Source organism: Lentinula edodes (assembly GCF_021015755.1).
Source record: "Lentinula edodes strain Le(Bin) 0899 ss11 chromosome Unknown C8R40scaffold_40, whole genome shotgun sequence".
Taxonomy (NCBI): domain Eukaryota; kingdom Fungi; phylum Basidiomycota; class Agaricomycetes; order Agaricales; family Omphalotaceae; genus Lentinula; species Lentinula edodes.
Genome location: NW_025764346.1, coordinates 1 through 420,798, shown reverse-complemented (window position 1 = coordinate 420,798; position 420,798 = coordinate 1). Strand labels below are relative to the sequence as shown.

At 46.2% G+C, this 420,798-nt stretch overlaps 121 protein-coding genes and 3 non-coding genes across 124 annotated transcripts; 58 read left to right on the top strand and 66 right to left on the bottom strand.

Moving 5' to 3' along the window:
* Window positions 1-22,306: 22,306 nt before the first annotated feature.
* Window positions 22,307-25,067, bottom strand: C8R40DRAFT_1274291 (glycoside hydrolase superfamily). The gene is made up of 13 exons (XM_046234104.1): window positions 24,883-25,067; window positions 24,135-24,813; window positions 23,934-24,036; window positions 23,838-23,867; window positions 23,749-23,776; window positions 23,439-23,659; window positions 23,353-23,365; window positions 23,210-23,297; window positions 23,101-23,140; window positions 22,991-23,033; window positions 22,863-22,940; window positions 22,423-22,799; window positions 22,307-22,368 (listed from the first exon to the last, which is right to left on the bottom strand). Exons 2-12 carry the CDS (start codon window positions 24,583-24,585, stop codon window positions 22,632-22,634), a joined length of 1,263 nt encoding a protein of 420 aa, XP_046082187.1. The 5' UTR covers window positions 24,586-24,813; window positions 24,883-25,067; the 3' UTR covers window positions 22,307-22,368; window positions 22,423-22,631.
* A 1-nt stretch (window position 25,068) lies between these two features.
* C8R40DRAFT_1124143 (uncharacterized protein) lies at window positions 25,069-27,001 on the bottom strand. The gene is made up of 9 exons (XM_046228923.1): window positions 26,733-27,001; window positions 26,512-26,680; window positions 26,418-26,454; window positions 26,167-26,363; window positions 25,961-26,103; window positions 25,871-25,911; window positions 25,677-25,819; window positions 25,417-25,623; window positions 25,069-25,366 (listed from the first exon to the last, which is right to left on the bottom strand). Exons 1-9 carry the CDS (start codon window positions 26,883-26,885, stop codon window positions 25,173-25,175), a joined length of 1,284 nt encoding a protein of 427 aa, XP_046082186.1. The 5' UTR covers window positions 26,886-27,001; the 3' UTR covers window positions 25,069-25,172.
* Window positions 27,002-29,835, bottom strand: C8R40DRAFT_1124140 (beta-tubulin 2). The gene is made up of 24 exons (XM_046228922.1): window positions 29,763-29,835; window positions 29,707-29,709; window positions 29,565-29,636; window positions 29,467-29,502; window positions 29,316-29,411; window positions 29,167-29,254; window positions 29,102-29,113; window positions 29,023-29,048; window positions 28,849-28,968; window positions 28,741-28,791; window positions 28,590-28,687; window positions 28,476-28,536; window positions 28,362-28,423; window positions 28,260-28,302; window positions 28,114-28,202; window positions 28,006-28,053; window positions 27,894-27,951; window positions 27,791-27,837; window positions 27,673-27,733; window positions 27,552-27,614; window positions 27,468-27,505; window positions 27,349-27,414; window positions 27,254-27,269; window positions 27,002-27,194 (listed from the first exon to the last, which is right to left on the bottom strand). The coding sequence occupies exons 1-24, from the start codon at window positions 29,793-29,795 to the stop codon at window positions 27,141-27,143; spliced, it is 1,341 nt and encodes a 446-aa protein (XP_046082185.1). The 5' UTR covers window positions 29,796-29,835; the 3' UTR covers window positions 27,002-27,140.
* Window positions 29,836-29,915: 80 nt separating this feature from the next.
* C8R40DRAFT_1162873 (uncharacterized protein) lies at window positions 29,916-31,196 on the top strand (the record flags this gene model as incomplete). Its single annotated transcript, XM_046230305.1, has 6 exons — window positions 29,916-30,168; window positions 30,226-30,301; window positions 30,362-30,438; window positions 30,494-30,632; window positions 30,687-30,972; window positions 31,032-31,196. 6 exons carry the CDS (start codon window positions 29,916-29,918, stop codon window positions 31,194-31,196), a joined length of 996 nt encoding a protein of 331 aa, XP_046082184.1.
* A 601-nt stretch (window positions 31,197-31,797) lies between these two features.
* On the top strand, window positions 31,798-33,058 carry C8R40DRAFT_1055592 (uncharacterized protein; the record flags this gene model as incomplete). Its single annotated transcript, XM_046225010.1, has 5 exons — window positions 31,798-31,862; window positions 31,916-32,345; window positions 32,403-32,424; window positions 32,490-32,671; window positions 32,729-33,058. Coding segments are annotated over 5 exons (1,029 nt in total), but the record flags the coding sequence as incomplete, so codon positions are not given.
* Window positions 33,059-33,508: 450 nt separating this feature from the next.
* Window positions 33,509-35,104, top strand: C8R40DRAFT_1124136 (uncharacterized protein). Its single transcript, XM_046228921.1, has 7 exons — window positions 33,509-33,618; window positions 33,678-34,030; window positions 34,084-34,199; window positions 34,264-34,282; window positions 34,340-34,384; window positions 34,473-34,701; window positions 34,759-35,104. The coding sequence occupies exons 2-7, from the start codon at window positions 33,863-33,865 to the stop codon at window positions 34,845-34,847; spliced, it is 666 nt and encodes a 221-aa protein (XP_046082182.1). The 5' UTR covers window positions 33,509-33,618; window positions 33,678-33,862; the 3' UTR covers window positions 34,848-35,104.
* Window positions 35,105-35,993: 889 nt separating this feature from the next.
* Window positions 35,994-36,815, bottom strand: C8R40DRAFT_612039 (uncharacterized protein). The gene has a single exon (XM_046235628.1). The coding sequence runs from the start codon at window positions 36,709-36,711 to the stop codon at window positions 36,076-36,078; it is 636 nt and encodes a 211-aa protein (XP_046082181.1). The 5' UTR covers window positions 36,712-36,815; the 3' UTR covers window positions 35,994-36,075.
* Window positions 36,816-39,093: 2,278 nt separating this feature from the next.
* On the bottom strand, window positions 39,094-39,619 carry C8R40DRAFT_1124129 (uncharacterized protein). Its single transcript, XM_046228920.1, has 3 exons — window positions 39,334-39,619; window positions 39,254-39,273; window positions 39,094-39,188 (listed from the first exon to the last, which is right to left on the bottom strand). The coding sequence occupies exons 1-3, from the start codon at window positions 39,528-39,530 to the stop codon at window positions 39,154-39,156; spliced, it is 252 nt and encodes an 83-aa protein (XP_046082180.1). The 5' UTR covers window positions 39,531-39,619; the 3' UTR covers window positions 39,094-39,153.
* A 164-nt stretch (window positions 39,620-39,783) lies between these two features.
* Window positions 39,784-39,936, top strand: C8R40DRAFT_1055419 (uncharacterized protein; the record flags this gene model as incomplete). The annotated part of the gene is made up of 1 exon (XM_046225003.1): window positions 39,784-39,936. A coding segment is annotated over one exon (153 nt), but the record flags the coding sequence as incomplete, so codon positions are not given.
* Window positions 39,937-40,852: 916 nt separating this feature from the next.
* Window positions 40,853-42,429, bottom strand: C8R40DRAFT_1124123 (uncharacterized protein). The gene is made up of 5 exons (XM_046228919.1): window positions 42,208-42,429; window positions 42,083-42,112; window positions 41,860-42,018; window positions 41,439-41,810; window positions 40,853-41,379 (listed from the first exon to the last, which is right to left on the bottom strand). Exons 3-5 carry the CDS (start codon window positions 41,984-41,986, stop codon window positions 40,931-40,933), a joined length of 948 nt encoding a protein of 315 aa, XP_046082178.1. The 5' UTR covers window positions 41,987-42,018; window positions 42,083-42,112; window positions 42,208-42,429; the 3' UTR covers window positions 40,853-40,930.
* A 271-nt stretch (window positions 42,430-42,700) lies between these two features.
* C8R40DRAFT_1240090 (uncharacterized protein) lies at window positions 42,701-43,279 on the top strand (the record flags this gene model as incomplete). Its single annotated transcript, XM_046233508.1, has 1 exon — window positions 42,701-43,279. One exon carries the CDS (start codon window positions 42,701-42,703, stop codon window positions 43,277-43,279), a length of 579 nt encoding a protein of 192 aa, XP_046082177.1.
* Window positions 43,280-45,037: 1,758 nt separating this feature from the next.
* Window positions 45,038-48,594, top strand: C8R40DRAFT_1267748 (uncharacterized protein). The gene is made up of 4 exons (XM_046233970.1): window positions 45,038-45,268; window positions 45,318-45,909; window positions 45,960-46,686; window positions 46,742-48,594. The coding sequence occupies exons 2-4, from the start codon at window positions 45,408-45,410 to the stop codon at window positions 48,354-48,356; spliced, it is 2,844 nt and encodes a 947-aa protein (XP_046082176.1). The 5' UTR covers window positions 45,038-45,268; window positions 45,318-45,407; the 3' UTR covers window positions 48,357-48,594.
* A 321-nt stretch (window positions 48,595-48,915) lies between these two features.
* On the bottom strand, window positions 48,916-49,257 carry C8R40DRAFT_1055393 (ankyrin repeat-containing domain protein; the record flags this gene model as incomplete). The annotated part of the gene is made up of 1 exon (XM_046225002.1): window positions 48,916-49,257. A coding segment is annotated over one exon (342 nt), but the record flags the coding sequence as incomplete, so codon positions are not given.
* Window positions 49,258-49,482: 225 nt separating this feature from the next.
* On the bottom strand, window positions 49,483-50,190 carry C8R40DRAFT_1055636 (ankyrin repeat-containing domain protein; the record flags this gene model as incomplete). Its single annotated transcript, XM_046225014.1, has 1 exon — window positions 49,483-50,190. A coding segment is annotated over one exon (708 nt), but the record flags the coding sequence as incomplete, so codon positions are not given.
* Window positions 50,191-50,788: 598 nt separating this feature from the next.
* Window positions 50,789-51,827, bottom strand: C8R40DRAFT_1274283 (uncharacterized protein; the record flags this gene model as incomplete). The annotated part of the gene is made up of 4 exons (XM_046234103.1): window positions 51,633-51,827; window positions 51,399-51,562; window positions 50,897-51,339; window positions 50,789-50,843 (listed from the first exon to the last, which is right to left on the bottom strand). The coding sequence occupies exons 1-4, from the start codon at window positions 51,703-51,705 to the stop codon at window positions 50,789-50,791; spliced, it is 735 nt and encodes a 244-aa protein (XP_046082173.1). The 5' UTR covers window positions 51,706-51,827.
* Window positions 51,828-53,004: 1,177 nt separating this feature from the next.
* Window positions 53,005-54,738, bottom strand: C8R40DRAFT_1055477 (DUF1688-domain-containing protein; the record flags this gene model as incomplete). The annotated part of the gene is made up of 7 exons (XM_046225005.1): window positions 53,005-53,182; window positions 53,258-53,393; window positions 53,456-53,773; window positions 53,840-54,013; window positions 54,087-54,390; window positions 54,476-54,502; window positions 54,553-54,738. The coding sequence occupies 7 exons, from the start codon at window positions 54,736-54,738 to the stop codon at window positions 53,005-53,007; spliced, it is 1,323 nt and encodes a 440-aa protein (XP_046082172.1).
* Window positions 54,739-64,439: 9,701 nt separating this feature from the next.
* Window positions 64,440-64,535, bottom strand: C8R40DRAFT_t212. Its single transcript has one exon. It is a non-coding gene; the product is annotated as a tRNA-Ser (tRNA).
* Window positions 64,536-64,594: 59 nt separating this feature from the next.
* On the bottom strand, window positions 64,595-68,221 carry C8R40DRAFT_1124104 (uncharacterized protein). The gene is made up of 16 exons (XM_046228918.1): window positions 68,175-68,221; window positions 68,011-68,073; window positions 67,922-67,956; window positions 67,721-67,870; window positions 67,475-67,663; window positions 67,252-67,413; window positions 67,141-67,193; window positions 66,828-67,074; window positions 66,659-66,756; window positions 66,345-66,609; window positions 65,991-66,283; window positions 65,579-65,933; window positions 65,288-65,526; window positions 65,006-65,220; window positions 64,887-64,935; window positions 64,595-64,814 (listed from the first exon to the last, which is right to left on the bottom strand). The coding sequence occupies exons 1-16, from the start codon at window positions 68,198-68,200 to the stop codon at window positions 64,740-64,742; spliced, it is 2,514 nt and encodes an 837-aa protein (XP_046082171.1). The 5' UTR covers window positions 68,201-68,221; the 3' UTR covers window positions 64,595-64,739.
* A 1,134-nt stretch (window positions 68,222-69,355) lies between these two features.
* C8R40DRAFT_611209 (pyranose 2-oxidase) lies at window positions 69,356-72,148 on the top strand. The gene is made up of 11 exons (XM_046235625.1): window positions 69,356-69,772; window positions 69,825-69,956; window positions 70,016-70,263; window positions 70,323-70,723; window positions 70,779-70,892; window positions 70,969-71,328; window positions 71,386-71,429; window positions 71,491-71,563; window positions 71,622-71,648; window positions 71,717-71,854; window positions 71,907-72,148. The coding sequence occupies exons 1-11, from the start codon at window positions 69,495-69,497 to the stop codon at window positions 71,967-71,969; spliced, it is 1,878 nt and encodes a 625-aa protein (XP_046082170.1). The 5' UTR covers window positions 69,356-69,494; the 3' UTR covers window positions 71,970-72,148.
* A 1-nt stretch (window position 72,149) lies between these two features.
* C8R40DRAFT_611234 (uncharacterized protein) lies at window positions 72,150-74,304 on the top strand. The gene has a single exon (XM_046235626.1). It carries the CDS (start codon window positions 72,186-72,188, stop codon window positions 74,007-74,009), a length of 1,824 nt encoding a protein of 607 aa, XP_046082169.1. The 5' UTR covers window positions 72,150-72,185; the 3' UTR covers window positions 74,010-74,304.
* C8R40DRAFT_1175042 (HSP20-like chaperone) lies at window positions 74,075-74,771 on the bottom strand (the record flags this gene model as incomplete). Its single annotated transcript, XM_046232277.1, has 4 exons — window positions 74,075-74,097; window positions 74,195-74,318; window positions 74,377-74,596; window positions 74,650-74,771. 4 exons carry the CDS (start codon window positions 74,769-74,771, stop codon window positions 74,075-74,077), a joined length of 489 nt encoding a protein of 162 aa, XP_046082168.1.
* Window positions 74,772-75,190: 419 nt separating this feature from the next.
* C8R40DRAFT_1055484 (HSP20-like chaperone) lies at window positions 75,191-75,771 on the top strand (the record flags this gene model as incomplete). Its single annotated transcript, XM_046225006.1, has 3 exons — window positions 75,191-75,333; window positions 75,396-75,615; window positions 75,673-75,771. 3 exons carry the CDS (start codon window positions 75,191-75,193, stop codon window positions 75,769-75,771), a joined length of 462 nt encoding a protein of 153 aa, XP_046082167.1.
* Window positions 75,772-76,004: 233 nt separating this feature from the next.
* C8R40DRAFT_1175040 (uncharacterized protein) lies at window positions 76,005-77,685 on the bottom strand (the record flags this gene model as incomplete). The annotated part of the gene is made up of 3 exons (XM_046232276.1): window positions 76,005-76,994; window positions 77,061-77,546; window positions 77,602-77,685. The coding sequence occupies 3 exons, from the start codon at window positions 77,683-77,685 to the stop codon at window positions 76,005-76,007; spliced, it is 1,560 nt and encodes a 519-aa protein (XP_046082166.1).
* A 1,185-nt stretch (window positions 77,686-78,870) lies between these two features.
* C8R40DRAFT_1072848 (uncharacterized protein) lies at window positions 78,871-81,028 on the top strand (the record flags this gene model as incomplete). The annotated part of the gene is made up of 12 exons (XM_046226505.1): window positions 78,871-78,909; window positions 78,966-79,161; window positions 79,212-79,294; window positions 79,350-79,407; window positions 79,459-79,536; window positions 79,598-79,651; window positions 79,723-79,840; window positions 79,891-79,969; window positions 80,031-80,160; window positions 80,207-80,304; window positions 80,496-80,663; window positions 80,861-81,028. 12 exons carry the CDS (start codon window positions 78,871-78,873, stop codon window positions 81,026-81,028), a joined length of 1,269 nt encoding a protein of 422 aa, XP_046082165.1.
* A 542-nt stretch (window positions 81,029-81,570) lies between these two features.
* C8R40DRAFT_1055634 (uncharacterized protein) lies at window positions 81,571-84,422 on the bottom strand (the record flags this gene model as incomplete). Its single annotated transcript, XM_046225013.1, has 13 exons — window positions 81,571-81,643; window positions 81,744-82,003; window positions 82,091-82,418; window positions 82,503-82,585; window positions 82,651-82,738; window positions 82,796-82,924; window positions 83,012-83,242; window positions 83,310-83,326; window positions 83,383-83,464; window positions 83,518-83,679; window positions 83,739-83,853; window positions 83,898-83,970; window positions 84,024-84,422. The coding sequence occupies 13 exons, from the start codon at window positions 84,420-84,422 to the stop codon at window positions 81,571-81,573; spliced, it is 2,040 nt and encodes a 679-aa protein (XP_046082164.1).
* A 9-nt stretch (window positions 84,423-84,431) lies between these two features.
* C8R40DRAFT_610999 (uncharacterized protein) lies at window positions 84,432-85,448 on the bottom strand. Its single transcript, XM_046235622.1, has one exon. It carries the CDS (start codon window positions 85,256-85,258, stop codon window positions 84,734-84,736), a length of 525 nt encoding a protein of 174 aa, XP_046082163.1. The 5' UTR covers window positions 85,259-85,448; the 3' UTR covers window positions 84,432-84,733.
* Window positions 85,449-85,736: 288 nt separating this feature from the next.
* Window positions 85,737-87,886, bottom strand: C8R40DRAFT_611015 (uncharacterized protein). Its single transcript, XM_046235623.1, has 6 exons — window positions 87,758-87,886; window positions 87,465-87,693; window positions 87,176-87,411; window positions 86,724-87,123; window positions 85,915-86,671; window positions 85,737-85,849 (listed from the first exon to the last, which is right to left on the bottom strand). Exons 1-5 carry the CDS (start codon window positions 87,768-87,770, stop codon window positions 86,140-86,142), a joined length of 1,410 nt encoding a protein of 469 aa, XP_046082162.1. The 5' UTR covers window positions 87,771-87,886; the 3' UTR covers window positions 85,737-85,849; window positions 85,915-86,139.
* Window positions 87,887-87,973: 87 nt separating this feature from the next.
* On the bottom strand, window positions 87,974-89,618 carry C8R40DRAFT_611123 (uncharacterized protein). Its single transcript, XM_046235624.1, has 3 exons — window positions 89,540-89,618; window positions 89,298-89,470; window positions 87,974-89,239 (listed from the first exon to the last, which is right to left on the bottom strand). The coding sequence occupies exons 2-3, from the start codon at window positions 89,447-89,449 to the stop codon at window positions 88,177-88,179; spliced, it is 1,215 nt and encodes a 404-aa protein (XP_046082161.1). The 5' UTR covers window positions 89,450-89,470; window positions 89,540-89,618; the 3' UTR covers window positions 87,974-88,176.
* Window positions 89,619-90,035: 417 nt separating this feature from the next.
* On the top strand, window positions 90,036-90,911 carry C8R40DRAFT_610885 (uncharacterized protein). The gene has a single exon (XM_046235621.1). The coding sequence runs from the start codon at window positions 90,085-90,087 to the stop codon at window positions 90,682-90,684; it is 600 nt and encodes a 199-aa protein (XP_046082160.1). The 5' UTR covers window positions 90,036-90,084; the 3' UTR covers window positions 90,685-90,911.
* A 276-nt stretch (window positions 90,912-91,187) lies between these two features.
* Window positions 91,188-91,686, bottom strand: C8R40DRAFT_1055459 (heat shock factor binding protein 1-domain-containing protein; the record flags this gene model as incomplete). Its single annotated transcript, XM_046225004.1, has 3 exons — window positions 91,188-91,309; window positions 91,399-91,465; window positions 91,516-91,686. The coding sequence occupies 3 exons, from the start codon at window positions 91,684-91,686 to the stop codon at window positions 91,188-91,190; spliced, it is 360 nt and encodes a 119-aa protein (XP_046082159.1).
* Window positions 91,687-93,125: 1,439 nt separating this feature from the next.
* Window positions 93,126-94,449, top strand: C8R40DRAFT_1162864 (aldo-keto reductase; the record flags this gene model as incomplete). The annotated part of the gene is made up of 8 exons (XM_046230304.1): window positions 93,126-93,189; window positions 93,244-93,299; window positions 93,357-93,374; window positions 93,523-93,873; window positions 93,941-94,012; window positions 94,071-94,118; window positions 94,242-94,356; window positions 94,412-94,449. 8 exons carry the CDS (start codon window positions 93,126-93,128, stop codon window positions 94,447-94,449), a joined length of 762 nt encoding a protein of 253 aa, XP_046082158.1.
* Window positions 94,450-95,841: 1,392 nt separating this feature from the next.
* C8R40DRAFT_1124000 (uncharacterized protein) lies at window positions 95,842-98,396 on the top strand. Its single transcript, XM_046228917.1, has 9 exons — window positions 95,842-96,441; window positions 96,491-96,672; window positions 96,725-96,807; window positions 96,860-97,396; window positions 97,453-97,668; window positions 97,718-97,823; window positions 97,874-97,974; window positions 98,043-98,135; window positions 98,189-98,396. The coding sequence occupies exons 1-9, from the start codon at window positions 96,068-96,070 to the stop codon at window positions 98,348-98,350; spliced, it is 1,854 nt and encodes a 617-aa protein (XP_046082157.1). The 5' UTR covers window positions 95,842-96,067; the 3' UTR covers window positions 98,351-98,396.
* A 1,082-nt stretch (window positions 98,397-99,478) lies between these two features.
* On the top strand, window positions 99,479-100,840 carry C8R40DRAFT_1055597 (Gti1/Pac2 family-domain-containing protein; the record flags this gene model as incomplete). Its single annotated transcript, XM_046225012.1, has 6 exons — window positions 99,479-99,689; window positions 99,739-99,782; window positions 99,840-100,028; window positions 100,080-100,163; window positions 100,214-100,332; window positions 100,381-100,840. 6 exons carry the CDS (start codon window positions 99,479-99,481, stop codon window positions 100,838-100,840), a joined length of 1,107 nt encoding a protein of 368 aa, XP_046082156.1.
* Window positions 100,841-101,702: 862 nt separating this feature from the next.
* Window positions 101,703-103,739, bottom strand: C8R40DRAFT_1162862 (transcription factor Tfb2-domain-containing protein; the record flags this gene model as incomplete). Its single annotated transcript, XM_046230303.1, has 13 exons — window positions 101,703-101,878; window positions 101,934-102,012; window positions 102,062-102,109; window positions 102,155-102,285; window positions 102,340-102,487; window positions 102,540-102,623; window positions 102,673-102,741; window positions 102,798-102,900; window positions 102,958-103,064; window positions 103,116-103,215; window positions 103,264-103,377; window positions 103,430-103,534; window positions 103,585-103,739. The coding sequence occupies 13 exons, from the start codon at window positions 103,737-103,739 to the stop codon at window positions 101,703-101,705; spliced, it is 1,419 nt and encodes a 472-aa protein (XP_046082155.1).
* Window positions 103,740-103,861: 122 nt separating this feature from the next.
* C8R40DRAFT_610358 (ankyrin repeat-containing domain protein) lies at window positions 103,862-104,501 on the top strand. The gene is made up of 5 exons (XM_046235620.1): window positions 103,862-103,931; window positions 103,984-104,048; window positions 104,102-104,228; window positions 104,276-104,336; window positions 104,403-104,501. Exons 1-5 carry the CDS (start codon window positions 103,895-103,897, stop codon window positions 104,431-104,433), a joined length of 321 nt encoding a protein of 106 aa, XP_046082154.1. The 5' UTR covers window positions 103,862-103,894; the 3' UTR covers window positions 104,434-104,501.
* Window positions 104,480-105,221, top strand: C8R40DRAFT_1055389 (ankyrin repeat-containing domain protein; the record flags this gene model as incomplete). Its single annotated transcript, XM_046225001.1, has 7 exons — window positions 104,480-104,512; window positions 104,562-104,594; window positions 104,649-104,683; window positions 104,740-104,840; window positions 104,922-105,007; window positions 105,058-105,103; window positions 105,166-105,221. Coding segments are annotated over 7 exons (390 nt in total), but the record flags the coding sequence as incomplete, so codon positions are not given.
* A 1,353-nt stretch (window positions 105,222-106,574) lies between these two features.
* C8R40DRAFT_610044 (alpha/beta-hydrolase) lies at window positions 106,575-109,370 on the top strand. The gene is made up of 10 exons (XM_046235616.1): window positions 106,575-107,266; window positions 107,327-107,410; window positions 107,464-107,493; window positions 107,545-107,915; window positions 107,969-108,099; window positions 108,152-108,256; window positions 108,303-108,405; window positions 108,461-108,538; window positions 108,597-108,736; window positions 108,798-109,370. The coding sequence occupies exons 1-10, from the start codon at window positions 106,963-106,965 to the stop codon at window positions 109,096-109,098; spliced, it is 1,647 nt and encodes a 548-aa protein (XP_046082152.1). The 5' UTR covers window positions 106,575-106,962; the 3' UTR covers window positions 109,099-109,370.
* Window positions 109,371-110,609, top strand: C8R40DRAFT_610045 (uncharacterized protein). Its single transcript, XM_046235617.1, has one exon. The coding sequence runs from the start codon at window positions 109,642-109,644 to the stop codon at window positions 110,494-110,496; it is 855 nt and encodes a 284-aa protein (XP_046082151.1). The 5' UTR covers window positions 109,371-109,641; the 3' UTR covers window positions 110,497-110,609.
* Window positions 110,406-112,216, top strand: C8R40DRAFT_610256 (glycoside hydrolase family 16 protein). Its single transcript, XM_046235619.1, has 6 exons — window positions 110,406-110,592; window positions 110,654-110,754; window positions 110,811-110,989; window positions 111,076-111,548; window positions 111,604-111,696; window positions 111,766-112,216. The coding sequence occupies exons 1-6, from the start codon at window positions 110,493-110,495 to the stop codon at window positions 111,885-111,887; spliced, it is 1,068 nt and encodes a 355-aa protein (XP_046082150.1). The 5' UTR covers window positions 110,406-110,492; the 3' UTR covers window positions 111,888-112,216.
* C8R40DRAFT_610143 (RF-1 domain-containing protein) lies at window positions 112,146-113,189 on the bottom strand. Its single transcript, XM_046235618.1, has 5 exons — window positions 112,895-113,189; window positions 112,753-112,845; window positions 112,604-112,693; window positions 112,271-112,544; window positions 112,146-112,216 (listed from the first exon to the last, which is right to left on the bottom strand). The coding sequence occupies exons 1-4, from the start codon at window positions 113,126-113,128 to the stop codon at window positions 112,365-112,367; spliced, it is 597 nt and encodes a 198-aa protein (XP_046082149.1). The 5' UTR covers window positions 113,129-113,189; the 3' UTR covers window positions 112,146-112,216; window positions 112,271-112,364.
* Window positions 113,190-113,254: 65 nt separating this feature from the next.
* On the bottom strand, window positions 113,255-115,235 carry C8R40DRAFT_1175026 (uncharacterized protein; the record flags this gene model as incomplete). The annotated part of the gene is made up of 2 exons (XM_046232275.1): window positions 113,255-114,843; window positions 114,926-115,235. 2 exons carry the CDS (start codon window positions 115,233-115,235, stop codon window positions 113,255-113,257), a joined length of 1,899 nt encoding a protein of 632 aa, XP_046082148.1.
* Window positions 115,236-115,248: 13 nt separating this feature from the next.
* On the bottom strand, window positions 115,249-116,889 carry C8R40DRAFT_1123935 (uncharacterized protein). The gene is made up of 6 exons (XM_046228916.1): window positions 116,304-116,889; window positions 116,234-116,248; window positions 116,071-116,172; window positions 115,973-116,005; window positions 115,512-115,915; window positions 115,249-115,462 (listed from the first exon to the last, which is right to left on the bottom strand). Exons 1-5 carry the CDS (start codon window positions 116,520-116,522, stop codon window positions 115,517-115,519), a joined length of 768 nt encoding a protein of 255 aa, XP_046082147.1. The 5' UTR covers window positions 116,523-116,889; the 3' UTR covers window positions 115,249-115,462; window positions 115,512-115,516.
* A 155-nt stretch (window positions 116,890-117,044) lies between these two features.
* C8R40DRAFT_1175024 (uncharacterized protein) lies at window positions 117,045-118,055 on the top strand (the record flags this gene model as incomplete). The annotated part of the gene is made up of 4 exons (XM_046232274.1): window positions 117,045-117,095; window positions 117,204-117,503; window positions 117,560-117,742; window positions 117,804-118,055. The coding sequence occupies 4 exons, from the start codon at window positions 117,045-117,047 to the stop codon at window positions 118,053-118,055; spliced, it is 786 nt and encodes a 261-aa protein (XP_046082146.1).
* Window positions 118,056-119,415: 1,360 nt separating this feature from the next.
* Window positions 119,416-119,592, top strand: C8R40DRAFT_1007066 (uncharacterized protein; the record flags this gene model as incomplete). Its single annotated transcript, XM_046222813.1, has 1 exon — window positions 119,416-119,592. A coding segment is annotated over one exon (177 nt), but the record flags the coding sequence as incomplete, so codon positions are not given.
* Window positions 119,593-134,152: 14,560 nt separating this feature from the next.
* On the bottom strand, window positions 134,153-135,966 carry C8R40DRAFT_1240069 (uncharacterized protein; the record flags this gene model as incomplete). The annotated part of the gene is made up of 5 exons (XM_046233507.1): window positions 134,153-134,710; window positions 134,764-134,928; window positions 134,977-135,563; window positions 135,618-135,674; window positions 135,735-135,966. The coding sequence occupies 5 exons, from the start codon at window positions 135,964-135,966 to the stop codon at window positions 134,153-134,155; spliced, it is 1,599 nt and encodes a 532-aa protein (XP_046082144.1).
* Window positions 135,967-136,674: 708 nt separating this feature from the next.
* C8R40DRAFT_1175019 (uncharacterized protein) lies at window positions 136,675-138,317 on the bottom strand (the record flags this gene model as incomplete). The annotated part of the gene is made up of 7 exons (XM_046232273.1): window positions 136,675-136,837; window positions 136,884-137,029; window positions 137,075-137,387; window positions 137,439-137,632; window positions 137,686-137,818; window positions 137,863-137,982; window positions 138,034-138,317. 7 exons carry the CDS (start codon window positions 138,315-138,317, stop codon window positions 136,675-136,677), a joined length of 1,353 nt encoding a protein of 450 aa, XP_046082143.1.
* A 1,920-nt stretch (window positions 138,318-140,237) lies between these two features.
* On the top strand, window positions 140,238-141,026 carry C8R40DRAFT_1123921 (uncharacterized protein). The gene has a single exon (XM_046228915.1). The coding sequence runs from the start codon at window positions 140,402-140,404 to the stop codon at window positions 140,975-140,977; it is 576 nt and encodes a 191-aa protein (XP_046082142.1). The 5' UTR covers window positions 140,238-140,401; the 3' UTR covers window positions 140,978-141,026.
* Window positions 141,027-143,699: 2,673 nt separating this feature from the next.
* C8R40DRAFT_1175016 (uncharacterized protein) lies at window positions 143,700-144,985 on the top strand (the record flags this gene model as incomplete). Its single annotated transcript, XM_046232272.1, has 4 exons — window positions 143,700-143,738; window positions 143,791-143,856; window positions 143,917-144,880; window positions 144,948-144,985. 4 exons carry the CDS (start codon window positions 143,700-143,702, stop codon window positions 144,983-144,985), a joined length of 1,107 nt encoding a protein of 368 aa, XP_046082141.1.
* A 1,417-nt stretch (window positions 144,986-146,402) lies between these two features.
* C8R40DRAFT_1175015 (uncharacterized protein) lies at window positions 146,403-146,789 on the top strand (the record flags this gene model as incomplete). The annotated part of the gene is made up of 2 exons (XM_046232271.1): window positions 146,403-146,546; window positions 146,595-146,789. 2 exons carry the CDS (start codon window positions 146,403-146,405, stop codon window positions 146,787-146,789), a joined length of 339 nt encoding a protein of 112 aa, XP_046082140.1.
* A 311-nt stretch (window positions 146,790-147,100) lies between these two features.
* On the top strand, window positions 147,101-149,297 carry C8R40DRAFT_1123916 (uncharacterized protein). Its single transcript, XM_046228914.1, has 6 exons — window positions 147,101-147,337; window positions 147,384-147,489; window positions 147,540-147,959; window positions 148,008-148,313; window positions 148,369-148,936; window positions 149,023-149,297. Exons 1-6 carry the CDS (start codon window positions 147,165-147,167, stop codon window positions 149,049-149,051), a joined length of 1,602 nt encoding a protein of 533 aa, XP_046082139.1. The 5' UTR covers window positions 147,101-147,164; the 3' UTR covers window positions 149,052-149,297.
* Window positions 149,298-151,397: 2,100 nt separating this feature from the next.
* C8R40DRAFT_609585 (uncharacterized protein) lies at window positions 151,398-152,256 on the top strand. Its single transcript, XM_046235614.1, has 2 exons — window positions 151,398-152,072; window positions 152,140-152,256. The coding sequence occupies exon 1, from the start codon at window positions 151,657-151,659 to the stop codon at window positions 152,065-152,067; it is 411 nt and encodes a 136-aa protein (XP_046082138.1). The 5' UTR covers window positions 151,398-151,656; the 3' UTR covers window positions 152,068-152,072; window positions 152,140-152,256.
* A 120-nt stretch (window positions 152,257-152,376) lies between these two features.
* On the bottom strand, window positions 152,377-154,776 carry C8R40DRAFT_1123910 (Alpha/Beta hydrolase protein; the record flags this gene model as incomplete). Its single annotated transcript, XM_046228913.1, has 9 exons — window positions 154,206-154,776; window positions 154,059-154,142; window positions 153,963-153,992; window positions 153,549-153,913; window positions 153,362-153,498; window positions 153,195-153,305; window positions 153,023-153,125; window positions 152,880-152,957; window positions 152,377-152,827 (listed from the first exon to the last, which is right to left on the bottom strand). The coding sequence occupies exons 1-9, from the start codon at window positions 154,534-154,536 to the stop codon at window positions 152,378-152,380; spliced, it is 1,689 nt and encodes a 562-aa protein (XP_046082137.1). The 5' UTR covers window positions 154,537-154,776.
* Window positions 154,777-155,411: 635 nt separating this feature from the next.
* C8R40DRAFT_t211 lies at window positions 155,412-155,509 on the bottom strand. Its single transcript has one exon. It is a non-coding gene; the product is annotated as a tRNA-Ser (tRNA).
* A 1,119-nt stretch (window positions 155,510-156,628) lies between these two features.
* C8R40DRAFT_609304 (uncharacterized protein) lies at window positions 156,629-157,724 on the top strand. Its single transcript, XM_046235613.1, has 2 exons — window positions 156,629-157,039; window positions 157,110-157,724. The coding sequence occupies exons 1-2, from the start codon at window positions 156,920-156,922 to the stop codon at window positions 157,611-157,613; spliced, it is 624 nt and encodes a 207-aa protein (XP_046082136.1). The 5' UTR covers window positions 156,629-156,919; the 3' UTR covers window positions 157,614-157,724.
* Window positions 157,725-157,936: 212 nt separating this feature from the next.
* On the top strand, window positions 157,937-160,449 carry C8R40DRAFT_1175011 (uncharacterized protein; the record flags this gene model as incomplete). The annotated part of the gene is made up of 15 exons (XM_046232270.1): window positions 157,937-158,015; window positions 158,078-158,149; window positions 158,199-158,305; window positions 158,364-158,377; window positions 158,436-158,484; window positions 158,534-158,653; window positions 158,710-158,725; window positions 158,786-158,928; window positions 158,984-159,010; window positions 159,063-159,176; window positions 159,227-159,297; window positions 159,350-159,390; window positions 159,451-159,510; window positions 159,566-159,667; window positions 159,722-160,449. The coding sequence occupies 15 exons, from the start codon at window positions 157,937-157,939 to the stop codon at window positions 160,447-160,449; spliced, it is 1,743 nt and encodes a 580-aa protein (XP_046082135.1).
* An 825-nt stretch (window positions 160,450-161,274) lies between these two features.
* C8R40DRAFT_609916 (uncharacterized protein) lies at window positions 161,275-162,962 on the bottom strand. Its single transcript, XM_046235615.1, has 4 exons — window positions 162,904-162,962; window positions 162,707-162,850; window positions 162,515-162,654; window positions 161,275-162,462 (listed from the first exon to the last, which is right to left on the bottom strand). Exons 2-4 carry the CDS (start codon window positions 162,766-162,768, stop codon window positions 161,633-161,635), a joined length of 1,032 nt encoding a protein of 343 aa, XP_046082134.1. The 5' UTR covers window positions 162,769-162,850; window positions 162,904-162,962; the 3' UTR covers window positions 161,275-161,632.
* A 2,378-nt stretch (window positions 162,963-165,340) lies between these two features.
* On the bottom strand, window positions 165,341-166,411 carry C8R40DRAFT_609193 (uncharacterized protein). Its single transcript, XM_046235612.1, has 4 exons — window positions 166,006-166,411; window positions 165,830-165,952; window positions 165,504-165,769; window positions 165,341-165,454 (listed from the first exon to the last, which is right to left on the bottom strand). The coding sequence occupies exons 1-4, from the start codon at window positions 166,290-166,292 to the stop codon at window positions 165,447-165,449; spliced, it is 684 nt and encodes a 227-aa protein (XP_046082133.1). The 5' UTR covers window positions 166,293-166,411; the 3' UTR covers window positions 165,341-165,446.
* On the bottom strand, window positions 166,397-168,833 carry C8R40DRAFT_1123833 (uncharacterized protein). The gene is made up of 5 exons (XM_046228912.1): window positions 168,490-168,833; window positions 168,076-168,433; window positions 167,996-168,010; window positions 166,912-167,938; window positions 166,397-166,849 (listed from the first exon to the last, which is right to left on the bottom strand). The coding sequence occupies exons 1-5, from the start codon at window positions 168,725-168,727 to the stop codon at window positions 166,739-166,741; spliced, it is 1,749 nt and encodes a 582-aa protein (XP_046082132.1). The 5' UTR covers window positions 168,728-168,833; the 3' UTR covers window positions 166,397-166,738.
* A 2,125-nt stretch (window positions 168,834-170,958) lies between these two features.
* On the bottom strand, window positions 170,959-173,142 carry C8R40DRAFT_1175006 (cytochrome P450; the record flags this gene model as incomplete). The annotated part of the gene is made up of 11 exons (XM_046232269.1): window positions 170,959-171,134; window positions 171,218-171,407; window positions 171,462-171,591; window positions 171,644-171,825; window positions 171,876-172,239; window positions 172,297-172,373; window positions 172,431-172,482; window positions 172,532-172,643; window positions 172,713-172,770; window positions 172,833-172,967; window positions 173,032-173,142. The coding sequence occupies 11 exons, from the start codon at window positions 173,140-173,142 to the stop codon at window positions 170,959-170,961; spliced, it is 1,587 nt and encodes a 528-aa protein (XP_046082131.1).
* An 872-nt stretch (window positions 173,143-174,014) lies between these two features.
* Window positions 174,015-174,497, top strand: C8R40DRAFT_608789 (uncharacterized protein). The gene has a single exon (XM_046235608.1). It carries the CDS (start codon window positions 174,074-174,076, stop codon window positions 174,314-174,316), a length of 243 nt encoding a protein of 80 aa, XP_046082130.1. The 5' UTR covers window positions 174,015-174,073; the 3' UTR covers window positions 174,317-174,497.
* On the bottom strand, window positions 174,334-176,538 carry C8R40DRAFT_1175005 (cytochrome P450; the record flags this gene model as incomplete). Its single annotated transcript, XM_046232268.1, has 11 exons — window positions 174,334-174,503; window positions 174,557-174,746; window positions 174,801-174,930; window positions 174,997-175,178; window positions 175,240-175,591; window positions 175,653-175,738; window positions 175,797-175,848; window positions 175,898-176,009; window positions 176,102-176,159; window positions 176,222-176,356; window positions 176,410-176,538. The coding sequence occupies 11 exons, from the start codon at window positions 176,536-176,538 to the stop codon at window positions 174,334-174,336; spliced, it is 1,596 nt and encodes a 531-aa protein (XP_046082129.1).
* Window positions 176,539-176,764: 226 nt separating this feature from the next.
* C8R40DRAFT_608964 (uncharacterized protein) lies at window positions 176,765-178,364 on the top strand. Its single transcript, XM_046235611.1, has 2 exons — window positions 176,765-176,940; window positions 176,994-178,364. The coding sequence occupies exon 2, from the start codon at window positions 177,044-177,046 to the stop codon at window positions 178,139-178,141; it is 1,098 nt and encodes a 365-aa protein (XP_046082128.1). The 5' UTR covers window positions 176,765-176,940; window positions 176,994-177,043; the 3' UTR covers window positions 178,142-178,364.
* A 723-nt stretch (window positions 178,365-179,087) lies between these two features.
* On the bottom strand, window positions 179,088-180,535 carry C8R40DRAFT_608933 (uncharacterized protein). Its single transcript, XM_046235609.1, has 3 exons — window positions 180,351-180,535; window positions 180,248-180,296; window positions 179,088-180,184 (listed from the first exon to the last, which is right to left on the bottom strand). The coding sequence occupies exons 2-3, from the start codon at window positions 180,263-180,265 to the stop codon at window positions 179,318-179,320; spliced, it is 885 nt and encodes a 294-aa protein (XP_046082127.1). The 5' UTR covers window positions 180,266-180,296; window positions 180,351-180,535; the 3' UTR covers window positions 179,088-179,317.
* A 275-nt stretch (window positions 180,536-180,810) lies between these two features.
* C8R40DRAFT_1055387 (uncharacterized protein) lies at window positions 180,811-181,720 on the top strand (the record flags this gene model as incomplete). The annotated part of the gene is made up of 2 exons (XM_046225000.1): window positions 180,811-181,042; window positions 181,095-181,720. 2 exons carry the CDS (start codon window positions 180,811-180,813, stop codon window positions 181,718-181,720), a joined length of 858 nt encoding a protein of 285 aa, XP_046082126.1.
* A 636-nt stretch (window positions 181,721-182,356) lies between these two features.
* On the top strand, window positions 182,357-183,925 carry C8R40DRAFT_1162853 (putative aspartic protease; the record flags this gene model as incomplete). Its single annotated transcript, XM_046230302.1, has 7 exons — window positions 182,357-182,590; window positions 182,643-182,679; window positions 182,716-182,802; window positions 182,863-183,121; window positions 183,179-183,628; window positions 183,693-183,794; window positions 183,856-183,925. 7 exons carry the CDS (start codon window positions 182,357-182,359, stop codon window positions 183,923-183,925), a joined length of 1,239 nt encoding a protein of 412 aa, XP_046082125.1.
* A 66-nt stretch (window positions 183,926-183,991) lies between these two features.
* On the top strand, window positions 183,992-185,567 carry C8R40DRAFT_1123806 (uncharacterized protein). The gene is made up of 6 exons (XM_046228911.1): window positions 183,992-184,013; window positions 184,076-184,760; window positions 184,815-185,231; window positions 185,320-185,345; window positions 185,406-185,457; window positions 185,545-185,567. Exons 2-4 carry the CDS (start codon window positions 184,386-184,388, stop codon window positions 185,323-185,325), a joined length of 798 nt encoding a protein of 265 aa, XP_046082124.1. The 5' UTR covers window positions 183,992-184,013; window positions 184,076-184,385; the 3' UTR covers window positions 185,326-185,345; window positions 185,406-185,457; window positions 185,545-185,567.
* Window positions 185,568-186,158: 591 nt separating this feature from the next.
* On the top strand, window positions 186,159-188,781 carry C8R40DRAFT_608941 (cytochrome P450). The gene is made up of 14 exons (XM_046235610.1): window positions 186,159-186,263; window positions 186,316-186,481; window positions 186,541-186,705; window positions 186,765-186,910; window positions 186,964-187,136; window positions 187,197-187,260; window positions 187,313-187,397; window positions 187,454-187,569; window positions 187,622-187,739; window positions 187,797-187,810; window positions 187,861-188,132; window positions 188,190-188,312; window positions 188,367-188,513; window positions 188,567-188,781. Exons 2-14 carry the CDS (start codon window positions 186,397-186,399, stop codon window positions 188,652-188,654), a joined length of 1,596 nt encoding a protein of 531 aa, XP_046082123.1. The 5' UTR covers window positions 186,159-186,263; window positions 186,316-186,396; the 3' UTR covers window positions 188,655-188,781.
* Window positions 188,782-201,962: 13,181 nt separating this feature from the next.
* On the top strand, window positions 201,963-202,885 carry C8R40DRAFT_608307 (uncharacterized protein). The gene is made up of 4 exons (XM_046235607.1): window positions 201,963-202,396; window positions 202,452-202,569; window positions 202,645-202,769; window positions 202,843-202,885. The coding sequence occupies exons 1-3, from the start codon at window positions 202,067-202,069 to the stop codon at window positions 202,668-202,670; spliced, it is 474 nt and encodes a 157-aa protein (XP_046082122.1). The 5' UTR covers window positions 201,963-202,066; the 3' UTR covers window positions 202,671-202,769; window positions 202,843-202,885.
* Window positions 202,886-205,771: 2,886 nt separating this feature from the next.
* C8R40DRAFT_1072817 (uncharacterized protein) lies at window positions 205,772-206,733 on the bottom strand (the record flags this gene model as incomplete). Its single annotated transcript, XM_046226504.1, has 5 exons — window positions 205,772-205,840; window positions 205,897-206,023; window positions 206,087-206,465; window positions 206,520-206,589; window positions 206,638-206,733. 5 exons carry the CDS (start codon window positions 206,731-206,733, stop codon window positions 205,772-205,774), a joined length of 741 nt encoding a protein of 246 aa, XP_046082121.1.
* A 2,310-nt stretch (window positions 206,734-209,043) lies between these two features.
* Window positions 209,044-209,888, bottom strand: C8R40DRAFT_608069 (uncharacterized protein). Its single transcript, XM_046235606.1, has one exon. The coding sequence runs from the start codon at window positions 209,852-209,854 to the stop codon at window positions 209,246-209,248; it is 609 nt and encodes a 202-aa protein (XP_046082120.1). The 5' UTR covers window positions 209,855-209,888; the 3' UTR covers window positions 209,044-209,245.
* Window positions 209,889-210,349: 461 nt separating this feature from the next.
* On the top strand, window positions 210,350-213,283 carry C8R40DRAFT_1072816 (uncharacterized protein; the record flags this gene model as incomplete). Its single annotated transcript, XM_046226503.1, has 6 exons — window positions 210,350-211,262; window positions 211,316-211,432; window positions 211,485-211,747; window positions 211,802-211,819; window positions 211,878-212,535; window positions 212,586-213,283. The coding sequence occupies 6 exons, from the start codon at window positions 210,350-210,352 to the stop codon at window positions 213,281-213,283; spliced, it is 2,667 nt and encodes an 888-aa protein (XP_046082119.1).
* A 621-nt stretch (window positions 213,284-213,904) lies between these two features.
* On the top strand, window positions 213,905-215,527 carry C8R40DRAFT_1123754 (uncharacterized protein). The gene is made up of 5 exons (XM_046228910.1): window positions 213,905-214,655; window positions 214,706-215,061; window positions 215,083-215,084; window positions 215,130-215,149; window positions 215,235-215,527. The coding sequence occupies exons 1-5, from the start codon at window positions 214,022-214,024 to the stop codon at window positions 215,285-215,287; spliced, it is 1,065 nt and encodes a 354-aa protein (XP_046082118.1). The 5' UTR covers window positions 213,905-214,021; the 3' UTR covers window positions 215,288-215,527.
* A 287-nt stretch (window positions 215,528-215,814) lies between these two features.
* C8R40DRAFT_607914 (P-loop containing nucleoside triphosphate hydrolase protein) lies at window positions 215,815-218,680 on the bottom strand. Its single transcript, XM_046235605.1, has 12 exons — window positions 218,676-218,680; window positions 218,313-218,603; window positions 218,173-218,255; window positions 217,974-218,119; window positions 217,315-217,922; window positions 217,233-217,260; window positions 217,060-217,170; window positions 216,872-216,997; window positions 216,618-216,812; window positions 216,405-216,565; window positions 216,282-216,346; window positions 215,815-216,230 (listed from the first exon to the last, which is right to left on the bottom strand). The coding sequence occupies exons 2-12, from the start codon at window positions 218,496-218,498 to the stop codon at window positions 215,855-215,857; spliced, it is 2,085 nt and encodes a 694-aa protein (XP_046082117.1). The 5' UTR covers window positions 218,499-218,603; window positions 218,676-218,680; the 3' UTR covers window positions 215,815-215,854.
* A 920-nt stretch (window positions 218,681-219,600) lies between these two features.
* Window positions 219,601-222,467, bottom strand: C8R40DRAFT_1123749 (CAMK CAMKL CHK1 protein kinase). The gene is made up of 13 exons (XM_046228909.1): window positions 222,357-222,467; window positions 222,240-222,296; window positions 222,128-222,170; window positions 221,809-222,062; window positions 221,680-221,744; window positions 221,409-221,588; window positions 221,251-221,332; window positions 221,062-221,169; window positions 220,878-220,959; window positions 220,643-220,750; window positions 220,428-220,527; window positions 219,961-220,326; window positions 219,601-219,863 (listed from the first exon to the last, which is right to left on the bottom strand). Exons 1-13 carry the CDS (start codon window positions 222,364-222,366, stop codon window positions 219,780-219,782), a joined length of 1,539 nt encoding a protein of 512 aa, XP_046082116.1. The 5' UTR covers window positions 222,367-222,467; the 3' UTR covers window positions 219,601-219,779.
* Window positions 222,468-224,051: 1,584 nt separating this feature from the next.
* Window positions 224,052-226,080, bottom strand: C8R40DRAFT_1162849 (uncharacterized protein; the record flags this gene model as incomplete). Its single annotated transcript, XM_046230301.1, has 13 exons — window positions 224,052-224,180; window positions 224,233-224,326; window positions 224,407-224,513; window positions 224,585-224,666; window positions 224,722-224,777; window positions 224,833-225,038; window positions 225,092-225,180; window positions 225,356-225,405; window positions 225,456-225,494; window positions 225,547-225,567; window positions 225,619-225,659; window positions 225,725-225,819; window positions 225,875-226,080. The coding sequence occupies 13 exons, from the start codon at window positions 226,078-226,080 to the stop codon at window positions 224,052-224,054; spliced, it is 1,215 nt and encodes a 404-aa protein (XP_046082115.1).
* Window positions 226,081-227,223: 1,143 nt separating this feature from the next.
* Window positions 227,224-229,303, top strand: C8R40DRAFT_607392 (glycosyltransferase family 15 protein). The gene is made up of 11 exons (XM_046235601.1): window positions 227,224-227,364; window positions 227,423-227,673; window positions 227,741-227,880; window positions 227,932-227,972; window positions 228,021-228,073; window positions 228,129-228,202; window positions 228,255-228,317; window positions 228,367-228,459; window positions 228,509-228,609; window positions 228,682-228,850; window positions 228,899-229,303. Exons 1-11 carry the CDS (start codon window positions 227,317-227,319, stop codon window positions 228,994-228,996), a joined length of 1,131 nt encoding a protein of 376 aa, XP_046082114.1. The 5' UTR covers window positions 227,224-227,316; the 3' UTR covers window positions 228,997-229,303.
* A 349-nt stretch (window positions 229,304-229,652) lies between these two features.
* Window positions 229,653-231,324, top strand: C8R40DRAFT_607620 (uncharacterized protein). The gene is made up of 8 exons (XM_046235604.1): window positions 229,653-229,855; window positions 229,908-229,930; window positions 229,984-230,124; window positions 230,190-230,291; window positions 230,353-230,565; window positions 230,618-230,758; window positions 230,818-230,932; window positions 230,997-231,324. Exons 1-8 carry the CDS (start codon window positions 229,786-229,788, stop codon window positions 231,158-231,160), a joined length of 969 nt encoding a protein of 322 aa, XP_046082113.1. The 5' UTR covers window positions 229,653-229,785; the 3' UTR covers window positions 231,161-231,324.
* A 163-nt stretch (window positions 231,325-231,487) lies between these two features.
* C8R40DRAFT_1174986 (uncharacterized protein) lies at window positions 231,488-233,041 on the bottom strand (the record flags this gene model as incomplete). The annotated part of the gene is made up of 1 exon (XM_046232267.1): window positions 231,488-233,041. The coding sequence occupies one exon, from the start codon at window positions 233,039-233,041 to the stop codon at window positions 231,488-231,490; it is 1,554 nt and encodes a 517-aa protein (XP_046082112.1).
* A 245-nt stretch (window positions 233,042-233,286) lies between these two features.
* C8R40DRAFT_607412 (ribosomal protein L4) lies at window positions 233,287-234,826 on the bottom strand. The gene is made up of 6 exons (XM_046235603.1): window positions 234,647-234,826; window positions 234,503-234,595; window positions 234,321-234,435; window positions 234,009-234,268; window positions 233,658-233,950; window positions 233,287-233,609 (listed from the first exon to the last, which is right to left on the bottom strand). The coding sequence occupies exons 2-6, from the start codon at window positions 234,557-234,559 to the stop codon at window positions 233,477-233,479; spliced, it is 858 nt and encodes a 285-aa protein (XP_046082111.1). The 5' UTR covers window positions 234,560-234,595; window positions 234,647-234,826; the 3' UTR covers window positions 233,287-233,476.
* Window positions 234,817-236,914, bottom strand: C8R40DRAFT_607406 (uncharacterized protein). The gene is made up of 4 exons (XM_046235602.1): window positions 236,685-236,914; window positions 236,029-236,631; window positions 235,569-235,971; window positions 234,817-235,508 (listed from the first exon to the last, which is right to left on the bottom strand). Exons 1-4 carry the CDS (start codon window positions 236,847-236,849, stop codon window positions 235,039-235,041), a joined length of 1,641 nt encoding a protein of 546 aa, XP_046082110.1. The 5' UTR covers window positions 236,850-236,914; the 3' UTR covers window positions 234,817-235,038.
* Window positions 236,915-240,990: 4,076 nt separating this feature from the next.
* Window positions 240,991-243,289, bottom strand: C8R40DRAFT_1174984 (uncharacterized protein; the record flags this gene model as incomplete). The annotated part of the gene is made up of 2 exons (XM_046232266.1): window positions 240,991-242,777; window positions 242,827-243,289. 2 exons carry the CDS (start codon window positions 243,287-243,289, stop codon window positions 240,991-240,993), a joined length of 2,250 nt encoding a protein of 749 aa, XP_046082109.1.
* A 2,520-nt stretch (window positions 243,290-245,809) lies between these two features.
* Window positions 245,810-246,998, bottom strand: C8R40DRAFT_1174983 (uncharacterized protein; the record flags this gene model as incomplete). Its single annotated transcript, XM_046232265.1, has 3 exons — window positions 245,810-245,880; window positions 245,938-246,092; window positions 246,199-246,998. The coding sequence occupies 3 exons, from the start codon at window positions 246,996-246,998 to the stop codon at window positions 245,810-245,812; spliced, it is 1,026 nt and encodes a 341-aa protein (XP_046082108.1).
* Window positions 246,999-247,672: 674 nt separating this feature from the next.
* Window positions 247,673-250,508, top strand: C8R40DRAFT_1162844 (cytochrome P450; the record flags this gene model as incomplete). The annotated part of the gene is made up of 17 exons (XM_046230300.1): window positions 247,673-247,817; window positions 247,875-247,972; window positions 248,080-248,171; window positions 248,245-248,270; window positions 248,336-248,353; window positions 248,453-248,550; window positions 248,615-248,746; window positions 248,843-248,898; window positions 248,968-249,091; window positions 249,158-249,290; window positions 249,353-249,419; window positions 249,492-249,582; window positions 249,636-249,742; window positions 249,915-250,097; window positions 250,166-250,198; window positions 250,250-250,278; window positions 250,330-250,508. 17 exons carry the CDS (start codon window positions 247,673-247,675, stop codon window positions 250,506-250,508), a joined length of 1,611 nt encoding a protein of 536 aa, XP_046082107.1.
* A 513-nt stretch (window positions 250,509-251,021) lies between these two features.
* On the top strand, window positions 251,022-257,808 carry C8R40DRAFT_1123651 (kinase-like domain-containing protein). The gene is made up of 31 exons (XM_046228908.1): window positions 251,022-251,246; window positions 251,295-251,383; window positions 251,442-251,589; window positions 251,641-251,748; window positions 251,800-252,064; window positions 252,120-252,233; window positions 252,284-252,492; window positions 252,548-252,611; window positions 252,664-252,835; window positions 252,891-253,036; window positions 253,095-253,247; window positions 253,301-253,419; window positions 253,470-253,533; window positions 253,585-254,054; window positions 254,105-254,134; window positions 254,187-254,276; window positions 254,336-254,372; window positions 254,426-254,446; window positions 254,498-254,593; window positions 254,645-254,736; window positions 254,786-254,915; window positions 254,964-255,086; window positions 255,144-255,504; window positions 255,557-255,732; window positions 255,792-255,953; window positions 256,005-256,248; window positions 256,312-256,656; window positions 256,710-256,798; window positions 256,854-257,084; window positions 257,142-257,206; window positions 257,268-257,808. Exons 1-31 carry the CDS (start codon window positions 251,148-251,150, stop codon window positions 257,418-257,420), a joined length of 4,665 nt encoding a protein of 1,554 aa, XP_046082106.1. The 5' UTR covers window positions 251,022-251,147; the 3' UTR covers window positions 257,421-257,808.
* A 52-nt stretch (window positions 257,809-257,860) lies between these two features.
* C8R40DRAFT_1123648 (uncharacterized protein) lies at window positions 257,861-259,432 on the bottom strand. The gene is made up of 4 exons (XM_046228907.1): window positions 259,117-259,432; window positions 258,800-259,057; window positions 258,393-258,746; window positions 257,861-258,324 (listed from the first exon to the last, which is right to left on the bottom strand). Exons 1-4 carry the CDS (start codon window positions 259,340-259,342, stop codon window positions 258,173-258,175), a joined length of 990 nt encoding a protein of 329 aa, XP_046082105.1. The 5' UTR covers window positions 259,343-259,432; the 3' UTR covers window positions 257,861-258,172.
* An 11,575-nt stretch (window positions 259,433-271,007) lies between these two features.
* On the bottom strand, window positions 271,008-272,408 carry C8R40DRAFT_1055555 (uncharacterized protein; the record flags this gene model as incomplete). Its single annotated transcript, XM_046225008.1, has 1 exon — window positions 271,008-272,408. One exon carries the CDS (start codon window positions 272,406-272,408, stop codon window positions 271,008-271,010), a length of 1,401 nt encoding a protein of 466 aa, XP_046082104.1.
* A 4,416-nt stretch (window positions 272,409-276,824) lies between these two features.
* C8R40DRAFT_1123644 (uncharacterized protein) lies at window positions 276,825-278,625 on the bottom strand. The gene is made up of 5 exons (XM_046228906.1): window positions 277,768-278,625; window positions 277,364-277,717; window positions 277,248-277,295; window positions 276,931-277,196; window positions 276,825-276,847 (listed from the first exon to the last, which is right to left on the bottom strand). The coding sequence occupies exons 1-4, from the start codon at window positions 278,399-278,401 to the stop codon at window positions 277,144-277,146; spliced, it is 1,089 nt and encodes a 362-aa protein (XP_046082103.1). The 5' UTR covers window positions 278,402-278,625; the 3' UTR covers window positions 276,825-276,847; window positions 276,931-277,143.
* Window positions 278,626-279,047: 422 nt separating this feature from the next.
* Window positions 279,048-280,915, bottom strand: C8R40DRAFT_1267702 (uncharacterized protein; the record flags this gene model as incomplete). The annotated part of the gene is made up of 5 exons (XM_046233969.1): window positions 279,048-279,745; window positions 279,800-280,448; window positions 280,509-280,526; window positions 280,581-280,808; window positions 280,886-280,915. The coding sequence occupies 5 exons, from the start codon at window positions 280,913-280,915 to the stop codon at window positions 279,048-279,050; spliced, it is 1,623 nt and encodes a 540-aa protein (XP_046082102.1).
* A 175-nt stretch (window positions 280,916-281,090) lies between these two features.
* C8R40DRAFT_1072798 (uncharacterized protein) lies at window positions 281,091-281,552 on the top strand (the record flags this gene model as incomplete). Its single annotated transcript, XM_046226502.1, has 1 exon — window positions 281,091-281,552. The coding sequence occupies one exon, from the start codon at window positions 281,091-281,093 to the stop codon at window positions 281,550-281,552; it is 462 nt and encodes a 153-aa protein (XP_046082101.1).
* A 6,931-nt stretch (window positions 281,553-288,483) lies between these two features.
* Window positions 288,484-291,309, bottom strand: C8R40DRAFT_1210226 (pectin lyase-like protein; the record flags this gene model as incomplete). The annotated part of the gene is made up of 16 exons (XM_046233182.1): window positions 290,537-291,309; window positions 290,375-290,480; window positions 290,267-290,313; window positions 290,185-290,233; window positions 290,065-290,117; window positions 289,939-290,001; window positions 289,773-289,813; window positions 289,645-289,706; window positions 289,583-289,589; window positions 289,490-289,521; window positions 289,383-289,422; window positions 289,277-289,326; window positions 289,066-289,196; window positions 288,793-288,868; window positions 288,631-288,702; window positions 288,484-288,570 (listed from the first exon to the last, which is right to left on the bottom strand). Exons 1-16 carry the CDS (start codon window positions 290,824-290,826, stop codon window positions 288,484-288,486), a joined length of 1,206 nt encoding a protein of 401 aa, XP_046082100.1. The 5' UTR covers window positions 290,827-291,309.
* C8R40DRAFT_1162841 (ERV/ALR sulfhydryl oxidase domain-containing protein) lies at window positions 290,913-292,139 on the top strand (the record flags this gene model as incomplete). Its single annotated transcript, XM_046230299.1, has 2 exons — window positions 290,913-290,935; window positions 291,608-292,139. 2 exons carry the CDS (start codon window positions 290,913-290,915, stop codon window positions 292,137-292,139), a joined length of 555 nt encoding a protein of 184 aa, XP_046082099.1.
* A 431-nt stretch (window positions 292,140-292,570) lies between these two features.
* C8R40DRAFT_1240036 (uncharacterized protein) lies at window positions 292,571-293,844 on the top strand (the record flags this gene model as incomplete). The annotated part of the gene is made up of 3 exons (XM_046233506.1): window positions 292,571-292,915; window positions 292,991-293,047; window positions 293,105-293,844. 3 exons carry the CDS (start codon window positions 292,571-292,573, stop codon window positions 293,726-293,728), a joined length of 1,026 nt encoding a protein of 341 aa, XP_046082098.1. The 3' UTR covers window positions 293,729-293,844.
* Window positions 293,845-295,571: 1,727 nt separating this feature from the next.
* Window positions 295,572-296,136, bottom strand: C8R40DRAFT_1123614 (uncharacterized protein). The gene is made up of 2 exons (XM_046228905.1): window positions 295,920-296,136; window positions 295,572-295,871 (listed from the first exon to the last, which is right to left on the bottom strand). The coding sequence occupies exons 1-2, from the start codon at window positions 295,952-295,954 to the stop codon at window positions 295,619-295,621; spliced, it is 288 nt and encodes a 95-aa protein (XP_046082097.1). The 5' UTR covers window positions 295,955-296,136; the 3' UTR covers window positions 295,572-295,618.
* Window positions 296,137-300,805: 4,669 nt separating this feature from the next.
* On the top strand, window positions 300,806-305,200 carry C8R40DRAFT_606408 (glycosyl transferase family group 2-domain-containing protein). The gene is made up of 14 exons (XM_046235600.1): window positions 300,806-301,904; window positions 301,970-302,181; window positions 302,241-302,536; window positions 302,589-302,711; window positions 302,767-303,326; window positions 303,386-303,452; window positions 303,517-303,607; window positions 303,675-303,867; window positions 303,923-304,033; window positions 304,106-304,132; window positions 304,195-304,417; window positions 304,466-304,537; window positions 304,602-304,827; window positions 304,884-305,200. Exons 1-14 carry the CDS (start codon window positions 300,953-300,955, stop codon window positions 304,920-304,922), a joined length of 3,192 nt encoding a protein of 1,063 aa, XP_046082096.1. The 5' UTR covers window positions 300,806-300,952; the 3' UTR covers window positions 304,923-305,200.
* Window positions 305,201-305,641: 441 nt separating this feature from the next.
* On the bottom strand, window positions 305,642-308,792 carry C8R40DRAFT_1123598 (ku70-like protein; the record flags this gene model as incomplete). Its single annotated transcript, XM_046228904.1, has 19 exons — window positions 305,642-305,879; window positions 305,931-305,951; window positions 306,009-306,080; window positions 306,144-306,239; window positions 306,291-306,397; window positions 306,451-306,540; window positions 306,588-306,687; window positions 306,739-306,867; window positions 306,936-307,024; window positions 307,090-307,144; window positions 307,204-307,332; window positions 307,389-307,491; window positions 307,543-307,727; window positions 307,780-307,863; window positions 307,931-308,033; window positions 308,084-308,189; window positions 308,242-308,362; window positions 308,416-308,613; window positions 308,669-308,792. Coding segments are annotated over 19 exons (1,999 nt in total), but the record flags the coding sequence as incomplete, so codon positions are not given.
* Window positions 308,793-308,873: 81 nt separating this feature from the next.
* Window positions 308,874-310,307, top strand: C8R40DRAFT_1162838 (uncharacterized protein; the record flags this gene model as incomplete). The annotated part of the gene is given in 6 exon segments (XM_046230298.1): window positions 308,874-309,083; window positions 309,142-309,267; window positions 309,323-309,671; window positions 309,732-309,925; window positions 309,980-310,180; window positions 310,200-310,307. 6 exon segments carry the CDS (start codon window positions 308,874-308,876, stop codon window positions 310,305-310,307), a joined length of 1,188 nt encoding a protein of 395 aa, XP_046082094.1.
* Window positions 310,308-313,702: 3,395 nt separating this feature from the next.
* On the top strand, window positions 313,703-316,185 carry C8R40DRAFT_1162837 (DNA-binding domain of Mlu1-box binding protein MBP1; the record flags this gene model as incomplete). The annotated part of the gene is made up of 7 exons (XM_046230297.1): window positions 313,703-313,715; window positions 315,535-315,637; window positions 315,687-315,772; window positions 315,832-315,849; window positions 315,908-316,011; window positions 316,065-316,087; window positions 316,140-316,185. The coding sequence occupies 7 exons, from the start codon at window positions 313,703-313,705 to the stop codon at window positions 316,183-316,185; spliced, it is 393 nt and encodes a 130-aa protein (XP_046082093.1).
* A 500-nt stretch (window positions 316,186-316,685) lies between these two features.
* On the top strand, window positions 316,686-316,877 carry C8R40DRAFT_1055596 (uncharacterized protein; the record flags this gene model as incomplete). The annotated part of the gene is made up of 1 exon (XM_046225011.1): window positions 316,686-316,877. A coding segment is annotated over one exon (192 nt), but the record flags the coding sequence as incomplete, so codon positions are not given.
* Window positions 316,878-317,537: 660 nt separating this feature from the next.
* On the bottom strand, window positions 317,538-321,111 carry C8R40DRAFT_1257238 (SPX domain-containing protein). Its single transcript, XM_046233784.1, has 15 exons — window positions 321,044-321,111; window positions 320,940-320,990; window positions 320,491-320,885; window positions 320,114-320,441; window positions 320,027-320,051; window positions 319,512-319,973; window positions 319,350-319,462; window positions 319,069-319,300; window positions 318,956-319,006; window positions 318,497-318,898; window positions 318,259-318,432; window positions 318,030-318,202; window positions 317,876-317,966; window positions 317,781-317,821; window positions 317,538-317,723 (listed from the first exon to the last, which is right to left on the bottom strand). Exons 1-15 carry the CDS (start codon window positions 321,052-321,054, stop codon window positions 317,717-317,719), a joined length of 2,556 nt encoding a protein of 851 aa, XP_046082091.1. The 5' UTR covers window positions 321,055-321,111; the 3' UTR covers window positions 317,538-317,716.
* A 30,249-nt stretch (window positions 321,112-351,360) lies between these two features.
* C8R40DRAFT_1162835 (uncharacterized protein) lies at window positions 351,361-352,500 on the top strand (the record flags this gene model as incomplete). Its single annotated transcript, XM_046230296.1, has 3 exons — window positions 351,361-351,442; window positions 351,467-351,963; window positions 352,024-352,500. 3 exons carry the CDS (start codon window positions 351,361-351,363, stop codon window positions 352,498-352,500), a joined length of 1,056 nt encoding a protein of 351 aa, XP_046082090.1.
* Window positions 352,501-358,235: 5,735 nt separating this feature from the next.
* C8R40DRAFT_1162834 (uncharacterized protein) lies at window positions 358,236-359,505 on the bottom strand (the record flags this gene model as incomplete). Its single annotated transcript, XM_046230295.1, has 5 exons — window positions 358,236-358,382; window positions 358,461-358,657; window positions 358,726-358,811; window positions 358,880-359,356; window positions 359,414-359,505. 5 exons carry the CDS (start codon window positions 359,503-359,505, stop codon window positions 358,236-358,238), a joined length of 999 nt encoding a protein of 332 aa, XP_046082089.1.
* Window positions 359,506-359,940: 435 nt separating this feature from the next.
* Window positions 359,941-361,865, top strand: C8R40DRAFT_1174951 (glucooligosaccharide oxidase; the record flags this gene model as incomplete). The annotated part of the gene is made up of 9 exons (XM_046232264.1): window positions 359,941-360,088; window positions 360,144-360,265; window positions 360,325-360,535; window positions 360,593-360,723; window positions 360,780-361,295; window positions 361,349-361,520; window positions 361,571-361,619; window positions 361,668-361,705; window positions 361,759-361,865. 9 exons carry the CDS (start codon window positions 359,941-359,943, stop codon window positions 361,863-361,865), a joined length of 1,494 nt encoding a protein of 497 aa, XP_046082088.1.
* Window positions 361,842-363,125, top strand: C8R40DRAFT_605933 (uncharacterized protein). The gene is made up of 4 exons (XM_046235599.1): window positions 361,842-362,334; window positions 362,391-362,518; window positions 362,653-362,739; window positions 362,793-363,125. Exons 1-4 carry the CDS (start codon window positions 361,976-361,978, stop codon window positions 362,933-362,935), a joined length of 717 nt encoding a protein of 238 aa, XP_046082087.1. The 5' UTR covers window positions 361,842-361,975; the 3' UTR covers window positions 362,936-363,125.
* A 190-nt stretch (window positions 363,126-363,315) lies between these two features.
* On the bottom strand, window positions 363,316-364,584 carry C8R40DRAFT_1174950 (uncharacterized protein; the record flags this gene model as incomplete). Its single annotated transcript, XM_046232263.1, has 1 exon — window positions 363,316-364,584. The coding sequence occupies one exon, from the start codon at window positions 364,582-364,584 to the stop codon at window positions 363,316-363,318; it is 1,269 nt and encodes a 422-aa protein (XP_046082086.1).
* A 3,753-nt stretch (window positions 364,585-368,337) lies between these two features.
* On the bottom strand, window positions 368,338-368,826 carry C8R40DRAFT_1162832 (uncharacterized protein; the record flags this gene model as incomplete). Its single annotated transcript, XM_046230294.1, has 2 exons — window positions 368,338-368,600; window positions 368,688-368,826. 2 exons carry the CDS (start codon window positions 368,824-368,826, stop codon window positions 368,338-368,340), a joined length of 402 nt encoding a protein of 133 aa, XP_046082085.1.
* Window positions 368,827-369,332: 506 nt separating this feature from the next.
* C8R40DRAFT_1027801 (uncharacterized protein) lies at window positions 369,333-369,557 on the bottom strand (the record flags this gene model as incomplete). The annotated part of the gene is made up of 1 exon (XM_046223106.1): window positions 369,333-369,557. A coding segment is annotated over one exon (225 nt), but the record flags the coding sequence as incomplete, so codon positions are not given.
* A 699-nt stretch (window positions 369,558-370,256) lies between these two features.
* Window positions 370,257-371,270, bottom strand: C8R40DRAFT_1055489 (uncharacterized protein; the record flags this gene model as incomplete). Its single annotated transcript, XM_046225007.1, has 2 exons — window positions 370,257-370,903; window positions 370,961-371,270. Coding segments are annotated over 2 exons (957 nt in total), but the record flags the coding sequence as incomplete, so codon positions are not given.
* A 1,203-nt stretch (window positions 371,271-372,473) lies between these two features.
* Window positions 372,474-373,455, bottom strand: C8R40DRAFT_1072782 (uncharacterized protein; the record flags this gene model as incomplete). Its single annotated transcript, XM_046226501.1, has 4 exons — window positions 372,474-372,646; window positions 372,726-372,903; window positions 372,995-373,274; window positions 373,358-373,455. The coding sequence occupies 4 exons, from the start codon at window positions 373,453-373,455 to the stop codon at window positions 372,474-372,476; spliced, it is 729 nt and encodes a 242-aa protein (XP_046082082.1).
* A 1,049-nt stretch (window positions 373,456-374,504) lies between these two features.
* On the top strand, window positions 374,505-374,825 carry C8R40DRAFT_1025736 (PIN domain-like protein; the record flags this gene model as incomplete). Its single annotated transcript, XM_046223075.1, has 2 exons — window positions 374,505-374,654; window positions 374,706-374,825. Coding segments are annotated over 2 exons (270 nt in total), but the record flags the coding sequence as incomplete, so codon positions are not given.
* Window positions 374,826-377,000: 2,175 nt separating this feature from the next.
* On the bottom strand, window positions 377,001-377,723 carry C8R40DRAFT_1072780 (uncharacterized protein; the record flags this gene model as incomplete). Its single annotated transcript, XM_046226500.1, has 4 exons — window positions 377,001-377,152; window positions 377,275-377,387; window positions 377,549-377,574; window positions 377,598-377,723. The coding sequence occupies 4 exons, from the start codon at window positions 377,721-377,723 to the stop codon at window positions 377,001-377,003; spliced, it is 417 nt and encodes a 138-aa protein (XP_046082080.1).
* A 2,622-nt stretch (window positions 377,724-380,345) lies between these two features.
* C8R40DRAFT_1162829 (Intradiol ring-cleavage dioxygenase) lies at window positions 380,346-381,545 on the bottom strand (the record flags this gene model as incomplete). The annotated part of the gene is made up of 7 exons (XM_046230293.1): window positions 380,346-380,422; window positions 380,479-380,650; window positions 380,677-380,710; window positions 380,766-380,961; window positions 381,228-381,313; window positions 381,372-381,461; window positions 381,511-381,545. The coding sequence occupies 7 exons, from the start codon at window positions 381,543-381,545 to the stop codon at window positions 380,346-380,348; spliced, it is 690 nt and encodes a 229-aa protein (XP_046082079.1).
* Window positions 381,546-383,271: 1,726 nt separating this feature from the next.
* C8R40DRAFT_1162828 (uncharacterized protein) lies at window positions 383,272-386,335 on the bottom strand (the record flags this gene model as incomplete). The annotated part of the gene is made up of 14 exons (XM_046230292.1): window positions 383,272-383,379; window positions 383,439-383,530; window positions 383,590-383,649; window positions 383,777-383,916; window positions 384,033-384,081; window positions 384,140-384,192; window positions 384,242-385,286; window positions 385,343-385,447; window positions 385,505-385,554; window positions 385,612-385,832; window positions 385,898-385,941; window positions 385,995-386,045; window positions 386,100-386,163; window positions 386,219-386,335. The coding sequence occupies 14 exons, from the start codon at window positions 386,333-386,335 to the stop codon at window positions 383,272-383,274; spliced, it is 2,199 nt and encodes a 732-aa protein (XP_046082078.1).
* A 748-nt stretch (window positions 386,336-387,083) lies between these two features.
* On the bottom strand, window positions 387,084-388,618 carry C8R40DRAFT_1123534 (alcohol dehydogenase). The gene is made up of 5 exons (XM_046228903.1): window positions 388,358-388,618; window positions 388,211-388,295; window positions 388,137-388,156; window positions 387,702-388,087; window positions 387,084-387,643 (listed from the first exon to the last, which is right to left on the bottom strand). The coding sequence occupies exons 1-5, from the start codon at window positions 388,458-388,460 to the stop codon at window positions 387,188-387,190; spliced, it is 1,050 nt and encodes a 349-aa protein (XP_046082077.1). The 5' UTR covers window positions 388,461-388,618; the 3' UTR covers window positions 387,084-387,187.
* C8R40DRAFT_t213 lies at window positions 387,089-387,172 on the top strand. The gene has a single exon. It is a non-coding gene; the product is annotated as a tRNA-Thr (tRNA).
* Window positions 388,619-389,524: 906 nt separating the features above from the next.
* On the top strand, window positions 389,525-391,683 carry C8R40DRAFT_1123528 (uncharacterized protein). Its single transcript, XM_046228902.1, has 8 exons — window positions 389,525-389,617; window positions 389,667-390,124; window positions 390,192-390,306; window positions 390,369-390,399; window positions 390,517-390,702; window positions 390,757-390,954; window positions 391,025-391,248; window positions 391,299-391,683. The coding sequence occupies exons 2-8, from the start codon at window positions 389,724-389,726 to the stop codon at window positions 391,407-391,409; spliced, it is 1,266 nt and encodes a 421-aa protein (XP_046082076.1). The 5' UTR covers window positions 389,525-389,617; window positions 389,667-389,723; the 3' UTR covers window positions 391,410-391,683.
* Window positions 391,684-392,108: 425 nt separating this feature from the next.
* On the bottom strand, window positions 392,109-392,937 carry C8R40DRAFT_605529 (uncharacterized protein). Its single transcript, XM_046235597.1, has 2 exons — window positions 392,479-392,937; window positions 392,109-392,421 (listed from the first exon to the last, which is right to left on the bottom strand). The coding sequence occupies exons 1-2, from the start codon at window positions 392,696-392,698 to the stop codon at window positions 392,219-392,221; spliced, it is 423 nt and encodes a 140-aa protein (XP_046082075.1). The 5' UTR covers window positions 392,699-392,937; the 3' UTR covers window positions 392,109-392,218.
* A 1,826-nt stretch (window positions 392,938-394,763) lies between these two features.
* Window positions 394,764-395,377, bottom strand: C8R40DRAFT_1055560 (uncharacterized protein; the record flags this gene model as incomplete). Its single annotated transcript, XM_046225009.1, has 2 exons — window positions 394,764-394,895; window positions 394,958-395,377. Coding segments are annotated over 2 exons (552 nt in total), but the record flags the coding sequence as incomplete, so codon positions are not given.
* Window positions 395,378-396,811: 1,434 nt separating this feature from the next.
* On the bottom strand, window positions 396,812-398,264 carry C8R40DRAFT_1123503 (uncharacterized protein). Its single transcript, XM_046228901.1, has 5 exons — window positions 397,582-398,264; window positions 397,497-397,530; window positions 397,175-397,440; window positions 397,038-397,097; window positions 396,812-396,982 (listed from the first exon to the last, which is right to left on the bottom strand). The coding sequence occupies exons 1-3, from the start codon at window positions 398,044-398,046 to the stop codon at window positions 397,298-397,300; spliced, it is 642 nt and encodes a 213-aa protein (XP_046082073.1). The 5' UTR covers window positions 398,047-398,264; the 3' UTR covers window positions 396,812-396,982; window positions 397,038-397,097; window positions 397,175-397,297.
* Window positions 398,265-401,029: 2,765 nt separating this feature from the next.
* C8R40DRAFT_998159 (scavenger mRNA decapping enzyme C-term binding-domain-containing protein) lies at window positions 401,030-401,715 on the top strand (the record flags this gene model as incomplete). Its single annotated transcript, XM_046236797.1, has 5 exons — window positions 401,030-401,101; window positions 401,152-401,230; window positions 401,284-401,322; window positions 401,393-401,459; window positions 401,505-401,715. Coding segments are annotated over 5 exons (468 nt in total), but the record flags the coding sequence as incomplete, so codon positions are not given.
* A 342-nt stretch (window positions 401,716-402,057) lies between these two features.
* On the top strand, window positions 402,058-404,614 carry C8R40DRAFT_605010 (oxalate decarboxylase). Its single transcript, XM_046235596.1, has 19 exons — window positions 402,058-402,555; window positions 402,605-402,702; window positions 402,754-402,796; window positions 402,851-402,878; window positions 402,936-402,953; window positions 403,007-403,063; window positions 403,117-403,206; window positions 403,254-403,295; window positions 403,352-403,385; window positions 403,454-403,534; window positions 403,594-403,786; window positions 403,839-403,848; window positions 403,903-403,937; window positions 403,994-404,057; window positions 404,110-404,122; window positions 404,182-404,202; window positions 404,257-404,316; window positions 404,380-404,408; window positions 404,459-404,614. Exons 1-19 carry the CDS (start codon window positions 402,233-402,235, stop codon window positions 404,558-404,560), a joined length of 1,341 nt encoding a protein of 446 aa, XP_046082071.1. The 5' UTR covers window positions 402,058-402,232; the 3' UTR covers window positions 404,561-404,614.
* A 3,571-nt stretch (window positions 404,615-408,185) lies between these two features.
* Window positions 408,186-411,374, bottom strand: C8R40DRAFT_1123444 (fungal-specific transcription factor domain-containing protein). The gene is made up of 14 exons (XM_046228900.1): window positions 411,240-411,374; window positions 411,183-411,188; window positions 411,049-411,131; window positions 410,973-410,992; window positions 410,475-410,916; window positions 410,076-410,423; window positions 409,799-410,025; window positions 409,588-409,741; window positions 409,414-409,537; window positions 409,274-409,360; window positions 409,081-409,223; window positions 408,891-409,027; window positions 408,819-408,842; window positions 408,186-408,758 (listed from the first exon to the last, which is right to left on the bottom strand). Exons 1-14 carry the CDS (start codon window positions 411,334-411,336, stop codon window positions 408,380-408,382), a joined length of 2,271 nt encoding a protein of 756 aa, XP_046082070.1. The 5' UTR covers window positions 411,337-411,374; the 3' UTR covers window positions 408,186-408,379.
* A 1,359-nt stretch (window positions 411,375-412,733) lies between these two features.
* On the top strand, window positions 412,734-414,496 carry C8R40DRAFT_1123438 (Di-copper centre-containing protein). Its single transcript, XM_046228899.1, has 8 exons — window positions 412,734-413,244; window positions 413,300-413,334; window positions 413,389-413,506; window positions 413,556-413,893; window positions 413,942-413,976; window positions 414,032-414,125; window positions 414,179-414,316; window positions 414,370-414,496. The coding sequence occupies exons 1-8, from the start codon at window positions 412,998-413,000 to the stop codon at window positions 414,466-414,468; spliced, it is 1,104 nt and encodes a 367-aa protein (XP_046082069.1). The 5' UTR covers window positions 412,734-412,997; the 3' UTR covers window positions 414,469-414,496.
* A 718-nt stretch (window positions 414,497-415,214) lies between these two features.
* Window positions 415,215-416,963, bottom strand: C8R40DRAFT_604275 (uncharacterized protein). Its single transcript, XM_046235595.1, has 4 exons — window positions 416,826-416,963; window positions 415,991-416,774; window positions 415,535-415,934; window positions 415,215-415,468 (listed from the first exon to the last, which is right to left on the bottom strand). The coding sequence occupies exons 1-3, from the start codon at window positions 416,826-416,828 to the stop codon at window positions 415,543-415,545; spliced, it is 1,179 nt and encodes a 392-aa protein (XP_046082068.1). The 5' UTR covers window positions 416,829-416,963; the 3' UTR covers window positions 415,215-415,468; window positions 415,535-415,542.
* A 1,621-nt stretch (window positions 416,964-418,584) lies between these two features.
* C8R40DRAFT_1162822 (uncharacterized protein) lies at window positions 418,585-419,198 on the top strand (the record flags this gene model as incomplete). The annotated part of the gene is made up of 2 exons (XM_046230291.1): window positions 418,585-418,945; window positions 418,996-419,198. 2 exons carry the CDS (start codon window positions 418,585-418,587, stop codon window positions 419,196-419,198), a joined length of 564 nt encoding a protein of 187 aa, XP_046082067.1.
* Window positions 419,199-420,798: the final 1,600 nt, after the last annotated feature.

Below are 420,798 nucleotides of genomic sequence, written 5' to 3'. Positions count from 1 at the left end.
GAACTTGCAGTCCCTAAGAATGCTCGAACCTCAGTCTTATCACAACCTGAAGGCCATTCTAGGACTACTTGAGCAATATGTTCTTCGGGCATACTGCCTTCATAGGTACATCTATGTCCTACGACAATTGTTTCCTCACAACAAAGAAATGCCTTGGTTCCACTGAAGGTTCCACCTGCATATTTCATTCGTTGCATTACTCTATTCATGTTTTGGAAGTGTTCCCAAACAAATCGTCTAATTCCAGGATTCTCTGGAATAGTTTCATAACCTCCTTCTGGTAATTCATATCGAGTTGATGGTCCTTTTACAGGTACATCATCAATGTAAGGAATTGTTACGTGTGGTATTTCATCTCGTAGAATATATGTCACATCATCGTGAAATATAGGTACAGAATTTGTCCACCCCATAGGTAGTTTTACTAACCTATGTGGCCCATACAGCGTTTGAAACATCGTCATGTCTTTAGACAATTGATCTAATTCTCGTTCATCATATCCAACATATAAATCCAAGGTTCCTCCACAAGATCTTCCACTGAAGGATCTTGCTAGATCTGCAGTTGCAGGGGGTACACCTGAGTGTTGGATGGTAACCTTATTCAAAGGTTCCAAACTATGTACTAATCGTAGACTCTTGCCATCTTTCTTAATGACACAGAACCATTTCGAACGATAACTAGCATTCGATGGTTCGTATATTCCTGAGTCAATTTTACTTTTAATTATTTTGCACACATCCTCGAAGATACCTGGCAGAATTGGTATATTCCTTTCAACCCACGGTTCATGTGGAATTACAGGTACTTTCACAGGTGGAAAGAACTCATTTTTAAAGGTTCCAGCTTCACTTGGTTCCCAAGCAAAACCTGCTTCCTGTTTACACATCATTTCGTGCATAAGATCTCTTTCTTGTTCCCACAAAAATCCTTCAGGATGATTCCTGTCTATAATCTCTTTCCTCTCTTCCGTATATCTTCCCGTAGGAACAACTCTGAGAGTTTTTAGGTTTATTCCAATTATCATCTCTGATCTTTTCAGAGGTATTTTTGTTATTACATTGATTCTGTGTGGTCTCTGTGGATTCAGATTTATCGCCACTCTCCCCCAAACTAAATTTTTGTAGTATAGGTTCAACAAATCGCCTCTTCTGAACTTTCTTTCATACGGGTTTAGGCTTGATCCTTCCATTTTGAAGGAAGAACGACTTTATAGGATTTAAATTGAATTGGTCATTATTCAATTGATCGTCAAATTCGCCTAAAACACCATCTCTCCATACACAGAATACTTGTTTATCCCCAATCGTCTTTTGATTAAGGTAACAATTAATTATTTCTTCAGCTTGATCATCTTGAGACTTCAAATGTTCTCTAGATGCAAGAACATATGCTTCAGAAAGCTCTTTCTTAGAGAACGTTTCTTGTTCACATCGTTTGTATCCATCTAATACGATGTTTTGCTTTTCATCAAAGTGGAAGCTTATAGCGTATTCATCCTCTCCTTGGTCGCTACTCAACTCATCGAGGAATGAAAATTTCCCTTTGAATCATTTTCACCTGTCGATTTTTCATTATCAGGTGTAACATTCTTTGGTTCATTATATCGTGAGGTATTAATTTGAATGTTTCGACCTTTCTGGCCACGAGGATAGGTTCCTACAGTAACCCTCTTGTGTGAGTTCGGATCGCTGATTGTTATCTCGGAATCTCTGTTTCCAAAGGTCTTAATTTCACTTTCCACCAAGACGTCAAAAGGTCTCCCTAATAACACTTGAAATGGTGCTTTATTCTGTACGTGTAGTTGTAAGTACACCGTAACTTCACCAAATTTAAATGGAATATTTCTTGCTAAACCAAGAGTTTGGTTTAATTTTCCACTTTCATCTTGCATTCTGATCGTGAATTCTGGATCCCAAGTAATTCCTAGACCTATAGCTATCAATCGGTCTATCACAACAATTTGTGAACCTTGGTCCAATACACTTTCAATCTCTTCATCTTTATTATTGATTTCAGGAGTAACAGCACGTAATCCATTTGATTGATTCGCTACTACCACTGGATGATCACTATGGTCTTCATATGCCACGCTTTGATTAGCGACTATGGCAATGTTCCTTCGTTCATCATCAATGGAAAGGTCTCATAGAAAACTTTCCACAATGTCTTTCTGCACTATAGATCCCACAGGGATGTCATTACGACTCTCAGTCAGGACTTCAAACATATCTGCCTGATCCTGCCAAAGATCTTCAATTCTAATGCATGTATCAATCATCTGTACCCTAGAAGGTTCGTCCAAAATTTCAGTTTCTCCATCTTCGGATAAAGTTGATACGTAGTTATTCGTTTTAGTCCTTGGACGGACTCTCCTATTGCGTATCTTGCGCATAATAATCTTTCTGATAGCAGGTGATAAAGCTGCTAATTCTTCTGTACTCAAATCAACTTTAGCATCGAATATCTTCTTTGCTATATCTTCTTCTACACCTGGCCTCGAGACTTCATTTCTAATTTTATAGGCTGGAGTATATCCATGACTATCAATTTGATTCGTCTGGTCTCTTGGTACCTTCGTAGGTGTATTAATTTGAATAGGACGATACGTCCTAGGTTGAACATGATCATATGGTCTATGTTCGCTATTAATTTGATTCGTTGGTCTTGACGAAGGAATTAATTTAATAGCATCCTCGTCATCAGATTCATTATCATCTTCAATCGTGACTGAGGGCTTCTTCAAAGACCGATCTATGGACTTTGGAGCCTCAAATCTCACTGTTTTCTGATTTCCATTGGTCGTTTCAACCAATTTACCTGGTATTAAACCTGGTTTCTTGGGTATATGCACCCCATCAAATACCAATCTTTTCGTATTATCATTAAATTGATTTCGTTTTGCTTTCTCACTTTCCTCCGGAGCTACAGCATTGGATCTTAAAGTTCTCATGGACCGATCCTGCTCCTTCATTGGAGTACTTATTTTTTTCCATTTGAACTATCTTGGTTGAACACACGGACATCATCTTCTCGGTGTGCTTCCAAATTCCCAAGTCTATCTGATAGTTCCTCTATTCTTGTCATCCAAACAGCTAGATTGACATTAGGATTCATCTGCTGATCCATGACTTTATCATCTTCGTCATCTTCCATGTTTGCAAAATAGGATTCAGCACGATCCCATCCCAAGTCTTTCGCCATTTGTTCAATTTTCTTGTATCAAGGTATATTTGGATTGTCTCGAGGCATTCTAGCGTTGTCTCTTAATTTGTAACGCTTCGAGTCACCTCCTTCAGGCATCATCCAACCTCTTTTTGTAAATTCCAGCAAGTGTGGACATTCATTCATAAAATGATCTGTCGACTTGCACAAGAAACATGCCCACTGAGTTCCATTCGAACTTCTCGGTGTCATATTTCTTTCAAATCTATTAGATTGATTCAAGGGACCACTCGGTGGTATCGAATTAATCATTCCTTTAGCATTTTCTTTGGCCATCTGTGCCATTACTGCTGTTAACTGTGTCATAATGTCTGCTCCTTCTTTGAAGTGTGGCTGTAATGACTTCACAGCTCTAATTTCTTTCATGTTTGCCTCCATGAGGTCTTTATTCAATGCAACCATCTGCTGTTGTTCCTCCGTCAATTCCCTTGGGATCAAACTTTCTAATTTAATTCCCAGAAGATCCTTAAATTCGTCTTCTACTTTGGGTTTTAATGCTTGAAGATAGTTCTTATCTGTCTTGGGAACATCTGCAGCAAACGGTAAATTAATGTGTCCCCTACTAAATGAATTAGGGTTATTAATTGGTGGGCTCGAAGAAGCAATGGAAAGTGTTTGATAGTAATTATCAAATGAACTCCCAATCATATACTTTTCAGCCGCATTCATTACTTCGTCAATCTTGAAAGGATCTTCCTTTCGTCTATCTGACATAGAAGTAACTGATACATCTTTCACAACTGTTTCTAGCACGCCTCTCCTTACTTCGGGAGTCATAGGTGCCAAGAACAATCTTACTGCATCACTATTTGTGATCATTTTCGGTTTGTCCATTAACTTTTTCATTTCAGCATCGAAGAGAAGTCTGAAGATTCTCATCTTCTCCTGTTCACCTGCATCAATTGGATTAAATTGATGGACCAATTGTTCAAGCAATAATCTAGATCCTCTTTCGTCTCCTACAGATTGCGGAAACATATTCTTTAGATCCTTTTTAAATTGATCCCAATTCGGTTTCTTCACCAAATCAAAGACTCTTAATGCTTGTCTCATTTTATAAGACGTCCATTCTAAAGCTAATCTCACTTTAGCCTTGTCAGATGTAATTCCTCCATGTTCAAATATGCTTTCAGTAGCTTCGAACCATGGTATCATTTGACTTGGATCAGTTATATGAAATAATGGTGCTGTCTTATACTTTCTTGGAAGTTTCGCACTGGCTTTATCAATCTCAGCCTTAGCTTCAGCTGACAACGCAGGCATTCCATAATTATTGGTAGTCATTTTGACTGGTTCAATCGTATTACTTGCTTGAGAGATAGTCTGATGTAACGTATCTATCAATCTAGTTGATTCAATCAACGTAGAAGATGTTGAAATTGACTCTGGAGCAATCAATTCAATTATATCTTCTTCAATATCAATTGGATTAATTTCTTTTCTCTTCCTTTTCGGATCGAGACTAGATTTCTTCAAATTCCTCGGCAAAGATGTAAGTCTTCCTCGAGATATAGATGATCCTGTTCCTCTAGAAACAGAACTTCCACGTGATTCTTCTGTCGGTATTTGAGAAGAGGATGGACGACTGGATTCATTTGTAGGATTTAATAGGGATGTTCGAGCTGATGTGCCGAACGTAGATCTCCCAAATACAACTCCTGCTTTACGATATTCTTCCGGTGTCAATACTCCTGCTTTCTCCGAATTCTTCGAAGTACGCGGTTTTCCTGATGAACTAATGTTGACAGTTCACAGAAATGGTATCACAAAGATCAACACACTTCTACCAAATAATCGAATATAATCCAAACAAACGTTCAATTTAATTTATCAAGCTAATTGTAGCTTCAAAACCACCCCTCGCGGTGGGCTCCAGATAACGAGCTTGCCTCGTTTTTGTGTGAAAGAGAAAGGAAGGAATCTAATGGGCACTCCAACCAACCAATCTAATACACAATATGCGAGTTCACTGCTATCAAATTTATTTAATAGCAAGGGGTAGCATTGGCAAAGGTTCCGCAAAGCTTTGAGAGCTAAGTAAGAAGCTTTGATCAATCAATTTGAATTGTTCTAAGGATTCGATATATTCCTTTGATCAAGGTAGATTCAGCACGATTTGTGCTTTAGTTTGTATTGATTTGGGTATATCAGGAATTGGGGGTTTGAATCAAAGTAAATTGAAACCGAAACACACAGACCCCTACGGAGGGCTAGAACTATGTGCTGGCACAACCACACAGCGTGATTTGCCCTTAAGACCAACGACTGATCCTAAGTTCGAAGAATACCCAACAACTGGATATACTTCTCGCAGTCACAAGGAGCAGAACACAACGTTCCTATACTCACAAGTGCCGGGCCCGAATGGCTGCTAGCGAAGAGGTTTCAGTCTGGCGGGAGTGTGTCTTTCCTTTTTACGGATTAGCACTGCAACGTCGTCCCAAAATCACTTGTATTCCAGATACATCGGATCGCTATTTATACATACAGAATATAGAGTCGCATAGTACAATTAATTTAATACAATAAACGTTCGGAACCGCAAGGAAACTTCTACACTCAGTCAAATACCATTTAATTTGAATCTACATGTCCTTATTTGGTCCATATTGGTTCCAAGATTCTAGTATACCTCCAAACATAGGTAGGTACTTCAATATTCATTTAATTTAATTGTTTTTGGAGGATGACTCGAATGGTGTTCAACTGTCATTGCTGTTCAACACTTACTTTGATCGTTTGTCACCTCGTCCGGAGGCAAATCAGCTCTCCTCGATTCTAATTCTATCAATCTGATTCATCTGGATTAAACTAATTGCTTCTCTCTTTCAACAGACACCCATTGTGCCTATACTCTATCAAGGGAGTTACGCATAGTATTCATTTAATTGCATTCTTCAATATTTTCTACGTCAGGACTCTTTGACATTCATTTGATATGTCTTCGGAGCCTCGCAGTCTTTCGATCATTCTTCTAGTCATTTTACTCAACCATGCAACTTGATTGGTCTATTAGACTAAATCGCAGTCTTTTAGATTAATGCATGATCTCGTTCTAGAAGGAGTATTTGATAATTCCTGAGTTCTAGAAAGTCATTTCGAGTCAATCCTTGGTTCATGGTCACTTGAGTAAGTTCTTCCAAACTCCTGCCAGTGTAAGGTCCAATAAGAATACCCTTGGTATGTCATACGTGAATGGTCATCCTTCGGATGTAGTCCGAGTCTGGTATAATCCTGCTTGACAAACAGGTAGACTGCTATCCGTAGGTAGTCTCGGGGATGGGTAAACTAACCAACTTGTGGTAGTATGGGTATATGGTCCCTTCAACTTATTAGACTGATTCAGTATTGACTTTGACTGTCAGTCTGGGTCTCAATTACAGTCCTCTTGATACAAATCTATACGTGAAAATGTCACAATTCACAGCATAGACGTCTAGCCAAAGTTTTAGGCGTGTCACTGCATTCCATGCTCAATACCCTTTAAAACCTGGACCTTGATCATAAAAAACATTTTATTCCTTTTCCCGAAATTCTGTTCTCCGCCAAAGATTACTTTGTTGCGTCAAGAGGGTAAACACGATGATAGCAAATTGAGTGTTTATCTCTCTCCCTTAATTGCTCATTCTATTTCTTCAATTTACTGTTCACTTCTGTTTCATTCACACTTAAACTACTTATACTTCAAATTAATTAATTCTTCCGCCGCTTCGCGGCCCATTCACTTTCCGATTTCAAGATGCGATAACATTTTTTTATATACAAACAAAAAACCAAAAAATATACAAACAGCGACAGGACTACAAGAGGAGGTTACAAGAAGAGGCCGAAGGGCCAATGTCCATTGTCTGTTTCTACTCTACTCTGCCCTCTCCTTCCCCTTCTCCGATTGCGCCTCAGTTGGTGCCATCTCCTCCTCTCCCTCTCCATCCTTCTCTACTTTGTCCTCCTTTTTCTCCACTTCTTTTTCTTCTTCTTCTTCCTCTTCTTCTGCACTCTCCTCCACTATTCTCCGTCGCTTCAGCAGTCGCCGCCGCTCGGTCCTCCTGCTTGACAGCCCCGCTGTCGCCGGTCCCTCTCCCATACCCTTCATCACCATCTTTGTCTCCATGGCAATAAGACGGGCATGGTCGTCTTCCTGCCTCCTCAACAGCTGGCGGAGGTATTGGTGCGACTTCGAATTGGCCTCCCGTAAGGCCCTCAGATTGGCGAGGCTCTGCGCCATCTGACTCTCCATGACGGCGATCTGCTCACTGGAACCGCCTTCCCGCTTCACTGTTGATGGTCACCCCGAAAAGGAGCACCGCACCTTGGAGTCATAGCAGGGCTTACAGATCACGGAACTCCGCTTGCCAGCCTGCTGCAGGCAAGGGATCTTCTTGGCCCTGCACCTCTCACAAGGCTCCTTCTCCTCGTCGCCGTCGTCCGGATCTCCACCAACTGGCTGGAGAGAAAAAAGATAAGTACAATTCCAAGAAAGAAAACTTGGAGTACTTACCTGCGCCGGGACCTTTGCTCTCCCTTTCCCTTTCTCCCTTCGAATTTCCACCACTGGCCTGCGAGGGGAGACTGACATCTCACTGGGCAAAGTGCCCCTCTGACTTCTGGCAGTAGCCACCTCGGCCAAAAGCCTCCTCCGCTCTACAACCTCTTCCTCTTGTTGACGAGCCCAAAGGGCCTGCTCTTGCACCTCTTGTGCTGCCCGCTCTCTAGCTGCTGCCGCTCTTGCAGCCTTCTCTTCCGCGGCCTTCTTTGCCGCAGCTGCCACCTTTCTCGCCCTCACCCTCTCTACTCGTGCCTGCGCCCTCTGGATTATTTCGTCCTCATCTTCATCCTCCAGACCTTCCTCTTCATGGACAGAGGTATCGGCAGGCAGAGGCGCGACAGGGCGCGACCTCGAAGGTCCAGCGGTCGAAGAAGTTCTGGTGGTAGTGGTAGTTGTGCAGCTAACGGACATTCTTTGGACTTTAGGCCCTCAACGGCAGAACCCTGGGCCTTTTATAGGGAAAAACTGCGCACGGACCAGCTAAAATTTTCCATCAAATTGTACTCGGCTTACAGTGGACCAACGAAAATTTCTTGATGACTAAAGGGATAATTGCCGATGCTAGTTCGCTCCTCGTCACCGGCGATACCGCTGCTCCGACTTGGCTGCTATTAGCTCCTCCCTTCTATACTCTTGATCTCCGGGGACTAACGGCGTAACGGCGGTGTTGTTAATAACTTCACTACTGTCCCACTCGACCTCCTGCTCTTAGACACCTTGTGGCCTCTGGCACGGTTACATGGTGTACATGATCTTAACAGTACAGTCCTTCAGATTTGTCTGATGCAGATATGGATGATTCTCACAGTGTAGAGGCCCCTAGGCCCCCATATACTCAAAAGTGTGCCTGCAATGAAGTATCTGATAGTGAATCTGGCTCTGGCAATGAAAAAGGTATTGCCAAGCAGAAAAGAGCTTCTAAACATCAGAAAAGTGACTACTTTTTTCTATATTATTTTCAAGTTAACTTAATATTTTCTTAACTTCGGATGAGTGTATTGAAATATCTGATGGTAATGAAGATGAAGATGATCAGACAAGTCATCCCTCTTCTGAGGATTCCGAAGGACACACTTCTCAACCTGGCACTAACGAAGAGGAAGAGGAAGTTGAAGGTAAAAAATTAAATGCCCAAGTACAAATATAGTTTTGACGTGTTCCTTTCCTAGAACTCAAAGAAGCAGAGGGAAATAACAAGGGAGACAGAGATGGAGACAACAAGAGTGATAAGGGCAATGAATAGTGGGGACACTCTCTAGCACCATACCTGGGTAACAAAGCTTATAATCTCAGAGAGGCAATAAGAGTGAGAGACAAGCAAGTTGGATTCCAGTGCAGGATACAGCCTGTTCAACAAAAAATGGGTCATATCAATGTCCTGCCTCATTCCATTGATGGAGTATTCAGGATGTTGTGCTGCAGCACCTCCGATTCCCTTCAAACAAAGTGTCATATGTAGAGGTTGAATTTTTACTTGAAGTGTTGGAAACAGATTTTTGATAATTGTGCCCAAAAAAGTATGCTGGATTGATCATTGTTCAATGATTTTTTCAAACACTAAAAATAAAAATTCTGCTTCCAACACTTCAAATAAAATGCTTTTCTGAGTTGATCCCACAGAAACAATTAGAGAATTTGCTGTAATTTCAAGCCTGTACTAGCCAAACTACTCATGGCTTGGAATCTTTCCTAGTTGATATAGATAACAAACAAAGCCAAACAGACACAAAATTTGCAGGCATTGCCAGTACTGTCAAGTCCATGCCTCGGGGCCCCATTCCGCTGCTCGGTGTTCTGAAGATCTACCTTTTATTGTAATCTCATTCTTATTGTTCTTTCTCGTTACACATACCCTTTCATTCTAGTCTCTCCTTATTGTCTTTTACTCTACCCTGCAGGTACTACACGTATAGCTCCTAGTAGTTAGTCTACTGCTCCGCACCAATGCGCCGATCCATAGATATAAATACTGCCTGTACGCTACTGTAGTTCCTCAGTTTAATTATCAACTTAGATTCCCTCCTCAACTTAGATCCCCTTTCCAACTTAGTTCTCCTCTAAGTCTTCAGGCTCATCGCCTCGAAGTACTCTCTACTCTAACCTTAGGACTTATAAGTTCTTTGGTTTGCTCCTTGTCACTGGTGTTACCACCGCTCTGACTTGGCTGCTCCTGGCTCCTCTCTTCTATACTCACGATCTCCGGGGACTAGCGGCGTAACGGTGGTGTTGTTAATAACTTCACTACTGTCCCATTCGACCTTCTGCTCTTAGACACCTTGTGGCCTCTGGCACGGTTACTGTCATGCCTTGACATGCCTAGCCTACCCCTACAACCTATCTCCTACCCTACTACAATCTCACGGGACCACCTCATTCATCGCGGGACCTCCCGGCTACCCCCCCATAAGCTCCCCCACCTCAGTCCAGTCTCGGCAATACACCCAGGACTCCCCTTAACCCCATCCATAGAACTCACCTGCCGCAACAACCCCCATTACTCCCTGATCTCGATCATTCACCTCATGTTCTCCAGATCCCCCAATGTCCCCTTGTTCACTTCCTGTACCTATTTAAGTAGTCTTGCAAACGTCCTGAAGCCCAGCTTGGTATATTTTGAACACACACCCTTTTGCATAGGTCCAGTCCCTGTCCCTTTGTACCTGCTAACCATATGGATTTCTCTTTACTCTCTGTTTCTCTATCTCTGTTTCTCTCTACTCTTGTCTATACAATCCAATATACGCTTTTACTTCACGTCTAACCAATCCGAGTGAGTCTCCGAGCTCCCTTGAACAATACTAAAGCTCCCCAACGCCTAACGCCTTGGTGAGCTAACCTCCCCAAAACCTCCTCGAGCTCCCAATTGCTCCACAAGCTCTGGGACCTCGATCTAGGTAACGTCGAAGCTACCCCCTACATCAAACTACGTGCTGCTTCTCCGTTACCACCTCCAACACTCAAGGACGTCCACCTCTAAGCCCCAGTTCCCGGGCGTATATCTTTTCAGGAGCTTATACACTCAAGACCCATTCTCTGTACAACCTATTTGATCTTACATTGACGTTCTAGCGAGTACAGCTCCTTCTACACAATGCTACTAGGTTCCGTACCTCTACCTCCCCTACCTACGCCTTAGGGACCTCCCGGGACCTTACAGGAACCCCTTCAAGGGTCACATCTCTCTATCCCAGCCACTACTAGGTCATTCCTGTCCTCGGTCGCGGTTTCCGTAGCTCCCTTTGAGCTCCAGCCTGCTCCTAACATGCTACAACTTATACCAAAACCTACCCTAAGACCTATTCTGACCCAGGTCTTACAGTTACACGGTGTACATGATCTTAACAAGTACTCTCATCAGTTAGATGTAAAAACAACTGTATTAGGTACCTGTCAGGTTGTCAAGTCCATGCCGCGGGCCTCCATTCCGCCGCTCGGTACTCCGAAGATCTGCTCTTTATTGTAATCTCTCTCCTATTGTTCTTTCTCGCTACACATATCCTTTCGTTCTAGTCTCTCATTATTGTCTTTTACTCTTTCGTTCTAGTCTCTCCTTATTGTCTTTTACTCTACCCTGCAGGTACTACTCGTATAGCTCCTAGTAGTTAGTCTAGCGCTCCGCACCGATGCGCCGTTCCGTAGATATAAATACTGCCGGTACGCTACTGTAGTTCCTCAGTTTAATTATCAACTTAGATCAACTTAGATTCCCTCCTTTACTCTGTGCTCCTCTAAGTCTTCAGGCTCACTGCCTTGAAGTACTCTCTACCCTACCTTAGGACTTATACATCCTCTGGTTCGCTCCTCGTCACCGGCGATACCGCCGCTCCGACCTGGCTGCTACTTAGCTCCTCTCTCTCTACCCTCGCTCTCCGGGGACTAACGGCGTAACGGCGGTGTTGTTAATAACTTCACTACTGTCCCACTCGTCTTCCGCACTTAGGCACCTTGTAGCTTTGGCACGGTTACACGGTGTACATGATCTTAACAGTATAATTAAACTCAATCCGTTAACGTCGTACTGACATATCATTTTTTATGCCTCCGAAAACTCGAGCTCAATCTAGAGCTAACTCCGAAGAAAATACTTTCTTCACTACAGCCCAATCATTTGCCCCATTCTCCGACTCTATCTCTGCCATCGGTCAACCACGTCGCCGTAATCGCGGTTTCGGTCCAGCTACAGTCCCAACTACGTCAACTCTTCCTGAAGCTATGGAAGAGGAACAACAATTCGAATACAGCACCTTGTACACTGGTGACGGACAACCTGTCCAAGTCCTGACCCCTCGCCGTGGACAACCCCCCGTGGTCGCTCCGGCTCGGGGCCGTTCAACTACTCGTATTGACTCTCCAATCCTTCAAGCCATAGCCCGCCGTACGGGTAAACAACCCCAACGTCGAGCTGCTTCTGAATCTCCTCGTGACCCACCTCCTCACTTCAATTTGGACACCGGTGATCACGAAGATCAAGACCCTCCTGTCGACCCCGACGATCCGGGCGCCGATAATAACAATGACGATCTGGATGATGATTCCGGCGGTTTACCGCGTGGTGAGCCTGGTGACCCCAGTGGACCTGGTGGTCCTGGTGGTCCCGGCGGTCCCGGCGGTCCTGGTGGACCTGGTGGACCTCGTTCTCCCATATCTCCTGACATCCCCAACGAGCAACGTGCTATGTTGGAACTCCTCTCGGGGTTCAAGGGTTCCATTGAGACCCTTGGCACCGTCCTCGCCGCTCTCGGCCGCCCTTCTGACAGCTCTGAATCCAAGAGCAAGGTCAAGGAGCCAGAGGTATTCGACGGTTCGGATCCCCGTAAACTCAAGACGTTCTTCGTCAATCTCGCCCTGGTCTTTAATGACCGTCCAAAGTACTTCACCGACCAAAGGAAGGTGAACTACACCCTTTCCTATCTCAGTGGGTCAGCCAAAGAATGGTTTGTCCCTGATATCCTCGACCCGGATCTCGACTCGCTGCCGGCCTGGACGTCCTCCTTCAAAGCCCTTGTAAAGGAGCTTCAGGACAATTTCGGCGTTTACGACGCCCAAGGCGAGGCCGAAGATTCTCTCGGTAATCTGAAGATGAAGGAAACCGAGAACATCCGGAAATACAATATCCGGTTCAACACCCTGGCTGCTAGTACCAACTGGGATTCTGCTGCCCTGAAATGGGCTTATGGACGAGGCTTAGCTGAACGCATTAAGGACGAAATGGCGCGTTTGCCCGAGCCGGCGACGCTCGCCGATTACCGTCAAGAAGTTCTTCGTATTGACAATCGTTATTGGAAACGCGAGGAAACTAGAAAGCGTGAGGCTGGTAAGCCTTTTGTTGCACGGAACCCGAAGAAGGGTTCCTCGGACTTCAAGACTGGTTCTACTAACCAGCAAAACAACTCTCAGCCATCTGGCTCTTCGGCGCCGTTCACGCCGAAGCCCAAACCCTTCTCTGGTGGTAAGCCTAACAACAATGGTAAGCCCCAGAATTCTTCGAATTCCGGCCAATCCGGCGGTCAGCGCCCCGCGTTCAACCATCTTGGTGCAGATGGGAAAGTCCTTCCCTCCGAGAAGGAAAGAAGGATGAAGAACAACCTTTGTCTCTTCTGCGGTGGTAAGCATCAGATTGCTGACTGCAACAAGCGAAAGGCCCGAGAATCGAAGGGCCGTGCTGCCGAGGTTGAAGAAACCCCCGAAGCAACCGTTGAGGTTGTTGAAGAGGAATCGGAAAACTAGTCCGCAGCTCTTGTTCCCCGGTACGAAACGGGAGCTGCGTTGATCAGGTTCGTACCTCACCTGGGGAGTTATATCTCAACGCGTCCGCTCTTTCTTCCATTGAACGATCTCTTGTAATATCTTTGACTACTGAATTTCCTTTGTCCGATTCGGCCGCGCCGGCCGAACCCATCTCTGCTCTTCTTAAATTTCCTACTCTTGTTGATTCTGGTTCTACTGACTCTTTCATCGATACTCGTTATGTTTCACAAAATTCTATTCCTACGACCAAAATCTCTCCTGTTAATCTTCGTCTCTTTGATGGTTCATTATCTTCTAAACCCATTACCGATATGGCGAATATCGCCGTTCGGTTCCCTTCCGGCGAGCTGCTTCTCTTACCCTTTTATGTTACACATTTAGATTCATCTTGTAAAGCAGTACTAGGTTACAGTTTCTTATCCCGCTACAATCCGTTGATTGACTGGGCATCTCGAAACATTACGTTCCGTAACACTTCACATCCTGATTCTCCACAGACGTCTGTGCCTTCTGCCATCAACCCCGTTGTTGCAAAGGTCGCTGTTCCGCTACCGGAACCTTCGCCGTCGGTTTCACCGACAATTCTGGAGACCCCTCCTGGGGACTCACTTCGCCCTCGCTCTCGCTCCCGCTCTCGGACTTTACGGGCCAAGCCCCTTTCGTCCAAATTCCCCTTTGAACCCATCTATTCTTACCCTACGGTCTCTCAATTCGCTGCTCAACTGGAAACTCCCGAGGTCGACATTGCACTCGTCAGTGCTGCAGTCTTTAACAGGGCTTGCAAGGACGCTGGTATGGAACCCATCTTACTTCGTGCTATCCACTCAGAGGTCGCGGCCCGCGCCGCCGACCGCTCTTCCACCACTCCTACTGTCCCTCCACTCCATCCTTCTATCCCAGAAGAGTACGCGGAGTTTGCAGACGTCTTCGACGAGATTGCTGCAGATTCACTTCCTGAACATAGACCTTACGACCTGAAGATTGACTTGGAAGAAGGCGCTTCGCCGCCTCTCGGCCGTATTTATCCTTTGTCTGAAAAGGAGCTAGTCGCCCTTAAAGACTTTATTGACAAACAGCTGGCTACTGGTGCCATCACCCCATCATCCTCTCCTCACGGTGCTCCGGTCCTTTTTGTCCCGAAGAAAGACGGCAAACTTCGCCTTTGCGTCGATTTCCGTGGACTCAATCGTATCACCAAAAAGGATCGTTACCCACTCCCACTCATATCAGATCTCCTCGACGCTCCGAAAAGAGCTAAAATATACACCAAATTGGATCTCGCTCACGCTTATCATCTCGTCAGAATCGCTGAAGGTGACGAATGGAAGACCACCTTTCGGACCCGCTACGGCTCGTATGAATGGAAGGTTATGCCGTTCGGCCTTACGAACGCTCCTGCGGCTTTCCAGCGGTTTGTTAATGACATCTTCTCTGACATGCTCGATGTTTGTGTCATCGTCTATTTGGACGATATTCTAATCTACTCTGATACGCCAGAAGAACACCAAGAACACGTCAAGGAAGTTCTTCGGCGGTTACGCCATCATCGGCTTTACGCCAATCCCGAGAAGTGCGAATTCAATATGGATACTGTTGAGTATTTGGGTTATATTCTTTCTCCCGACGGATTGACTATGTCCAAGGAGAAAGTTCAAACAGTTCTAGAGTGGCCGGTCCCGAGGAAGGTTAAGGACATTCAGTCCTTCTTGGGTTTTGCAAATTTCTATCGTCGTTTTATTTATAATTATAGCGATATCGTTGTGCCGATGACTCGGCTTACCCGAAAAGGCGCTCCCTGGATCTGGGACAGCAGCTGTCAAGAGGCCTTCGAAAACCTCAAAATCGCTTTTACTTCTGCGCCGATACTGGCCCATTGGGAGCCGAATCGCCCACTTATCGTGGAAACCGACGCTTCCGATTACGCCATTGCGGCTATTCTTTCCATCCAATATGCTGACGGTGAAATTCATCCTCTAGCCTTCCTTTCCAGAACGCTTCATGCGGCGGAACTCAACTACGATACACACGACAAAGAGCTACTGGCCATCTTCGAGGCCTTTAAAGCTTGGCGTCATTATCTGGAAGGTTCGGGTGATCCGGTGGACGTCGTCACCGATCACAAGAATCTTGAGTATTTCTCTACTACCAAGGTTCTCACACGCCGACAGGTCCGATGGTCAGAATTTTTACATCAATTTAATATGGTCATTCGCTTCCGACCGGGGAAACTCGGCGAGAAACCCGATTCGATAACTAGACGCTGGGACGTCTACCCTAAAGAGGGGGATATCGGCTACGCCCAAGTGAACCCTCATAACTTTCGTCCTATCTTTACTAACGAACAACTCACTGCGTCTCTTCGAGCTACCTTCCTGGAAGGCCCAGCCTTACGAGCCTCGATTATCATGGATATCGAAGCCCTACACCAAGCTATCATTCTCGCCCTTCCCGCCGATCCGAGCTCCGTTGCTGGTTTGGAACTTGCTAAAGATCCTTCCAATGAACGTTGGAGCTTAGGTAGTGACAAGCTACTACGCCTTGACGACCGTATTTATGTTCCTAATCACGGCGATCTTCGTCTTCAAGTCCTACGCTACTTCCATGATCATCCACTTTCCGGCCATTTCGGCCAGAACCGCACTCTCGAAGCTGTACGTCGTCAATACACCTGGCCCAAGGTCAGAGACTTTGTTCGTGACTACGTTACCTCTTGCACTATCTGTGGTCGCAATAAGCCCCGCCGTCATCGGCCTTACGGCTTGTTGAAACCTCTGCCGGTTCCGGTTCGACCATGGGATTCCATCTCCATGGACTTCATTGAGCAACTGCCAATGTCGAATGGCTATACAGCTATCCTAGTCGTTGTGGATCGATCTTCCAAACAAGCTATATTTATCCCAACTCACGACACCATTACTTCCGAACAACTAGCTGAGCTTTTTGTTATTCACGTTTTCTCTAAGCATGGTGTCCCTAATCATGTTACTTCTGATCGTGGTTCCGAATTTGTTTCGGCGTTCTTCCGGGCTCTCGGTAAAGCGCTCTCCATGGAACTTCACTATACCTCTGGATACCATCCGGAAGCCGATGGGCAGACCGAGCGTGTCAACCAGACTCTCGAACAGTACATCAGGATCTATTGTTCCTACCAACAAGATGACTGGTCGCCGCTACTTCCGATCGCCGAGTTCGCCTATAACAACGCTCCCAACGCTTCCACAGGTATTACTCCATTCTTCGCTAACAAAGGATACCACCCAAATATCACCGTTCGGCCCGAGGTCGACATGAAGTCTGACCTAGCCAGAGACTTCGTCGTCAACCTCGATGAACTCCACGTCTTCCTTCGAGAGGAAATCCTTTTAGCTCAGTCTCGTTACAAGGAACAAGCTGACAGGAAAAGAATCTCGCACCCGGAGTTTCCGATCGGCTCCGAAGTATTCGTTCTTGCTAAGCACATTCGTTCTACTCGTCCTACTGAAAAATTCTCAGAAAAATATCTTGGTCCTTTCAAGGTCATCAGTCGACCTGGTACTCTGTCTTACGAGCTCAAACTCCCAGACTATCTTCGCCGCATTCACCCGGTTTTCCACGTCTCACAGCTGGAGCCGGTTACGCCGAATCCGTTCCCGAATCGTACTCAATCTCCTCCACCTCCAATCGAAGTTGATGGTGAAGAGGAGTACAACGTTGCCGAAATCCTCGACTCCAAGCTGGACAGAAGGTACAAACGTTGTCCTCTACGTTATTACATTCGGTGGGCCGGTTATGAAGGTACCGACGATGAGTTCTCCTGGGTTGCCGCGGATGAATTACATGCGGACGAACTGGTACCCGCATTCCACGCTCGATACCCTTTGAAACCTGGACCTTGATCACAAAAAAAAAAAAAAAAATCATTTTATTCCTTTTCCCGTTTCCGCCGCGCTCCGCCGAAGTTTACTTCGTGTGTTTAGAGGGTAAACACAATGATAGTAAATTGAGTGTTTATCTCTCTCTCTTATTTGCTTATTATGGTTTCTTTAATCACAGTTTTCACTTAGTTTCCATTTACACTTACACTACTTATACTAAACTAATTTATTTCTTACGCCGCCTCGCGGCCCATTCGCCTTCCGACTTCAAAATTGCGTTGAACAGTTATTTATATACAAAAGTCCAAAAAACAAAACAAGATTATACAGGAGGCAGAGGACTACAAGAAGTTACAAGAAGGGCCGCAGGGCCGATGTCCGATGTCCGTGACTCTACTACTCTACTAACTCCTTCTCTTTTCCTTTGTCAGAGGTCACCGTCTTCGCCGTCGTCGGCGCCGGTGCCTCCCCCTCTCCTCCTTCCTCTACCTCCATCTCTCCTCTTTCCTCCTCTACTTCTCCTTCTCCATCTTCTTCCATACCTTGCTGCACTTCTTTTTCCTCCTCCTCTTCTTCGTCACTCTCCCTCACAACCCTCCGCCGCTTCAGCGGACGCCGCCGCTCGGTAGTTCCCCTCGACGGTCCAGCCGTCGCCGATCCTCCTCCCATTCCCATCATTGCCATTCTCGTCTCCATGGCTATTAGGCGGGCATGGTCGTCTTCTTGCCTCCTCAACAGTTGGCGGAGGTATTGGTGGGTTTTCGAGTCCGCCTCTCGTAGCGCCCGGCCGTCCGCCAGACTCTGAGCCATTTGGCTCTCCAAGACGGCAATTCGTTCGCCGGAACCGCCTTCCCGTTGTTTCGAGGTTGTGGGGCGCCCCGAGTAGGAACACCTCACCTTGGCATCGTGACAGGGCTTACAAATAATCGAACTCCTCTTGCCTGCCTGCATTTGGCAAGGGAGTTTTTTGGTCTTGCACCGTTCGCAAGGTGCGCGGTCTTCGTCGTCGTCATCGTCGTCCCCGTCATCGCCGTCGTCGGGATCTCCGCCCACCGGCTAGAAACAAAAGCGTTAGTAAGGGGAGTGGAACCACAAAACCTTGACTCACCTGGGCATTTGCCTTCCCTTTTCCTTTCGCCGCTCGCCGAAGTTCCACCGTAGGCCTCCTTGGGGAAGCAGACACTTCACTTGGAGAAGTCTCCCTCTGACTTCTGGCGGTCGCCGCCTCGGCCAACAGCCTCCTCCGTTCCAAAACCTCTTCTTCTTGCTGACGAGCCCGAATGGCCCGCTCTCGCGCCTCCTGCGCCGCTCGCTCTCGGACTGCTGCCGCCCTTGCAGCCTTTTCCTCCGCGGCCTTCTTCGCCGCTGCCGCCGCCTTCCTCGCCCTTACTCTTTCTACCCTTTCCTGCGCCTTGCGGATTATGTCGTCCTCGTCCTCTTCCTCCAAACCTTCCTCGTCATGGGCGGTAAGGTCGATGGGTGGCGGTGGGGCGGGTCGTGACCTCGAAGGGCCGGCGGTAGTAGAGACGGTAGTGGTGGTAGTGCGACTAGTCATTGTTCGAACTTAGAAGTTTTGGGAACTTGGGTCTTATCGGCGAAACTATGGGCCTTTTATATGGCAAAATTGCGCACGGACCAGCGAAAATTTTCCTTCAAATTGTACTTGGTGTACGGTGTACCGAAAATTTTCACGGATGACTAACGCCAATTCCCGGTACTAACGGCGTTTGAAAATTTTCCTGCTGACTGATAGGCCAAATTCTCGATGCCGACGGCCATTAAAATTTTTCTTTGGTGACTAACCAACTCCCGGTATTAATGGCTTTCGAGGGCTCAAGCCTAAGAGGGGGATACTGTCAAGTCCATGCCGCGGGCCTCCATTCCGCCGCTCGGTACTCCGAAGATCTGCTCTTTATTGTAATCTCTCTCCTATTGTTCTTTCTCGCTACACATATCCTTTCGTTCTAGTCTCTCATTATTGTCTTTTACTCTTTCGTTCTAGTCTCTCCTTATTGTCTTTTACTCTACCCTGCAGGTACTACTCGTATAGCTCCTAGTAGTTAGTCTAGCGCTCCGCACCGATGCGCCGTTCCGTAGATATAAATACTGCCGGTACGCTACTGTAGTTCCTCAGTTTAATTATCAACTTAGATCAACTTAGATTCCCTCCTTTACTCTGTGCTCCTCTAAGTCTTCAGGCTCACTGCCTTGAAGTACTCTCTACCCTACCTTAGGACTTATACATCCTCTGGTTCGCTCCTCGTCACCGGCGATACCGCCGCTCCGACCTGGCTGCTACTTAGCTCCTCTCTCTCTACCCTCGCTCTCCGGGGACTAACGGCGTAACGGCGGTGTTGTTAATAACTTCACTACTGTCCCACTCGTCTTCCGCACTTAGGCACCTTGTAGCTTTGGCACGGTTACACGGTGTACATGATCTTAACACAGGTGGTGAATACTACGGATGTTGTGAGTATGCTATATGTAGGTAGGCAATATGGGGCTCACCTCAGTTGGATGTAAAAACAACTGAGGGAGCCCTTGTCCGCCATCCACAGGTGGCTGATAAACTGTATGGTAGTGTGTATGTAATCGGACGGAGGCAAAATCTGTAGACTGTGCATACACCGGGTGGAGGTAGAGTCTAACAAGGTGCAGGCTCAAAATCATCAATGTAAGTAAAATAGGTGTTTGCTTGCTTGCTACTCAATTGTTGTAACTTGTTGCTTAAGGTTGCTTATCACTCTCTGTGGTCTCTGTTTAGGGCCATCGCTGGCATAGGAGGGAGGTCTTTAGTCAAACTGTCATGGCAATAGTGAGGTTCTTCCCATTATAGGTGGTATGTCGCCAACTGAGCCAAGAAAAAGTGGACAGTAATAACTTCAAGGACAAATGAATTTTTGAGCAAGGCCAAACGAATCCTTGGGTCACATGCTGAGTACGCCTCCAGAATTCCCACTGAGAATTGTCTTGCTCTTTTTTATTGGATTTCAGCTTGTCCCACAGGATTTTGAGCTACTGGTCAAACTAATGTGCCAACGGCTCAGGATATTACAAGTAGTAAAAGGACCACAGGCATGTTTACCTGCGATTCCGCTTCCTCAAAGGTAACGTCTTCCAATGAAACCTTCTGAGAATGTGCATGCACCCAGCCCAAACCTACTCCGACTTCGTCCCCCTTCTCCCTCCACTCTCTTTCCAATCTATATATCCCTCCTTTTTCTAATTACTCTCCTACGCCCCTACTAGCTGAGCCCCCATTCACCCCCTGAGAGCGATTGGTTGGATATCGAGATGCCAAGGCAATCTTCTTTCTTCTTTTTGATTCATCCTTCTCCTTTGCTTGCAATTTGACATGTAATCTCCTCAAGCTTATCGCAAGCTGGATATAACATCTGCGAGCATGTTATTCAAATGCAATAGCATATATATTCGCCCATTCCATGGAACGTACATGAACATTTGCTCGAAGGAGGTCAACTCCCAATTTCCTCCATAATTGATCTTTTGCCTCTATCTCAAATCTGCATATATACCCCCTCCAAGCCTGACTTGACTATTGAATAACCTTACTACTGTGTAGATACGTAGTATACTGCTCGGAATAATCGACTGTGTTTCCTGCAGCATCACCGTTCGTTTGTATCATTTGGGCATAGAGCTCCGTGTACCGCTTGGGCATGTCTTCTATCGCACGTAGCTCCGTTAATTCCTTGAGCACACTGTGAATCCAGTCCATGTTGTAGTGGTCCACCGGAACATGGAGCACTTTCCTGAGAACGATATCCAACTGTACAGTCGACGCGAAAACAGTATCCATCAGGACTTCTCCTTTGAATTCAGCAGTGACCTTGCTTGCAATAAGTCTGGAAGGATCACTATTAATTGGGCTCGGGACAGCTGTAAAACCATGTTCCGTGCCAATGTAGAGAGTCCACTTTTCCCTAGGGTCTACACTGTTTTCGTAAAGAGGAATGATCTTGGTCTTTGATCCACCGTCTGCCTCATACACGAGCTCGCGCTTGAGTTGGATGGCTGTACCCTCACACCAATTAGTCTTGATTATGCCCTATACAACTGTGACCACTCACCCCCCATTTTCAACACCCTGTTATACAATGTTGTCCATTCTTCGGGTATTCTTTCCAGCATTTTCTTCATCTTCAGTTGCTCGAACACAACATTAAAGCAATCTACAGGCCAATTCTGGGCTTCGATTTTGCGGAAGTCTTCCAGGAGTGTGGGCAAACTGCTTCGGTGGGGAACGGTTGCAAGAATCGTTCCTTGAGGGTAATATCTCTGGTTTTCAAACTCGATCACGTTGAGTACGAATTTTCCAGTAATCTCCTGAGGCTCTATCACCAAGGAATGCGTAGGGGGAAACGTGAGGGTCCAATCGCGTCCTGGTAAATGATGAGAGTTCTGGTTCTCATTCCTCGTGGGTTTTCTATACTTTAATATTATATGGGATTCGCCACGGTCACGACTTTGAAGATGACCCATGGCGGCGGGATCATGCAGCGGAAAGCCTACGCCACCGAGAAGAAAAGTCGAAAGCAGGAGAAAAACCGTAAAAAGATGTGCAGTCGAGAAGGAAAGCATGTGCAGTAATGTCGTGGTGCAAGAAAAAAGCAAGCGTATGTCTTCAAATCTTGATTTAATTCGACGACTCATCGAATGGAAGAACAGTACCGTACCGACAATTTTTGTTGATGAGTTGACGTTTTCGGGATTGAGAAAGATTTGGGACAGCTTGATTTATACTATTTCAGGCCAACACTAAATTCAACCAATCGAGACATACCAGCGATGTAAACTTGGCCCGCAAGTGTACCTCCAGCGCCTTCCTAAGCTGGGAAATGTGTTTTTGAAGGAGATGGAGACAAGATTGGGAATAGCCTGGGAATAGTAAGTCGTGAGTCGACGTTAACGACGTTTGTTTGTATTTGTCTGTTTCGCCGACGATGCCCCGTGAAGGAGATCAAAGCACAGTTCTTGATGATAGCCACTATGAAACGAAAGAAAATGGCTCTCCGATTGAAACTTACCGACGCAAAACAAGCTTGGTATAATAACAGGGCTATCAAACACAGGACACACAAGAAAAAGAAACAGGTTCTGATTTGCCAGACATAGAAGCTGCCAGAGAATCATGGCCATGTACATATGTATGAAGTTGACTTCCACTTGCCCTCTTGGAGCGGTTTCACCTTTGACAACCATCCCGTCGACTCAATCACTGATCATCATCAGTATATCAACAAGACGTTCTAGGCGCGAATGGGAACTTCAATCTTCCATTCGTACCATAGATCCCATATCCTGGTTCCATATTGTCCGAATAGATATGCGCGAACCACCCAACGCCCCCTCCGGGTACGGTTTTGAAGTAAGTGCATTTTGAGTCCAGCAGAGTGTAGTAATCCTAATAAATGCGAAAAAATTGTCAAAACTGCATGCACATACAGGTCGGCACTAGGCTACTCACATGCTCGTTCTGCACATTGGCTACAGCATATGGACTGTTTGGCTCTACACCGGAATAGTTTTTTGATGGCCAGCCATTCTGTATTTAAATGAGCATCCATTTGAGATAAAGGTCATTGAATTACATGCCTCACTCAAATATATCTTTTTCCCATACACATTGTCAACAAACCTACGACACAAGTAGTAAATTCACCTATGTAGCACACCGGACAAGCGACTTAAATAAGCGGACTCACCAATCTAAATCATCCAAAACCAGGGGCCACGAATTGTTTGCTAAACGGGAAGGAAGAAACAACTTAAGCGACCTTGCCAGAACACAAGGGGCAGATGGACAAAACTCACCAATCGAAGCTTGTTGAGAAAAATACGGCAACATATGGGCATCGACAAAATCAATGGCCTGTATGACCTCTGGTGCACCATTGTTTTCCTTGAGCCGATACTTGCCCGTCAACATTTCGGCAAAGCATAGGACAGGAACATACTTGGTAACTATAGCTGTAGCAACGGAAGTTTGTAGAAGTTTGTTCAGGAATCTGTAACATTACATGTGGACGGTAGACAGACTTACGCCATATCAGAAACTGTAACTGGAATCCCGAGATCGTCCAATTGCGCTTTGGCATCCCACACCTGATCCGCAAGATCCTGCGGCGAAAGCACTCCATCGTATAGTGGTTCTGAACCGAACTGTACCACGCGAGTAACAAAGGGCGCTTTCAGATTAGAATGCAATGTTGCAAAAAGAGCGTCACGACGAGTCATCCATTCGTCGCTTCCGTCGAAGCCAAACTAGTAGGATTGGTGTAAGCCGAAGTTGAGTCGAAGAATAGGAAGTTGGTAGAAAGTAATGAGAATAAGCAAAGCCTCAAGGCCCTCACCCATATTAATGCATGAACACCTATGCCGCTGGCATTGAATTGAAGAATGAGGGGGTCATTCAAGTACTAGCCAAGTAATTCGAACATACGCAGTCCAGGCAGCTTCAATGATATCGTCACTACAATTTTATTCCGATGAGCATGGGTTTATGAATTAGGTATCAACGTCCCAGAAAAAAACGCACTAGAACCCATCGTTGTCACAAGCACCATACAGCCGGATGTAACGGCCCTCGAACTGCTTGCGAATGTTCTTGAAGTCAGTTTCAAGTTCCCCCAGGGTCTGACCTGCTCATTCGCGAACGCGGGTCAGTTTACTTTGAAACGTTCAAAGGAAGAACAGTCGAAGTGGAAGAGGGAAATAACCTGAAGGAACAATGACTTACACGCCGTAACTTCATAACTGAACCCGACAAAGCCATATTCAGTGTCCATGTCACACCACCACCCATCAGTCGAGCTTGGGACGGTGGATGGCATGGTGAACCCGTTAGCTGGAAAGCAGTTCGATGTTGTGATTCCCGTAGACGCATTGATAGAAACCCCGGCATTGTCGTTGACCTTGGATCGAGGACTTCCATACACCCGAGGAGCTTGTAACAAAATGAGGAGGGGGACCACGACGACGGCGGTGTGCTTAAAAGAAGAAGAACGCATCTTGAATACGATACCCTTCAAATGTGAAAGGCGAGGAGGTACAACGTCTTTTCTGTCTTCTGTAGTAAGGTTATATAAGGTAGGTCGGATTATGTGTTCCGTGGGTGCATTCGAATTCGAATTCGCATTGCAGGCTGAGGAGGTGTACCTGTGTATCCCTTTCCTTTTCCAAAGAAACATCTTGAAACTTGGAACCTCTGCAAAATCTGTTTGAACGCTAACGCCAACTTCGTTGGCAGAACGAGATCCTGGCACGCAACTGCTTCAGCAGCCAATACTTCCACATTTGTGATTCAAGTCGATTTGAACATCTGTCTACTGTGGTTGATATATATCGAACTAGTGCCAGAAGAGTGGCTTTTTCGGGAATAGTGCGACCGATTTCCAAAGCAGGACTTCTACTTACTCCTAGGTGGATATTTCGTTAACGTTCGGTAAATAAACTGCTCATATGATCAGCAGTCGATTGAAACATACCTCCCTTTTCACCAACTGTCTGTAATCCTTGAACATGTTTGGTCCCTGCGGTCTTTGAAGTCTGCTACATCACATTCCGCGAAATTCAAGGGTCGCGGGGGTCAAGGACGCTCAAGGACTGAGTAAAGATTGAAAAGGAACACTGTTTGAATATCAGACATTCCGTAGTGAACTTTCAGCGCACTAAAACAGAGTTTGGCAAGTTGATTTTATTTGTGCTTGGTTCAAGCTGGAGATACAAAAAGCCTACAGGCATCTGGTGGGTCAATCATAAACTCATAGCACGAGAATTAAACAGAGACAGGTAAACCCATTGCTCGTAGTCCGATTGGCGAGAGAAAGTCGGCCGACTTCGCAATACCGATGAAGTCTTGTGTGCTCTTAGGGAAATCTGGTGGGCTGACCCCCTGCACAAAAGATTCCTTCTGTTTCTCGACATATGCTTTGTTCATGGGCGTAGTTGGCATCGCGGGGATATACATTACTGATCAACGCTTCAGAGCGCGAGGAATTCAGAAAGGGAAAAGTGCACACCTGCTGAATCCTCCTGGCCTGTATGTTCTGGCTCGACTGAATGTACAACATCGCAGTGCCAAAATACTGCATCTCCAGGCATAACTTTTGGTACAGAGGTCATAGTCTTGTCAAGCATTAGATGAGGGTGTGTTCCTGGGGTGGGGCGAGGGCCTGTGAATCCTCCATCTCTAGGTATGATTCCAGGAAAATCCGCATATGTGATGTCTGAAATAATTTTTTAGGGGACTAGCATCAGTGGGACTGTTTGAATGCTTCACTATATTCCCAGTTCTTGACATCAAGGATATCCTTCGAATCGACTGACACCAGAGGATGGAAGAAAGGGCGTAGAATGATATACGCATTGGACAAAACTACATCGGGGAATACTTTCAAAGTCCCTTGGTGCGGTTCGGTCTCACTGACATATTTTCATTAATGTTGTAACTTCGAAGTCTGCATTTCGACATACCTCATTGCGAGCCAGCCTTGAAACGTTCTGAACACGGTGGCCTACAAGTATAAGAATATCATTATGAAGGGAAGAGCCTGAGGATCTCACTTGATTTGGACGACGGTACAGGGACGAGCGCGCGTTTAGGCGACCGGAAAGAGCGTAGGGATCGTGTTTCCGCCACTCTCCGGACAGAATGTCATCAAAGCACGTTCGAAATGCCGAGTCCTGCCAACGTTCTATGGCACCCCCTACATGATTTCGGGTTTTCTAATCAAACTTCGAACACGTTCATCTGCAGACTTGATGCGTACCATCAATATGCGGTGGATGGGCATCCCATTGCACACCCGGATGTCTGATACGGAATCTATCGGCATAGGTGAGAGGTGTTGAAAGGTCTACTCCATCCAAAGGCTCATTCCCCGAGTCCCGATAGAGGTTGTTGAGCCAAGCAGAAGCAGCTAGTAGATTGGGATGCGAGCGTGCCTGTACTTGAGGTTTTGTCCAGCTATCGAAAGGTTTAGCGGAGATATAGGTCTTCCACTGGTATAGTCAAACGCACTAGAGCTCGAAGAATTGTTTATCGCCTTCCGGGAAGCCTGCGGAGGGAGACATCAAATTCGACGTCGTTGCTATCGCTATCTACATGTGCGCACCTCTCACAGTTGGATTAGCCTTGACAAAGTCTTTCAGTGAATCTTGCCAGGCCCGGGCTTCGGCGTCGTCTACGACATCTTTAATTACCACTGTTCCAATCCGACGAATCTCCTCCACTTTCTCCGAGGGGAGAGAAGACAGCTCGGCGAATTTGACCTGTGGAATGTACTACGGAGATTGTGAGCGAGCAACCTTTACGATACCAAAACAAACAAGGTACCTCTGATCCTTTAGCAGACAGCGTCTCAGCGACCTTTACCAACTCGCTGATAATTTCTGCCCAAGCTTGAGTAGCGCGTGCCTGGAAGTCAGGATAACTTTCCGCAATTTGACGCTTGATATCCAGGAAGTGTTCGGTGTACGGGGCGGCCATAGTGGGGTTTTATGTCTCCGCGAGGCGAAACCGTCTTCTTTTTATAGGAGAGACAGATGTGAAATTGAGCTGTCATAAGACCTTACTGTAGTTCGAGATCCACCACGAAAATAGGATGAAAAAGGTCATAGGATTGGTCAAATTAGATTAGATAACTGTATTCAAGATTGCTCAACAGATCAGTATTATATGTGCAAATAAGATAGCAACGTAGATGGAGAGCGACCACAGACGAACAGACAACACTGATCGTCATTATTCTTCTTCTTCGAAGTATTCCTCTTCGTCAGCCACAGATGCTTCTTGATACTAAAAACAGGGTGAAAAAGTTGAGCGTGTACGATCTATACCCGATTGAGAAGAACCACCTGTTGGTATTCAGCACTACAGGAAAAAAATAGAATCGAACATGAGTATTCGTCGTGTGAACATTAGATAGAAGAAAGAAAGACGTTTAACGTACATGAGGTCCTGAGTGTTGCTTTCAGCTTCGGAAAACTCCATAGGATCCATTCCTTCTCCAGTGTACCTGTATGAAGAGATAAGCGAAGGCAGAGTGTGGTGTTCTCGGAAACTATCTACCAATGTAGGAAAGCACCTCGTTTGTACATGGCCGAAAACTGTATCCAAGTTAGTTTTAACCAAACAGAAGAATGTATGACATACCGCCCCGAGTGTCCTTGTGAAAAGCTCTTGGACGGCAGTTGAGTTTGATAAAGCAGTAGCGGCCTAGAAAGGGAGAAAGTTTCCACCAAGGGGGGCTATTATCAGTCTCAGAAACACCTACCAATTTTTGTCCAGCAGGGGGTACGGAAACTAAAGATACCGATACGTTATCTGGAATCCATCTAGGATTTCGTCAGGTCTTGATTATCATGAAAGGCCGAGGCAAATTGGCCACTCACTCGACGAAGTGTTGTGAGTTCCGCATTTGGAGGTCATGTACCGCAACCTCAAAGTCGCAGCTTAGACAAATATTATACAACCAATCGGAATGGACAAGCTCACTTCAGCTTCGCGAGAGGCGACTTTTCCGCGGAAGATAGTAGCAGCGGTCAAATAACGGCTGAGTGGAATTAGACTGTCAAGTGGCCAGTCATCAAGAAAACACGGAACGTACCCGAATCGGGGATCACAGGCTACCAGGAGATTTTTACGATCAAATAAGCTAATGAAGATAATGAGCTTCGACTAGAGGGACATCTCAATGTGAGATGTTTATGCGTACGCTTGGGTGAGTTCAGGAATCGAAAGACCCTGGTAAGCTTGAGAGGCGTTACTGTAGAACGGCGCATAGCTGGGCATTAAGAAGTGAAGCTAAGCCTGCCATCAGAAACCCGGTGAAAGATTACTGGAGAGAGGAATGGACCATACACGTGGGAAGGGGATAAGGTTCATTCCAAGTTTGCGCAGATCGCTGAGGAACAAAAAGGATGGTAAATTCGCAACGTAGAAATATAGGAAATATGCACAAACCCGTTCAATTGACCAGGGAAACGAAGACTTGTGCTAACTCCGCACATAACCTTCGCTACCAGCTGATAAGACCATGAGCTGCAGATTGAAACACGATTAGATGTTGCGGCACACCTCGTTAAGGTCGGGGAAAGCGGGACTCTTGATTTTGAGAGTGCCTGAGGTGATATTATATCTGCGCAAAAGTAGGTCATCAACTCTCATCCGAGTGGCCAGTTCTGAACCCACAATGCCTCGTTGTCGATACAGATAGTCAAGTCACTAGTGTCGAGAAGTTGGTGCACGGACAACATCGCGTTGTAGGGTTCGACGACAGTTTCCGATACCTATTAGGCAATCTGAATGTGCATTAGTGGTGGATATAGGGAGCGCGACCTGCCTTCGGTGACGGAAGGATGGAGAAGGTGGCGAGCATCCGATCTGGGTATTCCTGCGCGAGTACCCTAGGTTTAGCAATACGCCGTCGTCTTTACTGCTTTAGGAGTACTTCACGTAATTTGGAAAGCAACAAACTTCCCATACCGGAACCTGTTCCACCCCCGAGCGAATGTATCAGTTGAAAGCCTTGCAACGCGTCGCATGCTTCCCCTTGTTTTCTAATCGTGTCCTACAAAGTGCCTTGCGTCAGCAGAGGGTTATTTTGAGATAGAATGGCGCGTACTAGGAGAGAGTCAATTAACTCAGCACCTATTTTGACACGTCAGGGTCTGCTCAGCTCGGTCTGTACTTGCGATGTTTACCTTCGGTATAGACTAGTGAGGCTGTCAGTTTTCTAAACGTAAACGTACTTCGAGTAATCACCCACATCCTTTTGCCCAATTGTTCCCTGCTCCAGGATCACCGGTGACATATGTATCTGGCCGAAAAAGACCACCAATTGGACCGCTGCGAAGCTAAGGGACCGCGAACATTAGTCGACGCTAAAAATGAAAGATATTTCAGGGTCTGACGCACGCGATTGCACACACCCGCCTCGAGGTCAATTTGCGTGCTTCTTGGTACATATCTTTGTACGCCTCCAGATTCAATTTCGGTGAAGTACACGCCAACCTATTTCCTTCTGGTTAGAGGTACAAGCCACTGGATTTTGAGTAGATAAACCTACACGCTGAAGCTGTAATGGATCCGACCCTTTGTATGCCTGTGAAGTTGTTTTCCTTCAATAATGAACGCTGATCTCGACATCTATCGCATCCGGCGCACCCCATTATAGTCGAGACCATGTTCTGCTAGAAGCATCTTCCAGAAAGTTTCCCCCACTTGGTTTCCGGCCTGTCATTGCGTCGAAATGGAAGATCGATAGGTGGACACGATGTCGAAAATTTTGAGCTAGCTGACCTGACCGACCTAGAGAATTTAAGTCAGTGATGAGGAGCAGGAGAGAGAGGAAAGTGAGGAGCAGACTTGTAAGTTGATAATTTCTCGTGAAGGCATGGTGTATCAAGAAGAAAGAAAGAGTGTTGGTTCTAGAACAAGTAATGACGCGGGTACGCGTTTAATAAAATGACTGATAAGATAAACTAAGCGCCCGACTTTCTTCTCATCACCATCACCATGTCTTCATCTCGAGCACTCAACGCGATCCTTCCGCAGATTGAGAAATCACCCTATGAGGCTCACCAAAAGGCTCGAACGTTCGCCTCTCGTTATGTTAAATCGTCCCAATACGACGTCGCCATCGATGTTCTCTTCCAAAGCTCGAGAGAACTGCTGAAAACGGGCCAGCCAGGAAGTGGGATTGATCTTGCTGGATTCTTGCTGGAAGTGTATGATACGAAGGGGGAAAATGTTACCGAAGAAAGTAGAGGTGAGTTATTGGAAGACAGTGTCGAGATATGCGTAATAATAACTGACACGATCGTAGGAAGATTGACACAGCTTATTGCTCTGACGGGCTCTGAAGGCGCATGGCGGAAGACGCTGATAGACAAATCTCTAGCGTATGTCCCCCTCCTGAGATCCGTTGTATCATTCTTTGTTCTAATCATCTCAGGGTAAAGTTGGTCGGCAAAACATGGGCCTTGTCCTGCTGGTGATCAAGCATTGCATCACTACATAGGAGAGCTATTATACAAAGGTACATGCTCTCATAAGGCCTCTGGAAACTCATATCTAACTATATCATGACATAGAGGGCTCCTTCGACACCGCCGAGCGGCATTTCCTTGCCTCTGGGTCGCGAGATAGCGCAAGATTACTAGCAGAGATGTTCATCCAGTGGGCTACACCAACTAACACATTTGGGCTGTTTGCATTACGTGGAACAATACCGTACGTATCATGCACATCGCTCACCACTTTCCGTACATAAATGTTCTGGTGTAGGTATCTGCAAAATGGCAATATACTTGCAGCACGAACGTTTATCAAACATTATGTCTCCGCTTCTGTTCTCCCTCGCTCGACTGTCGGGTCCACTCTTCCTGTTGGAACTTCCGGGGACGAAATCATCGTCGCCCAGGATACGTTCATCAACTTTGCTCAACTGGCAGTGGTGACGTGTCAGCGTGCCAACGGAGAGCGAAACAAGGTCATGCGAGAGAGCTGGGTTCGCCTTTGTGGCACATACCAGAGCCGAGGAGGGGTTCTTGCACAGCCGGAGGTGAGGAGGGTAAGTTGGTTATATCGTTTCTCAGCGTTATTACTCCATTCTTACTATGTCGTACGTAGGCTTTACAAGATATCGCGACACTTTACTTTGCGATTCCGCCTCCTAGAAGTCAAGCAGGAAACCCGTTGGGAGATATGATGTCCTCGTTGTTTGGTGGAGCTCCCTCAGCTCAGCCAGTGAGGCGTGTTCTGACACCTGCAACTGCAGCGACTGGGTTAGATTGAGGATTGACGTGTATTGAACATTGAACATTTAGCGCATCACATTCCATAGTGCCCATACTTCCAGGAGAGAATACGACTCGGATGTGCGCGAATTACATAATAGCAGAGAATAGCAGTAGTACCAATAGGACCAAATAGTACCTGGGCGCTTATTGAGACAACAATAACGGGATTGAGCTTTTTGTTGTCCGGACAAGGACCTATCGCGACACAATGGCTGGCTGTATAAAAGCAACGGCGCGACGACAGTTTCTGTCAAAATTTACTCTTGACTCTTTCTGCAGTTCTCCATTTCCTCTATTCCTCTCAAGTCCACCGGCTGGCGTTAGACTTCCTTCTCTAGAGGCTCCCTGTGGATTTCCGACTCTTCTTCAAGTCTTTTAGCAACGACACGCTCTTTACGGCCTTTCACATACACCAATTACAGATCAAATAGCTTGAAGCTATTGAACGCACAACTCTCAGTAATCTGAACAAATTATCATGATCTCGTCGGCACTTTTCATCTTTACGACTTGCCTGTTTCAACAGGTTGCTTCTCATGCTTGTGAGCATCGATCCGGAATTTTTCCAATGTTCATAAACTAACTCATGACTCATAGCCCTATTTCATCCCAGCATGTGGGGGTTCAATGTCACAGAACAAACGTTCCCTTACGATAATCGGTGCGAATCTATATCCCTTCGAATTGTCCTCGACCTAACAACATCATTGTCAGGCCTGTAGCCCCTCTCACGAACTACACTTTTGACGAGTGGTGGTTCCACGGTCACCTCGATTTCCCCCCTCATCCTTCCGACGTCTTCCAACTTCCTGCTGGGGGTGCAGCTACAACCGAAATTTCTTGCGACAAAGGCGCTACCTCATTCTTCGCCTCGTCTCCTGGCGGAGATGTCCGTCAAGGTGACAATGTCTGCCCAAACCAACCTATAGCCGAATTCCATACTACGGGTTTCGATGATCTCAAAGGTTGCGCGCTTGCTATTGCGTACAAGAGTAACGCGAGCGAGGTTGTCCCGGAGGATTTCACGGTGTTCAGTGTCAACCAGACGTGTGTATGGACGAGGTTCACGGACTTTCAAGTCCCGGAAAGGATGCCTGAGTGTCCGAATGGGATGTGTACTTGTGCGTGGTTTTGGATACATTCAGTGAGTCTATTCGACCTTGTTGCGGCTTGGGATGAGCTCTAACTTATTTTCTCCTAGGCCGACAGCGGAGGTGAACAAAGTCAGTCAATAGTGTTACTTTCATACCATTTTGCTTTCTCAACGTTTCTTTGTCTACGTACGCAGATTACATGACAAGCTTCCAATGTAACATCACCGGTGCAACGTCTACCGTTCCACTTGCGAAACCTCAAGTCCCTCGTCGCTGTGGCGCGGATCCGGAATTCGGCAAAGAACTTGCGTCTCTTTCAAACTGTACATACGGCGCCAAACAACCACTGTACTGGTTCCAGGCAGAAAATAACACCGTCAGTCCTTCCTTCACGCAGACGAGGATAGTGACTGATTCATCCTTTATTCAATAGATGTTTGAAGGTGCTCACGCACCACCGTTCTATACCGATCTGTACAATTTCGTTGATGGACCTCAGAACGATATTTTTGAAGACTCGTATCTCCAGATCCCGATTCCGTCTCCTGTCGCCGCCTTTCCTGTTTTAAACCAAACAGTATCAGTTGGCGTCAATGTTCCCTTTGCTTCATCCGGCAGTAACTCCTCCACTATTGACCCCAGCTCTGAGAGCAACACAAACAGCGGAAGTACAGACCTGGAGGCTGGTGCTTGGTGTGTATCTGCTCCTTTCCTCCTTGTACCTTTGAACAAGTCACTGACAGTTCAATCTCAATATATGTAGTATCAACCTGAACACGAATACATCAAATACCAAGCGAAGCGTTGCAACGTATAAATCGGAAGGTTGGAAGCGAAGTAGGATCGCGGCTCACCTGCATCGACGCCGTGAGCGAGGAATGTCCATTAACCGAAGTGGGAGTTTGGCTTGGGCTTTGTTTGGGTGGAATAAAATGTGATTTGGAAAACAGGTCATTCTGTTCAGCGGACTGGTTTCCTAGTGTGTATCCATATAATCTTGGTCTTATACAATTTGTATCGTTGGCATTAAAATCTTCATGCATCATAGCTCGCGCAGTTTTTCAATTCATTGCCAACTTTGTGGTTTGTCAATGTTTTATTCTTACCTCTACATGCTTCATGCTCCCTATGTACATAGACTGAATCGGGATCCTGTTCCAGAATGAGAATCAAAACCAAATCTTGTAGGCGAGTTTCTCCAGTTCTCCGTCGAATCGATGCGATGCAGTACCTAAAGGGGACATCTCGTTATCATCCGTCATGAGATGTGACCCGCATGGTCTTTCCTCTTGGTCTCAATTGCACTCCGTCGCGTTTCCAGTGGTCCGTCGCTCTCTCTTTTTCTAGAGTTTCAAACCAAAGATCCTGATTGTACATCGAAGATTGATTGGTCTTGCAAGCGATTAGCATATATGTATAACCAAGGCTGCGTTGTTTTTCACCAGTCGCCTGGCGCGTTTCTTCCCACATTCCACATACCATCGTCTTTCAAAATCGGAGTTGAGCTCCCAAAAAATAACCTTTACACCTCTTAACTCTTGACACACTTCTACGCCATCCCACCACCATGATCTTTCCTAACAAATTCCCCTTCATTCTGCTTGTTATGACGACCAGCCTTTGTTGCATGCGGCTGCTCTTATCCGTTCATGCTTCTCCTCTTGGCACTACCTTGAAAGATCGAGCTCAGCTCAATGGCGGTCGAATCTTTTTGGGTTACTATTATGCATGGAAGGCAAGGCTTCATTATTAACTTACCATGATGATCATTCTAATCGTTGTACATAGGAAACACTTGCCACGGAAATCCGAAAACATGATGGATTCAATGTACTGGTCGATCATAGCCTTCCGATATCCATACAACCCTCCTGCGTCTTCGAGGATACTCATCCCCGCCAAATGTATTTATCTGTTAATCCCTGCTGTATCTCCTTGTATTCAATAAAATCTGGATTTCTGTTTCAGAAGAAACCAATATGCGCTGGTGAGTAAACATTTCACAAAGCTCCTTATTCAATACTCACTATATAAGTATAACTAGCTTCAGATCACAGTGGATCAAATCAAATTTTTAGAGCTGGATCAGGTACGTATCTCGATCCAAGCATTTCGCCGCTGCTGGTGTTGCTCTTTGATACGCGTAGCACGACAGCTCATCATCGTTCCCATATCAGTTATATAGCTCAACGTATCTTGTGACGGAACGAGAGAGGAAGTCGTTCATTGGCTCAAGGGGAAAGAATCCAGAAAAGACCATCATCGTATCACCCAACCCGGTCATTACAAAAGATCCAAAGTTCCTGGACGACCTTGTTATCGTTTTTCCGGCTAGTCTTCTCCTTCCCTATGCCGAGATTTATCACAAGAAATATCTAAATCCTCTCCAAATCGATGCTCAGTTGGGTGAGTATGCGCTGCAATGCTTTGAATTAATGTTGACTTTTCTCACCAAAAATCAAGTCAATTCGGAGAAATTCGTAGACTGGCGGGATTGGCCCAAGAGAATCATTGATCTCCCTCCCGATCTTGAACCACGCCCTCGCCCATAAACATGAGCCCGGTGTTTTGCGAAACGGTGTACCCTCGATTTGATCTTCCCATCGGGTGATATACTGGACCACAACAAAGAAGGGCATTGTCATTTCATGTATCGCTGTACGAGTAGTCAATAGCGCCAATTTGAACGACGAGCCAAGTATTTGCGTGAGGGTCACAGGTACAGCCTGGTACAGCTAACAGGATATGCAGTGCAAGGTACCCTTTTAATCATTCAAGATATTGCAATGAATATCAGGGAAATAAAATAGTTCTGAGTACAATATGCTACGAGCTTGATGAAATGGTGAAGACTTTTTGCATCTCCGCCGTCCTTCCGACAGTTAACGGAGGGACTTCGATAACAGTTCGTCTGGGTCACCAACTGACTAGTACGGACCGTAACGCCCATGTTTTCCCTGATTCCTGGTGCTGGACCCTAGGAACTTGTTTTCTTGTAACAAACTGACCAACACACTTTCTACATCATTATCACCGCCATTCTCAACCATCACCGGAATGTCGTTCTGCTTCGAAGTTTTAACCAGAGCCCTGATGAGAGACTGGAAGTAATGTCCTCTCGCATTCCTAGCTGTTGAGTCGTGGCTTAATCCGTTGGAACCCACAAATTTTTCAAATTGCCAATGCTTGGATCTTCGCTTCGGCATTTCAAAAGACAATTTTACCGATCTTCTTCATGGTACCTTTGTCAGTCTCGGGCGCCGTGCCCACTTCTTTTACCTGACATTTCTTTTCATCGTCAGCACTGAAACACATAGAACCAATGTAGAGCCGGGCATAGTCGCCATCATACCACAAGTTGATATCATTGTAAGCTCGTCGTTATATCCAGTATCAGGCTCTGTCAATATTGAACTTGCTTGCAAGAATGGGTGGCATAACTTTAGATTGCAATCACTCCCCGAGCGTTCATATTCTCGATGTAGTATGACTCGACATACCCTCAGAACTGTGGCGTTGACTCTCTGAACTGTTCGGCCACCGAAAGGCGCCACCCGAATGGCATTTACGCACCCAGAAAACACCAAAACCCAAAACTTGCCAACATCTTCACTCATCTCTCCATGTCCCAATCACTCACTTCATCTCAGTGTTATACTAACGGTATCGATCTATCATGGGTTTGGCATACCACACAGAGTCAGATGGTAGTCAGAAGACAGGAACTGCAAAGGGAGGGATTAGATAAGTGACATGTGTTTCGAACAGTCATCAAGCTGATTAATATGGTGTGTAACGGTTTCCCTGCTTCTTCCTTGTCTTTCCTAGGAACTCGTTATCGTTATCTCGCAACAAACTTTCCAGCACCATCTTCACATCATTGCCATTCTCACCCGTCACTGGAATGGAGTTCCGCTTCGAAGTATCGACCAATTTTTTGATGACAGACATGAAGTAATGTCCCCTCGCGGTCTGAGGCTTTTTCGGATTCATACTTTTGAATCCACAAGTCTGTAAAATTGCAAAGACTTGGCTCTTCACATCAGCACTTGGAAAGACAACTGTGCCAACTTTCCTCATGATACCCTCGTTGGTCCCGGGAACCATGGACACTTTTACCTGACGTTCCATTTGATCATTGACACTGAAAAACATAGAACCAATGTAGAGTCGGGCATCTTCACCATCATACCAGAGATTGATATCATTTGAGGAAGCTCCAGCTGGAAGCACAGGGCCTGGTGTGCTTAGAAATGCAGGATCTACGGTCAATGGATGAGCAGGGGTCGAAGTGGCGGAGGGATTCGCGGCGGCCAATGAGGAGGATGCCAAAGGACTAGCGATGACACAAAAACTGAGGAGATGAATAAGGACAAGACATATGGACGAGAGTCTTGAGGAAGCTAGTGGTGACATATTAGCATGTACTATAATATGAATAAGCACAAGTCTGTTGAGTTACGACTGCAACATACAGAGATGAGTCCCCGGATTACCGTAGTATTAGTGAGTAGTTGAGCGAGAAAAGGTGCAAGGATGTGCACTGCAATGAAATATATGTGAAAACCCAATTATAATGACCATAGAGATCCTACCAGAATTGATGATTCGCAATAGATATGACCAGCAAATCTATCTTGAGATACAAGTCGAAACCTGAGTAGCATGAACATTCAGACACATTATGGAACAGAAGAAAACGGGGAGTGAACACACCAGCGATGTGATGGAGGAAAAAGAAAGGCAAGATTTAGGATCGTTGGCTCAAGATAAACATTGCGTGAGATGCAGTGCCAGTTTCAACTCCGCGATAGGCAGGGACTAAAAAGGGCCATGTGCAATGATGCGTCGGGGGAAAATGTGCAATTGTTACCGTTCATGAGGATATTGAGGCCCAAGGTTGAACTTGAGTACAGTCAACTCCCTCTTAACCCATACCCCTCCGTCGAGGTCCAGAGGTATGGGTTATAAGGGAGTATGGGTATAGGGAGAGTGCTATTTTCTCAGCCCAAAAATGCTCGGAAATGCTTTGAAATATGTTATTTGGTATCTGGGGATTAATTACAACCCATAACGAAGCATGTAAACTACTTTCGGTGGAAATAATCAGTAATTTCAGTATTTGCCAGAGTGCGGTCTGCCTCGAAACGTGTTTGATGTCCAAAGGATCCCAAAATCCTCTCCAGCTTTCGTGCATATTGCTCGTCCGTGCCATCGATGAATTGTTGTAACGTCGTGACTGCCTGAAGAGCCTCGCGGCGGCTAGGACGTTTATATACTGGACCGTCATCATCTACATCATCATCTCCACCATTAATGACAGTATCTTCTTCGGCCGCACGCGCATGCAGAACCGCTTTGCAGATCTCCTTGTCAGTGCTCTCATCAGCAGTGACCATGATCTTCTCCCTTTCGGGGTTTAATAACGAGTCGATAGTCATGCGGTTACTGCGCTGTAGGACGCCGGTCTCCTCAAGGAGATCAAGAGTATCTTCGACATTCTTCTCTGCGCATGCAATAGGATCATCAGCAGAAGAGTCTTCGGTGATCAGAGATGAGATGGGAACAGAGACATTTGTGGGAACCGAAGATGGAAGGGAATCCGAATCAGGAAGAATTCCGGCTTTCTGCCAGCAATGAATAATGGTTGTGGTATTGACCTCGCGCCATGCTGCTTCTGCAAGACGCATGGCCTCAAGCTGGTTGATATCGTAAATGTTCATAGGAGAAATGCCGGAATCATAGCGATCGATTGAACGTTCAATGTATTTTTGACGATAGTGAGCCTTGAAGCAGCGAATTATTCCTGAGTCCATGGGCTGCACATGAGCGGTGAGGTTCGCTCTGAAGTTTTCGACTGCGATATTTTGGACCTTCAGGAGGAACATGACCTGAGAAATTATCCTGAAGCAGTAAGATGTTCCTATGCTGCCTCGCTAACTCACAGTCCCATTCCAAAAGCCAATCCTGGTACAGCTCCATTGTCATCCAAGCCTTTGCATTGTTTCGATATCGAAATCCCAGCTGTTCTCCTGTTTTATTGCCAAATGCTCGAGGCTTCTTGGCTTTTCCAATGATGAATGCAGGTTTCTTCTCTGAGCCATCGGCATTGGCAGTGAATGCGTAAGTCAAGCGTACTTTGCTGCCTTTTACGCCGGAATGCTGTTTATCAGCAAGCCCACGATCAGGAGGCAGTCTATCCAAATGGTGAGTCTTACTGATTTATGCAAGTACAAAGCTTACCCATAGAAAAGGCCAGTTTCGTCCATGTTGAAGATGTCACGCAATGGGTATCCGTACTTCTTGAGAAGCTCTCTCAACCTCGCACGTTCTGCATCAACGACTGTAGGGTCAGCAGATGCTGCTTCACCATGCTGCTTGAATTCCTTCAATCCATTTCGCGCCTTGAACCGACTCAGCCAACCCTCACTGAGATTGAGTCGTTCGTCTTCAGGTATACCAACCAAGTCAGCAAACTGTGTCCATTTCTGACGCAGAACCTCTCCTGTAAGAAGAAGGCCATCACCCATAGCCTTCAAAACCCACAGGCTAAGCATCTCCGTGACTTCTGGATGCTGGGTTTGGCGCATGCGTTTGGCACCTCTCAATACACCTCCTGATTTCACATACTCTTCCCACCATTTCGCCTCATTTTTTACCCAACTCGAAACGAGGGGTTGGTTCAATTTGAGGTTTGGATAGATGGGCTCAAAGTGACGTGCTGTTTTTGACTGGTTCTTACCATTGGCATGGTACCAATTGATGATTTCGATTCGCTGTGCAACAGTAGCGTTTTCCTTTTTTGTGAAGACTGGTTTCTCCAGTACTTGAGCCTGACTTTTTACAGTCGCCGTAGGATCAGGCTCTCTGGCCTTTGGACCTGCATATATCAGGTGTGAATATTTGAAACCTTACCGGAAAATGAACTTACGCTTTCGTTTGTTTCCTGCAACTTTAGGTGCACTTATGACTAGTTTCGTGAGACGCATTAAAATACTTTGCTTTTTCTCGTCTAGCCGTTCCAAGCCGCGTTCATAGTCTGATGCATTTTCCAAATCATTTATCAGCTGTTCCTCCTCAACGAGGTTACCTTCTTTGTCCAACCACTGCTCATCTTCATTGGATATTTTCTCCTTCTTCGCAAGTTTAGATTTCAGGATGTTGTGTCTCTCTTCGTACTGCTTTCTGAGCTTGGCCAGGCCCTCTTTCAAAGCTGCCAGAGGATGATGCGCCATGTCGAATACAAGAACGTGTAGATTTCGAAGTGAAAATGGTTCAGGGGCTGTTTGTTTTTGCCCTATTTTCCTCTCATAGAAAATGTTTAAAAAATTCAATTAATCTCGATAAAAATCTTCCTGAAACAAGGGACCCTTGAGCGACTGAAAACTAAGCAGGAAAGACTAGGGAAGACTATGGAGTGGCGCCCGATGATAATCATCAAGGGTATGGGTTATGGGTAAAAATATGGTAGGGATCTCCTAAAAATATGTATGGGTTATGGGGTATGGGAGAGTTATGGGTTTTGCATGGCACTTCCCTGCAAACAAGGTCGGTGATCCGAAAAATCTATGGGGTATAAGGGAGTATGGGTTTATAGGGGTATGGGTTAAGAGGGAGTCGACTGTACTTACAAGGATATGATCCCATATACATAGCCTGGGAGTTGGGAGTTGTGCAAGGCTATGTAATAGCAGATTGAGTACAGCATGGATGTCTGGATATAGTTGAAGAAGGTCGAACATCGTGCAGCGAAATTTGGTAATCGACATCGTACCACATGTTTGAAATATAATCAGTGATTTAATCCTTGATGATAGCTCTGAATGGATCCTCAGTCTGCGATGGTCACATACCAGGCAAGCGTCTACTGTCATTCCACTTGACCGGGGCACGTATAGCACATAATAATCCTCAGCTCCTCTGGATATATAATTTGGCGTTCCACGATCTTAGAACTTGAAGAAGAATTTATCTCGCAATAGAGAGGACTTCAACGTAAAAAATGCAGTATTCGATTCTGGGTAGTACAGCATCAGAGGGTGTTTCTCATTCATCTGGGTATTTCCTGGTATTTTACCCAACATATCTCTTTATGCTGACGTCTCAATAAACAGGAATGGGTAATTCGAGGCTACGTGCTACCACTGATGGAAATTCATTGCTAAAACTGAATTTTGCCTACTGCCTCATCCTCGTAGGTGTTCTCCACTAGGAATCCAAACTCAATCACTTCATCTGGCAGACATTTCCCATTCAGCTCCACCAAAAGGTGATTCTATCTCCACAGGATCCAATGGCTAGAACAATGGCCATATCAACCTCTTCCTCGAGCAACAGGAACACAAAACTCACAAAGGATAGACCAAATAATGCACTGGTCTTGTCGCACCCACAGCTTGATTTATAGTATGTTGTCGTTGAATCATATATGGCCTGGATACAGGATGTCCATCATCGGCATATCTTCGCCCTCTGCGCGGACCTCATCCTCGCTCTCCAATACAACACCGAAGTTAGTTTCCTCAGAAACGACGAAGTTGGGACTTCCAAGGGGACTATATAGATTATACTTTTAGTATTCTCCATTCTTTGTTACTGTCTGTGCTAAACATATGATAGTTGGCAATACACATTATCATTGGGCAGTGTGTCCTATTGGGTAAATTCCTTCGAAGATTTCATAACCTGCAATCATTGTACTCCCCGCACCATCACCTTTCATATCAATCAATTTGGTATAGAGGTTGAAAAAATGCGGAGGTACATCTTTTATCACCCCTCTTTCCTTCAGGCGTGCAAGTACGCGACGAATCCAGTCCATATTCAGATAATATCCCACCTCAAGCTCGCGCACCTCCTGGAGTATACTGTCCAAGTGCATTTTCGAGGTAAAAATGGTATCCACCAGAATCCCGCCTTTGAACTCTTCGTTGGTCTCAATGAATTTTGATGGTTTACCAGGACTCGAATGAGCTGCAAAGCCATGTTTCGTACCAATATAGATGGTCCACTTCTCTGTAGGGTCGACATGGTTATCGAAAAGAGGAACGATTTGACTTCCAATCTCACGCTTGAGCTGGATCGCTACATTTTCATGTCCGCTCAATGTCAATCATAAACCTGCAGAATATACATTTACTCACCCCCCATTTCCAGGTTTTCATTATACAACTTCGTCCAATCTTCGGGTACCCTCGTCATCAACTCTTTCTCCTTCAATTTCTCGAAGATGAGATTGAAGCAATCAACAGGCCACAATTGGCCGGGTAACTTTTGTAACTCTTTGGTAAGGGCAGGCAGATCTCGTCTTGAACTGTCAATGTGAAATGTCCCCAGAGACGTTCCGACATAGTACCTCTTTTCGGAGAGGATATCTATTTTGAAAACATCGTGTTCTATTTCTTGTTTCACATCAAAGCCATAAGCATTCAACCAGAAGGACCAATATCGTGCAGGGAGAGGATAGAACGCTGATGGCTCTTGATACCTTAGCCCAACACGTACATCCGAGCCGCCTAAAAGTTGTTCAGTCTGGATATACATATGGTGGACAAGGATACATACGACGTTCAAAATGAGTTTTTGTATCGAAAGTGCCGGGAAGACTGAACGGGTAGCATATCCCACCAAGAAGGGTAGAAAGTAGGATGAGTACCAAGAATGCATGCGAAAAGGAAAATTTGGAAGGCATGATGTAAGGAGGGATGTATGATGGCGTGTTTTCTGTTGAAGCCCATCAGCGCATTGAATTTGGCCTTTCGAGTAATAGAGTATATAGGTAACATACTGGCAGATGGTATGCGCGTAGATGACTTGACTGGTGTTAGGACGGAAAGAATTAAGATACCGGATGGCGGCTTAGATTAGATTTCAAGGTCAATATCCAAACGACCACAGTCAATCGATACTAACCAGCGGGGCAAGTTTGACCAGCAAATACTATATGCCACCAATGCGCAATTAGGTTGGTCAACGTATCGTCAAGCAGAAGACAAGAGGTGAATAAATCGTGAGCAAAGGTTAGTGAAACTATTGGCAGTGGCTGAGAGAAAATACTGAGGGAAGGAAGGAAGGAAAAAGTTCGCGTCTGTCCTTTTCATATGCCGATCTAGTGGTAACCCCGCTTACCCCACACGAATTCTACTCAATGATTAGATGTTAGCCGCTAAAATCCTTTCGGACCACAAGTTCGTGACTGCGTCAATTATGCCAGAAAAAATGCCTAGAAACAGGAAAGAAATCGTAAAGGAAATCTTTCAAATTCTCAAGTATGCACTTGCAGTACATTACAAATGCATTGGAAAAAGATGTTGAAGGCATTGTCTCAAGTTGAGCTCGGAGTTGAACTAGTAAGTACTGAGACCATTGTCGATATGTCTCGCTGTTCTCATTATCCTCGCCGTCAATGTTGTCGGTAGCCCAATTGGATCTCCCGTTTCGGCTCTGGTCAACCGTCAGTCCCTCTATCACATCGACCTCTGCTCATCCATTGGCCACCAACTCCCCCTGGGAGTTGCGTGCTGCGGTCATGCCAGCTAAAATAACGGATGAGGTCTACTTTTGGATCGATGGTGATGACGCCGAACTTTATATTGGCTCTACACGGTTCGGCCTCGATAATGAGAAGGAACGTCTGGTGCCCAAAGAGATTGGTATACCCCAGACTGGCACCAAGAAGATCGGCCAAGTCATCTACCCGAGCGTAAATGTCAAAGAACAGGTCTTGCAGATTTTAGGAAAATGCGGGATCAAGATAACTCCAAAAGCACATCCCGTTCGACTTTGTAGGGGAAATTACTTCCAGAATATCATTCGAAAATTGGTGAAAGTCTCAGCGCTTAACTCTTTCGAAGTGAAGGATGAGAATGGTGGGGATGATTTGGAAATGACGTTTACCAGTTTCTTGCGAAATACAGGGTTTCTAGGAACCCCGAAGAAGAAGAAGACTCCTCTGAGGGAGCCAAATCGTCACCACCCTTACTAGCACCCTACGAATCGTGATGATGGACCTTCTTGCTCCTAGTGCTATTTTTCCTAGTGACAAACAACATGAATGTAATAGGTCAACCTGTGAAAATATCGTAGCAACTATGGTACAAGGGTTTCATCGAATCCTTCAGTAGTTGACATGCTTCAACCTTGCTCACCTCCCCAGTCGCTTCAAAAGCGTGCCCTGGAGCTTTTTTTGCTTATAAACTTGCTTGCAGACTATGTACTGATAGTTTATCAGGATTGCTACGGTACGTGCAGTCACTCATGATGCCCGCACTCCGATGCTCCCTATTTTTGTCGTTCTCGAGACTTTTGTCAAAATATCATAAATAATCTACTTCACCTTCTCGCTATCTTCGTCCGTTGTGGCGAGTCCAATAGAATCATTCACCGGCTTGGACCCCGTTCCCCTTCAATCACTTCTCCTCCGTTCGCCTTGCCCACAAGGACAATTCCTGCATTGTTAGGTAATCAGCCATCCAGCGCTGTAAACGATAGAGCCAACTCGGAGCCAACGTCACGGTATGGGTTGACAGCCCGAATGCTCGAGGATAAAGCTTCCTCCGAGTCATTGAAGGAGCGGTTCCATCAACTTGCGGGCTGATGGCATACCCGTCTAATCGGCGCTACCTCTCTGGGTCTGAGCTACCAGGTCGAATGTCTATGAGAGGACGCTGGACGAGGTCCACGTACCGAAAAAGCAAATGCTGATATGACAGAGTCCAAGTCTTGAATACACTCGCTCGTAGGATATTTCCATGCTATCAGCATTGAATGTATGGTCGAGAATTCGAATGGAGCCTCCACCGTAGAAGATCGTGATGAGATCAAACCCTCTCCGAAGCGAAGAGGGAACAAATAGAATGAGGACGAGGACGGTGGTCGTTTCGAGCCGTCCTAGTAGCTAATTATTACTAGGTCCTTCGGATCCGATATACTGTTTGGATCTGCTCCGAGTCTTTCGATAATGTTAATGTGTTCATGTATTCATGATCAGGAGGGATTCTCTTATACCACACATGTGCAGGCGGTTCTTGCGTTGACGAGAGACCACCGTGACAGCTATTCGCAGACCGAGCAGAACTTTGAATCTCTCATGCCAAACAGCCAGCTTCGTTCAAGTCCTCATGGCTGGGCGTTAAAATTGTTCTACGCGGCTGGGTAGTCGGAATAACAAAAGACGAATTGACTCGGAGTGTTCTAACTTCTTGAGGCCTTGACTTTGATAATATGTGCTTCAGATGACCCGGATAACGAATGTCATTTGAGGGTTTCGGTGGCTATTATGATGTTATTGGTGGAGTGTTGACAGGGATTTTGTCTGCGGGGATGTGGATCGGGTTTGAAGTCAGTGGATATGGTGTAAAATTATCGAAGAAGCAACGATGGAGAATGAAGAAATAATGACGGAAAACAAAGTCCAAATTTAGGTATATGCACTCGAGATAAACCTAGGGATGTGGCATGTGAGGCGGGTTGGGGACTTTTAGTCTTCTTGAGCGTCTGGGTGATCGATGAAGAGACTAGAGCGTGCGGCCAAGACCGACTAGTGATAATCGATGACATTGATTTGAGCGTAGAGGGTATAGTGCAGATAGAACATCTGACAAGGTAGTATGAAGGAAGTGCAAGTGGAAAAATATTGAATCTTTGCAAGATCTTCAAGACTTCACATTCAGACGTTCATATGCGTTCAAGATGAACAGGCTGAACGCTGCAGTAGGTCCACGAGGGAGATGTTGAGTGAGTTGATGAGAGTAACATAGTCTGTTTGTGTTTGTATAGCACATCCATCGTTCCTGCCAATGAAGTGAACTCTACTAATAAATCGATAATCGATGAAAAACAAGCTGGTCTCGAGATTTCAGCCAGTGCTCAGCCATACACTCCAGGCGCTCGTTTATTGGATGATTATTGGATGATAACTGAAATGAATACGGGGGGAGGCTCGATCGAATCCAGCTAGTTTTCTGGGGGCAAGGTATGTCTTCTTTTTTCGAATAATAACGATGTTCAAACCTCAAACCCAGGTACTTGGTGGATTTTCTAAAAGAGAGGTATATATACCTAGACATTTCCGAGTTCAAGCAAGTTGATAACTGAAATCGCTACAATTCGAAATGACACGTTGCGAAACTCGACCTCCTCCGCCTTGCGCTATTCCCAAACCACCACCCGCATGCCCGCCGGTTGCTTTGCCGCCTGTAACTAGCCCACCTGTCGCTCGTCCACCTGTCACAGGTCCGCCCGCTGCCAACCCGCCTGGGGCAAGACCTCCGGTGACTAATCCGCCTGGATCTCGCCCTCCAACTACAAGTCCCCCGAGCTCTAATCTACCTCTCGTTCTCCGGGAATGTAACATCAAAGTATGGATTGTCGATGTCCATTCCTGGGTAACTTTATCTCAACAATTCCAAAATCCAAGCTCTTCCGTAGCGACTCATGTTACGTATACTTTCAGTATGCTCGCGGGAGCTGCTATATATGGATTCCAGATTGTCCGACAAGATGGTACAAAGGTCGATGGCGTAGTCAAACAAAAGGACGAGGCTCAGAAAGAAATGGACATTGCAGTCAGCGAAGGACTTACTGCTGCGTTGGGACAAGAAGTCACGAAAGATGGTTAGTGTTTTTTCTCTATCTCTTCTTCATAATCTCAAAGGAATTCTTAGTGTTCTCAATCGGAATCGGAAATGTCGCTGGGAACGAAACCATCACTATTAATCTGTCTTACATGAGTCCTCTTATCGACGACGAGGATCGTAATCAGCTTCGTTTCACGCTCCCGCGTTCGTACATGGAGCGCTATGGCCGACGTCCTGCCGGAGTCACAAATTCTCGTCTCGATCATGAGAACGTGCCATTTACCATGGACGTCCTCATCCAACAAAGAGGCACCATCCGCTCTGTCAGTTCTCCCTCTGGATACAACTTCACCTTTGGCCTAGGTCGACCTCCCAACATCAGTCCCTCTCCCGGAATTCCCGACTCCAATATCGCCACCGCCACGATCCGTCGTGGTGCCACTTCGTCTGCCCGTGCTCGAGATGTCATGCTTATCATCACTGCCGACCGTCTCGATAATCCACGTGCATTCATCGAGACGCACCCGTCTCCGAATCATACGACGGCTGCGATTGGGCTTACGCTAGTACCTCATTTTGGTAATTCCAATTATTGCCCAGAGATGGAGTATATTGTGCTCGTTGATCGCAGTGGGAGTATGCAGGGCGTGAAGATGGAGATGACGCGTCAGGCTTTGATTGTTCTCCTCCAGGGATTACCTTCGCGTGGGTCGTTCTTCAATATCTTCTCTTATGGTACGAGAGCCACGTCGCTGTGGCCGACGAGTAGAGCCTATGACCAGGCAACAGTCAATGAAGCCAGACGACACTTAGAGTAAGCTGATTCCTTATGTTTCTTGCACTATAACTGATATACGATTCCTCTGTAGCTCCATGCAAGCAAACTATGGCGGAACCGAGATCCCCAATGCCCTCGATGCGGTCTTTGCCTCTCTTCCCTCTCGCCTTACTCGTCCAGTTTCTATCTTCCTCCTCACAGATGGCGGAGTCTGGGGCTCCCTCCTTATCCAATGTGTTACCAAGATTGAATCCACCATCGCCTCCAGATCCTCCGACAAGTCCTTCCTCCGTGTTTACACCATCGGTATCGGAGACGGTGTTTCCACCGAAACGTGTGATCGAATTGCACGAGCAGGAGCTGGAACGTCGACGTACATCGTTTCGGACAACGAGCAGTACATCGGGAAATGTACGAGATTGGTACGCGCTGCGAGGACTCCCCCGATTGTGGATATTGAGGTTACGTGGGTCACGCCGAAAGAGAATGCTTCGCATGATGCAACTGGACAGGTTATAGATCTGTTTGACGCAGAGGTCTCTTACGATGATGAAGAGTGTGGCGGAGTCGGTCCACTTGCACCGATCTTGCAAGCTCCGGATCCTGTACCGAGTTTCTACCGCTCGACAAGGACACAGGTGTACGCGATTGTACCTGATAGCATTGCTGTCACGAAAGAGATCAAGATTTCTGGGCGGATCCCGGTTACTGGTGCTTCTGTTGCGTTAACAATTCCTGTACAGCGCTTTTCGCCATTCGCGCCGTTCCCTGCTTCTCCGGGGGGTATTGGTACGGGAACCGCGTTCCTGCATACCCTTGCCGCAAAGGCGCTTATTCAAGATCGGGAGGATTGGGAAGACAGTGGAAGCGGACCAGCAGGAAAACCCTCCGTAGCGTCGTTGAAAGAAGATATCACTAGACTTGGGATCGATTATAAACTCACCAGTCGCTATACGAGTTTGATTGCCGTTGATCGGAGGAATCAAGACGTTCTTGGGATGGGGTATTATTCTGCCCCTGGCGCGAAGAAGCCGAAGAAGAATATCGTTGCAGAGCGGGAGGGAAGCTTTATCCCCAGTTTCCAAGCAAGGTCTTTGGCGCATGCCACTTTCTCGTCCACTCCGGGAGGAATTGGCAGGGCTGGCGCGGACACTGCTACTGAAGCTCTGATCATCCTCGCAAGGTTACAGAATTTCGATGGAAGCTTTGATGAGTCGTCGTCCAAATTCGACATTGAGGGGTTGTATGCCGAGTTGGGAGTTGACCTCGGGACCGGGACAGAAACAGAGACAGAAATAAAATCTATCGTCGACAAATTTGTGTCAGGTACCGAGAGTGAAAAAGGCCAGGTGGTGTATATTACCCTCCTCGCTTGGGCATTTATGGCTGTTCAAAGCAAGAGCAATGCAAAGGCTGGAGAAGCATTTTACGATGTCAAGGATAAGGCGGATGTGTGGTTGAAAGAAAACTTGAAGGGATCAGGCGCAGCGGGAAGTGATGTGGACGTCGACGAGCTCAAACGACAGTTCTTGGACAAAGTGGCTAGTCTGGGTCATGGAGGCGAGACTTATGGACATGGAGAATTTGATGAATATGTTGACTCGGATGAGGATGATTTTGATTTTGATTTGAGTTTGGATTTAGAAGAAGAAGGGGGTTTCGCATTGGGAGGAGAGGGCGTAGGGTTGGTTGAGGTTGTGAATTGAAGTGGTGATTGTATATGGGGTTAATTTCTTTTTGAATTTTTTCCCTTCCGCGCCTCTTTATGTTCATCGTTATGATTTCCTTCTCCCTGTCGTTGTCCCCACGTCTCTCCGCCTGTCTTGCCTGTAAAGTTGTTTTTGTCAGTTGTGTTGAATGTAAATCTCAAATGTGGTTTGTCTTCTACCTGAATCGAAGTTTGTGGGGTGGGGTGGTTGTAGAACAAGTTACCCATTATGACGCTTTATATATCTGTTTGAACCTGGATTTGCTCAGTGGATTCACGGGTAAAGATTTCAATATTTCAATTCCACATTCAACAACTAGATTCAACTCTTCACCTGTGAAGCTGATTATAAACATCACCTAACGGAACATTAGTGGGATCATATGAATTCACAACTAACAACATATTTTTCATATTGATACAAAAGGAACGACGAAAAGTCTTCACATACATAGAACTTCTTCTTATCTGTTATGTACTTACTAGGATTTGACATTCATTCCCAAGGGTCAGAATTTCATTGCCTTATGTGCTAATAATTGATTAATTACTAGTATCTACACTTGTGCAGCTGTGCTGGCGAGGGTGTTTCCATATTCTCTATCCTGTAGCTCAACATCTGCACCCTGCTCAATTAAGAATTCAACAATTTCTGGTTCTTCCGAATGCAATGCTGCTTTGAGTGCATTCCCAAATTGCCCTCCTTGAGCATTGACATCTGCACCCATTTCCACCAAAAACTTTATATTGTCCAAGTTGCCTTTATATGATGCAGCTTGAAGTGCATTCCCAAATTGACCTCCCTGAGCATTGATATTTGAACCTTGTTCTACCAGGAATTTCACAATATTCAAGTCATCGGAATGAGATGCTGCTTGTAGTGCATTTCCAAATCTTCCACCCTGAGCATCAATATCTGCCCCATTTCCTAATAAGAATTCTATAACATCCAGATGGCTCAAATATGAAGCTGCTTGCAGTGCAAACCCATATGTACCTCCCTCTGCATTGACATCTGCCCCATTTGCAACTAAGAATCTGACAATTTCTAAATTATGTGCTCCTGCTTGAAGTGCATTTCCACATTCCCCTCCCTGAGCATTGACATCTGCACAATTTTCTACAAGGAATTTGACAACTTGTGAGTTACCTTCAAATGATGCTGCTTGAAGTGCATTTCCATATTGACCTCCTTGAGCATTAACATTTGCACCATGTTTCACCAAATATTTGACAATTTCTAAGTCTCCTGACAATGATGCTGCTTGCAGTGCATTCCCATATTGGCCCCCATGAATATTGACATTGATCCCCCCTTCCACAAAGTATTTTACAACCTCAAAGTCTCCTGACAATGATGCAGCTTGCAATGGATTGCCATAAATCCCCCCCTGGATATTGGCATCTGCCCCCTGTTCTGCCAAAAATTTGATAATCTTCAAGTTGCCTTTTGCTGATGCTGCTTGTAGTGCATTTCCATATCTCCCTCCTTGTGCATTCACATCTGCACCTCTTTTTACCAAAAGAATAACAGTTTCTAACTCATCCCATAGTGACACTGCTTGCAATGCATTGCCATACATTCCTCCCTCAGCATTAATCTTTGCCCCCTTTTGAACTAGAAATTTCACAATGTGCATGTGTTTGTAAGATGCTGCAACTTGCAGTGCATTTCCGTATTTCCCTCCCTGAGCATTAACATGAGCCCCCTTATCCACCAACACCTCAACTACATCAATGTGACCTTTTTGTGCAGCTTGATATAGTGCTGTGTCCTTCCAATCATTGTCTTGAATTACTTTGAGATTGCACCTTTGTTGAATGTCAATCATTATTCTTACTACCATGGATTTATTGGAAGATATGGCATGAGTCCATGCATTGTCTGGCAAGGTAATGGGTAATTTCCTCCAACTCATTTCCTTTGCCATGTAATCAACCCATAATAATGTTACTTGTGGCCATAGCTTGTAATCATCAATGTCCTTTTTGTTAAGTTTCCACACAGTATTCCACATGAGTTGTGTAATGGGAACTGAATATTGCTTGAGTTGATGGATATATAACTCCACTTCTTGATTTTCTGCAAACATGCCATGAATAGCCTGCACAACAACTCTTTGAATGGAAAGGTTTGACTGGAATGACTGCAACCAGAAGAAAATATCTGCAGCAATACGGTGTTGCTTTTTTATATCCTGTAGATGCTGATTTTCAACTTCTTTCAGAGGGCCTTTGAAAAATGTTGGAAATTTTCGCCCAACGGAATCTTGTTTGACACTGGAACCACTGTTTATTTCATCTTGCTCGTGTTCCTTTCCAAAATCTAGCAATTTGACTCCTGTCCATAAAAACAACCAATGCCCCATTTTTACAGTGGAAATTACATTTCCTATGGCTATGAAAAATAGGGGAATTCTGTATGGACAGTCAAGCCAAATTGAGGGAAGTAAAATGCTCCCAAAATACATTGTGAATGCCATAACTGTAATGGTCACCACAATCCAACTCAAGGAGGTGTGCAACTCTGCAGCAAACAATGACAGGCCTATAAGGAACAAGGCAAGAGATGCATGCAAGATGAGTGGTAAAGTTCCAATTATCTCAGGAACCTGCCATTTCTCAAACCCTGCAATTCTATACTGGCGGATCAATGCTTTTTCTTTGGCATTTCCAAATGACATTGAGCTATAAGCTTGTAACCACTGTTTAACCAAAACTGATAAAAGAGCAGTGGCAAGAGCAAGTGACAGACTTGCAAAGAACAAGCCATTGATCCAAATATCATTAGTTCCAGGTGATGCATCATCAGGATTCAGTGTAGTTGAAGGGATAGCATTGATTGCAGTGAGGTTTCCAGCAGCTCTAAGGAGCTGGACCTGTTCCACTAGCAATGTTGCAGTGGTTTGGGAATAGTTTGGCTGGAATGCAGTTATAGTGACAGTGACAAAGGTTGTCACAACGCCAGAGAAGAGTGCTGCCTAATAGGTCAAACATAGAAATGAAGAACTGGGGAATCAGGATTTTTGAATACACTTACAAATACCAGCAAAGAATCAATAGTGTCTTTAAATCCTCCAAGCATTTCATCATCATAGTGCTCAGCTTCATCCAGATACACTTTCCAAAAACGGGCATTTTCCTTCACCTCCTCACCCAAGGGGTCAGATGGATATTTCTTCTCATAGTCATATGTGTGGGTTTCTAGAGAAATCAATGTTCAATTCCAGAGGGCAAAAAAATTATTGTATTGATTCTTTTTTGCATTCCTTACCAGAGTACATAGCAGACTGATGAGATGCAAGACCTAGGACACTACTAGGAGGGTTTTCCTTTCTTAGAGACATAGGAGAAAAAGGAATATTGTGTGATGTGGGGGGAATAGTTCTCAGACCCGCATATGTAGTCCGTTTTTATAGCTGTACAGATTAAGGATGGATCATGTCATTAATCATCAAATTCAAAAGCCTCGTGTTTATATATACTTAGTTCGACAGCTAGAATTTTAATTTGACAAAATGATTTTGCTCAAAACCCAGGTTATTTTCTGTTATTTTCTGCACATTTCGATAGAATCGAGCTCTGTTCACGACAGATGATTCTTCAGGTAGGCTACGCTCTGTTCCGAACTCGTATTCCATCTATGACAGCGGAGGATAGAGAACGAAGTGAATTACTCACATCATGACAGCTAGCATTGCTCTTCACCACGGACTGTCCAGAGCTGCTTTCAGGTAGAATGAAGGTTTTGTTAGAGAAAACAATGTCGGTTTTCCGAATGCCCAGTCATGATTGTTTTGACCAGACTGCGTTAATAATTGGCCTCCATGGAATAGCCTATAGGATAGGACAAGCCCCCCTTGCCTGCCAGTGACGAATAGCAGAGAATCCGAAAGTGAGTGCGTCGCGGTCGTTTTAGAGGTCAAACCCAAACAGCCAGGCAGTCAATACGTGCCAGACCAGGCACATCCTTGTGGTGGACATTTCATGCGCGGAGGAATTCTCCTAAGCCTTCAGAGGAGAATGCGAGTTTAAATCGGTCGCCGCTGAGCATCAAAGTCCGAGGACCACCTGTAATACATGGTGAAGATACGGCCAATCGTAGATGGCAAGGGGTCGCACTCAGGTGGAAGGAAGACCGAGTCGGAGTGGGCTAAGCATTGGTGGATGCAAATTTTTGGGCGGACTGTTCGATCGGGATTCAAGTAGGCTACGTTGTCCACATTCAATCCTGAATATAGGTTACTGAAAAACAGCAACATTGCCAACAGACCTATAACTATGCCCACTATCCTTGAAGATGCATCCTGATAACTGGCTTATATTCTACCCTTTTGCAAGTTCCTCATTGACCACCTTCATTCTCGGTACTCGCTATAGCTGTGTTCCTCTCTTCATCGACAGTGAATTCGTCGAACGATGAGGAAGCTAGAAAGAGATGATTTAACGCCGTCAGTCTGAAGCGCCTAACCAGTTCAATTGAAGGATCCATTTTGATTTGGACTTGTCTCTCCTAAAATCACTTTGTATAACACAATGATACATCCACAAGACACAAGTGAGCAGAATTCAAAAGGTTCATCATATTTGAATCAAGTTCGTTCAGTTGGTAGATTGAATAAATTCGAAAGCTGCTCATGATTCTCTCAAAAAACAGTCCCATCACTGACCAATTCCAACGGTGGGCCTCCTCCCTTCTCGCCTCTCTTTGTCTGAGCAATCTCCCTCCCGCCTTTCCACGTCGCAGATTCTAGAACCTGGGCAAGAGATAGATCGGAGGCAGAGAGGTTGAGAGAGGTGCGGAGAGCGGTGGCTATGCGGTCACTAGTAGAGAGAGTGTGTGTAGAGAGAACGTATATAAGGAATGATGTTGGAATCAGACAAGCATAGATTGCTCACAGCATCACAACCGTCATCGCCCGCCATTCCACCACCGCTGGGTCGTCTGGAGCTGCTTTAGGTAGACCAGATGTTTCGTCAATGGGGAGAGCATTTGGTTTGAGTGTGAGGACGCCGAGGTCAATGAGGAGACCACCTACATCCCAGAATACTCAGAATGATATTGTAGAGGGAGAAAAGACCAGAGCAAGACCGTACCATTTCGATATTCCGGAAGCCCTGTCATATCTTCCAGTCCAACAAACTCCCACTTCATCGTATGCGTGATCGCTTCGACGAGACTGTATGTCAACCACTGAGTTAGTTTATGGAACGGGACGAGATCATCGCCTTCGCTGAACGATGTTGATTTTAGGGCTTCGCAAGGCCAGACATCACCTAATGATACTCCACCGAGTTTCGTTCTAGACGCGGGCCAAATCGGGTTCAATCCGTCGATGAGAACGTTCCAAAGTGCAGCGAGTGGGACGAGACGGGTGCCGGACTCGGTAATTCTGGATTCCCTTTCGAGGAAGTCTGTCGGATGTCAGATATATACAAGTAATACTGCGGTGAGTCATGGAATCTTAGAAAATTACATACCAAGCATATTTCCCGGTCTCCCTTCCTCTCCGAAAAACTCTGGGCTCGATTTCAGCGCGGTACTGAGATTACGGAGCAGAGAAGTGCGTCCTTCGAGTCCGACAATGGGGTTTGTCTCAGAGACTTGCATGTGTTGAGCGACGGAGGTGGTAGTTATTTTTGAAAGGCCAGTTGCTGGATCGGGGGGAATAGTTGGGTGGATGGAATAAGGATATGAGAAATCCATTAGCATCGATCACTAACGTACCATCGACTCTACATTTTTGTCCATCCTCTCCAGAAAACAGTCCATCCTCAAACATATGCAAACTGCATATCGCCAATCCTTCCGATCTGCTGTATTTCCCTTCAGTATTCTTCTCGTGATAAACCCAATCTTTCCCAGCGCCAGCATCCAACAGCACAGAAACGACGAACAAGTCCACGAGCCGTTTACTGCTTTCTTTCTTCGCATTTTCACCCGTACCGAGTTCAGTTGTCCATTTGTTTAGGAGACGTTCGACACGGTTGAGTCCGAGGTCAAAGTGGCGCCAGCGGCCGTGGGGTGGGATCTAAGTGAATAGGCAAAGAAAACGATGAGATAGATTTGACCAAAGGGCTATATAGAGATGATATGGAACGTTAACGAAGACTCACTCTACTGTAATCCGTCCCGAAATCGCGCTACAAACACCTTCTATCAGCTCGCCTTCCTTTCTGAGACCAAGACTCACAGCAATTATGCTTCCACAATACTCGACCACGTCCTTTTCTTTTCCCTCATGATAATCAAAATACTCTAACTTGCCCTGTTGAGCAAGCTCAAAGACACGAGTGCAGCGTTCACGAATTGACGGAAGAGTGCGAAGGTATGCGGCTTTTGATTGGAGAGATAATTCATTTGGTACGAGAAGTGACATTTCGAGTCAATTTTAGTAGTTCAAGGTGAGATGTAGAGCAAAAAAAAGAGAAAGAAGGAAAGAAGGAAACGGAAGAAAGTAGACAAGCTGCGTTTATAGGAAGAATCGTTAACGGCGGGTTCGGATTTCGGATAACGGGCCGACAGCGACGATCACGGCCGCCTTCCGCGGAACACATCCGTCATCCGTCGAGCTTTTTTCTTTCCACTAGACGTGCTCAATTAAAGTTACTATATATAGTAACTTTTGACATTGTTTACAGCTGATTCCGAAAGTCTAGGATGAAACCAGCCTCTGTCAAGCCCATGCCTCGGGCCTCCATGTCGCCGTTCGGTATCCCGAAGATCTACCTTTTATTGTAATCTCTTCCTTATTGTTCTTTCTCGCTACACATACCCATTCACTCTAGTTCCTTCTTATTGTCTTTTACTTTACCCTGCAGGACTACACGTATAACTCCTAGTAGTTAGTCTGGCGCTCCGCACCGTTGCGCCGCTCCGTAGATATAAATACTGCTTGTACGCTACTGTAGTTCCTCAGTTTAATTATTAACTTAGATCAACTTAGATCTCCCTTCTCAACTTAGCTCCTCTCTAAGTCTTCAGGCTCAACGCCTTGAAGTACTCTCTCTACAGCCTTTGGACTTATAAGTTCTTTGGCCCGCTCCTCGTCACCGGCGATACCGCCGCTCCGACTTGGCTGCTTCTCAGTTCCTCCCTTCTCTACTCTCGATCTCCGGGGACTAACGGCGTAACGGCGGTGTTGTTAATAACTTCACTACTGTCCCACTCGTCTTCCGCACTTAGACACCCTGTGGCTCTGGCACGGTTACACGGTGTACATGATCTTAACAGTATAATTAAACTCAATCCGTTAACGTCGTACTGACATATCATTTTTTATGCCTCCGAAAACTTGAGCTCAATCTAGAGCTAACTCCGAAGAAAACACTTTCTTCACTACAGCCCAATCATTTGCCCCATTCTCTGACTCTATCTCTGCAATTGGTCAACCACGTCGCCGTAATCGCGGTTTCGGTCCAGCTACAGTCCCTACTACGTCGACTCTTCCTGAAGCCATGGAAGAGGAACAACAATTCGAATACAGTACCTTGTACACTGGTGACGGACAACCTGTCCAAGTCCTGACCCCTCGCCGTGGACAACCCCCCGTGGTCGCTCCGGCTCGGGGCCGGTCTACTACTCGAATTGATTCTCCAATCCTCCAAGCCATAGCCCGCCGAACGGGGAAACAACCCCAACGTCGCGCTGCTTCTGAATCTCCTCGTAACCCACCTCCTCACTTCGATTTGGACACTGGTGATCACGATGATCAAGACCCTCCTGTCGACCCCGACGATCCGGGCGCCGACAACAATCATGACGATCTGGATGACGACTCCGGCGGTTTACCGCGTGGTGAACCTGGTGACCCCAGTGGACCTGGTGGACCTGGTGGTCCCGGCGGTCCCGGCGGTCCTGGTGGACCTGGTGGACCTCGTACTCCCATATCTCCTGACATCCCCAACGAGCAACGTGCTATGTTGGAACTCCTCTCGGGGTTCAAGGGTTCCATTGAGACCCTTGGTACCGTCCTCGCCGCTCTCGGCCGTCCTTCTGACAGCTCTGAATCCAAGAGCAAGGTCAAGGAGCCAGAGGTATTCGACGGGTCGGATCCCCGAAAACTCAAGACGTTCTTCGTCAATCTCGCCCTGGTCTTCAATGACCGTCCCAAGTATTTCACCGACCAACGGAAGGTGAACTACACCCTTTCCTATCTCAGTGGGTCAGCCAAAGAATGGTTTGTCCCTGATATCCTCGATCCGGATCTCGACTCGCTGCCGGCCTGGACATCCTCCTTCAAGGCCCTTGTAAAGGAGCTTCAGGATAATTTCGGCGTTTACGACGCCCAAGGCGAGGCCGAAGATTCTCTCGGTAACCTGAAGATGAAGGAAACTGAGAACATCCGGAAATACAATATCCGGTTCAACACCCTGGCTGCTAGTACCAACTGGGATTCTGCTGCCCTGAAATGGGCTTATGGACGAGGCTTAGCTGAACGCATTAAGGACAAAATGGCGCGTTTGCCCGAACCGGCGACGCTCGCCGATTACCGTCAAGAGGTTCTTCGTATTGACAATCGTTATTGGAAACGCGAGGAAACTAGAAAGCATGAGGCTGGTAAGCCTTTTGTTGCTCGGAACCCGAAGAAGGGTTCCTCGGACTTCAAGACTGGTTCTGCTGACCAGCATAACAATTCTCAGCCTTCTGGCTCTACGGCACCGTTCACGCCGAAGCCTAAACCCTTCTCTGGTGGTAAGCCTAACAACAATGGTAAGCCCCAGAATTCTTCAAATTCCGGCCAATCCGGCGGTCAGCGCCCCGCGTTCAACCATCTTGGTGCAGATGGGAAAGTCCTTCCCTCCGAGAAGGAAAGAAGGATGAAGAACAACCTTTGTCTCTTCTGCGGTGGTAAGCATCAGATTGCTGACTGCAATAAGCGAAAGGCCCGAGAATCGAAGGGCCGTGCTGCTGAGGTTGAAGAAACCCCCGAAGCAACCGTTGAGGTTGTCGAAGAGGAATCGGAAAACTAGTCCGCAGCTCTTGTTCCCCGGTACGAAACGGGAGCTGCGTTGATCAGGTTCGTACCTCACCTGGGGAGTTATATCTCAACGCGTCCGCTCTTTCTTCTATTGAACGATCTCTTGTAATATCATTGACTACTGAATTTCCTTTATCCGATTCGGCTGCGCCGGCCGAACCTATTTCTGCTCTTCTCAAATTTCCTACTCTTGTTGATTCTGGTTCTACTGACTCTTTCATCGATACTCGTTATGTTTCTCAGAACTCTATTCCTACGACCAAAATCTCTCCTGTTAATCTTCGTCTTTTTGATGGTTCATTATCTTCTAAACCCATTACCGATATGGCGAGTATCGCCGTTTGGTTCCCTTCCGGCGAGCTGCTTCTATTACCCTTTTATGTTACACATTTAGATTCATCCTGTAAAGCAGTATTAGGTTACAGTTTCTTATCCCGCTACAATCCGTTGATTGACTGGGCATCTCGAAACATTACGTTCCGTAACACTTCACATTTTGCTTCTCCACAGACGTCTGTACCTTCTGCTATCAACCCCGTTGTTGCAAAGGTCGCTGTTCCGCTACCGGAACCTTCGCCGTCGGTTTCACCGACAATTCTGGAGACCCCTCCTGGGGACTCACCTCGCTCTCGCTCTCGCTCCCGCTCTCGGACTTTACGGGCCAAGCCCCTCTCGTCCAAATTTCCCTTTGAACCCATCTATTCTTATCCTACGGTCTCTCAATTCGCTGCTCAACTGGAAACTCCCGAGGTCGACATTGCACTCGTCAGTGCTGCAGTCTTTAACAGGGCTTGCAAGGACGCTGGTATGGAACCTATCCTACTTCGTGCTATCCACTCAGAGGTCGCGGCCCGCGCCGCCGACCGCTCTTCCACCACTCCTACTGTCCCTCCACTCCATCCTTCTATCCCAGAAGAGTACGCGGAGTTTGCAGACGTCTTCGACGAGATTGCTGCAGATTCACTTCCTGAACATAGACCTTACGACCTGAAGATTGACTTGGAAGAAGGCGCTTCGCCGCCTCTCGGCCGTATTTATCCTTTGTCTGAAAAGGAGCTAGTCGCCCTTAAAGACTTTATTGACAAACAGCTGGCTACTGGTGCCATCACCCCATCATCCTCTCCTCACGGTGCTCCGGTCCTTTTTGTCCCGAAAAAAGACGGCAAACTTCGCCTTTGCGTCGATTTCCGTGGACTCAATCGTATCACCAAAAAGGATCGTTACCCACTCCCACTCATTTCAGATCTTCTCGACGCTCCGAAAAGAGCTAAAATATACACCAAACTGGATCTCGCTCACGCTTATCATCTAGTCAGAATCGCTGAAGGTGACGAATGGAAGACCACCTTTCGGACCCGCTACGGCTCTTACGAATGGAAGGTTATGCCGTTCGGCCTTACGAACGCCCCTGCGGCTTTCCAGCGGTTTGTGAATGACATCTTCTCTGACATGCTCGATGTCTGTGTTATTGTCTATCTTGACGATATTCTAATCTACTCTGATACGCCAGAAGAACACCGAGAACACGTTAAGGAGGTTCTTCGGCGGTTACGGAAACATCGGCTTTACGCCAACCCCGACAAGTGCGAATTCAATATGGATACTGTTGAGTATTTGGGTTATATTCTTTCTCCCGACAGATTGACTATGTCCAAGGAGAAAGTTCAGACAGTTCTAGAGTGGCCGGTCCCGAGGAAGGTTAAGGACATTCAGTCCTTCTTGGGTTTCGCAAATTTCTATCGTCGTTTTATTTATAATTATAGCGATATCGTTGTGCCGATGACTTGGCTTACCCGAAAAGGCGCTCCCTGGATCTGGGACAGCAGCTGTCAAGAGGCCTTCGAAAACCTCAAAATCGCTTTTACTTCTGCGCCGATACTGGCCCATTGGGAGCCGAATCGCCCACTTATCGTGGAGACCGACGCTTCCGATTACGCCATTGCGGCTATTCTTTCCATCCAATATGCTGACGGTGAAATTCATCCTCTAGCCTTCCTTTCCAGAACGCTTCATGCGGCGGAACTCAACTACGATACACACGACAAAGAGCTACTGGCCATCTTCGAGGCCTTTAAAGCTTGGCGTCATTATCTGGAAGGTTCGGGTGATCCGGTGGACGTCGTCACCAATCACAAGAATCTTGAGTATTTCTCTACTACCAAGGTTCTTACACGCCGACAGGTCCGATGGTCAGAATTTTTACATCAATTTAATATGGTCATTCGCTTCCGACCGGGGAAACTCGGCGAGAAACCTGATTCGATAACTAGACGCTGGGACGTCTACCCTAAAGAGGGGGATATCGGCTACGCCCAAGTGAACCCTCATAACTTTCGTCCTATCTTTACTAACGAACAACTCACTGCGTCTCTTCGAGCTACCTTCCTGGAAGGCCCAGCCTTATGAGCCTCGATTATCATGGATATCGAAGCCCTACACCAAGCTATCATTCTCGCCCTTCCCGCCGATCCGAGCTCCGTTGCTGGTTTGGAACTTGCAAAAGATCCTTCCAATGAACGTTGGAGCTTAGGTAGTGACAAGCTACTACGCCTTGACGACCGTATTTATGTCCCTAATCACGGCGATCTTCGCCTTCAAGTCCTCCGCTACTTCCATGATCATCCACTTTCTGGCCATTTTGGCCAGAACCGCACTTTAGAAGCTGTACGTCGTCAATACACCTGGCCTAAGGTCAGAGACTTTGTTCGTGACTACGTTACCTCCTGCACTATCTGTGGTCGCAATAAGCCCCGCCGTCATCGGCCTTACGGCTTGTTGAAACCTCTGCCGGTTCCGGTCCGACCATGGGATTCCATCTCCATGGACTTCATTGAGCAACTGCCAATGTCGAATGGTTACACTGCTATCCTAGTCGTTGTGGATCGATCTTCCAAGCAAGCTATATTTATTCCAACTCACGACACCATTACTTCCGAACAACTAGCTGAGCTTTTTGTTATTCACGTCTTCTCTAAGCATGGTGTCCCTAATCATGTTACTTCCGATCGTGGTTCCGAATTTGTTTCGGCGTTTTTCCGGGCTCTCGGTAAAGCACTCTCTATGGAACTTCACTATACCTCTGGATACCATCCGGAAGCCGATGGGCAAACTGAGCGTGTCAATCAGACTCTCGAGCAGTACATCAGGATCTACTGTTCCTACCAACAAGATGACTGGTCGCCTTTACTCCCGATCGCCGAGTTCGCCTATAACAACGCTCCCAATGCTTCCACTGGTATTACTCCATTCTTCGCTAACAAAGGATACCACCCAAATATCACCGTTCGGCCCGAGGTCGACATGAAGTCTGATCTAGCCAGAGACTTCGTCGTCAATCTCGATGAACTCCACGTCTTCCTTCGAGAGGAAATCCTTTTAGCTCAGTCTCATTACAAGGAACAAGCTGACAGAAAAAGAATCTCGCACCCGGAGCTCCCGATCGGCTCCGAAGTATTTGTTCTTGCTAAGCATATTCGCTCTACTCATCCTACTGAAAAATTCTCTGAAAAATATCTTGGTCCCTTCAAGGTCATCAGTCGACCTGGTACTTTATCTTACGAGCTCAAGCTCCCGGACTACCTTCGCCGAATTCACCCGGTTTTCCACGTCTCACAGCTGGAGCCGGTTACGCCGAATCCTTTCCCGAATCGAACTCAATCTCCTCCACCTCCAATTGAAGTTGATGGTGAAGAGGAGTACAACGTTGCCGAAATCCTTGACTCCAAGTTGGACAGAAGGTATAAACGTTGTCCTCTACGTTACTATATTTGGTGGGCCGGTTATGAAGGTACCGACGATGAGTTCTCCTGGGTTGCTGCTGATGAATTACATGCTGATGAACTTGTACCGGCATTCCACGCCCAATACCCTCACAAGCCTGGACCTTGATCACAAAAACATCCTGTTCCTTTCCCCGTCTCCGCCGCGCTCCGCCGAAGTTTTACTTTGTGCGTTTAGAGGATAAACATGATGATAGCAAATTGAGTGTTTATCTCTTTCTTTTAATCGTGTATTCTATTCTTCGATTCACTGTTCACTTATATTTTCATTTACACTTAAGCTACTTATACTTCCAAAACTAATTATTTCTTACGCCGCTCGGCGGCCCATTCGCTTTCCGATTCAAATCGCGTTAATAATTTTATATATACAAAAGCAAAAGAAAATAAATGTAAGGAAGACAGGAGGCCACAAGAAAACTGCAAGAAATACAAGAAGGGCCGAGAGGCCGATGTCCGATGTCCGTTGCTCTACTCCTCCCTCTCCTTTCCTTTCTCCGACCGGGCCTTCTTCGGCGCCGGTTCGTCTCCCTCCTCTCCTTCTTCCACTTCCACTTCCACTTCTCCTCCCTCCTTCTCCATCTCCCCTTCAATCTCCTGCTCTTCTTCTTCATCACTGTCTACCACCCTTCGCCTTTTCTTCGATACTCCCGATGGCCCGACCTCTGGTAGTTCCGGTGGCGTCCTCCTCCTTCTAGCGGCGTCCGTGATGAGCCAGTCCAATTTGCGATTGAAGTGGCGATGGTAGGTATTCGCTTTTACCTGACCATCCCGGAGTTGTCGATTATCCGCGAGGAGCTGCGCTACCTGGCTTTCCAGTACCGCCAGGCGCTCCCCGGTCGGTTGCCCTCTGCCCTCTCGCTTGACCGTTGAAGGCCTCCCGGAATACGAACATTTGACCTTCGCGTCGTGGCAGGGTTTACAAATAATGGAGCTCCTCTTGCCAGCCTGCATCTGGCAAGAGAGTTTCTTGGTTCGGCACCGCTCGCAGGGCGCCCGGTCGTCCTCGTCGTTGTCGTCGTCACCGTCACCGCCGTCATCCGGATCCTCGTCCATGGGCTGGAAATCGGGTGGTTAGTACAAGAAGGGGGTCCAAGGTTACTGAGTACTCACCGGGGCCCTTGCCTTTCCTTTCCCCTTCTCCTTTCTGATTTCCACTACTGGCCTCCGAGGAGACCTCGAACCCTCCCCGACGGAAGAGCCACACCGACTTCGAGCTATGGCCGCCTCCGCCATCCGCTTCCTCCTCTCTTCCCTTGCAGCGGCCTGAGCCCGCTCCTCTTCCTTCGCCTTCCGGGCCGCCTCTTCTTCGGCATGTTGCTTAGCAGCTGCCGCTGCCTTTCGTTCCTTCACCCTTCGAACCTTTTCCTCTGCCCTCCTAATAATCTCCTCTTCGTCTTCATCCAAGTCTTCGTCCTCGAGGGGGTTGGGTTGGGCGGGTGTTAAAGGAATTCGACGGACCCCCGAAGGGCCGGCGGTGGAAGACGAGGTGGTGGTCTGGGTGCGACTGGTAGACATGTTGACTTAGAGAGAAGTGGGGAAAGTTAGGGCCACAGCGGCAAAACCTGGCCCTTTTTATAGGGACAAAACGGCGCACGGACCAGCGAAAATTTTTCCTCGAATTGTACTTGGTCTACGGTGCACCGGAAATTTTCTTGGATGACTAAAACAATCCCCGGCCCCAACGGCTTACGAAAATTTTCCTGCTGACTGATGGGCCAAATTTCCGATGCTGACGGCCTTTAAAATTTTTCCTTGGTGACAAATCAACTCCCGGTATTAAAGGCTTTCAAGGGCTCAAGCCTAAGAGGGGGATACTGTCAAGCCCATGCCTCGGGCCTCCATGTCGCCGTTCGGTATCCCGAAGATCTACCTTTTATTGTAATCTCTTCCTTATTGTTCTTTCTCGCTACACATACCCATTCACTCTAGTTCCTTCTTATTGTCTTTTACTTTACCCTGCAGGACTACATGTATAACTCCTAGTAGTTAGTCTGGCGCTCCGCACCGTTGCGCCGCTCCGTAGATATAAATACTGCTTGTACGCTACTGTAGTTCCTCAGTTTAATTATCAACTTAGATCAACTTAGATCTCCCTTCTCAACTTAGCTCCTCTCTAAGTCTTTAGGCTCAACGCCTTGAAGTACTCTCTCTACAGCCTTTGGACTTATAAGTTCTTTGGCCCGCTCCTCGTCACCGGCAATACTGCCGCTCCGACTTGGCTGCTTCTCAGTTCCTCCCTTCTCTACTCTCGATCTCCGGGGACTAACGGCGTAACGGCGGTGTTGTTAATAACTTCACTACTGTCCCACTCGTCTTCCGCACTTAGACACCCTGTGGCTCTGGCACGGTTACACGGTGTACATGATCTTAACAGCCTCCTCACATCGTTGGAGTACTGTTTAGCTTTGTTTGTGGAGGAGCTTAAGCGCATAATTACTAGCCTTTTTGATATACAAATCTGAGCAAGCAGCTCCGTCTTTCTTCAAGTTTCTTGCATCGAGACAGCCCTAATTTACTCCAACAATGTAATTACAACAATTTTATACATCCATCTCTGGGTTAATCTTTGTTATTTTGTCTATATCTACAAACAAGCCTAAGCAGTGCTCCAACGATGTGAGGAGGCTGATTTTGTCCTAGACTTTCGGAATCAGCTGTATCTTGTCTTTCTCCCTTTTCTCCCTCCTTCGACGTCGCCAACTTTGTATGCCCCTGCAACAGATATAGAGGTCATTCTCGACAATACGGATGATTACTCTGACTTTTCCTGCCGAAAATAGACCACATCGCCATAGGATGATCTCGAGAAAGATGTGGAAAAATTAGCAAAAATTTGTAACTTCCAGTACAGTAGTAGCGATGGTGATGGATATGGATGGGACAGGATGGGAAAGCTTTCGAACAGAGTATATATAGGTATATATGCTGTCAAAGGCTCAGGCAGGCTTTGGGAGATACTTGTGCATATCCTGCAGTGTTCTCCATTATCTTCTCATCGACACCAGTTGGTAAATGCTAGAAAAATTACTATATTTAGTAACTTTTGATGTAATATAAGTTTTTGAAAAAATCAAAATTTTTAATTGAGCACATCTACTCTCGTTAAAGCTGGACAGGCCTTGGGCGGATAATTATAGTGAATCTCGACGGTCTCTGCGCGCAAATTAGGTCCCCTCAGGGACTATTATCTATCTAATTATCTTTCCCTCAACTGTTTTGCTTGTTCTCTCTTCAAATCACAACATGTACTCCTTAGAAAACTGGATAATCCAAAATCGAATACAACCACAAAAAGAACGTTTGAAACCGAGATTTGAACGACGCCAGCAGGATTTGAACCTGCGCCCTCAAAGAGGAACAGATCTTCATAATAATTATTCTAATCTGTCGCCGTAACCACTTGGCTATAGCGCCTTATGTACACGGCTGGGTGATGTATGTAAACTTTTAAGAGGTCGACCGAAACTTAGATCATGTCACGGTATCAAGGCCAAGATCGTCTGTATATTCAATGGAAACTAAAACCAACCCATTTGTACATACAAGTCCGCAGGGACCATGATGCTTGCAGTCACCCAGTAAAATAAAATTTGTATGTAGTTTGCTTCAAGCCTCCTTCTAAACACTCGAAGGAGGTGCTTGGACAAGTCTCCAAACGGGTGTACAGTGACTAAAACCTTCTGCTAGTACGACCTTTACAACAGAATAACGTGCAAAGTCAATGTAAGTAGGGCAAGAGACCTGGGAGAAAGAAATAAAACGTACCCGATCATCAGTTGTTGTCCATGTCAGCTCGGTGCCCGCCAGTTGAATCCTAGCAAAGGAATTGACGATAAAATCAATACGAAGAAAGCGTCAATGTTTAAGATCATCTTCGCACTCACCGATAGGAAGGTAGATAAGCAGGTAGGTAGCTCTGGATTGCATTCGACCCTTCTGCCACAATCGACCACGTCGAGGTAGTGTTAAGAACGGCATGGGACCGTGTACCAACAAGAACTTGCTTCGCGACAGGCGGCCATGCTACACTGGCCTGTGAAGCACTAGCCATATTCGTCATAGTGAAGACGTTGGTCCCTGGTACGGAATTGACTCGCCACTATCGACAAACAAATAGTCCGTTGAGACATTCTATCAGTCAAACGATAACAAGACTGTATACTTACCATCTCTTCCAATCGTCCATTACTGCGTTGAGTAACAATTGGAGTACCGTCAGTCGAGTCTCCATCTCGAACAGCAGCGACCATATTGGAAGATGTATTCACTAGTCGATAAACCCCATCCCTCGGGCTGACGCCTTCACTGTGTATCTCACGACGAGCGATAAGTGGAGGAAATTCAAAGGCGACCCATACATCGAATGATTGTGGAGAAGAGCCGGATCTTCCACCCGCGATCCAGGCTATCCAACGTTAGTTTAGAGATCCTCGAGATAGGATATATATGTATCTTACCGTGCCAAGGATAATCAACCGTCCCATTATCCCTAAGGCTAGGTAGTCCATCCCTCCTCGTCCGCCATAACGGACCGTGCTCGTACATATCCGGGACAACCACACTATCCGTCTTCCCAGCCTCGGGCTTCGAAGGATCAAAGTCCCCGTCAGGAACCGTCGCCCAATGCATTCCTCCTTTTCCGGTCCCATTCACGATACACGCGTGAATTTCACAAAACGGCTCTCCCAAGTGATTATGGAATCCAGCGCTTACGCCTACGCCTGCTGTCCAGAGCTGCATATGACAGAGCTGCTCGTCTGAATCATCGTCGTATCGGACATGAAATCCGGTGAGGTTGTAGAATTCAAGATCCTACATAAATGCGTAAATTCTAGCAGCATCAAAGCTTGTACGAAAAAAACGACTTGCCTTGAATCTCCCATTCGCCCAAGGCCGATCTTCGACTTTGACCCAGGGGAACTCGAGATACCGGAGTGTAGAAGAGAAGTGCGTCGGAAGGATATTTCGAGCCTTCAGTTGGTCCATGTGAGAGTATGGTGGCTGACCAGATGTATCTGATCTGGTCATCAACAGAAAGACGGCTCCTTCATTTCGTGTATAAACATAGCCATCTTTCGCATCGACGACGGTGGAAACAACAGCAAATGTATTGGTGGCTTGGGTGCGTTCCTGCTGCGTGTTGTTTAAGTCCGTCCAAATAACTACATACGTTTAGAGTTGGGGCGATGAGAATGATGATGACATATGATGGTTCTAACATACCTCTTCCAGCGAGGACTTTGAGACCAGCGCCCCCTTGAATTTTGTACTGCGTTAACGGAGGGACGATAACAAGAGAGAGCTTGCGACTGGCTACGTCAAGGAACGCCACCTCGTCCGCAAGTCTGGTATTCTGAGGACGCGGAACACGGAAAACGACCTCATCGTTCAGTCTCTTGGCAGTGATGAGGGAGCTTGCATGTAAGATCACCGAAGGACTAGGTGACTCGAAATATCCTGGTACGGAGTAAGAGATTGTGGCGAAGTCCTAAACAATAATCACATATACAGTCAGGAATACAAATAAATTGACATACCAGAACGTTGCTCGATCTGAAATGACCCACAGCAATCCGTGCAGCTGAATCATCGGACAACTTGAACCTAGAAAACTTGCCGGATTGGAGATCCACAGCTGTAATGCAAAGTTAGCCATTAATCTAATGTCTATGTAGGAGGAAAGGAAGCTTTTAGGAATGAACGTACGTTTATAGCACCAGACACCTGTCCTCTCCCAAGATGGTGGGTTAGAGCCCATACAAGCCACCAGAAGCTCATCGACTCCATCGCCATCAATGTCTGCACATATGACATGATGGATAGAGCCCTCGTGTCTCGGGTTGAGAGAACCAAAATCGTGCAAGACGTGCCGAGTCCATTTAGCATTAGCGATCTCGCCGGGAGGGGCATTCTTTTCCTTGACGTAGACCGAGACGCGATTGCCGTGGAAGCCCTAAGTTCAAGTTGTTATCCGTTAATACTGTTACAAAAATATAGTGGCTTCATCGGTACTACTGACCTCAGCAGATCCGATATAGCCAGACGAATCAGTATCAACTTTACCGAGAGATACTGCCAACAAACAAACGTCAATACTGACCACTTTGAAAACGGTGATTCTGGCACTTACCGCATCCTGCGCCCCAGTATGGATTTTCGGGAGACGGTCCAAGCCCAGAGCCGAGGTTCTTCGACTTCCACGTCTGCCAAGTCTCATCGTACCAGATAAGGTTGATACCTTCACGTCCTGCAAGTAATATTTGATCCAAACCGCCGTTTGTGGATTTTACAACTAGAGGGGTAAACAGAGTTCATTTTTAAAAGCTTCAAAGAATCAGGAAGATGATAGTTACTATCGACATCATGTACGAGTCTGAACGAATCTGGAAAAGCGATTTCCTCGTCCCATCCTTGTTCGTTGTCTTCAGGGAACTCTGGCGCGGTATATATCACAACGGGGGCGGGGGAGACTCGATCTCCTGCTCTGACGATAATCGGGAACCCGGCGACTTGGATTCTGTCTCTGGTGGTGAAATGCCCGGCTAATTTGTCGTACCACGATTAACTCACAGATACTGCAGGGAGAGCACTATTCGTACCTTTCACGCGGTGCATACTCGGGCTCCTACCAATAAATCGTTCACGCCAATTTCCTGTTTTCGAGTTGCCTGGGTTCTGGAGCCAGACGATGCGCCCGCCGTCCATCCACAAATCGTCCATAGAGGGACCATATTCGTCCGTGATAATAACTATAGTCAATATGTTGAGTATATTGAAAAATGACACCATAATATCCTTACCGTCGTTGAAACCGTTTCCAGTGACATCCGCATAGCTAAGTAGTACAATCAATCGATCAAATGGTCGACCACGAAAAATGAAAATTTACGTTGTTCCAACAGGATAGCGCAGTCTGGCTATATCCACTTGTTCCCAGTCTTTCGATTCACTGCTGAAAAAACATGAAATTGATTCAATATCAAGTAAAACTCGGTCGTCTTTGTATCACCAAAGTCGCGACGAAGAAGAATAAACTTTTCAAAGGAAACTCACCTATTGGGAAACGGGTTCACGAACATGGAGACCACACTGATTTGCGAGCCACCGAGTCCATAAGCGATGACATTAGGAGGAGATTGACCTCCGTCGTTTTTGAAAGGAAATGCTTCGATGAAGTAGCCGTCCCCGCGAGAGGTCTGGATGGCTACTGGTTGGAACGCATGCATTTTTGCAGGATGAATTTCAAGTTTCAGAAGAAGAAAAAGAGACTGCCAAAATCTGGAGGTCTGAAGCCTCAAATTTGTAACGACTTTCTTTAAAAATCGTTCAACCACAACACGAGCCCTCCAATAGACTCCGAGTTTTCTCGTTCAAGTTCACGTCAACATCCAAGAATATGATCTTGTCAGAGAATGATGAACGCTCAAACTCATGGTCGTCGTCCACCAGACTCCATAATACCTGTGTCCTTGTGTCCTGTATCGATATCCTGTCATCTGTATTGTACGGGTCTGTCGAAGAGCGTTAGTTTCAATCGATAAACCAGCGGACCAAAAACAACGGCTGAATTGAACGGTACTAGGCGTCATCAGGACTCGACCAGGTGGATCCTGAGATAAGAAGGGACTCGGAGCAAGAGTAGTGAAGAGGACTGGTGGCTCTAGTCGGTGCAATATGTCAAACTAGCATGTATTCGTTGTCTGAATCTGAATCTCTATTTCCTGGTCGATCATCTATTTAGTTCATTCAGTCGACACATGTACCAAGTGAGCACTGATTTCGGTTGCACTATTACGATCTTGCAGTTCAATAATTCACTTGGGTGCATCTATTGTTATCAGATATAGCATTGGTCATTGGCAAAGCAGAATTGTCATACCTTCTTTGACCTGTCTCTAACTAAGGCTCAGTTCATATTCATATCCAAAGAGTTCGCAAACGCGTTTTGATATAAAATGACCGAGCAGTCGAGTAGAATTTATCGATTATCGATATATTTGTAGAGATAGTGTAGTTGGCAGGCGGTATGTTGAAGGAGATGTATAAAAAGAAGATGATGGAGGAGAGTGACCAGAAATAGAAGTACACAAACATGTACAAGCATTGGAACGATCGACGCCAGCAACGTTCAAGCTGTTAATTTCACTAGAACCTTTGTTGATCTTGCTAAGATTTCATATCTCTTGCATCTCCAGTTTATCATGATTCTAAACATTTATTATCACGCAATTTCTTCCAAAAAAAGCGTTCTAATCGATAGGCAACAACCTCTTCCTGTTTTACAGTGAAGATACCGGGACAATTTGAAGGATCATATAATTAGGCCTGGGTCTTCCGCAATTTGGCTGCAAAAAAACACCTCCAATCTACCCAATGGCCACTGAATCCGCTCGTATCTCGCATGCCGAAGCACTCGATTTACTCCTCGATGCAGAGAGTAATGTGCATTCGTTCACCGAATCCAGCTCGAGCGAACAGAACGTGAGGGCGGCGAGCTTCGAGCCCGTCGCAGATTTTGGAACTCAAGCTGTTCGGTTCGCGAACTTTGGCTCTCCCGAACCTGTGGAGACACGATCCTGCAGCACTACTACCCCTCCGCCTCGTCGTATCATTCAATGCGACGTCTTTATTGCTGGAAGTGGGCCTATAGGGTACGTGTATATGATATGTATTTGACATTAGTAACATTCGTTGTTTCAACAGGTGCACCTACGCTCGCGAAATCTTGGAAAAATGTGACAGCAGTGTTCTCCGACCTCGGAACGCTGTATATATGGCTGAGATCGGTGCCCAAGAGAGTCCCGTCGTTGGCGCACATTTAAAGAATGCAGTAAAGTATGTGCTCATCGTATGGGCACTATATAACACTTTGATACTGATTCAAACACTTGCAGGTATCAAAAAGACATAGACGCTTTCGTGCATGTCATCCAAGGCGCACTCCAACCAGTCTCCATCCCAGTTAGCGATACTCATCAAAGCACTCTTGGCGGAAACTCTTGGACCCCTCCTATCAACTCGAAACAAAATCAACTTGTCATCTGCGGTCAAAATCCTCAACAATCCCGCGAAGACAACCTTGGAGCCACTGCCGTTACTAGAGCTGTAGGAGGTATGGCTACTCACTGGACTTGTGCCTGTCGTAAGTCCCCCGATGTGCTCATCGTTTATGAGTTCGCCCATAACCAACCATCCTTCTAGCCACTCCCCACTCTGAAGAAACCACTTCGAGCCCCATCCCCCGAAACGAGCTCGATTCTCTCCTCGCCCGTGCTCGAGACTTCGTCAAAGTTGATTCTACCGTCTTCGACAAATCAATCCGTCACACAACTGTCAAAGATATCTTAACTACCTCTTTCCCCAACCGAAATATTCGATCCATTCCTCTGGCTGTCCAGCCCCACTCAAAAGCTGAATCCGGGTTTGTCACTTGGTCTGGATCCGATACGGTTTTGGGTGATATCATCAACGATCCGCGTTTCACGATTGCATCAGAACATCGGGTTACTCAGTTGATCGTTCATCCGAGTTTCCCTGGGACAGTTGCTGGTGTTTTAATGAGAGATTTAAAGACGGACAGAGATGTTCTCGTACATGCAAGGGTATGATCATTTCACGGGTCACTTTATCATTCTCTCAAAATTCTACATATCTCAGGCATATGTCATTGCGTGCGGAGCAGTGTGCACTCCTCAAATTCTATACAACAGTGATATTCGCCCCCCTGCTTTAGGGCGCTACCTTACTGAACAATCTATGGCATTCTGTCAGGTTAGGACAATTGCCTTTTCTCTCGCTGTTTCTCCCTCTCACAAACTCCTTCCCTCCCGTTTGCTCTCCCAAATAGATTGTCCTCAGCAAAAAGACTATCCAAAACATCCAAAACACACAAAACCCTGCCTGGCAAGCACTTATTGCCCAACACCGCAAGAAACACCCTCTTGACCCCCTCCCTATCCCATTCCGCGACCTCGACCCACAGGTGATGATCCCCTACTCCTCTGCCTTTCCCTGGCATGCCCAGATCCACCGAGACGCGTTCTCGTACGGGGATGTGGGACCCAGGAGCGATCCACGGGTCGTGGTGGATTTGCGGTTCTTTGGCAAAGGGGATATCTTGGAAAACAACAGAGTTGAGTTTAGTAACAAGGCAAAGCCGGAGGAGAGGCCGGAGCATACGGACGTTTATGGGATGCCGCAGGCTACAGTGCGTATTTGTTCTTCGAGTTTGTCTAGTTGATACTGATCATTCTTTTTCGGACAGTTCCATGTAGTGCGCACTGATGAAGATCGCGACCGTGATCAGAAGTAAGTATTTAACTTGTTGCGGTGCTTAACTCGCTAATAATTTCTTAACTCCTCCTTCCAGGATGATGAACGACATGACCACCGTCGCTAACAGTCTTGGTGGCTACCTTCCCGGCTCCGAGCCGCAGTTCATGGTGATTACTTCCAATACTCTTGCTTTGATAATCTTAACATTTTCTCGAACGTACATAGGAACCTGGTCTCGCAATGCACATCACTGTAAGTCGAGACTACTCCGTTGGAAACTCTCTACCTTAATACCGACTTAATATCTCACCACCATACAGGGGACCACACGTATCGGAAGCGACAGCAAAACCTCCGTAGCCAATCCTTGCTCGAAAGTATGGGGATTCTCGAATCTCTGGGTCGGAGGAAACAATGTCATTCCAGATTCAACTGCGTCTAATCCTACGTTGACAAGTGTACGTGTTTCGTTTCGTTAGTGGTGTTTCTCTATTGACATCATTTATATAGATGGCGTACGCACTAAAAGGAGCCTCGGATGTGATCCAGTGCCTTCAATATGAGTACCAGTAGGAATGGGCAAGACGCAGCGTGTCGCGTAGCTCTAAACCGCGCGGGAGCATTGTCAAAATATTTTTGCTTCTTTCTTGTCCCTGTTGATGTAGTAGCACGATGTATGCAGAGACTTCTTCCACATTTTCGATCTGCTATCGTTTTGTATAAGATTAGGCCATCAGGCGCTTAATTTCAATTCAAATTCTGTGCGTTTCTTCATCCCACTACATAGTCATGGCTCAATATCTTTCCCGGCCTCAAATCGAAGGTTTCGGAATATGGCTCGACAAAGCCGAAAAATTCTTCCTTAAAAAAAGGATATCCAGGCTGGAGAATCATATAGATGGTCTTGATGATCAGCTAGACGAGCTCAAACGTGCGTACGAGGCTCGTAGAACCCCTTTACTACAAGAAAGAGCAGCGAAACTCTATGAACATAACTCGGTCGTGAATCTCCTTGCTCCCATCCGTCGACTTTCGCTAGATGTACTCTCTGAAATTTTTGAACAAGCCCTCTTCTCGGAGGAAGACGCGCGAATTCAAGTTCGCCTCCTATGTCGCTTTTGTCGTGTTTCTGCAGCTTGGAGAAAGGCTGCAATAGCGACACCCAAAATTTGGTCCATACTATACTTTGACATCGATAGGTACCCAGAGCTAGTGTTTGAGGAGGATGTCAGTTGGATCAAAGATTGGATCTGTCGAAGTCGAGGTCTTCCGTTAAACGTTCACCTGAACCTTTCTACGGAACTCTTGGACCCTGTGCCCTCAGAATGGACTGCGAGAGCAGGTCAAATTCTGGAGTACGTTTTGGAACCCCAGTGTCGAAGTCGAATTTGGACTCTAGGTTTGCACGGCGACTTGAAACCGTATCTCCCCCTTCTCAACCTACCACGCGACTCTTTCACAGGCCTTGAAAACCTGACCATCGCTTCCACGTCATATAGAGAGCGAAACCCGTCCGAAGAAGTTGCATATCTATTTCCTCGCCAGGTTCAAACATTTATAGGAGCATCCAAATTACGCCGTCTAACCGTCCAAGAGTTTAATGATTCAGCAAACCCTTCTCTATCCCTCTTAGACGTATTTGTGCTTCCAATGGAACAACTACGCTCTTTAACAATCGCCGACAGGCCGGAAGTCTCTTCAAGCGTTTACGCAAGCATATTCAACCAGGCCAAGAATCTCATCGACCTGAGATTCTGTGACACCCCAAGTCGTTACGCTCTCTATCCCGGCTTCTCCGAGACCACATCTTTTGTGTTTCCTGCATTACGCTCACTCGAAATATCGTCCCGCGAAATCGTCGCTCATCGTTTATCCTTCCTACAATGTCTTACCGCACCTTGTCTCGACCAGTTGACCATTCGTCACTCTGGCTACCATCTTGGCCACTGTTGTACGGACATCAAAGCGTTCCTGCAGCGTTCTAATACTACATTGTCTTCGTTGACCCTACATCAGTTTAGCGATGAATGGGGGTCTGAGGTTAGTGCAGACTTGATCGCGATCCTGCGAGTGCTCCCTACTATCACCTCCTTCAGAATTGATTCGTGTCTGTTCAATTTGGATGAACTGCTAGAGAAAATGGTCTATTCCAGCTACCAAGGATCCGCGCTCCTACTTCCAAAACTCACACACTTCGAAATCAGCTATGAAAAAGATATTGAAAACTGGCCCTGGAAGTTAACGGAGATGATTTTTTCGCGGGCAGATGCTGCTGAGAAAGGTGAGGTGGCAGAAACTCCGGATTGGGGCAGCACCGAAATATCTCGATTACAAAAAGTGACTTTACATGGGCTCAATGGTCCAGATAAAGACATTGCTCGAATTTCATCATTGCTTGGCTTAGGGTTTATATATAAGAAGAAAGAGCAGGATTCTGAATCGAAGTCCCTACTTGGGTTCGCAGATTTACCGGGGGAAAAGAAAGAAGAAGAGGATGAAGATAAAGAAGAGGGGGATGAAGAAGAGGGGGATGAAGAAGAAGATGAAGACGAAGACGATGATGACGACGAAGAAAACATGTTCAATGATCCATATTGGTCATCAGACTCCTGACAACTTTGTACTCTGATCTTCTGTAGGAAATCTACTTTCTAAACCCCTTGTCGTTGTATCACTCATCAATGAAGATGAGCAAATTGTACTAACTAGATAGGCAGATGTTACATGGAAATGCTTCAGTATACTATTATTATCAGTTGGAAGTCCTTGTCCTCCCATCATTATCCTAGGTGACATACAAATTTTTGCCTGACATTCATGATTATAGGAGATGGTAATCTTCTTTGGTTGGGCCTCTGGGGTCGTTTTTGGGAACGTCACCGTCAGAACGCCATCGTTCATCGAGGCTTTGATGTCTTCCTCCTGAAATCGAATGTGTGTAAGTATCCCTTCCTTTGTTAATTTGACAATTATTACTTACCCTTACACCTCGAGGTACCCGCAACATACGCGAGAACTTGCCAGATTTTCTTTCGCGGACAGCGTATCCTTCCTCTTGGTGCTCAGAGGAAGCTTTTATCTCACCCGATATCGTCAAGCGACCATCGTGGACATCAACGTTGACATCCTCTTTTCTGAGGCCCGGGAGCTCGAAATTCGCAGTGACCGTGTTCTTCAAGGCATCTTCATGGAGGTCCATTCTGCACCAGATGTCAGTTATGTACCAGGATCGTTACGAATTCTTGATACTCACTTTGGATGTATTGGCCTCCCCGCCGCATTAGAGCTTTCTCCATTCTGCGGGAAAGCAGTCTCGAAGAGCCGGTCAAATACACGGTCAATGTTGTAGAAGGGCTCGTAAAAGTAAATGGACATGATGAACTTGAAGTTGTACTGTATGTGGTGATTTGTGAGTTTCTTGAAACGGCAGGAAGGCTCAATTTTAAAGCACTTCTCATTTTCCAGATTGTTCTACAGTCAACTCGAAGTCGAAAAGACATATTCTTTTCTCGAGAGTGCTCGAAGGTTCGAGAATGCCACACTTCAATTAGCGGACGAGCGCTTACTAAGCTGAACCCTACTTTTTTCTTGTCGTCGTCCAGAACGTTCTGTCAATTCATTTCTTCCAGATGAGCATGACGGTCAAGCAGACGACATTACTGACATCATGAACTCAATTACAGACGGTTCGAGAAAGGTCTTCATCTTTGGTTCGAAGGTATATAAGACCACTTCGCAAGGCCATTCACTATCAACAACTCACAACTTAACAAATAACTTCTACGCTCAATAAAATGTCTCTCTACTTCTACGAACCAAGCTACCAATGGGATCGTTTCTTTGACAACGCCTTTGGCGCTCTCGCATCCCGCGGAAACCAAGGTCAAAGCCAAGCTCTTACCGAGAGATCTGACTTGCCGAGGTTCATAAGGCCCAAGTAAGTTGCCTCACATCTTCCTCGCTTCTGATAGGACTGTTAAGCTAACATCGTTTTGATAGGATGGACCTCCATGAAGACAAAGAAAAGAACCTCGTTACCGCGACTTTTGAATTCCCCGGTGTGAAGAAGGAGGAAATCCAGCTCGATATGCATAACGGTCGTCTGACTGTTTCCGCGGAGACCAAGGTCTCTGAAGAACACGAGCAGGACGGGTACGCGGTGAGGGAGAGGAGCGTTGGCAAATTCTCCCGCACGTTACAGCTTCCTCAAGGCGTCAAGGTAAGTTTAGGTAGTCACTTGGTAGTTCATTGGAAAATATTTACGACAATGTTTCAGGAGGAAGAAATCAAAGCGTCGATGGAGAACGGTGTCCTCACTGTCACTTTTCCTAAGGCCACAGCGGAGGAGAAACCAAAGAAAATTACCATCTCGTAAATCGACATATACAAAACGTCGATATTTGTACTAACTGTAGTAACATTACTGTGTCCGAAACGTCTCTGTATAAAATAGCAAATCTCAATTGATGTATCTTGAATTTTTTTCGTGAAATTAGACTGATTGCAGCACACTACATAATGGAAGTACAGACAGAGTAATGAGAGTCCGTCATTCGAAGAATCGTCCAATGCTCCAGTCTGCTTGAGTATTATAGCTAGCTTTCAAATCTACGACCTTTGGTTGATCATGACAAAATCTTTCAACCCTCTACTCAACCTTCGCATATGCATCTTGACATTTGTCATGCCTCCACGATACACATATCCCTCATCACCACCTCCCACACCCGTCTCACCGCCCACCTTCCTAGCCAAGGCAAGCCGAATCTTCATTTCATCGGATTTCGAAAACGCGGTCTCACTATTACGACGAAACTTGCCCTTTATCGACGGTAATCGGAACCCCGATAACGCCAATGATGATCTCCTACTGGGAGGTGAAAAGTCATGCGCAGACGGCGAAGATGGTACAACTCCAAAAGGCCTAAAGGGAGTACTCGTCGTCGCGCCAAGTGGTGAAAACTGCGAGAATTCGGCTATGGAAAATTCATGGCTGTCATCACAGAATGACGCCGGGTAAGGAGGTTGAAACGCTGGTGAAGATGTCTGAGAGAGCCTCAATGAGGGTGAGGGTGATAACGGTCTTTCAGCTGATTGAGGAGATGGAGAAGCGAAATGAAGTGGCATGCTCGGTGGAGACATGTTTTTCCGAAGGGCAGTGTAATATGGCCGATTCGGATGTCCGAGCTGAAGCTGATGCAAGTCTGCTTGGGTTCGAGGCTGAGCCCACATGTGGTGGTTAAGATCTGTGATGGGTAACAGTACTGATTGAGAAGCAGAGGCAGTGGAGAAAGAGACTGCGGGTTGAGAATGTGGGCGTTGTCGTCCAGGCGGAACTGTCAATGTGTTCTTGCTCTGTGATGGAGGTGTAGACATGTGCAATATGAGATGGCTCTTTTTTCGCCGAAGAGGGGGTTTAGGAGACATATCGACGTGAGGATTTGCACGAATGAATTTCGCCGCTGAATGTTTCGAAGAACTAGATTGGTCGACATGTACACCCGCTTTACCGGAAGTTGCGCCCGATTGAGGCTGGAAGCACGAGACGTTCGGGTCAACTTCGCGTGAAGTGATCAACGAACTGGCGACGAAAGTGGGCTAGCAAAAAGATGAGGTAACGATTAGACTGTCGCAAATGAGCATAATAAGAGAAAACAGACGGACCTGCGCTTCAGGTCGGACAGTTGCTGTGACGACGCCGCAACCTAGACTGGCAACTATGCTATCTCGTCGTTGCAACACTAAGCCATCTATATTCACATATTCTTCAACAGGTGGTGGTGGTCCAAATGAATAAGAAAGACTTGTATCATTTGCCACCGAAATCTTTATTTCGGAATTGGTAGGATAAGATGAATCGGAGCTTTTGTGCAGAGTTCGTGCCGTAGCTATCGAAGGCGTCAGGCGGAGTGTTCGATTGCTGATCCTGGGGCGAATAGGCTGCCAGTACAACATAAAAGCGGGAGCGCTGACCCGACGCCTCCTAAATTGGATATCTAAATCATCCTTCTCCACCTCTGCGCTCGCGAGAGGACACCAGAGACACAAGTCGACAATTACATTTGAGAAATTGCAGTGCTTGCAAGTAAATAGCGGGTGGGCGTTCGGAATCAGAGAAAAATCAGGCAAAGAATCCGATCGCTGGAGATGCTACAGGCAAATTTGTAAAGATGGGGCACTCTAATTAATGCTCGAGGAAGCTCACCGGCTTGAATAACTTCCATTGTCTACGCAGGTATCGTTTTCTTGGGAATGGATCATACTCTGAAGCTTCGCTTCGTTGGTTCATGTTAATGGACAGGTCGTGCAACAATCGTAAGTTCACTATCATAAATGAGTCATAAAAGTCGTGTAGAGCGAGAGGAAGTGAAATCAAAGCCTCTGAGTGGGGCTCTTTATAATTCAGGAGATAAAGAGTTCAATGTGCAGGGCATCACCGTTGAAGGACAAAGAATGGGAAGGAGGACAAAGAGTTGAAAGGTCGGCATTAAGCAAACACAAGGCGCACACATGTTTAATGGCAGCCCACGAGACTGCATATTGCGTACGAAGACACATTTGCATTCGAGTATGAGAAGGTGTTTTGATTTCAGTTGAAGCCTACACTATGAGTTGGAACAGCCTATACTCGCTACAACGCGTGGTTATTTAGTCTAAAAATTTAGTGAATCTGACTGTTGTGTTATGATTATATTAACGACGACGGGTGTGCGAGAAACATGTACCTTTTATCCAACGCCAACTGCCCGATATCACAGTACATAGAGACAAAAAGAAAGCGAAGCACACTGGCGAAGCAAAACAGGAGGTTGCGGGGCTTTGCCAGGGCGGCTAAGGAAATTACTAAGTTAGGTCCGTCAGCGGTCCTTCGGACCGTGCACGTGAAAGTTGTAGCGAAAGCCGGCCCTCCGGCAACCTCATCATGAGGAAAGCTAGGAAATTACCGACGCAAATGCGCGAGTTTGGCTAGATTTGGCTTCGCTTACCCAATGCTGACCATGCCATTGGCTGTTACTCAATTGTATTGTTCCCCACATTCTCATACGTCCAGCAATCACTTTGGATAACGAATACAGTGCCCATCTACATGGCCCCACGTAGGTCTACATACAACAACAGCTCTAAGGTGTGCTTAGAACTTCTTTGTTCAGAGTTGTTATTGTCGAGAGAAAGTCGCTGCAGTGAAACGCATTGCGCCCAGGACACTCCGGGACAGCCTTCAAAGCATATTATTACCGGACCTAGCCTGGACCTAGCGAGTGCGATAAAACCAAATTGCCATTTGGACTTATCAAGTGACCAAAAATCGCACATTGCTTGCACAGGTATATGCGACTTTTTGGCGATCATCATTCGTCCCCGCAGATGGATATAAACCCCACATTATCGTATGCAAGCGTGATCCGAGTCTCTCAGGCAGTGTCTCTTTTCTTCGATCTCTCTGGCAGAGCATCCACTTTATCGTTCGTTATTCATGTATGGGTTTTCTTTCAAGGCTCTCGCTCTCGTTATCGTGCGTATCGAGTGGTTAGGTGTTTGTTGACAACGCTAATCACACCTTCGCCTCAGCTCGGGACCCTCGCTATTATGTCTGTTCAGCCCATGAGGGTTTCAGCTATGCCCCTCATCCAACAACAAAATTCACCGGATGTACTTCACCCTCATCCTTCTCCTCATCCCAAATTTTTTTCTGGCAAAACTTTGATTGAGCGTCGAGATGCTGGTTCGAATTGCCAAAACTTGTCGGTGAACGATCTAAAGCAGCGTGCGTCTCATGAAAATAGTGGCACAGAATATAAACTCACAATTGTTTAGTTCCGGGTTTTAATAAGCTCGTTCAGAAAGCTAAGCACAAACATGGCGATGGCAAATACACAATCAGGACAAATGACGACCATGTACGAATCATATATATGTCCCTGCTATTACTTGACAGCATTAACATCAACTTAGTTCTCTGGGCATTCTGCGCTGATCTGTGTCAACGAACCAGCTAAAGTCACATACAACGGTATGCACCCGGGAACATGGTCTTTTCTCCCACATCGCTGATATCGTACAGCTGGAACAACTAAATCTCATTACTGTCAGCCAACTACGGCGGATACGCAAGGTACACTCACAGGAACTAATGGAACAGGTATGTAAGATATCTATGAACCGACCCTTTCTTCACCTGACCTTTATTTTTGTCATTACAGTCGCAGTCACGGTATTGCAGGGTGTCCAGACTACTGCTCAGTATACTATCAGCAGTATGTCACTTTAAATCTCCAATTTCCAAACTGCTCTTCTAATACTTGGCGATCTATCTTACGTGCGATAGGTGCTGCGAGCATTGGGTTGAGCGACATGTTCCAAACCCAAGTCGGCTTTCCCGCAATCACCGACCTCTTCGACTTCTTCACCACGTCTGTAACTATAACTAACACACAGACCCAGAGGTATGAGCCAACCATCTTACGAGCGTAATTACCAAATCAATTTGTCAAAGCTTCATGACCCAACATACAGCCCAAACAACGCTCACTCTCACAATGGCTTCCGTCGAAGGTGACAAGTGCGAAGCCAAGGTAAGCCATTCATCTCTCTAGGGTGTTAAGGGTAGATTTAATGGACTGTGTCCCCAATCAGGAAGTCGTCCAACAATGTACGATACCAAGTACTGGAATCATACAACTTGTTGCACGAGGTACAGCTTGGTGGGAGTATGAATCCCGGACCGGGGACAAGGACAACAAGGATGCTGGCAAACACTACGCATGTAGGTGCACCTTACTCAGTACGAAATCCAACTAACGAATGAATAGGGATGCTGGATATCAATGAACTTTCAATACCTGATAGGTCGGGTTATATCAAGTTTGAGGGGAATATGGAAGTGGTCACTAAAGGAAACTATAACGGCGTATGCAAATGACCGTCGACTGTACATGTATGTTATATTCTATCCGTATATTGGTGGATACGAAGAGATACATCCAGTTGTATTCTGATGTAGTCCATTGCAATCTGTATTACATTCCAGGCATTTCCTTTTCTTACTCTTGTGTCAACCAAACACAAACACGACCTGGATCTCCACCCATCGGACGATAGTTCAAGTTCGATACTATCCCCCCCGACTCCGGGTCAATAAGATCCGAAATTAAGAATAAGAGAGCGAAAGAGAGGGTATCGAAGTATGAAAGGGAGAGAGCATCGCGAGCAGATAGGGCCGTCTTCATCGATGTCGACGGAGAGAGGATACGAGTATTGGAAAACACGGTAGATGACAGCAGAAAAAAACTTTGATGCAGTAAATTGTGTGTGTGCGAGAGCAAGTGTTTTGAAAGTTTGAGTTTTCAAAATGTCGCTCAAGTTATAGGAAAATATAGGCTTAGCCTTTCCCGCAATCAGGAATGCTGACTTACGGGCTCTCCGTTCCCAATAACTCGATTCTTGATATTCAATGCCTGCAGTAGAGAAAATCTGCCTCTGGTTGCATGGACTGGGGACTGGGGTGTACGAGCGAAGGTGACGGGATTGTCGACGTCGATGTTATCGGTGTCAGCGCCGATGCTCCTGCGCGCTCAGATGACAATTGGATAGATAAAGAGGCCACTGCAATTCGCTCTCAAAGACATAGTTGACGAAAGATGGGCTACAGAAAGGGATGGAACAACCCGAATGTCGTTTAAGGAAACCCAAGAGTGGCAGACTGTGGGTATTAGGGAGTAAGGATCATGCAAGGGGAGGGTGTAAATATACAGCGGGTAAAAGTAAAAAATGGTGATTCATACTATTAGTTTAGTAAAACTTTCAGCACCTCCCGTTCTTATTCTCGCTCGTCAACTTTTTAATCGAAGCACGCTATCCAAGAACATACCTCAATCCCTTTCTCTGTCTTCTTGTTAAACCTCCGTCATCAACTCCAAAATGAATTTCACCAAATGTACATATCCGCCACTACTAAGTAGTTCATTTAGATTGGGTTCATTTTTGTTGTCCTGCCCTTTTAGTTGTCACCCAACATCGATGATCGAAAATTCATTAGCTAGAAGAAGTCAAAGATTCATATAGTACCTACGTATTTGTCGTCTGCGGGGAGTTGAGAAAAAAATACAGCCCTAATATCATCCTGGTAGTCTTAACCCTCTGTCAATGCTCATCAGACCCCTGATTAATGATCGCATCAACGATGCCTCAACTCTCTCGCCAACCGCCAACAAAGAATAAAAGCTATGAGAGCTGAGACTCCACCGACCCTGCCATAAATGACGAGATATCAGCACAAGAGATAGCAAGAAGCAACAACATAAGAGAAATTCAAGTCGAGACAGGGAGATAAGGGTAGGACACACATACCGAAAAATATACACAATAGAGTTCGAGGTTGCCGAAGCTTGTAGCTCCTGGATCATCTCCAGCTCGTCCTCTGTGTCGTCCCGTACTATATATCTAGGAATAGCACCTCCTAATGTCGTATGGTTTAAAGCAGGACCTAACGTTCCACCCGGATGTGACCCATGCAGGACGCTCTTCGTAGGATCTACCAATGCGAATATGATAGAAGAAAGACCTGTGACGAGAAATTGTGGTATGACGACGAATATGTTGTGGATGCCCTGTGAGGTGTGTTGCCATGAGAGAATCAACATGACGACATTTTGTAAGTAGGTAGAAAGAGCGAGATATTGGGGAGAAGAACGTACGAGGATTATCCCAGCTTTCGCACTCAACCCACCACCACTATGTTCATCCATGTCCTCATCCTCCTCACCTTCCTCCTCATCTCTAGGGCGACCAACAAGTAGCGCGCCTTCATCCAATACATCTTCATCATCTTCCCGATAATTTGTTACCGCAGGAGTAACATTCACAGAGCTTGAACCTGCCTCGCCAAGCCTAAGCAACGTTATCCTCCGCTCTTCTCTCTCAAATTGGCCTTTCTGCGCCTGGCCACTATCAGAGTCCGAATCGGATGCCTCGCCAGCGACAAATATCGTCTCTGATTCGTCGTCACCGTCATTACCCTCATCACTGGTGCGACCTTGCTGTTGTCTGTCTAATAGAGCGAGCTCCCGTCGACTCTCAGAGCTTCGCCGTCTTCCCTGCATTGATAACCGTGAACGCGTATCGACTAGTCTAATACCCACTGCTTCATGTACACTACTTGACGCTGGTTCGGTTAGGATAGCTTCGCCGAGCTGTATAGGAGGAAAAGAATGTGAGCTCTGAAAAAGGAATATTGAAAACGGAAAAGATCACACACCAATGCGAACGGAGCCCATTGAGTGATGGCCCATGAAAACCCTGTGATTGTAATTAAGGCTGTACCGCCTGCCACTGACGAAGTAAAACTAAAATAGACAGAATCGCTTCAGTTCCGGGCCAGCACACAGCATGAGCTGACTTACAAAGTAGCTATCATACAAGATGCCAGGACTCCTAGACTGACAGCCCAAAGGCTGACAAGATGTACTTTGAGCACCTCTGGAATTGCGAGGTTATTCCACCAGGAACGGTCCATATTATTATGTCTGGCACTGGTAATCGGACTTCGTACATCTCCAGCACTCGAAAATCCAGCGCTATTGAGGCGTTCCTCTTTCCTCCTCCTCGAACTCGAAGACGCTTCTGTAGTAAAGAACGGTAAAACAACGTTCATGAATAGCGCAAGTAAGGAGGAATAAAAAAGAGCCCGAGATCCTATACGCGTAGCTTCCGTATCGAGAGCAGCTAAAGAATCTTCGGATATTTCTGGTGGAGGAACTAAGATAGCTGTTGCGAAGAAGGCTCGCTTGTAGAGGTCTCCGATGTACAGTGTTGAGTAGAACATAACTGGGAACCAGGAGATCCAGGCGCTGAGGAATCCGGGATTTATTTCGAGTATTAATCGAGGAGGAAAACGACAGGCGACGTTTTGCTTACAAGAACTGTATGAGGAACTGAAGATCATCGTTACTTTAGCATGGGAGGATATAAGGAAATTTGGATAACGTACTATTTGTCGAATCACTCTGGGAAGCGACCATAGATTCTCAAACATAGCTTTGACTTCAGTTGTAAAAGACTTTGCCAGTGGACTATCAGAACGAAGATTAGACATACTAAACGTCCATTCCTAACGAGGACTTACCCACCAGCTCCAGAGGCATTGTTTTTTAAAAGAACACGTTCGCTCACGGATGAGGCCATGATGATATGGCTACCCAAGAGAATTATACTGACGACCACAGATAGAATTTGAAGTTCAGTATGTCCGAATATAGGTAACAGAGAAGGTAGGTCGAGGTTTCCGCTAGGTAAACGGAGTAAAAGGTTAAGATGTTGAAATCGAGCTCTCTTGAGTTTACGTACGCGAAATATCCTACGACGCTCCCAAAGCCTCCCATTCGCGCAGCCCAGGCATTCCCAGAAGGTTGAAGTGTGGAAGGTAGAACATCGACTAGGAGCGCGCGGTCAACTGCCATAACTGCGGAAAAGAATTAAGATGTCGTTAATGGATGCAAGAATGACCGCAAGAACCTGCATTGACACTGAAGTCTATCAGATAGACTGATAGAACAGCAAGCCATAATGTCAGGCCAATCTAAGCCCGGTATATCAGTTCCAACCTCAACGCGCCTTTCGTTCACCACATACCTCGGAAGTAAAAATCCCAGCAACTTCCTTCGTCCAACCCAACAACGACATAGCAAAAACACACAAAATCGTTCCAATAATCATATACGGTCTTCTCCTTCCCCATTTCGACGTGCTGGAATCAGTCAAAATCCCAATAACCGGTTGCATGACCAGGCCAGAAAGAGGGCCAGCAACGAATACTACGGCCATTGCTGATTTGGATAGACCGAGAGAAAGAAGATATGGCGAGGCATAAGCCATTTCAACTGACCAGACGATAGATATTCCGAGTAAACCGATGGTTAGAACTGGCATGTGTAGCCATGATGGACCGCGAATATAAGAGACGCCGGAGAAATTGTTTGCATCGTTGCTCGTAGAGCCGGTATCAAGTATAGCGAAGCCGCCACCGGTCATAGTAGAGACTTTGAGCAAAAGCTCAATCTTCCAAGCGTTAATTTGACAGAGGAGGAAAAGAGTTCAAGTTGTTTCGTGGCGGCAGCTTGTGAGATCGCAGTCGGTCCGGTCATTCGTTGAACTTTATTCTCCATGACCACTTCGATCAGACTTCGATCTTGGTTCCAACCTCTGACTTCCTTCAAAGTTTGTCAACAGATACACCACGTACTTATTGACGACTTTGTAGATATCGCCCGAAATACAGTTGCGCATTCCACATCCTTGTAAACGCAGCACTATCTTAACGCCTTATGTACATATTCGCAGATTCACGAGTCCCAAGCAACTTTTGCGGTCCTAAACACCGACAGCATACCGACAGGGATAAGAGTTGGTTCAACAATCTTTAGTCCACCGAAGAATGTCTTGATCTCATGTGCATAAAGGGCCATAATCCACTCCTCTATCACGGGCTTTCCGTAGCTACTGTATCCCTCGGGAGAAGTTGGCGATACGGGCAAAGCCATCTCCTGCATGTACTTCCATTTATCTCCCCAGTACGCCAATCGGTCCTCCCTGCCTAGAACATATTCCTCAAATGGCATGAAATTTGATTCTGGGTTGTGCTCATTCCGTGTCCCGGCTCCATTTACCCAGTCCGCCTTGGCTTGCCCGTATTTTGATTTATCCTCATCCATACAGTCAAGGAATTGCTTATCAGGGTACGAAGCGAGCGAATCGCGGATGGTGAGCAGGTGCATGATTGGATTGACGATTTCCAGACCACCTTCAGATACAGGAAAATAGCACCATCCGGCTGGAATATCTTTGACAGCAAATCGTTTGGAAACCATGGATCGGATTGTTTCAACGACAGATCCGGAGAAATCCTCGAAGAGCACCCGTTGAATTCGCTCAAACGTCTGGATGACCTCATCTACAAGGACTTGTCCGAAGCAGTGGGCTGGTTGACCGAAATTTCGACGGAAGAATTCAAGGTACTGAAAAAGAATTGTCAGTTCCACTTTTATGTTTACTCCGAAGAAAGAAAAAGTTACCTTGTTCAACGCGTTAACATACCCAAATACCGATTTCGGCTTCTCCAACTGCCTCTTCAACTCTTGTATATGTCCATCAACCGTATTTTGATCGACTGTAAACCGACCTTGTTCCGCATCGAACACCAAGAAACCCCAAGATACAACACCTCGAGGCAGGCTCGGTTCCAGCTCCCCGCCAACACATACCCCCCCGGTTTTCTTTTCATTGAAGGTGATTCCAACTAATTCCGCATATTTCTTCATTTCATGCCATGCAGTAGCGCAGAGTGTTCCAGATTGGTTTAGATACCAGAAATCGTCGTAGATTCGGTAGACATAGAGACCCTCAGCACGCTGGTTGACGGCAAAGTCCATCCCGAAAAGGACAGCTTCACCGCATACGACCTAAAGCCGGACCAAGGACAAGTGAGTTGGTCATGTCTCAGCAAACCAAATTGAGGCAAACATACCGAAAGTACATGGGCGATAGGAACACCTCTTGCCCGAATGCGCACCTCAGAAGAATTATCAAAACGCAATTTTGCAGCTAGCCATCTCTCAAACCATTTGAGCCACTTTTCTTGCATCCCAAAGAAGCGAAACACCGTCAGAATTGCATCATGCGGTAATGAGGGTCCGAACCTGTAGGAACCAATGAATTATTAGCGTCTTTTCGACTCGAGGAAAGTAAATGATTACCACTCCAGATCTGCTCTCATGATGGTACAGCTGCCATGTAAAATCTTTTTCAGATACGTCTCTGTACTGACCAACCTCAACAAAACCTGCTGAGCATTGATTCCTGGATTTGGTTTCTGCGCTCCCCCTGAATCCACCGCCGGCTCCTGGTCGTACTCTGCGGTGCCTTCCATCAAATCTGGTAGCTGAGTCATAAAGAACTGTTTGAGCTGTAGTGTCTTCCGCTGAGCCTGGATGGAACCAACGAGAGGCGCCGCTGTGTTGCTGCCAGTAGAGGGTTTAGCAGGAGTAGGTTCTTGACCCCACAGATCACCAGAAAAGTTGCCATCCCCTGCATCCTCTGAGCCTGGAACATCAACTCCGAACTGCTGACGGCGGATAAGCTGTTTTCTGCTGAGTGGATCGATTTCATTCTTCCAAGCCCGAGACTCAGCGAACTCTCGGAAAGCATTTTTCATCGTTATACTCCATTTCATGCCGATGTATTGGAAAAGAAGTGCTTGAATGATCTCGGTATCCATGTAAGCCCTAGAAGATGAAATGAAGGGGAGTAATTGACAAGAAGCAACCTTAGACTGACCTGTATTTCCCTGAAAGATGTCTCCGCATCTCCACAGGTACTCCTTCCTCCGGCCACTCCCACGTATCAAGCCTCGCCAGCTGCATACTTAATACACTCGCCACTTCGCTCAAGATGACTTTGTTATCCAAGAAGCTTTTCAGTATGGCAGTCTTTTCCGCAGAAAGGAGGTCCCTCGATAATAATGACCTTATCAAAGGCACCATGCTCTCATCTGAGATTGACTCGCTGAGAATCTCGTCACCGAAGGAGCGCAACTCTGAACGAAGAGTCTCTAGGGCATCAGTGGCCTCAGGAGTAGAAGTGAAGAGATCGTTGAGATAAGCGTGCAATGCGGCTGTGTGAATGGGCTTGGGTTCAAAAATAAGATTTTGGATGCGGTCGCGTTGTTCGATACGTTCTATATAGGAGTCAACAACAAACGTAATGAAAATATGAAACATTGAGCCTACCTGTACGCTCAGTCTTGGTGTCTGCAGAATCTGACACGGTAGCCTCATCGTCAGCGGAAGGTTCACCAATCGCCAAAGAGTCACCACTCTGCAGCCATTCCTTGAGAAGATCGCCGAATAACTTCGCATAATCATATCGCGTCACGGCTTGCTTCAATTGTTCCTCCAAGGTCGAGATCCATATCGTTACTTGAGAAGAAGATATAGAAGGGTCGTTTCGTGCCAAGTGAAGCCATCTGGAGACCAAGATGTTAGTATGGATCTGGAAAGAAGGATAATTATCATCTACGCCTTATAATTGTCCAAATGAATATGTGGCGAAGTCAACGGAGTCAACCCTGTACCTGTCCACCCATGTATACGATTCAACAGGATATCCAACTGAGCAACTGGATTCTTTGCGACTTTGACGTCGGCAAGAGTATTATTGACATATTTCACGCAAGTTTCCCGCTGTTTCTCAAGCTCGTGAAGCTTGATAGCGGTTATATACTGGAAGGTTTGCCCGAAAGCGGAGGCTGGAGGAAAAAGGAAGGAAAATTTGAAATTTCTGAACGAAGGAAAAGTAAGAAAAGGACACACCGCTGTTGGTCATCGGGAACAAGCAGATACATCGTTACACTCTCAGCCGACTTTTTATATCAGCGTATATAACCGATTTAATTCTTTGCGGTCCGGCTGTCAAAGACTTGGGTTGCCGAAGTCATCGAGAGAGCTTCAATGCCAGTAGCAATAAGTAGTGACAGAGTAGTGAGCACTTGAAGGTGCTACGTAGAAATTTGTATCAGAATTTTACTATTTACTTACGGTACCGTATCTTCAGCAGAGCGCCGTGAAATGGTAATATCTATTGGTTGGCAGTGGAACAATCCGTACCCGCAATTTCGGTCCCATCGAGGATCCGGGCTCCTGGCGCTGATTGAAGATCAAGAAATTCCTAAGATGAATGTGCGCCTGGTCTCAGTCAATCTCCTTCATCTGCATTGTTTGTATGACAATACTTAAGCTCCGGTTTCATCCTGGCTCTGGTCCGACTTCAGTCTCCCTTCCCTCTCCAAACATGTCTTCACATACTCCAGAAAACCGTTCCCCTTCTCCTCGAGCTCCTGCAGCATCCTCAGATCATTGAATTGGAGCTGATATTCCAACCCGTCACAAAAATCGCGAATGTTCCGGATGTAAGTGTGCATTTTTCGTTGGAAGGTTTCAGTGGAGATGGGCAACACGGGAGATGCGGATGCGGATGCGGAAACAGATGTGAGACCGGAAGCGGAAGCAACAGTAGGAGGTCCAGGAGAAGGAGAAGGAAAAGACGTTAAGTTGCCGGGATTCGAATGGGAAATTTGATTGAAATAGGCAAGCCCGGGATCTGAGGTGGGAGTCATAAGATTGGATTGCAATTGACCGATGGTGACCAGGGGATTGGCGTGAATCGGATGATTTGGATAGACTGGGTAAATAGAATACAGAGAAACAAGCGAAGGAACAGGGATATGATTCATTGAAGAAGATCCAAACAAAGATGCAGATAAGACAGATGGAGATGTAGACGCAAGTTTGAGCATAGATGTAGATGACGTTGTCGAATGAGATGGAGCTATTCCGGGATTCTTGAAAACCTGTTCCGCATACATCTGTTGGCCAGCTCTGGAGACTCCGTCTGGATCAATCCTGCTTTCCTGTCCGAATTCTATTGGAGACAAGATCGGACGAGGAGTATAGGAATGAGGATGAACAGCATTTGTGGCTACTCTTACTCTGTCTTCTTCCTCGACTGAGCCCATCCAGCTCGGACTCGGACCTAGACTCGATCCAACAGGCCATATGCGTTGCGTTTCAGTATATGGTTCATGCGGGAAACGATGATACATTCGCATTGTTACTCGTCGATATCCAGGCGTTTCAGTATCCCGAGAGGAAACTAGCAGCCTGCTGCGACAAGGAAACCTGTTTTTGATCATGCGCGAAACGACGTTCAAGGTCTGACGATATTTACGATGGACGTCTTGGGAGCACCAAAAACGCGTCGTATGTCCAGTCTTCGTTTGAGGGTGATCTTTGATCCTATAATATTATTTCGACGTCAGGTATGCTAGCAATGGAATAGAAACATACCACGCACGTAAATCGGTATCCCGTGGCTCTCCATATTTCGTACGTGACTAGCTGTACTCTATCTCTGTCTGGAATCTCTGGCACGTTCAAAATGTCAAAACTTCCAAAGAATGCACTGTCTTCGGGACATTTAAAGGATTTTGCGAGAGCTTTCATCATTTCGACGCCGTTCTCATAGTGCTATGGGCATAAAATTTAATTTTATTCGGCTTGCACCCACATGGCCATATTTGAATAGTGACAACTCACATGTACATGGGTGACCTTGGGCGATTTTCTCGAGCATCCACGTTTCCGAATAATGTCATCCTCCTCATCCTCTTCATCATCACCACTCTCCGCAGCTAGTGATTTCCGTTTGCCATGCCGCTTCTGAAGTTCAGAAGAACCTGTGCTTTAAGACCCTGGGTAAATGTGTAAGGATCAATTCATTTAGACAAAGCGTACAAAGATGAGGAATCAGGGAGGAACGGTCGCTGAGAGTCCTCGAAGTTTGCCACAGGGTACGTTGAAGTTGAAGCAATGGAGGCCATTAGTATGCGAAGGAGGAACAAACGTGCTTACGTCATGCAACACAGCGGGGGAAAAAAACCTTTATGCGCGGATGTGTGCGGATGCTGTCTGCACTACACTACCTAAGCATAAGTGGGCAGGACAATATCTTCTCAAAGTTTCAAGTTTCCAACATCACTGAAGTCCTGTTCGGGAACCCGAGTCAGGCAACTCATGGTACATAAGTACATAGTCTGTAAGCACCACTGGCAACATACTTGGTCGAAAGCTTTCCAGGGAGAATGCCTTACTTGTTGTGTCGCTATCTGCATTTGACCTTATTGGCCATCCAGTACTGCATGAAGAATGCCAAGCTTTGCCTGAGATTTCGATGCGGAGCAACTTCACACAACGACTTGAAATCTTTGCACGAGATAGTGTCCTTGCACTGGATGGCTGATAAGGTCTATTGCGGGCAAGACTTCTATGTTTCTCCAAACCAAACATATCGAAGTGCCAAATCGACATTCAGAAAGACGTACACATTACAATGTGCCAATTCAAACAAAGAATATATGAGCCTGTTAAAACCATACGAGGGCCGCTATTTTGTGTTCGAAGGAAAATGGAGCCTTTCAGCCACGATCACAGTTCCAAAAGTCCGCAGCGAAGTTCTATCCAAATACAAAGATAGTCAGCTCGATAGTAGAAAAAAGTCATACATCGACGATGAATTTTCCATTTTCAAAGCACTTCCTGAGAAAGATGGCGACTCGTCATCCTCCCGAGTCTCCATTGGATGCCTTTGTGAATTTATTGAGCTCAGTCCTACCATCAGCGCTCACTGCAGGGAGAAATTGGAAATGGACGCGTACATACTCATCTGCGCTGCTAGACCATGAGCTTCGCGAAATTTGGGAGCTTTGGGTTGGGGAATCTTTTTGACGCCAGTTCGAAAAGTGTTGGAGTATCATCTCACGGCGAATGTCCTACTATGTCCTTGTTTCAGCTATTGGCAACGATAGTCGAACAAATGGAGAACAAACAGCGTTCAACGCTGTGTATCACAATTCTGCATGCGGGTGCGATAGTGAGAAAGGACTAGCTCGTCTGCCACGACCGTGCATGGGACACGAAAGAATCGGTGAAAGACAGGGTCGGAATGGGTTCCCATCATAGCAATGCGATGCATGTATTCTAAGATTCGCGCAAGGTCCGTCGAACGTTTCCACGAGTTCTAAGATAGAAGATGGAGCACATGCAATTGTGCTATAGAAATACATTCCTGGCCTGACAAGTTAGAGAAATAGACTGCACGCAACCAATGGAAATACATACCAAAATGCAATATAATATATCCGAAACTTCACAGGTATCCTACAGCCTCACACTTCCCATTCCCACTTCACCGTAAACCGCCTGGGGTCCCTGGGATTGGGGAGGGTGACTGTGAAACACTGAGGTCACCATTGATGATATCCTGAATAGACGATTCAAGAGCATCGACTCGCGTCGACATTTGATCCACTAAAAAGGTTAAACCAGGACATGGTGAGAGAACGATCAATTCAGTGAGTGAGAAAAACGATCAATTCAGTAGAGATACCGAAACGTACTTCTGTCCAAAATTTGGGACGACATTTCATCAAACTTGGTATCAAGTTGTTCCAGTAGCGTCTCAACCTGATGCTCATCAGATTTGCATTCGAGAATCACGGGAAAATTACGCAGACAAATGCCGTTAATTCGTGAGGACTAGAAATGTTGGTCACTCCCATTGTAGGTTTCGGCGTTGTTGTTCCCTTTCTCGCCAGAGGCGTCTTGTCTGCGGTTTCGCTCTCTGTAGAGTTTTTAGCTGGTGTGGCTGGTGTAACCTTGAGAGGTAGTGCTGTCGAAGAAGCCATACAGGTAATCGGTGAATGTGATCAAAGAGGTTGTGAAGAAAGATACTTTGACACAAACAACACCAAACCTCCGCTCTCTCCGTCCCGCGAATATCCCTGGAAGACCAAGCATCAACTTGTACTCAGCTCCGCGGTTAGTTCACGACGGTCACGAAAACAGCATAATGCGTTTAAGGAAATCAATATACCAAGCAATGCCCGACCCAAATTTAATGGTGTACATCTGCTACATACGTATATATATTATCCTAATAGGATAAGCGTCAAGGATCCAGAAGTTCTATGTTTGGAGAGTCATTCGTTGAGAGGGCGAAAAAAGGCGAAAGATAAATTATCATGGTACAATGGATTTCTGTGTGGAGTGGCATGGGTTATGCCCTTTTGTCGCTAGTATGATGAACGAAGCACGACGCACTCCGCGGTTTCAAGTTCGCGTCCAGGTAAGCATATGCCTTGGACGCATGCTCTGTCGTGTAGCACATGAGCATCTTTAACCTTTGAGGGATAGGTGTCAACGCCTGGAAGGATCGTTTGTCTGAATGAGAAGGCGAGACAGCAACGGAGAAATGCTCAAGAGGCGCCACCTTCTTTTATGTTGACTTCGAAAGAGGTTTTTGCGTTATGTACTATTGTGAAGGTAAATTTCAAATTTTCTTAACTCCGTAGAAGACATGAATGGTATGATGGCCGTATACCAGCGATTACCTAGCGATGTCGTTCAAATGAAAAAATCATTCAGGTAAGTGCTTAAGCCTTGAAGGTCTTGCTGGCGAGGGCTAGTGACTTCAACGGGAGTACCTGTTTCCTTTTCCAGACATGTATTGTCAACCTATAGAAAATGGCCCGGAAAAGCCGGAAAAGGTCTGCAGGATAAGAGAATTCGAAATCCGAGGGTATGACTGACAAGGCCGTCTTCGGGTAGCAGCGACAAAGCAGCGCATGGAGGCCCGTGTTCTGCAACCGTAGAGCCGTGTGCGCACTCGGGGACCTGCGATGTGCACTTTTTACGCATACATAGCTGTGTTCAACGCAAATATAGACTAGTCACAGGCAATTTCGTCTCGGTCCGAGCCTTAACAAAGGGCGTGTTGATGTGAGATGAACTGTAAGTAGTCACCAATGCCGTTAAACCGATGTCGATACATTGGTGAGAAGTTGTGGGAGGCTTGATCATCCGGAGGATACGAATGAGAGCAAAAAACCATTTAGGAGGCAAAGAGCTATTCTGATTCAGGAATGAAGAGAATGAATCGGCAAATCCGGCACGCAGCGGTAGAGGCCGAGACCACGTGATTTTGAACGTTCTCGGAAATGATAAGGCTATCTTCCAAAATTTTCCATCTCTTCGTTATATCTTAACATATAGATCGTCCATTTCAATGCCCAACTCTTTGACTTCACAATCTTGTGCAGCTGTAAGTGCTTTCTATCTTGAGATCATGTATTCTAATGCTACTCTCTTTCAGCTTCGCGATGGTGCTCAGATACCCATCATAGGATTCGGTAGATCCTGCATTCTCTCTAACCGTTTTGTTCACCATAGAAATATTGGATCAGGAACATATGAATTGGACTCAGAAGACGCGTACAACGCGGTAACTTGGGCCTTAGAGGTGACGCTGATATCATAGAATGCAAAGCTAGATATTTCAGTATTGAATTCTGCAAAGGCCGGCTATCGCCATATCGTGAGCTTCAGCAAGCATTAAATCGCATCATATAGTGACTCTCCTTCGGTTCTGCATTCCGTATGTAGGACTCTGCCGGTAAGTTTCTCCTCTGGACAACGCCGGTGTCATATCGGCTCATATCAGCCTCTCGACAGAATGGTATGAGAATGAAAGAGAATGCGGTAAGGCCATCATGGACTTTTGTCGTAGCCATGATGTGCCCCGTTCCAGCGTGTTCTTTACAACGAAATTAAAGGAAAATAACGGATACGAAGGAGTCACTCGTTCTATCCAAAAATCTCTTGATGAATGCGGTTTGGGATATATTGATCTGTATCTCATTCATGGTCCAATTGGAGGTCGAACTGCCCGACTCGAGAGCTGGTGTGCTATCTGCGAGGCACATAAATCGGGAAGATTAAGGAATATTGGGATCAGTACATTTGGCATCAAACATCTGCAAGAAATCCTGGATCTCTGTTCGAAGGAGAGCCTCCCGCTGCCCTCTGTCCATCAGGTACTTATCGTATTGATTTACTGCACTGTCAGATGTGAAATTTCGCTCATCGTGGAATGAACACAAGATCGATCTACATCCGTTCCAAGTCCGCAGTGGCATCGTGGAGTTCAATAAAAGACATGGGATTGTACTTGAGGTATAACATGGTTGCTGTTTTCGGACGCGTTCGACAATTACTCACTAGACTGTATCAGGCATGGGCACCCCTAGTTCGTGGACTTCGGTTCAAGCATCCGAGTATCGTCATTCTTGCTCGAAAATATAGCAAAGATTCTGCTCAGATCCTGCTGCGTTACTCTTTACAAAAGGAAACCCGTTTCTGAAACTTGTCACTGACGATCCTGAACTCTTACTCTGATTTGTAGGGATATGTCGCAATTCCCAAATCATCTTCGAAACAGCGTATCATTTCCAATATTCAAGTCTTTGACTTCGAGCTTTCAGACACGGAAATGCAGGATCTTGATGGTCTTGATGAAGGTACGAAATCAGGTCAATGGAACTTATTTGCCAGGCTGATCTCATAAATATCCAGCACTTGTTACTGACTGGGATCCTACCGACTGCGATTAAAATAAACTCGGTCCGCGTGCATACTCGTCGCCTATCAAGCTCTGGAATCCACATGTATCTCGGATGAGAGCCCGGTCGATCCTGTCTGTGTGTGATACCTTCGAACGGTTCAGCTAAATGTACAAATGTCAGCCGTTGGCGGGTTCTTCTTCTTGCCTCTTCCTTTTATCGAAGTTGTAAAGCGCTTTGATGCGTTTTATAGAGTGTCCCCGCTCAGTTGAGGGTCTTCTTGCAATTTACTCCTCCGATCAAAACAGAAAGTTACTTTTCCGAGCCCGTTTGTTTACGCTTCTCAAAAACACAGGAAGTTTATTCCATCTCAGGTACAGGCTTATTTGATGACCACGGCCAACGATTGCGTTTGACTCAATATATTATACTTTGGATCTACCATCATTGAAGACATACAACCAATCGAGATGATGAAGTATGTTGGAGAAACTGGACTCTGGCTCAGACTTCCACTGGCGCTAACTTTCCACTTTCGATTCCAAGGCCCGCCGTACTGCTGGTTGCTTTTCCCATGGCCATGATTTATGTGTTCGAGAGAATTGCATGGTGACGACTCGAATGATTTTAGGAGTGCTACATAATGCTTCTGAAAGGAGATCTGTTTTCTTTTCTGACCGCAGTACCCAATATATGAATCATAAGTTGAGTGTACTATATTGGCGGATACAGACTGTCGTTGTCGTCTGTGTCTAAGTACAAGTTTCCGAAATATTTCGGCCTGAAAACGCATTCGTATGTCTCTTATGGTGCGTTCAAATCGCCGATCAAACGTGTATTGCACCTCACTTTTTGTTCATGTTCGATTTCATACCTGTAGACCTTCGGACTTTGACAAACTGAGTGCTTCTGCCGACTGTACATGTACACAACGACATACTTTAATAGTAAGTATTACTTACCATTACTATTAGTATTAGAGCTTATTAGCAGCACGTCGAAAAGTTGCTCCACGTCGAAAAGATCCTGCGATAAAGTCGAAAAGTGTGACGAGAACGTGATCAGCATTAGCGTTGGTTTGTCTATATTCTATGTACTGTACAACTTCTAGTAATTGCTCGTACGACATAATTTTTTGAGGAGAGGGTACACGAATATGACAGGCTTTGATGGCCTACACGGATGGATCGTTATAGCGCAACCGGAGGCTGGGCAACTTTGTTACAAAGGGTAGAGGGCGGAACATTCTTGAGTTGTGGTCACAATGTCAGTAGCGTGATCAAACCGTGCTTTTTCAAAGCATGACCGTTCATTTTTCGTTTTCAAAAAGTTTTCGACGTGTTGCTAATAAGCTCTATTAGACACGATCAAGCGTAGTCACGTGAAAGTCACGTTGAATACTTTCAGGACCTGCGTAAAGTTTCTTGAAACATGATTTGTGGAGGTCACTCTCTCCTCTTGAAATTCTCCGCATTCCGTAACAATATCGACGCTGACAGATGCAATCATATTCGTTTCTCACACTTCAAAACATTCGAAGTACACGGCGATCATTATACTGATACAATATGGCTGCCCGTGTTGACTTCGTTGACTTAGGCCATACATAAATATGTACCACTCTTGTCATCACCCCCCTCAACACACAAGGTCGTGATTACACCCCGTCATGGTGCTCCCAACCCAACCTTCGTTTATGGAGTCTGTGTCCATCGCTGAAACTGTCCCCATGGAACTTTGGGAAAGAATCATATACTATGCAAACGCCAGGGAAGAAGCCTTCTTAGGACCTCCCAGGGATATAGTGAACATTTGCCTTGTCTGCCGCTTCCTCAATAGTGCTATCAACTTTGGCGATAATCCGAGTCTATACGCTCGACTTTTCCGTTTCAAATTTGATTATCGTGCCCCTCTTCGTCGTTTTGGAAGAGACTGGCTCACCGCACGGTCAATGGCTCTGGAATTCAAAAAAAGAATCATCCTTCTGAAGCAGGTCCGACGAAAAGAATGCAGTACGCAAGATCTTTGGACATGCTACCTGATGTATGTGTAACAGTGCTTCTATCATGGTTTGAAAACTTGATATCAGTAGGATATTGGAGAACGATGGCAGAAACGAGCGGCAGCTCATCGAATGGGCCCATTTATATGGCTACCTCAAACACGAAACCTGTGTGCGGTATGAAGCAACTCTTGACTCGACCATAAATTGGTTTAAAGATACTGAGGCGACATCCCTTTTACTGTGGTTGTGGTGGATGTCATTCAGTAGAGGTTGGTGATCATTCTCCACTTGCCTTTATTCTGTCTCTCAAGAGACGGGTAGATGATGTTCGCATTGAAAATTCTCACGTTCGAGATTCACTTATTTATCATCTACTGCACAACTTGATTGTTGCAAGCTTTCGTGTATGTTTTAGTCTGGTTTGTGATCACACGGGCTAAAGCTTCTTGTGTATAGTATCCCAATGTCTATGGACCGGAGTCGCATTTTAAGATCCCCCCTGCTGGATGTACCTGGTCTTCGACACCTCCGACGCCCGTTGCTCGTGTAAACCATTTCTCAAAGGAATTTGACCTCGCTACACCATTGTTGAGCGTTGCATCTTTTCTTATCTGGACCCTACGGCTAGAGACCATCCGTGAAAACATTGATTTCGACCTTGGCGCAATTTCCTCACTCCCACTGGATAGGGACGATGCCATGGCTCGCAGAATTCAAGGCCCTACGCAGACGGATGTTCTGAGATTTCATCAAAACCAAATTCGAGCCCCTACTCACTGTTCTCTAGTGTTATGCACATTTTTTGAGGAGGAGATACTAACTCAGGAGTGTGAACAATCCGCCGAAAGGCTTCTCCTCTCATCTGACTCTCGGCGTTATGATCAAGACTGGTATCGGTCTTGGACATGCTTTGATTCTCTTTCAATCACCCCCTCGAATCATAACGCTTATGTACCGGGGGCTCTTCTTGGCGACTGGGAAGGCTTTTTTGTGGTGAGTTTGATTGAAATATAATCTTCCTTATGTGCCGACTTTGCTGCTTCTCGTAGCAAACAAGTCTAGAGGATCACATCGCCCTTGTAGATGATCCAAATCATATGCCTTTAGACCCGATCTCTCTATATCGACATCCCTTATATTTCACTCTGAAGGAGCATCACTGCTTTCACCCAGAGGTCCCAATAGGACCTGGAACTGACTGTATAGGAGGGGAAGATGTTCTAAACGCGTGGCTACCGCAAGGGCTGAAAATTCAACAGTACGAGGTCAGTCTTTGCCCTAAGGCCCTACATACCTATTCAATACCAACATTAGAACGAAGTCGAGGTATTCGATCCTGTAGCACAAAGAAACGTGCGTTATCAGACATTTCTCCCCGGGGGCTTGGAGGGAACGAAAGAACGGCTGCAGAGTGAGAAAGGTTGGATCTCCGTCTTTTGACGGAGATTGCCGGTTCTGACCTTCAATTAGTGCCTGGTACAAGCCGAAAATTGGGAAATGGATATAATTACACGAACAGCTTTTCGCTTTCCAAAAATGAATCATTAAATGATATCCTGGTTACTGGAAAGGTCGGTACAATATTGGTGGTAATCTCTAAAAAATTCAAGGTACTACTTATGTTGGGTCCATTTTGCAGACTTCAGAAGAAAATGGTGCAGCTTGGGGTCACTACCTCTTTGTTGGGAGAGTTAGACTCTGGGACGGTTTCATAGTGTTGCTGCGTACTCCAGTGGGCTCAAATTTTCATGTTATCATTGATGATTCTTAGGCTTCTTCTGCCAGAGGGATCCAACACGTTCAAATCTTGGCCGCTGGTTGTTCAGGGGTTATCTACATGACGGTAACTTCGTAGGGCATTGGCGAGAAACAAGCACCTCCCCTAACCTTACTGGATATCGAGGTGAATTCGTTGCGCATAATCGAGATGGTCGAAACTGCATGTAGAACAGCGGTACCGTGCTTCAATCCAAATACATTGTCTCATCGTTAAGAGTTTGAAGATCGATACGGTGAGAGAAAGTTCCAACGGCGTTACACTATCTTGGGCAGGATATTTTCGAAAACTGAAAAGTCACTCACTATGATGGATATTATTTGGCGCGCAGACCTCTACACGCCTGAAGGAGTCAATATAGAAACACCTATGTATGTGGCTTTCCGAACGGAAGCCCAGCGGCTTTTGAGATGCCAATCATGTCCCATCGTACTAGGTTAGCCAGACATCCCTGCGTATGCCTCATATAATGTATCTCAGGTTGTTCATGGAACGCTTGAGGGATCCCGTTTTCCTTGAACAGCGACGACGATCATCAGGAGATTTTAAGGTTTGGTCTACTGTCACGTACATACCATACCGTTCCTTCGGAATGTATGTAGGTGGAAACCTTCGTTTGATGAAAACATATACTGCTGACACGCTTTTAGACTAGGCAATTCCTTGGAAAAAAAGAAGATTGCGAGCAGAAGCTGTTTTGTGTAATAAGAGTGGGTATTGATGATGCGTAAAAAATGAAACTGTCCCTAGATTTCTCTCAAAATCGTTCAACGGACCGAAAAACTTGAGTTGAACTTCCCTCGGAAGGAATTACGGCCCAAGCATTTCGTTATGAGTATTGAAATTGGTATACATAGGAAATCAGCATGGGGGGATTATAAGGAATTTAAACGAAACCTCCTTTACCATGATCACCGATTCAGCTGAGAGGAAACTACTCGGCATCTATGTATGCTTATGCTGACTCGTGAACACAGGCATCCGTGTTGAATCACAGACCTCGAGGAAGGAAGCTTGAGAAGCACTCAAGTGAAAAGTGGCCTGAAGTGGCGCCCAAATTGTCAAGTAAGCCTTACTTCGGTAACGTTACTATTCCTTGTAGTAAACTTTATCCGACGCCGGTGGAATCCAACTTGGAGAGGCCATTTCCGGATCGATAGCGTTGTTCAGATTGGATGCCTGATTATGCAAAGCACTGCACCTCCCAGTAATAATAAAGCAAACCTCAACCGTACACTATAAACTCTCCCCATAACCTCTCGATTGTCCAACAACCTCAAAGTTAGACGCACTAAACGATGACGAGCAACTCCTGTTCCCCAGACGTTCCTCCCTTTCACGGCTATGTAGAAACAACCGTGAATGCTCTACGACTCATACATGCTGCACGACAAGGCGTCATCCCCCGCATTACCCGTCGTCTCAACGATACAGAACGGCGGTCAATGATCAAAAGCGGCGCCGTATTTATTTTCAGCGTCGAGGAAAGTGGAATAAAGCGGTGGACAGGTACTGTGGTCATAAACGGTATAGAGGTCCCATACTAATTCTCTCGCAGACGGGCTTCTATGGTCACCATCTCGGATTGTTGGAAATTTCCTAGTAAGCACGCTGAACTCTCCAAATCATAACAAGCCTCAGTTAGGATGACTTTAATAGGTTTACCGCGAGATCAATGAACGTGCCAGTAGTCGAGGAAGTCACAAAAAGACATACACTGGAGAGGAATCCAGGAACCCTACTATTCAGCGAAATTCCCCTGGCATGCCTTCAGGATACAAAGGAAGCACAAGCCCCCAAAATGGAAGCGACCAAGGGACGTTCAAGCCTAATGGCCTCATTAAAAAGGTATACTTGACAAACCGTCATTACCTATGTTTCAATTCATATTCTTTCAAGACTATAACCGTTACCATCGAGGGATCCGACCTTCACCTCATTTCCTATTATACCTCAGAGGATATCCGCAACGGGAGGCTCAAGGTTCGTGTCTCGTTTGGCTCGTGGGGAGTTGTGACTGACATCGAGCTCAGAGGCCGTCATCCCGGGCAGATATCATGGGGTTATACATGTCCCCCCACATCTTTCGACTGACAAATTTCAGAGTACCACCAAAGGTTGAGATGGGTCCAGATGGAAAACATCGCCTCGTGTAAGTCGCCCGCATACAGGACCTATGCTATATCTCAGACCAACTCAGCCCAGAACCCGAGGAGCAAGATAATGTTGACTGCAAAATAGAAGAGCAAACGTACGGAAGCCCCACCTCTTCAGCATCGCCCGGGCATTCTCCCGTCGATCATCCTTTGAATCCACTATACCCCTTAACGTCTGCGAACGTAGGCTCCAGCTTCGGTTACTCTCGCGCGAGCGATAGATGGCAAGAAACGGTGGGTACTACCCGAACAGGAACACCCGCCTTGCAGGGTCAGGAAATATGGCCGCTATCGCCCTCTAGCTCGCATACACACATAGGAGGATCCCGACGTGAAAGTGGGGGGTTACCGCAAAATGAATCATGGATAAGTACCGGTTTACAATCTGGTAAATCTGAGTTTCAAAATATGAAAAGTTGCAAGACCTTATTCGTTTACAGAACGCTCTCGAGCACGATCCAGCAACCCATATCAGAATGCCATGGCCATGAGAGATCACGATAGCCTGCCCGGCCTCACGACACGATACAATGGAAGTCGTACTGGGCGCGACTTGGGTTCTCAGCGTTTGCCTTGGATGATGAGTCCTGACACATCTGACAGAGATAGTCGCAGCTCTCATTCACGGTCCTCTTTTTCATCCTCCTCCTCTTCCTCGTCGCTTCCGTTTGCAGAGGGGTATCAGTCATACAGTTCGAGTTGGTCTGGCAACGACCACGGCATAGATATACCAACTTCGCAGACACCCTTTTCTCCTAATCATCAGGGATATTCGTCTTCTTACGCTACAGGATCTGGTGAGTTATATAATATCAGGTTCAAAAAAGAGTTTTCACCCACAAGTCCTGCAGATTGAAAAAATTTCATGATAGTTTTTCTTGAACATTGCTTTCCGTTTCCCTTTGGAGCCTATTTACGACCGAGACGTAGATCGTTACTACACGCAGTACATATATGTTATATCATGATTATATCTTGAAAAGGGTTTAACGAACGTAGCGTCCATCTACATCCGGAGGTATCGCTATCTCAACCGCCGAACGTCGTCTGTATTATTCTTCTCTTAGAACAAAACCGAGATAATCGGGATGCTCGTGTAGCGTACCGATCCGCCGAGGCTGTAAGAGTCGAAAAAATACTCCTTGATCACCATGGGACAAAGTCGGCGAAAAGTCTTAATACAAGCTCGAGAAATCCAGAACAGAAAGTTATCGCAGCCAGATAAGAATAAGGTTTTCTATGGATCCTCAGCGCCGAGGGAAATATGAAGCGAAATGGACAATGCCAATGATAAACTCTTTCCGTTAAAGAATCCTACGGCTATAAACGCATCTTCACTGCCCAATTGTGCTTTACAACCGACTTGCTAGGTGGCCCCACTGGTCCTCCGTTCAATGAAATTGCGAATATTTGAATGTCCTTCAAGACTGCCGAAGAAGCAGCGCTTGGCGTTGTTCTCCCACAGGACAACATCAAGTTGTTTGGCATAATCGAGAACGAACTCATAGTCCGCCTGCGACGCAAACGCGGTGTAAAGATACCCTGAGAGGAAATCATCAATTGGTCGAAATGAAGCATCGCCATAAGGAGGGTTTACCCTCTTGAGATTTTAATCTTTCCTTCTCCAACTCCCATAAACGGATTTGATCTTGGACAGTGACAGGTATTAGGGGATTCTAAGGATTGTCGTAACAAGTAAGTTCGCATGAAGAATTGCAGACCCACAAATTTTCGCATTTGAGGGTGCGCATGAGCGGTCAGGTAGCTGATGATCTGGTTGTCGATTAACTCGCTGCTCTCAGGATAACCATCACATACCTGTGCAGCGGAAATCCCATTGTTCAATGCTCGTCTAACACTGTCACGGGTTATGGATCCAACTACTAAGTTGGGGAAACGATACTTTAAGGACACAAAAAGATTAAGAACAGCGGTTTGTAAAGGGTTATCTAAAGTAGGATCAGGGTTGCAAGGTGTTTGGGCTCAACGTAAAGAAAGCATACCTGTGTATGCATACACCCTATAGTTGGTTTCGAGAACAATGAAGCCTTGCTGCGAACTACTTGCCGCACCAGTGCTGGTGGGAAGCGAGGGAGATGACGAGGTAAGGGTAGTGGCCAGTCGAGTGGGGCTGAAACGTCGCGATGTAGCCTGTGTTCGTAAGTGACATTAGGGTGCAAAAGAATACAATGACAGCACAGACCCTACGCTGCCAAATCAGACCGTAATCTCGGAGGTCATCAAGCATTGCTTTTTGAGTTTGACTTAAATTTTCTGTAAGATATTCCTAAACCAAAATTCTAAGGAGCTAAAAATTGACCAAAGGAAGGACTGACACGACCGAGTTCCATCGTGGATAACATGAAAAAAAAAGTAAGGACCTCGACCAAATCCATCTGTCTTTCCTGTTGAACCGCAGATTAGTTTTCTCTTCATTGTCCGCGAGCATAAACCATTTTGCCTCGGCCATGTGCAAGTATTGTAGTAATAAATCCCAAAGTTGAGCGTGCGGGGGATGAAGCAAAAATTGAAATCCAGCGGACGTAATCTGGGGTAACGATCCACTAAGCAATTTATGATCAGGGCAAGGACAAGAAGGGAAGAATAGCCGAAGTTCGCACTGTTGGTTACTCATAAGACCACTGCGTTGCAAAAGGTAGAGGACTCCCTGAGAAGGCCGTGTCGGAGTCTGCCCTGTTCCCGATGACACCATGAAGTGAAGAATAGTCTAGAGCTCCCCATCATCAGGAGTTTCTCTGGGAAGACAGAAGTCTCGTACCTCCCAACGTTCCAATGCATATCCATCGAGGCCTTCTATATCCATAGGTGGGCGTTTTTCATCTTTTTCAGCAGGTACACCGAAACTTCCGGTAGTTCCCCTGAAGGTAATGAGGAGAAATGCAGTCCAACAGAGACAGAAGACGTACCCTCCGGTAATAGCGTGGCGCAGACTCGTTTTGAAGGTGGTATTAAGAGATAGTTTACCAGAAATATGTAATATATGGAGTTTGGATAACATGTCCAGGGCGTCATCATACACTCTGGTTCCGTGGATGTAAGCAATTCTTCAACGTTGGGCCGTAAAGAGAGTACTTTTTCTTGTCCTGGACAACCCATGCACCCATAGTGGTAAGCGAAATCGCTGATTCGAGCCACAGCAGATTCATAACAAGTTGGCGCTCTATTGAATCCAACAGCCTAGCACCGAGGTCAGAATGTAGAGACTGGTGTTATGAAAGTATATTGACCGAAAGATCGACAAGCATGAAGAAGGACTCTGATACAAGCGACTCAGAGACGTCGCAGATTGTAATTGAAGAAATGGCAACAAGGCGTGAGGTTTGTTCAACACTGGTGTCAAGTCCCTGATATCGTCGACGCCATCGGAGTTATTGGAAGGCATATGTTTCTAGGCGTTCAGACCGCTTTACGCGTAAGGTACAAGCAGCGTTTAGAACATTCGAATTGATACGATTAAAGAACGAAAAGTGACACAGGTCACGCGTATCCAGCTTACGCGTCACGGTCTCGCCCGCCGCTTCTTGGCTTTTACTTAACATGACCACTCTATCAGTTCATTCCGCTGCTCAAACACGCACGTTCAATTTGCACAATAATATTTTGACTTGTACTGACAGCGGACGTAGATCAAAGCGGATTATTGCGCACCCTTGTTTCCGAGAATCCAAGTTTAGTGAACGCTGTAGACGTAGTAAATACATTTCCAATCTTAGTACTCAAATTTCTCACTCACTGAGAGTACAGGATGAACGAACTCCACTACATTGGGCTGCATCATCTGGAGACTTGGATATTGCCCGATACTTGATTGATCAGAAAGCGGAAGTGGACAAGGTGGATGGAAGCGGTTGGTCTGCCTTACATATCGCAGGTATAATTGATCTCCTTGATATCTGATGATTACTTATTGTCTACCAGTAAGCGCCGGGAATGACAGCGTTGTCGAAGAACTCATTGGTGCAGGAGCCGATGTGAACAGGTAGCAGTGCATGTTTCTTCGCTCGACGACAGTATAAGTTGTTAACGACGTCTTCGTATTCTATAGGAAGAATAGTAAAGGAATCACCCCCCTGTAAGTATCCACCATTTAATGATCACAATCCGAAAAGCAAACAAGTCCGAAGACATTATGCAGCGTCAAAATCGCGTTTAAACGTAAGAAGTTCTTGTTCGGAGCCCGTCGCATCCCTTACAGCTGCTTCAGATAGGAAAACTCCTGATATCAAGAGGTGCCGACGTGCGTGGATGTGTAGTACAGGATTGATACTGCAATTTTAATGAATATGGTTAGATAAATGCGAAAGACAAGGCAAATCAAACCCCTTTGTACGTGACTACGCATGCAATTCTATTCAAATTTGCCACCCTCACATTACCTTCAGACATCGCGCTGCCACTACAGGGTCTGTGGGATTCATCCGACTACTGCTAGATTCCTCTACATCTACTACGAAGACACGACTTAACACACAAGATCGAATCGGTGAGCATTATTCATCCATGATTAGGCTGGGAGGGCGCCACCACCGAACAGAATTAATGTATATTCGTCCGACCTTAACAGGTAATACACCATTGCATCTCGCGATGGATTCCGCCCATGCTGAAGCAGCAGTCGTTCTCATTGAGGCTGGAGCCGACCGGAGCAGGGTATGTTCTGATTTTCTAGCATACGATTCACGCGTAACTCGAGAACACAGTTAAATCAAGACGGGGAAGCTGCAGAAGATATGGATGGCGTTGGAGGTGGGCCATTCAACTTCATGAATCTTCAGTCCAAATGCAAATGAGAGAATTCTATTCACCAGGTGTTGAGCAACGGCGTGCCAAGCAGCATGTTGTGGACTCTTGCGGGAACCCGTGAAGGAGGGAATCATATTTTGAGTAAGCGGCAGATATATGTATTCATCCTAGGTGCGCAATGAATCCTGGGGTCAGTAAATCTCCTTACGAACTTCTATGTGTAGAGTAATGCTTGAAAGTTGAAATTGTACCGATTTTTGAAAGTGAAGATGACATTTCTTGAGAAACTTATCGATATCTTGCTTGTACATTGTGCGCTCTGCAAAGTTTATCTAATTTGCGTCTAAACTGCGGTTTGTTAGATCAAAGCGTTTTGGATGCAAGCATCTCCCAGACAATATCTATACTTGCGTACTGTGTGGTGTTCAGATCTTGTAATGAGATGAACTTCCTTGAACTTCCTTCCCTTTCCTTCCTGTTCAACCACGGATCCAAAGCGACCACACCGTCCCCGGCGTCAGACTCGCCAGTTGTGTCGCCAGACGCGTATCAATGATGAAGCATCATGATGGTAGAAGATGGTCCGTGCGCAGTCACGTATCAAATGTTTCATGATAGGGCCGAAAATTTTCGTATAAAAAGCAGTCGATTCTCGTCCGGCGAAATCAAGCTAGTCTTCACTCCCTCAATCCCATTTTCTTTCCTTTGTCAACAAGCAGGGCTTGTTCTCATCGCACTCTTTACTCAACCTAACTCCTACTCTCACTCAACTACTCTGTCACAATGCGTTTCACATTTGCATCTGTCATGTTCGTCGTTGTCGCAGCCCTCTTCACCATTTTCACGGCAGAGGCTGCCGCAGTCCCTCGTCCCCAAGCTCGTGCTCCTGAACAACCTGTCGAGGTCGTCACCCGAGCTGTTCCAGAATCGGGACCAATTGTTGCTGCGCGGATGCACGCCAGGGATTTCCATGCTCACGCTCGTTCTCCGAGTTCTGTCGAAGGCGCAGTCTCAGTAGAAAAGCGTGGACGTGTTCATGCCAGAGACTTTCGTGCAGTTTGAACGAGGTGGGTTTGTTCTTCAGCTGATCAGAACCAATTTTAACTTGAAAAAAATTAGGTTACAGGATGGGGTGGTTACAGAAGTTGTTTGAAGGATTTGATCATGGAAGACGAAAGATTGTACTCTGGATTGTTTCGTGTATTGAGTGAGATTTGTTGATCAAATTCAACTCCCATTACCACGGGTTATCTTGAGATTGAGGCGTATCAAGAGTTATCACTGGATGACTGCCTGTAAGGATCATTGGATACATTCTTCTGACATCCTAAGCGAGCTCGTCCGATCAACGGATTCTGAGAGATTCTGAGCAAAACTCCAGCAGAAATCTGTACTTACCTCTCTTCATACCGCTCATATATGTATGTGAAGTGACTTTGTCCGAGATCTTCAGCTTTGCAGTTGAAACGTTTAATGGGTGAACAGAATTCTCCATGCTTCTACCACTAACTAAGTATAAGTGCTCTACTCTTTTGAAATAGGGAGTGTTAATCCCCGTTCATTCTAAATATTACAGGCCTAACCAGATGTGACTGGCCATGGAATGTATGTACTATGATGTGCTGACACAAACATATGGTCTTTTGTTCTTGATTCCACAATGTCACGCGAAAGTCAAATGACTAGTAGTAGATCGAGCGGAAAAAGCTTGGAACCACCACACCACCACTCGCAATTTTATCATCTTCTATGTGTACCCCATGATACATTTCATACATTTCGAAAGCTCAGACAGAACAATATTTTGGCCTCCCTGTGACTCTTATAAACAGTCGCCTCTCAAGATGGTGTAACCTCTCCAAATGCTCCTGGCTGCTCTTTTGCTTTTCAAGCTGTGCGCAAGCATCGCACTCCCAAGATCGACTTCAGCTTCTTCAATCTTAGCAGGGAATGTCGTCAACACAGGATACGCTAAATATCAAGGGAATCGTTCGTTTGAGAACACTGTCGCTTACCTGGGAATTCCTTACGCAGAGCCGCCTGTTGGAGATCGACGTTTTCGCGCCCCATTACCTCTGAATATAGGACGTATCGAAGCAGAGACTAGTGGGAAGATTCTGAATGCCACACAGTATCCAGACTTTTGCGTACAAGGAAATACTGGTGGTGAGTTGTGCCTTTTCTTTTTGTAGCATGTCCATTGACTGCGATATTTCTACTTCTTAGCCGGCGATGCTGGAGGTGCTGGAACCGAAGATTGCCTCAAATTAAACGTATATGCGCCCTTCGGTGCAAAGAAGGGCGACAACTGTGCGTTGCGGACTGATTTTGAGAGGCCAAACGTTCGTCTGACTTTCTCATAGTTCCTGTACTTGTATATTTTCATGGAGGAGGTGAGCAAATTGTGAAGTGTAATAAAGCTTTTTTTCGAGTGCTTTTCCTAGGCTACGTTTACGGCAATCCTGCCAACTGGCCGTTCGACGGATGGATCAATCAAAGCCCAAATGTGATCGTTGTATCCGTTTATTACAGACTCGACTCATTCGGGTTCCTTGCTGTGCCCGAATTCGAGGATCCCCGTATCGGTGATTTCAACACTGGGTTCCAAGACCAAATACAATCTTTGCGATGGATCCAGACTTACATCACCTCTTTCGGAGGGGATCCCAGTAAGGTCACAATTAATGGGCAAAGCGCCGGAGGGGGATCTGTTGAACTTCACCTCATCGCCAATCATGAAGGAGAACACCTATTTTCCGGAGGAATTGTGCAAAGTGCCTACCGTGTTCCGACTGCGACTCCTGCACAACAACAGGTGCGACTTCTCAGGATAGATCAATGTCAGTGAAATTTAACGATCTTCTACAGTCGTTGTTCGCCTTCTACGCAATTCATGCGGGTTGTGGAATTGGCTCGGTTGCTGTTCAGGTGGCATGCTTGCGGAATGCCAGTATTAGTGCTCTGGCTCGCGCTCAGGACGCAGCAGCGACTTCTGGATTGTGAGCATCCAACTTTAACAGGTGTTGAATTAACTTTTTGACTTCGTACTAGGACATATAATGCTTTCCATCCGGTCCTGGATGGGAAGATCATCACCGATTATCCTTCGAATCTAGTCTTGAAGGGAGAATTTGCTCAAGTGCCGCTCATTGTTGGGTATGAAGTTTGAATCAATGAATTCAAACGTTAATTTGTCTTCCAGCGCTACCTCGAATGAAACTGTCCTTGGAGGCAACAACTTTACACAAGCATTGCAAGAAGCCTTTCCAGGACTGACTTCCGTCGATCTAGAAGAGTTCGTTAAAGTCTGTCATTAAGTTACACTCGAATTTCACGCTTACATACATGCATCTCGGACAGGAGTATCCATTGAGCGAATTCGACTCAACTAGCCAACAATTCCAAGTGGCCACAGGAGAATCTATCTTGATCTGTTCCGTACGCGAAAGTACGCATAACAGTGCCGATGATCTTGCTGAACTCTACCTTCTTATAGCGTGAAATCCTTGGAGGAGCATATGCTCATGCGACCAAAGCCTGGACATATCGATATAACCAACCCAATCCTACGTCCGGAAGCCCGGCTGTGGGGCATGCAGCAGAGAATTGGATGATGTTTGACGGCATAAATACAGGGTAGGTATGCTACAAGTCATGTCGACTGTCCTATCTTCTCGTACTCACCCTCTCATCATAGATTCAATGGCACAGGAACATTTACACCAATGTCTCCTGTAGAAAAGGCCTTTGCAGCTGAACTCGTCGCATACTGGCTCTCCTTTGTGCGCTCTGGCGACCCCAACACGTTCAAGCTAGATAGATCGCCAACTTGGGAGGAGTACCTCACCACTGGCAATCATCCAAAGCAGAGAATCGTATTGCAGCAACCGATAAACAATTCGACCACAGTAAGCGGGAGTTTCATCGAGATGGAGCCAGCGGTTGAAAGCGGGCGTTGTGCCTTTGTGGCAACAAAGATTCGACAAGAACAGAATTGATTGATAGGTTATTTTCATATGTGGTCCATGGACAGCATTAGATGACGAGTGATACACTGAAATATCATGGCTGTAATGCCGTCCGTACTCCGAGTCCAGCCTTCAACTGAGGCACGGCGACTCCTTATCATCTTATCCTTGTCCTCTACTTATTTTCTTCCTCGCGTCCTATCAAACCTTACGCAATGATATCTGTCCCAAGAATGCAGTGAGTGCCTGTCCTAAACCCCCTTCAATTGCGACATGTACAATGTTCGTAAGTACCTATCTGACGGGGGTAACTGTCCATATGCATGTTGGCAGCAGTTCAGTGGGTACCTCGGTGTCGCCGGATGTACTCAATGAATATCGCACGCAGAATTCAACGTCCAGGAACGAACTCGACAAGAAGCCACTTCACGTCCGGAGAGAAATGTCGGATGCCGATAAGAAGCTTCTGACAATTTTTGATCGTGGGCCTCGAGAGTCAGTACATAAACGAAGCAGATTGCTGGCTGGTTTCCCTCTTTACGCCCCTTACCTCTGCCCGTCGCTCTCTTCGCAATGTCAGACCCACCCAAGGTTGATCCGTTTGCGTCTCCCAAAGATGGCGCTCATGAAGATATCCAGGTCGTACCACCAACACCCGTCGTCGCCGGTGCAGCACCTTCTTTTCTTTCCCAGGCTCGAGACAATATTGCATCGACGCTTGCAAATGCAACTGCTTACGCTGTTCGACGTGATTCTAGCGCTCTCTTTGGCAATCACTCAAGGTCTTCATCGTTTATCGGGAGTTATCCCAGCTCACCAACGATGGGAGCTCAGTTCCCCATAGGAACTCCAAATGGGTCCATGTACCGCTCATCGTCTGCAATGATGACTGGGCTAGCCTCTGCCGCCACTTCTACTGGTGTCAATTCGACCGCGCCACGGACTGCACCTCGTTTGCGGACAACTCTTTTACCTTTTCTTCTACGCCCGTCTTCAATGACTTCATTACCTCCTGCCCAAGTTAAAGCATCAGACGGCTCGCTCGTTGAGAAACCTTGGCGTGAAGGTCCTTCCGCTGCGGAACTATCCAAGACGCCATTCATGAAAAGGATATTCACTCGAAAACGAATTTCTCGTATGCTTCCACACCTTCTAGCACTCGTTGGTCTTGGACTAGGCGTTCTACAATGTGTACTTACGTACATTGATGTCAGCACAGAGAGAATGGACAGACAGCCGCTCTGTTTGGTGATGGAAGAGGATTTCAACGGTGGCGAAGATGTTGTATTTGGTTCTGGGCCGGGCGGTGAAGGCGGCAGCTTTTGGAGGGAAGTGAACATGGATGGATTTGGGTATGTTATTGATGCCCATTTCGAACTATGTTTCATTGTTGAAGTTTTGCTTGAAGAAATGGCGAATTCGAGATGACCACTGCTTCATCCAAAAACTCGTACGTCAAGGACGGAATTCTATATCTAGCACCAACACTAACGGCGGAGGAAATTGGGAGCGATAACGTTCTTGGTACGTGACGCTTGATCGGGACAATCACTCCTTGACGTTCTTTGACGTTAATACAATCTAGGCAACAATGGTGCTTACATCTACAATATCACTGGCTGCACATTCAATGAGACTGCGGTAAATGGAGGCTTCATTGCAGATCCAAATGGGAGTGGAGGCCAGGTATGTATTCATTGACTGTGAATCTGGAAGAATCCCTGGTTGACCTTGTTGATCAGGTTTTCGACTACGGGGGATATTATGCGGCTTGTTCTGCCACAGCCAACACCACTGCAGGAACGATCGTCAATCCAGTGCAGAGTGCCAGGATCTCCACGTTGATGAATGCTCGGAGCGGATCAGGCAATGGCAGTACGAAGTATGGGAGAGTGGAGATTAGAGCAAAGATGCCTACTGGGTGAGTTCTGAGGATTGTCTTGGCAGTATTGGGCTGCCTCGTTTTGTTCTCTAATTCGAGCTTTCGCTGATCCTTTCATTTTGTAGAGACTGGCTCTGGCCTGCCTTATGGATGCTTCCAGTCAACAATACGTATGGACCATGGCCCCGGTCCGGTGAGATAGACATCGTGGAGTCCCGAGGGAACGGGATATCGTATACAGCCAACGGTGCCAACTTCGTGCAAGGGGCTCTCAATTGGGGTCCCAGTCCACAACTCAACAGTGTATCAAAATCCTACTCCTGGTGGTCCAACAAACGCGTACCATTCAGTAACGATTTCCATACGTACGCTCTGGAATGGACGACGAGCTTCATTCGGATTTATGTCGACACGAGGCTGCACACACTTTTGGAGTATCGGTTTGACGAGCCATTCTTTGAGAAAGGAGATTATCCGCAGACTATCGTGAATGCGAGTACGGGACAGGTGCAGGCGCTGCAGGATCCTTGGGCTGACCCAACCACTGGGTTGCCAAAGGAGAGTGCAAAAGGGAGATGGTCGTCACCGTTCGACCAAGGTGAGGACGTTTGGACAGTGCGACAATAACAGCTATTCACGAAAATTCCACACAGAATTCTACCTGATTATGAACGTTGCTGTTGGAGGAGTCAACGGTTGGTTCCCGGACGGACAGGGAAACAAGCCGTGGTATGACGGAGGTGCAGGTGAGTCTACATGCATCATTGATTCTATACAACTCGAATCATGACGCTCATTGGCTCATGTGTACATAGATGCCATGCGATCCTTTGCTGAAGCACAATCCCAATGGTATCCCACTTGGCCAGAAAATCTTGACGACAGAGCGATGGCGATTGACTACGTGAAGATGTGGAGGCACTGTGACGGGAATTGATGATTGGTATGACTGGGATGCTGAGTCGACGTCCAAGGATCTATCATATGATGGACATTTCCATTCTTTTGTAATATGAGCTCGCGCTACCATAAATGCTTCTAGGATTACTATTTACACTGCCGACTCTGTGTCTTTCTTTTAATCAAAGTGTTATCCATAATCTATGAAAATGTCTTCTTGTCAGTAAGTGCCCTCGCAGAAAGGTACTACATGCAATCAACCAGGAACTACATAAGTTCGCGGTCATGCTAAGTGTGCGTCAGGTAATTGATTCTGGTGTCCCAATGTCAATATGCTGTCGCCAAGAGCTGCACTGAATCCAGAAGCTACAGGTCATATCAGAATATCAAATCACAATGAAAAAATGAACAGGCTAGCACCTTTTACCCTCCCGTAGCACAAAATCCTTCCATGTTGAGATGGGGCCGAGGACTTCCATCTTGATTTCACAACAAGTCGCAGTCTAATCCTAGTTCAATCCCACCCTCCTTTTGCCTTGCCCGATCTATGCTGCTTCACCGCGCTCCTCTGGGCCTTTTCTTTCCTATTACGTTCTTTCTGCGCCTTCTGGTGTCCTTCCACGCGTTTCTTGGTTTCTTCTGAGGTTTCGTTCTTAATCGAGGCTGAGGCAGCGGATAGGACTAAGGCATGAAGCTGCGATATCAGATGGTTATTGAGATTTGGATTTATTGACACGGGAACGGAGAGATAACCTTAGCCAGACAATCGTCAATATTCTGCGATTGTGAGCGGTATATGGTCGACGTTACGAGGAGGGATTTGGTTGAAGATACGTATTGAGGCTTGACAATTATTCTCAATCCGTATTTGACAACCCGAGTTGGTATGAATGCTAACGTACGGATTTTACCAGAGCAGCCCGAGCCCACAGCGGGATCCAGTAGGCATTAGCTGAACATCGCACGGTTGCTTTTGTGTTGACTTTATTCACGTTCTGCGCTTCTAGTTAGCCTCATGTAGAGAATAGGCGACAATAAACGTACCTGTCCACCAGGTCCTGAGCTTCGAGAAAAACTCAGTTCCACCAACGTCTTTGGAATATTCTCAGTCTTAAACTGAGTAGCCCATTTTCGCGCTTCAGCCCAGTCTGTTGGTCCTTCAAGAATGCCGATATTGGGAGGAGTAGGAAGAGAACGGCCCGTATTAGAGCTCAAATTGCGGCAAATTCCTTGTAGGTTCAAAGTGAAAGGTCTGAATCCGTAGATAGTGCTGAACATAAGAGAGGATAAAGTGGGAATCAAACGCCAGCCTCAAAATGCACTTATATAGATCACACAACTGCAGATACCTCACAAACGCTCATTTATACATATACGGTTATTCCTATGTGCCAAAGATGCAAACTAAATAAACAACGGGATAGCCCCTTCCCCCTTAACCTTCTCCGGACCCCATACCCCTTCCAACCGCACACTTGTATGAACCCGCCCACAGTTATTCACCGGACATTTCCATGAGTATGTTTGTTGGACCCTTGGTTTCCGGTGTGATTTGGATTTGGGCGATGTCGATGAACTACCGGGGCCGTGACCGAATAGATGCGCGATGGGTGTCGGGAGGTATCGATGAGCGAAGGTTGAGAATTGTGGAGAAGGAGTAGTCGAACCACCACCTGTGGAAGTCCCGATAGTGGCACCACTGACACTAGCGCTAGCATTATTGGAATGGGCAGCGCTGCGAAGTCTTGAACGGATAGAGTTAGACTCAGACGGCGGCACCAGACTGGGATGTACATCCTCATCTGTTGCCCCTTTTGCTTTTTCCGCTTCGAGCTCCCCATCGCACGCATCTGCCAGATCCACCTCTTCCGAAAAACTCTTTCCTTTCCCCTTGCCTTTGACATCCTTTGGCTGCGCGTCAAGCGCACCTGCCGGGTAGCCTAACGCGTCAAGACACTTTCCATCGATTAAATGACCACATTTAAGACCCCAGACTTTACGAGCCTTACGCTCCATCTCAACTTGCTCTGCGGACGCGCCGGCTGCAGCCATTTTGAGAGCAGTAGCACTAGCACCTTCACCTAGGAGGAGCGGTTCGAGGCATTTGGAGCACACAAAGGATACAACTGTGGGTGAAGGAGCACTCGATTTCATGTTGCTAGAGCCGCCAACATCAACATCAACTTCTTGGGGTTCGGGTTCTTGAACGATTTCGCCATCATCATCTAAAACGAAAGGGTTATCTTGAGAGGACACCGGTATTGGTTTATTGTACGAAGAAGGGTCAATGGTCTCTGCCTTTTCGGGTGGTTCGAAATCGAAACAAAACCCGGGTGTAGCAGGTTGCGGATGAGTGTACTCAGCAAGATAATCCGGCTCGTCAGTTTTTCTCTGAACGATAGGATGCACAAATCCAGGGCCGTATCGTTCGAAACCGATGTTATTGAATGCAGCGTAGTTGCGGGGATCGAATGGGTCGAAAACATCGTATCTGATGAGGCCAACGAAATGCATATTGTCACCTGGAGCCGCCGTAGGTCGACGAGCTCTGAAGCGAGGTCGGGCAGCTCCTGAAGCACGCAGTTGAGCATTTCGCTCACGTTCTGCTCGGCGTTCTGCGGCGTGTGCACGAGCAGAGGTGATAATCCCTCCACCAGCTCTGACAGCCGCTCGACTAGCCCTGGGACTAGGAGGTGCTTGAGAATTATGGGAGGATCCATTTGCGTCGGCTGTAGCAACCCCACGTCGATTTCTAGAGCCACTCGCTTGAAATGTCGATGAAGAACTAGGTCTAGGTATGATGTTTGTCTGCAAAAACCGTTCGTAGTCCATTTCCACAGGGTTCGCGGTGACTGGAGGAGCATTTGTAGGAAAAGGAGGGGGGTGTCGGCGCATTGGGACGGATGAGCCGTCCTCCATACGTGGGAAAATAGAACCTGTCGGACGAGCACTGGTCCGAGCAGGGGACAGAGGAGAGATGTCTCGAGAATGTACTACAAGCATATAATACGTTAGAAAATACTTGATAGTTTTCTGTTTCGAGTGTGCCATGTAAAAAGGAGGAGGGATACCCACCTTGCGAAGAACTCGCTTGACTTTGCGTAGAACTGGTACCAAACACAGAGGGATCGTAATCTTCATCGTCGCTGTCGAGCACAATAATTTCGCCAGGAGGAAAAGAGACATCGAAAGCAGAAACCCTTCTTCTTTGCGAGGGAGGATTCTGCAAAGGACCAGCTCTGGGTCTAGGCACATACTCTACTTCTTCCAGCGAGTCGACATCGATGATTTCAGGACTCGTCTCTCTGCGACGCCTTTGTGGAATCAATGGCGTGGGGGGGTGGTCGTGAATAGCTGACGAGGCTCGGTGGACGATAGTCGCCATTGTGGTGGGTGGTGAAAGAGTTGAAGGAAATGCCGACGGCGCTTTAGTGATGAGCGTCTAATTGCTTACGTGATCGGTCTCAATAACTCCTGAACAATTTCAACCCTTGAAGCTTGAACAGCAATCAATGTATACTACTGTGGGACGACAAGCAAATTTCAACGATAGCTAGAACTAGATACTGCAAGATAGCACATTAAACCGACTCCGTGGAAACTAAAGCGGAACTGAGTAGGAATAGGTTAAAGAACGGATGTGACAAAAAAAGTTACATACCCGGCTTAGTCCAAGTCGGCACCATAAATATTCGACAAAGCACGAGCGCAGTGGTTTTTGCTGGCGCTTTGATTTGGAGTGCTGAGACGGATATACTCTTGGTTTAGCGTTTCAAGCTTCTTGGCATATTCCTCCGGGGTCGGCGCTTCTGAAGGAAGAAGAGTTCCTGCGGCAAGCTGGGCATTATATGCTTTCCGGTATATCTCTGTCTCTCTTGGCACATCCGCTAATATGTAACCATGAGCATTGATCCCATGGTGTGGATCGAGCATCGAACGAACACGGCGACGGAGAGCATCATGACCATCCGCGTAAATGGATATACCAGTGACACCACCTTGACTAGAAGGACCTGGTTCATCGCCGGTTCCGCCTTCTAACAACATTTCATCCCATTGCGCTACCTACGAGCACACATGTATATCAGCGGAAGGTCAAAAAATTCAAGAGAATCAACTCACAGGTGTATTGCTGTGATACTGAAACAGAGTCGGCTACATAGAAAAGATACTTCTTTATCAATCCAGTGGTGAGGTTGGAGAGATCGAGGGGAATTCACCTTCATATGGACCTCGCCAGGCCCAGTGAGAACAAGAGGCTGTGCAAGAGATGGGACAGTGATAGAAGCGATTTTGAGCTCTTCGGAACGTTGATCATCAAGCTATTCATGCCAGAAATCCGATTAAGGACCTAAGAATGCACGATTGACACATGGTACTTGCCTCATCGAAACGATACTGACGAAATGGTAAATGAGAACAGCGAATGATGAAGAAAGACTAGTATACATACATGTTTGCCGTTGTCATCGACCAGGTCAAGGAGCGTATGAGTGCCAGGTGGGCCAGCGGAGTTGAAAGCGCCAGTTTCCGGAGGTACCTCACTCCCCAACTCAGTGACAACAGTACTAGTGGAAGCCGAGTACAGTAGTGGGTGGATGGGAACAGCGACAGCCGAGGAAGCGACTGCAACAGCTAAGTAAACAGCGGACATACAAGTATAGCGATTCATGAGCGTATAGATGATGGTTCAGTGAACGTTATTGGAAAATGCGGAAAGACGACCAGCGACTTTTCGAGACCAGCACGAAGAATTTGTGGGAGATAGAAATGAGCATCTTTTGTAACTTATTCAAGGCGATAAGAGTTTGATACCCGAGAAACTGCATATGTATTTTTGCGAGGAGACCGCTGGAGACCGACGGCTTAATCGGCCTATTGAGCGATTTTGTTGACATCGCTGGATACTCACTAGCACTGCTCACTGCCGTTAGCAGCAATAAAATGAGGAGTGAAATGGGGTTTGTGGGCTGATCTTCAGGCACAAGTTCTGGCGGACTGCTTGTAGAAGAAAGGAAGTGTAAATGTCTTCTGATTCGAGTTCAGAGGCAGTCACTAATAGCCACGTGATTACACTAAGGTATACCTTTCAAATTGCTTTCAAATTCGAAGCAACTACCACTACTTGAGCGCAACCAATATGCCAGCGTTACTTCCTAGCACTAGCTCTACATCCCGCGATGCAATACAATTCATGTCTATTCCTACTGCACTCGAACCAGGCCCCTCACAAAAATCCTACGAAGTAATGTATCTTCCTATTCCTTTTCATCTTACACTTCAATCTTCTGAGTATAAGGAACAACGCGTCTCATCGTCTCTCAACGATTGATCATCCTTCTTCGCCCCACAGGAAGTCCGTGTCGATGACTATCTACTTGCTTACCAAACCACCGGAAAGCCTCCTTTACCATGTCCACAAGAACCAGTTCTTCCTCATCTGCGCGCCGCTCGAGGGCTTCCACCCCTATTTCAGCCCACCGTAACAACAAATTCGTCTACCGAGGCTCCGACAACGAATGAGCTGCAAAACTCGCTACCAGAATGGCAGTTATTCGTAGAGACAAAGTCAGCCTCGGGTCCGGGTTCTTCTTTGATGGATAAACTACAGAGTATAACCGCAGCTGAACAGTATGCTGGATTCAATTTCGAGGTCCGTCTAAAGTTTGAGCCTGAGCTTGTGTATTGTAGCTTATAATTTCACCGTAGGAATTAAGATGTCAAGCCTACCTTGCTGGTCGTGTGGCTCCACCACCACATATCCTAACTGGAATAACATCCATCGCTACCTCATCCACACTACAATCTAACGGCATACAATGGGGCGGGGACACGAACGAAACCTTCCTCAGTATCAGCAGTAAACCAGATTTCGCATCACACAGTTTCGAAGTACGTACCGTCCTTCCTACAGAAATCACTGCTTGACGTAATTGGCTACTGGTATCTTTAGGAATTACGACTCGCTTCGGTGAAAGGTAACGGCCGGGATGTCACTTCGCAAGAAATTATGGGCATTAGCATCCCGGGAGCCGCTCCAGGGGTTCCTCTGAGTAACATTTCCATTCCGCCATTCGCATCCTCTGCCGCTTCCAGTATTTTCAACCCAGTCTCAAAACCTACAAGTACTACTTCTACTACAACAACTCCGAGTGCTTCGACTCCCAGCGGCACGTTCTCGTTTTCACCTGCGATCCGATTTTGAGTGACTGGATCGTTTGAAGATTAACGTTAGCTCGGTCGGCTCGGGATGTGTTCCAGATGATATAAAGGACAGAGAATAGTTTCTGGATATTTTTGGACAGTGTGTAGAGGATTCAAATTCTTGTATGAACTGTCAATGTAATTATATAACCCTCTTGGCTCTGCAGAGTTTGTACAAGATATATTACCCTTTGTATCTGCAATACAGAAATGTTCGTGTTCTCTTTTACTACTGTATACTATAAGTAGAACCGTGACGCACAGGACAGTATGTACATATGGTGCAATCGGGTATAACACAACCAATTTGGAACAACTGAATTATCTCACGTGAATTTACCTCAATTTTTTATCCCTATTACAGAAATGCATATAATGATAAAGGGAACAAAACTGTAAGACCGATTTTTGATACCTTCAAAATTGATGAAGTAAGTTCCCACCAAATGGCGCATTTCCAAAATGGGAAGCTATTAGGGTTAGGGTTGTGCTTATAATCCATTCACTCTTTTTATTGTCCTCTCATCGTACCTTGATAAATATTACTCTCACATTATATTCAAGTTGAAAGCTTTCAACTGCATGCTTAGGCACTATTTGTGACTCTGAACTATTGTTTCTGGTCAAAATAAACAAGTGTAGGCATAAAATTTTTTTGCTGATCCCAAATGGTGCCTGTTCCTGATTGGTTGTGTTATACCCAATTGCACCATAGATAAAAGTAAACCGACAGTACATCAATTCAAAACGCATCCCCCGTCCCTGCAGGTCCAGGACGACTCTCGACAGTTTACAGCGTGTTCGGAAAATGATGACATTCGTGAAATTTACATGAGCTCATAAAATAAAATAAAATAAAAAGGTACCCGAGCCTTGACGTCGGCTACTTGAGCCCCTCTCCATTTACTCGTCTCACAATGGTCTTCCGGCACATCAGCGAAAATATGAAGCAGAGGGCAATCTGGCTCCTAGACCACGATCTGACTATTGAACAAGTCGGAGCTATTCTAGGAGTTTCCGAGAGCAGTATTTACTGCTGGAAAGGCAACTTGGAAATACATAATTCCGTCATTGCCCCTCCCAGTCATACCCGTGGACGTCCATCGAAACTTAATTCTGAAATGATTCACAGCTTGGTGTCTTTATCACAAGAGGCTCCCGAAATGTATTTGGATGAAATACGAGATTGGCTGGCACTAGCCCATGATGTTGGCATTTCGAAATCATCACTGTGCCAGATCATTCAGGATGCCGGATTGACATATAAACGTCTTTGTAAAGCTGCGACCGAGCGAGATGATGTGTTGCGGGCAGAATGGATGGCAGATATTTCTGCCCATTATGTGGCTCAGCAAATTATAGTTGTCGATGAAACAAGTAAGGATGAAAGAACAATATACCGACATTATGGGCGTGCACCAGCTGGTCAGCGCGCTACTATCTCTGCAAACTTTGTACGAGGTGAACGGTACAGTTTGGTAGCAGCCATGAGCACAGAGGGATATGAGGCATGTCGAGTTGTACCAGGTTCTGTTGATGGAGAGGAGTTTTTCAACTTTATTCTGGATGATGTTGTTGTAAGACCTGGGTCAAAATAGGTCTTAGGGTAGGTTTTGGTATGTGGAGGTTTATGTTGTAGCGTGCTAGGAGCAGGCTGGAGCTCGAAGGGAGCTACGAGAACCGCGACCGAGGACGGGAATGACCTAGTAGTGATTGGAACGATGAGATGGTGACCCTTGAGGGGTTCCTAGGAGGTCCAGGGAGGTCCCTAATGCGTAGGGAGGTTCGGGACGAGTGCGGGACCGTAAGATATTGCGTAGTAGGAGTTGTACTCGCTAGAACGTCAATATAGAGTCGAGTAGGTAGTTTATGCAACGGGGTCTCGAGGGTGTAAGCTCCCGAGAAGGGATATGCCAGGGAGGGTAGGTCCCTGGGGACTAGGTTGGAGGATGGTCGTCCTCGAGTGTGGGAGGTGGTAACGGAGAAGCAATACGTAGTTCGACGTGAGGGGTAGCTTCGACGTTACCTAGATCGAGGTCCCGAAGCTTACGAAGTAGCTAGGGAGCTCTGGGAGGTTTGGGGAAGAGTAGCTCACCAAGCGGGTAGGCGTTGGGGAGCTTTAGTAATGTTCGAGGGAGCTCGGGGACTCACTCGGAAGGCTTAGACTTGAAGTAAAAGCGTATATTCGATCGTACAGACGATCAGAGAGACAATAGACAGAAGTAGAGAGAAACAGAGGTAGAGAAACAGAGAGTAAAGAGAAATCCGTATGGTTAGCAGGTACAAAGGGACAGGGACTGGACCTATGCAAAAGGGTGTGTGTTCAAAATATACCAAGCTGGGGCTTCAGGACATTGCGGCGTTACTTAAATAGGTACGGGAAGTGAACAAGGGAACATCTGGAGGCATGAGGTAGCTAATCGGAGGGAAGGAGGTAATCGAGATTAATACTTAAAGGGGTTATCGGCTAGAGGGTTCTCGTACGCGTGTCGGGGTGAAGGACGTTTGGGTAGCTGCGTCAGAAATACTTGGGGAGGTGTCTGGTGGTACTTGGGGAGGTGCAGAGGACATACGGGAGGTGGGTAGGACGTATGGTAACGTGCGGTGGGTACTGGGACTGGTCTGGTTGTAGCCAGGGCATGACATTACCCCCCCTTGTAACCCCTTTGCACCCTCGCGATGGGTAGGCGCGTTTTTTCTGGGCAGTCACCTGACATTCACGTGGTACCCGAAAATTTTCATGTTGAAGTCCGTCAGATCCTTGCTTCTCCCTTTCTTCCACCGCCTCAGTTCTTACGAGTCAAACTCTTCTAACTGCGATGTCTCCTATCCCTACTCGACCTCTTTCACGCACACCATCTCCCTTGTTACCCACCCTCACCGCTTTGGGAAAGGTACCTTCCCCGGCTCCTGAATCCGATGGGGAGGTGGAGTTGGATCAGCTGGCATTTACCATCGAGTCGCCATCTCGTCCCCAACTCCAGTTATTCGAGACAGTGTTCAACACTGGCAAGCCATTATCGGGTTATTGTCAGGATGACCCTTTGTGGCCTCTTCTTGCGGAGGTAGCTTCTCCTTGTTCCAACTGTGTCAAGTCCCCGGGCAAATGTAAGGTTCTGCCGAACTCCCCTCGCTGTACCAACTGCTCTGCGAAAAAGACTTGTAGTCTGGGAAAGGTCCTTCGGTATCGGTATTTTGCTCGTCGGTGCAGTCAAGACATTGCATACAGCCGTAGGTTTTTGGAGCTCCACGGGACTCCCACACATCAATCGACATGGGGTGTTCCTTTGAGTACCTGGCGCCAATACGATGCTGCCCTTCAAGCTCGTACCTCCTCGACCTCCATCCTCCTAGAACTCAACATGCTTGACGAGAAGGATACCGCTGAGACTGACCATCAAGAATTACAGAAGTTCCTCGCTTTGCAACAGGGTGAGGCAGTCATCGCGGCGAATCGTAAGCGCGATCGTTCCCCTTCGCCTGTGGCTGGTCCTTCCAGCAAAAAGGTTCGGTCGGACGGTTCCAAAAAGCGTTCTCGTCGTAGGGTCCCTGTAGAGGGGGCAGCTCAGGAGTCTCCCCGTCGCGTTCGACTGGTGGTTCCTCCAGGTCGTTCGATGGGAGCCTCCACTTCCACTCCTGCTCTCCCTCGTGCCCTTCCCTCCTCCATGGAGGTATCTGTCAGGGACGAATCCGTGCAGGGTCCCAGTAGTTTGGTTCAGTTGGCAGCTGCTGCCGAGGCCCAGTCCGGTGTGGCTCAGCGGTTTGTTTCCCCTTCCCTTGTTACGTCGCCTATAAAAGGTACTGGATCCGACTCCCTTCCTTCCAACATGCCGCCCACTTCGCGTTCGTTATTAGTACCCCGCACCCTCATCGCTCATCCCTATCGCGCTGAGAACCAGCGTCTTCTTGCTCGGGTTCGATCACTAGAGTCCCAGCTTGCCGATTCTCAGCGGGAGAATTCTTCTCTGACCACTGCCCTTCGGGATACCTCCCACGCCCTCGATGCTCATCAACGGGAGGTCGAACAGCTTCGGTCCTCCAGCCATGAGGTCCTTCAGCATGAAGTCGAGTATCGCAGTGTGCTGGACCAGTTCCATGCCATGGATAGGGCTTTATCGGTGTTTCCTGGTCAGGTAAGTCGTGATTTAACTGGTATTCACCTCCTTTTTAAATTGACTTCCCCCTTGTAGACTGTTGTTCAACGTCTCCAAGCATTGGAGGAGGAGCTCCGCGTGGTGAAAAGGGACCGCGATGTCGCGGTGGAGGAGCTCTCCACTGCTTCTCATAAGGCTTCTGAGTTGAAGACAGCCCTACTGCAGCAACAGGGTCTGGTAGACGAAACCAATGCTTTGGCGACCCGTCAGCGTCGTCGCTTGGAGGAGGTCCAGGAGGAGGTCCATCGTACTCAAGATCGTGCCGCCTTCGTGGAGCAGATGATCAAGGAGTATCCAGACGAGGGTTTCTACGAGGTGGTTCTACCTCCTCTTTCTCAGCTGGAGGAGGACCTCAAGGGGGCCCAGGAGGACCTTCGTCGCGTCGCCACCTATGCACACCGCCTTTATCGTTCCGATCCCGCCACTGTCCTCCATCATCACAGTCGTTATATCGGTGCCATCATTGAGGCGGTCGTCGCCTTTCTCCGACGTGGTCTGGCCTCCGACGACCCCGACGTCGTTGCCCACAACTTCCAACTTGCTCTGGATTACATGCAAACAGCCCGGGGTATTCACGGGGATCTCTATATGCGGTCTATCAGCAGCATTCAGTGGTTTTTTAACAACGCGGTGGATGAGGACGAGGGTCTCCATCGCCTGGTGCTAGAGCACTCCCGGTTTGACAACGATGGTCCTATTCTGACCGCGGCTCAGCATGCTGGTTTCGCAGCCCCTCCCGAGGGTTCACTGGAGCCACCCCTCCATCGTCGGATGTTGGCGCTATCGACCGCCTTCCCTCATCGTGATGGTTCTGGAAGGTGGGACGATATTGTCCCCGCCATTCCTAGTCTTGACCAGTCGATGGTCGTATGGGAGCAGTTAATGCTGGAGTACCTTCACCACATAACTGATACCCCCATGTCCCTGCCAGTGCCATCGGGCGAGCCTCCCGCGGCTGTAGGTGAACGTGTTTCTTCTCCCCCCGCTTCCTCTCATGTTCCTCTGTTCCTCCCTGAACAGGCCTCTCCGACCTCCCCTTCTCCCCCTCCTCCTTCTCCCAGTCTTCCTCCCCTCTTTGGTTCAGTGGCTGATCTCGCCATTGATCTTACTGGGGGTGACGACGAATTGTACGAGCCGGAGGAATCGCGTCGTGCTCGGGTCTCTGAGGCGGATGGGATGGATGCTGTCCCAAAGGAGGAACCGTTGTAGTACTTCGTTGTTATTTCTTGTAATAGATCCTTGTTGCTAAATCGTTTTTTTTTTTTTTTTTTTTTTTTTTGTAATTGTTTTGACCTTCTTCGTTAATTAAAGGGAACCTTCTTTATACTGTGTGAAAAATCAATAAGAGTGAAATCGTCGTGCATTCAGGTCTCGTAAGCCCTCCAATGCAAGTTGTCGTAGATAGTCGTAAACATGGGCTTGTCGTCCCCGTCGTGTCTTCATTGTCCTCGTTCCCCCCTCTACTCCCTTCTACCTTCCCGGTCCTCCTCCTCATCTTCCCGTGCTTCCTGTTCCAACGAAGCCCATTGCAGACGCGATGGATGGCGTTTCCTCGGGTGGTGTTTGTGCCAGCTACGTAGGAGTTCGATCGAGCCCACCATACCTTCCCATCCTACCCAAGAGTTGAACTCGTCATTATACCCCTCCCATTTTACGAGGTATTCCACTTCCTCCGGTTGTCCCTTCTTGGGTTTGGAGTCAAGGATGTCCTCGACAAAATGCTCCGTCTCCCCTTTTATGAAGATTGGGGGAGGCGGGGAGGTCTGGCGTTTGAATTTGTCGTGGAAGTGAGGTTTCAGCCTGTCGACATGGAACACATTGTGAATCTTGTGGAGGTCCCCAGGGAGGTCCAGTCGGTAGGCATGACTTCCTACTTTCGACAAGATTGTATAGGGACCTGTCCACTTGTGGTCTAGCTTCTTCATAGGTCGTCTAGTCCTGACGTTCTCCATATTTAGCCAGACTTGATCACCCTCCTTCCAGTCCGGGGCCTCCTGGCGTTTTTGGTTCGCGTACTTCGCATAGGCCTTGTTAGCTACCCCGATTCGTTCCTGGAGGTACGCATGTAACTCCTTGAGGTTGGACGCGTACTCATTGACCTCCGCTCCCTGCACCTGCTCCAGTGTAATGGACAACTTTGGGTGATAACCCTTGTTGGCGAAGAATGGTGAGACACCTGTCGTCGTGTTTGGGGTGTTGTTGTATACGAATTCCGCCATCGGTAGGAGGAGGTCCCAGTCGTCCTGGTCGTAGGAACAATAGATCCGAAGGTATGCTTCCACAGATTGATTTACTCGTTCTGTTTGTCCATCTGTCTGGGGATGATATGCAGTAGATAGGCGGGATTCGATCCCTAATGCTCTACAGAGCTCCCTCCAGAATTGGGACATGAATAGGGAGCCCCGGTCTGAAGTTATGTCGGAGGGCATCCCATGCTTTGAGAAGACGTGTGTGATGAATAGATTGGCAAAGTCCTCCGCATTATCTGTCGTATGACAAGGAACGTATATGGCCTGTTTGGTGAGTCGACAGACTACTACAAGGATGGCGTCGTATTTCTCTGGACCCGCAGTGGCTGGGAGCTGGGTGATGTGATCTAGGGAGATTGAGGACCAAGGTCGTTGACCAATTGGTAACGGACGGAGGTTCCTGTAAGGTTTGGAGCGACTGGCTTTGGCTCTCAGACACGAGTGGCAGCTCCGCACGTAGTAGTTCACGTCTTTGGACAGTCCTTTCCAGAAGAACAGCTGGTTTACGAGTTTCTTGGTGCGTTTCTCCCCCGGATGTCCCCTTAGTTTATGGTCGTGGTACGATTGTAGGACCTCCCTTCGTAGAGTCCCAACGTCTGGGACGTATATACGACCTCCCCTCTTTATCAGCCCATCCTCCCAAACGAAAGATTCCTCCTCGTTGCGTGCAATCCTTTTTAGTGCTTCAATTATAGTCGTGTCCTTTGGAGCTTCCCTTACTCGATTCACTAGGAGGTCCTCGTTCATAAGGATGGTAGCGTTCAGTCGTTCTGGAGGTATGAGTACCCTTTCCCTCCCTGCTAAGACCTGGTCCCTTGAAGCTCCCTTCTTTGGGTACACGTCTGATCTGCGGGTGAGCGCGTCCGGCTTGGCTCCCAACCTCCCTGGGCGATAGTTGATGACAAAATCGTATCCTGAAAGGAGCTCTGCCCACCGGGCTTGTCGTGCTGTTAACTGCTTCGTAGTGGTGAAATACTGCAGATTGTTATGATCTGAGTATACTTGGATCTGGTGTCGGGATCCTTCGCAGTACGCCCTCCATTGTTTGAAGCAGTCCACGATAGCTAGGAGCTCCTTATCGTATATGTCGTAGTTTAGTTCCGCAGAGATCATTGACCGTGCATGGAAGGCGATAGGATGTATCTCCCCCGTTTCGGGATCCAGTTGTGATAGGATCCCTGCTATCGCCAAGTCGGAGGCATCGCATTCGAGGACTACCGGTAGGTCCGGGTTGTAATGTCCCAGAACCGGGGCTTCGGAGAATGCTGACTTCAGAAGTTCGAAGGCACTACTACACTGTGGTGTCCAGTTCCACACTGAATCTTTCCGGAGGAGTTTCGTGAACACCTTGGTGATTCCCGAGTAGTTGTCTATGAACCTCCTATAGAAGTTTGCGAATCCGAGGAATGCTTGGAGTTCCTTCACCGTCCTTGGTTTTGGCCAGTCTATTACTGCCTTCACTTTCTCTGGGTCCATGGACACTCCCAATGGTGATATGATCACCCCCAAATACTCGACGGTGTCGACATGGAACGCACATTTTTCCGGCTTGGCGTGGAGGTGATTTGCCCGTAACCGTTCCAGGACCTTCCTGACGTGCTCCACATGGGACTCCTCGTCATCTGAGTAAATCAGTATGTCGTCCAGATAGATCACCACACAGACGTCCACCATATCGTGAAAGATCTCGTTCATGAAGAATTGAAACGCAGAGGGGGCATTCGTGAGCCCAAAGGGCATTACCAGGTACTCGAATGACCCATACCGAGTTCGGAATGCGGTCTTCCACTCGTGTCCCTGGGCTACCCTGACGTTATTGTATCCTGCGTGGAGGTCAATCTTTGTGAAGATCTTCGCCTTCCGTAGTTGATCCACTAAGGTGCCTATCAGGGGTAGAGGGTACCTATTCTTCTTTGTAATTTTGTTCAGGGCTCGATAGTCGACGCAGAGTCGTAGAGTACCATCCTTTTTCTTGGCAAACAGGACAGGAGCTCCTGCGGGGGAACTGGAGGATCGTATGAACCCTTTCCCCAACATCTCGTCGATGTACTCCTTCAGAGATTTCAGCTCCTTCTCAGACATGTTGTAAAGCTTCCCTATGGGAGGTATCGCATCACCTTCCGTTTCGATTTTGATATCGTAGGGTCGGTGCGGAGGTAGTGTTCTTGCTTCTCCGGGCGAGAATACGTCCAGGTAATCCTGGTATTGGACGGGAATGGATTTCTTCAACTCCTCTGTCTCCTGACGCTTCGATACTTCCTCATCGAGCTCCTTGACGACCCCCCCTTGTTCCAGGCCAGGGTTCCCATTCTCAGGATCCTTTGGTTCTTGCACTCTTTCTGGGTCATTGCTACCACTCGCCCGGAGTATTTCCTTAGTAGGGGACCCCTCCTTCGTGGGCGATATGTGAAGGAAGTATGCTGGGGTTCCCTCCCTCAGTAGACGATCCATCCCAGCTGCTCCTATTAGGCTGATGGGTTTCCCTTGTATGGTGGGGTCTGATTTTCGTTCCACCACATGGGTACCCGCTATGAGCTGCTTTCTTCGGAAGTTGTTGCGTCTTATTGAACCTTTGGGAGTCAGACCAGACCTTGAAGGAATCTTGGGTATGTTCAGGCTTTCGATGTCTAAGGTGGGGAGGTCGGGATAAGGTCCATGCTCCCTCCTTTTCTTCCTCCACCGGACTTTTTGCTTAGCTCCCGGCCAGGAGGAGGATCGTTTTGTGTCCCTACTCTTCCACTTTTGATATGCCTCCTCTGAATCCTTCGTTGGTTTCGGGGTTACTTTCTCCATAGCGGATCGCCCAGCCTCGAGGATTTCCTCCACCTCTTCTTCCGTGCTTTCGCTCGCGAATGCTAGCCATTCATTGATCCCCATAAGGATTGGGTCGTCTGGCCCTAGATCTTTGTCCGAGGGGAATAACTTGTGTGGACCTGGTTGACTCGCTTCGTACTCTTCGTCCTTTACTTCCTCTAGTTTCACCCTCGTCCTTGGAGCTCTAAGGGGAGCTTCCGGAGTTTGTTGAGGAACTTCTGGAGGTGGTTGTGGAGCTTCAGGAGGTCGTTGAGGAGCTTCAGGAGGTGATTGGAGAGTTCCTGCGTGTATTTCTTCGCCGTTTACCCCCCTCCCTAGCTCCTCAGTACCTCCCTCGGCGCCTGGTTGGACAATTTCCGACGCAAGGGCTGCTGAGATTCGAACGTTTCGGTCCTGGAATGTCAGGCAAAGTTCCTTCCAGTCAATTACTGGGTTGTGCATGCGTAGCCACGGCAGTCCTAGCACAATTGGAGCCGTGGGGTGTAATCGAGTTACTAGGAACTCTACCTTGTGAATTGTTCCATCCGCAAAACTGATCTGGTCAGTGTAGGTCTGAGTTATCAATCCTGCGGAGGTAGGTTTCCCGTCGAACAGCTCCAAAGGGATACTGTTTGTTAGGTTAACCAAATTTTCTGGGTGTCGCATAGCGACAGTTTTGTCTATGAAGCATCTAGTTGCTCCACTATCCACTAGTGTGGCATATTCTTTGTCTTCATCGAGGTCGGAGAACGGAAAGCGTGTAAGGATGATGAAGGAGTTGTAGGATCGGGATGTGAGACGAGCTGGCTGACTCCCCGCGAGTGCCGCTCTTATTGTGGTAGGCGAAGGTGTTGCGGGGCTTCGCAGTTCGCCCTGATCTACCTCGAAGCCCCCTGCCCATTTCCCACTTCGTCCAACAGTTCTTGCTCACCTCCTTTTGGTGAGTCTAAGATGTGGACGTTCCATAGATCGTCCATTCCTTCCCGTTCTTCCACCACGATCCCGGCGCGAATCCGTTCTAAAGGACGAGTTGAATCGTCCTTACGACCTCCCCCTTGGTTGGCCGTTCCTCTTCCTCGAGTTGAATCGGCCTTGGAAGCTCTTTCTGAGCTCCCTTGATCCTCCGCTGGACGTTCTAACGATTCTGGGTTAGGGCAGTCCTTTGCCCAGTGTTCCTTTCGTCCACAACGCATGCATAGCTCTTGCCTTCGTCTCCTCCACTTCTCCGCTCTTTCCTCAGGAGTCCATTTCCTCCCGGTGTCGGTGACTCCTGCTCGGAGGACCGCTTCAGTCCATTCTCCTCCATCCCTACAGTGACAGCAGTCTTCGTCCTCCTCTCGGTTTTTGCTATCGTAACTTTCTCCTTCCCCCCAAGCTGCGGACGCCCTCTGTCGTCCCTCTTTCCAGTTGGGCCTGCTTTGGAACCTTCCTGTCGCAGCTGGTTTCGGATTGGAGGTCCATACATCAGCTGGCTCTCTTTCCCTCCGCAAGGGGGACTTGTAAGGAGCTTCAGGTGCTAATTCCAACCCGGGGAAGCGACTCAACCATCCTTGCAGCACTTTTTCACCGTGGAGGTTCCTCAAACTCTCCGCCTGCGCACGTACAGCTCCGTCCAACTTCGTGAACACTCGGGTCCACTCGTCGTAGGATCGGGGTTCCTCCCTTCCAGTAACAACCTGTAGAGGCAACCAGGGAGCTACCCCTTTCTTGAGGTATGTTACCAGAGCCTCGTCGTTAAACCCGGTCAAAGGAGCGTATTCGTTGAAGCGAATGAAGAAGTTGGCGAAGCTTTCCTCCGGCATCTGCTTCATCCAGGCTAACCTCCTCCTTGCCTCGTCCGCCTCGTCGATGGGTCCGAATTTGGAACCGAACTCTCGTTTGAATTCTGTCCAGTCTTCGAGACAAGTGTACTCCCCCCTCAGTCGTTGCCGATTCAACGTGTCGAAGTGGGAGAGTGCTGCACCAGTGAGATGACTAGCTGCGGAAGCGCACTTGTCCTTTTCCCGAGCATAGATGGTAGGCCGTACTCCAAACATCCTTTCCAAACTGAGGACCCACGTCTTCCATGCAGACCGGTCGTCACCTGCGAAGCTTTCGATCTTACCGACGTCGAGCTTCGACTCAATGGTAATCCGATTTTTTTCTTCGTTGCTCTCCCATGTACTTCGTCCCTCGTTGGGAGGTCTAGGAGCTGCCTTACGGTGCCAACCTTGTCTTGGATCGTAGTACCAGGGTTGGTCCGGGTCATAGCGTGTTGGAGGTACGTCAGGAGCTCCAGTGGGGAGCTCTCCTCTGTCCTCCTCTCTCCTTCCACCATTCCTACTCGATTGGTTCTGTTCCCCCTCGTTGGAACCTTCCGAATTACTATCACCCGGTCCCCCGGAAGGTGGTGGAGGAGGAGGAGGCGGAGGTGGTGCCCCTCCCCCGCTCCTTTCTCCCTGTTCTCTTTGACCCTGTCCCCCTTGACTCAGAGGTCGTTCTCGATCTCTCGATTGACTAGAAAAATGTGGGGGAGGTACTCTAGGAGGGGGGTTAAAACCGCCTTTGCCTCCTCCCTCGTTTTCCAACGCGTACGCTCCTCCTTCTGGTCTCCCATACTCCCCTAGTTCAGCTCTTTGCACTCGGGCTCCCCACTCGTGAATACGTCGTCGGTCCACACTCGGAGTATCCGGGATCTGTCCTGCTTGTTCTACCTGGGGGTTTCCATCCCTAGCTCCTGTAGGAGTGTTTCGGTTAAAGGATATTGGTTCCGTAGCTTGCCAGCTCCTTGGCTGGGGAACTACAGGAGAAGGACCCCCCCTCGTATATTCTCTCATTACTCTAGGTGCTCGCCCGGATAATCCTGCCGTGTTTCCTGTTTTGGAAAGGGGTCCTCCAGTCGGTACTTCCCCCGCTGTGAATCCTTTCTTTACCTCACGGAGTTGTTCCTGGAGCGTCTCAATGACCCGAGCCTGTTGTTGGATCATTGCTACCGATTCCTGAGAGCGTGCCGACTCGAAAGCCATGCCAGGTCGGTTCATCTGAGCTCCCGTTACAAAGGGAGTTCCAAAAGGAGCTCCCTGCGGGGGTACCGCCTCTTCGTGAACTGCCAACGTTCTTCGTTGGTTCGGACCCCTTTGACTTTCCGTTCCCACTGCCTGAGATTGCATCGATACCGACCCTTGATACGGAATGACTGATGGATTGCTCAGTCTTGGAGGAACGTGTACAGGGTTGGGAGCCAACCGAGCTGTCAGATCTTGTCCGGAGATCCGGGATGAATGTTGTGCGCCATCCATCCTCACCTCACCAAACTGGTATCGCTGCGTCGAGACTGGGGTTAAAGGTTTCGTTTGCAGGTTAACTCTGGGGGGAGGAGTCGCATTTTGAGCCAAGGCATGTACAGTGGGGGAGGTCCCAGAGCGTAACTGGGGGCTCCTCGTGGCCGTGTTACCGGGGTTAAGGAGTTCAGGAACCTCGGTATTCCTGGGCGATGAATGTTTCTGTGCCAGGAAACGACCATCAGATCCATGGAGCTGCCCTTTCTGGTCAAATTGCTCCGGAGGGAACTCCCCTACGCTTTCGAGTTCGCATTGAACCATATACGAGGTTCCCCGATTATCCGCGACCAGTCTGCGACGGAATTCCAAAGCTCTTTCTAGATTCGATCCAGAAAGTTCCTCCGACAGCATCAGAGTGTCTGATTCCGCTAGTAGCGTCCGATGTCGGGTCTCCTGCGAACACAACATCGCTTCAGACTCCTCACTCCTCACCAGAAGCTGGTGCATATGCCTCATGGGCGTGTACGTGTATACCGTCTGTCCGTTACGGACCCGGACGGGACTATCCTGATCAGGCATTGACTCCACTGGGGCCAGGAGGTGAGCCGTGGTGTACCTCCTGCGTCTACGATTTTTTGCAGCGATTGCGTTAGCATCCTCGTTACTTTCCTCATCGATTTTAGCTGCTGCTTCCGCTAGGTTTGCGTTCCGAAGTATTTGGATCGCCTGGTAGTTCGGTATGTTCACCCTCGAAGGGGGAGGTTCAAACCGTACGGCTCCTGATCTGTAGTTAGAGGCTCGGTACAATATACGTAGCCCTGCTTCGCCACAGAATTCCTTCTCCCTTCCATGGGTATGAGGGAGGAGGGGAAGTATTCCCCTCGAGTTTCGGAACGATCGCCCGTAACGTGCCTCTGCCTCTAACAGTTCCAACATCCTTTCTGGGTCCAATAGGACGTTGTACAGCCAGAGAAAATCTGATCGGTTCGCGGGGGTCATCAGCCACTGCTGGGCCTTCTCTGGGAGGTCTATCTCCAGTTGAGTTCCCACTGTTAGGAACTGTACTCGTAGGTCTGAGAATTCGAGACCGTCTCCCAATATTTCGATCCCCATTGACTCCAATACCTCCCTTAGGACCATAGCTACATCCTCCGGGATACACTCCTGAATTCGAATGACGTCTTCCAGACGCAATGTCATTTCGGACAAGGGTTGTACTGGGAAGTTGGTCCTGCTATGGTGTATTGCGTGTGTACGCTCCCAGTTGGGCGTATTCATAGCTGGGCTCTTCAGGAGACTGGAGAGTGAACTTCCTCGTCTCGGGGGAGGAAGGTTAAGGGACTGTACTGGAGGTGTTGGTAACCTCCGGGATGACGTCCGAGATTGTTCGGATACGGCAGGGGATACCCTCCTCTCTGGAAGTTTCTCCTGTTGTCGTACTGTGAGAGGGTCAGTACTTCCCCCTTGTATCCTTTCGATAGCGGCTACTTGACCGCTGACTCTTCCACCCGCGTTCGAAGCTGACTCCATGTCTAGCTGCGGTATCGGTTCAGGGGGAGGTCCCCTCGTTCCCCAGGTAGGGGAGTATGCGAAACCTCCCATGGGACTACTGGCAGGTTGGGCGTAACCCATGGAGGTAAACCTCCGTTGTGGTGGTCCCATCCCAGGTTCCACTGGAGGGGGCCCCTGAACCTCCGGTTGACGTCCCTCTGGGGTCCGGATGTTACTGGCGGTTTCATCCCCAAACGACTGTTCTGGGATGGACATCAGGCGTTGACCAGCTGCCACCGTGATGACAGTGGAGCTAGCAGCCTGGTTCGATTTTTGAGCTTGTGTCGTGTTTCCACGAGATAAGGCGCTCTTTTGTTTCTTTGATTCGGTTTTGGAACTAGAAGGTCGTTCCGTTGACGTCGCCGACATTTCGTCGCGACGAGTCCGTTCGGTGACGGGAGAGCTTGGTATAATGTAAGACCTGGGTCAAAATAGGTCTTAGGGTAGGTTTTGATATGTGGAGGTTTATGTTGTAGCGTGCTAGGAGCAGGCTGGAGCTCGAAGGGAGCTACGAGAACCGCGACCGAGGACGGGAATGACCTAGTAGTGATTGGAACAACGAGATGGTGACCCTTGAGGGGTTCCTAGGAGGTCCAGGGAGGTCCCTAATGCGTAGGGAGGTTCGGGACGAGTGCGGGACCGTAAGATATTGCGTAGTAGGAGTTGTACTCGCTAGAACGTCAATATAGAGTCGAGTAGGTAGTTTATGCAACGGGGTCTCGAGGGTGTAAGCTCCCGAGAAGGGATATGCCAGGGAGGGTAGGTCCCTGGGGACTAGGTTGGAGGATGGTCGTCCTCGAGTGTGGGAGGTGGTAACGGAGAAGCAATACGTAGTTCGACGTGAGGGGTAGCTTCGACGTTACCTAGATCGAGGTCCCGAAGCTTACGAAGTAGCTAGGGAGCTCTGGGAGGTTTGGGGAAGAGTAGCTCACCAAGCGGGTAGGCGTTGGGGAGCTTTAGTAATGTTCGAGGGAGCTCGGGGACTCACTCGGAAGGCTTAGACTTGAAGTAAAAGCGTATATTCGATCGTACAGACGATCAGAGAGACAATAGACAGAAGTAGAGAGAAACAGAGGTAGAGAAACAGAGAGTAAAGAGAAATCCGTATGGTTAGCAGGTACAAAGGGACAGGGACTGGACCTATGCAAAAGGGTGTGTGTTCAAAATATACCAAGCTGGGGCTTCAGGACATTGCGGCGTTACTTAAATAGGTACGGGAAGTGAACAAGGGAACATCTGGAGGCATGAGGTAGCTAATCGGAGGGAAGGAGGTAATCGAGATTAATACTTAAAGGGGTTATCGGCTAGAGGGTTCTCGTACGCGTGTCGGGGTGAAGGACGTTTGGGTAGCTGCGTCAGAAATACTTGGGGAGGTGTCTGGTGGTACTTGGGGAGGTGCAGAGGACATACGGGAGGTGGGTAGGACGTATGGTAACGTGCGGTGGGTACTGGGACTGGTCTGGTTGTAGCCAGGGCATGACAGTTGTGAGTCATTCTTCTATCCTTTCCTACAACTGAGTTGTGACTTTGTTTTTAGTTGCCGAAAATGAATCCGTTCCCTCGCGATCGAAGTATTATCATTCTAGACAACTGCGCTATTCACAAAACACATGCTCTTCGTGAAATTGTTGAGGCCCATGGATGCAAAATGATATTTTTGCCTCCGTATTCACCAGATTTCAACCCCATTGAAGAGAGTTTCAGCTGCCGTATGTTGCAATACATTCACTTCCATTCTCAACTAACATGTTGTCTGCAGTCAAAGCCTGGATCCGGGGACACTGAATACGAATACGGGATGCATATGATCCCGAGGTTGCATTGTATGAAGCAACTGGCTCAATTACGGGTGAAAAGGCAAAGGGATGGTTTCGACATTCAGGTTATAACCTAGTGTAAAGTAGTCTAAAGAATGTGTAGCTGCAATATGTACGGAATGCAGTATTATAAATGACAAATGTGTGTAAGCATAAGGGAAACAAATATTATCAGCGAAATAAAAGTAGAACAAAATGGATAAGATATGATTGAAGCAATTTATAGTCAGCCAAATGATTTTACAAAAATTCAACAAAATCGAAGGTGAAAAGACTACTTTCTGATGTGCTTGCCATGAGACTTGTACTTGTTATAAGCCCTCATCACCTGCGAATGCTGAACAGGTTTGATGCCAGCATTGTGCCATTCTTGTGGTGTCACATCAGTCAAGCGTTCGCCTGGTTCATACCCCAGTTGACAAAGTCCAGCCTTAATATCATCACTGAGGCCATACTCAGCACAGAAATCAGCCAACGCATAGCCCTCAGGCGCAGCAGGTGGAGACGAGCATACATGAACAGATGGAGGGGAATATTGTTCAGCATGAGCAAGTGAAGTCCAAGTACCACCTGCCTGCATAGCAGGCATGCCACCATACGGATACATTCCCATCGGCGGCGGCATTGGCGCTGGCATCGGATATGGACCATAAGGCACCATGGGCATATTGGGATAACCACCGGGGTATATCGGAGTTGCTGGTAAGGCAGGCAGAGCAGTGGCAGATGTCGACGGAGTATTTGGAGAAGTCTTCTTGATGGCCTGACTAGCATGGAATAGTGCAGATGAAAGCGGAATTTGAGTCCAGCTAACGCCCGGTTTATTGTCTCTCTAGTGGAAATGAATGAGGTTCGATATAACAAAACCATATAAAGATAACATACAATGTCACGGGCCCAGACTAGAAGACGTCCGTGAGTCAGTTCAAAATGGAGGTTGCCGGGACGGTAATGAAAGCACGAAATGGTTGGGTTGTACTCGCACTTTCCCACTGGATCAAGTGACTGAAGGTGCTGTGTAATGCCTTCTAATTCATCGTCAATCTTTCCCTAAACGAGTGTAAGCATTTTGATTAGCAGACAATTTATGTAAAATACCTTCTTTGCTACAGGACCCTGAAAGTCATCATCGGAACTCTCGTCTTCATCAATCACAGATTCAACAGTAGCAGGGATGATTGTTTGAACAGGTTTCTTCATTTGAATAATGACGTAGGCCTCATCCTTTGCATGCTTTTTCCTCAACTTACCAAGCATAGACTGATAACCCTCCTCCATAGTAATAGGAAGCCAAGGACCAGTCGCTGGTGAAAGAAAATGCCACTCGAATGACTGAATGGAAAGGCCAGTGACAGGAGCGGGAACGAGACTGGCAATTTTAGAAAGGAAAGCAGCGTAGTCAGTCTCTGAAGAGACATAGATTGGCCCTCGCTTCTCAGGTTCCTGTTTCGTAGCTTTGCCTTTTGTTTTCTTGAGTTTTCCAGTGATAGGTCGGTCTGGCTTTATGAGGTGCAAGAGGAGCTCAAACGTAAATGAAGGCACTACCGGAATGATTTCACTATGAGAAGCAGCAACAGGAGCCTTTTTAGGACGACCGCGGCCCCGTTTGATAGAAACAGGCTGGGCAATAGGTTCCGGGTCTGGGAATTGCAATTCTTCGTCACTTGACAATTCGACAGGAGGAACTAAGTGATATTCCATTCAATGAGTGTGTTGAACAGCATAGGAATTCAACAGACCTGGAGTGACGGCTTGCAATCCATAATTGACAGTCCTCGGCATATACACTTCTTTGACTAATAAGGTACAAAAGTGCTATTCAGTAAACGAGCAATAATGCATTGAAAATGACTCACGTATATTAGATGGATCAGGTAAGGAGTCTTCTGAAGGCACGCGGCGGGACTGAAAAGCTTCAGCATCCTCGTTGAAGAAGGTATCCAGTTCAGGTAGCCTTGGCAAGGTCAATGAACCACGGGTATGCTGGGTATGGCGGCATCCAGGTTCAGAATTGAACAACGAGTTCCCACGTGGAGGGTACATATACCAATATCGAGGAGGAGAGCGTGAAGGTACCCTTGGAAACATGACGGGGTCTTGAACAAACGGTGCAAGCAAAAAACGGCGGGAAGGAGAGGGAGGCAGAACGTACTCTAACGTACTCTATTCATTACACATTCTTACCCGACGTCAAGGCTCGGGTACCTTTTTATTTTATTTTATTTTATGAGCTCATGTAAATTTCACGAATGTCATCATTTTCCGAACACGCTGTAAGTTCCTGGGAACATTGTTGCACGCTGGTAACTGGCTGTCACTGGTTACTTGTTGGAATATCGGGTGGAGACAAACATCAGCAAAAAGTCAGGCTCACCGTGAGGCGAAACAATGCATCGTACTGCATTGTAAGGTGTGACAACATTGTAAGGCAGCAACGGCATTGCGCCGCCTCGTTCGCGAGAAATTCCTCGTGCCAGCTACAATGAAATTCGGACCTCGCAACTGATGTGAGGATATTTGAGGCTTACGAGGCACTGCGATCCCCCGGAAACTACTGTACATTACCAGGCAACATCGCGCTGAATCTCTCCGTTGGTCGTACTAGATCTCATATATAAATAACAATAATGCTATCATTGACCAATAGTAGGCAAATATACATGATATGAGAATAACAGGAGCAGCAATGCAGAAGCAGTAGCAGGCATAAGCACAATAACTAGAATACAACGTACGAGAGCCAGTAGTTTGAAAGTAACGCGACAAAGATAGGAACAGCAGAATGAATGTGGGACATCAAGATATCGTGGTGGGGGGTGTGTTCCGAGCCTTTCGAGCAGCTCGAGCCATGGCAGTGGTAGAAGTTGTATGTTCGCTTCCTTCTGTGTCTTCACATTCCAATTTGTCTAAATCCCAGGTGTCACGACCGCCAAGCCCATCTTTATGCCCGAACACTTTTCTGAAGAGTGTATTAGAGAAGAATATGAAGATATACTGTCACGTACTCGTTCCAGTCAGCCAGAATTGAAACAACATGTTCATCCTTAGGGTAGTCTTCAAAAAAGTCGACAATTTCGTTATAGAATACAACGTAATCAAAATGATTATCTGGGATGTTCCATTTCTCAACTGAAGAAAGTGCAAAACGGGCCTTAAAGAGAGTCAATAAGCGAGGTAGCTCTCGAAAGCATCTCACCTGTATCGCTGCATATGCAATGTTTCTGCCAGTGACTTTCTTCATCCCATTACGAGCAGCTATAGAGTTTTTTTTGATAAGTGCCGGTTTGAGCTGAACTAATTCCAAAGAAGATAGCAAAGAAAACCTGTTGAGAGTACGATTAGTGTTAGCAAAAAATAGATATGAAGATTGAGATACAGAGAATAATGTGCCGCCAGTGAACAGTCCTTTTTCGATGTCATTGACGTCGGCTAGATCTTGATCATATAGAAAAGCGGGCCATTCTGATGCCTCGATACGGACTCTACGATTCTCAACTTTTTCTATAAATCTAAAAAAGAATGAATGCATATATGCTCATCAAATTGACTGAATAACAAACGTTGGATCATCAACCTTGTTTCGAAAACATTGAGGAATAATTAAACGAAGAGTAGCAGGGTGGTTGATGCCACAAAGAGACTTCGGATATTTTGGAAGATACGTTTCATTGTCTTTGAAAATTATCCAGTCCAGGATGTCACGACAGATGATGCCAGTGTGATATTGTCGAGCACATAGAGCACTTCGAGAGATCTAAGATATGTGCATAAATTCAAGGTACCAGTCAAAAGTGGGAGGGAACATACCTTGTCCAATGCATTGACATACTTCATTTGACCTTTCTCAGTATGTGCTTTCATTAGAAGAGTTTCGAGGATAGGTGCTATTAGTACAAGTTGATCCCATGCCTGGAGGAATGGTTGGTCGGATTCGGCTGGCCTATGAATGGTGAGATGAGTAAATGGTCAAAGAAGATCACTTACTCATATCCCTCTTCGAGGGATTCTAGCTTAGTCATTTCAATTGCACTGATATTGAGGAATGCATCAACGGCACAGACAGCCCAGCGCCCAGCTTTGTCCATAGGATTGATGTGATGTTTTCTAGAATGACTTAAGTAAATAGACGATGAATGACATTCAAGAACAACGTACGGAATATGGATTATCTTCACGCGAGTCTTTTCCTTCCTACCCTTTTCCTTCAATGTATCATCTTGAGCTATGTCATTGTTATTGCCGCCATCAGAAGAATCTGAGTCACTTGTGCTATCGCTTCCAGAATCGCTTGAAGAATCAGAACTAGAGGAGCTACTACCAGCATTGTTGTTAATTTTGAGTAAGCTTGAGGGAATAGAGTTAATGTTTGAAGAACACGGAGGCTTTTTAGAGGATTTAGACAGCTTGACTACAGGAGTAGACCGTTTGGTGGAAGGCATAGTGAAAGTAAATGGAAAGAATTGACAAAGTTGCTTTGACCGCTTTTATAAAGCACATGATCACATTACTTGCAATGATGTGAAGATTGTCAGCAAGGAGGCCAGAGATGATGGCAAAGCAGTGCGTGCGGAGTTGAAGGGCGAGATCCAGCGAGTGACTGCAGTGACGAGGGAGAGCCTAAAAGAGATGCAGGGACGACTGAGGCAGGAAATGGAAAGTAAGTGTAATGAGCAGAAGAAAAAAGCGGAGGCGTACACGGCGAAGGTGGAGGATGTAGTAAAGGATTTGGTGGCAAGAATTGAGGTCCTGGAGAGGCAGAATCGAGAGCTGGAGGGCAAGAACAGCAACCTTGAGTGCAGGGTTGATAGGGTGGCACAAGAGAAGAGGCAAGAAGAGGAGGCACAGGTTGAGAGGATGTCGGAACGGGTGAGAGAAGTTATGGGTTACGGGGCACAGAGAAAGAGGCTGGGGGAGGATGAAATGGCATATGAAGGCCATAGTGGGAAGTTCCCGCGTGGTAACGGTGCAGAGTCAGTATACGATATGGGCGGCAGGGTAGTGAATGGAGTAATGATAACCGAGGGAGTGGTCAGAAGGACTATCGACGGAATGACTCTCACACTCGCGGGAACTATCAGCAGGATCAAGGGTATGGGGCACCACTGCCACGTCTTGCACAACCACCCACATCTGCGCCAACGGCCCCAGCCAGGGATAAGAAGGAGCTGAAGTTGGCCATTGGGGTGTTTCAAGGGCAGTACGCCACAGCTGGTGTGGGTGCTCAGATTGCACTCATTGCAAAATCGGTCCCAAGGAGTGTCATTCCGGGCGATATAAGGAGAGATGAGTATCAGTTTGGGGTCTTGGTCATGACATTTCGGTCATATAATGATAGGGATGCATTTACACGGGAGTGGAGTGCAGGTTATAAAAACTCACTGAGTGAGCGGGAAGGACTGAAGCTCCGAGGTATGGGGGAGGATTTTTAGAGGGGGCTGGGGGTCTTTCACAGGTCAATGAGGTCGAATCTGAACAAACAGAAGTGGGGGTAGATAGTTTCAAAATATGTACTGAGATGCTATGGCAAAGCTTCAAGGGTATTGATTCTTTGCTCAGTCAAGGAAGGCAGCAGAGCCATGGGGGCTGCTGGCAAAGTATCTGCATGAGGTGTTGGAAGTATTCTATGCTGTTGAAATATATCGGCTGGAGTGACACACTGCATGCATATTGAGGCAGGGAAGACCGTGTAGTTCATGATACCATGGGAGGGGTTTTTTTCCGCTTTTCCCCTCAATAACCAGGACATGGATGATCATAATCGCCCCCCTGTATTAGATATGTGTGTTCCATTATTGTACAACATTATGTAATATTGTACAGTACATGGTAAACTGGTTGTTCGGGAATTGGACCTCGCCAGTATAATTCATATCCTATCCTATCCTATCCTTGCACTCACGTTTTGACGTATAACGCTCCCTTACCACACTTGTTTCGCTGCTCAACCTCTATATATTATATAAATGGTTAAAACTATTTGTACATCTGTCATATGCATGCAATTCACCCATACGCTTCCCGGCCCGGCCCAGAGCGGCCGGACTTCGGATTAATAACCTTGTGACCTACATTCTATTTATTTATTATTCCGAGCTTTCATCGAGGTCTTCTGACTGTATCTGGGATGTATATAAGCTAGAATACTTTGTACGTTGTAGTAAAGCTTGAAATCAAGTGTACCATCTTATCCCAGTCTTTAATATCTTCTTTACCCTTTGCTTCCGGACTCCCGGATCACAGGAACCCCATCTAGGCTGCTCATCTTGACATTATATCCTTGCCATTATATTCCCGGGGACACCAACAGTGTGTGAAGGGTGTTGCTAATAGCTTCACCGACGTCCCACTCCCAGTGTGTACTACAGGCCAGTACTCGGCTCCGGACCTCGGAGTTATCCCGGGCCATTTCCGGCCCATATCTGGCCTCAGAACCTCTATAGTTATTGACCTGTAGGCACGGTCTTGTCAGTATTTCAAGCTTTCACTTCATTACACTGTTCCTTCACCGAAATACCCCTCCATTATGTCCTTTGGCTCTGATTCAGGATCCTTCCTCGAGTATGCCTTATCTTTACCTGATCCGGTCGGCCCGGACCCGGAAACTTCGGATTCATCGGACCAATCTAGCCCATCTGACCACAATTCTGAACAAGAATCAGTTCAGTCCAGTACTATTTCCGATCCTGACCAGTCAAGTTATGACTCGGAATTTCCTGGCCCATTTGATTATGATTATCTTCATGAATCCTCTGACTTCGACTCGGATCACCCCGGCCCTTATGATCTCCGTTACCTACATTCCTATCCTTCATCCTCAGCCTCAGACTCGGTTGAGTCTTTCCACTCGTTTGCCTCTGATAACTCCGAAGCGCCGGAACTCCGGCCCGGTGATGACAGATCTGGTCATCCTCACCTCGGACCCGATGGCAGGCTTTTGGACTCTGAGAGGGAAAGGCGCAGGGTGCTCGGGTTGTGCTTTTATTGTGGAGGAGAACATATGAAGGTAGATTGTCTCAAACTGCAGGCCTGTACAGGACAGAACTACGATGCAGATAACTCTGAATCGGATGTTCCGGGCTCCAATGATGGTTCCGAGTAATTCCTAATTTTTTCTACATTTTAATTCCGACTTTTCCGACCATTTCCGATTTCCTTTCCTTTCATGATTTTCACTTATTTGACCTTACAAATTCCTTTCTTTCCGAACTTCGGCCCGATTTTTATGCCTTTCATGATTATTGATTGTTTGACATTATGATTTACTTCATTTCCGAATTTCGGCCCGATTTTTTGCCATTACTATTCCAAATATTCATTTTCTTTATGCTAGAACACATTTCCGCTTTTTCCGAAATTTCGGCCCGAGATTTCGCACCTTTCCATGATCAATTTTTGTTGACAGTATAATTTACTTTGCTTCTAAGCTTCGGACCGCTTTTTTTCCCATATGTTCCACTTCTGTTTCGAGTTTTTGAATATTCAGGTAATGTTTCATTGTAATAACTATTATTGCTTCATTCCGGCCCGATTTGGCTGATGTTTTTGCTTATTATTGATTACTAATTATTCCATTCCATGTTTCCGACCTTGCTCCGATTTTCCCATCATTTTATTGACATTATCTCAAGCTTGCTCATTAGCACTTTGTCATGCCTTGCCTGATTTTGCTTCCTTACCTATCATATTCCTCCTTACTACCTCCCTATATCTCCCCACTGTATACCCAGAGCTCCCCTTGTCCGCTTTTACCATTATGTAATATGCCACATGGCTGTCACATGTATAGTATTTAGGCTGGGGACTCCCCTCGGAGCTCCCCAGCGTGTTATTGTCAAATCTTATCTGGAAACTCTTCCAACCTGGCTTGGTCCCTGTTAGTACAGTCTACTTGTACTTGCTAACAGGGCCTGACACGTCTCACCTGTCATACATTTCCTCTTTATCTGTTTCCCTCAACTCTGTTTCCTTCACCTCTGTTTCACTCAACTCTGTTTCTCTTCTCTGTCTCACCTCTCTGAACACCTCTCTCAACTTCCTGAGCCTCTCCTACGACTTACAGTCTACGTCGAGGCTCCACACCCCCAACCACCTCCATCCTCACCAACTACACCTCCTTCCCCCACTCCAGGACCTTTGGCTAGGTCCACCCAAGCTCCGCAACCACCACTGGTCAGGCTCCCTACACCAGTAGCGGCACTTATCCCACCTCCCCTTGTACGGCCTAGGCAGCTGTCCTGCTTGCTTAGGCCCAGTCCAGATAGGACGAGAGCAGGCCTTTTGTGCCAGGCCTCACACACTTCCATTCACTTATCTGTTATCATTTCTATTTATGTTGATTCCTTGCTTCACCCACAAGCTGCTCCTCTGTTTTAGTAGGATTTCATTGATTATTTGTTAGGATACAGTTTCTACTCCCACTTAGATCCGTTGATCTCCCGGGTAGACTGAAACACTTTTTTCCAACTCATTTTTTATGATTATCCTTATAGCGCTTTCCGGCTTTGCTTCCCATGGAACTTCCGGTCTCGGGATGGTTCTACCATCATTCTGGACACTTTGTGTCAATTTCGGCCTTTTTAGGCATCGCTCTTGTGTGGATATCAGCTCAGGTTATCATTTTTGGCAGCACTTTGTGTTGATTGGTATGCCGGACTTTTCCGCAGTTTCCGACGATTTTTCCGGCCCAATCCCGCCCCTCGGCTCGGATTTTATTCCGAAATTTTCCCTACTCCATTACCCTATCCTCCTACATCACCATTTACTCCAACTTCGGCTCTTGATTCATGGCTTTCGAGGGCTCAAGCGTACTTGGGGGATACTGCTGTATTCCAGTCCTGTATTCCAATTTTCGGACCGGCTGCTCCCGATTTTTCCGAATTTCGGAACTTGTTTTAGTCTTTTGAGACTTCAGAACACTTTCCGGCCGGCCCGGACTTCGGAAGTTACGTGGTCATCCATTCTTTTGTTGATTATTTTGTTACGAGTTTACTTTCTTTCAATCTGGTTTTTGTTTGCTTTATTAAGTTTCTTTGACCCCCTACATCGGCAGGCCGATCCTTTCCAATTTCTCCGAAACTTCCACTTTTAATTTATTCTTCACTACTGGATCTAATCCAATCCCTTTGCTTTACTATACTTTACTATTTCACTGCACACATATTTACAGAGGCCTTCGTGGGCTCAGGCCTAACGGGGGGATACTGTCATATGCATGCAATTCACCCATACGCTTCCCAGCCCAGCCCAGAGCGGCCGGACTTCGGATTAATAACCTTGTGACCTACATTCTATTTATTTATTATTCCGAGCTTTCATCGAGGTCTTCTGACTGTATCTGGGATGTATATAAGCTAGAATACTTTGTACGTTGTAGTAAAGCTTGAAATCAAGTGTACCATCTTATCCCAGTCTTTAATATCTTCTTTACCCTTTGCTTCCGGACTCCCGGATCACAGGAACCCCATCTAGGCTGCTCATCTTGACATTATATCCTTGCCATTATATTCCCGGGGACACCAACAGTGTGTGAAGGGTGTTGCTAATAGCTTCACCGACGTCCCACTCCCAGTGTGTACTACAGGCCAGTACTCGGCTCCGGACCTCGGAGTTATCCCGGGCCATTTCCGGCCCATATCTGGCCTCAGAACCGCTATAGTTATTGACCTGTAGGCACGGTCTTGTCAACATCATGCGGGAAATCTTTCGATAGAGGTCGTGGACTCTCTAACCATCAGAGGATCTGTCCAGGAACGAAACATGTACGGATAGACCAGGCCAGAAGCAGGGCTTCTGCTGCTGAAGCTCTTCGTAAACACCTCAAAATGAAGATAAAGAATCAGAAAGCAAAAGTGGATATCAGGGTAAAGTAACAATTCATTCTTTGTTAAAATTTGGTTGCTCAAGGTGATTCAGGCTCAGTCTGAACACGAAGAAGTTGACATGAATGGGGAGGACAAAAATCAGGACACAGTTTGGAAGGTACGCTAGACTCACATGTATACATTGAATTTAATTTTTATTGATTCATGCTCTAATCAGGATGTTGATACGTTTATGTATGATGAAAATATACCCATCGAACATGAGAACGAATATCAACCTGATGATATTGACTTACAGCGGGAAGCTGATGCTCTTATGCCAGTTGTTCCTGCAGGGCGACCAAAACGCCAGCATTTCCTTCCTGCAACATTTCGTGACTTTGTCCCCTCTCAACCTTCCACTCTTCCATCCGGGTTACCATCCAAAACTCGAAATGGCTTGACACCTCCGCTTCCAATTTCCATTCCTGCAACTCCAACTCGGAGATCTCCCTCTGTTCAAGATATACATGCTCCTTCGTCTACAGTATCCACAGAGCCTGACCAGTTTGGCCTTTTTCGCGAGTACATTCAGTATCCAACATATGAACCAGATGAATTCAGCTCGTTTGATGATCTTTGTGATGCAAGCATGTTCAACATATCTCAGCCTCCTGCGCGCGATCCAGAGAGCGGCTTTGGTCCACGGAAATATGCTTCGGATGCGCTTTCATCATCTAGTCATAGATTTCAATCTTTGTCTAAGTCAACGGATTCATATGCTCCCTTCCCAAACACGTCTACCTACCACATGATGAAGTTTGCATATGATGAACGTAACGACAATTCTTTTGGCCTTGCTGGGATTCAGAGGGTAAATGAGGAAATTATCCAACAGCCTGGCTTCGATCCTAAAGACCTCCGAGGGTTCAACGCTCAAAGAGAAGCAAGGAAACTTGACGAATTCATTGCATCTCAGTCCGTCAATTCAAATCTTCCTTTTGACACTCATGCGGGCTGGAAGAAGAGTTCGGTGAAGATATCCCTTCCCTGTACTGGAAAGAAGAATAGCGAAGACAGGGCTCCTACAGTTGAAGTTGACAATATCATTCACCGAGACCTGTTGGAGGTTATGAAGGAAGCTTACTCATCCGAGGCTACAAGCAGATGTGGGAGCGGTAACGAGCTTGCCTCGTTTTTGTGTGAAAGAGAAAGGAAGGAATCTAATACACAATATGCGAGTTCACTGCTATCAAATTTATTTAATAGCAAGGGGTAGCGTTGGCAAAGGTTCCGCAAAGCTTTGAAAGCTAAGTAAGAAGCTTTGATCAATCAATTTGAATCGTTCTAAGGATTCGATATATTCCTTTGATCAAGGTAGATTCAGCACGATTCATGCTTTGGTTTGTATTGATATGGGTATATCAAGAATTGGGGTTTTTGAATCAAAGTAAATTAAAACCGGAACACACAGACCCCTAAAGAGGGCTAGAACTATGTGCTGGCACAACCACACAGCGTGATTTGCCCTTAAGACCAACAACTGATCCTAAGTTCGAAGAATACCCAACAACTGGATATACTTCTCGCAGTCACAAGGAGCAGAACACAACGTTCCTATACTCACAAGTGCCAGGCCCGAATGGCTGCTAGTGAAGAGGTTTCAGTCTGGCGGGAGTGTGTCTTTCCTTTTTACGGATTAGCACTGCAACGTCGTCCCAAAATCACTTGTATTCCAGATACATTGGATCGCTATTTATACATACAGAATATAGAGTCGCACAGTACAATTAATTTAATACCATAAACGTTCGGAACCGCAAGAAAACTTCTACAATCGGTCAGATACTATTTAATTTGAATCTTCATGTCCTTATTTGGTCCACAATGGTTCCAAGATTCAAGTATACCTCCAAACATAGGTAGGTACTTCGTTATTCATTTAATTTAATTGTTTTTGGAGAATGACTCGAATGGTGTCCAACTGCCATTGCTGTTCAACACTTACTTCGATCATTTGTCACCTCGTCCAGAGGCAAATCAGCTCTCCTCGATTCTAATCCTATCAATCTGATTCATCTGGATTAAACTAATTGCTTCTCTCTTTCAATAGACACCCATTGTGCCTATACTCTATTAAGGGAGTTACGCATAGTATTTATTTAATTGCATTCTTCAATATTTTCTATGTCAGGACTCTTTGACATTCATTTGATATGTCTTCGGAGCCTCGCAGTACTTCAATCGTTCTTCTAGTCATTTTCCTCAACCATGCAACTGCCAGTGTAAGGTCCAATAAGAATACCCTTGGTATGTCATACGTGAATGGTCATCCTTTGGATGTAGTCCGAGTCTAGTATAATCCTGCTTGACAAACAGGTAGACTGCTATCCGAAGGTAGTATCGGGGATGGGTAAACTAACCACTTGTGGTAGTATGGGTATATGGTCCCTTCAACTTATTAGACTGATTCAGTATTGACTTTGACTGTCAATCTGGGTCTCAATTACAGTCCTCTCGATACAAATCTATACGTGAAAATGTCACAATTCACAGCATAGACGTCTAGCCAAAATTTAGGCGTGTCAGCGGGATGAATATCCAGAACCTATTCGGGTCCATGGCGAGGTTTATACTTCGGATGCATTCCTTCAGATGGAGAGTGAGGTTTTGAGCAGTCCAGCTGAGCCAGGCTGTAATCTCGAACGCGTTGTGGTTCCCATCATGGCCTATTCAGATTCTACACACCTTGCCAGTTTTGGTACTGCTTCCATATGTCCTGGTTATCTCTGGTTCGGTTCTCAGTCAAAATACTCTCGTGCGAAACCAAGTAAGTTCGCTGCACATCATCTTGTGTATTTTCCTTCAGTATGTCTTTCACATAGTATGCAAAATATCTGCTCAAGGCCTTTCTAGCTTCCAAAAACAGTCAAGGATGAGTACACAAAGCAATTCGGTCATGCTCCAAGTGATGAAATGAAAACTCACCTCAAACGGGAACTCAAACATGAGGTTTGGAAGCTTCACCTCACGGTAGCTTTCCTTCATGCATATGTCCATGGTGTTGTGGTTGAAGGGCCTGATGGTATCCTTCGAAGACTATATCCTTGATTCTTTACTTACTCAGCTGATTATCCTGAAAAGTAGATATTTATTCTGCCATCGATTTAGTTGTGAATAACTGACAGTTTTATTTAGGATACTCCTGGCCAGTATCAAGAATCTCGGTACACATCTATGCCCTCACTGCACCATCAAAACAAGTGAAGTTTCTGGAATAGGAACCTGAGAAGACATGGCTAGCCGTGAGACCTCTCGCCAAATCGACAATAAAAGGCTTCAAAAAATGATTGAGAAGGCAAGAAAGAAGTTCTTCAAACATGGCAAAGGGATCGGAAGCACTGCAGTTGAGAATGAGTTAAAGGGCTCCTGTACTCCTCACCGGGTACGTTTCCACTGATTCAAGCTTTCTCAACAATTAACGATATGCAGAATGCTTTCTCTGCAGCTTTCCATGATCTCGGGTTCAACTATTTTGCTCTTTTTGTAAATGATATTATACATGAAATCGAACTTGGTACCTTTCGAGACCTCATCATCCACCTCATCCGTATGTGTCATGCAATGGGGAAAGATACTGTACAAGAGCTCAACCAGAGGTTCGTGTTGTACTTGTCATTCATATATGAATCTCATGTTCTTTAGATTCCGAAGTGTTCCAACATTCGGACGTGGAACTATTCATCGATTTGTTGACAATGTATCAGAATTGAAAAAGCTGGCTGCTCGTGATTATGAGGATCTACTCCAGGTATGTTCAACTTTTTATCCTCACTTTGAGTGCTCATTGAAGTGGTCTAGTGCGCACCAACTTGCTTCGAAGGACTCTTCGCCACCAGGTCTCAAGAGATTGATGACCTTGTTCAAAACCTGCTTGCTCATATGGCCACCTGGCATGCTTACGCCAAGCTGCGCCTCCACACTGACTTGACATTAGAGTCATTTGAGGTGGCAACCATAGAGCTGGGATGTCTCCTGCGTACATTTGCCATTCAAACTGCTGAAAAATTTGATACTCAACTCCTTCCTCGTGAGGCTGATGCTAAAGCTCGGCGAAAATCCAAGAAGAAGAAGACTGACAGTCAAAATAGGAACAAAATAGCAGATAGCAAACCACGTCGCAAGCTTTTCAACCTCAATACCTACAAGTTTCATGCACTTGGAGATTATCCTTGGACCATTCGAACATTTGGAACTACAGACTCTTACAGTACACAGCTAGTGAGTATTATCTATATATTGCATTTTCGTTCTTTAATGCATGTGTAGGGTGAATTGGAGCATCGTTGTATCAAAAGACTCTACATCCACACCAACAAAATCCACTTCACATTTCAAATTGCACGGCATGAGCAGCGTCGACGTGCACTCAAGAATCTTTTACGAAAAAAACCAACTAACATCCAACATCGCGCTACTCAATCAAAGGTTTCAAGACCTTCACTTTCCTTTGATGACTCCGATCCTCTTCCGTTCACAGACCCTACCACACACTACCACATTTCATCAAGCACACGCTTCTCTGAGAATATAGTCACTTGGCTTGGTGATCTTCAATATGATCCCGCATTTACGGTGCGTCAAAGTTACCATTAGTCATTGTTAAGTCTTTGTACTGACCGATTTGTAGAACTTCCTTCCAAAACTTAAGGATCATATCTTGGAACGACTTCTTGGCATACCTCAAAACGAACATGAATTTTCCGCTGCACAGCGTGCTACAATTACCTTCAAAAATAACAAGATCTTCCGCCATAAGGTCATACGTCTTAATTATACAACATATGACATGCGTCGCAACCAGGACTCATGCAATCCTCGAACCCACTCCGACATCATGATGCTCTCTGGAGACCCAGAGACCTCCTCCGAGCACCCTTATTGGTTCGCTCGAATCATTGGAGTCTACCATGTTGATGTCATTCATTCCGGTGGACTCTCTCAATCCCTTCTTGCTCAAAAACTTGACTTTTTGTTCGTTCGCTGGTTTGGACTAGCAAATGAACAGGAACAGTATGGTATCTCCACCAAGCACATGCCAAAGCTCGGCTTCATTGACACCAGTAATCCGGAATCGTTTGGATTTGTTGACCCTAGTAATGTTATCCGTGGATGTCACATTATCCCTGCATTTTCCGATGGGAAAACTGACCAATTTCTCGTTGGTCCTTCGTTAGCAAGACGGGAGGCCAATAACGGTGAAGATTATTTTCGCTACTATGTGAACATGTGGGTTGATCATGACATGTTCATGCGCTTTCGTGGTGGCGGCGTTGGTCACAAGTCCACTCTCTCCTCCACCCGAGTTTTTGAAGAGCAAAACAATGTCAAGCCTGGAGATAAGGATAGAATGTTCGATGCAGCAGCTACTGCTCTTGTCCATGAGGAGGATGGAGAGAGTGATGCTGTTATTGTCAGTGAGGAGGAAGAGGAAGTGGAAGTGGCAAATCATGGTAGTGATGGTGAGTTGGAGGATGTTCTAGGGCCAGAAGATGGAGAAGACAACGGGATTGATGAAGACTATGAGGGGTTTGCGGAATATTAGTGCTTAAATTTCATATTTTGTGTTTCTCGGTTCCGGTTTCGGGTGGCTGGCTTTCGGTTTTTTCGCTGGTTGCGATGTGGCGTTCCTCGTGCTTCGTTGTACTGATTCTATAGGACCCTTGTACTTCATCGTACTGATTCTATAGGATCCTCGTACTTCATTGTACTGATTCTATAGGACCCTCGCATTGCATCGTGACAGTAGCTCCCATCGTGTCACCTCGGAAGTCACCATACAGTACATATTCATCTCAGGATGCATCGCAAATGCACCTGGAATTTGCAATGCAACACATGCGACGGTCTCTTTTGCTGATGAATCCATGCTCGTCACTATCGGTTGTTTATGGTGCAATCGGGTATAACACAACCAATTTGGAACAACTGAATTATCTCACGTGAATTTATTTAAATTTCTTATCCCTATTACAGAAATGCATATAATGATAGAGGGAACAAAACTGTAAGACCGATTTTTGATACCTTCAAAATTGATGAAATAAGTTCCCACCGAATGGCGCATTTCCAAAATAGGAAGCTATTAGGGTTAGGGTTATGCTTATAATCCTTTTTACTTTTTTTATTGTCTCTCATCGTACCTTGATAAATATTACATTCACATTATTTTCAAGTCAAAAGCTTTTGATTGCATGCTTGGGCACTATTTGTGAATCTCAGAACTGTTGTTTCTTGGTCAAAATAAACAAGTGTAGGCACAAAAATTTTTTGCTGACCCCAAATGGCGCCTGTTCCTGATTGGTTGTGTTATACCCGATTGCACCATACAAGTTTGCAAGATGATATTCATCTGTGTCCTGGGACGACTAAGGTGTACATGTAACAGCATGTAACCAGATGTAACCAGATGTAACCCTATACCTATGTAAACCCGATGCGCAACCTTGCGCAACCAACGAGTCTTGTTGTAAGAAAGCCAACATCCTAAGCGAGCTCGTCCGTCTGATCAACGGATTATGAGCAGAACTCTCTAGGGAGGCATAGGGAGGCATACACTGCTGGACAGAATTCGACGATTTTCTTATGGATGCGCCCTCTCAAGAATTTTGAATAAATTCTTAAGAAATTCCTGAGATAGAGGAGCGCCCAAATGTGTAGAAATTCTCAAAAGTAACAATTCTCAAGAATCACGAAGAGACTCTTAAGAATATCTTCTAATTTTTGAATATACCTCGCGCGCACATGTCACGGAATCCCGGAACCCGGTATAATAATGATATCAGACCACTTTTATTTTCGGAAAATTTTGCTCGTAAAATATACCTACAGTACTACATGCCATGTTTACTATGCATACTGTTATTAGGAGTATAGTCAAATTATTACAAATCTTAATGGGCAAGATCTTGACTCTTGAACTGAGTTGAATATTGACTGTTGAAGTTTGAGGCTCCGGGGCAAAGGTTGAGGCAGCTTTGAATTTGACGACGTTGAGTCCAAGTCACTTGTTGGTGAATCAGAAAATATTGGCACCAGTTGTGTGTGTGTGATCAAGGCCTGTCGCAGCATGTTGTCATCAAGAGCTTGAAAGATATTGAGGACTGAAAGTGTGCACGTTCGCTCAAAGTCAAGCTGGTGGAAGTTGGGAAGGAAGGAAGACCAGCGCAAGGTTGTGTAATCACCGTCAGCTGACAAGAAATGCGACTCGGGACATTTCATGAGAGTGGCTAGTCAATATTCCTAAGAGTTTTGGGTTTTGTCATGATGTCTCTTACATCTCAAGAATCAAGGATAGTATATAATTTTTGGCAATATTCTCAAGATTTGCACTCTTATAGATTTTGAAAACTCAATTCTGACAAATTGCTCAAAGTTTGGTGCAGCAGTGTAGGCATCCGTACCCGTTCTGTTCTATTCTGTTCGAGTCCTGCTCGAGTCCTGCTTAGAACCAGTTGAGCGGGCGAGCTCGTTCAGGATCTTAGAAGAAATGTACTGTTCAATGATCCTTACTTATAGTAAGTCATAAAAACTTGAAAGTTATCCAGTGATGATCGTGATGTAACTCAGGGTTCTTCCCTGTTCTTCCCTATTCCAGGGACCAGGCACTTCGTGAAACCTTGTAACAGCTTGCAACGGTCTGCCGATTCTGGCCCTGTCTTTTTCCTGTGCGGCGGTGGGTGGCGAAAAGAATTCCGCGCCAAATTTGCGCCCATTTGCGCTCCTTCTAAGTTTTGGTTCTTGCATCAAAAATTTGCTCACCAAGGGTCAAGGAGGCCTGAGAATTCTTGGTCTGGTATAAAGATGGCTTTCCTGCACTTAGGGTACCTGTAACGAGTCTGGTATTCGCCACACACACCATTGTCTCCTGTCAACTTCTGAGCTGGACTCAACGAAAAAACCTGACAGACTACAGAAAATGCATGCCGCACCTACTGCCGTTCTCCTCCTCTCTATCATCCTTGTCATGGTGAACCATTCCGTGGCGGTGTCGATCCCCAAACGCATTAAAAATGCTATGACTCTGTTCACTAGACCGAAACGTGTACCCGCACCATCTACAGTGTCCACGTCGGGAATGTACGATATTGATGCTTTCATGGACGAACATTGCGAAAGTGGACGTGTAGGGACCCTTTCGGGATTGATCGGGAGCGGGCAGCACGATCTGGATCGGGAGGGGCATTATCTTATGTTCATGGCACCCTTCCCTACCGAGTGCGCACTCGATGTCGAGATGAGCACGGGCCAGGTTCGGCGATATCGACAGAATTACGATGAAGGAGATATGCTAAAAGGACATTTCTCAAGTTTATCCGTGGAATGCTAAAAAGAGTGAGCTTTGTACCTCTCTAAGTCCTCTTGACTTAGTCCTCATTGAATTTTACTTGCTCCATTTTAGCGGTGACTTCCTGCTCATATTCTGACAATGATATGCGGGAGCCTCTTACTCGAGTTTCCCGGGAACGAGGTGTAGTTCATGTGTGAAGGAGCAGCCTGCGGGCACCAAGGAGAAGCGCAAACGTTTCATTTTCCGATTGTACTTGTCCTGTACTTGTTCTTTTTTCGTTGAGTAATGAGCATGAATTTGTGTGTTTTCAGCATTGCGTGTTAGTTCATCACGTAGTATACAAATTCATTTAATTCTGCTCTTCCTGTGCTTTACTCGCAACGAACTTGCACCGCGTACTCTCACTTTCAGGCTCCATCTCCACAAAACTGCCACTCAAAATTGTCGAATTATTCTGGTCCTGCTGAAACACAATGCGTTGCTTCACCTCACTTGTCGGCCCCGTAATGAAATATTCCGGCCAGATAGGAGATTTTTCCTGTTTGAAGGTGTTGGGGTCACCAGAGCGCACGAAGGAGAGCCAATAGGCGATCAACTCTTCTGCAAATGCAGTCTCAACTGGAGTCATAGGTGTGAATGTCCCGGATCCATTGAACCCTGTATTGATCCCGTTGAACATCATCCAGTTTTCTGCTGCATGAGCAGTGAAACCGGGCATCCCAAGAGTCGGATTCGGTTGGTTATATCGATAGGTCCACGACTTGGGCGCACTAGCGAATGCTCCGCCCATAATTTCGCGCTTGTAGATGGCTATGATAATGAAGTTTATTTTGAATGTTGGAGATACATACCGCACATCTGAGCATAGATTCCCCTATCGCTGTTTGATTCCTTTGAAGTTGAGACGAGAATTCACTCAGAGGATATACCTGAATCAACAGCAAGATATCATCAGGATGTGTTATTGGAAAATTGGAAGTTTTTGACGCTGAACCTCGAGAAATTCATCAGCACTTTCGGTAGTCAATCCAGGGAAAGCAATTTTCATAGTTTCTGGAAGAGTCGGTTCAAGGGTTCCCGTCTCGTTTGAAGTCGCTCTATGAAATGGGAACAAGATTGTGAATGAGTAATGGGCAAATTGGTGGTACTCTAAAAACGTAACGTACCCCACGATCAATGGAACGTTCGCAAATTTTCCGTTTTGAATAGACACAGAAGGATAATCAGTTATAATCTTTCCATCGACCACAGGATTAAAAGTGGGATAAGCGCCAGTACTGGAGAATTGGTATCGATCAAGTCTGGAAATATTGTAGCAATAGGAAGATCTCACAAAGCGGAAGGTTGGATCCGAGGAGCATCCTGAGCTCTAGCCAATGCGCTGATGCTAGCATTTCGTAAACACCCAAGTTTGTCTACGACAGAGCCCTCGCCACAGCCGGCTGTTTCAGCATAGAAGTTGAACACAGGCTGGAAACAAAGGTCAGTCCTTTCCCAATCAGTTCGATGATATATCTTACAACTTGATTTTCTGGCATCTCGACAGGACTTCGACCCACACTCTGAGCGATTGCTCCAGAAAAAAGAAGCTCCTGGTTAGCGACGAGATGCAGTTCGACCGATGCAGCACCAGCGCTCTGTCCATTGATTGTTACTTTGTTTGAATCACCTCCGAAAGCGGAGATGTGAGCCTTGATCCACCGTAAGGACTCGGTCTGGTCAAGAAATCCTGCATTGAAGTCACCATTGGTGGGATCGGAAAACTCAGGGATGTTCAGGAAACCAAAGGAGTCAAGCCTGTAGTACACAGAGGCAATGACAACATTGGGACTTTGATGAATCCAGCTGTCAAATGGCCAGTTTGCAGGATTTCCGTATACAAAACCTTAAGTGTTTTTAGTATAGGCTGAGTATGAAGGAGTAGCATATGTTACCTCCTCCATGGAAGTAGACAAGTACCGGAACTACAGATATGTGAATCTCCATTATTTGGATGCCATCGGACCCCAAAACCTTTGAACTCTACGTACGATGGTCACCACTTCTTGCACCAAAAGGTGCATAAATATTGAGAGTCAAGCAATCTTCAGTCCCTGCACCTCCAGCATCATTGTCTACAAGACAGATAATAGATCAACCTCTTCTTTCTCCCAAGTAAGTGACAGGAAAATGCGTACCTCCCGTACTTCCCTGCACACAAAAGTTCGGATATCGTGTAGCGTCAACAACTTGACCATTAGCGTCTTGCGAGATACGAGTCGTATTCAAAGGCAACGGTGCTCGAAAACGGCGATCGCCCAGAGGCGGCTCTGCATAGGGAATGCCAAGGTAAGCAACCGTGAAGTTCTCAAAAGACCGATTGCCTTGGTATTGAGCATAGCCCGTGTCAACGATATCGCTAGCAACTGCAGCTCGGGTTGATGCAGAAAGCCCGAAGGGTATTTGCGATGAAAGTCCAAGGATGGTGATGAACACAAGAGGCAGCTTGAAGACTCGGAACAACTTCATCTTGTCGCAGGTCCAGGAACCATGGATTGAGATGGCTTGTAGTTATTGGAGTTTTTATGTGCACCACTGAGGTCAGAGGGCCATTATGGTGTTTAAATTTTGGTATCATGGGATGAGTTGGAGGAGAAAGCTGTATATAGAACGAAAGAAGAAGAATAGGGACGAATGACAATCATCGAGAATCATCGACAAAGGTGGGGGGTCCGGGCCGCGAGATGTTCTGAGTCCTGCTGACTCGGGAGGGCGGCAGGCATAGAAACAGTGTCCGACGACGACGACGAACTGTTCGTGAGTCCGCAACGGTATCGGAAAGCGCTGTCCGAAGAACTAAGCGGATATTCCTGGGGACAAAGGGGATTGGGATGTTTATCGCTTCAAGCCGTACTGTTATAGCCAATTCTTATGTCCTTCGATATGCTCTTTTAAATAATGATTAACTCCTGACCGGACATTATACTGTTGTCAAAAGATATCCAACCAGGCTTGGATTTGAGAATGTAAGGTATACAACAAAAACGACATTGATTCGCAGACGTATGTAGTTGACCTTTGAATCTCTCTCTTGGCATCCCTTTGATATGCCAGCTTCGTTTGAGTCATCATAGTTGGGCGTTAAGATTGTTCTCTGAAGAGTCGGAATTACAAAATCGAAATTAACTTGGGTTGCCTTCAGGATGAATGAACTTCAGATGACTAGGATGCGGTTGAAATTAAAGGGCTCAGTCGGTGGTTATTACGACGTATCATCATGCATTTATGTCTACGGTGATGTGAACCGAAGGAGGAGGGGAAGGCAGGGTGACTCGGTATGAGTGGCTTACTAGGCTTGGATTTCAAAACTCGACCTCCCAAATTTCAGAAAAAATAAACGTCGTCGCTGGAAGCAGGATTTGAACCTACGCACTCATAGAGTAATAGATATGCAAGAAAACCAGATTCAAATCTATCGCCTTAACGACTCGGCCATTCCAGCAGTATTGTACCTGGTCCTGGGCAAATAAGATTTGGCACAGCGGCGAATCCGAGTACATACTAGTATTGGGTTTTAACGGAAGGCGGTGCGCGCTTTGTCCAGTAAGACAGATAGAGATAAACACACATAGAACAGTGTTAGTCACTTCGGGGTTGACTATAACACCTTTCTATGGATCCCAAGAGACGAGAGTTCGAGACGAAGAGCGAAATAAGCGCCAATCGAAGCAAACGTCGTGACCGGCGCTCATTGACTTGCTCTTGTTAATGAACCAAAAGGTATTAGGAAATGTCGAACACTGGTTCCTTTAGCCAAAGAACGTCCAGCATCTCCCAAATATTGATTCACACAACTTGCTCAATTTCATCGCAGGAAACATATGTGAGCTTTTCGGATACTTACATTGCGGCCACTCCGAGTCAAAAACAGCGTAGTAGGGTTCGACTTGACGTCGTCTCACAAAGCTTCCGTTAGAAACGCTATTCTTATCTTTCGTCTTGCCATTAACAGGTCAGATGAGCGGTCGACAGTCGCTAGCAGATCCGGCTCTAATAGACCTGACAGGACCTAACATTGGCGTCAATGGAAGGACCCACTTAGATATCCACTTGGCGGTACATTTTCCACTACAATTCGTAGGCAGCATCTTGACTGGATCTATTCATATGACGCCTCATTCCAAATGGTGGGTTCGATTGCCTCCACCGCCGTGACCGTTCTCGAAATCTTTCGCATCCTAGGACACAAACCCACACCCGAGGCCCGAAATACAATCGATAATCGGATGGAGCGCTTGGAGTGCTCAAAAGCTCTGATTCAGGCATATGATGATGATAATTAAAAGTCCATCCCTATCTGGATGGGGCGTTCTTATGCATTCTATGCAGGTAACCAAAAACGTGCATCCCCAACTGGCCATGGGCTTAGGATGCTGCTCTTTGTAAATTGTTGACAGATAAGTCGTCATCTCGAAGGTTTTGAAGTACCTTGCACATCGTTTTTAGTGATCACAAGCTGTATCCGTTTTTTAGGCTCACTTCGGTTCCGAGTATTCAGGTTTTCCTTTCTTTTATGGGATTGGTTCTCTGGATCACCTCCGCTAAATGATATCATGACGAGGATCTTCAGAGGCCCATGATATCTGTGCTGCTCCCCTAGATCCTCCCAAACGCGACCTAGGTTCATTCACTTAGACTTCTTCAAAGTCCCCTCAATTGGGAACAACTCCAAGCCTCAATCTTCTGAACCCCACCTTATGTAAACCTCCTCAGTGGCACCGGAGCACTTTACACCTGGGATGCCATTGGCAAAAATCGAGTTGCAAAATCTGTTTCAGTCGTTACGTCGCTCAATCAGTGTGTGTCTGTCGATAGTCGTTATTCGAGTTTCCAGAAACTCGTTGCTCAGGTGATGAAACCGGCCATAGAAAGGCATGGCATGGCATGGTTATTATCCTACAAGAGCCTACGAGATAGTTCCTTACCAATGAATGATGGCGCTCACCTTTCCGAAGTTCCAACATGCCCAACGGTACGTGCTTGTCACCGGCGCTGTTCTATACTATTAAATCGCTCCTTGGAACTCCCTTCTATCCCCCTAGTCTTATCTTAGCTTTCCTCCTCCGAAGCATCTTATATTGTACCACTACCTCCTGTTCTTTCTGAAATTCAAGAAGCTAAAGAGTGGTTCGCAAGAGCTTCCACAGTGTACAGGAGTACAGGAGTATCAACAAGTATCAGGGAGTTTCCTGTTTAAGTCCTCTCATCCGTATATACCGAAGGATCAATCAGTCCATATGAAGATTGGTGATCATTTCGTACACTCTACTTCACAGGGCTTCACTTACCCTGCCTTTGAAGAATTCCATGAAATTATTTCCCACTCAAACCTAGCCTCTTCAGCTCTTCAGCCCCGGCTTCAGGCCATCGGGGCGGCGGACTATATATATATATTGTACCGAATCGCATCACACAGCAGGCCATTGATAAGATCTTTTCTAGGAGTGCTTACCCTTCCTGTACCCTTCTCCCTACAAATGCATATTTTTTTGGTTCAGCTGGTATCGCTCGTTCGGCCCCATGTACATAGACTGGAAATTGGATAGGAATGAGGCTGGTTGAAGGGAAACACATCGACAATCTCGAGCACCTCGTTAAATCTAAACCGCTTACATATGTACGTGCCTTATAGTAAATATCAACCAGGAACAGGTCGTTGAATCCGACGACTCGACATAATGGCTGTTGATCATAATGAAGCAGTGTGAACGTGGGAGATTCCGGGAATGAAGGATAAAATGAAGTCATCACAGTTTTTTCAACTTGTCTTCTTTTTCCATCCCAGTTCCATCTCTTCCGTTCTTTAAAAACCCTCTCTTTTCCCTCCCTCCCCATCCGAACCGCTTCAATCTCATTTTACGAGGTTATCATGGCTCGTCAGCTTCGTCAGTCTCTCTTTGCCCTTGCGGCGTTATCAAGCGTTCAAGCGTACTTCCTCGTTGGCGTTCGTATGTGTCAAAATTCACATCTTGAATTAAGAATAATAATATTTAACTGACGATCTACGAAGGCAACATTCTCGTCACCGAGAGATTGGACCCCATCCTTAGCCCAGGCGCAGTATCGGGCCATACCCACTCTGGTTCGGAGATTCCTTTATCATTGAAGAATTTACACTCATGTCCCCCCAGTCGTTGGTGGCAGCAACTTCGGTATGAATATCACCACCGATTCGTTGAGGGACAGCGAATGCACCTCGATGCCAATCGAAGAGGACAAATCCAATTATTGGTACCCAGTAAGTACATCGAATACCTTGCATCGTCAGATTTTCTTAAAAGGTATCCGACTTGTAGCATCTTTATTTTCAGTACGTTCTCCCCATCCTCACAGACCTCTTCCTTGGGTTTTGACCTCGTAATAACCAGACATAAGAACGGATCGTTCTCAGCTTTGGACGTGGGCAATGTCATGTACGTGTGTCTCTTAATTGGCCTCGCTGCCATTTACTAAGAATTATTCGCAGTTGTACGCTGTTTCTCTTCGGAATAATTTTGCGCTGCTCACTATCAACGTGTCGCCAGACTATCTCTTCAATGACGCGGCAGATGGCCAGCCCAACACGGTTCAGGCGTTCCCTGATAACGTTAGTTCATTTGTTACATGAGGGAAGCAAAGTCTGAACTTAACTTTCCACTCTAGTTCCGCATGATTTCTGGTACATCTTCGATGTTCATCAACCTTAGGTCCACGTTTATTGATCAATGACTGGTTATAGGTGATATGACGCTACGATCTTACAATGAGAGCAGCTATGCTCAGCAAGCCGTCACCTTCTTGTGTTTGGATTTCAACGGAGTGTCGACTAAATACAACATGCTTCCTCCTGTCTCATGTCCAAGTGGTCTTCGTGCTCAAATTGTGCGTTCTTCTTCTGAACTTTAATCACTGTGTATTAAATCAAGCACCCAAATAGAACTTCCCTATGTGCTGGGATGGCAAGGTGTGATCAATCAACTCTGATAATATACCTCCAGTTCAACGTCTTTACATAGAACTTGGACTCGGCCGATCACAAATCCCATGTCGCATTCCCCTCTGGAGGCCCTGACAGTGGAACATGCGACGATCCCGCATTCCCTGTAACTATTCCGCGTGTCTTCATTGAGGTGAGTTTGAGCTCATTCGAAGTTATCGTTTTTGGCCTAAACCGAAGTAGGGCTACTGGTCGACTGGTGAATGGGACGCAATCAGAGATACCGATGCCATGAACTCTACTCAACCATACGTGTAAGTCCTCTTCGTTTTCCGCTTACCGACCGCTAATCGTCGGATACCATAGCTTCTCTTACGGTGACCCCACCGGCTACGGATACCACGCTGGTATGTGAATTTCTTAGCTGATTTATGAGTCACTTCATTGACGACCACGCTCACCGGCAGACTTTTACAATGGCTGGGAAAGTGGTGTTCTTCAAAACGTTTTAGACAAGTGTGCTTGCAGTAGGTATCTTCCCTAAATTGGATCTGTCTCTGTTCCTGATTACATTTATCTCAGCTTCTGCTGGATTTGGTGATGCTACCTGCTGTGGTGAACTTGGGGTTTTCACTCTCGACACTTCTGGTACTTGCGCCATCACCTCAATCGTTGACGAACAAGGTAACCTAGTTTAGCCTTTGATGTGTTTTATTCATCCTCATTTTGTATATTTAGTTCTTGGAACTGTCGATCAACTCCCTGGAAACAACCCTGTCCAGTATGGACCAGAAGATGCCACCATCCATGCTGCCACATCGGTACCTGCTATTCTGTCTCCAGCCTACGTATACACAGGGTCCACCCCGACCGCTACTGGAAGTATAGTCACAGCTGCTTCAGGTGTCTCGGCTGCGGCTGCCACCACTGCCGCCGCCTCTGCTACATCCGCTGCCACTTCGACTGCTGCCGCTGTATCTGCTACCTCCTCAGTCTCAAGCAGTGTCACGGACTCTGAAGCTTCATCCTCCGACTCTGCCGCCTCTGCTACATCCGCTGCGACTACGACTGCTATCGCTGAATCTGCCACCTCCTCCGCCTTAAGCAGTGACGTTGCCTCCGTAACTTCATCATCCGACTCTGTTACCGCAGACAGTGCAACTACCAGTGGCAATGAGGAATTGGTAGCCCCTACATCGGCCTCTTCATCCTCGGTGTCGGCGTCAACTTCGGACTCTGTCGCTTCTGCCACTATTTCATCATCATCATCAGCCACTGCTTCTGCCTCTGCCGTCTCATCATCCGGTTCTGGGTCCAACTCATCGTCTTCAGGTGATGATGATGACGACGACGACGATTATGAGTACTGCGAGAGACACACGAAGAGTAAACATCACAGTCGTTCCATCTCCAACGCCCGCCGTCACCACGATGCTCATAGGCGTCTCACGTCCAGCGATTTCTAAAAAAAAAACACTCTTTCCGATAACCGAATACGCTCTTTTTCCTCATCTATCGATCATTTTTATATTCCTTGGTGACTCGATGTCACGCATCTGCATCTCTTATATCATCATCATACCCTCTTCACTGTCTTTGCACACGAACCCGCCAGCGGTGTCGATCTGCTCGACTTCTACTTATGCAGCCATGGTCTGCAGCCAGCCCACAAACTCATAGTAGCTTGTTCTAGTCCTGGCCTAGTATCCTCCATTATCTATTTTGCTGAAGACCTCACTCAGACCTTCATTCCGACTTATATTGCGACTCGACTTCAGGCAGGTACAGGGTAGTGCAAGAACCGGAGGTTTTGTGGGTTCTGCGACACATTGATTCCATAAATCTGCTCTTTGTATAATTTGCTTCATTCTTTGTGGATTGCTGTTAGCTGTAGATATGGATTTACAAATCAATATTCTCCTCGTCCTCGGGTTTCATTGTGTTATGATCATGATGTACACACTAAAGACTTGAAGAAGGTAAGATACATAGAGTGTTTGCTCGCGTAACGTCTGCAACGAAGTCGATCTTCCGGCCAGGCTGACCAAATCTCACTAGTGTCTCTAGGTTATTTCCCGTATCGGTATTATTGTAATACACCATATGTGTAGCCTTCCGTGGGCGTTTCGGAAAGCTCAATCTGAGGTTAACCAATGTACAATGAAGTCCTGGACATACGGAAATGAGAAGCCACGAATGCCCTGCCTGCTGACTCAGTGACTGACATTTTGCTACTCCCGTTGAGTGACTCCAAGGGCTTCATCAAATATGTTCTGAACACCGATGGATCAGCGAGAGACGATCAGAACATATCAGAACAAATCAAAACACTATCAGAACTCGAGCGAAATTGCAAAAAACTTGGACCTTTTAAGAAGTGAAACTCCGACGAAGGAACAAGGAGGACCAAACCAAATTTGATCGGAACAAATTCGTTGCGGAGCAAAAGCTGTGAGCGTTTTTACGATCCACGCCTTCCTAATATGTACGCCTCTCTTGGCTACTAAATATACCAGAGTTCCTCAATTTCAAGCGAGCAATCAAGTACATTTTCCTCGTTGACGAAGCTGTTGTGATACATACAAATGTTTGAGATTTTAAAAAATGGGTATCCGCAATGTTTTGTGATTTTAATGGAAGAAAACGGGACTATGAATGCTTCTCTAGCTCTGGAGAGGGCTTGGGGTGCTTTGTACGAGGTTTAATCTTGTTCCGTTTCAAGGACAAAGGTCGATCTTTGCCTCGAAGTCTGACATAAACCCCACAGGCATTGCAGAGCTGAGCGCCAGTTTTACTTCTGCGCCACACCGAGGTATGGTGAGTATGACAATGAGAACACTCAGGTCCCGTTCCATCATGCTCTGACGAACTTTCTGATTCATCGTCACCATCAGCGTCGATAAGTTCTTGCGGTCGGAGCTTATTCCGCTGCTGTAAGTAGAGGCCGCACGCGTTACAGAGTGTTCGAAGGGTTGCAGGCTCTCGTCGCCACAGCGGTGTAGAGGTAGCGTGACAGTGAGCGCATACCTTGGCGGTGCCAGTGGCGCTAGGCCTTCGACCGAGTTTAGGAGTGGTAATAGGAGTAGTATGTATCGGTGAAGGCGACGGGGAAGGTGAAGATATTGTAGACAAGGGGGAGCATGAGCTGACAGAGACGTGATTGTGGTGTATAATAGGTTTAGTTTCTTCGAATGAATCGATACCGGGCATTGACATGTTTCTCCACGATTGGTCAGGAACACCTGTGTTCGACCACTGAGATGAGAGCTGAGGAGGAGACCATAAATTCACGTTTGTATTGTAGATCGAATGTTGGCGCAAATCTGTGCTTCGCAGAGAGGCATCGTAGGAATTGACATTACGAGGAAAGGAAGCCTCTACACCAGGGCCTGAATCATTGGACCAAGAGCGCGACGGTTTCTGGGATGATCCGTAAGATAAAGAACCACTGTACGAGGGGTACGACGAAGAGGATGAAGCTAATCGTTCCACGTCAATGATTAGAAAGCCAGATAAGAACACGATACGCACTGTAATTCCAGTATTCTGAAGATGAACTAGAAGCGGAAGAGTAACTTCGTCCTGGATAACTTTGAGTAGTAAAAGCAAATTGGCCTTCATCGAACGCGAACAATGTATCCTGACGCGTGTTTCCGTGCATGGAGCTGGATCTAAAGCGAGTTGGTCAAGATGAGAAGCTACAGAAAGGCGAAAATAATGTACTGATTCTTCGAAGGCGCGAAGACACTGATGGAATTTGGTAGCAGAACTTTTCTGAGCTCCATCCTTTTAAATGAAAAGAAAGGAAAAGGTGTTTATTCGTCCCTAGATAGATCTGAGACGAATTCAAGGTCCTATACGAAATTTCTTGACATTTGGTTGTCAGCGAAAAACAAAAAAGTACTAATTTCGCTAACTACCGTGACAGTGACGCGTTTCATTTTTTTCGAATTCCCTTTTTTGGTGCTTCACCCGACGCTACCGGGATCCAGGTTCTGCAGGCTATGCTTGATTGGATGATGGAATTTAGCTGGTTGATTGGGCAAATCATCTTCGAAGAGCGCCGAAGTCAAATTCCATCTTACTCAGCTGCACACTGCACAAACACTTGAAAGATTCAATGTTGAATGAACGGTTATTTAGTTGTTACGGTTGTTGCGCAGTGTTTCGCATAACCTGCGGAATGATTTTTGGGATCCAATACCAGGCAATACCTCAAGGTCAAGCTGGTTCCTCGGGCGGCGGCCCCTATCATGATTACCGGATATTTCTCGAGAAAGTAGAACTAGAAAAATAAGATCTGTAGGATTTCCACAAGGGCGACCATCCTGACCCAATTACTGCAAACACCTCTGTCACGGCTGTAGAAAATATAGATACTCCGGCAGAGTATTTTGTTGCTCGTTCAACGACGTCCAAGTTCCATCCGCAAGATAGATGGAACCGGTAAGCGAATGGGCCACCATCATGATAAATGATTCTAACTATTGGGCCATATGGAACCCAGTGAGCACACGGACTATATCAACTTGCGAGCTAAATAACGCAGACTGCAAGCGGCTGAAGGTCATCTGAGGGCGGAAAAAACATACTTACAAGAGAATGCTACAAAATCTTCTCTGCCGCAATCGACGAGAGACCACACTATTTGGGCAAATTTGCCTCATGCGTTCAACCTCGTTTACCGTTCGCAAGTAGATTACGATAACACCACACTTGGTTCATCAAATACTATATTGTGGCCTACAGTGGCCTCGAAAAGCACAGCGGCCAGCCCGGGGGGTCAAAAAAGAGTTGAATACATGCAAAATTCGTTTGGATTTGAACTCAAGTCGATGGCTCATGATCTGGGGAAAGCGGGGGATACGCGGTACCCCAGAGGTACCCCACATGTTTCTTAGTTATTGGATACACAGCCTTGCATAATTATTGGTTCGAAGCTTACCTTTCTGGATGTTGGTGTGGTCGAGAAACGGCGAGTCAATAGTGGTACGGCGACATCCGAGAACTAGTAGGACATTCTAGTATGTTACGAACAGATTTTACAAAAATAGCAGCAAAAAGTCAGGGTACATTCTGGTTCAGAAGATGGTCGGCCATTGCAACTGAGCATTTCCCCATCCCTAAATTTTGTGGTGTTGAACAATGAATTCCATGGTCGAAAGATGAGTCTTACCTATGTCACACATAGCAAGTCGTTTCTCACACTTACTCTCCGGTGAACATATTTGCGGAATTGTATGAATTAGTCCTGACTTTCAAGAGCTCTTCCGTGATTAATTTTTTTCGATGATCAGCTTGACTATTCAGCGTGTCTTGCTTCTTTGTGTTCCCTTTGCTGTCTTCTCCTGATCCTCTGAGGGAACTTCAATATGCGTGCGGAATTCAACAAGTACTAGTCGAGATTGAATTTAGCTATGATAGCCTATGATTGGAAGATCGTCGCTCCTCGAATTGAGATTGGTACCAGTCCCACTTTTGAGTCACGAAACATCGTCTCTCGTATGTAGTACAAAAATAAGTACACACGACGTGAAATTCTTTTGGATGTGGTGATAGGAAGTGATATTTCAAACTGCATTTGGTTAGCTCAATTTTTCACTTATCATTCTCTCGTTCGAACTTCGAGCTCTGTTTGATCAGTGTAGATATGCAGGAACCTGCGTGACGCCCATTTTGGGAAAATTCGAGGAAAAAATATCGCTTTCAAATTCGCAAAAAAAAAATAACGTGGTGATTTCGTAGACAGTTCCGACGGATAATATTCACCGTTCACAGGAAAAAAGTCCCTGTAAACTTGTGCATGGTTGATCGCAGCCTGATCGCAGAGAGATCGCATGTCCTCAATGTCCTTTCGGCAGCTTTTCGTGTCCTTCTGACATCCACCTACAGCTCTTGCCTTCCCTCACAGCTCACTGTGCTTCCTTCTTATGTAGTAGACAACTGCACACCCTTTCAGCTTTTAACAGCAGTATAGACCGGAGGCAGATAGGTCTTGTCTGAGTACCTGCAAGCACGGCGTGTCGCTTGGGCGGAAACGGCACGGAAGTATGTACAGGGTCGGTAGAAAGGCATGTCACTGGTCAGACGAGAAGACAAGTAGAGTATGTAAGAGTATGTAACAACTTAAAACAACGGAAGATATGTATGTTACAATAGATTACAATGTACGCGCACTGGTCCAACAGGATCCCTGGAAAGGAAGGATGCTTCCAAGTTCCAAGGCTTTCCAAGAGCGGTTTCCGAATCATACCGATTCATACGAGGTCATATCAGGGTCATAAACTGTACAAAATATCGGGGATCCTCGACCTAAATTGGACGGTCTCAAGGCACTATGTTAATCAATGATGAAAAACTTTGTGGGCGCGGGAAAGAAGGGAGTATTTGATTCTGGTAGGAAACCAACGGACAAGGGATGAAAGAGACCTTTGGGGACGAGCCGCGTTCCTCATTCGTTCACCTAATTAGCTTTGAATCAGTTCAAACTCTGTCACAAAGTCAATACAATACGCATTACCTGGGGGAATATACACTGTAGCTGATAAACTTGAGGAGGAGGCAGAAGATGTTTCTATACCGTCGATTATCTGCTCGAGCTCAGCATCATACAAGTCATGAAAGTTTGTGGGCTCGTCAACAATGGATTGTTCAGATAGTTCAGAGGTAGAGGATCCAGCTAGTGCAGAAGCCGTCCGAGGATCATATGGAGGAAGGGAGGTAACGCGTAGTTGCTCTGCGCTCACAATCGCAACTGGAGATGTCGGGAAGTCAGATATGCCCAACCTGATTGACCAGGAACTTAGGTTAATCTAGGGTATCGTATCAGAGGCAATTTGTACGCACGGCGACGGTGGTGGGCCTATTTTCAGGGGAGTGATGTTTTGCCTCCAATTGCACACATACGAACGCCTCCTCCGCGGTGATTCCAACGTATTTCCACGAGCATCTTCCTGTTTCGGCATAGTGCTGCAAATAGATAAGTCGTTAGACTGCAAGATAAGGTGAGCCCAAAGGTGTACCTTCCCAGCTTCAAGCAGAATTCGGTGTATGATTGTTGTTCTACTATTGTACAGTGGTCCATAGAGGAACTGGTCGTTTTTGAATTTGTTGTATCACAGCTCGTGGGAGGACCGTTCTTCAGATATGTATATGAGGATGTACCAGCATCAACGGAGTACGAAAAAGAATGAGAGTTCAGAACGTTCATGATGAGGATGTTCTCAAAAGATCTAGGAAAGAAACGAAAGGAAATGGCAAGGTACAGCCAAAATCGCGCGAGCAAGTTGGAGAAACACGGAAAGCCCATTGTCCTCTTATATGATGAGCGCTAAGGTTATTTTGAGTTTGGTGTACCATTGTGGGTCCGAAAAAGAACAAAGAGGTTCATTCAACGTAGAACAAAAGAAAAGTGTACAAGCATGTCTATATTTGGCCAACTCGGCAATGGGCGAAAGAGCGGGATCCCACGACAAGTTATCCCGCCAACCCGCCTTACATGACTGCGTTCTTTTGACGGGTCTGGAGCTGTCTGGAGAGAAAGCCAATGCACTCCATTTAATCCCTAGTCGGGTGTTGTCTTATCTTGTCTAATGTTTCCTTCATGAACACAAGATGGTCTATTGCTATAGAGCGCTCAGACACGTTTCTTTATAACTTGTTATTCAAGGTCGTGAATCTGGGATACATAGGAGATACAATTGATCACGGAGATATGAAAATAGATAGAAGTTGTGAATGTAGTGTACATCCACATCAGAAACCTTGAGCTTCTAAAGACGCCATCCTGCGCTCACATCTTGGTTGAGGATCATCTGAATCTTCGGACCCTCGTCTAAACGGCCACATAGGAAGATAGCACATTTCCTGAAAGTCGGACAAGCCCATTAGACAGACACGATGCATGATGGTACGTTGAAAACACCTACCTCGAATCCACACGCAGGTCGACATTTTAACCAGACGCTCCAATCTAACCACTTCATAAGCCCGAAGATACGCTCCTTCCAGGAGTTTAATAACGGTGCGAGGTCTACGTTGCCGTCATTCTCTGTTGCCGAAGACTTATAGAAATCTGGTTCCAGCCCAGACATTATCCCGTCAACCCACATCCCTGTTACAACTCGGCATATCTCCCTGGTTGTCTTTTGAACGCCATCCAGAATCAGATTCTCCGAAGCGGTGAGACGCGAATGAAGAGAAGACGTAGTGATATAGTTCGTGTAAGTCGTTGCGCAGAGTTCGTACATAGGCGATACCCAATTAGTGGAAGTGGAATTCTGAGGTGGTTTGATTGTAAAAAGCATATATGGTTGCAGCATCGCAGTAAGTTGGACTTGAATGTTTTCTGCGAGAACCTTGTTCTCCGCAGCTGAATTAGCAGGATTCGTTGAGTTCAAGATATACTGAACCATCTCTAGACGCTCTGAGTAGCGTTTTACGATCAAGCGAATGAGAGTAGCCCAGTCGATACCACTCCCAGCTTCGGATACCGCAATCAGCTCCTCGACCTTTCGCACAACAGTGTGGATATCTTCCGGAGAAATGCCCAACAAACGATGTCTGATTCGCTCCTTACCGTATCGCTCAGCAACAAGACTGGGAACAAGGTCAGTGTCGTAGAAGGAGACCAGACGGGTAAGGTCAAGTTGAATACGGGTTTCGCCCGGATAGTATCTGTGCCAAGAGCCGGAATTGGTGCTTTCTGAGAAGCCGATATTAGGGAAAGCGGAGGAATTGACGTGGGCTTTTCGGGTGTAGGAACTTTCATGATGAGGATGGATTTCTGGAGGAGGCAATAGTTCTTCCAAATGGCGGCCAGGACCACCGGGACCACCACCAGGGCCACCGGGACCCCTACCAGGACCTCCTGGTCCAGGGCCGCCTCTAGATCGAGAACGAAGATTGATTGCTTCCACCAAAACACCTTGAGTGAAATCGCAGAGCATAATTTCACTGTGAGCAGGCAAGTAACGAGTAAGATTGGTGATCGCCGTGGAAAACTAAACTTACAAGTCCATTTCCATCCTGGATTAGTAGGTCAATCAGTTCAGACTTGGTCTACATCCTTGTTATCAGCAAATACGACATACCTGACGAACCCATCGACATCAAGATCCTTCGTCCACTCACACAAATTGTTGATTCTCTCCCGCTCCCCACGATACTTTTCCGGTACAACCTTGCCATACGCTAGAATGTCCTGGGAGTCCATAACCCCGTCCGGCATCTTTGCCGCAGCACTCCCGTCCAGGTAGAGTACTTTCAGAGGACGTATAGCCGTAACCATAAGTTGCCAACATCCAGAGTCTGCTGTTTGCCCACGACAAAACATATACGAATGTTCGGGGTCTGTGGCGAGCCATTCAGGATTAGTCGGGGTGTTAGCGTCTCCACGGCCATGATAAAGCACTGTACCCGAAGGTACTACTCCTGGAACAATGCTATGACCTGGGTCGTACAAACAGGTGAGCGTCGGTCCGAAATATAAATGAAAGACCACACACCATTTCGATAACGTGTATTTGGCCAGTGCTGCATAAGCGAATTCACAGTCTCGAAAACCAGGTGCCCGGTAACATTTTCGCCTGGTGCGATGCTAATATCCCAAGTATCACCATCGTTTCCGAGATTGAAAGTGGTAGAAAGCTCGCTGTGTGGGACCTTCAAAGGAATCTGAGCCGCCTCTAGTAAGGTAAAAGCGAGAAAAAGCCCCAGGAATCGCTTCATGGTGGCTATCAGCATACGAAGGAGATGGGAGGAGCCTTATCATTGTTATTGCTGTTTTCACAAAAGTTGGCGCCTCGGTCACACGCTTTGCTTTTTGGCTTCAAAATGATACCGAACGAAAACATTGATATCTCACTCGTTCCTCGACCGATTACTGTAAAATTTAGTGCGTTGACAAGCTGTAGTATGCGCTCAGAGCGCCCCATGGTTATTTCTTCCAAAATATATAATTTTACAAATCTCAGCTATCAAATGGTGTCAAATGAAAACACAGATATCTTGCTCAATCCTCCACCAATGACTGTAATTTTTAGTGCGTTGACAAGCTGTAAGGTATCCTCAGAGCGCCCCATAGTCCTATCTTGAATGGTGTGACCCAGGCAGTAGAAGTTGAGGAATGTCACATATGGCCGGAAAATGACCCTGAACTATCAGGCGACTCATTCCTTGCTGTTTCTCTTTTCATTGTCTCAATGGGCAATAAGAAGAATGCTAAAAGAAGGCAGTCTGGAAGCCGCAAGAACAAAAAATCAACTCAGGAAATAGAAGAGGATCAACTGAGCAGTGATGAATCACTCACTCCCGATGCTCCCCTTCGACCACCTCGCCCCACTCCAAAACCTTACCACAGAGGCAGACCAGCTTACGATGCATGTCACAGCAATTTAGGTGCTGAGATTGATGATACCGCTGCCGCTAGACTGCTAATGTCTTTTTCCAGAGTCTCTCCATCCGAAAGTCAGGCAACACCAGCACGTACTCATCTGTATGGTGTCCGTCTATCAAATGAGCTTTCATCCACAAAGACAAGTTGCGCAGCCTGATATAAGTGTGAATATGTTAATTTGAACTGTGCTCGTTTGAATTCATCTTGTTCAATTGCAACACGAGTAATCTGTGATATACGGATAAATGACGAGAATGTCAATCGAGGACAAGATATCGTACCTTCTTGAGCTTGTATCCAGTTTGCCTAAGTGTCCTCCATATTGTTGTAATGCTAACTTGTGTACCTCGTCGCTCCTCTAACTGTTGCTTCAATTCATCAAGGTACATGTCCGGTGTGTGTGCAAGTAACCCGTGAATAAGCTGGTCCTTCCATTAGTATTGCTTCTATACACAAGCAAAAGAACAACATACCTTCATATCCTCGATGCTAATCTTCCGTTTTCTCCCTCGAAGGTCAGTGGTAAGAAGTAGAGTGCCTTGGATGCGTTTCCGGTGTTGAGACAGGATGCGTTGCAGTGTCCGACGTTTGCATGCTGATTTTGTAACAATCTCATCAAGAGACACACAATTGCGACGAAGGTTGATGATTGTGTGGCGAAGGTCTTTAGATAGAGGCTTTCCGCGAGTCATACTGCAGTGAGATGGGGTGTAACGTCAAGAAGGCAGCGCAAAGGATAGGACAAGCAGTAACAAACAGCTTCAAATTGATTTCGCTCTACCACATACTACAACTATGGGGCGTTCTAAGGATGCCTTACAGCTTGTCAAGGCACTAAAAATTACAGTCATTGGTGGAAAATTGAGCAAGATATCTTTGTTTTCATTTGGCACCATTTGATAGCTGAGATTTGTAAAATTATATATTTTGGAAGAAATAACCATGGGGCGCTCTGAGCGCATACTACAGCTTGTCAACGCACTAAATTTTACAGTAATCGGTCGAGGAACGAGTGAGATATCAATGTTTTCGTTCGATATCATTTTGAAACCAAAAAGTAAAGCGTGTGACCGAGGCGCCAACTTTTGTGAAAACAGCAATAATTGAATTTCCGCAGTCACCGTCCGGGTACTCCGCAGTGAACAGATAATCATGTTATTGTGTAGTTGCTATGACCGACAAAGTAGAGAAAGGCAGCAAGCAGCAAAGATGAAAATTGTTCGATACAAATGTGAAGATGTAAACGCCAACTGGCGCCCAAGCTCAAGGGTAACTGTAGTCTGTAATGTAAACCGTCGTCAAAACTCTTGATTTTTCGGAAGATCAGGTTTTTATAAGACCAATTGAATTTGGATGTGGTTATATATACATACATACTAATTAAGCGCCTAAACCAAAACCAGGTTGAGGAGGAACTTGAAGATATGGAAGGATACGGATGCCAAAACGACAAACGCAGAAATGATCAAAAACGTTGCGGGAATTAAACACGAATTAAGTTCTCATCACAACCACCGTCATATAGGATCAATTTACATCCAGGGTACTTGGTAAAGACTATACTTCAAAGAACGGAAAATTAACTTGAACGTTGTTCGTCGGACACAAGTGATACTTTGAGTGGCATTGACGCCGCCTTACCGTCAGCAAATGACTGCAGTGTCGGCAACATGTATTGCTCAATCTTGACCCCGGTATCCGCCAGCTCAAAAGAGCGCACAAGGACGGCGATTATTATCTTCAGCTCCGAGACCGCTAAGGGAGAAAGAAAAAAACAGAACAAATATTCCGTGAACAAAGACAGAACGTAATGTCATAGAGAAAATCTGATAACTAACCAAGCCGATACCCAATACAGCTTCTCGGCCCGTCACTGAACGTTGATATCCCAGCCCATGGTCCACGAGGGAGCTTGTCGGTAGGGGGTACACCTCCTGGCTCAATCCATCGTTCAGGTATGAAATGTTGTGCGTCTTGGCCCCAGATTTGCGTACTGACGTTGAGTGCCGTTATGGGGATGTGGAACACCTGGCGAAGATTATATATACCGTTTTTCTCGAATGAAAAGCCTAAAAGACAAACCTGGCCAGCTTTGATAGGCAACGAGGTGATGATATTCCCGTTTTTTGTTTCAATAGGTCTACTGAGAGGTATAACATCATCTTGAAGGGCTACACGCTCAGTGACTGGCAATGCAGGATACAAACGGAGTCTGGATATGATATTATATAGGGTACATATAATAAGGCAGTTGAGGGACGCACCCTTCTTTCACCACAGAATCAAGATACTCTAGTTGCTGCACGCGATCATAATCAAGGTTACCTGCGGCTTGTACTTCCTGGCGCAATTTGCGTTGAACGGTAGGATTACGTGCCAATTCAAGCAATGTGAATATCAGCGAAGCACCGCTAGTCTCATGTCCGACCATCATAAACGTCGTAATCTGGAAAGGGAGATAAGTGGTTTTTTTTTCAAGTGAGAAACGGGGCACACATTATCAAGGAGTTTAGTATCAGATAGGCGTAAATCGGACTTTCCTTTCTTCTGGTTATCTTCGACTAGCAGAGACAATATGTCCGTACCACGAGCATTCGAAGTGAAGTGGTGATGATCTTCCTGGAGAAGCTTGCCTGCGAGTCTATCCACAATTCGTTTCGACACGCTCTCGCCTGGAATGACTGGGATTGGCAAACTAGTGATCCACGGAAAAAGGTTGATTAACCTGGGTGCTAGAAAACCTCCGAACGTGTGAGCCATAAGAATATCTTCATGCCATGCAGAGGTGATTTCTTTGGCTTCCTTGCTCTCTCCGCCGCCGAAATCGTGACCGAAAGCGACTCGCCCTATGATATCCAGACTTGAAAAGCATATCAATTGCATAAACGAGACTCTCAATCACAAAGGAATCACTTACGTGCAGGCAGAAACTAATGGAACCATATCGACTACAGTATTTTGTTCATTGATACTACCACGTAACTTATGGCTCATCTAAAATCAGAAGTCAAAAAAGGGAAAACGTCAATAGATATGTAATAAGGAGCTGACCTTGTCTGCACAGGCAAATATGTCGTCGGACATTGATTTAACAGCACTGGATCTAGACCAACATAAGCAAAATGTCTCAAAGTGAAATCCAAACGCCGTACGTGAAGGCGGGAGCTAAGAGTCTTCGTTGATGTCTATGCTCTTCACCTTCAGCACATACAATCCCGTTTCCAATGAGTCTTTCAATAATTGGTAGGAACGCTGGGGCTTTGACTAAATGCGACAATCAATCAGTTGATTATTGATTATCATGACACCTGAAATCAGAAAAAATGTCCTCACCGTAGTTGTAGGCATTCTGGAAGATGTGCTGAACGGCGGAAGTATCGTTCACAATAAGCTATTGAAGTATATTGTTAGTAAGATGCAATTATTTAAGAGCGGTAGCAAATTCATACGCACGATATCAGGTTGGAAAAAAGCTGCTTTGACACGATACACAGAGCCCACCAAAGTCGACCACTTGACGTACATTTCGCAAGCTTCATGACGGGAAACCTCGAGCTCATGTCCCCATATCCAGCTGTGTTTCATGGGCTAACGAGTAGTAATAATAATATGAAGCAAATTGTAATGGGTGATTTGAAGATAACCAACTCACGGCAATTGGAAGGTTTCCTATATCCCATCGACGACACTGCAGTCTTGTCCATGCGATACGCAACGTCCAAATAACAAAGAAGAAGGGGAGAACTTGGTAGATGTTCGTCATGGTCAACCCCAGCATTTTTCGGAGAGAGAAAGAATGAAACAGGGCAGGGCCTATCTCGCATCGCCAGGATTTGAACACGTAAAATCTTTTCGAGAATACAGTTCGTGCGGATCGCCCACAAACTCGGAACAATGAACGTCGAGCATCATTTTGATATAGTATTGATGAGCTGAGATATTGACGCGTCAACTTGAAGGGAGTTCCAAGGGATTCCGTACAAATATGTAGATACATACATACATACTTGAATTCAAACAAGCGATTGATTGATGCCATTCTCGTGGCATGCCACATATCTCTTTCTATTCATTTATCCTTCTTCCACCACCCAGCATGGAAAGCAAAGACAGGCCAGACTACGACTGGAAGTTTGAATTCTCATCTATTCTCATGGACTTCATCACGATCCATCCCAATTAAATTCATTGCGAATCAAGGGTCTCAAGAACGTCTCAAGAAGTTGTAATTAATCAGCTCTCAAAAAGTCTTGCATATCGCTGATCCTTCGTGACTTACACCGTCCGAGCTTCCCCCTTTTTCCACTATGGAATTACTATACTCTTACTAGTAGTGCAACTTAGTACTCCATTCTTCTAGTCTTGCATAACCAGACTGATGACCTGACCACTGACTATATGTAGTATAGGTCTGCCAGGTTTATTCCCGTGAATCCTACAGGTTAAACTCCCGAGGCTTCTTAACTAGGGAGGTTCAGCAGAATAATAAAAGGAGCATATTTCCTTTGACCCAAGTCTAGTACTACATAATAAACTTTACTCAAGTTCATCCACATAATATGTTACGCTTAATCTTTGTGGCATTTTTAAACCTTTGCATTGTGCTTATTTGCCATATATAACAACCTCACTGACTCACTATTGATTTTATCATTGCAAGCCTGAGGGGTCCGTATAATCAACCTATAATTATCATGTTTGCCTTTATTCATCAACTTCCATCCCATGAAGGAGGAACGGCTGGAAATGTTCTTGCAAATAGGCTTACTGAGAATTGGGAGTTTTTTGTGCTAATGATCAAGTCCCGTGGAACCCAAGTCCCAGCCTATGTTGTTGCTAAAAAAAACAGCTCTGATCAAATCTTATTGGGTATAGGTGCAGCATATCAGTGGACACATGTATCCAATCAAGAACATTTACTGTACATGGTTGTATGAATTGAACAAATTCAACATTAATGCTCATTAGAAACTAGAGATAGCTTGAGCGGTAGTGAGGCCGCCCTTCCATCAGAAAAAGCCTGTAAAGTTGTCGGCCTCGAATATTCTTCAATCCTAGCCCCACTGTCTCGAAGCTCAAAGAAGCGTACAACAACAGCAACTATTATCTTGAGCTCTAGAACCGCTAAGGAAATATGAATGCAAAGGCACATTGTCATGGATCTAATTCATACTGACCAAGTCGATAACCAATACAACTCCTTGGACCATCGCAAAAGGTTGATATTCCAGTCCAGGGTCCACGAGGAAGTTTGTCAATGGGAGGTATACCTCCCGATTTAATCCATCGTTCAGGTATGAATTGAGCCGCATTTTGACCCCAAATTTCCGGGCTGACATTCAGTGAAGTGAAAGGAATGTGAAATACCTGACAAATACTCAATGCAGCTCCTGAAGAAGTTAAATGTAAGAAGAAACAAACCTGGCCTGCTTTGATAGACAGTGAAGAGATTTCATCACCATTTTGTGTTTTGGCAGGGTTGCTCAGAGGTATAACGTCGTCTTGTAGGGCGACACGTTCTGTAAGTGAAGCTGCAGGATGCAAGCGAAGTCTGGCAAACAGTACATGTCATAGTGTCATCTTATCATTGATAGGGTAGAACAACAACTCAACATACCCTTCTTTTACCACGGCGTCAAGATATTCTAGTTGTTGAACACGGTCGTAATTAAGATGCCCCATAGTCTGCACCTCCCGACGGAGATTCTCCTGGATCGTAGGGTTTCGGGCAAGTTCAAGTAAGGTAAAGACGAGTGTCGCCGCGCTAGTTTCATGTCCGACCATCATCAAAGTGGTAACCTATGAAAGAGAACCAGGTAAGCAATATTGCACCGTCACGAATTATAAGTTCCTTGCACACATTGTCGAGAAGTTCCATATCAGTCAGGCCGACTTCCGATTTCCCTTTCTTTTGATTATCCTTTATGAGCAGAGATAGTATATCTGTCCTATGAGCATTTGAAATAACATGGCTGTCCTGCAGAAGCACCCCCGCGAGTCTGCCAACAATGCGCTTGGATACGCTCTCCCCAGCGATGATGGGCAATTTAGCAATCCACGGAAAAAGGTTAATCAATCTGAGGGCTATGAATCCTCTGAATGTATCACTCTTGAGCACATCTTCGTGCCAGGCGGAGGCAATTTCTCTGGCTTCCTTGCTCTCACCTCCACCAAAATCATGCCCAAAGGCGACCCGCCCGATGATATCCAGACTAGAATAATAGATCAAATTGCTTGAGAAACTACCCAGGGATAACCACAGAAAGTGCTTACGTGCAGGCAGTTACAAATGGAACTATGTTGACGATGGTATCTGTTGAATTACTGCTGGTAATCACAGTGCGTAGTTTTTGGCTCATCTAGCATCAACAATCGGCACGGTGTTCATTATATGTGATTTTATGACAAAGGGCTGACCCTATCTACGCAAGCAAATATGTCGTCAGACATCGCCTTGACAGCGTTGGACCTAGCCAAAAGTAAGCCTACTATGGCATTGAAAGATAGGGAGCACATACGTGAAGGCTGGAGCCAAGAGTCTGCGTTGGTGTTTATGCTCTTCACCTTCGGCATATACAATCCCTTTCCCGAGAATTCGTTTCACGATTGGGCGGTATGCCGGGGATTTCACTACATCGGAGTACAGCCATATGCATGATTAGGATAAAGAATAGCAACGGCAGCACTCGAAGCCAAAAAATGTTAGAGAAATGAAGACCGACCATAGCTGTAGGCGTTTTGAAAGATGTACTGGACGGCGATGATATCATTCACGACAACCTAAGGTGATGAAGATAATCAGGCGACACACTAAGAGACGAAGCAATATACATAGTACATACGATGTCAGGTTGGAAAAATGCCGCTCTCAGGCGATATATAGGGCCTACAGAGGCAGCCCACCTAATGTACATTTCGCAAGCTTTGTGTTGGAAAATTTCAAGTTCATGGCCCCATATCCAGCTTCGTTTCGTAGGCTGTATCCACCGTCACATTCTAGGCATGAAGTAAATGTGAAGAGACCACTTACAACAATTAAGAGCTTCTGTATATCCCGCTGCTGGTATTTTAGTCTTCCCCATAGAAAGCGGAAGGTCCAAAAAACGAAGAGGGACAGGAGAGCCTGGATGTTTGCCGAGTGCAACATCGACGTTCCCATTGAAGAAAGGTACAGACGATTTGAGAACTTTGCAGTTTAAGCTCTTTAAGCTGTCCCTCGTGACAGGAAGTGGAGTCTGCCAATAATGGGAAAGGATATATTACCACGTACATACACATGCAATTGTCCCGGTACTTGGTATTTGCCTTTCATAATTCTACCCAGTAGTAGACCAAATCGGAAAGCCCATCAAGACCTTGTAATAAGGGCCTTGCGGGGCATGGTGCAGATGGGGAAGAGAGTATCCGGAGTCGGAGCAACTTGAATCGACGGGATGCACGTGGCCCGGGAGTTACTATTACGTTTATGTAGGTCCTTAACATTACCGGCTCTCAAGTGTTTGAACGCGGTGTCTTTCCGACTCTCTCGCTCATACTCGACTCGTACGCGGAACACTACAATGTAAGTCCCGAGTCAGGAATGATATCGCATAGCCTGATTCGTTCCTCCTATAGTACACAAGCTATCTTTACTTCTGGACAACCCGTAGATTTTCAGGAAAAAAATGCCCCCCAAACGAACAAAACAGGCGAAAGGCAAAAGAATCCAAAGAACACCGAAAATTTGTCACATAAATCGTCTTTCAAACGATCTACTCCTCGAAATTTTACGTCATTTCTGTGATTCACGTACCGCGGAAAGGTTCAAACGAACCTGCAAATATCCAGACTTCGACGCCAACTTCCTTGCTGTCAGTTTTGTGAACAAGCGCTGGCGCTCGATAATTCTTGCTACACCCTCTCTGTGGGGTAAAATCTACGTGGCATTAGATTCTATATCACCAGAGAAGACACCACCATTCATTAATTCTCTGGTTAATCTCTATCTAGAGCGCTCCAAGGGAGCTGCGCTTGATATCTGTGTGCTATACTCTGATTACGGAGTCGAAGATGAAGATTATAACTCAGAACAGGAAGGAGAGGAAGGTGGTAATGCGGGGCTTTTGTTTCCAGTTCTCCCTAAACTTTTCCAGCATGCATTCCGGTGGCGTAGTGCTGTTCTACGGCTTCCCCAGTCGAGCGTCTTGGATAGCATGCGCGTTCCTAGCGATTTTCCAGTCCTTCAAAAGCTAGATATTAAGTGCGTACCGGCACCGGACATGGACGCGGGAACCACTTCGTTTCCAGGCTTTCTGTCGCCTCTATTAAGGAAACTTTCTGTAACCAAGTTTGCCTTTGAAGGCGACTTCGGTTCTACTTGCCTGGATGACATTTCCCTCACCTGGGTAACACCAGCAACCGCTGTGGATTTTTTCGAAAACGCATCATCCAAATGTACTGCTAATATCCATACGCTGTTCTCGCCGTATAGGTATTTTGGTTCCTCCCATGTTACGTCGAAGTTGATGGCCTTAACGGTCACTGCAACACGCGAGGAAAACATGGCTCCCGACCCACTAGGGAACTTACTTGATTGCCTCACGCTCCCAAACGTAGAAAAACTTACATTTGTCGATGAGAGGGACAACTCGTACAACACCTTGTCCCAATCTTGGTTGTTCCCAACGAAGTCCCTGCTATCCCTATTCGACCGATCCCTGTTGACTACCACAAATCTGACTTGCATTTCGCTGGCCGTTACATCTCCGATTCTGATCTTATGAAGATCCTGGACAGGCTCCCTGCTTTAAAGCATCTCGTCTTTAAGGAAGCCTCGCCGAAGATAGATGAATCCAATCCTTTGACGGAACATTTCTTCCAGAGTTTCGTGGCCCGCTACAATCCAGTGAAAGACCATTCAAATGACGTCGGCATCAGTGCTCCATTTCTCCCCGATCTCACACACATCGAACTCGGGTTCAACTCCAAATCTTTTCCCTCAATAGCATTGGCCGAATTCATCAAGTCTCGTCTACCGCCTTTGTCAGAGGATGTCGGGCAATCGGATCCGCTGCCACAGAATGGCATATCTAACTGGAACATAGTCAGCGTTCAAATTTATGAATTGATGCAGGACGCTCCGCAGCTCGCCGATGCCTTGAAGCAGAGTCTATCCAAATATCGCTCTGGTAAGGCAGTAATCGAAATTACTGCTGAATGCTATGATGAATGTGGATCAGAAGATTCTGCAACCGTTTACTGAAATCTCCTTGCAATCTCCATCTTCGTCATTGTTATCAACATGCTGTTTTGCTTTACATATCTGCTCATATAACCTATCATCTATATTATTCAACAGTATTGTATATAAGTTGCGTTAAATTTTGCAAAACACAAAATAGTAATCCAAAGATTTTCTTGTGCTTGGCTGTCTTCAGGGTGTAGATCGACGTCGAAGTGTTTCACCGCATACTCTCGAGTACGATCATAGATTATCATTCTCTTCCACGTTTATCCAGCTCGGCCAACATCAAAATACATTTGTCCTTATTCCAAGTGAAGACCTGCTCGAGGTTGTAGCATTCTGCATTTACCGACTTGATAGATATCACTATTTTTTCCATTCGATTAGTGGGGCGTAATGCGCTTGTGGGTCGGGACCTCACCTATTTCTTCAATGCCTGGAACAGCAGAACATAATTCATTCAAGCCATCCTTGTGTTTCGGGAGAAATTCGAGTGGATTGTACGACTCGACGGTGAATTTCACTTTTTTCAAGTACTTCAAACCCAGGAGATGTTCCAATGCCAACTCTAATGAGGTTTCAACAATTTCGAGACCAGTCCCCCCGTAGATGTCAAAAGCTACGTTGGTCGCGTTGACGAATTTGGTGACAGAGTGGGAGTCCGGACGAGTTACGTCTTGAACGAAAGTTAATATCGCGCTCATTGATGCAGATTTTATATATGGCACCAACCTTGCCAGTTATGGATAGTCAACGAGGAGACCGAAAGGCAGCACAACTCAATAACTTCTGTGAAATATTCCAGTGGAACGGGTGGATAACTCGAGATGCAGAGTGTGAGTTGCTGAAGGGACGAGATATCGAACAGAGAGTGAACGTCTCCGAAGAGGGCCTTGCAAAATGCAGGATTGGGAAGATTTGTGACGCGGTTCAGGTATAATGACACCAGTGACGGCCGAGCCACATCCTGCCCTTCGCTCCTCTTCTCTAAGAAATCATCTATGGCATCAGACTCCGGTTCCCTGAGATAGTCATCCCAGCTATCGTCAACTGTAGTGTTTATGATATCGAGAATGCAATGCCGGAGGCCCTGCAGCTCTGATTGCGAGATAAGGTCAAGGAAGGAAATCGGCCTCATCCGAATGTTGCTAAGTTTCATCAAATGCAAGGCGGAGTTCGTTCGCAGCAGTTTCGCGAGTGTGGAGGGGGAAGGGGCAGAGGAGGCGCGTGGATCGTATCCATGAATAGAGATTCGCTGCAACGCATGGAATTTGAGCTTCCGCAAGAATGGCGATAAGACTTCGGGAGGGTATGAAACCAGATGTAGTGATCTGGGTATATCCTGCAGCGTAGACAAAACGTCAACAAGGGATGAGAAGTCTTTTCCTTCCCTATCTAATCTAATAGCTCTCCTCGTAGGAAGTTCGATATGACCCCAGATATGTTTTCGAGCTTGACGGTTCAATGATCGGGATACAAGACTAAGGGATTTCAGCTCGTTGAAAGAAGCGTTTTGGGCGCAGATGTCTATGACATTGTAGAGAAGTTCGAGCGGAAGCTCGCGTTTCAAGCCCATGTGCCGCTAAAGAGAAGCAAAGAGGTAAGGCGGGAAATCACTATCGTCGCAGAGTATGCATGAGCTCACCACACTGATGAGAGACATCTTCAGATCTCGAAGTTAGAAGTAAAATTGTCTGCAAAGGAAACTGTCTGACTATCGAGGCTCGAGTGAACAGAAAGAAGCGTACAGAGAGTGGTGGCACCTAAGCAAAGGTATCACGTACGAAACGTATATAGCACAAAGGGAATTCCAATACAAGGCACTCAACAGGGGGATGAGTGGCGAAAGGCTAGGGTCGTGTCCTTCTGTCTGTGGTCACTTGGGCCAATGCCACAGCAATCTGTTCATTTGGGGCACATTGGAGATCAAAAGCATCGGATGTTACGCTTCTGAAGCAGAGCATTGAATCATTCTGTGAATAAAACGAAATGAGATATAATAACTCACCAGCAGAACTCCGAACTATATCCGTTTGGGGTAAAGTCAAGGTGAAGTAACCTTAACTTTGTCTGTCTTGACTTGCTTTTCAAGCTCAAGAGTGTCAATGATATAGAGCTGAAAGAGTCATTTATTAACGAGATATAGAGAGTTGGAGGCTGTACATGTCGGTGAGAAGAACTAAATGATAGCAAATCATCTTCTCTGCCATGTACCATACTGCGTGGACTCAGAAACATTCCTCTCTTCCTTCGGACAGGATAGCGCCACCACCTAGACCAAGCTCTTCCCAGTCCAACTCGAAATCTAAGGGAAAGAATGTTAAATCAGACCAGGGGCCTCCAAAAAGTAAAGAAGTACGGAGACTCGAATCGTTGCTTTCGTCGCTCAAAGGCTCGGAGTCACCTAAGAAGGATCCCAAGGGTGGCTGTTTCTGCCAAGGTATGTCTTTTAGCTCATCGCCTTCTATAACCTGATCAAGTATACTCTTTAGCTCGAAATCATCCTCTATCCTCGTACACGCCAATCTGTCGAACCTGTGGTCTAATCCTCTGTAATGTCAACCAGCCGTACTTTGCATGCCCGCATTGCCTAGCATCCCTTATATCCGGGAATATTCGCGATTCTCTCGTGAGCCGTATACAAGCCCAATTGGACCAAACAATAGCTAGGGAAGTGGCCGCTCGAGAGCGCGCTATCGAAGAAGCCAAACAACAAGCTGGTGCTTTTCCTACACTCTACGGGACCACACCTACTGCCAAACCTATTGCTCCCCAGCCGCAGACTCATAAAGTCCTGTCACTCAATTCTAAATCGAAAAAAGTTCTTCTTTCGTCTTACACATCCACGCCAGCATCTTCGAGACCGGCTTCTCGCTCAGAAACCGAGGACGAAGAAGCGGCTATCACGCGAATACCTCCGCCTTCTATGGAGATGAACTTCGCACGGGGTAGCATTGATCCTGCTCGACCATGGGCCAATCTTGTCAACGAAAACCCGGAATACGTCTCTCCGCCAACTCAGGGAGAACCTGCTAGTCGGAGAAGACGGAGGAAAGGGAAGGATAGAGATAACGGGTCCAGGGCTCAGGATGACAATGTCACTGCTTCACGCCCATAACTCGCATCTGTCAATGTTCAAACGTTCCCTCGGGTGTGTACGCTGCAGCGCCGTTGTTCTACTCCATGTCGTCGTCTGGTATACAGAGCGTATTCATTTTGATTCGATATAGCGTGCTTCGAAGAATCAGGTCATCCAGAAGTGCAGCATCTGGCATAAACGTGTACAACTCTTTTTGACGTACGAAAGCGACAGACTCAACATCATGCAGTCTCATGTGGAAACTAGCAGCAATTATAGTCTATTAGTGTCTCGTACAAGAATGAAGAGGATTTCGTCGTGCAGGTGACTCTGGAACTTCGCTGGATGCGGTTACTCGATATCGAGGTTCGTATTATCTCGCATGACTTTTGGTTGAGCTTGGCGGAGGCCTCAAGTTGAGATGAGTCTCCTCGTACAGTCCTAGACTGTTCCAATCTGTGTAGCATGCGAGATCTTATGATTCTGCGGGCGAACCGCAGTCATTTCTAACTTCTACCAAAATAGAAGTTCTGCTAACTACGGTAGTCGAAGGTCCTCTCTATAGAATGTAAAACCCCTCGGCTTGCACTCTTCGCTTCAATTGCCTCCTGGATTCATTCAAAAGAGCCTCGATATCTTCATCGTCCACACTCCTGCTTTCCTACCCCTCTAAGAATGTTACGCAGAGTCTCCATCCTCGTCTTACTCGGTCTTAGCCTTCATTTTCTCTGTGCCGCTAGTCCTACAAAGCGACACGGGGTTTCTATCGCGCTCCCAAAACGTTCATCGCTCACTAAACTCGATGGAACCTTTGATTATGATAGGGCTGTTGCTCAGACAGTCGCCACTCAGAACAAGCACCGTCAGAACTTGGTCAATTACCTGAACAACTTTGGTTATCTTCCCGAGGTTGGAATTTGCTTTAGCTGAAGAAAATATCACTAACATTGTCCGCTCTTAGGGAATGGAAATCAAGCCTGTTGTTACCGCTCCGCCTCGTAATCAGTCCCGCTTCGATAAACGCTAGACTGAAGCCTTGATTGACGAAGGTGACGATGAACTTTGGGCGGGCCAAATTTCCATCGGCAGTCCTGCACAGAAGTTTTTGGTCGACATTGATAGTACGTTCCCATTCTCCCTTTACTATTTTCATGCTCGTTTCCTCAACACTCTTGTCACAGCTGGCTCCTCTGATCTATGGATTCCATCGTCTTCCTGCAAGAGTAGTGTATGCTCATCAAAGCATAAATACAACGCCGGTAGTTCTTCAACGTCCAAGAAGCTCTCCGGCACCTTTTCGATTCAATATGGAGACGGCTCGTCGGTCTCTGGGCCGATCTATGATGACACCGTAACTGTCGCTGGCATTACCGTCACAGAACAGACACTCTCTGGTGTTACTGAGCTGTCTTCTGACTTTGAAAACGACCCAACTGATGGGTGCGTATGCACATCATGAATAAGTCTGCAGAATATTGATGACATAATACCTTGTAGCGTCTTTGGGTTTGCCTATCCTAAAATTTCCAACCTCCAGGCAAACACTTTCTTCGTGAATGCATTTCTCCAGGATGCCGTTTCCTCCAATGAATTCAGCCTCTTCCTTGCCTCGTCTGGATCGGAGCTCTTCCTCGGTGGGACCAACACTGAGAAGTATTCCGGTGTCCCCGAGTTTCACAACGTCGATCTTTCTACTGGATTTTGGCAAATAAGTGGAGCAAGTATAACGTATGGATCCTCAACTGCAGTGTCTGGTTTTGAAACTATTATCGACTCTGGCACAACTATCATGTATGGCCCGCCTGCCGCCGTGAAGAAGTTTTATGCCAAAATATCTGGGTCTCAGTTATACGATGCTACGAATGGGCTCTATTCCTTCCCTTGTAGCACTTCTTCGTCGATATCCTTCAGTTGGGGTGGTAAATCGTTTGCTATATCGTCGAAAAAGTAACCGTTCTGTACCATTTCTCTCTGAGCTCAGTCTTATTGATTATCCTTATCGGTTTCCTAGCTTCAATCTCGGACAAACTGGTACGGGATCTGCTCAGTGTGTCGGCGCTCTTGCTGGCCTGGATCTTGGTCTCGGTAGCAGTACTTGGCTGCTTGGTGACAGGTATTTTTTTCCGGCCGCTAACGTTGCACATATTTGAATCATAATTCACTTTCCCCTCTAGTTTCATGAAAAATGTTTATACTGTGTTCAGCTTTGAGCAGAACGCTGTTGGGTTTGCAAGCCTAGTCTAAGAAAGGAATGAACTCTGTTGAGGGGTACATACATACAATGTATCCCACATGTAATGGATGTCTTTTAACTCGTAGTCCTCCCGAGTCTGGTCCGTATTTCGACGTTTTTTGATATATGTATGCATGCATTGATCTTGGTATGAACGTGAAGTAATTCCATTAGATTCGGAGCTTCAGTCATGTCAAGAATATCATGATCTATTCCGTGTTTGAACAGGTTTGAACCTTCTTAAAAGTATATCATGTTTCTGCTTGAAGGCCCTTCCGCTAATCTCATCGGAGAAATTCTCCAGTGATCGTAAACCGGTATGATAGGGCGTTGGTTTTGTAATAGGTGCATGTTTGCCAGCTAGCATCCGCACTAACCTAATGTATTGCCGCGGTATACCTATCCGAGAATAAAAGTCATGAGGGTTACAGCTGAGTACATGAAGGCTTCGCAAGCCGGTGTGCTACTGGCATGGATATCCTTCCCGTCGAAATCGCGGAGGAGATTCTGACGAAGTGCTCGAAGAATGTGCTCACATGCGTGGCTCGAACTAGCAAGGCCTTCTGTACGCTTTCCGAAATGATTCTATATGATGACATACGTCTCGACACTGCTGTCTGTACACACACAGAAGCTCTTCGCGGTTGTCTCAGAACGTTATCAGGACAAACTCGGAAAGCAACCTATGTCAGGACCTTTGACCTCTACATTTTTAGAGCGTTGCAGGAACCCGAATTGAATCACCTCTCTGCTGCCTTGTTCAGCATGAGCAATCTCAAGCATCTCTCACTGGACGTTGAAAACTTTCATGCACCATCGCTCGCGACCGTTCTCGCAAGTGCTCTGAGGCAAGCGTTGCTTCGTTGGCTTGCAAGAATACTAACGAGTTTGAAAATCTGTAGGAGATCGACTTTTTCATTGCATGCCTTGAGGATTCCAAGTGTCATTGAATGCGATTCTTGGATCGCATCCCAGCAGCACTTGGAGGCCCTAGCGATATACGATCATAGTGGGGCTCATTGGGAGCCAGAAGCCAGAGACTCAGTGATTCGTATGCAAACTTGGGCCAGACAATCCAGGTCACCAAGTAAAAATATTTTCCTCGTCAAATATCGCCATGGATGGCCCAGCGATCTCATAGCTCTGTCACAGTCGTGGAACGCAAAGTACTTGGCCAGCCTTTTTGCATTCCCCCAGTTCATCTCAGTGCTCTATATCTTCGTAGACAGTCCTAGTATGAACATCTACATTGGTACTGAGGCTTCACGTTCATTTCCTGCCGTTGAGACACTGGTTCTGGCTGCAGAAGACGATAGACTGCAACAGGTTAGTGCGACTTTCCAACCAGACGCAGCTCTCTTTTGAAAGCCGGGTTATACATAGATATCGAACTTGAATGTCATACCTATGATTTTTGCGCCATTTCCAAAGCTGAAACTCCTACGCATTGGCTCATGGAATGGTCCGTGTCGCGATATAATGAACACGCACAACAGAACCGGTCTAGCACGGTCATGGTTTTCGAAGAGTAAATCCCTGCGATCTGTTATTTTTCCAGATATGTCAATTATTCACCGATCAGAATAATTATGCATATATAGGAAATCGTGAAAATCAGACACCTACGTACATTGATCATACTTTCTCTTTACAACTTTTGTCCCATTACATCTCCAATCGCTGATGCATTGTCGCTGAGATCTGCTGGAACACGTGGGGTAGCTTCCTCGTTTAACGATCAAGAGTATCCACCTTTTGGCTGTTAAGTTCAAGACTTGTCTCTAGTGATTTACCGATGTCGTGTATTTGGTTGCTGTTTAGATTTGAACGACGACGCAGACCCCGTGGTTGCGTTCGTGGCCGATTTTAGAATATACAAATTGACTTGTACAATTTGCTACCCGCATGTGAGCCAATAATACATCCTTGAATTATAGCGGTGGTCTCAGCAAGCTAAGGGTTATCTTAGGGGAAAGCAATATTGAACAGTGTAGAAATAACGTACCTCTTGTGAACCGTGGATTCAATTTGCTTTCGTTTCCTCCCATTCTTCCTTCCCAACAAGTTTGTTATTGAGTGAAAAGAAAAAATACTTGTTTGCATCTCAGACGAGTTATAATCAGTGTCATGACACGATACAAACAAACAGATGTTTCAAGAGGAGCGAGGATGGACCTGGCCATGTATGGACATTGCAAGGAGTACATAAAGGACTTCTGTCCCGGCCCGTTGTCCTGCCGCTCTCAGGCTTCTTCTCAGTACTCAGTACTCAGTAACCAGGCCTGCTCAAATTCACTCCAAACACATACTTTGGACCGTCATAATAAAGAATGAAACAGAGAGAGAAGAGTAATGTTCAATGACTGGAAAATTTCTCGTGACTAAAATTTTTCTCTTACAGGTTGTATTTAGAGCCATTATCCGCGTCCATTCAAAATAAGAGCCGCTAACCGTGTCATGAACTCATTATGTTCGCTAAACTATGTTGAGTTTGCGTAAACATGTAATCTTGTGCATCACCTCTGGAGAACCTATAAAGCCTATAAAGTCTCGTTCAATCTTTCAGAGTGATTTGTTATTCGAGCCATGAGACTTGAAAACTCAGAGGATGCTTTAACCTCCATAGGTTTATCTCTTCTCGCGTTCGTCGCTTGTTATCTAGTCCTTCGAGCCTCCGCGGGGTCTGCGCGTACACTACCTGGTCCCGGTTCATACCCTATCATCGGCAACATCTTATCTCTTCCAATCCAGAACCCATGGTTGACTTTCACCAAGTGGAAGGTTATCTTCGGTGAGTTCTTGAAGTTCTGTATTAATGCAGATTGTGCTCAGCTGAGGTCTGCATGGTAGGTGATGTCGTACATCTTCGCGGCCTTCGACAATCAATCATCATTCTAAATTCGAAGCAAGCCATGGATGATCTTCTCGACAGAAGGGGCGCCATATACTCTAATCGACCACAGTTTACTGTCGTCGAAATGATGGGTCTAGATAGGGTACGTACATCATGCTTGCCCTTTCAGTACGCTGAAATTTCTGTTGATGATAGGGAATGCCCCTGTTACAACATAATGACACATGGCGCCTCCAACGAAAGCTTGCAAAGACAGCTCTTAACAATGATGCGGTCAAAGAGTACGAGGACACACAAGCTGAAGTTGCAGCCATGATGTGCCTCTCCCTCTTGACGGATCCGACGCATTTTCGGGAACACATTCGGCTGTAAGCTCAGCCATTCTCGTAGGTAAACTTATGGAACTAATATCGTTTAATGTCCCCCAGTGCTGCGGGAAGAATAATCATTTCTATAACTTACGGGCTTCCTGTCTCTGATGCGCAACACAGAGTAGGTGTTCAAGTTTCTTCGTCCCAATGCTTATTCATTATGGGTTTCTTAGCTTATAACCGAGATGGACAAAATTGTGCCAATGCTCAGTGATGCTACTATGCCTGGTACTTTTATTGCAGATTTATTTCCGATCTGTGAGTAGTGACCACATATACCCTTTGAATTAAACTGAAAGCCCTTTGAATATCAGTTAAAAATCTCCCGGACTGGGTGCCGTTCATGTCCTTTAAAAAGGAAGCTAAAAAAATACGCGCTATAGTTGACCGCCTGGGGGAAATTCCATTCGCTCAGGTGCAAAAAGAAATGGTACGTTGGCCGCTTGCTACAGTATCCTCACTCAAGCGCATTCTCTATATAGGCAGCGGGAACTGCACAAGTTTCTTTCACTCAAAAACTTCTAGCAAATCGCTCAGGTGAAGATGACGAGTCCCAATATAATGATGCGGTTAAGTGGTCAGGAGGGTCAATGTATGGTGGTACGTCCTATAGCTGCACTACTTCTAAAATATCAAAATGTGCTGATGAAGTTCTAGCTGGAGGAGAAACAGTAGGTGTTTTCTTCCCCCGGACTCGATGAAAATGTCTGACATCATGAAGACGCATACATCTGTTCTGGTGTTTCTTATTGGCGTGATGCAGAACCCCGCTGCACAGAAAAAAGCACAAGATGAGCTTGACGAAGTGATCGGGAAGGATAGGATGCCTACTCTTGAAGATCGAGCACAACTGCCCTACGTCGATGCTATTATAAAGGAAATCATGAGGTGGAGACCCGCATTCCCGTTAGGTATCCCTCGTCGCGTGGATAAAGACGACGAATACGCTGGATATTGCATACCGGCCGACTCTATAATCATCCCGAATGTCTGGTGAGTCGAGGATGGTTGTTCGGCTTTTGGATTATACTCTAAAAGAACGGCACAAAGGGCGGTAGCTATGGAAGTTCCATCCGGCACAAAGTATCCAGCGGCAGATTTTGCTCCCGAACGATTCTTGGAAGAGCATCCCCCCGTCGATCCCGCCTTGTATGCGTTTGGTTTCGGTAGACGGTAAGATGACCCAGCTCATTCTCAGCACGGTGGAAAAGTGATTAGTTCCACTAGGGTTTGTCCAGGACGACTTTTGGCGGAAAACTCTATCTTCCTTCTCGTAACGTCCATCCTGTACTGCTGCACAATTTCAACACCTTCGAATCATGGCCAGAAGCACTCAGCTGAAGCAATTGAGTTCAGTACCACTGGTCTTGTTAGGTGAGTGTCTAGAAGTTCATCAAGCAGGCATTCTCCTAATCATTTGAGTACAGTCATCCCATGCCTTTTTCATGCCGTATCGAACAGAGGTCTGCAGATCGTTTTGATGTTGTCAAACGGGCAGTTTCAAGATACACATGATTGTATCTTGGATTTATTTACGTGGTCTTATCGTAACACAACACCCTACTCTTCACAAAATATAGCGATTTAATTCAAAATACAGTATGAGCGAAATCAACGGAGTCAAGTACCCATTGAAGACTATGTATAGAGGATTTTTCAAGTGATGCGAGGCGAAATTGTGCGCCGTATGTAACGTAGTCGGTTTAAGGTTCGTCCACTCCGACATTCAGAACGAGACTATCTTTGCGAAGTTCGTGTACACAACCAGTTTAAGGTGTTTCATCGAGGATCCTGGTCAAGCCATTGGGGGGAATTATTTTTGCCTGGTAGTAATTACTTGGTCTCCTGTGTCTCGGGATAACATACTGGACTTCAAGGAAGCAAGCAATACATCCACGAACAAAGTTTAACCAGTGTGAAAAACAAGGGTCAGGGAGACAACATGAAAGAGGAGTGCTCCTATGCTTGACAGAAATTTCAAGAAAGGTTCTGTAATAGCAGTACAATGCGTACAAGAATGCCCACGCGGGCGTTGCATACCGCGGACGCTCTATAAGCATATCTTTACAGGATGGCTCTGTGAGCGCTCCAGATATTAAGCAACCAGGGCCTCCATAGAGGAGAGATTGCAATTTATGGGATTGTAAAGATTTCCGAAATGCGATCAAGATTTTGCTCCAGACAAAACAAAGGACGTGTTTAGTGCAAGTGAGCGCCATCGATATCGGTAGCTTATGCGAAGGGAGATGCAAAACACGACTGATACACTGGATAACTTAGATTACAGTGCCTGCTGACCAAAATCTTGAGCAAACACCTGCTGAACCTACATGTGCTGAACGGAGTCTGATTTTTTTCCGGCGGGAATCTGGAGAGCACGCGTGAGAAAGCGGATTAACTATGAAGTTAGTTTTTACGGAAAATTCTCGAGCTTTCGTGAGAAATCCTCCAATTGTATTTGTTAGAATATAATCACGTTATATTCAGCAGCAATGGCAGTAAGAGATAGAGTGCACACAGCACTGTAGTTGATCACACAGATCAGACGATGAAGGAGTAGAGAGAACTACTTATTCGACAAGACGAATACTACAGGTTTATATACAAGTCCAAGGTAGACGATGTCATGTTACAGCTAAACATAGCGAGAGAGAAAGGAAGTACAATACGATGTATCCTACTGGTAGTCCTATAGTAATAGTACACAATGGTGGGATTGATAACACGACGGTGAGACTGATAACACGATAGTGAGATAGTGGTTTGTAACAAGAGAACAATGTTCCATAGATGGTATGTGAGTCATCAAATGTTAACACTCCCCCTCAAACCTTTGTTAGTCCCATGGACGCAGCGAAGTGTTTGGCCTTAAGAGATGGAAGCGCCTTTGTAAAGATGTCTGCAGTCATGTCCTCTGTAGGGCAGTAAACAAGGCGGATCTTTCCTTCTTCGATGACATATCAGATGAAGTGGTATCGAATATCAATGTGTTTGGTTCGGGCATGGAAGCGATCATCTTTAGCAAGAGCGATGGCGGATTGGTTGTCGGCATTGAGAATGATTGGTTTTGTGATAGGACCAAATAGTTCCGATAAGAGATTCCTAAACCAAATTGCTTCCTTGGCAGCATGAGTCAAAGCAATATACTCAGCTTCCGTGGTTGATAATGAGATGGTATCTTGTCGCTTGGATGACCATGACACTGCTCCTCCATTGAGCATGAAAACGTATCCTGAGATAGCATGTCTATCCTCCTGGGACATTCCATCAGCGTCCGTGTATCCTTCGATTTCTGCTTGTGTTCCTCCGAATGTGAGCCATAGGTCTCGGGTGTATTTGAGATATGCATAAACACGCTTTACAGCATTCCAGTGAGTAATTCCGGGGTTCTGCAAAAACTTTGCCAGTATGCCGACTGCATAAGTGATGTCAGGTCGAGTTGCTACTGATAAGTATTGTAGGGCGCCAACAGCTTCTCTGTAGGGCTTGTCGCGCATGTATGTGATATCCTCGACGGTAGTTGGCATCTGGTCCTTGGTAAGATGTATGTGTGGATCAAATGGGATGGAAAGGGGTTTGACATCTGCAAATCCATATCGAGATAGGATCACGTCAATATATGCCCTTTGGGATAAATGAATGGACCGTGTATGTAGAGATCGGCGGATCTCAATCCCTAGTAACCAGTGAATCTCTCCAGAATCGACAACTTCGATCTGGTCCCTGATCTTCTTCTTTAGAGTGTCCATTACAGCCATGGTCTTGGTAAGCATAGTCATATCATCGACGTGGATGAATATGATACAAAAAGGGTCAGTTCGATAGAATATGGCATGATCGAAATTTGACCTGGTGAGACCGACTGATGTCATGATCTCCCTGAATCTCATGTACCAACGGCGACCAGCTTGTTTAAGTCCATAGAGGGCGAGCTTGAGTTTAAGCACTTGTCTTGCTTTAACTTCAATGTCGACACCTGGTGGTGCCTTCATGTAGATTTGTTCATTGTCGTCCAGTTTACCATATAGATATGCCGATTTGACATCCATCTGGTGAATGAACATGTTCTGTTCAGCTCCTGTGCTGAGAATGGCTCGGGCTGCTGCTAGCTTTGTGACTGATGCGAACGTTTCATCTGGGAAGTAGTCAACGTCTGGTATCTGGTTAAAACCTCGTACCACTAGTCTGGCTCTGTGACCTGTGACTTTTCCTTGTTCGTCTCGCTTGGTCCTGAATACCCATTTTGATGTGAGGATGTTGGCATCATCAGGTGGAATGACAATATCATATGTCCCGCGCTGTTGTAATCTACGGATTTCCTCATTCATGGCTTCCCGCCATTGAGACCAATCGGGACGTCGCATTGCTTCTGCAACTGATGTGGGGTCAGCGATGATTTCACCTGTTACTTGACCAAGTGATGCTGTAAGATGCCTGAGCTCTCGGTTCGGCTCTCCAAGTCCATTGATGATGTCCTGGATTTTCTTGGTCGGCTTCCTGACGCGTTTTCCTGTGATTATATCTGGGTTGATGGGTTCGGCAATTTCCTCCGGTACTGGTATGATAGGCTGTTCCGACTCGGTGATCGATGTTTCCAGATTTCCCAAATCCTGATCCTCCCCCTCAACGGGTTGGATCTGCCTATCAGAGAATTGCACATTACGTTCAGTTGAGACTGTGTGGCGATCTGGCCAATAGATGAAGTAACCATTGGACTCTGGCTCAATGCCTACCCATCGTCCTTCCTGTGCTTGAGGGTCAAGCTTCCCAGGCTCCTTTTCACGTTTAACATAGACCGTGCTTCCAAAGATGTGGAAGTTGGAAATGTCGGGGATTGTGCCAAATCGTTTCTCCCATGGAGAAATCATACCATTTGCCTTCTTTGGTGTCCTGTTCCATACATACACTGTGTAGCCCATCATGAATCCCCAAAGCCATTTCGGTAATCCAGATGATATCATGAGGCTGCGTACTCCATTGAGTAGCGTCCTGTGGCTGCGTTCCGCTATGCCGTTGTGTTCCGGAGTGTCATGTACCGTAAGGCTACGCTTAGTGCCTAATCGTTCCAGGTATGCTGTGAATTCACCACTGAGAAATTCTCCCCCTCGATCAGAGTGGAGTTTCTTGACCGTTACGCCATATTGAGTTTGGAGACCAGTTTGGAGTATTACGTATTGAGCGAAAGCCTCATCTTTGCCCTTCATTAACGGTTCCTCCAACCAACTGGTGGCTTCGTCAATGACTGTCAATGCGTAGACATAATGATTTAGCGTCTGGACAGAAGCTGGTCCCCATACATCCATGTGAAATACATCACCGAATTTCTCCGCTCTCGGGAATGTTCGAATTTTGGAGATTGGAGATCTGGCAGCTTTAGCAAGCATGCAAGTCCGGCATTCGGGTTCTTCCATCTGCTTAGGATCTAACTTGATCCCGTGAACCTGGTTTGATTTGAACATATGCTTGACATAAGCATAGTTCTGGTGGCCAGCGATGCAGTGTGCTTCATAAAGCAAAACCATCCTGGTTGCCTTCCCGGCATAGGCATATTCTGCGCTCGGAATCTGGTAGAGACCATTTGTCTTGGGAACGATTCCAATCGTCTCCCCCTGTCTATTGATGATCTTAAGAGTTCCATCTTTAATTACCATCACATATCCTGCATCGTCGAGTTTACCCAATGATACAAGTGTGTTAGGCGTGTTGGGGCATAGGAGAGTGTTTTGGAGTGTAAGCGATTTCGAAATCCCATCCTCGTTGATTGGAAGATCGATTTGGAGATTTCCGGCAGTATTGGATGTGAAGGTCTCGGCGTTAGCTGCCTGGATAATTCGGGTAGGGACACTCCGCATGTTGCGAAGTTTGTCCTGAAGTGGAGTCATGTGGGATGAACATCCTGAGTCAAACAGAATTGCCCCACTGCTGTGAGACGCTACGAAGGCTGTCTCATAATTATTAGCAATTTCGGAAAAATTAAATATTTCCTGTGACGTAGTTGTGGTAACTTCCACGGCTGCCCACGATGACTCGGGTACTTCCTCAATGGTGGCTGAGGATCCCACTTCTTTATTCTTTGATCTCCAACTAGTACTGCCGCTTCCAGACGGTTGGTTTTTCTCCTTCTTCTGAGAACTCTCTTGGGCCTCGTTGGCCTGTTGTCGCTTCGGCGAACTGCATTTATTAGCGAAATGCCCTTTTCCACCGCAATTGTAGCATGTGGAATTGTTCGAGTTTGGTCGACTTTGACCTCCTCCTCTATTACCATTTCCTCTGCCCCTGGACTGGCCTCTGAAGTTTCCACGATTTCGGTTAAATCCACCCCTGCCGCGGTTGGAATTTCCACCGGCATAGTTTGCAGATTCCTTCTTTCCAGACTGTCCTCGGGTATGACCAGATGCTTCAGCACGTATCGTCGAAACTAGCTCCCTTGTGGTCAGCGGGACTGAAGTCCTTGCTGCAACCACTACCAATGCGTTAATCGTTGGTTTGAATATGTTTGGGATGGAAGCAATGATCGTGTTATTGAACATTTCCTCGGGAATGGTGATTTTCCGCGCCTCCAAACTGTCCCTGATTTCCAACAATTTATCCAAATGCTCATTAACCTTTGATGGTTCATGGCAGTGCATGGAATGAAGCTGTTGTTGTAAGTGCGCTTCAGTGAGAGCACTTTTCGAATCAAAATCACTCAGCAGATTTTTCCATAGATCAAACACGTTTTCGTAATTCTTGTATCGCCTATAGATCTGGTCTGATAGGCGGCCCACAATGGCATTTAATAAATTTCCATCATCATCTTTCTTGGCTTCCCATGCTTCAGTGTCATCTTTTGGATTAGATGTGAGGTGATTTGAAAATCCAATTGATCGGGTGGCTAGCTCCACTCGATTCTTCCACGTGTCCCAGTTAGATCCATCACTTTTAAGCGTAGATACCTTGTCAAAGGCTTTGAATACTTTAGACATATTGTCGTCGTTGTCGTCACTTTCTGGATCTGATACTTCTGCTCCTGGATCTGGGTCTTCCGGATCTGGTGTGTCATAAAGTACGCAGCCCCTATCATTTTCCCTTTCTCACCGTCTCGACGCCTTTACTTGTACAATACATCATCCCATCGCTGTCAATCTCCATCGATTACTGATCTATCTATTACTGATCCACCTGACCCACCTTCTCTTTCTATCGGCTTCCGCCTCCTTCCTTACCCCTGAACTGTACAGTATTACATCGTTGTTTCTCGCAGACTAGATTATGTATATATAGCCAACCCTCCACAGCCTGGTCCCTTATCTTGACCTCTCTGTCATTATCTGGGACCAGGTATGTGCTTACTTATTATTACCTATGACTACGATACTCAATATATCTCTGTCATTATCTGGGACCAGTTCGCCTCCGCTCCGCTTAGTTGCTCCGCCTCACTCACCTGCTTAGTCGCTCCGCCTCTCTGCCTGGCTTAGTCACCCCGCTTCCTGCTCCACTAGTCACTCCGCCTCTGCCGCTTCGTGACATTAGGTCAAGATCCATTACTGCACTGACAGCCTACCGATAAGGTTGTCCTTGCAGGATCCGTAGACACCACGTCTTCCCCAGTCCCGCCCGATTCTGAAACACCTGCTGCCAGTATAGACTGCTCCGCACTCCCGCACGCACTTGACCCCAGAGACCAAGCTCACGCCCACAACAACAACGATACTTGGCGCGATTGCCAGTCTCAACCTTGCCCCAACGCCCTTTCGAACTCGATCCGAGAGCCACTCACTGTGAGCAATATAACCTTCCTGCCAATTCCCCAACCCCGATTGCCTACTCCCATCATGTCGACTCCTGTCCCGCCTGCCAATACCTCTGCTGAGGATCTCATGGCTCAGCTCATCAGACAAGTAGCCAGCCTTGCTACAGTGATGGAGGAACGCTCATCATCCAAGTCAAGCATGAACAAACCCGAGGTCTTCAAGGGTAAAGATGGTGCTGAAGCTCGTCGCTTCATGGCTCAGTTCCAAAATTGGGCGTCAGAGCAACCGGATCTCGCCAAGAGCCAAGTTAAACTTATCAAGTCCGCCCTGGGCTTCTTCACAGAAAGTGCTGGAGATTGGGCAACTCCCCATCTGTTACACTTCAGTGCAGAGAATCCCCCTTTCGGAGGAAACTGGGATACGTTCTTGAAGGAATTTAGCCAGCGGTTTGAACCAATGGACCCAGGTATGGAAGCCCGTAGCGAGATCAAGAACCTCAGACAAAGTAAAGGGCAGACAGTTGCAGAATTTGCCCAGAAGTTCAAGGATATCGGAGATCGGACTGAAATGTCTGATATTGATTTACGGGAACGCTTCTTCACCGCCTTACTTCCGGAGATCCGACAACACCTTATCATCGTAAACATCGCCCAAGGAATCGCTCCGACTTTGAAAGAGGCAATCAAACGAGCCATATCGGTGGATGTCTACCTGCATGATCCCACCATGACCGGCCGAAACACCGGACACGCTCCCGCACACACCGCTCACATTACCCCTGCCGACCCTCACGCCATGGACATTGATGCTACTCATACCAGCACTGGGAATAGCAGGGAGGCCTTCCTTGCCCGTATGCGCGGACGATGTTTTGGTTGTGGAGCTCAAGGCCATGTTAAGCAGAATTGCCCACACAAGGAGACTACCTGCCGATACTGTGGACGCCGGGGACACCTAGAATCCGTCTGTCAGGACAAGTTCATGGGACTTAGTCGCGACCGTGGCCGACGCCAACAGCCTCGCCGTCAGCAGATCTCAGCCACGGCGGCACCATTTACCTTATTCCCAAACGAATCAGTTCAGATTGCCGCCTCAATCCCAACACCTGTCGCTGGACCTGCAACACCGAGCCCCGCTAATCAGGACTTCTCCACCCAAATTGGACAAATAAGGGAATTGTTGGACCGTGCTAATGCCATGTCTTCTCCGTCCTCTGGTTTTCAGCAGGGTTTTTAAAGAGGGTACCCGCTCCGGCTGCACCGAGAGTACCCCATAATCAGTTTACTATGTTCGCTACCTCTTCGTATGACTCGCTCCCATCATGTACAATATCATCTATTTGGGAATTAAATTCCAGCTCCCCACACTTCCGAATTCATGCGAAACTGAGAGGAAGGAACCATAGTATAACAACCGCAGCCATGGTAGACTGTGGAGCTACCGCCCTGTTTTTAAACCAAGACTTTGCCACCAGAAATCACGTAACCTGCGCACCCCTCCATAAACCAATCGATGTATTCAATATCGATGGTACACCTAACCGAGCCGGGCGAATCACCCACTTTGCACGCTTAGCACTCACAGTGGATAACCAGGAGCGATGGATGGATTTCCTGATCACAAACTTAGGAGGAGAGGATATTATTCTCGGACTCCCCTGGTTACGGAAGGTAAATCCAGAGATTGACTGGGAGAAGGGACGACTTTCAGTAAAGCCACCCCGGGTACATATAGAGGAAGTAGAAGATGAGCAGACTTCACACCCTCACCTAGTGGCGTCTACTACCGATAGTCCAATCCAGGAACTCCTGAATGAAGAATCCCAACGTGAACCCAATCACACTGAGGCAGACCTAGAGGAGAATGAAATCATAACAGCAACGGAGGAATCCCCAATACACCGAATACGAGCCAATCACAAAACGCGTCGGGCATGGGTGAAAGCGGGGATATTGGAAGAACAAACAGAGGAAGTATGGTGCTCAGCAGGGTTCACTTATTCTCAACAACTAGCAGAGGAGGCCAACCGCGATAAACCCATTAAAACCTTTGAGGAGATGGTCCCTGAGCAGTACCGAGACTTCAAGAAGGTTTTCTCCGAATCTGCTTCTGAGCGATTACCTGCCCATCAGCCCTGGGATCACGCTATCGATCTTGTACCCGGAGCACCAGCAACCATGCGGACAAAGATCTACCCAATGTCCTTGAACGAGCAGGAGGAACTCGACCGCTTTCTAGAAGAAAACCTACGGAAAGGCTACATCGTTCCCTCGAAGTCACCCATCTCATCTCCAGTCTTCTTCGTGAAGAAGAAGGATGGGAAACTCCGTTTCGTACAGGACTACCGGAAACTGAATGAGTATACTGTGAAGAACCGATACCCTCTCCCATTAGTTGCTGATATCATTAGCCGGCTTCAGGGAGCGCGATATTTCACCAAGTTTGACGTTCGCTGGGGCTACAATAATGTGCGGATTAAGAAGGGGCATGAATGGAAAGGCGCATTTGCAACAACTCGGGGCTTGTTCGAGCCTAAGGTTATGTTCTTCGGTCTCACGAATTCCCCTGCCACATTCCAAGCACTTATGAATGCGATATTTGCTGATCTCATTGCAGCTGGCAAGGTGGCAGTCTACCTAGACGACATCCTCATATTCAGTAACGACCTCAAGGAACACCGACAAGTGGTACGGGAAGTATTAACGCGACTAGAAAAGCACGACCTCTATTTGCGCCCAGAGAAGTGTGAATTTGAACAGCAACAGATCGAATACCTGGGACTTATCATTTCAGAAGGGGAGGTGAGAATGGATCCGGTCAAAGTAGCAGCTGTTCGTGACTGGCCAGTCCCTACCAACCTCCGGGAACTGCGAGGATTTTTGGGGTTTGCAAACTTCTACCGGCGCTTTATCCGAAATTTTGCAAGAATAGCTCGACCTTTGAACGACCTAACCAAGAAGGATACCAGCTTTAACTGGACTGGTACACAACAGGAGGCATTTGACACCCTTCGAGAGGCCTTCATCTCCGCACCAATCCTTGCTCTATGGGCGCCAGATCGGCCCACTCGAATTGAGGTAGACGCATCAGGCTTTGCTACGGGAGGCGCCCTCATGCAGAAGCAAGACGATGGTCAGTGGCACCCGGTAGCCTTCAGATCGGCATCCATGCAGCCAGCAGAACGGAACTATGAAATATATGATCGGGAGATGCTTGCCATCATTGAAGCATTGAAGGACTGGAGGAATTTCCTGGAAGGACTTCCACAACCATTCGACATTATCACCGATCACTCCAACCTCGAATTCTGGCGCACAGCACAAGACCTTACCCGTCGACAAGCCCGATGGGCCCTCTATCTATCACGGTTTGATTTTCATATGATCCACCGTCCTGGCCGAGTAAACACCCAAGCTGATGCTCTTTCTCGTATGGCAGTACATCATGTATCAGATAGCGATGACAATCAGCAACAGACCGTCCTTAAACCTGGCCACTTCACCAAAATCGCCGCTTCAATCCTACGGAACCCCCTAGAGGATCGTATTCGGAAAGCCTCAGAACGGGAAGCACAAGTACTGGAAGGTCTGGAAACAGTCAAGAAGCACGGGTTACAACGCTTGGCCAATGGGATAGCTGAATGGGAGGAGGACAACGGGTTGGTCTATTACCGGGGCCGGGTATATGTACCAGCAGACAACAATCTACGCACCGAGGTACTCCGTCAATGCCATGATCATCCAACTGCTGGACATCCCGGATTACATGGGACACTTGACCTGGTCAGCACCCACTTCTGGTGGCCGACACTGCGTTCTTTTGTGGAGAAATACGTTGAGGGATGCGAGATTTGCGCCCGCAAGAAGATCCAACGGCACCCACGAGCTGTGACTCAACCACTGGATGTACCATCCGGCCTATGGGAAGAGGTAGGGGTCGACCTGATAACACAATTGCCTAACTCCCAGGGATACGACGCAGTCTTGGTCTGTACAGACCTGTATGGAAAACAAATCCATGCTATTCCTTGCACCAGCTCCATTACAGCCGAAGGTGTCGCCGATATCTATTACCGAGAAATCTTCCGTCTCCATGGTCTTCCCCTCCACTTCAAATCCGACCGCGGACCTCAGTTCGCAGCTAAACTCATGCGATCCCTCCTCGCTAGACTGGGAATTAAATCAGATCTAACCTCCGGATATCGTCCTCAGTCCAATGGCCAAACTGAACGCGCAAATCAGGAAGTGGAAAAATACAGCCGCCTCTATGTGGGACGACGACAAGATGACTGGGCAGAACACCTCCCCATGGCGGAGTTTGTGATTAACTCGCGGACTCACTCGGCCCTAGGCATGTCCCCATTCGAGTTAACCTACGGATACCTTCCCCTGTTCAATATCCCGGTTGGTCAACGCAGCGGCATTCCAGCGGTGGATGACCGCATACGGATTCTCCGAGAAGCGCGACAGGATGCTGGAGCTGCCTTACACCTAGGAAAGAAGCAACAAAAGGAGGGATACGAACGTGGGAAGCGAAAAGCGCATCAATTCAAAGTTGGGGACCTAGTTTGGCTAAGTGCGGAGGACATTAACCTGCAGCTATCCAGTGAAAAACTAGGAGACCGACAGCTAGGACCTTACCGTATTCTGGAGAAAGTCGGACCTCTGGATTACCGCCTTGACCTTCCCTTGTCATTAGACCGCCTTCATCCTGTCTTTCATGTCGACAAACTATATCCATGGAAAGGTAATCCCATCAATGGCGAAATACCAACACCACCAGAGCCGGTGTACTTAGAAGATGAAGATGAACCGGAATATGAAGTGGAGGAGATCTTGGACAGTCGGGTACGATGGAAGAAGTTGGAATATCTAGTAAAATGGAAAGGTTATGATGCAGGACACAACTCTTGGGAACCCGCACCCAACCTCAGCCGGGCGCCAAAAATTGTTCGGGCCTTTCACAAAAAACATCCGACAGCGGCAAAACCTTGACCATCGAGGGCAATGGTCATAAGGAGGGGGGTAATGTCATAAAGTACGCAGCCCCTATCATTTTCCCTTTCTCACCGTCTCGACGCCTTTACTTGTACAATACATCATCCCATCGCTGTCAATCTCCATCGATTACTGATCTATCTATTACTGATCCACCTGACCCACCTTCTCTTTCTATCGGCTTCCGCCTCCTTCCTTACCCCTGAACTGTACAGTATTACATCGTTGTTTCTCGCAGACTAGATTATGTATATATAGCCAACCCTCCACAGCCTGGTCCCTTATCTTGACCTCTCTGTCATTATCTGGGACCAGGTATGTGCTTACTTATTATTACCTATGACTACGATACTCAATATATCTCTGTCATTATCTGGGACCAGTTCGCCTCCGCTCCGCTTAGTCGCTCCGCCTCACTCACCTGCTTAGTCGCTCCGCCTCTCTGCCTGGCTTAGTCACCCCGCTTCCTGCTCCACTAGTCACTCCGCCTCTGCCGCTTCGTGACATGGTGGAGGTGGTGAAGATCTTGGTAGTGAAGATATTGGTGATGAGGGTCGGTCTAGTACTGGGCTAGGTGGTGGTGGGAATACAGGATATTCTGGTTCTGGAGCTGGTGCTGCTTCTGGCGTACCCTCTGGTTTCTGGGATGATGATGATGCGACCTGCTCTGGGGGTGCTCCTCGTCCAAGTATAAGGTCTTCTTGCTTTCTGTCAATAAGTCTAGCAAAGCCGGGGATATAACCAGTTGTTATTTTGTCGTATCTATTCGGACAAGGTTGATCTTTGCAAACTCTGTATTTGTTGCCATCGGGATCGTGATACCGATCCTTGACGTCGTCTTTATCGAAGATATGCTCCCTATGAGCACAAGCTGCAGTTGGCTTGGTTGGACGGTTATCGGCTTTGCGAGGAGGGTTAGTCCTTAATGACATAAATCAATGTATGCACCGTATTTCTTGTTTATTTAGGTTAGGGCGGGGCCCATAACCTGTTAGAATATAATCATGTTATATTCAGCAGCAATGGCAGTAAGAGATAGAGTGCACACAGCACTGTAGTTGATCACACAGATCAGACGATGAAGGAGTAGAGAGAACTACTTATTCGACAAGACGAATACTACAGGTTTATATACAAGTCCAAGGTAGACGATGTCATGTTACAGCTAAACATAGCGAGAGAGAAAGGAAGTACAATACGATGTATCCTACTGGTAGTCCTATAGTAATAGTACACAATGGTGGGATTGATAACACGACGGTGAGACTGATAACACGATAGTGAGATAGTGGTTTGTAACAAGAGAACAATGTTCCATAGATGGTATGTGAGTCATCAAATGTTAACAGTATTGATTATCTCTGCTTCAAGCTTCAATCACCATCAAATCCTCCAACCTCCGTCCTCAAGCATCCAAAATTTCATTGAATTGCATCTACCATCTTGCAGATGCTCAGCCTTGCCTATGACACTATAACTATACTGTGCATATAGGCTGTCTCTCTTGATTAGTTCCTCATTGCACAATTAATTTAACTTCAGTTGTGTACTACACCAACTGAGAATTCATTCAGAATTGAGTCTTAATAGCAGTGTAAGTGTTGATGTAAATTGCAGAGATATTACTATAAGTACTACCAGATCCATTACCCATGGAAATAAAATTATTAAAAGCAGAAAGTCCCCCTGAGAGTAGAAGCTCAAGAACATCCATGTCAATGGGGGAGGTATAGAGCACATTCAGAGGCAGTTGTTGCAATATTAGACCCATTTTCCTTGAGACACTACACAAAGTTGCTTGAGGTTCGACGTCGGACGCTTGACAACTCATCAATTGAAACTCCGGAATTTTCCGTGAAATCTGCCGTCATAATTAACGCTCCTTACCGGTCCATCCATCTGTGGCCAACCACCCTGCTTAAGCCCTGTATCTGCCTGTATCTGCCCGTGAAATGCACACTATTCGATGCGCCGACTCCCCCTTGAAAGTGCCAGACAACAGTGGCGGAATCATGGTATACCAGTAGCAAAACTCACTCCGCCGGACGTCGGTCTGATAAGCACCTCACTGCCTCTCGCTGCTTGACTCTTAATAAAGGAAACTCGGTGCACACATTGATCCCCGCCTGTGCTCCCCGTCTCACTGCAAGTCTTGGAGCTGGTCTCCAAATACGTCTATCACATCTCTTCAAACATGAATATTACATCTCATCGTATTCCGAGTAGTAAACGCTGGATCGTTATTATCGCTGGACTAGCTTGGTCACTTTTCGCGAGGATATGCTATGCTTCGCCCCTTCCTGCAATGCTGGGGCAGACAGGACTTGGTACTGTCATTTCCGATACCAATTCATCAGGTTCAGATTACGACGACTATCATTACACAAATCACACCGACTCGCAAATCCAGCCCCGGCACATTCAGCTCGATTCACGAGGGAAGGGGTTGAAGAAGAGCTTAATCAGAGCTGCTCTCTGGTTAAATCCGGACTGGGCTTTGCTGGGCTTTGCGTATGTGACACCGGTGAGCCTGATTGATATAATTAACACAATATCTCTTCTCATCGAGGGCTTAACAGGAAGAAGGAGAGGTGGTTGGCGATGGTAATGGGGTTCAACTCGGAACTCTGAAACTTCCTACTATGCAACTGGACTCGACGAAAACCCCAGGTTTTATATATCTCCAACCAAAGCTTGGTATGCCAGCTCAGAATCCCGATGTGAGTGTATCAAATTAAATAGACACTGATATTCACGTCTTTTTATTGTCAGAATCGCTATTGGACTGTAAGTGGTAGATGAGGATTTTTTCCTAAGTTTTGCTGTCAACCCCGGGCCTTATTCAGTGCCTGGTATATGCCTCAAAGAAGAACATCAACAAATTCAAGCCTCAAATGGTGCGTAGTACAATCGGTTACGAATATACCTCACACGTTGTCACGGCTGCTATTAACTTTTTTCTTTGCTCAGTTCTACAGGTCGGAACTCGCACCAAATCAATCCCCACCCCCTTATACACATTCTTCGACTGCCGACGACCGAGTAAACTCTCAAGCGATCACTTTTTTTAGTGATCCCAGTTTCGCTGGAGTTACCGTGATGCAGGTGCCATTCTCTGCTAAATTTGTCAGCGATTGGCAATTGCTTGCAGAATGTTATAAATGTCAGTTACTTTCCCGTACTTTCTCATATTCGCTTAATGACGCACCATGCGCTCTCTCAAATCTAGCTCCCAACAAACTCCCGAAGGAAGTAAAGCCTAGTTGGGATTCATGGAAGGAGAAAATTGAAGGATTGCCCAAGGGCATGAATCTGGTACGATAAAAGTATATGAAGGTCTGTTGACTACATATAACACGAGCCTGTGGGACATGGATTGCGGAAACAGATGAGTGGCGCCTAGCCTTCTCGTATTTTACCATCCGTGTCCTTCTCTTCGAACTGGAGACTAGAGGACGTTCCTACCATGATCCAGAATATAAAGCTCTTTCTTTCATCCTAATTTCATGCCAATGGAGACGATTCAGTTCCGCTTTGGATTTCGGATATTGAGGGTTTGGGTGATTTTAGTGCTCACTGTTTTTTCTTTTTCATATTGGCCGTCGGTTGACTCTCATTCTTTGAAAGGAATAGCCTCTAATAGCCTCTATAAGATAAGCCTTTGCATCATCGGACTACCGACCCTGGTGAAAGAAAAAGAAAGACAACCGACACGGTCCCACAGTCAAGGAACAGTGAGGCAATTCGGTGTTCAGATCTTGGCCGTTTAATATTCCTTCCTTCCTTCCTATGTATAAAATGGCGCCATGAAACCAAGCGATTCCCCTGAATCTGCTGGCCAGCTTCCTCGTTGAAAGTGGATTTTTTGTGGCGTCAAAAAAGCCCTCCGCCGCCCGATCCTCCCTAGTGAGTACATTCTCTGTACTTAGGACCCTATCATATACTAAAACATTGTGAACAGTCTCGCTTCGACAATGCATCTTACGTTTCCCTACTTCGTCTTTGTTCTCTCTTATGTGCACGCTGCACCAGCCCTTGTTGTCAGTCCCTATTTTCATTCATATACAAATTAAACGTACCAACACTAAGCAATTCTACAGCCTAGGGTGGCTGGTCCTCCACAAAGAACTGAACCCAAGTTCCATCTCAAATTCATCGAGCCATCTGTAGGCTCTCTCAAGCCTGAAGAGCTGATTCGAGATCGAATTCGAGCAGCGATTAAGACGGCGCCAAATTATGGATCGATTTTCGAATATGTTGTATACGACAATCAGTGCAACATTGAAGATCCACGTTTTGCAGGGGAGATTACCGTGAAGTTCTGGACAAACGTGAAGGACGCTACGGACGGTTGCACCGAGAAAAGTCCGTGTACTGGCAAAGTCGTTCAAAACGGTGACTCTAACAGCTTGATAAGGGTTGTGGAAGGTCAATGAGTCAGTTGTCGAAACATAAGGGACATCTATTCTGGAGGACTTGTGCCTCCTCCTCCCAGTGATTCGACAAGTTCAATGTGTATTCGTTTATAAAAGATTGTTAGGCCGAGCGTGAAGCTTGAAGTTTCAAATCTATGTAGCACGTCCCTCTGGATCCGAGTCTGACCTCTCTTAACTCGAGCATTACTTTCTGACGACGGGCGGCCACAGGTTCAAAGCGGCACCTGACTTTTTGAGATCTCTTTCTATTGTCTGTTCGTTGCTCGTCGTGTCAAATTATTCAAGCAGCGTTGCCATCTGCGTGCACAGAAGAGCGAAGTTAACGGCTAGGGTCCAACAATTGACTCGTCTATCCTGGGTAGACTTCATGGCTAGAGGTGTGTACTCGTTCTGGGATAATATTTGGATATTGGTTAATAATTCTGGTGAACTACAGTTAACCGACGCACGCCCTCGGTGCGCATAAACTTGAATCAATCAGCACCTACAAAACTCGGCTTTCGTGCAATTTTCAGTGAAGTGGATAATTATCGTGACTCAGCTCAGACAAAACTATCAGACGTGTTTGCGCTACGATCGCGATGGATATAGGAACATATATACATTAGTTCGTCTGATTAATCTGGATCTGTATAAGGGATGATGCATTGAGTCGAAACTGATGAATTTCTGGCTCATCTGGTACGTTACCTCTATATCTACATTCTTCAAGCTTCTCAAGTGCTATACCATTCACACATCGAGAACTCCCTGCCCATCTCAATGCCCGTTTACAGCCAACGTGGACCTTTCTTCCTTGCGAAATAGAATCATCTATCCATTCACTCTACACCCGTTCTGTAAGGTAAAGAAGGACAACCATCAAAATGTGCTGCCTGGTCTATTCCCGCCGGATCCCCGCCGACAGTCCACACCAACACGGATATTCTGAATCTGAATGCCCGCAAAGCCACATCATCTTTACCACCATCCGGGCCACATCCGGGCCAATTTCACGTCTACAGGTGGATGCGCCTATCTTCTCGTATGTCATCTTGAACGTTCAATTGCAACGTTCGAGACGACGGATCCAACCCCCACCCCATCAATATCACTTACGACTTATCAATACTGTCGATCCTATTCCATTTAGTCAGGCTATGTAGCCAATCTTACGCGGTTTTGTGCGCACAATTCCGTGACTTAAAATTGTGGAAAAGACGGAAATCTTACGCTACTTAATATCCCCTTGATAAGATGAGGTGCTAGGATTAGATAAAAGAATTTTCATTGGGAAGCCACTCTTGTACGTTGATTCAGTCTACGGAAAATATTGAGCATGGGTTATTCGAGTTCCTGTTCTGGATCTACTTAGACTGAGTAAAAACATTGCTTGTCACTGGTGAACATGATGTGGAATATAGAGATAGAAAAGCTCGACCTCAGAACATGGTCAAGAAAATCCTTCATGAAATTTAGAAATCCTAGCTGTATGGCGACTGGGCAATGCCACTATAGTTCAGCCATTGGATTTCTGCATGACAATATTCACGCTATGGGAACGTCATTCAAGCGGCATTTATGTAGCATAAGTGTATCATTGACTCACAATTTTATCCTCAGGTGTGCCCTTCGTAATGAAATAACGCTGGTGCCAACCCAACAACGTTATTTCCGGTTTCTCGGTAGGATCACCACTGATGTGGACCAAAACATGATAAGATAGATCGAGGCCTCTGTGAAAGAAGACAGGTGGATAAACAAAACAAAATCTAGTGGGGAGTAAGCAGTTCACATACACATATAGGACTTGGTATTCAGTTGCAAAGTACACAACCTTATCGCAAACCGCATCCCAGACCTCTTTCTCCCGGTGTTGAGCTTTGCGCTTTTTTAACTCTACTTCCATCGGCCAACCAATCCTCCCGCGAATGATCATGGCAGCGGCTCCATTAGCAGCGCGACCAACATCGACAAGCTGTTTGGTATATTTGAGAGCGTCGACCGCGCGAGCGCGTTTACATTTATAATCGAGTGCTATGAGCACCTTTTCGCCTTCTTCTACCTTGTTTCCTTCGTGGTCTTTGTTGGAGTTGTAGTCGAACACGCGTGCAACTTTGGCCCACCCGAGCTCGACATACTGGCTGACCATTGGCTTGGGCTGAGCCAGTGGAGATTCTATAGAAGATCAAACTTGGTCTCTTTTGCAATTTTGAGGTTTAGGCGACATACTGAAAACTGCTGTTTTATCTACAGAGGGAAAAGGTGGGGATGGAGCATTGCTATCGAGAAAAACCCAGTCCTGGCAGTCAGATTAGTAGTGTTTATATCAAGAGCGATAGTTGCTAACGGGTTGATCAGGACGACCGGGATGCGGTAAGGCATATATGTGAGTAATATCCAGAATACATCCTGCGATGAACAGGGTGTAATGAAGAAAGAACATGACAATGGAATGGAATAAGCGCGATAACTACGATAACCACCAGGGTTTTAGCTGACCAGCAGAAGAAAAAACGAAATCAAAGGACTAAGTGAAACGGAAGGGGGGAAAAGGAAGAGGGGGTCCTCAAGGGCTTTTATAAGGGTCCAAAAACCATTCGGCGTGCCACGTGGAAAAATCGCGGGCTAATTTCACGCAGGCGGTGAATAGTCGAAGGGTGACTCCAATTGACTACACACAGAGTACGTTCAACGTTCCTGTAACATATTGACAAAGAACTGATCTCTAGACTGTCAGTGTATGCTCACCGTGAATTTGGAATTATACACACGTTGGCGTTGTGGGATTTCCTCGAGCCTGAACACCAATGACACTCATAGGACCAAACGTAGACGGCGAAGGGATAGCAGGGGCTACGAAATGACTCAGACAGCGAGTATCGTCTAGCATGTAGTTGATTTGAATACGGCAGGAAATCAAAGAGGCTGCTGGGTATTTTGAGAGAACCTAAAGGGGGGATGAGAACTGTGACGCTGAGGAAAATCTAGGGAAAGGACTTCTCATAGTCCTTTCATCGAAAAACAACACGAATGGATGATAAAATATTTGCCGAAGTAACATTTTTGAGCATCCGAAGTACGATCCTTGAGGGATTGCGTCTCAGAGTCGTACGGGATCACAATACTTAAGCTCAGCTTGAGAGAGCTTGAGCTTGTAAAATGTTCTTTGTTCCGTTCGTGCCAATTGAAACTTCAGGCCCAGGGCGCTTATTTGCAATTCCCTTCTTATAACCCGCTTTAGCATCTAGCTAATTCGGGATCCTTGGTGCAACTATAATTTTTCCCGGTTGTTTTTGTGACTGCGTATCTTCCAAGGTGCCTCATGCGTCTTAACGCATCACAGCCGTGTCTTCACACTTTCTGACACCCTTTGTGCTCAAGAACGACGGGCGAATAACGGCTGGTAAAACCGGGTGTGTCTTATTACCTCGAACCTAGTCTCAATTTGATGTTGGGTGCGTAGGTGTGATGAAAGGGCTGCATTAGAGAGAGGCAGATGGCCTGGGATATTGGGACGATCGACGCTATGGACACCCAAAACGAAATCCTAATCACCACAATGACGACAACGACGGAAGGATAGCAGAATCTTCATACACCCCTGATGTCTTCGATAGACATGGATACCGTGCATACGACCATCCACCCAGACGTTATCTATTACAATCAACCTTGCGGATCCATCTGAACGTCGAATAAAACTTTTTCAATCAGTGCACGAAGAGGCGAGATTCCTCATCCACTATGAAGCTGGGAAGAAACAAAGCCCCTCCTTTCTTCTCTTCCCTTCTTACTTTCTTACACGAAAACGGACACCTCAGCGTAACGAATATTGTGGAGGCTGGTGAAGGCCAGGAATCTGAGGATCTGTCTCTGGATTTCGAGTCCAAAGTCAGTAACAGGGTCACCACTCTCTTTTCCGCAACTAATGCCTTCCGGCGTCGAGCGTCTCGCACGGAAATACCTTAAACGGCCAACAACCATCACGATTGGTGAAACTGATCACGTTCTGGACACCGTCGATCTGTTTGGAAAAAGAGAGAAAAAATGCGTCGAATGCACGGGGTTCCACGCGACTTCGTACGATGTTGAGCACTCACATGTCCATGTTCTCCTATGCCGTGTAGTGAGATCAACGGGTAATTCGATTTGGGATTCTCAAAGAAGTTGATGAGCCTGTGCTAGAGAATATCGATGGACTTGGGAAGATGAGGTGAAGTGAACGGTCAGACGGGCGTGGTCGCCGTCGCCTGCCAGAGGTCGAAGCGGAGAAAGTGGAGGTGGGACCGACATGCAAACTTTGATTTACGGTTCCATCCTTGCACTTTCGGCCTCGTATCTTCAATTCCTTTCTCCCATACTTAACGGCACACTGCAATGAAATCGAACTATCAGCGAGACGTGCCATCGATAGCACCACCTTTCAGGCATTTCATGAACTCGCAATCGAATACTGTACGTTCCACGGATCGATGGATTGTCGGATATTCACAACGGACCTCAGTGAGATCCTTCTGTCCTTATTTAACCTGTCCCGCTCGCAGGCAGGCTCAGTTGCATGCTGCGAGCTTTACGAATGAAATATAACGAGTGACTATCAATTTTCAAAGAGATGAAATGATGATGGAAATAACCAACGGTTTTTTTCCGAATCTCCTAACGACGTTTCAAGCGTGCTCAGTAGATCCATGTGAGTCTGGAGATCACTTCCACGATGTGTAAGTTGTTTAGTGTTGACCTGCTTTGGTATCAGGAACAGCTGAGGCTGTAATCAATGTGAAATGATAGAGCCACTGAGAAATGTAGCAAGTGTAGTTGCAGGTAGCGCTGAGACCAGGATCGTGCTTCGACACCTCCGGGACGTATGTGAGCCTCCTTCGTCTGGTTCGGAGGGGGCCTTTGGCTTCTCCATTCCCAAGTAGGTCTCACATGGGGTGCTTGTTTCGAAATTCTATTCACAGGTCAAGTAGCTCAGCAGCATCCGCACACATCCGCCACAATCCGACTCCAGGTTCGTTGCAAGCCGAATAACTCTCATGATGAGGTTGCCGGCTTTCGCTATTCAGCCAAACGTCGACGAATGCACAAATAACTTTCACGTGCACGGTCCGCAGGACCGCTGACGACCAGGCTTGGAACGAACCTAATCCGACTCCGTGGTGCGATAGCAATCTATAGCCCTCTAACCCTCTATTCAACATCGAATCTCGAAAACAGACCCACTTATTTTTGGCAAAGAACAACTGTGAGGCTTTGCCCCCAGAGAAATCGCTTGGGGGGCAAAGAAATCGCTTGGAACCCAATACGAGTCTCAACTCTTGTCCTTCGAAATAATGCAAGACTGTTGGGTTTCTTTTGCTGCACTTGTGAAAAGACACAATGAATAAAACAACGCCACATATACTGGGAGAGAGGGGGTAAATGGTTACTTGTTCACAGGAATGCAAATTTGTTGAAGGTTTCTGATGTGAGAAGATACATCGATTAATGAACTGCTCGTACGTAGAACAAGGAGGATAAACATCTGCCAATCTTTTTTTGCAACTGCCGAGCACACAGAACATTCCTCACATTCGAAATCAGGTATACAATTGCCCTTGTTGAGTGTCCCTGGAATTGTTCTGGTTTTTCTGACTTCTTATCTCAACTCTATAGCTGCATATCATATGTCCATGCGTCTCCATCTCTTGGTCCTCACCTCTTCCTCCTGTTGTGGGTCCATAAATTCCACCGCTATTGTTCAAGTCACTTTGAGCGGTTATCGATGATGCTTCGTGAAAGCTCATTTAGACTTGAATCCTAAAAAAGGTTTAATTATTCTGATTGTAGAAGAGGGCGTTGTGCTGTTCCACAGCATTCTCGTGTAGGGCTCATGTTAGAGTGAGTCAATGTCACAGAACAATTCACTGTCAAACGAGAAGAGCCAAATTGGGAACAATAGGTAGTTTGAAATAACAATACATCGATTTTAGGACGAAGACATGCAAATAATATGCTTATAAGAGACCTGTTTCTTCCTTATTGCCCTCAGATTGATCATTGCCCATCGTCGCTCTAACATGTCTAACAACCAACCGACGAACTATCCGAGAACACGAAAAGCAACCGCCTTGCAGAATATGGGGGCTAGAGACGTCACGGTATCGTCGAGCCAAGTACCTAGCAGTGCTCAACGCGAGGAAGCATCTCGACGAAACGAACCTCCACGTTCAGCGCACATTCCTTCCACAGAGGAAGTGCCTTCTCGATTGAGCGAAGGAACGATTAACCTTCCGACTGGCGTCGGTACCGGTGGTCCCGCTCTTATTTCTGCCCCAGGTCAAATCGATCCAACAATGCTTGCACCGTCTATGCAAGGTTTCCCGCTTCCGACAGGCACAAATCCCGAGCGCCCGTCAACGCCGCTCCGTATACACCACGTCTCCGACTCTGTGACCTATTTCGCGACCCCTAGCAGCCATCATAGTGGCTCATACACTGGAGCTCTTCCTGTCGACGAATCTCACACGGTCGAGGAAGCGTATAGATACCTGCAGATGGATTTAGAAGCTGTTAGGATCCTTCCTGTCGAGAAATGGGCTTTGTGTTGCCTAAATATTGATATCAACAAAGGTCGGGAGAAGCTACTTCCAGGAGTTAAAAAGGCTTTCGATAAGTATCTGGAGATTGTGGATGACGCGAAAAACGAGAAGGACCCAAGACTATATCCCGCTCTTGTCGCGACATTTGACTTATGTACAAACGGGGACTCAGACACGCTTGTGTTCTATCGACAAGATCCTAGTAAAATCGCAGGGTCCTTGGTTCTCGAATCTCCAGACATCGGAGCAGTCTTCAAAGAGCTTCTTGAAGACCCTACTAAGGTTAAAAGGAAGAATCTGGAATTGAAGGAGGGTGAAAGGACTATGTGGGCCCATATGCATGGTTTGATCGAGGTCAAGCATCAACACGGAGTCATTGTTGACGGAGAGTGTAAGTGCCTACTTACACTCTCACTATCACTGTGTTCTCATTGGTCTTTTCAGTCGGAAGAGATGCAGGCAAGATATACAGGATGAAGAAAGATCAAGAGCAGGCAAAGGTGACTAGCGATAAATCGAAGGTAAACAAGAATACGAACAAGCGAGACCGAGATGACTCAGGTATACAGAAGCTTATCAAACATCCTCCAGATACTGAAGCATGAATGATTAGATGTGGACGAGGACATCAATAAACCTGTGTCGAAGACCAGACGCAGCAACACACCGGTTCAGTCCACTAGCAACAGCAGAGTTTCCAGTCAGCATACATTTGAAGACGATCTAAAGCGAACAAAGAAGGATCTGGCAAAGAGAGCAAGGCAACAGCTCGGCGGCTATGCACGTGACGCTCTCTCATTCGGATTTCCTCGGTCTCACTTTATCTTATTTATTGTTGACTCTAAACTTGTTCGTGGCATTTTCTACGACCGTTCGGTAGCTATGAATCCGTTTGCTTTTGGCTTGATCTGTACTCATCTTCAATTTCAGGCAATCGTTGAGTCTGGGGTAAGTGTCCCGAAGTCTTTCCCCCCGTGTCTTTGCGTGAATTGAATAAACATACAAGATATTGGATCTCCGAAAGAGTAAAGACCGACTTATTTTTAGCAAGATGATCCAACGATTGCGCGGCTTGTCGCCAGAAGCGCTCGGAATGGTACCTGGCTTCAACACGAGTTTCATGAAAGACCCCACTACTCTCCAGTATCCTGGTCCTGCAAACGACAAGGGGTTTACGTCAAGTGGAATATTCGATTTCAAGGAAGGATCTTCTTTCACATTTCCCTATGGCAAGAAGGGAACGCGCACTGTGAAGGTGGGGCGTGTCCTGTTTCGCTCAAACGGTGTACTTGGTCGGGGGCCCATAGTAATGCAAGTAACGTGTGTCTGCAAGGGTAGCAGTCGGTGCGATTGGTGCGGGAAGAAGCTAGTTCTAAAGCTCAGCTTTCCTAGCAAAACTCGAGCATCCGAGAAGGTGTTCATGGATAAATGCAAGGAGAAGGCGACGGGAGAACACGCCTGGGTACTCAACCACTTGCCTGAAATCTACTATTCATTCGACATCGAGTTCTCTGCGGAGTCGCCGCAGGCTCAGTTGAAGGGAATTTTCGGGGAAGAGTACGAGATGCGTGTCGTGCGTGGCATCATTCTGGAGGAATTGCATCCACTGTCAACTTTGAAGACTGAGAGGGAATGTGCGCAAGTGTTCTATGATATTGTCCAATGTGAGCTACATTCATCGTCACTATCATCTATCTTACACCCAATTCCCTAGGTCATCATTGGGCTTGGAAATATCCTCAAATCCTTCATCGCGATATCAGTGAGGGTAATATCATGGTCCGCGAAAAGAATGGGCAGAAATATGGTGTATTAAATGATTGGGACCTTGCGGCCTGGTTGAGCACGCAAAATGAAGTGTCGACATCCAAGTTTCGAACGGGCACTAAACCGTACATGGCGCATGAACAACACTCGTCTAAATGGCAAGGTCCACATCGGTTCCGCCACGATTTGGAGTCCGTCTTCTACGTTATTCTCTTACTGGTTTCTCTTTATTCCAGTCCCACTGAGAAGGTCCGTTTTCCTTCTACTGGAGACCATCGTTATGAGAAGTGGCATAAGCAGGATGATGGAGTTCTTCTTGGGCAGAAAGGAAATATTGTTCGTGCTGGGGATTGGCAACCCTTCCCGCAGCCCTTCTTCAGCGGCTTCACTTTGTGGTTGGCCGCCCTTCAAAAAAATTTGCGTCGTGGTATAGTCAACCTGGAGAATCACAAGGAGGCAGTGTTAGCAGCAAAACAAGCCCGCGAGAATAACGAAGAACCCATGGAGGTACCTTTCTTCGAAGATGATACCCTAGGTGGCCATTTTTCTTACGAAAAAGTTGTTTCTGTCATGCATCGATTCAAGAAGGAGGAGCTCAACACCCGTGGTTGTGAATGGCAGAAGATACTCCAAGTGCCATTTTAAGAGGTCAAGCCTTCTGGGTCGGACTTCAGCCCCAGGGATCTGTTCTCTACCTTTTAATCATTCAATGCTACCGAATGTCGGCCGTTATGCCTTTGTACAACTTTATACAGCTCTCTACAATCGGTGTATCAATTTTTTGCTTATTTGGTGGCAATCTACTGTACTTGTGTAGCTCGATTGCATGCGAGCTTTACGCACACAGCGTAACGAGTGACAGTCAGTATTCAAAGAGACGAAATGATAATGGAAACAAACAACGGTTTTTCTCCGAGTCTCCTAACGAAGTTTCAAGGGTGCTCAGTATATCCATGTGAGCCTGAAGATCAATGTGTTTGACAATCTTGACCTGCTTCGATATCAGGAATAGCTGGGGCTTTGATCAATGTAAAATGATAGATCCACCAGATGTAGCAGGTGTAGCAGGTGTAGCAGGATTCTGGTATTTGTTGACAGTCTCGGGATGACGACGGCCCGGCAGAAGATGCGCTGAAATCAGGTTCGACACCTCCGGGACGCATGTGAGCCTTCTTCGTCTGGCTAAGGGGGCCTTTGGCCTCTCAAATTCCAAGTAGGGCTCACATGTGGTGCTCGTTTCAAAAATTTAGCGCTTTCAAATCGGTGGCACCTTTCCCGGCAGCATCCGCACACATCCACGGGTGATCCGACTCCGTAGGAGTTTGCGCACCAGCAATTTTCTTTACATTCCTCTAACATAATAAATATTGAAACTCGAAAACAATGAAGACCGATTTACTTTCGCAAGAAACAACTGTGCGGCTTGTCCCCAGAGAAGCACCCGGAATAGTACCTGGTTTCAACACAAGTTTCATGAAAGACCCCACCACTCTCCAGTATCCTGATCCTGCAAACGACGAGGGGCATCCGTCAAGTGGAAGAATTGAATTCAAGGAAGGATTTTCTTTCACATTTCCCTGCGGAAAGAAGGGAACACGAACTGTGAAGATGGGGCGTGTTCTGTTTCGCTCAAACGGTGTAATTGGTCGGGGGTCCATGGTAATGCGAGTAACATGCGTCTGCGAGAGTAGCAGTCAGTGCGATTGGTCCGGGAAGAAACTGGTTTTGAAACTCAGCTTTCCTAGCAAAACTCGAGCATCCGAGAAGGCGTTCATGGATAAATGTAAGGAGAAGGCGACGGGAGAACACGCCTGGGTACTCAACCACTTGCCTGAAATCTACTATTCATTCGACATCGACTGTTCTGCGGAGTCGCCGCAGGCTCAGTTAAAGGAAATTTTTGGGGAAGAGTACGAGATGCATGTGGTGCGTGGCATTATTATGGAGGAATTGCATCCACTGTCAACTTTTAAGACTGAGAAGGAATGTGCGCAAGTGTTCTATGATATTGTTCAATGTGAGTTACATTCATCCTCACTATCATCTATCTTACACCCCATTCCCTAGGTCATCATTGGGCTTGGAAATATCCTCAAATCCTTCATCGCGATATCAGTGAGGGTAATATCATGGTCCGCGAAAAGAATGGACAGAAATACGGTGTATTAAATGATTGGGATCTTGCGAGCTGGTTGAGCACGCAAAATGAAGTGTCGACATCCAAGTTTCGAACGGGCACTAAACCGTACATGGCGCATGAACAACACTCGTCTAAATGGCAAGGTCCACATCGGTTCCGCCACGATTTGGAGTCCGTCTTCTACGTTATTCTCTTACTGGTTTCCCTTTATTCCAGTCCTGCTGAGAAGGTCCGTTTTCCTTCTACTGGAGACCAGAGTCGTTATGAGAAGTGGCACAAAGAGGACGATGGCTTTCTTGACGGGAGAAAATCGAAGATTATTAACGGTGGGAATTGGCAACCCTCCCCGCAGCCCTTCTTCAGCGGCTTCACTTGCCATTGTGGTTGGCCGCCCTTCAAAAAAATTTGCGTCGTGGTATAGTCAACCTGGAGAATCACAAGGAGGCAGTGTTAGCAGCAAAACAACCGCTCAAGCCAGGGAGGCGACCACCCGAGGTGCCATTTTTTGACGAGGATACCCTAGGCGGATATTTCTCATACAAGAAAGTCGTCATGATCTTGCACCAGTTCAAACAAGAAGAACTCAGAACTAGGGGTCACGAGTGGCAAGTAACACTAGAGGAAGCATCTTCTGAAGATTGGGAGTCAGAAGAGTCGGAGGAGAACTAATAACAACGTCGATTGTCTTGAATGCACAGAACCATCTAATATCTTGCCAGGGAAAGAGAGTGGGATGGATTCGATGATTACTCACAGTAGTATGCCGTGATATTGTACATACATACCTTGAGGCTTGAAGATAAAACTTCTTCGTCAAGGCATGCAGGCTCAGGCAAATACATCGTTGCAAATTTGCATTCTTCGACTGAACGAGCTGATAGACACTGATTTTACCACAAAGTCTATAGCCATTGGCCAGAGTTCGCAATTTCGAAAGGTCCTTCTCCATCTTATCATTGACCTTACTATCTATTTCTATGCTTGGACCTGCTGCTGAAACAGTAAAACTACATTCGCGGTATCAGATAAGAGTACAGCATTCCAAAAACTAGATGCTATCTAGACTATTTAGACTTTCATTCCTCGTTTCTCGCACGAATAGCTTCAAACTTCGCAGTGAAGTCATCCATTGCATCCAAGGTAGACAGGAAATGTTTGAACGAAAGCGGTTCGCCTCTTCCAACAGCAAGGGATTGTGCAGTGCGTGCAGCGTTTTTGATCTGTCTGCCGTTCACATTCCTCATCGCAAGAAGACGAAGCTGCTCAGGGTTAACGGCAGCAGTGGCTCCAACCTTGGCGATGAACGCGGTCCACACTTGTATCTTTGATTCAAATGGAAGTTCGTGGAAGTGGAGGGCGACATGAATCCGAGAGAGGAATGCTTCATCAAATGCCTTGACTCGATTAGTGGTTAGGAAGAGGATCCCACGGTAGTATTCGACATGTCTCAAGCTATGAACAAATGAGTTAAGAGATCAACTGTGTATGGGTTAGGCGACTCACAAGACAGCGACCATCGCATTACGTTCAAGATCATGCAATGAACGTTGCTCAAGGAATACATCCGCCTAGTAGTGGACATTTTTAATCTGAAGATTTTCGGGCTCGTATCAGGATAAAACGTACTTCGTCAATGAGGACAATCGCTTTCCAAGCAGTCGCAACCTCAAACACTCGCTCGAGCGCGAGGTCCAAGTTTGCGGCGGTGGTCCCAAGATCTCCAGCTCCGATGAGGTAAAGTGGCTGCTTGACATGCTCGCTCGTAGCCTCGGCGGAAAAGGTTTTCCCTATTACACGTTCGTTACTAAGTATACTTCTATCTTGATAGTTGCTACTCACCAACACCAGGAGGCCCAAAAAGGTTTATTACAAGACCTTGACCTTTTCCCTTGATAAAATCATCAAATCCAACCTTAAGGTGATGAGCTTCGACTAGGGATTGGAGAAGATCTTTCCTATCCTCTGGTAAAACTAGGTTAGAAAAGGCATCCTGATTCCAATCGACATCAGTAATCCTCTCAACATCGAATTCCACTGTATGTTTGGTAGGAATTCAGACTCGAAAAGTTTGTATGTTTGAGGACAAAACTCACACCAAAGCTTGTCAGAAAGGCTGAATCCATACACTGTTGTCGGTGTCAGAAGCAGTTCCTCTTCTGTGAACCTGTTCGCTTCTCCGGATTCGTTGTCCGTCCCTGAGCGTGCATAGACAAGGGTTCCTACAAAGTTGCTGGTGAGCAAAATACTGCATAATGTATGTCGATGAAACAACACAACATACCATTCGAAAATTCGTCAGCATTGGCGGCTCGATCGCTAGTATCATTGATAATTGCTTCGTCCTGAAAGGTTTCTGGATATTGGTAATTTGGATTGAAGCGGCGAAAGGTGACTATGAATGGCACATGGTAAGGGATGATGGACGATAAACACAGGGCAAAACAATGAACACACCTCTATCAATCATGATACGGCCTTTCACCTGCTCAACCAATGTCAATCGTCGAGTATGGTTAATAGGAGAGACTAATCTCACAGTTTGCCTAATCAAGCGCTTTTCGTGTTTGATGGCGGCTACGCCATCGAATTCCTTGTGATGCACCCCAATCAAGTCAACCCATTTCTTTGCCCTGCTCAAGATGGAAACCCGAAGGCTCTCACATTCAGGGTGAAACTTCAGAGGGTACACATCGAGATCTTGAATCTTAACGGTCCCATCGAACGCGTTGAGGGCAACAACGGTACGGACTCTACCTGCACCCACAGTTTGCGAAACGTGTCTATCAACCAAATCAATGCTCTCCAGGTCGAGGCGAATGCATCGCGGTTTATCATCAATCATCACATGGCTGTAAGAGATGAGTTTGAAGAGACGATGATTGCCAGTGATTGCACAACGAGCGACAAAGATAGAACGAGGGACAAGAATGGAATAAAGTAACTTGCTGGTAATCTCGCCGTGAGCTTTGAGCTTTTGAATGGTGGCAATGGTGTTGGCGTAATCCGTCTGAAGACACTTCAGAAGAACGTCGACTGATTGAAGGACGTATGTGTCGATATCTGATTTCTTATACTTGGAAGCTAATTCATCGCGATAGGCAATGAACTCGTCCAAAAATGTGAGAAAAATCTCTGGGTCAATTTCTTCGGTGAAGGGGGTCAATATTCTGAATCAGAATGGAATGGATGTCATACCAAGTGGATCACTGTTCCAAGAGATTCCAGGCCAGGACTGGATAACATCCTTACACGCCTTGAGAATGTATTCGCTCTTCACAACGAACCTGAAGCTCGGTTCCTTGCTACCGGTAGCATTGCTATCAGGAAGTCTTCGTACAATGCTAAATATTTTCATCAGGACGAAGACAGCTAGTGAAAAAACAGATTCGCGTACACAAACAAATAATCCTTCCAAGGATCATTTTCCCCTCGATTGATTAGAGGAACAGACTCCACAGTAATTGTAGAGCTAGTGTTCTACCCTCGGTTTCGGGTGAAAAATTTAAGTCTTCAAGAACAGATGGTATTGCATACCCTATATCTCCATGCCTTATACCATCGGCTGTAGTAGTGATCCACTCGTTTGATTTTGAGGGAAGGGGGAGCGACTGCCTCATGGACAATGGTAGAGGCTGTGGAATCAGTGTCCTTCTCGTCAGTGTGGGCCGAACTTGGCACTTTCCCAGAAGACTTCGCAAACGAAGAGATTCTCCTATGCATTAGAGTTGAAGGACGGGGGTTTGGCCTTTCGCATATATGATGTTCTTCTTTTATATTACAGGAGGCGTAGTCCGTCTCCTATCAACCCCGAATGAACTCCGAAAGCTGTAAAAAATATCATAACAGGTCATATTAATTGACGACGCCCTTCCTGTGCTCTAATAGCTGTAAAATGACTTCATATTCTGATTGACAGCATGTTCAATGCGCGCGCGCGTCCAGCGCTCGAAGTAGATAATGACTGGATGAGAATATAGTGGTGTGGAAGGAATGAAAGTTTAGATACGATCACATGATTAAGTATAAATTCAATGCAACGCGCAAAGATTCGAGTCAAAGCCTGTCAAAGCGAATAACTACAGTTCTTCAACGCCATGTCGGGGGGAATCACTTCAGATCGTTTTATTGCATCACGGATGTTGGGCGCAGATGTGTACCACTTGTAATTAAATTGTTTCGTCAAAGTAAATCTTGGCTTCTTTCAAAAATGAAGTTTTCGGGCTTCAGTTCAGAAACAAGACGAACTTGGATTCGATGAGAACCATTATGCCGATGATGAAGAAGAAGGCGACGGAAGTTTATCAAGGAGTCCAGAGAGTGTTGGAGCAAGGACTCCGTACGTACGATACAAGTTGCTTTGACTTACCATTTCCGTATACGCCGTCTTCTATTACTATAAACTATACAGTACCTAGGTATATCAACACGGCGGCATCTACGAGTCCCTCAGTTGTTTAACTATCAACTGAGGTGAGTCGTAGCGCCCCAGCCACGAACTATACGCTAATGTCGAGATAGTATATTAACTCCTACAGGTACATACTAATACAATTAGTTGTTTAACTATCAACTGAGTATATTAACTCCTACAGAGAGACACACTGCAGACGATGACGTTCGTCTAATAGCGCCAATGTCAATTAAAACCCCACTGCACCAAAGATGAACACTCCCATGTACGCCAATGCCTAGTGCATCATAGACACAGCTTCTCCAGTGAATGTGACCCATGGAGGATGATCGATGATCCTTCGCTTGAGCGTCTTACAACATTGGGACAGAAATTTTATACATGCAGTCTAATCACCTATGATACAGTTATTTTATAGATACCATTTAGCTAGAATGAATTGAGGTGAAGATATGTGTGCGAGTTTGCAAGCAGAATATGCAGATGGAGTGTAGGTTGTAAAGAAACCGAACAAGCAAGAAAGAAAAATATCAATAGGATGAAATACGAGATAGTCAGAGACCCAAGACTGAAGATTGCTCCCATCCGGTTTATCTCTTCCTCAGAACATGTGGATATACTGCATCTGACTTGAGCAAGGCTTTGAAGAATTGACGCCACGAGAGTGGGTTACCCTAAAGTTACAAAACTTACCATCAGCCTCCATGACACCTCAAATAGAGATAGAAAGAAATGGTAGGCATAAGAAGTAGGGAAATAAAGATCTCATACCTCGTCTCGCGACATCACACAAAATGTCCCGTTCATACCTCCATGACTGAAGTGCTCCATTTCGATCCATCCCTTAAACAATATTTTCCGGGCGTCTTTTCCCCCGACCCGGATTTTCCATATTCTATCGACCCCATTGTTCTCTCTGATAGTACCATCCCCAACTATAGCACCTCCAGTGTTCTCCTCGCTCAAGCTATCCAGTGCTTGGCCGACATTTGAACGATGATTTGATGAGCTCTCCTTGAAGACAATCCCCAGCTCCCCTAATGTCTCTTTCACGATCGGCATGAGCAATGCTGGACCGAGTGTCGCGTAGAACCGTGTTAGATGTGGGGTGTATCGTGCACCGGATTGTGTTTGCGACTGTATTGGGGTTAAGACAGAAAAAGAAAAATGGAAGGAGTGAAAGGTAGACTTTAGACATAGAGTCGCAAAGAGAAGATAGTCAGGGATCAAATACGTACAAAGAGCATTAAAGACTGGGTGAATTGGGAATTATGCGACGGCCCAGCAGCAGCAGATGATGTTTCTTTGTCCCCATCGTCTTGGTCGACATCCATAGGCCTAGAACAACAGGTGCAACACAGACTTCAGTCAGACCAAGCCATGATAATATTTATAAATTATAGAACATGCGAGAGGGAATGGAGAGAGTGAGAGTGATATTATGTGTACATACAAATCTGTAGGCTGAGGCATAACGTAATCCATATCCCCAGTAGTGCGAAGAGACTCCGTGAGCTTGTCCGCCAGTACAGCGGTGCTTTGACGTGCGAGTTGGCTTGTTCTAGATTCGAGAAAAGGGAAAATGGGTTCGGTCGTAGGAGACATGAAAATGATAAGAGATTTCAATAAGCACCGAGTCATTGGATTGAAAGTTTTTAAAATGAAATAAATCATCGAGTGAGGCATACCTGATGCACCAAGGATGTTGCATCGTCTCTGGTAGAGTCAATCGTTGCTTAGGATTGATCGTTAGAAGTGCACGTAACAGAGCTATTGGTAACAACAATAAAGAGAGAAGCAATGAGTATTTGGGAAGGAACAAGGATGGATGAAGCTTCAAGAAGAAAAGGAGAGATATTTGGGACTGCTCACACAATGCGTCCTCACTCAACCGATTCCAGGGATCTTCTTTGAATATATCTCCAGATTTGTATTTTCGAAATTCTGGACTATGTCGAGTGGGTTCGTCCCAAGGTGTGTCTACACAAAACAAAAACCATGTCAGACCACCGTAATTCAGCATCACGTACACATGGGAAAAAGTCCAAGAAACACACTCACTTCCGGCAAGTAATGTGAACAAGATGACCCCTATACCCCACATATCAATAGGCTCTGCGGCGTAAGTCTCGTCTGTGTTCAACTAGGTAAAAATGCGACGTCCATCTTCAGCCCGCATGTTCCAGCATGAACGTACCTCCCTACTTCACTCAACTTACCTCAGGCGCAACATACGGTAAACTCCCACACCGTTCCGACAATAACCTCGTCTTTCCATTACCCAGTCGGAACACTGCTGATAATCCGAAATCCGAAACTTTGAGGTTCCCAGCGATGTCTAGTAAGAGGTTTTCGGGTTTGAGATCGCGGTGGCAAATGCCTTTGCTGTGGATGTATTCCTATGTAAGTTAAGAGCAGTTGAAAGAGGGGAGAGAGAGGAGTGGGTTTGTTGAGGACTTCGGTTGTTGCGATTTGAGTGGATATACTGACCATCCCAGCGAGTAGTTGATTGAAATACAGATGCGCTACTTCATCACCAACACCTACGTCCGGAGCTACAAAAAAGGCAAAAGATCAGGATCTGCCCTATCGAAAATTTAAAATGACTAAAACACACACCAATCTTATCGAACAAATCCCCTCCCGCCGCTAACTCTAGAAGCATATAAATCCCCGGCACATACATCTCTCGATACTTCAATTCCACCGTCACGGCACAAATCAATTCCAATACGTAGACGTGCTTCAACACTGAATGTATTCGAGTTTCTTTATCGATTGTTTTGCGGTCTTTTTCCGTTGTTTGGTCAGTGATCAAGATAACTTTACAGGCTGCTACACGGTGCTCCGAGAGGTTGACGGCGCGGAAAACACTGTAAGAGATGGGATACGTGAGCGCGGAGCACGCTTGCACTATTAGGCTTTGGAAGAAACTGACGTGGAGAAGCCACCGCCACCTATTTGTTGAACGAGGTCGTATCCTACAAGGAAGTATTATTATTAATCCAATTGAGACCGCTTGAGATGAGAGACGACTAATTAATCTTTACCTGCAACTTTCGGGTATTTAACTGTCATGAAGGGAGAAAGGAACGGATGATGGTTCACTGTGGGGATGAGCCAATGTCTTCGCGGTGAAAATCTAGAGAAAATGCAAGGATTTTTACCAAAATTCATCAAAAATCCTGGGCACGAATTTTAAAACCTTTCGTGTGGCGATTATTGTGAAGCTATCGTGAATTTGGCGGGGGGCCGTGCTTATTTTAAATTATCTTTTCATAATTTTACCATAACCTCAGCTCAATTCCTTCAAAATATCTGCTGCCATATTTTTGTACATAACCTCGAGATAAAACCCACATTTTCGCCTCGAGGAAATCGGCTCATCCCCGCAGTGGTTATGAAAGTTCTGTGTAATGACTCAACAGAAAGTTACACAATGCGCGTGGCACGTGCGTCTGGGCGTCACTGTGACGGTACGCGTTGAGCGCGTCGCGTGTCAATCGACTCCAGTAGCTTTGTTCTTAGAACCACACTTGACTGTATTAATCAGTGATCGCTATGGTATGACCAAAGATAGCTGGTAGGGAAGATACCAACTAAGCACTAGAAGTCGCTGTACGGTATCTTCATACCTCCAGGTCGTCAGCATAAATTCCAATTTACCAGAACATGTCGTTGTAAAGACCACGGTGTGCATTTTTAATGTACAGTTATCGATAAGTAGCATCTTCATCGATCTTTCCCTCAATCATTTTAAAGAACCACTCCAGAGTGTAAGTGCCAGCAATTTCAATATCTCCGCTTGAAATAATGGCCATGGCGCTCGGAAACCACCACCTCCGGCTAATTCGAATAGAGTAAAGTCTCTAAGATTCTCGGAGGAATCTGGATTGGCCAATGTAAACGACCGTAACAGAAATGCTTGACCAAAAGGTTGAAAGCGAATTTGGATAAGGAATGTTCAGCAGGTTAGGCGTTGGAGGGTAGACGGGAGACTGGTTGGCTTTTTTGTAGAAACCTGCCCCATTCTGTACTTTTACGATTAGGCTTAGAAGGGGATGTGTTGTGTTACCGTTAACACTGAGTCTTCAAAACATAAGTTCAAGTCGGTCAAGAATTTGTCAGGCCATGAGAATTTGCCGATTGTGGGCTTGAAATTTTGCGTCCCAGCCTTGACCATTTACTTGATCTGAGGTTGCAGCGGGATTGTACAAACCAACATGAGGTACGCGGAGTGGAATTTAGAAAGATCTGCAAGACCAGACAAGAGACATTGAGAGTCACAGGACGCGTATGATACAATAAAAGTAGAAACTGAAAACTTCCGAAAGCAATGCAGTACACAAACATTGAATCTAACGTAAGATAGAACAAAAAAGTAAGAAAGGAAGAAACGAGTGTATAGCAAAATTAACTTATCTACTTAGATACCGCTGAGTAGCCTCAATCTCCACTAATGACTCATGGAATACAGGTGATGGAGACTAATCGCCTCCAGTCTCCGTCCCCTGCGAAATTTGCGACCGCTGTGACTTGTAAGACCCGTATATTGGCCCATTCTCGCCATCACTGACTACACTGTCATCATCCCGACGCTGAGGCACATGTGCATAATCTCGTGCAGTAATCGTAGTTGGAGTTAAAGTCCGACTACCAAGTAACGGCGCGCGTTCATCAACCTCAGCGTTATTATTAGGAATCAAGGCTTGAACATTCGACACAGATTCGATGGAGCCAAAGTTCAAGCGCCCAGCGTCGCCGTTGAGGTTGGTTATGGATTTATATGAACCGAAAGAGTCGCGTTTGCGTTCGCGTTCGACAATTCTGATTTTCGAAGTGAAACTTGAGGTCGACTATTTTCAAAACGAAAAGTGAGGATTAACATACCCTCTCATGATAGTCGCCGTTGTTGCCCGTCTTGCTCTTCTCTTGCTCACATTGTCCTCATACCGATCTGTCTCGTCAACAATCTCTTCGGATATGATTTCCTGCGTTGTGTCATCAGCAGTGCAAACGAGCAAACGGACCTCGAGAACAAACCTCAATTATATCTTCCAAGGTAATCACACCAAGAGCGCCACCAGCGAGACCAGGAGTAGAACTTATCAACAAAAGATGTGCTCGGCCAGTCTGGCTAAACGAGTCAAAGACATAAAAGACACGCATTAGAACGAAAATAATAGGAAACGACGAAGCCAGGAGCGGACAGCTTACAAGTAATCTAAGGCTTGAAAACAATTGATTGATGGTGGTGCCTCTGGTAGAATTGACAACGGAAAGCTCGATATCGGGAGACCTTGCGATGGGTCATATTGAAGAAGCTGACGAGTTTATCGAGGACAGAGAATAAGTCATCAACCTTTTTTACATCTAGGGACCAGGAATCTCTTACTTTTTTAATGAGTAGAAGCCCAACAAAAGCCAGCGGATTACTGGGTTCGTGAATCGGGAAGCGAGAGTAACCACTTGAAAGGCTGTAAGATGGTCAGGAGTCAGGCGATGGGATATGAGGTTGAAGGTTTCATTCACATTGCATCCAGTGTTTTGTGATCCAGAATCGTGTCGGCGCTTAGTTTGACCACATCCTATAATGCAAAAAAACATAGGTTGAAATTTGGAAGCAGCCAGAAGGGGACGAACCTTCATCGGCGTCATTATACTCTCCACGCTCTTCGTATTCAGCTCGAGGACACCGTTCAAGATACTGATTTCCTCGTCTCTTAATGGCTCCTCTCCCGTCCGGTGGAATTGAAGGAATGACTTGAGTTCGGCCTTTTTGTAGGTATGGGATTCGTTTGCACCGAGCACTTTATCAAGTAGCTTGGCAATGGGGTATGCGATAGGCGCTGTACAGCAGAAGACATGAGACCAGGAAAGTCTAGAACAGACCATTACTGACACATGATCCACATGAGAGCGAGAACGAATGGAGCGCATCTCGCTCCTATTGAAAGACCGAAACGGACGCTGGCTGCTTGAGGAATGATTCTAGAGAATGACCGTCCTTAGACAAATATTGTGGAACATATCTTTTCGTACCCACTCTCTAAATCTGACGGTTAATCACATAGTAAGCCGCAAGCATTACCCCAGAACGTACCCGAAGATGACTGCAAACCGAATAGAACTCAAAATTTTGGATTGTTCACCATTGCAGGGGAACTCACCAATAGCTGTAGTAGATATAACGACAGCAGCGATTCCTCCACCAAGCTAGCGCGTGTCAATGAGACATAATCTTGCAGAGGTTGGCTGAAACGCACCGCTCCGTCTAAGAATATAGGTAAACTTTCATTGACGATCTGTCAGGATGCTTAGGCGAGTAATGTTAGCTGGTAAACGTAACGCACTAACCACATTGCCTAGGAGAAGCACCTTTGACACAATGAGTGACGGGATACGTTGGAAATATCACAAAAAACGTACGACCAGGACCCAGTGTCTTCCTTTCGACATTAGCTTGAGGACTGAATCCCGAAACAATTATGGATGACCGTTACTTCCGTTGCATTATATCACGCAATTGACACACCCTTCTTAGCATTTTGCTTCTCAGTCGGGATATCAGAGGATGCGGCCAATACTCGAAGATGTAGCTCGTCCAAGCCCATGAGACCTAGAGTCAATCTGCCATAATTATTGTAATCTGAGCTAGCCATGCATATTCACATCGAAGACATACCCAGCAAATACCCCGCCCAGTAATACTAGCGCAACACTAATTCCCATCTTCCACCAAAATTCTGGAGAGCCATATTCTGGTGTATCGTCGTGTGTCGTTGAATCGAGTTCATGTGCGGAGGCTATGATATATGTGCCGAGAAATGACTTGAAAGGGGCTGCAAGTGCTTTTCGAGCAAGAATAAGGAATAAAGAATATTTCTTCATATGAGTTCACGAAAAATGAGCGTGGAAATAGAAGAAGAGAATGTAAACAGGAGGAGATCCAAGTCGAAACGGACAGGAAACGAATTGACCTCACTCTGCATAATTAGCTAATCATTACGGATCGGAATTGAGGCGCTGATTACGCTGTGCGCTTTTTCCTGCGTTCAACTCCCTGTAATCGTGTTCGACCAAACCGCCACCCAAGGCGTCTCTGGACCTTGAATCTATTTGGTACTGCAAATATCTTTCATATTCTACAAAGGTTTTGAGTGTATCCTTGAAGTTGCTGTGGGCAATTCACTAGATACATTGCTATACCTTGCTCAGATACATTGTAAGCGACTTCATTGTTCGACTATCAATTTTAGCTCTCTTGCAGGCTTCATATGATGGTTTCTCGATCGAGAAACAAGAGATATAGGGCGCTGTGCAGCCAGATATCGCCCTCGGAACGTACCAGTTTATGCAAACATTGAAGAGATAATAAAGGAAATCCCGAAGATCAGAAATTGACACAATCCACAGAGTCTTTCGATCTTCTCAGTGCGCCCCATCCGCCTTGGTTTACCGGGTCAATCCGCACTGGTTATCGTGTATGGCGCATTCTTGATGAGTCGGAGGGGTTCTCACTATTTGGATCATATCTTATTCCCCTACCCAACTTCTATTTAATGACAATGCTGAGCGCTGAGCGCTGTGTGTTACCGATGTCTGTATCTTGGTAATTGCGGGTAGGTGGGACAGCAAGAATCAAGATCACGACAATTGTTTCATTAATAGTACTACTCCCTATGTAGCACTGCCTGGTACTCCTTTATTCGAGTTATCCAATCTGCCAAGCCTCTTGTGATAGATGCTCATATCCAATGCAGGACGCTCGAATCAGGCCTGAACCTTGAACGCCACCACAAAATCCCAACACAAAATCCTAACAGCACTCGTCACGCCGGTTTCCAAAGAATTCCCCCGAAGGACTAGTAAGTATAGATTTCGCATCGGGAGTATCTGATTTTTGCTTCAAGCTACCGCACTATTCACCTGCACCAATGAAATTTGGTCTCTTTGCGGGACGATGCTTTCAAATCTATGATGAGCCTTTGATGAATGGACTTTGGCACACTGAATAAAATCAATCTCTAAGTGTTTATAACACATTTCTTCTTCCAGTTCTATAAACGTTGTGCTTTTAGATCACCTCCATTCCAAAGTTTCGCTCTATTTCGAAGTGTATACCTAATGTCTTTCAAAATCAAACACTATGTAGCTCTATCTACCCTATCCATGGTCTGTGATAAGATCTGATTCTTGTTATTCCCGTTAGCTCACTTGCCCTGCTTTCTAGTTAGCCCTATTTTGCACAATGGTTCTCCTGCGTGGAGGATTTCGACAGCTGGGCACCACTCCTCCTGTTGTATCTATTGAATCTGGACTAATACCCACGAGGGAGAACGCTACACTGGTGTTCTTGGCGCGTAATTCGGAATTGAAGGGCGTCTTAACAAGCATGCAAAATTTGGAGAATCGGTTCAACCACAAATATATGTATCCTTGGGTGTTCTTGAATGACGAGGAATTTACCAATGAATTCAAAGGGTGCGTGTGCCGGTGCCTCTAAAGGCTGATTTTTTGCAATTGTCCATTCATCGCTACACAATTTTAGCCGCGTAATGTTGGAAACAAACGCGAAGGTATATTTTGGATTGATTCCAAAGGAACATTGGGTTCAACCTGCTTGGATCGACGAGGAAAAGGCAGAAGAGTCGCGTAGACGGTTGACGGAGCAGAAAGTCATATACGGCGGTGTGCATCCAATCCCTATCCTTAAGAGAAATCCTGAATTATGCATGGCAGGTAGCTCTTCTTACAGAAATATGTGCCGCTTCAATTCTGGCGTAAGTACATTGCCTCTTGTGTATCCTTGATGTCATTGGCCTCTGCAGTATTTCTTCCAACATCCACTGCTCCAACAATTCAAGTATTATTGGCGGGTAGAGTACGCTCACCATCACCTTATTCTCAGTGCATTGTATCAAGCTTCTTATCTTTAGGCCTAACATTAAATATTTCTGTGATATGAACTACGACCCCTTCCGATATATGATCGATAATAACCACACATATGGTAGGGTCTGTACCCAGAGATTCCTCACTGATTCACTCACAACAGCCTGCAGGTTTTACAATCGCATTGTATGAGGTTCCAGAGACGGTTACCACATTATGGGAGAGCGTCAATGGTAACGATGATTCCATAAAATATGTACCAAGCAACATAACTGCCTTTAGAATTCATCTCCCAATATCCTCAATACATCGTTAACGACAACGCCAAGGAATTTCTAAGTAGCGACGGGGGGAACACTTACAATATGTGTCACTGTATGATTTTATCTTTTATACCTCTTGTTTCGACCTACTTTTACCTCAGTCTGGAGTAATTTCGAAATAGCGGACATGGATTTCTGGCGGAGTGACGCGTACCAAGCATTTTTCAAGTTCCTTGATGCGGAAGGAGGTTTCTACTATGAGGTCTGATTTGTTTGAACTCCAAGTATCGACCCCGGAACTCACTTCGATTAATGTACGGCTTTGACTTGACAGAGATGGGGTGATGCTCCCGTACATTCAATTGCTGCCGCTTTATTTCTCCCAAAGAACAGGTTGCACTTTTTCCAAGATATCGGTTACCAGCATGCGACGTACCAGCATTGCCCTTCAAGTGATGAATCCATGGGCAATACTTGCTCCTGCCATCGTTGGAATACTATTGGCAAGGACAATCGCTTCCAGACCATGACAATAATTGATGCCTCTTCAGATACCAAAAAACAATCGTGTCTGCCACAATATAAAGCTTTGTACATGAATACCTCAATCCGAATAGATCGTGCCCAGGGTTTGTTCCCCTGGTGGTGATCATGGATGAACCTCCACCACTTCAAGAATAGGAAAAACTTAAGTATCAAACACCATCTTCAATATTTATATTTAGTATCTGATGATCGATCAAATATTCTGCACACATTGATAATACGCTGCAAAGCAAAATGCTTTCATCTGAAATCTGAAATCCTCTTGCATGCAGAAAGAAAAATCATCTAAAAGGTTTTACAGTGATTTGGCCATAGGATGGTTGAAGTTTGCAAAGAGATAAGGGTGGAGGAAGGGGATACGGTCCTGACGCACCCGCTGGGGCTTGTTATACGATCACCTGCAAACGTGGAAGAACAAAGAGCGACAGTAGGATCTCATCTCGAAGATCAATGAAATGATGATCAGTCAACAGAAGACCTGTACAGTAATTAGAGGTAATTGGCAAGCTTACCGAAAAGACGGGCAAATCATCATCACAAGATCACGACTCAGGTATATCAGGAGATTGAATGTTCAAGCTGGTGTTTTGTCGGGCAAGACTACTGAATCAAGGTGCTTTACATAGATAGTAGTAAAATTTGTGGTGACTTGGTATCCTTCAAAAAAACACAGCTATCTATAGCCGGTGACAGGAAGAGGCACGGGTGAAAACCCGTGTAAATTCACGGACGAGAGTAGATAAAATACAAGGTTCCCCGGACAAGTTTTAATTCTCATGTCCGGCAAGGATGCGGCAAAGACAGGTGCTAGCACGTGCACTACTCTTATATCATTATGTGACGACAAACAAGCGTCGTCTCCGGTTTTTCCAACTTTTTACTTCCAACCACCATGTCTACCTCGCTCGATTATCTGAAGCAAACCGGAACGGTCGTTGTTTCTGACTCTGGAGATTTTGAATGTCAGGCATTCATAATTGCGAATTATACTTTTACTTACCCATCTTGATACAGCAATCGATGTCTACAAGCCTCAGGTATGCCAGAAACGTTTGGCAAGAAAGTTATATAACCTTGTATACCATGTCAGGATGCTACGACTAATCCATCGCTGATTTTGGCTGCCGCCAATAAACCAGGCTACGCTCGTCTCATTGACGCTGCAATCAAGCACGCTAAAAGCAAGAGTGGTGATCTTGATACCCAAGTAAATGCTGCGATGGATAGATTGGTGAGCTTTTTCATCAGCGGTGGACTAGATCTGTGTTCTCAGCATTTGGCTTCTATCGCAACTAGTTGATCGAATTTGGAAAAGAGATCCTTGCTATCATCCCCGGCCGAGTTTCCACCGAAGTCGATGCACGTTTGTCCTTTGACAAAGAGGCTACCAAGGCCAAGGTATGATATGCTATCATGAATAAGCGCTACTGCATCCTACTCGATCTGTTTCGCTCTATAGGCCAAGGAACTCATTGCCCTTTACGAATCGGTTGGCATCAAGAAAGAGCGGATCCTCATTAAAATTGCCTCAACATGGGAGGGTATTCAAGCTGCTAGGGAGCTTGAGCGCGACGATGGTATTCACTGCAATTTGACCCTCCTCTTCGGCTTTGGACAGGCTGTTGCTTGCGCCGAAGCCGGAGTTACTCTGATCTCACCCTTCGTCGGACGTGTGAGTATCTTGGTCCTGAAAGGCACATTTTCAGCTCACCTCGCATCCGTAGATCCTTGATTGGTATAAGAAAACAACCGGAAAATCATATGAGGGTGACGAAGATCCTGGTGTCAAGTCTGTCAAGAAAATTTTCGACTATTACAAGCAACACGGATACAAGACCATAGTCATGGGTGCCTCTTTCCGAAACGTTTGTGAATCCTTATGCCCATGATTACCGGAACCAACTCGTGTGTTTTTGTCGTCTAGGTTGGCGAAATTAAGGCACTAGCCGGTGTTGACTTCCTCACCATTTCTCCGTCGTTGCTCGAGGAGCTCAAGAAATCAACTGACCAAGTTCCAAAGAAACTCGACGCTGCTGCCGGTAGGCTCTCCTTTTTTCCCCAGTTACATTTCTAACGCACGCTAAACACTTGTAGCTGCCAAAGACGCGCCGATTCCCAAGGTCAGCTACATCGACAACGAGCCCGAATTCCGTTGGACATTGCTCGAGGACCAAATGGCGTTTGACAAGCTACACGAGGGTATCAAGAAATTCGCTGAGGATGGCGAAGCTCTCAAGAAGGTTCTCCGAGAGAAACTTACTGTTTAATCCCTCTCGCCTATCTTGGGTCACCATGTCTGGGATTGATTACACTCCAGTAATATTCTAAGTACCTCCTGCTGCGTCCGGTTACTACATAGATCTCGAAGCAAAAAAGAATCATGTGTATTATTTGTAGAAAAGAATGAAATGTACACTGACTTAGGTATAAAGATGACAATGGTCATAAAATAGAATAATAGACGTACATACTGACTAGAGATCTACCAATGCAAAAAGGTAAAGGAGAGTGCAGGATACAGTTCAAGTTGAAAAATATGATGTGTGAATGAGCGATGTATTTGTGGAGAGATGCGCAATAAAGGAATTACGTCGTTAATAAGGCAAGTTGTCCAGGAGATTGAAGATTCGCCCCGATTCAACCTCGAAGTATCCTTCGCCATTCAAGATTTCTGCACAAGCTTTGCGCGAAAGAAGCGTGCACAAATGGGCACCCCAAGCAGGCGGAATGTCAAGTAAGATAGTGGGAATGAACCGAGCGATGATACGAGTGCTGTCAAGATCGGCATATTTGTTTATCTGGGCAAGAAACTGCGCGAGTTCCCGATAGTTCTGGGTTTCAATGTGGAGGAAATCTAACGACGAAGAGGGAAGAATCCCGGGCCCTTTATCTTGCAAATTTACAGCAACATTTAAACTCTTGAGCATAGTAGAATCGGGCTCGAGAAGGCGCAGGTTCCTCAGTTCAGTGCAGTTAAATAACAATGAGGTCAAAACCGAGGGGTAGCAGGAAGGCCCTCGCCCTGCCTCAAAATCTTGCTGAAGAACAATAAGATTTGCTGGGTCCATTGGGCAACGGGCCGATCCAAGAGTAAGATGGGTCAATTGTTTCAGCGGCCAGCTCGCGATGACATGGAGATAGAAACGTTGCAGATGATCGTCTGTATTCCAGGTTCGTTCGCTTTCGGTTGTTATATCGTGAATTTCCAGACAGAGTAAATTCGGAACGTCAAGTTGCGTTGCAAGGAACGGAGTAGTTGGGTCAAAAGTGACACCCACGGAGAGATAATAGAGGTTGGGTAGGGTAATTCTGTCATCGGTGGGAACGTGCTGAGCCGGAAGGTATATCGCCATAGCAGAGACCGTCAACGACTGCAAGGTATCTTTGCTGTGAAACAGTAGTGTCTTGAATTCGTCGTGGCTAAATAGGAGGTTACCCAAATTGAGGGTAACGAGGTTTCGAGGAAGAAACTGTCCCCAATCGTAGGTAATTCCATGTATGGACAGACTAGCAAGTTTAGGATACAATGTATCCGTATGTTCAAACGAAGGAACGATGCCCACCGGACGTTGAAAGATAGTTGGGGCAGGCGGGGGCGGAAGAACGGTCAGGCGCGGCTTGTCCGACTCGGATATGACGCTCCATTGCTCGAGCAATGGCATCGGCATATCAAACAGGACGAGCGACAAAAACTGAACAGGGTGCAAATCGTCTGATAGGATTTCGACGCGTCGAAATCGTGCCGCGTAAAAAGCAAGGAAACGTGCAAGTACAACGGCGTAACCGGTCAGCCAAGGGGCTTTGACAATGTCATGCGAGGAGGTATTAGTGTCAAGGTCGGAATCTAGATTAATGCTGATGTCGATAGGTTGAAAGCCGGAGCGACGAAGGAGTGTGGCTGGCCACGGGAAAACCTCGACTATACGACGAAACTCTATAGTGTAGGGATCGCCCAAAGCAACCCCCTGATCAATCGACCATATGTCGACGGAGATGCCAGTCCAGAAAGTCGACGTGTTTACTGATAATTCTCGCCACAGCCTGCATACTTGAGATACAGAGCGCAAAGCGTCTCCAGCGTCATGCACAGCATGGAATATTTCAAGTTGGATTTCGTTTGGCATGAAAAGAATCAACGCGGCGGCCATGATGAAAATTGAAGGAGATTTTGTGATGAAGTTACTACGCAGCAGAACAGCTTAGAGAAGAGATTTTTCAATGGGAGGCAAAAACGCACGGGGTTTTGGAGATACTGAGGTCACTGACAGATTAGAATTGGGGACACTCTCAAAGTGAACGCTCTTATAAAGCGGCTGGCCATTGTCATGCATCTTGACCATTTCAAGAGGACAATACGATATGAACATCCTAATTCGCTTATTCGAATAGCCACCTGGGATGAGCCTCTGATTGTTCGCCGTGTAGGTGGATAAGTATCTTGCGGCCAAACTAGCACATGTGGAGGTCGTAAGGAATGATCACACGAATCGAGCACTTGCACGCAACAAAGATGAATCATATTTTTTGGAGGCGCTTATGTAGCAAATTTGGGCGTACAACTACAATCCACATCTAGCAATCCCTCAGAGCTTGCCGATGCTAGCGGCGTTGGCATTCTGACCAGCGGCCTTAGCGCGCTTACGAAGTTTTTGAGTCGACTTGTTGCCGCGGAGTCCTCCACCCCACTGTCGACGCTGCTCCTCGTATTTGTCAGTGCTAGTGGAAGATTAGAATAAATACTATCAATACATTATTATGACGTACAAATTGGCCTTAGCGGCGCTGACAAGAGTGGCCAGCTCACGCTGATCCTCGGATTTGACCTCCTGAAGAGCAACAACGGCAGCAGTTTTTTTGTGAGTCACAGTACCAAGTCGGGCCTTGCCCTTCACGATGACATAGGGAACACCCATCTTGCGGCAAAGGGCAGGTAGGAAAACGACCAGTTCAATAGGATCGACATCATGTGCGATAACGACCAAAGCCGCCTTCTTGGCCTCGATGAGCGCGACAATGTGGTTAAGACCGTATTTGACAAAGAGAGGCTTTTTAGTTTCCTAGAGGTTTTTGCATGTTAGACACATAACGCAGGGAACCACTTCACTGCAAACACACATCTTTGTCCTTGCCTTCGACAGTAGCGGCGGCAGTGGCTTCGAGACGAGCCTTCTTTTCAACCTTCGACTCGGGACGGTACTTGTTCAAAAGCTTGAACAGCTGAGTAGCAGTGTTCTTGTCCAAAGTGTGGCTGAATTGGGCAATCGAGGGAGGCACTTTGAGACGCTGGTTAAGAATTGTCTTCTGACGCTGCAAGCGGACGTATTCAGGCCATTTGACAAACCGGCTGAGATCAGTCTGAGGTTGAACATCCTGCCCTGCTGTAAATTCAGAAAAGACGATGTTGAAGAAATGCAAAACTAGGCGCACCGATACCGAAGTTTTTGGGACTAGCCTCGAAAAGAGGATTCTTCTTCGTCTTTGTAGTCTTGCTACCGAAGGGAGCGGCAGCAGGTTTCTTGGATGCTCCAGTTTTGGCCTTAGGCTGGTCATTGAGACGAAGTCAGCACAAGTCAAGCATTATCATGACAAGGGCGCCTCGGAGCTCTAACGTTGCGTAAATTGTGCACAACCCAGCAAGTAGCTTCATCGCCAATGAGGTTCAGCATTAGAGATTCAAGAGGACGAGTTGACTTTCATTAATCCTATGTACATTCTGGTAAGTTTCAAAAAGGTTATCCAAAGACAAAACATACAATCCATCCCAGCTTGAAGCGTTGAAATCTCCCAAAGAAGAGCTCCGAGGTCTATTAATGAGACACTAACCATTTTGACGGTTCTGAGCTCTTGCTTGGCTGAACAGATTGAAAAATGTGCTGAAAGGGTCACCGGTCTTTCAAAGGCAGAGAGAACTCAAAGGGAAATATTATGTAATCGCACGAAGCGCCAGAGGGGAAAACATTCTGGAGAGTTAAACTTAATGGAATGGTACACATAAGCTACAAAGGAAACAGGGACTAGAAGCACAATGAGAAGGAAATCTGCACTGTCGAAAGGAAACAACATAACGGAAAGGTGCTACATCTGGAAGGCCAGAAAAGGCGAGAAAATAGGATAAACCATAAACCTGTGTGAACAACATCCAAATTTACCACTGAGGATCTATCAGAGGAGCCTTGTTGATACACACGCTCAGCTGCGACTCCCCTGTCCTCTTTGCCCACCTATAAACCTTGATCCCTCTCGGCCCAGTATTCATTTGCGCCATCGCCTTTTCGTACCCTTTGGGATCTACATCGGAGCACAAGTATGCTTGCAGGCTTCTCGTGCGGTCATATATTATCACAGACATCCCCTTCTGCAGCTTTACAAGGAACGAGTTGTCTCCGTGAATATTGGATGGTATAGGTGGTGGGTTATCAGTATCGTACACTTTCCGGTTAGCATCGGCTGAGAGCCCAGAAGACTTGTTGAACAAGGTGAAATACAGCTTTTCTCCTTTTTTGGCGGCGAGTCTGGTCTCTAGCGGCAGCATGCTGAAGGTTATAGTGATCCACTCTCCGCCTTTGAGGGAATTACACATAGATTTATGTTCCTTCCAGTGCAATTTTTGACATTCTACATAAAATCGGCGAAATTCGACACATCATGATGAAAAGAAATAAAATAGCGGCTCACCTGTCCCGCAATATTCGGCAGAAAGACACTGCGAGCATCTACTTGTTGTCTTCTTTCCGCATACTGTACAGCCTGTATGGTTCGTCAGGGCTCCCACATCTTGCTGTCCAAGTGGCGCGAGAGGCAGAAGGAACGACAGCCCAAAAGGACCTTCGCTTCTAGACCGTTTAGGTGAAAATTGATCAGAAAGCCTCCGGGCGTTCATGTTGAGAATGGCAAGGAGAAGTTTCTGTTCTTCCAAGCTCGCGACAATTTGAAGTAGAGGTACTGTCTTCGATGCTGATTTCGATAATACTTCTTGAACCCAGGGAATTGTGTCGTTAGCAGGTGTGTCCCTGGTTCCGCGACAGTAGAGAACAACTATAGCGGGCACTCCGTTATCGAGTTGTCGGACTTCAACAACCTTGCGTGTCAGATTAGCAATTGGTCATACTAAAGTTAACGCATACTAGAAACGCACCCGTATGCAAATCGCGTAGCTGTAGTCCTTGTCCTGTGCAATCGCTGAGAGGACCCCGTTATCGAAGCCGCTGGCTAACGACATAATCGTCTGACGAATATCGACAAAGACGTTCTCGTACATATCCCAGGCATTCTCTTTCCCTTGACTTCGAGCCTGTGCATTTGCGAAAGCTTCCATCATATTTCCGCGTTTGACCGAATCGAGCAGGCTCTTCGAAGCATTCTTCTTAGACCAAAGTGAGAAAGACGAGGGGTTGAAAGGAGGTTTCTGGATCAGCTTTGAAAATGATTGAGAAGCGTCTATGGCACCGCGAAACTTTCTTTCTATTGCATCATCAGGCAGGCGGGTGGAAGGCAAAAGTTCGATGCCCATGCTGTGGAGGAACTTCATTTTTTCTTGCCTCGTAATGTCGACTGCGATAGCCTTCGAGTTCTTCAGCTTGTTTTGACGTTTCATGTTGTCTATTGTTAACTTCGCCCAGTCGAAGCAAATCGAACAGTCAGTCTTGTTATGTTCTCTGCATTCGTATACCCGCTCTTTGGGTCGGCTTGATTTTGTTTCAACTGCCTTGTCCAAGATATAAGAGATTGGAGGACGGTTCTGACCAGTAAACATGAGACAATGCTTTTAGAACTTTTGAGAATATAGTATACCATGAAATCGGTCTCTGTGAAAGTAGGAAAGGCTGCATGTAGCTTGTCCATCATTCGCAAATTGTTGGTGAATCGATGGTCGATGCAGCACTCGTTGCAAAATTCACAGCCATGGGCACGACAGAACAGGTACGTGCCAATATAGACATCATCGTCATCTAGCATCTTAGGAGCGAATACTAGCCGTAAAGTGGGGTAAGTGTTTGGATAGCGCTGGCGTCGAGAATGTTATGACTGAGAACTGACCAATTTGACATGTACACAGCATGTATATTTCGGCATTCTCCGAACGCTTTGTGTCAACGACCACCTCTCGGATCCCACATACATACCACGAAAGAACGTAGGTGAGTTTTGGCTGATATTTTCTTATACAGACTCAAGGGTACATATGTACTATCTTGAATTCAGTGACACTATATAGCGCAATATAGCGCAATAGGACCGCATACTGAAGACTGCACTTGAGGCTTAAACGCATTCTGTATGCCATCCGCGCCATAGATGACCATTTATAAGCCAATAAGCAAATAAGATTGCAACCGGTGGCTCACCAGATATTGCTGATCTTGTTTGGAGATCCGTCGAATGTTTAGCACATGAGGTGACGAATTAGCTGAAACAGTGCCAGTGCCTTGCAGTATGTAAGACTGATAACGCTGACAGCCACGAATCCCAAATGGGCACTAGTGACTTTTACGAAGAATCCGCAGGACCATCGCTCCCAGCAAGCTCCGGGCAAATATCCGCAGACACGGACGACTCCATCGTTTGCCAGCGACAATAGCTTCTACAAGGCCTTCAAGACTATCCAGTATATGGGAGAGAGCGCTAGCATAGCAACAGCGCTATAGATCTCTAGAGCGAGGGCTCCGTCGACGAACGGTAATCCTTGCGGCCGCCACGACACAACCCCACGTCGGACCCTCAATCGGAGGAACAACGACTAGTGAAGCTGAGTGTGTGGAATACACTCGGATCACCGTTGATCTTCGAAGTCAACGATGTTTAAAAGAGTCAGGATGCTTTGTCGGTTAGAAATGGGGAGTGAAAAAGATAAGTAAAATTCCACCAAAAGCACTGGGATTTTATAGGACTGAGGCAAGCTTGCCAGAAAAGGTCAAAGCAGGGTCAATAAATGACAAAACCCGTTACTACTAGAATAGTGTCAAAAGACGGTGGAAAATAAAGTTCAGGCCGGTCGACCCAAGACCTGCGGCCCGAGGAGACTGGAGTAAAAGAGCGCGAAGATATGTAGGTGAGAAGGTTGGTTGATCGGCCTACGTTAGAAGCCTTGATTGATTCGAATCGGTATTGCCCGAGCTATGGAAATACTTTATCTGAGAACATAACTCCCAAGGACAGCACGAAAAAAAAGCTGAACGGACTTCTCCTCATGCATCATCATGATTAACCACTGGATTAAGAACTGTCATATGCAATGCAATAATTGCTTGAACTAGCGGCATCATGGAGCACAGGAACCTAAAGGCAGTTGGGGCGAACGCCGCAAGGAAGAAAATGCCAAAGCTCCGGTACTTGATAGCGTGCCGAAGTCTTTGCAGTGGGGTTCCTGCATCTAGCTTGATTTGAGCCTTTGGAAAATCAACCTTGCAATGTTCAACATGACTCCACAGCGCTAGAATGAAGAAGAATTTCGACTCACGCAAAGTTCCTTTGTAAGATTTGCTCAAGGGTGTCACGATTATTTACACATAACAGCTATATTTGCCTCGTTATTTTCAGCTTGCCTGAGACACAATCTAAATGTATGTATGCCTTACATATAGTGTTTGCGTTGAGAGAACAAACCATTGTATTCCGTGTATCAGAGACGTCTCCGAAGCTCTATAAGGAACATAGCAAACAGGGGAAATCGCAATTGAAGAGACATCTGTTCAAAGTAAAAAGGGACCACATTCGATGTATCGCTGGTACTGGCTGGGAAGAGATAAGTCTTCCCACAGAGTATACGAGATGTGCTGGATTTACTTACGGGCGCGATAAGATCTGCTGTCGATTTTACCAGGTGAACACCTGTAAACGAGTCATAGGGGACTTCTGACAGAAGCCCTATCATTGGGCACCACAGAAAATGTTTACGAGAACCACTCGGCTCAGAGGGCTGCCAATATCCAGATATTCAATTTTTCCTTCACTTTTTCGTCGTAACACGACGGTTTAGTGGAATCTGATGGTCGTTGTAGACTTTGTATTCAATAAATCTTTGAATAGAGCTCGAGAATGCTCGAGAATGCTCGAGGGTCTCTTAGTCTCTGACGAGACGACAATGATACGGCAGGTAGAAGGAGACGTTTGATAAAAATGAATTTCCTAATATTGTGGATACATAGCTTACATCTAGTTTTTTTTCGCATCACGCTCGTCCTCTATCGTTTGTTCATCAAGTTTTTTGTTCCGTATGACCACTGGCACCGACTCAGTTCGATCCATAAACTGCGTTGCTCCGAGCGGCCACGCAAGAAAAAATGTGGTTTGCTATGTGAGAATAACAAGTTGGGGAGTTCGAACGCCATTGTGACTTGTAAACTAGACAGAATATGACTTACGAGTCTAGTGTAGTCCTACTATGGCTTTTCGATCTGGGATGAATTTCTGAATATTTTCTGTTATACTTGAACGTCGCTGTAGGAGATACTAAGCTGTTCATGAGGCAGTCGAGCAACTTGATTCGGACGCGGGTTGCTGGGGGCGATACTGCGGAGACCTTGGAGATGATTAGTACGTAGAGACTCGAAGAAACAAATATCTCAATAATTTTGACAGCAATCTTCGATCCCTCAGTAACTATCTCATTGAATATAATCCCATACGATACCAATTGCTCCTGCGTCCCGCTGAAGCCTCCTGGCCAGACCCTGCCAGACTGAGACTTCCAATGATATTCAGTTTCTTTGAATGGGGGGTCTTGAACAACATTGCAGCAGGCTGAGAAAAGCGCCACATCTGGCGGTAGAGACAAAAAGAATGACATTTTGCCTGAAAGAAGCGGCGAACTGTTCCTACTAGCATGGATCATTGTGTGACTTGTGTATTCATTTTCCCAACTTGAAGTCCCGGGCCCCTCGAGGGCTCCATTCGGTGCATGTTCAACTGGGGTGGGAAAAAAGATCAAAGTGAAAATCGACGCCGCAGGGCAGTGAAAAGAGATTGTTTTCGTGAGGGAACTCAGCGAAGAACGGGTGGATTAGTTACAATTATATGAGTACTTCTCAGAAGGATAACATATTGGAACGTCATAGGTCTATATTTTCCGCCGGATATTATCGATTTATCCACGATTTTATGTAGGGTCCAAGCCCTGTTTTCACCCCCTGTGAGTACAATGACATTAGCTTGCATTTCGCGTAACCTGAAAAAAAGATAAGGAAAAGAACGTTGACCTGAGCCCCGCGCTTAGCATGTAAATATTGCCATCTAGTAACGCTAGGTTTACCTGTTCAATATTCAATATTTACTGTATGTAATCGTGAGTACCCGATGTCGCTTGAGCTGGCAGGCCAGGCTAAAGAAAGAAGTGAAAGAAGATGGAAGAGCATGGTTCGGACAATGTTCGGCAAAGGTTAAAATGACGTCATTTGAATGGATCAACGATAGTGCGGCGATATGACGGGGATTTTGATTTCTCTTTCTCGTTCTCAAATATCGTTTGTTCATTTGGACTGTCTGGACTGAGTTAGGAGTTTGTCTCGTGTAGGTCCAGCAGTGCAGCATATGAATTATAGAATGCCACGACTCGGAGAATTCAGAATACATAATGCATATGCACCAGTTCAAGTAGACGAAATAGCTACACGGTATTGTACAAGGCAAGGTACAAGTTCTTGTGATGGAGGTATACAGTATGAGGCGGTTCACTGTGAGGATATGAGGACGTGCTGTCGGCCGATATGGAGAGGTGTAATGTATGTTATGGAAAAATGCAAATATGCACGGGGAAAAAATGAATGGGATAATGTATGGCGTACAATGAGTGGATAGGATGGTTCCCCAGAGAAATATCCAGTGACATAGGAATAATGATGATGATGATGAATAATGGATGCACTAGCACGAGTAGCAACGAGCAATCTAAGAAACGATGATGATCAAGAAGAAATGAAATCGAAGCGCTAAGAGACCGTTATCGTGTTTCAGACAGATGAGGTCCTGGCATTCTATAAGACAGATGTAAAAAAGCAAACGTACCTAGACCAAAGTTGAGTGAACGAGCGGCTAACGACGGGAAGCAAGTGATGAACAAGTGATAAAACATCGCAATCCGTGGGTAGTTAGGTACCAACGATCACTTGAGTTCCCGCAAGGACCGAATCACGTCTTGCATATTCTTCCTATTCCACTCACCCGTCCAGCCATGTGCATGAGGTTCAACCACCTCTCTTTCTTCTCTCCTAGGATGGAAAGGAAATGAGCTTCGAAAGAGTGAGGTCGAGCTCGGAGAATTCGTCAAAGACTGAATGGGCTCTGATAGAAGGGCTTCCAGTTGAGTCCGAGGAGTGCTTTCTGTGACATCAAATTCCGCGTCTGAACGCGGTGAAAATAGATGAACGGTAGACGATGGGCGTTCGGACTCGGGCTCGGGCTCCGAGAAAAATATAATTGGGGATGCTGGCTGTGGTGCAGTATCGCATACATCGGTGAAAGAGAAAGGTGTATCAGAAAGCGAACTGTCGTTGAGAGATGTCGCTTGGGTGTGTACTTCTGAATGCGCACTACGATGATCATCGTCTGAGCTTAGCACGCTGGAGTCTTGTCCATCTGCTTCTGTACCTACTGAGACTACACTCGCTGAGGTCCCATCGACCGAGATGTTAGAGTCAACGATGAGCTTCGGTTTGGAGGGAGGCATAGGTGAGGGAGGTCGTACGGAGAATACCATGGGTGATATGGGAGTAACAGTGCCCTCTCGTGGATACGAATCAAATTCATTATCGATCCAACACACTTCCTCCTTGTCATCATCACCCTCGATAACGTCAAATACATCATTCCCGCCTTCTTCTGAGTACACAAAGACATCCGATGATGGTCGAGAGTTAGAGAGGCGTATAAACGATCCTAGACTCGAGAGAGACCGCGCTACGCTGCGTCGGTGATTTGATTTGGCAGTAGAACTGAGCGATGACAACGAATGTATGGAACCCCGAGACCGTCGCCGATCTGGTTTACCAAGAGGAATGTCAGGTATGTGATTGGCGTTGGCGGATAGGAGCATATGAGAAGGCACTGCATCGCCTAATGTGCGCTCGAGTTTGTTCCGTGGAGCAGCAGCGGGAAGACGGACATCTGATGGATGGACGTATACTGAGAGCGTTGTAGATGTGGAAGTAGGATCATGCTCCAGATCCACGGTATTAGGAAGAGGCGGGGATGCTGGGATGACTGGAAGAGGTTGAGATTCGTCGTCGTTGTTATCGTTCGACTGAGGGATATTGTTGTCCACTTTCGCACGTTTGAGTGAAACAAATCTCGAAATTTTGGGACGAGGTGAAATCGATGGTTCTTGGAACGCACTAGTATCGGATTTAGATTGAGCTCTCTTTCGATTCTTCCATTTAATCTTGCACATTGTGGCGAGGGATGGCCCTGAAGCTGGAGAAGGTGATTTGACCCGAAGACGCGATCCGGCACCTCCTCGACCACTTACTCGAATAGCCGGAGATTGGAGTGAAGATGAACTTCCTGCGAAATTTCTAGAGTGAGTCGGTGTACTTTGTGTCCGCTGATGCGGGTATACACGAGGATCGCTCGAGAGAGAGGGCGACAAAAAAGTCGAAGAAGAGTTCAAGTGGACGCGACGTTTTGAACCTAAGCCTCCTCTTCCCACGACGCGCGCGATGCTTATTGGGCCTGGCACTGCAGGTGCTTTTGCATGTGTCCTTGACACATTATCAAATGAATCAACTAAAGAAGTAGTGCTAATCTGTTGATCCTGAAGAGACTGATGCAGATGGGAGATCCGTTGATTTGTTGGACGAGGACGGGATCCCTGACCACCTCTTCCAACGACTCGAACGGAAACTTTGGGTGTATCAGTTTCGGTACTAATCCGTGACAAGTTTGGTGGGCGGTCTGTTTCATGATTAAGAAAGATTGAATCAAGTAAAATTGAGTGGCGTACCTATGATTCGCAGCACTGCATCAGTATCATTATCGTGGGCGGGCGCCCACAAATCCTTTCTGAGGTTGCTCTGCGAGATGGCAGTGACTGAATGGATTCGGGAAAGATCAGATGGGCCTGCAATTGCAGATGGCGATGCTGGACCTTGCATGTTGAACGAAGATTTTGCCTTTTTCAAACGGAATTTCTCCAATGGAAAGATATTGCTGGACAGAGTTGAAAACGAGGTCGTGGAGCTCTGAAGCGAAGTGTAAGGAGTTACTGTTTGCTGAGAAGAGTTGGAGAACAGAGAGTTGTCCTTGCCGGCGATGAGCGAATACAACGAGGCCTTCCTGTTTGGTTTTGGTGTCGGTCTTGTTATGGACCCAGCAGAGGCACTGAGGCCATCAACAGAGGATAAATCACTGCCATTAGTCGTTGCTTTATACCAAGGCTCCTGGAGAAGTTCTGAAGATGCAATCATCTTCGAGTGTTCGGGTTATCCTCGTATCGTTTAATGGTGGGTGAAAAAGAGATTCTTGAGGCAATTTGTGCGCATCTTTGACATCAATCAAACCGGAAAACAACGATGACTGATGTTGACTGATGTCAACGTTTTTTCGGTAAAAAGACAAGATAAAACACGAGCAAAAAAAACGCGAACTTGACATGTTATTGCCGTTTTCAAAATAGTTGGCGCCTGTTCTCACGACGTCAAATTTTTGCATGAATCAATCTCGACCTCAGAAACATGATTGTGGACTCAAATGTTCACCGAATTCTTTGATTTTTGGTGCGATACAAAGCGATAAGCAGCCGTTAGTGCGCCCCATAGTTAGCTTTATATGATCACAATATTTTGAACACCTGGATATTGGAGGTTCTATGACCTTTGAAACACTATAACATAAGGAACAAAATTTGTGAGATCTATTCCTTGCAGTATTTCAAGCTATTAGGCTGCCTTAAGTGCGCCCCATGCCCAAAATCTTGATTAGGGCCCAGGTATGGTAATGAGATTGTATGAATTAAGGCTCAGAAGTGTACATGCACTCAAACTTAGTGTGTCGAGTCTTTGGGCACAAATTTCTCCCGGGGTGCACTAGGTACTATCCACAAGGACTACATGCTATAAGGATTAAGCGTTACAAATTTTGTTTCTTGAGTTATAGTGTTTCGGAGGTCATAGAACCTCCAATATCCATGTGTCCAAAATATTGTGATCATATAAAACTAACTATGGGGCGCACTAACGGCTGCTTATCGCTTTGTATCGCACCAAAAATCAAAGAATTCGGTGAACATTTGAGTCCACAATCGTGTTTCTGAGGTCGAGATTGATTCATGCAAAAATTTGACGTCGTGAGAACAGGCGCCAACTATTTTGAAAACGGCAATAATCATCTTGTCTACTCAATTTATAGACCATAAGGCTGATTTCTGAATCGATGCAGTATTCGATTTTGTTTGAACGCAGAATACAGAATCTGAACAAGACGGAAAGGAAAGGAACCATCGGCCCGGACCGCCTTCCTCATCACCATTTCCTTTTTGAGTTTCAAACGGTTCGGCAACTTGGCTCTCACATTGCCACGAATAGGCCCCCAGAATCTCCTGCAGAACCCCACCCGGCCTGACGCCCTAATTGACGCTATCATTTTGCCATGATTGACGCTATTTCGGACCAGGATCGTCACGTGAAATCGAAAAATTTTCCAAAATTTTCTTCAAAATTCAAATGTTGGTGTTCTTTTTCCATTTTTTTCCGGTGCTCTAAAATTTTTTTGGTTTGGTGCTGGTGCGCCGACTCCTGCCGACTCAAATGACGCTATAAACGGACAAGGACTAAGGATTTTGACTGAAAATGACGCTATTTTAGGACCAGGAAATCGTCAAAATCGGGCCCAAAATGACGCTATTTCGGGTGAGGTTCTGCAGGAGATTCTGGGGGCCTCCACGAATGGAAACCTGCGCTGGATCATATTGATGCCCCGACCCGCTCGTTCACTGGTGCTGCCTTCCATAATTTGTTCTCAGAATACCTCACCCCCATGAAGCCTCTCCAAGAGAATAACATCATATTCTTCTCCACCCCCTTCCGTTTTCTGTGTTCCAGTTCGATGCCACACTCCGAATTATTTGAGGGCAAATGGCTCGCATGAAGCAATGGACATGGTGAGTTCGACCATCCTTATAATGTAGGCGCCATCCCCTGGAAAGGTGCGACCCTCGAGTTCAAAAGGATGTGAGTCATTGTATATCCCGACATTGAACCCCCCATTCCCATCTGTTTTGACAAGAGACAGGTTTTGAATTTCTTCACTTCCTTTCTTTCTTTTGTAATTGACCAAATTAACTACCAAAACAGTAGGCGCTGTAAGGTTTGCGTCGCCCCGACCACAAACCTTGAAGCACAGAGAAACACTAAGCAAGTAGTAATTTAAATCATTTTGGTCCATGCTTTCACAAGTTCCTGGATTTTCTTGCAACCTGCCGGTGATACAGTTTGACTGCAAAAAATGCCAATAAAGACCATTATTCTAAAGTCATAACCTTATAGGTCTTCAGGGAAAGAAATTCCTTACATGTCGAAGGAGGTTGCTTCGCCATTGAGTTTTGCACCACTTGTCGAAGGATCGTTGAACAGAGATAGTCAACACGAGGGGTGGAAGATGTCCAACAGCAGGTGTGTTGTTGGACTTGGGAATCTTTGAGCAGTCAGCAGTATGCAGATGATGATATTACCGATAGCTCAGAAAGAGACAGGATTTGCACGATGGGAAGTACAGTGATGTCGTATTTTGTCAAGTAACATTTTTTGCGCAGGTTGGACGACGTATAGGGTACCCTAAGCGTGTGAATTCAAGAAAACTAACACTCGCCTTCACGCACCCAACAACTATACAAGATCAATAATCTCTACATGCCTAAGATATGAAGACCGCAAAGATCCAGGAATGGCATTGTCTTGTTCGTTGGAATGTCGTTCTTTAAGTTCTTGTGCCTAGGCAATGTATGATGCACCTCTCACAAAATGAGCAGCGGGACCTTGACGACGCAAACTACCTATGTTAGCTGTCAAAGGAAGTAATAATTAGCAAATTGTCGTCAATTGTGAATCGCTTGACTGACCCGCTCTCCGTTCCCATCCTCTCATCTTGGCCTTCTTGTCTCCCTTCAACGAAAGACTTCGGTCGAGAAATTTGTTGACTTTTGAGGACGGGACCATGGCCGCAGATGCTCGTGGGGCAGTGTCGGGTTTGGGTAGGGTTCGAAACAGGCGGGAACTAGTTGAGTTAGTGGGTGGATACGATTAGTAAAACATGGAGTGAACGAGTGATCAACGAACAATAGCGAATGCAAGTATTTGTAGAAGCAGTACACAAAACGTACCCAATAATATGATCCCTCGCAATGCCACCCGAACGTTTTCTTCGTCGGGTTTTCTTTTCTTGGAGTTTTTTAGTGGTAGATAATCCGGTAAAAGACAGGTTGTTATTTTTCGACTGGTTTTTTTGGCTGCCGCTGCTGAAGGCAGAAGCGAAGAGATAGTCTGGGAGGTGGTTCGTTTTCAGTTTCGGCATCGAGGATTTTGCATTTAAGGTAGACTTGGATTTGGATCTGGGAGGTGACGAATCGACGGAGAACATTTCTGCGTCAGAGCCCTCCTCGTGTTCGTCTTCGTGACCGCCGTCGTCATCCTCATCGACTACCATCTCTTTGTCGTCTTCGTCTTCGTCAACATCTTCCCTCGTCTCAGCGTCGATATCGTCTTCGTCAACATCTTCGTCAACAGATTCTCCCTCCTCCACACTGTCAACCTCATTTCCGCTTTCCTCTTCTTCCTCTTCTTCCTCAGCCTGCTGCATAGCGCGAAGCATCCGCTTTTCGACGTCGTTTTCTCCATCCTCTTCTTCATCTCCCTCTCCGCCGTCGTCCTCTTCTTCCTCAGCATTGTCACTGACTCTTCTACTCTTGACTGCCTTGAGCTCTTCCCTTTCCCTCTGCTGTTTCCTCTCTTTTAATATCCTCTCCCTCTCCCGCCTCTTGTCCTTTCTCATCTTTTTCCTCGCTTCTTCGACCTCTCGTATCTCCGCATTCCTTTTCCTGAATGCGCCTTTACTCTCTGTGAGAGTCAGCGTTTCTGGCGCTTCATCGTCATCCGAGGAGTCAGCAGAGTGATTGTGCGCCATATCGTTGGAACAGTAAAGCTCATAAGATTTGAGCGCTTAATTTGAGGTGCTAAGATAAGATCATCTTTCGACATAACTTCACGTGGCCCCTGCGTAGTTCTATTTGCCTTGTTCTGAGTCCATAACTCCATCTAAATATCTATCTATCTATCTACCCTTTCCAGACAGCCTCGATGATACTATGTATACTGATATTTCTCAGTGTTATGTTGCATTGTCTATCTAACGTCCATCGGCGACATCTTTTGACTGTCAGTATACCTTGCCGCCCAGGCCCCAATCACACTTCTGGAAATGACTCCTGCATATTCTTCAGCCAACTATAGCTGCGTAATCGGGCCTTTGTTCTCCATCCGTGTTCTATAAACATAGCAATCCTGATGCTAGCCCTTGCAGTATGGCTACAGTCATACACGCATCTCCGATGTTTCAGAACAAGCCTTATCGTGCCGCTCGCCACCTTCTGTTCGTTTTCTCTACGTTGATAATTCCCGCTCGTTTCATTGATCGCTTCCAGATAAGTTCTGAGCGGCACGATTCTCCATTGAAATCGGTGTATCCGGGACGATTTAACGCACTGGCCTTGGCATGGATATATAAGTAGAGCCTTTAGTGGCACTATTCGGTCTCCCAAAAGAACCATTCTTGCCCAAAACGTGTCTGACTTTTACAATATGCTTCCTATTCTCAGCTTGCCTCTAGTCATCGATATTGCTCTATACTACTGCATCTATCGAACGTTCAAGTGGCTTTTGAGCCCTTATATCTTTCCCCAATTTCGCCACATTCCTGGACCTACATCGCAGTCGTGGTTTAAAGGTAAGCAGACCTATCGTCTTCAGCTCCTTCAAGGATGCTTACCTCAAGGGATCAAAGGAAACCTTGGCCAACTATTTAATGCCAAAGGATTACCATTTCACCAACAGCTGGTCGACCGTTTCGGTGGTATGGTCAAGATATACGGATTCTTCGGGGTAGGTTTTTCTTGTCTCGCTTCTTTTCGCGATCATAGGTTTTCCGTGTTCATCGCAAGTCATGACCGTCAGACAATGCCTGAACCTGACTTCCAAACCTTTTGCAGGACGAACAATTATATGTGTCCGACCCCCACGCACTACAAAGCATTATTGTGAAGGACCAAGACGCATTTGAAGAGACAGCTGTGTTTATTGAGTATGTCGTTGATCTATCTCGCTGATTGTGGGGTCTTTGGCTTTGGACTCATCGCGGTGACATCCTTCAATAGTACGAACAGAGTTATATTTGGGCCTGGTAAGTTTGTCCAAGTATTAATTGTGGCGTAAAACCATTTTTACCATGGTCTGTGCAATTAATAGGTCTTGTGAGCACCACCGGTATGTTTTGTTTTTACGCTATTGGAATTAGGATTTTAGCTCACTGAGACCAACGCACACTTATTCGTTTGTCGTAAACCGGGAATCCAATGCGGACAGGCGATGTACACAAGAAGCAGCGTAAAATAGTCGCTCCAGTCTTCTCCGTTCCTCAGTTGAAAAAAGTGACGCCAATAGTGTATGAAATTGCGGAGAAGGTGAGGAGATTCAGTCTCTCTGGGCGTTCCAGTGCTGCGGTTAACAATTGGTGATGCTTTTCAGCTTGCAGATGTTCTCACGCGGGAAGTTCATGCATCCCGGACAACAAAAGGAAGCAGTGTCCTAGATATGTCTGAGTGGGTGTCCCGCGTAGCGCTGGAAACAATTGGACGGACAGTGCTGGGATATTCGTTTGTAAGTCCCCGTTTGGTACCCGCCCCAGGTCCACCGCTAAGCTGATACTCACTTGCCTGCATTGCCTCAACTGTATGTTTTTTTCTCGCACAATAGGATCCACTGGACTCCCCACACAACAATCCGTACACCTCTGCGATCAAGGAACTGATGTAAGTCGTTGCCAGCTACTATGTGGTTATACGCAGTCAAACTGATATCGGAATCGGAATCATCCTCAGCCCTACTTTGTTCTCGCTTTCGGTTCTACGCCAATTTGCCCCGTTCTTGTCGCGATTAGGGACACCTTGGCTCAGAAGGAAGATCGTTGATTGGACACCGAATAAGGCAATCCAAAAGATTAAAGTGAGTGGCCTTCCTTATCCAACCACGAGGACAGCCAATCGTCCGGTGTCTCTGATCTTCACTCAGAATATGTCGGATATTATGGATAGTACGGCTAGGAGTATTCTGCGAGAGAAGCAAATTTTGATGAATAAGCCGGATCTGTATGAAACAAATTTCGGAAATGTCGAAGAAGACAAGGATATCATCAGCGTTCTTCGTGGGTTTTATTTCTCTCCAGCTACTGACTCCCCTTGGTTGCTTATGATAACTTACGCCCAGTTCGTGCGAATGAGAAGGCTGCAGTGGGAGAAAAGCTTTCAGAGTCGGAGTTGACCGGTCAAATGACGTGCGTACCAGCCACCCGAGATTTTGGGATTTTTGAAAAGACTAGGGTTTACTTGGGCTTTTTTGATTTTAGAGTTCTTATTTTTGGGGCACAGGACACGACGTCTTCAGCGTTATCGCGGATTTTGCACTTGCTTGCTATGAATACTCATATACAGGATAAGGTCATACCTCAGTTTGTGAATCTTAAATACGCACTGAATTTAAACATGCATAGGTTCGAGAAGAAATTACTGCTGCTTTCGCAGAGGTAGACAGACTAGGGTATGACTCGATTTCTGAACTTGCTTGGTTGGACGCCGTGGTCAAGGAAACCCTCCGTTTGTAAGTCATCGCAAATCCGACGTTCTCCTTTGACTCACGAACTCATCTAGATATCCCCCAGTTCCCTTTGTACGCCGGACGTGAGTAGACTCCAATCCTACTTGTTTTTCCATATTGAATCGGAAGATACATTCAGGGCTACGAAAGAGAAGACCTTGGTATATTCAACCAGTAATTCTGACACTGCCGACGCCTCTGTCATTGTACCAGCCGGTACAACGCTTTTTGTTGGGATCGCAGGAGCGAACCGACTCGAGTCCGTTTGGGGTGTTGATGCAAAGACATGGAAACCTGAGCGTTGGCTGTCCGATAGAAACCCAGCTACAATGCATTTGCCGGGTATCTACTCTGGGATGTGAGAACGTCCTTAATATGATTCTGGCAGTATGTATTCTGAGTTGTTGACCCTTACTCTCCCCTCAGGTTGTCGTTCTTCGGAGGAGGTCGATCTTGCATGTAAGTCTCAGGTTCGCCATCGAGTTTTCCGCCGCTGACTTGAATTTGAAGTGGATACAGGTTCGCTTTGATGGAGATGAGTGAGTGTAACCAATGTGCTACGAATCATTTCTCTTATATTTATCTGCTAGAAATCATTCTCGCGACGCTTTTGCGTCGGTTCAAATTTTCTTCGACCAATGACGAAATTATCTGGAACCTCTCACAAATCATCTCTCCGTCAGTTCGTCGTCCTTCGACAATCAACGATAGTGGCTTTGAAGAAGAAAAGGGTCTACCTATGGTTGTCGAATTGACGACTGAAGAATAATTGGAGTGATCACTGCGCCCCTCTCATGTTCCCGTCATAACTTCAGGTTGGCATAGGTTGGCATCGGGAAACATACGTGGACACACGCCACTTTATAATCTTCTGACTGACCATCTTCACACATGCAGAAATACAGTACACACAGCAGCAGCCCAGCTGTAATAATGAATTGGATTCAAACGACACGTTCCTCAGAACAATTATCACACTCGCTTAGTGCCTCGTTTTGTTCTTCTATGATTTGGGCAGTCAGCACTGCAGTGTTACCTGGTTTCACCAAGTTGGGTGACACTCTGACTAGTCCGACCTTTGTTTTTTACAAAGAGAAGTTGCTATTGCCAGCTGGTCGCCTACATGAACAAAGTCAAAGCGCCACTCTATTTAAATTTTGTTTCCTTTCTGAGTACGTACATAAGCGTTGAAGATAAGATTAGAACCTATAATCGGTCAGAACAAATGGGGTAAGCAGTCACATCATAAACGAGGTCACATCCTTAAAAGGGCACGAGTCTGAGTCTATTTGACCACCCTTTCCATTCTCTACCTCTTATTTTTATCACCCGTAGTGGTATAACCATGGAGAATTGAGTTGCTGAGGCCCGCAAGGCCCTCCCCTTCTCAATAGGTTTTGACATCACCATGGAATCTACCGAGGAACTACAGCAAAACGAACTTACTGCGCTGAAATCCATCTACGCCGAAGATTTCATAGAAATACCACCACCAAAGGCCTGGAAGGTGAGTCAGGAGCCGACGGAGGAAAATACAGTGCTTAATCTATGCTAGGGCGCAGCACGTCTTCCAGAGTTTTGTATCCGAGTTCCGCATCTCAATCCGGATTTTGCGAAGAAGATATGTTTTGATTTGCATGTTATGTGAGCGTTTTGTACACATTCCCATCTACAAAGCAATCAAATTCATACGGCTGTTCAGTTTCCCCAAAACCTACCCTATAAAGACAAATCCCACCTTTACCATTCAGAAACCTATCAATGGACTTTCTAATGAACAAATAACGAAACTATCGCATGCTATCCATGCGGAAGCTCAGATGCATCGAGGGTCGGAGATGGTCATGGAAGTAAGTACGTAGTTCTTTATATTCTGACTCCCTTTTAATCTTTCCTCCAAGATCGTTACATTTTGTCAAGATTGGATGACGGACAATGTTATTCCAGCTACAGAAGCTCCGGGATCGTTAGCTTTACAAATGAATATACGTGCTGAGGACGAGGAAAAGGTGCGTCGTTGAGTTCCTTTCCCTCTATGCCTGACTAAAGCATGTTATAAGGCACGTAAACAGAAGGCCGAAGCACTGGCATTAGAGGAGTTGGAGAAGGAATCCAAACATGCCCAAGAGCTCGAAGAACAGCTCATGCTCGACTCTGCGAGGCAGCAGGTTGCCCGGGAGAGAGAGTATAAGGCTCGCAAGAGAGCAAGCTCTGAAGCGACTGAAGTGCCCATGACCAACGAATATCCGACGGAATCATTTGCCGATGAAATCGAATTCCAGGGGATTCGTTTCGACACCGTGAAATACTTCCACCCTCGTATCGGTACGCCCTTCCTCTTAATTTAACATCATTTGTGACCAAGCTTTATCCCTCGTAGAATGCCTGGGCGTAACCTACGCTGCTGACCCTGTATGCGAGGATGTGAATGCCACCCTGCCGTTACAGCTTCATGTAGTCACATTCGATACCCAATATTACTCTACTACTCAAGGTAAGGATTACATGTCTCTTGCACTCATTTTGTTCTTAGGCTATGCACAGGGCGCAAGAAACTTAAACAGCTAGAGGCTGAAATACGACGTTTAACCGCTATCAGACATCCAAACATTGTCCGTACATTGGCCGTGAAACTTTATCTTCCCAACTCCAATTCTCCCTCCCGTTTGTCCATCCTCTCAGAACAACCACCCGCACTAACTCTTGAAGACGTTTTACAAGACTGTGACTCTCTGCGCGAAGAGCGTGCATCCGTAAGATCCTATAGTCCTTGAAATAGAGTTCACGCTAATTAACAAGGCGTTGCAGGATTATTTGGGTCAAATACTAGCTGGGCTCAATGTAATCCATACGGCAGATCTTGTTCATCGAGGTATACCACAGTGTCATGGTCTCCCTTATCACCTACTTAGATTCCGAACTAGGTATCGCTCCTCGATGTATCGGATTGGAATCTCGAAACTCTCAGTCCAATTCAAAACTTATACGCATCTTCAAAGTAGGATATTATACGCGTCTGGTGGACTTTCACAAATCAAACGAGTTCCGAACAACGCTCAGTTTCAATAATGAAGAAGCTCAAATTCCCGATGCCTGGTTCGTGTCCGAAAACCTTTACCTGCCGCTGACTCCAACTTGAGTACTTTTACAGGTTATCGAAGGACGTGAAGAATGAATCTTCTTTACTCTACACTCGTCACCGCGATATCCATTCCGTCGGTATCGTGTTCATGCAAATGTTATTAGGACTTGATGTTATTCGGCGTTTCTCTGACGCCCATACGGCGATGAAGCTCTGTAAGCGGGCACTATGATGAGATGGAAGGCTCTACCGCTCACGCCCTGAAATACCTAGCCTTAATTTCCGCAAAGTTACAGGCCCTCGCTTTGAATATGCTTTTCCCCCCAAAGAAGAACCATATATCTTGTTTGAGTTTACTAGCTGATTTGGCAGAGACTGCCATCAGTGATAACCTTCGTAGTCCTACAGTTCCTATTACGTCCGCCGGTTCGCATTTCATTTTTTTGAAGCATTGAGATTCCATTGAATCCCATTTCAAGATTTGAAAACTCCCATGCAGCTTGGATATGGCAGTTCCCCGGAGATCGAGTACTTCAGACCAATGGGCTTGAGACATACGAGCCGATGGAAGGAAGATTGGGAAGAATTAGAGCTACTGGTACGTGTGATGTCTTTCTTGATTCGCCTTCGATATAACCGGTTTTGCAGGGGAAAGGTGCTTTTGGCTCCGTGGTGAAGGCGCGCAATAGGATCGATAATCGAATTTACGCAGGTATCTAACATGTGTTCATTGTTCATTATGCCGCGCTTATCCTTTCTGCAGTTAAGAAAGTCCGTCTCCGAACAACGCAAAGCGACAAGATTTTCCGAGAAGTGAACGCACTTAGTCGTTTGTCCCATCGGTTCATCGTCCGGTACTATACAACCTGGGTCGAGACGTCGGAGCCTTCGTCGACTGCTGCATCTGATGACTCTGACAACGAGTTTGACTCATCGGACCTCTCCAACACTGAAGATGGCATGACCTCTGTACCAAATTCTTTATCCACTCGGCGCACAACGACCAGTACAGATGACGGACTAATATTCAGTTTGGATGATTTGGATGAACCAGGAGGTTCTAGAGGTTCCTTCCCCAGTATACATTTCAGTGCCCGTTCGTCAGAAGCACGGATTGCGGATGAAGACACGGACAGTGATGGAGATCCACTGGCGCTCGATAGTCTGTTTCACCCTCAGACTGCTCGCCCCGCTCCACCCCCACTACTACAACGAACTTTGTATATTCAAATGGTAATCATCAATATCTCGATGTTCCTACATCAGGCTTATGATGAATACAGGAATTTGTCGAACGACAAACTCTGAAGGAGGTACTTGTTCATATCAACACCATCGCTTGTTACTTGCTCACTATCATCGCAGCGGATTGATGAAGGTCTCTCTGTTGAAGAAGCTTGGAGATTATTTCAACAAATTGTCGATGCTCTTGCGCACATGTCGAATTTAGGGATCGTACGTGCTCTCACTTGAAGGCTTTAAATGCCGAGCTAAGTATTTAGCTGTGGATTTAGCTCCATCGTGACATTAAATTAACAAACATTTTCATTGGTATGTCGGTGCTTAACGGAAATGCCTCCGGTCCTTACGATTCATTTTCGCAGATGGAAATGGTGACTGTAAAGGTTCATGTAATGTCCTGACATGCATCTGTCAATTACTGACTGGGTATTTAGTGGGAGATTTTGGGCTGGCCACGTCTAGTCTTGCGGCGGTCGATCCCTCCGATGTAGCACCACGAGCAGTAGCTCCGCAAGCGGACATGACTCTGGGTCTGTCACATTATTACCGTGTTTCTACTCGTCATTCTCATATCCCTGTAGAGGTCGGTACCAGATTGTACATTGCACCGGAGGTACAATCAAGAAGGCGTGGACCTACTAATCATTCTAAAGCTGACATGTATAGTCTCGGGGCGCGTACTTTTTGGCTAATACGCTTCATATCGCTCATAGTCTCAGTAGATTGTGTTTTTCGAGATGAACTACGCGTTTTCCACTGGCTCCGAACGCATATTTGTCCTCGAAAGACTTCGGAAATCGGACGTTCAGTTCCCAGCAACTTGGGATCCTTTGCGAGCGCGTCAGCGTGAAAGTGCGTCTGGAATAGTTTTGACACCAGCATACTGACTGCCGTTTTCAGTCATCACCTGGTTACTCCAACATGAACCAAATCAGCGTCCCAGTGCTACGGAACTATCACAAAGTTCGCTAATGCCCCCACGGATGGAAGACGAGTATTTCAAGGGTGCACTTCGCTTGATGGGTACATCGTAATCCATTGTGTTTTCATTATCATTCTCTAACTCCGTGTATATAACAGCCAAACCTGATTCCCCCCATCTGCAGACTGTGCTCTCGGCTCTATTTAGCAACCCTCCAAAGCCCGTTCGAGGATTCCTATACGATCAAGACGCTGAATTACCGGAATATGCGTCTTTGAACGGTGTGGTTCAGGATCGTCTGGGAACGATATTCCGATTGCATGGCGCCGTCGATATGGACCCTCCGCTTCTCACACCAATGACGGATGGCGACGATAAAACTCAAGCTGCTTTTGTTGACCGCCACGGCGAAGTCGTGACTCTTCCAAACAATCTAATCGTCCCATTCGCAAGACTCGCTGCACGAGAGAAAGTACAAAGGATCAAACGATATCATTTGTCGAGTATATATCGGCCAAGGTATGCTTAAAATTATCTTAGTTTAATCCGGGAATTCAAGCGCTTGCCCTAGTCTTATCCCTGGTCACCCTAAAGTCTGGAAAGCTGGCGTCTTCGATATCATTACACCAGACTATTTGCATGGGCCTGTGGCCGCCGGGGCTGAAATACTTGCTGTTGCTCACGATATCTTGGAAAGCTTCCCCAACCTGACTCCTACCTATGAGGTCCATGTTTCCCATTCCGATAGTATGTTTACTAGAGTATGTTTTCCATGTGGCCTGCTCAACGTCATCGTCATCTTTTAGTTGTGTCTGTGGTTGTTGAACGTATTCCAGCTTCCCAACGGACCGCCGTGCTGGATGTCATTCAACATACCAAATCATCATCATCACAGAAGAAGGCAAATCTTCTCAAAAAAGGCTTGCCCCGTAGTCTCATCGACGAGCTGGATGTGCTTACAGATGCAGGCGAGTGATATCAGATGTCAAAATTTCAAATTTCTCAATAATAACCTTCAGATGATGATGTGGACGCTGTGATGACCCGCCTTGAAAAGATTAATCCGCCTTTGGTCGAGCAACTGCGAAGTGCTGTTGACGAAGTCAAAGCTACAATCCAACACGCCGTTTGTGCAGGCGTGACGCAACCGATATTTTTTAGGCCATTAATGCTTGGCTCCTATTTCACTCACTTCAAAGATGGTGTCTTAGTTGAGGTTGCGAAGAAGTCGAGAAGAACCGATATCTTGGCTGCTGGTGGTCGGTGAGTGCTCGAACCTGTTACCCACATCTTCCCAGAGGCGTTCTACTTAATGTATTGCTATAGCTATGACAATCTTATCAACCAGTTCACTCAACCCAAGACGAAAGGCCAGGCCAGTTATGCTTTCGGATTACAGATCGACGTTGAAAAGATTTCGGTCATGCTTGCGTTGTTCCAAAGTACCTCTGTCCAACCGCTCATTAAGGAGGCTCGCTCTTTCGGTTTTTGGAGTCCTAGAAGATGCGACGTTTATGTCATATCTTATCATTCCGGGTTCTTGCAAGAACGTCTCGAAGTCGTCGCTTGGCTTTGGCAGCATGGAATCAGCGCAGATCTCATGTACGAGTCTGGCTTGCAAGAGGCAGATCAGGAGAACCAGGTTGACATGTGCGCTCGAGAGGGAATCTTGTATGTGGTCGTTTGCACTGAACATTCTATCCATCTAATGTCCAATCATCTAGATTCACCGTCTATCCGCGTCCACGAGCCGGTCGTCGTGATATGGCTGCATTCAAAGTAAAGAGTATCCTCAAAGGAACAGAGTATGAAGGTGTGTCAAATTTGATTTTATTTTTATGCTTTAAACTCATCAATCTGTCGTTCAGTCTCTAAGGCTGACCTTATCGGATGGCTTCAGCACGAAATCGGAGAGCAGAAGCGTATCGACGCAACAACCGCATGTACTCCAGCTTCCTCCCGACTGGGTGGTCCCAGTGTCACTCAGCTTGGTCGATCCAACGTAGTTTTACCGCCAGGATCTGCAGATGTCCAACTCTGCCTCCCGCAAGAGACAAAGAAACAGCGTCGGCAAGTCAAGCAGATGTTCTTGGATCGAGGTGTGATATCCTTCGATGGGCCTGATTAAACTGTGTACTCAATCAATATATATCTAGCTTACGATGTCTCTTCGGACCTCAAAGCCACCTTCCAGAGCTCTAGCGGAATGCCTGTCGTTGCCGTCGATATCCTCCTCACTATTCGACTCTCTCACACGGAACGCCACATGGCTCGTTGACGAGGAAGTATGGAAGGGTCTGATTGGAGAATTCTCCAACACAGGATATGCTCAACAGGTGCGCGAAGCGGTTGCGAGGAAGAAGAGCGAAGGAAACAGCTGGGTTTTGCTCGTCGGTGTGAAGGAGGAAAGGGCTGGTTTGTTGAATCTACGATGATCCCTTCCCCCAACGTTTGGTTATGTCTTATGATCATGATCTCTTTCAGTTATCTCCACAAAAAACTATGTTCAACATCTAATGTATCATAATAGCCATCTTCATCCCATCTGTATTTATGCAATGTAACACTCAATCGTAATCTTTCACATCGGTGCATAAGTCGCAATCAGTGAATCTCAACTGTCCTTCCGTTTGCTGCTCAAGCATAAGGATGGTGATCAAAGGGCCTTTCGGACACATTCCTAATGGTTCTCTAAAGCTGACACAGAACGATGCCATGCACGATACGCATCTCACGGAGTCGTCCCCGAAAACTTCTTCAACTGCGCCAGTGGTGACTCCGCAGCTGCTGTTGGAGAGGCGAACCGCTTTCGATGGAACATTTCCTGTCTACCTTGATGCAAAGAACAACTTCACTGCGAAGTTTGAGCGAATAACGAGGAAGAAATATTTGCCTGAGTCTGAAGAAAAATTATCTTTGGGCCTATGTACAATAACACATACTAGGATAATCATCAAATCCGTCCCACTTTCTTTCACCGGCAAGATATTCGATGGTTCTGCGCCTTCAAGACAATCAACATTGTTATTAGTTCTCCTCCAACTGTTCTAACTCCCAATCTTCAGAAGATGCTTCCTCTAGTGTTGCTTGCCACTCGTGACCCCAAGTCTTGAGTTCTTCTTGGTTGAACTGGTGCATGATCATAACCACTTTCTCGTATGAGAAATATCCGCCTAGGGTATCCTCGTCAAAAAATGGCACCTTGCGTGGTCGCCTCCCTGGCTTGCGTGGTTGTTTCGCATCTGTTTTCATCGCATTGTGCATATTGAGTCCAATGGAACCATAGAAGAGAGAGCATTGGAGGGCGATCAACCATGAATTGAAGGCGCTGAAGAAGGGCTGCGGAAAGGGTTGCCAATTCCCAGCATGAACAATTATTAATTTCCTCCCTTTAAGAAAACAATCACCCTGCTCATGCCACTTCTCATAACGATGATCTCCGGTAGAAGGAAAACGGACCTTCTCGGTCGGACTGGAATAAAGGGAAACCAGTAAGAGAATAACGTAGAAGACAGACTCCAAATCGTGGCGGAACCGATGTGGACCTTGCCAGTCAGATGAGTGTTGTTCATGTGCCATGTACGGTTTGGTGCCCATTCGAAACTTGGATGTCGAGCCTTCTTTCCGCTCATCCAACCAAATCACAAGATCCCAGTCAATCAAAACTCCGTATTTCTGCCTGTCCTTTTCGCGAACCATGATATTACCAATACTGATATCGCGATGAAGAATTCGAGGATATTTCCAACCCCAGTGATGACCTAAAAATTTCGTGTGAGAAAACTACGAACGAGAATAATAAATGGGAGCGCACACTGAACGACATCATAGAAAACTTGTGCATATTCCTTCGAGGACTTCAAATCCATCAGCGGTTGCAATTCATCCTGGATCGAGAATCGCAGGAGACACTTCTGATAACCATCGTCGAACTTCTCTTTGAGACTAGCTTGTTGACGGAACTTGATATCAGAATTCTGATAAATCGTAGGCAAGTAGTTCATGCCCCGTGTATATTCCAAATGGATGTGCAGACTTGTCGCTGTATCCCAAGAATATTTGCTCGGACAATCTACTAATATCATGAGGAACTGGAATAATGCCAGGGAAAGTCACAGTTCTTGCACGAACAGTGATAATAAGTGCATTCCACTTGAATGATGACGGTTCCACGACCAAGTCTATCATCAGAGAATAATACAACCGGTTCAGAACGTACAGTGCGCATTTGGGGATCCTTGAAAAGAAAATCAAAGAGAAGTCCTCCAGCGAAGTCGGTAATTCCATTCAACAAAGGCTCATTAGATGCAACAAGCTCCAGAATGTTCTGTGAAGCCATTAGACTCGAAGAATTCATCACGAATTTGGGCCGTCTTCAGGCGCTGAGGCTCGTAATGTTGGAGCATACTCCGTACGTATTGATATAGCCGCAATCCCGTACTCTGTACGTACTGACATAACCGCAATCCCGCTCGAGACGGCGTTATTACTTTATACTGTACAGTTTACGTTTTACCTAGGTCACACAGTTTGGAGTCTCGAGTGCTCCCTCAGTTGCTATATTATCAACTGAGGTGAGCACGAAGTATATCTGTATACATTAACTACATGCTAACGTTACCGTAGATTTACTAGGCTTAACAGGTAGATATATAGTTGCTATATTATCAACTGAGATTTACTAGGCTTAACAGATTATGAGACTCGTACTCTAACAAAAGAAGAAGAAAAGTTTAGCACCGAAAAGTCCATCTCTCAATTGAAAGCAGTAACCTACAAAAATGTCGTTCGGAAACAGCCCGAACATACCCAGACTCCCGGACGAGAAGCAGCTCGTCGGTGAAGATAATTGGAGACCGTTTAAGCGCGAGATCATGTTCGCAGTGCAGTCAAAGGGACTCGCAGGATACCTCGATGGAACGATAGCCCGACCGAGCAAATACCCAGGCCCGATATATCCTCCAGCACAACCCACCACACCTCTATATAGCCCGACACCATGCCCAGAGGAATGGGAGATCCGTGACCGGCTCGTCGCAGGGGCGATTGTATCAAATATCACGGACCCTGTTGGCTTAGGGATAGATGAAACAAAGCGTGCATCGGATATATGGCTAGAACTAATTAAGCGTTTCGAGAAGAGGGACAAGCAACGCATTCACCTTGCTGATACAAGCCTACGCCAAGAAAAATATGACCCCGACACGACAATGGAGGAGCACGAGAAAAAGATGAGGAATCTACTGAAGAAAGTGCACGACCTGGGAGGAACTGCAACCGATGCACAATTCCGTCGGATCGTGATCTCCTCAATGCCACCAGGATGGAGGCAGGACGTGCGAAGCGTGCCAGGAACATCAAGCGCGGAGGCCTTCACATACCTCCACACACTGTGGTACGAGAAGGAAGAGGAACGAAAGGAGGAGGAAAGGGACACAAAGCGAGTGAAAGCACTTATGGCAGCTGTCACGAAGCGGCAGAGGCGGAGTGACTAACGGAGCGGGAAAGCGGAGCGACTAAGCAGAACGGCGTGGCGGAGCAACTGAACAAGGCAACAAGGCGGAGCGACTAAGCAGAACGGCGGCAGGCTGGTCCCAGATAATGACAGAGATATATTGAGTATCGTAGTCATAGGTAATAATAAGTAAGCACATACCTGGTCCCAGATAATGACAGAGAGGTCAAGATAAGGGACCAGGCTGTGGAGGGTTGGCTATATATACATAATCCGGTCTGCGAGAAACAACGATGTAATACTGTACAGTTTAGGAACAAGGAAGGTGGCAGAAGCCAATAGAAGGAGAAGATGGGTCAGGTGGATCAGTAATCGATGGGGGTTTGACAGTGATGGGATGATGTATCGTACAAGTAAAGGCGTCAAGACGGTGAGAAAAGGAAAATGATAGGGGCTGCGTACTTTATGACATTACCCCCCTCCTTATGACCATTGCCCTCGATGGTCAAGGCTTTGCCGCTGTTGGGTGTTTTTTATGAAAGGCCCGAACAATTTTTGGTGCTCGACTGAGGTTGGCTGCGGGTTCCCAAGAGTTGTGCCCTGCGTCGTAACCTTTCCACTTAACCAAATATTCCAACTTCTTCCATCGAACCCGGCTGTCTAAGATCTCCTCTACTTCGTATTCCGGTTCGTCTTCATCCTCTAAGTATACCGGCTCTGGTGGTGTTGGTATTTCGCCATTAATGGAGTTACCTTTCCAGGGGTATAGTTTATCGACATGGAAGACGGGATGGAGGCGATCTAGGGATAGGGGAAGGTCAAGGCGGTAGTCTAAAGGGCCAATTTTCTCCAGAATGCGATAAGGGCCAAGCTGTCGATCTCCTAACTTTTCACTGGAGAGTTGAAGGTTAATGTCCTCCGCACTGAGCCAGACTAGGTCTCCAACTTTAAATTGATGAGCTTTCCGCTTCCCGCGTTCGTATCCCTCCTTCTGTTGTTTCTTTCCTAGGTGTAAGGCAGCTCCGGCATCTTGTCGCGCTTCTCGGAGAATCCGTATACGGTCATCCACAGCTGGAATACCGCTGCGTTGGCCCACTGGGATATTGAACAGGGGAAGATAGCCGTAGGTTAGCTCGAACGGGGACATGCCTAGCGCAGAATGAGTCCGTGAGTTAATCACAAACTCCGCCATGGGAAGGTGCTCTGCCCAGTCATCTTGTCGTCGTCCTACATAGAGGCGGATGTATTTCTCTACTTCCTGATTTGCTCGTTCGGTTTGGCCATTAGACTGAGGACGGTATCCGGAGGTTAGATCTGATTTAATTCCTAGCCTAGCGAGAAGGGATCGCATGAGTTTAGCTGCAAACTGGGGTCCGCGGTCGGATTTAAAGTGAAGAGGAAGACCATGGAGACGGAAGATCTCTCGGTAGTAAATATCGGCAACGCCTTCGGCTGTGATGGAGCTGGTGCAAGGAATGGCGTGAATTTGTTTTCCATACAGGTCTGTGCAAACCAAGACAGCATCGTAGCCTTGGGAGTTAGGTAGCTGTGTTATCAGGTCAACCCCTACCTCTTCCCATAGACCGGATGGTACATCTAATGGTTGAGTTACGGCCCGTGGGTGCCGCTGGATCTTCTTACGGGCACAAACCTCGCATCCCTCAACGTATTTTTCCACAAAAGAGCGCAACGTAGGCCACCAGAAATGGGTACTGACCAAGTCGAGTGTCCCGTGTAGTCCGGGGTGTCCTGCAGTTGGATTGTCGTGGCATTGACGGAGTACCTCAGTGCGTAGGTCGTCGTTTGCTGGTACGTATACTCGACCTCGGTAGTAGACCAACCCATTGTCTTCTTCCCATTCGGCTATCCCATTGGCCAAGCGCTGTAGTCCGTGCTCTTTGACTGTTTTGAGACCCTCCAATACCTGTGCCTCCCGTTCTGAGGCTTTCCGGATACGATCCTCTAAGGGGTTCTGTAGGATCGAAGCTGCAATTTTTACGAAGTGGCCAGGTTTAAGGACTGTCTGTTGTCGGTTATCATCGCTGTCCGATACATGATGAACTGCCATGCGGGAGAGAGCATCAGCTTGGGTGTTTACTCTGCCAGGGCGGTGGATCATATGAAAGTCAAACCGTGACAGATAGAGGGCCCATCGGGCTTGTCGGCGGGTGAGGTCTTGTGCAGTGCGCCAGAATTCGAGGTTCGAATGGTCCGTAATGATGTCGAATGGTTGAGGGAGTCCTTCTAGAAAGTTCCTCCAATCCTTCAGTGCTTCAATGATAGCAAGCATTTCTCGATCGTAGATTTCGTAGTTCCGTTCCGCTGGCTGCATGGATGCCGATCTGAAGGCTACCGGATGCCATTGGCCATCGTCTTGCTTCTGCATAAGGGCGCCTCCCGTGGCAAAGCCTGATGCGTCTACCTCGATTCGAGTAGGCCTGTCTGGTGTCCATAGAGCAAGGATCGGTGCGGAGATGAAGGCTTCTCGAAGGGTATCAAATGCTTTCTGTCGAGTGTCGGTCCAGGTAAAGCTGGTGTCTTTCTTCGTCAGGTCGTTCAGAGGTCGTGCTATTTTGGCAAAATTCCGGATAAAGCGTCGGTAGAAGTTTGCAAATCCCAAGAACCCTCGTAGTTCCCGAAGATTAGTAGGGACTGGCCAGTCGCGAACAGCCGCTACTTTTACCGGATCCATTCTCACCTCCCCTTCTGAGATGATGAGTCCGAGGTATTCAATCTGTTGTTGTTCAAATTCGCATTTTTCTGGTCGTAGATAGAGGTCGTGCTTTTCTAACCGGGTTAATACTTCCCGTACCATTCGTTGGTGTTCCTCGAGATCGTTACTGAAGATAAGGATGTCATCTAGGTAGACTGCCACCTTGCCGGCTGCAATGAGATCAGCAAATATAGCATTCATAAGTGCTTGGAACGTGGCAGGGGAATTTGTGAGACCAAAGAACATGACCTTAGGCTCGAACAAGCCTCGGGTTGTTGCGAACGCGCCTTTCCATTCATGCCCCTTCTTAATCCGTATGTTATTGTAACCCCAGCGGACATCAAACTTCGTGAAGTATTTGGCTCCCTGAAGTCGGCTAATGATGTCAGCAACTAATGGGAGAGGGTATCGGTTCTTCACAGTGTACTCGTTCAGTTTCCGGTAGTCTTGTACGAAGCGGAGTTTCCCATCCTTCTTCTTTACGAAGAAGACCGGTGATGAGATTGGTGATTTTGAGGGGATGATATAGCCTTTTCGTAGGTTTTCTTCTAGGAAACGATCCAACTCCTCCTGCTCATTTAGGGACATGGGATAAATCTTGGTACGCATGGTTGCCGGTGCTCCAGGTACGAGATCAATCGCATGGTCCCAAGGTTGGTGGGCAGGTAATCGTTCGGAGGCGGATTCTGAGAAAACCTTCTTGAAATCACGATACTGCTCAGGGACCATTTCTTCGAAGGTTTTAACGGGTTTGTCTCGGTTGGCTTCCTCTGCTAGCTGCTGGGAGTAAGTGAATCCTGCGGCGCACCAGACTTCCTCCGTCTGTTCCTCTAGAATTCCTGCTTTTACCCATGCCCGGCGAGTTTTATGATTGGCTCGAATTCGGTGTATTGGTGGTTCTTCCACCGCTGCTGATTCACTCGGTTCAAGGGTCGCTTCTAGTGGCACCTCAATGTGGGGGTTTTCTGCGGGAGGTTCCAGTTCCGGGAGTTCGAGGATCGGGGTTTCTGTGTGAGTGGCGGCTAGATGAGAGTACAAGATCTCCTCGTCTGGGACTTCTTCTATCGTTACTCGAGGAGGCTTTACTGAAAGTCGTCCTTTCTCCCAATCAATCTCCGGATTTACCTTCCGTAGCCAGGGGAGTCCAAGGATGATGTCTTCACCTCCTAGGTTGGTGATCAGAAAGTCCATCCATCGCTCTTGATTATCCACTGTGAGTGCTAGACGTGCAAAATGGGTTATCCGTCCAGCTCGGTTAGGTGTTCCATCGATATTAAAAACGTCGATTGGTTTATGGAGGGGTGCACATCTTACATGGTTCCGGGTGACAAAGTCTTGGTTTAAAAACAGGGCGGTAGCTCCACAGTCTACCATGGCTGCAGTTGTTATACTGTGATTCCTTCCTCTTAGTCTCGCATGAATTCGGAAATGTGGGGAAGTAGAGTTTAATTCCCGGATCGACGATATTGTACATGATGGGTGCGAGTCATACGAGGAAGTAGCGAACATAACAAACTGATTATGGGGTACTCTCGGTGCAGCCGAAGCGGGTACCCTCTTTAAAAACCCTGTTGGAAGCCAGAGGATGAGGAGGACATAGCGTTAGCACGATCAAGTAATTCCCTTATTTGACCAATCTGATTGGAAAAGTCCTGGTTAGGGGGGCTCGGAGTAGCAGCTACGGGTGCAGGAGCAGATGTTGGGGTCGAGGACGCGATTTGGACGGATTCGTTTGGGAATAGGGAGAATGGCGCGGGTCCCGTAGCGGATATCTGTTGGCGTCGAGGTTGCTGGCGTCGGCCTCGGTCTCGTCCGAGTCCCATGAATTTGTCTTGGCAGACTGCTTCCAGATGTCCTCGACGTCCACAGTAGCGGCAGGTGGTTTCTCGGTGTGGGCAGTTTTGCTTGACATGACCTTGGGCACCGCAGCCGAAGCATCGTCCTCGCATGCGAGCTAGGAATGCTTCCCTAGTATTCCCATTACTGGTGTGGGTTGCATCAATGTCCATAGCGTGGGGGTCAGCAGGAGTAGTATGAGCGGTATGCGTGGGAGGGTATCCAGAGTTCCGGCCAGTCATGGTGGGATCGTGCAGGTATACATCCACCGATATGGCCCGTTTGATTGCCTCCTTCAGAGTCGGAGCAATTCCTTGGGCAATGTTTACGGTGATGAGGTGTTGTCGGATCTCCGGGAGTAATGCAGTGAAGAAACGTTCCCGCAAGTCAATATCAGACATTTCAGTCCGATCTCCGATATCCTTGAACTTCTGAGCGAATTCCGCAACTGTCTGTCCTTTACTTTGCCTGAGATTCTTGATCTCGCTACGGGCTTCCATACCTGGGTCCATTGGTTCAAACCGTTGGCTAAATTCCTTCAGAAACGCCTCCCAATTTCCTCCGAAAGGGGGATTTTCCGCATTGAAATGTAGCAGATGGGGAGTTGCCCAATCTCCAGCACTTTCTGTGAAGAAGCCCAAGGCGGACTTGATGAGTTTTACTTGGCTTTTGGCGAGATCCGGTTGTTCTGACGCCCAATTCTGGAACTGAGCCATGAAGCGACGGGCTTCAGCGCCATCTTTACCCTTGAAAACCTCGGGTTTGTTCATGCTTGACTTAGAGGATGAGCGTTCCTCCATAGCTGTAGCAAGGTTAGCTACTTGTCTGATGAGCTGAGCCATGAGATCCTCCGCAGAGGTGTTTGGGGCAGGCGGGATAGGAGTCGACATGATGGGAGTAGGCAATCGGGGCTGGGGAATCGGCAGGAAGGTTATATTGCTCACAGTGAGTGGCTCTCGGATTGAGTTCGAAAGGGCGTTTGGGCAAGGTTGAGACTGGCAATCGCGCCAAGTATCGTCGTTGTTATGGGCGTGAGCTTGGTCTCTGGGGTCAAGTGCGTGCGGGAGTGCGGAGCAGTCTATACTGGCAACAGGTGTTTCAGAGTCGGGCGGAACTGGGGAAGACGTGGTGTCTATAGACCCTGCAAGGACAACCTTATCGGTAGGCTGTCAGTGCAGTAATGGATCTTGACCTAATGTCACGAAGCGGCAGAGGCGGAGTGACTAACGGAGCGGGAAAGCGGAGCGACTAAGCAGAACGGCGTGGCGGAGCAACTGAACAAGGCAACAAGGCGGAGCGACTAAGCAGAACGGCGGCAGGCTGGTCCCAGATAATGACAGAGATATATTGAGTATCGTAGTCATAGGTAATAATAAGTAAGCACATACCTGGTCCCAGATAATGACAGAGAGGTCAAGATAAGGGACCAGGCTGTGGAGGGTTGGCTATATATACATAATCCGGTCTGCGAGAAACAACGATGTAATACTGTACAGTTTAGGAACAAGGAAGGTGGCAGAAGCCAATAGAAGGAGAAGATGGGTCAGGTGGATCAGTAATCGATGGGGGTTTGACAGTGATGGGATGATGTATCGTACAAGTAAAGGCGTCAAGACGGTGAGAAAAGGAAAATGATAGGGGCTGCGTACTTTATGACAGCAGCACACACCACCGCGCCGATCTCGATGCCAACCAACCAGCCACGCACGGGAAACAGAGCCAGCATAACATGCCACAACTGTAGCAAACCCGGACATATCGCCAGGAAGTGCTGGGCCAAAGGCAGAGGCATGGAAGAGCAAGGACCTAAACAGGGACAGGCCCAAAAACCAAGGACCGAGGGGAGTGCCAGCGTAGCACAAACAGACGAACCTAGCGTCTCGACATCCATGGCTACCTACGTTATGTCCGCCCAGTCAAACGGTGAACGAAGTACGTCCAGTTCTGCCCGAACACCCGAACCCACCACTGACCCCGAAACCAGACAAAATTATCCCATTCTAAGGGATGACGGTCAGTGGGAGGCAAGGGAAAAGAATAAGGACATAGATAGCGACATAACTAGTTACGAGGCAGTACCAGAAGCAGAGTGCACAATCTGCCATGGTAGCACCTCCCTGTACTCAATGCCTGTGCCAACAATACGAACATTTATTGACTCTGGCGCATCGGAACACTGTTGGGTACGACGTTCCGACTTCATTGAATACACCGAGGTGCAAGGGCAGGGCGGGAGTAGCGCGATATCTGGCGAGGCAGGGAGATTCCAGATACAAGGTACAGGCACGGTCCAATTCGTGACCCAAATACAGGAGGGTGAGAGAACCATACGCCTCAGAGGGGTAAAACACACACCGTCATTTGCACATAACCTGATATCCATATCGACTCTGGACAACCGGGGCATGCGTGGAGAGTGGGGACTAGGTACGATCACGGTGAGGGCTCCAAACGGCGATCCAATAATGCAGGGTTTTGGCCATAACAAGATGTACGAAGTTGAGGTCCTAGAGTCGGGGGAAACTACAATCAACTACTCCCGGTCAAGAGATAGGCCAGTAGATATTCTCACCTGGCACAGGAGACTTGGACATGTAGCAATACGGCGGATACTGCGGATGTCGAACTGTAACCTTGTAGACAGGCTGAACATCTCAAACCGAGACATTCGAGGTATGTGCGAAGATTGCCTGTATGGAAAGGCAGTGAAACACCCATTTGATGAAGTCTTGACGCACGAAACGGAAGTACTAGAGAGGGTACACATGGATCTATTTGGCCCAGCAAGAACACAGAGTCGCGGAGGAGCAACATACCTCATGCTATGCACCGACAGAAGATCATCGTTCAGAGTGCCCTACTACTTGACAAACAAGAGGAAAGAGACAGGACTTAATGCCCTACACGAATACCGCATCATGGCGGAGAAACAAACGGGCAAGAAGCTAAAGATAATCCGAATTGACGGAGGGGGAGAGCTGAACAATGGGCTTGTCGATGCATACTGCAAGGAGAACGGAATCCTCATCAAGAAGGTACCACATGATTCCTCTGCAGCAAATGGCGTAGCTGAGCGATCGTTCAGAATGGTCATGGAGGGGACACGTACCTTACTAGAGGAAGCGAGCCTCCCATACTCATTCTGGGGAGAAGCCTCGTCGACTTTTGTCTACATCAACAATTTCGTCCCATCGTCTCGATTTCCAGACACAGTACCAGTGGAGAAATGGACCCAGAAGAGACACGACATATCGCACCTACGACCATTTGGGTGCGATTGCTGGGCTACTCTGCCACGGAGAAGGACCGATGGGAAGCTTGGCAGACAGGCAGTGAAGGGTAAACTCCTAGGATACATGGGACGGCGGGGATACCGTATATGGATACCAGAGACAAAGAGAATAGAGGAATCGCATGACGTGACATTTGAGGAAGGGACCCCGCATAGGACGAGAGCAGCAGAGGCGCCAAGTGAGGACGAACAGCTGGGGGAAACTGTTACAACACCAGCGGTGGGAACGGACACTCCGAGTACACGACCTATGGACCCTGCAAATACAGCCAAAGCTAATGACGGCGGAAATCAAATCCTGGAGCAGCACGAGGCACCACCTCTAATACCAGAGGATCAACACCGGGGAGCTGGTAACATACCTCAAATGCCCGTACCTGAACCAATACGACGTAGTGAGAGAGGACATGTACCCTCCCGCAGACTCCTTGAGAGCGAAGAATACCTAGAACGAGAGCGCGCCGCACAGGAGAAAGGAGAGGGATGGACAGTAGACACACCACTGGCACTGATAGCACAACACCCGTATGCCTTCGCAGCAACATCGGGTGAACTCTGGGTACCACAATCATACAAACAAGCGATGAAAAGGCCGGATCTCTGGACAGCACCAATGGAACGGGAATTTCGAACCCTTGAAGACAAACAATGCTGGGATTTGGTACCACTACCACCAGACGCAAATCTCACTGGAGGCCGGTGGACATACGCAATTAAATTTGACGCAACGGGGAACTTATTGAAGCGGAAAGCCCGATACGTAGCACAAGGTTATACTCAAATCCAGGGCCAGGATTATGACAAAACATACGGCGGCGTAGCCCGAATGGAGTCAGTTAGACTAGTCCTGGCAATTACCGCGGCCCTCAAACTGTCCATATTCCAAGTAGATTTTACGGCAGCATTCCTGAACAGCCCTATCACTCACAATGTCTACATGAAACAACCTGAAGGGTTCATTAGACCAGGGACAGAGCATCTGGTATGTAAACTGAAAAAATCCATATACGGAACGATGCAGGGCAGCCACGACTGGCAGGCGACACTGGCTGCCGGATACAAGGGCGACGGGTACACCACTTCGAGGGCAGATCCATGCATTCGGTACAAACGAGTGGGTGACGAGTACACGATTACAAGTACATATGGGGATGACGTCTGTGGGGGGTCTTCAACTAAAGCAGGAAGAGACCGGGCAGTAGCCGACTTGGGACAGCGCTGGGAGGCTAACGAGGTAACGACGGAAGTGCTTCTGGGGATGACTATCCGACAGGACCCATTAACCAAAGCCATCACGATCTCACAAAAGACGTTCTTCCAACGCATGCTTGCACACTTCGGACTGGACCAGGTTCGACGCCGGAATACACCACTCCCACCGAATGTCAAACTCAAGGACGCCCCTACCCCACTACCTGAGGAAGATCGTAGGTTTATGGCAGACAAACAATACCGACCCATTGTGGGGTCAATACTGTGGGGACAGGTTTGCACAAGACCAGACTTAGCATTCGCAGGGAGTCTACTGGCGAGATACCAGCTCAACCCTGGTCGTGACCACTGGGCATGCGTCGAATGGGTTGCAGGGTACATCCTCAACACCCTCGACTACTCCATCACATATGCGGCACCCACCAACTCAGCTGGGCCAGGAACCGGACTGAAACCCTACGCATACGTCGATTCTGACCATGCAGGATGCCAGGACACCTACCGATCAACCTCAGGTTATGTATTTTTCATGGCCGGCGGCCCTGTATCATGGAGCTCGAAGAGGCAAGCCACAGTCGCACTATCGACCACGGAATCCAAGTACATTGGGCTCTCCCGGGCCACGCAACAAGCTGTCTGGATAGCATCCTTCCTCTCCGAAGTGGACCTACAGCAGGAGGGCCCTATCAACATGCTAGGTGATAATTTCGGCTCTGTATGCCTCACGGAGAACTCGAAGCAGCACGCACTGGTGAAGCACATCAAAATGCGACACCACTACGTACGGGAGAAGGTAGCTAGCGGGGAAGTGACTATACAGCGGATTCAGTTGGGGGAGAATATAGCGGACATCTTCACCAAGGCGCTGAACGGTACGATACATTCAAAACTAGTTTCCATGCTTGGGATAGATCGTACGGAGTAGGGGGGGTGTTGGAGCATACTCCGTACGTATTGATATAGCCGCAATCCCATACTCTGTACGTACTGACATAACCGCAATCCCACTCGAGACGGCGTTATTACTTTATACTGTACAGTTTACGTTTTACCTAGGTCACACAGTTTGGAGTCTCGAGTGCTCCCTCAGTTGCTATATTATCAACTGAGGTGAGCACGAAGTATATCTGTATACATTAACTACATGCTAACGTTACCGTAGATTTACTAGGCTTAACAGGTAGATATATAGTTGCTATATTATCAACTGAGATTTACTAGGCTTAACACGTAAGGGCTTGTAGATCAAGGTCGATGACTGAAGAATTCTCAATGAAAGCAACAAAAGAGAATATAGCAAAAACACACCTCAAAATCATCGGAGTCCACCTTGAAATTGTCTTGCGATACAGTATGCGAAAGAAGCAAAACGACGTCTGAACACGTGGGCCTTCAAAGCTTCACCTGCGACTTATGGTGTATACATACAGTAAGTGTTCGTCTTTGAACTCTGGTGATGCATATGGTATCATCACTAGCAATATGTATTGAGTATGTACAATACAATTGAAGACTTATGTATCTTTGACTGCGAGTTCTGCACGTTGGGAGAAGGCCGAAGGCCTTCGGGTCCCAGCAGACAATGAGGTTCTAAGAAGGTATGCACGGTCAGCTGCGATTCCCAGCAAGTAGGAGTGCACGACGCATCTAGCGACCGTGGATACCCTAGTGGGAGGAGAGCACTCACATCGAACTGGGGGCATTGTGTAGCGAACGAAGTCTTGGTGGAGTTCGGGTTGCATGTAAGGTGCCATGATTTCCGCATGCTTTCGGAGATACAATATGAAAGCATCGCTTTTCCATCGGCCTATCACGCGCACAGCGTCGAACGGGACGCCTCTGAGTAGGTACTCAAGTGTGGCTCCAATGCGGATACCGTGGCCTTGAAGGACGGGGAGGCCTTGGTTTTTTGCAGCCTTGTTGACGCGTTGCAGGAAAGCGGATTTTGTAAGGGGCCTTCGGGTGGCTCTGTATCGGTAGGAGAAGAGGTGGTCCGAGGGTCCTGGTGTGTTGACTTCACGGTGATTTCGGAACCACGAGTCTGGGTCTGTGGAGCCAAGCTGTTTGGAGAAGTAAAGGTCCTCGCCTTCGAGCTGATTGCTCTTGGTGCGTGGGATGTGAATGATGGTGGTTTGGAAACCGTTGCGGTCGGTGGCCGTGCTAACGTTTGCTGGTGTAATGTGGACATTTGGGGAGAAGTCGTTTAGATTGGGGACCGTGAGTTCGCCTACTCTTGCTGCGCAGTAGAAGGATGTTGTAAGGCAGGCACCACACGCCACATCAAAAGGGTTCGTTGGATCGAGATCTTGCAGTAGTTTGGAAATATGGTCTGGGGTGAAAGGTACCCGCTTTTTCCTGCGAGCTCGGTCTGGCTGAAGGCGTTCGGCGCCATGAATAATGGTGTCAAAGGATGCTTTGTCGATGTTCCATTCAACTCCGTGGATGATGTGCCAGGCCCGTAGTCCATGCACATAGTTTTTAACTGATGCACCTGCAAAATTTCCGGCCATGGTTGCTATCCAAACGTTGAGCAGGTCGCTGCTGCATGGTGCACGTTGGTCCTCAGGTATGTCACGCGAGTCACAGAAGACGTGGAAGGCGAGTAGGCCTGATGCGTAAGTTTCGAGAGTACTGTCTGCATATCCATTAATGAGTACTTGTTGGACTCGGTCGACGAATTCGTCTGAGAGTATGAGTGGACGCCCCGCTGCATCTTCGAAGGTTCGCTTACAGGCTGGCTTCCAGGAGACTAGACAGTTACGAGCGGCCACATGAGGGCGTAGTGTGGACAATAGTGGAGTCAAATTAGCAGGATATGGGCGGACATTATTTGTATTTACAGTATTCACAGGAGGGAAAGTAGCAGAGGGGTATTCAGAGGTGGCAGGGCGACTACCAGGAGTTCTCAAAGGCATAGAGTAATTTTCCTTCCTCTTCAGATTGCCACTGTCCAAACGATGTTCGCGGGTGAGGTCGGTGTGGTTTAGTCCTGTAAGCAAGGTTTGTAGAAGTGCCGTATTCACGGCGCTCGGCTGTGGTGTATGGGGCATCATAGTCGATGATGAGGTGTGTGAGGTGGAATGGGATGGGGATCTTGGGTAGGAGGAATCTTGGTTCACCGTATATGCCTCGAGAGAATGGGTCGGCTGGATTATGAGCGCTGGGGATATAGCGGGTGTGGACCTTGAAATTGAGTTTCGAAGTGATTTCGTGAACAAGTCTGAATATGTTGTTCGTATGTCGGTTCCTGCTCCGCCCATTCCACCAGCCTTCGACCACACCTTCGTTGTCACCCCAGAGCTTATACTGTCCTCCTGCAGTTGCCTCTCTAGCAATAATGAGGACGAGGAGATAGAACCCAACTGCCTCGGCCCATCCAATGTCCCGTTCTCCGTCTTTTCCTTTCCATCCTGGGAGGAGGCGGTATGCTCGCCAGAAACCTTTGATATACAGGCCGATACCATAGCCGCTGCTGGCGTCAGAGTAGCCATGGACGTCGATGAGATCTGCAGGTCCTGGAATGGGTGCGGAAATGGGTGAGGATAAGGTGGACTTCCACCAAAGAAGGTCAGCCGGCCATCGGCGGGGTGCCCGGTGCTTTGTCAGCGGTGCTTCGTGGCTGAGCTCTGCTGCGAACTTTTCGAGCTCGATTAAGTATGTACGCCCTATTGGCAGAACTAGACTAATGTGAAGGAGTTTCCCATACATCTTGGCGACCTGTTCAGCGTTGTGTGACCCTCTTTGCTCCCAATCTGCAATTTCCTCTAAGTATTTTCTCCGTTTCTTGGCCGGGACCGATACAATTTTCTCGCTAAGGTTCCATTGAAAGCCAAAGTATGTTGGTTCATTGCAGAAAGGAATGTCTTTGTCCGCCGCCCATGTATATCCAAGGGGGATGGTGATGCGGTCAATGTCACTGAAAGCATAGCAAAATTTGGAGTCCTCCATGGAGCGAGAGGAGAGATGAGATAAGTCCCTGATAGGGAATATGAAGTCATCGTCGAATTCCTCCTGTTGTCCATTTGGGAGGGTATGACCTAGGTATAGGAGTCGACCTTTGCTGTGTATGGCACCTCCTGTGGGGGCTACTCGTTCACGGAGTTGCTCCCGTAGTGAGTTGTATTTGCTAAGATGTTGTTTCAGGATTCTCAGCCACAAGTGATCATCGACCCATTTGGTGAGCGGGCCTAGGCCGTATCCCCGACAGATGTCGACCCCTCCATCAGCTAGGTGACCAAATGTACCTCCTGCCGAGGTGAGACCAAACATGTCTCTGGTATCTATGCAATATTCTTTTTCTGATGTCCGGATGACTACTCCGGGCCATTGAGAGGAGTGTAGTGGGATTAGGCGGTACGCTTCCGAGATGTCCCTTACTGCACCTTGTGAGCCTAGTGGTAAAGTCCAGATCAATCGACATGTGGTTGCAAAGGTGCTCCAGAGACACGGGTACAGGGTAGAGTCAATGTGTGAGTTGATGGAGGAGATTGTTGTGCGTAGTGAAGGAACGTATGTTGGATGATATCAGGATGATATGGATATGATAAATTCTCGAGTAATCTGTATTTTCCTGGTTTGTCGGATTTCGGGATCATTGAGATGGGAGATGTCTGGAATGGCCCTAGGACCCTCTCAATGGTTTCTTGAGTGTAAGGGCCAAGCCATCGGCCTGTGCTAATTTCGTTTCTCATCACAATCTCGAAGGCAGCTTGTGACTCAGGTTCATTGAGTCTATTAGGAGGAGAGAAGGTATGGTATATTCTCGGAATTCCAACATTAAAGCCGTGTCGTATAGACTCGACGAGTGTAGGATATTTAGTGGTTAAGTTGAGTTCAGCAATAGCAAGATTCCAGGCTTCAACCTGTAGAGGGGTGTTGACTCGAGTTTTACTCGCCTTCAGGGCAGTCGCTAGCTCCGTGGTTGCTGCCTGCACATCCTGAACAACGGTGCTTCTCTGGGTGGGCTCGACTTGTGCAACCGTTAGCACGTTGCCAGTCGGCGCAAAGTTCCTGTCCAGCATTGGTGCCGTTCGCAATCTCGAGGAATCCTTGCTTGTTCCAGTTGCAGGTAACCCCGCGTTTCCCGTTCCAGAGGGAGGTCCGTGAGCAATGTCGAACATCATGCCTGTCACGTCCGAGGCATCGGTGACAGCGTGTGAGTGGGGGTTGATTTGAGTCCCGAAAGGAACGTTGAAAGTTAGGATTGTCCGGATGCTTGTTGGCTTTGCGGGGGGAGGTGGAAGGGTAAGGGGCTTGGCGGAATTTATTTGGGGCTTGGCGGCTGGGAAACGGGGAGGATGAGGATGCCTGGGAGAGTTTTTGGAGCTTGGCTTCAACCCTGGCCTCCATTTGTGCTGTAGCGGCTTCGATGTCTATCAGTTCAGAGTAAATAATGGTGCAGGGATTCCCGTTAATGTTGGCGTCAGTAGTTATTGTTGAATTATGTAGCATTGGCAGCAGTCATTTACATAGATATTAGCATCATTATTATTGGTAGTCATCATAGCAATTAGCATTGGCGGCGGGGGTAGTGTAGTCACCGGCAGCAAGGGTAGCGTGGGCATCAGTGGCAAGAGTGGCAGTGGGAGAAGCAATGGTGTTGGTAGCGATTGTGGTGTTAGCAGTGGCCCGTGTTGGAAACGAAGGATTTGAGTTTGTGTTGTGAGGTGGACGCCGGGTGTGTGTGATTGTGGGGAGGGGAGGGTTGATCGTCAGAGGTTGCTTCGGTTTGCTTCGATACAAGCTGCTTACCTTTCAGGCTTTTCTCCTGCCTTTGCTTGACAATTTCTCGGCGGCTTTCTCCAATCACTCTGTCCGAAATTACCGAAAGGTCGAAAGGCTCCTTCCTTTCCATTGCGTCGTACCACGCCTGACGCATCTCTGCGTGGTAATGAGCCATTACCCGGTCTCCATCTTGCTCCTGTAGCTCGCGGTGCATGTCCATGTTGATGTGGAAGGCCGCGAACATGGATATGTAGTTGTCTGGCCATGTTCCTAATCCTAACACGCTGAGGAAAGCACTTTTCGCTCGCATGACCTGGGACCAGGATAGCCGGGAATCGGGGATGGCATTTGGTGAGGCGCGAACGGTGTGAGATCCCACTAGGGAGACGGTTGAACCTGAGAGGGTGTCGCCGTCTTCCACTGCAAACTGAAGGTGATTGGTGTCTAGGGAATCCTTGCTGCGTTCCTTTGCTTCTGTCGCAGCATCAGGGAGGAAGTACCATAAAGGCACGTACTTCCTGGCAGTCATCATCTTCTTGGCGTATGGGTGAAGCTGCAGTGGGATAGAGTCCACCCCGACTCCTTTCTGGAAACTGTATATAGGTTGGCGTTTCTTCTCTGACTCTTTCGCTAACTCTTTCTCTTTCTCCTGCTGTTCCGCTGCGGCGAGTTTCTCAGCATCTGCTGCCTCTTGTATTCTCTGATTTCTCAAAGCCTCTGCTTCCTGCAGTTGTGCCTCGTACTGGACTTTTAGTCCCTCGATGTGAGCCTCCCACTGAGCTTTGAGGCGTTGGGCGGCGAGCTCTTCTGTGGTGATTTCGGGGGTGTTTGCATCTGCAATTAGAGCAGTTCGCATGAATGTGTAAGCTTCACTCGCGAAGTCGGGTGCAGGTATCTTGGTGGGGTCAACTTCTAGTCGTTCGGCCATTTCGTGAGGTTTTGTCAAAAGGGCAAATGAAGTGGTGAGATAAAGAAGAACTAATGGAGCTACTAGGGACTAGTACTGCGAGGCTTCAACGTACGCGTGTCGATGCGGTACCAGCAAGAGCAGGAAGTACCGCATCACGTGTCCGTTCGAAGACTCTAATTTGTCGCATCTCCTTACCTCGACTTACAAATTGCCACTTCACTCAAATACTTACTATGTAAAATGCGTCGTCATCAGTTATCTTCACAAAAAACTATGTCGAACATCTAATAACTATGTAATGTCGAACATCTAATGTATCATGATTCATGAGTAGTAGCCATGTTTATTCCACCTGTATTTATACAGATTTATGCAAACTAAATGGTGATTTTTCACATCGGTGCATAAATTGCCCTTCCGTTTGCTGCTCAAGCAAAAGGATGGCGATCAAAGGGCTTTGGGTACGTTGCCTCTCGATCTCTAAAGCTGACAGTGGCTCTAATTCCTTCAGAACCATCGGATGCCACGCACGATACGCACGTCGTATTCGTCGCCGAAAACTTCTTCAACTGGACCTGTGGTCACTCCGCAGCTGCTGTTGGAGAGGCGAACCGCTTTCGTTGGAACATTTCCTGTCTACCTTGATGCAAAGAACAACTTCACTGCGAAGTTTGAAGCTATTCGTGCGAGAAACAAGGAAGATATATTTGCCTGAGCCTGCATGCCTTGAAGAAAGTTTATCTCTAGGCCTAGGTACAATAAAGCATACTACTGTGAGTATAATCATCGAATCTGTCCCACTGTCACCGGCAAGATATTTGATGGTTCTGTGCCTTCAAGACAATCAACATTGTTATTAGTTCTCCTCCAACTCTTCTAACTCCCAATCTTCAGAAGATGCTTCCTCTAGTGTTACTTGCCACTCCTGACCCCAAGTCTTGAGTTCTGCTTGGTTGAACCGGTGCATGATCATGACAACTTTCTTGTATGAGAAATATCCGCCTAGGGTATCCTCGTCAAAAAATGGCACCTTGCGTGGTCGCCTCCCTGGCTTGAGCGGTTGTTTTGCTGCTAACACTGCCTCCTTGTGATTCTCCAGGTTGAAGATACCACGACGCATAGATCGTTGAAGGGGGATCAACCACGAAGTGAAGCCGCTGAAGAAGGGCTGCGGGAAGGGTTGCCAATCCCCAGCACGAACAATATTTCCTTTCTGCCCAAGAAGAACTCCATCATCCTGCTTATGCCACTTCTCATAACGATGATCTCCAGTAGAAGGAAAACGGACCTTCTCAGTGGGACTGGAATAAAGGGAAACCAGTAAGAGAATAACGTAGAAGACGGACTCCAAATCGTGGCGGAACCGATGTGGACCTTGCCACTGAGACGAGTGTTGTTCATACGCCATGTACGGTTTGGTTCCCGTTCGAAATTTGGATGTCGACACTTCATTTTGCGTGCTCAACCAGCTTGCGAAGTCCCAATCATTTAATACACCGTATTTCTGCCCATTCTTTTCGCGGACCATGATATTACCCTCACTGATATCGCGATGAAGGATTTGAGGATATTTCCAAGCCCAATGATGACCTAGGGAATGGGGTGTAAGATAGATGATAGTGAGGATGAATGTAACTCACATTGAACAATATCATAGAACACTTGCGCACATTCCTTCTCAGTCTTAAAAGTTGACAGTGGATGCAATTCCTCCATAATAATGCCACGCACCACATGCATCTCGTACTCTTCCCCAAAAATTTCCTTTAACTGAGCCTGCGGCGACTCCGCAGAACAGTCGATGTCGAATGAATAGTAGATTTCAGGCAAGTGGTTGAGTACCCAGGCGTGTTCTCCCGTCGCCTTCTCCTTACATTTATCCATGAACGCCTTCTCGGATGCTCGAGTTTTGCTAGGAAAGCTGAGTTTCAAAACCAGTTTCTTCCCGGACCAATCGCACTGACTGCTACTCTCGCAGACGCATGTTACTCGCATTACCATGGACCCCCGACCAATTACACCGTTTGAGCGAAACAGAACACGCCCCATCTTCACAGTTCGTGTTCCCTTCTTTCCGCAGGGAAATGTGAAAGAAAATCCTTCCTTGAATTCAATTCTTCCACTTGACGGATGCCCCTTGTCGTTTGCAGGATCAGGATACTGGAGAGTGGTGAGGTCTTTCATGAAACTTGTGTTGAAACCAAGTACTATTCCGGGCGCTTCTCTGGGGACAAGCCGCACAGTTGTTTCTTGCGAAAGTAAATCGGTCTTCATTGTTTTCGAGTTTCAATATTTATTATGTTAGAGGAATGTAAAGAAAATTGCTGGCGCGCAAACTCCTACGGAGTCGGATCACCCGTGGATGTGTGCGGATGCGGCCGGGAAAGGTGCGCCACCGATAAAGCGTTAAAATTTCGAAACGACCACCACATGTGGGCCCTACTTGGAATTGGAGAGGCCAAAGGCCCCCTCCGAGCCAGACGAAGGAGGCTCACATGCGTCCCGGAGGTGTCGAACCTGATTTCAGCGCATCTTCTGCCGGGCCGTCGTCATCCCGAGACTGTCAACAAATACCAGAATCCCGCTACACTGGCTCTATGATCTTGAGACTCAGATGGATCTACTGAGCACCCTTGAAGCTTTGTTAGAAGCTTTGGAGAAAAATGGTTGTTTCCATTATCATTTCATCTCTTTGAATACTGACTGTCGCTTGTTACGCTCTGTGCATAAAGCTCGCATGCGATCGAGCTACACAAGTACAATAGATTGCCACCAAATAAGCAAAATATTAATACATCGATTGTAGAGAGCTGTATAAAGTTGTACAAAAGCATAACGGCCGACATTCAGTAGCATTGAACAATTAAAAGGTAGAGAACAGATCCCTGGAACTGCAGTCCGACCTGGAAGGCTTGACATCTTAAACTGGCACTTGGAGTATCTTCTGCCATTCACGACCGCGGGTGTTGAGCTCCTCCTTCTTGAATCGATGCATGACAGAAACAACTTTTTCATAAGAAAAATGGCCACCTAGGGTATCATCATCGAAGTACGGTACCCCCATAGATTCTTCGTTATTCTCGCGGGCTTGTTGAGCATCTATCTCCATCATTATGTGCATATTGAGTCCAATGAAACCATACAAAAGAGAGCGTTGGAGTGCGATCAACCATGAATTGAAGCCGCTGAAGAAGGGCTGCGGAAAGGGTTGCCAATTCCCAGCACAAACGATATTTCCTTTCTGCCCAAGAAGAACTCCATCATCCTGCTTATGCCACCTCTCATAACGATGATCTCCAGTAGAAGGAAAACGGACCTTCTCAGTGGGACTGGAATAAAGGGAAACCAGTAAGAGAATAACGTAGAAGACGGACTCCAAATCGTGGCGGAACCGATGTGGACCTTGCCACTGAGACGAGTGTTGTTCATACGCCATGTACGGTTTGGTTCCCGTTCGAAATTTGGATGTCGACACTTCATTTTGCGTGTTCAACCAGCTCGCAAGGTCCCAATCATTCAATACACCGTATTTCTGCCCATTCTTTTCGCGGACCATGATATTCCCCTCACTGATATCGCGATGGAGGATTTGAGGATATTTCCAAGCCCAATGATGACCTAGGAAATTGGGTGTAAGATAGATGATAGTGAGGATGAATGTACATAACTCACATTGGACAATATCGTAGAACACTTGTGCGCATTCCCTCTCGGTCTCCAAACTTGACAGTGGATGCAATTCCTCCATAATGATGCCACGCACCACACGCATCTCGTACTTTTCCCCGAAAATTTCCTTCAACTGAGCCTGCGGCGACTCCGCAGAAAAGTCGATGTCGAATGAATAGTAGATTTCAGGCAAGTGGTTGAGTACCCAGGCATGTTCTCCCGTCGCCTTCTCCTTGCATTCGTACATGAACGTCTTCTCGGATGCTTGAGTTTTGCTAGGCCAGCTTAGCTTCAAAACCAACTTCTTCCCGCACCAAACGCACTGACCACTACCCTCGCAGACGCACTTTACTCGCATTACTAAGGGGCCCTGACCAAATATACCATTTGAGCGAAACAGAACGCGCCCCACCTTCACAGTGCGTGTTTCCTTCTTTCCGTAGGGACATGTGTAGAAAGATCCTTGAATTTTTCCACTTGAAGGATGCTCGTTGTCATTTGCAGGACCAGGATACTGGAGAGTAGTGGGGTCTTTCATGAAACTCGTGTTGAAGCCAGGTACTATTCCGAGCGCTTCTGGCGACAAGCCGCGCAATTGTTGGATCATCTTGCTAAAAATAAGTCGGTCTTTACTCTTTCCGAGATCCAATATCTTGTATGTTTATTTTCAATTCACGCAAAAACACGGGGGGAAAGAGTTCGGGACACTTACCCCAGACTCAACAATTGCCTGAAATTAAAGATGAGTACAGATCAAGCCAAAAGCAAACGGATTCATAGCTACCGAACGGTCGTAGAAAACGCCACGAACAAGTTGAGAGTCAACAATAAACAAGATAAAGTGAGACCGAGGAAATCCGAATGAGATAGCGTCACGTGCGTAGCCGCCGAGCTGTTGCCTTGCTTTCTTTGCCAGACCCTTCTTTGTTCGCTTTAGATCGTCCTCAAATGTATCCTGACTCGAGACTCTGCTGCTGCTAGTGGACTGAACCGGTGTGTTGCTGCGTCTGGTCTTCGACACAGGTTTATTGATTGAGATTCACGTCGAGCAGTCATGACTGTGATATAAATCTTGATGAAACCACTGACGAAGCCCTTTGAAAAGGAGATCTTTGGCATATCCTGCTTTCCAACAAGACATCAGAAAGCAGATAATTTTTAGAAAGAGGACAGAGGATGCTATATTACTATTAGCATATATTTTCCATGTTACAACCGCGATACAATAAATATTCGTAGACAGACGGATATATGAATGACCTGTAATCATCAAAGCACGCTTACGAGCTCCAACATGGTCCCGAGCATGAAAACTAAGCCCGTAACACCAGCTGTATTACAACTAGTGAATAATGGACTGGCCGCTGACGATGAGGATGGAGATGATGCTGTTGTTGATGCTGCTGGTGCGGTCGTTGAACCGCGTCCGGCAGTGGTGTCTGAGTTCTTTGTGTTGGTAGTACTCGTACCATTTAGACTGAGCGGTGGCAATGTATTGATTGTCGTAGAAGCGGAAGCAGGAGATGTCGATGAAGACCCAGCTTCAGCGCTAGCACTAACTCTTGAAGCCAGAGGACGAGAGGACGAAAACGGCCCAATGGCAGGGAACGGCAAAGTAGCAGGGAGCGTTGTGAATAAGGGCAGTGAAGTAACAGACAGACCACCGGGAATATTGCTATCGATCTCGCAAAGATCGTTGAGGTCACTATCCATCGTCTCCTGGTCATCTTCCGTGCACGAGATTGCAGAGCACTGAAGTATAGCTGAGACAAACTGTGATTCTGCACAGAAGCAATCGGGGTCATCTCTGTAGAATATATGCTTCAGCGCAATGACTGTTGATATGACCCATTTTTATTTGAGTCTATAATGCAGTAATTATGCATTTTCAACTGTAAAGTACTATCAGTGATGCTGAGACTGGACAGTACATTGTATTCAGAGAAAACACACAGAACTACACAGTGATTGCATCTGAATGACACTTAAGTGGGTCTTCATAGCATAATACAGTTGTATTTCCAAGTAACAAAGCTCTAATACTAAAACCCACACTTGTGTTTGACTTGGACTGTGACAATATCTGCAGGATTAAAGTGTTTCGAGCTTCACCTTTGTATAGCATTTCAATAGAGCTGAATGATAAGATTGAAAGATAACAATATTCCGGACCTCTGGAGTTAATTCCGAGAATATCAGAAATGATTTAGCATATGTCCCTCATCCGGAAAGCCTTCCGAGGTACAGCATGATTTCCATCAAAGGTAGCACATGGTACAACAGGACCACATGCTACTCCGAGATGCAGCATGATTTCCATCAAAATCAGCACATGCTACAAAAGTTCCACATGCTACAATGATTGATATCAGTTGTTAAGGGTTATTTTGAGGATATATAAGGAGGGTGCTGGGCTCTAAATGAGAACAAGCACTTCCCCCCCCACTTCTGAGAGGATTTGGTTGGTTGGTTAGTAGCTTCTGGCTATAGTGACAAGTGCACTTTAAACAAAGATGATACAGTGTTGACTTTCACTTTAAACAAGTTAGAGTTTAAGAAAGACAGAAAGAAAGAAAGTTCAAAGTCACAGATTACCATTATGCTTCAGAGTTAATAGCAGTCAGAGTGCTGTGAGTAGTGCACACTCTTTCTGTGGATTGTACTTGTAGTGTATAATACAAATCAGAGGTTTTGTTCAGTTCAGATAAAGTCAAAGAAAGATTTAGCATGCCCGAGTTTGATAAAATCTCGAGAAGAAAAACTATTCAACCTATACATTATACCCACATGATGTAGATATTTGTAGAGTTGCAGTGTTATCTTGCTTTTTCAATGATAAACCCCCTTGAACTTAGTGTGTGATGATGGTTTGTGTTGGTGTTGGTGTGAGTGTTAAAGCTTGCATTAGCATTTTATGCATAGCCCAGAGTCAGCATATCATATGGAGCCCACCGCGAGGGGGTTTTAAAGCAGAAAATACTTGCACTTTGCATTATCCTCATCCAAAAGCAATAACAAGTTCATTCCGAACATGTTTAATATTGCACATCACATTGGTCCATGTAAATTGGCACTTTGAGCAATGCTTCAGATAATGCATTTGAGCTGAACTATACATCATGTTCAACCTGTGCATTGGCTGTTGTTAATAAATTGCCCAAGTTCCAATCAACTTATACATGTTCACCATATCCAAACTAAACTACTTTGGAAAACAAAACACTAGGCATAGTGAAATGCTTCGAACTCCTTGCCCTTCAAACCCCCTGCTGGGGCCCCTCTATTGCACAGAATGGTTAGCTGCATACTACTGTTGCAGTTATGTCTTGCAATTGCCTGAAATTATTCCATATTGCTCTCAGTATTGAAAAGTCTTTAATCAAAGACACCAAAAACATTGGAAAAGTCCTTGATTTGAAAAGAACAAAAACATAAAGAAAATCCATCAAAGCACAAAAACACTCAGAAAAAGCAACAAAGCTCAAAGATATTGATTTCACTTGTACTTTTCTCTTTGATTCTTGACTGCTTCAACAGCATCAAGTGTTGTAACATCATGAAACATTGTTATAGCTTCAACAGCTTTTATATACCAAGGAATAGAACTCTGTACTTTTACCATGCAGAGGTTGAAGTATGCAGTATTTCTCGGAGAATGCTAGATTAAGAGAACAACCTCAATGTTCAAAGCTTAACAAGTAGTGAATGAAGTTGAAGAAGCTATGGGATTTGTCCCTTGCTTTTACAGTACATTATGCAGAAAATGAATGCTTCTATATCCCAAAGGATTTAATTCTGCACACTGACCAAGCACAAGTTAAATTATGCTATATTTATTTGCATGCAAGATATAGAGTTGATTCTTGAAATGTAAAGCTTGGAAAGTCCAGAATGAAATCAGGTGAACTTCCGAGTTCAGAAGTAGTTGAAGAGACTATGGGATCTGACCCTTAGTTTCACAACATGCATTCCAGAAAACAAATCTCGGAGATCATGTCAAGGAAATGACAAGTTTGTTTTAATGCAACTTGACAAAAAGAAGAAAGAAGAAATGAATGCTAGACTCTGTTTTGTATGGTTCATTATTCAAGAGAAGAAATTAATCTGGAGAGACAGAAAAGCTTATGTTTCAAAAGAGGCCTTGATTAGAAAACTACAAATGAAGTCAGTGGTTGTTATCTTGAAAATCAGTCTGAGTACATAACTTGAATAGACAAGAAACTTGACCCTCGGGAATGCAAAATCTCTTTGAATTGAATATTCAACAAGTCTCATGATTGTTGATGCTTTCTTTGATAAAGCAACACCACTTGTAGTTCAAGGAATGATTAGATTGAACAAAGTTTATGAATAATGGCATTGATATGGGAAGTCAACTTGAAGTAAGTTGGTCCTGAGTTCATGGACTTCATAAGATGTATTGAAGGAATGTATACTGAATACATGTATACAAGAGTGAAAATGAAAAGAATGACTTGTTGCAAATCCTGAAACAAAGATTTGAGAATTGAGACACAAGAGAAGAACTTCCCATCAATTATTGGTTGAAGTTCAAAGCTATAGACACAATCCTACTTGGCAATGAAAAACAACAGTACAGTGTTAAGTTGGGAATTGTTCACAGCAAAGACTTAAGAAGATGCATGAATCATAGTTCTGTTTATAAATTTGTTACATTCTATCTGATATCAAAGTCAGCATAGTTTGTATCTATACAACTTTAAAAGTGAATGAACATGGAAATAACAAATATCCGAATTTGATGGTCCTGTATAATAGAAAAGAATTCAGTCAAAACATTGAGAAAGAATTGTTACATGTCTTGGAAACAAAAAGCTTGAATGGGAACAACTTTGTGTTTATTGTAACTGAAATGGCAGAATCACAAAGACATGGTTGTGTTGTCTGTTATATTCTTGATGGTTCTGCCTGTGGAGAAAGATTTGAAGGTTTGATTTCAATTCTTGGTCAAAGTTCGAAGTTATAAGCAAGTACTGAATGATTTCTCAAGAATGAAAATCAACAGTATACTGTTAAGTTGTAAATTGTTACAGCAATACCCTGAAAAGGCTTGTAGAAAATGATAGTCCTGTTGACATGTGTGTTACATTCTATTTGATATCAGAGTCAGCATAGATTTGTACTTATCCAACTTTTGAGTGGAGTCAAACATTGGAACCCAAATTGTAGATGTTCAACAGAATAATTGTTGTATCCAAACTTTAATGGTTCAGCATGATAAAGAAGATCTTGGTCTTAATCAGACAACAATCTTGTGAAGTGAAGAAATTGTCTTTGAGAAGATTTGAATGGAAACAACAGCATGTTCAGAAAATGAAGTGGAAGAAAAATCACAAGAACAGTGGTATATATATATTGGTTGTCATATTCTTGTGTGCAGAATGGTCTGTGTATAGAAAGCATTGATTGAATGACTTTGATGTTGGACAAGTACACATGGAACATCATTGAACTTATGATTGTTGAACCTGTTCAGATTGATTCAGATAAATATCATGAACATGAATCAGGTTTACCTTACCAAAGCATAAGAAAGTAGAACTCCTCTGAGAAGAACCCCTTCAAAACCCAAGGCTTATTGTAGCTTGAAAATGGAATGAACACAGAATTAAAGAACTAGAACTTGGCAATGAAAAGCACAGCCATATGTAATTCAAACTTGGCTGTTCCGAAAATGTAAGATAGTAGTGTTTGAAACACTCAGCTCAAGAACAAGAAGAAAAAGCGGAAGCAAAGTTTGGCAACTTGGTTTCAGAAATCATGTTCAATTGTACTGACTTAAATACACAATTAACAGTATGATGGTGTTAATGTCCAGACAAGTGAAGAACTTATTGCATTGTAGTTCTGTTGCTGTCAAACTTTCAGAGATTCACAGTCTCCATTGATAGTTTGATCACAGTAAACAAATCCGAGAAAAGTGAACTCTGAGAGTGAAGTGTTGTACAGTGCAGAAGCAGCTTAAGTGCTCAATGTCATTACTCTGAATTGAAGCTACAAGTGCATAAGCAATCAACTGTCACATACATTCAAATTCAAAGTTAAGAAGGACTTGAAGAAAGTCAATTATTTGCTGATGTCTTGTATTCATGAACTTGAGCTAAACCATTGAAAAGAATGTCTTGTAATAAAGAATGAATAGTCCATTGTTTAATGAGTGTCGAACAATGAGCTGGAAAGACAGTATTTTTGAGCACAAGATTGAATATAAAATCCAGGTCAAAAGTTGAAAAGTAAAAACTTCGAGATGAGAATAATCTTAAGTGGAAATTATACTCTGAAAGAAACATGAACAGAATATGTAGCTTGAAATTGAGAAATATAATATGGAGCAATCCTTAAAAGCATAGTAGGACTTTGAAAGCACAATTCAGATTGTCACAATAAGTACCAGTAGCTTGAGCTATTGAACAATTTGGATAGATGTCATTTGCAAAGAAAGTCTGTTCATGTTGAAAGTAGCAGTTTGCCTGAATAAGAAGATAAGCACTGAAGCTTGTCAGAACGGAATAAAGTATTTATGAGTTGAAGCTGGTGCAATAACTGATAGTCATGCATTATTTGAAAGCTTCTGATATACAGAAAAAGATTGACAGTTGAAAGCTACATAATAAGCAAAGAGTAAACAGTATGTTGTGCTAAAATGGCTCTTTTAGTAAAATGCAGAGGCTGAACTTGGAGGATTCAACAACAGCAGAGAAAATGAGTTCAACTCAACACTTGTTATTCCATGTATTGTACAAGCTCAGTATTGAAATAGTTGAAAGTCAGAGCCCCAGAACCTGTATAGTTCAGTGAACTGAGGACAGTTCATATTAAGAAAAGGGGGGATGATATGACCCATTTTTATTTGAGTCTATAATGCAGTAATTATGCATTTTCAACTGTAAAGTACTATCAGTGATGCTGAGACTGGACAGTACATTGTATTCAGAGAAAACACACAGAACTACACAGTGATTGCATCTGAATGACACTTAAGTGGGTCTTCATAGCATAATACAGTTGTATTTCCAAGTAACAAAGCTCTAATACTAAAACCCACACTTGTGTTTGACTTGGACTGTGACAATATCTGCAGGATTAAAGTGTTTCGAGCTTCACCTTTGTATAGCATTTCAATAGAGCTGAATGATAAGATTGAAAGATAACAATATTCCGGACCTCTGGAGTTAATTCCGAGAATATCAGAAATGATTTAGCATATGTCCCTCATCCGGAAAGCCTTCCGAGGTACAGCATGATTTCCATCAAAGGTAGCACATGGTACAACAGGACCACATGCTACTCCGAGATGCAGCATGATTTCCATCAAAATCAGCACATGCTACAAAAGTTCCACATGCTACAATGATTGATATCAGTTGTTAAGGGTTATTTTGAGGATATATAAGGAGGGTGCTGGCCTCTAAATGAGAACAAGCACTTCCCCCCCCACTTCTGAGAGGATTTGGTTGGTTGGTTAGTAGCTTCTGGCTATAGTGACAAGTGCACTTTAAACAAAGATGATACAGTGTTGACTTTCACTTTAAACAAGTTAGAGTTTAAGAAAGACAGAAAGAAAGAAAGTTCAAAGTCACAGATTACCATTATGCTTCAGAGTTAATAGCAGTCAGAGTGCTGTGAGTAGTGCACACTCTTTCTGTGGATTGTACTTGTAGTGTATAATACAAATCAGAGGTTTTGTTCAGTTCAGATAAAGTCAAAGAAAGATTTAGCATGCCCGAGTTTGATAAAATCTCGAGAAGAAAAACTATTCAACCTATACATTATACCCACATGATGTAGATATTTGTAGAGTTGCAGTGTTATCTTGCTTTTTCAATGATAAACCCCCTTGAACTTAGTGTGTGATGATGGTTTGTGTTGGTGTTGGTGTGAGTGTTAAAGCTTGCATTAGCATTTTATGCATAGCCCAGAGTCAGCATATCACTGTATACAGAGAAAGCTAGCGACTGACGTGGTGCATCCAATTTCCGACAAATAAAATTGCATGCAGTCATCACTGCAGGCTGGTAAGTCCAAGCTTTGGACTTCGGCATCTGTGATTGGAATAGTAGCAGCAAAAACTAACATGTTAGCAAAAATGAACACTGAAATTTTATAAATGAAGGGCGACATTGATCTGTTAGGTGTCCGTATTCAGGGCATAACAAGCAGTCAACGACATAGAGGGGACTTAAATGGATGAACCAAGATCTGATGACCATCTCAGTCAGTCAAATGAGATGGTCAAACAACCTAAGCGGTGAACTTACCTACACGCTATGAAAGCCAAGACCGAGACCAAACAGCAACTTGAATAGCTCCAGTAAGCTTGTGTCGAGCTGAGCTGCAGCTGCAATCACATGAGCTACGAGGAACAGTTCACTTTGACCTGGCATCGACAATTTAGTCGTTTATTCAGTAGTGCAAGGTTGGCTGTACAGAAATCCCGAATGATAGAGGGACGCCATCACGTGGCCGCAAAACTGTACAACATTATCATACGCGTGTTGAACGCGTTTAAAGGAACAGAGACTGGGTATATACTAATAGTTTCATATTGGCACAAATAGACATTGAGATCCAGACCAAAATTTACAGTAAGTAACTTTCAGCTTTACCTTGATGTACATATGCCCAATGCATTTTCGTAAAAAATAGATAATGATACCCCGATACCCCTAGCACGAGGACAAACCACTCAAGCCAGATCCGCAAGCATTCGTGAATGAGTCTGCCTTGGTATCAGTCAGACTGATTCCGGAGAACTGTAATAACAAGTCAATCATTACTACGCTGTATTTAAATTAGCTGGAAAAAATCCTTACTGCTATATCCTTGCACGGAGTAGCCTTGTTACAGTCCAGTAGGACAGCGGGACGAGTCGGGGTACCTGTTCCCTATTGATTATACACCCAGAGTGGATGCAATGTAGAGTTAATTTGTCATGAGCGGCCGTGCCTGTACAAGAATGCTCGAACTGTTCTTACCTGGAAATTCTCAAATGTCACATCAGAGATTTGGAGGGTGCCGGTATCAGTAGTCCCTCCCTGAGACGTTGAGATCCTATGTTCAGGCCTCATACAAATATACAGCGACTTTGGGTGACTTACCTCCCAGAAGGCACTAATGTCTGTATTGCGAGGTTTCACCTCTCGGAAATTGATATAAGAATGAGACGGAAGAAAACTCACAGATTGGATAAGCGGCAGCACTCTGAGATATTCATTAGGAAACCACCAATGTAAACAGTCAATCACGACGAGAAAAGTATCCTTACAAGAGTAAAACCAGTGAATGTGACATTCTTCACAGTCCCAGCACAGTTGGGATAGCTCTTAATCATCACACCTGCATCGGAATTGGATATTGTGACGTCGCTGTAGTAGACATTCTACATGAAGCATGCGAGAGGCGAGTGAATGTAATATCAGCATAAACGAATGAACTATGGGTTGCACGTAAGTGATTTACCTGTACGTCGACGCCAGTAGCCCCGGAGCCAAAGGATCCAATATTACAGCCTGCAATATGATAGATCTTTGATGAACCCAATAAGTAGTGTTCGCCCAAAGCTTACCAGCTGTGTATCTGCAAGTGATCCTTTCTGCAACAAAACCCTGTCAATAAATCATGAACGAAGTCAGCATCTTTTGAGGAACACAGAGACTATGACTCGACACGCACATTGGTGGGCGTCTTGACTGTAACACATTCATCTACAAGTACGGAAGATGCGGTCCATAAGGAAATCCAAATATGTGAACGTCCAATGCCTACCACCATTCTAAATGAAACAAATTAAGACAGAGAAAAGGGAGCAGGAACGGGTACAATCGTACCTCCACAGTAACATCATGCACGTAGTTGTTGTTGCCGCTCATATCGAAACCGTCAGTTTCACCTAAGGCCATAGTATAGATTTTAGATCAAGCGTAGATTAAAGAATGAGGGCTGAATGCCTACTAACCGATGTGAGATGCGATGATGGACATATCGTGAGCTTCATTGCTATGGTGTAATTGAATCCATCAGAAATACTTTCCTCGTAGAAGTATTGGTACTAACTTGTTGCCTATCAAAAATCATGCCATTAGTCATGATACAGCGAAAACAGTCAAAGAGGAGGTTCATACTCACCAATCATTGTAACATGGAACATGGGTGCGTCGTAGAGGGTGATAGCCGTGATTTCGCAACTAGGAAGAAAAAAATAACGGCGGAATCAGCTTAGTTCGCGGCCATCAAACGGACCGACTGACTTGTTACAGGTTTGGAATCTTATGAGACGGGGACGACTGGGATACAGTGTGAGCTACAGGATTTTGTGCTGTTCATTCAGAAGGGATGTCGGATTGAAATAAAGGCGGTTGTTGACGTACATCTCCACCGGGACGATAGCGGTACCCGTTGCCTGAACATGATTTAGACCTCTCAAGGGAAGTGAGAGTTGAGGTGAAGGACGTACCGTAGATTGCACCAGGACCGTTGAGAAGAATGTTTTCGCAGTTCTGCGCAAGATCTAAGCCGGCGAAAATAGAAATAGACTGTGGTTAAAGTTCAAAAGCTTACCTCAAACGTGAGCATTGTCCCAGTTAAAGAAGGATTGAAAGGTAAGAATATGTCACCAGCGATATGGAGGTTCCAGTTGGCCGCGTCATCGAAAGTTACCGTAGATCTACAATCAGGGAATAATAAGACTCGGAAGTTAGACCAATATCATTTTCTACATACGCGAGAAGATAGTTCCCTGCAGGAACGTAGAGGAGCACGTCCGTGGCGACGGTGGTTGTTACTTGTGGTATAACACACTCTTGCCAAGCTTTCGTCAAAGCTGGTCCCAAGTCCGTTGCGTTGTCCGCAACAGCACCTTTTGAAGTAAGAGTGAGCGAGTTACCAGATTCAAGGGCAATCACTATACACTCACCGTAATTAAGGACGCTACACTCAATGAAGGCTAGAGCTTCCTGGGCATGCATCAGGCTTAAGAGAAAGACCGTAGCAGCAGAAAGAAAAGCCTGCATGTTCACCAGGGTTGCAAATGTGGGTTATCTTTCGTTCGTTGTCTTTTAAGAGAAAACGCCAGGAACTAGTACTTCATAGAGACATCATGGTTCAGGCACGCAATGGAGAGCAATCGGTCCGCCCTCGCCAATATTGTAGCGAGAATAACTTGAACGAGCAACTAAGGAACAGTGGATTAAGCGGTGAGATACGCCATGATGCCAGTTGCCATGCGAGTTGAAAGGGTCTGAGAATACATGTGAGATGAGCTATAGAGCATCTCTTTGACCATGAAATCAAATGGAAAGTCATGAGTGGATAAACGCAGGATAAACGATAGCTGCTTGGCAAGTATAGCAGTGCAAGAGCGTCAGGTGGATGAAAGAAAGTCTTGGCTATTCTTGATTATTGAGAAGGTATTCCGGCGATAATCCCAACAAATATCCGAAGAGAAGAAGACACAAAGGCCTAAGGATACAAAGTATGAGAACGAGAGGAAACGCCGTACTAATACATTATCTAGCACACACCGGAAGCAAACTGAAAATTTTTATGTAACTCACGATCGGCCCTTCATAATGAGTGAGGACTAGGCGTGACTAGGAATGACTTGACTTGAACGTAGCATTGTACAGCATCACTCGAGATTACAGTAAGTAATACTGGGAGAGAGACTGGGAGCCGCTACATACGACGAAGGAAGACAACGTGCGAAGAATTGAACCGGATTGATGTCGGTTCACCACTTCCGCCGGACCTTCCTTCCGCCTTTGTTGCTCCGCTCTTTTTGCCAGAATCAAGGACCGAAAGGGATCTCCCGCCTGGAATTGTAACAGGCCCAGACGGGAAACCATGTCAAGCTTGTACCTCCTGGAGACTTTGGAAACCCGCTATAATGACACAGGAGCAAAGTCACAACAAAACAGCTGCTTCAGGAGCTGCCACTACACTTGCAACTTCTCCTGCTTCAGCTTCACTCGAAATCCCACTCACAAATTGTCCACCAGACTCTGAAGAGCTTGGCCACGCGACTTGGACGTTCCTACATACAACCGCGGCCTACTACCCGGTACGGCCTACACCCACACAGCGCGCCATTATGCTTACTCTATTACACTCCTTGCCGGTACTTTATCCATGTACACATTGTGCAGACGATTTCGGTGAAGATATCAAGCTGAACGCGCCGGACGTTAGTGGAAGGGCTGGATTGAGTCGGTGGTTGTGCGAGAGACACAATCAGGTGAATAGGAAGCTAGGAAAGGAGACATTCGATTGTACGAAGACGGACGAGAGATGGAAGGATGGTCCAGCAGATGGAAACTGTGACTGAAATTGAACGCGAGCTCCTTGGAAAAATCTGCAGCTGATTCAATTCCCTAGTATTTAGTAAGAACGATTTAGATGTCTAATTTTTCCTCTGTACTGACTAAACATATGCATATGTTAACAGACTATGTATCGTAGCAGATCGTAGCAGGTTCAAAATACACCCTAACACACTACCTTCTCCGGCGGATCTTCTCGGTTTCCCATCGTTGCGAAATGAGCACATATAGCCATTACCGTACATCACTGTAACACGAGCGTATATGGCCTCCAGGGACATTCCAACATCGGCTTTCTACAAAACGCCCTCTTTCTTCGATTTTCCCCAACAGAGCTGGTCTCTTTTCCCTACTGCATCGTACTCAAAAAGCGCCAGTTGCCCTATACTTCCAACGCTTTTCCTCTTTTCCAATGCAAAACACTAAAACATCAACCATGTTTCACTCTTATTCCTTGCTCCAAACAGCTATCGCTATCGGAGTCGCTTCCACTGTTCTTGCCATTCCCTTGCCGCCCGCCCCCGGTGCCATGAATGTCGCCGGCATTCCAGGTTTACAAGGCGTAAATTCATTCTCCACTCGTGATGAGCCGGAGGTTCGCGGACTCAAGAATGAAGCGGTGTACGGTCTCTCACGTCGAGACCACCATCGTGATGGGGATGTCTTTGCGGTTGACGTTGAGCTTAACGAGCAACAAGCTCGTCGCTATGGTGAAAATGGCCTTGATATTGAGGCAGAGTCCAACCCCCACTACGACGACGAAGAGTTCACGCACCATGATGTAAGCAGGTCTTGTCTGTTTTGTCTCTATCATTTCTATCTTGATAACACCCTTTCATCATCTCCTTGCCACCAGGATGATGCTTCAGTTGTTCCGACTGAGTTCGTGAACGTCGAAGAGAGTGAACGCGGGGTGCGTTCTCTCTTTCTCTATGTATGTATGCTGTCCATGTTATTAATATGTTTACAGGTTGATGCGACCCAGCTCTCGGTGATCGGAATGGAAGAATTATCAGTCGATGAACCTCTTCTGGGAGAAATGAATCATCGTCAGGATCTTCGACGCACTGTCGTGTCCTCTGTTCCATCTGGCGGGAGCCCTGCCTCCAGCATTCCCGATCATTCACGACTATACCCCCGTCAGTCTGGCATGAATGTAAACCCACCGATAAATGGTGTGATATCCAAAATTCCCTCTTCTTCCTCGTTACGCGACTCAGCCGACCCTAAGGCATCGTTCATATCTTTGGATTCTAACGAGGATGAGGGACCTGTTTACAGGAGTTTATCCCCAGAAGAAAAGGAGGAATATGGTAGTAAATGGAGACCTATGAGGAAAGAGAGCCAGAAAGAGTGGAAAGAAATTGATTGTAACTGGACACGTTACTTGAAGGAAACCTCGACTGGCAAACAACTGAACACGGAGTCTCAAAAATTCCAGGCTTTTGTGAAGGAAGCTCTCTTACGACACAAGAGATACCCGCAGCGAGACACACCTGGAACGGGTGTGCCTCTCAGTCCTCCTGGAGATGATACACCTTCCCACTACCGGCGCTCTGGAAATTTTGGTCCCTTCGGTGCCGACTTGGACTAGTGTAGTTCGGAAGTTTGTAAAGTAGTTAGCGAGCCGTCTTCCTCATGTGTATTTGCCTTGTACTTCGCTGACATTATTCTGTCTTCAACACTGTTGCCTCAATCGTACTATAGTCTGTTTGTGCTGACTGTAATCAAAGTGAGGTTCTCAATTCCATCCGTTGCTTTCTGTGAAACTACTTTGCGGTTCGATATTTACGCCAAGGCTATGATCGACGGTTCACTGCATTCGACTAGGAACAGCATTCAGAACAGTGCGTGGGGGGGGGGGTTCCTCATTTTGCGCAAAATCACTCGAGTTCAAGAAATACATAGCTAGGTTTCAAGTGACTTATTATACTAGTTCCGTCATTATACAACATATTGTATTGTTCAGTACATGGTAAAATGGTTGTTTGGGAATCGGACCTCACCTGTATCCTATCATATCCTTTCCTAGTAATATCTGTTAAGTGAAACTAAACATGTATATATATATGACAGAGACTGAATATAACTGGGAGTAAGGATAACTTAGGATATGATAGCCTTCGCAAATATACACGGGTACAGACAAACTACTATGATACCGTAGTAGATGGGGGAGAGGGTGTTGCAGTCGTCATTATAATCATTGGAATCTTATATGGAAGATCTATGTTGGCACTGCGATATCGACCCGAATCCGGGGTCGCATCGGGCTTCGACTCCCTACTATCATTCGCTGCAGTGCTACTCTGCGTAGCCAATGCTGTAGAAGTAGCCAGTGGTCGAACTTTCTTCTTTCCCTGCGAGAAAGACCACACAACCCTCGACACTGAATCTGATGGAGCTAGCGATGATTCAGTATAGGCATCCCAGTTTTCTTCTTCTTTGTCTAGGGCTTGTTCAACGCTTGGGATAGCGTTGGCTGACATTCGGTTAGGATAGAATCCGTTGGAGTTCAAGTCTGAAAGGGTGTTGCGCCGGGGAAGGGTTCGTCGACGATGCCGCCATACACAATATACCAAGATTGCAAGTAGCAGAAATGCGGAAAGGGAACCAAATATGGCGCCTAAGATGATACCAACCAGAGAGTTCACGCTCGTATCAGATTGCATGGTTGGTGAAGGTGTTGTGCTAAAACACATAACGGGATTTATTACTCAGAAGGCCGAAATCATTCTCCAGAAATGGATCGTGTACTGACCTTTGCTGGGTAGAGTTTGTCAAATCTGTAGAAGTAGTGGGCGTGCTGATTATGCTTAACCTATCTGTTAACTTGAGACTTAGGGTTGCAAGACTTACATCGTGCTAATAGCTGCAGGAAGAGGGGTAACGGTCGGCAGGGATCTAAGAAAAATCAAACAACTCTAGCACCACAAACTATTGATAATTCTGAATACTTACTGTGTTCCAGAACCAATCACCGATGTCCTGGGCGACCTTTTCAGTCATCGATACAAAAATCAACTCTCAATAAACTTACGTTGATATTTGACTGATTCCTGAAGCAGTCGAAGGAGATAGAGATGATATACTGTGAAGGATTTGTGAACTGGCGATTCAAATAGATGATAGATTGAGTCATACATTGGCGAAGAAGGACTGATTGGAGTGCTTACGGTCGTTTGAGACGGGTAGATTCGTGAATATGTAAGTCATTTTTAGCGCTTTCAAAGTGTCAGAGATACTAGATCACTGAGAAAGACTGACATTATATCTGGTAGCGCAGTGGGTACAACAACGAATTGGGCAGTTTGAGTAATCGTAAAGGGGGGGATCAAAAAAAATCTTACGCTCAACGTCAGCATTCGAAATTTCAAAATATGAAGACACCAACTCACCCGGAAAACGGCGCAGCAAGAGTTGCTCGAAATGATCTACATACATACATTTAAATCTATCTCGTCCCCCCACAAATAGTGATATATTACCCGGTTTCTGAGACTTGCAACTGTATTACACCGTTGTTGACACCTGGACTAGCAGTGGAAGTCGTAGTAGTTGAGGCTTGGTTATTTTGACCGACCGTCACAATGAGAGGGTGAGCATAAGGAATTCGCATGCCGTTCCATCTCCAAGTAGCATTGAAGGATTGTCCGACTGTTATAGTAGGATTTATCGAAAGATCAAGAAAATTGGGATCAAAGTGCGCTAGAGATGACGAGATGTACAAAAACAGCCTATACAACGTCAGAGAACACACTGTTCCCCACATCGAGCACACTCACCACAGGAGAAGGAGAGCGATGTTCATTGGAACCATTATTCGACAAGGGAACGGAAAATAATTCCTCAAAGACGACCATTATCAAGCTCATGGGAGACCTCGAATCACTGATCGCAGACGGCGACATCGACGTCGGCAATATGCTGTGGAATGATATCAGACGGACTGCACTGCCAGTGGTTAATAGGAATGAAGCCTCGCAACACCTTGTCCACCAGCAGTGCACAAGGTGGGATTTACTTCGAGCAATCAAAATAGATAAGTATATAGATGCTTGATGCATCCATGCAGAGCTCAACGGCGGCAACAGTTTTGATGAGATTGAAATCATGTTGATGCTTCGAAAGGTCACTGCAGAATGTGGATAGATGGTGATATAGATGCAACCATCGATGCCTTCTCAAGTCAGCTTTCTACTTTAATCCGGTAGCTTGGAAAATGGTCACGGCAAAGGTTTGGTGAGTCTATGACTGTCTATGACTACCGTGACTCGTTGACGGAGGGCTTGAGGGATATGGAGCATGTAGCTGTACAGCTTTTTCCAGCCACAACGACGCATCACGCATTGAAGTATTTGAGACATTCAATTACGAAAATTATGGCGGAAGAATAATGGGCGAAGAGGAGAAGGTAGAAGGGCGAGGTTAGGGTTATGTTATAACTGAAATGAATTTTCATCTTTTTGGCTCTTGCCGTAATGCCAATGTAACTATAGACCAAGTCTATGACCTACTATGTATGCTCAATGGATTACCGAACACCAGCGATCATCAGCAAAAGTCGAACCTCAAGCAGACCTCTGGCTCTGGTAGAGGGATTGCTCGAGATTGATTGTCCTGCTCGCCAAGCATGTCCTTGATTTCTTGTATCCTGTCACTTCGTCTCTTCAATAAATATGGGCAGGTCTCCATTGCAGCCAATGTGAGTGCATATATTCAACTTAATCACAACCACTAGTACTCACCCTAGGCTTTTCTGTTGCAGCCCTTTGCTTCTGGTGTTACTATGCATTTCCAATTTTGTTGTTTCGTTTAATATGAAGATTACTCGGTGGCTGAGATTTGATATCATTTGGGATAATGGAGAAGGATGTAGATGATTGAACAACTGAGATAATGTAAATGGAATCAGGTAATACCGTACTTACCACTCACCTTGATTATTGAAAAAACCATCGAACATGTATTTTCAACCACACCAATTTGAGGAGCGCCACCGGTCAGCTCAGGAGTTTCTCCTGGCATAAGACTGAGAAAACTTAGTGAATGGTCAAATATGGCATCGGGAAAGAACGATGTAATTTACGACAGTTTGCTGGAGTAACATCTTTTGCCATGAAATTGTCGACAGAAGTTACAAGTATCATTTCAATGAATATCTCTTCAAGGTAAAGTGATTGTTCTCATCTAATTTGATCATTTCTAACTGCTGAATCAGATCCTTCCAGAACGAGTTCTATACCACTATATGATACCAACATCAAGCGTTGGCACGGGTACTGATACTCTTAATCCCACTACTATCACCTCAATCCCAAGTTCATCGCCATCTGCAACGTCATCTAGCACCGATGGTATCCATTCCCGTATAGTTATGGCATAACCCTCGCTGTGGTCGGCATCGTATCTGGTTTCGGAACTCTTCTCGTCATGTATCTCCGTAAACGCCATCAAACAACATTGTCAGATGACGGCGTTTCGTGAACGATTGACGCCTGGCTTATCAGGATTGGGGGTTCGGTCGACCTGGAGCAGTCAGTCAGGTTCAACGGAGGCAACTAGCCATAGAAGTAGTGACATGGACTATCGTGAGCATGTTGTTACTGAGGACGAACAGGAGCTCAACAATGGTGCTAAGGATATCATATCATGTCAGAAAGGGACTCGGAAGGAGGATCAGGACGGTCTTCTCGAATTAAGGAGGGTTTTCGAGTCAGATCAGTTTCTAGGGGATAGATAGATAGTGTTGGTTTTGATGTAGACCTTCGATACAACGGATGCTAAATTCATTTTATTGGCCAAGCTAATACAAATGACGTCCACAGTATCACTGGTTCCGATTCCAAGAAAATCGATATTGGACGAGTGATTGTTGTTGACCACCAGGAGTGAATGTTCGACGGTGCTCATTTCATGAGATGCCAGTGTATTCACCGTTAATTGATCCACTCACTGCTCGCCTTTTATCTGGAATCAGAGGTGGAGTCGGAGGATAGTAGGATGGAAAGAGAAGTTCATTCCACAAATGACGGTGAAAAAGTTCCCAACGTATCCAAGAGGATGCTGAGTGCCCTAGATGGTGTAGTTAAAGGTACTTGTGCAAGCTGAGCATAAGTCTGGGAGGATAGGAAGATTGAGCAGAAAAACGTGAGAGTTTTTTTCAACGAGGAAGATTGATCATGAGTGGGAATGCTGGTGACAATCAATGGCACAATGGCAAGGGAGAATGATCCGATCCGAGCCCGGTCAAGCGCGCGCTAGTAGGATTGCTCCTCTTCTCTTTTACTTTGCGACTTGATTGCAAAGCAAGATTGCGAATTGACGCGTTCCCCCTTTTCTGGATGGGATTGCGGAGATTGCAGCGAGGTCGGGGAACGATGCCTACCAATTCTACGATAGGACGATGTGACAATGCTTCGAATTCCCTTGCCTCGAATCTCAAGATATCAAAGGAAAAAAATGTCCGATTTCGAAGTTCCTTGCCGTTTAATTTCTCTTGTTGGTTCTGTTTGTTAATTGGGTCTCTGTGGAATGAAGTTGGCATCTTTCCTGAGACAAAGTTTGTGTCAATGGAGAAGATTTAAGTTCTTCGGGTCGTGTCACGGTCAGAAAGCGGTATGTGTGTATGTCCTACTACTATTTGAATCTTACTAGTATGTTTGATCTGAGTTTTCCAGATGATCTCAGGCTCCTGATTACCACCTGAATCCTGCGTATTTGTCCTTTCAATCTTAGCTCTGCGGTAGCTACAGTAACTGGACCGTATCTCGCGGTTCTGATTACTCGCGTTGCCTGTAGTAGCCGACCTACAGATATCACCTAGTCGCACCTTTGGAACAGAGTTTCCTGAGATTTTCCAGGTCAGAGGCGAGCAGATTTTCTATATTCATTGGAACTTCATCTTTTCAGGCTTAGACGCATACGCCATTGGAAGCCGAGTTGGATGTTCGTCCAACATCAGGCGAAACTCGACAAATTTCGGACCACATGACACCGCATGATTCAAAGAGACTCGGAAGGCTACAAAAAGCTGATGTTGTTTCCGGGTCCGGTCTCATGCAACATGTTCAAGTCTGGTCTATTTTTTGAACGATTGCTTGGATAGAATAAACAAAGAGTGTCTAAGACGAGTATTTGAGCGGCGGTTCATAAGTACATTCTTCTTCATGTATCTATACATACTTTGTTGCCATTGAGCTTCCTGTTTAGGTTCATGGAGCCGGGGTCAACTCTTTCTCAATCGGAAATTCAACATAGTTCATCAAACAGAATCTATTCTACACATCTTCACGGGCAAGACGATTGGCAATACTAGCTGGGTTGCGTGCGTCAAGTCCCAAATTCTCAGGCTTACTTGAGAGACTAGCAGAGGTTCAGGAGGTACTACGTAGTACATGGCTTTTTAAAGGTGCACCTTAAGTCTTCTGGTTTTTCGCCCATGTGCTGATGTTGCCCTGGTGCTAGGACGCACTGTTTATTTCCCCTGGTTTCTCCTGGCCCTGGTACTCCTTGCGCAGAGCAGGGGCTCCAAATCATATATTCCGTGTACTGCTCGGTATTTATACGAGGCTATTCTCAAATACCAGGAACCTATTCTCATGAACCCGGATCAAGTTCAAGGTCTCTCGATCAACTATCAAAGAATTTGAGGTGATCTTTGTCGGTTCCTTTTTCACGAACTGAGCTATCATTACTACTGTAGCCGTCTCAGTTCATTCAGAGTGATTTCAAACAATCTTACTATGTGTTCATTTCTTATGTCCATATTCACATATTGACTTGAGTCCGTTCCAGCTGTCTCCTCTATCTTCTCTTTAGTTTTGAATGATACTGACCAGATCTTCAGAAGAGCGACTTTCGGTCATCGGTCTCTACGTTCTTCGATGGCCGTCATCGATTCCTACATTATAGTTTATTCTTGTCGGTTTTCAATTGCTTCAACGTACACAACCTAGCTCTTTTTCTTCGGCCCAACATCGAAGGGACGTTTGTCGGCCAACTTTGTAGTGTTACCTACCGTTGCTGGCGGCAGCGAAGTCGCCTACCAGTTATTGCCGACAACTCCTACGCTAGTGGGTAGCTACGACGCGGGTCTCCAAGACCCAGATAACAGAATGTCGTACTCATTCGAACTCATCGGGATGGAGGTGATAGCAGCTTGACCGTTGGTATGTATTATTTCTGTTATCTTGAAGTGACTAAGTGACTGACGCGGACTTTGCGGCTGGAAAAGAATAGACTGGATAAGACGAACTTCCTGCTTCCGATCACACGTGTGAGTTGACGATGTTTTTTCTCCTGTCTGCTTTCCTACTAGCCTCACTCGAGTCTGATGAGCGGCTTTGATAATACAACTAAAATTGTGTATAGATTTGCATGGCCTATGGCTATCCGAGAAAAATTGGTCGTTCCTGTCCTAAATGCTCTCGGGCTGTGAGAGCTGTCAGCGATTGCCTGTTCTCCGATGTTCATCATTTGAAGTTTCAAGATATCAGCTCTCGACCGAGACGTGCTATTCATTCCAGATAGCGTTATGGCACATCCTATTCGCTTTCTTTGAATGAGGCCAGGCGACGTTGACAATGATTGTGACGCTTTGTAACGGCATAACTTTTAGATGTTGCCTTCTAAGGCCCCAGGAACTCGAAGGCTTCTGCATAATGATTGAGAGGTGTTGAGGCGTGGTAGGAAGAAGGCTGAAGAAGGGGCGGTGTTACACGTACGCCGTCACTTCCGAGGTCTCTTTTATCAAGGAACTTTTTGCTTGTTCTCTGTTTGGTTCTCCCTCTTTTGATTCCCCCCAAACCCGTTGAAAATGGCGTCCCACAACCAAGTCCACTTTCAACCACAGGCGCGCCCTATTCATCCCTCTCATTTAAATTCTGCGTCCGATCCCGAGTTATACTCTCCTTCACACTCGCTTACGATCCTGAACAACGACTACGATGCGTTCGATGCTCTCCTGCACAATATATACGAAAAGACGCTGCAGGATAACTGGTTCAAACCAGCTGGTGACACGGATTCCACTGGCGTTTGTTTACGTGTAGATCCAACGTCCTTCCGGTGCTTTCCATACGAGAATCCTAAACTCATTCCATTCGAAGAAGGCGTTCGTCGGCTCAATGTTGAAGTGGCTGTCAAGATTCGCAGTGCTAGTGTCCATGCTGCTGTGTCTCGCTCACCGCCTACCGCGAGGGAGATTCTCATCGACTCAAACACGCGCATTCAGATTCTTCCCGACATCAGCGCTTTAGGCGATGCCGAGAGGGAACAATGTGCTGCCTTCATTCGCTCGGACCATACCCTTGTGGTCTGGGCGTTTTCGGTTGATCAAGTGATTCCATTGTGGGCTGAGTTCGAGGAGAAGTTAATCAAGTACATTTGGCGCACTAGAAGTACTCCGAGGAGGGATAGTAATACTCCAGGCTTCTTTGATCCGACTGGATCACCTGTGATGCACACTGGCAGCTTGCCGGATCTCGCTTCGACTGTGACTTCTGCCGCCCCTTCAACTATTGCCCTCCCTCAATATTCATCCACTAGGTTGTCAACCGCTGCTGGGCCGTTCGGCATGGAAGATGTCGATCGGTCCGCTGCGGATACAATGGTTGTTGATTTTGGCTTTGGCGCTGCGGATGAGCAGGATCAGGAGGAGAAGGTTGTACAGCCTAAGAAGGTGTCGAAAAAGCCTAAGAAGAGTTCATTCTGGTCGTTTCTCTCATGGTGGAAACTGCAGCCACCTGCCCCTGCCCAGTCAGAGAAAGGTATGTCCATTGAGTACTTCAACTGTGCATCCGTAATGTATATTAAAATTTGACATTGTTCTCAGATGCCTTCAATCTTGAAGAAGGCTCTGACACTGGTCCTGAACCTCGTCAGCTTGTCCTCCTCGGTCCTTTCTATGCAGGTTGCGGTGCTGCATTGACCATGTATTTCGCTGCAGCTGGTATTTCGAACCTCATCGAAGAATGGGTCTTGGACGGTGATACACGTCGGTTCGGACTAGTTGTGGTGTTACCCGTAGTTGCCGCCGTCAGCATAGTGAGCAATGTATATGTTTTTCAATGCCAAGTGTCTGAAATTCAGTTGCTTTTCCCCAGTTTTTTTGCCTTCAACTCATTGGAAATCTTTCTCTTGTTCTTGGACCGGTAGCACAATATCATGAAAACAGTGCCTACTATTCTGCTCAACGTCCAAAGCCGAACGCTAAAGTCGATGGTGCCGCTAGATGGAGTGAGACTGTTGAACGAATAGTTGTCAGGAACAGCAGCGAAAATGGGACTGAAGGTGACTTGAAAGAGGTGGAACGGGAACTTCAGAGAGAAGTCCGGGTCGGTGGGCTTCCCCATATCACGATACAGTGCCCGGTTTATAAAGAAAGTTTGGAATTGACGATGTATGTATTCCGGGTATTTTCCTCCTTTGTGCTTGAGCTGAACTGTTACCAGTGCACCTTCCGTATTTTCAATCAAGAAAGCCATGCAAACGTATGCTCGGCAGGGAGGAACTAGTTCCATCTTTATCTGTGATGATGGTCTGCAGATAATTCCAGAGGAGGATAAACAGAAAAGGTATGGTCTATACAGGTATCTCTTCCCATTTGCTGATTGCCCCTTCACCTTACAGACTGGAGTTCTACGCCAATCACAACATCGGCTGGGTCGCACGTCCGCGTCATTCTTCTGGTCCAGGTGGTTTCAAACGTGCAGGCAAATTCAAGAAAGCGAGTAATATGAATTACGGTCTCGCTCTTAGTATTGCTATGGAACAACAGCTCGCAAAACTCATCGGCGATGCTTCTAGTGCCAACAACACCACATTGTCTTCCAGTGAACCTCGAGAAACCACCAGACCGAATACCAGTGCTAGCAGCCCTTCTACCTTTTCTTCTCAACCCCATTTTGAAAGCATCGAATCCCTCGAAGAACGAGCGCTGCAGCTTGCCATCGAGCAGATCTACCAGGAGTCTGGTACAGTGAAGAAGGTCATTGATGAGTCAGGGAGAGAGACCGAGGAAGTGGTTTATCATCGTCCATGGGCTGGAGGAGCTCGGAGTTTGCGCGTTGGAGAGATTATTCTAATAATTGATGCGGATACTGTTGTGCCAGAGGACTGTTTCCGAGATGCCGCAAGGGAGATGGGTGAAGAGGGAGGAGAGGAAGTTGCGATCATTCAGCATGAGAGTGGTGAGCCCAACCTCCAGCTTTGGTCTTCTAGATCAAATTGATTTACTATTTCCTTTTAGACGTCATGCAAGTCGCGCACCATTACTTTGAGAATGGTATCACTCATTTCACACGGAGAATTAACAAGTGATCTCGTCATTTCCACTGCTTCATTCGACATCTTACAAACCCATCCTCGTGTTTTCTGCAGATGTATCTCATACGGGTGTGCGAACGGAGAAGTAGCGCCTTTCGTCGGTCATAACGCATTCCTGCAATGGAAGGCCGTGCAGGATGCCAGCGTAAGTTTGACCTCTCACGTATTATACAAGATTTCGACGCCTTATTTTATGTTCTATTTCGTTGTAGTTTATCGATCCCGCTGACGGTCGACGGAAGATGTGGTCTGAAGCGAACGTTTCAGAGGATTTCGATCTTGCCCTTAGGCTGTTGCTGAAAGGCTATACGTTGCGATGGGCGACATACTCGCAGGGTGGTTTCAAAGAGGGTGTGAGTTTGACTGTGGTAGATGAATTAGCGAGATGGCAAAAATACGCTTATGGTGCGTGTTCATCATCCATTCACGTTCGAACTGTTGGTCCAATTGGTTCTTATAGGTTGTGATGAGATCATCTTCAACCCACTCATCAAGTGGTGGCGACACGGACCTATCAGCAAACAACTCCGAGAATTCATGCAGTCTGCCGCGCCTGTTCATTACAAGATAGGCGAGTCACTACCTCTTCTGTTCTTTGTGTCACTTGCCAGCTAAATAATGCAACTGTATGGTGTACGCATAGGCATGGGCAGTTACATGTTCTCGTATTGTAAGTATCCAAATTCCTGCACAGGACCAGCGCTGATTCGTTCCCCTTACCATTGTCTGTAGATGGTATCGCCGCCGCCACCATTGGGTCGATTCTGAATTACCTTCTGCTCGGGCTTGGCCCTGACCTCGACCGGTTCTATTTGCATTCGTTCGAAATTCTCCTTGCCTGCGTCGTGGTGTTCCCTGCCCTTGGAAACCTCGGTTTCACCATGTTGGAATATCGTCTCGGCCATCGAAGTATCTGGAGCAGTGCTGTGGAGAATCTGAGATGGGTTCCGTTCTTGTGAGTGTTCTAGTGACCAAGCGGTGTTTAGAAACTGATGAAACACAGCTTGTTTTTCTTTGGAGGTTTGAGCATCCATCTTTCGACTGCTATCTTGGCGCACCTCTTCTCGTATGATATGTATGTTCGAAATCTGTATCATTCTTTCCGGGTATATTGATGCTCGGCGGTTTTCTTTGCATAGGACTTGGGGCTCCACAGGAAAGGAAGTCGAAAAATCGACGTTTTGGATTGAAGTGCCTCGTATCATCAAGAACTTCAAGCTTTCTATCATCATTTGCCTTCTGCTTATAGCAATGATGGTAGTGTTCACCACAGACGCGGTTCCCTTTGATTGGCAGATTCCAGGCTGGAACTGGGCGTTGATCATACCGCTTAGCTTGGTTGTTGGATGTCATCTACTCCTACCGGTGCGTTTTTAGGATTTGGCAGGGTAGATAGTCACTGACCTTTCTTTCACACACAGATTGTTCTGAACCCTTGGTTGATGAAGTTCTCCTACTAGTCGTACATGAACTGGTACATGTTTGGCCACACACTGGTTGTAGACTTTTTACCGTCCTAGAATTTCTCTTTGTAACCAGATCTCATTCTTTTGCTGTACGTTCATTGGTTATTGCAATTGTTCTACAGACGTGGACGTTATTTTTTGAGGACTTTGGAGCTTCAGAATCGATCACATACTTTGTCTCTTACATATATTTACAATACACTCACAAGATCATTCATATTACTGAGTCAATAAATTACCTCTTTTGCCTGTTAACATAGCATAAGAAGATGAGAAATGATATTGAGTCGACTTGTGTCATGAAAACAGACCTTAGGATAGGATAGGATAGGATATGAATTATACTGGCGAGGTCCGATTCCCGAACAACCCTTAGTATTGTGCCCGACCTTTGCTGCACCACTTGCAAATTGATCGTTTGATATGCCCAGATTGTGAGAGCCATGTTCATTCCTGCCCAATACCGACGTAAATGAATGACTATAATTGCCAATAAAACAGCGTAGGTGAGGTAGAAAAACCTGCAGATATACGACCTACCAGCCGTTGACGGGACGTGAGGATTTACAGCAGTCTCGGGCATACGTCAGTTGCGAGCTCATCCTTTCATCCTTCAACGATTCCAGGGACAATGGTACAAGTGTCACACCGGGATAATCCCTGGAGCCGGTTCAAATACGACTGACTGCACACCATACTGGATATTTTATGATTTTCCTTTTATATTCTTTACTTACTATATCGAGGATACATGACTGCGCTACCTACCCTCATGTACTAGCCACTCTCGTATATCGTAGCGATCCGCGCAGACAGACGCAACATGTATATGACGATCGTATGTCTTTTCCAGTGCACACCTTATCAATGCGAATTGCACCAATCCTCGACTCGCTGTATCAAATCGGCCTTTTTTCCTGAAGTCGAAAGATTTTGGCTTCGACAGAATGCCTTGAACAAGGTTTACTGGATGAAGGTATTACGACTGGTAATAAATCTTACCTTCAACTGGTCAACCTTCAACTGGAGGAAAGTGAAGGCTTAAGTCACACGGTAGAAAGATAGTAAGGTTGGACTGACCTTCATTAGTGAGCCCGATTCGAACCTACTTTTGATTTCCGCCACGTCAATACCGTCGTTAGATGCATCATCCTATATCAATAATAGTATAAGATAGAGTGATTAGCTGCGCGACTGAGATATTGGAATACATGCCGGTTTTCGTTTTGAACCAGTAACGGGAATGACCAAAGTCGCACTATCATCATTAGCCAATTCAACTTTCCATTCTTTCAGGAGCTTCCCCGCTTTCTGTGCACCACTAAGTTGAAACTCATCGATAGATAACAAATAGTCACTCACAGCGTGGATAAGGTCAACATTCGGTTCAGTCAAATCTTCAAATGCATGTGGGTTAAACTCTTCACGAAATGCACTCGCTTCTAGTTGATCATAGTGAAATGCTAAGGCTGTTGTCGCAAATTTGTGAGGCGCAAGATGCATGTTCATTCATGAGACATACCGGGATTGGGATAAGAATCTGGTACATAACCAGATTTTATTGTCATCTTGTTTATCCAAGCCCGAGCCTTGTCCTTTAAATCATCCGAAGCTGGAACGTTTAGGTGAGACCTCGGTAGAAAAAGGAAATGGACAAACCAATGTAGCCTTCATCGATAGGCGCAGAGCGAATGTCGTCTGCAAAGGGTAGGGGAATGATATGGAATCCAGCGGGCTCCATCTCATCTACGTCTTCTTCCTGTGAGAAACAACTTAGACTACGTCTAGGTGAATAGCCAATCCTCAATACCTGAGGAAGGACTGCGTAGATTGTTGGGGTAGAATTTCGTCGTAGAACTCCTCTTGCTAGACCTGCCACCTTCTTCTTGATCATTGATTTTAGAAGAGCACTAAAAGTGCGTTTGGAACCAGCGTAAGTCTGAAGTCAAAGAAGACGGCGGCGCTGTTATATGGGAGATGTCTGGGAGATAGCTATGCTCATCATACATTTTCTTCAGGATATAAGAAGAGCGAATGCTTGACATTATCCTCGAACTTGATGGTGTCACGTGGTTTAAAACCTAAGAGTTTTAAGCCTACCAGGATTCAGGAAGGATATAGGTCGGAATTGGCTTGGATACGCTTCAAGAGCACGGCTCACCAGGTTCCAACCCCAATGTACGGAAGGATCTCATCTCGTCTGCAGTGTAAAACGGCTGCGACAAGATGCATGTTCATATAACAAAATAGTGGGATGGTAAAAGATAATACTTACCCGTTGGCCAGATTTTACGACCTTAGTTGCTGCCATACTATCGTCTTCGGCATCACCATTGCTCGGAGCAGCACCAACGACTGCCATCCCGTAAACGATATTGGATTTATCGACTTCGACTTGCCGATCCTGACATCGACTTTTAAACCCAGACATTGGGATTAGCAAAAAATATAGATACTGACCTCATCGAGCTGTCCTGTTTTGACCGTTGCCGCTTCCAATCGGTCTCCCAAGTCCACAAAATATTTGTATTCGCCTTTTTTCTGTTCCGTCACGAGGCCATAACTTCGATAATGATCAGAATATTGACGGACAATCACGAGTGGCAAGGATCACCCCTTCACACCAATGGTAAGCCCTTTAGCTAATTCAAATGGGATGTTGAAGAGCGCCCGCTTTGCCACTTCGCGGAACTTCATTTGAGAAAGAAGGTCTTCTATTCTAGATATGGATATGGATTGGTTGAGGATGGAGGGGTCTGAGTCGACATCATCAGCAAAGGCATTTGTTTGCAACACAGACTGAGAATGAATTCATTCAATTCCGCTACTTGCAGATCACTGGGCAGCTCACAGAATAGAACTTGGTCACATCGAAACGCCTGTCTTCGCTTTGAATAAAGAATGGCTCTACAATAACTCCTGCCTGCGCTAGATCCTGCCAATAAATACGTTCATTACTTTGTGATAATGCTTCATTCAAAGATGAAAGGAATAGATCTCACCTCGAGAGTCGTTTGTGCAGAGATTTTCAGCTGCTTGGATAGAGGGTGAGGGTCGTCCTCATCAGTGATCAAGAAGACACGTTTTGTGGCCGTTTTGGGGGCACTGAGAAACGGCGGTTAGCATTTCGTGTGGACAGGCTTTTCGGAGCGCACCCGTCACGAATCACCCAATTGCAGCTGGTAAAAACGTCCCCCATAGCGACACGAGAATCGCAGGGGGGGAATTGTTTCTGTATCTCATCAGAGTCCTCTTGTGCAGCTGTAACTTTTGTCAGATTATCAGATTGAAAACTCCCGTTGATAGGTCTCGCCGTTGAGGAGCTGGATCAATTCTTGAATTGTCGGCGCAGAGATGGGACCAATAGGTTGATACAGAAACATGTTCTTTTTTATTTCAGAGCCTTGGGTACGCGGTGTATCTGGTTTTCGAGTCTTTATAGCAATATGAGTAACGTTTTGGGTATATCCAAGGTGCCGTTATTCACCGTATTGAACAGCAAGATGCCAAATGAATCATTCGGGCCTGTAACAACTTTGCGCTTCTGAAGATTCATTGCACTATTTAGCGCAGCATATAGATGACTTGTCATCTTGGTCTCGTCTTCATGATCTGGTCGAAGAGCAAGCATCGAGGGAGAACAGTCGATGCAAAACAGTATCACGTCCTTCTTGGCGTCGAAGAACTGTGGCGAGATATGAATATTACAGTTCCCTGCGGACCAGAGCATCGTAGCTTACTGCAGCATCCTGTAGTTCGTCTTCCTCGTCTTCGTCCACCCGGTTCCAGTCATCGTATGGTGCCATTAATAGTAAATACGTGAGTATGTAGAATAGATCACAGAGGAAGAGGAGGTGACTCATGATCAACGCGCGCGAAAAAGCACGTGTCACCGCACGGACCTGTCACCCCTCTTTGACTCCCTACACCAACAACATGCAAACCATGATAAGTATCCCACCAAATCCGTTACGAAGGGTTACCCTCCCAGAGATACATTCTATCCAGCTGCCAACGAAGAAGATATTGAACGAAGAAGACGTCGAAATTTGGCTGCGAACTCAAGGATTCCGAGATCTAATCATATTCCTACGGAGACTGAACGAAGCTGTTGTTGGAGTTACAGTTCCCTGGAGCTCTGAATTTCCTAGTCAAGTACATAAGAAATCTCCTCCTATGTTGCTCAACCTGACTTATATGTTACTTCAAACAGGCTGTATTGAGCATGGTAACTTTAATCGATACTCTGGATAGCTGGATAGAAGACATCCCACCCCTCAACTCCCCACAAAGGTTCGGAAACCTTGCCTTTCGAACTTGGGGCACAAGACTAGAAGAGGTCAGCTCATCTCTAGCTTACCATGAGTAGAATCCTTGATATTCTTGTATTGTAGCAATCAGATAGCTTACTATCTCGGCTGCTTCCGCCAGAGTACAGCTCGCTTATTCCACATATCAAGCCATACTTCTTGACTTCGTTTGGATCTTTCATCAGAATGGACTATGGTACTGGCCATGAAACTTCCTTTGCCATATTCCTTCTTTGCTTGACACTTACGCGCTTTTTCGTGCCTGAGGTCGAAGAAGAACGTGAACTGGTCCTTAGAGTATTCATACGGTATCTCCGTCTTTGCTGGAGGCTTCAAGATGTTTACCGTTTAGAGCCTGCTGGGAGTCATGGCGTCTGGGGCCTAGACGATTCACATTTTTTGGGTTATATCTTTGGTAGTGGACAATTGCGAGGTCCGAAGTTTCCACCTTGTTCAAAAATATATTTAGTTTGACACCGTTTAAAAATTCTAGACCAGACAAAGATACCAGTGTCAGCAGTTCTTCACCCCCCTCTGCCGCCTACTAATCTATACTTCATGTCGATCATGCGTATTCACGAGGTCAAGCAGGGTCCTTTCCACGAGCACTCATCCCAGTTACATTCAATCGCTTTGGGCGTGCCGAACTGGGGCAAAGTTAACTCTGGCCTGTTTAAAATGTATGAGGTGAGATATTAAGCTCAGATTATTCGGACTCTTTGACACAATTTCCTTTCGAAGGCTGAAGTTCTTGGTAAAAGAGTCGTGGTACAACATATCCCTCTTGGAGGTCTTTTACCCTGGAGCAATGAATCTTTAGACAGAACAGAAGGCCGTTCTGTGTCCTCAAATAACATTGCCATTTACAATTCGGAGGCTGCGACACAAGCTCATCGTGAATGGACTCAAAGCACTACGAGTCGTCACAGTCCGAGCCCTGATGTATTGAAATCCAATGCAGCCTTGCCGTCTTGGTCTACTAGACTTCAACCTCCGCGGCCGCGGACTGTCAATGCTCATGTCTCAATTCCATTGCAGGGCTCAATGCCTCCGCCACTCTCACCAATGAGAGGTCATGTCAGAGATCCACAAGATGTACGTTTTTATTATCCTATTCATCGACACATAACTAACGTGCAATCAGCCTACAGGCTAGTAAAGAAGGGCCATGTTCCTCGTCCAGAACGCTGCGACGATCTGCTGTGACATGTCGAGCATCTCCTTCAATGACTGCGAAAATCGCGTGAAAGCGACCACGTCTTCCTACTTTCCATTTCCAATTGTCGTTCCAGTGATGTTGTTTTATTCACTCCCTACTTCCAGCTACTTCCTTGAATTTTGATTATTGGGCCAAGGACGTCTGTGACCCCATATTCCCGCGATGTCACCCCGGAGCACTCGCCTGGTCAATGAGTCTGTTACTATTAGGTGGACCCGTGCACTTCTAATGAATTTTGGGATCACTCAGACTGTCAAAAAGTACTATACATCGTGCGACTGCGTATCTGTATGGATAACCTGCGACCCACAGTCGTTATCCCTACGAGTCCATTTTCCTAGAATTTCCTTCTGTTCTCCATGGAACGCGAACCCGACATTTGAGCGTCAACGGACTTAAGATTGATTTATTTAGTGAATTGGTTAACTATGTATATAAAAAGCACGAGAAGTTGGACAACATGGCCCCTGGGTTGCATCGCATATATTTGGGAAATTTCCTGAAGATATTTGGGGTTCTCGGTTTTCGATGTAGCGGGCCGTTGGGCTGAGGGGTAGAGCAAGCACTCGATGCGAAGTTCACAATGGACTTTTGGACTTGTGGAGCATCACCTCGAAGCTCTCGGTTTCGCATGTTGATTGAGCTTCGAGGTTTCAGGGAGATCATTGGATGATAGCTACTTAGAGCTGGTATCTCGATGGAAACTTGATTGACCAGTAAAATCCTCAATTCTTTCATTTGCCTCATTCCTCCCGCCCGCTGAACGACGAAATGAAATTTTCCCATACCCCAGGGAAAGAATTTCGCTACGCGGTCATCTGCATACAGTGTCTATCAAAAACAAGAAATTCTGATGAAGTTGGAGCGTGTTGGAGCCTCGAAATTTCTATCTGTTTTCTACAGACGCGCGTACCCCGAAACTTGTGACAAAAGCTCTCGGAAACCTAATGCAACGGAGTAGTCTTAGCGGTCACTAACGTTCGTGTTCAAAAAGAGTTGGAGAATCAAAGCAGACCTACACTCGGTGGAAATAAAGGTGACAAAGTAAATCAAGATGTGTAGCATTTACCTATTTTATACGCCATTTCCTTTCAAGGCTTTCGAGCTCTCGACATTTTCGGGAGCTAGAAAGCCGTGACATGCCAATAATTCCGTAACTTATAACGGAAAGTTCAACAGACTCCAGCAGCTTGTGCACAAAATCACGAGCTCGAGGGTATAACCGGGGTATAATGAATTGCGTTCGACATACAACTCGATCGGACCTGGTACTTATATCAAAGAGAAGCCAACCCTCGAGTGACGTACACATACATACGCTGCATAAGTTAACAGCTCCGTTCTCCTTACCGCTTTCCTATTATATACACGAGAGTGGATGAAAAAATGTTTACTTACCCCGTATGAATCTATTTGGGTAAGGGGGACCAACCTTTTTCAAACAATTTCATGAACAAGTGGTTCCATATTCGCCGAGCCTGGACTAGCTCATGAAGGCAAGTCCTGGTAAGTCACGGTGGTCAGAGCTTGAGTGAAAAATACAGCCTTCGGTGCTCAAAATAGGCTTGGATTAGGTTCACTTGCAGTATTGGTTAGGCGGCCGCGGTTGGAACTTCGAATCTAATAGTAGTACTAGTAATGAAGTCAAGAAAGGAAACAGGTTCCTCCGCAACGGGAGGAACAGGAAACATGTTCATTGAAGGGGACATCGCGGAAGAGGCTTAGGGCCGAAAGATGAGAGGAGCATGTCCTAATATGGTCTCTGGTTTTGAGAGAGGAAACCAAAACGCGAGATCTTGACTTTGATATGACATTGGAATTGAGTATAAGACAGGTGTTTGGGCCGGTATGAGAAGCCCGGTCCCTAAATTGGCGAGAGCGTTTTTGAGGGGGCTTTAGGTGTTGTAATTCTTGCGTCGATGATTTACTGGCATGCATATAACAACAGGCAACAATCATCAAAGAAAACGGAAAACGGCACTGACTCGGAGTCATTGCCGGTCATAACCGGAACGTGCCGAAAATTTCTTCGAAACGATTCCTCTTCTTTCAACTCATCTTACCAGTCCTTCATAGGTTTTTCCTAATCGCGGAATATATCTTTGTGCGATGTTGGAGTATTACCTTTGATCTTCGGTCTATATCTGGAATACTCTGGAAGATCAGTTTCCAGTTTTTTTTTTCAACCTCTAGAGTCAAGGTCCGCGTTTGTTCAATCGATGTGTTTATCCTCCGTCCCCCCTAAATGCTGAGCGAAAAAAACTATATCTTCTTACAATTTCTGTGATTCACTGTCCTTCTGTGCCCGAATCGTCACTGATCGCTGAAGTAGGGTCTATTGTAAGCGATAGCATAGCGGCCCAGTCCACTGTTCGGTGTCTTATAGTCTCTCTCAGGAGGAGATTCATCGTTTCAACCTTCCTCACTCCAGTCAATCATCCACATCATTGAACCTTGAAAAAATCGAAGTCTTAGGTAGAAATTCTTTCATCCGATGTTCTCAAAAATGTGACGCATTAATGGCTTCATGATACCTCATCCTCCCCTTCCCCGTTGCGTCACAATTAGGCCCGCGAATCTTCATACATTCCGTTCCTCTCTTTGCTTCCTACGCATACATACATAAGTCATCCCATTGTTCATTTCGAAATGGGATTTTGATTCCCTGATGGCTCACGACGGCGAGCTTGGCACCGAAAGGACCTTCTTCGTGGTTGGCCTTACTCAAGTAACAAGTCTATTTGCAGCACAACACTGGGTATCTTGTTTACCGGAGATTAGTCTTACCACGATTAGTCAATTCAGTCATCAGGTACTTGCCTCGCCTTGACTGACATGTCTTGTTCCCTCGTTCACAGATGTTTAATGGACCCCGAATGGACCCATATGTTTTGCGTCTTCTCGCTAGCTTGGGCGCCGGTTTTGACAGGCCTTCTCATGCTGAAATCCCTCAAGTTTTCAAGATTGAATCATTTTCGCGAATCCACGCAGAGCAAATCCATTTATGCAAGATAGGCGTCGACTGGGCGTCGAGGTCGTGGCTTTGATATCCTTAGCTCGCGCCAAATTGGTGGACCGTTATACTTGCAGACGACACGAAAAGCCTATGCCACAATATGGTACTCCGCTTGTTACGGTACCTGCTTTACTTGCCAAAGCTAATAAGGAACTCAATCTTAATGTCATAGGCCTCGCTTCCACGTTTGTAGTGGACGTTATGCTATCTGTCTTTGGCACTGCTACAGATGCCGAGTTCTCGTTCTATCTCCTGGATGTAAGTAGGTGGGGGTTTGAGGCCTGTTCGAGGATACATCATTCGAACAAATCTGCGTCAGTTTTGACGGATGCCATTGAAGAGCATTTTCCCGATTTGAGAAACATCAATAGTGGTTGGGGTAAGTTCTACATACGTGTCTGAGGCCTTGAGCTTGGCGGCATCATCGCATGTATGTACATAGAGCTATGTAGAGCCAGGGGTCAAGAGGGGTTAAGCCCCTTTTCACAGCTGGTAATTATAACTGTTTGCCTGTACGTGTGAGTTTTTGGTTTCTCCTTCACTTGATGCATATCGACCACGTCAGACTACATCAACGATGGTATACGGGGCATCTTGTTCAATCATCAAGTTGCATCGTGTTATCGACGTGGTTCCTTTCACGTCCCTTCTTCGGAGCCGGTAATGGTGGTCTCCTCTACTCCAACGACTTGCCCAAAAATTAGTTTCCTTATACAGCATCAAGTCAGTGATGCAACGATGAAGTGAGCAAGGACTCGAGGTGGTGCTATGTACATAGCTGTTGCCGCCGAGATGCGGAGCGAGCTAGCTATGAACATGATATGTATCTTTCCTCGGTGGCTGACATATCTGTATTCATCTCTAGGTTTATCAACGCATGCTCTATAGATTCGGAGCCGAAATTGCGATTAACACGGGTTGGTAGGCTCAAATCACCAGTGCGATTATCGGACGCCGTTCTCAGGGCATATATAGGCATATCTTCCGACTCGTGACGCTCGAGCATGTAGCTCTGAACAGACTTCCAGGAACACAAAAAACGTCATGATCGAGGACGTATTCCGTACATAGAGGTTGTATGCCAACATTTCCCACATGAAACTAGATAGAACTAGACTTATAATTTATTGTAAATTCTAGTCTGTCCTTCGAGTTTTCCATGTCCTAAGTTTTAGCATTTTTTAAAGGAAGAGCCGTTTTTTTTTGTTTGCCCGGAGTGCGTGGGAGTAGTTGGTTGCGCTCTACAAATTAGCGTCCGCAGCAACTCGTCCTGTCTTGATCTCCAAAAAAATCAAGATCCGAGCTAAGGATTTGTGAAGATGTTTATTGATTGTCCGGAACGTCCGGAGCGATAAGCATGTTCAGCTGAACTAAACTGGATCTATGTATGCAACGGTCCAACCCTCGACGTTGTGTCGTTCCATTAACGCGTTGCACACTTGCACAAAGGACAAAAGATGCAGGGTTGTTGTGCTAATAACATAACTAACGTCACATCTCGTCACATACCTGCAAGGGCGGGGCAATGGTGTTCCTAAAGCCTAAAGAAGGAGGATGGGCGGCTGATTCCGACAGCTCGCAAGAATGGAAACGGAATTCACTTGGAATCTCTCGGAATTCACGATCAAAGGAGCATTCAAGATGAGATCTCGAGGATACACTTCTGTTTCAGGTAATCGTGTTAGCCGGGGCCGAGGCCGTCCCTCTTGCAATCTTTTGCGAACATCTCAACTTTCCTAAAACAGGTTTCCTGGCGACCTGCTACGCGTGGTGTGACCCGGTTGGGAGGTTTGCTCGATTATATGTACGAATGCTGATATTTCAGATTTACCGCATAGCGCTTAAGAACTGTCTGTTCTAATAACCCACTCCCCTTTCTCCGCTCTCGATCACAGGCCCTACACAGAACTCACATCGAACTCTTTATTTTCGTCCTTCTCGACAGCTCGGTACCTGGATTCATATTCTTCTGGCCATTAGGATGTTGCAGGTGCGTCCGTTCTGAATCGTCCGCCATTGGTCCGCCTTCGAACAAATATTGCATCTAGGAAAACTCATCAGGTGTACCGTCTGGCATTGGACCCAAATTTCGTCCATACGCAAGTCCAAATCATCATGTTACTAAAGGGAGGTACATCACGAGCAACGACCCAAGAGGATATATGTGAGTAATGTCGTGGATGAGCCTTCAAAAAAATTAACCCTCACTTTAGACCAGTGTATGAATATCCCTTGAACGGGCAGTGGATCATGATGGACATTGATGATGGATACATCTTATGGACCGGTATATGGAAAGGTGAATTAGTCTTGCTACATAACTATTGTATTTCGTGTGCATTAACGATGGTTTTGCAGCTCTGGGAAACTCTAAAGGTACTGTGAAACGTACTTGAATATTATTTTCCCGAGTCCTCACATGCCATTCATTAAGCCGACATCGTGAAAATGATCGACTCTCAGCCAGACCTTGCTCCTTTGATACGAAGAGTGAGGGGTGGCTACCTCAAGATTCAGGGTACTTGGATGCCTTATGAGGTAGGCTTGATGACTACTTTCAAATAAATTATGTCCGCTCATCTCATCTATAGGTCGCTTTACGGTTAGCTAGAAGGTAGTGCCATCTTTTTGCTTTCTAAAGTCTCTCCCCTCATGTAAAAACATAGAGTCGCCTGGCCTATCCGAGAAGATCTGATACCATTGTTTGGGTGATTATAGTTTCTGCGTCGAATTTTCTGCTAGTTAATAGTCCATCTAGTCCCAATTTCCCCAGCACTTGTCTTTCTCCCACTCAACCCGGCTATGGTCAGGTTGTCGCTTCTGCGCCGGGTCGAAGGCGTGCACCTCGCAAATCAAGTTTGCCGAACGTTTCGACAACTACTAATTCAGCGTGGTCGGTGGTTACGCCTCACACGACTGATGCCTCGTTCGAACCTCATCCAGGCGCCTTGCCCCCTTCAGCCTATACCTCCTATCCGCCGCAGTATATTCCATTCAATGCTCATTCCGAAGATTTCCAGCAGGAAATTTTGCCGACGTCCGATCGCCATTCGTTATCTTTGCCACCATCAACGCAACGGGATAGAGCGTACAGTCGGTACGCTCCCTATCCGGATCCCTCACCCCCTCCAACTTTCAGGCTGCCTGCTCGAGAAAATCCTATAGCTCTCCATATACCTTCTACTGATTTCACGAAGCATAACTCACATAATATCAGTCTCCCTCCAATAAGTCCTGCTGCATCAAATCGTTATGGCCCCAGTTCTGCCTATGCTTTGCCTCCAATATCTGCATTGGAGGATCTGCGAGGTGTCGATGTCAATGACTCTGCCGCCGTGCTTCGCCGTTTATCGCAGAACGACGAGGCTGACATCTGGCCCTCACGATCGACAAATAACAAGTGAGAACGTTATTTGTACCTTTGTTCAATCGTATCTAATGCTTGGGGCTCAGATCGTCGTCGTCGCCATCGTCGTCCTGGCCTTCCTCTCTGGCGCTCTTACCTTCTCTCACGCATAGGCTATCCGACCCTGCAATAAAATACTCAGGTGGTGTTTTATCAAGACAGCGTCTAAGCGTTTCGTCGTCTTCAGAAGACAGTTTTTCTTCACATCCGTCTCCCATTTCTCCGCCATCCCCTTCGACTCCGCTTACACCACAGTCACTACCTTCCGTAAATTCTTTTGTCGGACAGTTACCTGTATTGAGAGAGCGGGATCAAGGCTGCCAAGAGGCACTATCCATTTCTGCCACACCTAGGTCTCGACCTATTGATCAGATCGATTTCAGACTCGACCCTGACCGAAAAGAACAACCCTACCGTCCTTGGTAATCACTATTTTTTTTCGTTTTCAAATCATCTATCCATGAACATCTCTCTGCTGTATTGTATCTTTATTCGGTACTTTATCATTGGCCATTTTAATGTTTGAAACCCTACTATCAGTAGTATCTCTATTCGCGACAGCAAAGTCATTCAGACTAAACCAGTATACCTAACCCCCCACTGTATCGCAATCGTTTTCCTGTAATAATTTGATCGCAGGGTTCGAGATCTTCGCCTTGTTGGGTTCGAGGTCTTCACCTTGTTGTACCATCAAAAAAAATGGATTCTCAAATGTACCGTAACATGATAGCCTATCTGAAATAACATGATATCCTATCCTATCCTGCGCAAATATTCAACTAATATGTAGATCTATATCTGGAAAGGCAGAGTTTTTCCTCCTATCCAGGAACGACATTACAGACTATCGATTGGGTCAGGAGTTCAGTACGACCTGTATTGCTCAACGAGGTAGACTCACCCTATGGCAATCATAAGTAGATAGCCCACGGTAGCGACGACCTACAAAGGCACGAAATCAACTATTTTTTCCTACGCATGACAACAACAACTCACAAGAGTTGCGAAAATACTCGCTGGAATCCCGTTTTTGAGAAAATCTATATTAGACAAATATAATTCACCAAGATCATCTTCTTGCGTGGCCCTAGATAGTTCAATTGAAAATGGCCAGTAAGTTTTATCTCACAGCACAGCGAAGGAAGCGTACGCAGTCTGGTTGGGAAACCCAGACACTGGCATACCCATGCCAGCGGAACATATCAACGCAGTCACAAAAATCAACAAATTTTGGTGATCACCGCCGAGGCTCGCTGCGACTTCTTTTGCGATAGGTACAAGAAGTACACTTGCAATCGTGTGGCTTATAAAAGTCGAAATAACCTGTTTGCAATGAGTAAGTGGGGTGGTGCTATCACGGAAAGATTGTGGAATCCCACCAGAACAATCGGGGATAGTATGAGCACAACGTTGTAAAGGCTGAAGCCGTCAACGAGATCTCTAACAAGCTCTCCCATGATATCAAGTAAACCGCTAGAAGTAACGCCTTTGCCTAAAGCGATGCCGCCCATGGCAAGAAAAACAATTGTCCATGTGAATTGTTCAAAGTCGTCCTATGTAGCGTAAGAAAAAAGGATAGTCAGCCGACCCCAAACATAATTTTCCAAAAATCCCAACTTTTTTCAATATTCCTGTGGAGAAGAAGGCTATAATGGGAATAATTGCAATGACCCCCATATCACCTACGTAGTCCTCGATCGAATGGGCAATGCACCACAGGACGATGGTTGCAAGGCAGACGAAAGACACCCAGTACTGCTGGCGAGTGAACGGCTCCTTCGTCGCGCGGATCGGCCGAATCTCAATCTCACTTTCACCATCAGGAGATCGAGCAGGTCGATACGACGCCAATAGAAGGCCCCATATCAACAATATTGAAATGGCAGAAACGGGAAGGGCTACAGCAAACCAGCTGCCCCAGTCTAAAGGTTCATCCATGTTTTGAAGCGCAATCAAATTCTGCGGGGACGAGATTGGCGAGCTTTGACCTCCAATATTTGCGGCTAGAGCGATACCAAGCTAGGTGAAAGTCTCTGATTGATTTCTAGGTTTTCTCATGAAGAAGGCGCCACTCACGATTAATGCAGGAGCAAAAGACGTCTTGGGAGGCAGTGTTCGCAAGATAGGCTGGACAATTGAAATTGTGAGCTAAAGAGGCCTGCAGATGGGGTCAGAACGGACGTACGTACTTTGATCAAGGTGAAGCAAAGTGTCGGAGCCGCAACGTTACTGATCCACATGCTGGCAAAGCATGACACACACATAAAGGCCAATAAGACAACGGATGGCCTCGTGCCTGCAAGGCTGAGAACGCGAGTGATGAGGATGCGGTCTATACTGGTCTTGCTTAACGCAGATGATATTGTAAACCCTCCAATGAGAAGCATGATCGTTGGGGAAAACATCGCCGAAAAGATGAATCTAAATAGGAAGATATCAACATTTGAAATAGGCTAATTTGTAAACATACTTGGTAGCATCCGGGGCACCTAAGTGTTCATAGTCCGGTTTCGGACCGCGTACCACTTGGAAGCATACAAGCAGTAAAGGTACGAGGATGGATGTGACGAAGAGAGGTATAGCCTACGGATAGTCAAATTTGAGAAGTTCGCAGAAGATAAGTCTCAATTACCTCGGTAGCCCAGAGCACTGTGCAGAATACCAGCACCGCAAAACAGCGATTGGCTTCATTACCCTGGACAACTTCGACATTCAATAACACCGCAAAAACGACGAGAGCTATGACCAAATACAAAAATTTGCGCGTGATAGAGAGTCGCCCAAATGGCGTTGGAATAGCGAAAAGCCCCGGTTGAGGTTCTTTAACCAAAGTGGCGCCAAGAAGATTAGAGGCGGCACCTTCGCCCCGTCTTTCGCGACCAATCATTTGCCGCCATATTGTGTCCCGCTCCCAAGCGATGTTTTCGCGTTGAAAGAGTTTTAACTGCTGTTTGGCGAGATTCCGGTTTCCCCTAGCGACACACTTGGTATAGAGGTCTACTAATCGGCCAATGGCCCCATTGAGCCGATCTTTCGAATCAGGCAAAAATGGCACGGTCTGTTCCACGACGTCGTGGAGATAATGGTCCTTAAGCTGTTAGACCAAGTGAGATAAAGGAATCCCTTGGCCATAGATGTTATATGTACCTCGCTATAAGTGACTTTATCATACCTGCGATCAAGGTACTTATTAAATCCTCCGAGTCCGAAATATCAAGCGTAGAACTTACATACTTTTTGAGCACTTTGCGAAAGCCGGAGTAATTGACTTCAACGTACGACCGCAATGAGGAGAACGAAACATAGAGGTTCGTTATTCGCCGTTTGAAGAGGAGTCGGGTATCGTACGCATAATTTGTACGGGCAGTCCAGATGGTTTCCGAAAGCCCCGAAGAGGTTACACTATCCTTCATGAGGCTAAACGTGTTCGCAAGCTTTTGCATAGTTCTATTAGGAGAGATAGAACGCCTAAGCGAAGCCAGACTATCCTCCATTTCACCTTCACTGGAGGAGATGCTGTGTCTCTGACGCACTGGGGATTGGCGTACATGGGAGCTTTCACCTGTGGTGCAGTGAACATTATACAATTCGATCTACAATGCACTACTCACCGGGACCCGAGGTGCCTCGATTGACATTGACGCTACTAGACAAACGTCGTCGCCTGTGTCTCTCTGGACTCCTTGACAGGCTTTCGTCGTCTTCCTCGTCATACTCGTCATCATCGGCATAATGGTCCCCATCTAATCCAAGCTCGTCTTGATTCTGAACTAAAGCCTCTAGCTCAGCTAGCTCGTCAAACAGCTCTTTTTCCTGATTCTCATAGAATAAGGCAACCTTCTTCAGTTCCTTGTCCAGCAGAGGAATAAATATCGAGTCCGTGGCTACGTCGGAAGGACGACCGACTAGAGATGTTCGTTCATTAGATTCCAAGTCTCGATAGGACGATGTCAAACTCTGTTGCTGCTTCTCTAGCTGATAGATATACTTTTTGAGATAGTCATAGCTGTAAAATAGTTCGGAAGGAATTCACATCTAGTTGAGAACAAGCTGCACTCACTCAATATATTCTTCCCACCACTCCGAGACTGCGTTGAACTTCAAAGCGGAACTAGGAAGAAAAGGATTGAGCTTCAGCACATCGTGCAAGCAACCATATACTACCTGAACTTCATGATATACGAGAGGTAATGTTGGGTATCGTCAGGGGGCACCACAGGATAAAAGCGCTGAGATCGCAATACCCGTTGGGGGTTGTTTGGCAACAGCTTTAGTCGCCGTATTGCCGTGTTGCCGATTAGTGCCGTGCGCTTGATTCACAGTTATCGGATTGTGCTTTAGTGTGTAGAGCTATTGGAAAGATATCTCCCCTCTTCCGTGTATACGAGGCAGTACAGGGCAGTACATGCTGCAACGCAGCGGAAAATTATCTTCTTCAACTACGCTTGCCTGATATTATTTCTCTGGATCATCTCTATATTATCAATGCCAACAATCTCTAAAAATAAGAATGCTTCCCCTCCGACGACAGCAAGACTTATTACTGGCGATCGCATCATTGCATATGATGTTTATCTCAAGGATGGAAAGTACACTGTAGACTGTGACGTTTGTAGTCAGTCAATTGTTGTTGGAAAAGGTGCCTATGCGAGACACGGCGCTGATTGGCAAAACGGCAACATGGCTACTAAAGCTGTTGCCAAACAACCCCCAACGGGTATTGCGATCTCAGCGCTTTTATCCTGTGGTGCCCCCTGGGTATCGTCAAGGATTCGATGATGGCCGTTCGACGTCCGCTAGACGTTTCCTGGCGCCTAATTTAAGCGCTGAGCGCTGTGTATCAAAGCCGAGGACATTCACAGTAAAGATACTCCCAGTTCAGTTTCGATGCATATCACGTGCTGGTCACAGCTGTGACCCCGCCAAAAATCTCAAGGTCCAACAAATTGGTCTTCCGAGTAGTTTTCATTTGAGTTATGCAAAAATTAAAACACGGGCACTGTTAACCTACTGCTTAAAGACAATACCAGATTTTCTGAGATTTTATAGTGAAGAATTCAGAGATGAGATGACATTTTAGCAACATCTGCAAAACCTGTATGTTCGCCAGAGCAAGGGTACTGGCTGGAGAGCGCTCTCCAGCACCCAAAGCACCGAGAGCAGAATTTCAACCCTGCTCTGGGTGCTTTGGCTGCTGGGAAGCACTCTCAGCTGCTCTCGGAGAATTAGCCGAAAAAACAGGTTTTGCAGATGAATAGTGTCTAAACTAAGCGCCAAGTCCTTAATGGTCCTCGGTTCATATTTTTGTACATTGACTGCACTTTTTCTCATCATCCCCAGCTGTAAATCATGTTCAAATGAGCAATGTTTTATTATGAATAAGCTGGGTGATCCATCCATTCTGAGAGTGGAACAACTCAGGCTTCAACAAGAAACAAGATGCATACCATCATCTGCAAAACCTGGATATTCGGCTAAGGGTCCGAAAGCAGTTGAGAGCACTTCCCAGCAGTGAGAGCACTCAAAGCATACTGCTTTCAGTGCTTTCAGCACTGGGATCTGCTGGGATCTGCTCTCGGTGCTTAGCCGAATATCCAGGTTTAGCAGATAATGGACAAGCCACAAAACTGTGCTGAAATGATGAGTATTTTGCTCTACAGGCATCTATGCACATCTCTTACCATAGTATACAATACAAAGTCCTCAAGTGCTGTTGTTCTTGACTTTTGAGTTTTTTCAAGAATGTTGAGATTCATCAAAAATGGTGAATTTTGTGATTTCACACACCATAAAGCTATAGGCTTTCTCAATTATGGATATAAGACTTAGATTTTCTGGGTAGGTCCATTTCCTGTTTTACAGTGTTTCACCCATCACTTGAAAGCTATGTTATGGAGCAGTATGGTAGTCATCATTCTCTGGACTCCGGAGCTAGAGATACACACATGCCGGAAAAGTAGAGAGAGTGTGTGTGTTGATTTAACCACCATTTGAGAGCCAAGAGCAGGGGAAACTATGCACTTAGTACAAGTAATGCCAAGTATCATATAGTAATGGAATGTATTGTGTAAACTGTGTTCATTGGTTGTTGCATCATAATGGTTGTAGTAAGTTTGTGTGTAAGAATAGGTTAATGCAATGGTCAAAAAGTCTGGACAACAGATATGGCTGGAAAAGTAGAGCTCATCAGCTCTCCTTCACAAAAAAAAGTAAAGGTAATTAGTGTTGGGGAGTATTCCATACGTATGTGTATGTGTAAGAGCTATAACGGCATTATTAGAAATACTGTTACAGTAGGTGAAGGTCACGACAGGAGACGGACACAAACACCTCAGTTGCTTTCATATCAACTGAGGTGAGTACAATAGTTTAGACCGAGCACAGCGCAGTAGACTAATGGTACCGTAGATTGTTTACACCAACAGGTACCTACAAATACTGAGTTGCTTTCATATCAACTGAGATTGTTTACACCAACAGATTATGAGACTGGTGCCCTAAAAAGGTTATCAGAATTAAAACAGCTGAAATGTCGTTTGGGAACAGCCTAAACATACCGAGACTCCCGGATGAGAAGCAACTCGCAGGGGAGGAAAATTGGAGACCATCTAAAAGAGAGATACTATTCGCGGTGCAGTCGAGGGGACTGACCGGATACATTGACGGGACGATTCCGAAGCCCAACAGCTACCCGGGTCCGCTATACCTGCCAACCCAGACCACTACACTACTATTTAGCCCTGCACCTTACCTGGAGGAATGGGAAGTGCGCGACAGACTAGTCGCAGGGACAATTGTGTCGAACATAACTGACCCCGCCGGCCTGGGGATAGACGAAACCAAACGAGCATCAGAGATTTGGACTGCCCTGGTCAAACACCTTGAGAAGCAAGATGAGCAAAGGATCCACCTAGCGGATACAAGTTTGCGCCAGGAAAAGTTCGACCCCGCCAAGTCTACCATGGAGGATCACGAGAAGAGGATGCGGAACCTCATCAAGAGGGTCCACGACCTGGGAGGAACGGCGACAGATGCACAATTCAGACACATCGTCATATCCTCCATGCCACCCAACTGGAGATCAGATGTGTGCAGTGTACCAGGAAGCATGAGCACAGATGCATTCACCTACCTCCACACGCTGTGGTATGAAAAGGAGGAGGAGAGACGGGAGGACGAACGAGACAATAAAAGGGTGAAGGCCCTGATGACGGCACAGTCGCGCGCCAATACAAGCAACAGAAGCAATGGCAGGCCGACAATCACCTGCCATAACTGCAACAAGCCGGGGCACATTGCGAAGAAGTGCTGGGCCAAGGGAGGTGGAATAGAGGGCCAGTGGCCAAAACAGGGGCAAGCTCAGAAGCCTAAGACCGAAGCAGGCGCCCATGCAGCAAATGTGGATAGTACCAAAATATCTACACCAATGGCAACATATGTATTGGCCGCACAAACCGACACCATCAACACGAGTACGTCTGAATCCGTCTACAACAACCAGTTAACCACTGACTCTGCAACCTGTCAAGTCCATGCCGCGGGCCTCCATTCCGCCGTTCGGTATTCCGAAGATCCATTCCTTATTGTAATCTCTTCCTATTGTTCTTTCTCGCTACACATATCCTTTCGTTCTAGTCTCTCATTATTGTCTTTTACTCTTTCGTTCTAGTCTCTCCTTATTGTCTTTTACTCTACCCTGCAGGTACTACTCGTATAGCTCCTAGTAGTTAGTCTGGCGCTCCGCACCGATGCGCCGTTCCGTAGATATAAATACTGCCTGTACGCTACTGTAGTTCCTCAGTTTAATTATCAACTTAGATCTCCCTTCTCAACTTAGCTCCTCTCTAAGTCTTCAGGCTCAACGCCTTGAAGTACTCTCTCTACAGCCTTTGGACTTATAAGTTCTTTGGCCCGCTCCTCGTCACCGGCGATACCGCCGCTCCGACTTGGCTGCTTCTCAGTTCCTCCCTTCTCTACTCTCGATCTCCGGGGACTAACGGCGTAATGGCGGTGTTGTTAATAACTTCACTACTGTCCCACTTGTCTTCCGCACTTAGACACCCTGTGGCTCTGGCACGGTTACACGGTGTACATGATCTTAACAGTATAATTAAACTCAATCCGTTAACGTCGTACTGACATATCATTTTTTATGCCTCCGAAAACTCGAGCTCAATCTAGAGCTAACTCCGAAGAAAACACTTTCTTCACTACAGCCCAATCATTTGCCCCATTCTCCGACTCTATCTCTGCAATTGGTCAACCACGTCGCCGTAATCGCGGTTTCGGTCCAGCTACAGTCCCTACTACGTCGACTCTTCCTGAAGCCATGGAAGAGGAACAACAATTTGAGTACAGCACCTTGTACACTGGTGACGGACAACCTGTTCAAGTCCTGACCCCTCGCCGTGGACAACCCCCCGTGGTCGCTCCGGCTCGGGGCCGGTCTACTACTCGAATTGATTCTCCAATTCTCCAAGCCATCGCCCGCCGTACGGGGAAACAACCCCAACGTCGTGCTGCTTCTGAATCTCCTCGTGACCCACCTCCTCACTTCGATTTGGACACCGGTGATCACGATGATCAAGACCCTCCTGTCGACCCCGACGATCCGGGCGCCGACAACAATCATGACGATCTGGATAACGACTCCGGCGGTTTACCGCATGGTGAACCTGGTGACCCCAGTGGACCTGGTGGTCCTGGTGGTCCCGGCGGTCCCGGCGGTCCTGGTGGACCTGGTGGACCTCGTACTCCCATATCTCCTGACATCCCCAACGAGCAACGTGCTATGTTGGAACTCCTCTCGGGGTTCAAGGGCTCCATTGAGACCCTTGGTACCGTCCTCGCCGCTCTCGGCCGCCCCTCTGACAGCTCTGAATCCAAGAGCAAGGTCAAGGAGCCAGAGGTATTCGACGGTTCGGATCCCCGAAAACTCAAGACGTTCTTCATCAATCTCGCCCTGGTCTTCAATGACCGTCCAAAGTATTTCACCGACCAACGGAAGGTGAACTATACCCTTTCCTATCTCAGTGGGTCAGCCAAAGAATGGTTTGTCCCTGATATTCTCGACCCGGATCTCGACTCGCTGCCGGCCTGGACATCCTCCTTCAAAGCCCTTGTAAAGGAGCTTCAGGACAATTTCGGCGTTTACGACGCCCAAGGCGAGGCCGAAGATTCTCTCGGTAATCTGAAGATGAAGGAAACCGAGAACATCCGGAAATACAATATCCGGTTCAACACCCTGGCTGCTAGTACCAACTGGGATTCTGCTGCCCTGAAATGGGCTTATGGACGAGGCTTAGCTGAGCGCATCAAGGACGAAATGGCGCGTTTGCCCGAGCCGGCGACGCTCGCCGATTACTGTCAAGAGGTTCTTCGTATTGACAATCGTTATTGGAAACGCGAGGAAACTAGGAAGCGTGAGGCTGGTAAGCCTTTTGTTGCTCGGAACCCGAAGAAGGGTTCCTCGGACTTTAAGACTGGTTCTACTAACCAGCAAAACAACTCTCAGCCATCTGGCTCTTCGGCGCCGTTCACGCCGAAGCCTAAACCCTTCTCTGGTGGTAAGCCTAATAACAATGGTAAGCCCCAGAACTCTTCGAATTCCGGCCAATCCGGCGGTCAGCGCCCCGCGTTCAACCATCTTGGTGCAGATGGGAAAGTCCTTCCCTCCGAGAAGGAAAGAAGGATGAAGAACAACCTTTGTCTCTTCTGCGGTGGTAAGCATCAGATTGCTGACTGCAATAAGCGAAAGGCCCGAGAATCGAAGGGCCGTGCTGCTGAGGTTGAAGAAACCCCCGAAGCAACCATTGAGGTTGTTGAAGAGGATTCGGAAAACTAATCCGCAGCTCTTGTTCCCCGGTACGGAACGGGAGCTGCGTTGATCAGGTTCGTACCTCACCTGGGGAGTTATATCTCAATGCGTCCGCTCTTTCTTCTATTGAACAATCTCTTGTAATATCATTGACTACTGAATTTCCTTTATCCGATTCGGCCGCGCCGGCCGAACCTATTTCTGCTCTTCTCAAATTTCCTACTCTTGTTGACTCTGGTTCTACTGACTCTTTCATCGATACTCGTTATGTTTCACAAAATTCTATTCCTACGACCAAAATTTCTCCTGTTAATCTTCGTCTTTTTGATGGTTCATTATCTTCTAAACCCATTACCGATATGGCAAATATCGCCGTTCGGTTCCCTTCTGGCGAGCTGCTTCTATTACCCTTTTATGTTACTCATTTAGATTCATCTTGTAAAGCAGTATTAGGTTACAGTTTCTTATCCCGCTACAATCCGTTGATTGACTGGGCATCTCGAAACATTACGTTCCGTAACACTTCACACCTTGATTCTCCACAGACGTCTGTGCCTTCTGCTATCAACCCCGTTGTTGCAAAGGTCGCTGTTCCGCTACCGGAACCTTCGCCGTCGGTTTCACCGACAATTCTGGAGACCCCTCCTGGGGACTCACCTCGCTCTCGCTCTCGCTCCCGCTCTCGGACTTTACGGGCCAAGCCCCTTTCGTCCAAATTTCCCTTTGAACCCATCTACTCTTACCCTACGGTCTCTCAATTCGCTGCTCAACTGGAAACTCCCGAGGTCGACATTGCACTTGTCAGTGCTGCAGTCTTTAACAGGGCTTGCAAGGACGCTGGTATGGAACCCATTCTACTTCGTGCTATCCACTCAGAGGTCGCGGCCCGCGCCGCCGACTGCTCTTCCACCACTCCTACTGTCCCTCCACTCCACCCTTCTATCCCAGAAGAGTACGCAGAGTTTGCAGACGTCTTCGACGAGATTGCTGCAGATTCACTTCCTGAACACAGACCTTACGACCTGAAGATTGACTTGGAAGAAGGCGCTTCGCCGCCTCTCGGCCGTATTTATCCTTTGTCTGAAAAGGAGCTAGTCGCCCTTAAAGACTTTATTGACAAACAGCTGGCTACTGGTGCCATCACCCCATCATCCTCTCCTCACGGCGCTCCGGTCCTTTTTGTCCCGAAGAAAGACGGCAAACTTCGCCTTTGCGTCGATTTCCGTGGACTCAATCGTATCACCAAAAAGGATCGTTACCCACTCCCACTCATTTCAGATCTTCTCGACGCTCCGAAAAGAGCTAAAATATACACCAAATTGGATCTCGCTCACGCTTATCATCTAGTCAGAATCGCTGAAGGTGATGAATGGAAGACCACCTTTCGGACCCGCTACGGCTCTTACGAATGGAAGGTCATGCCGTTCGGCCTTACGAACGCCCCTGCGGCTTTCCAGCGGTTTGTGAATGACATCTTCTCTGACATGCTCGATGTCTGTGTTATTGTCTATCTTGACGATATTCTAATCTACTCTGATACGCCAGAAGAACACCGAGAACACGTTAAGGAGGTTCTTCGGCGGTTACGGAAACATCGGCTTTACGCCAACCCCGACAAGTGCGAATTCAATATGGATACTGTTGAGTATTTGGGTTATATTCTTTCTCCCGATGGATTGACTATGTCCAAGGAGAAAGTTCAAACAGTTCTAGAGTGGCCGGTCCCGAGGAAGGTTAAGGACATTCAGTCCTTCTTGGGTTTTGCAAACTTCTATCGTCGTTTTATTTATAATTACAGTGATATCATTGTGCCGATGACTCGGCTTACCCGAAAAGGCGCTTCCTGGATCTGGGACAGCAGCTGTCAAGAGGCCTTCGAAAATCTCAAGACTGCTTTCACTTCTGCGCCGATACTGGCCCATTGGGAGCCGAATCGCCCACTTATCGTGGAAACCAACGCTTCCGATTATGCCATTGCGGCTATTCTTTCCATCCAATATGCTGACGGTGAAATTCATCCTCTAGCCTTCCTTTCCAGAACACTTCATGCGGCTGAACTCAATTACGATACCCACGACAAAGAGCTACTGGCCATCTTCGAGGCCTTTAAAGCTTGGCGTCATTATCTGGAAGGCTCGGGTGATCCGGTGGACGTCGTCACCGATCACAAGAATCTTGAGTATTTCTCTACTACCAAGGTTCTTACACGCCGACAGGTCCGATGGTCAGAATTTTTACACCAATTTAATATGGTCATTCGCTTCCGGCCGGGGAAACTCGGCGAGAAACCCGACTCGATAACTAGACGCTGGGACGTCTACCCTAAAGAGGGGGATATCGGCTACGCCCAAGTGAACCCTCACAACTTCCGTCCTATCTTTACTAACGAACAACTCACTGCGTCTCTTCGAGCTACCTTCTTGGAAGGCCCGGTTTTACGAGCCTCGATTATCATGGATATCGAAGCCCTACACCAAGCCATCATCCTCGCCCTTCCCGCCGACCCGAGCTCCGTTGTTGGTTTGGAACTTGCAAAAGATCCTTCCAATGAACGTTGGAGCTTAGGTAGTGACAAGCTACTACGCCTTGACGACCGTATTTATGTCCCTAATCACGGTGATCTTCGCCTTCAAGTCCTCCGTTACTTCCATGATCATCCACTTTCCGGCCATTTCGGCCAGAACCGCACTCTAGAAGCTGTACGTCGTCAATACACTTGGCCCAAGGTCAGAGACTTCGTACGTGACTACGTTACATCTTGCACTATCTGTGGTCGCAACAAACCTTGCCGACACCGGCCTTACGGGTTGTTGAAGCCTCTGCCGGTTCCGGTCCGACCATGGGATTCCATCTCCATGGACTTCATTGAGCAATTGCCAATGTCGAATGGTTACACCGCTATCCTCGTCGTTGTGGATCGATCTTCCAAGCAAGCTATATTTATTCCAACTCACGACACCATTACTTCCGAACAACTAGCTGAGCTTTTTGTTATTCACGTCTTCTCTAAACATGGTGTTCCTAATCATGTCACTTCTGATCGTGGTTCCGAATTTGTTTCGGCGTTCTTCCGGGCTCTCGGTAAAGCGCTCTCCATGGAACTTCACTATACCTCTGGATATCATCCGGAAGCCGACGGGCAGACCGAGCGTGTCAATCAGACTCTCGAACAGTACATCAGGATCTACTGCTCCTACCAACAAGATGACTGGTCGCCTTTACTCCCGATCGCCGAGTTCGCTTATAACAACGCTCCCAATGCTTCCACAGGTATTACTCCATTCTTCGCTAACAAAGGATACCATCCAAATATCACCGTTCGGCCCGAGGTCGATATGAAGTCTGACCTAGCTAGAGACTTCGTCGTTAACCTCGATGAACTCCACGTTTTCCTTCGAGAGGAAATCCTTTTAGCCCAATCTCGTTATAAGGAACAAGCTGACAGGAAAAGAATCTCGCACCCGGAGTTCCCGATCGGCTCCGAAGTATTTGTTCTTGCTAAGCACATTCGCTCTACTCGTCCTACTGAAAAATTCTCAGAAAAATATCTTGGTCCTTTCAAGGTCATCAGTCGACCTGGTACTTTATCTTACGAGCTCAAGCTCCCGGACTATCTTCGCCGCATTCATCCGGTTTTCCACGTCTCACAGCTGGAGCCGGTTACGCCGAATCCTTTCCCGAATCGTACTCAATCTCCTCCACCTCCAATCGAAGTTGATGGTGAAGAGGAGTACAACGTTGCCGAAATTCTGGACTCCAAGCTGGACAGAAGGTATAAATGTTGTCCTCTACGTTACTATATTCGGTGGGCCGGTTACGAAGGTACCGACGATGAATTCTCCTGGGTTGCTGCTGATGAATTACATGCTGATGAACTGGTACCCGCATTCCACGCTCGATACCCTTTGAAACCTGGACCTTGATCACACAAAATCATTTTATTCCTGTTCCCCGTTTTTCCGCCGCGCTCCGCCGAAGTTTACTTTGTGCGTTTAGAGGGTAAACACGATGATAGTAAATTGAGTGTTTACCCCTCTCTCTTAATTGTTAATCTCATCCTTTTATCTACTATTTCACGTATAATTCTTTCACACTTATACTACTTATACTAAACTAATTTACTTCTTACGCCGCCTCGCGGCCCATTCGCTTTCCGATTTCAAAATGGAGTTAACATTTTTTATATATACAAAGTCCAAAAAACAAGATTGTACAACGAAGGCAGGGCAACAAGAAGAGTACAAAAAGTTGGCCGACGGCCGATGTCCGATGTCCGCTACACTACTACTCTACTACCTCCTTGTCCTTTCCCTTCTCCGATTGCGCCGCGGTCGGCGCCATCTCCTCTTCCTCTACCTCTTCCTCCTCTCCTTCCCCATCCTTCTCCGTCTCCTTCTCCTTTTCCTCCACTTCTTTTTCTTCTTCTTCCTCTTCTTCTTCCTCTGCACTCTCCTCCACTATCCTCCGTCGCTTCAGCGGTCGCCGCTGCTCGGTCCTCCTACTCGACGGCCCTGCCACCGCCGGTCCCTCTCCCATACCCAGCATCGCCATCCTGGTTTCCATGGCAATGAGCCGGGCGTGGTCATCTTCCTGCCTCCTCAACAGCTGACGGAGGTACTGATGGGACTTCGAGTTGGCCTCCCGCAAGGCCCTCAAATCGGCGAGACTCTGCGCCATCTGACTTTCCATAACAGCGATCCGCTCCCCGGAACCGCCTTCCCGCTTGACCGTCGATGGGCGCCCCGAAAAGGAACACCGGACCTTGGAGTCGTGACACGGCTTGCAGATGACGGAACTCTGCTTGCCGGCCTGCTGCAGGCAAGGGATTTTCTTGGCCTTGCACCTCTCACAAGGCTCCCTCTCTTCGTCGTCGTCGTCGTCATCGTCGCCGTCGTCCGGATCTCCACCCAATGGCTGAAAAGAAAAAGTATAAGTCTCAATATAGAACAGAGTTACACAGTACTTACCCGCGCCGGAATTCTTGCTTTCCCCTTTCCTTTCTCCCTCCTAATTTCTACTACGGGCCTCCGCGGGGAGACCGACATCTCACTGGGCGAAGTACCCCTCTGACTTCTTGCGGTAGCTGCTTGTGCTAGTAGTCGCCGACGTTCTACAAGCTCAGCGTCCTGTTGTTGAGCCCGATTGGCCCGATCTCGCGCCTCCTGCGCCGCTTTCCTTTTCGCCGCGATTTCCTTTTTTCTCCTCTCCTCTTCCGCCTTTCTTGCAGCCGCCTCCTCTGCTGCCTTCCTCTTAGCCTCCGCTGCCTTTCTTGCTTTGACCCTTTCTACCCTCGCTAGGGCCTCCCGAAGAATCTCGTCCTCATCTTCATCGATCGGAGTGCCGGGTCTCGGGGGATCGGTGGGGCGGGAAGAAGAGCTTGCAGTGGGTTGAGTGGTGGTGGTAGTTCGGCTGGTCGACATGGTAGTGGACTTAGAGTTCTTTGGAAAACTTGGGCCTTAGCGGCAAAATCCTGGGCCTTTTATACGGCAAAAACTGCGCACGGACCAGCAAAAATTTTCCTTCGAATTGTGTTTGGTGTACGGTGAACCGAAAATTTTCACTGATGACTAACGCCAATTCCCGGTACCAACGGCTTTTGAAAATTTTCCTGCTGACTGATGGGCCTAATCCCCGATCCTGACGGCCTTTAAAATTTTTCTTTGGTGACTAACCAACGCCCGGTATTAATGGCTTTCGAGGGCTCAAGCCTAAGAGGGGGATACTGTCAAGTCCATGCCGCGGGCCTCCATTCCGCCGTTCGGTATTCCGAAGATCCATTCCTTATTGTAATCTCTTCCTATTGTTCTTTCTCGCTACACATATCCTTTCGTTCTAGTCTCTCATTATTGTCTTTTACTCTTTCGTTCTAGTCTCTCCTTATTGTCTTTTACTCTACCCTGCAGGTACTACTCGTATAGCTCCTAGTAGTTAGTCTGGCGCTCCGCACCGATGCGCCGTTCCGTAGATATAAATACTGCCTGTACGCTACTGTAGTTCCTCAGTTTAATTATCAACTTAGATCTCCCTTCTCAACTTAGCTCCTCTCTAAGTCTTCAGGCTCAACGCCTTGAAGTACTCTCTCTACAGCCTTTGGACTTATAAGTTCTTTGGCCCGCTCCTCGTCACCGGCGATACCGCCGCTCCGACTTGGCTGCTTCTCAGTTCCTCCCTTCTCTACTCTCGATCTCCGGGGACTAACGGCATAACGGCGGTGTTGTTAATAACTTCACTACTGTCCCACTTGTCTTCCGCACTTAGACACCCTGTGGCTCTGGCACGGTTACACGGTGTACATGATCTTAACACAACCAGACAGAATCATTCCATTCTAGAGGCATCAGGTCAGCGGGGGACGGGAAGTAGTGATGTAGATAATAACGTACCTAGCCACTTGAGTGTACCAAAAAGTAAATGTACCACATGCCGGAGTGGCACACTGTTATATACGCCAGCAATGCCCACCATGAAAAGCTGGGTATCGCGCTCAGACTTCATTGACTACACTGAGGTAAAAGGCCAAGGAGGGAGCAGTGCTATCTCAGGCGACGCAGGAAGATTTGAAATAGCTGGTACAGAGACAGTACAGTTCGTAACGAAGGTTGGAGAGACAGAGAGGAAAGTGCAGCTCAGAGGAGCAAAACACACCCCGTCATTTGGACATAACCTGATCTCTCTGCCAACTGTCATGCCCTGACCACAACCAGACCCGCCTCAGCACCAACCATATGTTCCCATACCTCTTGTCTAGCTCTGCTCCTAAGACAGTACCACCATCCCCCTGGAACCTTCCCATTTCCTGAATGTCCAATGACTTTCCCGACACACCTACGGACCTCCTACAATCAACTCCATTAAGTAGCAATCTCGATGACCTGCCTCATGTCTGCTAGATCTGTTAAGATCATCATGTACACCGTGTAACCGTGCCAGAGCCACAGGGTGTCTAAATGCGGAAGACGAGTGGGACAGTAGTGAAGTTATTAACAACACCGCCGTTACGCCGTTGGTCCCCGGAGAGCGAGAGTAGAGAGAGAGGAGCTAAGTAGCAGCCAGGTCGGAGCGGCGGTATCGCCGATGACGAGGAGCGGACCAGAGAACGTTAAAGTCCTAAGGTCGAGGAGAACGTACTTCGAGGCGTTGAGCCTGAAGACTTAGAGGAGAGTTAAGTTGAGAAGGGAGATCTAAGTTGATAATTAAACTAAGGAACTACAGTAGCGTACAGGCAGTATTTATATCTACGGAGCGGCGCATCGGTGCGGAGCGCTAGACTAACTACTAGGAGCTATACGAGTAGTACCTGCAGGGTAGAGTAAAAGACAATAAGGAGAGACTAGAACGAAAGAGTAAAAGACAATAATGAGAGACTAGGACGAAAGGATATGTGTAGCGAGAAAGAACAATAGGAAGAGATTACAATAAAAGCAGATCTTCGGAATACCGAGCGGCGGAATGGAGGCCCGCGGCATGGACTTGACAAGATCCCCTGATGTTCCCTTGTTCACTTCCCGTACCTATTTAAGTAGTTCCGCAACGTCCCCAAGCCCCAGCTTGGTATATTTTGAACACACACCCTTTTGCATAGGTCCAGTCCCTGTCCCTTTGTATCTGCTAACCATACAGATTTCTCTTTACTCTCTGTTTCTCTATCTCAATTTCTCTCTACTCTTGTCTATTGTCTCCACAATTGTCTATATGATCCAACATACACTTTTACTTCACATCTAAGCAATCCGAGTGAGTCTCTGAGCTCCCTCAAACAATACTAAAGCTCCCCAACGCCTAACGCCTTGGTGAGCTAACCTCCCCAAACCTCCTCGAGCTCCTGTCACAAAGTGGCAAAGGCGGAGTGACTAGCGGAGCAGGAAAGTGGAGTGACTAAGCAAGGCGATGAGGCAGAGCGACTAAGCGGAGCAGAGGCAAACTGGTCCCAGATAATGACAGAGATATATTGAGTATCGTAGTTATAGGTAGTAATAAGTAAGCACATACCTGGTCCCAGATAATGACAGAGAGGTCGAGATAAGGGACCAGGTTGTGAGGGATTGGCTTTATATACATAATCCGATCTGCGAGAAATGACAATGTAATACTGTACAGTTTAGGAACAAGGAAGGTGGCGGAAGCTAGTAGAAGGAGAAGGGTAACAGGTGGATCAGTAATCGATGATGGGGGTCAGGTGGATCAGTAATCGATGGGATTTGACAGTGATGTAATCGTACAAGTAAGGGCGTCGAGATGGTGAGAAAAGGAAAATGATAGGGGCTACGTACTTCATGACACTACCCCCCTTCTTATGACCATTGCCCTCGATGGTCAAGCTTTTGCTGCTGTGGGGTGTTTCTTGTGGAAGGCCCAAACAATCTTTGGAGCCTGGCTGAGGTTGGGCGCTGGCTCCCAGGAGTTATGCCCTGCATTGTAACCCTTCCACTTAACCAGGTATTCCAACCTCTTCCACCGGACCCGGCTATCCAGGATTTCCTCTACTTCATATTCCGGTTCGTCTTCATCCTCTAGGTAGACTGGCCCCAGTGGTGGTGGTATTTCTCCATTGATAGCGTTACCTTTCCAGGGGTAGAGTTTGTCAACGTGGAACACAGGGTGAATGCGGTCAAGGGAGATAGGGAGGTCAAGGTGGTAGTCCAGGGGTCCAATCTTCTCCAAGATTCGGTAGGGTCCGAGCTGTCGATCTCCTAGCTTCTCGCTGGACAGTTGGAGGTTGATGTCTTCCGCGCTGAGCCAGACAAAATTTCCGACTTTGAACTGGTGAGCTTTCCGTTTTTCTCATTCGTATCCCTCTTTCTGCTGTTTTTTCCCTAAGTGCAAGGCAGCCCCTGCGTCTTGTCGGGCTTCTCGGAGTATCTGTATGCGGTCGTCTACAGCTGGGATCCCGCTGCGTTGTCCAACTGGGATGTTGAACAAGGGGAGGTATCCGTAGGTTAGCTCGAATGGGGACATGCCTAATGCAGAATGGGTTCGCGAGTTGATTACAAATTTGGCCATCAGAAGGTGCTCTGCCCAGTCATCCTGCCGACGGCCTACGTAAAGTCAAATGTACTTTTCTACTTCTTGGTTGGCGCGTTCAGTTTGACCATTAGACTGAGGACGGTACCCGGAAGTAAGATCTGATTTTATTCCCAGTCTAGCAAGTAGGGATCGCATGAGTTTGGCTGCAAACTGAGGCCCACGGTCAGACTTGAAGTGAAGAGGGAGCCCATGAAGACGGAAGATTTCTTTGTAGTAGATATCGGCAACTCCTTCTGCCGTGATGGAGCTGGTACATGGGAGGGCATGAATTTGTTTCCCATAGAGGTCCATGCAGACTAGGACTGCATCGTATCCTTGGGAGTTAGGTAATTGCATTATCAAGTCCACCCCTACCTCTTCCCATAGACCCAAGGGTACGTCTAGTGGTTGAGTTACAGCTCGTGGATGTCTTTGGATCTTTTTGCGTGCGCACGTCTCGCATCCCTCTACGTACTTTTCCACAAAGGAGCGCAGTGTTGGCCACCAGAAATGGGTGCTAACTGGATCGAGTGTTCCGTGGAGCCCAGGGTGTCCAGCAGTGGGATGGTCATGACATTGATGTAGTACTTCAGTGCGCAGGTCATTGTCTGCTGGCACGTACACTCGTCCTCGGTAGTAGACCAGACCGTTGTCCTCCTCCCATTCGGCAATTCCATTAGCCAAGCGCTGTAGTCCATGCTCTTTGACTGTTTTGAGACCTTCCAATACCTGTGCTTCCTGCTGTGAGGCTTTCCGGATGTGATCCTCTAAGGGGTTCCATAGGATAGAAGCTGCAATTTTGGTGAAATGGTTGGGCTTAAGGACTGTCTGCTGTCAATTATCCTCATTGTCTAGTACCTGGTGGGCTGCCATACGGGAAAGAGCATCAGCCTGAGTGTTTATTTTACCAGGGCAGTGGATCATGTGGAAGTCAGACCGTAAAAGGTATAGAGCCCAGCGAGCTTGGCGGTGGGTGAGGTCTTGAGCTGTGCGCCAGAATTCGAGGTTAGAGTGATCAGTGATGATATCAAATGGCTGGGGTAGTCCCTCTAGGAAGTTCCTCCAGTCCTTCAATGCTTCTATGATGGCTAGCATTTCCCGGTCATAAATCTCGTAGTTTCATTCTGCTGGTTGCATAGAGGCTGATTTGAAGGCGACGGGATGCCATTGGCCATCATCTTGCTTCTGCATGAGGGCACCGCCGGTAGCAAAGCCTGAGGCGTCTACCTTGATTCGGGTTGGTCTATCCGGTGTCCATAGGGCTAAGATGGGTGCAGAGATGAAGGCCTCTTGGAGGGTGTCAAATGCTTGTTGCTGGGTGTCCATCCAGGTGAAGGATATATCTTTCCGAGTGAGGTCGTTCAGGGGCCTGGCTATCCTTGCAAAGTTCCGGATAAAGCGCTGGTAGAAGTTAGCAAATCCAAGGAACCCTCGTAACTCTTGAAGGTTAGTGGGGGCTGGCCAGTCGCGAACTGCAGCTACTTTTACCGGGTCCATTCTCACCTCCCTTCCGATATAATAAGGCCTAGATATTCAATCTGTTGTTGTTCGAATTCACACTTCTCCAGTCGTAGGTATAGATCATGCTTCTCCAACCGGGTTAGTACTTCCCGTACCACTCGTTGATGCTCCTGAAGATCACTGCTAAAGATGAGGATATCATCTAGGTAAACTGCTACCTTTCCAGCTGCATTGAGGTCTGCAAATATAGCATTCATAAGTGCTTGAAATGTTGCAGGGGAGTTGGTGAGACCAAAGAACATAACCTTAGGCTCGAACAGCCCTCGTGTGGTTGCAAAGGCCCCTTTCCATTCATGACCTTCCTTGATTCTGACGTTGTTATAGCCCCAGCGTACATCAAACTTGGTGAAATATCGAGCCCCTTGAAGCCAACTAATTATATCAGCCACCAATGGGAGGGGGTAGTGGTTCTTCACAGTATACTCATTCAGTTTCCGGTAATCCTGTACGAAATGGAGTTTCCCATCCTTCTTCTTCACAAAGAAGACTGGGGACGAGATGGGTGATTTGGAGGGAACAATGTAGCCTTTCCGCAGATTCTCTTCCAGGAAACGATCCAACTCCTCCTGCTCATTTAGGGACATGGGGTAAATCTTGGTGCACATGGTCGCTGGTGCTCCAGGTATGAGATCAATTGCATGGTCCCAAGGTTGGTGGGCAGGTAATTGTTCGGAGGCGGATTCTGAGAAAACCTTCTTGAAATCACGGTACTGCTCAGGGACCATTTCTTCAAAGGTTTTAACAGGTTTGTCTCGGTTGGCTTCCTCTGCTAGCTGCTGGGAGTAAGTGAATCCTGTGGCGCACCAGACTTCCTCAGTTTGTTCCTCTAGGATTCCTGCTTTTACCCATGCCTGGCGAGTTTTATGATTGGCTCGGATTCGGTGTATTGGCGGTTCTTCCACCACTGCTGATTCGCTCTCTTCAAGGGTCGCTTCCAGTGGCACCTCAACGTGAGGGGGTTCAGCGGGAGGTTCCGGGTTCGGGAGTTCAGGGATTGGGCTTTCTGTGTTAGCGGCGGCTAGATGAGAGTATGAGATCTCCTTGTCTGGGACTTCTTCTATAGCTACTCGAGGGGGCTTTACTGAAAGTCGTCCTTTCTCCCAATCGATCTCCGGGTTTACCTTCCGTAGCCAGGGGAGTCCAAGGATGACGTCTTCGCCTCCTAGGTTGGTGATCAGAAAGTCCATCCATTGCTCTTGATTATCCACTGTGAGTGCTAGGCGTGCAAAATGGGTTATCCATCCAGCCCGGTTAGGTGTTCCATCAATATTAAAAATGTCGATTGGTTTATGAAGGGGTGCACATCTTACATGGTTCCGGGTGGCAAAGTCTTGGTTTAAAAACAGGGTGGTAGCTCCACAGTCTACCATGGCTGCAGTTGTTATACTATGATTCCTTCCTCTTAGTCTCGCATGAATTCGGAAGTGTGGGGAAACTCTCGGTGCAGCCAGAGCGGGTACCCTCTTTAAAAACCCTGTTGAAAGCCAGAGGATGAGGAGGACATAGCATTAGCACGATCGAGTAATTTCCTTATTTGACCAATCTGGTTGGAAAAGTCCTGGTTAGGGGGGCTCGGAGTAGCAGGTACGTTTGCAGGAGTAGATGTTGGGGTTGAGGAAGCGATCTGGACGGATTCATTTGGGAATAGGGAGAATGGCGTGGGTCCCGTAGCGGATATCTGCTGGCGTCGGCCTCGGTCTCGTCCGAGTCCCATGAACTTGTCTTGGCAGACTGCTTCCAGATGTCCTCGGCGTCCACAGTAACGGCAGGTGGTTTCTCGGTGTGGGCAGTTTTGCTTGACATGACCTTGGGCGCCACAGCCGAAGCATCGTCCTCGCATGCAAGCTAGGAATGCCTCCCTAGTATTCCCATTACTAGTGTGGGTTGCATCAATGTCCATAGCGTGGGGGTCAGCAGGGGTAGTGTGAGCGGTATGTGTGGGAGCGTGTCCAGAGTTTTGGCCAGTCATGGTGGGGTCGTGCATGTAGACGTCCACTGATATGGCTCATTTGATTGCCTCCTTCAGAGTTGGAGCAAGTCCTTGGGCAATGTTTACAATGATGAGATTTTGTTGGATCTCCGGAAGTAGGGCAGTGAAGAAGCATTCCCGTAAATCAATGTCAGACATTCCAGTCCGATCCCCAATATCTTTGAACTTCTGAGCAAATTCTGCGACTGTCTGGCCTTTACCTTGCTTGAGATTTTTGATCTCGCTGCGAGCTTCCATACCCGGGTCTACTGACTCAAAGCGTTGAACAAACTCTTTTAGGAACTCTTCCCAATCTCCTCCAAAGGGGGGATGTTCCGCATTGAAATGTAGCGAATGCGGGGTTGCCCAGTCACCCGCACTTTCAGTAAAGAACCCTAGGGCTGACTTGATAAGCTTTGCCTGACTCTTGGTGAGATCAGGTTGTTCCGATGCCCAGTTCTGGAACTGAGCCATGAAGCGACGCGCCTCAGCGCTATCTTTTCCCTTGAATACCTCGGGTTTGTTCATGCTGGACTTGGAGGATGAGCATTCCTCGGCTGTAGCAAGATTGGCTACTTGTTTAATGAGCTGAGTCATGAGATCTTCTGCAGAGGCGGGTGGAGCTGGTGTGGCAGGCGGAATAGGAGTCAACATGATAGGAGTAGGCAATCGGGGTTGGGGAATTGACAAGAAGGTGATATTTTTTACAGTAGTTGGGTCCTGAACTGAATTGGAGAGCACATGGGGGCAAGGCTGAGGGTCACAGTTGTACCAGCTATCACCGATATTGTGGGCGTGGTGCTGATCTCTGGGGTCAAGTGCGTGTTGGAGAGTGGAGCAATCAGTTGTAGCAGTATGATCAGAAAGATCTACGGGTATAGAAGACGTGATGTATGTGGATCCTGCAAGGACAACCTTATCGGTAGGCTGTCAGTGCAGTAATGGATCTTGACCTAATGTCATGAAGCGGCAGAGGCGGAGTGACTAGCGGAGCAGGAAAGCGGAGTGACTAAGCAAGGCGATGAGGCGGAGCGACTAAGCGGAGCGGAGGCAAACTGGTCCCAGATAATGACAGAGATATATTGAGTATCGTAGTTATAGGTAGTAATAAGTAAGCACATACCTGGTCCCAGATAATGACAGAGAGGTCAAGATAAGGGACCAGGTTGTGAGGGATTGGCTTTATATATATAATCCGATCTGCGAGAAATGACAATGTAATACTGTACAGTTTAGGAACAAGGAAGGTGGCGGAAGCCAGTAGAAGGAGAAGGGTAACAGGTGGATCAGTAATCGATGATGGGGGTCAGGTGGATCAGTAATCGATGGGATTTGACAGTGATGTAATCGTACAAGTAAGGGCGTCAAGACGGTGAGAAAAGGAAAATGATAGGGGCTACGTACTTCATGACAGCTCCCCAATTGCTCCACAAGCTCTGGGACCTCGATCTAGGTAATGTCGAACTATGTGCCGCTTCTCTGTTACAACCTCCAACACTTGTGGACGTCCACCTCTAAGCTCCAGTTCCCGGGACCTCCCCTCCCAGGTGTATATCTTCTCAGGAGCTTACACACTCGAGACCCACTTCCACAACAACCTATTTGATCTCACATTGACATTCTAGTGAGTACAACTCCTACTACGCAACACTACTAGGTTCCGTACTTCTACCTCCCCTACTTACACCTTAGGGACCTCCCTGGACCTTATAGGAACCCCTTCAAGGGTCACATCTCTCTATCCCAGCCACTACTAGGTCATTCCCATCCTCAGTCGCGGTTCCTGTAGCTCCCTTCGAGCTCCAGCCTGCTCCTAGCACGCTACAACATAAACTCCTTACACCAAAACCTACCCTAAGACTCATTCTGACCCAGGTCTTACACCAACACTTGATGGTAGGTATAAGAGGGGACTGGGGGCAGGGAGTGATGACTGTACAAGCACCAAATGGGGAGACAATACTGGAAGGATTCGGCCGGAATAAAATGTACGAGGTGATAATCCTAGAGCTGGGGCCAGTAACGGTCAACTACTCAAGAGCGAGGGACCGACCAGTAAACATACTCACATGGCACTGATGGCTAGGGCATGTCGGGATACGACACATGCTACGTATGTTGAACCAAAAACTCGTTGACAGCTTGAACATAATGAACCGGGAGGTACAAGGGATGTGTAAGGATTGCCTATATGGGAAGGCCACCAAGCACCCGTTTGACAAAGTGTTGTCACATGAGATGGAGGTCCTCGAACGAGTGCACATGGATCTCTTCGGGCCAGCTAGGACACAAACAAAAGGGGGAGCAGTATACCTAATGCTATGCACAGACGGAAGATCGTCATTCCGTGTGCCCTACTACCTGACGAATAAATGAAAGGAAACAGGGCTGAAGGCACTGCACAAGTTCCGGGTGATGGCTGAGAAACAAACAGGGAAGGTACTACGAACAATCCGAATAGATGGAGGCAGAGAGCTAAACAACGGGCTTGTGGATGCCTACTGCGCCGAGCATGGGATAACCATTGAGAAAGTTCCCCATAACTCGTCGGCCACAAATGGTGTGGCAGAATGGGCGTTCCGAACTGTAATGGACGGGACACAAACACTGCTGGAGGAAGCAAACCTCCCGTACTCTTTCTGGGGCAAAGCATCAGCAACATTCATATATGTTAATAACTTTGTACCATCATCCTGCTTTCCAGACATAGTCCCAGTGGAGGCATGGACCCAAAAACAACACGGTATATCACACTTCAGGCCATTCAGATGTGATTGCTGGGCAACACTACCAAGAAGGAGGACAGATGGGAAGCTGGGGAGGCAGGCAGTAAGAGGAAAACTCCTGGGATACATGGGGAGGAGAGGTTACAGGGTGTGGATACCAGAGACTAGAAAAATAGAGGAATTACACGATGTGACCTTTGAAGAAGGGAGAGCACACCGTACCCGCGAGCCAACAAAGGTAGAGGACATAAGGGAAGACGTGGGAGGAGAAGAAAACGCGGAAACCACAGGCCTGGAACCCGAAAAATCTGATGAGGTCCCCACAATTACAACTGAGGACACCGGTAGCAATCAGCAACGGCAGATATCACCTGAACCCATTCAATCCACTGAGCCTAACCGAACGGAGGTAATCAATACACCCATGACCACACGGCAAAGTGCTAGAGGACATTTACTGTCACGGAGATACCTAGAGAGTGCAGAATACAGCGAACAGGAGGAGACTGCGCGCAGCGGTGGGGAGGAGTGGTCAACAGACACCCTGGGAACCGAGAACACCCTAGCAATGATCACCCAGAGTCCGTACTCGTTTGCGACATCCTCTGGAGACCTGTGGGTACCGCAATCCTACAAGCAAGCTATGAGGTATGCCGACCTCTGGAGGGAACCGATGGAGACAGAGTTCAAGACCCTGATGGCAAAACAATGCTGGGAGCTGGTATAACTACCACCCGATGCAAACCTGGCTGGCGGCCAATGGACATACGCACTTAAGTTTGATGCGAATGGGAACCTTCTAAAATGCAAGGCATGGTACATGGCCCAAGGATACATCCAAATTCAAGGACAGGACTATGACAAAACCTATGGGGGAGTGGCACAAATGGAGTCGGTACGGTTAGTACTGGCTATTATAGCTGTACTGCGACTATCGATTTTCCAAGTCAACTTCACCGCCACCTTCCTCAACAGTCCAATAATGCACGACATTTACCTCAAGCAGCCCGAGGGGTTTGTCAAACTGGGAACCAAACACCTAGTCTGCAAGCTAAAGAAGTCTATTTACGGCACCATGCAGGGTAGCCACGAATGGCAAGCAACACTTGCAGAGGGCTACAAAGCAGATGGGTACGTTATGTCGAGGGCGGACCCATGCATAAGGTACTGGAAAGAGGGAGACAGCTATACAATCACTAGCACATACGGTGATGACGTCTGTGGAGGTTTGTCTACCACAGAAGGCAGAAGCAAAGCCGTCAGTGACCTTGGCAAACAATGGGAGGCTAACAAAGTAAAATCTCAAGTCCTGCTGGGTATGACGATCTGCCAGGACCCAGAATCCAAGGCAGTCACTATCTCTCAGAAAGCTTACTTCCAATGGATGTTGGTGCACTTTGGGCTTGACCAGGTTCGACGCAGGACGACACCGCTACCACCACATGTCAAGCTACGTGAATCACTGAGTCCACTGCCAGAGCAGGAAGCGATCTTTATGAGGGACAAACTATACTGCGCCATTGTAGGCTCTATCCTGTGGGGCCAGGTGTGCACACGACCCGACTTGGCATTCACAGGCAGTCTACTGGCCTGATACCAGCTCAACCCGGGTAGGGAGCACTGGGAGTGTGTAGAGTGGGTCTCAGGCTACATTCTCAACACTTTCAACTATGCAATAACATACCGAGCACCCAACGCCGACAACCCCCTGGGAGCAGGCCTCAAGCCACATGCCTATGTCAACTCTAACCACGCTGGGTGCTAAGACACCTACCGCTCTACCTCAGGATACGTGTTCTTCATATCGGGAGTGCCGGTGTCCTGGTGTTCAAAATGACAGGCGATGGTGGCACTTTCCACCACCAAATCAGAGTACATCAGATTAGCTAGAGCTACACAACAGGCAGTGTGGCTAGCTTCTTTCCTTACCGAGGTTGACCTAACCCAAGATGGGCCCACGGACATGCTAGGGGATAACTTTGGCTCTGTCTGCCTCACTGAAAACTCGAAACAGCACGCTCTTGTTAAGCACATTGAGATGCATCATCACTACGTGCAAGAGAAGGTGGCCAGTGGTGAAGTATGCATCCAGCATATCCGATTGGGGGAAAACATCACAGACATCTTCACAAAACTCTTACATGGCACCATTCACTCAAAACTAGTATTATGCCTAGGATTGGATCGTACGGAGTAGGAGGGGTGTTGGGGAGTACTCCATACGTATATGTACGTGTAAGAGCTATAACAGCATTATTAGAAATACTGTACAGTAGGTGAAGGTCACAATGGGAGATGGACACAAACACCTCAGTTGCTTTCATATCAACTGAGGTGAGTACAATAGTTTAGACCAAGCACAGCACAGTAGACTAACAGTACTGTAGATTGTTTACACCAACAATTAAAAGCTCTACTTCTAAAAAGGGCTCTACTTAAACCTCTACCTCTACCTTATTCTTTTTTCACTAGTGTAATAGTTCTGTCAAAGCCAGCTTCTGAGCTTCACCTTCTCAATCAGCTGTGTGTCAGCAACTGGCTCTAGTAACAGGTGTCACCAGGAGTCACACTCAAGAAAACCTTTAGATGGCAGAGCAATAAAGGAAGTAAGCAAAGTTCTGGACTAAACTAGGTAGAATAGACAAGATCAAAGCTAAGGAAATACAGCAAGTAACTACAGCTTATATACAAGTAAACGACCCTCAGCCCTAGTAATGCCCAATTCCCTGGGTCAGTGGTAAACATGAGTAGAACATAAGTAAAGTAATGTGTAAGTAATGAAAGCTTGATTGTCATGCTGTATGTGTGTTGTGAGACTGCTGTGTTTAATATAAGTAAATGAAAAGTGCGTATTGTATCAGTAAGCATGAATAATAGGTCAGGTGACAAGATAAGACAAGATATAAGATAAGGGAGATAGAAGATAAGACAATGGATAAGGAAAAAGATAAGATGAAAAGAAGTGATTGTAACACTGTGGTATGTAAGCAAATCCACTGCATACATCCATTCAACTTAGCTTTCATTGAACTTTCACGCAGATCACTCAATTTCTTAGACACTTTGACTTTCAAGATTGTAGGTTTTAAATACTCCTTGTTATTGATTTCAGGGATATCTCTGCATATGTGGGAGTAGCTCAATAAGGACACTATAGTGATCCCTGGTGACCTGTAAAGACCAGGTAAAGACCACCTGCTGAAAGTCACTGCAGAGTGCATATATCTTCCATATTACTTAGGGCTCCTCTTGGAGCCTTCAAATGGTCTGCAATGGAGAACTTTGCATCTATGGACCATTTTCACGATTTTCCACCATAAATTACCACCAAGCGCACAACTACATACACCATCAATTTTTGTTGGCTGAACTGTCCAGCCTTCAAACATTCCGGAAGCTTCGACAGGCCCAGGTGGTACTCTGGTGGCACTTAATATTGTTTTTCTTAGAGCAATTCAAGTTGGATATGCTCCAAATATAACGGTGTCGCGGTCAGCAATATCTGAATGAGCTCTGCATGCACTGTGATTCCCAACATGTTATACTTACCAGGTTATTCCTCAAACACGGATATGATATGAATGATATATGCATTGTATACATGGTTGTCTGCAGCTGTCTGCCTGCCTCTGCCTATCCCAGTTCACAAGACAAGGGTCTCAATTTTCAAGGATTCTCAATTTAGACTTACACAAAGTGTTTCTAATTTCCTTGTTCAATTCTGCTATGATGTTTAGAGCTAAATACAGTACAGTAGACGGGAAGCCCAAGGTTGGTTTTTCATTGCCATAGGCCATAGTTATAATCTGCCCACATTCACATGTTGTTCAGTTGTAGAGTTGCATTTGCTGTATTTTCTAAGTGCTCCTGGCACATGATAAGACAACACAAAAGAATAAGATACAGCCCAACAGATTATAGTACTAGCAGACCCCTGCGGGGCATGATGAACCTTGCTTGAAGTCAGTTACAAGGCTGAATATATGAACACTCGTCCTTATGTACATCATTCAATTCACAATTTAAGCACCATACTTCCTTTTTAGACCACCTTTTTTTTGCCTATATATGGTATGGGGTCACAGAGTCTTGAAACCATTTAGTTAGATGGGACATGCACATGACATTGTGTGACTATTAAGTGACTACTTCCAAAATAATACTGCTGTTTGGTTTAGCAGCATTTAAGTCCGTCCTCATTTTATTTCCTTGTCATATGCTATGTATGGAGAATTGAGGAGGTTGCACATGGTGCTGACCGCAGGCCCTAAATCTTTGACTTATGATTAATCCAAATACTTCAATGTATTGGTTCCACTGGCCAAGTGAATGCCATGCACAGCTGTGCAGTGGCCCTCAATCACATTTTTTCATGTGATGCTTACAGTTGCATTGGCCTTCATTCTCAAACACTAATATTACATAGATGGTAGGGAACAAATCATCACTTCAATGTCTGGAATTACCCATTGCTTATGATATGCATACTGTTAGGTTAAGAGATGATAGTATTGATTCAGAAATGCTTGATAAGGACAACACCAAAGGACTTGCAATGAAAATTGTAAGGCAAGATAGAGGAAGTATGTATTATCAATACAGGGAAAGAAAATAAAATGCAAGTGGTACAACTACAACATGTACAACTTGATAACACTTGTTGGCACAGGCAGAACAGCAATGAAGACATAATATGTGTGAGCAACAACCTGAAATCATTGTTGAATTTCAGCCCAGTGATTGAACAATTATGAATAACAGCCGACAACTGTTTCCTTACCAAAATAAACCATGATCATTTCAGAATGTTGAAGAAGTTGTGTGCAGGATTGGAACAGATTGCCAGCTGAAGCTACGTAAGTTTACAAACAGCTAGCCTAAGTGTAAGATAAGGAAAGAGGAATGCGAATGAAAGGTGTCATCTTTAATCAGTCTACGAGTCGTGTAGCAAACACGTGCCTTCATTCTTTCTGCTTGTCGCGCTCACTGAGCCGCTACTCACATTTCTCCTCTCTGTCATATGCATGCAATTCACCCCATACGCTTCCCGGCCCGGCCCGGAGCGGCCGGACTTCGGAATAATTACCTTGTGACTTATTTATTATTCCGAGCTTTCATCGAGGTCTTATGACTACTGTATTTGGGATGTATATAAGCTAGAATACTTTGTACGTTGTAGTAAAGCTTGAAATCAAGTGTACCATCTTATCCCAGTCTTTAATATCTTCTTTACCCTTTGCTTCCAGACTCCCGGATCATCAGGAACCCCATTTGGGCTGCTCATCCCAATCTTGCACTCTTGCCATTATATTCCCGGGAACACCAACAGTGTGTGAAGGGTGTTGCTAATAGCTTCACCGATGTCCCACTCCCAGTGTGTACTACAGGCCAGTACTCAGTTCTGGACCTCGGAGTTATCCCGGGCCATTTCCGGCCCATATCCGACCTCAGAACCTCTATAGTTATTGACCTGTAGGCACGGTCTTGTCACTCTCCTCCATCCCTCACTTCGTGGAAATCTAGGATTTAGACTTCTTGTGGTCACAATGACACAAATTCTTCCTAATGCTGGTATCACTGGACCGATATTAGATAGTTTCACTTTCGAGGCACATTTGACACTTCTGCCACCTCTATCTTCATATGGTCGGAGTATTCGTACGAAGAACAATCACAACTGTAGGGCAGAGCAAGCAAATGAAGATAGCATAAACCTAACATTAGACTGTCGCGATTACGAAGGGCCAAGACCGGTAACCCTGGACATCGGACCTTGTCTTCTTGCCTTATATTGTTATACTCAGGAAGAGTTCGACGAGCTAGTTTTTAGTGAACCATTCTGCACAGAAACAGGCCCATTGCCTATCTTCTTAAGAAGGAAAATTCTGCAAGCTCGAATGAAAAATGCGGAAAAAGAAAAAGAAAAAAATGGGAAGGGTATCAGACCTATTCAAGGCTCGATGATTTTAGCCAAACCTTCTATCTGCGTTGCAGGGCAATGACCAGCTGTTGTCGTACCTGACATTGTACTCCACTCCATCATCAACAAACTCTATCCTCCCCTTAATTGGTTCACGGATGACCGTTTAGAATTCACACAGTATTGTTTACATGAACTTCATTCAAAGCTAATTTGTCCCGAAAGCTCCATTGAAAATCCTAACCTGGAGAAGGTTGTAGTCTTCGACATGGCAAAAATGATCACACTATGGGGCTCGGATGAGGTCTACAGCTGCCTGTCCCCTTTGAAGCGGCAAGAGGCTACTACTAACCTTCTGGCAGCTCTCTTAATCTTGTCAGAAGCTCCATTACCCGAGGATAGGCCAAACCACTTCACATTTGCTGGCGAGTTTACAAAGCACTGCTCATTTTTTGTCAATTACCGCTCTTTCGAAGAAAATTACTTGGATTGGTATGAATTTGAGCGAGGTGCACGTCACGACATTTTAAAAGGCACCCTATTCGATAGAGGATACTATGTTCAGCAAGTTAATGGGCGATTGCATGCAAAGGCGGCCATTTCAGCCCTTTCCCTGTCTTCTCATCCTTTGGGCACACCCAAATGCCCTTCAGATTCCGACCTCCGGTCCCAATCGAAAATCGTGCGAGGGACGAACGACTCTCCTGGCTCATATAGACCTGAAAATACTATGGGATTGCGAACAGCCCACCCCGTCGGATCCTCTGGTTTTGCGGTAACTTGCGTTATCTGTAGTGGTCCACATAAACTTCGCGACCATCCGCCAAGCACAACTTCATTCCCAGACAGTAAACCTTGCTTCTCTTTGCATCGGGAAGGAGAGCTGAGAACCGTCAAGCCTTTCAGCACTCACAAGACTGTTCAAAAAATTTGTATTGACTATAATCTTCCTGCGGGATGTAGGCATCAGCACGATGCTGCAAGGCTTCACATCTGTAGCTTTTGTGGTAAAGAGCATGCAGCTTTGTCCCGACACTCATCTTGTGAGAGGGTCTCAGAAGGGGCTTTCCGAATTTGACAGGGTGTGGTGTCTGCACCAGAACTTATTCTTGAGGACGCCACCCTTCCTTCTCCTTCTCCTGAATTTAGCCTAGCACCTCATCCTATTTTGTATTATACTGATTTCTCACAATCAATCGTTCACCATCCTATCCCATCAGATGCCCTTCCCAGTGATATAGAAATCTACAAGCGAGTTACGGCTCCTTACAACGTGGAGGCATATGAAACCCTTTTACAGCAGTATCACTTGACAGACCGATACCCTCTTCTTATTGACAACCTTCACCACGGTTTTCCCATTGGAGACATGCCTATTCTACAATGCTCAGTGATTATCAACAATCACCTATCTGTGGCTGCAAACCTGGACATGGTTTATCAGTACCTTTCTACAAAGCTGGATGCTGGTCGCATGTCGGGTCCCTTCACCCAGCAGGACACGGAAAGAATACTGCGGGGTCCTTTCTACTGCTCCCCATTCATTGTTTCAACCCAAGATCAGGGCCCACTTATGCCGCCCAAGAAGAGGGTATGCCGCAACCTGTCCAAAGGAAGTAAAGATATGGATTCAGTGTACAGCTTTATCTACACCAAAGACTTCCCAACTCAATTCAACATGGCGTCCTGGGTGGCTGATGCGGTGAGCTATTCTATACAAACTTTCTCTTCCATTTTCATCCCTCCTTCATGGTCTGAGTTGGTTTATCCACTCATGACTTTCAATCAGTCGTAAGGCTCCATTATGCATTCACTAGCTGGATTGTCCCTTTGCTCATATGAGCCACCTTATTGCTCTTCGGAGTTACCTTTCCACTCATTAGCTGCCTTCCCGCTCTCTTGAGCTGCCTTATTGCTACCTCTATCCGCTCTTGCAAGCTACCTATCCCATTTAGTGTGAACCTACTTCAACCTATCCGGACCTATTACTGACTAAATTTGGAAAACTCATAGATTGCCCTCAACTCCAGATGGAACACAGGCTTGCACATTTGACATCAAGGCTTTCCATCGCACATGCCCAGTTGCACCCAGATCACAAAGCATACCTTGTCATCTGTATAGAAGGAATGTTTTATATTGACCACAACCACCCATTTGGGCTTTGTCCTGCCAGCAGTAACTCCGGTCAGATTGCGAATGCAACCATAGATATTTGGACATTGGCCTGTCCTGCTTTACCATCATTCAAGTTCGAAGATGATATGAGCATATTACGACTTCCTGACAAAAAAGGCAACATACTCGATGGGGATTTCTCATACCGCTACGACCGACAGACATGTATTGCACCAATCAATATCCTCGATGTGCCTTGGCACGGAACCAAAACCGGAGACTGGTTCGACTTCTCAATGGTATTCATTGGATTCTTTTGGGATCTTGTACTTCATAGAGTTTCCCTTACCGAGGCTAAACGCTTGAAGTTCCTTACACGCATCTCAGTGCTTATTGACCGTATTCTGGCATCGGAGGCTCTCACACTCCTCGATCTTCAAATTATTCATGGATCATTGGTACACGTATGTTTTGTATATCTGGATGGTTCATCACACCTTCCTACGCTTTCCAATTTCATGGGAACCTTTCAAGCCAACCCATTCATCACTCGTTACGCATCACGTTCAGTAAAGAAAACTCTTTTATGGTGGCAGAACCGTCTGTCAGATCCTCATGCTTTTTGCCAGCTGCAACCGCTTGGTCCACTGCAAGACCTGGGTATATATGTTGATGCTTCTACCTCTTGGGGCATCGGCATCATAATACGTGGGCAGTGGCACGCATTCAAGCTGGCCAAAGACTGGAAGATTCCTGGTCGGGATATCTGCTGGTTGGAAGCAATTGCTTTAGAGCTCCTGATTTATTTCCTGGTTCAGCTACAGATGACCAACGTGCATCTCCTAATCCACTCCAACAACAATGGCACTATTGGAGCACACTCGAAAGGACGAAGTCACAATGAGGCTATTAACCTCTGTGTCCGAGTTACGGCACAACACCTTATCATATCTTCCTTCAAATATATCGCATCGGCATTGAATCCCTCAGACCCAATTTCACATGGGGAGCTAGGCAGGTCATCAGACCGCATGTTACAATCTTTTCCACTTCCTCCCACATTATCAACATGCCTCTTTGACGCAAATAGATGATGCACTCTCAATCACCCCAGCTTTGGCCAACGAGACAACACCTTGGGACAGCATCTTCCCCTGGGAGTCAGACTCACCAAGACCAACAAACAACAGTTTACTTATATTAGCCTCATCACTGCATACAGCAAATGCTACCAATGACTGTTCTTGTAGTACAATATTACCTCGATCTCCTATAATAGATCCTAATCTTCTGGCTTACGCAACCTTAGGCTGCCTTTCTCCTTTACCGTACCATATTGATACGCCAGTACAATTTGACACTCACATATCCTCTTTGACCCCACCTATTTCACCACAGACCAAGTTGATGGATATACGCCGTGCAGCGGCTCTATCTTTACCAGCTAAAAAGGCACGACAACCCATGAAAGGCAACGAAATATTGCCTAGTAAGTTTTGACCACATGTCACAGCTGATCGGCGCATACTCTTCTGGACTACCCCTTACTCTTTACAATCACAATTACATCGCGATGCAGAAGTATCACCTCGTTTGCAAACATTGATGTATGAAGGCTTGCTTTCATCTACAGTCAATGATACTCAACAGGCTTATGGGGCAGGTCTACTACGCTTCAACCAATTCTGTGATGCAGAAGGGATTCCAGAGGCATCTCGGATGCCTGCGTCAGCTACCCTACTCGGTGCATTTGTGGCCAACTACAGTGGTTCAGGCACAGGAAAGATGATCCGAAATTGGCTGAATGGTCTACGGTCATGGCACCTATATAATGATGCGGAATGGCACAGGAAGGAGGGATGGCTACCTGCTTTAACCAAATTGGCGGACAAGAAAGGCTCTAGTTTCAAGCGTACACCCTGTGGTCCTATCACAGACAAGCATCTACTAGCACTTCGACACTCTCTTAACCTCACTCTACCTCAAGACGCAGCAATCTGGGCTGCTGCCGTCACAGCCTTCTGGGGTTGCAGATGACTTGGAGAACTCTTGATCACATCATTAACTAAGTTCTCAGTCGAACATGATGTCACCCGCTCCACAAGAATTTCCTGCTCCAGAGTGAATGGCCATCGAGTCATATCCTTCCATATTCCTTGGACAAAGACCACAGGTATCCTGGGGGCAGAATGCCTGCTCACAGAGACAGGCGACAACTATTGTCCTGTATGGGCTTTTGAAAACCATCTCCGAGTCAACAACTCACCAACAAATACCACTCCGCTCTTCTCATACCGACATGAGACCGATACATGGTCCCCGCTATTGAAAACTCATTTCCTCTCCCTCACAGCTCGCATATTCAGGGCCGGCAATTTAGAGAACGTTTTTGGACACAGCTACCATATTGGCGGTTCCTTGAAACTGCTCCTAGATGGAGTCGCTCCCGAAATCATCATGAAACTTGGGGGTTGGTCATCCTTATGTTTCCTTATTTACTGGCGCCACCTAGAACAGGTCCTTCCTGCTGCAATCACCCGGGCATGAGCTTCACGTCTCAAGGAGTTCGCATTGCGCAATGGCCTGGATCCTGAGGTGGTAGAACTGGATCTTGAATGAAAACCTCTTTATCTTCTTCATGGCTCTTTTGGGGGTTTCGGGCTGATCGGAGTACGTTTGGACTCGTCCCTTCAGCGAGCTTCGCTCTGGGAGCCATGCTCCTTGTGGTATGTTTGGGTCTCCTCTGAATCGTTTCCTTACTAGACCCGATTTACCTTGTGTACTGGAATTGCTTCCAGGGTCTCCAGCACTCCTCCATCCTTGGAGATGATGCTGACACCGGCCGCAAGCGGCGTCAATTCCATCTGCAAAGACCTCATTCAATGAATGAGAAAATGTTCATAGCTTCATATTGTCATGCTTATATTCAAGAATACATATACAAAGTTATACTACTCTCCACTTCCTGTTCCTCCCTCTACACCTCAACATGGAACTTGCCTTATTGGCATAGGAGACCAGTTATGGAAAAACAAGTGGGGATGCATCTGTAAAACCTGGATATTTGGCTAAGCACCGAGAGCAGATCCCAGCAGATCCCAGTGCTTTCACTGCTGGGAAGTGCTCTCAACTGCTTTCAGACCCTTAGCCGAATATCCAGGTTTTGCAGATGTGCTGGAGGGAGAGGATAGAAAGAGAGAGAGAAACAAAGCTGTAACAAAGAGATTGACTATACCACACAAGAAATATAGAGCAAGAAGTTGTTCTGAAAAGGAAGGCAATGAGGAACCAGTGAATGGGGTAACAAAGAAAACAAGCAAAGAGGAGAACAGCATGGCGCCTAATGTGTGAAAAAAATGCACGGGTGCTTGGGTGGCAAAGGACCTAGCAAGCAAGGTGATCATCCCTTGCCCCCTTATCTACTTTTAAGTAGTATATGCACTTGGGGAGATTCAGCAATATGCAGCTCAGGCTAGGATGAGGAGCTCATGTTAAGATCATGTACACCGTGGAACCGTGCCAAGGCCACAAGGTGTCTAAGTGCGGAAGACGAGTGGGACAGTAGTGAAGTTATTAACAACACCGCCGTTACGCCGTTAGTCCCCGGAGAGCGAGAGTAGAGAGGGAGGAGCTAAGTAGCAGCCAGGTCGGAGCGGCGGTATCGCCGATGACGAGGAGCGAACCAGAGGACGTCTAAGTCCTAGGGTTATAGTAGAGAGTACTCCAAGGCGTTGAGCCTGAAGACTTAGAGAAGAGTTGAGTTGAGAAGGGAGATCTAAGTTGATAATTAAACTGAGGAACTACAGTAGCGTACAGGCAGTATTTATATCTACGGTGACACGCCTAAATTTTGGCTAGACGTCTATGCTGTGAATTGTGACATTTTCACGTATAGATTTGTATCAAGAGGACTGTAATTGAGACCCAGATTGACAGTCAAAGTCAATACTGAATCAGTCTAACAAGTTGAAGGGACCATATACCCATACTACCACAAGTTGGTCAGTTTACCCATCCCCGATACTACCTACGGATAGCAGTCTACCTGTTTGTCAAGCAGGATTATACCAGACTCGGACTACATCCGAAGGATGACCATTCACGTATGACATACCAAGGGTATTCTTATTGGACCTTACACTGGCAGGAGTTTGGAAGAACTTACTCAAGTGACCATGAACCGAGGATTGACTCGAAATGACTTTCTAGAACTCAGGAATTACCAAATACTCCTTCTAGAACAAGATCATGCATTAATCTAAAGGACTGCGATTTAGTCTAATAGACCAATCAAGTTGCATGGTTGAGGAAAATGACTAGAAGAACGATCGAAAGACTGCGAGGCTCCGAAGACATATCAAATGAATGTCAAAGAGTCCTGACGTAGAAAACATTGAAGAATGCAATTAAATGAATACTATGCGTAACTCCCTTGATAGAGTATAGGCACAATGGGTGTCTGTTGAAAGAGAGAAGCAATTAGTTTAATCCAGATGAATCAGATTGATAGGATTAGAATCGAGGAGAGCTGATTTGCCTCCGGACGAAATGACAAACGATCGAAGTAAGTGTTGAACCGCAATGACAGTTGAACACCATTCGAGTCATTCTCTAAAAACAATTAAATTAAATGAATATTGAAGTACCTACCTATGTTTGGAGGTATACTAGAATCTTGGAACCAATATGGACCAAATAAGGACATGTAGATTCAAATTAAATGGTATCTGACTGAGTGTAGAAGTTTCCTTGCGGTTCCGAATGTTTATTGTATTAAATTAATTGTACTATGCGACTCTATATTCTGTATGTATAAATAGCGATCCGATGTATCTGGAATACAAGTGATTTTGGGACGACGTTGCAGTGCTAATCCGTAAAAAGGAAAGACACACTCCCGCCAGACTGAAACCTCTTCGCTAGCAGCCATTCGGGCCCGGCACTTGTGAGTATAGGAACGTCGTGTTCTGCTCCTTGTGACTGCGAGAAGTATATCCAGTTGTTGGGTATTCTTCGAACTTAGGATCAGTCGTTGGTCTTAAGGGCAAATCACGCTGTGTGGTTGTGCCAGCACATAGTTCTAGCCCTCCGTAGGGGTCTGTGTGTTTCGGTTTTAATTTACTTTGATTCAAACCCCCAATTCTTGATATACCCAAATCAATACAAACCAAAGCACAAATCGTGCTGAATCTACCTTGATCAAAGGAATATATCGAACCCTTAGAACGATTCAAATTGATTGATCAAAGCTTCGTGCTTAGCTCTCAAAGCTTTGCGGAACCTTTGCCAACGCTACCCCTTGCTATTAAATAAATTTGATAGCAGTGAACTCGCATATTGTGTATTAGATTGGTTGGTTGGAGTGCCCATTAGATTCCTTTCTTTCTCTTTCACACAAAAACGAGGCAAGCTCGTTAACGGAACGGCGCAGCGGTGCGGAGCGCCAGACTAACTACTAGGAGCTATACAAGTAGTACCTGCAGGGTAGAGTAAAAGACAATAAGAAGAGACTAGAACGAAAGAGTAAAAGACAATAATGAGAGACTAGAACGAAAGGATATGTGTAGCGAGAAAGAACAATAGGAAGAGATTACAATAAGGAATGGATCTTCGGAATCCCGAGCGGCGGAATGGAGGCCCGCGGCATGGACTTGACAGCTCAGCAGAATAGCCAAAAACTCAATGACACAAGACTGAAAACAGTGAAACCATTGCAAAATCATCTTTGACCATACATACAGCACTTTATTCTGGTAGCTGAGTTTCTGAGGAACCGAAATGTCTACGGCAACTCGGCACAATAGCCGAGAACCCTGAATTATCGGACCGAAAACCAAAAAGAAATTTAAAAGCTAACCAAGTTGGGCAGCCCGCCGCCTCCTTACCGTACGGGTAAGCGCTAAGTATGTACAGTCAACTCCCTCTTAACCCATACCCCTATAAACCCATACTCCCTTATACTCCATACATTTTTTGGGTTACCAACCTCGTTTGCAGGGAAATGCCATGCATAACCCATAACTCTCCCATACCCCATAATCCATACCTTTTTGGGGGTATTCTCCGCTATATTTTTACCCATAACCCATACCTTGATTGCTATCATCGCATTTGATACTCCCAAAATGGGATCAGTAAGTAGACAATTGGCACAAAATCAATACAAAACCAATAAAATGGTCGATTTACACTAATTTTGAGCTAACATAACCCATGATAACCCATGTATGGGGTGTTACAGCTCCAGATTAGGCAAATCGTCACGCATGTCACTTGGTGTGACCACCCCATAAACCCATACTCTCCCATAACCCATAGGTCTGGACCTCCACGGAGGGGTATGGGTTAAGAGAGAGTCGACTGTACATAGGCCTCACCACTGAACACTCCAACGTTGTGAATACATATTGTACTTAGTGTTGTAACCCATTGTAACCCTTCGCAGACCCTGCGCAATCCCGAGTTCTGAATATTGCTCTTCAACTGCATTGCAATTTACTGCAACTACATCCCCAGAGGTTCCCAAGCTGGGGATCTTGCCATCTTGATCAATCTGGGAAATGACATGTCAGTTTGGAAAGGAAAGGAGAAGTCCGCAAATGATTTACTTGAGGTTCTGGTTTACACTGGTGTAATCCGGGTTTGATCTTGTTCATCAATGCATCATTATATCAATTATCGCAAAATTGCAGCACTTTTCCTCAAAGCACCTCTTTTTAAACCTGGATAAATTCCCTCGTCGCTTTCACTTCGTCGCTTTCAATTACGTGGTCGGCAGGAAGCGCAAATAGATTTACATAACAGGAAAGGAAAGGATAAGCTAGGATAACCGACACAGAGATTTACATAATGTTTCTTTCAGATTTGAACGAGATCATTTGAGAAAATAACATTCCCCTAATTTATCACAACTCATGCGACCCTATGCGAATGTGATAATCATCAACCCAAGCCGAAATAAATATGGGATAGGCGGGATCAGGGAGGCGCTGAGGAGGTTGGGATTTGTCGGGATCCGGTCGGGATCCGGTCACTAAACTCATGAGGGACTATGTAGGGGATTGCCTGATTCACACAAGCGGAAGCGGACTGGACAAATTCTAGCATGATGTTTCACTACCTACTAGAGTGAGGTGTTTTATACGCATAGCAGCTCAGGTAAAGTTTATCAACTAATGAGGAGCAGCAAAGAGCAATAGCGATACGACGTGAACAATAGAGTGGTCATACCAGAAAAAAAAATCATCCTGACCCCACCCCCCTCCCGGCCAATGCGACGCTCGAAGACCACCGCGCGCGAAGACACGATCAACGATCACCGCAGTCCATGCTGGTGCATGATGTCAAGTAAGAACTTACTGCGAGTCTGCGAAGAATTCGGAAAATTTGATGCAGGCAAATACTCAATATAGGCATGTCCTGTGCATGTCATCGTCAACTGGATGTCGACGGTTTGTAAGTGAAAGCTTCGGCCGTCTGGAAGGGGAAAGGACCGGATAGACGTTGAACCTGGTAATGTATCATTCAGAATTTAGCATGTGGTGGTAGGGAGAGGTTTGACGATTACGACTAACCGTTGGCACCCTCGGCCTGCCAGTGGCTAATTGTTTCACGTATACCCTACACTTAACTCGAATCTGCCTAGGGGAGACCATTCCCTACCCTCAATCGGTTTTGCCATGGCGGGACGAGGCGTATTCTATGCGGCAGGACTATGTAAATGGAAAGCGCAACTTCCGAGCCTAGCACTTAGGCCGTAGTAGATCTGCTCAATACAGTAAGATGAGGTGAGATGAACCTCGTTCAAAGAGGTTCAAAGTAGCATACCTCTTTATTGAAACCGGAAAAATGGGTCCCGTTGAATATGGGCGAGAACCTCCAGTCAAGCATGAGGTCGAATTGAATGAGAAGTTTGCCTGTACCTTTGTTTTATGTGCATGATTGGTCGACCCCAATAGGAAAGATACAAGGTTATCAGTTTGAGTGTGAACACATTGAAAAGGTTCAATCATCAGCCGTTCCTTTGTAGGTACAAAAAAAATTTATCCGCTCCGCTTGTGTGGAGCGCGTGCATCCCGTTGACAAAGCCCGTTAACAAAGGAGTCACTCTGGGACGATCTCATCTGGTCACACTCGACTGTTCTGAAGAATAGGGTTGTGAACATTGTGGGTTTCCGTAGCACACCCCAGATTATTTTTGTATACAGAAGCTAGAGCTTGCATGGGCAATATCAATAAAAACAGAGATCGCTGGTCATAACATGATAGCGACATGTCGCTTTTCACTTATGGCTAGGCTCCGACTCACCCATATCTAAACGATGAAGAGCCCGAGATGCTTCTACCACACCTTCTGACAACCCTATTGACCTGGCTTGCTCCAGACCATCCCTGTACAAATTACGAGCGACATTTCTATCTCCAGCCATCTATGTTAAATTAAATATAAAAATAACGAGCTCAGAAAGCCTGCTCGCAGCTGCTCACACGAGGAAAAAAAAACTTACGTTTCTAAATGTCGCGAGGTTAAATAACGCAGCGGCGTAAACTTCTTCGCATGGATCAATGGGTTTGCTAGATTCTGCTCGAGCTTTTTTGGTAACCGCTAGCGCTTGAGATGCCCATGCCTCCGCTTGATGAAGGGTATCTGGGCTTGGTGGTCGTCGCATGATCATTTCAGAAAGATTTCCCATTAACTGAGCGCCTAAGAAGTAACAACATTTCAATTTCGATATCCAAACTTGAGAGGGCATGAAATTTCGACAATCCTACCTCGACAACGGTCCTCCGGGGCAGATTTTTTGGGAGCAGGAGGAATGAGGAGCGAAATCGCTTGCAGATAAAGTGGCATTGCAAAACTGAAAATTACGACCAAGGTTAGGTGCATAAGCGTAATGGATGTCATGGAAGGGATAACATAACTTACTCCAGTCGGCCAGCCTCAGCATAGAAAGACCCAAGCGCCTCCAAAGGCGCACCGATATCGGTTTTGCTGATCCACGATGGTAATGCAAGCAAAGGAAGATTGAACGATCCTTGATGACTATAATCCACGTTCTCGCCCGCATCATCCTTTGAAGGACTCTTGACAATCCTCAGTAGTTCTTCAACAGCCCATACAAGCCACTTTTCTTCCTCAGTTTTGTGTTTCTTTAAATCTTTGGCCAATTCACCCAGCTTGGAAGAGATCGCAACTGCCCTCAAACGTTCAGGTCCAGTCAGCATCGCCTTGACACCATCCTGCTGCAGAAGTTCTAGAGCATGAACGTACACCTCGTACGCCCTTTGTTGTTTATTTGAGAGCTCCAACACGTCCGCGAAAGCGAGTGCCATTCCGGTAAGCTTGAGATATGGTTGAGAGCCCAGTGACTCGATTGGGAGGGTTCGTATTGTATTCCAAGCCCTACAGGCTATCGTATGTAAGCTTGAGAATTATCATTAAGAAATACGATGCACGTACCTATGGAAATGCTGCTCGCTTTTCCCATAATCTCCCTTATGCTTAGCACGAACTGCGTCACGAAGGTCTCCTCGTACTTCTGGAGGCCACATCGTCAATGTTTGATATAGAATAAATCTGCAGTGCGTCAATAGGGATGAAAACAGAATAGATAATGACATACCCTCCATAGCCTGATAACGCGACTCCGCCAACCAGAATAGTAACAAACCACGGAGTAACTAAATTTTTTCGTGCTGGCGGAAACTCATTGAGGATACTGTAAGATCTCACAGCTGGCGAATGGGGCCGCATGTGAGCCAGGGCATTGCAATTTAAAGGACCTCCAAACAATGTTCTGCTTGCTTGTCGTCGAAGTGAGTGCATGAGTAGTGGAAACTCGGTCCGCGTTCCCGCGCATCCTTTCAGCCCCATAACGTTATGGAAAGGACTTTGCCGCTAGTCTCGCCAGAATTGATACAAAGGTTGTATGTACTAGCTTACCGCCATGAATGATAGATAACGTTATCCCTCACCTCCATCTCAAAATGCGACCTAGAGTTGCTTTCGTGCTCATGGTCTCCTTTGCATTTTCCTTTGCTCAAAACGCAACTGAGCTCAAGCTGCAACTCGCTGCTGGAAATGTCGAGGCTTTGTTCCAAGACGATGCGGGGTATGTTGCAGCAAGTCAACCCTGTCAGTCAATTTCTAATATGTTCCACTCATGGCTTGATTACTCACGATTGAACAGACAATCTACGATACATCGTAGAACCTATCGCGATCGCCTATCCAGAAAGCGTGGAACAGATCTCAACAGTGGTCAAAGCCGGTGTCAACCAAACCCTGAAGGTAGTTGCGCGAAGCGGTGGTGTGCGTCCTTCTCAAACTTATATAACGTTCTTTTCTCTATTAATTCTATTGCCTTTCAGCATTCATACATCGCAAATGGCCTTGGAGGCACGAATGGATCGCTTGTCGTGGATTTGAGCCAGATGAAAAACATCACAGTCGACACAGTGACTGGGAACGCTATAATTGAACCCGGAAATCGACTCGGAGACGTTGCATTAGTGCTCAATGATGCAGGAAGGGGATTGCCTCATGGAAGGTGTACATATGTTGGTATCGGTGGTCATTCCGGTAAGTGTCATATGTTTTGGGGACCTGGAGTTACAACACTAACCTCGCGCTTTTCAGGTTTCGGTGGCTGGGGTTTTGCTTCTCGAATGTGGGGTATGACGCTCGATAATGTCCTGTCCGCCACAGTCGTACTAGCGAACGGATCCATAGTCACCGCCTCTGAAGACTCGAACCCAGAGCTGTATTGGGTTAGTACGCGTTGGTTCTGTGCGCCCTTAAATATTACTTATGATGTCTGTAACAGGGAATCCGAGGGTCTTCGGCGTCATTTGGAATTGTAGCTTCATTAGAATTCCGAACATACGCCGTTCCTTCCTCTGCAACGGCTTTTGAGTTTATTTGGGAGATGGATATTCCAACTGCATCTAATGCATTTATGGAATTTCAATCATGGGCTCTCAGTGGCAACGTTCCACTGGAATTCGGTGGCGAAATTGGTTTTTTGAAAGGTTTGGCGTATGGACAGGTCCAGTTTGCCTTCCTTGGGAATTACTTCGGTCCTGCAGATTCGTTCAATTCTACGATTGCTCCCTTCTTCGACAAATTGCCTATCCCCAATACCACCAATGTTACTCAGGGAACTTGGATCGAGGCTCTAACTGCTATTGCTGCCGGCAATATGAACACAACTGTTCTGCCCGACACCAATGATACCTTTTATGCAAAATCCCTCATGGCGCCTCAACTTAGTCCTTTGACCAATGCGTCGATGATTGCGTTAGTGACTTACCTGGCAGAAGTGGGATTCAATAACTCTGATGTATGTCTCTTTCTCCTGCGCTTGGCTATGCAATCACAATGATTATTTGGTAGTTCTGGCACGTCGAGGTTGAGTTATACGGTGGCAATCAATCCGTGATCAACCAAGTCGATTTAAATGATACCGCTTTCGCGCATCGGGATACCCTGTTCACCTTCCAGCCCTATGCATCTTCTCCAAACCTTCTTCCGCCTTATCCAAACAGCGGTTTCGAATTTGTCGATGGTAAGACTCTCTACTTCCTCAGTGTAAACATTACACCAACGTCAAGGCAGGTATGATCTCCAGCTTGACATCGAACATGCCAAGCGACTGGGAATGGGGGTTCGTTAATTCCAATTTTGTGAATCGGCACTAACCTATCTTGTGCAGTGCCTATCCCAACTATATCGACGATAGATTGCCAGACTGTAAGCCTCCATCGTAATGAACTTGTTCTGCTGCTGATGTTCGTTGACTCTAGGGCAACGACGTTATTATGGCTCTCATTATGATCGCTTGCAGCTGTTCAAGTCTTTGGTTGATCCTTTTGATACCTTCCACTTCCCTACCTCGATCGAAGAGTTATGATTCAGTTCAATATACATCAGACAACGTGATCATGGAACAGTTAGTCTTTCGCTTCGAAATACAATCTATCGATTCTTTGAACTCAAAAGGTTTATACTTCAACATTATTCATGAGCTCCTTGATATCAGTGAACTCAGAAGGGTTTTACCAATTCGCTGTTACCATCGTTGACCATCGTTGTTCCTCGACTGTTCCTCTTTCCCTTTGTTGTCATCGTCTAAAAACAGAGCATCGAGGCCGATCCAGAAATAGTTCCAGCCCCGTTTATTTATGCGTTGTCATTCATAAAGACAACGATGTGTCCTCATCATCTCTACATAGATTCCCATCCCAAGCTTTCCTTGAATCCTTCACTTCAGCCTGGTGGCTGGTCCTTCTCCTTCATTTCTCTCTTTTAGCCGAAGAATCCTGTTGCTCTACAACAAATGCTCACATCGATTGTGTTATTTTTTGTAATGCTTCCGTTCAGTAAGCCTCTAGTGGACTAGCTTTGAGCCATCTACTTACCCCTGCACTTGTACCAGCTCTGGCCGCCCCGAGCAAATACGTCTCGGACGTAGTGAACGCCACTCAAACTGTGAACTTCACCTCCATTACATCCGGATATTGCGGGACGAGTTCATGCACTTCGTTTCTAAGGCCGCCTCTTACCGTGAGTTATACTAGAGTTCAGGCCACTCTGCCATCAGGAGACTAAGCCTCTTCCGACGTGTGCTAATACTCAACGTGCTCTTTGAATTTCTCGATAGGATTGTAATATTACTACTTGCGCATGTACCGATACAGTTAGTCAAAACCTCGCAACGTGTCTTCAGTGTGGCTACGACAATGTTGCCGGAATGACTCTATTTTCAGCACAGCAATATTTAACTAGTATGTCCTACGATTTTTCGTGCTCTATGCCACTAAAAAGTCATTGTGAACAGGTTTCACGACTGCTTGTGCTGCTAATGGGACATCGGTGGAAACGGAGACCCTGGGGATGAACAGTGCTGAAACTCATCTTGTCGTCAACCTTGAAATTTACGTCGCTCTGTGGGCGGTCGTATTTTGGATATCTCTTGTGTAAAAATACGTGTGGCTCCGTTGAACAGCTACATAATTTTACCAACAGGCGTCTTCATTGAGGACAACACAAGTTTTCATGAGGTAGAAATTACAGAATATACTTAAAGCAAAGGAAAATGAATGTGTGAATTCCAAGCATGGAGATAGGCGAAGGAATGTAGTTGAACGAGTTAGGCTGAAAGCTGACTGAAGTAATTTGGCTATGAAAAACGATACGCGGATATTTTGAACGGATGTTCTGTTATGTTAAGTGAAGAAAAGAGGAGTCGGCGGTCGAGTATTTGAACGTCATTGAGCAACAGGAGAGCAAGAAACATAATATGAAGATAATCACAGAAAATAATAATCCTTTCGCTTCCATGTTATTTCCACATAACCGCATCACATCCTGCTCGGTGCCTTGAGAAGTTTCTGCACTTTTCTGAGCTTGAAGATGGTCTTTTGCCACCAGTGCATTCTATGGACATCACGCATAGCCTTTGGTTCGAAGGGAACCGCTACAGGAGCTCGGGTCTCAGCAGTGGTGGTCCCAGAACCTCCGTCTTCAGATGAGTGTTGTTCCTGCCGTTGTAATTCCTTCTGTTCCTCCTTCTGCGGAGGACGATGCTCTGGCAGCTCATTCTCCATAAGGTCAAGCTCTTGGCTCGCTTTCTCTGCAGAAGGCGGTCGAGTATGATCGGGACTCTCTGGAGCTAATGAATAAACTGAAGGCGTATCTCTCCCAGTATCGGGAATCAATCCCAAATCGAAGAAATTCATACCCTTTCCAAGACCAAGGCCCAAATCTAGGGCGGAGTTTAGTCCGAGGACGATATCAAAGCCGTTGGGATGTTGAGGGAGACCAGGTATAGGACCCTGACTACTCCGTCGACTGGAAGATGTACCTCCATCTCCTGTACGGGGCCTGGAGGACGACGACGTCCCGGAGGAGCCTAATACCGTTTTCATCACCGACTCCCACTCAGTTGGGTCTGAATCAACTTGTATCTGTATCTTGGATGATTCAGGTAGCGGTTCGAGGAAAATTGGGGTATGATTCTCAAGTGCGGAATCAATATCCATGTGAAGAGGAGATAAAGCCCGATGCTCAGAAACAGCTTGCCAGTCCGACGAGATCGAGCGACGATGAGGATAATTGTGGGAGTCGAGCGAGTGAGCATGAATTTCCGAAAAAAGCATCCCGTCCTCTGTCACGTCCTCACTCTTCCTGCCACCCCATTGTGATCTTCGACCAGGGTCGATAGGCGTCCCCCGACCGATGTACCTCATAGCCGGTAGCGACATGCGCATCATAGACGTTGCTCGGGTTAGCGAATTAGCTTTAGGCGGCGTTGCTGGTGTCTCTGTACTAGTCCGAGGACTCTCCTGCATCTGAGGCAAAAGCGGAGACGACGGTGAGGGCACGGGAAGAATATTGTGCCCGTTGTCAGAAGCGAGTGGAGTAGGTGGCGAGCTAACTGGCGACGAGGGATTCGACAAACAGGTTAGATCGAGGGTGAAGTCACTGAAGCCATCATTCCTAAAAGATGATACGTCTACCTCAGTAGCGTCTGGTTTGGCTTGAAGTTTACTGCTACTGCCTACACTTGTGTAGTCGAACAGCGGATGAGTCGATGCCTCTGTTACAACTGAGTCAAAACTGAAATCCATTCCTGAGGTGCTTCAAGCCTGTGACGACCATATTCATTAGCAATGGTGGCACAAAAAAGAAAGAGAAGGAGAATTGAGTAACAAAAAGGTATATCTATGCTTTGAAAAATGCCAAACGTACGTTTACAGAATGAAAGACGGTATTTTTCCTGGAAAAGTAGGAACAGTAACTCCGTCTTTTACGATGATACGAAATATTGTAAGCCTGCGAGAGATGATACAACGAAGCACTTCTGGGGCGGGTAGTGGTCAAGACGGAAGAGGTGAAGTGACAAAAGGCTTGCGTTGACGTATTGCAGGAACGGTGTATAGATGTAAGCTTCAGCCACAGCCTGAGCAAGTTGGATTCGGATTCCAGAAACCGTTTGGATTCCGTGGAGTTGTATTACGTTCACGGCCTGGGCCATTCCTACTCGAAACACCCTCAGAACGTGTTGTTTCCTGGATTATGAGGTATTACACACCGTCACCTTGCATTCAAACGATGCTTTCAGGCTCGAAGGATGATATTGCCAGCGTTAATACACGAGTTTTTGGGACAGAAAATTGGGAGCATGGTGGAGCGTATACCGAAGACGTTGGAAGTTAGGCCAAAGTTTCGACTAGAAACCGGTGAATGATCGGATCATCCGTGATTGAGAAGCGTCAGTGCTAAAAGAGAATTGTTTCAGCAGACTATTAGCTAGAGACAACAAGTTATATGTCCAGCAGTGAATAGAACTCTCACCTCTTACTAGGTATTGTGGATTATTCACCAAAAGATCACAGCTTGGAAAAGATAAGGACCGGAGAATCAGCATGAAAGCTCAAAAAGAGTGTCTGATGGAACACGGTTCCATTTCTCATGAAACCCTGGACGTACTGAGAGGCACAATAGGGCATAATCCTCTTTTAGTCTGTGATTCTCCTCGAAGCAAAGAAGGCGTCGTAATTACGGCGAGAGCGCCACAGAAGTATCTCCTCATGACCCGAAGAATATTTGTGCCCATTTCGAGCCACAGAAATAGACCAGCACTCTATACTCGCAGAGAGGTTCGACCTTGTTTTAGGAGGTTTGAGGACTCAATGCTGAGGTTCAAGAAGACAAAATTCCAGAAGTGTAAGCAGAAAGTGCAGGACTGTAGAGTATTTTCCGTTCCTCCGCGAGGTAAGCACCCACCACTTTATATTAACCGGGAGCGCTCCCTAGTTCTAGCCAGTTCTGAGCAGGTTCCAGGCAGGTTCTGAGCTATGACAAGCGAGAGGGGGAAAGGTTGCGGGCACGTGCTACTCAATTGTGGGCAAGTGAAATTTAACTAGGCTCCACTGCCGTGGACCACACCTTGCTTGGGTCATGTCCTCATCACTTCTCTCTGAGTATAGACCATGTAGTCACGCCCGGATGACAGGCCCGGAAAAATTTGATCGGATTTTTGACGATGCCGTTTTGCATCGTCAAACTGAATTCGATCACGTTACTATTCAATTTTCCTCCTTCCGTCCCATTGCCGGTCTCTTCTCCGTATTCAGCCCTCTCTCTCTCTCTCTTATTTGCATCCGTAAACGGCTATTGACGCTCGGCGTCCCTTGCAGCTCGATCAACAATGGCGCTGCTGCCGCCGCCGGCTCCTTGGATCCACTTGTCTCCGACCTCGACGCGCTCGACACCCAATCGTTCACTACCCTCTGCGGGGTTCTGAATCTGCACGCTGCCACGCTCTCTCTGCTCACTCTACGTACTCAACAAGTCATGGACGCCATGGAGGTCGATTCAAACAGGGAGTCTTCAACCAATATCAAGATAAACGGCGAAAATTTCAAGGTCATATATCCTCCCGAGCCTCAGCCTACTGGTACAGTCGTTCTTCCTGGAAAGCAGGAAGACGGTGTGTTCCATGCTATGTATAAGGATATGTACGTGATTTTTTTCTTCTTCCCAATGATGTCCTGATATATCTTTTGTTACAGCAACGTTTTGAAACGCCCAGCATTACTAGAACTCTGCAAAGAATATTCTCTTGGTAGCCAAGGAAACATGAAGGTTTTGAAGGAGAGGATTACTGCGTTCAGTGAGAACAAGATTCGTTGGCCTTCGTACGTTGCCTGAGTCTTCTGGCTGCTATCATACTCAACGTAGCTTAAATTTAGTGTTATTCCGAGCGCTCGACGTTCACATCGCGGCATCCAAAATGGCGGTATTGTGAAGAACAAGCCTAAGTCCAAGGAAGGTCCTGTAGCAGCCTCAAAAGCCAGGAAGCTCAAGCCTTCGCTACTGCGGAGAAACAACCTACTGGGACGGCCGTTAAACACGCCACTCAATGCCCAGCTTTTTGACACAGAACGCTCCAAAGATTTGCAAACTATAGAACAAAAGGAATCAGTTGTCTCCTGGGCGCATACTACGTTCACTTTCCAATCACTCTTACTGACTGAATTTATGCTTTCCTAGGCAATAGAATTTGATGACTCTCACCCATTCATCCCACGCGAAGAAATTGTACGCAGGCGGAAAGCTAGAGAGGAGGCAAAGGCTGCTGAACAAGCAACTACTACGGTTCGTTTATTTGCATTTGCTTGGATGTTCTTTCTAAATAAAACTCTGGGCAGGTCAAGTTGGCAGAGTTCATGCGTTCGATGGAGGTCCAAATTTCGAACCTCACAGCAACGTTTGAAAGGCTTGGTCTGGGACCGTTATCCTCTGCAATACTCACCCAGCAACCAGGAGTTATGACGAATTCAGGTGGGTCGTAATCTCAAATAGGCAACAATGTCCTCAACATCCCTACCCAGGCATTCTCGACAACCCTCTCCAACCCGGACTGGCAACAGCCCTGGCAGTCTACAACGCTGCTGCCCCTACTAATACAAGTGAGTTGCAGTAATTTTTCGTTTGATAACCTCGACTTATTACAAATGAAGTACCTACCTTTGGCATTAACACCACAGCCACGAGACAGGCAAATGCTGCAGCAATTAGTAACCCATTGGCAACTGTCGCAACACCTTCAGCACTACCCGTAAGCGGAACAGCTGCCAACAACTCATCAGCGAACCCCACTGCCCCCGCCCAGAAGTTATCAGTCAAAGCTGTGAACTTTGATCACCTAACTATCGCACATAGGAAGGTCATTAAGTATCAATACAGCGATATTCGTGAACCCCGACAAATATCATTTGTTGCCGACATTGCCCGCTTGGACCGCGTATGGGATGATGAAGGGCCAAACTGGGACCCACTCGATTGCGGTAAAAATCTACTTGAAATCAATGGCACTTCGATTGCGCTTAGGTACTGGTGCGACATATTCCGTGGCAAAGGTGATGGTACTTGGAGCTGGTTAAAAAAGTATTGGACAGAATGGAAGGTATCTTATTTATCTATTTACTATTCCTCGAATTCTATGCTAACTTCTATACAGTATGTTGCAGAGCGATACTGTGCTAGCAGCCCTGACAACTTTTGGAAAGAGTTTTCATCCAGTAACGGCGAACGTCTCCATTGGAAAGCCATCACAGATCGATTACGAAAAATCCGTGGTGTGCAAGAAGAGCATCTTGTGAACAAAGCAAAGTTCGAGTACGGCGCTCGTTTTTCAGAGGTTTTTGTGACAAATAAGGCAAGGTGCTTACTGATAACTCTGCCATTGCCCGTCACTATTGTGACCTTGCCAAACATTCTGCTTCATGAACTTGTTTTATTTACTCTTATACTCTGACACATATACTTATAATGTACGCTACAACTTGGTTAATGGACAAAATTAATTCTATCTCCTAAGCACAGTGACAAGATCGATTACAGGTAGGACAAACAGTAGTTGGAGCACGGTCCATGTTAAAGAAATCATCTCGGTCCACATGAGGGTTATCGTTCCAGGAAATGAGATATTTCACTATAGTTAAGTGCGTAAACTCTTGACTCCATCCACCCCACTCACAAATTTGACGCAAAGGCCACCGACGTTCCACTGATAGCCACTGACACCCCCCGCGTCGAAATGAATGAGTTCCGTAGGGGATGAAGTCAATACCAATATCTAGGAGATTGTTTCAAAACATTTCGAGAAACTGTTCCGACGTCTACAATCATATTGAGAAATAGCCAAGGAATGAGTCAATAGAACTCACCATCGGTTCATTCTCCTCAGCAAGATGATCATTTGCACGTATTTTGCGAAACAAGTAACCTTCTTTCAGTCCTGTGATCCGAACCCATCTCGCATAGGCCCGTACAACACAGATGTGCTGATACTCTTCTGGCATTTCCCAAAAAACAAATGGCTTGATATCTAGTTTTGCAGTAAGTAATTGATTATTAGGATAAAGTCCCACTCAGCTTCACCTCCAAACTGACTAGTTTTCCGAAATGGAAGGCGCAGTGTGAGTTTACCTCGACCAGTTTTGGGGTCCTTGGTTGTTGTAATATCTTGCAATTGAATCTTCAACAGCTCATCGATGCGGAGCAGTGCACAGAAGGCAGTAACATAACCAAGAATCAACAGTGCTCGAGAAAATGCACCTAGCTGGCCTTTAGGAGCACTTCGAGAAGTAGATTGATAAGCCTTGGGTTCTCGAAAATCTGGTTGCTTGTTGTAGTAAAAAAGTCTTTCGAGTAGCACCTAACAATTGAAAGTTTGAACAAAAGAGTTGTTGAAGTGACGAAAATACTTACTGATGTAACTGCTCGTGCACTGGTTGGTGTGTCCCCTGATTGTGTCTACAAAGAATGTGTTAGAGACATGGGAAGATATTCGAAAATGATTACTTGCTTTTCGTCGACGAAGGCTGAGCATATAAGTGGAAACAATCTCAGAAACAGATGGATTGCCAAGCATCTTGCCCGTAATTTCACTGCTGTGCCAGGCCTGCATTCCTAAGCCGTGAATCCGCCCAAACCCAAACGTTGCAGCTGCTCGCATCTTCTGAGCATGTGTATAGGTCGATTTTTCTACGCTTGGTACAATTGAGCTACCATCGAGATTTATTGTATCACAGCTTGAAGAAATTAATGATTGAACAGAGAACATAACAGGTTGAGCATTTGACCTACGATTCCATGATCCATGCAACAATATATACTGCAGCTTGAGGGTGGGGATCGGCACAAAAGAACTCAATTTCTTTACTTATCATCTGCTGTTTAATCAGAAATGCTTGACATTGTTTCATGAGGCTTGTAGACGAGGTTAACAAAGCCATATTGAACAATTTGTAGCACGTACCGAAGGTATTCTTGAGCTGTTTTTTCTGATACACCTTTAGAGATATCTCTGACTGCGTCGTTAAGTCCTGACAGATAATCTGAGCTCTGGTTAGAGCTTATGTCTAAGTTTGCGGTGTCATAGCTCTCTTTGAGATCGTCGAGAATATCAGCGGGATTTGATTGGTTGTCTGTGGTAACAGCCTTGAGAAGACCATTGTAGCCTCTGTCAGAGGAGATATCGACCACCATGGTTGCGAAGTGTAAGACAAAGTGTAGGACAAAACTGATGGGTTTTTATAGGATGTTTGGCCCCTATTATCAAAGCAGAGAATGTTGTTGTCGCCGTGAGGTTTGTTTGGCTCAGCCATGAGGGGAACACCTGTTTGTTTACCGCACATAAGGCCTCGCTGCACTCATGAAGATAAGAGAAGGAAATGAGTTTATATTTTATACAACAATATGGAACGTTTGACAGGTTATTTACTGGCGACTATTGACAGCGAAGGCGTTTAGTAGGACGTAAAACAGGCAACAGCTCCTCAAGGTCTGAAAGTTCACTTAGCTCATCTAAACCAGCCTCGGTACGGGCTGTACCCCTCCAATCACCATGACAAATATCTGTCCAACGGGTGAATTTCTGCAGAGACAACTTCCATCGCGACGTCCCTGCTAACTCACGAATAGCTCTTTCTTCAGGGCTAGCTTTTGCCAGAAATGTTTTGTCGGATTGGAACCCATTTTCATGCCATCGAAAAAGACCTCCCGATGAATATTGCACCATGGCATAGCGGGTCTCATCTGCTTGAATGGGGATGGTAGAATGCGTAATAAGGGCAGAAGGAAAAAGAATTGTAGAGCCAGGAGGAAAGCGGATGACAAGCCCAAGGTCCCATAGCACTAGATGACCGCCTTGGTCAGGATTGAAGGGTCCCATGGTGGTATCAGCGCACCAGCTGGAAGCACGGTTATCAGGGTCCATGTGGGGTGGGGAATACGAGAGGGGTCCCAGGTTGAAGGTTGTCGCAGCAAAGGCGTTGTTCGGGAAGTTGGCTCGCAGCTCTGGCTGCTTACAAAGTAGCTCGTTGTTTGTTTCCTTATGTTCAAGGTAGTTCTTGTGGCCGAACGTGTTAAAGAGAGCTAGAAAGAAATCAGGCAAGGTTCAAATGGTCAGAGAATGCAAACCGTAACGCGCACCGTTTTGAAAGCCTGAGATCCGCCGAATTGCTTTGTTTTGAAGAAGCTCTTGCATGGCATTCTGGTTCGCCTTGCCAGAGACTCTAAAGTTCTGCGGTTTGCGCCACCCGTTGCCGTAGCCATACCCAACCGTCCGAGAGGCAAAATCTCCGCGCCGACCGTGTTTCTGGGCCTCAGTGAAAGTGCTAGATTCGCGGCATTTTGTAGCAGCAGCAGTAGCAGCAGCTTCCACTGCCTGCCATTCTTTCCCCTTGGACCCACGAGGAACACCGCCGAGGACTGCAATGATACGGTCGTGGACATCAACAAGCACTATGCAACTCCTAGAAAATTTAGACAAAGTTATCAGCTAAACGCGTTATCAGAAGGGATCCTAAACTCACTCCCCGTCCCACCGAAGAAGCTTCAAGCCAGACACCGAGGTCAGGACTTCAAGATTCTTCCAAACCATTTGGAGCCCATGAGACAGCTTCTTGCGGGGGTTGGCATTCCAGCCACTTGACGAAACAGGAAGAGTAGAGGCGTCGAAGTCTTCCAGTTCAACTGGAAGCGCTCCTTTAGCTAGCTCTACGACGAAGGGCTTGATGCCCTCGCTAGAGAGGCGTTGAACAGCTTCAGCAGCCCGTTTCGCGCGTGAACGTTTTGTGAGCTGCGCGTATTTTTTCTCGTTCCGGGACAGAGGGGGATCGCGTTTGGGAGGCTCCAGGGGGGATGCTGATTCTGCGCAGGCGTCTTCATCGGCTTCTCCATCCTCAAAATCTACTTCTCCGTCCTCAAAATCGACTTCTCCATCATCAAAAGATTCTCCAGCATCTTCAGCGGCCATGCGCCTGTTGTTATCGGCCTCGAGAGCAGACGAAAGATCGAAGGAAGGGAATTTGATACGAGCGGTGGGAACAGCGTTGCCTGGGAGCAAAAAAGTTCAGCTTTGATGGCTTGAGAGGCCAAAGAAATTTCGCTGAAGACAGCGACACGTGGAAAGACGCGTTTAAACAGCAACCAGAATGAACTTTCAGCCAACAGAGCCTTGCCTAGATGATGGGCTGGGCGTCTGTTGGCTGGGACATTCGAGATGAAAGAAGAGTGAATATGGATTCAGAGAAAATCACTCACCTGTATTCAAGCCCATTTGAGAAAGAGAGCCCTTGGCGGTGGACGTGGCGGGGAGAGTGCAATCAACAGAGACGCGTGACGGCAGTCGTGCAATTGGTTCCGTTTAAGCGCGCGCTCCGTTTCTTTCACTTCCATTGCCTGTAATTATATGTTTTCTCACCTGCCCCAATGAAACCTCTACCTCCAAGCAAGCTTTGAGAATTTCCCATGCCCAGAACCAGCCAGGATCAAGTAGGTAGACCCAGGTTTTTTCAAATGTATATTTCAGTTGATTTTCTTCTCATAGAGCATTCGTGAACCCTTCGCTCTCATGCTCACCTGGCTCCTGCATCTCACACTCGGGCTAAGTGGGAACCTTATAGCACCATTTCCCCTGCTGGCTCTGTCTCCTTCCTCAGCTTCAATCCTCCGTTTTCTTCTGCGACTTTTTCACCAATATCCGCTTTTTCCGTAATGCGATTCGGAGCCATCCAAATGACGCCCATAAACAACACCACAGCTGCCTGGAGACGCCTAAGCTCGCGACAAGAACAGATTTAGTGCGTAGACTCTTTTCCATCACTTTATCCCAGCCTGATAGGTCGTCAGATCAAGTGATAAAATCTTTACATGAAATATGGTGTCCTCAGGACATCCCTCCAGTTTTTCTTACCAACTCCTGTGCCGCCGTTCCCGCAACAGCTCCACCAGCTCAAATTCAATTGCCATCTCCATCTTGCCACACGAGTTCCCCCCAATGCGATTTGCTTCCTGTTACCACCAGCCCCGTTCCCATGAAGGGCTTCGTCCGCGAAGTTCTTCGATGCTCCAGAGCTTCTGGAAGCATTATTCTGATGGACATTGAAGCCGTTCGTTCAGCCCCGGCTCTTGAAAACCGTTCAACCGGGCGGCTCCTTCAAGGGCGAAACGGAATCGGCTGACTGTAGCTTCCGAAGACAAACTCGCGTGCGAAGCTAAGCTTCGTATGGGAACGGGCACCATCCGAATTACAGGTCCCTGTTCTGGCCCTCCTGCTGTGTTCGGTGGGGTCGTGCAAGGTGCTGGATCCGCTCTCAGGTAGAGCAAAGGGCCATTCGGCACTTGTGCCTTTCCCCATCTTCCCTCACCACTACTACGGGCACGCCGAGCTGAACCCGCTCTCAAAAAGAGCAAACAACCATTTCCAGCACTTGTACCTCTCCCCCATCTTCCTTCACCGTTACTACGCCCACGCTCAGCCGAATGCGCTCAAAATTTCAGCGCTTGTGCCTCTCCTCCATCTTCCTTCACTGCTACTACGCCCACCCCGAGCCGATTCCGCTCTCAATCAGAGCAAAGGACCGTTTCGGCACGCTCTCGAAAAGAGCAAACAACCGTTTCCAGCACTTGTACCTCTCCCCCATCTTCCTTCACCGTTACTACACCCACGCTCAGCCGAATGCGCTCAAGATTTCAGCGCTTGTGCCTCCCCTCCATCTTCCTTCACTGCGACTACGCCCACCCCGAGCCGATTCCGCTCTCAATCAGAGCAAAGGACCATTTTCGGCACTTGTGCCTCTCCCCCATCCTCTTTAACTCACATTTACACATACATCTAGCTCTACATAGGAAGACACTGTACTTATATTTTATATATCATTACCTATGTAGGAACACCCAATGCATTCGCCGGCGGGCCGGTTTTTTACCCCTTCATGAATAGGAGTTTGCAATGCTCCTCTAACCCTCGCACTCACCATAATGGGCATCTAGAATCTTTGGCCTGTAAGTTATCATGTTCATCCCTTGTGACCTTTCTGAGCTCATTGTATATCCCAAACAGTTAGTAGATGAAGCTGGGTTCACTTGCAAGCTGAAGAACTTTGTTATGGAGCATGGTTTTATCAAAGACCACCACCGTTCACGTACAGTTATTATTGGAGTTGACATTAGGTATGTCATCGCCAAAGCCATGCATTTACTCTAGTAACTCAAGGACCCCTGATTATACACTATGATCCCAGACGGGGGTTCGGACAAGACACCCCCCCAAATTTGGTCTATAGCCATAGGAAAATTCGGACAAAAGACCGCCATAGGCGGCAGCCAGAATGAAAAATTCGGACAAAACACCCTAAAATTTACCATAAATTGCACAAGAAAATTCAATGAACAAAATATACGACCAGTTGCACTCTGCTGGCGTCGGAAAATTTGGGCGCTTATACCATGGCCGGAGGGAAATTCGGACAAAAGTCCCTCCCAAAATTCTACTTTTGGTTCGGACAAAATCCCTCAGGATCAGGCAGAATTTTCATATGGGATCATAGGGTATAATCAGGGGTCCTGTAACTCACCCTTACAAAGTTCATTCTTGGATGGCTTCCGTGCATCAGATAGGGGTCCTCATGCCAATCGCCGCCTTCATACATCAGACTCGACCCTTACACAATTCTTCAAGCTACTGTGTGGTTTATCAAAGGCCGGTGCACATTGCATCTTCGTTTATGACGGTGATGGGCGCCCACTTATCAAACGAGGAACTCGAGTTGTTGCACGCGAATCAGACTACTACACACATTCGAGAAAGTTGATAAAGTATTTCGGCTACTATAGCCACACAGTAAATGTTTCTATCCAGTCTACGCGAATAATGCTTACCTCACAAACACAGGCTCCAGGTGAAGCAGAAGCAGAGCTTTCAGATATGTATAAACGGGGTATCATTGATATTGTGCTCTCTAAAGACAGCGATGTCTTTCCCCTTGGTGTTGGATCTATAATGAAACTCATCGTACCGTAACAACTGCTCCTTTGCATTCACATATATATATCTGACCTGAATTCTATGTAGGAAGGAGCCGAGAAATTTCTGGGGAGATTTAGATGCATGCATTTACCGTGCTGAATCCACAGGCTACTCTCAGGGAGGTTTCATTCTGATTGCTTTATTGCTTCGGAATGATTTTGGTAGCGGTGTTGATGGCATAGGCCACCAAACTGCTCGCGGCCTTGCTCAGAGTGGATTTGGGGATGATCTTCTCAACGCCTACCAGTTGTTTCTAAACTCGCTGCAACAGCTCTCTGAAGCATTCCGCAAACTCAATAGCAATATGGCATATGAAGTTCAATATAATGAACAAGGTAAAATGGGTTCGTGTAGTCCTTTCCGGGCGGATATCCTCCGGGACTCTCAATTTCCTACCCTTGACGACGTCAACGTCATGAACGCATTTCTAAAGCCATTGACAAGTTCTTCACCTGGGCTCAATCCTGCCCCGGTCTCTCTAAGCCTACCCATGCTCCCTGATGTCACCGGAATTTCCGAATTTTGTGCTGAGCACTTTGCCTGGTCTCCGATGCTTGCCCTGAAGTGTTTTCACACTCATCTCTGGCCTGGTATTGTGATCCGAATGCTTTCCTCGGTATGTATAATCAAATTGTCTTCACATACAATGCTAACGAATTTTTTTTTCAGAAATATATAGGTTATAATACACAGAAGGCGGAATTCCTAGTTCCCCGCTTGCAGAGTCAACCTGAGACGAACAGGATGGGAAACTACTATATGCCTACTCTATCGACTACTGTCATGAACCACAAGGCGTTGAATCTCCAAGCAAAGCATGTCGATGAGAGCATTCCCATCACTTTTGATACTGCCTTTTTCATTCAGCTTACAGGTCTCCCTCTCTCAACTGTTCAATCTACCCGCAGAATCGATGTTCCGGTTCCCATGCTCGCAGTGGCTACGAATCAAACAGGGAAAGTTGATCGTTTGAGTGAATTACTCGGTTAGTACATTCTTTTTGTACATCAATCCTCCGTTTACCCTTGAATTTTGTAGGTTCACGTCCAAATTCTGACATATCTGCTCGGATCCAACACCGAAATGATCTGGGCGTGAGTAATGAAGCATCAAGTGAGCACCCAAATCTCTCTCGTCTCCTTCAAACAACCAACCTGATTCTGCCTAGGTTCGCAATCGCAATCACAGGTGTCCATCAGCACACGCAAACGCAAGCATACTCCAGCCTTTGTAACAGATGAGAGTAGCAAGTATAGCCAGTTGGGCATTAAATATTTGGGCGTCATTGAGCTTTCTGATAGTGAAGATGAAGAGCTCGATGACCTTGTATATACATGATTGTAACTAGTCTCTCAAACGTGTTTGTAATTCTATCATTGCGATCTGAACACATAAGTTCCGAGACACCTTTTCAAGGAATGGAGATTAAATGAGATGAGTGATGTTACCAGTAATCTCCCTGACCTCTGCATGGTCTTTTTAATGTGTCCACTAAACTTCGTGATTTTTGAAGCAGGGAAGAAAAGCTGAAAAGACAGGATCTAGCATTCAAAAGACGATACCACTATTAGCTGTAAAGACAATGCAGTGACTTGACGTTAGCTTGACGTTACTTTACCAAACGTCTAAGAACAATATTATAGCACATCTCCGCCGCGTATCAGCATTCAATTGTACGATTGAACAAAAAAAACCACTCACTGATCTTGAATTTATACTCGCAGACTGATACTCTACCTTATAACAAGCTAAGTTCATATCTCAACTTCTTCCACCCACCAAGTACCATGCAGCTGCACTCAAGATTGAGATGAAGTCAGTCTAAATAAATAGAGACCTGGATGCCATGATGCATGCAATAGATACGGCAATGTATGCACCATACAGTACTTGAATATGATGATTATATAGTATGTACCCACATCCTCGGAACTGCAGATCTCCGTCTCCTCTCCTCACTCTCTCCTCACCTCTCACTCAGCCTCAGTCCTCACCAGCTCTTCAATTCCTGCTTCGTCCTATCCTATTTCTGACTGACCTGATAAATACCATTTAGATACATATACCCTCACGCAATAGGGATCATGGAACCTCAATGTTGTCAAGGGTGAGTTTCCATTTTATTCATCCTTCTTATTATGTTCTTTCTTGTTTGTGCTATTACATCGGCTGCCATGTACATTTGGCAAGGTACTCTCGCTGAACTGGAGGAGGAGGAGACGGAAGCAACGAGTCGTTTTTGCTTCCGCCGCCGTCGATTGCCCGCTCGTTGTCCGGAGCGCGTGGATCCGACGGGTGATGCAGTGCAGTCCCTAAAGGGGACCTGTCATTACGCATCAGGTCACATCCCGTAACGATACATTATTTGATGTGACCTTCATTGTCTTTTCCGTTGGTCTCAATTGCACTTCATTTTACTAGCTGATATTTATACCTATTGTGTTACGAGTATGTTTTGGTCCAACTTCCACTGCCAAATACCCATTTCCGATCATGGAACTGAATTTCACGCAAAGACGGGCAAATGTCATGTAAGCCATTGAATGCCTGTTCAACATGTAAATCATAAGCATTGATGCGCAGTATGCAGATCAACCTGGGATTTTGCAGATGATGCAAACTCCGTCACACCAAGTTCAATATCCTAGCCTATAATGCCATGGATAAGAGTAAGTCTCCTTCGACAGAAACACAAACATTGAACATACTGCTCTGTGTAAAGGTACGTGGGCAGCTAAATGTTTTCATCAAAAGTACAACAACGGATGTGGCAGTACGGATGGCGTAGGGGGGTATTTTCATAATTTTTGCATTGAATTGGACAGCAAAAAAACACCACAGGAGCATTGCGGTGAAGGTACAGTTGCCCCTCATATGCTCCATGTTGGCATGGGGAATGGTGGTGGTGAAACAGCTGCAGCGTCAAACGCAGAGACAGAATATATTGTACCGGGATTGGACGGGCCACATTCCATGGAATTTGACAGCAATACATGACAGGAGCAGTGCAATGAAGATACAGTTGCTCCTCATATGGTCCATGTTGGGATGAGTGATGATGGTGGTGAAATGCATTACACGAATGAGAATGCAAGAATGACACAAGGTGAAGATACGAGGACATTGGCTCCTGCATAAATTTCAGAAACAAAATATATTTGACCGGGAGACCTGGATGGCCCACATGCAAAAGATGGCGAGAGTGCAGTACATTTTTTGGCGGCTCTTCAGTGGAAGTACACAAAAGTTGAGACAGTAAGTGTGTAGTTAAATTTGGAGGAAGTTGCTGACAAAATGGAGAAGGTAGTGTGGAGCTACTTTACAACAAGCAGTGGGGTATTGTGGATTCAATGGAATTTGCAAGTGAAAGTGGGTGAGAAGCATCAATTGCAAGCAGAGATTGAGAAGATAAAGGACTGTGTGGGGCAAATGTACAAAAGACGAGTGGTGTTATTTATAATGTTCATTGATGCACCACGTGGGGTGGGTGGATATCAAGGAACTGGGAGTGTTTGTAAGTTACGGTTGAGAGAATCAAGAATGAAGCTGACATACAGAAACAGACCATTCGGGAGGGGATCCAGAAACACTTATAGGATGGGAATACAACAATAATGAGAGGCATAACACCATCTTTGCCAGTAGAAGGAGAAAGTGAGTCAGGTGGATCAGTAATCAATGGGGGATTGACAGTGATGAAATGTGATTGTGATGGGATGATGTACAAGTAAAGGTGTCGAGAGGGTGAGAAAAGGAAAATAATAGGGGCTGCATACTTTATGACAGTGCGAACATTGAGTTAGTTAAGATGTAAAGGTACAAGGTACTAAGAAAAACATATGACAGGCATGGTGGAATTTTGGGGCATCATATGAAGGACAGCTCTGTCTGCAGTGGCAGATTGTTGTTGAACTGAAGGAATCTCAAAACATGTTAGAAGAGGTGAAGAGTATGGAGGCATGTGTAAGAGTGTTGTGGTATAGACATGTTGGACTAATGATGGGTGTTCGTTGATGCCCCCAGATGACCAATGAAGTATCAAGAAACAAGGACACTGTGTAAGTAACATTTGAAAATGGTTCATTCCAAACTGACAAGAGAATAGATCACCTGGTGGGAAGAGTTAATGGAGATTGGATGTAGGCAAAAGACAGAGTTTATAGGGGACAGTGGTCTAAGAGTATCATTGAAGAGATAGAATATTCGGTATCTAAGTACATAAGTTGTCAAAGGGAACAACATATTTGGTGTATGTACAGACATGAGCAGTGGGTGAAAAGCGGGCCGAAACAAACAAGTACAAAGCGGGGCAGACAAACACAAAATGTGCCTGCACATCAAAACTGTACAATTCCGGGGTGGAATAGACCTTGCAAGCAAGGTGATTAGAGGATGCACGCGTTTGAACTTTCCAGTTCTCATCTCACCTCTACTTTACATTCCGCATACAATCAAAAGCTGGACAGAACATCCCTGAAATTCGTCGCCTTTAGAAAATACAATGTGATAATGACTGTCATTTGTTGAACGCTGTTGTTGAACGTTTTTGTTCCATACTGCTTCGAGCTACATAGCACACTGGGTGCTCCGATTAGCTTGCTTCTACAAATATTGATGCTTATCTACCATATTGCCAGGTTCCTCTGACGGGGTTGTTCACTCCTTCCTCGTCCCGTCGACAAACATCATGCATACGCCAGTTTCTGGCTCTCACAATCCATAATGCGTGGAGGAACATACACAGGCATACACAAAAAGGAAACTTAAACCTTACCGTCTGCCGAAACTCTAGAGAAAGTAGAAAGGGATCAAGCGATATCAGAGGCTTCGAAGGTGGTTAAATGTATCGACGTTGCCCAAGTTATTTGTCCCAGAAATATCTGCTCGATGTCGAGGTCGTTTTCTGTGTCGAACCAAATTGCAATCCTTTGCAATCATTTCCATTCTTTTTATTGAATTTGTGTCGATTCCTGGTCTGTGACGCCCGGTTAGGGACTCTTCATTTCTTCAACAAACCGCGATGTTGCCCCGTATTCTCACCGGCAAGGAAGTCGAAAGCTTCACTCGATGCTCTCTGGAGACTAGTGTCATTTGGCATTGTAGGAATACCAGTGCATTTTCCCCTGATCTATCGACATGTGTCAACGTTTCCCTGGCCCTGATAAAGTCAGACGCGCCGTTGATTTCTCCATGTACTGTACTTGTATGTGATCTAGTCGGTATTTATCCTGGCCACACACGTTCCATCCTGAATTCTTTTTTCCCAGATCCCATTCCTTGGCTGTACATCCGTTGGTCATTGCAATTGTGTTACAGTCACTAGTGAACGTTATGCTTTAAGAATTTTGGAGCTTTAGGATTGATCACATACCCTGTCTCGTGCATATTTTATAGTACATTTGCATACATTACTTGGTGCTTTTTTTGCTTTATATAGATGAATGTACTTTCCAAAAACCTAATGAAGAATGAAGGCTGAAGCTCTGCATCGTATGTAATAAGAGATCATTCAGAGGAACTGGTTGAATTCAAGTAATTTTTGTTTGTGATATGATATGAAGCATGGGGGTCCACACCGACAGCTACAAAATTAGCATCAGTTGACCGTACATGTGAGTCCGAGTAAAGAGGTACTCACTGATGAGCCCAACCAATCCTTTGGTGAGGTCTTCTCCAGCAAAAGAGATGTCAACTATAGCGCTGTTCCCATTAGGATCCTCCGAGTCGTTCATCTGCCCATCTTGATCGTTGTATGTCCGCTTGTTGGTATTCTCAGTGTAAGGCGATGTCGCGTAGACCTCGCATTCCATCTTTCTTTGAAGAAGAACTGCCCGACATGAAGAAGATTTCCAGAGGTTGAAACGAAGGTTCTTTTTGAGTGTGTGTTCAGTGTGAAACAATCAGAGAAAAGCGATAGAAATGTACCCATTTTCGGATCTCTCCCAGTTCATATGGATCATAGTGTGGATATGAGCTGTCCGGCCAGCATAGAAACCGGGATAGATTGTGACGAGCTCGACAAGTCCATCTGCTGAAGTAGGAGCTCCACTGCGAAGAAATGTTTCGTTCCGGGATAATGGTTGAGCAGGGGGACCTCCTGGACCTCCCGGCCCACTATGTCCTGGTTTATGGTCCTTGTGCATATGAACGGTATGGTCGTTGTTCGAAAGATGCTGATCTTGCTCTGATCGATGACTTACATCCTCGCCTTCAAGCTCGTGGTAATGACGATGGCTGTCCTTGTGAGGCGGTCCTCGATGTCCGTTTCCTCCACCACCAGGTGGCATACCTCCAATCATGGCGCTGTAGCCACTATATATCCCGGTAGCATTGGCTGGTAAATGTAATCAATATGAGATTCAAACAAGCGACGAACGACAATCATACCAGCCCAAATTTCAACAATAATGTTCTCCATTGGTTTACATGTTGTGACATCGATAACTGCTATGTCAAGAGTCATAGGAATACCACTAAGATTAAATTAGGGGTATGAAGATAAAGAAACTAAAGTAAACATTCACGACGCACAGCTGGTCTTCAGTAAGGTTGGTTCGGATCATCTCGTTGTTGATGTAGTAAGGCCCTTCCACTGCTTCAGGGGACAAAACGCAAGTGGAACTTGGGTGAAATGAGAATACTCGAAGAAATGGATGAAAACACAACCTACTTCTCAAAGCCCACTGGGTCAAGGATCATCTGCATGTTGAAGCCTCGCTTGACCTTTTGCCTGAGATTATAAGACGCAATACTGTCTGCACAATTGCGAGCCACAAGGTGGTGTTTGGAGGCAGCTTCCTAGAAGATGTAGATGAGCCTTCACAGAATCCAAAGTGGGATCAGGTAGAACATACATTTCGGGCAACAAGCTCTCTGGCGGATATTGGTTCGTGGTTAGGATGACCTGTTGGAACAAAAAATTAAACGACCTGAAATATTTAGCAACGCAGGATTGACGTACCGGTGGCCAGGCCACTGAGGACAACAGCTTGAACGATAGTAGACAACAATAACATCCGGATCACAGAAGGGCTGATAGGGAACAGAACGTCTTATTTATGAAGCTTTCTTGCATTCTGATTCTTCGGATTCCTGAACTTGCGCAGTCGATAGATTGTGGCGGCCGGAGTCCCGTGAGCGTACGGTGCTGCGTTTGTAAACAGCAAATGCAATGATGGCTACATCATTATCAATGAATACAGTAAACAGATTCCTTGAACATTATAGTTCAAAAAAACAGACTTGAAGAACAAAAGTCAGGTCCGATGATGTGAACAGGCGCCTTTTCACTATTATTATTAAGCGCTCAGGCGCTTACCTTCTGCTTTTGCCACTACATAAGCTTCAAGAGTCAGGCCAATTATGCAGCACTGTTCCACTTGTGGGGAAAATTTCTTTCATCGCTGACCATGATATTACTGGAATACACCATCTTCCGAAAGGTTCATCGCAATATCAGACTTTCAAGTAAAAATTCACCTTCTAGAGTCTCGTCAATAACTACCCAGCGGGAGCGTCTGCGAGAATATGCTGCCCAAATTTAGTCCTTGCTCTCTCTGTGCGAAAATTTCCTGGCGGGGTGTTGCGGCATCGTGGCATCTTTGAAGATTGCAGCGATATGAATTAATTCAGCCTGAGAATGGTTAACCCCGAATACCGTTACGGTTTGCTCGTGGAAGCCCCGGAAACGCTCCGGAGCAAGCCTGCAATGGTCATCCGTAGCTTATACGCCCGGTTGCGGACGTACACACTATCTATGAGTGTCTAGGCTTATTATATGGTCTAGGCTTTCTTTGAAGTGGAACTGGGATGCAGAGCTACTAGCGGACTCTGATACGAGGGCTCAATATAGCTCAATGTCAAGGGGACAATTTCTTACCCCTGTCCAAATTTCTTTAGCGGTCACTTCGACATCCTAGGTCTATCACTCTTCCCTTTGAATGCATTGCCTTTCATGAAGGACGGCTCAGTCCTTGCTTCGTACAGATCCTTCATTGCGCACACCTCTAATGAAGCTTCACCTCCACTTTGCCAAGCACAATCATTATGTACATTTTCCATTGGGAGAACCACAATTTGATTATCTGTACCTTCATGACATCCATCTGTTCGGTTTTGTCAATGAGCGCCGATGATCATCTCGAGGCTAGTTCAGAATGTTCTTCGGGGACTTATGAGGTGTTCTGCCAATAAGCATCCACTGTGAGCCAATAATTCACCTCGTGGATCCAGTTTCAGTTTCAAAGTCAAAGCTGTCAGGATCAATCCCAAATAAGTTTTTTACAACCTATGTCGCAGATCTGACAGAAAGAACTTGAAGGTGGATAGAGGCCCCAATCCTAGGAAATTGGACAAGTGAATGAAGCGGGTATGTTTAAAGCTAGCAGTAAATGGACATGCCAGTGGACATTCGCAAAGAAATCAGGTATTTTCAATAAATGAAAACAGTCATGACCACAGTGATAATACACATAACAGTGCACACTAAAAAACCGCAGGGATACCCCGAGGGATGACCTTCTACACTTACAGACCATATCTGGGATACACGGTGAGTCAGAGCAGGTAATACAATGAATTCAAGAACCGAGAGCGTACCCAGCCACCTAACACGGGTCCCAAACATCGTGCTAAGCTTACAATGGTTTGTGCGAGACCATTAGCATACCCAACAGCTTCTGGCCGGGTCACTATTGGTACGAAGTAAGTTAATATCGCATCAAGTATCTGAAATTGGAGTGAAACGAACAGCAATTCAGAAGGACGGATATCGAAGTGAACGCAAAGGTCATTCCACAGTAACGGATAGCTCTTCGGGGTATCATTCAAAACGTTCACAGAGAAAATGAGCACACAGTACATACGTGCTGAGTGCGAGAACTATATTTTCGAACATCATCATTCAAGCTGAGAGCAGATATCGGACTAAGTCTCACCAGTCATAAGTACCGATTTCTTGTGATCATCCGGGTATCCAAACGGTGCTCGATATAACACGACCGTTAAATATGCCGGTACAAAAAGTATCGTGCCTAGTCGATACATGGTCAAATGAGAAAGTTGACCTCTTGGAGGGCTGATGATGTATGTAAACGTTAGAACAAGAGAAGAAAGGAAATACATACCCCACGTTTCTGAATAGACCACCTACATCCTGAACAACTTGTCTAATGAGCAGAACAGAAAACTCACGGATACAAATAGAACTGGTAGATGATCTGAGCGAACCCCATCAACCCAACTATTGAAAACAAAAAATGAATATAATAGTAGACGTCTTGCATATCGCGAAAACGTACTCAATTGCGCAAAATCGCTTGCATTGAGACCAAGTCCGCCTGCATCGTAATCGCTGTCAGGAAGCTTTAGAATGAGCTGGAATTAGAGGGAAATCCATTCACCTAACCAAATAAGACATGAAAATTTGATCGTGTGTTGTCGTGTGCAATGCAAGTAATCCAAATTGAGTGATAACAAGCCATGGGAGTGGTGCAGATGGAGAAGATATCCCCGCATCTAGAAGTGCAGCGGTCTCCCCTTCATTGAGATGCATGGCGGAAGGTTGCCTTGATTCAAGAATGGGAGGTAATTCCCGTTCAAGATTAGTCGTGAGATCAGTTTCTGAGTTACAGGCGGGGTTTTCGAATACATCGTGAGGCGTACTCACCCCAGAGTTCGTGAAAATTGATGGGAATTGTCGAGGAGTGGATGTACCACCAGCTGATTGATAAACACTAAGAGAAGCATCCATAGGCCTCGTAGTTGAGGGACGACGAGATGACCGACGCCGGGAGGGAGATTTAGTTGTAGAATAAAGATGTGAGGGATGATCACTGCGTCCTCTGTGGCTGTGAACATCAACATGAAATCCATCCTCGAATTCAAAGATGTTGTGGCTCGTGTCTATATGAGTACCATCGTCGTCATTCCCTTCGACATTCAAGGCAGCGGCGACCCAAAGATCTGCGATGCTGTTGATGGCATTCTCGTTCGCCAGCACTACCCTTTCCACAACACTACGGCTGTCCGGTTCATCATTGTCATCGTGATAGAATCTAGAAGCGGGTATACTCCCACTCAGGCCTGGGTAGAATGACAAAGGCACTGTCTGTCGATATCCAGAAGTCCGATCGAACGTGGAATAATGGCTTCTTGCCATGGCATTGGACCTCGAACTTGACATCGTTATTGTTCGAGGGCCCATTGGGATTCCGGAGGAGGTGGAATGAAGAGAGTGGTCTTGTACCCAGGATTCCGGCCCGTTCGCTGTCAATGGATGTATTGACGACTCGCGTCGTTGAACTGTTCTAGTCGAACTTTGCGTCGTTGACAGTATGTTTTGTACCTCGAAATCAGAGTTTGGGGAATGAATCTCTATTTTTTCCAGATGAGGCTGGACTGAAGTTGTTGTACCATCGCGGCCGAGAAAGCAGGCAAGAAATGATCCTAGGCACTTGAAGATAAGGAAACTCATCAAGGTTGATAATGAGTGCACTGCATACCCGCAAAAAGTATTGACCCTGCGATTAAAGAGGGGAGAAGGTATGGAAAGTCGTCTAAGATTTTCCAGTGCTGAAATACTTGCCACCTCTCAGCTGGACGCTCGACTGATAAGTGGTCAGCAATGCAATACTGCTTTAAAAAGAACCTTTATCACAACTTACATGAACCTCCAATAATTGGGCCGAGAAGTCCCCCGAATCCCCAGAAAAAGCTACGGTGACAACAACTGAGTTATCGGTTCCGAGGAAGCATAGCGGGAATGTTATACCCAAGAATAGCGTATGCTCTACCTTCATTCGAACTATCGGTAATGAAGACCACAGAACCTCTTGCCACCCCGACTGCACCAGCGAAAATCCCTTGCACAAGACGAATGCATATTGCTTGCCCTATGTTTTTGGATAGCCCAAAGGCAGTCACAGATACTGCACTTCCGAACAGCGTGACCACCAGCACGAATCGGCGACCATATCTCTCAGCGAGTGTTGCCTGTATGCATCGACAAAAGGGTCATACGATCAGCGCAATTTGGTCAGAAATAAAGTATAACCTACCCAAAGCAAGGAGGTCAGGAATTGACTAAGAAAGAACATTGAGACTATTCTTGCTAACATTAGAATTGGCAAGAATGATAAGGTAGTGAAGATTTACCCAAGACCCCTGTCCAGAATGCTGCTTCTGCTTCATCAGAGAACCCAAAGCCTACAAGAAGAGCATTGGCGGGAAATAATCACAGGTTGAAGTGAAAAGAAATACCTTTCACCATGAAGAGCAAGAATGGCACTGACACGTTGGAAGAGAGAAACTCTCCAAGCATTGCCTAACGGAAACAGGTCAGTGATGTAATGTACAAGTTAATATGAGTCTAAGCGTACGATCGAGAGAACCGACATGGGCAAAACTGGTAGAGGTGTACTCAAACTCTGAGTTGAGGAAGGCAACATAGTGGGAATGGGTGCCACTTCATCATTGAGCTCGTGTCCGTTCAACATTTCAGGCGTTATCTCTTGAACAGGTAAAGAACTGTTGTATAACATCCTAAGGGCATGAAACGTGAGGTAGGAAAAGAGTAGAAACACCTTTTTATCCCAGACGTAGAAATCAAAGTGATGAGGGCGTTCGAGAAGAATCGACGGCTTAGTGTAATGAGTGGCGTTTCCTCACTGATATGAAAATTCAGGTAAAGAAGCACAAATCAGAGTATGGACGGTTTAAGCTGGTTTAAGCCCTGGGCCTGATGCTCCGGGCCCATCAGTTCCGAGGTCGCAGGCTCTATCCAAAGAAGTCCTGAGAAGCTGAGAGATATCCGCCATAAGTCCTGCGCTAGGTGTGGACGATGGTCGGGACAATAGCTGACACTCGCTGACAATAGCTGTAGATGTGCCATAACGGTTTCGCTGAGGGAATTTTGCCAGACTTGACAGAAATCGGAGTAGTGAGTTCAGAATCAAGCTTGTACAATGTACATACCAGTCCTGACAGGAGTACTACTGTAGTAGATAAAGGGCAGGTATTTTTAGCACCAAAATATTTCGCATCGAATAGCTATAATACCTCAACGCCGCGCTGTTCAAAGAGCAACTTCGATACCACGATAACGCGTAATACAGTGAAATTCTGACTTTTAAGGAAGTAAAATGCGGTCTCGATTCGGTGAGTTTGAAGGGAATTCCACAAATCTTGATCTGTGCAGTCAGTGTCAGGATCTCAAACGTACTCGAATTCTAAATTTTGTATACAGCCAGTCCTTCTTAGCTCAGTTGGTAGAGCGCGTCACTAGTAGTGTGCAATAAATGACGAGGTCAGTCGTTCAAGTCGGCTAGAAGGAATTTTTTGACATGTATTTATGGTACCAGTACCACTCGACCCTTCAACTTTGAGTTTCTCAAGTCCTCAAATGCTTCCAAAGCCTGTACCAAAGGCCTCGTCTCAATCACAGGCCGGACCTTTTTATCCTTCAAAATAGCTAAAACCTCCTCTAGTTCCTTCTTAGTTCCCCACATGCTTGTCTTAATTGTCACCTCTTTCCTAGTTACAGGAACCAGCGGCAGTTCGAGGCAAGTTGCACCAAGACCAACAATAATAATAGTACCTCGAGGACGAATATGCTCAAGAACTGATTTAAACGTAGGCCCTATACCAACGAAGTCGTATGCAGTGTCAACGTTGAGGTTGTGGCTGTATAGCAAGGGCCCTAGGTCTTCGGGCTTCACAGCATAGTCTGCACCAACTTCAAGGGCTTCCTGAAGCATCTCATCGCGCAGATCTACTGCAATCACGGTTTGTGCTCTCTTAAGATTCTACAACCATCACGAATATTAGCAATATCACCGAGCAAAAAAAATGATGAGTACGAACTTTGGCAATCTGAACTGCGTTGATGCCCAATCCCCCAACCCCCATAACTAAAACTGTCTCCCCTGCTCTCAGATCCTTCATCGCATGATAGCTCGTTAACACTGCATCTGTAGAAACTGCTGCCAACGGTGGTGGGATTTCATCCTTCGTAGCGTTGACCGGAACAATAGCTCTAGCACGTACAACCATATACGGAGCGTAAGAGCCGTCGATACCAAGACCACAAGGAAAATATCGTGCGCAGAGATTGTCCGCATCGATAGAGCAAACCGGACAACTGGACAGGAGGCACGGATTCCGGGCATGGATGACGACGTATTGATTCAAATGAAGGTCTGCATATGTAGACAGTACGGATTCACCGAGAGCGATTATTTCGCCCGCGCCTGAGCACCGACATCGATATGAGGGCCTGATGTAAATGGCTAGGCATACCTTCATGGCCCATAGTGAATCTGAACGGCCAATCTTGTCAGTATACCAGTCCCCAGGTAGGGAGCTACGCTCACGGTTTTGTCTTGGTGTGTTCAAATGAATTGTCGTAATATAGCATATCAGAGTGGCACATTCCTGCAGCCAGAATCTTCACTAACACTGTCACCACAGTCAGCTTTTCCACCGTGAACCACGAAGGAATTCTTCATGAAATACCCGACCTTCATCGGCTGCAGGTTCGGGGACTGATATTCCAGCTTTAGTCAACGTCTGCGCCCCAGGAAACCATCGATATGCGGTCATTTCTTCTCGTAAGTTAGACATCGAACGTGAGTTGTGGTAAGTGTGACTTGTAAAGCGTGCGACCCCAGAAAAGAAGAGGGTAGGAGTGTGTGAATTAAAAAGCCGCACGCGCCAAAGGATTGGTAACAAGGTCTTCAGAATCGATATCAGTAATCGCCCATGTAATTGCGCAGAGTTATGCAACTTAAGCTTACGTAGTTTGGCTCCTGAGTACAGACTGTGACTGTGTACCGGATTATCTCAGGGCCTGAGAATGGTTCAGGGGGTTAGGGATATGCATTCGCTCTTCCTAGGTTTGAGGGCCACAAGTTCGGCGAACATGTACAGATGGATGATCCACTATGAGTCCCGATCCATCCCGATATCGAACCCAAGCAGAAGATATGTCGATTCAAGTTGTTCTTGACGAACAGATATATACCCATGTACCATGTGCCAGCACGTATGTCTGGATTCGGCTGATAAACTATACAAATCACTGTAAGTCGTCTTCTGCACTCTATCGACCGTATCTTCCCGTCTTGAATAAGGTTGGAAGGCCGTGTTTTCCAAGACCACGATGATGACCGGATGCCAGGGAGAACGACTTCGAATACGGCTGAACCCGTGAACCTCCGCGACTCAACATCATCGGAGCACTTACCCAATATCTCAGAAAAAGGAGCTTTCAAGGTAAATTTTTGAAACCACGATTCCCTTTCTTAGGGCCTAATTGAACAGAACTTTCCGCCTTGATTCCCCCTTGAAGTCGATTGTCCTCCGTCAACTGCTTGTACATACATAGTAAGCGTCGAAACCTTTCCGCTGCGCTGTGACTCATGGATGACTCGGATTGGCAATTCTGTTATCGGATTGGAATCAGAATCAGAGCTGCTCGTATTCTTGCTTCCCTGAGCGTGTTGACTATGTGGCGGAAGTTTGAAGAGCTTCGGTTTCTTGAAGAAACCGCATGCTGAGCGTTAGAGACTGCATGCATATATCATGACCATGTATTGGTCGCGACGGGGATCTTGATCGTCTTGCATTGCACACGGTATACGTTGTCGAGTAAAAGTTCAACGTTATCAATTTTTTCACGAAGAAATTCACCATTCATTGAATGAATACCGCAAATGCCTCTTCCTTAAAGATGCAACAGAACTCTCAGCAGACAAAGGTACTCAAGATCTCTTCATTGTCTATAAGCATCCTCACAAAATTATCACAATTGAAAAATACCGAACATACCTCCCCCGAAACATACAACTACGACTCAAGGCAAAACATAGTTCCTCATTCTTCATCATGGCTACCTGTCTTCGCGCTGCTCGTCTTCTCATATCAAGCGCTTCCGAAATCATACAAGACGGTGCAGTCTTTGTAGAAGGCGGAATTATAGTTTCGTCGGGGCCCTGGTATGAGATTCAACCTACGTTGCCTGAAATTACGAAAATCCTAGACCTTGGAGATGTGACTTTGATGCCTGGTCTCTTCGATTGTCATGTTCATCTTTTCATGGACCCATCTTCATTCCAGACCACAGAGGCTACCCCACTTCTGGACTCAGAATTGATCCCTAGGATGGAGAAGAACTGTATGCGAGTGCTAGACGCTGGCGTTACTACTGTAAGGGACTTGGGGTGCATTCGTACACTCTCCACCGAATTGAGAGAGCGAGTGAATGCGGGCTTAGTTCAAGGACCTCGGTATGTACATGTGCTAATTATACCTTTATTAAACCAGCTGTTTTTTCTCCACTGACATCTGCACCAGTATTTTGTCAGCAAACGCTCCCATCACTGTCCCCGGAGGACACGCATGCACCTGGGGTGGTATTGCTACTGGTATCGATGAGTGTAAAGCAGAAGCTCAAAAAAGAGCTCAGGAGGTAAGCGGCCTGGTTATTTTGTGTTTCTAAACGGATGTGTTTCATACCCCGGGATCTGGCAGGGAGTCGACGTGATCAAGGTCATGACCACGGGTGAGTACTATTGGATCTCGCTTTTCTTTTGTGTTCAGCGTTTTGGGACCTCTGATCGGCCGTCCTTTGGCCGTATATTTGTCCCTTCAGTATCTGACATATGAATGATGGTTTCAGGAGGATTCCTTACACCAGGTAGCTCACCCGCAAGAGCGCGTTACTCCATTGAAGAGCTTTGTGTTATTGCGGAGGTAGCTCATGCCCATGGGATTCCTGTCACAACCCATGCAACGGGTGTAGAAGGCATTGAACGAGCGATTGACGCAGGGTTTGACTGTATTGAACATTGTTCATGGAGTGTAGGTAATGATTTGACATCGATATTGTCGTGGTCGCTCCTAAAAATTTCTTGCGCAGAGGGCGGAACAAAATTCGATGAAGAGATTGCCAAAAAACTGGTTGCACAAAATGTCGCTGTATGTCCGACAATGAATACCGCCTGCATGGAGAAGGACTATTTCTGTCCTTGGGATACTCGGGAAACTGTTTTGAAAAACCTAACCAGCTTGCGAGAACACGGCGTTCAAATAGTCGTTGGCACGGATAATGGTATTGGTAAGTACGATGTTTCCCCTTGAGGAAGCCGTTCGAGATATGAATATCATACACTAATTCCCATTTTCAGTCGCTTGCCCATTCGAAAGATATGCCGATGGACTCTCCGTCCTCGTCGAGGCTGGCTTCACTTTGCGGGAAGTCATCGCATCTGCAACTGAAAAGGCCAGCGAAGTATGTGGCTTGGCTTCTGTAACAGGAAAACTTCTCCCTGGAATGTCCGCCGACATCGTCGCTTTTGCTGGGAACCCTTTAGAAAGCGTTGAGTCTTTTTTAAATCCCCGCTTTGTGATGGTGAGGATAAAATTTTTGAGCTTGGTTCTGTTGAATGATATCCTACGTAGGCTCGCGGGAGAGAACATGCACTCACTCCAATTCCTCCTGTGGACAACTCAAATGTAGCCGCCGACGTTTCCAAGATGCTCAGGAAGGGAGCCGGACTTTCCACGGAGTGATAATCCGATAATCCTCATTCTTTGAATGAAATGTCACTCTGTTGTATGCAAAAACAATACATAAAAACTCCATAACAATGTCTCTCCAGGATAACTTGAGGAAGTTCAGAAAGGAACAAAGCAATTTGGGTCCAACGAAATTGAGCTCGTAAACAGGGCCACGCTCCAAATGAGATTTTTGAAAAGGGACCGATTTACTCACACATGAAATTTGTTCCTTGTTCCAAGAAATTGTTCTAGTCTTCCGTGAAAGATCTGTACCCGCTCAGCCTAGGTAGTAAGCGGTGGGAATAGATAAATGAGGCTTTTGACACAATTTAGACTGAAATCGTACACAGTAGTACAAGTGAATTACAAGGATGTTGCTTTCTCAAATTCCCCTACATGTGGGGCAGTTCACTTCTACTTCTTTTCAAGGAAGAAAATCCAAGGACCCACCGTCCTCGGAATCAATGTCGTCTTCGCGGCAACAATCGAAGTACGGTCCCCAACGTTTGCTCGGGTCCAAGCCTATTTTTTCCCTGACCAGAGAAAATTTCTCGTCATTGGCGTATTTGACCAGGTTAATCCAATGTTTTTCGTGTTCGTAACTTTCGTCAATATCGCCATCGTTTATTCTGTCTTCTGCATTGCGAGTGAAAGCATCTAAGACATAATCTATGCGTCCTCCTTTTTCAAGGTAGAACGGTACTGGTGATCCGAAAGACGACGAAGGGAAGTCAAGTTTGAACATATTGGCTCTGGTAATTGCGTTAACTGTGGCTAGGGAGAAGCCGCTATCGGAAACGACTCCATCCAGACCTGTGGTCTCACCGGCAAGTGAACGACCCGTAAGAGAGAAGATAGCACCATAGCCCCGAAAGAAGAATTGATAAATTGGAAAAAGCGAGGGAGGAATAAGTGGCAAATTGTGACGAAACAAGAAAGGTCGAGTCTTCGATGCGAATGGGCTTGCGGGGGGTAAAACCCACAGCAGCGTCTTCAATCATATCGCCATATAGTTCTGCCGTAGCTAGAAGAAAAGTGTTAATTCCGTCGCATTCTACTAAGGATAATTTGAGCGGGTTACCTTGCAAACAAAATTTCATGCGAGGTGACAACCATCCTTCTTCGCAGGAGCCACACGTACAGCCATATTCGCGGATTTGGATGTATTGATCGAGGGACTGCCAACCCGCGACATCCTGATCACCCATTGCCTGTTTGAGTGAATATTCCGTAACATATTCCTCTTTCAACGCAACCTGAGAGCGTTCTAAAGTATTCCCAGGCATGACTTGAGAGATCATCTGAGAGAAGTTTTGTGAAGTGTGCTTCTGTAGCGCTTCCAATGGAGTGAGACCAAGCTTGTTGTCGCGGTCGTGCAAACCAGCATATACATCCAACGAAAGAAGCAGTTGCGAATAGCATTCGTGTCAGATTTAAGAGCTGCGACGAAGATAGGAGTGAAGCCAAGATTGTCACGACGTGAAGAGAAGAATCATCGACTTCGTAGAACGCCTGAATTTCTTGGACGATGTGCTCCCCATTCGTGTCACGAATATATGCATGAAGAGGGTACGCGGCCTTATATTGCTCTGGGGACATTGGTTCACTGTCGAATGGAAACATGTCATGGACGGTTTCAGCATCACCATCTACAGCGATAAGACGAGAATGATGGTTCGAATCTGGCGAGAAAGCGAAAGACGAGTGTGACCAATGCGATGAAAGTGATTCTGAACAATTGAGTGAGTATATGCTCTGAAATGTGATAACATTTGTGCGTACCATACAATAAAATCTGATGACCTTGTGTAGATCTTCTTTGCGAAAATTCTCATTCATACGGCAGACAGTACACCAAGCTGTCTGGTTTCACGTAGGTTCCGCTAGTGAGGAGACTCTGAAGCAATTTTGAGCCAAGGCCTTGCCCACGGAACTGGAGAACATGAGGTTATATCATGACCGGAGGAGTTGTAAACGTACTGGAGCTTTCACGGTCACATCAAGGATATAAACCTGCTCGCCTCTGCTCGCCCTTGTCCATCTCCTGGCCCCACCCATTTCCACTGCGGAAGCCAGGATTTACGAAAGCGTTTGATGAAGCCACGATTATCAAATAAAGTGATGCTGAACTCGGTTGTTTCCTGAGAGTCACCGTCAAGGACCCACAACAAATCCTCTCGCGAACGTCTGATCTTTTCTTTATTTACAATTAGGCCCTGAAGATAGCCTTTTTTTTCGCGTACTGGATGCTTCAAGGTGAATTCAGGATAATCATACTCTTCTGGAGTGCAGAACGTGGTACATAGTACAATCTGAAAGAAATAAGGTCAATGAACTGGACATTAAAATAGAACTGATTGTTTCGTTGACTGAAAGACAAGATGAGAGACACAATTGAGAGACGCCCACAGGCCAAAACAGCAACATACACAAACTGCGGAATCCATTACACAATATATACCAGCAGAGTATACGTATGTAGTTGTATACAAGACGATGATATGTCAAAAGCCAGAAATGACGGGGCATATGAGAGGTCAGTACTTATGTCCTATTACATGTACACTAAGAGAAATGATTTAGTGACAAAAAAACACCGACAAGGATGATTTTTAGATGCTAGAAATTTGATGTATGCGCCTAATTGGCTCGGCTTTTACCTTGCGCATTCGCGGAAGCACTGCGAGAAGCATCCGAACTTGAATCGCTCGAACCTTCGGCGCGAGGAATGAAGATAGGGCGTGCGGCTTGACTGGCTACCATGCGACCACTCGAAGAGCCGGAAGTAGATGACGTTTCAGGTCCACTCATAAGCCCACGAGTGGGCGCAGACGGGATGGGAGGGTAACTGTTCATAGCTGGCATGGGGAATGATGGTCGTTGAATGACAGGACTAGGAAGACTAGAATAGTAGGGAGGGTTTGGATAATTGTATCCGATTGCGGGCTCCCTTGGCGGAATCGCATGATGACTATGTTGGCTCGACCAGGTTCCACGATAAGGCGCTTGAACCGGGGGAGGACCCATATAAGTCTGAGGATATATGGCGCGCGCGGTAGACCGGATGTTCAACGATTCAACGTTAGTCAGTAGATTGCTTTCTGAATCACTGCGACGAAGCGTCTCTCGAAAGCGGGAGGTGCTCGCGCGAGAGTTGGGTCGGGGCAAATTCACATCGTTGGCTATATACGGTGAAGTACGGTTCTGATGTCGGAAGGTTGTGCTTGTGATATTGGGACTGGAACGTGCACCCCCACGAGAGCTCATGCTATCCTGAGATTCGGCACTGGGAGATGCTGGATCTGGCTCAGCCTCATCTTCATTTTGTGAATCTGTGCTTTCAGCTCGATGTCGCGGACGACTGCGACGTTTGCGAACACGCTTGTCTCCAGTCATGTTCATGTTCAAAGACCAATACTGTCCTTGACCAGGTTCTGTGATAGGTCGAGGCGTCGAAATGAACTCCGCCTTCAAAGATAACATATGTCGTATAGATCCCTGATAACATAGTCAGTCCGTGGAACTCCAGTCGGTGATTCGGACATGAAAATTTCACATACCTGCCATTTCTTGTCTGCGAGGTTCTTGTAGTATGGAAAACGTTCTTCGATAGCATGATATATCTCTCTCAGTGACAACCTGAGGTTCGGACTCCCAGCAATAGCTAGATGAACAAGTTTGGCATGCTTCTCGGAAGGCTTTTGACCAAGGGGAGGATCAGGAATAGCATTTAGATTGACAGGAATACCGTCGGGAATGTTATATCGACGGCGAACATTTTCGATGGTCTCTTGGCGTCGAGAAGTCTCGACACTAGAAGCGTCCGGAAGGGATTCGTATGAATTATGTCCAGAAGACGATGAGGACGAATGATATGTACCAGCCGTGTCGCTGCGGTATTGATATTGATCTCGGTAGTAAATTCGCGCTTGACCTGGAGAAGATTCGTAATTGCTATCCTGGATTGATTGTGGGGGCATAGATTGAGTCCAATGCTGACTTTGCCCAACGTCTACTTGCGGAAGGTAGTTAGAATTTGTGGCGGTATTTCCGTATTGTGACGCAGAATAATATTGAGACGGATATCCCATTTCAGGTCCATAGCTGGTCGGAGAGGATGTCTGCGGCATTGAAAGCTGCTGCAGCGACATAAATTGAAGTCAGTATATTGTCCTGGCATAGATAAGCAACCCATTTTACCTCATCTGTACTCCCGAACACATTTGATGAGCCTCTAGGGAAATTCGTGAAAAGTTGCTGAGAGTGTCCATGAGCTCTGGTGGAAGTATAGCCAGTGGTCGGGGACTCGTATCGATTATAGGTATCGTCCGACCCTCCACCGGTTTTCACGTCTTCTTCTTCACCAGGTCGAGAATAAAGTCGGAAATGGGGAAGATAGCCATCACCGTCTTCGGTTTTCAATGAAAGAAGATCAAGTCCGTAAGAAGAGTCATCGCCGGCATTGAATGCTGACATTGGTCTACAAAGTCGAACCAATACGGACCCACAGGGCCAATCAAATCATTGCAACGGAAGGAAATGAATTCGAAGGCCGGCATGAGGACAAACAAGGACGGAGCAACACGTGGAGAGGGAATCGGGATTGTTAGAGAGGGGTTACACAAGAACCAAACATGGACCCACATGTACGACATAGGGTAAAGACGAACAGAAAGCGAGCAAAAAAGCAGCAAAAAATGGGAATCAGTTTGGATTCGAGAAGATGTGTTCAGAGTCAGTCCAAAGACTTTTCTGTGGGATTTTGAGCCGTATATCTTTCGAGCTTTTAAAGGAATCAACCCTCATGTGAAGCGAGTGTTTGTCCCAGGCTCAATAATTTCCTTCCTAGGCAATTTTTGGCGATTGGTTTGAGCGCTACAATGTTCGGGCCTTCGAGGATTGTCACCGACCCACTTTTCGAGCTCTTCGCACGAAGGGCGTGACCACTAGCGTCTTCCGAAGTACCTAGAACGGTAATTTTTTGCTGAGGTTGGACGATTGGGTGTGTAGAGAAAAATGCTTTCCAATTTGGGTCGCATGGAGGGATTGGAGCGGACATGGTTCGGCAAAAAATGGCCCCGAAAGGTAAGAGCGTTGCGCCAGGTCTCGTGCTTGATGTGTGAAGCGCTTGAGCCGACACTTTCCCGCCGAGAAGGTTTTGTGGAGGTACATGATGATTCCGGGTTGAACGAGAGGGGGTTCCGAGAAATATGAAACATAAGTGAGGGGCATTCCTTCTACAAACACCCTACAAATTGTAGATCTTGGACCCACGTAGGATAGTAGATAGATGGATGTGGGGGCAGAGTTGGAGGATTAATGGAGACCGACGAGGGATCTCAATCAGTTACAAACGGCAACTGCCGGTACTTTGCACATTTATATAGTTAGCTCGCCATTTTAGCCTAATTCTTCCTTCCTTTCTTCAAGCACTGTACTTATCCGAAGAACAAAAAATGCCTCCTTATTCCACGTCCTCTTGAGGGTGAAGCCACCAGACACACGGATTGTGAGGACGTCGTACTCGGGTATGTTCAAATGAGTTATTGACAGGGTAAGATTATGTAGAGACATCAAAGCTTTGGGTGCGTCGCTCAGGCGCTCAAGATACTTGTGAGCACTAGACATTAAGTGATATAGTTGTAATGACAGTTCAGAGGAGAGGAGGGGAGAGAAGCATCCTATTTATCATATCTGAAATCAGGTAAGCTCAAGCTCAGCTCACGCTGCGTCTTGTCTTGACTGATTAACTCAGTTGAATGTACATACATTGTTGCTCAGTTCTGTTGCACCTATGGTGTCCGAAAAAATGTTTTGATTGATTTGAGCAGGGGAAGAGGTAAATTCAAGAAAAGTTCGACAAAAATATGTTGTGGCAATATGTAACGGAATGTGTGAAGTCAAGGAATAATGTGCTCTAAATCGCCCTCCTGAACCCGAATTTCGACGACCTCAATTTCGTAGTCGGTCAGCGCAGAATTCGTAGAAGACACAGACGTAGATATAAATCCAGAAGAATTAGGGGGAGACGTTGAGGCTACATCTGAAGGGTATTTGTTAGATGAAGCGTCACTTAGGGAAGAAACCTATGTCACGAACATCTGTCTTTGATGTATGGAGGAATGAAAAGATCCTATCGAAGCTTTGAGTATATAGGAAATAAAATACACAAGGAAGCACTCACTTGATTCCAGACGAAACCTTGGCTTCGTTGGATTGTCAGAATAGGGCGAAGAGTATACGTATTGTGACGCTGTCTCCTGCGATGATGCCTCTTTGGAGGCTCGGCCTCGACCTCTGCCTCTATTGCTTTCTGCTTCCCTTTCGCGTCCTTCTGCGGCTCTGTAGATGTCTCCTTCTCAATGCCTTCGATTTTATCGGTGCCTTCATCGATATCCATATCAAGGTCGTTCGAGTCATCTGCGGGCAACCGATGTCCAGCCTGTTCGTGCTCCAAGTCATTCATATGCTCATTGTCAGCACTAGCGTTGTGATAATCCTCATCGTCTTCAGAGCATGGCTCAGAATCGCTGTCGCTGTAATCTTCGTCGTATGGAATTTGCTCGTAGCAAGCCCAAGTCGGCGGCGAAGCGGCTCGTCCAATGGTACGGCGTCTGAAATAGTCGCTGTAAGGAGATGAGGCACTCATGATAAGCTTCAGCGGATGAAAGTAGGGAGATGGCAGTAAAAGGCCAAGAGACAAAGCAACGAGGAGCACTCGTGTTACTAGATTAGAGAACGGCCCCGACGCTTCCCAATTTGGTTCTTCCTACCGGGCCTAGACTACACGCTGACCGATTACAGCCGAATTGCTGTACGGCCGAAAGTTCAACCTTTTCGCGTTGAGTGGAGATTTATGTAAATGGCAATGAAGACGGATCTGGTTTGAATCCAACTCCACTACACTAGTACGATGGTTAAGATCATCTTATACTATATGGTGCGTTCAAGTGGAGGGTATTAAATTTGATTAGAAGCTTAACAATTTTCCTTCACTGCTCCTGAATCCTGGCTGGCGGGACTAATAGAAGCTAACACATACCAGATACAAAGTAAATTGGTCGTTCGCTGAACGAATATGCTCTCGGTACAGGAACTATCTTTGTATGAACGCTCAAATTTTCAGCGCATACTAGATGTCAATGCAACACTTGCAATCGACAGGTGAGGTGTAAAGAACTCTAAAGAACACCAGAACTTTTTATGGCGATATCATGACCACTCATGACCTCAGATTGCTGAACATCTATGTTTACACAGGGATTCCGTTTCGGAGCTCTTTCTGTTGCTTGGTCTTCTGTCGGGTGCCGGCACAGCTTGGACCCAGGGAAGGTAAATTTTCGTAGATGATCGGATGAACATGAATCTCGAACCGGACGACCTAGTGGCCCATGGCACATCCGCTGATCTGTTTCTGGCTCAACAATGGATCAACCTCGCACCAGGCGCTGGTACCGGCTCTGATGATTACAACCGTCAGTTGGCGAAACCGGTATCGCCCAAATTTTCAAAAAAAAAAAAAAGTCGGGCGGGTACGGTATGCACTAGTAATCCAAGGGTTCCTATTCGTTCTTCTGGCACTATTCCCACCTACTGAGGTATCCCAAATTAGCCCTGGAATGAGCTTCTTCTAAAACTAAAATTAAACACAGGTTAAAACGACCGAATGGCCAGTTCATGATTGAAGCTTTCAAGCTTTCAATGAAGATACTCGTTATCTGACCGCAGTTTTGAACTTGTTCTTGTGTATGACCACGTAGTGCGGGTAAATTCGGAATGAAATGTTGAGAACTGTACCGGAATTACCAGAGGTACATGATTACCCTGAACGAATACGAAACTGGAGTTCTTGATACGGCTCCGCTTTGGACGTTGAAGCCCTTCATGAAATGTATCTTGTCCTCTTCCCGACCATCCGTTGACATGACATCAATACCTTCATTGAAACAAGGCCTTGCAATGCGTTCTCGGAGTTCCAGACATCTCCGTCTCATCTGCTTTTTTCGACGTTCGACATCGCGCTCTGGGAACTTCAGATAACGGCGAACTTCAGTACTTTACTTAGGCCTCTCTACGCGTGGTAAGCCTCCTTTCTTTCATACAGCGTGTCGCATTGTATTCATAGTCACTATAGGCGGTTATTTCCTTTGTTCGAATAATGGAAAATCCATCCCATCGATTTCCGACTTGAGATATTCTAATTTCATCGAAGCCGATATGTTTTCCGAACTTTGAAGTAAATGATATTGCTTAATTTAGGTCATAACGGGAGTACTCAAGCTTCCAAATTTATGACGCAGTATCTCAGTATAATTTGTGAGCTGGCAGGTGAGCTAGTGATGAATCGATGTATGGCCGTATAGTCACAGTGCCAGCTCATGCACATGGCCTATAGGAGCACATTCTTACATTTCTTTATTGATGTAAAGCGGCACATGTACAGGCGAAAGCTAGAGGATACACAAATGATCATCAACTTCACAAGTCATACTTCTACAGAGCCCAGGCAATCATCTTTAGTTTCATTCAGGTCCTTGGCAGGGAGCGCGGCCATTTAGTGCCCCAGTTTCACCGGAAATTACTACCAATATGATCTGCCAGATTCCGGTTCCCAAGATGATTTCTGACCGCTCAACAAACTAAACAATACCCGAGAAATGACTTCAACTAGAAAGCATTCGATGCTAGACCACCAAGCCATTGACCGGGAACATATGGACCCTGCTGAAAAGTGGGTCACGGCAACATCTGGGCTTCGTTCTTCAGGCTCATTTGCCTAAAGAATACAAATTTTCTCTTGACACTTTCCCAATTCAACTCACCAAACTCAACTACGCGCATAGTAGGCGGAATCGACGTCCTCGTCGCTCGCGTACTTCAAAGAAAATAGTCAATGCAAACACGAAGAGCAAATCGCGACGTGAGATTTGTAAAGTGCAAGAAGCGATCGCAATTTCGTGCCAAGCTTGAGCCAAGTAAAGAAGACTCAAGAAAGAAGAAGTTACTATTTGAAGTGGTTGATAGAAAACGATATCAAAAGCAGTTCGCTCATTCAGACGTCGACATAGAATACCGGTCGAAGATTTGGATGGTAGATTGGCATATCGTCGTCAAGTAGACCTAATTTTTCGGAGATCGAAGTATTATGGAGGTCTGGTCATATTTATGGAAAGCGCGTCTTGACAAATACGGGCAGCGATTATGAAGGCAAGCTAGCTTGATGCTCAGGCAGCAGTACTGTCATACTAGATGAGCGGCTTCGAATACCTGAATATTGGCATGTACTCGAAATGTTTGTTGAAATACGTATACAAATGTTATATCGTACGCTTCTGCGATTCCCGCAAAAGAATTGCGACTCTTTATCAGGCCCCAGAATGCTCTTCATGAGATATCCTTCATGAGATCTCGAAAAGTAATTTGAAGAAACAGAGGTGTTAAGACATCGTAAAGTATTTGGACAACCGAGAAGAAAACAGGAAGGTGGCTATGCTGTGATTATTTCACACGCGATACCATATCTACATTCATCAACGACCATGGTCTTCCAAAAAGTCTTCGCGCTCTTCCTAAGAATGAGGACCAAAGCCTTACGACTGCACTTGTCACTGCATAAAGACTCAAAGTATGATCAGAGCTGTGCGTTCTGTAACGTTTCCACTGAAAATGGATTTGACGTTATGTGGGAGGGTACGTGTATTGATGTTAATCGTTACTTCTCCTCTACTGACCTCACCCCATTCTTTATACGTAGGATGCGAACCTGGTTGTTTTTCGAGATCGGGATCCAGCATGTGAACATCACTTCCAAGTAATCCCCAAAGAGCACATTCGTTAGCCAATGGCTTTCAAGTTCCATGATACTTATGATGACGCCGTGATACAGCAAGTGTTAGACAATTGAGGAAGTCGGATGTTGAAACATGTATGCTCATGCGATCCCTTGAAGCAACCCCCTGACATCTGATGAGCTCCGTCTGCCGTGCCGTTTTCAGTAAAAGCCATGGTTAATGTGGGCCATCAGCTTCTCGAACAACTTGGCGTTGAAAGCACTATGAGAAAGTAAGATCCATTGACTATTTTTTTTCATTGCTGATCTTTTGATAGAATGGGCTTTCACATCCCACCTTTTAATTCAGTGGGACATTTGCATCTGCACGTACAAGCTCTGCCATACAAGAATTTCTCGAAAAAATTGAAGTATCCGATCGCTAATGGATTCAAACCGTTTCACAAAGGATTTAGTTGGTTCATCGAAGTACATCAAACGATATCGATAATACAGCAAGACCGTAGTGTCGGCCTTTTCCCTTGCTAGGAGGCGAGATCTCGTGGGTGATTATTTTACTAAATTTCTTGTTTTCGCCGTGGATTTTCTCACTTCCCGTGGTGTTTACATTATCGCATTTCTAGATAGTATGCTAATTACATCTAGACCATTAACTAGGGTTGTGCGAGGAAATGCTTCCTGAGTCTTCGTGGTGTTTTCAAACACCTGCCGGTATTCCTGCTTCCGATGAACTCGATGAAGAACCCGCTTGTTCAAAAGTCTTGCCGGTATAGGTACCTGATGCCGATGGACCAACGCACCTTGACCTGGCGAGCGGCGATTAATTTTGACACGGAACAATGGATCAAGAGCCCGTTCACTCAAAAGGATTTCGATCCCTTCTCACCTACTTGGGGCCAAAAATAACACCTGGAGCTTTGTCAAGTTCGTTCCCTTTCTTATTGAAACAACTGAACCGTACTATTCACGAGCGAACCAGTACGTCAGTATATGCAAGTAGACACATATAAAGCCTCAACTTTTTTTGCTATATTGGCCTCGCAGAATGATTCCTGTACATTCCTCACTCATCCTCCTTGTTGCGCTAAGCAAACTCTGTAACACGGCTCCCGCCGTTTCAAGTGGTAGTATCACTGAAAGTGTATCGGCGATCCCTTCATCCACGGACTCTGCTGCACTTTCGGTGACCACTGTACCGTTCGCCAGCACTGATCCCAATGAGCCTCTTTGGAACATTGACAGTCCCGACTCTGCCCCAAGTCCAGTGCGCGGCTCTCTAGGAGCCTCCATCATTGGTCCAGATAACATACCCATGGACCTGGAGAATGCTGATTTGTTTGCGCCACCCACTTCTGATAATGGCGATACGTGAGTGACGATGATTGCGACGTAATTTCTGATCGAATCTCGTTCGAAGGGGCAACTCTAAATGGCCCTTTGCTTTGAGCCATAATCGCCTTCAAACCGGAGGCTGGGCAAGACAGGAGAATATCGATGTAATGCCTATTGCGACAGGTATGCTCAAACTCATCTGCCCCGTCGTGATCTCATCAAGCCGGATTTCAGCAATGGCCAGTGTCGATATGCGTTTAGAAGCTGGTGCTATTCGGTAAATAGTACACTCTGAACTGTGAACTGTATTGATCTTTTGCGGAAATTTCAGGGAGCTCCATTGGCACAAGACCTCGGAAGTGAATATGATTTTCGTCAGTTTTAGTTAGTCACTAACACGGGTGATTGATTCTCAGTGGGCGTATGTCCTCAAAGTCAGCCACAATCATACTCTCATCATGACATTCAACGCTCATATAAATTGTAGGGTACCAGCCAGATCACAGCTGTTGACACTGAAGGTCGGAATTTCATTGCCAATGTAGTAAGCCTTTTTATGCAGCCTAGCTCTCGACATGTGCTACATTCCTACTATAGCGCGCGGGTGACCTGTGGTTTTTCCCTCCTGGAATCCCGCACTCCATTCAAGCTACTGGAGACGACCCAGATGGGACTGAATTCCTTTTGGTAAGGGCAGACGTTAATCTGAAAACACAGCTTACATTCCTGTATAGATCTTCGATGACGGTGCCTTCAGCGAGGATTCTACATTCTTGGTGATATTTTCTCAATTTTGTTGTTTGTATTGTAATTCATGTTCATTAAACTGCAGCTGACTGATTGGCTTGCACATGTTCCCGCGGAAGGTTGTGGTCGATTCTCGTCCTCTTTTCTCTCATTATTCAACTTTCAGTTCCCGTTTTACCCTATATAGTCATCTCAAAGAATTTCCAAGTGAATAACTCTGAGGCATTTGCGCACATTCCCGACAAGGAGCTGTACATTTTCCCCAGTGGTATGAAAACTCTTTCCGAACGTTGACATCGACATTTACTGATATGAGTCCCATTGTAGTCGTACCACCTGATGATCAACAAGCCCCGATCAGTCCGCAAGGGACAATCCCTCAATCATATGCGTTTTCTCTGTCGAGTCTCAACGCGACTCAGCTTTCTGGCGGTTCAGTGAAAATCGTGGATTCAACAATCTTCCCCATATCGACCACAATTGCTGCAGCAGAAGTGACTGTTGAGCCAGGAGCAATGCGGTAAGTGTGTCTTACATGATTCTCATATCTGTCTTATTCACAAGGCATTCAGTGAACTCCATGTAGGTGTCACGTCCTTGTAAATGAGAGTGACCGACTAATGTGTAAAAAATCAGTGGCATCCGACCATGGATGAATGGAGCTTCTTCTTGTGCGTAACTACTGCTTTTCCATTGCCTGAGCTCAACGACCACGGTCTATTTTTAGAGAAGGAACCGGGCGCGTTACAGTCTTTGCTTCGCAAAGCAATGCCCGGACATTCAATTATCAGGTGAGTTAAATGTTTTGCATGCTCATCGAATAAAATGGATGTATTTTTGTAGGCTGGAGATATCGGTAAGTCAAGATCAATGATTCATCGATGGTGTTGAGGTTCTCACCTTCCGAAATCATAGGTTATGTTCCTACTGCAATGGGTGTGTACATCGTTATCGTCATTTGATATATCCGTATAATTGAAGGCATCTCAGGACATTACGTGGAAAACACTGGCAATACAACCTTACGGTTCCTTGAAATTTTCAACTCAGGTTAGAAATGTTTTCGGTACCGTAAGGAACATCATATTGACCGTATTATTTCTATGCATACAGATCGATTCCAAGATATTAGTTTAAATCAGGTCAGTGACCTGTCTTATAATCTGAGCTCGGGTCCTGATTCGACCCACAGTGGCTGGCACTGACACCTCCTTCTCTGGTGAAAGCTCACCTGAACCTTGATGACGAGACAATTGCACAGCTATCGAAGACCAAACCAATAGTCATTGGGTGATCACTACCGAACATCCTCAAAACATAGACATTGATCACGAATAGATGTGTATTGTACTAGTGGCGAAGCCTTCGCTCAAAACATTATCCACATTCCATTCCATACACATCAAATTTGTCGAACTATTGCCGCATATGGAAAATAATCCCGAAAAATCAACTGAACATTTGAAGGATGAACTTGTGCTGGGAATATCCAGCTAAGCCATAATGCCAGCATTTTGGCCGAGGGTCTGAGAGTTTGCGATTAAGAATCTAGTCCACTAACATTATCATTTTTCTATGTCGATGTATCTTTTGACTGCCCTCAACTTTTGCCGTTTGAACTTCTTGATCTTTTGTAGCTGTTTTTATTCTACGACCTCGGCGTGTCCACTTGTGATACTTCCTGCCGCCTGCGAGTTCCTCGTCGAGTGTTTGTCCTGGCAAAGTCAACGTAACGAGACGTAATGGTCTTTAATGGTTGAAGACAGTGGGCGCAAGCTTTTCCTCACTGGCGGTTAGAGCGTGCAACTGGGTTTTGTAACTTTTGTTACTAGCTAGCATTCTGCTCAGCAGAAAGATATTGATTTAGGGTACCCGAAGATGACATGTCAAATCAGAGCAAATAAGTATATTTGCACGATTTTGGCCTCTAAAATACGCAATTCCGGACAAGGTTCTGGTAGAGCTTCCGGGGGCCTCCGAACTGGCTTCAGAGGGGGCAACCGGATAAGAAGGCTTTGTGTCTACATATGGGTCTATGGCCTCGCTTCCGCCTATGAGGTTTCTTTGGTCCTCGGAATGAAAACGATCCTCAGCACTATGAACAATATCTCTGGGCTATCTCTGGGCTTAAAGACATCATAGGGCTCACAATATCATCACATGTTAAGGATATGATATTTTGTGATCTTGTAATGGGTAGGATTATAGAACTCGTTACTATCGGTGACAATGATTACCCCAGATTCGATAACTTCACAGATCTTCACTCAGAACATTACGGGTACTGGAGGACCGACATCCATGTACAATTACATTTCTGTCTGAAGCCTCGGTAGTCGATGGATCAAAGTTTTGCTCGTTCCAGTCGTAAGAAGTGTTCATGAACGTTCTTAGGTTTTTACAAAGGTGGGGGGAGGTGACTGGGAGACGATCTCAAACCCAGATGTAAGCTTGTGCGTGCAATGCAGATTGGACATAGAATGGATCAGGAAGCGTAATTCGCAGTGTCATAGCCGTGACCGCCTCGGCGTTGGAAGGGCTAGGGCCTCCCATGCTGGTGCCACCGGAATTCGGATGGAACACCGTGACTCTTGAGAGTTATTAAATCCTTTTCTGGAAAACCAGAGGTGTAATCAGGAACCTCAATGAATGATGGTCCCGTTGAACTCTTGAGATGAGGTGATGAAGTCAAAGGAACCTTTCTCGTTTTCCTATGAAAAAAATTAGTAATGTTCTTCGGCTTTGCCGACCAACCCATTTTGTCGTAGGTAGTTCAGGGTCAAGCAGTTGCAGTCATTCCTCCCTCAAGACCTGGCTTGGTTGACGGTGATAATACGAGACAAGACCACCCCTCGAGTTGAGTTCGATGATCCACTTTGGGCTAAGAATCTGATAGCTCTAATTCTTTCTTTTTGAGACTCTATCATGAAAGCCGCGCTGAATATAATGGCGACCTGGCGAGGACGTTCCATTGTAGTCGGCAAGATTATATGTGGACGGTCGGATAACTTATGAACTGAATCTGTCCTTTCGGAATGAAGGGAAGTCTCTATCATCGTAGCTCATCGTGACTGTTATGGACGGAATTCTGAAAGTTTTTGGAGTTGTCATTAAGCTCGTTGTGTTGATTAAAAAAATCATCTGTGGTTCTTCCCTGGTTCTTCCCTAACCTGAGAGATTTTACAACAGGATAATTATTCGAGGAGATTGAAGGGGAAACTTTGAAATATAAGCCCCGCGCTACTACTGCGTGACGGTTGGAGAGTTTTAATAAGGCGCGAGGCGCGGTGCTTACTATGCAGGTTCTTCGTTGTCGTTGTTGTTTATTGCCTCAAGGGGCGGGTCAAGCTGCGAGAGACAAAAAGGCAAAAGAGTAGCGTCGCTCCGAGCTCATAAAGAGATCGTGAGAAAGTGATCAGACGATTCGAGCTAAGACCTTGGTCGATGTATGTTCTTGAGTCTTTTGTGGATCTATTAAAGATAGAGCCCAACAGTTGAATAGCTGCTGGAGCTAGCGTGAAATAGAGAGCGGGTATACATAGTAGATACTATTGAACATTACAAGCGCGCGCTTACGGGACGCGCGTAATGTAACCTGCCCTCAAGGGCCGTGACATGACTATAAATATATATTTTTTCTGTTGTTCATGCTTTTTCCACAACAACGATGTCTTTTCAATTACGCACTAAGTGAGTTTCCGTCTTTACTCTTCTTCGAAACGATGAAAATCTTCAATGTTGCTTGAGTGTCGAGAACCACCTATTTTTTGATGCAATGTAATTGTCATGTCATAGTTACACTGATCGGTTTTATCTTTCCTGTGTCTGCGTACGCTGACTACATATTGTTACCTAGGTCAGCTGACCTCGGAAGTTAGGGCGGAGGCGGGGGCATTTCAGAATGTGGATTGATGATGTGTTGATGCTCCGGTGAGTCTATATCCTTTATCCGTTTCATGTCATTGTCTCTTCATGATGATTCAAAATCATTCAAACTAGAGTATCTGAGCGCCTTCGGCGTTATGCTTTTAACATATCTGTCAATCCCCTGAATTCCTGCGCTTGTTCTCTTTGGTGTCCTCAAACTTTCACGATGACTGAACCTGTTTGCAGATGTTCTCGTTCCCTCAGGCATGGATGCAATCCCACCTACTCCCTTCTGTGAGCATCTTTTTATTCTTTGTCTTTCCTGTGATGAGATAAAAGGAATTACCGCCTGATCCAAGTCTTCGGGCTATTTGACGACACTTCCAAGGCTGTTTTACAAAAACACTGAGCCCCCTCATCAATGTGTAGCCCTTTGACCCTTACTCACTACATTTGCTTCCAGATATCTCTATGTTGTTGCCTGTCGTTCTTCGCTGGTCCGTACTTTTAAGGTTGTGAGTATCGATTCATTTTCGTTCTTGTTGCATGATGTCTATCACGACGGTCTTCGTATCATTATTGCCGAAAGTGCCCGCCACAGCTCAATCATTCGGGCAATCCTTCTGAACTTCACCTTTCTCACCTTTGCTTCTCATGTTGCTGTTTCGTTGACATCTCAACACAGAGTGTCATCATCCTTCGCTTGCTTTGCTCGTTGGTCTAACTAATGTTGTCCTGTGACTCGTGAGGTGAGTCTGTTTCCTCTATGTCATCGTATATCTCTTTTCTTCTCTAGCGATGATACTGTTTAAAATATATCTCAACTAGAAGCTGTTTCTGAGCTTTGGCTTTGATTGAATCTATGCATTTCTGACTACATGATTTCCGCATCGATTTAATGTCAGTTTCTCACTAAGCTACTGTTATTTTCTTTTTGCAGCTCTTGCGTACTTAGTGCTTTGGTTTAGATATTGCAACGAGTACAAACACTGTCGCACCATGTCATATACATAGTATATATTACTCATTACTCGAAAACAAAGAAATGGAATAGCAAGTGAATCTATCTATGCTCCTGATTCCTAATTTTGAACATTCAATCGAGTGAGGGTCGTAGCTCACGAACTGGAATTCATTCCATAACCTGTTTGCAGCAACATGTCAATACCTGCAATGAACAATTCCCAATCCTCCTGCCTGATTGGAGTATCAAAAAAATCATTTATTCAGGGATAACTCGAAATCCTTACTGAGATGGCTCAAGAGAGGAAGCTAACCAGGATGATGCTCCACCGAAAGGATCGTTATCGGGATAAACAGCATTTACACTTGTGCTCCCGTGAGCATCAGGATCCCATGAACTGTACAACGGTAATGTTCCAAGTTCATATGAGTGATATGGGACGTCAAAACTTTCGAGATGAGCTACTGAATCTGAATCGAGCACAGTCCGATCTTCAGAGCTTGATGGAACTGGTTCACCGGTTCCATTCCGCGAAAGGTACCGCTCGAAATTTGAATGTTCCAAAACAGGTGATACATCCACCATCGTTTCAGGACGCTTTGGAGGGCGCCTCTCAGGAGATGTCGGCAGGTCCACTGAAATAACATTGTTCAGGAGATCGCTGTATATAGATGGGGATAATTAAATCAACAAAACGAGAATAGATCTGCATGAGACGAACCATAGACGGCCCGCAACTTGATATCTACTTTTGTGAACCTTTCGGTGTGAAAGTTGGGATTTTCGAACGTACCGTTTTTCATACATGCTGAGTACGTTAATACACCTACGCACGCACTCTAGCTCCTTTGACGAATTCAGCGCAATTTGATTTCGCAGGCCTCTCCACAAATTGATCAGCAGGACGATGGCTGAGTCAAAAAGAGGTCCCTGAGAGTTCGTTCAGATGAATGTGTGAATGAGCGATAAAATGATAGACTCACTATTAGGAGAGGTAGAGCAACAAATGGATGTTGATGATGCTGTGTCTCGAGTAAACCAATCATCGTTCGTGCAGAATTTGCGCAAATCGTCACTGATGGCAATGTCGAGGGAGTGTCGGAACGAGAAATGAATGGCTTGTGTACTGCGTTTCACCTTTAGAAGACATGGAATACTGGAGGCAATGACAAACACCTTGATATTGAGCCCAATAATACGTAGCGTATAGCATACTCGACTGTCGTGAGCATGTCTCGCTTTGGCCTTGCGGGTCCCATCTAACTGATAGTCGCATGAGCGTGGAACATTGGAAGCAGCTAGACAGAGATATTCACGATTATTTGGAATTGTATCGAACCATTTATTAAGCGCAGCATCTAGTTCGATCACTGCTTTGTGATCCCATTCTGGACCAGAGATACCCAACCGATTCCACAATTCCGAAGTTTTGACCGAATACTAAGAGGATGCTTAGCGTTGCGAACGGTTTGAGTAACCGTTTTTCTCACAAAAGCGCGATTTGCAAATCCGATGATCTCGAACAGTTTGATGTAATGTACCCAGAACAACATTGATGATGAGTTTATCACAGGCTCAGAAGATATTTCTGTGTCCTTTTCCCGAAGGTCATCATCGAATTCTTGAGGGTAATTTGCGTCAATGCTATAAAACGAACGAAGTCATGATCAGGATATTGGGGCAGAAAAGGCCGAAGCTTACTTCTCAGCAATGGTTGCCCGCGGTCGTCCAAGGGTAGTACTACCATAAATATCAAATACTATTAGGCACCAGAATGCTCGCCTCCATAGTTCAGTTTCGATGGCATTATTTGGAACCACAAACTGGCGTTCATTTACGCCCTTCTGATGTGCAGAGCGTATTCCAATTGCGATGAGATAAAAAGCTACACCTGATATATTCGTAGTGTGCAGATACAGGGATGCCAACTAGGAATAACATATGAGGTATAATACTTGGGAAACGGAAGACCACCTACTGGATAAAGCTGGAACTCATGTATTGAAGGAGGTTCTTCGAATCGGTGGGTGAGCCGGATTTGACAAAAATATTTCCAGCCTTTGAAGTACTCCGACTCGGTACCCTCGTTCAACGTTCGTGGATCGTCCGAATGCTGAGAAGCCAAGCTACATATCATCAGAAGAATGGCACCGACCCGCCGGTCACTGAGATGAAGGCCGTCCGAGAGAGATTGCTCTAGTGTGTTTCGGTGGAGCATTGGGAAGTAGGGTTCCACTTTGGCGAAATAAAGGTCGATGAGATCATGCATGAGGTCGTCATCTGGAAAGACATAGGGAAGATGTTCGAAAGCAGGAGAAGCGGGCCACTGATGGAGCGTCACGACGTTTATAAAGAAAATAATCAAAAAGCCACTTACTTTAGGTACCGTCCAGAGTTCTGGTCGTTTGAGCTTGTCGACCTTGATTGACGGCTGAATTTCTCCGCTAGAAATTTGGCCTTTTATATGAAGCGCGTTCCAGACAAACTGGAACGTGCTAGAATCACCATAATGCCGCTGGTTGTCTAAGGTGAGGATCTCTTCGAAACGAGAGGAAAGCACATCGACGTCCCCCGTATTGATTCCCAAGACGTCACACTCGTGGTTGAGGGTTGGAGGAATGAACGGTGATGAACTCCTGGTGGAATTGAGGTTTTGTCTCAACTGTGTCTCCAAGAATCGGATATGTGAAGCAAGGTCGATGACTAGAGTTCGAACGAAGTTCAAGTCTTTAGGTAAAGTGTAGGTATCAGCGGAGTCAACGATGGAAGAGACAACGTGCTTCAGTTCTGCCTTGAATGTAGAGGATCTTCGAGATGATCTACTGGGCACAGTCAATCTTGGTAAGTTAGGGTTGAGATCAGCCAGTTTACTTGCCCGACCTTGGGTCCACGTCTCTATTACAAGTTATATCAAACTGCTATGCCACTAGGATCCTTGGGAATATACGCACCTTATTGGGCATATTGTGCGTACATTCAGTTTTCCATCTTAAACATTCTGTACAAACATTGCCGGGAATCGTCGCGCTATCACCTTGAGGATTCAATCTTCAAAGGAGATTTCAAGGTTTGGCCAAAAACTTACAGCGAACTGGAATGGTAGAGCTCAGTTACATCCGACAGTATCATGAAGAGATTCTACCTTTGCGCTTGCGACATTCATCGCATGAATTCAGATGTCGTCTTTGAGGCGGGTTGACCTTCATCGAGGAAGCAGACAAGAAAACAACAACAGTCATAAGCGCCTGCCGCGGCCCGTGGAAAGCGCCTAGAATCATTCTACTGGCTTCAAATCTCTCAGAACTCGAATCAAACTATAGTTAAGGCTCATTCATGCTATTTACATTGAAGGGAGGTATGTTGTCTTTGCTCATGATACCGTACATTTTTCCACTGGTTCATTTAGGCCGGGATCATCTGCACAAAATACCAATTTCCTTTCTAAATCCTCCCTTGCATGATGCCGCCTCTTGAGTCTTGACGCTTCTTGACGCGGTTGGTTCTCAATATTAGTTCCGAACCGTTATCTCTCCGTCGAACGAACGGGTCAAAAATATCACCGAGAAGTCTTGAGGTTGTGGTCAAGGTGCAGGTGCATTGGATTACATGAGATCGCGAGGCCAGAAGCGCGGCATACAGCAAGTAGTTTGCTTCATCCCCTTTGGTCAGTAATCCATAGGTCCATTCATATTGATTCTTACAGTGGTCCTATAACATGTAGATTTATTGACATGCCCCTCGTTCTTACATCGAAATGATTTTCGTTGGGCAAATGGCCCAAGATCGACTGTAACCGTGAATCGGCATGCTCCTAGGAATATACCTAGTTACCTTCTATTGATGTCTCAGAAGGTTGGAGCTGCCTTCTCGCGTTGTGTCGCATCTGAGCTTTGATACCGGATGCTCGTTCAGTCCAAGAAAGATTATTTTTATCTACGAAAGTCGAATTCACACCCACTTGCACAAGTTAACCCGACAACTAAGAACACAATGATGAACCGTCCGCGGTGATAATCAATGGGTCTCGGTACTGCAGCCTCTCGCTTGACCGTCAGTGTCAGAGTTATAGCCCTTCTTTTTCTTTTTTGGAGCGTTTTATACCATTGGGCAGACGCGGACAAGGTCGCCTCCCTCGGCCGCTGGTGTGCAAGGACTTGCCGAGCTGAGTTATAGCCCTTCATTGAGACCATACAAACTGGATACTTAAGAATCCTTCCATATGCAGGGACTACATATTCGGGGACCTTCATAATCCCCCGGCGATCCAGAATCTTTGGTCAGTGATTCCTTCACCCTCTACATTTAATTGTGGAATTGATTTGTAAGTCCTAAGCGGCTTCGAACGATCCTTTCCTTACTTACACTGAGTGTACTCTAAGCTGTCTCATTGGATGACTTCCCGTAGGAATTATTTGCAGGACACCAGACAATTAATTTGTGCCACCAATATAAGCGAACCTAAGCGAAGATGGCCGGACAGCGGCTTCGCAAAAACTGCATCAAAACCAACTTACAACGGCCTCCCTACCCTGTTGTAAACTGGTTTTTGGTGTAAGCGAGGGTCCCATCAACAGTCCGTACGTCGCATCAAATACCGTTAATAGTTAACTGCAGGTTAACTGCAGAATAATTGCAGCGGGAAGTCACCCATTATTGCCGCAGCATCCGAATAATGTGATATGAAGGTACTAGGGGAAGACAAAAGGAACATGAGGACATTTGTTTTCAAACCGTTCTCTCAGAGGCCGAAAGTCGTGTCGAAATGCTTTTAAAGGCCTTAACAATCCGTCGACCGATCTCCGCACATCGATAATCCTTCTCACGGACATCTTCATAGGCGCATCCTTTCGCGGATATAAAGCAATTTCCCTTGAGTTCACTTAAGAATATCCAGTTGGCTATGGGTTTCATTTCCACTCTCGGAGTACTACTCTCCGGCGCACTTTTGGTTGTCTCGAATGACGCGCAATGCACTAATCCTACTGTTCGTAGGGAGTGGCGAACACTGAGCAGAGACGAGCGAGCGGCATGGATCTCAGCAGTGAAATGCTTGGCCGCGAACCCTCATAACCCTGATCTAATTGCGACTGTGAATTCCTCAATCTCACAAATTCCCGCCATGAATACCTCGGCCTCCTTCTGGGACGGTGAGCTATTTGCTTTGTTAAAGAGATAATGCTGATAAATTTCGGCGTTCGGCAGACATCTCTTACATGCATATGGATTTGAATGTCAAGGTAAGTTTTCTATCCCTTGCAAAACACTACTTTACTCACGGATAATCTCACTAGATACACCAAACAGGTATGTTCTTGCCGTTCCACCGATGGTTTGTCCATTCGGTAGAGCAAGCGATGATTGACAAGTGTGGATTCTCTGGTGGATTCCCCTACTGGAATTGGACCATTGGTTCGTGACAACTATCCTCATTTTCTTTACAGTAATGATTATTTTTCAGATGCCCCCGACTTTTATACGTCATCCTGGTGGCAGGACTCAGACCCCGAGAGTGGAATCGGTGGTTGGGGTGATCCTGACAAGGATTATGAAGTTCAGGATGGCGCGTTCGCCGGCTTCCCTCTTGCCTACCCCTCTTATCATCCACTTCGCCACCAGTACACTGCGCAACCTTTCGCAGCTTTCGCGGCTTCTAGTCCTACAATTGCTCAGTTTTTCAACTCTACGATGCTTGAGACTTATGCCAACTCAACATTCCACACCGATCAGATTGCTGCTATTATTGCAGGCAATCCTGGCGATTACGTCGGTTTCCAACAAAGCTTGGATAATTGGATAGTAAGAGATATGGTATTCTTTGTATATCAATCACAAAGTATTTCTCAGGGCGCACATGGCTCCGTGCATGCAATAACGGGCGGGTGAGGATATACCTCTATCTCGGAGGTACGTCATATATCTGACATTTTTTTCCAGTGATCTCGCAGGAACATGTCCAGCGACCACAGATGATTGCATTCCTGGTAACAAATGGTCGCCCAACTCACCGCTCTTCTTCTTGCACCACGCGGTAAAGGATGCTTCTGCTAACTGAAATCATAAATCTTACTCTTTGCTCTTTAGATGATTGACAAGATTTGGTCCGACTGGCAAAATTTGAACGGGACCAGCGCAACCGCCTTCTACGGTGGGTCAGTACAGGCATTTGACAACACCACGTACTTCTCCGAATATCCTAATGGTGCTCCTCCTATGCTTAACGTTAGTAATCGTGCCACGGCTCTTTGGGAATACTGAGGCTGAACTATTCATAGACGTCCTCCCGAATCTATACGGATAACATGTTCCCTGGAGGAACTATTGGAGATGTAATGAATCACACTGCTGGTTACCTGTGCTATGTTTACGAATGAGACCGTGTACAGAGTGATAACTTGTTGCCAATCAGAGAATCATAAATGATTGATATGGAAATAGGGCATAGATTGAGGCACAAAAGAATGAAATAAGATAGAAACACCAAATTCAATATACGAAGATATGTGAGACGAAGTTCATGACAAATTTGCCTCCAATGATCTATCAACACTTGGGGTTATAACTCCCTTTCAAGCTCGAGTGTAATTTTTATGAGTGACTGGTTAGTGTAAGGGAAACCTCAAGATTTACAAGTTCAAAGATTGCATTGAGCATAGCGAGTGATCCAGAACCTTCAACTAAACCAAATATAACTAGGCCCTCTCACTTGTACGAGCGATATTCGTCAACATATGGGGTTGGGAGGTGTGGGTGGGACATGACTGAATACGGAGTTTGTAAACTTGGTAGCAAAGTCTAGTACTAGATTTAGAGGATTGAAAGTATTATAGCCCATCGTCTGATAAGATTCGCCGACTTGTCAGAAATTGAGGTAGTGAAGGAGTTCTCAGCAGCCTACGCGAAGACATATTTTCGCTAGACAGCGACGCTCAGGAAAGAATAAGTTCAATATGATATTCTTCGATGTCTCCGAAAATTATTGCGAACTGTTCAAGCCTAATTCGACCGAAAGAGGTCAACAGATCTACTATGTTATGCTATGTTGGTCACTATTCCAGAATGTCGCACAGAGCCTCGGCACTAATCAGAACCTGAAACTTGAACTGACTTGGACTTCTGATTTTCAGTATCAGTATGCGTGTCGTTTGTACTGTAAGCTATAACGTTGTATATGCACTTACACTAAATGAGTATATCCTAATTCTATCACCCAGATATTCATTCGGCATGGGGACTACAATACTAATGAGCTCGTGAACTCTGACGCTGCCCAATGGAAACAATCTGATTCCGTCCATATCCATCATAGGATTTTGGACATTCGAAACGTCACAGCAATCGCGGGGATCTTGCATAGCATCGTGCAATACAAAGCTGGCAGTATAATATAAAGCGAGAGTCAATCGTGAAGCACCTGAGGAAAAAAAAAAAGAACCCTACCTGATAATCTAGTCAAAATTGAATGCAAGGATACCTTTCCTCTCCCAGTAAGGTAAACAAGAGCGTATACAGTTGATGATGTCCTGTTTCACATCGTCCTCCAGTCTCCCACAGCTGGCGAAAGAGGCAATGAATTCGATCATTTCAAGGCCCTGGAATTGAGGCTTGTCCAAAATCCCAGCAATATGTTTCAGGAAAGGGCGATCCAGGTGAAATTGACGCGACTGAGCAAACGACATATGGAGTGTCTTTAAATTTGATCCTTTTACTCTGGCAAGAAGAGGTGGTAACCATGAAATCATACTCAATACGCGAGTAGGCGAGGAGAGATGCAGGTGCCGGATGGAAGAATTCATGGAAATATCGAGCAAAGCAATATCTTCGTCTGCGGTGATATTTTCTGGAGACGAATAGAATCAAAATTGGAATCAATGAAACTTATGAAACAGAAATTACCGGAGATGACATGCAGCCTTGCAAGAAGAGCGCCAAGGGATCTCAAGAGATCTGAGCTAGTGGGTGAATTACAGAAAATCTGAGCGCCATGGATGGATGAAACAGTCCTTTCTTCGCGTGATATGCATTTTGGATATACCCAAGTAAGCTTTGCGGAGGAAGTCGCGTTACTTCTTTCCAGAGACACGCAGTGACCGAGTTCATATGGGGCAAGTGACGGAAGCGGATGATTCCAGCCAACCAGGGGAGGGCACTCGATACTTTCTAGGTCGAATGAACGCATTAAGCGAAAGCCTGCGACGAAGTCGGAAAATTGGCCAAGTTGTGCAAAGCATATACGACGCATGGAGAGGCGTTCGATGCTCAGGAAGTCTGTCAATATAGGCGCCAGCGCGGGATCTAGGACAGCCCAGGTGAGGTTATCAAGCACCAAATCCGATATTCTTCCGATCTGTACGAGGTGATGGAGGAGTTTTACTAGATCTCTGAGGAGTGTTGAAGTCCAGAGAGAAGCTTTACCATTGCCAAGTATACGAAGCCGACGAACTCGGGGAAATATGGCTGGTCGGGAGAAGGGGTTGTCCAAGAATGATGCAAAGACTGGGATAGAGTGACTATCGAAGCAGATCGAAGAAAAGACTTCCTGGTAGCTGTAATATCGCCAATCTCTACAAACAAGACTAGCGAGCAAAAGGTATGCATTATCGAGGTCCAACATCCTTTCGATGATCATATCCTGTAGTTCCGAAGGAAGAGAGACTTTGACAATGTCAGTCGACTCTGACTAAAACATCATTTGAATCAATCTAAATGAAGAACATTGATATGAACATACCATAAGTTGATATTTCAGTCAGCTCAAAGACAGGTGAGAGCAACAAGCAATATATGACCCTGCCACTCAACGCGGGCTTTATTGCCTGAAGTTCGAAGGGTCGGACGATCCAACATCCCGTATGGTGGTCGGAATTGATCGAGAAAAGGAAATTTTGGATTACCGGTGTAGACATCTGGTCCACGGGGTTATTTTCAGCTGGAGCGCAGACGTGTTGATTATATGTGTACCCTAGTTTTTTTGCCAGCATCCGAATACGTATATACTAGATTAGAAATTGTCGTGCGTGCCCGATCGCGCATTAAGCCCCTTCAGTCTTGGAGAGATATCAGCCCTGTTGTGTACAGTATCGCAACTGATGGCGGTGGAACGGGGTGTTCAAACGTTCAAACTTCATTGTTGAGTTTTGAGCGCTTGACTGAGCGCAATTACCATTTAATCTTATCCGATAATGACAAACATTTCCCTCAACGTCTCGCAACGTCCAGCTACCATGAAGTGACTTTCGCCCTCTCATCTCCTGATCTCAACTGCGTTGCAGTGCTAAACTCTAGTTGGGAAGGGCTGAGCCCTATAGATGAACGTTGTAGCCTTTGAGTTGGCGGAGAAGTATTTCGCAATCTTGTTTTTGAAGGTATTCCTCGAGCTCTAATGACATGTTACCGTTGATGAATATCTACATATAGAATCCGAACCACGACTAGCTATCTCGGACTTTTTAAGGTTGCTAATATTTAGAGTGAAAACGGAAGATACTCGACTGCTACAATCATTTCCATGGACATACACTATTTAACATATCTCAGGTGCAGATGCACCTGCCTTGATGACTGGCGTTTCCAAATTCGTTGCCGTTCCTTCAGTTAAGCCACCAATCACGAAGTGATCTTCCTCGACCCTTTGGAAAATCTAGAGTCACCTACGACCAGATTCATGCACCAGAGCAAAATTGTTATCTGATCCGAGACGCGGGGCTTTACGACGTATGCGTGGACTTTTACAAGGTCATGTAGTTGGCGACGAGAGCGCCAGACAGGGTGAGTGCTGTACTTTCGTCATAACGTTTTCCTCACCTCGTTCGCAATCGCAGGCTTGCAAACATGGAACGATTGGCCCGCCTTCCCTTAACTCATCATCAACGGAAATTTTGGGTCTAAATTGTTTGCAGGAGATGGTTAAGAACGGTGAATTCGGTGGAGCGTTAGTCCTCTGAAATTACGCATTTGTTGGTCAAAATCCGTGTAGCATAAGTTCAGATTTGTTTTCGTATCATTATTCCAGGATTACCTCATGATACAGACTGTCCGCGTAACTCCTCGAATGTAAGCCCCGGTCGATCCTTTCCCTCGGGGGGTTCATTCTTTCCATCCAGTTTTCTGACGACATGTAATCGGCGCTTTGAGGGAGGATTGAGTAAACAAAAGGAATATGTTTTCTTCCGTGGTCTCTTGCTTCGATCAAGCCGCTGAATGGCTGGGCTTTCCCTAAACCCTGTTATCGATGGTACGTATCTATCCTGTGATTCCTTTCATGCATGTTCACCACAGGTTTGCCACCATTCGTTAGCAATGAACATCGTTATCAATCGAATATTAATCCGGCTTCAATTTGGACGTACACGTGTCCATATATCATTCATTTCCTCCAATTTTCCGGTTATAGTCCAAGCTCGTGCTAGCGGCGGAAGATCATAACCAATGCCATCACCTCATGTTCTTCACACCCATCTACGTCTTCAGTCTTTCTAATCGGCTTGAGGATGACCGTAGACAAACGGGTACTTCTCCTTCTCGATGTCCAGGCTTGTAACCTGTGTGACCCACCGAAAGGTGCACCATCCGCGCCGCTTTTGCGCACAAACATCTTCACTGTGTTGACTATTGCAAGGAATGCCAGACCGCCTCCGCGCATTATCCATGTACGCAATTGCGGCGAGCTTGGAGACCCTGACGAACCGAAAGCTCCAGGATGGCAGCTTTTCTTCCCTCCACTAGTGCAGGAACATGTTGTGGACAAGTTGAAAAACAACGCTTTTGCGGGTACCAGGTTGGCAGAGCTTATCCCACCAGAGGCGGAGATTGTGGTTGCTGGATTGGGGTCGGATTTCTCGGTGAGAGCTAGTAAGTGATGCATATATTGTTAGTCCTCGTTTCCTTAATTTTTTCCCTAGCGTGCAGCGTGGCGCTCGACCGAGGTAATGAAGTGATATTGATTAGGGGCGCACATGGGACATATGACCGAGTGGAAGTGCTTCATGGAGGAGGAATAACACCTGCTTTCAGGATAGAGGCAGAAGTAGAGGATGAATTGGAGGAAGCAGGTGTGCTGGTTCTGGACATGAAGGATGTCCCAGGAATTTTCACGGATCGATGAATATGATTGCGATATATTTTCGAAATGTGATCATTCACGAATCACACGAATCATAGGCGACCATGATTTTCTCTCTATTACGCACCCTCGATATCTATGTACCGGCATACTTTCTTCTATTGTACTCTGGGTCGTTAATCAACGCTATACACGAGCTGCTATTATCTTGTCACTGCCCCGTCACTGATTAATTGGCCAAAGATATGAACGATGGTTTAGGATCGGCTGATTCATGTAACGAAGAGTTGAGGGAATGGAATGTAACTGCTTATCGGTTGGTCTCAAACTGACGACGGGTATAACCGGGAAGAATCAGGAAGAGGGATAGAAGGGGCAGGGTTCTTGCTGGCCGGGAAAGCGGAAAGAGAGCAGCAGCGGCGATGGAGCCTAGTGAGATATCATCGGCGCGTCATATCCACTAGATACATCACCTGGGAGTTCCTCTGTTTTGAAGGCCCAGAGCACGGCTTTATCGACCTGCAAGGTATGCCGGTAATCTGTACAGACCACACATAGAGACGGAAAGGACGCACACTGTGTTTGCTATCTTTTACGTTCACAAACCCAAGTAACGGAGCAAATAAACTACCACCCTAGTAGCAAATGAGACGATAGAAGCCTGTTAGGAGGATACAAATTATAGAAACGAAGTAAACAAAAGCTGCTTACGCCATGATGCGTGGATTCCTCGCCATGGTAGCGGGGGCTGGGCTAATATCGAGGTGATCTTCGCAGGGCAACGAGATTGTGGCTCCCTAAACCTGGCGTCAACCGCAAAGGAATCTGTATCGTGGTGGTGGTCTCAACGACGTGAGATACTTCATACTTCTTGAGTTCGTGAACTTCCGACCCCGTCATGAGTGAAGAGCGAATTTGCGCCCTGGAATTGAAATTCTGACGATTCAGGGATTCGGGGGTGGGCAGCAAGTGAACGGCTAGGGCGGTAGAGGCAACATCTGCTTGGAGCACGGAATGAGAGTCCAACAATACAAAGTATAAGGCGACTGGCGCTTTCGAGTGCGATACAATACTAGCTCTGTTTTGGGAAATTGGAAAAGGACAGTGCTGTGAATGTGCCGGACTGGTGCCGGACGACAGACGCAACTGACTGATTCGACTGTTTTGGCATAACCGCCATTGTCGTCTTCTTTCACTTATGTATTTCATATCTAACGATCGGTCGACCATCCTACTAGTAAAAATAGGACGTGTACCGCTATAGAGAGGTCATATTTACTAGGTGAGACAGTAGTATCTTCGTCGTTGCAACCGTTCCTAATCTTACCTTTGAAGAGAAATGCATACCTTTTCTGTGTAACAAGCAGTGTTATCCCTAATGCTACCATGATTCGTTCCTCGATAACTCCGAAGAGGCAAAATTGCAATGTATTGCGCCTCCTGAGATAGAACCAAACTCATGGATGGAATGTGAGATCACCGACTTCCTTGGACGTGTATTTGGTGACTCGTAGTGGTACAATATAAGGTTCTAAATTCGAATGGCAAATGGTATTTCAGGTGCGTGTACTGGTCGTCATGAGACTGTTCCCCGTTTCCTTATTTCTGCTCAATACATTCGTTAGATGTCTGTTCATATTCT

Bases quoted from the DNA above. Each gene is read 5' to 3' on its own strand.
- C8R40DRAFT_1123651 (XM_046228908.1), top strand. From the start codon at position 251,148: ATGGAATCTACCGAGGAACTACAGCAAAACGAACTTACTGCGCTGAAA. The intron at 251,590-251,640 runs GTAAGTACGTAG...CTTTCCTCCAAG, and splicing joins GGTCGGAGATGGTCATGGAA to ATCGTTACATTTTGTCAAGA. The intron at 253,248-253,300 runs GTTCGCATTTCA...TCCCATTTCAAG, and splicing joins AGTTCCTATTACGTCCGCCG to ATTTGAAAACTCCCATGCAG.
- C8R40DRAFT_1123648 (XM_046228907.1), bottom strand. From the start codon at position 259,342: ATGAATTCTTCGAGTCTAATGGCTTCACAGAACATTCTGGAGCTTGTT. The intron at 259,058-259,116 runs GTTCGTGCAAGA...TGATATTAGTAG, and splicing joins GGAATGCACTTATTATCACT to ATTGTCCGAGCAAATATTCT. The intron at 258,325-258,392 runs GTGATTGTTTTC...CCCTTTCCGCAG, and splicing joins TGAGAAGTGGCATGAGCAGG to CCCTTCTTCAGCGCCTTCAA.
- C8R40DRAFT_610044 (XM_046235616.1), top strand. From the start codon at position 106,963: ATGCTCCTGGCTGCTCTTTTGCTTTTCAAGCTGTGCGCAAGCATCGCA. The intron at 108,257-108,302 runs GTATGAAGTTTG...TTTGTCTTCCAG, and splicing joins CAAGTGCCGCTCATTGTTGG to CGCTACCTCGAATGAAACTG. The intron at 108,737-108,797 runs GTAGGTATGCTA...CTCTCATCATAG, and splicing joins TTTGACGGCATAAATACAGG to ATTCAATGGCACAGGAACAT.
- C8R40DRAFT_607914 (XM_046235605.1), bottom strand. From the start codon at position 218,498: ATGCATAGGAGAATCTCTTCGTTTGCGAAGTCTTCTGGGAAAGTGCCA. The intron at 217,261-217,314 runs GTGAGATTAGTC...TTGGTTGAGCAG, and splicing joins AGCGCTTGATTAGGCAAACT to GTGAAAGGCCGTATCATGAT. The intron at 216,347-216,404 runs GTACGTTTTATC...GTCCACTACTAG, and splicing joins CGATTGTCCTCATTGACGAA to GCGGATGTATTCCTTGAGCA.
- C8R40DRAFT_606408 (XM_046235600.1), top strand. From the start codon at position 300,953: ATGGCGTCCCACAACCAAGTCCACTTTCAACCACAGGCGCGCCCTATT. The intron at 302,537-302,588 runs GTATGTATTCCG...AACTGTTACCAG, and splicing joins GAAAGTTTGGAATTGACGAT to TGCACCTTCCGTATTTTCAA. The intron at 304,418-304,465 runs GTGAGTGTTCTA...GATGAAACACAG, and splicing joins CTGAGATGGGTTCCGTTCTT to CTTGTTTTTCTTTGGAGGTT.
- C8R40DRAFT_608069 (XM_046235606.1), bottom strand. From the start codon at position 209,854: ATGTTCTGTGTGCTCGGCAGTTGCAAAAAAAGATTGGCAGATGTTTAT.
- C8R40DRAFT_1123644 (XM_046228906.1), bottom strand. From the start codon at position 278,401: ATGAAGACCGATTTACTTTCGCAAGAAACAACTGTGCGGCTTGTCCCC. The intron at 277,718-277,767 runs GTGAGTTACATT...CCCATTCCCTAG, and splicing joins GTTCTATGATATTGTTCAAT to GTCATCATTGGGCTTGGAAA. The intron at 277,197-277,247 runs ATGCGTCGTGGT...GCAGTGTTAGCA, and splicing joins TGATCCCCCTTCAACGATCT to GCAAAACAACCGCTCAAGCC.
- C8R40DRAFT_1124129 (XM_046228920.1), bottom strand. From the start codon at position 39,530: ATGGCGCATCATCCTCTGGCAGCTTTGAAAGAGGGCCTGGCCAAGCTC. The intron at 39,274-39,333 runs CTATGAACGCGG...AATGCGTCTCAC, and splicing joins GATTTGGAAAATGCATCAGA to GAAACTAGTCATAAGTGCAC. The intron at 39,189-39,253 runs CTAAAGTTGCAG...AAATATTCACAC, and splicing joins GAAACTAGTCATAAGTGCAC to CTGATATATGCAGGTCCAAA.
- C8R40DRAFT_1123749 (XM_046228909.1), bottom strand. The intron at 221,333-221,408 runs GTAAGTTGAGTG...ATTTTTACCTAG, and splicing joins TACCGTATGTTGCGCCTGAG to TTGAACACAGACGAGACTTA. The intron at 220,528-220,642 runs GTATGTACACAT...CTGTTGTTCTAG, and splicing joins ATGCCTCAGCCTACAGATTT to GCCTATGGATGTCGACCAAG.
- C8R40DRAFT_610045 (XM_046235617.1), top strand. From the start codon at position 109,642: ATGTCAGACCCACCCAAGGTTGATCCGTTTGCGTCTCCCAAAGATGGC.
- C8R40DRAFT_1123916 (XM_046228914.1), top strand. From the start codon at position 147,165: ATGCAGAATGCTTTCTCTGCAGCTTTCCATGATCTCGGGTTCAACTAT. The intron at 147,960-148,007 runs GTGAGTATTATC...ATGCATGTGTAG, and splicing joins ACTCTTACAGTACACAGCTA to GGTGAATTGGAGCATCGTTG. The intron at 148,314-148,368 runs GTGCGTCAAAGT...ACCGATTTGTAG, and splicing joins AATATGATCCCGCATTTACG to AACTTCCTTCCAAAACTTAA.
- C8R40DRAFT_605933 (XM_046235599.1), top strand. From the start codon at position 361,976: ATGAGCTCCTTGATATCAGTGAACTCAGAAGGGTTTTACCAATTCGCT. The intron at 362,335-362,390 runs GTAAGCCTCTAG...CACTTGTACCAG, and splicing joins TTTTGTAATGCTTCCGTTCA to CTCTGGCCGCCCCGAGCAAA. The intron at 362,740-362,792 runs GTATGTCCTACG...CATTGTGAACAG, and splicing joins AGCACAGCAATATTTAACTA to GTTTCACGACTGCTTGTGCT.
- C8R40DRAFT_1123444 (XM_046228900.1), bottom strand. From the start codon at position 411,336: ATGACTGTTGTTGTTTTCTTGTCTGCTTCCTCGATGAAGGTCAACCCG. The intron at 409,361-409,413 runs GTGAATATCTCT...TGCGACTATCAG, and splicing joins CGATACAATTCCAAATAATC to TTAGATGGGACCCGCAAGGC. The intron at 409,028-409,080 runs GTGAGTCTATCA...ACGAACTCTCAG, and splicing joins TTGCTCTACCTCTCCTAATA to GGACCTCTTTTTGACTCAGC.
- C8R40DRAFT_610885 (XM_046235621.1), top strand. From the start codon at position 90,085: ATGCCTTACTTGTTGTGTCGCTATCTGCATTTGACCTTATTGGCCATC.
- C8R40DRAFT_1123754 (XM_046228910.1), top strand. From the start codon at position 214,022: ATGAAGACCGATTTACTTTCGCAAGAAACAACTGTGCGGCTTGTCCCC. The intron at 214,656-214,705 runs GTGAGTTACATT...CCCATTCCCTAG, and splicing joins GTTCTATGATATTGTTCAAT to GTCATCATTGGGCTTGGAAA. The intron at 215,150-215,234 runs CTTGCCATTGTG...GCAGTGTTAGCA, and splicing joins GCCCTTCTTCAGCGGCTTCA to GCAAAACAACCGCTCAAGCC.
- C8R40DRAFT_610143 (XM_046235618.1), bottom strand. From the start codon at position 113,128: ATGTTCAGCACTATCTACGGATTCAGACCTTTCACTTTGAACCTACAA. The intron at 112,846-112,894 runs GTACGTTTATTG...CTAGAAGCGCAG, and splicing joins GCTCAGGACCTGGTGGACAG to AACGTGAATAAAGTCAACAC. The intron at 112,694-112,752 runs GTACGTTAGCAT...ATAATTGTCAAG, and splicing joins GGGCTGCTCTGGTAAAATCC to CCTCAATACGTATCTTCAAC.
- C8R40DRAFT_609916 (XM_046235615.1), bottom strand. From the start codon at position 162,768: ATGGAGCTCAGAAAAGTTCTGCTACCAAATTCCATCAGTGTCTTCGCG. The intron at 162,655-162,706 runs GTACATTATTTT...AACTCGCTTTAG, and splicing joins TTCGCGCCTTCGAAGAATCA to ATCCAGCTCCATGCACGGAA. The intron at 162,463-162,514 runs GTGCGTATCGTG...TGGAACGATTAG, and splicing joins TTCAGAATACTGGAATTACA to CTTCATCCTCTTCGTCGTAC.
- C8R40DRAFT_609193 (XM_046235612.1), bottom strand. From the start codon at position 166,292: ATGGGCTTTCCGTGTTTCTCCAACTTGCTCGCGCGATTTTGGCTGTAC. The intron at 165,953-166,005 runs GTACACCTTTGG...ATCTATTTGCAG, and splicing joins TTCTGCTTGAAGCTGGGAAG to CACTATGCCGAAACAGGAAG. The intron at 165,770-165,829 runs GTGCGTACAAAT...CTGGTCAATCAG, and splicing joins ATAGGCCCACCACCGTCGCC to GTTGGGCATATCTGACTTCC.
- C8R40DRAFT_607620 (XM_046235604.1), top strand. From the start codon at position 229,786: ATGTCTACCTCGCTCGATTATCTGAAGCAAACCGGAACGGTCGTTGTT. The intron at 229,931-229,983 runs GTATGCCAGAAA...ATACCATGTCAG, and splicing joins TCGATGTCTACAAGCCTCAG to GATGCTACGACTAATCCATC. The intron at 230,566-230,617 runs GTGAGTATCTTG...TCGCATCCGTAG, and splicing joins TCTCACCCTTCGTCGGACGT to ATCCTTGATTGGTATAAGAA.
- C8R40DRAFT_605529 (XM_046235597.1), bottom strand. From the start codon at position 392,698: ATGATCTCTCAAGTCATGCCTGGGAATACTTTAGAACGCTCTCAGGTT. The intron at 392,422-392,478 runs GTAACCCGCTCA...CTTTTCTTCTAG, and splicing joins CATGAAATTTTGTTTGCAAG to CTACGGCAGAACTATATGGC.
- C8R40DRAFT_611209 (XM_046235625.1), top strand. From the start codon at position 69,495: ATGGCCACTGAATCCGCTCGTATCTCGCATGCCGAAGCACTCGATTTA. The intron at 69,957-70,015 runs GTATGTGCTCAT...AAACACTTGCAG, and splicing joins CATTTAAAGAATGCAGTAAA to GTATCAAAAAGACATAGACG. The intron at 70,893-70,968 runs GTTAGGACAATT...TCTCCCAAATAG, and splicing joins AATCTATGGCATTCTGTCAG to ATTGTCCTCAGCAAAAAGAC.
- C8R40DRAFT_1124123 (XM_046228919.1), bottom strand. From the start codon at position 41,986: ATGCCTTCCAAATTTTCCTTTTCGCATGCATTCTTGGTACTCATCCTA. The intron at 41,811-41,859 runs GTATGTATCCTT...AACAACTTTTAG, and splicing joins AAAAACTCATTTTGAACGTC to GCGGCTCGGATGTACGTGTT. The intron at 41,380-41,438 runs GTGAGTAAATGT...ATGAAAATGTAG, and splicing joins TGAAAACCTGGAAATGGGGG to CGATCCAGCTCAAGCGTGAG.
- C8R40DRAFT_1123921 (XM_046228915.1), top strand. From the start codon at position 140,402: ATGTCCTTTGGCTCTGATTCAGGATCCTTCCTCGAGTATGCCTTATCT.
- C8R40DRAFT_609304 (XM_046235613.1), top strand. From the start codon at position 156,920: ATGAAACCGGCCATAGAAAGGCATGGCATGGCATGGTTATTATCCTAC. The intron at 157,040-157,109 runs GTACGTGCTTGT...CTATCCCCCTAG, and splicing joins AAGTTCCAACATGCCCAACG to TCTTATCTTAGCTTTCCTCC.
- C8R40DRAFT_1124104 (XM_046228918.1), bottom strand. From the start codon at position 68,200: ATGTTCGTGAACCCGTTTCCCAATAG. The intron at 67,414-67,474 runs GTAACTATCATC...TTACCCCTCTAG, and splicing joins ACTCGTACATGATGTCGATA to TTGTAAAATCCACAAACGGC. The intron at 66,610-66,658 runs GTATGTCAATTT...ATTATTGTTTAG, and splicing joins TCAGATCGAGCAACGTTCTG to GACTTCGCCACAATCTCTTA.
- C8R40DRAFT_1124140 (XM_046228922.1), bottom strand. From the start codon at position 29,795: ATGCCTTCACGAGAAATTATCAACTTACAAGTC. The intron at 28,537-28,589 runs GTGGGTTCAGAA...ACTTTTGCGCAG, and splicing joins TGTATCGACAACGAGGCATT to ATATAATATCACCTCAGGCA. The intron at 27,838-27,893 runs GTGAGCTTGTCC...TGCGACTTTGAG, and splicing joins TCGCCTCTCGCGAAGCTGAA to GTTGCGGTACATGACCTCCA.
- C8R40DRAFT_1123528 (XM_046228902.1), top strand. From the start codon at position 389,724: ATGGCTACCTGTCTTCGCGCTGCTCGTCTTCTCATATCAAGCGCTTCC. The intron at 390,307-390,368 runs GTAAGCGGCCTG...GGGATCTGGCAG, and splicing joins CTCAAAAAAGAGCTCAGGAG to GGAGTCGACGTGATCAAGGT. The intron at 390,955-391,024 runs GTAAGTACGATG...TCCCATTTTCAG, and splicing joins TGGCACGGATAATGGTATTG to TCGCTTGCCCATTCGAAAGA.
- C8R40DRAFT_605010 (XM_046235596.1), top strand. From the start codon at position 402,233: ATGATTCCTGTACATTCCTCACTCATCCTCCTTGTTGCGCTAAGCAAA. The intron at 402,703-402,753 runs GTATGCTCAAAC...GCCGGATTTCAG, and splicing joins TGTAATGCCTATTGCGACAG to CAATGGCCAGTGTCGATATG. The intron at 404,317-404,379 runs GTTAGAAATGTT...CTATGCATACAG, and splicing joins CCTTGAAATTTTCAACTCAG to ATCGATTCCAAGATATTAGT.
- C8R40DRAFT_1267748 (XM_046233970.1), top strand. From the start codon at position 45,408: ATGACACGTTGCGAAACTCGACCTCCTCCGCCTTGCGCTATTCCCAAA. The intron at 45,910-45,959 runs GTTAGTGTTTTT...AGGAATTCTTAG, and splicing joins ACAAGAAGTCACGAAAGATG to TGTTCTCAATCGGAATCGGA. The intron at 46,687-46,741 runs GTAAGCTGATTC...ATTCCTCTGTAG, and splicing joins GAAGCCAGACGACACTTAGA to CTCCATGCAAGCAAACTATG.
- C8R40DRAFT_612039 (XM_046235628.1), bottom strand. From the start codon at position 36,711: ATGTCACCACTAGCTTCCTCAAGACTCTCGTCCATATGTCTTGTCCTT.
- C8R40DRAFT_608789 (XM_046235608.1), top strand. From the start codon at position 174,074: ATGTTTGCCTTTATTCATCAACTTCCATCCCATGAAGGAGGAACGGCT.
- C8R40DRAFT_1123534 (XM_046228903.1), bottom strand. From the start codon at position 388,460: ATGTCTAACTTACGAGAAGAAATGACCGCATATCGATGGTTTCCTGGG. The intron at 388,088-388,136 runs GTATGCCTAGCC...GTCGGTGCTCAG, and splicing joins ATTCACTATGGGCCATGAAG to GCGCGGGCGAAATAATCGCT. The intron at 387,644-387,701 runs GTTCGTACTCAT...TGATGGTTGTAG, and splicing joins ACGCAGTTCAGATTGCCAAA to AATCTTAAGAGAGCACAAAC.
- C8R40DRAFT_1123806 (XM_046228911.1), top strand. From the start codon at position 184,386: ATGGATATCCTTCCCGTCGAAATCGCGGAGGAGATTCTGACGAAGTGC. The intron at 184,761-184,814 runs AGGCAAGCGTTG...TTGAAAATCTGT, and splicing joins CCGTTCTCGCAAGTGCTCTG to AGGAGATCGACTTTTTCATT.
- C8R40DRAFT_610358 (XM_046235620.1), top strand. From the start codon at position 103,895: ATGACCACTCTATCAGTTCATTCCGCTGCTCAAACAC. The intron at 103,932-103,983 runs GCACGTTCAATT...CAGCGGACGTAG, and splicing joins TCATTCCGCTGCTCAAACAC to ATCAAAGCGGATTATTGCGC. The intron at 104,337-104,402 runs GTAGCAGTGCAT...CGTATTCTATAG, and splicing joins GCAGGAGCCGATGTGAACAG to GAAGAATAGTAAAGGAATCA.
- C8R40DRAFT_1123614 (XM_046228905.1), bottom strand. From the start codon at position 295,954: ATGGTTCCAATGAACATCGCTCTCCTTCTCCTGTG. The intron at 295,872-295,919 runs GTGAGTGTGCTC...GACGTTGTATAG, and splicing joins ATCGCTCTCCTTCTCCTGTG to GCTGTTTTTGTACATCTCGT.
- C8R40DRAFT_1124000 (XM_046228917.1), top strand. From the start codon at position 96,068: ATGGTGCTCCCAACCCAACCTTCGTTTATGGAGTCTGTGTCCATCGCT. The intron at 96,442-96,490 runs GTATGTGTAACA...TGATATCAGTAG, and splicing joins CTTTGGACATGCTACCTGAT to GATATTGGAGAACGATGGCA. The intron at 97,824-97,873 runs GTTGGATCTCCG...ACCTTCAATTAG, and splicing joins ACGGCTGCAGAGTGAGAAAG to TGCCTGGTACAAGCCGAAAA.
- C8R40DRAFT_607412 (XM_046235603.1), bottom strand. From the start codon at position 234,559: ATGCTGAACCTCATTGGCGATGAAGCTACTTGCTGGGTTGTGCACAAT. The intron at 233,951-234,008 runs GTGTGTTTGCAG...AAAAACCTCTAG, and splicing joins TCGAAGGCAAGGACAAAGAT to GAAACTAAAAAGCCTCTCTT. The intron at 233,610-233,657 runs GTACGTCATAAT...ATCTTCCACTAG, and splicing joins AGCGCCGCTAAGGCCAATTT to CACTGACAAATACGAGGAGC.
- C8R40DRAFT_611015 (XM_046235623.1), bottom strand. The intron at 87,412-87,464 runs GTAGATGATAAT...CTTGGTCTCCAG, and splicing joins CATTTGGACAATTATAAGGC to ATGGCTTCACTTGGCACGAA. The intron at 87,124-87,175 runs GTAGGCTCAATG...ACTCCTATATAG, and splicing joins CACCAAGACTGAGCGTACAG to AACGTATCGAACAACGCGAC.
- C8R40DRAFT_607392 (XM_046235601.1), top strand. From the start codon at position 227,317: ATGTCTTTCAAAATCAAACACTATGTAGCTCTATCTACCCTATCCATG. The intron at 228,203-228,254 runs GTAGGGTCTGTA...AACAGCCTGCAG, and splicing joins CGATAATAACCACACATATG to GTTTTACAATCGCATTGTAT. The intron at 228,318-228,366 runs GTAACGATGATT...AACTGCCTTTAG, and splicing joins ATTATGGGAGAGCGTCAATG to AATTCATCTCCCAATATCCT.
- C8R40DRAFT_1123833 (XM_046228912.1), bottom strand. From the start codon at position 168,727: ATGCTGATAGCCACCATGAAGCGATTCCTGGGGCTTTTTCTCGCTTTT. The intron at 168,434-168,489 runs GTGTGTGGTCTT...TGTACGACCCAG, and splicing joins AAATACACGTTATCGAAATG to GTCATAGCATTGTTCCAGGA. The intron at 166,850-166,911 runs GTAGGTGTTTTC...TCCGACTTTCAG, and splicing joins GACCTGCGTGTGGATTCGAG to GAAATGTGCTATCTTCCTAT.
- C8R40DRAFT_1123438 (XM_046228899.1), top strand. From the start codon at position 412,998: ATGGGTTTCATTTCCACTCTCGGAGTACTACTCTCCGGCGCACTTTTG. The intron at 413,894-413,941 runs GTAAGAGATATG...AGTATTTCTCAG, and splicing joins AAAGCTTGGATAATTGGATA to GGCGCACATGGCTCCGTGCA. The intron at 414,317-414,369 runs GTTAGTAATCGT...AACTATTCATAG, and splicing joins GTGCTCCTCCTATGCTTAAC to ACGTCCTCCCGAATCTATAC.
- C8R40DRAFT_1123503 (XM_046228901.1), bottom strand. From the start codon at position 398,046: ATGAGTGCCTCATCTCCTTACAGCGACTATTTCAGACGCCGTACCATT. The intron at 397,531-397,581 runs GTGAGTGCTTCC...AAGCTTCGATAG, and splicing joins AAGGTTTCGTCTGGAATCAA to GATCTTTTCATTCCTCCATA. The intron at 397,441-397,496 runs GTTCGTGACATA...AATACCCTTCAG, and splicing joins TCCATACATCAAAGACAGAT to ATGTAGCCTCAACGTCTCCC.
- C8R40DRAFT_1123935 (XM_046228916.1), bottom strand. From the start codon at position 116,522: ATGAATCGCTATACTTGTATGTCCGCTGTTTACTTAGCTGTTGCAGTC. The intron at 116,006-116,070 runs GTGAATTCCCCT...TTTTCTATGTAG, and splicing joins CTGGCGAGGTCCATATGAAG to CCGACTCTGTTTCAGTATCA. The intron at 115,916-115,972 runs GTGAGTTGATTC...GTGTGCTCGTAG, and splicing joins AGTATCACAGCAATACACCT to GTAGCGCAATGGGATGAAAT.
- C8R40DRAFT_609585 (XM_046235614.1), top strand. From the start codon at position 151,657: ATGCATGCCGCACCTACTGCCGTTCTCCTCCTCTCTATCATCCTTGTC.
- C8R40DRAFT_604275 (XM_046235595.1), bottom strand. The intron at 415,935-415,990 runs GTAATTTCTGTT...ATTCGTCTCCAG, and splicing joins AAGGCTGCATGTCATCTCCG to AAAATATCACCGCAGACGAA.
- C8R40DRAFT_607406 (XM_046235602.1), bottom strand. From the start codon at position 236,849: ATGCTAGATGACGATGATGTCTATATTGGCACGTACCTGTTCTGTCGT. The intron at 236,632-236,684 runs GTATACTATATT...TTTACTGGTCAG, and splicing joins TCACAGAGACCGATTTCATG to AACCGTCCTCCAATCTCTTA. The intron at 235,972-236,028 runs GTGCGTTTCTAG...CTGACACGCAAG, and splicing joins GCTACGCGATTTGCATACGG to GTTGTTGAAGTCCGACAACT.
- C8R40DRAFT_608964 (XM_046235611.1), top strand. From the start codon at position 177,044: ATGCCCCCCAAACGAACAAAACAGGCGAAAGGCAAAAGAATCCAAAGA.
- C8R40DRAFT_610999 (XM_046235622.1), bottom strand. From the start codon at position 85,258: ATGGTTTCCAAACGATTTGCTGTCAAAGATATTCCAGCCGGATGGTGC.
- C8R40DRAFT_1257238 (XM_046233784.1), bottom strand. The intron at 320,886-320,939 runs GTGAGTGCAGCT...ACTATTTTACAG, and splicing joins TGGTGGGAAGAATATATTGA to CTATGACTATCTCAAAAAGT. The intron at 318,899-318,955 runs GTGAGTGGCGCC...ACTTTCACCTAG, and splicing joins CTTTTGCTCCTGCATTAATC to CTTGGTATCGCTCTAGCCGC.
- C8R40DRAFT_610256 (XM_046235619.1), top strand. From the start codon at position 110,493: ATGACCACTGCTTCATCCAAAAACTCGTACGTCAAGGACGGAATTCTA. The intron at 110,990-111,075 runs GTGAGTTCTGAG...TTCATTTTGTAG, and splicing joins AGAGCAAAGATGCCTACTGG to AGACTGGCTCTGGCCTGCCT. The intron at 111,697-111,765 runs GTGAGTCTACAT...ATGTGTACATAG, and splicing joins GTGGTATGACGGAGGTGCAG to ATGCCATGCGATCCTTTGCT.
- C8R40DRAFT_1274291 (XM_046234104.1), bottom strand. From the start codon at position 24,585: ATGTTTCTTTGGAAAAGGAAAGGGATACACAGGTACACCTCCTCAGCC. The intron at 23,868-23,933 runs GTGCGTTTTTTT...ATAAAATTGTAG, and splicing joins TGTGACAACGATGGGTTCTA to TGACGATATCATTGAAGCTG. The intron at 23,660-23,748 runs GTGAGGGCCTTG...CAATCCTACTAG, and splicing joins GTGTTCATGCATTAATATGG to TTTGGCTTCGACGGAAGCGA.
- C8R40DRAFT_611234 (XM_046235626.1), top strand. From the start codon at position 72,186: ATGGCTCAATATCTTTCCCGGCCTCAAATCGAAGGTTTCGGAATATGG.
- C8R40DRAFT_611123 (XM_046235624.1), bottom strand. From the start codon at position 89,449: ATGATGAAAGCTCTCGCAAAATCCTTTAAATGTCCCGAAGACAGTGCA. The intron at 89,240-89,297 runs GTGCGTGGTATG...ATAATATTATAG, and splicing joins GCCACGGGATACCGATTTAC to GATCAAAGATCACCCTCAAA.
- C8R40DRAFT_608307 (XM_046235607.1), top strand. From the start codon at position 202,067: ATGAATATTACATCTCATCGTATTCCGAGTAGTAAACGCTGGATCGTT. The intron at 202,397-202,451 runs GTGAGCCTGATT...AGGGCTTAACAG, and splicing joins GCTTTGCGTATGTGACACCG to GAAGAAGGAGAGGTGGTTGG. The intron at 202,570-202,644 runs GTATGCCAGCTC...TTTTATTGTCAG, and splicing joins ATATCTCCAACCAAAGCTTG to AATCGCTATTGGACTGTAAG.
- C8R40DRAFT_1124136 (XM_046228921.1), top strand. From the start codon at position 33,863: ATGATCTTTCCTAACAAATTCCCCTTCATTCTGCTTGTTATGACGACC. The intron at 34,385-34,472 runs GTACGTATCTCG...TTCCCATATCAG, and splicing joins AATTTTTAGAGCTGGATCAG to TTATATAGCTCAACGTATCT. The intron at 34,702-34,758 runs GTGAGTATGCGC...CCAAAAATCAAG, and splicing joins CCAAATCGATGCTCAGTTGG to TCAATTCGGAGAAATTCGTA.
- C8R40DRAFT_608941 (XM_046235610.1), top strand. From the start codon at position 186,397: ATGTTGAGTTTGCGTAAACATGTAATCTTGTGCATCACCTCTGGAGAA. The intron at 186,911-186,963 runs GTACGTACATCA...TGTTGATGATAG, and splicing joins AAATGATGGGTCTAGATAGG to GGAATGCCCCTGTTACAACA. The intron at 187,570-187,621 runs GTACGTTGGCCG...TTCTCTATATAG, and splicing joins CTCAGGTGCAAAAAGAAATG to GCAGCGGGAACTGCACAAGT.
- C8R40DRAFT_1124143 (XM_046228923.1), bottom strand. From the start codon at position 26,885: ATGGCCGCCCCGTACACCGAACACTTCCTGGATATCAAGCGTCAAATT. The intron at 26,681-26,732 runs GTACCTTGTTTG...CAATCTCCGTAG, and splicing joins TGTCTGCTAAAGGATCAGAG to TACATTCCACAGGTCAAATT. The intron at 25,624-25,676 runs GTGAAGCATTCA...AAATTATTTCAG, and splicing joins TGTCAAGAACTGGGAATATA to ACATCACATATGCGGATTTT.